At 41.4% G+C, this 576,716-nt stretch overlaps 7 protein-coding genes, 1 non-coding gene and 3 pseudogenes across 16 annotated transcripts; 6 read left to right on the top strand and 5 right to left on the bottom strand.

The window, feature by feature from the left end:
- Positions 1–96,873: 96,873 nt before the first annotated feature.
- LOC103292574 (D-3-phosphoglycerate dehydrogenase-like) lies at positions 96,874–98,433 on the bottom strand (annotated as a pseudogene).
- Positions 98,434–101,901: 3,468 nt separating this feature from the next.
- On the bottom strand, positions 101,902–346,844 carry FAM107B (family with sequence similarity 107 member B). Of its 2 annotated transcripts, XM_054726105.1 has the most exons (5): positions 346,431–346,844; positions 249,274–249,334; positions 112,156–112,339; positions 105,581–105,731; positions 101,902–104,566 (listed from the first exon to the last, which is right to left on the bottom strand). In XM_054726105.1, exons 1-5 carry the CDS (start codon positions 346,842–346,844, stop codon positions 104,450–104,452), a joined length of 927 nt encoding a protein of 308 aa, XP_054582080.1. In that variant the 3' UTR covers positions 101,902–104,449. The 2 variants fall into 2 exon arrangements, with proteins under 2 accessions (XP_054582080.1, XP_054582084.1); XM_054726109.1 differs by lacking the exons at positions 249,274–249,334; positions 346,431–346,844 and adding an exon at positions 189,095–189,261.
- Positions 250,876–340,263, bottom strand: LOC103292615 (transmembrane emp24 domain-containing protein 10-like; annotated as a pseudogene).
- On the top strand, positions 328,038–328,145 carry LOC129147436 (U6 spliceosomal RNA). The gene has a single exon (XR_008554793.1). It is a non-coding gene; the product is annotated as a U6 spliceosomal RNA (small nuclear RNA).
- Positions 346,845–388,780: 41,936 nt separating the features above from the next.
- On the bottom strand, positions 388,781–403,689 carry CDNF (cerebral dopamine neurotrophic factor). Its single transcript, XM_008148816.3, has 4 exons — positions 403,373–403,689; positions 394,001–394,128; positions 392,820–392,961; positions 388,781–390,172 (listed from the first exon to the last, which is right to left on the bottom strand). Exons 1-4 carry the CDS (start codon positions 403,485–403,487, stop codon positions 389,994–389,996), a joined length of 564 nt encoding a protein of 187 aa, XP_008147038.2. The 5' UTR covers positions 403,488–403,689; the 3' UTR covers positions 388,781–389,993.
- A 216-nt stretch (positions 403,690–403,905) lies between these two features.
- HSPA14 (heat shock protein family A (Hsp70) member 14) lies at positions 403,906–443,320 on the top strand. 5 transcript variants are annotated; one of them, XR_008558084.1, is made up of 14 exons: positions 403,906–404,085; positions 405,356–405,436; positions 405,512–405,594; positions 414,392–414,440; positions 414,575–414,680; positions 415,485–415,575; positions 418,807–418,911; positions 420,176–420,337; positions 421,880–422,035; positions 429,323–429,425; positions 436,112–436,324; positions 437,230–437,354; positions 441,804–441,874; positions 443,102–443,177. XR_008558084.1 is itself a non-coding variant. In XM_054726059.1 (14 exons), the coding sequence occupies exons 1-14, from the start codon at positions 404,029–404,031 to the stop codon at positions 443,178–443,180; spliced, it is 1,530 nt and encodes a 509-aa protein (XP_054582034.1). In that variant the 5' UTR covers positions 403,912–404,028; the 3' UTR covers positions 443,181–443,320. The 5 variants fall into 5 exon arrangements, 4 of the variants coding, with proteins under 4 accessions (XP_054582037.1, XP_054582043.1, XP_054582034.1 ...); XM_054726059.1 differs by having other exon boundaries at positions 403,912–404,085; positions 437,181–437,354; positions 443,102–443,320; XM_054726062.1 differs by lacking the exon at positions 437,230–437,354 and having other exon boundaries at positions 403,907–404,085; positions 443,102–443,320.
- Positions 405,531–411,678, top strand: MSANTD7 (Myb/SANT DNA binding domain containing 7). Of its 2 annotated transcripts, none has more exons than XM_054726079.1 (3): positions 405,531–405,594; positions 407,554–408,282; positions 408,804–411,678. In XM_054726079.1, exons 2-3 carry the CDS (start codon positions 407,721–407,723, stop codon positions 409,319–409,321), a joined length of 1,080 nt encoding a protein of 359 aa, XP_054582054.1. In that variant the 5' UTR covers positions 405,531–405,594; positions 407,554–407,720; the 3' UTR covers positions 409,322–411,678. The 2 variants fall into 2 exon arrangements, with proteins under 2 accessions (XP_054582054.1, XP_054582059.1); XM_054726084.1 differs by having other exon boundaries at positions 405,555–405,594; positions 407,794–408,282.
- A 6,973-nt stretch (positions 443,321–450,293) lies between the features above and the next one.
- Positions 450,294–452,964, top strand: LOC103292620 (vasculin-like; annotated as a pseudogene).
- Positions 452,965–455,199: 2,235 nt separating this feature from the next.
- Positions 455,200–490,932, top strand: SUV39H2 (SUV39H2 histone lysine methyltransferase). Of its 2 annotated transcripts, XR_008557393.1 has the most exons (8): positions 455,200–455,376; positions 457,940–458,085; positions 483,042–483,710; positions 485,916–486,062; positions 487,318–487,447; positions 488,497–488,632; positions 490,220–490,258; positions 490,811–490,932. XR_008557393.1 is itself a non-coding variant. In XM_008148817.3 (6 exons), exons 1-6 carry the CDS (start codon positions 455,346–455,348, stop codon positions 488,601–488,603), a joined length of 1,230 nt encoding a protein of 409 aa, XP_008147039.2. In that variant the 5' UTR covers positions 455,201–455,345; the 3' UTR covers positions 488,604–488,708. The 2 variants fall into 2 exon arrangements, 1 of the variants encoding a protein (XP_008147039.2); XM_008148817.3 differs by lacking the exons at positions 490,220–490,258; positions 490,811–490,932 and having other exon boundaries at positions 455,201–455,376; positions 488,497–488,708.
- Positions 490,933–495,553: 4,621 nt separating this feature from the next.
- Positions 495,554–558,573, bottom strand: DCLRE1C (DNA cross-link repair 1C). The gene is made up of 14 exons (XM_054726056.1): positions 558,382–558,573; positions 554,576–554,627; positions 547,894–547,978; positions 544,988–545,047; positions 542,621–542,676; positions 541,975–542,076; positions 541,524–541,596; positions 540,748–540,888; positions 536,878–536,979; positions 527,373–527,509; positions 524,144–524,198; positions 505,873–505,961; positions 504,924–505,018; positions 495,554–497,619 (listed from the first exon to the last, which is right to left on the bottom strand). Exons 1-14 carry the CDS (start codon positions 558,488–558,490, stop codon positions 496,727–496,729), a joined length of 2,049 nt encoding a protein of 682 aa, XP_054582031.1. The 5' UTR covers positions 558,491–558,573; the 3' UTR covers positions 495,554–496,726.
- Positions 558,574–564,761: 6,188 nt separating this feature from the next.
- On the top strand, positions 564,762–573,865 carry MEIG1 (meiosis/spermiogenesis associated 1). 2 transcript variants are annotated; one of them, XM_028156622.2, is made up of 3 exons: positions 564,762–564,845; positions 569,266–569,432; positions 573,540–573,865. In XM_028156622.2, the coding sequence occupies exons 2-3, from the start codon at positions 569,295–569,297 to the stop codon at positions 573,666–573,668; spliced, it is 267 nt and encodes an 88-aa protein (XP_028012423.1). In that variant the 5' UTR covers positions 564,762–564,845; positions 569,266–569,294; the 3' UTR covers positions 573,669–573,865. The 2 variants fall into 2 exon arrangements, with proteins under 2 accessions (XP_028012423.1, XP_008147041.1); XM_008148819.3 differs by having other exon boundaries at positions 564,779–564,867.
- The last annotated feature ends 2,851 nt before the right edge of the window (positions 573,866–576,716 follow it).

The raw sequence follows: 576,716 nt of genomic DNA, 5'->3' as shown, positions 1-576,716 counted from the left end.
CAGTTGCCAGCCTGTGTCAGAAAAACACAGATGTCCCTCAATATTAAACCATGAAAAACAACCACTGAAGGTTTTTTCTGAGTCATGGGATTATGAACAATTTTTTTTTTAAATGTTCTTGCTTTTTCAAATTTTCTAATTTTTCCTAAAGGGACATATATTGCTTGAATGGTAAGAAAAACGTAAAGAATTTTAGGACAATTTTTGATCTAATGTTTTTTGGATGATGAATATTTGTAATTTTTTCATGGCTGTTCTATTCTAAATTATATGTTATTTTATGTAAATTACTAATTGGATTGTTACATTAATTCACAGGTGACCTGCTATTGGCTCGGGAATCTCCCTCAGATATTCTGTGGGTGGGTAACAACGGAGCTCAGAGACACAGTAGTTTTTTTGAGTGATAATATCACAGTTTTTATTGAGAACATGAGAGTGCCTGTTTTTACCCTTTGCTACAATTAATTAGTGAGCTCCATTGGCGGTGAGATTCGCTCTGTTCAGTAATGCTAGAGTCAAGCAGGTGGCTGACGTAGAATGGCTTCCTTCAGATTTTCCTTCCGAGTAAGGGCTTTCTGAGATTCTGTGCTCTCCCATTGAAAAGCTTTTGGTTAAAAAAATGTTTAATAACTTTTTTTAAGAAAAGATATATGAAATTAAAAGAAACAAATGTTAAATACAAAATGAGCATACCTGCTGTTGTCTGTGATTTTATTAGGCAATACACACATTGACCCGAAAGTATTAACACAAATGAAAATTTATAGGAACAGAAAAAGCTGTTGTTTTCACTCCTGTTAGATTTCAGTGTGTTTGTGCTGTCACATCAAGATTTGAAGCAGTGCCCTAGCTGGTGTGGCTCCCTTGCTTGACAGTGTCATCCCATGCACCAAAAGATGGTGGGTTTGATTCCCAATTAGGGCACATGCCCAGGTTGTGAGTTTGATTCCTGGTCAGGCACATACCAGAGGCCACCAATTGATGTTTCTCTGTTTCTCTCATCTCTCTCTCTCTCTCTCTCTCTTTCTCTCTCTCTCTCTCTCTCTCTCTCTCTCTCTCTCTCTCTCTCAAAAATCAACAAAAATATATTTTAAAAAAAGATTTGAAGCACTAAGGAGTCTGCTGGTACTGAAGAAGGTATATCAGAGGTCATAACTGTATCTATCTCATAGGGTTGTGGTGAGGATTCATTGCATCATTATACAGATAAGAGCTTAGAATAATGAACAGCACCTAGTAAATGCTGCATGAGCAATAGTTATTGTCTTGTTGGGACCACAGAGCTCTGTGAAACTCATGTCCCATATCTCAGCATCCTCTTCTCACACTCCCAGCTCAGGAGTAAGCCCTTAGAAACATGTGTTACAGAGAAGTTGGTTTACTCCACCCTCAGAATCATCTGGCCTTGGCTTATTCTTCCATCTAAATATTTATTGAGGGCAGTCTGATCGCAGTCTTATCACCTTATCTTCAGAACCCAGTTAGTCTATAAAGTGAGGACACTACCTGTCTTGTAAAGCCGTTTTGAATATCTGGGTCAATATGTGTAAACATTATAGCACAATACTTGGTACATCACAGGCACTTCATAAGTGCCAAATACAACATTATTATTACTATAACTTCTAAAACGAAAGATGGCAGGGAGTTTAATGGGAGTTTCACTGTTTCCCTGGCTTCCTGCCCTTGATCTTGCCATGGAGAGATAAGAAAAGATTCTGCCGAAACCGGTTTGGCTTGGTGGATAGAGCATTGGCCTGCAGACTGAAGGGTCCCAGGTTCGAGTCCGGTCAAGGGCATGTACCTTGGTTGCGGGCACATCCCCAGTAGGAGGTATGCAGGAGGCAGCTGATCGATGTTTCTCTCTCATCTATGTTTCTAACTCTCTATCCCTCTCCCTTCCTCTCTGTAAAAAATCAATAAAAAATATATATTTTTTTAGTTAAAGAAAAGATTCTCAGAACATTCTGTTTTTCCCCAAAGGAAACAACCAGTGAGAACTCCTCTTTGAAACAGCTACAGCTCTGTAGGAATGCGAGGTGTGTGTGCTAGTTGGCAGATTCAGAAGTCCCCTGTTGAGTGCCCTTGAGGAATGAATGAACAGGCTAAATGAGACAGCCTGATTTCACTCTAGAGGGGGGATTAATACAAATACCCAGTTACAGGCTGTGATGTGTGTATTCCTGCACATTCCCCAAGCCCAAAGCTACCACTCCAAGTAAAACCCAGAATGCCCTGGAGGCTAGCCAAGTAAATAGTACCACTCAAAGTGCCCTTGGGAAGTAACTTTCCACACAATTGTCAACCTACCTTGTGTGAGCTTCATTTGACTTAATTATTTGATTTATGAATGGTCAATGTTATTGACCATCCAGCTGCCCATAGACCCTTCCACTTAATAAAACGGTGGCCTATTAGCCAGCTCGTTCAATAAAGAAGCATTAAAGGAAAGCAGTATCTATGGGGGCAACCGAAGCAAGGCAGCTGTGCTCCTCTGGCTCCATGAGCAATCTCGCAAAGATGGTAAAGATTTCACTTTGGATCTATAGATGCCGGGTTTGATTTTGCATTAAAAAATCACTGTATGATTGAACTCTGGCTCAGTTTTTCTAAAGAGCAGTGAATATTGGAAAGCTTAAAGAACACTGCTGGGGTAAAAACAAAAATACAGAGAGAGAGAGAGAGAGAGAGAGAGAGAGAGAGAGAGAGAGAGAAAATATTCATCTTATTGACTACACAACCTCCCAGCCATGTACCAAATATTTCAAAAGAATTAATTCATTCATGTGGTGCTGAATTGGCTGCTCCTATAAATAACGCATGGTAAGTACAGATCATATTGGAAAGAAAGCCTTTTGTGATGGAACAATATTGTCCATGGTAAGGAAGCTAGGGGTTCCTTGAGATGTTAATCGCAGCACGAGCACAAGGTCTGTGTGTGTCTGTTTCCTTTACAGATTTAGCGGATCTCACGCATGGTATGAAAAGATTTAACTCTGGACCTTCATCATAATGAAATGCTCCCAAACTCTGGTAGATTTTTTTCATTCCCATCCCCTCCACTATAATCAAACTGTACCCTAGGAGTTCACATTTTAAGTACATATAACAAAAATCAGGGTTCAATAACTTGCTTCTTGCTGTCTCTAAACAGATTGTGAGTTCAATCTTGCAATATAAAAGCACATTAAAAAGTCTACTAGTAAGTCCCTGACATTCCTCACTGGAAGTGATGCTTGAGACTCGCTTATAAATTTCACAACAGCATGAAACAGAAACTGGGCTCTACTACACTCAGCATGTGGTCCCTAGCAAATGGCACAATAAGAGCCTTCTGTAGCACTGCACTCACTACCCACGTTGTCAAGTCTTTGCTCTGTTCTTTTTTTTATTCAGACCTTTTATGAAAGCCCCTAAATCTACATGGGTACGTAGGAGGGTTGGATGGGGGCTGGAAAGGGGCCAGCTCTGGGTGAACAGATCCTGGAGTGGGTTAGTCCAAAACCTCTCTAATTAGCCAGGCTCCACCAGGGCAGAATTCACATTTAAATGTTATAATCACCTGAGAAAACCTGGTCACCTGGAAGCCATTGAGATACATGAGATATACAGAAGAGATAAGACCTTCTGAAAATATTTGTTTTATTTTGCTGAATATTTACAAATTGTATTATTATTATTATAAATACTAGAGGCCCATTGCACAAAATTCATGCACGGGGGAGGGGGGTGTCCCTCAGCCCAGCCTGCACCCTCTCCAATCTGGGACCCCTAGAGGGATGTCCGACTGCCCATTTAGGCCCGAGATCAGGCCTAAAGGAGCAGTCGGACATCCCTCTCACAATCCAGGACTGATGGCTCCCAACCGCTCACCTGCCTGTCTGCCTGATTGCCCCTAACCATTTCTGCCTGCCAGCCTGATCATCCCCTAACCACTCCCCTGCCAGCCTGATCAATGCCTAACTGCTCCTCTGCTGGCCCAATTGCCCCCAACTGCCCTCCCCTGCAGGCCTGGTTGCCCCAAACTGCCCTCCCCTGCAGGCCTGGTAGCCCCTCCCTTTCAGGCCTGGTCCCTCCCAACTGCCCTCCTCTGCCAGCCCTCTTGTGGTGGCCATCTTGTGTTCACATGGGGGCAGCCATCTTTAACCACATGGGTGTGGCCATCTTGTGTGTTGGAGTGATGGTCAATTTGCATATTACCTCTTTATTATATAGGATATTTTATTGATTTTTTACAGAGAGGAAGGGAGAGGGATAGAGATTTAGAAACATCTATAAGAGAGAAATATCAATCAGCTGCCTCTTGCACACTCCCTACTGGGGATGTGCCTGCAACAAAGGTACATGCCCTTGACTGGAATCGAACCTGGGACCCTTCAGTCCTCAGGCCGATGCTCTATCCACTGAGCCAAACTTGTTAGGGCTAAGTAATTGTATTATTTATGACACTGTTTATGAATTGGTCTAATATCAATGATATTCACTGTTTTGCACAAATTTTCATTTAAACACATTAATAATTTGTACCTTAATTTATTTTTCATGGTTTTATATAGTTGTTATTCATGAAAATTGAGGACAAAAATTGTAATGCATGCCCTCTATAATATATAACTTACATAGTAGGAAGAGGAGGAGGCAGCATCATATGTGTATGTGGGTGGCATCTATAAACTTCTATGTTGTCGTAAGAAATAAAGAGTCTTAAAATGGCTTAGAAAGTAGTATTTTTACATTTAGCTTTGCAATACTTCAATTTATTCAAACATAAATAAAATCTTCAAGTAACTAGAATGTTGCTCATTCCACCTTTAAATGGAAAAGGTAAATGAAAACAAAGCAAACTTATGTTAGGGATTTATTTTGTAACACGTATTTTATATCACCCAGAAGTGTATGCCAATTATGTACATTCTACATACACAGAACTGTCAACTCTATAAGATGTTTTTCAAATATTAAACAAGGGCTGAAATAAACTACTTCAGCTTCCCAGAAGGCCCATTAATTTTGTGACACCTTGCCAGAGTATTTTAATTAACCATAGCCTTCATGACTAACGAAGGCCATGAGTTCATGTGTGCCTCACTTATGATCCATTGAGCTCTATAGACAGATGTAGAAAAACAATTATCCTACAAATGTTTAGTTCAATAGATGTCATATACCTTAATCAACCTGGAAACTTAGACTAATCAATAAATAACCAATAAAAGTCAATCATCCTGGAAACAGAAACTCATCAAAAAATAATAAAGGTTGTAGGTGAAAGCTTGTTAAGAAACAGGGCATTTATATAAGTCTCCTGCTATCTCTTTACAAATCACTTATTCACTACAAAGGGACCAAGTAACTCCCAAGTGAGCAAAGTCACCATCACCAATATTGACAATATTGACACAAATAAACATGTGTCTCCTGATACAAGGCACCAAAAAGCACACAGCAGCACTTATGTGCTGTTCCTGCCCAAATGCAGAGCCTGAATCTACTACTATGGGGAAATAGCAGACAAGCCAAATAGAGATTCTACAAAATAAAGGACCTCTACTTTTCAAAAATGTCAAGATCAAGAAAATAAAGACAGGTCAAGAAACTAGATTAAAGAAAAACAAGCTATGACAAATGAAGGCAACCTTAGATCATCAGATCATAGGCCTGGAAAAAATGGCTATAAAGGAAATTATTGTCACCAAAGAAAAAATTGAATATGGTTGGACTATGCATTAAGTAGTAGCATTGTATCAATGTTAAATTTATTGATTTTATAATGGTACTAGAGGCCCGGTGCATGAAATTTGTGCACTCACGGGGAGATCACTCAGCCTGGGCCCTCTCACAGTCCAGGAGCCTTTGGGGGGATGTCCAACTGACGGCTTAGGCCTGCTCTTCTGGGGAGCGGGCCTGAACCATCAGTTGGACATCCTTAGTACTGCCGTGGGGGCGGAAGAGGCTCCCGCCACTGCCACTGCTCTTGCCAGCCATGAGCCCAGCTTCTGGCTGAACAATGCTCCCCCTGTGGGAGCACACTGACCACCAGGAGGCAGCTCCTGCGTTGAGTGTCTACCCCTGGTGGTGAATGTGTTTCATTGTGACCGGTTTTTCCGCCATTTGGTCGATTTGCATATTAGCCTTTTATTATATAGGATGGTTATGTAATAGAATATTCATGATGTTAAAAATGTGTCCTAAAGTATTTAGGAATAAAAGGGAACGATATCTGCAACTTCATTTATAATTCAGAAAAAAGTATGTGTGTGTGTGTGTACAAAGAGAGAGACAAAGGGTAACATGTGAACAATTGGTAATTCTGGGTAAAGGGTACTCAGGAATTTCTTGTACTATTCTTGTAAGTTTTCTGTATGTTTAAAATCTTATTAAAATTGTGTCAAGGAAAATAATCGCAGCTAGAAAAAATTAATTCATGTTTGTGTCACAGTGTGTCAGCGATGTGGAATTTTGAAATTTTTCTGAGCTGCTCTATCTCCTTTAGAGGACACTGCCTGTCATCTTGAAGCTGATTTTCACTGTTATGGACCAAGTCATGTGAATAGCCACTGTTCACCATGTCAAAGTAGGAAAAATCTTGACTCTGAAGGCTCTGATGAAGACAGAACTGAGGGGACAAGACAGACTAACCTCTTACTGGGAGGGAAGGATCAAAAACTGTTTAAGCAAGGTGACAGAAAATCACAAGTTTTGTTATTCAAATTATATGTTCTATTTAAATACATTTAGAAAATTATCCCCAAACATAATGTAGCACACATTTTTACAATCATAATCTCTAAAAATATAGCTTCAAGCAAGCAATTTCTGCAGTAGCATTTACATTTTTTTCAGATGCAAACAGAGATATGATATGCTTCTCCCAAAGTCAAAAAGAGCGAAGCTGAAACCCCACTTTCCAATTCATTCGCTCATTTATTCACTGAGCATTGTTAATCACCTACTGGGTGCTCAGTAGACAAAGGCTCTTAAAGCTCTTCTATTTCCTATTACCTGCGTTGGAGATGCATTTACTGACTCTCTAATAAGCAGGTCAGGTTCACACGTCCATACCTTGTACCTGATTCCCACACCACCTTCTCAGGCCCACTCCTCATTCAGTTTTTCCCATCTCAGCAAATGGCAGCATCATTTTTCTAGTTGCTCCAGCCCAAAACCCCTGGAGACAGTCTTGACTCCTCACTTTGTCTCACATCCAGGTAGAATGAATTCCATCTGTTCTTCCTTCAAAATATATCCCAAGTCTGACCATTTCACATTTCCTCCACTTTTACCTCTCAGAACTAAGCACCATTACATCTCACCTGGGCTATTAAAATAGCAGCTACCTGTTCTTCCAAGCTTCTGCCTTGCCCCCCACATTCTGCACTCACACAGAGGAAAGAATATCTGTTTTAAGTGGAAATTCAGTGCTTTAGTTTGCTTGGACAGCCATGACAAAGTACCACAGACTGAGAGGCTTAAATAACAAACATTTATTTTCTCACCTTTCTGGAGGCTGGAAGTCCAAGGTCAAAGTGTGAACTGGGTTGGTTTCTCCTGAGGCCTCTCTCCTTGGCTTGTCGATGGCCACCTTCTCCTTGTATTTCACATCATCTTCCCTCTGTGTGTGTCTGTGCCCTAGTTTCTTCTTCTTATAAGGCATCAGTCATATTGGATTAGAACCCACCTATATCACCCAATTTTACTTAAAATTTTTCCGTAAAGGCCCTGTCTCCAAATACTGTCACATTCTGAGGTACTTGGGGTTAGGACTTCAACATGTGAATTTCAAAAGAACACAGTTCAGCTCATAAGAGCCAGACCACACAGTCCTCTTGAACTGTCAGTGGCTCCACTTCACATCCAGAATAAAAAGTGAAGTTCCTAGAGTGACCGACAAGCCCTACAGGAGCTAATCCCCAAACTGCTCTGACCTTATATCTATTATGTTCCCATTGCTCACTCTATCCCCACATCACTGACCTCCTTGCTGTTTCTACAATATGCCAAGTACACCCCCCTCAAGGCCTTTTCATGGCTGCTTCTTCTGCCTGGATATCTGTTTCCCCAGATAACCACATGGTCTTTTCTTTATTTCCTTCAGGTCTCTGCACAAATGTCAGTTATTCAAGGTGAAGTCCTCCCTGACTACTCTAAATATAATAGCAAACAAACCCCAATACACCCTACCCTTCCCCTGATTGATTTATTTTCTTAGCCCTGCCACCATCTGACATTCCTTACATTGCTTATCATTTCTTTCCCCTATGGAAATGCAAGTTTCTTAAGGCATCATATCTTTCCAATTTGTTGACCTCTGTAGCCCCAGCACTTAGAACACTGCCTGGCTCAAAGTAGGTACTTGGTGAACATTTGTTGAAAGATTGAATAAATTAGCTTATTTTACTGTTTTGCACTGTACTTTGTGAGAAATATAAAAATAACTAGCACATTTCTGCCTTTCAAATAGAAAAATTTATAGTCTTGACGAGTGTTAGGAAATCACTTATTAGTTACCATGTGTGTTTTTAATGTCAAGAAATAGAGAAAAATTCTCTTCAGTTTTGCAAAGTGATGGAAGATTATTTTCTAGGTTGTTTATTTTCTTGAGAAATCCAAGTTCTATGACAGCATGTGCTTTTATATTATAAAGTTTGTGAGCCTTAGAGAAGACATTTTATAAGTAATTATGCCTGGTGATTGGTTTAATTGTCCCTCTCTAGAGAACTAAATCTGCCACAAGATGTGTTACTGCTCAAAGGGTATTTTTAGGTTTATTTTTTAGGCTGAAAATATATACAACTCAAATGGCATCCACCTGTTCTTATTAATCCTGCCTGGATAATCCCTATTTACACCATTGGCTCCGAAGTTTGATCTCTCTAAAGAGATCCCCCAGGGGGAATTGTCTGAAAGATCCTAATAGGCTATATCACTTCACTTAATGGTATTTAATGAAAGCAAAGGCAAAAAGTCTGAAGTGGAAAGGAAACCCTCAATTCTACCCCCAATTACTGTGATTAAGAAAACCTCTGACATTTGATTTGCTCCCATTAGTTGGGACTCTTGCTGTCTTCCATCATCAACAATCAGCACACTGGGAAGGCTCTCTGCAGTAATGAGCTAACTCCTGGCCTGATGAAAGCCATTCCCCCAACCACACACTCTACATGGAGCCAAAGAAATCTCCAGACATGTCCGACCATTTCAAGCCCCCAAGCCTTTGCCCAGATGTTCCCACTACATGAAGCCTCTCACTTGCCTATCTACCTAACTAACTCCTGATCATTTTTTCCTGACCCAGCTCAAGTATCACCTCCAAAGTCCTCCTTTTGGTTCATTCGGACAGTGAATAATTTTTCCCCTGGGTTCCTGTAATACATAGTTCATTCATACCTGGATACTGGCAATAATCACGGTATTAGTCAGGTTAGCATAGCTTATGCTTCAATAACAATCAACTCACAAATTTTCAATTGTTGTAAAAACAGAAGCTTATTTTTCTTTCAAGCAAACTCTGCTCAAGTAATGGTGAGAAGGACACCTACTCTTCATGCAGACTCAGAAATCTCACCTAACAATAATTAGTCACTCAGGTTTTGTCTGACTGCAAGAGGGAGTATCTGCTGAGGAGAAAGGCTTAAAATATGGATGAGCATTACAAATATGAATGCAGTTAATTTTGATTGTACTCCAGTCAAGTTAAACATCTCCAACAATAGAGTGAGCATCTTAATTGGAAGAATCATAATTATTCACCTCACTGCTATATCCCCAATTCTGAAAACAGTGCCTATATGCTAGAAGGTGCCCAATCAATATTGAATAAAGGACTAAATAAGTAAAGAAATAATTTAGACTAATTAATATCAACTGCACAGAACTGAGGAAAGTCCAACCTTTTCAAAAGTACATGGCCACCCAGCCCTGGCCAGTGTTTCACAGTAGTTAGAGTATTTGCCTGTAAACCCAAAGGTTGCAAGTTCAATTCCTGGTCAATGGCATGTACCTGGATTGCAGCTTCAATCCCTGGCGCAGTCAGGGTGGGTGCAGGAGGCAACCAATCGATGCTCTCTCTCTCTCTCTCTCTCTCTCTCTCTCTCTCTCTCTCTCTCTCTCTGTCTGTCTTTCTCTCTCTGTGTCTCTCTCTGTGTCTCTCTCCTCCATCCCTTATACTCTCTCTAAAAATCAATGGAAAAAATATCCTTGGGTGAAGATTAACAACAACAAAGTACAAGGCCACCCAATATCAAGGAGAAATCAAGATTTATTGAAAAAAATGGAGGAGACAAAGTGGCTGTTAAGGAAGCATTGGTGTTAACTACAGCACTTTACAAATATTTGTTGATTAAGTAAATGGATGGATGGATGGATGGATGGATGGATGGATACCTGAACTGGTGGATGGGAAGATGGATAGACATACAGTTGAACCAACTATTTGCCCATGCCTACTGCAAATGATCCTACTCTGCTCAGATCATCATTAGCACCAAAGTTATTGCAACAGCTGTTATAATCAACTAGAGGCCCGGTTCATGAAATTCATGCACTGGGGTGGGAGGGTGTCCCTCAGCCCAGCCTGCACCCTCTCCAATCTGGGACCCCTTGAGGGATGTCCCACAGGGATCAGGCCTAAACCTGCAGTCAGACATCCCTCTCACAATCTGGGACTGCTGGCTCCTAACAACTCGCCTGCCTGCCTGCCTGATTGCCCCTAACCACTTCTGCCTGCCAGCCTGATAGCCCCCTAACCACTCCCCTGCTGGCCTGATTGACATCTAACTGCTCCCCTGCCTGCCTGATCACCCCCAACTGCCCTCCCCTGCCGGCCATCTTGTGACAACATGGGGGTGGCCATCTTGTGACAACGTGGGGGCGCCCATCTTGTGACAACATGGGGGCAGCCATCTTGTGATGCAAGGGCATGAGGGTAAATTTGCATATTATCTCTTTATTATATAGGATATCACTGCCCACAATCTTTTTTTTCCCCCTCTCAATATATCCTCTACACTGATGTCAGTCAACTTTCTGAAATTCAGATTGGATCATGTAATCACACTATTTTCTTTTTTAAAAATCAATTATTCATTATTTTTTAAAATCCAAAGTCCTTCATATGATATTCTAGATCCTTTACAATTTGATTGGAACTTGCGCCCCTACCATCCTCTCACCTGCCTCTACCTTACATTGTCTTTCCACATAGACCTAGTTAGCTTTGGCAAGGCTAGACTATTTGCCGTTCCCTGAAAAGAATGTGCATCTTCACATCTCCAATCTTCTGCTCATTCTTTTCTTTTTCTCCCTCTCACAGGAAGTCTAGGTCAACTGGTATTTCCTCTATGAAGCCTTCTCTGATCCCTTCAGACAGAATTGATCATTCCCTTCTATGTCTCCCATTATACCCAGTTTGTACTTTTTAAAAAGTACTTCACTTAGGATAATGCACTTTATATTTGGATTCAAACCATTAGAGCAAGAAAAAGGACACTGTAGTTGTTATGTGCATCTATTAGATTGTGGTTTCTGGAAAGCAAGGATCATATTTCACTCTCTTCATTAGGATTGAAGAGAATCACCCAATTAGTCATTGCTTCATTCAACAAATAGCTATTGAGTGCCAAATATGTGCCAGGCAGTGAACAAGACAATCAACATTTGTAGAGATGAATTAAAATCTGAGTAGAGTTCTGTTCACCCAGAGCCCTTACATTATTTTTACATAGTACACAATGCCATGTGATGGTTATATCATTAATAAAGCTGATTTCATAATTAAATGTGATTTCATTATCTTGTCCAGATGCCTATAGCACTCTTGATATACAATCTTAGAAAGGGTGAAACAGAGACCCTCACTGTGAAATGTTTCCCTGATAATATCTTATAGTCATTTCTCAGGAGATGAGGTTGCTACTCTGAATTATATGGAAGTTTTTATTGGCCAAGCTGGCCTTTTGGATATGGACTGGTATTGGTTACAAGATGCAGAAATTGGACTCCCCGTTGTTGATGCACATTTACTACTGCACGCATCCCCATTACTCAAGATGAAATGTTTGTGGTGTTTTTTAAGATGATCCTTAATCTTTTCAATGGCCACATAAAATTGTTCTTGTGTACACCGAGCTTTCATTTTCTTTCTTTTAAAAAAGCCTTGATAGAGAAAAACGTGAACGCTTCCAAACGGCTTCTATTTTCTTCATGGTATCGAAGTTGAACATGCGCTGCATTTCCTGCCCCTGGGTTTCATGGCCAGAACCAGCACTGCACTATAAGCCATCCATTCTCCCTCAGACCGGCTCTGAAACTCCCATTAAAGTTAATAGAGGCAATTATGTCCACAACCAAAGGGAAAATAAACCCCTTCATTTGTAAATTAGCCCAACCTCAGTAGATTTTTCTGTGTCAAACCAAAAAAGAGTAACATGAAAACATGTCAATCATGACTCTCTACTATTGTCTGAAACAAATGATCATCTGGGAAGCTTCCCATTCCCTCCAAGGAAAACGGAGAGGGAAATTCATCCCTGAACTCCTCCACTGTTTCTTTCCCAAATCTTTTCTGCAAAAGGTGAATGGCCAGTCTGGTGATTGCTTTTGCAGATCCCATAAGTCTACATGGACTAAGTCCCACTTCCAGAAGCCACTTCCCATTGAGATAGAGACTGGTTTGCCTTCGGTGGTGCTCCATGTTTATCAGAAAGAATAAACGTAAATCTCTCTCTCTCTCTCTCTCTCTCTCTCTCTCTCTCTCTCTCTCTCTCTTTAAGATTATAAATAACTTAAAAGCGCATTTCCCTTTCTAAAAACACCTGCACTTAAAATCAGTTCTAACAAAGTCACAAGTTGACTGCCTAAGGTAGGGTTGAAATATCCAAGAGCACTGGCCAGAAAAGGGCCTGTAATTAATAGTGACTGACGGTCCTTTCTGGGGAAATACACTCAGCAAGCATCCAGTCATCATTTAGATATGGGGACTATAAGACACCTCTGATACAACAGTCAAGATACACCAGCCCATTTTGCCCTTAGAGAAAAACTAATGTATTTCAATAATGAACTGAGGTGTGGAGATTTATCTCCAACTACAGATAGCTGTTGCCTGAGCAGTATTCCCCTGGGACTTTCCATCTTCATCTTCTTACAGCTCAGTCTTGGTCCCTCGCCTTCTGCACCACAGTGACTCAGCATAACTGAGAACAAGAGCCTGGACTTTATTCCCTCTGACACTTTGCCTTCATGAGCATGTGCTGCACCTAGTTCATAATGGTGCCATAGCTGTGGCTACTGGGTCCTGACAGCCAGAATTCTCAGGAGATAAACTAAGAAACAGTTGCATCCTGATGTTCAATTTTGTGTTGTTTTTTTGTTAACCTTCACCAGAGGATATTTTTTCCATTGATTTTTGGAGAGAGTGGAAAGGATGGAGGGAGGGGGGAAGAGAGAGAGAGAGAAACATTGATGTGAGAGAGATGCTTCGATTGGTTGCTTCCTACATGCACCCAACCGGGGCCAGGGAATCTGAAACCCAGGTACTGCAACCCAGGTACGTACCCTTGACTGGGAATCAAACCCTCAACCCTTAGGACATGCACCAGTGCTCTAACCACTGAGATACCAGTCAGGGCACATCTTGAGGTTCTTGTAATTATTACTATATGCAACATCAAACCTGTTACACTTCAAAAAAAAGTTTTTTTTAAAAGTTCAAACCCAATATTAAAGCTGTAAAAGATAATATAAATTGATATATGTAATATCTTGCATAAAGATACATAATTAGAACAAACTTTAAAGAGAAAAGACTTTCAAAATATAGTAAAAATGGCCACAGCATTATACATATATATGCCTAAGTGACCGTTATGACTGAAGGACTGGAACAACCGGTTGATCCAGTGGTCGGCAAACTCATTAGTCAACAGAGCCAAATATCAACAGTACAACGATTGAAATTTCTTTTGAGAGCCAAATTTTTTAAACTTAAACTATATAGGTAGGTACATTGTTATTAACTTAATTAGGGTACTCCTAAGCTGGCCTTTGCTAAAAACGTCCTCAATCTGATTGAGGTACGTTCGCTGAGGTCGACCCCTTCCAACTCTCCCATCCACACTTGTCTTGTATACTTGTTTCATCTATCTCCTTTCGTTCATCCTCTCTATATGTCCAAACCATCTCAACATACCTTTCTCAATCCTCGACACTACATCTTCTTTCACTCCACAACATTCCCTAAAATTAACTTAATAAACTTTACTTAAAGTTTTAAGTCTTAGTTAAACTATAGATACATTGAATAAAACTTGATATCATACTTAATAATGATATTATTTATTGATAAAATTAAATTCCTTACAATTTACCTTACAATATCCATAAAATTAAATCATGACAATGACTGACAAACACTAATGTGAACAATGGCCTTGCATCTCCTTGGAAAGTTTGGGTAAGTCAGGTTTGTATGTTGTTGTTTTTAATTTGAGGCATTGATTCTCATCAATAAGACGACTTCTCAATTTACTCTTGATAAGGTTCATGCTTGAAAATGATTGTTCGCATAAATATGTAGACCCAAATAAGGAAAGAACAGCAAACGCTAGTTTTTTCAGTTGATTATGAGTCAGGAATACTATTCCAGGTGTTAAAAATCAACATATCTTCCTTCCCCAGGTCTTTCAAAGCAGACGACTTGTGCTGTGAACTAAGTTCACATTTGTTTTTCTCCAATATTTCTATATCAGCACAAAGACATTCAAATTTCGAGCTCCAAAATTCTTTGTTTTTTAAATCCAGCAATTGCATTTCAAAGTTGCCAATTTCAATATTAAAGGGAGAAAAATTTAATTCTGTTTCAGTGGCATTAAGAGGTTTTTTTAACAAAGGCTAACGTCGCTTTGCTGTTTCTGAATTCCTGAAACCTGTTGAGAAAAGCTTCCCTCATATTTAAAAGTGTTGTTTTGAAATAGCAAATGTCAATATCAGAATTATTTTCTTGGTGATGTTTCCACAGGCTTGGAAAGTGAATCAAAGTTTCTCTTTCAAAATCTTGAGCAAAAAGAGATAATTTGTTTTCGAATGAAATAACTTCTTCTAACATCGAAAAAATTGCATTTCCTTTCCCCTGTAGTTTACAATTAAGCTGATTTAGATGAGACGTAACATCTACCATGAAATCAAATTTTTGGATCCACTGATCGTTCGTTAGGTCTGGATAGTGAACACCCTTCTCAAGGAGAAATGCTTTAATTTCTGTTAATAAGAAAGCGAAACGTTTCAAAACGTTTCCTCTTGATAATCAACGTACCTTGTTATGCAGCAGAAGGTCTGCGTACTCACTCTCCATTTCAACTAAAAATTCTTTAAATTGGTGATGATTAAGAGCTTTAGCTATAATGGAGTTGATAATGTTAATCACCAATTCCATAACTTTGCAAATTTCTTCTGGAAATGTCTGCGCACAAAACGCTCCTTGATGAATGATGCAATGGTAAGTAAGTCTCTCGTGATTAATATTTTCTTTCAAAATAGCAACAAACCCGTTTCTTACGCCGGTCATACTTTTCACCCCATCTGTTGAAATTGAGACCATTTTATCGAGTGGAATATGATGTTTTTCAATGCACTCAATTACAGCATTTGCTATATCCTCTCCACGTGTTTGACCTTTGAGTGGCAATAATCCTAAAAGTTCTTCTTTAGGACCTATAGATGAAATAAATCATACAAAAAGTGAAACTTTCGCTGTATCATTTATGTCACAAGACTCGTCAACTGCTATTGATAAAGCTGAAACCAGTTTAAGATCTTCGACTTGCTGGTCGGTTATATTCAAAGACATTTTGACTGTTCTATCTTTCACTGTTTTAGCAGACAATGGTAACTCTTTAAATTTTTTTAGAATATCTGCTTTGTTCTTAAAATCCCGAAATAGCTCTTCAGATGCATTTATAAAACAACTTTTTATGTATTTGCCGTCTGTATATGGTTTTCCTCTCTTAGCAATCTCTTGACTAACCACAAAACTTGCAATGTTAACATTGTTGGAAGATTGCATCCAGTAATTAAATACAGAACTTGATTTTTCTTGACTCTTCTGAAGTTCCTCAACTGCTTTCTTCCTTGCATCACCAACAGGATATTTAGTACTAAATGACACGTGTTTAGTTGTAAAGTGTCTCTCCAAATTTGATTTCTTGTTATGCGCCAATTTTTCCTGACAAATAAGACAGGTCGGAAGGCCATTTAAGTTTTGAATAAATGAAAACTCAGTGAAAGTCTCAGTCCATTCAACTTTAAATTCACGGTTTTCGTCTTCTGTTTTTCTTTGCTTCTTCTTTGTAGCCATGTCAAACAGGGCACCTAAAAAAAAGTTTCATTTTATAATAATAAAGCCACCAACCCAAAATAATTACAATTCTTAAATTTGATGACAAAAATACCTGTAGGATTTGCAGCTGGTAGGAAAAATACAGGTAACTTTATGCTTCGAGTAAGTACTTTTGTCACTCGCGCGCGATTTGGGTACGCGACCATCACTAACCACTGCACAATGAGACTGCTGACTGACTGGCTCATTCAACTCCTGCATGAATCGCGCGCGCCTCCCCCGCGCGCTGCGTATCCCACGGCCGCCTGCGCCGCGTCTCCTGTCACCCGACCGACTGACATCCCCACTTCTTCTAATGCCACTTCTTCAAAATAGACTCGCCCAGGCCGAAAACCGACTTCTGTGCATGGGCCACGAAGTTTCAATTGCACTGTATGTGCATGCCTGCACATGGTATTTTGTGGAAGAGCCACACTCAAGGGGCCAAAGAGCCGCATGTGACTCGCGAGCCGCGGTTTGCCCAATTGTGTTGACCAATCACTATGACACGCACTGACCACCAGGGGGCAGACGCTCAGCGCAGGAGCTGCCTGCTGGTCATCAGTGCACTCCCACAGCCAACCTCCCACAGCCAGCCAACCTCCCCCAGTCCCTCCCTTCATCCCTCCCCACATCTGGCAGGCCCCGTCTGGCAGGTTCGGTCCGGCAGGCAGCCAGCAGGCCCTGGGCAGCCTGGACCCAATGGGGACTGGGCGAGATGGCCCCAAGAGGCCCTGGTTGCCGGCCAGGCCTAGGGACCCCACCCATGCATGAATTTCGTGCACTGGGCCTCTATATAATAAAAGCCTAAGCAACCATTAAAGTGGAATGACTAAAATGTCTGGTCGCTATGATGCGCACTGACCACCAGGGGACTGACGCTTAATGCAGGAGCTGCCCCCTGGTGGTCAGCACTGCTCAGCCAGAAGCTGGGCTCACAGCTGGTGAGCAACAGCACTAAGGAGCAGCAAGCCGAGTGGTAAGGAGCAGCGAGCAGGCAGGCAGTAAGGAGCGAGGGGTCCTGGACTACGAGAGGGATGTCTGACTGCCATCTTAGGGGGGATTGGGCTTAAGCCAGAAGGCGGACATCCCCTGAGGGGTCCTGGACTGCGAGAGGGTGCAGGCCAGGCTGAGGGACCACCCCAGTGCACAAAACTCGTGCACTGGGCCTCTACTTTATAATAATGAGCAATAGTTTCTGTCATGTTCACCACTGAGTCTCCAGTCCCTGTGTGAAGTTTATTATAGAGTAGTCACTTGATATTTGTTAAATTAATAAATGGAAAATAAATTTGGGGACTTCAGAGTTTAAAACTTTAATTTCTTTTAGATAAATGTAATGCTCCACTGATGCTGGCAGTAGTTACCTTTGTAGTGATGAAGTATAGACTGGGATGGGACATCTCATGGGATGTGGAGGTATTAATCTGGGTAGTGATTACATGGGATATATATATATATATATATATATATATATATATATATATATATATACACACATACACTAGAGGCCCAGTGCACGAAATTCGTGCATGGGAGGGGGGGGGTGTCTCTCAGCCCAGCCTGCACCTTCTCCAATCTGGAACCCCTCAAGTAGGATCGGGCCTAAACAGGCAGTCAGACATCCCTCTCACAATCCAGGACTGCTGGCTCCCAACTGCTTGCCTGACCGCCTTCCTGATTGCCCCTAACCGCTTCTGCCTGCCAGCCTGATCACCCCCTAACCACTCCCCTGCCAGGCTGTTTGCCCCTAACTGCCCTCCCCTGCAGGCCTGGTCCCCCCCAACTGCCCTTCCCTGCAGGCCCGGTCACCCCCAACTACCCTCCTTTGCCTGCCTGGTCACCCCTAACTGCCCTCCCCTGTAGGCTTGATCGCCCCCAACTGCCCTTCCTTGCAGACCTGGTCCCTCCCAACTGCCCTCCCCTGCTGGCCATCTTGTGGCAGCCATCTTGTATCCACATGGGGGCAGTCATCCTTGAATACATGGGGGCAGCCATCTTGTGTGTTGGAGTGATGGTCAATTTGCATATTATCCTTTTATTAGATAGTATTAAATAGGATAGAGGCCTGGTGCACGGGTGGGGGCCGGCTGGTTTGCCCTGAAGGGTGTCCCGGATCAGGGTGGGGGTTCCCTTGGAGCATGGGGCGGCTTGGGCAAGGGGCCTGTGGTCGTTTGCAGGCCAGCCACGCCCCCCGGCGACCCAAGTGGAGGACCTGGTATCTGGGATTTATTTATCTTCTATAATTGAAACTTTGTAACCTTGAGCAGAGGCTGGGCCTGCCAGGGCAGGTGGAAAGCTTGGCTTCCTCCATTGCCGGGGGCAACCCAAGCCTCCTGCTCTCTGTGGCTGCAGCCATCTTGGTTGGGTTAATTTGCATACTCGCTCCTGATTGGCTGGTGGGTGTGGCTTGTGGGTGTAGTGGAGGTATGGTCAATTTGCATATTACTCTTTTATTAGATAGGATACACATATATACATTCACACACATATATATACACACACAAAATCATCCTGATGAACACTTAAAATTAGCGCTACATGTTACTATATCTATGATATCCTCAATTAGGAAAAAAGTAAATGATTATAGCATGATGCTTCTAATCTGTTTTGTTCTCTTTTCAGAAAGCCTTTTCTCTACTTTTGTGCTTTGGGAATCCTTTATTCCTGAGCCTATTTAACTATGATTTGAATAGCGTTACCATACAGGTCCTATTTCCCCCTAGCTCTTACTTAAATGATTTATGATTCCCAAATAACTGAGTTTGTTTTGCTTTTCTGGAAACACACACACACAACTTGAAACTGAAAAATAAAAACCTAAAAGAACATGACATGAATACATAACTTTTCAAACACATTTAGACACACTATATGTTGTTTTTTTAATGATATAAAATTGGTCGTCATCCTGTGTTTTGGAATCTTAACATCTCTAATTAGGGAAGCACCAAAAATAATGTGGGTGGGGGGAGATCTCTCCAGTTTGCAATATTGATGGGCTCTCTTACCAAGCAACTTTCTACTCTAATTAGAGAGCACCTAACAACCTCACACCAGCCAGCCTTAGCTGGTTTGGCTCAGTGGATAGAGCATCTGCCTGCAGACTGAAGGGTCCCAGGTTCGATTCCCGTCAAGGGCACATGCCTGGGTTGCGGGCTCAATCCCCAGTAGGGGGCATGCAGGAGGCAGCCAATCAATGGTTCTCTCTCATCATTGATTTTTCTATCTCTCTCTCCCTCTCCTTTCCTCTCTGAAAATCAATAAAATATATTTTAAGAAAAAAACACCTCACACCATAGTCACCAAGGGAATATGATATTCAGGAAACAAATTCCATTGGCCATGTGACATTAAACTGGTCACTTAGCCCCTTCATTAGGCTTCAGTATCCTCTTAAAAAACAAGAGACTACAATTAGGTCTAAGATCACAATCAACTCTATCTTTCTATAGTCAATGAAAGATGAGTTTTAGTTGTATTCATAGTACTTCTTAAGTCTTCAATTTAGTAATAACTACAAAGACAGATATTTTTCTTTAACTTTTTGTCTACATAATGGTTTTGCTTTTATTTCCCAGTTCAATGATGCAAATAATTGTTGTCTCATATGATGAACATTCAACAAATATTCGTTAGAAGCAAAAAACTTTTTTTACATTATGCCAAATTAACAACACTTCACTGGCTCTCAATAAATATTGATTAATGGCTTTGAATCTATTAAAATTAATATCTCCAGTACCCCAGAATTAATGAACCACCACAAAGTAAGTGGCTCATTTCCATTTAGCAGTCTGCAATATCCCTAAAATTTTCTTAGAGTTTATGATCAGACCACCATTGACATTATAAGTTAAATATTAATGTTTTCACTTAACTGGGTGAAAGCCAGGCAAACTCAAAATAAAGACTAAAACTCAGCTGTGAATTTGTTCTATGATCCTAAAGGGCCAGGAATGAATGAGGCATATCAGGTAAGCTTCTCTGCACTTCTGCGCTAATCTGCTCACAGGATTAGTTTAGTTGCTTTAGAGGAATAATGAGTTCAAGATATTGTCTTAGCCTAAAGCTTGAACTTCCTAATATTGATAAGTATCACTGTGAGCTACATGGACTTATGTTGCTGAACCCCAGATATCTCTCATTTCTTCCCACTGACAAGGCCCTTCTTACAGTCTGCCTCATCACCGCTCAGAGGGGCAACTACCATCACGGCTGCTAGGAGTGGGGAAGGCAGAACCTGATCTAGACTGGGCTGTCAGCTCCTCCCATGAGGAATCTGTAGTTGAGAAACAGACTCTGAATCAGGTAGAGGGTGTTGCAACTGAAGGTTCATGTACCGTATTTTCCAGCGTATAAGACGACTTTTTAACCCAGGAAAATCTTCTCAAAAGTTGAGGGTCGTCTTATACACCGGGCGTCATGTTATAGGGCGGGTGCTGAAACTTCCGAGCCTGACTGGAGAATCTGAGGTCGCCGCATACAGTGGGGGGAGCTCAAAAACTGCCGCACTCCATTCATTTCAATGGAGCTGGAAGGAGACTGCAAGTGTCTCTAGTCAGCTCCTTTTTTTGCCGCATACAGTCTCCGTCCAGCTCCATTGAAATGAATGGAGTGCAGCCGGGTGCTCGCTGCATACAGTGGGGATGCGGCCGCGGCCGTTTTTGAGCTCCCCCCCACCGTATGCGGCAACCATATGAAAGCAGCAAGGGCGGCGCTGTACAAGTATGGTAGAAGAAAATCCACTCACCAGGATTCGTAGAAAGAAGTGACTTAACCCAGTCCCGATGACAAGGTGAGGGGGCGCCTCACCGGGAAGGTTTAAGTGAAGGGCAGAGCAAGCTGCAGGCGTCTGGGACGCCCAGGGTATGGAAAAAAGAGATAGAGCGGCGCTGTGCCCAGAAAAACACATTTAAAGATCGCATTCGAGAACAGTGGAATGAATGGATGGTTAGCGGTGAAAAGTCATTCACAAAAGGGGGAAACATGCGTGCTCCACAGTTGGATGTTTTGTGTAAGTTTGTCATAAAAGCCTGGAATGATATTGATGCAGAAACAGTAATCAAGTCTTTCAAGAAGTGTGGCATATCAAATTCATTAGATGGTATGGAGGACGACTACTTGTGGCAAGATGAAGAGGAAGCCGAAGCTGAGACCACACCATCTGATACGGAATTCGATCCATACGATGACTGCCTTACAAATGTATCACAAGATGTCATTGATATAGTACTTATGATATCAGATGACGAACAGGAGGATTTTGAAGGCTTTTAAAAGGAAACTGTCACGCCAGCAGAACCTGTAAAAATACCATAGCTTGCAGTTATGATGGGCATTGCTAACTCGCCAGGGACTTGCCCAGCACTTGCTCTCTCTCTATTGTTTGTTATCTTCCTCCTATCATCATCAGTTCCAGTTTGGTTGACAGCTTAGAAAACAAACAGCATGGCAGCTCCCATGGGTTTATTGTCTTATCCTTCCTTTCAGCTTTAGAGTGAATTAGGAAAAGTTTAATCCACTTGCACTGTTTTATGTTTACATGTTTGATGACAAACAGCCTTATGTTTATAAGTGACAGTTTTCCTGCTAAGTACCTGCATGTCATAAGCATTTGAATTAAAATTACCATATTGAAATCAAATCTGATGTTTTTTTTAATTTTTATTTGGTGTGCGTTGGAAGAGGGGTAGTCTTATACGGCGAGTATATCCCAAACTCTATATTTTAACTGGAAAAGTTGGGGGTTGTCTTATATGCCCAGTCATCTTATACGCTGGAAAATACGGTAAGTTAAATCCACACAGCATGTGAAAGCCAAATACTAGGCACAGCTATCAACTTAGTCTGTTTGAACTGCTTAAACAGGATACTATAGACTGGGTGGCTCAATAACAACATAAATTCATTTCTCACAGTTCGTAGGGTTGGAAAATCCAAGATCAAGGTGCTGGCAGATTTGGTGTCTGGTAAGACCCCACTTCCTGGTTCAGAGATTGTGCCTTCTCACTGTGTCCTCATATGGTGGAAGGGGTGAGAGAGCTAAGGGGAGTCTCTTTTATAAGGGCACTAATTCCATTCTTGAGAGTTCTACCCTTATGACCCAATCACCTCCCAAAGACCCCACCACTTAATGCCATCACCTTGGGGTTTAGGTTTCAACATATGAATTTTGTGGAGAAACATTCAGTCTATTGCAGTTATGGACAGCAGAAACTAGGATGCTAACAAAGCAGGTTAACCAGGTGAGGAATATAGAGGTTGCAGAGGGAAGAGGGGTGAGTGGACCCAGGAAGAACTCAATGGAGACAATAGATGCCTATGTCTTCCTAGCTTCTGGGACAGATGGCTGCACTTCTGGACACTGGGCTTTAAAAGATTACCTGTAGTTTTAAGCATTCTCGCCCTTAGGTCCACCACTGTAAAATGATACACAGGAGTGTTTCCAGCCTCTCACACTCACTCACACACACACACACTCACATCCACACAACTGGTACATGTAGCTGCTACAAAATTAAAGTAGCCGGAAAAAGTAGACATGGTTTGTATTTGGGGGAAAAAAAACACAGAGCTGCTCAAGGTAGATGCCAGGAGTGAATAAATCCTCAGACAAACGATTGTGGGGAGAAGTTATCGATATGTTGGGAGGATAAAACAAGATTAAAGGCAGGTGGGATATTGAGTGGGACATTGGGAAATATTTTACAAAATTTTGCTGCTTGCTTAAATGTAATTCTCTTCTGGAGCCTTGACTTTTGTGGCTGCCACCCAGGGGACCCCACCAGATCACCTGGCTCTGGTGGTCAGTGGCGCTTACGCTCCCGGTCCCACCAGCCTGTATGTATTTGCACACTTAAAAGCTGCTGCCTGAGAGTCTGTCTTCCAATCAGCCTGAACCTAGGTGCTGATTAAGATCCTCCTCTTTGGAACCCTGGCAGTTCTTGGCACAGGCCCAACTCCTGGGAGCCTCCAAAAGTAAAGTAGGTGTTTGGGCAATCACAAGGTTGAGAGACAACCAAGATCTGGGGCAGGGTTGAACTGAAAGATTCGTCTCCTACACCAAGCCACTCCTTCAAGGCTGGGGAAGATGGCTGTTTTATCTAATGCATAGAAACCAATGCAGAGAATCAAGGGAAATGAAGAAACAAATACGTTCCAACCAAAGAACAAGATAAAACTTAGGAGGGAGGCTGGAGAAGAATAATGCGTAATGAAATCATCACTGTCTGTCCTCTTCTCTCACCCATTCTTCTCTACAGCTCTTATCACCATTCGATATCCTATGTGTTCACTCATTCATTTTTCTAGGTGGAGACAGTATTTCCTCACTAGAATGTAAACTCCATGAGGGCCAGGACTTAGTCTTTTTTTTCATTCAGGGCCTAGAATATTTCTTGATGATAGTAAGCAGTTAATAAATATTTATTGAATGAATGAATGAACTTAATAATTCAGAGAGATAAATATATAATAAACTAGAGGCCTGGTGCACAAAATTCATGCATGGGGGGGGTCCCCTCAGCCCAGCCTGCACCCTTTCCAATCCAGGACCCCTGGCTCCTAACTGCTCACCTGCCTGCCTGCCTGATCGCCCCTAACTGCCCCCCCACCAGCCTGGTCGCCCCCATTTCCCCCCCCACCAGCTTGGTCACCCCCAACTGCCCCCCCGCTGGCCTTGTTGCCCCAAAATGCACCCCCTGCTGGCCTGGTTGCCCCCAACTGTCCCCACCCTGCTGGCCTGGTCACCCCTCACTGCCCCCCTCTGCCAGCCTGGTTGCCCCTTTTTGCTCCCCCCACCGGCCTGGTCGCCCCACGCAGCCTGCTGTTCAGTTGTTACTATGTCCTGACCAATTTGGATATTGCCCTTTTATTAGTATAGATATATAACAAGTCTTTAAAGAAGGCTAATGATATTTAGGGTAGCTCTTTAATTCTTAGAGGTTGACTACATGGCAAACAGACATAATCCCACCAAATCACTCTGTAATTTTATGTCCCAGACTGGCTTTGGCCACAGGAAAGACCCTAGGCCTCACTTCCCCCAGCATCCAGGAGTTCATTAGAATAGTGCTGCCCCCACCTGGTAGTTTCTGAGAACACCAGTGGAGGAAGAAGGGCATTCCAGCATCCCTTGCTTCAAACATTGAATGCTTACCATGTTCTAGGTACCAGTTAACATTTAGCATTGTTTTCTAGAGACACAATAGTGAACACGACAGACCCAATGTTTTTAGGAGGGTCACAGAAATGTGGCAACAGCGCTGGAGAGGAGGTTTACGGGAGTTTGTGTGGAGAATCTGGGAAAGGAGAATTGGGAGAACAAGAGAATAATCTAGCCCAGAGAGGCGAAAGGATCAGAGAGCGCTCTCTCTTGCTGAAGTTAAACAATCTTTTCTGTTCCTTTTTTCTTAAGTCTGATAAAATATGCATAATATAAAACTTACCATGTTAACCATTTTTAAGTGTACAGTTTAGTATTAAGTACATTCACTTTGTGTGCTATTATCATCACTATTCATCTCCAGAACTTCTCATCTTCTCTAAAGGTAACTCTGTACCCACTACAGTTCCCCATTTCTCCTCCCTCAGCCACTGGCAACTACCATTCTACTTTCTGTCCGTGAATTTGACTATTGCAGGTACTTCATATAAATGAAACCAGTACTTGTCCTTTTGTGACTAGCTTATCTCATTTAGCATAAAATTGTCAAGTTTCTTCTATGTTATAGCATGTATCAAGGATTAATACTATTAACACTATTAATACTATTAATACTATTCAATTGTATGTGTTTAGCATATTTTGTTTATTCATTCATCTGTTGGTGGATACTTGGGTGTTCCAACTTTTGGCTATTGGGAATAATGCTGTTATGCACATGAGTGTACAAATAACCTGTTCACATCCCTGTTTTCATTTATTTTGGGTATTTACCCTTTGAGGCAGACAATATAGGTTCACATTTAAGGCTTGTGATGGGTTTTACTGGCAGGTAAACAAGAGTCAGACAGTGAATTTAGGGTTAATCTTAATCCTTCCCATTCACATGTTGATGATATTTCCCTCATGTAGCGCATTAATGCCAGATGAAGTCCAGAGCCTCCACAACTTAACACAATAAAAGCCCAATTAAATTTTTGGGAACTCTTTTCCACCTGGTGACTCAGAGATTGAGGATCCCTCCAACTTATGATGCTGCCATCTCAACAAAGTTAACAAAGTCACCGCACCAGGGAAAGAAAGGGATCACTGGCCAGAACTAGTCATGTGGCCCAACCTAACTGCAAAGTGGTCTTAGACTGCAAAGGAGCTAATGAAACAGTTAGTAAGCACTGATTGTGCTACAAGCATTTAGGCCTGGCTTATCATCATTACACTGAAGAGACCCTTTCAAAGAGAAAGTGCACAGGAGCTGTTTTAAGGATGCTTATGTGGCAGAAATCTTAAGGTCCTTCCGTCTAAAACCAGAACATCTACAGAATTGCTCTAATTCCCTCCAGCACCACTAAAATGGACTCTAATCACACAGAAACAACTTAAAACGGAGTGTTCTCCAGAGTGACATTTTGAAAAGAACCTAAGCTAAAGATGGCAAGTAGCCAACCCCAGCCACTTGGTGGGCAGCTGCAGCACCATGGTGAGCCTTCCACGGCCCCTAACACCAGAAGGGAGAGCCAGGCTGAACGGCAGTGTTTGCCATGTGCACGGGGAGGGAGGGTAGGACCATCCATGCCAACAGGGACATGTCCCTGTCCTAAATGCCGACTCACAGTTGCACTGCATCCTGAAATAGAACCCCAAATGACTATATTATAGGAACAAAAGTCACATTTAGATTATGTAAAATTTATCTTAAGATTCACAAAATCAATAAGAATGTAAGAGGAAAATCCAGTTGAGCTCTTGATAGTCTTGTGATTCTGTTCTGAATTTTAAAACCACCTTTTAGGAAAATAAATGAAAAGGCTAATAATGGAGTTGCAGTCAAAAGATTATGAAAGAAACTTTATCCCTATAGTCACATCAATTACATCACGATAGATAGATATATGTTGCTTCAGACACCACAGTGACTAACTTTGTATGAAGTATAAATGACCTGATTCAGAAATTAAAAGAAATAGATCAGAAAAAATAATTTGTTGTAATAAATAGTATGGTGCCAGGTGGGTACTGGAAATACCTAGCCACTATGCTGTATACCCAAAACTAATACTACTTGAATGTAAATTGTAATTGAAAAAAATTTTTAAGAAATTTTAAATTACAAAAATAAAAATTAAACCTGGGCTCCATTAAAAAATAAAATATGCTTACAAAGCCTCCATCCCTTCTTTACTGCACTTTCCCATAAAAAAATTGGCATGTATGAAAGTTTCATTTCACAGGGAAAAAAATTATGAATTCAATAAGTTATGTTTCATTATTAGTTGTAACATTTCCCAAAGCTATTATATGCTAGGTTTGGAGATCACACTTGACATAATAGTGGTTTGCATCAGTGGGAGATTTATTTAATGAAAATTTCTTTTTCTAATTGGTAAGATGAGGGCAAAAGGGAATTAAGGTAGGTGTTGAATCAGAGCTTTCATTCTTTCTGATGAGCTATATCCATCATCCATTCTTAATGACAGGTATTCAACAAATTTTTCTTGAATACTCATATATGCTAGGCAAGATTCTAAACTCTTGGAACACACCAGCAATTAAAACAGACAAATATCTATGTCCTCTTGTAGCTTCCTTTCTGGAGAAATTATAAAATAAGATTTTTGGATACTCTTTGATTATTTGACCTATTTATTTCTGTTTTTCCATAAAATGTTGTGATAGTGTTGAGGACTGGAAAGAGTCTTCAAATTTTTTCTGGCACTCACTTAGAAATCATCACTTAAAAATCCATCTGTGCTTCCATTCATAATATTGAAAGCATTGTATTCAATTGTATTCATACCAGAAATATGTACTGGAAGATTTTTGGTGGCAAAGAATTATGCTAAGAAGCAGGAGGGAATATAAACATGTAGAAGACTTATCTGTAAACTTATCCTTTGGTGGGTTGCACCCACACCATGCTCTCAAAGGAAAATACTATCATCTCTGTGTTACAATGGTTGGGCAATGTCATAATTCCATTAAACATAATAAAGTAGTGACTCTATCTTTTGCTAAATGTAAGTCCCCTATGGTTCAGATGAGTGCACCTTGACAACTAAAATGAAAAGCAAAGAGCATATGACAGTCTCAGTGGCATGGAGGGTCATTTAAGCCTGGTCCTAACAATCATGGTCCTAACAGAATAAAGACCCACCCAAGATCACCAAAAACCCAAATGTAGAAATGGAATGCACCCTGCCTGTCATCTGATCATCTGAGACCATATATTATTCTCTCTATTTAGATCATCCATTAAGGATGTTTTATGACAGAAGGTGATCTTGAAGGAGGTGACTAGCTGATCTTTTTTTTTTCAATTTTTTTATTAAGGTATTATATGTGTACATATCTTACCATTGCCCCCCCACCCCACTCCCATATATTCCCTCACCCCCCCAGAGTTTTGCGTCCATTGGTTATGCTTACATGCATGCATACAAGTCCTTCGGTTGATCTCTTATCTCCCCCACCTCTCCCTAACCTTCCCCCTGTAATTTGACAGTTTGTTTGATGCTTTACTGTCTCTGTATCTATCTTTTTGTTCAAGTTTATAATGTTCTTTATTATCCATAAATGAGTGAGATCATGTGGTATTTTTCTTTCATTGACTGGCTTATTTCACTTAACATAATGTTCTCCAATTCCATCCACCTTGCTGCAAATGATGAGAATTCCTTCTTTTTTATGGCAGCATAATATTCCATTGTGTAGATGTACCACAGTTTTCTGATCCAGTCATCTGCTGATGGGCACCTAGGCTGTTTCCAAATCTTAGCTAATGTAAATTGTGCTGCTATGAACATAGGGGTGCATATATCCTTTCTGATTGGTGTTTCTAGTTTCTTCGGATATATTCCCAGGAGTGGGATTACTGGGTCAAATGGGAGTTCCATTTTCAGTTTTTTGAGGAAACTCCATACTGTTCTCAACAGTGGCTGCACCAGTCTGCATTCACACCAGCAGTGCACGAGGGCTCATTTTTCTCCGCATCCTCCCCAACACTTGTCGTTTGTTGATTTGTTGATGATAGCCATTCTGACAGGTGTGAGATGGTACCGCATTGTTGTTTTGATTTGCATCTCTCGGATAATTAGTGACGTTGAGCATGTTTTCATGTGTCTCTTGGCCTTCCTTCTGTCTTCTTTTAAAAAGATACTATTTAGGTCTGTTGCCCATTTTTTTTATTGGATCATTTATCTTCCTTTTATTAAGTTGTATAAGCTGCCTGTAGATATTGGAGATTAAACTTTTATCAGTGATGCCATTTGCAAATATGTTCTCCCATGCAGTGGGCCTTCTTGTTGTTTTGTAGATGGTTTCTTTTTCTGTGAAAAAGCTTTTTATTTTGATGTAGTCCCATTTGTTAATTTTCTCTTTAGCTTCCATTGCCCTAGGGGCAGTGTCAGTGAAGAAGTTCTTTTGGCATATGTCTGAGATCTTGATTGGCACATAGTGCAAGTCAGCCAGAGCTGAAAGGAGCTACCACATTTGTGCAGAAGGTGATAGAGTTTGTGCTGGAGATGAGAGCAGGAGAGCATGAAGTGGATACCTTGGTTAACTGAAAACACTTGGCCACATTTTGTTTTCCAAACCACATTCTACAACTTCTTGATTCAAATATTTGACATAATCCTCAATTTTCTATTTTTAATTTTAGCATAAATGGGGCAAGAAATCTTCTATGAGCTTCTCAGATTTTTCATGACCTCAAAGGGCCTTTAAGAATAATGTTTTTTCCCTGGCCGCTTTGGCTCAGTGGATAGAGCATCAGCCTGTGGACTGAAGGGTCCCAGGTTCGATTCCCAGTCAGGGCACATGCCTGGGTTGCGGGCTCCATCCCCAGTATGGGGTGTGCAGAAGGCAGCCTATCCATGATTCTCTCTTATCATGGATGTTTCTCTCTCTCTCTCTCTCTGTTCCTCTCCGAAATCAATTAAAAAAAAAAAAACTTTTAAAAAAAAGAATAATGTTTTGATGAGTTAGGTATAAATGATTCAGAAACATATGGATTTTATTTACTTTAATATGTCAGAACTTAACACAAAATGGTTTGAAATACTTGGCTATACCCTGTGTTCTAGGGCAGCCAAGTGTTTGGGAAAAGTGTGGCTAGCAACATGAACAACTTTGGGCTGCCATCTACACCTGGCTGCTTTTGTATGCTGCTCCCTCTTTTTATTTTTTCCTTTCATGCTGCTTGGAACATGTACTAGACTTATGGTACATTGTAAGGAATAATAGCCAGCCAGTAGCATGACAGACCCCCCACTTCCATTTCCCAAGAAGAATCGAGATTTCCTTAAGATGCTCTGTTCAGAAAATATAAACAAACACAAAAAAAAAAATCCACTTTGTGTTTTCAACCTCATCAAGGCAGTCTTTTTTAGTGTTTCATCCAATTCCAGCTTTCTGCTTGGAAACCAATCAGGGCTGGTGGTGACGGGACCAGCTCCATAATTCAAGGAGCTCCGTGCAAAATGAAAATGTGGGTTCTTGCTCAGTAAGTATTAAGAGCTTCAAGATGGCAAAAACAAAGCATTAAAAGGAGCATGAAGAGCATGGCCCATGAAGCCAGCTCTGCGTGGTGACACACTGAGGCATTTCCTCTCTTAACGTTCTATTGCAAATAAAAGCAAGATGATGGCAGAATAATCAGTGTAAACTCAGATTAAAAATTTAGTGTCATATGAGATTATGATTTAAGGATTTGGATTTCACAAGCACCATTAACTGAACTAAAGGGATAGGATCAGGTATCACCAAAGATTTTAAATGGTGTCATAGTCAAAGCAAGAGTGGAAAGAGCCGCATTCCTAGACTGAACCAAAGAAGTTCTGATTAACAAAAAGGTAAACACTTCTGGGAGCACAGTGAGGCTGTGGCTCTTGAGGCTGTTGTGCTGTTTCCTAAGGTGTCTGTGAGAAAAGGATTCTCTTTAAAACTGATGGCACCATTTTATAGTAACACCAAGGATGATTTTATTTTTTTTAAATATATTTTATTGATTTTTATAGAGAGGAAGGGAGAGGGATAGAGAGTTAGAAACATCGATGAAAGAGAAACATCGATCAACCACCTCCTGCACACTCCCTACTGGGGATGTGCCCACAACCAAGGTACATGCCCTTGACCAGAATCCAACCTGGGACCCTTCAGTCCGCAGGCCGACGCTCTATCCACTGAGCCAAACCGGTTAGGGCACCAAGGATAATTTTAAAGGAATATGGAATAGCTCCAGATGTTTAAGTGGCAACTCTCTGCTTTTGCAATTTTTAATTTTACCATATGCTTTATTCATTGTTGCCTAAGAACAGCTGTTACTGTAGACAGGCATCAGTTGGAGCTCAGGCCTGGCTGGCCAGTTTGAAGGGTGGCGCAGAGGATGGAGGGGTGGCCGGGATCCAACCACTTCCCTGGATGTGCGGGTGACGTGTCCAGTGTCAAGGTGTGCTGAGGGCTGTGGCGTCTCCATGCTTTCGGATGGCTGGTGCTGCAGCACCCCTCTCCAGTACCAGGGACATGGAGCACCAGGGAGTTTCCCCCATTGGCCAAGATAGCTGCAGGATGAAAGCTAGCAAGATAATTAGAAAGAAAAAAAAAAAAAGCCCTCGGCTCCCTATCCCTATAAGAACCAGGGCTTGAGCAGGAAAGCAGGTCGTTGAGACAGGCATCCACCATTCTTCCAGGTCAGGCACCTGAATAAAACCTGTTTCCTTTTGCACAAGCACCTGTCTCAGGAGTTTGGCTTTCCTTGTGGCAGGCAGCCCAACCTGCATTTTCGGTTACAAAACCTCCTCTTCTGCCCTCACAGTTACCAAAGAAGAATAAATATGCAGAATAACAATGTGCGGACACATAAGTCTTCTTATAGCAATCCTTTTAACATTAGTCTTCAAGAATCCTAGTACCTAAATGTAGGCATTGCCCATAAGCATTTCTTTAAAAATAATCTGTACATAGCACACATTTATGTATTTATTTTTTCCTGTGGATAAATGTTGAGTATGTAGAGCATAAAATTAAAATCCCTTGATCATTTCAATATTTTCTTTTATGAGGAGGCTAATATATACTTCTAACTTTTATATTTGTCATATTATATTATAAAGAGAATTTTATAAATGCATAACTTTTCAGTTTCCCGTTGGTCTTTTTGTTTGCCTATAGTGTCAATTAAGGCATGCTTTTAGAAAAAAAATGAGATGAGAGAGTCTATTTTGCATTCTTTACAAAGTTCTCTCTCCTTTTTAAAGAGAATTGATTCTTTTTTTTTTTTTTTAGCTAAGCATCATAAGGTCAGTTATTAAGCATTCAATTGTATCAGGTGTTTTATCATATTTATTTGTGAAGATGGATGAATCTGTTTTTATCAAGAAACTAGAGGCCTGGTGCATGAAAATTCATGCACTGGAGGAGGGGTCCCTCAGCCCGGCCTGCCCCCTCTCACAGTCCCAGAGCCCTCAGGGGCAGGAGGCGACCTGGAGATCAGGGGAAGGTGATGCCCCATCACACCTATGCTGCTGCCACTGCTGGCAGCGCAAGCCTCAGCCTGCCCTGGTTACCTGAGCCTCGGGTGGCCCTGGGCAGCTGGGCAGCTGCCATCCGAGGCTTGCCTGCACCTCGGGCCAGCCCTGGGCAGCTGGGGTCTGAGGGGACTGGGGGACTCCGGAGGCAGGCGCCCCAGCAGGGCTGAGGGGACTGGGCACCGCCATCTTGTGGCTGTGGGCACTGCCATCTTTGAGGGCGTGGCAGTCAATTAGCATATTCCCTCCTTATTGGCTATTTTTGCAACAGCGTGAGGGTCAATTAGCGTATTCCCTCTTTATTAGATAGGATAAGGTAACCAATGCTTCATATATTGCAGGTAATAAATATAATTCAGTAAGTAAAATAGAAAATATGAACTATACCAAAGATTTGGCTTCAGATAAAATATCAATTAAATTCCACTGAAAAAATATTTATTAAGCATTTACTTGGTACATTTACCAAGTTAGGTACTGCATATCTAAAGATAAATTGGACTCTACTCTGGCCTTGTGCAACTTTGCTATGTGTAAGAAATTGTAGACAATAAAATGCCCAAACACTACAGGTTAAATGAAGTACTAGAAAGAAAGAAGCTGTCCTAGCATAATGGACCAGATGACTCAATAAGTCTTGCATTTCAAATCTATGTCCTTTCATAAATAGTAGAGCGATGCATAACAATACAAGGACTTTATTTCCTTCATAGACTCCACTAAAGGACACTTCCTAGCAGAATGAAAGCATTTCAAACAACATAATCTATACTTGTCAGATTGAGTAAACTAAGGTCATCTGAGGACACATTTATTTTTCTTGACTTTCTTCTACAGAGGTTTTTTGATTCCTTGCAAACTTTCAAAATTTGTAGTTGATGACTAAACTCAGAGCAATATCAATGAATTAGGCAAGTCTGGTTGCCATAACCAAGGGACTTCTACATCCCATTAACCCTTTGCACTCGCTCGCTTTTTTCTCGATTCCCTTATTCTACTCGGGATTTAATTTTTTAAATACCCCAGATTTTACAAAGCGTGGCAGTAGAAAAAAAACTGGCCGAAACCGGTTTGGCTCAGTGGATAGAGCGTCGGCCTGCGGACTCAAGTGTCCCAGGTTCGATTCCGGTCAAGGGCATGTACCTTGGTTGCGGGCACATCCCCAGTGGGGGTGTGCAAGAGGCAGCTGATCGATATTTCTCTCTCATCGATGTTTCTGGCTCTCTATCCCTCTCTCTTCCTCTCTGTAAAAAATCAATAAAATATATATTTTTTTAAAAAAACAAAAAACTGGAGTTTCTTTACATACAAACTTATTTATTTGGATTTTTTTATATTTCAAATTATTGATACATTCAAAGAGTATAAAAAGAGCTGCTACCGATGCTAACCGTGTCGAGTCACACTCGACATCCGAGTGCAAAAGGTTAAGCCCTCTATGTTGAAGTGGTAGAGTCAAGTTGGGGAAATTGAGGATATACATGAATTTCTACAAAAAAAAAAATTAAGTTAGAAGTAAAAGTTCAGTCTAAGCTGATCTTCATTTTTTTATATTTTAATAAATTTAGGTGTTAAAAATTGAGGAAACTTTCTTTATTCATGGCATCTATTGTGTTTGAAGGTATGTTTACAAAGTTGGAGATGTGTGTGTGTGTGTGTGTGTGTGTGTGTGTGTGTGTATTTAGGAAAGAAAGAAGAAAAGTTAGAGTGAGATAGTGCAGCAATGCATGGACCTACATAAGCAAGGTTGAAGACCTGACAGTGTCTATAGAAAAGGAGGCTGCAGGCTGCTTCTGTTCTACTTCTTTATTCCTGAGGCCTCTGATGCATTCTTTCTTTGGCCTTGCTCATTTGCATACCCCAGCAGGGTATCCTCAGGGTGGACACTGGTCTGGTCAGGCCTGAGTGGAGTGAATGGAACAGAAAGCATATGACTTATTGTCTTAGTCATCCCTGGGCTGCCATAAAAGATATCACAGACTGGGTGGCTTAAATAACAAACATTTGTTTCTCATAGTTCTGAAGGCTGGGAAATCCAAGATCAAGGTGCCAGCAGATTCCATTCTTGAAGAGGGTTCTCTTACTAACTTGTAGACAGCCAACTTCTCACTGTGTCCTTATGTGGCCTTTCCTCAATGCTAACCTAGCATAGGACCCCACCCTCATGACCTCATTTAACCCTAATCACCTCCCAAAAGCCCCACCTCTAAATATCAACACATTTAAGTTAGGGTTTCAGCATATGAATTTTGGAAGGACACAAACATTCAGCCCATAACACTTCATACCACTGTATTTTCCCATCATTCTTAGGCTCATGGAGGTTTCTTTCTAACTTACCTGGAAACATAACATCAGCCTCACCCTCCCACAAAGTAGTAGCCTCCCCCTGGCTATTTCTAAGACACTTTCAGTTACTAAAAAGAGAAACCAACTTTTGGGTTGAGCTAGCTTATCCAAAAGAACTTACAATTTTGTCAATTGTACCTCAATAAAACTGAAAAAAATTCTTAAGTATTACAAATACATAAAAGTAAGCACCCTTATTTTTTTAAAAGGGGAGTGGGATCATTTTTATTATACAACTACAGGGGAGTCATGGCACAGGAATTCATTCATTCATTCATTCATTCAAAAACACGCATTGAGTTATTAATATGTGCCTAGTTTAGTGGTAGATTCTGGGGATTCATCAGTGAAAGAGATGGGCATACTCTGCTTATACACTGGTAGAGAAACATAAATCAAATATCACACATATACACATATCATTATAAATTGGGTTGAGTGTTCTGAGGAAAGGGTATAGGGTATTGTTTTTGCTGTTGTTAATCCTCACCTGAGGATATTTTTTTCCCATTGATTTTTTTAGAGAGAGCGGAAGTGATGGCAGGAGGGGGAGAAAGAGAGAAAGAGAAACATTGATTTGGGAGAGACACATTGATTAGTTGTCTCCTGCATGTACCCTGACTGGGGCCAGGGATCAAACCTGTAACCCAGATACATGTTCTTGATCAGGAATCGAACCCAAGACCCTTCAGTGCATGGGCCTACACTCTAACCACTGAGCACACCGGCCAGGGCAATATACGGTATTTTTAAAAGTGTAGCAGGAAGTCCTGATCTACATTGGATACTCAGGAAAGAAATTTCTGGGGAGTAGATTGCTTCACTAATAAATTCTACTAAGCCCTTAAGGCAGAAATTATACCAGATTAACCCACATACTTTCAGAAAATAGAATAAGATGGAACACTTCCAAAACAATACGAAACTTTACCGAAAAAGATAACTAGATACTCTCATGAACATATGTGGTAGGCAGAATAATGCCCCTCTCATATGTCCACCTCCTAATCCCTGGAACCTGTGAATATTACCTGACATGGCAGAAAGGACATTGCAAGTGTGATTAAAGGAAGGATTTGGAAATGGGGAGATCATTCTAGATCAGCAATTTTCAACCTGCATGCATGGCACACTCGTGTGCTGCAAGAATTTTTAAAACAAGCAATACCTAACTATTTAGTCAGGGGCACTGACCTCTCTTCCTTTAGATTGTCAAGTAAAAAAAATGACAGCATCTAACACAATCATAACTGTCCAGTATGAATAAATCAAGATTATACCTATTTTTTGTCAGATCAGCAAAAAATATATTTTTTGGTGTGCCGCAGAATTTTAGTAGTTTATGTGGGCCATGAGATGAAAAAGGTTGAAAAAAAAAGAAAAAGAAAAAGGTTGAAAATCACCGTTCTAGATTATCCATTTGGGCCTGATGCAATCACAGTGGTCCTTACAACAGGGTGCAGGAGAAGTCAGAATTGGAGGAAATGGATGTGATGACAGAAGCAGGGACTGGAAGGATGGCCCCTCAACTGGGAGTTCAACCAGGAATTCAACCAGGGAGTGGGGCCAGCTGGCCAACCACCCATGGCCCCTCCCCTGGCAGGCCCCCTGCTCCAATCAGGGGTGGGGCCGGCCAGCCAACTGCCCACGGCCCCTCCCCCTGGCTGGCCCAGCCCAATCAGCCCTGATCCAGGCAGGTGGCCGGACCTCACCCATGCACGAATTTGTGCACCAGGCCTCTAGTTTATGATAAAAACTCTCTGCCAACTGTGACTAGAAGAAACTTCTTCAACTGGATTAATTACATCTACTAAAAATATGCAGCTAACAGACATAGTTATGAAAGAAGGAATATGTTCATTTAGAAAAAAAGTAAGAATGTCCATTCTCACCACTTCTACTCAATTTTGTGCCTAGTTAGTGTAAAAAGGCAAAACAAAACCAAAAAAGGGACTAAATTGGGGAGAAAACAAAAGAAAACCCTGTTTCTTCACAAGTGCAATAATATAATTCTAAGGAACCCACCAAAACACCACTAGAACTTATAAGGAATTTTACAAGGTTGCAAAATACAAGACAAACAAAAAAAAACAATTGCATTTCTATATACAAACAACAAACAATTAGAAGTGAAATACACTGAAAATGGAAACACGGCTGAGAAAAATTAAAGAAAACACAAATAAATGAAGAAATATGCCATTTCATAGATGATAAGATTCAATACTGTTAAGATATCTATTCTTTCTGAATTGATCTATATACATATTGCAACCTCAAAATCCCAGTGGACTTCATCTAAAACTCAACCTCACACCATATATAAAAAATAACTCAAAATGGATCAAAGACCTAAAGGTAAGAGCTTAAAGTATAAAACTTCCTGAAGAAAACATACTAAAACCTATCTGTGAACTTCAATTACACACACATACAAAATGATTTCTTCTATTTCTTCTTACCATTTGCAACATCATAGATGGACCTAAAGGGCATTATGCTTAGTAAAAAAGTTAGAGAAAGACAAATACCATATAATTTCACTTATATGTGGAATCTAAAGAACAAAATTAATGAACAAACAAAATTGAAACAGACTCATAGACACATAGAGCAGAGGGGAAGGGAGTTAAAGCCTGGATGAAAAAAGGTGGAGGGATTAGGAAGTACAGATTCATAGTTACAATATATTCACAAGGATATAAAGTGCAGCATAGGGAATATAGTCAATAACATTGAAACTATGTATAGTGTCAGGTGGGTGCTGGAAATATCAGGGGAACACTTTGTAAAGTACCAGTATATGACTGTCTACCCACACTATGCTACACATGAAATCAAGACAAAATAATATTGAAAGTAAACTGTAATGAAAAGAGAGAGAAAAAGAAAGAAAGAAAGAAAGAAAGAAAGAAAGAAAGGAAGGAAGGAAGGAAGGAAGAAAGGAAGGAAGGAAGGGGGGGAGGGAGGGAGGGAGGGAGGGAGGGAGGGAGGGAGGGGAGGAGGGAGGAAGGGAGGAAGGAAGAGAGAGAGAGGAAGGAAGGAAGGAAGGAAGGAAGGAAAAAGGAAGGAAGGAAGGAAGGAAGGAAGGAAGGAAGGAAGGAAGGAGGAAGGAAGGAGGAAGGAAAGAAGGAAGGAAGGAAGGAAGGAAGGAAGGAAGGAAGGAAGGAAGGAAGGAAGGAAGGAAGGAAAGGAAGGAAGGAAGGAAGGAAGGAAGGAAGGAAGGTAGGAAGGAAGGAAGGAAGTAGGAAGGAAGGAAGAAGGAAGGAAGGAAGGAAGGAAGGAAGGAAGGAAGGAAGGAAGGAAGAAGGAAGGAAGGAAGGAAGGAAGGAAGGAAGGAAGGAAGGAAGGAAGGAAGGAAGATTTCTCAAGGCACAGAAACGTAAACCATCAAAGAAAAATTTAAAAATCTGATTTGATAAATCAAAATTTAAAGTTTTTAAAAGACACTGTTAGAAAATAAAAAGTCAAGCTCTCTTCAGATAGCTCAGTTAATTAGAGCATCATCCTGATAAGCCAAGGTTGTGTGTTCAATCCCCAGTCAGGGCACAAGAAGCAACCAATGCATGCATAAGTGAGCATAAGTGGAACAACAAATCTCTCTCTCTCTCTCTCTCTCTCTCTCTCTCTCTCTCTCTCTCTGTGTGTGTGTGTGTGTGTGTGTGTGTGTGTGTGTGTGTGTGTGTTTCTCTCTCTCAAAATCAGTTTTAAAACTTCAGAAAATAAAAAGTCAAGTCACATCCTGGGAGAAAATATATGCAAAACATATATCTGATTCAGGACTTTCATTGGAATATGTACAAGGAACTTTTGCAATTCAGTAAGTAAAAGAAAATCAACTGGTAAAAAAAAAACAAAAAAAACAAGATAGGCAAAAGATTTTAACCAATTCCCCCCAGCCTGAAGAATGGCAAGTAGCCCATGAAAAACAGTTCAACATTATTAGTCATTAAAGAAATGCAAAGTAAAATCAAGATGATAGCACAACATGGCCACTATAGTAGCAACAATTTTAAAGACTGACAATATTTTATTTGTGAGGATGCAAAGAAACTGGAATTCTCATTCTTTGCTGGTGAGAATTCACATTATACAACCACTTTGGAAAACACATTGACAATTTTTATCAAGTTAAATATATACTTATCATATAACCCAGAAATTCTCCTTCTAGATTGTCACCTAAAGCAATGAAGATATATGTCCATACAAAGTCTTGTACATAATATTGATAGCTATTTTATTCACAATACCCCCCCCCCACAAACTGGAAACAACCCAGATATTGATCATCGAGTAAATGAATAAAACTGAAGTGATGAACATACAATACAGTGTACAGATTATGTGTTCACCTGAAACCTGTATAGTTTGTTAAGCGGTGTCACTCCAATCCTATATAATACAAGGCTTAATATACAAATTGACTGAACTGCAGAACTAATGGTCACTATGATGCACACTGACCACCAAGGGGCAGATGCTCAATGCAGGAGCTGCCCCCTGGTGGTCAGTGTGCTCCCACAGGGGGAGTGCGGCTCAGTCATAAGCCAGAAGCCCAGCTTCTGGGGCCCCGATCACCCTGCCATTTGCCCCACACACAGAGGGCAAATGGCGGGAGGCAGGGCCCCAAAAAACCGGGCTCACAGCTGGCAATGGCGGGAGCTTCTCTTGCCTCCACAGCAGCACTAAGGATGTTCAACCCCCAGTGCATGAATTTCATGCACTGGGCCTCTAGTAAATTCAATAAGAAGAAAAGTTGAAGACAAAATTTATTTTATAAAAAGAAATAATAATAAAAAATAAACAGATAGTGATATATCCATATAGTGAATCCTACTCAGCAATGAAAAGGAATGAATTATTGCTAAAGACAGCAACATGGTTGGATCTCAAGAGCATTATGCCAAGTAGAAAAGTCAGACACACAAGACTACAATGTTATTTCATTTATATTTAATTATAGAAAAGGGAAAAATACAGAAACAGAAAGCAAATCAGTTGTTGCCAGAGGCTAGGGAAGAAGAAAGGGACTAGCTACAAAGACCCACAATGGAACTTGCATACATTTGTTAAGACTCATCGAACTGTACACTTAAAATGCAAAATTTTGTTATTTGTCAATTGTAGCTCAATAAAGCTGATTATACACACACTTATTTATTTATAAGAACATATACAAACAAACAAAAACAAAGGATACACATTACATTGTTTAGAAAGATTGTCTTGGGAAAAGGAGGCAAATGGGAATGGAAAAGGAAGTAAAAGAGGAGGAAGAGAGAGGATAGGCAATAAAAGAGCATGAATGAACCAATAATAACAATATGCCATGAACTGAGGTGTGTGATGATTAACTTAATTCTCTGTACTTGGGTCAGGATGGGAGAGAAGTCTTTAAACCAATGCAATATAAAAGAAAACCCGGACAGAATTGCAGGTGGTGGGGAGAGAATGGGTTATTCAAAAATGGACGTGGAGCACCTGTTATCCATTTAGGGAATAACATTTGACATGTACCTCACACACAAAAATTAATTCCAGGTAGAATAGAGAATTAATTCTAAAAAGCAAAACTTTAAAATTATACATAAAACCATCTTCAGAGCTTTGGGTGGGAAAGGTTTTCTGAAACTATGGATAAAGAACAAACCATAAAGTAAACATTGACAATTTTGACATTATAATTTGGACTATCTCTTTACCCAACAATGATCTAAAGATATTCAAAAGCCAAGCCAGAAGATATGCAACCCGTATCACTGACAAAAGATTAGTGCCCAGCATTGATAAAGAACTCATAAAATATTAACAAAGAGACAACTAATAGAAAAATGGACAAAACATATGAACATTTTCCCAGAAATGAATACACAATGGCCAATGGTAAAGTATGCAAAGATATTTAACCTTAATAGTAGTATAGAAAATGCAAATTAAAACTATAACACAAACATCAGTTTACACCCCCAAAAAAGGCAAAAATTCTTTAAACTATAAAATACAAAGTGTCAGCAAGTTTGTACAACAATGGGAGTTTTTATATACCACTATAGAGAGTATAAATTATTATAATCACTTTGGAAAGCAATGTGACATTACCTAGTAAAGTTGAAGATGGACATGCCATATGATTTTGCAATTTCATTCCTAAAAAGCATACCCTAGAGACACTTGCACTGGAGCATCGGGAGCATGAAGAATGTTCATATCAGCATTGTTTGTAATGCAAAAAAACAAAATAAAGAAATTGGAATCAGTGTTCTTCCATAGGAAAATGTGTATATCTACACTAATAAAAGAGAAATATGCAAATTGACCATACCTCCATGGCACCCATCAGCCAATCAGGAGTGGGTATGCAAATTAACCCAACAAAGATGGTGGATTAATTTGCATATGCAGGGGTGGAGCAGCTGGGCGGGGTGGGACACCTGCTATGAGGGGTAGGTTGGGGGGCAGAGGGAGCTACAGGAGTGGCGCTCCAGCCAGGAGCACAGACTTGCAGGCTCCCAGGCAGCCGGGAGGGAGGACTTGCAGGCTCCCGGGCGGCCAGGAGCGAAGCCAGGGGAAGGAAGTTCTATTCTTGCACGAATCTTCGTGCAGTGGGCCTCTAGTATATAATAAAAGGGTAATATGCAAATTGACCCTAACGGAGGAACTACTGAGAATGACTGGTCACTATGATGCGCACTGACCACCAGGGGGCAGACGCTCAAAGCAGGAGCTGCTCAATGGTTGTCAGTGTGCTCCCACAGGGGGAGCTCAGCTCAGCCACAAGCCAGGCTGATGGCTGTGAGCTCAGCAGTGGTGGCGGGAGCCTTTCCAGCCTCCTGGGCAGCACTAAGGATGTCTGACTGCGGCTTAGGCCCACTCCCCTGGGAGCAGGCCTAAGTGCACTGGGCTTCTAGTATATACATACATATATATATATATATATATATATATATATATATATATATATATATATGTGTGTGTGTGTGTGTGTGTGTGTGTGTGTGTGTGTGTGTATTTCAGCCCATTCATTCCATGGAATATTATAGATCAGTTCAATTAACTAAGCATAATTGCAAACACTGATTTTTTTCTAAGAATGCATCTATGAAACATGGAATGCAAAAAGTCAGTCACAGAAGAATAAAAACAGTGGGATACTATTCATATAATGGTCAAAAATATAAAGCCATCCAGTCTAAGGATTCATATTTAGGTAGTAAAACTACAGTAAAAAGCAAGGGAATGATGAACACAAAAGTCAAAGTAATATTTATCTAAAGGAGGGAAATATGATCATAACATTCTCATAATATGCTTAACTGGATGACGAGCATATGGCTGTTAATGATCCTTTATATCTTAAACATAGATACTAATATAAATCTTTTTTATAGCTGAACCATATTATAATAAATTTTAAATTAACAAACAAAAATATTTTTTAAATGAAGGAGGACATAAATAGCCACGGAACTCAGATCTATCAGTAGAGTTTTGCTTCTGTACAAAACATGCCTAGAGCACATTGTGTTACAAAGTGCTGTGGGATCTGGGGCACTTTCTGTCGACGACTTGTAATTTCTCATGGTCTCAACCTTTGCTTTAAGGCTACTGGCAGCAGTCAGGAGGAAAGCCCAATATTTCCCCTTGTTGACATTTCCTTTTAATCAAAGTATATATTTTAGGTTTTCTTATAAGAATGACACTATTTGGGTGTCCCTTTGGGTAAGAAAAGCAGTTTATATTTCAGTGGTAAACAGATTTGTCAGCCATTTCGACAGCACGAAATGTCAAGGTGCGTGTGTGGAAAGGAAGACGGAAAGAGGTGACTGCTGCAATATTTACTTGATTATCCTGTTTAATTATTGACACGTTGAAGACGCAAATCTATACGAACTTTTTTTAAAATAATGTGACTATGCTTAGAAAAAATATGTTTTTGCAGCCTACTCTATGGTCAGACAGAAGCCATCCATTTAAATGTACTTGCAACTTGGGCTCCTTCTTTCCAGAAACTGCAATCATTGTTTAGTCCAGGTGTTCTCAAACTACGGCCCGCGGGCCACGTGCGGGTGTTTTTGCCGTTTTGTTTTTTTACTGCAAAATAAGATATGTGCAGTGTGCACAGGAATTTGTTCATAGTTTTTTTTAAACTATAGTCCAGCCCTCCAACGGTCTGAGGGACAGTGAACTGGCCCCCTGTTTAAAAAGTTTGAGGACCCCTGGTTTAGTCCACCATTTCTATAACCCTGAGAGAAAGAAATGTATATCTAATGGCATATTGAATATGAAATTATTTTGAATATATGAAGGAATCTCTATGTAGTAGGTGTACCAGTTAATAATAGTGGATTTTGTAATCAAAGAAAACATGATAATTTTAAGAGAGACATCAAAAGTGCTTTATTCAAAGTAATGTCCATTGCTTAGCTACACATTTCCCCATCTTTCAGGTAATTTGTGGGTACCATCCCAATAGAACTTTTCTTGTTTTGAGGCAAACGATTCAGAGACCCAATTTTCCACTTCTTCGTATGTTTTGAAGTGCTGCTCAGAAAGTGTGTGTGCCATCGATCAGAACAAGTGGTAATCTGAAGGAGCAAGGTCTGGTGAATACAGCAGTGGGTTAATACTTCCCAGGCAAGATCTTTTAATGTGTCTTTAACTGGTTTTGAAGTATGTGATAGTGCGTCATCATGAAACAAAATTATTTTTCCATGTCTTCTGGCCCATTCTGGTCGTTTCACAATCAAAGCATGGTTCAAATTGATTATTTGTTTTCGGTAGCAATCAGTATTAATGGTTTCACCTGGTTTTAGAAGCTCATAATACACCACACCTTCCTGATCCCACCAAATGCAGAGCATTGTCTTCTTTCCAAAGTGATTTGGCCTTGCAGTCGATGTTGATGGTTGACCTGGATCAACCCATGATTTTGTGCATTTGGGATTCTCAAAATAAATCCACTTTTCATCACCAGTCACAATTCAATGAAAAAAAAGACTTTCTTTTGTGCTGTTGAAGCAACATTTTACTGATGACTTTTCGGTTTTCCATTTGTCTTTCGTTCAGTTGGTGTGGCACCCATTTTCCTTCCTTTAAAATCTTTCCCATTGCTTGTAAACGATAGGAAATTGTTTGCTGAGCAACTTTTAATCTTTCTGCAAGTTGTTTTTGAGTTTGACACTCATCTTCATTCAATAATGCTTGTAATTGTTGGTCTTCAAACTTTTTCGGTTGACCTGGACGCCTTTGTCTTTCACATCAAAATCATCACTATTAAAGTGTTTAAACCAGCGTTCACAAGTATCTTGAGATGGAGCATGTTCACCATACGCTCCCTGAAGTATTCAGCAGCACTTTTCTTCAAAATAAAGTAATGAATTAAAACTTCCCACAAATGCTCTTTTTTTTTTTTTTGCACGAAATTCGACGTTTTTAAGTGTAAAAATATCTATGATGTTAACAACTTCAGAAAATTTGACATATGAAGCTTTGAAGCTTGTTGTTAATACAAGAAAATAGCATACATATCAAATCACATATATATCAACATATGTGTAACTCCATCTATTGAAAAAAAATCTGCATTACTAACCGGTACACCTAGTAAACTATTACCAATTAGCATTATCCCAACCCGCAGATAAAATAAGTGAGGCAGAAACCAGGTGAGTTGCCATTGCTTAGACTTTTACTCTTTCTCATCTTCTGAAGATGAGAAAGCAGGATAGTGGGTTTTCAACCTTTAAATGAAATGTTAACATTAGAAGCATTCAAACTTGTAAAGAATTTTTTGAGTTATTTTGAACCAAACTGTTGACAATTGCTGGGAAGCAGAATCTCAACAGATTGAGATAATGCTCTGGAGAATGGCAGTTTTTCACCCTGTTTTGTACATTACAATCAAAGGAGGAGACATAAGTGGGTTACATGAAATCCACTGGTGATAGATGAGGGAGGTGGGAAAAGGCAAATGGGGAGAACCTCTGGGGTTGGATAAAAACTAAAATGATACACATACTTCTTTTACTTAAGTGGATGTAGGATACTTAACAGTCAACAATTAACTCAGCAATGAGGGGATCTGTGGTCTCTGCAAAGCAGTGCCTGTGCTTTGAGAGTCCAGAAAAAGGAAAATTACTTTGACCTTCCAGCGATAAGTTATTATAGATGTTAAAGGATAATAGGCTCGGTTAAGATAACAATTGGCCTTTGTCAGGGACGATACCAGTCCAGGATATGACTACCCACCATAACTGCTTTTTAATTTTAAAAGTTTAATTTCAGACCATCCTTTGTGGTTACTTTAGGTCTCTGAGTTTGCAAGGCTCCTACACAGGCCTTCTTCCCTGAGCCAGTCAGGTTAGCATGTGGCCCCTTTTCGTCCACAGAAACATAACAAAACTTTTTTGCGGAATGAAGTCCTGCAAATCACTAACAAAACAGAAGAGGAGTGACTCTGGCTGGAGCATAGAGACTCTGGAGACAGTCAGCTCAGCCCCTTCTCAGACAAGATGGACTGATCGTCACACCCAAAGCCCTGGCAGCCCAGAGACTCCTCCTGACCTTGAAGATTGTTGAAAGTGAGAGGGAGACATAAGTCAGGGACTTTCCTAGCGATTAGTCCCCCAAATATGATGGTGTTTTATTGGTCCCAAACATGCAGTCACTTTCTCCAAAGCCAGCCAGCTATTCTAGAGTGACTGAGTCAGGAAAGAGTCCAGGATCCCAACCACTAGAACAGAGCCTGGCACTTGTAGGCACTCAGTGGTTATCTATCACAAATAAACAAATGAGCGGATGAGTGAGTACTGAAGGGGCAGCAGTGCCTAATGTACTCCCCAATATGGCACCTAAGCTTTAGACTCTCTCCCAACCAATCTGTCATGGTAAAATCGAATGAATGCACATCAGAGCACAATGCCCTATATGTCCTTTCACATTGTGGCGCCTGTGTCCTCCCACTTGAGGATGCTGGATGTGCTCATTTTCCTGCTTTGTCCTTGAGCCATCCACTTTCTCCTGTGTAGTTAGCTTTGAGTGATGGCATCGAGAGGGGAGAGGGAGAGCCTGGTGCCACTGGCCACAACCCCCACTGGGTTGCGGGGCATGGGCGAAGGTCCTCTTCTGTAAAAATGAAATAGGACAGTGACGCTGGGCACAGTGCAGGGATGTGTGGGAGGAGCTGGCTTTAAAGCCACAGACAGTTATTAACAAAGAAATCCAGTCACCACCCAAGCAGGAGAGGGGGCGATGGTAGAGGAAGCAGTACAGGGGAGGGAGAGAGGTGTAGGAGGAGAGAAGAAGAAGAAGAAAAGGGAGGGGAGGGAATCTGTCTTTTTCTGATCGTGCTGAAGATACCATCTGAGCTGTGGTTCAAACGCTGAGAGAGGAAAGGATTTTGACATCTTTTAAGTCAGTTCCAGCCATGGAAGCTGCCTCACTGAGGAAGTTCACATCTCTTCTGCCTTTAAAATCACCTCCTGTGCTGCCTGCCTCTGCCCCTCCAATCATATAACAATCCACTTACAATACACACACATGCACACATAAATGCACCAACACATACAAACACATTCAAATGTACACATGCATAAACACGCATGTAAATGCACACATATAAACCTGCACACATATGCAAACACCTGCACATAGAAACATAATATATACCGGCACACATGTATAAACACATGCACACATACATAAACACATACACAAACATGTAAATACAAACAGAGACACACAAATAACATAGCACACATATACAGCATGCACATACACAAACCCTCATGCATATGCAGCTATGTGTGCATAAACATGCATACACAGGTGTGCATGAGTAAACACATAAACATGCACAATGCATTCACACATGCACAAACATGCATTCACACACAAATAAACATGTAAACACAAACACATGAATGCTCACACATACACACAACCACATATACTGTGACATTTAATGCTCCAATGGTCAGACTTCATTCCAGGAAGGAAACAAAAAAGAAAGCTAAGGGCAGGGTTGTCTCTGGAGCTGACATCTGGACCACACGAATAGAAGTGGTCCTTTGATTCAGCTGAGACCTCCCTGGAAGAGCTGTGGGAAATCTTCTCCAGGAAGGAACAAGTCTGTGACCCTCCAAGTAGAACAGTCCTCCCCCCGGCCCAACCAGGGCAGTCTCCCCTCAGATTAGGAAGGTCCAGCCCGCCTGGTGTAACAGTCATAGAAGGGCTCCTTAGGCTCACATGGCCAGGCCTTGCCGAGCTAGGATCCCCGTACCCTCTTCCAGGTGGAGAAAGGTCAGCTGACAGGGCTCCAGACCAGCTCAGCACCTGGCTTACAGTCAATTCTGGTGTTCGTAGTAGTCACGTTCCATAAAGTCTCGTGAACTTTGAATTCTGAATCATTGCTTCTAGGGAAAGTATTATGTACGCACGCGCACGTGCACCACGCACACTCACGCACACAAACTCACACACACACCCCTCAGGCAGATGATAATCTTAAATCCTAAAAACAACTCATCCTGTAGATTCTATTTTTCTGTTTTTTACAAAAGAGAAAACAAGGTTTGGCATGTTCAGTGACTTGCCGAGGCCAATCCCCTAATAGGTGCCAGAGCTGGGATTCAGGCTTTGTCCACTGGCCCCAGAGCTGGAGCCCCTGGCACTGCCTGCCACTGACCATCCATCTCCAGCCTCCACCCATCTCTGGAGGGGGTTGAAACAATAAGGCAGAGCCCTGTTCAGCCTCAGCCAGGACATGTACTTGGGCCATTCAAACATTTCATCAGTGTGTGCATATCTATGAAAGACTGACCGTGAGTATTGACTTGGGGTTACAAATAAATTACAGCAAGTGGGCGAATTTGCAGACCCCATGAATAAAGAGGATGACTGTGCTTGTATGTAGGGTTTCCACCTCTGATATCATCTGAAGAAAGAATTCTGCTGTAAAACTTGTTGAGAAATGAGTGACATATTTTATCCCTCATTTGATCTGAGGAGAGGCAGGACACAGGATATGAGCGTGAGGAGTCCAGTCATCAGCAGGGGTTTTCTGGAGGCTTCTGCAGCCTGTGGGAGTCGAGGAGCAGGAATGTGTGTGCCCCTGCCGACCATCGCAATTCTAAAGGAAACGGAGCCCACAGAAGCGGCCCAAACCCTACAGCGAGCTAGTGGCCAAGGTGGGATGTGCAGTGCGACCTCTTGGCCACCAGCCCAGTGAGCTTCCCACTATTTGGAGCTACCTTCTGTGTCATGAGGTGAAAAGAGAAGTGAATTTAAAACCAGAATTCCTCTCACCAGGCTCTGCCACAGCCTCTGCCATGTCACCATGGACAAGGAACTAACTTTGTAAACCCCTCCTGTATCAGAAGCCAAAGCCTCAGCAGGAGCTGCTGGAAGAGGCGAGAAAAAGCAATGAGGATTGGGCCCTGGACCACCAGGCATCTGTGCAAGTCCTCCAGCCACCACATCTATTTTTGCCAAGGCAGGCTTGAGAGAGAACCTGAACAGAATGCATCATACGCATAGATAGGCCTTAAAACTGAACCACATACTAATGCAGGCAAACATCTGGAACTCCCCTTTCTGGCACTGCCTCATTCACAATAGAGCTGCGCTTAGAAGCCTCCTGGGAAAGGAGCAGGAGCAGGACAGCTGCTAAGAGAAAGCAAGAATCCCATTGCTCTAACAGATACTGGTCACGTGGCCATGGCTCATTCAGGACTTGGAAGACAAATGAAGGAAGCTGAGAGGCATGTCTATTAGACATGTGCCAAGAGGGGCAGCAGGAGGGTGAACTGACTGGCGAGGAGCCAAGAGTTCATGCTGCTTGGGTAGGGATGGATAGCTTTATTTCTGCAAGGCCTTCTTCCTTCTCACAAATAAGAAAATAACTCTTTCCTTTTGGAAATACAGCTGAAGGTGAAAGAGAAGTAAAAGGATTCACAAGCAAAGAAGTGGTATTCTTGGATTGAGTGGAAGATTGGGGAAATTAGTGAGTAGCTGACAAATATCACCTCAGAGCATAGAGTGGCCCAATGCACCCCAATTAAATAAGAGGGGGGGGGGGGGACTCTAGCCATTAGCAGGCCTGAGCCTAGGAATAAGCCCCTGAAAAAAATCTCTCTCCTTGTGGTTGGAAGTTGTCCACAAGCCTACTCAGGGCAGGGATCTGAGGAGCAGAGTGAAGGAGTTTTCTCACAGAGGAATTTTCCCTCCATTCTTCAGGTTCCCTGGAGTTCAGGCAGGGATCAACCAAACCTCCTTTCAAGAGGTTTCCTGGCTGCTTCCCTCTCCAAGGTAGACTATTATGGACTGAATGTGTCCTCTCAAAGACATATGTTGAGGCCCTAACCCCCAATGTGATGGTATGTGGAAGTGGGGCCTTTGGGAGGAAATAGATTTAGGTAGGTGGGGCCCCCACTCTGGAAGGAGTGCTTTTATAAAATGAGGAAAAGACAAAAGAGGTTTCTTTCTCTCTTTTCACACACAAAGAAGAGGTCATGTGTGCCCTGGCCGGTGTGGATCAGTTGGTTGAGCATTGCCCCATGAACTGAAAGGTCACTGGTTCGATTCCTGGTCAGGACACATGCCCAGGGTTGTGGGTTCATTTCCCATTTGGGGGTGTGTGGGAGGCAACCGATTGCTGTTTCTCTCTCTCTCTCTAAAAAAAAATAATAAATAAATTTTAAAAAAGAAGAGGTCATGTGAATATTCAGCTGTAAAATGACTATAGGTTGTCTACAAGTCTTCTCCAAGAACCAAATCTGCTGGATGTTGTTCTTGGATTTTAAGCCTCCAGAACTGTGAGAAATATGTCTGTTGGTTAAGCCTCAATCTGTGGTATTTTATTATAGCAGCCTGAGTTGCCTAAGTCAGGGACTGCTCTCCCATCTGGAATCCCAGGAATCTCTCTATAAGGCACAGTCTAATGGTGCGCTCAAAAACACCACAGCTGCTTAATAAACCATTCCTTTAGGTATTGTATCTTCAGCCCTAGTAGCCAGCTTTAGCACCAAAGCAGGGACAAATGTTTGTTGAATAAAGGCAATAAAGAGAAGCGTTCAGTGTTGCCAGTTCTCTTAAGATGCGTTACTTGGGGTATTTATGGTTGTTAGCTCCAAAACTGGATACCAAATGAATGTGGAAGGATCATATAAAAAGGTCACTAACAATTTGGTAACCACCATTGTGGCCCCCAAATTTGACACCCCCTAGGATTCTAAATGTGTCCCATGTAACTACATGGCACCTCAAGAGAGAAGGAAGCCTGGCAGTCCTGCCTTACCCATGCCAGAAAGGTAAGGTGCCTGAAGGATCCTTGCTATAAAAATTACATTTTAATCTTCACTGCATAGTTAATTCAGAGCCAATTATTTCTCTGTCCAGATGAGTGCATGAATTCTTCGAAACCCTACAGTGGAAAAGCATTCATGATGTGCCCTTTCATTTCTAAAGAAAGATAATTTGCACATGCTCTTTCCATGGCAACATGTCATTTAAACTAGAATAAGCTTCCTTAAAAAAAGGGGGGGGGAACGAAAGAAAGAAAATTAATGAGACATTCAGGGAGAAAAAATCACCAGAATATGTCCCGATCCATGCCAGAATGATCATATCCATGGGAACTATGCTCAGAGTATCATTATTGTAATCTGCTCACCCATCACTATTTAAAATTTAGAAGACTTAATAAAAATCACTCATCAGACACTCGTAGCAATTACCATGGGCTGAGTTTCCAGCCACATTTGTGGGTCTCAGATGGAACACGACCCTGTAAAACAACAGAAGCGGCCAGTGTATTTATGGCACAGGTCTTTCTAAGGAATGCATTATTTCCTTGATGTGATCATGATCAGCTGCCTTTGGTGCCATTATTTGGTCTGCATCGCTTGGCTATGAAAGAGAGCTGCCTTATATATTTCCCTTCTATTCCAATATGCAAAATGTTAACAGAAAATTGCTGCTTTGTGGGGATAAAGAGTTGGCCTCAAGTGCAAAATGAATATGTGATTTCAAAACTGGGTTTTTGCAAACCTATACTAGTAAAGTAAAACTTTACTAACTCCACATTTCCAAAGAAGGCAGAGTAAAAACCAGTCAATTGTTACACTCGTAGCAACAAGGAACAATAATGCCATCATCCAATGTGGTTATACTCATTTACACTTTTTAACATGTTCTCCATGCCCACTTCCACCACCTGGTCCAAGCCTCCATCTCCCACACCTGGGCTTCTACACTAGGCTCTCACTGACCCCCTGACTCCATCAGGATCGAATTAGGGGGAAGCAAGTGGTCAGCTCATATGCAAAATATAATAGGGTGCCGAAAAACATAGGAATCAAGATGAATAATATTTTAGTGCTATTTAAAAAAAAAAACTGTAAAAAAGAAGGGACTCTTACCATTTGCAACAGCATGGATAGAACTGGAGACCATTATGCTAAGTGAAATAAGCCAGTCAGAGAAAGATAAATGTCACGTGATCTCACTCATTTGTGGAATGTAATGAACAACATAAACTGATGAACAAAAGTAGAGCCAGAGACATAGAAGCATTGAACAGACCATCCAACCTAAGAGGGAAGGTGGAGGGTGGGAGAGGGGTGTGAGTAAGAGATCAACCAAAGGACTTGTATGCATGCATATGAGCATAACCAATGGACGCAGACACTAGGGGGTGAGGGCATGTGCTAGGAGGTGGGAGCAGCCAGGGAGAGATCAATGGGGGGGAAAGGAGATGTACGTAATACTTTAAACAATAAAGAATTTAGATTTTTTTTTTTAAAAAAAGCCTATGTTGTTTAAAACATATCCACAATGAACAAAATATCAAAATTGTGACTAAAGACTTGATACACAGTGCCACACCAAGTCATACTGGGCCTGAAGCTTAGGGCTTTTATGGAAAATTTTAATAGTAATATTTTTTGGAACATTAAAGTAGTTCAGAGTATTGAAAATCGGAAAAGTAGATGGATTAAAACTCACAATGTTGCTTTAAGTTTAAATAACCCAAGTAAAATTTATTATAATTCAACGTTCTTACATATAAGAAATACCACAGGCACAGGAGGCAGAGAGAACTCTGGGATCTGTGCCCCAGGGACCGATAGGTCTGGGCTTCCGAGTCCGGCTCCAGCCTGGGGTGGAGAGAGGGGGCAGGTAAGAAAAGGAAGCCTGGGGCTCCAGGCAACTTACGAAAATAGTGTCCAGGCACAGGGCCCAAGAAGGGGCCCATCCCCAGAGACCAGAGAAGCAATAAGAAGCAGGATTTGAATAAGAAAAGAATACACCCTTTGGGACGAACAGGGAAAGGCACTGGACGATAACTGCCAGAACATCCGAGAACTACGAGAATTATCTCCTAACTGGCCTCCCTGCTGCTGCCCTTGCCTGGATGATGTCTTCTCCAGGGAGAGCTTAAAACCCAATTGGATCCTATCATTCTCCTCCTGAAGGGGCCCACCTGGCAGTAAAATCCAAATTCCTTACAGTGGCCCTCAAGGCACTGCATCATCTGACTCCCTTCAGCCTGTCTCCCACCCCACCCCATCCTGCCCCAGCTCCACCAGCTACCAGTGCAGGGCCTCAGCCTTCCCAAGTAGAGTCCACTTGGGCCCTGGCCTAGAACACTCTCCCGCAGGTGTACCCACGCTGCCTCCCTCCCTCCCTCAGGTCTCTGCTCCCCGGTGGCCTTTTCAGAGTCCTTCCCTGACCACCTTAAAGCAAGTGCCAGTTCCCACCCACTGTGAGTCTGCTGTTATTTAATAGAACTTATTACATCCTTCATATGCATTTGTTATCAGCCCCTCCCACTAAAATGTAAATTCCATGAAGCAGGGAGCGTTTTGTTCACTTCTGCATCCCCAACTCATAGTGTTGTACCTGCCTATGGGGCAAAGAGCAGAAGCTGGGGGATGGACATTGACGACATTTGCAGGATACCCATCCCTGTAAGGATTACATGTCAATCAGCTACAATGAGTCAGGGAGTAATGGAAAACAAGATGGAAACCAGGATATGAAGAAGACACCAAGTGCTAAGCCTGAGAGTGGAGGAATGAAGGGCAGCACTGGAAAATCTCGGCCACGACGTCTATTTCCACCTCCTTGCGGGTAGGGCTGGCCCCGCCCTGCACAGCGTGCCCACACTGAGCATGACCCTCCCGCCAGGCACTTGCCACGGGATCAGCGTGCCAGCAGCACGGAGCGCAAAGTGATGGCTGGAGTAATATAACTCTTCACACATAATCCCACCGGCCTGCCCCAGATGCGGCTAAGCCTCTCCATCCAGCCCTGCGTGCTCTCAGCTTCCACTTTGTCATTTCTTGGTGAATATATATTATTAAAGAAACGTCGGCAGAATAAAAAATGCAATTGCCCTAACTTCTATTTTTCTTCTTCTTTTTTTCATTCCCATTGGCAGCCTGCTATTTCATCAAGCACAGTGAGAGAAGTCCCGGGCAGTTCTGCACCCTGAGGCCTTAACATTTGTGAAATTTGTGAAACCCTCGCTAAAATATCATCAATGTGGTTTTCTGGGAAATGTGCTGTGCTGCCCCCAGGGATGAAATGCAACAAAGAGACTAAAGCTCCTGTAATTTTTTTTCTGGAAAGCATGCTTGATTTCTCTGTCGGTCTGAAAGTCAGACGTGGCTGATGGACATGGAGAGAAATAAAACAGTGGTGTTTGGGGGATTTGGAACACATCAGAACTGCGATCAACCAGGATGTGGTGACTGGCTTTGATAATGAAAGCTGTGGTTTTGGTCTCACACTTTCTGCTTTTAGTTATTCTTGGTTGTTACCTGGTATTTATATATACATAAATAATTGCTGGCAAAGGACCCTGCCCCACTAGAAATTTCCCACAGCACCTAAAGCAGATCTGACAAATCTGATCTGACAGAGACATAAGCATCAAGATATTGCCCTCAAGGCTGGTATTTTACTAGATTTAATGTTAGAGCAGGAAAAAAACACAATGAAACTTGCAATTCAAAATATAAGTAGATAAATTATTTCAGGTAGACAGAAAAAAATGGTTTTTTCTGTCTTAGCGCTGGGTTGACAATGGTGCCATTGGCTTGTCTGCAGTGTCTCCTCAGGTACTATTCTAGGACTCAGTTGCATTTTTATACACTAATAATGAACAATCAGAAAGGGAAACTAAGAAAACAACCCCATTTATAATTGCATTAAAAAATACCTAGGAATAAATTTAACCAAGAAGTTAAAAAACCTGTACTCAGAAAATTATAAGACACTGAAGAAAGAAATTGAAGAAGATACAAATAAATGAAAACATATACCATCTTCATGGATAAGAAGAATTAACATAGTTAAAATGTCCATACTACCCAAAGCAATCTATAGGCTCAATGTAATTCCTATCAAAATACTAATGACATATTTTACAGAACTAGAATAAATAATCCAAAAATTTATATGGAACCACAAAAGACCCCAAATAATCACAGCAAGCTTGAGGAAGAAGAACAGAGTTGGAGGAATAATGCTACCTGATATAAAACTATACTACAAGGTAATAGTAGTCAAAACAGCATGGCACTGGCATAAACACAGACATATAAATCAATAGAACAGAATTGAGAGCCCAGAAATAAACCCGTGCCTATATAGGCACAACTACTATTTGACAAAAGAGTCAAGAACATATAATGGGGTAAAGCTAATCTATTCAATATATGTTGTTGGGAAAATTGGATAGATACATGCAAAAAAAAAATTGGATAGATACATGCAAAAAAATTGGATAGATACCTAAGTAGACAAACTTCTTATACCATACTAGAGGCCTGGTACACAAAATTTGTGCATGGAGGGGGGGTTCCCTCAGCCCAGCCTGCACCCACTCCAATCGGGGACTTCTCAGGGGATGTCTGACCAACCTAAACCAGTGGTCAGACACCCCTCTCACAATCAGGGACTGCTGGCTCCTAACCACTCACCTGCCTGCCTGCCTGATTGTCCCCAACTGCTCTCCCCTGCCGGCCTAATCTCACCGCCAACTGCCTCTGCCTGCCTGATCTCCCCCCCAACTGCCCTCCCCTGCCAGCCTGGTTGCCCTAACTGCCCTCCCCTGCCGGCCTGATCTCACCCCCAACTGCCCTCCCCTGCTGTCTGGTTGCCCCCAACTGCCTTCCCCTGCCGGCCTGATCTCGCCCCCAATGGTCTTCCCCTGCCAGCCTGATCTTGCCCCAAATGCCCTGCTCTGCTGGCCAATTTGGTTCTGATTGGTCAGTTTCTATGCCAGTCAGCATCTCTGGGCCTATCAATGGGGCCTGATCAGAAAGGCAGGGCTTATCAGCAGTCCCGGTGGAGGCCTGGAGAGAAATGGGGCAGGCACCTTAGGCCCGGTGGGACTGATGGAAGTATGGGGGTGGCATGGAGGTGGTGCCTGCACTTCTGATCACTTGCACACTGTGTCTTATACCACAGCATGTGGCAGCGGCTATGAAGGGCGCTAGGGCAACCCAGCGCTGACTGCAGGACTGACTTCAGGTTGGTCAGCCTTTGTCGTGATTAGGTCGTTACAACCCTGGGCTTTTATTATTGGGATACAAGAATAAACTCAAAATGGATTAAAGACTTACATGTAAAACGCAATACCACAAAACTCCTAGAAGAAAACATAGGCAGCAAAATCTCAGACATCTCTCTTAGCAATATTTTTCCTGATATATCTCCTCAGGCAAGGAAAACAAAAGAAATAATAAACAAGTGGGACTACATCAAACTAAAATTTTTTTGCACAGCAAAGGAAATCGTCAACAAAATAGAAAGACAAGCCACTGAATGGGAGAATATATTTGCCAATGATAAATCTGATAAAGGGTTAATATCCAAAATTTATAAAGAACTTATTCAACACAACACTTTTTTTAAAAAGCCAATTAATAAGTGGGCAACAGACCTAAACAGATAATTCTCCAAAGAGGACATAAAGATGGCCAATAGACATATGAAAAGATGCTTAACATCACTAATCATCAGAGAAATGCAAATTAAAACCACAATATCACCTCACACCTGCCAGAATGGCCACCATCAATAAATCAACAAACAAGAAGTGGAGAAAAGGGAACTATCATGCACTGTTGGTAGGAATGTAGGTTGGTGCAGGCACTGTGGAAAACAGTATGGGTTATCTCAATAAATTAAAAATGGAACTGCCTTATGATGCAGGAATTCCACTTCTGGGAATATATCTGAAGTAACCAGGGACACTGATTCGAAAGAATATATGTACCCCTATGTTCATTGCAGCACTATTTACAATAGTCAAGATTTGGAAGCAGCCCAAGTGCCCATCAGTAGATGGTAAATAAAAAAGCTGTGGTACATTTATACAATGGAATACTACTAGACTGTAAAAAAGAAGGAAATCTTTACTTTTGCAATAGTATGAATGGACTTGAAGAATATTATGCTAAGTGAAATAAGTCAATCAGAGAAAGACAAATTTCATGTGATTTCACTTATATGTGGAATATAATGAACAAAATAAACAAACAAACAAAATAGAAACAGGTTAATAGATACAGAGAACAGACTGATAGCTGTCAGAGAGGAGGTTTGGGGGTTTGAGTAAAATAGGTGAAAGGATCAAGGGTGATTACAAACCCAGACAACAGTATGGTGATTACCAAAGGGAAAAGGTGGTTGGGGGCAGGTAGAAGAGGGTAAAGGGGGAATAAATGGCAAAGGAAGGAGTCTTGACTTTGGAGAGTGAATACACAATACAATATACAGATGATGTATTATTGAATTGTACACTTGAAACCTATATAATTTTATTAACCAATGTAACCCCAATAAATTCAATTAAATTTTTTTTTAATTTTTTAAAGAGGACTCCAAAATGGCAGTGGAATAAGTGGAAGCTACACTGACACTCTCCAAGGACCAAACTGGAAATACAATTAAAATACAGAAAAACCACCCTGAATAATCAACTGAAGACTCACTGGAGAGAACCCTGGTAACCAAGGATGGAAAGTAGAGATCACATAGAGACTGGTTGGAAGTGCAGAGGTGCAAAAGGGCTGGCCCTGCTCCCACAGAGGGCAGCTGAAGTCCAGAGGGATATCTCAGCTGTGAGGGATTCCCACTGAGAACTCTGGAGTCTAAACCACAAGCTGGGCTCCCCAGCCCAGAGCACCAGAACTGAGAAAGGTGCCCACATAACATCTGTCTGTGAAAAGCAGCAGGGCTGCTGTCTGCCAGCAAGAGACAGCTGGAAGTGCAGGCACCCTCTTAAAAAGAAGAAAGGGAAGAGGGAGGGAAAGAGATGGGGAGAGGGAGAGAGGGAGGGGAAGAGGGAGAAGGAGAAGGAGAGGGAGAGAGAGAGGGAGAGGGAGAGGGAGTAAAAATTTAAGCTTAAAATCATACTGAAAAAAATTGCAAATTATCATTAAAGGTGCAATAGTTAGACTGATAGAAAAAAAATGCAAGACTTTCCATTTATCTGAAAACAAGGTAAGGAAATAACTCCCAATTATGTCCAGTAAAATAGAAAATAGAAATAGTAAGCTAAAGATATTTTAAGCAGCCCTACCCAGTTGGCTCAGTGGATAGCGCGTCGGCCTGCGGACTCAAGGGTCCCAGGTTCGATTCCGGTCAAGGGCATGTACCTCGGTTGTGGACACATCCCCAGTGGGTGGTGTGCAGGAGGCAGCTGATGGATGTTTCTCTCTCATCGATGTTTCTAGCTCTCTGTCCCTCTCCCTTCCTCTGTAAAAAATCAATAAAATATATATATTTTTAAAAAAGATATTTTAAGCAAACAGAGTTGCCAGTTTGACTGAAGATCAAACTGGCAACTTTGGCGTATCTGGACAATGCTCTAACCAACTGCACAACCCAGCCAGGGCAAGAAACACAAGTTTTTCAGCAGAAGAAAATTGTCCCAGATAAAGTTTACAGTTGTAGGAAGAATGAAGCACTTTGAAAAGGGCAAATATGTGATAAAAAAAGAATCATTTTTTACTATTTTTTTAAGTTTTGTGGGATATAAAATAAAGAGAGAATTAAAATATACAGCAGTAATGGCATAGAAGTTGGAAAAAGGTTAAATTTAGGAAAGTGTTATAAGGACCTATTTTCTCCAAGAAGAGCTGAAAGTATCAATTATTAACTAGGCTATGAGAAGTCAAGGATTATGTTGTAGAACCTCTGAGAACCATCAAAATATAAGAAAAAGAATTTTTAAAAATTAAAAACAACAACAAAGAATGTCAACTTTCAAGCTAAGAGCATATTTTGTCTAAGCATTTTCCCTAAGAAAATTATCTGAAACTCAAGCAAAGATCAGTGTACAAACTTGTTCACTGCAGTGGTATTTATAACAAATGTTGGAATCAAATGTTCAGCAACAGAATCTCTGTCTGTGATGAACTAAAATGATGCCTTCCAATAATATTTAATGGCATTGAGGAAATGCTATCCTATATAATAAAAACCTAATATTCTAAGTGTCCAGTTATCCAGTCATCTGTTCAACCAATCAAAGCGTAATCTAATCTAATAATAGACAAATATGCAAATTGACTGCACCTTCACTACACCTAAGCCACGCCCACCAGCCAAGCCACACCCACCAACCAATCAGGATGAGTATGCAAATTGCCCCAACAAAGATGGCGGCTAATTTGCATATCAAGACAGCATCCAAAGAAGCCAACAGCTGCAGAAGGGAGTAAAGCTTCAAAGAAGCAAGCAAGGGGGAGGGCGGGGCGGAGGCGGGGCCGGGGGTGAGGAGAAGGGTGGGGCGGAGGCGGGGCCGGGGGGAGGAGAAGGGCGGGGCGGAGGCGGGGCCGGGGGGTGAAGGGAAACGCGGGCGGGCTGGAGGAGAAGGCGGGGTGGGTGACAAGGGCGAGGCGGAGGCAGGGCCAGGGGTGAAGGGAAACAAGGGCGGGCTGGAAGAGAAGGCGGGGCGGGCGGGGCGGAGGCGGGGCCGGGGGCGAAGGGAAACGCGGGCGGGCTGGAGGAGAAGGTGAGGTGGGTGATAAAGGTGGAGCGGAGGCGGGGCCGGGGGCGAAGAGAAACGAGGGCGGGCTGGAGGAGAAGGCGGGGCGGGTGACAAGGGCGGGGCGGAGGCGGGGCCAGGGGTGAAGGGAAACAAGGGTGGGCTGGAAGAGAAGGCGGGGCGGGCGGGGCGGAGGCGGGGCCGGGGGTGAAGGGAAACTCGGGCGGGCTGGAGGAGAAGGTGAGGCGGGTGATAAAGGTGGAGTGGAGGCGGGGCCGGGGGCGAAGGGAAACTCGGGCAGGCTGGAGGAGAAGGTGAGGTGGGCGAACAAGGGAGGAACGGAGGCGGGGTAGAGTGCAGCAGGAAATCCTATTGCAGGATTTTTCCTGCAACGGGAAAGCTAGTCTATACTAATAAAAGGGTAATATGCTAATTAGACTGGGAGACCTTCCAGGATACCTTCCAGATGTTCTTCTGTCAAAGCCATGGTGGCAGGGCTGAGGTAGAGGCAGTTAGAGGCCAAGAGGGTAGGGCAGTTGTGGGTGATCAGGCCAGTCGGGGGGAGCCATTGGGGGTGATCAGCCTGGCGGGGAGGGCAGTTGGGGTGAGCAGGCCATCAGGAGGGCAGTTGGGGGCGAGCAGGCCAGTGAGGAGGGCAGGTGGGGGCCAGCAGGCCAGCAGGGGTGGGCAGTTGGGGGCGAGCAGGCCAGCAGGGGGGCAGTTGGGGGCGAGCAGGCCGGCAGGCAGAGTGGTTAGGGGCAATCAGGCAGGCAGGCAGGTGAGCGGTTAGGAGCTAGCAGTCCCGGATTATGAGAGGGATGTCCGACTGCCAGTTTAGGCCCGATCCCTGTAAACCGCCAGTAGGACAACCTTCGAGGGGTCCCAGATTGGAGAGGGTGCAGGCCGGGCTGAGGGACACCCCCCTCCCCCCGCCCGTGCACGAATTTAGTGCACTGGGCCACTAGTATGTTAATGATATGCTAAGGTCGCTCTACTGCTCGCTATGACGTGCACTGACCACCAGGGGGCAGACACTCCAACTGATAGGTTAGCTTGCTGCTGGGGTCCAGTGATCAGGACTTAACAAGACAGGCTGGACATGCCCTGGAGCCCTCCCACAGTCCCTCCCCTGCCCAATCGTGCACTGGTGGGGTCCCTCGGCCTGGCCTGGCCTGTGCCCTCTCACAATCTGGGACCCCTCAGGGGATGTCAGAGAGTTGGTTTCAGCCCGATCCCACAGGTCGGGCTGAGGGACCCCTCTGGTACACGAATTAGTGCACCGGGCCTCTAGTAGAAATAATAGTGAAGAAAAAGAGCATAAATAAAGTGTCAATAGAGCATGACCAAATTTCATTTTTAAAGTGCACATACAGAAAAAAAGACACTATAGAAAATAAACAAAATATTACTGTCATCCCTGATGGAAAAATTTCAAGTGACTTTTTTTTTTTTTTTTACTGATTTTCTACCATAAATATATATTAGTTTTACAATCAGAAAATACATTTTTAACAAGCAATAAAGTGGATATTTTCCTTTAAAATAAAAGGGTTTAAGATCCCAGTCCTCTGAGACTAAAGGAAACTCAGTCAGGATGTTTTAAAATAATATAGATTTTTCTCATTTTGTTTTTTTCAATCCTTTTGAATAAATTATGGGGATCCAATATCAGCTTTTTACCCAAGTAGCTTTATGTACATGCAGGTTCAGTCAATTTAGTACATTCATTCACTTAAAGTCTCAACCACTCTTTTTTTTTTTTTTAAATTTCTTTATTGATTAAGGTGTCACATATTTGTCCTCATCCCCCCATTCCCATCCCACCCCTCTCCCCACGCATGCCCCACTCCCCTGTTGAACTTAACCGTTGGATAGGCTTATATGCATGCATACAGGTCCTTTGGTTGAACTCTCCCCCTCCCCCCACCCTCCCCCTACCCTCCCCTATCCTCCCTCTGAGGCCCGACAGTCCGATCGATGCCTCCTTGCTTCTGGTTCTGTTCTTGTTCCTCAGTCTATGCTGCTCATCATTTCCCCTAGATGAGCGAGATCATATGTCACTAGATATATACTAATAAGAACTGAATGTGAGACGAGCAATAATAGTTATGCTGACAGGCAAATGAATCAATCTGTAGCGAGCTTCCCCCTGGACCAACAGTTCTTTTGAGACCCAATTTCAATGTCCAGTAGTTCCTTATGTGTACATGTCAGCACTGACCCCTCAGCTCTGGATGGTGGACAAATGGTGGTAATGGAGGTCCGACTCCCTCTGGTTTGGTCTCGGCCGAACCCAGGGGCACGGCGTCACCCGGACTAAGGGGCACGTGGCCTCACCCATACCCAAGGGGCGCGTGGTCTCACCCGGGCCTGGGACCCAGCCTCACCCGGATGGATCCAGGGGCGCACGGCCTCACCCGGACCCAGGATCTGGCTTCACCCGTACCCAGGGACGCTTGGCCTCTCCCAGACCCAGGGGCACGTGGCCTCACCCGGGCTTAGTTGCACAAGGCCTCACCTGGTTCCAGGGACACATGGTCTCTCCCGGACCCAGGGACGCTTGGCCTCTCCCAGACCTAGGGCCACTTGGGCTCACCCGGGCCTAGGTGCACGAGGCCTCATCCGGATCCAGGGACACATGGTCGCACCCGGACCCAGGGACGCTTGGCCTCTCCCAGACCCAGGGCCACTTGGGCTCACCCGGGCCTAGGTGTACGAGGCCTCACCCGGATCCAGGGACACATGGTCTCACCCGGACCCAGGGACGCTTGGCCTCTCCCAGACCCAGGGCCACTTGGGCTCACCCGGGCCTAGGTGCACGAGGCCTCATCCGGATCCAGGGACGCATGGTCTCACCCGGACCCAGGGACGCTTGGCCTCTCCCAGACCCAGGGCCACTTGGGCTCACCCGGGCCTAGGTGCACGAGGCCTCACCCGGATCCAGGGACACATGGTCTCACCCAGACCCAGGGACGCTTGGCCTCTTCCAGACCCAGGGCCACTTGGGCTCACCCGGGCCTAGGTGCACGAGGCCTCACCCGGATCCGGGGACACATGGTCGCACCCGGACCCAGGGACGCTTGGCCTCTCCCAGACCCAGGGCCACTTGGGCTCACCCGGGTCTAGGTGCACGCATCCTCACCCGGATCCAGGGACACATGGTCTCACCCGGACCCAGGGACGCTTGGCCTCTCAGACCCCGGGGCACGTGACCTCACCCATGCCTAGGTGCACGAGGTGTCACCCGGATCCAGGGACACACGGTCTCACCCGGACCCAGGGACGCCTGGCCTCTCAGACCCCGGGGCACGTGACCTCACCCATGCCTAGGTGCACGAGGTGTCACCCGGATCCAGAGACACACGGTCTCACCCGGACCCAGGGACGCCTGGCCTCCCCCAGACCCAGGGGCACGTGGCCTCACCCGGGCCTAGGCGCACGAGGCCTCACCCGGATCCAGGGACACACGGTCTCACCCGGACCCAGTGACGCCTGGCCTCCCCCAGACCCAGGGGCACGTGGCCTCACCCGGGCCTAGGCGCACGAGGCCTCACCCGGATCCAGGGACTCACGGTCTCACCCGGACCCAGGGACGCCTGGCCTCCCCCAGACCCAGGGGCACGCGGCCCCACCCGGGCCTAGGTGCACGAGGCCCCACCCGGATCCAGGGACACATGGTCTCGCCCTGACCTAGGGGTGCGTGGCCTCTCTCAGACCCAGGGGCACATGGCCTCACCTGGACCTAGGTGCACGAAGCCACCCGGACCCAGGGGCGCGTTACCTCTCTCAGACCCCTGGTCGCGTGGTCTCACCCGGATCCAGGGGCTCACGGCCTCACCCGTACTCGGGACCCAGCCTTACCCGGATCCAGGGGCCCACGGCCTCACCCGGACCCAGGGTTCAGATTCGCCCGGACCCAGGGGCACATGGCCTCACCCGAACCCGGAATCCAGCTTCACCTGGACCCAGGGGCGCGTGGCCTCACCCAAACCCAGGGGCGTGAGGCCTCACCTAGACCCAGAGGCGTGTGACCACATCTGAGCCCAGAGGCTCACAGGCTCGCCTGGACTCGGGTCTCAGCGGGGTTTCGTCTTCTTGATCCCAATTCCTGTTGGTCAATTCCCTCTCAGCAATTCCTTCGGTCATTTTCTCAGAGCTCCAGGGCGGCTGCCGCAGAACTCGTTGGGCGGCGGGCTAGGCAAGGCTCCGGTGTGCCCGGTGCCCGGCGGTGGGCTGGTCCGGTGTCGCTGCGTCGGCCCTTGGGTCTGCAACGGTGGCCAGTCGCTGAGCGTGCGCACCTGGCCACTTCGGGGCATTGAGATTCTTGAAGGACTCGGAGGTCAGCAAGCACGGAGTCTCCCTCCCCATGTCTCCCAGGGGCTCGTCTGTCCGTGCTCGGCAGCGAGTGGAGCCGTCCCCTCAGCCGGAGACCGCCGGGGGAACTGCGCCGAGCACGTTCCAGGCCACCATTGTGTCGCCTGAGCCATAGTTCTTAAAGTGTGGACTTTGGGTCACCGGCATCAGCATCATCCTGCGTACCCCTCTCTTTTATTCTAGTTGTAGAGCATCTGCTCAGCCAGCCCCCCGGTCTTTCTGGCTGGTGTCTGCTCTGCTCTCCTGTCGTAGTCTCAATATTGTTGTGGTAGGCAACGATCAGGCTGCCGCCCTATGTCTCCATCTTGGTCCTCCTTTGTACAGTTAAGTCTTGATTGTTGTTGGTGTCACTGGGAGGAATTGTCCTCCAGGCCAATTGGCCATGAGGACCCTCTTTGTCTATATAGGAAGAGTTGCTGTGCAGGAGACATGTTTGTGGGCCGGGTCTTGATGCAGCAATGCCTTGGCGCTCACTGAGTCTGCCTCTAGAATGCCTCCCTTATGCAAGTGATTGAAATCTGGTGTCATCTCCCACCAACCACTAGATGCCCTCGTTTCTGGTCTCCAATGTAGTGTGGGTCAGCCACTACCTGAGGCACTCAGCAGGAAAAAGCTTCTGCTCAGCTTGGCTGGGGCGGAGCTACAGGGTGGAGCCTACAACCTTGGCTTCCTGTCAGCCCCGCCCTATGAGGCTCCTGTGTCTGTGTCCCTCTGTATTCCTTGCAAACACCTCTGAGAGAAATGCGCCCTGGAGTTTCGCCCACTGCCAAACAGTCCAGTCCCTCCCCTAATGAATCTGGACTCCCAGATTCTCGCCTGGAACTGGGTTTCAGTGTAGTTGGAACTGGGTCTCAGCGCAGTCTGGCGTCCCTGTCTCCTTCCCAGCAGGGCCACCCAGCGGCGCAGGCAAAAGTCCGTCCTCTGCGCACCTTCCAGTGCGCGCGTCTGGAGCCGCCGCTTCTCTGTGCCTCCGCCACCACAGCCCAAATTCATTCCCCCAGCGTGCGCCTGGCTTCCCAGGGTTTCGCCCGGAACTGGGGTTCAGTGCAGTCGGAACTGGGGTTCAGCACGGTCCTGAGCTTATGTCTCCTTCCTGCTAGGGCAGTTCAGTGGCGCAGGCAACAGTCCGTCCTTTGCGCCCCTTCCCGTGCGCGCCTCTGGAGCTCTGCCTTCCCCCGCTCCTCTGTGCCTGCGCCCCACAGCCCAGATTCATTCCCCCAGCCTGTGCCTGGCTTCCCAGGGTTTCGCCCGGAACTGGCGCTCAGTGCAGTCGGAGCCGGCGCTTAGCACACTCCGGAGCCTTTATCTCCTTCCTGCCAGTGAACGCCGGCCAGGCCGTCAGCCGCCCCTTCCTCTCCGGCTCCATCCTCCCCGCAGGCGCGCGTGCTCATGTCTCCGCCAGTTTCTCCATACCTCAGGCTTTTACGGCTCCCCCGATTGTCCCCGTGGCCTTCTCCTTCCCCCCAGCTGTGGGCATTTCAGTCCGCCAGCTCTCCTGTGGTTCTGGACGATGTCCGTTCTGACCTCTAGTTGTGCCTTTGAAATTGTTGTGCCCGGCTGCAGGTTAGGTGTTTCACCTATGCCGCCATCTTGGTTTCTCTCTCCTCAACCACTCTTTGCTTTATACATTTATGAATATGTATTAATTAATTAATTTTTGCTTCTTATACTATAAGTGAACACAGATAAAATAAAATAGTTATTTATTGGGATATTGGGATTTGAGTACTTTTTTTTTCAAATTCTGTTATTGCTATTATAGTATGGTTCATGTGATTTTTTTTTTTTTTTTTTTTTAGTAATCTTAGCTTGGTTTATCTGCTTCCATGTTTTATCTGGAAAGGTGAAATGCAGTCTTCCCTACGCACCCATCAATCATCCACACAGTAAGATGTTGGAACTGGAGGCATGACTCACAGACCAGCCATCTGTGACCTGGACTTGTCCTTCGTGGCTCTTGAAAACCAGAAGTGTGACATGCAGTCAGTCGTCCTGGGAGAAGCAGCCAGCGTGCGCTGAAACCCGGGAACCGTGCCCAGCCTGCAGAAGGAACAGGCACCGGTTTGTTTTGGTGCTAATGTCTTCTCCATTTTCAATCTCGGCTTCAAGTTCATTTCCAGGGTGGGTCACTGAAGATTATAAGAAAGATATCCTGCCATGGCTCAGAGTTTTTATTAACTTCCTGGATTTTTTTTTTCTCAATTTCCCTATCCAACATATATTCTCTGAAGTTAGACATGTAAACAAAGTTGATTAAAAAGCAATATAAATCAGAATATGTCACGCACGTGATTCTGTCCTCGCATTTCCTCAGAACTGCCTGCAGGAACATTACACCTCACAATGGCTTTCCTAGGACACACACAGCACTCCCAACAAAGCCAGCTGGAGGAAGAAAAGAAGGGGTGGCGTCAGGGGCCTGTTTGACAGATCTAGCAAACACAGCCAAGGTCAAGGTCTCAAACAATCGTTGAGCATGCCCGGAGGCCCACCAGGAGAAGTGCCACAATGCTCCAACTTCCACAGGGCTCTCTTCTCCCCTTCCAAGAAGGGACTCGTGGCAACCATGAAAACCTTTGCAAAAGAACTACAAATTTCATTAAAATAAAACATAAAGCCTGTCCCAGCTTGAGCTGAGGTTAGGATTTATATCTGTTGAACTTGTCTGGCAAACTGGTGGGACAGACTCGCTATTTGCACCGGGCACTGGCATTTCCTGGGAGAGAACTCATTTGGGGGGGGGAGGGCAGGGGGGGGGGATGGAGCCAGGCATGGAGAGCAGGGTTCACAGGAAGGGCACATGGCTCTGACTTAGGTCTGAGGGGAAAAGAATGATGCAAGTCAGACAGGCTAATTCATTAAAACAGTGGCCAAACGTCATGGCACAAGCATGATAGATTACACACACAGAGTAACAAAGAGAGAGGCGTTGGTTCTCCCCCATCTTGCCACAGACTGCCACACAGCTTGGCACCAGAAGTGCCCCAGTGATTAGGAGCAGGGCCCAAAGAAAGATGCCATGGTATCAGTGGAAGACCATCAGGCCCAGGAAAAACAGTGGGGCATCAGATGTGTCCAGGGGGATACTGCGTACCCTGAGTAAGGTTAGTACTCCAAGGAGCAGCCTTATCCAAGGGCAGTGAGGCATGCCTGGGGAGCTCCTCAGATATGTTGGGAGAGCCTTGCGCAGAAATGGAGGTCACTGGGGGAGCAGAGGAGCCAGCAGACATTAGTAGGGGACAATAAAATTTGAGTTATGACTTATAATGTGGCCCCATTAGACACACAGGCTGGCGACAGCCAGGGAAACACTGGCCGCGAGACTGTATCTGAGGCTGTAATTATCAGCCCGTTTATTTTCACTGATGACAGGAACAGAAGCACAGTAATTGGAGGATAGTTGTGCAGCGATTCAGACAAATTGTGCTTCATCTATTCCATATTTTACAGGGAAAGCGTACAACCAGATGAACTCTGGGACACACTATGGCTCGTTACTTTTGGCAGGTTGGGCCAGAAAACATGTATTGTTAAGTGATTCATCACCATTTATACCCAGATCATAAATCTTTATTTTCCAAAAGCTGTGCTTTGGGTTCAGGACAGATTGTAGTGTTTATTCTTTTTAGTTGGCAGTCATAACAATAGCCTCCTGACATCCTTTCCTATAGATTTTATCGTTTCTTTGGGAACCATTTTACACACTTTCTTGTGACTTGTTTGCTACCCCACTGAAAACATACAGTGGCTGTAATCAAGGAAAGGATTTTTCACAAGTCAGTTTTTAAACACCTTTGGAGTGATTTTGTTTGCCTCACCCCTCTTATACTGTAGTTCATTGGTTCATCTACTATATAGAGATGTAAACTGTGCCTAAACCTAAAGTAAACTCTCTGAGATTGCGAGGGACGTGGAATTACTACTTGAAAAATCTTATTTTTTTAAAGAAATTATTTCAAGACCCTAAATTATCACAAGACTATAAGGGGAGGTACCAGGCCCTTCATAGAAATGAAATAAGCCTCAATTAATCCTCCTGCAAACTTAACTCCGTAGCTGGAGACCTCGGGGGTCCTAAGGTAAGTTAATGATTGAAACCAGAGGGAAGATGGCAGCGGATGAAGTGGAAGCTACAGTGACATTATCTCAGGACCAAACAGGAATTACAACTAAAATATAGAAAAATCATCCTGAATAAGCAACTGAAGACCAGCTGGAGAGAACCCTGATAACCAAGGACATAGATAACAGAGGGCGTGGGATCCTGGATTGCTGGAACCTAGAACAGAGAAAGGACAGTAAAGGCAAAATGGGTGTAATCTAAAGTAAGCCCGGTGTTTAGTTATAGCAATGTACCAGTGTTGGTTTCTTGGTTTGTACAAATGTGCCACTCTAATGTAAGATGATAGCATTAAAGGAAACTGAAATGGGTGAGGGAATTCTCTGTACCGGCTTTGCAACTTTCTATAAAATAACATTCTTCCAAAATAAAAAGGTTATTTTTTTATAAAGCAACTAGAGGCCTGGTGCATGAAAATTCATGCACTGGAGGTGGGGGGGGGGTCCCTCAGCACAGCCTGACCCCTCTCACAGTCCAGGAGCCCTCAGGGGCAGGAGGCGACCCGGCGATCAGGGGGAAGAGACACCTCCATCACACGTCTGCTGCTGCCACTGCTGGCAGCGCAAGCCTCGGCCGGCCCTGGTTACCTGAGCCTTGGGCGGCCCTGGGCGGCTGGGCAGCCACCATCCAAGGCTTTCCTGTGCCTTGGGCTGGCCCTGAGTGGCTAAGCAGCCGACATCTGAGGCTTGCTTGTGCCTCGGGCCATCCCTGGGCGGCTGGGGGACTGAGAGGACTGTGGGACTCCAGAGGCAGGCGTGCGGCAAGGCCGGGCCCAGTTGCTTATTCAGGATGATTTTTCTATATTTTAGTTGTAATTCCTGTTTGGTCCTGAGATAATGTCACCGTAGCTTCCACTTCATCAGCTGCCATCTTCCCTCTGGTTTCAATCATTAACTTACCTTAGGACCCCTTGCCTTGCCAAGTGCCTGCTACCCCGGCGGGGCTGAGGAGACTGGGCACCGCCATCTTGTGGCTGTGGGTGCCACCATCTTTGAGGGCAGGGCAGTCAATTAGCATATTTCCTCCTTATTGGCTGTGGGCACTGCCACCTTTTGTGATGGTGTGAGGGCCAATTAGCATAATCCCTCTTTATTAAATAGGATAAGCCATCCAAGAAAATATAAACCACTTGGAATAAATTTCTCTGTCAAAATAAGTATTTTATTCACACACACACAATTGTAAATTAATAGCTGTAAACTTAAAGCAGAAAGGATCCACCAGGGGCTAACTGAATCAGTGGGCAGCTTGGGTGAAGAGGGACTTCCTGGGAAGGGGATCAGCCTCTCCTCTCTGTTGAATTAGGATGGGATGGGAGGTTCAGCAGAGCAGAGAGCATGGCCACCTGGCCACCCAGACTCTTCCAGAGAAGGAAGCTTGAGAAGACAGCAGCAGTGGTGGGAAGGACAAAGAACATCGGCTGGAAGTGGGCAAAACAGCAGCACCCTAGACCTCACCCCCAACACACACACACACACACACACACACACACACACACACCACCACCACCACCACTTCCCCACACCAGCAGCCAACCCCTGTCCTTTTCAGTTTGAAAACATTTCTCAAATTTTTCCCTTCTCCTCGTTGCTATGACAACTGCCTTATGTCAGACTCATGATGACCTGGACTCTCACAAGAGTCTCCCAACAGATTTCTGGGCTCCTGACCTCCTCCTGCAATCCCTCCACTCAACCCCCAGAGCAATGTGTATAAAAGCAGAACTAACAGTTTTATATCGCTTCTGAAAACCTTCCTTGGCTCCTGAGTCCTAGGATAGTCCTAGCTGTGCCCCAGCTGCCCCCTGACCCCACTTGAGTCAACATTACAGACTCCACTTCCACACCTCTCACTGCAGAACCCTAACTGCAATGGTCCCCGGAAATCCACACACCTCATGGCCTCAGTTACAGCTGTGCCCTGTGCCAATAGCAAGTTCTTTCCTACATTCTTTGCCTAACTCCACAAGCGCTAGGGGTCTGGACAATGAGGTTTCCTCAGACCCTTCCCTGATTCACCTCCTATCCTCAACAGCATGTCACTAACATGTTGAAACTGTTTATGGTTCCTATGGCTCCATGGAGCTTCTCAAAAGACAGAACGTATCTGTGCACCCCTGGCTCCTAGCACTATGCCTGGCCTGTGACAGCTTTTCTAGAAATGTTGGCTCCACTGACTGAAACACATAGAGTACCACTGAAAATCAGGGCATCCCAGAGCCAATCAGGAGTGAGACTCCAGCCACATGGCGAGAATTCTCTGGATAAGGCTGGGAGAGGCAAGAAGACGGTGATGGCAGAGCCTGGAGCAAAAAGGACATTGAATGGAGGGTGGGCCTGTGTGACCCACAGGATAAAGGGGGGTTGACAATGATGACAGCTCAGGCTGGGTTATACAGGCCTTGCAGCTTCTGCCTAGCTTTCTTGGATCCTGACCTAGGATGGAGGAAGTCCAGCTGCCCTGAATCAGCCAACACTAGAAAGGGCACATGGGTAGAGGGCGAAGGAGAAAGAGATGTCTAGGTGGTCTCCATTGTTCCAGCTCCCACTACTCTAGTCATCCTGGCTGAGGTCCCAGATGCGGAGGAGCAGAATACGTTCTGTCTTTTGAGAAGCTCCATGGAACCATAGGAACCATGAACAGTTTCAACATGTTAAAGCCAACCAAAGGTTCTCAGCACAACCCTCTTCCCCCCTCCCTCCACCCCGCCCCACCCCCTGACCTCTGTCCAAATTGTACCTTCTTAACTATTATGGCCTGAATTGTGTCCCCACAAATTCATAAATTGAAGTCCAAAGCCCCCGTCCCGCAGAATGTTACTGCATTTGGAGAAGGGGCCTTCAAAGGGTAATGAACTGAAATGAGGCCACCAAAGTAGGCGCTAATCCGATATGATCGGTGTCCTTATACAAAGAGGAGATTAAGACACAGACACACAGAGGGAAGACCATGTGAAGACATAGGGAGGAGACAGCCTCCCACAAGCCAAGAGAGAATACACAGAAGAAACCAAGCCTGCCCATACCTTGGTCTCAGATGTCCAGCCTCCAGAACACTGAGAAAATAAATTTCAGTTGTTTAAACCTCCCTGTCTGTGGCACTTTGTTATGCAGTCCCAGCAAATCAATACAAGACCATGAATGAATATTGTTGTTTTAAAACACTAAAATTTGGGGGGTAATTTGTTACACCATAACTCATAACCATAATACCCCGATCTCCCAGAAATACATATTTTTAAGTTACTGGTACAATACAGGATCTACACCTTCCAAAGATATGCATTTCATATAGAAAAGTGACTGTCATGTTTTGAAACCGACATTCTTCTTACTGAAGCTTAACTGTTGCTTTTGCTGTAATCCCAGTGAGAAGAGAGGATGGGGTGGTGGTTTCCAGGCACCTGCAGAGTGAGGGAGAAGGACCCTGCCTGGAGATTCCCCCTTCCTTCTGGGCCGCAGTAAAATGGGGAAGTTAGTTGCCAGGCTATAAAAACACAATGAGGATTCGGTCCCTCAATGTGCTATCATCTGTTGGTAGCAGGACCACTGCAGAATGAGGTGAAACAAATGTGCTTTCTGGCCTCCCAGCTGAAACATTGCTAAAGGTTAATTGGATTCCATTTCAGAATCTGTGCACCTCAGATGTTCAACACCAAAAAATTACAAGATTCTGGGGAATTCAGCTCACTCTGGGTCCACAGTTACACACTGCCTCTCCCTAAATTAATGCCATTGTCAGGCTTTGACTTTCTTTCCCGGAAGTTTCAAGCCGTTGGCAATGGACAGGTGTGTTCCTGCTCGTTGATTTGTAAATTGCAGAAGTCTCTGAGTTGTGTCTCTTTGCAGAAAGAATAAAAGCAGTAGGGAGTCAGCAAAGGAATTTCCCGAGTTATTTCATTACTGTGGGTGGGCCCAGAGTTGCCAATAACATATGAAACACATTAACTTCCTCCCAAATTGTGGCCCAGTCAACTAAGAAGCTCTGACAAAACCCTGAGCAGAATTCCAGGGTGGCAAACTAACTGATCTGGAATCCTAGACTCTGATGTTTGGCTTTTGAAAATGAGGTGTCAGAAATGTCCCAGCATGAGGGTATGTTTGTGGCACCCCCTACCCCTCCTCTATTCTTTGGCTCTTCACACTCCCAGGTCATTGTTTGGCCTGTGGTGGTAAAGCCAACCAAAGGTTCTCAGCACAACCCTCTTCCCCCCTCCATCCACCCCTCCCCCACCCCCAATGTGTGTGATCTCCTCTCTTGGTGTAATCCATTTTGCAACTAATAGAAAATCACTTTGGAACAAGTCAGGGTGCGAGTCACAAGTCTCCAGCAGAAGAAAGCTCGCCTTGACCCAGCATTTGCTGGGCCAAATTTTCTTTGCTGCACATATTCTGTGCAAGTCCTAAGCCAGTGAATTTGGCAAAAGTCCTCAAGGACTTAGCGACTAGATGTGAAAAAAGGCAACTTTGGTTAGGTTAGTTGCAGCATATTCCTTGGTCCTGAGTTGGGAAGGCTGTTGCTCAGGGGTCACTGGACATGGAACCAGAAGGCAAAGGAACCAAGAATGGAAACCTGGAGATGACCCAGTTCCACCTTATTCCTAGGCAAGTAGGGTCCCTGCCCAGGGCCCTGAGCTGGTCCTTCACCAGCTGAGCCCCTCACATGGAGAGTGCAGTTCATTAGGCTGAGAGGACTGATTGTGTATGAATTGCCAGTGGCAGCACTGCAGGGCCCAGGAAAGAGTCTTCCCTCCTTCTCCTTCTGCCCCACAGGGGGCCTCCAGCCCTTTCCCCTGTAAGCATCCACCTCATGGCTCTCTCTGTCCCTGGTGATGCATGTAGGCAGCATGGGCCACCCTACAGAGCACAGAACTGGGGAGGAGGTTACTGGAGCAACAAGGAGGCCACAGAAATCCTTTTATTATTGTTGTAGTTAGCTAGTTATTAATATTAATAATGGGAGGGGAGCAAAGGGGAAGCCAGACATTATAAGCTTGGTCATCTGGGCAGCTTCACTAGGAAGCTATTACTTCAGGCTCCCCTGGGAACCACTGGTCCATTCCCTGAAGATCACTGGGGGGAGGGATGGAACCAAGGGACAGATGGGCTCATGCACAGGGAAGTCAGGGTGACATAGGGAAGGTGCTTGCCTGGGGAACAATGGATTGGCTAGGTGGGTGGACCCCAATGCAAGCCCTCAAAAATTTGGGAATACATAACCCCCAGAGTTCCCACTGACTTGTTCTCATGTGCCAGATCTGTGCTCTTGCTTCATGCCCCACCCTCACCTGGAGCACTCGCCTGTTCCTTCTCCATAGCCATGTGGCCTTAGAAGCCTCCACATGCAGGATGCTGGCCTGGATTGTGCTTTAATATGGAATGGAGACTCTGGGCAGTGGCCTTAATTCTCCCCCTGCTGAACATAAGATTAGACTTCTATGGTGGGATGGACAGAAATGGGACCTTGAAGGGGAACTCCTTCAGTTTTACATCATCAATAAAGCTTCCCATGAAACCCCCTCTTCCCATTGGGGACCTAAGTAAATTCTTTTCCCCGTGGCACCCCAAGAATTCCGATAACACTTTCACCCTCTTCTCCACTACTCTATCACTACCATGACAAAACCCTAAAACTTATTTCCTTGAAAGTCATCTTTCTATTCTTTATTTCCTAACATAAGTTAATTTTTCTGTTTCTTATTTTAAAAGCAATGGTTAGCCTTTTCATACGCTTCTCTACTGATTTCTTATGAGTTATTGATTCTTGGTGGAAAAATAACATAACCATTGAGGTTTTCCTTGACGGCACTTGTTAGTTGCAGTGAATAATAGGTGTGTCATTCTGTGAGGACCCCAAACCCTTGGAATGAAAAGTCATCCCTGGACAAGGCACAGCCTGAGCTACAAGACCCTGCTATCCCTGAGCTTATTCCTATATCCTTCATGCCTGATAAAGTGAACTCATACATGGAAACCCACAAAATGGAGGCCACCCAGTACACCAGCCCATGCTACAAATCTAAACCTAAGTCAGCCTACATCTACAGGAAATACCTGTCAAGGAGACCTAACACGCACACCATCCTCCACCTGAGCTTTAGCTCACTCACCTGACTCGAGAAAACAGGACCTGTTGGCCTAAGAAGGAAATCCCAACCTCCTACTCCATCTGCCCAGTTTCCCAGTTGCTCCTTCTAATGTTCCCTAAAAATCACTCTTGCCCAAAATTCCTTTGGAAAGAGTCTTTGCTGCTTGTGAGGTACTGCCCTCCTCCATCCATGGATTGTTTTCCCTTGAATAAAGGACATCAAACTCATTACTAAATTGTTTTAAGTTTTGTCATTGGACATACTACTATGAGGAACAGGGAGTGGCATTCCTTGCTTACATTCCACGGTGATATTTCAGTGTAGAAACTAGCAGCCAGACCCAGATTGCCTCCCAGATGGGGATGAGATAAAAGAATCTGAATAAAGTCACATGGCTAATTTAAGAGCCAGATATAAATAAAATAAAACTGAGCTGGGGGGTAGGATTTGGGGAAAGAAAATAGTTCTTTTCTTGTGGCTCTGGCCAGGGCCTCAGGAATGCAGGCCTGATGTGTAAGATCTAATTTGCAATGCCACAAAGAATTCACGGGTTCAAATTTCCTTTGCTCCTCACTTTTTGTTCCAAGTCAGAAGCCACTGAAGCTGGTGAGGATCCTGGGCAGGGCCAGTGCATCACATGGAGAGAGGGACCTCTAGTGCTGGGCTGCTTCTCTGCCACCCAGCAGCACTATTTGCTCATGTTTATTTCTCTCTGATGATTATCCCTTTCTCTGAGAAAGCTTTGATTTAAAAGGTTAACGGAAGCCTTTGTCTTTTACTTCTGGCATAAATTTAATGCATTTAAGAATGGCAGCCTTGGCTGGTATGGCTCAGTTGGTTGGAGCATCGTCCCATGCACCAAAGGGTCACGGGTTTGATTCCCAGTCAGGGTACATACCCGGGTTGTGGGATCAATCCCCAGTCAGGGCACAGATGGAAGGCAGCCAATTGATGTTTCTCTCTCACACATCAATATTTCTCTCTCTTTCTCTTTCCCTCTCCCTTCCTCGCTCCCTAAAATCAATAAAAGCATATCCTAGGGTGGGGATTTTTAAAAAAGAAGAATGGCAAAATATATGCTTCAACACACAATATTAAGGAAATCTAAGTAAATGGAAATATTTATTAAGGTTCTAGTAAATCTTCAGTCCTGGGATAAGTACTAAAAGTAATTTCACAAAGTCTGAAATATGAAAAGGCAACTAAAGTATCAGTAGTGAATGATTCCTGAATGAATAATGAGGTTATTAAGTGCATACCTTTCATTTATATACTCAACAGACATTTGTAGAGTAAATCCCATGTTCCAGGCACTGGACTAGGCCCAAACCACAAGGATGAAAGACATAACCCCTATCCTCAGGGGGCCCAGAGATGATCAGTGAAAGGTTCAGAGTGGGTCGAGGTCACGCACGTATGACATGAGCCATAATGTATCAAAAGAGATTTTATTCCGGGCACCTGGGTGCAGGTGGGCTAAGACTGAGAAAGGCATTAGCAAAGATAGCAGGGAGAGATAGGTTTTTATTAATTTTTGCTGGCTGCAAGCTGCTCTGCTGACGTAAGGGTCTGGTCCATCCTTGGTTCCTCCCATGCCAGGTGTCTTCTGGTTATCTGAGCTATGCTGTGCTCAAGGCTGCAAGCTTTCTGCAAGATATCTGCTAAGTACAGTAAGTTTTCTCTGACCCATTTTATTCTCTTTAACCCTTTCAATAAGGAGACACAGACAGGTTACAAATAGGACTGAACAATGTTCAAAAGGCAGTACTTCTAGCCAACACTTCAAAGATGGACAGAGTTGGACCAGCAGCTGGAGCTAGGAAAGCACAGGTGGTGCTCAAGACTGGTGGAAGTTGGGTTTCCTATGGGAAGGAAGGGGACCACATGCGTTCCGCTTCTCCTAGGAGATACTGATTATCATTCATTGATTCACTCAACTGACTTACTGATACTGATTATCATTCATTGATTCACTCTGTTACCAGGCCCTGGGTTCTGCAAAGAGGTCACCAAGATGAGCAAGACAGGGTCTGAACCCTCAGAATTCACAGTCTAGTGAAAAAGGAGAAAGGGCGACAAGCACCCACTATACCATGACATAAGCTCAGCCGGAGAGCTATGCCATGATCCAGCATGATGGAGAGAGTGACTGACAGGATTGGAGCCAAGGATTCACAGAGGAGGCCAGGTTTGGGTTGTCTTTAAGGTGAACAGCAGTGCCCAAAGCTGGCAAGAGGAAGAAGAGAGGAGCAGGACATCCAGGAGGAGCCTGCAAGCACCACTACAGGAAGTTCCATTTGATCAGAATCCAGCACATGGGTTGGGAGCTCTCTTGAAGGTGAATATGGAACTACAAGGGGGTCAAGACAGGGTGTTCTCAGGGTCCCCTGGGGGGAGATATGGAAGTCTTTTTTCAGAACATTGAAGGTAGAAGTGACATGGTAAAATTTTTGCTTTTCAATAATAACTGGAGATTTTATGAAAAGTGGGTTGAAGGGCCACAACGCTATCTAGTTTGTATTGATCACAATTACACACTGTTGAGGGATTCTTGAATTTCGTGTAGGGGAATTCAACTGGCCAGAGAAGATCTGGAATCAATTTTGTTTGGGCTAAAATTTCTCCCCATTATTCTCTCAAATTAATGATAATAATAGTAATCATGCAAGTGCAGTTAGTTATTGTGCAATAGGAATATGGAAAGCCTGGTACTAAGAACCTTACCTGAGAACCCATGTTGAGAAGGCTCCCCATTTCACAGATAAAGAAATTGAGGCTCCCAGAGGCTAGGTAATCAGCCAAAGTTCATATCATTACCACGTATGAGATCTTGAGATTTTTTTTTTTAGACCCCCAAGTACATGTTTTTAACCCTATAAAATCTTCTAGTTTTTTTAGCCATTAATCAAGGCCCCTTGTTGATGACTAACCCTCATGCTAGAATTTATGCAATTTTATTATTTGTCTGAGTTACAGCTGAACATAGTGGGGAGAAAGTCAAGTGATATCTTTGTTGCTAACATGTTAGGAGAAGTCTGGAAAGTTTTCAGTGCTGATTGTAGTGTTAGCCCCCTGGACTGAGCATGAGCCAGAAGAGCCTAAGAAGGCAACTTTAAGGCTGAACTGGAGACAAAACTTGCACCATGGGATTCTTCCCTGACTATATCCCATCAGTTAATATCACATCAGGTCTTGGTGCCAACAGGGGATGCTAAACCAAGAGGGAATTCTGGAATGTTCCAAGGAGAGAAGGGATTTTCCTTTAATATAGCTTTCATTAAAAAATGTACCCTTTGAGTGAATCTCAATCCTTGTCTATCAATTGGTTTAACATGGCACCTGGCATCAGGATGGTTACTATGTTCATCCATTGGTGCTAGCTTCACTTTACAATTGAAAGTCTTTCAAAGCTTGATATATGTGCCCTGAAATACTCTTTCAAGAGCTGAAGATCTCCAGATCAATTTTGGCAACATCAAAGTACTTCCATTGACTTCTGATTTACTAACTCCAGAAATCAATAGAAAAGTGAGAACCAATTCTTGCCCTACTTATAAGTGTTCTGGATAGAAGACCTTGCACTGAGGTCAGTGAGCAAATTCTATTCTTGTGATATTCTATTACTTTGCAACAAAAACAAATTGCTCTTTTTCCTTCCTCCTCTCTGCCTCTTCTGCTCCCCCTTCCTTCCTTGTAACTGTTATTTTTCTTTCCTTATGTGTCCCTCCTGGAGGACTTTGAGTACCAGTAGTACCTGCACATTGCTAATGAGATGGCCAACCCTTGCCACTGCCCAAATGTGGTTCCAGAAGGTCAACCTTCCGTGTACAAATATGCTTCTTTCCCACTTTACCACCTCTTGGTACTTCAAGTCTCCATCTACCAATTGCTTTTCACCTTGAAGAGTTAGTTTCTATTTGAACAGGCAGCTGGAGGTAGTCAAAGCATGACTTAAGTGATAGCTTGCTACTGTAAAGCTCCTTTCATCCATAGGCTCACCATTAATCACACTGAAGAATAACAGAATGGCGAAGAGTGACTGCTGGTATTAATAAAATCATGTCAACCGAGGAGAGAACCAACCAGTCACAGCCACTGGGAACTGTTGTGTTGCTTATTATCTCTGAATGATTGTCCAGCTGCCAGATCCAAGCTACGTGCTCACAAATAAAAGGTTATTCTCAGGGACACCCCGGACACCAAGAAGACTGTCAGTGGGGTGTAGAAGTGCTTCTACCTCCAGGTTTTGTAAGTCAATATAACAGAGGGCTGAGTTGTCAGCCAAAATGTCAATTGATTACTAAGCAATGAAATGTAAGATTTTTAAATACAGGAATGAAAAAACTAGTAAAACTATAAGGCAAGTTGTTGTGTGACTCTGACATTACAGAAAAATAAGAGAGGACAGTCACCCAGCTACCCCGGCTGGACTAGTCACCCTTCTCCACTGTTGCAGGTCCTCATATTCACAAATATTGACAGATGCTCCTGGATATCAGACACTGTTCTAGGTGCTGGGGAGAGAGGAACTGGCAGAAAAAGCCCCTGTCCTCTTGGAGTTTGTTCCTATTGAGAGGAAAAGCAAAAGGCAACCAGATAAACACATCATACAATGTCAAGGAGTGATAAGGGCTAAGAAAATAAAGCAAGAAAAGAGAGGGAGGGTAAGCTTGTTTAGGAACAGTCCCTCTGAGGTGATATCCAAACAGAGAACTGAGTGAAGAGAGAATATGCTTTGTGAGCATCTGGTTCAAGGGCCAGCCCAGCAGTGGGAAGAGTTGTGCAAAGGCCCTGGGGAAGCGTGCTTGGTGTGCTCAGAGGAATGGACTTCGTTTCTTAATAAATATATTGTAACAGACAGTGCACCCAAATTAGTGTTTTTCCCTCAAACAAGCAGAGTACACTTATTGTAATGAGATCACCATTTTGCAATTGCCCTTTGAGTCATTTTCAGATTGCCATTTACATTCTCTGCCTTTCAAACTTCCACTGAAATAACCAAAGAATATAAAAATAAGCAGAGAAACGAGGGCTTGGAAATAGAGGGCCACCAGCAGGCCAGAAATTTGTCTTTCCAAGGGAATTCCAACTGAACTTTCCTATAAAGAGATGCTTGTACTCTCTTAGCGTCATGATAAGAGGCTAGTAAAAGGAGAAGATGAGGGGGTCTTGGGTTTGTATAGACAAACATGGAAGGCCAATATGCATTTGATAGATTTATTAATTGTTGGCAGTGCTATTGCTTTAAAAAAAACTAATAGTAAAGCAAATCTTACCTAAATTCTTTTGCTGCAATATTAATGCACCCTAAAGATCCAATCACATCTAAAACCTTGGAACAGAAAAATTCTATTTCTGCTACTGTGTATTGGCAGTTACTAGAACCCATTGGGAGTGCTGGTTGATACTGTTACAGAGCAGTGAGAGAAATGATAAGAGATGAAATCAGACATCCTTTCTTGAACAGTTCATACTGCAAAAGCCTCCTGCTTGGTGTCTTTACACTAGCCCCTGGCTTCCTTCTCCTTTCCAGACATGTTCATGTCCACTTCCTATGTGACCAGGGTTTTTCTTATGACACCAATCATAAGGTTTCATTGAAAGTTCACAGTAAAAAAATTAATGCGAACATCTCATGTTATAGAAGAGTATATCAAAGACATGTCTGCATTGTGAATAATCATAAACTAAACACTGATGCAATCGCGACCCAGGCTAAGTGGTCGAAGGTGAGAGCTATTTGTACTCTTCTCCCTGATACATACATCCTCCTCCTAATCCCTGAAAAGTAAGTGAAACAACTGCATCCTGATTTTTGTTAAGAATCATTTCCTTCCCTTTCTTATAGTTTTGCCACATTTTAGTACATCCCTATGCAATAGATCTTTTTAACACAATAGTCTCATTTTGCCTCTCTCTGTACTTTATGTAATAAGAGCCAAACTGTATGCATTCCTTTGTGATAAATTTATTTTGTTTAACATTGTGTGTGAGATCCATCCCTGTTGGTAAATGTAGTTGTAGTTCACTTATTTCTAATTCTATACAGAATTTAATCTTACGACTATAACACAATTTACTCATCTAGCCTATGGTGATAAATCTTGCTGTGTATTCATTTGGGGGGTAATTTTGAAAATCCTTGTATTGGGCTCCTAGTACATCTGTAAAACAGTTTCTCGTAGGTACATATGACATAAGGCAAAACCCTAAAATGCCTCCCAAGATTTCCCACCCTTTTCCCTGGAATTAATACTATGAGGAGACAGCATACTCATGATGATGTTATGTGGAAAAGTAGATTTTGCATATGTAATTAGGTTACTTGTCAGTTGACTTTGAGTTCATTCAAAGGCAGGTTATCCCAAGGGCTTAGTCAGATCACATTAGCCCTTTAAAAGCAGAGGGTTGGGGCGGAAATGGCAGCCGTATAGGCAGACCTGTCATGCACCTCCTTCCAGGGCCAGACTGGAAATACAACTAAATTAGAGAACATCCACAGGGGATTACCAATTGAGGTCCAGCTGAGGAGACTTATATCAAGGAAGGACAGAAAACACCTGGAGACCAGAAGGAAGGGAGAGGTTGAGAGAGGAGCTGACCTAGCTCCCAGGGGCAGCAGGGCCGAGAGCGAGGAGGGAGGTCCTGGCTATGGGAGGATCTGTTCTCTCAGAAGATAGAGGCCTGCAACCCAGGTTGGGCTCCACAGAGCTGAGACCCGAGGCCCAGGTAACATCCAGCTGTGAAAGGAGGCAGGGCTGCTGGCTGCATCAGAGTCTGGAGCCAAGAAAACCACGGTTTGTTTTGGTTTTTTGTTTGTTTGTTTTGTTTTTTTAATATATTTTTTATTGATATTTTACAGAGAGGAAGAGAGAGGGATAGAGAGTTAGAAACATCGATGACAGAGAAACATCGATCAGCTGCCTCTTGCACATCGATCAGCTGCCTCCTGCACACCCCCTACTGCGGATGTGCCCGCAACCAATGTACATGCCCTTGACCGGAATCGAACCTGGGACCTTTCAGTCAGCAGGCTGATGCTCGATCCACTGAGCCAAACTGGTTTTGGCTGTTTTGTTTTATTTTGTTTTGTTTTGTTTTGTTTTGTTTTCTCTAAACCCAGAGCACCGGAGTTTTCATTTGCAGCTACTCACCTGAGGCTTCGGTGCAGGGAGGGAGGTGTGGACTTGAGGTGCCTAGGGAGAGGCTGTGGTGGCAGGCAGTGTAAGGAGACGTGGAGGGGCAGCGGCGAGGAGTCCTGCATTTGGTCAATCGTTGGCACCCAAACCTAAAGGGCCAGTTTTTCCTGAGAGGAGCTAGCCTACCCCAATAGCCACTGGGCAGGTAAAGAAAAAAAAAAAAACGCCCTTGGTGTTACAGACTGCCCCACCCTTAGGAGTCCGGCCAGCCACACCCTGCATTTTGACCTTTTCAGAGGAAGCAAAAGCAGAGGCCACGCCTACGGGTTTGAACAGTCTCAGGAGCTGTAACACAGTTGACTGGATTGGGGTAGGGGCCTTCTGCCCCACTATCCTGGGAACCAGATGGGTACTTTCCCCACACAGGAGAGCTGGTAGAACCTCCAGATTTCTAGCCGATCCCACTGGATTGCATAGAAGGAACTCTGTCTAGCTGAGGGCAGAGTACTATGTTGGGCCTCTTGCAGAGGAGTAGCTCTGGAACAGGAAACACACCAAGCACATTCCCTGAAAGCTAAACAGCACCTCCCTCACCGAAAGCCCTTTCAGAAATGGACCTTTGAGGGATCTTAAAATTGACAACTGGCGAGCAGGCAAAGGCGGGCAGGGGCCAAGCCCAGAGAACCAGGGAAAGTTTGCTGACCCAGCCCTGGGCCCCACACTAACAAAACCTGCTTTAGAGGGCGGATGGGCCCCTCCTGCTTGCAGCCAAGTCCTGTGGAGACAGACACAAACTGTGGATCCCATGGAGCTTCAAGCAGGTTGCTGAAAGCCAAAGGAGGACAGTCTCTGACAGTGGTTGGCACCTAATTATCTCACGGAAAGCCCAGAATTGGCAGACAGAACAGTCAGCCACAGTCATTAGAAGAGTAGGATCAAAATAAAAAGCTTCTGCACAGCAAAAGAAACCATCAATAAAACAATAAGAAAGCCCGCTGCACGGGAGAACATATATGCCAATGTTATCTCCAATAAGAGTTTAATCTCCAACATTTACAGGGAACTCATACAACTTAACAACAGGAAGATCAACAATCCAATCAAAAAATGGTCAACAGACCTGTGGACGAAAGAGGCCACATGCTAACCTGACAGGTTCAGAGAAGGCCTGCATAGCAGTCTTGCAGACTCAGAGACCTAAAGTAACCACAAAGGATGGTCTGAAATTAAACTTGAACTAAAAGCAGTTATGGTGGGTAGTCACCTCCTAGGCTGGTATCTTCACTGACAAGGTCAACATTCACCTTAACTGAGCCTATCTGTCTTTTTGCATCTATAATATCATACCCTTTGAAATGTCTGGGTAACTTGTAACTTCCCTTTTTCCAGATCCCTTGGGGCACAACCTAATGTGCTGGGTGCCAGGACAGATACCACAAATCCCTTCATTATCATGTTAATTGTTCCTACACCCACCTAAGTATGTGTCCATCATTTAACTTTTTGTCCAATCCCAGGGGTTTCCCAACTCCCCCCCCCCCCTCCCACCCCCACCCTTCCCGCCCGACTTTGCTTTCTCCCGCCTCTCCAGTCTATCACCAATGGATTTCTTGTAACTAACCCGCCAATCTCCGGAGCATTATCTCAATTCGTTGAGGTACTGCTTCCAGGCATATGTCAACAGTTTGGCTCAAATAAACTCACAAAAATTCTTTATAGGTTTCAATGGTTTTTTACGTTAACAGACCTAAATAGATACTTTTTGAAAGAGGACAAACAGAACGCCAAGAGACATATGAAAACATGCTCAAAGTCACTAATTATCCAAGATATGCAAATCAAAATGACAGTGAGATACCATCTCACACCTGTCAGAATGGCTATCATCAACAAATCAACAAATGACAAGTGCTGGAGAGGATGCAGAGAAAAAGAAACCCTCGTGCACTGCTGGTGGGAATGCAGACTGGTGCAGCCACTGTGGAGAACAGTATGAAGTTTCCTCAAAAAACTAAAAATAGAACTCCCATTTGATCCACTGATCCCACTTCTAGGAATATATCCCAAGAAACTAGAAACACCAATCAGAAAGGATATATGCACCCCTGTGTTCATAGCAGCACAATTTACAATAGCTAAGATTTGGAAACAGCCTAAATGCCCATCAGCAGATGAGTGGATTAGAAAACTGTGGTACATCTACACAATGGAATACTACGCTTCGGTAAAAAAGAAGAAATTCTTACCATTTGCAACAGCATGGATGGAACTGGAGAGCATTATGCTAAGCCAGTGGTCAGCAAACTCATTAGTCAACAGAGCCAAATATCAACAATACAATGATTGAAATTTCTTTTGAGAGCCAAATTTTTTAAACTTAAACTTCTTCTAACGCCACTTCTTCAAAATAGACTCGCCCAGGCCATGGTATTTTGTGGAAGAGCCACACTCAAGGGGCCAAAGAGCCGCATGTGGCTCTCGAGCCGCAGTTTGCCGACCACGGTGCTAAGCGAAATAAGCCAATCAGAGAAAGATAAATATCACATGATCTCACTCATTTGTGGAATATAATGAACAACACAAACTGATGAACAAAAACAGATCCAGAGACAGAAGCATCAATCAGACCATCAAACCTCAGAGGGAAGGTAGGGGAGGGTGGGGGTAAGGGGAAGAGATCAACCAAAGGGCTTATATGCATGCATATAGGCCTAACTAACCAATGGACACAGACCCCAGGGGGGTGAGGGCATGTGTTGGGGCGGGGGGGGGGGGTGAGGGAGCAATGGGGAGATAAGGACACATATGTAATACCTTAATCAATAAAGAAAAAAAATTAAAATAAAATAAGGAAAAAAAAAGAAATTGAAAAGGAACAAAAAGAAAGATTTGGAAACAGCCCAAGTGCTCATCAGCAGATGAGTGGATAACAGCGATGTAATACATTTACACAATGGAATACTACGCAGTGATAATAAAGAAGGAACTCTTACCATTTGCAACTGAATGCATGGACGTGAAGAATATTATGCTAATCGAAATAAGCCAGTTAGAGAAAGATAAGTATCACATGATCTCGCTTACATGTGGAATCTAATGCACAAAATAAGCTGATGAACAAAATAGTTCCAGAGACATAGAACCATGGAACAGATTGATGAATTTCAGAGGGTATGTGGGGTAAGAGGTATGGGGGAAGAATTTAACTGGGGAACTTATATGCATACATGCATAGCCCATGGACACAACAATAGTGTGGTAAAGGCTTGGGAGGGGCAGGTGTGGAGAGGAAGGGGGTCAATAGGAAAAAAAAATCAAAGAGACATCTTTAATACTTGCAACAATAAGGATAAATTAAAAATAAATAAAAAGCAAACTAAATAAAATCTTACAGATAAAAAATAAAATAGAATAAAAGCAGAGGGTTTTCTCCAGCTGATCACTGAAGAAGTCAGAGAGGTTCACAGCATGAGAAGGATTTGATGTGCTGTTGCTGGCCAAAGATAGGGGTCCAGGGCCTAAGAATGACCCCTACTCCCCTCCCCACCCTGTCCTCCACTGATAGCACACAAGGAAACAAGAGTGCTCAGTCCTACAACCACAAGGAAATGAATCCTGCTAACAACCTGATGAGCTTGGACATGGATTCTTCCCCAAGACTCTAAATAAGAGTCCAGCCCAGATGACACCTTGACTTTGGCCTTTTGACAGTTTAAGCAAAGAACCCAGTCAAGCTCATCTGAGTTCTGACTTATAGAGCTGTCAACTAATAAATGTGTAATATTTTAAGCTGCTACATTAGTGGTGAGTTTTGTTACACAGCATTAGCAAACTAATACAAATCCATACACGTGAAATTCTTAGGTCCTAGAGTATGCACCTGCTCAACGTTACAAAGTAATACCAACTGTTTTCCAAAGCACAGCAACTTATTTACTGCTACCCCAGAGTATAGTAGTTCTAGTTACTCCATATTCTTGCCAACACATGATATTGTCAGTCCTTTAAAATGTTCAAATCTGGTGTGCATGTAATGGCATTATGCTGTGGTTTTGATTTGCATTTTTATAATTACTAACCATCCTTCATATGTTTTTTTGGCTATTGAGTTTTCTTTCCTTTGTGCAATATTTGTTCACATCTTTTAGTCCAATTCTCTATTGGGTTCTTTGTTTTTGTTTTTTTTTAAATATATTTTATTGATTTTTTTACAGAGAAGAGGGGAGAGGGATAGAGAGTTAGAAACATCGATGAGAGAGAAACATCGATCAGTTGCCTCCTGCACACCCTCTACTGGGGATGTGCCCACAACCAAGGTACATGCCCTTGACCGGAATCGAACCTGGGACCCTTCAGTCTGCAGGTCAACGCTCTATCCACTGAGCCAAACCGGTTAGGGATATGTTTTCTTATTAATTGATAAGGTTTCTTAATATATTCTGCATGTGAGTCCTTTGTCAATTATTATTTTACTAGTATCTTCCTTATAATGTTTGTCTTAAGAAAATGCTTCATTATTCACCCCAAAGAAAAAATATTTCAGGCTTAACCTACTTAACCCACCTTCCAGAAAGAGGAAACTGGACACCATTAGGTAGCCATCCTTTTTTAACTTAGCAATGGCAACACGTGCTCCTTCCATCTTTCCTGCATTTGTTAGATTTTTGTACAGGCAATTTACATTCATACTTCTCTGCAATGCCCACCATTTGCAAATAAGATAGGCTCCAATTTATAGGCAAAACAATTGACTTCCAAAAGCAATTAAGTGACTCCAAGTAATGAGGCTGCAGAGCCAGGATCTGAATCTAAGATACTTAGGATTGGTTGGGGACCTCAGAAATCATTTTGAGCTCCTTTGTTCTGCTGAGAAGGCTAATGAGATTCAGCCCCAGCCCCAGCCAAGTCCCTGACTCCCAGGCCAGGGTCCCTTCCATTACCTGGCAAGTTCTCCCTCCCGCTGGAGGCACTGCACTGACGCTTGTTAAGGCTCTGTAAGGAGGGTCAGGCTTGCTTTGTTCAAACTCTGTGTAGGATAGTTTCAAATCTCTCTCTGTTAGAATAGAACATTTCCCATGTAGTAACCTCTGGTTAAAAGGGCAGGAATATCTTTAGTTGATATGGAAAGCGGACTTAAATTTAAAAAAGAAGACAATGCTCAGGCACAAGTGAATATTCTAAGTCTGTTTCATTTTATAAAGAAATTTTAAAAGCATCTCCTGGCTTATGTTTCTCGGATGTTTTACAGTTTATAGCGTGCTTTCTCCTGTGCTGTTTGCTACAATTCAGCAAACCTTCATTTGGGTCAGACTGTTGCAAATGTTCACAGAGACCTCCTGCACTATGTCCAAGGAGGCAAACATGTGCATCATCTCTATCATGCATGACAGGGCAGGATGCATGCCGTGACCCTTCTAGAGCTGGGGGTGGCAGAGCCGGAGCAATGTGGATGTTAGGTGCAGCCTGGTGCCAGGATATTTGAGCTGGGTCAGGAGCAATGGATGCGATTGCAACAGGTGGCAGTGGAAAGGCAAGCACACCAGGGAGGTGTGAGGTGCAGAAGCAGGAAGCAGTGTTGCAGTGTGGCTTAGTGGCTAAGGGTGTGGGCTCTGCCGCCAGGTGGACCTGGGTCTGAGTTGCAGGGCTGCTGTTCACTTGTCTATTAGGTATGTTCATTACATCTTTCTGCCTCAGATTCCTCATGGAAAAACAGAAGGTAATAGCACGTCATAGCTTTTGGGTTGTTGTGAGGAATAACAGATTAAGCACTTGGCAAAATACCTGACACATGGCAAAGTCTACCTGCTATTGTTTCAAACGCTGGCCAGTGTGATTAGGGCCAGAGCCTCCATGACAGATAAACAGGATTTTGTCATATTGACAAGGGAGGTTTCTGAGCTAGGCAGTAATATGCTGAGATCTGTTTCAGGAAGGACCTGGCAGTATTATGCAAGGAGAAAGTCTGGAAGTAGAGAGAATGGAGGAAGAGAGCCTTCTATTGGTCCAATGTTCGGCAAACTGCAGCTCGAGAGCCACATGAGGCTCTTTGGCCCCTTGAGTGTGGCTCTTCCACAAAATACCACGGCCTGGGCGAGTCTATTTTGAAGAAGTGGCGTTAGAAGAAGTTTAAGTTTAAAAAATTTGGCTCTCAAAAGAAATTTCAATCGTTTTACTGTTGATATTTGGCTCTGTTGACTAATGCGTTTGCCGACCACTGTATTAGTCAGTGTGAGGAAAGGTTTAATGGTTTGTTCATTGTGTGCGTGTATCTATTTCATCCAGAGAATGCCGGCTCCCTGCTGGCAGCACCCTGCCTTCCTTACTCCCGGGGTCCAGGGTCAGAGCACAGCCGGCTTCACTAGGCATGACCAGGTGAATGAACGAATGAATGAACAGGTGACACTGCGACCCCTGCAATGCTACTCGGCTGCGGGTGAGGAAAGGATGGTTGGCCTGTGTCACAGATGAGGAGAAGTAACCATCAGGAGGCTCAGTGACTTGCCCAGCACCCACAGGAGGAGGCTTCCTGGGACTAGGAAAGAGGACTTTTTACTCTTCATGCAGGAACCCATCCTATCAAACTGATGGATTTGTTTTACATTCGTTCACCTCAGCCAAGAACAGAAGATTGATGTTCTAAGAAAAAAATACGAAGATCAACTGACTAAAGAATAAGAAGAAGAAGGAGAAGGAGAAGGAGAAGGAGAAGGAGAAGAAGAAGAAGAAGAAGAAGAAGAAGAAGAAGAAGAAGAAGAAGAAGAAGAAGAAGAAGAAGAAGAAGAAGAAGAAGAAAGAAGATTTCCAATTCTAATGAAAAAGTAAAAAAGTTCGCTGATGCACACTAGATGGCAGCATCTCGCATCAGTTTAAGGATGGCAACAGCAGCAACCACACCCGTCTCTCATTGAAGGCCCTAATCTAGGGCTTGAATTTATTATTTTATTTATAGACAACCCCACCACTCAACACTGTAGATTAAAATCTCCAGTATAGAGCAGGCCCTAATCTAGGGCTTGAATTTATTATTTTATTTATAGACAACCCCACCACTCAACACTGTAGATTAAAATCTCCAGCAAAAAGCATCAAACCCTGACTTGCAGAAACCTAATGCCACCTTCCTGTTGCCAGAGTGGGCATGGAAAGAGGTTTCATTCGGCTGCCTTGCCTCCTCACTAAAGACATCCCCCTGGGAAGACTTGATTCCTAGAAGCCTCTTTATTAGGGTTTTTCTGAGTTAAGAAGGTGTGGCTGGGACAGAGGCTTCCCCTGGGCCTTAGAATGGGATGGCAACACCTCCTGTCGCCTTCCTTCCTGGCCCTAGACTTCAGCTGAGCTGGACCAGCCCTGCCCAATTTTTCCCCCAAACTCCAAACTGACATCCAATATGAACTTCATCTGACTTTGGTTATGGAAAGTAGCTCTCTCTCTCTCTCTCTCTCTCTCTCTCTCTCTCTCTCACACACACACACACACACACACACACACACACACACACACACACGACCCTTCCACTGAAGGCATCCAGCCCCTGATACCTCCAGGTTCAGGCTGTCAGCCAATGAGAGTCCAGCAATTAGTCCTGAACTAGGGAAAGGAAGCACTGAGACCCAGGAGTGACTGTCACTTCTGGCTTTACTACATTTTGCTTTTACACAAACAATGTGTGTGTCTAGGTATGTTCATATACAAACAACGTGCATGTCTGGGTACATTCATACACAAATAACATGTGTGCTTGGGTATGTTCATGTGGTGTCACAGACAAGACTATGGAACTTCCTTGTGACACCTGCACTTGAACTTTCCTTACACTCTCTTAGGAAGTATGAATTGCACTTCCATGGTTCCTACAACCCTTTCCATATCCACCTTTGTCAAGGTCAACATAACATAGAAAGTCTCTCTGCAGAACACTGTTTACTTGTAGGGCCTTTAAGGAGTATAAGCTCAAGAACTGGGACTCTGTCCTGCTCACATTTCTTCTTTTTAATATATTTTATTGATTTTTTACAGAGAGGAAGAGAGAGGGATAGAGAGTTAGAAACATCAATGAGAGAGAAACATCAATCAGCTGCCTCCTGCACACTCCCTACTGGGTATGTGCCCACAACCAAAGTACATGCCCTTGACCGGAATCGAACCTGGGACCCTTCAGTCCTCAGGCCGACGCTCTACCCACTGAGCCAAACCAGTCAGGGCTCACATTTCATCTTCATGCTGACTGACACACATGGGCGGTTCTCAGCAAATGTTAGCTGACACCAGATAAAGTGTGAACACACCCTGAGTGTGCGCTCAGGGAAGAATGGTTCTCTCATGGTTCCTGCCACCCCACTGCCTGGGATGGCGTCCCCCACCTCGCTGCTCCCTCCCTGGGCCTCTCCCACTGCTCCATGACAGACCAGAAGGAGGTGTGAGAAAGCAAACCCTGGGCCCAAAGCCCTGGTGTGCGAAATAAGCTGGGAAGAGAACTCTGCAGCACGCAGACAGAGCCAGCACAGCTCGGATTGACATGAGTAGGCAGCGTTCCTCAAGAAACAGGCCCCTGTAGAAAATAAGATAAAATGAGTAGTGACCACCAACCCAAAAAGTTGATTCACTTGAGCCTCGAGGTCACAGATTTGCAAAGAAGAACTTGCCTGGCTAAATAATTTATGATCAGCCCTTAAGATAACTTTTTCCTTTCTTTCACTATGTGAGAGGGAGGGAGAGAGGAGAGGTGGAGAGGGAGGGAAAGTTAATGAGCTGTTTTGAGAATGAGGGTAGAGGGGACTTATTTTTAAGACTAATCGGTAAGAGTAAATAAATAGCCTACATTTGAGATCATCCCAGTCCTGATTACAGGTTAAATTCCTTTTCCTGAAAAACAAAATATGGAAGAGAAAGGGCAGTTTTGTGCTGTTCCAGTCGGACTTGTCCATGATTTTTCTATCTGTCAGGTAGTTTCTAATTGGCTGACTTGTTCCCAGTGACTTGCCCACCTCACTGCCTGGTTCTGCTTCTTTTGGGGACTGTAGCACTCACCAGGACTGTCATTTTCTACTCTTTGGTGTAATTCTTTAAAAAATATTTGTCTGCTAACTGGATGATGTTAAGCTCCAAAAAGGCAGGGACTGAACATGATTTTGCTCAACGTTGCATCCCGAACATTGGGCTTTGAGATAAAAAATGAACCAACAGCCTGAACACAAAATGCATGCCTCCCCAGCCGCATTCATTCCCGTGTGCCAAATAGACAACTACACGGAGACAGCCTGCCACTTAGCTGTTACCAATTATGCCACAGCAAGCCGCCCATTCTTTCAATTCATGCTAGGAAGCAAATCTAAACCTACCACATCCCAACCTCAAGCACCTCAGGAAGTTCTTTGGAAATAAACGGTGACAGGCATTACCTGGCAACACTACATCACGCCTGAGGGAGGCTATGCGTTCTTTTTCCTGCCTCTTCCTCACCGCACTCCACTCTCCTATTATTGATACTCATAAGGACCCGGGTTTTCAACTGTTGAGTCATATTTCCTGGAGAAGAGTTTGTGAAACAAAGAGGAAGATCAAGACTAAGAGTCCCATTTAATTTAAAACATCATTTGAACTGTTCGTTTCCACTGCCTCCCTCAGAGAACATTTCTGTGTGCATCTACACGCAGCAACACAACTTTTGATTTAGTATGTTTATTTCTTTCCCTAATTTGCTCCTATGGTTCTTATCTTCTAGGTGTTCATGTGGCATTTTATTTAATTTAATGCTTATTATTTATTACACCTTAGGCAATGTCTTATCTTAGAACAAGATTATAAACACCTCAAGGGCTGGAACCAGCTCCTAGCAAGCTATCTTATAATTATGTTCGGTAAGTAATTTTAGTTGACTAATCTGACTGCTTATCTTTGAGAGACACGAAAATCACTGAGAACGGAAACGGGAATGGAAAGGAAAAGCACAAATGGGGAGAACCCTCTCTAGAAAACAAAGTACCGACTCATCAAATTTACAGTAGCCAGAAAATCATCTTTGCTCGTTTGAGTTGACACAGTAAATTTTGTCCTGGTTATAGTCCTAGGGTGGCTATCAGCTCCAAAGAGGCTACCTGCGATCCTACCCTGATTCTGGCTCAGAGGTCGTCAGTGAGATTTTGCCCTCCTGGTTAGCAGATGTTTTAGTCAAGCTGCCTCCCTCTGCTGGCAACCGGCTGACACAGGTGGATGGTGTCCTGGAACCTCGTGAATGAATAAAGCACTGTGGCCAATGACCAAGGAGGTGCCATGGGGTGCACCTCAGGCTTCAACAGTGAAGTCAGAACACAGTGACTGCCAGCTGTGTTCTCTGCTGCGAACTTGATACCAAGCCAGCCTCTTTGGCCGACCTAGAGTCCCCCCAAGGCCCAGGGCCCGGGAGTTCATCAGGGAGCTGCATCTTCAGTCACCTTGATTCCAGCCAACAAAAACAACAGCAGGAAAAGCCAATCCACAACCACATTACCTTAAATTCCAGCAGCAGAGGAAACAGCTGGAGGACAGGGTTGTTTTCACATGAAGCCTGCAGCTGGATCCCTATGAGGACCCCCAACTTAGGTCTCTCTTCCATCATTAGGGGGTTGACAGAGAATCGAAAGCTTCTCACTGCCATTCTGGAGTCTCAGCTTCTCTTTGTTCCTTCACTGGACCCTTTTCTCTGTGACTTTCCATCATTTACAGGTCTGGGTGCTTAAAACTGGATCCTTGATAGTTTCCTCAATTCACTTTATACTTCGTTGTTTGGGAACATTAAAACCATGGTGTTGGCCTGGCCGGCGTGGCTCAGTGGTTGAGTGTCGACCTGTGAACCTGGAGGTCAGGGTTCGATTCCCAGTCAGGGCACATGACTGGGTTGCAGGCTCGATCCCCAGTGTGGGGCGTGCAAGAGGCAGCTGATCAATGATTCTCTCTCATCATTGATGTTTCTATGTCTCTCTCCCTCTCCCTTCCTCTCTGAAATCAATAAAAATATATATATATATTAAAAACAAACAAACAAAAAAACATGGTGTTATAATTTCTCACCACACGTACACTCTACACACAATTATGAAACTGAGTAGCATTTACATTTTAATAATTTTGTATGAAGCATGCATATTTTCCAAGCTTTTCTTTGCTTCTTATGCCCTTTAAAATACATGATTCAAGAACACATTATTGTACAAAATTTTTAAGTATGAAAATATGCAGATTAAACACAAATGCTCCCCTTTATTTCTGACCCCCAACTCCCTTCCTTCCCCTGTTGATACAATAAATACATTTTCAGTCTGATTTATAAGCATTTATATAGAATTATGGATATATGTTCTTTACATTTTTCTTCATGTAAATGAGATTATACTATATGTATTGTTTATCCAACAGTATGGCTTCATAAGTAGAATAATAATAAACTTATTATTTTTATAGACATGCATTGTGGTCCATAATAGGGAATATAGATGTATTATACTTAGTCTAGTAAACTTCAAGGTAGGTTGTTTCCAAGATAAATTATGAGAAATGCTGCAAATATATATCTTTGAAGAAAAATCTTTGTACACATAAATATTTCTGAAGGCCAAATTCCTAGAGATGCAATTGTGTATCAAAGTATAAGTGCATTTTATAAGCTTTATTGAGGTACAACTCAAATACTATAATGTACCCATTTTAAGTGAGTATTGGTATATTTATAGTAATATGATGGTTAGTGTAAGAGTTGTGTAACCATCACCACAATTTTATTTTAAACTAGAGGCCCGGTGCACTAAATTCATGCAAAAGAAGGGAGTGTCCCTCAGATGGCCTACACCCTCTCCAATCTGGGACTCTTGGGATTGGGCCTAAACCGGCAGTCGGACATCCCTCTCACAATCCGGGACTGCTGGCTCTTAACCGCTCACCTGCCGGTGGTCTTAATTTGGCATCTAGAAGGGTTCAGAAATCTGGAGAAGGTGCTGTGCGTAAATTAAATAAGAGTCCAGAGACAAAACATAATTTTGAAAGGCATCATGGGGAGTCAGAGAAGACTTAGCTAAAGGAACTAAGTTTCCCTTGTCTCCAGGACCCCTTGCTTTTTATTAACACAATTTGTCATAAGTCAAGGTGGAGATATACATATCAAAGAGTAGGGTTTGTATACACAATCCATTGTCAGATTGTAAGAATTGCCTTTGGCTGTTCAGGCGTTTGGCCAGTAGGAGGCAATAACATGTAGATTCAGATGCCCTTAGCTGTCTGGCAGCAAGCAATCATTTAATGCATCCTTTTCAGGTTTGGGGAAATGCCCTCAGCCATCTCCAGATGATTCAGCCCTGCTGACATGATGAAATTGGCTTCCGGCACTCACCTGCCTACCTGCCTGATTGCCCCTAATCACTTCTGCCTGCCAGCCTGATCACCCCCAACTGCCCTCCCCTGCTGGCCCGATAGCCCCCAACTGCCCTGCCCTGCAGGCCATCTTGTGGTGGCCATCTTGTGGCAGCCATATCATGATGATGTGAGGGTGGCCATCTTGTGGCAGCCATCTTGTGATGGCCATCTTGTGATGACATGAGGGCATCACATGAGGGCATGAGGACCACCTAGTCTTTTATTAGTATAGACTAGAGGCCCAGTGCACGAAATTTGTGCATTGGGGGGGGGGGCTGTCCCTCAGCCCAGCCTGCACCTTCTCCAATCTGCGACCCAATCCAGGACTGCTAGCTCCCAACCACTCACCTGCCTGTCTGCTTGATTGCCCCTAACTGCTTCTGTCTGCCAGCCTGATCACCCCTAACCACTGCCCTGCCAGCCTGATCGATGCCTAATTGCTCCCCTGCCAGCCCAATTGCCCCTAACTGCCTTCCCCTGCTGGCCTGGTCACATCTAACTGCCCTCCCCTGACAGCCTGGTTGCCCCTAACTGCCCTCCCCTGCTGACCTGGTCACCCCCAACTGCTCTCTCCTGCAGGCCTGGTCCCTCCAACTGCCCTTCCCTGCAGGCCTGGTTGCACCCAACTGCCCTCCCCTGCTGGCCCGGTCACCCCTAACTGCCCTCCCCTGCCAGCCTGGTCACCCCTAAATGCTCTCCCCTTCTGGCCTGGTCCTCCCCCAACTGCCCTCCCTTGCAGGCCTGATCACCCACAACTGCCCTCCCTTGCAGGCCTGGTCCTCCCAACTGCCCTCCCCTGCAGGCCTGGGTGCCCCCCAACTGTCCTCCCCTTCAGGCCTGGTCACTCCCAACTGCCCTCCTCTGCTGGCCATCTTGTGGCGGCCATCTTGTGTCCACATGGGGGCAGCCATCTTTGACCATATGGGGACGGCCATCTTGTGTGTTGGAGTGAAGGTCAATTTGCATATTACTCTTTTATTAGATAGGAAGGATTGTTTCCATCATCCCCCAAAAGAAACCTCATGCCCATTTGCTGTCGCTTCCCATCCCCACCAAACCCACTGCCCACAGCCCTAGGCAACCACTACTCTACCTTCTGTACTTATAGTTTTATCTATTCTGGACTTTGCATGTAAATGTAACCATATACTACATCGCTTTTTGTGTTTGCATTCTTTCACTGAGCATCATGTTTTTGAGGTTTATTGATGTTGCAGAATATATCAGTACTTCGTTCCTTTTTATGGCCGAACTAGAGGCCCAGCGCATGATTAAATCGTGCGCATGTAGGGTCCCCTAGGTCTAGCCTGCCATCAGGGCCATGTCCGCTGCCCCACGATGCCTTGCATGATCCATGGACACTGCCAGCACCCCACGATGCTCCCAGCTCACTCCCTTCCCCCGTGCACTGCCTCACCCCGCCGCCAGCTGCGTGCACCCCCACCCCTCCCCCTGTGGCGGGAGCACCTCTGCTCGCCACCTGGGGACCCGCACCGCACTCCCCGCCCCCACCCACCCAGCGCCCATCCCCTGCGCCCTCTTTGCTGCACTGCCCCATCCTCCCGCTGCCCACCTTGCTGCGCCCTCTTCACCGCAAAGCGCCCCCTCCCCATACCAGCCCTGTGTGAGCCCCACCTCACTGCGTGAGCCAGGAGTCCCGGCCCATGAGAGGTGCTTCATGTACCTCCTGGTGACCAGTTGTTTGGTCGTGATGCCGTAATGGCGTCACAACCACAGGCCTTTTATGATATAGATAATATTCCATTGCATGGATAGACCACATTTGCTTATCCACTCACCAGTTGATAGACATTTGGGCTATTTCCATTTTTTAGCTATTATGAATAATGCTGCCATGAACATGTGTGCAATACCTTGTGTGGATGTATGTTTTCATTTCTCTTGGATATATACTTAAGAGTAGAACTGCTGAGTCATATGATAGATCTATGTTTGACTTTCTAAGAAACTGCCAGACTTTTCCAAAGTGGCTGCACCATTTGACATTATGACCAGCATCCCAGTCAACACCTGGTGTGTTTTTTATTATCTCCATTCTAGTCAATGTAAAGATGTTTTAAAATTGACTTTACCAATTTGTACTGCCACCAACGGTGTGCATATAAGAGTACTATTTCTACATATCCTCACTAACAATATCAACTATCAATCTATTTCATTTTTGCTTTGTGGATATTTGTGTAAGATGACCTCATTGTTGTTTAAATTTGCATTTTCCTAGTATTTGTGACATTCATGTATTGATGGGCCATTTGTATTTCATTTTCTGTGAACTGCCTGTTATATATTTGGACATTTTTTATTGGATTGACAATTATAGACATACTATATGTAATGTAGGAATTATTCATTTTCTGCCATATACGTAGTATACCTTAGTCTGTTACTTGTCTTTTAACCTTTTATAATACAAAAAAAAAAAGTTTAATTTTCACCCCCTAAATATGCCAGTTTTCTTTGTTATAGATTTTGGGTTATATATCGTTTAGAAAAGCCTCTCCCACTCCCAGGATTATAAAAAAAATATTCCCTTGCCGAAACTGGTTTGGCTCAGTGAATAGAGCGTCGGTCTGTGGACTCAAGGGTCCCGGGTTCGATTCCGGTCAGGGGCATGTACATTGGTTGCAGGCACATCCCCGGTAGGGGGTGTGCAGGAGGCAGCTGGTCGATGTTTCTCTCTCATCGATGTTTCTAGCTCTCTATCCCTCTCCCTTCCTCTCTGTAAAAAATCAATAAAAATATTTTAAAAAAATATTCCCTTATATTTTCTTCTAATACTTTTATAGTTTTACTTTTATGCTGAACCCTAATAAATATGGAAATTAGTCTTATATATGGTGTAAAATAGAGGAATACATATATGTTTGGTTTTGATGGCCCCAAACCTTTCATTGAATTGTTTAACCTTTGGTAATGAATTTGAAATAAAATTCTGCTTAAATCATAAATTTCAGTATGTAAATGACTCTCTCCCTGGACTTTATTCCATTCTATTGATCTAGTTGTCTAATCTTGGCCAATATCAACCTAGTTAAATTATAGTTGCTTGAAAGTGTGTCAGGCAAGTATCTGGTCAGGCAAATCCCCTTTCATAATTCCTATTTTAAAAGAAAATATCTCAAGAAATCTTTGTAAGTGTAATGAAAAAGTTCCTGGTGCAATGAGATTCATACAATAAGAAATATTAGAGCCACATTAGGGTTTTAAATGGAAAAGCCAGGGTAACTTCATGTCCTTTAGCTCTATCATTACTCAAAGTGCAGGATCTCTTTTGTCCACCAGTACCTCTCTAGCGCACCTCACACCAAATCTTGACCTCTATTTCTACTCTCCATCAAGAGGAGCCAGTACTCCTTAAGAGGCACATATTCCTACATCTTATGTCAGGAAAAAATAGGATGGTCTGAAACATTGTACTGTTGTAACAAAATAAGGATGTTTTTGTAACTGTTAGAAGCAATATTTTATAAAACTCAAAAAAATAGAAACAAAGGAATAAGCTTGAAAAGCTTCCACTAGCCACGTTTTAACATTCTGAGCATCTAAAAAAAAAAAAGAGATGAAAATTTTAAGTTGAATATATAAAAGGCAACAGATTCATACCAAATAGAAAAAGGAATTGTAATACAAAATAAGGATGATTATAGTATACTAGTGGCCCAGTGCATGAAATTCATGCACAGAGGGGGAGTTCCCTCAGCCCTACCTGCACCCTCTCCAGTCGGGGACATCCCCCTCTCAATCTGGGACCGCTGGCTCCTAACCACTCACCTGCCTGACCACCCCTAACTGTCTCTGCCTGCCTGCCTGATCGCCCCTAACTGCCCTCCCCTGCTGACCTGATCTCGCCCCCAACTGCCCTCCCCTGCAGGCCTGGTGGCCCCCAACTACCCTCCACTGCTGGGCTGATCTCACCCCCAACTGCCCTCCCCTGCTGGCCTGATCTTGCCCCCAATGGCCCTCCCCAATGGCCTGATCTCACCCCCAACGGCCCTTCTCTGCCAGCCTGATCTTGCCTCCAACTGCCCTCCCCTGCAGGCCTGATATCACCCCCAACTGCCCTCCTCTGCTGGCCAATTTGGTTCTGATTGGTCAATTTCTATGCCAGTCAGCGTCAAAAGCTCCTCCTCCTAGACAGCCATTGGCTCCTCACAGTTGACCCAGATTTGGTTCTTTTATTTTTTGAAGGAGGGGGGGGGGGCGTGGTGGGCTGTTTATTAAGTGGTTATTACAGGGGTCAGACCACATAAGTGGTGTCAACCCCGGGAATGCAACCCTAAATGTTGATCACATAGCCCCCAAGGCTGGTCCTGGTGAGCCCCAAGGTCAGAAATGAAACTGAAAGGCCTCAGTCACATGCTGCTTCCAGGCGTCCGGGCTGGGCAGAAGGGAGATGCCCATGACATGCCAGGTCTCCCCATCGGACACCACCGAGGTCTGGTAGGACAACAGCTGCACACCTACCTCTGCCAGGAGCCCGATCATGATAGGCAGCATGGCAGGGTTGGAGGGTTCCTGAGCCCGGAACAGGAGCAGGGGCAGACCCCTGCGGAGAGGCACTTCTGATCTGAAGGCAGCTCCATTGAGTGCCTGCAGCATAGATGTGGTGCCCTGGACAAAGCCCACAGCCTGGTAGGGGGCACCTGCCAGGCCCACGCTCAGGAGGCCTTCCCTGCATCCTTGCTCTCCTGGCACAGCGGGGTTTATGGGAGGTGGTTACATTGAGGCCGACCTCCTTCACCAGCAGCTTGGCATTCACCAAGTTCATATTCGCATGATTAGAAGCGTCTTTGAGGAGGCCGACAATGACTGCGGGGTCAGGTAGTTCCCAGCATTCTTCAGGGATAAGTCCTGCGTTACCACCTGGATGTTCCCTTTGAGGGACCCTGCCCAGGCTCGCATCAGAGTCCCCAGAGCTTCTGCCAGACCGATCCAAGGTTTGGTGTGTGAAGAGAAGGCGCTGGTAAGGGCCTGGGCATTGATGACCCCCACGAGGGCTCTCCCCTTCACCATGTCCACGAACTGGACAGTGATCTCCTCCCCGCAGCGACTCTGGGCCTTTTTGGTGCTGGCGCCCAGGTGAGGGCAGCTGATGTTCTCGTGGTCCACCAAGGCGTGGTCCCGAGGCAACTCCTCCGTGAACACATCCAGCGCTGCGCCCGCGTACTGCCCCAACTGCAGGGCCCGGACCAGGGCACACGCACGCCCTTCTTGCACAGGGCGAAGGTGCTGTCGTTCAGCAGGCCTGTCATGGAGGGCAGGAGAGGGGTATGCACAGTGATGAAGTCACAGAGGGGCCAGATCTCCTCCAGGGGCAGCTGCTGAATGCCAAAGGAGGCCAAGACCTCTGGTGAGATGATGGGATCGTACCCTACAGTCTTCATCCCGAAGGACTGCATCCGGATGGCCACCTCTCTCCCGATCCTCCCCAGGCCAAGAATTCCCAGGGTCTTTCCATTCAATTCGGTTCCCATGAACTTCTTTCGGTCCCATTTGCATCCTTCATCGAAGCCATTGCCTGGGGAATCTGCCTGGCCAGACACATGATCATCCCACAGGTGAGCTCTGCAGCACTAAGACTGTTCCCATTGGGAGTGTTCATGACCAGGATGCCCTTCCTTGTGGCGGCCTCCAGATCCACGTTGTCCACGCCGGTGCCAGCCCTGCCCACCACCTGGAGCTTCTCTGCTGTGTTGATGACATCCGCGGTCACCTTGGTGGCCGAGTGGACGATAAGGCCTTCGCAGTCCTGCAGCTTGGCTATCAGCTCCTCTTTGCTCAGGTTCTGCTTCTCCACCACCTGCAGCCCTCCATCTTGCAGGATCTACCGGCAGCAAGGGTCCAGCTGTCCCTAATGAGCACTTTCTGTAGATTTGCGAAGGCCATTGCTGGAGCCGGCCTGGATCGATGCTCTCCCTGGACAGAAACACCTCTAAGCCCCTGGTGTTTGGTCAGTTCTGATTGGTCAGTTTCTATGCGAGTCAGCTTCTCTGGGCCTATCAATGGGGCCTGATCAGAAAGGCAGGGCTGATCAGCAGCCCCGGTGGAGTCCTGGAGAGAAATGGAGGCTCGGCTACTGGCCAGATTGGGAGAGAAAGAGAGAGGCAAGTGCTGGTCAAAAGCTGCCACAGAGGCAACGGATCAGTCCCTGCTTCTCTCTTCAGGCCTCTCTGGCCCTGATTCGCAGTCCCCTCAGCAGTCAGTGCTAGGGCACCGCACCTGCAGGGGAAGCAGACTTTCGGTCTGGCCGAGCTTTGTTGGTAACGGTGTTACACCCTGGCTCTTTATTATAGAGATATTTAAGGGAATATTTATATATGAGGGTAGTTATTAGTAAGCGTATTCTATTAAGAATATATGTTTTTTATAAATTATAGACATATCTTATTTCTAGCTATGTATACAGGAAAGAAGAAAAACAGGAAATCTGAAAGATAAAGAAACTAAAAAACTATAGTACAAGAAGAAGACCGATCACCATTAATGGTCACATATAATAATCAAGCAGAAGAGGAGTCCAGTTGATCAATAATGATACAAAATTTAGAAGGACCCAACAGTATGTCCAAGATAATAAATATTAAAGGTCTCAAACCAAAGAATTCAGCATAGAAACTTGATGACTCTTAGAAGACAAAATCCTACTAATTATATAAGATATTAATAAGGCATACCAAAGTTTTCAATAATCCTAATGGACAAGACCAATCCTATATAACAAAAGCCTAATATGCTAAGTGTCCAGTAGTCGGTTCAATCAATCAAAGTATAATATGCTAATGATATGAAAAGGCTGCTCAACCACTCACTATGATGTGCACTGACCACCAGGGGGCAGACGCTCCGACTGGTAGGTTAGCTTGCTGCTGGGGTCAGCCAATCAGGACTGCGCAAGACAGGCAGGATATGCCCTGGAGCCCTCCCGTGGCCCCTCCCCAGCTGGCCAACCTCCCAAGTCCCTCCCCAGCCCTGATCGTGCACCGGTGGGGTCCCTTGGCCTGGCCTGTATCCTCTCGCAATCCAGGACCCCTCATGGGATGCCGGAGAGCTGGTTTCAGCCGGATCACGCTCAATGCAGGCACTGCCCCCTGGTGGTCGAGCACACTGCTCAGCCAGAAGCTGGGCTCACGGCTGGCGAGTGCAGGGGGGAGCTGGCCTAAGCCGTCAGTCGGATATCCCCCGAGGGCTCCTGGACTGCGTGAAGGCACAGGCCGGGCTGAGGGACCCCCCCTCGTGTGCCCAAATTTCATGCACTGGGCCTCTAGTATATCTTAAAGGCAAGACAATGAGGTAATGCTGGCTATACAAAATTGGAGCACACAATTTCTGGGAATTACACCAAGTTTCAAAAAATTAAAGTACTATAAATGGCAAGGTATTAAAAATCCCATGACAAAGCAAGCAAGAATTATAAAAAGATTTACCTTCCCCCTGGACCCCCTCCCCCCCCAAAAAAAAGGACTTATCTAAGTAAGGCCTGTGACTCATGGGTGAATCAGCTTGGACAGCTCACCCAGACTTCATGCCCTAATTAAGAATCAGCCAACAACCTAGATTACCAGATTATGTAGTTAGTACCAGTATCTTTTTTTTTTTTTTAAAGGCTTGGTAAGATTACTACAAGCCTAGGAGACATAATAAAGTATAACTGAATCCTTAGGTATGTTATGGTAACATAGATGGCCATAATTGTAGAGAAGTATTTTTTAACTTTATTGTTGAGAATATTACTCATACTTAAAGCATGGTTCCTGTGTTATTTAAGGAATTTGAAAGGTTCCACACAATCAGGCACACTAAATCTGTAATTGCAGTTTAAGTTGTTTGAGGCAGTTTAATTAAATTCACAATAAGCGTTTAAATGCTCAAGAAAAATAAATGATTCTTTCCTTCTTTCCTTCTTTCCTTCCTGAGTAATTGAGGCAAGGCCAGAGAGAACACAGTGGCTGAGCCGTCAGATGGGTTATATATGAGACGACTAAGATAAGTAAGGCCGTGGAGGAGGGTGGCAGCCAGGGTTTCCCGGCTAGAAAAGTGAGCTACAGACATGGAAAGGAAGAAAGCTGGAATGTGCTACTGGGTTAGAATTGGAGACATTGCTGTTAACTAATGACTTTTAGTAACTAGAGATATAAAAATAAATATCAATGCAAGCATATACATATTTACACTCACACACACAAATATATTTCCTAGCCTTGAGGGGCCTGGAGCAGTAACATCTCAATAGCAATTAGCCTACTTTCCGTAAATAACCAAGTGCCCCTTTTACTGGCAAGGTGGTTGGCAACTACCATCTTACTAGGAAATCTAGGAGCAACTGAGAAGACATCCAAAACATCCCCAAATGATCATCAGAATGCATTTTCTCATGAGGGGAAAAAAAGTAGAAACTGTAATTATGAGGTTAGCTCATAAAGATTTTATTTAACCTAAAACCTCAGAAAGAAAACACTTTGTTTCTCATTATACTAGTAAATGTAAGCCTGGTAGTAATATTCTAATAATTCTTTTAGACGTACTATAGCATTTCAAGTCTTACCAAACACATTAATTGCCCTCTGTCTTCTTTCAAATCTATTACTATTACTATAAGAAACAAACATATAGTGCTCCAATGAAATGGACTGACTGCCTCAAAACTGTCACCTTGCGAAAATGCCTACTTAGTCCAAGGATCAGCTACTCTTCAAATAATTTCTGGGACCATCTTCTAAGCTGGCCTTTAGAACTCAATAACCTTAGAGGAAACAAATCTTACTGCCCTGAGTAGATCTGATTTTCAAAAAGAGTCCAAAGATAGTATGAATTGGGTGATCAAGCTGAGTAATAATTTGGGACTGGAAAAGTAAAGGGATTGAAACCTGCAAACTAATTTAACCAATAGCAAAATGAATCCTGTGTATAGCTTCCCAAAGTAACTTCTCTGAGAATTACATTAACTTATAGTTGCATAAGCAAAATAATTTTATGGTCACACTTCAGACGTGCCAGATATACTAGTTCACAAGTACTAAAAAAATGTTCCTTCCCAAAATGTATCTCCCATTGTCCTTCCAAGTTACCTAAAATTCAGAATACTTTGATCAGCAGACTGACAGCTGCTGCTAAAATACCACATATTCTACGCAAGCGTAGCATAATACCTTTGTGTGATTTGACATAATAAATTGTCAGTCTTGACTGACACAAGGCAAGAGGACATAAGTGACTTGTGAGCAAGGCTGTCAAGGCGGATAGTTACCCAAGGGAGGCCCTAGCACCGCCTTCTGATCTTTGAACTGAACACAGCCTCCCCGCCGTCCCTTCAGTTCCAAACATCCATTTTAAACACATCAGACAAACAAACAGCTGCATGGTCCAAGCAAGTGGTGATTTTTATTAAGAATAACTTTGGCTCTAAGAATTCCACCCTCAATTCTGTAATACTTTCCATTAAAAACAATTATACAAGAGCAAATACAAAAAATATTAAATTATGAAAACAAATCCATTAAGGCTCCCTTAATATATATTATATACACTCAAACAAGTCAAGATTTTTCAGAGTAGAAGAATAAAGTCAACTGTTATAGCTTAGAAAGCAACACTACTTTACTACTAGGAGACTATAAAACACTGAACTAGTTTAAGAAAACCACAGAGTGGAAAAATGGAGCCATTTTTGTAAAAAAAGTGGCTCAAAGCACAAACTGCCAGGATGTTCATGAGTCCTAGGGGTTTGGACTGTGCAGTATTAAAGAGTGGGGGAGACTGATGCCTTTTTAAACTCGGGCCTGTGAGCTAAGCTGATCTGATGACTTCAAAGAGCTTCTCTATGTGGACCTTCCACTGTTTAGTCTTAAGACATCACTGTATGCTATTTACAAGTCTTCTTTTGGCCAGACCTCGTACACTAACTACAAATAGTTCTGAAGATCTGTGAGTGAGATTGGGAGGGAAATGCTTTTGTAATTTATTTTCTCCTAGGGAAGAATGAATTCTAGGTAAGTTCTAGGAACAGAACCGGTCCTTCTGAAGGAGGCTGTCAGAGCTCCTGAGAATTTTATCAGGTGGCAGAACTGCTTCAAGGACACAGGATCTAAAGACCTTGCATGCAGTTAAAGGGTATGTAAGGCCAGTCCTGAATCCTCATTTTACAAATCACATCATTAGTCCATATGCACAAAGAAAGAACTCCAGTCAATGTGCAATCAGAAATATACTTTCAAGATGATCAGTTAACGTACTTTCTTCTCTCATAAGGAAGAATGATGGGAAAAATAGCTACTGTTCCATCCTTCAAAAGCAAACTATTATAGAGCAGTATCTTATCTTAAGCACCTCCTATTTTATTCAAATAATACTTGCTGATGAGAGAAATCATCCATTCCAGGTGTAATTCACATATTCCTGAACTAGCAGTATACGATCATTGCATTTACTTTTATCTTGTTCACATCAGGACTGAATATGAGCCTAATTGTTAAGTATAAAAATTAAAGCATTCCCACAGAAAGCTAATTTCTACTATGCTTACTAAGAATGCAGAAGCTCAGAATCCAGCTTTCTACAAGCTTTTAGAGGAATTATAAGAAGAGTCTTCAATGTAGGAATTACTGGCTGAATCGTCTCTAGGGAGAACATACTGAATCCACACCAATTCTTCCAGACCACCCAAGTCGAAAGGATCATACCAGCAGTATAAAATGTCTAAGAACTCTGCTGTTACTGGTAACCTGGGCTTCACTTTGAGTAGCTTGCTAGGGTGGGAAAACTGAGCAGCTTCTCCCTTTACCTGGGCTTTTCCTGAGATGCAGTACAGTAGTCAAAAACGTCATCGTTATCAATACCATCATCATAACTAAGAGAGTGGGGAAATAGTCTTTCTTCTTAAGAAAAAAAAAAAAAGAAATGGGTAACATTCAACATGTACAGTTGCTATGAATCTTCCAACGAGGCCTCTTGAGACCAATCTATGTTTGCTTCACATTAAAATACTAAAATCATTCCTCCTTCCCAGGCTCCCAATGGGAGCACTCCCCACACTGCTCTCAGAAGGAATCAAAAGATTTGGACTCTCTACTTTTGACACTGAAGTTCAGTTATGTGGACTAGCTTTCATTCTCCAAAAGATACGGAGATTATTTCATATATAAAAGGAGCTAGCTCAGCAAGAAATATTTTTAAAAACCCTAATAGTTATCAAAGCAATAAATGGGTTTATAGAATGTGCCTTCTCTTAACTGGAATGTTACCATGAACCATAACCAAAAGGAGTTAAGACAAGATAAAAATGGCCGTTTACGTATTTTTGTTTACGTATGTCTGTTTACATATTTTTAAACCTTCTCACCCTATTGATGTCAATAAAGGTGATAGCTGTGCTCAACATTAACATCAACATTCTCAGGTGTGAATCCTAACATGGGTGAAGGTATAAATTAAACAAGAAAATTTGGATTCTCAAAATAGAATTGATGAATATTGACTGTAACAGATCAAATGTATTTCTGTGTGATCTAAATTATCTAATAGATAACTAAAGGAAGAATGAAACACATTTTCTTTAGGTTTTAAAAGAAAAAAGGCTCTGTGCCCCACTAAACTTGGATCGGAAGAAAAACCAAGTAGTGCAACTCTCAAGAATTTACTCCAGTGTCCTCTTCCTTTTTTTAAAAAAAGTCTTTGAACACAGGTCCAGATCCCAACCTAAGTGCTGGTCAACGTCCTTTGTTTGGCGAATAGGAATTGCAACTGTCACAGGTAATTTACCCACCCAGACTGTAGGTGAACCAAGTCCAAATCCTTTTTTAAGCAACAATTCTCTGCTGGCTGGGATGCTCCCAGGGGCTTTTGCCCTGAGATTAAGAATTGAGGAGATGCCTGCTCACAGCTTCCTTGGGGTCTCTGAGGCGTGGGCCTACGACTCCTGGGCTTGGGCCACTTCTTGGCCTGTTCTCCTAAGATTGCCTTTAACCTTCACAAACTCTGGGGCGTTTTCTTGCTCTTCTTGCAGTTTCTGCTTCTCAAGTTCAAGCTAAATAAAATTCAGAAACAGAAAAATTATTTACAAACTGAGAGGCTTTTCAAGACATTCCTCTTTACAAAATCCCTAATGACTTCGTTTCCCAATGGAAGAAATTCTGTCCCAGTCTCCAGTTAAAATAAACAAATGTGTGTGTGTGTGTGTGTGTGTGTGTGTGTGTGTGTGTGTGTGTGTGTGGAGATTCAGGTAATTCCTCACAAGAGCAGCAGTAGGTGGGTTGTTACGACAAGCAATACAGAGAAATCACAAGAATCTAAAAATCAAGGTTAAGACAAGATCCTGCAATCAACACAGCTGGCCTGTACTCTCAGTGAAGTAAAATTTCACTCAAGTGCTTGAGCTCCCAACACTGCTGTGAATTCAGTCATAGCTCTGCTTTTGACCGTCTCCTCCTGAATCTCTTCTAGGCCCTCAATAGAATTCTGGACTTCACTTTCAATGTATTTTAGACTATTTGCTCACATTTTGTCTCATATTTTCCTTTCATGGTATAAACATTTACATCTGTCTTGTCTGGTAAATTCTGCTTGTTCCAACATTCTTAGTTTTCAGGACAAAAAAGACAACTTGTGAGAAAAGTCAGAGAAAAACAAACATTGTATCATATCCCTTATATGTGGGATCTTTAAAAAACAACAACCAACTTATAAAAGCAGAGAGTGGAACGGTGGCTATCCAGGGCTGGAAATGAGGGAATGGGAGTTGTTGTTTAAGGGTACAAACTTGCAACTAGTAGATAAATAAGTCCTGGAGGCCTAATGCACAGTAGAGTGATTACAGCTAACAACATTGTGTCTTACATTTGCTAAGAGATTATCTTAATGGTTCCCAACTGTAGAAGAAATAATTATGTGATGCAACAGAGGTGTCAGCTAAGGTACAGTGGCAATCACATTGCAACATAAATGTACTAAATCAATATGCTGAATACCTTAAACTTACACAATGTTGTATGTCAAATATGGCTCAATAAAAAAAGAGCACTTTCACCAAAGTCACCCTTACCTGCTCCAACTTCTGCTGCCGTTTTAATAGTTCTATTTCCAAGTCAGATTTCTTCTTTTGTGCTTCTTCTTCCTTCTGCTTTATTACTTGATCTCGTTTTCTTTTTTCCATCACCTTCTGCAGTTCTGGCTTATTCTGAGGGGCAAGACCCCTGCAAAAAAAAAGCATGAACAAAATAAAAAGTTGTAATCTAATGGACACATCTTTCCTGAATAGAAATGTAAGGCATCAGCCACAGAGAAAGGGTCTAATGAATTAGCATGATTGTGACCCCCTACTACCAGTTAATAGTCACATTGGTTATCTCAGAAATTCACAATCATGAAAGAAAAAGCAAGAGCATCTTCCGAAAGTAAGCAACATCCATTCACTGGGGAAGGTGGGGAACATTATGCTCATTCGATGAGTATGACGACCACCCAAGATGGACATGGACATGGACATGGAGATGAGATGGCTTCACCAGAAATTTAAACAGCAAAATGGCCAAAGTTTCAGATTTTTAGGAAGGTTCTTGCATGTGTAAAGGCATGTCCAAGGTTTCATCATTACTGGCCACATAGAACTCTGAGCCCCTGACTCCCAGTTTAGTGATCCTTCCAGTTGAACCATTTCAGATGTGTGGTTGATTATTGACAATACATGGAAGTCAGGCCCCAGGAAAGTCCAACATTTCTGAGGGATAAGTCAGGCTACCATCTCATAAAATGGGGAGAAACAAAACCAAAACTTAGGCCGACCAACCCTCCATCTAAGAATTCTGTGGCAAGTCAGGGGAAGACCATTCCCTAGCATTTCAGCCAGTCTCCACGAGCTCTTAAGCAATCTCTTCTTTATTAATACTTAAAATAAAATAACTTATCTCCTCTTTCCCAATTTTCATTAGCAAATTTGCATTACAACAAAAGAGACAGGCTACTTTTGTGACTTAATTATGGCTTCACAGTTACTAATATTGTATGAGGGGACAGAAGTATAGGTAAGTATTCGGGAAATTAAATCTTTAATCAGCACAACAGAAGTTGCTGATGGTATTTTGTTCACAATAAATCTAAGTGTCACTGAGCATACAGGAAAATTTGTTTGTAAATAATCTGAGTAAAGACCCACTCAATTTCATGACTATTAAAAAGCCTCAATAACACTACAGACAGACTTAAGGGATTTTAATTTTAGGATTAAAGATTTAGCTATCTGCATAATTTAAATTTCAAACATTTTTCTTTCCCTATTCTTCACAGGCAAAATTAACCTCAAATGTTATTAAATGCTTCTGGATTATGCAAAACCTATTGCACAAACTTTGATGTATGACACACTAATCTGACATTCTACCACAACATATGAATGGGTTTAATTAATATACAGTATTCATTTTCTATTGTAAGATTTTATACAATGGGAGCAGTAAGATAAAATATTTAGTAACAGAAAGCTCAGGAAATGGTGGCTCATGTGATAAATGTTCTGTACTTGGAACAATCAAGAAGTCATATAAATTTAGTTAATATTTTATCATAGCCGATCACTTAATCTGTGCTGAATAGAAAAACTCAAGCAAGCACTGCCTATATGTTTCCCTGAGTCTAAAACTGGGTCAAACTTAAGATAGAAATGAGCGTCTGTAAATTTCTTAAAAACTACAATATCATTCTGCACATGACAATAGTTGAGTTTCTTTAGTCAATTGTGACGTATACAATTAACAAGTCCTTTTAATCCCATAATCCCTTAAAGTCCTGGTGTCTGTACCACTCAAGACCAACAGTTAATCCTGAGCCTGCTTGCTGTAACTATTACAGTGGGCCAAGCCAATTTTTAAATTTAATAAGTGCTCCTTGAATAAAAATAGGTTAGGTGACATATACATAAAATAAAAAGTGAAAGCACACCTCAACTCTGTTAAACAGATCTTGGGAGCACCACCTACATTGTATTCTATGTGAATAGTGGCCCCAAAAATTGAACATGGACCCAGAGGTAACAGTGTAGTCTAGGCTCCTCCCTCATTTCTATACATTTACAAAGCTCTTCTTCATCATCTTAACATCTGCACAAGACCTCACAGTAAGGAAGTTTGCCACTCCCATACTGACATGCATTTAGGTCATTTCCAATTGTTCCCTATTGAAAGTAATGAGGCAGCTCTAACTGGTTTGGCTCAGTGGATAGAGCATCGGCCTGCGGACTCAAGGGTCCCAGGTTCGATTCCAATCAAGGGCATGTACCTTGGTTGCGGGCACATCCCCAATAGGGGGTGTGCAGGAGGCAGCCGATTGATGTTTCTCTCTCATCCATGTTTCTAACTCTCTCTCCCTTCTTCTCTGTAAAAAGTCAATAAAATATATTTCTTTAAAAAGAGAAAGTAATGAGGCAATGATCTTCCTTGTACATTCACATTTGCACTCCTTTATATACTAGTATTTCCGTTGACTACATTCATAGGAGTAGAACTGCTGGCTAAGCAGCTGTACATTTTACAATTTGGTGTATATTGCCAAACTGCCCTCCAATAAGGCCGCAATACTTTATATTTCCACGACCAGTGATGCAATATACCGACAACTCTTAATGGTACATTTCACATTTCACATAAACCACTGCATACACCCAGGGCTGACTGAAAGGTTCACCTCCACCCCAGATGCACTTGAACCCATACAAGTGAAACTGCCTCCTCAGCTGGAAGGAAGGCCTGAGCCAGAGGCGAGGGCTGGCACAGACCCAACATAACACTCCTGACACCCAGCCAAATATCTCCTGGCCTAATTTTTTTCTTAGGATGGAGGGGAGGGTGCATTTGGATTGCAAGCCTTTGATCTTTAATCTTGGAGTTTTCTGGTCTGGCCTGCCTTGCCTACATTTGTGGCTGAACCATTTCTACCTGTGTGGATTCAAATGCAAATATTTCTACCTCAATTTCCCGTATTTTTCCATGTTGTACACCAACGAGTATTTATTGAGGAAATATTTGTCTAGAAAAGCATTCCAAATGAAGATATGTAGATCAACTAAAAACACAGGGAATAAAAGCCACTGACTGAAATGTACAAGTCAAGAAACCAATTTTAGGGATGTGTTTCAATAGTTGGATATCTATATTTGCCCCCCTAAAGTACTCTTGTAGAGAAGATAGAACCTAATTTATATTAGAAATATTTTAAGACATCTTAAACACTAATCTTACAGCTTAAAAACAACCTTGTCTCTTGAAATCTGCCCTTCTTATGTTATTGGGACTATCTATAGACCCTGAGAATCTGAAAATGGTCTTACTCAGACATTGTGGCAAACTGTGAGCAGATGGAAATGTAAAAACTTTTAACCTGAAACTTAGTTGGTCCAAAAGATAGCAAACAGAATTACATACTTAAGAGGGCATAGAGTTCAGAGTTAGAATACCGATGAATAGAGTATTTGTTCTCCTAAGTAGTAACTTTGCTTTTATATTATGATCTTTAAAAAGTAGCTAAAAAAAAACTCTTTGAACTAACTGCTACAGGGCTGTGAGCCAAATTTTTGGCTATGGAAGGCAAAGTCCAAGGCTCCATGGACAGCTCGATTTGTGTTGATCTCATTTGTCTCCCTCTCACTTCCCTATTCCTTTTCTAATTTTTATTATTACTATATTTGATCAAGCTCTGCCTTTAATTTAAACTGTCTTTAATTATATATTTCTTTCTACCCTTTTTATTTCAAAAACTACTGTGAAATGTTGAGAAGATCCCTTAGCCTGTTACTCTGAGTTTTCTCTTACTAACTTGTCACATTAGGATAACCCCAAGATAACACACACTGGATCCCCCAAAAGATCACTGGATTGGACAAGATAAAATATGGGAAAAGCCCTCTACAAATTGTAGAAAATTAATAGACTTTCATTATGGTACAAGCCAGTAATCAAGTATGATTACCCTTTAACCAAACATATATATTACTGAAGTGATACTTCCTATTTTCCCCGCATTAAAATTTAGAAATAAAAAACCCAGTCTCCAAAATGTGTGTGTATATATATATATATATATATATATATATATATATATGATAGAAGATTAACAAAAGAAGAAAATGCTTGAGGAGTTTTCACTCTAAAAACCAGTTGTATTTCTAATAAAAGGACTCTACCAAACTAAGATTGTCCCTTGAGAAACCTGAAGACGTAGAATAAGAAACATTCATTTGATTTTGAAACCTGCCTTTTTCTTTCTTTTGTTTAAATGTACTTCTATAGCCACACCAGGACCTTTCAAAGAAGGGGGAAAAGTAATAGGAATTTCCAGATGGCACTACATAGAAAGTGAAAGATGGTTGGGATTAATCGAGCACTTACTATATGCCATGCATTTTAATAGGTATTTATACATGCTATTATTTACTCCCATTTTTATAAGAAAGATATTTTTATCTCCTATTTTATTATATGAAGAAACAGACCTCAAGAAGGGGAACCTTGTCCAAGATCGTAAAGTCATTTCCCTCTGACTTCAAAGCCCACATCCTCTCTACCCCATGGTGCTTGAGGGAACACCAGCATTCTCCTAAATTAGTAGAGCTGGGCCTGGCTAAAGAGTCACCTGTGCAAACAAAGAAGAGAAAGCATAACCCAGAGAAAGTCAGAAGGGTATTCCATTTTCACAGAAAGTACCTGTTCTAAAAAAAAATTGGCATAACAGATTCAATTGCACAAACCTATATGTTTCACAAAGATAAGACCTAGACTATTAAATGTTTGCAAAATAAATTGCAGCCTATAATTCAGAAAACAATTATGCTGCCAATTTTGGTTTTACCTTTGCCTACTCCATTTTACAGATAAGGGAAGGTAAAGACAAAAGAAAACCATTTAGTTCAGAAAACCATTTAGTTTCTCTCTTTTGGAGTATATTGAACCTTTCTTTCTCCCCAAACACAGACTTTCCCAGGCAGGATTGTCTCTAAATTCTGTGGCCTATTTAGGAAATTACAGAGTCCTATTTTGCTTTGCGCATGATGATAATGAATCCATTTTCTTCTTCTTCTTTTATGTGACAAACACCAGTAGAAGCTAAGCACTATCCGGAAAGGATCAAACTTGCATTCAATTTCTAAGCATTAACCCAGCAGCACCACGCTGGTGGGCACTGGGGCTGAAAGGGATTAAGCCACATTCCCACAACCTAGGGGGAGGATATGCTTACAGAGTTCCTAGGACAGGAGTTCTGCCCGAGGTACAGTCGGAAAAACTGATATAAAAATGATCCCTCGTTTCCTTTAAAATAATTTTTTTAAATTTTAAATTAGACCTTCCCTCTAAAACATGGCCAATGCTTAACTTGGTCTGCGTATCCTTCAGTTCGATGTGTGGATGTGTGATCTATATAGTCTTGCAATTCAGATCAACCGTTTCATTCTGAAGGTGTCAAAATACTTCTAATTGAAGCTTAACAGATCTTAAATAAAGAAGGTAACCTTGTGTCCTAGTAGATAAAATACCTTTGTACTTTCCACTCTCCTAGTCTCCTGACCCTGACTAACATCACTTTAAAAGCAGAGTTCTCCAACCCAACATCCAAAATTACTTATGACACAGGAGGAACTAACAAATGGTTTATAAAGAAAATGGAAGATAAATGTTTTTCTCCTCTCAACGACAATTAATAGTAATACAAATGACGATAGTGATAATTAAAATGTACTTAAAAACAAAGAAATAATAAACAAAATAGAGTGGTTTGGTGTTGTTTTCTTTTAATTGGTTTTAGAGAGAGAGGCAGGGAGAGGTGGGGGGAGACAGAGGGAGAGAACATCTGCAACCTGGGTAGATGCCCTGACCAGGAATTGAACCCATCACCTTTTGGTGTATGGGAGGATGATGCTCCAATCAACTAAGCCATCCTGGCCAGGGCAAGAAAGAGTGTTCTTATCTACAGTCAATCCTGAGGTGTTTCCAGAGCAGGGGTTGGGGAACATCCGGCTCACAGGCCGCATAAGATCCTTGAAATCATTTGGTCTGGCCCTGCCAAGGCACTAGGGGCGAGTTAATTAAATGTTTGACCATATATAGCAGGCTAATTTTTAAGTTGATAATTTTTGTATGGCCCACGAATGATGTTATAAATATCCAAATGGCCCTTGGCAGTAAAAAGGTTCCCCATACCTGTTCTAGAGACTTCAAGCTGCTACTCACAAATGCTGAAGCAGGCAATATTTACATCTGCCTCCCACACTTTCGCATACATAAGGGGAAAATACAAAGTTTTTACAAATCTAAGAAATAGACTTTAAAATATTTCTCTTTGACTTAGGACACTCCCTTTTATCTTTAGTCTAGACCCTTCCATCCAAATTTTAAAATCCGCATCCCTATGAAAAGGGGAGACAAGACTGCAGACTTCTGAATAACACTGGTGGTGGCAGCTGTGCCTGCTGCTGGCTTCACTTTTTGGAGGGACTTTCTAGCTCAATGATGCTAGAAGGTATAAGGAATCCTCAAATATAGTTAAGAAACAAAAAAGTCTTTGAAGCCTTTGTAAACATAATTAAAATTTAGTTACCTTACAAGTCCCCTGAACCTGCTCAAGAAACTATCTTACCTTTTCTGATTCATAAGAAGTTCTCTGTGAAGATCTTGATGGTTGCGGGATGTTTTGACAGGATTGACAAGTTTCTGAGGCCTAATTAGTTCAGGATTGTCATCTTCTATATAGTCTGGCTCAGCCATGATGTTTCTGGGAATGAGATATGAGTCCTTAAGGTCAGGATCCTCCAACGGGCTGTCTGAAACAGAAAGACAAGACTCATTGTGGTCTCTCCTGAGAAGACATCTCACACAAACGCAGTGGCCAGCGCCACTGTGCACAGTGCACATGCTGAACACGCTGAACACGCCACCCTCCTCGGTCCACTCTACTACTTCATTCAGAAATTCCCTGAAGCTCTGTGACTGCAACTGGGGCAGCAAAGGACAGGGAAGAATGTCCACAGTGTCCTGTGCTGTCAGTGACTAAAGCAAATAATCCTCTAACCTGGCTCTGGTTAGACCTTGAATTTCAGGACACACAGGACACTTCCCACCACCACATCTATAGACCAGCTCAACCCTACAGCCCAGGAAATCCAACACCGAGGAGACTGTGTGTGCGTGTACACATGGGGCAGGGTGACGGGAGGAGAGAACACAGGGTGTGCATCCACGGACTCTGGCATGGTGAGGGGCACTGGAAAGATGTGTACAAAAAACAACAAAAAAAGGTAAGGTTGCCATCTGCTACAGGCAGGAGTCTTGGTTTAAAAGTCATCAATGATGTTTTCCTGAATCTCTGAATGGTGTTAAGACACTGCTGTAACTCTAACGCATCCAATAAGAAATGCCGTGCTGCGTGGCAATCAACATAACCAGTGCTTTAGATACAGCGTGACCACATCTGATCCTAGCAGGAACCCCAAGAGCAGAGTTAGAACCTTCACTTCACAGACAACAAAATGGAGAAATAAAAACTAAGTAACTTGTCCATGCTAATACTGCCAGTAGTAAAGCTCGAATGAAAATGAATAAAAATGAATATTCTTTTATCTCAAAATCTACGTTCTCTCTACCAAATTATGAAGCTTAATATTTTTGTAGAAAAATATTGTGCTAATAAAGAGGATAAACATCCAAAGAATAAGTAATCTCTATGGAGATTTTATGTACAACTACATAATCAAGGCTCAAAATTACCAAGTGATAATACACATCTAAAAAAATACACCTAACATTCTGTAAACGCTACCTGCATTGATCTTTTAAATAAGAATGCCTTCAACCTTCACCAAATGGAGAATTACAAACCTCGCACATGCTGAGTCAGTGGTCCCATCACAGTCAGCCCGACTTTGGTATGCTGGCCCTCAGAAAAATGTGATCCTCGCGTGAAAATGAAATGCACCATACAGCCCTCTGTGCAGTCCCAACTGTCTTTAAAAGCTAACGGCAGTTTCATTCTAGTTAATCTTTAAACAAGAAGGCCTGCATGCTTCCATAAAAGGATCTGTCTGGCTGCTCTAAACCATGGATAATCTCCATGACCTCAAAGCAGAGCACTGCCTCCTACGGTCACTACTACAGAGGGGGAGGGGAAGCCCCGTGGACGTGTGGGGAACGAGCATATCAGACAGAGGAACACCCCGTGCAAAGGCCATAGGAAGGAGTGTGCCTGATAGCAATGAGGCACAGCAAAGAAGCCAGTTTGTAAGGACTGGCCTTCAGGCTGAGGGACAATGGGGAGACACTCATTCAGGGTTTGGAGCACAGAAGTGACAAGATCTGAGTCATGTTTTTAAAAGATCACTCTAGCTACTGAGTTCACAACAGACTGAAGCAAGCAAGGAAGGAATCAGGGAGGCAGCTATTATATTAATGCAGGTGAGAGATGGTTTAGGCCAGGGTGAGACTATAGTGCAGGTTAGAGGACAGACCGATCACACTGTATTTTGAAGGTAAAGCCTCTGGGATTTCCTGCAGGACTGGAGATGAAGGGTAAAAGACAAGAGGAATCAAGGATGACTGTGTTTTCTGGCCTGCGCAACTAGAAGGTGAGCATTGTGGAGGTAGGCAGGCTGTGAGCAGAGCAGACAGAAGATATGATCAGGAGTTCATCTGGGACTAATTGAGTTGGAGATGTCTGCTAGATATCTAAGTGGTGACGGTGAAAAGGCAAAGGCAGTTAGTACTCAAACCCTGGGTGGCTCCTTCCTGTCTTACTGACTTGACTCCAAGGTCCTCACTTTGCCTGTACCCCTCCTCTGTCCCTCCATTCCCACTATTCCCACAGGTAGAGGCAGCGCAAGATCGCCACTCCTAGTCTTTTCCGAAGGTCAGCACCAGGGTACGGACATGTCTTGAGCCTTGGAGCCACGAGATAGGTTGAGCTTTCAGTGTGCCAAAAAGGCTTCTGCCCTGCTGGTATGGCTCAGTGGGTTGGGCATTGTCCCGGTGCATCAAAAAGTCACCGGTTCGATTCCTGGTCAGGGCACATGCCTGGGTTGAGGGCTTGATCCTCAGTAGGGGGCATGCAGGAGGCAGCTGATCAATGTTTAGCTTTCACATTGATGTTTCTATCTCTCTCCCAGACTCTCTCTCTAAAAATCATTAAAATTATAAAAATAGGGGGGAAAGGCTTAGTTCTGAGTCTAAGGAACAAGTTCTAGCATGGGTTATTTTTGTGTGATTTCTCTTCAGATTTCGTGTTTGGTAAGTCCTGCTCCCACAGGACCAGTGTATAAGATGGGCTTCAGCCTGCCTCTGACTGGAGAGAGCAGTGGGTGGGGGCTGGAGGAGTTCTGCTGTAAAGGAAGGTGCAAACGTTTTCCTTGTTTTTAACTGTTTTGCCCTGCTTCACAACTGGAAAGGGGACATGGGAGCCCATGGGTCTGAGTCAAGTGCGTCAGCTTTAAGCCCGCCTGTGGACCAGGCTGCATCCTTATACCCCTCGTGCAGTAGACCACACTGGGATCCAGGAAAGGTCGTTTAGTAAGGAGGGGCTGAACTACTGGGAACAATCTCTGTCACTCTGTGTGCATACAGGAGCAGTGGTGGCTAAGGAAGGATCTAGGAGCTGGTTCTGGCCACTTCTCAGTGACTTTCCACACTAGAACCATGACCAACATATGGCAACAACCATCTTTATGACCTTGTTCAACTTCTTCCCTTTGCCAACCATGTTCCTCACGGCCATCAAGACTGGGAAATGCCATTCTGATCCTAAGGGCTTAAGGGTGGGCACACAACAGCTCCATCCCACAGATCCTATCCTCTGACGGAATGGAAACAAGCACTTCTGCTCCCTGTGTCTGCACACGTCTCTGCCTTCCTCACCCGGCTCCTTTGCAGCACTGCTCCCTCCAGCAGGGGTGCTGATCCTCTTCCTACCCATCCCTGGACTGCCACAAGCCAAATCTCACTCACCCCTTCAGATCCAGATAAATGTCAAATCTTCCACAAAGCCTTCCCTAATTTCCCGAATGCAACGAAACACTCTGACCTCTAAACATCTATGAAATTTTCTTTGTCCCCTTTTCCTATTATTCATTGATATCCATCTTATATTACAGAAATACATATATATTATCTCTTCACTGCGAAGACCACATCTCATTTATATTCGCATTCCTTTTTGACTGGGTCAATAAATATTAATAACTTAAATGAACAGAGTCACAGTTAACCACCAGTAGAGGGAGCCCGTGGCTTGTTGAGTCCACTGCAGCAAGTAAAGCACCGTGGAGTTGGGAGGACACGCCTGTTTCCTCACTGAGCATCCAGTAATAGGGAAGCCTGACAGAAAAGACGAGACAGAAATGTCTGGAAGTAAACGCGCATTGTAAGTGGTGGTTGTTCTTATTACTACAAGAAACATCCTTCCAGAAATAAACATGAAGACATTCTTTTCATATTCACTCCTCTAGTCAAGTAACTGATTCATAAAGTAATTTATTTTTAAAGTATCAAGTCAGTGAAGAAAAACTGGTGTCCACTCAGTGTGAGAGGAAGAAAACTGGCTTGGTATCTTGGACAAAGCTTAACAACTCCCCTGACCCTCAGTCCTCCCATATAGAAAAACGGGTGTGGTTGCAAGAACTGGTTGAAATGTGGATGTGAGTACTCTGTATAATCCCTGGCACATCTGGGAGAACGCAATCAATGGAAGTTACTATTAGCCAAACTATGTGACCAATGCCATATCATATTTTATTTAATAGTCTAGCAAAACCTGTACACAAAACTCCAACTTTCTAGGCCTGGGCTTTTTAAAAAACGTAAGAGTTCAACTACATGACCCACAGGCCTTCTCAATGGGTAAGCTTCAATAGTTCTAAGACCTAGTTGCTCTACACACGTTAAGAAATTTCTGGAAAGTGTAAAAAGGTCTATCACACCTTCAAAGTGCTACTCAGAGTTCTGAATGGTTCCAGCTAGACTGTAAGGGTGTATAGCAAGAAAACGGACAGGCCTGATGGTGAGGGTCTGTTCTGAGATGGAGGGGACCCACTCAAAGATTTTAAGTTGAATAAATAATAACACATAATTGCATTTTAGACAGACACTAAAAATATGCACTGAAAATGCTACCCGATAGAATTCTGCCTTTAAATTCTGTGAATCAACAAATGATATTACTAAACTCCACTCTCCCAGAGCCGTGGTCGGCAAACTGTGGCTCGAGAGCCACATGCGGCTCTTTGGCCCCTTGAGTGTGGCTCTTCCACAAAATACCATGGCCTGGGCGAGTCTATTTTGAAGAAGTGGCATTAGAAGAAGTTTAAGTTTAAAAAATTTGGCTCTCAAAAGAAAATTCAATCATTGTACTGTTGATATTTGGCTCTGTTGACTAGAGTTTACCGACCACTGTCCCAGAGGATAAGGAAATCCCATCCTTATAGATGGATTTGGATTCTTGCTCTTCTTCTTTCTCCTCCCCACCCCCCTTCCAGAAGTTCATTCTGGGCCCAGCTCTGTGCATATCCTGGGTATTTTGTGTGAACTGCTTTTCAGAGGTTAATAAACATTACCACAGAAAAATGTCACAACTGTGCAAATAAACATTTATTGCAGCTGGATTTTTCATCATACTTTTTTGGCTCCAGTTGTTTATTTGCATATTTCTACTTCAGAAAGGTAAATTTAAAAACCTCATCCAATGAGATTTAAATGTCAGAACTTACAGGTTATGTTAAATTTCATGATCACCTAAATGATTTGACTTTGGATGGTGGGCACACAACGCAATATATAGACCGTGTATCAAAGAAATGTAAACTTGAAAGCTATATGACCCTCTTGACTAATGTCACTCCAATACATTTAATTTTTAAAAACCTATTTGTGCCTATAAGTACTAACAGTTGAATGCTTTTTAAAACAATACATGAAACATAGTAATATATACATTTTTCAGGTGTACTATAACCCATCGAAGCTAAACAATTAAGCTTTTGAATTCCTACAGCTACTTCTGGAAAATTTAAAGTAATCCCAAGACATTCTTTAAAACACTTTATTTCCCAGGCTGTCTCTAAGGGATTCTAGCATTCCACTGACAATATCTGAAAGATCCAAGTCACTTTTGATTGCAGGCCAGCAAACTCTAGGCCTGGGCCAACCTGGATCCCCAGCCATTTGCTCTGCACCCAGGGTTCCCAGTAGGGAGGATGATGGTGAGGAGAAAAGAGAGAAAAGTGAGTTAAGGTGGTAATTTCTCCCCAAAAAAGCAAAGCCTTTTGCTGACAAACTCCTGACTTGCCTGACCCCAAGGTAAACCTACAATTCAGTTTCGGACCAGGAGACAGTGACGCCATCTAGCACCCACAGGCACTGGACAAGTGCCCACCGGGCGTTTGTGGCCACAAACCTAAACTAAGGCTCACAAATGACGCCCAACCAGAGCAAGCTATGCAAGTGCAGAAACCTGACTTTTCCCTCTGCCCAGCCCCACTACTGCTGGAACTCCAAACTCGCAGTCAATTGGCTACAAATATGCTGCTGTACAAATGTCAAACAGTGAAGCTCTTGGGAAAATATCAAACTTGTTTTCTCATCAGTTTTTTTATAAAATGTGTTTTTACATAAAAGGCACATATTTTATATTTAGAAAGTAGGAAACGAGACAAGAAACTTCAGGAAGACAGAACACATGCCAATAGCAAAGATAAGCTGGTCTGGGTGAGGTGAAACCAGTAGGTGGCGATGGCTCCACAAATAACTAGGTGTCCCTTTTCCGGACAGCCAGAGAGCAGTGAGGCCTCGCCCTGGACCCCAGCACTATGAGTAAAGGTACACACAGAAAGCATTAGAGAGATGCCCTGGAAGAAATCCATTGTGGAGTCATTGTGTGTCCGCCCTCGATGGTGTACACAGCTTCTCCCCATCACTGAATCCTCATGACAGCTCTATGAGATAGGGTTATTAGACAGCTTCAAGAACATGGGCTCCAAATCACACTGACAGAGTTTAAATTCCAGCTTCCTCACTTACTGTACATGTGCCTTTAGCAAGTTTCCTCACCAGTTGGAAAAAAAAAAAAGAAAAGAATGGCAGATGATTTCATAGGGTTGTTATGAAGGGCAAATAAAGAAATGCATACCAAATGCAGTGTTAGAAATAGTGACCCTTCAATGACTGTCACTGGCAATAAATAACAGCAAAACCAAGCGTTGAACTCGGGTCTGTCTGATTCCCAAAGAATGCTCTTTAGCATTCCACTCTCTGGTCTGAAATAATGAGAGGGAAGAATTGGGTTTCACTTTAACAGGATTATTTTCTCTATTTCTCCAAAAGATTGTAGAAGCTTTCTAACATCATAGCTTTATAACCCCAAACAGAAAACACCTTGTAGAAGAACACGTTGAAGTGAGGATAAACGTCAGGAAAGACATTTTAAGACATAACTATTAATATAAGTATGTTCATAGTGGGGCTGTTCACAGTTCCTCAGATATCTCTCTCCCCACAGAAGGGCCCGTAACAGCTCCCCTGACTCATCTCAACCTAAAAGCACTCTCGACTACTTGGACATAGGAGGGGCCATCATGACGCCCCTGGTTTGGCTCCTCATTCACTGCCCAGAACCAAAAGCAGTGAAGCCCCAGAAAGAGCCTCTAGCAAAACTTCTCACATTGGAAGGGGTCAGGACGCTCCCTCTCATCCCTCAGTCCCAAAGAAGAGCAAGTATGAATAAGACCCGGACCTCTCTTATCCATGAAACAAGCAAGCAAAATTCCATTTCGGAAATACACAGCATGATTCTAAAGGCTCTTCACCAGACATAGAAAATTTCATACAAGCCCTTCACCTAGAAGACAGCTGAGTCACATGTTGGACTCTTCTTCCCACCCAAGTGACAGTCAAAAAGCCTCTGATTCAGATCTGTCACCTCCAACCTGGCTCCACCTCGAAGGGCTCTCCTCTGGGAAAGAAGGCTGCACACATGTATTCTGGGGCTAACACTGGGTTGGCGTTAACTGACAACACAGCGAGAGCAGCGGGAACCCAAGAAACAGGACCAAGAAACCATGGCATTTGAAGCTGAATTCCAGTATGCTGAGACCGTATTTTGAGATAAGTGTGGTCATAAGAAGAATTTGAAACTGGAATGTTTAGAGCAAAGGAGAGAATCAGAAGACTCTGAGAGAGATGAGCTGTATGCCCAGTGGGGGAAAGGACTTGTCCAGAGCTGCAGCAGCAACAAAATGTGGAGGATGCAATAAAGGAAACGTAAAAGCCCCTGGCCCGCTATATTGATGAAGATCTGGATTGGATGCTGAGAGAACAAGAAAGAGAGGGAGCCCATGGCCCACTTTATCAAGAAGGAGAACAAGAAAGTGAGACCTTGCTACAGTGGCCCAGCAACTCCTCTCAACAGATTCCGCATCTGGCCTGGATATCGCTGAGATGGGTGGACAGATCCAATGGGCCTGAAGAGAAGTGCACTGCCAGACCTGCCAGCAAGAAGGAGGTGGAGGAAGGTGCCCACAAGTGGAGGGCTAAGGATATGTAACTGTTCTGAGGCTATGGGAGTGGCTCTGGGTTGTGGTAGTGGACATAGAGCAGCCTACAGACAGATATCCAGCTGTAACCGTCTATGCTAATAATCAGGGGCCACACAGCCCAGAAACTTATGAATGCTAATTTTGACCACTAGAAGTATTTGAGAAAAAGAGTATTTGAGACCTGATGTTTGGACTGAGGCACCTGTAACTTCTCAGGTGTGCCTACACTGGCGGTTGTTGCTGGCTTTCAAAAGAAACACTGATTTCTCAGTGTCCCAGGGATTCCTGGTCAGGATCAGGGCACATGCCCCATTGCGGGCTCAATTGACTGGACTTTTCAGTGAGCCAAAGCAGCCCCTCCTCGGCTCATTTATTTCCTATAACACTTCTAAAGAACCAAGGCAGCCCAGCGTAGGCTCTCTCCTATTGCTTCTTCTGTCATAAGCCCTTCTTTATTTTGCTGTCCTCAGTTTTAATAAATGTACTCTCAAAATAACTCATATTGTGAAATCTTTCCTGCACAAAGACAAGAACCCACACACTATAGGCCAACCATAGGCAGACCCACTATGGGCCTGGTCTCTTTCCAATAGTATGTCCACAGGGCTGTGATCTGTGAGGCAGCCAGTGACAAAAAGCCACCATTGGATCATTAAAAAAATCATGACAGAAAACAAATTCTGTGCAACAAACATTCACAGCCTAAGCAGTATGTGCTATTCAAATAACAGTCCACATTCAGGGGTTTTCCTCAGGCTCCCAGGGCTCCTGGCTTCTTAGGGTTCACTCCCGTCAGTCTCTCTCTGGAATTTGAGGCCACTGTCAATCTCCTCGAGTTAAAAGTCAGCCCTTGGACAACCCCCCATCTGTCTGCTCAAGCATCCTCCTCCCTCTTCATCTGTTGTTATTAACAGTTCTCCAGGAACAGGTCCCTGGCCTACACTCTTCCCTCTGTTTTGCCTTTGGAAGTCCCACATGCTCTAGGTGATTCTACAGTGTGTGTGTGAGGTTTACCTCTCCATGAGTCTACCCATGACCACTCCTCAAGAGCCATCTCCTGCTCACCTAGACAACAGCTCTGAGTAGATCTGAGTACAATTTTACTTGATCTCTCTCCCTACCATGAATCTGACACTTATCATGAGTCAAATTTTCATGTTGTCTCCCTTCAAGGGTGTCCCTTCAAAAGGGAAGAGACCTCGGACTGACTGAAATCACTCCCCATGGCTCTAGCACATGCCTCATACATAAGCCATACAGTAGCCACACGGTGACTAGTTGATGCAGAACTGATAGAAAGCTGGGGCCACAGACTCCTTGTGCCTTTGGATAAAATCCATGGGGGTCAGCACATATCTGGCTTTACTCCCTATTGCGTTCCCAGTGCCACGTTTGTGTCACACCGTGGGCACTCTACAAAACTGTACTGAGTGAAGGGGGCAAACATTGAAGGATTAGAGCATCCAAATGAAGTAACTCATTCCATGAAGCCTTTCCTGATTCCTCTTGAGGTTTCCTTTCTTCCTATCCCCACAGGACACTAATACTTCTCTTAGGATACTTCCATCTGCTTCCATTAAAACTATACATTTTTACTGAAAGCAGTCACATTTTAGTGCAAAAAAGTAAAATTTAAAAGCTATCAAGATTACAGCATAAAATTTCCAAAAGCCTCCCAATATTTAAACCAAAAAAGGGGGGATAGTAGAAGAATATCATGTAAGGAAAAATATCCTGTAAATAAATTACATCTAGAAAATTTTTACTTTAGAAAATTAACTTTCATTTGTAATGCTAACAGCAAGTCACCCAGGTAAAACATACATGGTGTCAAAACAAGCCAAAGGAAAATCATTTGGGCAAAAAAATGAAAAAGGATCGCAAGTCAAATTTATAGAAAATATTCCTTTATTAACTTTTGGTCAAGAATATGTTTGTATATTTTCAGAAAACAACTCTGAGACATGTGGATTCCTGCAACAGAGAGGAATTGACAGGAGTGCTCCAGCCATGAAGTCAGAAGAGAAACAGTCCAGAGATGGAAGACGCTGACGATGCCTTGCCATACTAGCAGTCAGCAGATATGCGTCACTGCAGATTGCCCAGGACCAAACCAGAGAGGGTCGGACCTGCAATACCACCATTTGTCCACCATCCAGAACTGAAATATCATTGCTGACATGTACACATAAACAACTGTTGGACATAGAAACCGGGACTCAAAAGAACTGTTGGCCCAGAAAGAAACTCACTATAGACTGATTCATTTGCCTCTCAGCATAACTATTATTGCTTGTCTCATTTTCGGTTCCTATAAGTGTATTCCTAGTATCACATGAGCTCACTCATCTAGGGGAAAAGATGAACAACATAGACTGAAGGACAAGAACAGCATTGATCAGACTGTCAGACCTCAGAGGGAAGGTAGGGGAGGGTGGGGACAAGGGAGATAGATCAACCAAAGGACTTGTGTGCTTGCATATGAGCCTAACCAGTGATCACGGACAACAGGGGGAGGGGGGCATGCGTGTGGGGGTGTTTGGGAAGGGAACGGGAGGAGGGGGTTGATGGCAAATATGTGATACCTTAATCAATAAAGTAATTGAAGAAAAAAAAAAAACTAGAAATTTTTGCCCTAGCTGGTTTGACTCAGTGGATAGAGTGTTAGCCTGCGAACTGAAGGGTCCCAGGTTTTATTCTGGTCAAGGGCACATGCCTGGGTTGCGGGCTCAATCCCCAGTAGGGGGCATGCAGGAGGCAGTCGATCAACGACTCTCTCATCATTGATGTTTCTATTGCTCTCTCCCTCCCTCTCCCTTCCTCTCTGAAATCAATAAAGATATCTATACTAATAATAGAGGAATATGCAAATTACCCAGGACACCATCACATCACGATGCTCAGCAGGTGGCATGCACAGCAGGAGCGGGTGGGCGGGGACTGCTATCACCAGGAGGGCCCCTGCGCAGCCCGGCCCAGAGGCCGCTCCCAGCGGAGGCATGTGCAGGACCGCTGCATGGCCCAGCCTGGGGGCAGCCCCTGGGGAGGCACGTGCAGGCCCACCATGCAACCCAGCTCAGGGGCAGCCCCGGCGGAGGCGCATGGAGGCCTGCCCAGCACTAATGTGAGGCTGCCTGCCTGTGTCCCTGCCCAGTACTGATGTGATGCTGCAGGGGGGGGGGGGGGCGGGGCTTGGCAGGTGTGTGGCCAGTAGGGTTTGGGTCTTGCCCAGTGGGGGTGGGGCCGGCCGGGTCTAGGTCTCAAGTGATTTCTCGGTGTGCACAGGTGTGCGGGGACTTGACTCTGGGTCCCGCAGCATGCCCCAGACTCCGACAGGAGGGAGATTTTCATACACATTTTACTAATTTTCTTTCATCTCTGACACTTCTATTATAGAGAAATAGCAATATTAAAATATTTCCTCTAATTCCCTTCTAATGTGCACAAATTTCGTGCACCGGGCCACTAGTATTAAAAAAAAAACACCAAAAACTAGAAGTTTTGTTACCCATTACATTAAACTCACAAAGGGAAGGCCTGACTTTTACTCATTTCTTATCCCCAGAAACATCTCTGTGTGTCTTCCAAATATTGCTCGACTAAATCTGACCAGCTGATACTCAGGTCAAGAGAAGAGTTCAGATTTACAGAAGGGGCCAAAAACTGGGGCCAGGAGGAGAGTGGGTGGAGGTCAACTCATGCTTTGAACAAACTGTCCTCATTTGATCTTGAAGGAGCTCAGAATGAGTTAGACAAACAACTGCCTGCTTCTCTTGATAACAGATCAGAACAGGGAACCCAACCAAATGCCCATTTTTCTAAACCATCTGATTACGCTCCCTCTTAATAGGATGACCCAATAAAACCCTCCATAAAAGTCCATAACATTAACTGCTATGTATGAGCAATGAGTCTTTTGCCACAGAAAGATAACTCAGATTGTTGTCTGATGGGAAATAAATGAGTACACAAGCTTGCATAAATATTCCCAGGAAGTAATTAGCACTTCATTAATATGCAGCTCATCAATCAGGACAAATCTCTAAGCAATTGAAATACACCAAATCCATAATACATATGAGTTTTATAAAGTTAATAAGTTGCTTTCTCTTCATTCTCTTACATTAAGAAAATCTGTATCTCCTCTCAGACTACTCATAGATAAATTTTGCTATTTCCTTTCTGAAGATTTTGTACAAGTAACAGGTTTCTTCAATAATTGATCACCTTAAACTCAATGGCCTTAAAATTGCCTTTTACTGAATGAAATACATTTACCAAATAACATTTGATAGATGACCATTAAGTGATTCAGGCATTCTCTGTCTCCTGCATAAAGCAGCTTGATGAGGTCTGAAGTTCAAGGACCCTTAATTTTACCAGTGAAGAGTGTGTGGTCTAACAGCATCACCAGTGGTAGAAGGCAGTTTGTGCTCAGAGTAGCTGTTGCTTTTTAAAAGAAATACTGATCACGTGTTTGTTTTTTTTACTAAAAGGAAACGAAAAAAAAAAAAACCAAACACATTTTTTTAAGTTGCACTAGAAAACGAAAGTTTATAAAATCCAGAAAATATGGGACTGGCACAAGAAGAGAGCTACCCTATGTGCAAGGTTCCTTTGAAGTTTGGGGACCATGCAAGAGCATGTAGATCTAAAGAGAGGTGCAGTGAAGTTCCTATGACTCAGGGTTAGTGCAGGTTTGACTACAAATCAATTCAGTGTCCCCAGGATGAACAATAGGACCACAGTCACCCCTGCTATCGGCTTTACTACTTATCCTTCAACCACTTCAATTCTCAAAAGCTCAGCTCTTCCAGAACAAGGAAAGGAAAACCAGCCAATTCTGTTGCAAGATTGACTATCTGACTTTAAAAACATATAAGGTGAAGTTTAATTGAAAATAATGAATTATTTACTCCCTTATCTGTAAAAAGAGGAGGCTGGGCCAGATGACCCTTGAGATCCCTACTAGTTCTAACATTCTGGTAATAGAGAAGAATCCGGTTTACCTGTTGTCTCCGCTATAGCGGCTGAGGAGTCGAGGGCTTCAGAGAGACCATTAGGGCCAGACAGACCTGGGAAGGGCACGCCTCTTACATTCCATACATACCTTACCTCGGCTGCCACTGCCACTCACCCTGTTCCCATGAATCACAGACTTCTCCACTTGACATCTATGCTGAGTAGGTTTCTCCTAGTTATGCTCCCCAGGCGCAGCCACCCTCATTCCAAGTCCTTTTAGAAGAATCTCAACTGCTAGGCTCCGTCCACACAGGATGGAGCACGGACTAGACTTTATTAAAACCAAACTCCAATCCAGGCGGTTCCTAGATATCACAGTCACGAAGCACACATATACCATAGCTGATAAATAAAAATGAAGCACCATTTATTCTTCTTTGCATAAAATCACCTATATTAAGTATGTATTACACCATAATTAATTCAAATCTGAATCCTAAGCTTACTCTGCACTCAAGACACAAGGAAGTCCCTATTGCTCTTCACTTATTCTCTCTTCATTTATCTTTGTCTTCTCTAAAAATCCACACTTTTCTTTCCTACTTGCACCAAATCCCAAATACGTAAGAGTTTTATAAGGTTAATAAGTTGTTTTCTCTTCATCTTACATTTAGAAAATCAGTGTCTCCTCTCACAGACTACTCATAGAAAGATAAATTTTTGCTATTTCCTTTCTGAAGAACTTGTTGGTAGTATGTGAAAAAAGGCGTTAACGTGTACACACCCTTGATTCTGGTAATTCCACTTCTAGGAATTTACTCCGAGGAGATAATCAGAAATATACACAAAATATATGTATAAGTATATTTTATCTATGATAGTGAGAAAAATAAAGGAAACCAATGACTATCTAATAATGTAATACAATGCAGCCTAAAATTTATATTAAAATAAATAAGGAAAGATGAAATATTCACAATGTATCAAATGGGAGAAAATATCAGTTCCAAACAGTATGCCCTTTGTTTTCTACTATGTGCATTTGTGTGCACAGAAGGTACTCAAAGTGCAGTCCAAGGACCAGCTTCTAATTATCAGCACCAGCAAGGAACCCATTAAATGCAAATGCCGAATCACTGGGGGTGGGCCCACCAATCTGTGCTTTCGTGTTTACTAAGTGCTACACAAGCTTTCAGGCAGATACTAAAATTCACCCCATTGTACAGATGGGAAAACTAAGGCCTAGAGAAGCTAGGTAACTCAGCTAAGGCTACAAAGAAGCATCATATGGAGTCTACACTCTTAACCACTGCTCTAGTGTGTCTCTAGGTTAACTCATATAGGATTTGGAAGTGTGATCTGTGCTCTTTCCCCTAAATTGATAGTATGTTGCATCCACCTATTGTTTTGTTTTCTTCATGGGGCTTTAGCACTGCTGTTACAGTTATTGACTGGGGGTGGGGATGATTGACACTACCACTGGTATCACCACTGACAGACCTCTCGGTGAATACCTGCTTCACATTTTTGAAGGCTATAAAAACACTAGTGGCCCAGTGCACAAAATTCGTGCACATTAAAAGGGGATTAATTAGAGGAGATATTTTAATATTGCTATTTGCCCTTTCTCTATAATAGAAGTGTCAGAGATGAAAGAAAATTAGTAAAATGTATATGAAAATCTCCCTCCTGTCAGAGTCTGGGGCACACCGCGGGACCCAGAGTAGAGTCCCTGCCTCCCTTGCAGCGCCTCAAAATCATGCGAGACCCAGACCCAGCCGGCCCCACCTCCATTGGGCGAGATCCAGACCTGGCCAGACCCACCCCTTCAAGCCCCGCCAGGTGGGGAGCACAGCCTGAGGTCCCCTGTCAAGCCCTGCTGGGCGGGGGCCATGGCCTGAGGTCCCCTGGCCTGGCGCCGGGGCAGGGCAGAGGGCGTGGCCTGAGGTCCCCTGTCAAGCCCCACCAGGCAGAGTGCACAGCCTCAGGTCCCCTGCCCCAGCCCAGTGCCACACAGCTTCAGGTCCCTGCTGATTGCTTGTTAAGGCTCATTACGGAAACTCAACCTCCTCTGTGGGCACAGCCATTTTATGTTACGGAAACCCTGCCTCCGCTGTGGGCACTGCCATATTTGTGATGGTGTGATGGTCAATTTGCATATACCCTCTTTATTAGATAGGATGTTTAGACTTATGTGAACATTAAATACTGGCCCACAGCCATGGCCAGTATGGGTTAGTGGTTAGAGCATTGGCCCATGGACCGAAGAGTCACAGGTTTGATTCCTGATCAAGGGCATATACCTTGGTTGCAGGTTCAACCCCTGACCCAGTGGGGGCACAGTGGGCGGCAACCAATCTATGTGTCTCTCTCACATCAATGTTTCTCTCTCTCTCCTACCCCCCCCCCCCCCCCTTCCTTTCCACTCTCTCTAAAAATCAATGGAAAAAATACCCTCACTTCTTGGGTGAGGATTAAAAAAAATCAGTAAAAATAAAAATAAATACATAAATACTGGCCCACATTAGCAGAAACCTTAACGCCCACCAGTGACAGACAGCATGGAGAGCATGATACCTACTAAATATTGAAGGCCTCTCTGTTGCCAGCTAAAGTGAAGCTGCCAAGTGGCAATCCCATAAACACTCACTACAAACCATTTGGCCCACCACCTTTGAAATTATGCAACTTTTGATCAATTTCTTTTGGGGGAAGAGTCCTAAATTATTTCAAAATTTATATGTAACAATATTTCATGTTTTATATTATGCTATTTTATGTTCACAAAATTCAAATTTGCTAACAAATGCTACCAGACTTTATTCCCAAACTGCAAATTCCTGAATAAAGAGGCCTCCCTTAGCACTTTTATTATATGTTATTTTCTAAGGCGGAAACACCTCAGTCATTCATTTCAGGAAACGACAAAGGAGATGGACTGGGAAGATGGTTGATTTAGGCCGAGTCACCCCTGAGAGGAAGGAAACTACAAAGACTAGAAAAAAATTCCATCTGGGCTAGCTTTCAAAGCCCTCAAACGTGCCTGTCTTCAGAGCTGAATAATAATTCCATAAAAATTATGACCTGGCCCAACTAAGCAACCAAATAAATATTTTCAAAAGAGGAGACTATCTTCAAAAGGATTTAATGACAGAAAATTTGGAAGAAACACAGAGAAATGACAGACAGTTTGGAAAATTGTCAACTTCCTCAAATTACAGATGAGGAAACTGAGGCCATTATTACAGATGGCCTGGCTAAGTTCACAGAGAAAGTAGCAAAGCCTGGACTACAACCAGTATCTAACTCTGGTCCACACTTCACTATATCATACTGCCCCTCTCACCTCTGACTCCTATATTAAATTTTCTACATTGATTTTTCTATATTTTCTACTGACTTGTGGATTGGTGTTTTTGGCATTATCACTAACACCAACCTTAACATTATCTCTTGATAAATAACTAGATGGCATCTTTGAAGATGATAATATGTTTAAATTATAAGTATATTTTAATAACACCACCACATTTCTGTTTCTGTAGCCTACCAAATTCCAAAAGAGTACAAAGTCATTGTGATGATTAAAAAAGAAAAAAAAAAAAAAGCTCTTAAGGTTGGAAAAACTACTCATTTGCCTTTTTTTTTAACCTGAAATATTAACATTGAGCACCTACAATGTTAAAAAAACAGTGACTCCTTACTAGTAGACACAGTAACTTCAGACATTCTCTTCAGACTGTCCATTTACACCTCATTCTTCTTTTATTAAAACCTATTCTTCCTCAAGCATCAGCATTCAGGGTATCCTATCCTATATAACAAAAGGCTAATATGCAAATTGACCGAACGGCGGAACGACTGGTTGCTATAACGTGCACTGACCTCCCGGGAGTAGACACTCAGTGCAGGAGCTGCCCCCTGGTGGTCAGTGCACTCACACAGGGGGAGGCTCCGCTCAGGCAAAAGCCGGGCTCACAACTGGCAAGCACAGCGGCGGTGACGGGAGCCTCTCCTGCCTTCACGGCAGCGCTAAGGATGTCCTACTGCCAGCTTAGCCCCACTCTGTCAGTCAGACATCCCCCGAAGGCTCCTGGACTGCAGGCTGGGCTGAGGGGACCTCCCCCCCCACCAAATGCACAAATTTCATGCACTGGGCCTCTAGTAATTGAATAATACACTACTGAAAAAGCAAAGATCACCTCTACTGACAACCGGAAAAGACAAGCCTGATTACTGACAACCAACCCCAGTACTGCCATGAAAACGTAAAGAATGCTCAGAATGAACCCACACTACCATTACAAAAATAACTACACATCCCCCTTCTCTCACTAACAAATGTAATTGCTAATTCTTTACTAAGTGACCAATCTAACCCCAAATTTATCTCCTGCCACCTAGATAAAAATTAAGTCACTTGATCACTGAATTGTGCCTGCTTCCTGAGCAAAAATCCTAACCAGGTCTGGCCCCATTTCCCTAACCCCACCTTCAAATTGCCCAGCAAAAGCACCAACACAATTAAAAATCCCAGCATTCTCCTGGTCTCCATCCACCGACTGCAGCTAAATGAACCAAACTTCAGTATGAGTACACGTGTGGTCCCAGGGGTTGCTGGCTGATGGGATTTAACACTTTTGTTGCAGTAATGTGTGGGAGAGTAGAAAGAACCTCAAATAAAAGGCCCACAAACATATATTCAAACTTATCACTTCCCTGGGTCTGTTTTCCTTACTGCTAAAATGAGAGCCAGTAATTCTATCATCTTAGAATTTTTCATCTCAAATCTGCTATTTCTAAAATTCCAGCCATATTATGGGTCAAACAGATTTTTTTCCTATGGAAGGACATGCTCTGTCCTCACTCAACTTCCTATTTCACTGTTAGAGTTTGTCTGGAGAATTTAATTTCTCACAAAGAGAGACTTTCATGCCAGAAACAATGGTTAGGTTTTTCTAAATGGTTAAAATGCTTTATAATTGTAAGAATATAAATTGACTGGTATTTGATTTCTGCTTCCACAATTAAAATGGGGCATATTTCCATCTGGGTCTTCAGAGGATTATCTGGCTCTAACTAAACCCCAGAGAATAGCTTCTTACATAGCCCAGCTACTTTTAATTAAAGTCTGTTTTCCATCTTACCTCTCTTCAGGTTACCTCATGGGCATTCTATGACCAGTGAAGAGTTAGTCTTGTTATGGAGGACAACAAAAGCAAAGTAGGAATATTAAACCAATAGCTGTCAGTAAGACCAGAAGCAAGAGTGGCCATTTGTGTACATAGACCATCACCATGGGCCTCCAAGTGACCATCACTTGGACCCTAAAGATCTAGAGAGGAGTGAGATGTGGTCCCCGATGTCCAGAGCTCAAGCAAAGCTAGTGAAGACAAGCAAACACGATACATACAGCATGGTGTGTACATCTAGAGGGTGGGAAGTCTAGGGAGGTATCAGACATCAGGTCTTCCTAAGACTGTACCTCCTTCCACCTCCAAAAGGAGGAAGGCTTTCCCTTGGAGACCATATCAGTGATGATGCTCTAGGACACATGTAAGTACAGACTGAAAGTCACTGAAGCCACAGGGGCTCATTTTTATCTTGAAACACAGAATCTGGCATCATTTTAGATGTCGGTGGTGACATCAGGAGCCTAGGCTCTTTTCCCCTTCCTCTTCTGCCTCAGCAGCCCTGCGCACCTCCAAGAGGAAAGGCAGACTGGGAAGGCCTCCCCTCAGCAGCCTCTCTCTTTATCTTGGAGGGAAGTCACTCCCAGAAGCCTTTGGGGAACTTCTCACATCTCATTGGCCAGAACTGTGTCCTACAAAGGAAGCTGCGAAATGGAAATATGGCAATTCAACAGTGAAAAGGGAATAGCATGGCTGTAAGGTAGACAATCAACTCTGCCACATACACAGACTATTATGGGCTGGATTGAGGGTGACTAACATAACTGGTTGTGATAAGCAGACAGTCTCAAGGAGCTGGGCGGTGCCTTGCTTTTGTTTTTCTGTGACTGGGAGACAGCCTGTGGGAGACGCCCCGCCCCCAAATTCATACATTGAAGCCCTACCTACCAATATGACTGTACTTGGAGGTGACTAGGGTTAGATGAGGTCATAAGGCTGGGGTTCCATGATGAAAATACTGTCCTTTTACACGAAATCTCGCTCTCTGTCTGTCTCTCTCTGACCTGGGAGGACACAATGAGAAGGCTGCCATCTACAAGTCAGGAAGCGAGTCCTTACCAGGAACTAAATCAGCCAGCACCTTGATATTGGACTTCCCAGCCTCCAAAATGATGAGAAACAAATGTCCACTGGTTAAGCCATCCAGGCTATAGTAGTTTGTTATGGCAGCCTAACAGGCTAAGACACATACTCAATTCAATTGTCTTCAAAAGCACTTTGACCTCCTGATGGGGCTCATTGGGCCCCTGTGAGTGAAGTCACTGAGCTACTCTGGACCTCAGCTCCAAAGCAAAAAGGGAAAGTATAGCAATGATAATTTCTCAGAAGTGTTTAGTCCTCACAGCATCTGTAATGAAAGCTTCAATAAGCAACAAAGACAGGAGACTTTTAATGGAAACCCTTTTAGCCTTAGCTTTTCCATCTCCACAAAACCTCCCTTTTAAACTAAGGGGATTTGGGCAAAGTTCAAATGTAAACAAATTTGTAGTGGGTGTGGGCCCCGGAAGAGGGAGTAAACTAGACTGACTCTTAACTTTCTCTGCTTGAACTCTGCACATTAATTCAACTCCCTCTGGAGATTTGTCATTCTAAGATGTCAGGCCTTTGCATTTTCCCACAGGCTGTCTCCCAGTCACAGAAAAACAAAAGCAAGGCACCGCCCAGCTCCTTGAGACTGTCTGCTTATCACAACCAGTTATGTTAGTCACCCTCAATCCAGAAACTGGATTTGACTACCCCATGGTGCTACACCAAAGTCTTGACTACCTGTAAGTACAGTAATAGGTAGAAGAAAATGAGAAGGGGGGGGGGGGGGGGGAGGAATGACAGTTGGCAAACAAGGAACATAGCAAAATGAATGCTTAAGAACAAGTAGCCCGCATAAGTGAGTGGATATCATCAGGTGCCACGATGTCTGAAAAGTGGGATAGCCTTTTTCCTAACTGAAATGGCAAGGAGGCTCACTGTTTAAAAAAATACTCAAGACTTCCAAAATTCATATACTTCTGGAGTAAATAGAGGCTTGAGAGAAATAATCACTAATTTTAGTGATAAGAAATAGATACCTCAGTCAGAATCCAGATCCTTTAGAAGTTGAGTGATTTCATTCACATTCATTCAAACAGGATGCTTTCAAGGACAATTTATGACTATTGCAATACTTACTATAAATGGAGTTTATGATTACTGTCTCATATTTACTTTATAGCTTCCATCTTTAAGTAAATTCTCTCTCTTAAAATAAAGCCTTAACAATCCCTCCTTCCTCCCCACGTGCAAGTATGTAGAACTCAAACCACCTACCCACTGTTGTCTACAGACCCAATGTCCTTGGCCACCAAGGATTATTAGACTTTTGCCCCAAATAGCAACATATCCTCCATCAGGCTACTCACTCTGGAATCTCAATCAAACCTGTTACTACTTAATAATAATACTATAGTCAGATAATATTTTCTCCTAGTCTTCACACATCATCAAGCTACTTAAATCCTATAGCAGAAATACTGATTAAGTAAAAACATAGGATGGGCTGGTAACTAGTAAATGCTCTGCCCGACACCAGTTCCACATGAAATGGAGAACTCTGCTTCTCTCTCCCTGAAGTTACCCCAGCTTTAAACATTTTCATTTCTTCTGTTGCAAGAGGTTCCATTACTCAAGAACTCAGCTTACAGAATTTTCCCATCAGCTCTCACTTCTATCATAGCTCTTTTAAAAAATCTTAAGCCCTAGCTGATTTGGCTCAGTGGATAGAGCGTCAGCCTGCGGACTGAAGGGTCCCGGGTTGATTCCCGTCAAGAGCACATGCCCGGGTTGCGGACTCGATCCCCAGTAGGGGGCGTGCAGGAGGCAGCCGATCAATGAGTCTCTCTCATCATTGATGTTACTATCTCTCCCTCTCCCTTCCTCTCTGAAATCAATAAAAATATATATTAAAAAAAAATCTCAGGACTTCATTTTAACCGTATCTGTTTTAAAATCCACACAAATTAGTTAATGGTTCATTTAATTTTAAAAGGGCAAAAACAAATGACATATCAACACATTCCTAATGAAAACTTGTCTTTTACTTATAAAGGACCTCATTAATTGGTTCCAGAAGGACAATTATAAAATAACTAGAGGTCCAGTGCATGAAATTCATGCACAGGGGTGGGGGAGGTGTCCCCAGCCTGCACCCTCTCCAATCCAGTGGGATTGGGCCGAAACCGGCAGTCAGACATCCCTCTCACAATCGGGGACCACTGGCTCCTAACTGCTCACCTGTCTGCCAGCCTGATCACCCCTAACCACCTCTGCCTGCCAGCCTGATCACCCCTAACTGTGCTCCCCCCACCGCTGGCCTGGTCACCCCCAACTGCTCCCCTCCCCTAGCCGGCCTGGTTGCCCCTTAGTGCCCCCCACTGCCGGTCTGGTTGCCCCCAACTGCCCCCCTCTGCCGGCCTGGTCGCCTCCTACTGCCCCCCCTGCCAGCCTGGTTGCCCCCAACTGCCCCCCCTGCTGCCTGGTTGCCCCTCACTGCCCACCTCTGCTGGCCTGGTCACCCCTCACTGCCCCCTTCTGCTGCCTGGTCGCCTCACTGTCCCCCTGCCAGCCTAGTTGCCCCACGCAGCCTGCTGTTCAGTTGTTACTATGAGGGCGTCATGACCAATTTGCATATTACCCTTTTATTCGTATAGATTCCCTAACAAGAAACTACAGATGTATCAGGATAGCTAACTACTTCCCTTATGCCTTAAAAACAAAACAAAAAACCCTAATCTCAAAAGCTTAATTAAGATAGGATAGTATTCAAAGTAAAATGTAGCCAAAGGGCATGAAAAATGAGAATTTTTTAAAGGTTGTTAAGGCAATTCAGAGTTCAAAGAACAAAATCTGAAAATAAATTTTCTACGCTTTAGTCTGTAATCCTACAAATATCAAACTGAATAAGAGTCCAAGTATTTTGGAGTACAATTTATCTAAGATTTTTAAAATTCAGTTCATAATACAAAATCTATAACCACAATGGTACGTTTAACACGTTAATTAGAAAGGACACTAACAACTTTATTTTCCTAATTTCATCTATGAATCTTCAGAGCTGAAGTCATAACCCTTTTTTTCCATTTATAAACTACATTAGCTCTGGAAAATATTCTGTTACCATCTTTAAATTTAATGATATCTGCTGGCAATATACAAAAACCAATGCTAAAGATTCAGTTATAAGCACTTTCCTTTCTGCAGAGACTTGCTCTAAAGTGGATAAACTTTCTGAAATACCTCAGATCAATGGGTTTCAAGTTTTGCTGTCTGTAATCCTCTTTGCACACAGTGAACCAATTCACACCTGCACGAAAATTACCTGAAATAAAATTTTCCAGAAGCAATACATAGCCCTTACTATATGCTGTACACCCTGACATTTTCATCGTTTCGCTTTTTTTATAAAGCTTGTAGTGACCCATTAAATTGATTTCATGACCCTCTAATGGATGCAGCTTGAAAAATCCCGCCCTAATTCATTTATTTAAACTTACCACATAATTTGGCAGCACTCCGAATACTAGAGAAGGCACCTGAAAACTCCCAACACATATGCAAATTGAATGAGTTGCTGTATGTCAATTGTCATCATCCCTTCCAAATGGGAAACACTTAAAAACTATGATCTTAAAAAAGTTTTATTTGGGCTTATAGTAATGATACTTAAGTCGCCATCTTTGCTTCTGCATAATCTTTGAACCATCCTTACTGCAATCCTTAAAGAATGATCTCAAACAAAACAACAAGAAAGCCCACTGCATGGGAGAACATATTTGCCAATGATATTTCTGATAAGGGTTTAATCTCCAAAATTTACAGAGAACTCATACAACTTAACAAAAGGAAGATAAACGATCCAATCAAAAAATGGGCAAAAGATCTAAATAGACACTTTTTGAAAAAGGACATACAGAAGGCCCAGAGACATATGAAAACATGCTCAAAGTCACTAATCATCCAAGAGATGCAAATCAAAACAACAATGAGATATCATCTCACACCTGTCAAAATGGCTATCACCTGCAAATCAACAAACAACAAGTGCTGGAGAGGATGCAGAGAAAAAGGAACCCTCTTGTACTGCTGGTGGGAATGCAGACTGGTACAGCCACTGTGGAAGACAGTATGGAGTTTCCTCATAAAGTTAAAAATGGAACTCCCATTTGACCTAGTAATCCCACTTCTAGGACTATATCCCAAGAAATCAGAAACACCAATCAGAGAGGATATATGGACCCCTATGTTCATAGCAGCACAATTTACAATAGCTAAGATTTGGAAACAGCCTAAGTGCCCATCAGCAGATGAGTTGATTAGAAAATTGTGGTACATCTATACAATGGAATACTATGCTGCTGTAAAAAAGAAAGAACATTTGCAACAGCATGGATGGACCTGGAGAGCATTATGCTAAGTGAAATAAGCCAGTTGGAGAAAGATAAATATCACATGATCTCACCCATATGTGGAATATAATGATCAACATAAACTGATGAACAAGAATAGATCCAGAGACAAATGGTGGGGGTGGGGGGGTGGTTAGAGAGCAACCAAAGGACTTGTATTCATGCATATTAGCATAACCAATGGACACAGACACTGGGGCAGTGGGGGCTTGCCCGGGGTGGGAATGGCTGGGGGGGGGGGGGGCGCGGAGTGTCAATTGGGGAAAAAGGAGACATATGTAAAACTTTAGACAAAAAAAAAAGAAGAATGACCTCAGATCCTTCTGGCCATGTGTGAATGAGGAAAGGAATATTAATTAAAGAGTAGAGAATTATAGTTGTTCTTAGGTAAGCCTTTTTTCCTTGCTATGATGGAACATGAGAAATAGAGATGACCCAGAAAGTATTTCCTCTCCTTATTAAAATATTTTTAAAAGCAGTTTCAATAGCTTCTCTATTATAAGTAAAATTATATAATACATCAATATTTACAATTAACTTTAATGGCATTTGACTTTTTTAAAAAAAGTTACAGTGTAACTCATGTTTCTTAATATCAAAACAAAAATTCTGATTTCATATTTTTTAAAAAGCAGAACAAAATTCTACAAACAGTAAGAGAAAGTTCTGCAGTCTGGAGGTACCTGGACCCAAATAGTACAAGGCCATTTATCCTCACCACAGAGGAAACAGTAAGAAAGCAAAGAACTGCTCTATTTTCCTCCTCGGATAAAAAAGATAGGGCAACAGTGATGGCAGAACAGAATAGAAGAAAGAGCCTCGGTTTTAGAGTCAGAAAAACTCAAACCCAGCTCTGTCACATACTGGCTGTATGTCCTTAGTTCAATAAAAACACTCAAGATAATTACTCAATAAATATTAGCTGTGGGCTGGGCACAGTCCTAAATGCCCACATCTGTGACCTCACTGAATTTTTCACAACACTCTACGGTAAGTTCTGAGGGCCAGAGAGGCTAAGAACTCGCCCAGATTCATACAATTAGTCATGGGAAGGCCAGAATTCAAACACAGGCCAACTCATTTTGAAACCTTTACAAGGGATCACATTGCCTCTGTGTCCTGGGTTACTTACCTTCCTCTCAGTGTTGCTATGTGGATTAACAAAATGCCTCTGGCCTGTCATATAAGGACTCATCATCACCATTATCAGGAACACAGCTGCCACTAGCCAGGTTACAGACTGGTTTCATCTGTTTAAAGTCAGAAATTTCTTTATCTTCTGTTCAGAGTCAGAAGCTTTATCTTTTTTCTTCTACCCTCCTACTTCCCCACCCCTCAAAAACTCCTCCCCCAGGAATAACTTTCACTGACCTTAGGAAATATGACCTCTTTCATCAGCACAGGAGGTATGAGTAATACAACAGCTATCATGAGTATATTTACTCAAGGAAGGGAGGTGTGTGTCTAATGTAAGACGGAGCTAAGTTGTCAAGCTTAATTCACAACCAAGACAATGACAGGCAGAGAGCAATCAAGACTCAGAGAGCACAGGGGGAGCGCTCTGGAACACTGGCCAGCAGTTAGGGTTAACTTTTTCACCAGAGAGGGGCTTTACCAGCAGCAGCCTGAAGGCAGGAGAGAGACTAGCTGGGGAGTGCTGCTTGAGATGGATTGGGCTAGTTGTGGCTTGGGGATCTGGCATAAATTAGAGGGGCAGGGCCTCAAATATGCCAGGAATTCTGCTGAAGGAAATAAACAATCTCAGGATGGAGGGTAGGATTACATTAACATCAGTTTTTGGAAATAGGAAGTACCAATACACAGTAGCTAATAAGTGTGGACAGAATTTTTCAAAATAGGGTTACATTCTCTCTTTCCTTCTACATTAGTTGGCCAATGCTTTTCTCTCCACTTTCTTACACACACACACACACCCCAAAAAGTGTCTAAATGGAGGCACTGAGAGCCTGTTCAATGGAAATAACCAAAGTACATCAACAAATTTAACCAAGTTGATGAAAGACATGCTGATCATATACCATCACCTAACTACTGATCAGGTCACTTTTTAAAACAAATATGCAGTAACTGTATGAGTATGTGTGCCCCTATGGTGAAACAAGCTAAGTATAAATGTTAGACTTAAATTGTTAGTTGTCATAGCTACAGTGGACCATAATGCCTGCTCATATTGCTACTGAACAGTTTAGCTCTTTTACATTACACATCTATCATTAATTATTACATAAACTACCTTCCAAGTATTAAGAAATCGCTAGTTTGCCAAACCAAAGAAGAATGTAATCCATAAGCTTGACTTGGAAAAAGCACCCCTAAGTCTAAATGACATAAGTTGAATTTATAAATGTTCACAAAACAGGACATTGCTATTATAAAGCTATTTAATAATCTGAAGAGATACAATGTTTTTTTTTTTTTACTCTTAAGAAGAAAATTATGGAACTACCTACTAAATTAAATATTATCTAACAAAAGTAGATTTACTAATACATCTATTATTTGAATTAAATTAAGTATTGATGACATTATAAACCCAGGATCATTAATGTCATTCCCACTGACATAATAATTTAATACTTGATTAGAAAAATAACATACAAAGTATACTAGACAAACATTTTATTTCTGTCTTTAATCTAGATTTATTTTGCATCATTTTTTTTTTTTAAAGTTCTGTTCCCTAGCCCCATTAGAAACAGATTTTATTTTCAAATGGCTCACTGCAGAGATGAAAAGATTCAACTCAGTGACTTGGAATAATTGGACATTAATTTCTTCATTACATTTGTTACTGACCATTTTCTTTATAGTTAACTAAGCATTATGTTTTGTCAAAGGGCACAGGTCCCAGCATCAGGAATGCCAAGTGCTATTACCAGCTCTGCTGCCCTCAGGCACTGTGCCTTCGGAAGATGATAGTGGCCCTTGGGGTCAGTTTCCTTATCTGTGAGCCTCAGACCAGATCAGAGGTTCTCACTAATTAGGACACTCTGATCCAAACTTGCTGACTTACATACACACACACACACACACACACACACACACACACACACACTCACGCACGCTCAGCACTGGGCACCCCAGTCAGGCTCTCTTTTAAAGCCACATGCACTTCCCCAACTACCCCCCCCCCAAAGGGAACCATGAGAAATCTGCATTTTACCTGTCTGCAGCTATAACAATCCTATATAATCCTATATAATAAAGAGGTAATATGCAAATTGACCACCACTCCAACACACAAGATGGCCGCCCCCATGTGGACACAAGATGGCCGCCACAAGATGGCCAGCAGGGGAGGGCAGTTGTGGGCGATCAGGCCAGCAGGGGAGGGCAGTTGGGGGGACCCAGGCCTGCAAGGGAGGGCAGTAGGGGGCGATCAGGCCAGCAGAGGAGGGCAGTTGGGGGGGACAAGGCCTGCAGGGGAGGAAAGTTAGGGGCAATCGGGCCAGCAGGAGAGCAGTTAGGCGCCGATCAGGCTGGCAAGGGGAGTGGTTAGGGGGTAATCAGGCTGGCAGGCAGAAGCGGTTAGGGGCAATTAGGCAGGCAGGCAGGCGAGTGGTTGGGAGCCAGCAGTCCTTGATTGTGAGAGGGGTCCCAGATTGGAGAGGGTGCAGGCTGGGCTGAAGGACATTACCCACCCCCATGCACGAATTTCGTTCACCGGGCCTCTAGTACATAATAATAGGGTGACTCCTATGAGATCTATGACCCATAAAAAATCCATATCAAAGCTTGTGTCTGAATAAGTCCCCCACTGCTACGATGGGCCTTTCAATATTTGGAGGGGATCAGGCAGAGAGAGAAGGCAAAGTGCAGTAACAGTATTACATTCCCTTCTCAATCCTATATAACTAGTGTCCCGGTGCACAAAATTTGTGCACAAGCAGGGGGTTCCCCTCAGCCTGGCCTACACCCTTTCCAATCTGTGATCCCTCTCACAATCCAGAATCACTGGCTCCTAAGCACTCACCTGCCTGCCCGATGCCCCTAACTGCTCTCCTGCCTGCCTGATGCCCCTAACTGCTCCCCTGCCAGCCTGATCCCCCTAACTGCTCTCCCCTCCTGGCCTGATCCCCTAACTGCCTAACTGCTCTCCCCTCCTGGCCTGATCCCCTAACTGCCTATCTGCTCTCCCCTCCTGGCCTGAACCCCCTAACTGCCTATCTGCACTCCCCTCCTGGCCTGATGCCCCTAACTGCCTATCTGCTCTCCCCTCCTGGCCTAAACCCCCTAACTGCCTATTGTGCTCTCCCTTCTTCTCCATGCCTTCAGACCCTGGCACAGGAGTGCTGAGAGCTCTCTGCTGAGGCCCCATCCCCGTCCTGATGCCTCCCTCTAGGCTGGGCGGCGCTGCGGGCCTGTGCGCGCTTCCACCAGGGGGGCTGCCCCCTGCAGCAGCCTCATGTCGCAGTGGCGGTAGTCCCCACCCCCGTCCCTGCCCACCAGCTCCTGTGCAGGCGCAGCCTGGTTGTGACCGTGACACCATTAGGACAAATTAGCATATTACCTCTTTATTATATAGAAGAGCTAATATGCTAATTAGACCAAAGAGCTGAACGACCTTCCAGACGTCCTTCTGGACAACCTTCTGGATGAAGCCAGGGCTATGAGGGCTGGCCAAGACTGCGAGGGGCAGTGAGGGCCGGCCGAGGCTGCAAGGGCTGACCGGGACTACAAGGGCTGAGCCCCTTGCAAGAATTTCGTGCATCGGGCCTCTAGTATCAATATAAAAAGAGCACTGTTTGATGAATGAAGATTACTTTAAAATGGCTTCCCAAAGAGACCTGTCCTGTCCTCAGAACCAACTGATCTGAAAATCAGTATTTGATATCAGAAATTTACAATCCAGTAGTCCAGGGTTACTCCTACCCAAAAGCATAGAAGATCCATAAGTACTGATGACAGAGTTTCTGGACTGTTCCTGGCTTGGCCAGGATGCTGTGATTGGAAAAGGAAATAGACTAATCAGCACTCCACATGCCAACTATTGGCTAGGTCACAATATTCTCATCTGTCACAGCCCTGACCAAATGAATAGAGTTCTTCTCTTGACATAACAAAGCTGTGAGGACCTCTGAGTTGATGAGCAATCTACTCGGAGCTCTGCTTGACAGGACATCGGGACTCCGTTTGATGTGATAAGGGCCACAGGCCACCAGCTGGCCTCCACAGTTCAGCTGCAATGTAATTCAGGGTAAAAATTCAGAAGGCGCCTTGGCATTGTGCTTCTCAGATATACCCAGATACCAACAGTTCCATGGCTAAAAAAAACAGTACCGATGTTTTCATTATTGAATAGAAAAAATGTCAAAGCAGGCAACCTGCCCTAAGAATTATCTTTCTTCCCGTGGGATTGTCTAAAAATGTAAATTGAGTTAGGTCACTCCCCAGTAGCTTCTGGCCCTCACTCCTACCTGATCTGACCTGGGCCTGCTTCTCACACCTCATCTCAGCCTCTCCTCCAACCTTGTTCCCTGCACTCCAGCCAGTCTGGTCTTCCTTCATTTATCTGGCCAAGTCTTTGCACATGCAAATCCCCAAACCTAGAGCACTCCCCTCCCAAGTCAATCCCATCCCAAATCTCTCCTACCACTGGCTCATTTTCACCCTTTTAACTTCTACTCAAATATCACCTTCCCATATCACTGTATTAGCTTGGGTCCTTTCCCCATCAATCTCTGTCCTAAGCTTGTGTCCCAACTCTCACAGTCTAGACCTGTTTAACTGACTGCTGAGTACACATTATGTCATCATCTCCCCTGTAGTTATATAACTGAGGACCAGGGCTATTTTTCTCTTATACATCATTGTATCACCAGGATTTAGAATATATTAAATATTCAATTAGCATTTGCTAATGCGATTCAATGTCTCAATAAGTTTTGCATGAAAAAGATATGCAGGCCATAAACTTTTATTTGCCCTAAATCGGCCATGGTACCAAAAAAAAAAAAAAAAAAAAAAGTTATTCACTGATCGTTGGTAAAATTTACTTCTACTCTTTCTATTTATCCCTACTAAATACCCTGGTTGGATCTGTGCTCTACTGAAATGGGATTTTTTTTTTAATGATTCAAAATATATAACAGAAACTGTGTTATCAGTGATGGTTGGTTCCCACATAATCCAGACATTCTACTCCTCTTACTAGTTAATATTTACCCAGTGCTTCCTAGTGATTAAAATGGTTCCAGGTATCATTTTAAACACTGTACAGCTCATCTCAGCTAACCTCAGCACAGTTCTATAAGGGAGATATTATTATCCCCGTGACAGAGGAATAGCTGAGGCACAGGGACAACCTCCCCAGAGTCATAGAGCTGGAAGAGCCGATTGGCTCTCAGCCCAGTGGATCTGCTGCCAGAGCTTGAGCTTTTCACTACCGCACTATATTTTATCCCTTGCTGAAGTAGTCCACAGGCTGGAAGAGAAAGTATTTTAAAGTCTTAGAAAAAAACTAAACTTACTTTTTGACCCTCCACCTCAGTCCAAGTAATTCCCTCCTAATTCCTCCAGCTTATCTTCCCTGTGCCCTCCCACTTTCCTGAGCTCCCCCATTAAGCTTTTGCACTCGGATGTCGAGTGTGACTTGACACGGTTAGCATTAGAATAAAGGAATTGAGGAAAAAGCAAGCGAGTGCAAAGGGTTAAGACACCTCTATGCTCTGGCATTCAGGACACCGTCCATGACTTTCCTCTCCCACCTATGCGTACATGCAGGTGCACTCGCACACTCATGCTTCCGAAGCTCCTATTTGCTCTCTCTAGTTTTTACAAGTCAGAAAGTAAATAAATCACCTAATTTTTTCACCCTGAAGTGTAAAAAGTAAGTAACTTGACCTTTCTAGAGATGCCAAAATGCATAACTTTACAATGTTACTTGAGAACAAAGTAGAGTTTGAATTATTACACAGCCTAAAAATGACCAAAATTGGGTAGAAATTTCAAGAACTGTCTAGAAAGTTAATTAAACAGAGAGGCTGACTTGCACCCACTCAGCTGGTCCCGATTTTCCTAACTGTATTCCTTCCTTGGATTCTGAACTCTAATAACTGTGCTTCTGGTGAGCGCAGGGAGGACTGAAAAACTGGGGGATGGGTGAAGAGTTGAGCAGGAAGATTCTAAATACAGTGTTTAGAGCTGGAGACCACCTACACTCTCACACTATATTGCTAATTTTTTAAAATCACATCAACACCTTAGTAATACGTTCTGCCAAGTAATATAATAAAAATGTGCCCAAAGAGCTTGAATCTTATTAGCTACCAAGAGCTAAATGTGAGAGGAAGCCCAAAGTAGCAGCTGAAGATGTAGGGGAAAGAAAACCAAAACAAAGTTGTATGGGTCCAACTAAAGAGCAGAAAAAGAATATATACCCCAAGAGAACATGCTAATTTTGTTTATTTACACATGAACCAAGCAGCTTAACCTCCATTTTCTTTCAAACAGTCTACTTCTATGATTTTCAACACTGGCTTGCACATCACAACCAGCTGTGGAACTTAAAAAAAAAAAAAAAAGCAGTGTCTAGGTCCAGTAGAGAACCACTAAAGGACTCAATCATGACCAGTCATGCCTACAACATAACATAGCCATGTAAAGAGGGAAGGCTGGTCAGGACTGCAAAAGCCAATTAGTCCACATATCTCCTCTCCCTCCTTCTCCAAGACCAAGCAGCTGAACCAACCAAGGAGCCATCCACCCCTCCCTGAGCACCTGTGCCAGGACTGAGTACCAAGAACACATGGCCAACAACTAGTAGAAACCATACCAGGGAAATTTAGTTACTTTATTCTTTTTTTAAAAAAAGGGAACTTTTAGAACCTTTTAAAAGTCCTCCCAATCAATTTCAATAAATGTTTTTGAACTTAAGTCCTTTTAGCCTCCTCAAAGTATAAAGAAAACTATACTAGTTTACATTTTTAAATTTCAACTTCTTCCTTCCCAGGTTGAAAAATTCTAGTTATTTTAATTTTTCACATGATCTCCAGGTTTATACATCCACAGCTCTGCCTGCCCAATATCATTTCAACTGGCATTACCAAACACCTGGCCCTACTCAACAGCTTGATCAGATAATCAATCAGTATTTGCTCAGTGCCCCTCAGACAAAGTTGGTCCCAACAGCATTCTGGATTTCATCTTTTCTTTCATTTTTTTTTTCCCCCAACTTGGAACAAATCACAGGATCAGGGGATATAAAAGATGTACAAGAGTCCCTTTTAAAGAGTGTTTAGTCTTTCTGGAATTACTAAACCAAGATATATAACATACTAACATTAGAGAATACCACATGCTGATTTAAAACTCAATTGTATGAGTAGTAGGGACAACAGGTTGGTCAGTATGCAAAGCTTGATTGAAGTAAGCCTAGAAAGAAGGGTTTGGCCAGGCAGGACATTTTAAGGAGAACCAAGGGCCCACAGATGGGAGAAACAATGGAGACACCAGCCTGGCTGAATCAAGGAGGACTCATCCTGTAAGTGGCAGGATATAAGGCTGAATAAGTAGGAGGAGCAGTTAGCGCAGGACTCTGAAACCAGATGTAGTTTATCTGTGACAGGTTCCTTAGAAGGAGTCCTACATCAAAAATCACGTCAAAAATGCCAAAGGCCCAATATTTACAAATTAGGAATTCAAAATTGATTCCACCTACCTTCCTGGGTTTCTCTTGTCCGCACTTTCTCCACCTACAGAGTATATTACTGTTCTAGGAGACACTGACAAGACATGAGCATATGGCCAACTATCTGGCCTTCCAACTGGAATTTTGTTCTATAACATTTGACCATCAACTGTATGTCAAGCAAGGTTTTGACAACAAAGCCTTTGATCCTCTGTCTTTCAAAAGAGTTATGTATAATAACTGGAAAGCAAATGCAACCTTGTGTATAGTATACAAGAGACAATCTGAGTTCATTCTTCCATTAATGTGTATCAAGTACTTATTCTGTCTCCTAAGTGCCAGGCACTGTTCTCGATGGAGTTGAACTAGCAATTAGCAGATGAAACAAAGCCCCTGCCCTTGTGAAGCCTATATTATGGGGGGCAGGCAGACAATAAGCAAGTAAACAGAAATATAATATCAGCTACTGATAAGTGCTATGGAAATAAATACAGGTAAGGAAATAGAGAATGGCAGGCTGAGCTAATTGGGATGGGTGTTCAAGGAAGACTTCATTAAGCAGAGAGCAGACACCTGAAAGGTATTTGAGCAAAGTTCTAATGAAGGGAGGGAGCAAGCCATGTGGTATGTGTGGGGAAAGAGTTCCATTCCAGAAAGAGCCACCAGCAAGTGCAGAGGCCAAGACCAGAGGCAAGGAGGCACCAGGGGCTGCAGCACAGGAAGCCTACCAAGAGGGACGATGGGAACAGTTATTAGAAACCAGATTATGGTAAGGATTTCAGATCTTATTCTCAACACCACAGGTAGGCAAGGGTAAAATGCCCCTGGGGTTTATGGTTATGGTAATACAATAAAAGTGCTCCTCATTCCTTACTTAGGCTCTGCAAATCCTTCCCAATCCAGCCTATTACATAAAAGATAATGATAGAGCTAAGAAATAACTAAATGCAAAGAGCAGTTTTAATAATAAAAAGAAGAAACCATTATGTATATTTGGAGTACATTTGCTAGACTCCAAAATGTTCCACTCATAAAATCTGATGGAAATTAAATTACAATATTTCCAAATTTAATGTTGACTTTAACCATTAGGGATATCCCCAAGTAGAATACCTCAGTGGTTTAAACAGATGGAATGGCTTTTTAATGTAAAAAAATATATTAGAATAGTCCAGTGGTCGGCAAACTCATTAGTCAACAGAGCCAAATATCAACAGTACAACGATTGAAATTTCTTTTGGGAGCCAAATTTTTTAAACTTAAACTTCTTCTAATGCCACTTCTTCAAAATAGACTCGCCCAGGCCGTGGTATTTTGTGGAAGAGCCACACTCAAGGGACCAAAGAGCTGCATGTGGCTCGAGAGCCGCAGTTTGCCGACCAGGGGAATAGTCAATTAAATTAAGTAGTTTCCCATCACAATTTACACTTCAAAGTGAGATGTGCCTTTTAGTAAACAGTCTTGGGAGTGACTGCAAACACTGCCTGTCACTAACTTATTAACTAAAGCCATAGAACTGGAGTTCAGCTGGAAATGTCAAAATGATAATGTTCTCTTCTATAAGATGATAAGTAGAGGAAGTGAAACCGCTCATTTCCTGCTTTATGAATGTTTTGTAGCTTCTGTAGACATCTTAATAATCACTTAATTATATCATAAGGAACATAAAACAAAGAAATACCAACAATGGATAAAGTCCTCCATTTTTCAGGAAAACAGACCATCAGCAGATTTGGATTCCTGTCTACAGACAGAGGACAAAAGCCTTAATGCAACAACACTTCAGTCTAACACTGCATCAGCAATATAACTGTGAGCCAACATCCTTTCTAAATCCAGGGGTAAAAGCAGGGAACTAATCCCCAGGTTCCTGAGCTGCCCTTTTCATTTCTCTGAAGCTACTTCAACTTCCAACCATAAATTACAAAGGGAAACACAACACTGGCAAAATGACTCAGAGGCAATGGCCAAGAGGTTAACTTCATGCTAATTTCCAAAGTACTTCTCCACTGAGAGAGTGCTCTATTATCACTGTAGGAAAAGATCCTTTTACTATTTATTTAGATAAGAATTAGTACTTGCCTGAGGTGTAACTCAAAAGCAGAAACGCAAATTTTGTCTCTGCTTTTAAAGTTAGACAATTAATGCTTTTCTTGAATAAGTCTTGAATAAAGTTTCTCTAATAAATCAATTGCTATTAACATACAAAGGGAAAGTTCTGAGACTCAAAACAGCCACAGAAAGGGTACAATACTATATTAAATAAACCAAAAACTTTAGGTGGAAAAAACGAATCTTTGTTAACACTTAAATACTGGGGTTTTACTTATAAAAGGTGGCTTATGAATGAGAAAAATAATTTAATAGATATCTTTATTTCTGTATTTTTAAAACAAAAATCTTATTTTCCCCCTGGGTTTAGAAGCAATGCATTAATCATAGAAAATTTAGAAAATACAGAAAAGTATAACGAAGAGAAAATATCATCCATGAATGCATCACTAAACATATTCTTATTTCGATATATTTTCCTTTCAATTGATACACACACCTCTTATTTTTTTTTTTTTTTTTAGCAAAATTGGGATCATACTGAATAGGCTATTTATTACACTTACAAGCTTTTCGTCTGTAAGAAAATGCTTTTAAATTATGGCTGCATAATATGCCATTATGATGGGAACAAGAACAGCACCGGGTGTTAGACCAGTGGAGCCAGACTGGACCTCGGTTCAGCAACCTTGGTACTTGAGTTCGGGCTAAGAAAGAATTCAGAGTCAAGACTCAAACTCCAAGAGAAAGTTTACTTAAAAAGTCACAGAGGTAGAAGAAGTGAGCTGCAGAAGTAATGGGTTCAGGAAACATGAGGAAAAAGAAAGCCCTGGAGCTTAGGAGAGAGAAAGGCAAAGGTAACTCCTAGGGGGAAGAAGAGAGGAAGCGGAAAGGCACTTTTGTGCCCATGCCCAGGAGGTCTGATGGGTCCTCAGTCCTTAGGACTTTTAAGGGGGTGAGGGAATTTTAAGGGAGGTCCCAGGGGAGGATCTCAATAGAACATTCATCAGCTTTCCAGGTGTGTCCTTTCAGGGTCATGGTCTCCACTGATTGGTCAGTGCCAGGGCAGGGGGGATTAGTCAATGCAGCTGATTCTGATGTCAACCATGGCATCACTGGTCTGGTTTTGCTGCTTTTCTGGGCCTGGAGCTGAAACACAACTGAGGCCTAAATGTTATCCCTAAAGGTTAATGCCTAAGGGAGTGGTCATGCAAGGGCCTGGCCCGCATGGGAGTCACATGAGGCCAATCTTCGATCCCTTGTTTTTCCTCTAAGGGGGACTACCACATGACTATTGAGATGCCAGAGGAAGGGTCCGAACTGCATAACCAGCAACATGGAGCCTAAACCACTTGACTAGCAAGATGAAAGGTCTAAATCATATGACCAGTGATATGTTAGGGGAGGAAAGGTTAACCTGGGGGCAAGGTCCTTGTTTTTCCAGTTTTGCCCCTTGCTAGGCAGTGAGGCTTTGCTCCTGGTGACCTTCTGTACCTGGGCCATCATCCTTGCTCTGATCATACTTGTCTAACTAACTACTACAACTACATGGAAGTATTATAACTGATTTAACTATCCATCCCTCTTCTGTCCTATTCAAAATGCAAAATAAGTTAAAGAATTTTAACATAACAGAGTAGAAAAATATTATTATTCTGGTTCCTGAATCCACATTGTATCTAACCTTCAAGAAACTACTAGATGTCAAGTTTTGGTTTGTCATGAAAGAAGAATATCCATAAATATCTGAAAAGATTATTTCAATGCTCCTGCCTTTCTCACTTGCATATCTGTGTGAGACTGGATTTTCTGCATACACTTAACCAATACAACTTATCAACAGACCATGCAGAAATAGATATGAGAACCCAGGTACTTTCTCTTAAAGCTAATTATGAAACAGATTTGAAAAGTTGTAAAACAGTGCCACTCTTCTCACTAAATTTTTTGTTTTGAAAAGAGTTATTTTTCATTTAAAAAAAATCAAACCAGTGTTGTTCAGTTGTTAGAGCATTGGCCAGTGCACCAAAGGGTCCCGGGTTCAATTCTCTGCCAAGGGCACACACCTGGGTGGCTGGGGCACATATGGGAAGCAACCAATTGATGTGTCTCTCTCACATTGATGCTTCTCTGTCTCTCTCTATCCCCCCCTCATACCCCCCCCCCCCCGGCCAGTCCTCCTTCCCTTCCACTCTCTCTAAAAATCAATGGAAAAAATATCCTCGGATGAGGATTAACAAATAAATAAATAAATAAATAAATAACCATTAAAGAGACTTGTACAAATGCAGACAATGCAATTCATCTCCCTTTTTTTGTTTCGAAAAGTTATTTTTTCATCACAAAAGATCTCTTTGTCAATATGTAATGTGTTCATTGTTACTTTTGTTGATTTGAAGTGAATTTTAACTTTCTTAGTTTTAATGCCTAACACATTAAATATCAACAGATATAACAACAGAAAAAATTCTTTGGGGCTTCAACTACTTTTTAAACAATGTAAAGGGGTCCTGAGATCAACAAGTTTGAGAACCATTAGGCTATAGAGAAAAGGCTCTCTTTATCAAATAAATAAACCCATGCATTATTCTGTTTGCTTGTCAATGATGTCTGCTTCATATGAGACTCTCCAAAACCTTTCACAGATTGTTGGGTGGAACCCTCCTCTTCCAGCCAAATACTTAATATATTTCAGTATTCAATTTCCAAACACTTTTCAAAGCAGCTACTGCAAGGTAAACAGGACCCCAGAAAATCAGAGATATAGATCTCTAACCACCGCTACCTCTCCACTTTGGTTTAAAAAACATATATATCAAACTATATCTGGGTAAGAACATAATGATTCAGATGTGGTGCCAGATACACACTTACCTTGTCATCATTTGTTTTTACTTCCTCCTACCAAAATCACACAAGCAATTCTGTGAACTCTGAAGGCCAAATGACACATGCTCCCTTCCAACTACCAGTGCCCAGAACTCAATGAAAAGAATGCAAAAAAAAAAAAAAAAGAAAGAAAGAAAGAAAGAAAGAAAGAAAGAAAGAAAGAAAAAGAAACTAGGCCATCACCTTACACCACCATACACAAGAATAAACGCAAAATGGGTAAAAGACTTAAGTATCAGTCATGAAACCATAAAAATCCTAGAAGAAAACAAACACAGCAAAATCTCAGACATCTCTTGTAGCAATATGTTTGCCTATATATCACTTAGGGCAAGGGAAACAAACGAAAAAAATAAACAAATGGGACTACATCAATATTAAAAGCTTCTGCACACCAAAAGAAACCATCAACAAAATGAAAAGAGAGCCCACTATATGGGAGAACATATCTGCCAATGATACATCTGATAAGGAGTTCATTTCCAAAATATATAAAGAACTCATACAACTTAACAAAAGGAAGACAATCCAATTAAAAATGGGCAAAGGACTCAAATAGACACTTCTCTAAAGAGGACATACAGATGGCTAACAGACATATGAAAAAATGCTTAAAGTCACGAATCATCAGAGAGATGCAAATTAAAATGACAATGAGGTATCATCTCATACCTGGTCAGAATGGCTACCATCAACAAATCAACAAATGACAAGTGCTGGCGAGGATGTGGAGAAAAGGGAACCCTAGTACACTGCTGGTGGGAATGCAGACTGGTGCAGCCATTTTGGAAAACAGTATGGAGTTTCCTCAAAAAATTAAAAATGAAACTCCCATATGACCCAGTGATCCCACTTCTAGGAATATATCCTAAGAAGCCCGAAATACCAATCAGAAAGAATATATGCACCCCTATGTTCATAGCAGTGCAATTTACAATAGCTAAGATCTGGAAGTAGCCCAAGTGTCCATCAGTAGATGAGTAAATAAAAAGCTGTGGTACATTTACACCATGGAATACTATGCAGCAGTAAAAAAGAAGGCTCTCTTACCCTTTGAGAGAGTATGGAGGGACCTGGAGAGTATGATGCTAAGTGAAATCAGCCAGTCAGAGAAAGACAAGTATCACATGATGTCTCTTATATGTGGAATCTAACAAACAAAATAAACTGATGAACAAAACAGATTCAGAGACGATGAAGCATGCAATAGACTGAAGAATCTCAGAGGGAGGAGGTGGGTGGGTGGGAAGAGATTAACCAATGAATGTATATGTATATATGCACAAGCCATGGACAGACAATAGTGCTGTGTAGTCCTGGGGAGGGGGCTGGAGTGGGGTTGAGGGAGTTATTGGGGGAAAAGGGGACAAGTGTAATACTTCCAACAATAAAGATAAATTTTAAAAAATACATTTAATTCCTGTTTACTTTCTAATCAACAACAATGCAATCGAAGGCCCAAAAGTATAATAACACTATATATATTCCTAGTATCTCAAGAACAAAAATTCTATGTCATTGTCCTGTTTTCCCAGTTTCTACAAAGAAACATAACAATCACACTTTTTAAAAAATCAGGCAGAAAAAAAACACATATTTTTCATTGAAATACATATTTATCGAGTATGTAGCAGGTACCCAGCACACTTCTCAACACTGAGGATAAAGCAGTGACAAAATGAAGTCCCTGTTCTTATGATGCTTATATTCAAATCCGGGAAGCAGACATTAACAAAGGAGTAGCCATAAAGTGTGCTGGGTTTTAATAACAGGAGCCCAGAAAACCCTGAGGACAGGCTGCAGAGGTCCAGGAAGATCACCGGGATGAAATACAGTCCCAGGGGAGAACTCTTCATGGACATGTGGTGGCTCAGACTTTTGGTGTAAGTTTAAGATCAATCAGAAGAAGGAAGAAAGAGATCAAGAGCAGGAACATCTATAATAATAAAAGTGTAATATGCTAATTAGACCGGACAGCCGAACGACCTTCTGGACGAAGCGGGGGGCTGAGAGGGCCGAGGCAAGCTGCTGCAGCTGCAAGGGCCAAGCCCCTTGCATGAATTTCGTGCATCGGGCCTCTAATATGTACATGAAAACCCAAACTCACCTGGGCAGATAGTGAAGTACCTACCAAAGTGGAAGACACTGAAGAGGAACAAGCTTAGTGGATCAAAGAAAATAAAGTGGTTTTAGACATGCTGCATTTCAGATGTTCATAAAACATGCAAGTGGGCACAGAAAGGAAGCATCGGACACAGTGCTTGAGCCTGGGAGTCAGATACATGCTGGATACAAAAACTTAGGAACCAAAAATGCACAAGCAACTTGAAGCTATGGGAACTGCTGCTCTTCGTCAATAGGATGATAAAGGTGCCCAAGTCCCCAAATATAAAAAGGCGGTAAAGAAGAGGAGCCTGCACCACAGACACAGACAATAGTGTGGAAAAGGCCTTTGGAGGGGTGAGTGCAGGGTGGAGGGGGTCAATGGGATAAAAAAAGGGGGAGGGACATCTGTAATACTTTTAACAATAAAGATAAATTTAAAAAAAAAAAGAGGAGCCTGCAAAGAAGATGGAAAGAGAAGGAAATTCAGGAGAACAAGGTCTCAGCAGCTGAGAGATACGAGAATGTCTCAGAAGACATTCTTTCAGTCAACAAAACTGCTGAGTGATCAAGTGGGAGAACAGGAAGCACCCTCGACTTAACAGCAGGGAGGATGGCATCTCTGCGGGGCTGGCTTCACAGGCAGTCACGGGAGCCTTCCCCATACTCGGATGGGCCCCACACTTGGTTTATTTTTTTTATTTTATTTATCTTTATTGTTGAAAATATTACAGATGGTTTTTTTCCCCCCAATGACCCCCTCCACATATACCCGCCCCTCCCAGGCCTTCACTACTCTATTGTCTGTGTCCATGGGTTATGCACAGATGCATATAAGCTCCCCAGTTAATCACTCCCCCGCCTTCCCTCTGAAATCCATCAGTCTGTTCCATGTTTCTATGTCTCTGGTTCTATTTTATTCATCAGTTCATTTTGTTCATTATATTCCACATATGAGTGAGATCATGTGATACTACTGACTGGCTCATTTCACTTAGCATAATACTCTCCAGGTCCATCCATGCTGTTCCAATGGTGAGGTAATAAACGTGTGTTGCCTTAAGCCACTAAGTTTATGATGTGTTATGTATATCTTTTTTACTGCTGCGTAGTATTCCATTATATAAATGTACCAGAGCTTCGTTATCCACTCTGCTGATGGGCACTTGGGCTGTTTCCAGATCTTAGCTATTGTAAATTCTGTTGCTATGAACATAGGGGTGCATGCATTCTTTCTGATGGTGTTTCTGGTTACTTAGGATCTATTCCTAGAAGTGGGCTCACTGGGTCAAATGGCAGTTCCATTTTTAGTTTTTTGAGGAAACTCCATAGTGTTTTCCACAGTGGTTGCACCAGTCTGCATTCCCACCAGCAGTGTACTAGGTTTCCCTTTTCTCCACATCCTCACCAGCACTTGTCATTTGTTGATGGCAGCCATTTTGACAGGTGTGAGGTGATACCTCATTGTCATTTTAATTTGCATCTCTCTGATGATTCGTGACTTTAAGCATTTTTTCATATGTCTCTTGGCCTTCTTTATGTCCACTTTGGAGACTCGAACTTGGTTTAATGCTTTGCTGTTACCTTGTTGAAATTCTTGGTAATTTTTTAACAAGGAACCCCACATTTTCATTCCACACTGGGCCCTGCATGTTGTGTAGCCAATTCTGCCTCTCTGAGATAAGTTTAAGAAATTTTTTTACAAAGTAGAATATAGTCGTTTGAATGTTTTAAAAACAAAAGAACAGAATATAGCGGTTTGAAGAGTAAATGAGGAATGAGCCAATCAACACATGTAGTGAATAGACTTTCCGGTAGCCCCCAGGATCCTCATCTCCTCCTAGTATAATCCCCCACCTGCAAGTGTGGGCAGGACCTATGAGTCACTTCTAGCCAACAGAATATGACAAAGGTGATTAGATACCACTCCTGTGAGCCTGCTGAAGTCTCCCTCTCTCCGTTGCCATCTCTGCAAGCTGCCACAAAGTAAATGAAATCCCACAAGGCATGGAAGTGCAAATGACCTCCAGGAACAGAGGACGGCCTAAGTCCCACAACTGCAAGGACATGCATTCTGCCAAAAACCTGAGTGAGCTTAGCAGTGGACTCTTCCCCAGGCGGGCCTCTGGTGCACATACGGACTGCATCCTGGGGAGACCCTAACGCATCGACACCAGATAAGCTGGGCCTAGATTCCTGACCCACAGAAACTGTGAGGTAATAAATGAGTGTTGCCTTAAGCCACTAAGTTTATGGTGTGTTATGTAGTAGTAGATAACTAGTACAAGCCAGAAAGTAGAATAATCCTCTCTGGAAGTTTAAATGAAAGGAGAGAGAAAGTGGCAGCTGAAAGAGGAGGTATGAGGGAAGGCTGGCTTTCACAGTGCTCGGGTGTTGTTTTATGACAGGTGAGACTTAAAAATTTGTAAATCCTTATGAGAAAAAAACACCAGGATAGAGGTTGAAATAGGAGGTGGGAGGAGATGGTTGTGGAGAAACCGATTTTTTAAAAGTGAAATTATACCTCTTGCACTATAAACAGAAAAATGACTACAGGATCCAAGACCAAGCAGATTTGCAAAGGGGCAGTGGGAAGAAGAGAGAATGACCTTCACATGACTGTCTTACTAGTAGTGGAAAGGTAATCTGCTGAGGGCAAGGCACAAGTAGGAGGGGCGAGCAGACTGTGAAATGAGAGATTTGAGAAGTGTGGGGAAGGTTGAAAATAGTCATTATGCAGATCAAGAGTGCTGAGGAGGAAAGCATGTAACCTCCAGGCAGCGTTAAGAACCTGGTGAAGTTGGAGTGCAGGACTTCATAAAGGCATAGGTGTGACTGTCTCTGGCAGAACCTGGCAGTCCAGGAACAGAGGTGGAGACACTGGGCCCCTCGATCCTCCAGTGTTGGGATGTGCCAAGACAGCCTGGAAGAGAATCTGGTGTATTGAGAAGTGCACAGTGGAAATACTGGCCACAGAATTGGAAAAGTAGAGGGGAGACATGCTTGACATGTAGGGTGATAGCAGGGGCAAGGGACTTGAAATGGACCTGGAGGAGCCAAAATCTGATGTTACTTGGGACAGATTGTCAGATGAACTAGAAGGAAGAAAGGTTCAAGCCAGAAAGTGGGATCTCAGAACGTCAGATAAGAAGTAGCTCCTGGTATTAACAAGATCTAGAACACTGACCCCTGATTTGAGCACTGAAAGTCCCATATCCTGGGAAATACCCCAGTCCCAGGCCAACAGTGATGGTTTTAAAACGGAAAGTCCCTCATCAAAGAAAGCTCCACTCCCCAGTTTCAGGCAACTGAGACTGCTAGTCATCCATCTTTGTTTATCATTTAACAAACACTGACACCTGGAGCAGAAGATCACCATCCAGGTGCTGACATTTTCAAGAGAGGAGATGACCAATAAATGACAGCACTGAGGAGTAGAAGATAGAATATGATTGAAATGAGCAACCAATGCATAAGGAGAGAAAGTAAAAATCTGAAAGTGGCCATGAGGAACAGGGACCTCATCCCATGTGTGGGAAAAGGCTCATTCTTCATTCACAAGGGCCTGAGACAGCAGCAAATTCAGACAGCCAGATTCAATGAGGACCAAGAGCAACTTGCGGGAAGAAGCTAGCTGAAGATGATGGAGCAGAGTCAGAGCACAGTGGAAAGGCTGAAAGTCTAGGGTGAGAGGGGAAAGTCCCATGAGTCCCAAGGCTGGAGAACCCCACAAAGGCAACCACAGGGAGAATGGGAATGGTGTGGGAGGTATACCCCATATGGTTTGCAGGATGGATGGATGGATGGTGACATACCAATGGCTATTCCAGGGAGCTGGTTTCCCATGATGTCTGTGGGACATAAGCATAGGTGTAATTTCACACACTGAAAGTAGCTATGTGAGCTGAAGAAAAGAGATTAGGAATTTTCTGAGCTCCAGAATGAGTTCCTCTGGTCCTTGTCTAAAAGACCTTTCATCTTGAAACTCAGTTCTCTGTTTCACAAATCATCACCTTTGTTCTGATATTCAAATCTTCACCCAACCCTAAGATTCTCCTTAAGTCTCTCACATCTCACTAACACATGTATGTGTTAACTGAATCCAGAAACTCCTCATGAATTTGCTGATGTAACTGTCAATAACTAATATAGAAGTAAAAGTAGAGAAATATATTTATTGACAATGAAATGTCAAAGTTATCACATCAGCACAGAAAGAAGATGGAGAGGGTTTGTGTTGTGTTTTATCATGGTGAGTTGTATTTTCTGATGTGTGTGTGTGTGTGTGTGTGTATTGTTGTGTGTGCGCATACCACCTGGAGATTTAAGTCCTATGGAAGCTAGAAAAACTCAACAATAAAACATACTGTTTCAGCAAAAACCTTTAGCATTATTTAGAAAAAAATGTATTCAAAAAGAACTCCCTTGACTCCAGAACAAGTCCTTCTGTTCAGTCAAACCTTGCTCTCACATTTGGGAGAAGACAGGGTTAAACCAGGCCTGAGAGTTCAGGGCCCTAACCAAACAAAACAGGACAATAAGCTCATGGTTCACCGGGAGACGTGATGATTACTGGACACTTTGGGAAGCCAAGTGCCCTTTGCCTCCTCTCTCTCATCGCCCACGACTTCTCTCTCCCCATCTAGCCCATCAATTCAAGGCTGGGCTACATGAACTTCTCGAGAACTTGGACTCTGCACCTCACCGGTGTGCTTTGGTGGGTTCCCCAGGATTTAGGAGAGCTATAGTAAGACACTCCCCAGCCTCAGTCCAGCATGCAACCATGCAGGCTGGGCCAGCCAAGGGTTCATAAAAAACCAGAAACTGAACACAGAAACTGAAGCAAAACCTTCACCAACCAAGTCCATTTTACATAAGTGCCTTTACCAATAAATAATTTCTAAATCATTCTCATTAGCTACAGAGAGTCCTTTTATAAATTAAAGTTTTCAAAAGTTAAGCCAGTATTAAAATGGCATTTATCACTGCATACAAAGTACATGAGAACCCTATGTTAATATGGGTAGCCCATATTTTTTCTCAAGTGAAAAGACCTTGCAAATGCACCTAGCCAAAAAAAAAAAAAAAAAAGTGCGTGTGTGTGTGTGTAATCTGTTTGTCTAGATCAACATTGTCATCAAATATTTGTGTATGTAGGTCACACACAAATATGGTGAAGTAGTATGTAACAAGATAAGCCAAAACCACTGTGAAAATCATTATTATACCACGATGAAGGAGGACATTTAAATACCTATTCTCATTAGACAGCAATAGAGATTCAGCATACTCCTTTTAAAAAATATATTTTTACTGATTTCAGAGAGGGAGGGATAAAGAAAAAGAAAGAAAGAAACATTGATGAGAATCATTGATCGGCTGCCTCCTGCATGCCCCACATTGAGGATCGAACCCAAAACCTGGGCATGTGCCGATAGGGAATTGAGCTGTGACCTCCTTGTTCATATATCAACGCTCAACTACTGAGCCAGCCAGACAACATACTTCTTCTATAGTGGACACCCAAGAAATCATCTTTCCTAATCCCAACCAAGGAATAAGAAGCAAATTAATGGCATATGAGAATGCTTTGTTGTTGTTGTTGTTGTTTTTGTTGTCATCACATATTAGTGTTTCTTTATATCTACAACTACTAGGGAGAAGGTGAAGGCAATGAACAAAACAATTTCAAATCAAATGCTAGCTTGTTAAAATGAGTAACTTTTGCTTCCCATGCCCAGCTCAAATCGGGACCCAGGTAACAGAGACTTGTCCAACAGCAGATGCCTTCTCACTGCAACAAGACTTGATGAAGATGTCTTGTACCCATGATGTGGGGATCTGGGGTCTTTGATATCTAAATCCAGCCTAGCACCAGGAATGCTCAGGGCCTACTCAAGAAGGCAAATAATCCTCTCCACTAATATTTACAGGGTAAAACAAGATGGTTGTTAAGAATATTAAATTTGACAGTAAAATAGTAGTCAAGTTTTCAGACTAATTTAAATTGGCCAATCAAAATAAGCGAATATTCCAGAAAAATCAATTGTACTGGACAAAAAAGCTGTTCCTAAAGTGTTAACTAAAATTTTTATTGGTAAAATTGCATAACATATAATGAACCTAAAGCAGTCACATTTTAGTGCAAAAAAGTAAAATTTAAAAGCTATCAAGATTACAGCATAAAATTTCCAAAGCCTCCTAATATTTAAACCAAAAAAGGGGGGGATAGTAGAAGAATATCATGTAAGGAAAAATATTCTGTAAATAAATTACATCTAAAAAATTTTTACTTTAGAAAATTAACTTTCATTTGTAATGCTAACAGCAAGACACCCAGGTAAAACATACATGGTGTCAAAACAAGCCAAATGAAAATCGTTTGGGCAAAAAATGAAAAAGGATCACAAGTCAAATTTATAGAAAAGATTCCTTTATTAACTTTTGGTCGAGAATATGTTTGTATATTTTCAGAAAACAACTCTGAGACCATGTGGATTCCTGCAACAGAGAGGAATCGACAGGACTACTCCAGCCATGAAGACAGAAGAGAAACAGTCCAGAGATGGAAGACGCTGACGATGCCTTGCCATACTAGCAGTCAGCAGCTGTGCGTCACTGCAGGTTGCCCAGGACCAAACCAGAGAGGGTCGGACCTGCATTACCACCATTTGTCCACCATCCAGAACTGAAATATCATTGCTGACATGTACACATAAAGAACTGTTGGACATAGAAACCGGGACTCAAAAGAACTGTTGGCCCAGAAAGAAACTCACTATAGACTGATTCATTTGCCTCTCAGCATAACCATTATTGCTTGTCTCATTTTCGGTTACTGTAAGTGTATTCCTAGTATCACATGAGCTCACTCATCTAGGGGAAATGCTGAACAACATAGACTGAAGAACAAGAACAGCATTGATCAGATTGTCAGACCTCAGAGGGAAGGTAGGGGAGGATGGGGATAAGGGAGATAGATCAACCAAAGGACTTGTGTGCTTGCATATGAGCCTAACCTGATCACGGACAACAGGGTGGTGGGGCATGTGTGTGGAGGGGTTTGGGATGGGAATGGGGGGGGAGGGTTTGAGGACAAATATGTGATACCTTAATCAATAAAGTAATTTAAAAAAATAACTATGTCTTATAATTTTCATTGGACTGTCATATTTTACCAGAAATGGATATCTTTTTTTAAAGAAGAGTACAACTTAATCATCAGGAACCCGGACACCGAATGAAAGAAACAAGGATTAAATAATGGAGAAAAAACTTACATAACATAAAAAGACATTTTTAAAAGGTAAGTCAAAAGCAACTCATGACAGAGATGGGTAGACATTTGAAGAAATTTTAGGAGAAAAAATAGTTTTTGACTGCAAAAAGCCTACTGCAGAGTTCTTTCCCTGGCAAAGACATAATATCCAAAACTACAAAAAGATATGACTTTTTATTTAGTCGTATATAGGTCTGCTGTTTGTCAAACCTACAACTTCAAGTTCACATGTTTGAAGGACTAGATTATTCAGTGATTAATGAGCAGATCTCAAGATTTATTCCTACTTCAGATACACTTTTTCTTGTTTATACTTCAATCATGAACATTCAAAGTTTTGAAAAATCATCCAGTAGTAAGAAAAAGTTTGTTGAGAAAATTGCCTCACACTTGTCACCTTTTCAAGGCCTAAAAGACAAAAGGCTACGGAGAATGAACACTAACCTCTTTGGGTATTTGCAGGCTCCTTGTCTACGGCAATAAATAAAAAGATTACTGTAAGAATGCACCTCCCAACAGTAGCAGGTCCTTCTGGTGGTGAAGAAAAGCACCTAAAACAAGAATTTACCACCAACACTCCCCTCCCCCCACCCAGAAGCTCTCATTTTGGAAATTAAAAAAAAAATCAGAGTTCAAGTTCAAAGGGAGACACTGTAGCAACTTGATAGGCATAGAAACAAGAGCAAACAATGAAAAACAACAAACTGTTCCAACTCTAATACCAGTTACAGACCTTCCAGCCCAATGGAACACGCTGTAGCAACTTCATAAGACACAGAAACAAGAGCAAACAATGGAAAACAGCAAACTGTTCCAACTCTAGTACCAGTTACAGACCTTCCAGCCCAATGGAACACGCTGTCTCCAGCAGCACAAGTAAAATGTAGTTATGCATTAAACATCAGTTACTCTGCTTGAAAGCAAATACCCTCTATACAAGTTAATTGAGATCTATTAACGAAAGCAAACATTTTCGCCTCCGAATCAGCTCCCTCATTAAGTGGTGAGAAAATACACATACATAAACAAGTCAAATGCACTGGGAACTTCCCAGGCCTGCATATGCAACATCCCAGCCCAACATTCACACCTTAACCATGCATGCTCCAGTCACCTCTCCAACTACTTAAAAATACCCTCCCCAACCAAAGGAAGTTGAGGTTTAATATTCATTATAATGCCACTGCACTACCTATAGCACAAAAGCTTTAAGACAACTAAAATTTGCACTCCTAAGGTTCATAATTCATGACATTACAGTCCACTAATGAAAGGTGCTGAGATTTTCTATTTTGGTTTAAGTGTTTAATATAGTGGGGGGAAAGATGAAATCAGGGGAAGAAGGGCCGAACTCTCGTCCCAATTCTAACTACCTGTGTGCCTCTGGGTGGAAGGGTGCACCTCGCTAAGCCAAGCACGTTTCCTTCCAGTCCTATATTGTTAATAAATTAGTAGGAAATAGCAAATCTAAACCTAGGCAAGAATCCAAAATTACAGTTATAGAAGTATATACCAGTGGTCGGCAAACTCATTAGTCAACAGAGCCAAATATCAACAGTACAACGATTGAAATTTCTTTTGAGAGCCAAACTTTTTAAACTTAAACTTCTTCTAACGCCACTTCTTCAAAATAGACTCGCCTAGGCCGTGGTATTTTGTGGAAGAGCCACACTCAAGGGGCCAAAGAGCCACATGTGGCTCGCAAGCCACAGTTTGCCGACCACGGGTATATACTTCTGGATAGGTAGATTTAGTGAACCAACTTCAGGTCTGTCCAGGACACTGAAACTCCTGCCCAAGCCTGACGAAATACAGGGCACGTAGGCTCTCCAGCTGACACAGCCCGAGTCCTTCAGGGCACTGTGGGAGAAAGAGGATTCACGGAAAACCCTAAAACTGTTTACAAACAATGCTATCAGGCTCACATCTGATTCACTTGAATTCAGATGTCTACAGGTGTATCACTGCGCACATGTGATTTTTTTTTTTAAATAAGTAGGCCCTTATGAGTTAACAGCTCCCCCTGTTCCTTCTTTCTCACTCTGTCCCTCCCACAACACAGGAAAGATTGTGTAGCTCTCAATGTGAAAAAGACCTGGTAGATACTTGAGAGTGCAACTCTACTCTGTCTGTAAAACATGCAAAAACAAAAAAACAAAAAACCACAAACAAAAGGGTTTTAGTACAACACACACACACGTTTCACAAAATAGTACTGATCCCTAAAATGGGCACATTTCCTATTGCACTTTATGTTTTAAAATGCTGATTGTGACCCACAGTATAAAAAAGTTAGATCCACTGAAGGATGAAGAAACAAAATGTGGTCCAGAGATACAATGGAATATTATTCATCCTTAGAAAGGAATGAAATTCTGACACATGCTACATACGACGTGGATGAATCCTGAAGACCTTACACTAAGTGAAATACTAGTAAGCGAGTCACAGAAAGATGAATACTTTACGAGGTACCCAGAGTAGTCAAATTCATAGGTACAAAAAGTACAACAGTGGTTCCTAGGGAATGGGGCAGGGGAATGCAGAGTTAGCATTCATGGGTATAGAGTTTCAGTTTGGGAAGATGAAAAAGTTCCAGGGAAGGATGGTGGTGAAGGTTGCACCTACTGTGAATGTATTTAATGCCACTAAATTATACAGTCAAAAATGGGTAAGATGGTAAATTTTATTTTGTATATTTTACCACAATAAATAATAAACATAAAAAAACACTGAGTTAGAAAGCAGTCAACAACTGGGAAATTTCCCTAAAAAATGAAAGTTTTCTATACTATGTGATGTTAATGAAATCTGCATAATTGGGAAGAAGTATTCATAGTAGTATTCGGTAGCATTAGTGTGAGATAATAGAGAAAATCTATATTGGTCTCGGCCCCTGGGTTTCTGGCACACAGCTCCTGAAACCCTTGTATTCTCCTAAGTGATAAGAGCAGTAGGAGCATCTTTTGTTCTAATGAGGTGACTCTGGGTGGGTTCCTGGATGGGGGCTGGTCACCAGAATGACCAAGCCATGGTTAGAAGCTTGGTCATCCCTGCCCCCTGTCCCCCGCCCATTCCCTAGAGAGGGGAGAGGAGCTTGAGACTATGTTAATAATTGATCACGCTTATATGAGGAAATCTCCATAAAAATCCCCAATGTACAGGGTTTGGAGAGCTTCTGGGTTGGTGAACACATCCACATGCTGGAGGATGATGCACCCCAAACACCACAACGACACAAGCTCCTGTGCTCAGATCCTCCCAGACACTGCCCTGTGTCTGTCTCCGTCTGGCTGTTCATCTGTACGAAACTGGTAAACATGCTTCCCTGAGTTCTGTGAGCCACTCTAACAAATTAATCGAACCCAAGGAGGGAGTTGTAGGAACTGCAAACCTATTGCCACATTAGACAGAAGTTGTGAATAACCTGGGGACCCGTGATTGGCATCTTAAGTAGGGGGCAGTCTCTTGGAACTAACCCTTAACCTGTGGGATCTGATACTGTCTCTGATAGGTAGTATCAGAATTGAGTTAATTTATAGGACATCCTGCTGGTGTGCAGAGAATTGCTTGGGGGCTGTGGGGGGGGGGAGAACCCCCTCACATCTGGTGTCAGAAGAGTTGTGGGTTTGGTAGTAGTGTGAGAGTAAAGGAGAGATGTGGGAGGAAAGACACTGATTTTTTCCTAAGACAATTACAATCCTTATAGTGTACTCAACTTACACTATTGAATCTTGTTTTTTTTCCAACTATAAAACAGGAATAAGGATGTTTACTACAAAATCAAGGAAAGTCACAATGCTCAAAAATTATTTGTTGATGAAAAAGTTGGGAACCCTGAAAATTTAATTAGTAAAAATGAGCAGATCACTGAATAGCAAAGGATATTTTATTAGATTAAATCTTCCCAAAGTATTCTGAGATTAAGTAATGTATCACTTGTATTAAAAACTAAGAAAAAATGTCCTAGCCAATTTGGCTCAGTGGACAGAGCATCAGCCTGTGGACTCAAGTGTCCTGGGTTCGATTCTGGTCAAGAGCACATACCTCAGTCACAGGCTCAATCCCCAGCCCTTGTCAGGGCCCATGTGGGAGACAACCAACTGATGTGTCTCTCTCACATCGATGTTTCTCTCTGTGTGTCTCTCCCACTCCCTTCCACTCTCTCTAAAAATCAATGGAAAAATATCCTCAAGTGAGGATTAACATTAAAAAGAAAGCACTAAAACACGAACTAAATACTGATTTTAAGTCGCAGATAAAAAAGTATAATGCATGACTTTTTTATCAAAAAATTATTTTTTAAAAACACTTTTATTTCAAAGATATGCTGATTAATACTACAGTGTTTACCCTTGCTTTCCAAGTTGCGAGCTGAGGAATTTAGTTCTCAGGAGGGTAGGAGGGGCCTTGTTCTCTTACATAATCTCAGGTCCAGTTTCCCCAAGTGCTAAACCCTTTAAACTTAGACCTATACACCTATACTATAACAACACATGTCCACAGCTGGTAATCTGGTTAAGGTGGCCCAATGTTTTACCACAAATGTGAATAAAAATATTTACTTACAATCCACAGTTTTCTATTCACATACCTCTCCAATATTCAAGTCCCTTTTTCTCCAAATAAACATTTTCAGGCAATTAACCTTTTGCACTCGGATGTCGAGTGTGACTCGACACGGTTAGCATCGGTAGCAGCTCTTTTTATACTCTTTGAATGTATCAATAATTTGAAATATAAAAAAATCCAAATAAATAAGTTTGTATGAAAAGAAACTCCAGTTTTTTATTCTACTGCCACGCTTTGTAAAATCTAGGGTATTTAAAAAATTAAATCCCGAGTAGAATAAAGGAATCAAGAAAAAAGCAAGGGAGTGCAAAGGGTTAATATTTCTGTGGCAGCAGCAGGCCAGGAAATACAATTAGCTAAACTAAGTTTTATTAAAGGTATTGTCACTAATACCACCTCAGAATGGTTTCTTTTCCCCAAGTTCTTCCCAATTGAACTCAGTCCTAAAGGTGACACCTATTAAATCAAGCCTTATGTAGTTCTCAAACTCTAGACCGAAAGTTAGTACATGGAAGTACAAAGGTTTCTTTCAATCAGGAAAGTTCACTAAGCAAACAAAATGGCAGCGACTTCACTTCCAACAGAGTGTGCCTAGCCTCCTTAATTAGATATAAACTCCCTGAGGAGAAATATCCTGCAGACTTATCTGTGCCCAGGATGCTGTGTCTTTCATCAATTTAATAAACATTACTTGGATGAATACACTCCACACACTCAATCCATTTTATTCATCTTACTTCACTTTGCCAAACGTCTTTGAGTAATTTTCTCAATGTTAGAAATACAGTGAAGAAAAATCTAGAATAAAAAAAATCCTTCCTTATCATGGATACCATTTCCTTTGGAGATTCTAAAATCATACCACTAGGCTGTAAATATTACAAATCTTTATTGAGGGGGAAAAAAACAAAAACATCTCAGACTTGCCAAGAGATGTGATCTTGTCAAATGGTTCACTGTTGGGTCCAGGTTAAAAAGTAAATAATAGCATTCTTCATTTTGGATCGATACCCCATTGGAGCCATTGATAAGGCAACAAAATACAAACTATGCCCTCTGTCACTAGAATAAATTATTTACTTAGGAATTCTTATTTAGCAAAAGAAAAACATGACTATTGTCTATTAATTTGTATAGACCCCTCAGGAAAACGCTAGTAACAAACACCTGGAAAAGACCTAATCACTACATTAAGCATTAAGCTCAAGTCACTAAGCAAACTGATTTTCTAAGGGGAAAGATATTTCCTTAATTGCTCATGAGTTACCAATTTGACACACCAATTTTGAAAACCAGTTTATTAGAATGTAAGCTTCTCAAAAGGAGGTTCAGCTAGTTAAGCATCACTTGTAAACATCCACACCAACTAGAGAAAATCTTCAAACACAGGAAGGCACTTAGTTACCAAATGAAATAACTCAAATCCTTTGGAAATAACTATGATTAAGAACCTGTATTTTAATATTCAAAAGCCAAAAAAAATATTCAAAAGCCAGTTATCTGGTTTGCTCATAACAGTGCATATTTAGTTTAAAGCCCTCAACTACAAAGTAAGCAAACTCTTGCAAATGGAATAAATCAGATAAAAGCCAATGAGATATTTAACTCAAAACTGTACTCTGATTATTTATAGGTTCCTACTTCCCTATCCAACTGATCTAAAATTGCTTACCTGAGCTTATTTGCCAAAGAAATGGAAATTCTACCTAAGCAAACACAGATATTTCTGTCAGGAGCATTATCCAAGTAAAAACACACAAAGGCAAGTGAATTTCAAAACCAAGCTGGCTATTCAATACCTTACAATAAGAGATGAGAAGGGGATAAAATTGTTTGTGATTCTCTAGTTCTTTCCAGAAAAGATTTAGAGTACCTCAAAATAAAAGTCAGATATGCAACTAAATAGAATTTAAAAGTCAAGGCCACACTACAGAAGAAACAGCAAAAGCGTGACACCTTCAAGATAATATAATTCCCAAATCTGAGTATTAAAAGTGGTTTTGAGCTTCCTAGTGGCCAAAAACAAAACAAAAACCACAACAAAAAGTAATATCTTTTTCTTTATCAAGGGAAAAATAATAGCATCCCATCTTGCTTCTCTAGAGAAAGAAAAAATATCAGAGCATGTGGCATAGGGGTCTAAAAGAAGTTCCCGACTTGGGACCTTACACAAACACCAAGGAGAACAGTGTGAATAATATCCTTTATTCATTTACCCACAAATAAAAAGTTCATGGACCACATGGCTATTTTCCATTAAAACAACCTGTTAAAGGCAGAAGGCATAGGATTATGCCTTGCCTTTCATTCATTTTAATTTACTAAAAGAAAATGCTACCTGATCCTCCTCTTTGGCCTCCAAAATATGACTTCATACCAAGATGGAACTTAATGTATTCTGCAGAATTTTCTTCCCAAATATATTCTTTCATATTGAGAAGACATATGATTCAGTAATCCTAGATGGTTAAAGGCCACAGAACTCTTACCCCGTGTTGCTGCTTTGGAAGTATAGTATGAGAAGCCATTTCACCAGTGCTGAAAGCGGAGTCTCTGTCACTGGAAACTGGTCCCATGGACTTTTATGTTCTAGTGGTAGGATGAGGGGAGAAGGAAGACAGGCAGAAAACAAGGAGCATACACTCGATCTGCAGTAGATCTGGTGAAGTGTCAGGAGGACAAATAAAGCAGGTCAGGCGCTGCTTTTTTAAAGCCCTGGGCAAGTGTGAGCTTGGCTTGTTTAGGAAAAGCAGAACAGAGGCCAATGAGGCTGGAGCCAGCAAAAGAGGAAAGTGGTTGGAAACTAGGTCAGGGAGGCAGCAGGGGCAAGACCAGCTTCTGATTCACTCAACACTTGAAGACATGGCTGATGTAGGTTTCACAGTTCCACGCCACTGAACCTCGGGGAAATCAACTGGCCTAAAAGATGCTTAAAGCCATCAGGCGGGTCCCAGGGGACACCTAAGTTGGACTTCACCTGCAGCTGTCCACACCAGCAGTAGTTTTGAAATCAATGCCCAGTCACTATAACAAGACATGCTGTAGGGACTTCAGAATAATTGTTTCAGATGTGCAAAATCCTTGAGTTTTAGTTTTGGCATACTGTTGACACATTCTTTGTGACAGCAGTTAAAACTCCCGTTATGATATGTTAGACTAACACTCTTCAACCACAGAGCATATTCTCGTCATTTCATTTACCACAGGTTACCTGGGTTTCCCTGGGACACTCCCATTTCAAATACTCTTCCTGGCTGTCCCCCAGAAATGCATGCTTAGCTCTCAAATAGTAGACTCTTGTCTTATTTAGAGAATACACATTGACCATACCTCTAGGAGACAGATAACGTGCTTCTAAAAACAGTACCAGAGCCCTAGCTGGTTTGACTCAGTGGATAGAGCACTGACTGGCCTGTGGAGTGAAGGGTCCCGGGTTCGATTCCAGTCGGGAGCACATGCCCCAGTTGCAGGCTCAATCCCCCAAATGAGGCATGCAGGAGGCATCTGATCAGTGATTCTCTCTCATCATTGATGTTTCTATCTCTCTCTCCCTTTTCCTTCCTCTCTGAAATCAATAGAAATGTTAAAAAGAAAAAAAAAACAGTACTAGAGTATTGAGGTATATGTTTTTATCAATAACATACCCACATTTTTTTAAACATTTTATTGAGTGCTTACTATATGCAGACACATTGCTAATGCATTAGCTGGGTTTTTATAAAATTCTATTAAGGTGTGTACTATTATTATCCCCATTTTACTGATAAAGCTAACAAAATGCAGACCCAGAAGGTGAGCCCAAATGGTCTGATTCCAGAGGCTGTCAAATCACACTACCTCTCTACTAAAAGAAACTGGATGGAAAAGAATTACTCACTGACAGATGTTACCCAGGGACAGAGTGGAGGACATATCCTTTTCTTTTTTTGCTAATAAGATAATCTGTGTGTTATTATCATCCAGAATCAATACTCTTTAGGGAGATATATGTAACCCAGAGCTAAATACACTACAGGAAAAGAATCTACTGAATCTTAGTGACAAGCGATATGAAATATAGAACCACAGCATGGACCACAGAACTCTGAAAACAGGATGCAAGCTCACCTTCCTGGGCATGCAACCACCCACCTACCAGCTGCCCTTCTCTCACATTTTTACATTATTTCATCTGTGGGAGGTCACAAGCTTATTGCATAGCTCTCCGACTGCTGTATTATTTTTTAAAGGAGTCATGGAAGTCGTGGCCTGACACCCCACCTAAAGCATAAAGATATGGTGGGAGGGATGGAGGAGAAAGAAAAGGCTCAGTCCAACCAACTTACACATTTAGTTGTCAACATCAGCTGCCACAAAGGGAAGGGGAAAGTTCAGAATGTAAGACAGTAACAGGGGAAAAGGAAAACACACAAACACACCATCTTCCACTCGCTGGAACAATCTTCTGCATTTGGACATGGCTGGGACTCTGTGCAGTGAACCACAAGGCCACTTCTTGGGGTCTAGGGTCAGGAGACACAATAAAAAGCACAAGATAATGCTTTCCCCTAAAACCGTGGTTGGCAAACTGCGGCTCGCGAGCCACATGCAGCTCTTTGGCCCCTTGAGCGTGGCTCTTCCACAAAATACCACAGCCTGGACGAGTATATTTTGAAGAAGTGGCGTTAGAAGAAGTTTAAGTTTAAAAAATCTGGCTCTCAAAAGAAATTTCAATCATTGTACTATTGATATTTGGCTCTGTTGACTAATGAGTTTGCCGACCACTGCCCTAAAACATCTGTTGTTGTTGTGTGTGCGAGAGTGTATGTATGTGTGTGTATGTGTATGTATGTGTGTGTGTGTATACACACATACACACACACACACACACTCTAGAGGCCCGGTGCACGAAATTTGTGTACTGGGGGGGAGGGGTCCCCCAGCCTGGCCTGTGCCCTCTCACAATGCAGGAGCCCCGCGATTGATCACCCCAAAAAGGTAGGCCCTGCCCACCCATCCGGGCTCTTTGATGGATTGCCCCAAAGAGGTAGACCAGAGCCGGGGGTCCCCCCTCTGTGCCATGCGGAGCCACGGGACACCCAGGCCTCGCCGCACGGAAACGCAGGACCCACCTCCATGCCGCGCATGCAGCGTCAAGCCCCTGCCCACCCATGCACACACGCAGCCCCACCCATGCACACCCGCCTGCTGCGCACGCAGCTTCCTGGTGATCGCTCATTGCGGCGTGAGAGTGTCACGGAGTGAGGGCGTGATGACCACATAGGCTTTTATTAATAGGATATGTGTGTGGTGTGTGTGTGTGTTTCACGGCAAGTCCTTAGGAGAAAAGGGTGTGTGCATGTGGATGTGTGGGAATGTGAGTGTGTGTGTGTGTGTTTCAAGAGAAGTCCTTAGGACGGAGGGATTTAAGCTCAGAAAAGGTGGGACTAAAATGATACAAAAATGGAAGTAAATGATGCTTTTAAAAGGAACTCGTAGCTACTCCTACAGATCTCAGATGCTAACACAATGAGTCTGAAACAAAGACTGACTGAAGAGGCCAAGCCCTCTTTATGTGCTGTATGACTTTATGACTAAAGCCAGCCCAGTCCCATCTAAACAAACAGCAACACTCAGGGTCCAAATCTGCTCCCTCAGTGTCCCACCCAGAGCAGCAACAGTAACATAGGAAGTACTGGCTCTCCATAGGATGAGATTAGGAGGAGGGTCCACATTCTCAGAGTTTCCAATCAAAGTCCATGATCTAGTGACCACAGAGAAACCCAAGGTAGAAAGCACTTCCCAGCAGGGCAGAGGAGTCCTGCTTCCTCATCCCAGGGCCACTCCCCTGCATCATAAACAAAGCAACCTCAAAGCACCAGTGCCCCATGCCATGTTGGAATCCAAACCAAATAGCTTATGCAGAACCTGAAAGAAAATATCGACTCTTCTTTTGGGGATTGGAGCTCTTACCAGAAGGGACAGAGAACCCATGCCAAAGGGAACAAGAAACACATGTGGGCTGAATTACCAACAACACTGGGATGGTACCCTGGGCCCTGTTCACCCCACCCCATCTACCTCCAATCCCTCACACCTCAATTTCCAAGAACTCAAATAAGACTTCCCAAAACTCTTCTAATCAGGCTGACCAGTAAAGGGAGGCAAAGCCTCATCTTCCTCCTCTTTCCCCCTTTCCCTCCCTCACTAGTTCCTGCCACTAAGGGACTGGTTAGGTGGGGCTCCTGCACCCCAGAGAGGTCAGGGAGGGAACAGTCTCCTGAGAACCCCAGGCAGAGGTGCAATTACAGATGCTGCTGGGTGTGATTGTATTAAACTTCACAGCACTAGATTACTGCCAAAACACAGTCATTGAAAAAAATTAACCAAGAGAAAAAAAAGAATGCTGAAAAATGTAATGTGGAATATTCTTCAGAGTTTAAATAATAAGGAAAGAGATAGCAGCCAAGCTCCCCTGACGAGGCAAGTAGGCCATGGGCTTACCATAGAACCTCACATCAGACAAACCTCTGATGAGGACCTTTATTCCTACACACAACACTAACTTGCAACTATGGATATGTGCAGATGATGGATAGAGTATTTGTCAGCCAGAACAGGTCTGGCTGGATGGAATGTGGATGAAGACTCTACTAGTAATTACACCTGGACAAAAAAAGATAGGAGCCAAGCTCACCCCAGATAAAACAGGAGGGGTGCCCACCTTGTGTGTGAGGTACCAACCAGGGTGGCCCACTCTCCTGCCATTAACTGCTGACCCTGGACCCTCTGTTTGGGGGTAGAGACCTTCCTTCACTCAGCAATCAATTCCTGTGTTTACAGGAGCCCATGAACCAACAAATGAACTGAGTGAGAGCCTTTTACTCAGCATCACTGTGAACTCCTGGTTACCTGTGACCTCTGACCTGATTTTCTCCTCGGCTGGCTCAGATTCCTAACCCACAGCTTCACTCTCACTTCTAATAATATCCTCCTCCATCCACTTACATCCTGGTTACTGAAAACTTACCTCTATAACAGAACACTTCTTTGTTTCTGAGACCCCTGCCTGCCCACGGATTCTAAACCTCTGTTCACCTTGGCCATTGCCCCAAATCCAAATGTTGAAGCCCTAATCCTCAATGTGATGGTACTTAAAGGTGGGGAACTGGGGGGTGAGTACACCATGAGGGCAGAGCCCTCATGAATGGAATTAGTGCCCTTTAAAGAAGAGACATGAGAAAGATTATCTCTCTCTCCATCATGTGAGGACACAAGACAGCCACCTGCAAACCAGTAAGGGGTCCTTACCAGACACCAAATCTGCCAGCACCTTCATTTGGACTTTCCAGCATCCAGAACTGTGAGAAATTAGTATTTGTGTCTTAGGGCACCCAGTCTACGGTGTTCGTTACAGCTAAGACAACCATGCCTTTGAGCTCAGTGGTCTCTCTCCCACTCTCCAATTAGGCCCCCGCGTCCAGCTTTGGCCCTTCACCCCAAGCTTTCTAACCCAGCTCTCTGTTTTTCCATCGCTCATAAAACTGGCTCAGCACTTCAGGTGTAGAAGACCCAGGTGGATGGTACAGGTGAAATAGGCACTCATCCCAAACCTGGGGCAAACTCTAATTGAGTCCTAATTGAATTGATTCGTTTTGTTCTACTGAGTGAGCAAAACCAATCACGTATAACATCATATCCAGACAGCAGTTGAGGGACAGTACACAGAGAGAGAAAACCAGCCTTTATTAACATATGTGCAGGCACTGTGCCAGGTGCTTTACCTGTACGTACCTGCCTAATATTCACATCGTAGAATGAGATGAGAAAACAAGCTCAGAGAGGTAAAAGAACTTACCCAATACCACTAGGTCCACCTAAAATCAGGTATGTATTCTTTCTAGGATGCCAATGTTAGAACTAATAAATGATAACAAACTCTTGAAAAAGTCTTGTGGGGCATGGTAATGTGAAAAGCATCATTCCAAAAATCATAGAAAGAACTCCTATATTTATTTATTTAGAAAGAAATCATATACGTATTCAGTTAGCCTTAAAAGTCACAATGTGGACAACAGATTACATTTGGCAAAGACAGTTCTCATACATTTAAATAAATACATAGGCTTTGGTTTATGTTATGAACAACTATTTTTAATGTTTTTGACACTTTGTACTAGTGTGAACAAGAACTAAGAACACACATCTAAAGAAGGAAAGTTTTTTAAGGACAGAATTGTGTGAAGTTTTTTAAAAACATTATTATTTTTCTACAATAAAATCATCACTATCATCCCAGTAACTAGGAAGTTTTGGTTTTGGTTTTTCTTCTTTTGTGGTGGCAAGTGCCAGCACATGGGGGAGGTAGGATGAGGCAAGGCAGGTGACAGCAAAGAAAAACTGTACTCAGTTAGGAATCAGAAAGAGAGTTCTAGTCCTAAATATACATTAAAGGGCTTTGTAAGAGCTGGGGCCATCAGCATCCCTGAGCTTCAGTGTCCTCTATGAAATCTGAGAGCTCTATGTTCTAGGAGGCCTCATCCCCCACCCAATCCTGTGACTATTGCGAACATGGGCTGATGACTCGAGTGACACACTGCAGAGAAACCATGGGGTGTGTATTTAAAGAAGACTATCAAATGAATCATCCATGAGTAAAAAATAATTTACTTCCATTCAAAAAGTCATGTTAATCTACAGGATGTTAGTAGAGAGAACATCTTACAATTATTCTGAAGAAGCTATAAATAGGCAGTATCTGAAACTAGTGAGCTATGTGCAATGGCTCACCAAGAAGCACATGTATTCAACATGCTGCAGACTGCATATGCAAGCTGTTTGGTTTCTAGCACAAATGGGGGAGAGGGGCAATTTTGGTGGATCCAATCATTACAGATTCCAGCTGTATTTATAAAACAGGAATCTCACAAAGAATTGTAATTTAGAAGCATTTAAAACAAACAAAAGAAAAAACCTACTTTGGGTATATACATGGATAGCTACAAAGCCAACTGTGTTTTTGTTTTACTGAAAATTATTTAAAGTCACCCTAACCAGTTTGGCTCAGTGGATAGAGCATCGGCCTGGGGACTGAAGGGTCCCAGGTTCAATTCCGGTCAAGGGCATGTACCTTGGTTGCGGGCACATTCCCAGTAGGGGGTGTGCAGGAGGCAACTGATAGATATTTCTCTCTCATCGATGTTTCTCTCTATACTTCTCCTTTCTTCTCTGTAAAAAATCATTAAAATATATTTTTTTAAAATAAAATTGCCCTAGCCAGCTTGGCTCAGTGGATAGAGCATCAGCCTGCAGACTGAAGGGTCCCAGGTTCGATTCCGGCCAAGGGCACACGCCTGGGTTGCAGGCTTGATCCCCAGTGGGGGGCGTGCAGGAGGCAGCCGAACAATGATTATCTCTCATCATTGATGTTTCTATCTCTTTCTCCTCCCTTCCTCTCTGAAATCAATAAAGAAATATATTTTAAATAAATAAATAAATAATAAATAAATAATAAATAAATATAAATAAATAAAATCACCAATGGTCGAGAGTAGAAGAGACATACAAGTGGAGATTTCCCTGAACTTGACCAGAGTTCACATTTACCCCTCTCTGAGTACTCATTTAATGCAGATCAGAGAGTCTAATAACCACCTCTGTGGCATCCACTTCAGGCTCTGTGTGGGCAGCACAGACAGAGAAAAAGGTGAGTCTACCAGTCTTAAGAAATAAGAGGCTGCCAAACTCAGAAAATCAACACCAAATGCCTTATCCTGTTTTCTGAGGGCTGACTTCTCACCTCCATTGTTCCCCGTCCATCACCCTTCACACACTTGCTCTCAAAAGTAGACTTGCTCTTTATGAAACCTTTGCCATAAAACTACCCAGAATGTGACTGAGGAGGAGGGGGCGAGAGAGGAAGAAGATAAAAAAGAGACAATGAGGCTCTCATATAAGAAATTTTGCTTTCCAGACCTACCACAAGTCAGTTCCTTGGTGATGTTTTCAATCTCTAAAGGATAAGTAGTGATTTTTTTAAAAAGAAGAACCAAAGGAATTCTTTTTTTAAAGCTTTGGGTTGACATATAGAGTATTTACAAAAGAAGAACCTATCAGTTCAATCCTACCTAGACATATTTTAAGTGTCCTGAGCCATTCCCGAGGCTGCTCACTCCTACTGTTCACTTTCCCATTTGACCTACTCAGCTCGGCATCCTAGCTGACTGACAGACATCACCTTAAACATGTAAATCTTTGTTGTAGCAGGTATTAGCTAGGGGGAGGGGGGCGGTAAAGAGAGATTTTACCGCATTAAGGCAAGAGAAGAATTAAATTGGTTATGTAATCCAAAGAAGTATTGAACAACTAAACAATAAATAAGTCAGGAATCACTGAGTCTCAGGAAACTCTGGACAAAGGCCCTGGACCAATGTTAATTATGTGGATGAGAAGAAGACACTTTCTAGGAAATGGTGTGAATCAGAAACTTTCAGATGTCCCCTGTGTAGCAAAATATAAGTTTACACATTGCTTATAATTTGTAAAGACGTTGTGACATTCTATATGGGAAATCTGGTGTACAAGTACTGTGATTATATTTAATAAAATAAAGTATTGCAATAGTGGGTAACTGACACATCTGAAATTTTGTCTTCTGATACTAACTTTTTAAAATTAGCTTTATTGTTGAAAGTATTACAAATGTCCCCTTTCCCCCCTGCTTTTAAAGGTTTAAAAAGTCATTAAGACTTGCAAAAGTTACATTGATATTAAAATATTTCTTCCTCAAAAAAAAAAAAAGTCCTGAACCATCTATCACCTAAAAGCTCTTTTAAATGCTAACAAGTCAAGCAAAATGACTAATTATTTAAATATTAATCATAGCTAGTATGTCATTTTCTAATAAATAATTTATTTACAATAAATTAGTGCTGGCGAGTTTAATGCAGATCTTTAGAGTACGTGGAAGGCATCGAAAAGGCAATGTTTATGAACTGTTAGGAATAAGGCATTCCTTTAATAAGATATAATAAAGTTAAAAATAATAATAAAAAGAAAGGAAGAAAGAATTCAAGTGAATGGCAGTGCCATAGAGTGGATAAGCACACATTCTCTGCATTGAGTATAGCTGAGTTCTGTGTGATCTTGGGTAAGTTACTGAATGTCTCTATGCCTCCGTGTGCTCCTCAGTAAAATGCAGTCAATTATAGTTCTGCATCACAGGGTGAGGATCAAAACAACGATGCATGTAAAACATTTAGTATGGTGTCAGAAACAACTCACGTGACTGTCATTCTGGTATGAGTTTTAGTTCCAATTCTACTCATAATTAGCTGTGTGTTCTTGGGCAAGCTAGTTAGCACATCTGAGCATTGGCTTATTGACCAAAAAAATGAGGAGTCTAGGTTAAATGATTTCTTTTTTTTTTTTTTAATATATTTTATTGATTTCTTACAGAGAGGAAGGGAGAGGGATAGAGAGCTAGAAACATTGATGAGAGAGAAACATCGACTAGCTGCCTCCCGCACACCCCCTACCGGGGATCTGCCCGCAACCATTGTACATGCCCTTGACCGGAATCGAACCTGGGACCTTTCAGTCCGCAGGCCGACGCTCTATCCACTGAGCCAAACCGGCTTCGGCTTAAATGATTTCTTGATCTCTATGGCTTCTCCAAGCTCAAACCCCCTTAACAGCGCAATATAATTTATGATTTCAAATTCTTTTCAGTTTCTGGTCACACCTTCTTTATGACTTACTGGTCATGGCCAAGATTTATCTGATATAAGTGTGTGGTCACAAAAAAAGTCCTAACATATTAGGAAATTTTAAATGATTACTAAAAAAGATAATCTATTATGGTCTCCACCATCATGTGGAATTCTATCTCATAACCTCATGTTCTAATCTCTTAATTTAGGTGGGTGCCAGGTACCCAAGTTATGTAAGCAATAGAATCAGCATACACAGACAGAATTTAATGTCATTGCTAAACAAGACTAATAAAATTAACCTGACACGATAATATTCCTAAAAGATTGTAAAAATGGTACTTACATAATTGCAAGTATTCCCAATACTTAGATAAAGCCAGGATAATCCTTGCTTCTCTATTAATTCTCTAGATGTCCCCAAGCTGCATCAATGTTGACCATTTTCCCTGACACCTTGGCCAGTTTAAATTTCATCTACTTGCACTGTCATTAAGAGAGAAGCATCAACAAGCTCTAATGAAATAATTACTTCGGGCAACAGTCCTCAATGGATGCTAAATAGACATTGGCATCCCCTTTCCCCCCTGCTTTTAAAGGTTTAAAAAGTCATTAAGACTTGCAAAAGTTACATTGATATTAAAATATTTCTTCCTCAAAAAAAATAGACAACAGTCCTCAATGGATGCTAAATAGAATGAGGAAATTCACAATGCAAGGATCAAGCAGCCACCTCATCAACCCCAATGTCACTACAAGGGCAACAGCCAGACATTTCCTGAGATGACGAAATATGCAGTACATAATACCACCAACAAACCAATCTTACCTAAAATTCTGGACATGAAGCTAATCAGGCTTTGGTACTAACTTCCTATTTACAGAAATGGAGAGATTAGGTTTAAAGAGAAAACTGTCAGTGAAGTCCAGAATGTGGGACAATCTACAAGACAACTCACCTGATTCTTCAACAAATAAATAGCATGGGGATAAAAGAGTAAGGGAAGAAGAGGTGTTCTGGAGCTTAAAAACTTCAAGAGGTGTAACAGTCCCATGCAATGTGTGGGCTTTGTTCAAATCCTGGTTTGAAGAAACTAACTGTAAAAAGGTATTTTTTAACTACTAATAGGGGTGAAAACAACGCTGGTGAGATGGGGAATTCTATAGATACCTGGGCTGCCTTCCCCCCTCCACGCCCCCCCCCCGCCCCGCCCACTTGGTGTCTGTTCTGGAACTCCATATTCAGCCACTCACCAATCAGCAGGGCCCATCAGCAGAAACTGGCCATAGCCAGGCACCCAGTTCCACATAGAAACTCTCAGGTAAGAAGATTCAGAAGATTCATGGTTTCTAGAAAAAGAGTCAATTCTTGGGACTATTTACTAGTAAGAGGTAACTTACAGGTTACTCTGCCAGCAAGTTTTGCCAATAGGTTCCTAGCAGCTTCAAGTTTCATCTGAAATCCATTCATTCATGTAAAGAGCATAAAATGTGCCCTGGCTGGTTTGTTTGGTGGTTAGAGTGTCGGCTGGAGGACCAAAGGGTTGTGGCTTCGATTCCCTATCAAGGGCATGTACCTCGGTTGCAGGTTCAATCCCAGGTCCCTGTCAGGATGCGAGCAGGAGGCAACCAATCGATGTGTCTCTCTCACGTTGATGTCTCTTGTCTCTTCCCTCTCCCCCCCACCCCCATTCCTTCCACTCTCTCTAAAAAAAAAAATGGGATAAGCATCCTCATTCCTCGGGTGAGAACTAAAAAAAATTAAAAAGCATAAAATCATTGCTCTGGGCAGATAGTGAGTATTTGAAATGAGACAGAAGAAAAAGAGATGGGCAACGACCAAGTGGAAACTTAGATTTTTGCATTCTTAGGTAGTGCTCCACCCCAGCATCTCTATTCCCTGGAACATTTTGGGTTTATTCTTTTTTATCTTTTTTTTGTCTACCTTTTTAAAATTATTTTTTTCTTTTTGTTAATCCTCACTGAGGATAATTTTCCATTGATTGTTAAAGAGAGTGGAAGGAAGGAGAAGAGACAGAGAGAAAGAAACACTGATGTGAGAGAGACACATCAATTGGTTGCCTCCTGCACGAGCCCGGACCAGGGCCAGGATTGAGCCTGCCATCCACGTAATTGCCCTTGACCGGAATCAAACCCGGGACCCTTCAGCCTATGGGCCGATGCTCTATCCACTGAGCCAAATCAGCTAGGGCTATATATTTCTTTTTAATGGAGGCATAACTTACACAAAGTAAAAGGCGCACATCTTACATAAACAGGCCCATCACTTTTTACCTCCTGCAATTATAATTTCACTTGGTTTGGCTTTCCAGTATAACATCCCCTTTCCTCAAGACTAGTGCTGGTCAGAAGCAAGCCTGGAATGCAAGAAGAAACACGTTGGGACCTGCTTCCGACTTCTGAGTCCTGCATGCTGGTTGCCTGCTCGGATGGCCAGCCAGGGCACACAGAGTTTAGTTAAACAGAGTCCCATGGCAACTAACAGTACAGCTTCTTTAAGTACTGTATTTTTAAGTACAGCTTCTTTACTGTATTTTTAAGTCTCCAACTGCCTCCAAATCCTGCTTTCCCAAAGCTACCACTTCAAGTCATAGGGTTTTTAACCTACTGCTTCCTGGAATGGTCCAATAGGTTTGGAACAATGGCTGCCCCCTTGAGCAAATTTTAAAGACCTGGCATTTCACTCAGCATAGCTAAAATTATATAACTAGCTCTTACCAAGCTCCTTGATAATCTTTTTAAAAATACAGAGCAAAAGATATGAGGTGCTTAAAATCTTTTCCAAATTTTCAGACATTCATGATACATAAAGAATTCCTCTGCAATAGAGAATATGAACTCTTCCAATACGATTTTATGTAAATAGGAAAAAATATCATTTAAATACAGAATTGTTACAGAGGGCTTAATATATTCATATAAAATAAAATTACAAAAACATCATGAAAAGTGCATAATTCCGAATTAAGTGCCATCCGTTAATAAGGCAATAGCCTTGGGACAAAAGTGGCATTTCTGGTACATATAACACTTAAAACACAACTCAAACACACAAACTCTGCCTAATAACAGAATTACGTGTTTTTCATTTGGCACCATCCTCATACTATGCCTAAGAAAGCTACTTCACAAATGTATCACTTTGAGACACTATAATTTCCACATGGCAATGCCAAAATTAAAATGCAGTACAAAATTCTCCTTAAAACAATAATTAAAGATTTACCTCGCAAGTTGATTATTCCAACTGGGATTTCAAACCCCTTCTGAAGATAAGAAGTCAAAGTTTTACAGACACAATTAAGGGAACTCCAAGAGAAGGCCCAAGTTTGGTCCTCACTCTTATAACCTTTCCTACAACCTTGGGTAAGCTTTTTAATGTCTCCATGCTTTAGTTTCCTCATTTATGAAACACTAATAATGGTACTTTTCTCATAGAATGACCTGGAAGATCACAGAAGATAATGAAGGAAACCATGCCTGGCATAGTAGTAAATGCTAGCTATTACAGTTATCATCCTAAGGCCCATCTCAGTGGAAATCATTTTCACTGGCCCAGAGTATCTCTTTCTGACAGGGCAAAGAATATTCCTCAAAAGGAAATGTATTGTGCAAACAATCGATAAACCTCAAAAACATTCTACAAAATGAACAAAGCTGGACACAAAAGGCCACATACTATGATTCTCTGTATACAAAAATTTTCTGGAAAAGGCAATACTCAAGACATAGAAGAAATATTAGTGGTTGCCCAAGACGGGAGTGGGAACAGAAACTGGCTACAAAACCTAAAACTGGATTGGGGTGATAGCTGCTTACAGCACAAATTTACTAAAAGTGATGGAACTGTATATGCAGAAAGGGTGAACTGTATGGTTTATAAATTATTTCTCAATAAAGCTGTACTAAAAGAAAGGATGTGTTTTGAAAGTGTTACGGATAGCAAATTCAGATATTTTTCACAGTATAGCAAAAATAGTTGAGCACACAAGAACCAGAGTTGGGCATTAATCCTGAGTTTCTTCCTAGGTCAAACTTCTTACTTCTCTGACCCTGTTTCCACATCTAAGAAATAGGACTCATAACAGCATTAAGGTCAGAGGCTGTTGTGAACATCCTATATAATAAAAGCCTAATATGCAAATTGTCCCCTAGATCAGGAGTTCGACTGGGAGTTTGACCACTCACTATGACGTGTACTGACCACGAGGGGGCGGTGTGGAACATGGTGGGTGTCAGCAATGCAGCACTGGCAACAGTTGGCAGTGGAGGCGCTGCCGGCCACGATGGGCCCCGATGAGAGTGGGACTGTGGCAGGATGGTGGAGCATATGAGGGGACGGCGCCAAGGCAGGGTCGCTGGAGGCGAGAGCTGGGGCTGCAAGGCTGGGGGCACAAGCTGGGGCCCGATCCCCGCAGGCCACCCTGAGGGACCCCACCCATGCAAGAATTCGTGCACCGGGCCTCCAGTTATTATATAATCTTCCCCCAGGTTTCCCATATCAGTAAGTGGCACCACCCTTTACCCAGGTGCCAAGGCTAAAAATATAGATGTGACTCATGACTGCTTTCCCTCTTGTATATTAGCCCCAATCTATTAGCAAGTGCTGATGGTCCCATCTTCCAAATATATCAAACATCCAACTACTTCCATCCCAGTTCTGACAATATCCCCAGGGATTCATAAGAGCTTCCCACAGCTTCCTCCTGCTTCCATTCTCAGCCCCTCTACAGAGACCACTACAATCCAGGCTAGAGAGGCATTTATTTTTTAAATCTTTTATTGTTTAAAGTATTACATATGTCCCCTTTTTTCCCCCATTGACCCATTCTAGCCAACCCCCTCCCCCAACCCCAGGCCTTCACCACACTATGGTCTGTGTTCTTGGGTTTTGTATATACGCGTACAAGTTCTTTGGTTGATCTCTTCCCACCTACCGACCCACCCCCACCTTCCCTCTGAGAATCAACAACAGTCTGTTCCATGCTTCAATGTCTCTGGATATATTTTGTTCAGCAGTTTATTTTGTTCATTAGATTCACATATGAATGAGATCATGTGATACTTATCTTTCTCTGACTGGCTTATTTCACTTAGCATAATACTTTCCAGGACCCTCCATGCTGTCTCAAAGGGTAAGAGGTCCTTCTGTTTTACAACTGCACAGTATTCCAGGGTGTAAATGTACCACAGCTTTTTTATCCACTCATCTACTGATGGGCTCTTGGGCTGTTTCCAGATCTTAGCTATTGTAAATAAAGCTGCTATGAACATAGGGGTGCATATATTCTTTCTGATTGGTGTTTCTGGTTTCTTAGGACATATTCCTAGAAGTGGGATCCCTGGGTCAAATGGCAGTTACATACTTAATTTTTTGAGGAAGCTCTATGCTATTTTCCACAGTGGCTGCACTCCCACCAGTATTGCACGAGGGTTCCCTTTTATCTACAACCTTGCCAGCACTTATCATTTGTTGATTTATTGATGGTAGCCCTTCTGACAGGTGTAAGGTGATACCTCATTGTTGTTTTAATTTGCATCTCTCTGATGATCAGTGACTTAGAGCCATTTTTCATATGTCTCTTGGCCTTCTGTATGTCCAGTTTCTAGAAGTGACTATTTAGGTCCTTTGCTCATTTTAAATTGGATTGTTTATCTTCGTTTTGTTAAGTTGTATGAGTTCCTTATGTATTTTGGATATTAACTTTTTATCAGATGTATCATTGGCAAATATGTTCTCCCATACAGTAGTGGGATCCCTTTTCATTTTGTTGATGGTTTCTCCTGCTGTGCAGAGCTTTTTATTTTGATGTAGTCCCATTTGTTTATTTTCTCTTGTTTCCCTTGCCCTAGGAGATGTGTAGGCAAACATATTGCTACAAGAGATGTCTGAGAGTTTTGCTGCCTATGGTTTCTTCCAGGATTTTTATGGTTTTACGGCTTACATTTAAGTCTTTTATCCATTTTGAGTTTATTCTGGTATATGGTATAAGTTGGTGGTCTAGTTTCATTTTTTTTCATGTATCTGCCCAATTTTCCCAACACCATTTATTGAACCAGATGGGTATTTATAAACTGGGAGGCAGATCTAATATCTACTATTACCTGCTCAGAAGCATCCCATTGTCTCACCATCAACCAAGTCCAGACCATGGGCAACAGGCCCCACATTGTCCTGCCCTTACCTGGACCTCATCTCGCATCCCTCCCCTCAACCTAGCTCCATCCACATGGCTTTCCTAGCATTTTTCAAGATGGCGCTCCTCCTCCAGTCTCTGGGCAGCTACTTGCACTTGCCTCTGCACAGACAGATGAGAACAAGGTTCACCCTTCCTTCACTCGGATCTCAAATTCTCCTCATCAGAGGGGCCTGACCCCATTGAAAACACTACCTCCTTTCCGGCCAGACACTAGCATTGCCACTATCTGGAATCCTATTATCTATGTATTTATTTACACTCTGTTTTCCTATGAATACAAACTCCATGCAGGCAGGGATTTTGACAGTCCTACCCACTGCCCTATCCACACACCCCCAGAGTCTGGCACAGTGCCTGGCATATAGGAAAATTTGTTAAAAATTTGCTAATGAAAGAAGGAATCTCATAATGCACTGAGTACAATGCTTGTCAGGTAGGAAGTGCTCAAGAACTATTAGTAAAAATAAAAATAATATTATTACATTTATTATTATATTTCAAGGACAAGAATATGGGAGCCCTTCTAGATTAACGGACTAACCTAGATCAAATCCCAAGTCTGACAATCCAGTATTTCCAAGATGCATATTGCCATTCCACGAGTGCAGAATAACTGCTGTTAAGGATGATAAGGCCATTCTCCTTACCATTCTGTGCTTTGCTGCCTCCTGTCACCTTCAAAGAGTCACGCCTACCCTAGAGGGTGGTCCTCATGCTATTAGAACCCTAGAGCAGTCCCCACAATGACAACTTACAGTCATGGGGTGCTCCACCAGTTAGAAAGAGTAAGGTTTTCATTTCACTCTCAAGATACTCTAAGACAGTGGTTCTCAACCTTTTTAATGCCGCAACCCTTTAATACAGTTCCTCATGTTGTGGTGACCCCCAACCATAAAATTATTTTCGTTGCTACTTCATAACTGTAATTTTGCTACTGTTATGAATCGTAATGTAAATATCTGTGTTTTCCAATGGTCTTAGGCAACCCTGCTAGCGGTTCTCAACCTGTAGGTCGCGACCCACAGGTTGAGAACCACTGCTGTAGAGCCTAAGACCATCGGAAAACACAGATATTTACATTACGATTCATAACAGTAGCAAAATTACAGTTATGAAGTAGCAACGAAAATAATTTTATGGTTGGGGGTCACCACAACATGAGGAACTGTATTAAAGGGTTGCGGCATTAGAAAGGTTGAGAACCACTGCTCTAAGAGGTAGGCAAATGTGATTATCTCCATTTTACAGATGAGGAAATAGAGAAACAAATAACCAGCTCAAAAATCATATACTAATAAATGGGGAGCTTGGGCCTAGGATTCTGAATTTTTTTAAAAAACTAGGCCTCTCTCTTTCCAACATACTACAGTACTCTGGGCATCCATTAAAAAGGGAAAGAAAAGAAGGACCCTGACCACAACTTTACCTATTTTAAATAACATTAAGTTATAAGGAAAAGAATATTATTTTAAAAAGTCTCTCTACATATCCATACCCACAATGGCATTCTTAACTTCCTCTAGAACATGGGAATTTTAATAGATCTATATCAGATGTTCATAAACAACTATTAATTATGTATACTGCAGGAGTTTATAATATGACTGCATGATTTTATAAACTCACTAGAGGCCCGGTGCACAAATTCGTGCACAGGTGGGGTCCCTCAGCCTGGCCAGTGATCGGGTCACGGGAGGTTGGCTGGGGAGAGGGGGGCCGCGGGAAGTTGGCTGTGGGAGCACACTGACCACCAGGGGGCAGCTCCTGCATTGCCCCCTGGTGGTAAGTGCGCGTCATAGTGACTGGTCGACCGGTTGTTCAGTCATTCGATAACTTAGTCTTTTATACATACAGATTAGAATGCATCAAGCCCAGAGGTCTGAAAAACCTGGATAAAATGCGTTTTAACTTTAACTCTCACAGAATGTACTGTGTTTCATCTATATAATAAAAGCCTAAGTGACCCTTACAGCGGAACTACCAGAACAACCGGTCGCTATGATGCGCACTGACCACCAGGGGGCAGATGCTCAATGCAGGAGCTGCCTCCTGCTGGTCAGTGCACTCCCACAGGGGGAGGGCCACTCAGCCAGAAGCCAGGCTCATAGCTGGCGAGCGCAGGGGCAGTGGCGGGAGCCTCTCCCGCTTCCGCGGCAGTGCTAAGGAGCAGCAAGCCAAGTGGTAAGGAGCAGAGTGCAGGTGGGCCATAAGAAGAGAGGGGTCCTGGACTGTGAGAGAGGTGTCCTAATGCTGGCTTAGGCCCGCTCCTTCCGGGGAGCGGGCCTAAGCCGGCAGGCGGACATCCCCCAAGGGATCCTGGACCGCAGGAGGGCGCGGGCCAGGCTGAGGGACCCCCTCGCCCCAGTTCACGAATTTCATGCACCAGGCCTCTAGCATATTCATAACGACACAGAAAAACTTATACCAGTACTACAGCCCTCTCTCCAATACCCTTTATTATACAAAACTTGTGTCCCAGAATAGAGTAAAACATGCCATTTCTCTTATCTTGACAACACTCCTGAAGGCAGAAAGACATCCTGAGAAGCTGGGTGAAGAGAGAAGGGAGGAAGTCCCCCACCCTCCCCCATGTCCCTCATTCTAATTTTGGCATCACTGCTGCTAAGTTATGAAAAATTTGAGTCAAAAGCCATGGGCAATGGCATAATAGCATAAACACCATGGCCAGCCATGTCAGGGACCGTGTGTTCGGGACTTCATGACCTTGTATTTGCCCTCACCTTGCTGTGGGAGGTATATCTCACTAAGTTCATTTCACAACTGAAAGCACTAGAGCCGCCAGGGGTTCTGGGACTGACTGGAGGTCACAACACTGGGACCTGGGTCCTAACTCCAACATGTCTGGCTTCCAAAGCTTCAAACTGTTCCCCTATACCACATTAAGAAATGTATCCCCTTCCCCAAATGCCACCCTTTAGTCTAGGATTGGCACTGAGGAAGGCTGTATCCAGTAGATGCTTCAGTGTAACATAAATCAGCATTGACAACAAGAAAGACCAATGGAGAATGAGGTGACAAAATCTTCCCAACTACATGCACTTACAACCAGCCAGGGTATGGTTAACTGGTCTACCTACATTTTTTTCTATCTTGTTTTTAGAGGAGACTTCTCAGCACATACTCAACCCAGAAGGATTCAGCATTTCCCCCTTAAGATTTATCCTCCTAAGGACTGCTAAGGATTTATGATTCAGTAGCAGGGATAGTACTACAAACAGCCCAGAGGCTCCTGCATTTCATGGCCTCTAAAGGGGATTTTCTTCACACCCCTAAATCCCAAGACTTTGCTATGGGTAGAGAACATTACAGTCACCAAACCATGCCTCCGCCCCACCTCCCTGTGCACACACAACACTACAGAGCGCAGAGGATGGTTACTGCCCTGCACCAGCTGCCTCATCTTACATGAAGTCTTTGACAGAACCACACTCTGTTAAAGAGCTCACCTAATGTTAAAGCAACACTCCCTGTTTCTGCACTCTCCCCTGTTTTCCTTCCTGATTTTGAAAAATATTATTAAATACGTCTTTCTGTAATTTCCCCCACAAACCCATGTCAAATATTCTCATTTGTAAGAGAACCTCTGGTGGTCATAGATGTAGTCAGTTCCCCTCTGCGTAACACTAGTCTTCAACTTCTGGGAATTCCTCAGAGCAGCTCAGGGACACCATGTCTCCACAACTGCCCCTTACGTTTACCTTTAGTGAGAACTCTGGAACAATACCACATAGTTTCCCAGTCCCTCCTCTAGACAAAACTGAACAGCCCAGATCTCACCACAAGGCTCTTAATCAGCCCTGAGAAAATACCACTCATTTCCCTCCATGCCTCTCCCAACTTGCCCTTCACCTGATAGTCAGGAACCCAAATCCAAGGCGTTAGCTCTGATTTACATCATTCTTTCTGAGTTACTGTAATTCACAAAGTGCTACTTTCCCCTCACAGCTCCTAACATAATTGTCATTAAATAATTTTTAATCTTTTTTAATATATTTTATTGATTTTTTACAGAGAGGAAGGGAGAGGGATAGAGAGCTAGAAACATCGATGAGAGAGAAACATCGACCAGCTGCCTCCTGCACACCCCCCACCGGGGATGTGCCCGCAACCAAGGTACATGCCCTTGACCGGAATCGAACCTGGGACCTTTCAGTCCCCAGGCCGATGCTCTATCCACTGAGCCAAACCGGTTTCGGCATTAAATAATTTTTGTAATTTTGTACAGTTCTTTAAATATCCTGGTCCTGCCATGAGGGACCTTCATCAGTCTTGTCAACTGCAGTATACCCAATGCTAGGCCAGTGCAGACGCGTAGGCAGCTCTAAGTAAACGTTAAATGATGGAGTGAATGAAAAGCAAAGATTCCCCTATCAGCCTTAGAAACAGGATATCCTGTTGTCAACTTAACATGACTAACTGGCAAACTACACCAGTCTGCCAAATTAGTTTATTTCTTTACTGACAGGGTACTGAAATCAGTTATTAGATGGGTAAAAGTGTGGATGCCTTTTGGTTGAGTTTTAAGAACTTAGCGCAAGGAAAGGTTTGTATGGATAGGCCCAGCACTTCTTGCACAAGAAAGACAAACAAAAATAGGCCTAGATTAGATAAGGAAATTACACAAGGAAATGAAGGGAAGTGTCATCAAGTCATCCCAGCACTACAAGGTCCTGGGCTGGGCACACAGACTTCTTACTGGCACGGCAGCTTTCCCAACGCAATGCATGCCAATAGTGAGATGTAAAGTGGATGGGTGCCCACAGCTACTTTCTCTAGGCTTAAAGAAGGGTAACGACTCCCCCACGATATATGAGGATTTTTACAAGTGCCTGAAATCCAGATCTCATACAACTGAACCTCCTCACCCACAGAGAATTCTGGAGGGAGGGGGAGACAGGACATTAATAATAACAATAAGCCATAATACTAACCTACTACGGTCCCTCTTTTTTGGAGAAAAGTGTTCCACCCCGCGACCACCTCCAAAGGAAACCAGTAAAAATCTCTTCCACCTTTACTTGTGATATTAAACAATTTAGAAATCAAAGGAAAGAAGGAGGGAGGAAGGAATGGTGGGAGGGAGGGCAGGAGGAGGAAAGGCAATGTCTATCCAGTTCAGGGATAGGATTTCTCATAGTACTTCTCTCAAGCACAAAGCAAATCTACTTTTAAATGTCCCAGGAATGGACTCTCCAGTCCACAGGGGTATGAGGCTGGTCTTCACAAATAGCCACAGCAAGACCATCACACTGGACCACTCCAAACTTTTTCTCCTCCCTGTGAGGCAACATTACAGAAAAAAATAAAGCTACTGACCTCTCACCTCAATCCAGCTTAGCTATGCTGCTTACATTGCCCAAGGCCACAGGAGAGTTGAAACACAAGATTTAGAGATCTGATATGTGCTATTTGAGTTTCTTTTTTTACTTCTATATGTAGAAAGGTACCATTATTTCAGAAGGAATGCTGATAACCACAGCAGACTACATTCTACACACATTAACTTACTGGTCATTACCGCACTGCAAAAACACCTTGTGTGTGCATGGAGATTAAGAAGCCCCAAATAAGGAACAGGAACAAAATTGTACCTGACAGTACATAACCACAACTTCCTTCTTTAAATTCTTCTAACTTCAAGAGGTATTGCATCATCCTAATGATCAATCTCCTCCTAAACAGTCGTCTCCAAGACCTCTTTTTACATTGCACATTGGAGAAATGAAATGCTCAAAAATTTTACAAGTGGAAAATACAAGTATGTAACAACAAAAACATTCAGTGATTAAACTGACATTGAACAACGTGTTGTTTTTTTGTTTCTATTTTAGTTTGTTTTTTGGTTTTTTGTGTGTGTGTTTTTTTCACAAAGACACATACTCAAAAATACTCTACTCATAGGGGAATCCCTCTTAGTTACTTTCTTAATGCAAAGTCTTTCAGAAGCAAGCATGTAGTCAGCTATAAAACCACTGCTATTCCTTGTGCTACAAAGAGTTCTTTCCACTATATATTTCCTATGAATCTCAATTTTAATTTTTAAATATTTTTAAAGCTGATTGACTTTTACTCAAAAATAGTCAACCCCAAAGTACTATTGAAATCCACAAAACTTTTCTGTCAGCATATTTATTCTTCAAAAGTAAGTGGAAGCCCTAGCTGGTTTGGCTCAGTGGATAGAGCATCAGCCTGCGGACTGAAGGGTCCCACGTTCGATTCCAGCCAAGGGCACATGCCCGGGTTTCGGGCTTTAGTGCAGGAGGCAGCCAATCAATGATTCTCTCTCATCATTGATGTTTCTATCTCTCTCTCTCCCTCTCCTTTCCTCTCTGAAATCAATAAAGATATATTAAAAAAAAAAAAAAGTAAGTGGAACTTGCATTGTTTTTCCTTTCTTCCCTCCCCTTTCTGTACAGGTGGTTATTTACAAGGGTGTAAGAAAAGACATTTAAGCAACTTGTTGGTGTTAATCCTGTTTGAAAGTGGCAAACTACTATTGTAGAACTAAAGTTACTGGATATATTTTAGTCAGATGTGACTGGTAAAGATGAAGAATCAGTAACTCCCTCATTCACAAACATACACACACTCTCACTCACTCACTCACTCATACACACACCATGGCTGCCAAGTCATAAACCAAGCAAAGATGCCTTCATCCTCAGGCTGTGTCTTGGTGGTTAGGTACATGAGTGACTTTTTATTTATTGTTTTCACCTTTTAATAAATACATTTAATTTTATACTTAAAAGTTTAAAACTTGAAAGTATTAGCACTGAGAAATATCTAGACAGGCACCCTGGATACTATTTCAACTTAAAACAACTTGGACAGCTAAAATCTCCAAAGCTATGTAGGAGGAACATGGCCAGAGGAGAAAACTAATGTATCTGTTAGCAGGAAATCCTCAAGTTTAAGAATGTAAATCTAGCAGGCCTCATCCCATTTTTCTGTACTTCTTTGACTGACACTCATTCTAATCAAATGACTTGCTCTACTGGCATTAACTAAAGTCTTTCGGAGGAAGGAAGGACATGGTACCTTGCTGCAGACAGTAAGATCTGCAATTTGTCCTCTTTTAAGAGGATTCCTGTCCACATTTCAGAAGGGGCTTTACCATTCCCTACCCAGTCTATCAAAACTTAGCCATCAGTATCCATGCCATCCCCGAGGGACCAGGAGATGCTTGGGGAGAAATTGGGAACCAAAATTTTAGGACTTCTTAGGTGCAGAGGCCACCCCAGCTACTGGGTTCATTGGCGCAGTAGGAGAGGAGATATGTCAAAACGGAAAAGTTACTTACAGACTGGAAACAGTGCCACTGTCATCTTGAAACCAGCGGGGCAACCCCCCGCGGCCCCTCCTTTGTTTGCCCAGGCGGAGGCTCCCTCGGGCCCGGAGCCCGTGTCCGGCCGCCCGGGGCAGCGAGGGGCTAGCCGGGCACCGAGGGCTCGGCATCTGACCGCTCGAGGCGCACCCGGTGGGGGGCTCCTCCCGCTCCAGCCGGGGTCTCTCCATTTTCAGGGCCGAGAAAGCAACAATAAGAGGATCGGAGCGGCAGCCCGGGCTCCTCTCTCTCGTGCCTCCCCCCCGCCTGCCCAACACCCCTCGGGCCCGGGATCACCGCGCCGGGGGCCCGCCACGCCCCGGCCCGGCGCCCTCCCCGGGCAAGACGCGGAGTGACCAGCGCACCCCGCACGCCCACCGCCCCGCGCGTCTCCTCCTCGCGTTCGCAGCAACCCCCGCCTCACGGTCCGCTGTGCTCGGACGGACGGCCACCGCAGAGAAGCCCCGCGGCCATGCCCGCCGGGGGTCCCGGAGGCCGGGAGCCGGGGGTCGGGGCAGGGCGGGGGTCGCCGCGCCGTCTCCCCGCGGGCACCCGCCTCCGCCGAGCTCCCGGTCTTTGTGTGCAAAGTAAGTGCGGGAGGCGAACCCACCTCAGCGCGCGCACAAAGGCGCTCGGCTCCCTCCGCGGCGCTCGCTCCGGGGCTGCAGTGGCGCTCCGGGGGCCCCCCGCGGCTCTGGGCGGCAGCAGCGGCGCGGACGCGGCTCAGACGGCGGCTGCGGCCCGTCCGACGCAGAACAGCTCTTCACACCCCGCGGCCCCGCGCGTCCGAATTAAGCGGCGGGGCGGGCGGGGGGCGGGGCGACGCCGCTGAGGCCCCGCCCCGGCCCCGCCCCGGCCCCGCCCCTCCCCTCCGCGCTGGCCTCGGGCCCGCGATCCCTCTGCCGCCGGGAGCCACGAGAAAGTCTGGGGATTTGGTTCCGGGAGGTTTTCCTTCTGTTGCGTTAGTTTGTTTGGCTTCGGAAACTCTCGAAAGAGAAGAGGAAATGTTGGAAGAGAAAAACTACGTGTCACCAGATGAGAGGGATGGGAAATCGAAGGTGGCTGGTGGGTGTCTGGCCTCCTCTACTCTCCGTCTGTGATGGTCTGAGGTTACTGTGGCGGAAGAAAACTCTAGAGGAGTTACAGAGGAAAAGGAAACAGGTTTGATGTAATTCTACAAATGTCAAGCTGGAGCTTGAAACCCAGTGACCTGGGAATTTTCTCATATTTCTCACCCCCCTTTTCTCCCTCCCCATCAAAAGGTAATTGGATTTTTTATTCTGTGCGCAAGGAGAAAAGGGTTTGTTTTACCTCTTTTTACTCTCGGGGTGGTGTTTTGTTTTGTTTTGTTTTGTTTTGTTTTGTTTTCTCAGCTCTCTTACAGTAAATTACTTCTCTACCCAACCCTAAGACTCATAGATTATCATCTACCTGAATCTTAGTTCGGTAGATGCAAAAATGGGTGATACCTGTTTCAGGGTCACAAACAAGGGCAGTAGGTTGATGAATGTTAGATCAAAAGTGATTTAATTTTCTTGGAAACAGATTAGTGAGTGTTTATTGGGAAGCTTTTTAGACTAAAACAGCTTGGTCATGATTACAGAAAAGTCATCTCAATTATGGATTTCAGTAAACAAATTACTCCTTTAAAGGGCCTGGCCATTCTTAGGTCCCTGAAGCCCAACAAGGGATGGAATCACCAGCCACAGGATTTGGAGAAAGAGAAGCTCCTCTTAAGCCCAAGAAACTGCCCTGTGTAAACTTCATCCACGGTGTTTCCCACCAGTCTTCCTTCTCTCCCCTTTGCATTGTGCTGTTTCTATTCTTGGCAATGGGTTCCCCTGTCACCAAACCAGAACCTTGGATCCAGCCTAGATTTCCCCCTCACTCTTCACATGAAATTCAATTCCAAGTCCTATGCATTCTACAGGCTGCCTATCCCCATCCCACTGGCACTGCCACAGTTGACCTTTGGGGTCTGTCACCACACTGTGGCACTGGTCTCCCAACTCTCCCCAGCCTCCAATCTCATACACTCTTTTTCTCCAAACTGCTTCCCTGCTGACCTTTCCAAGTGCAAATATACGTGGGTTCTTCCTCTCTTTAAATGGGGGTGCCCAATTTCTATTACATGATTAAGTCCAAGCTCCTTAGTACAATACCCCAAAGGTCAGCCTTAACCACTTCTGTGAACTCTTCCTACATCCCCCAAGCACCCAGAGCTTCACTCAGCCGGGTGCTATATTGGCTAAATGGCCCTGCTCTGTTAATATGAAGAGTGGACGAAAGAATGTCACCCTTTATGCTCTTCCCCGTGCCTCCTCTCTACCCAACATACCTTAACCTCCACCCCTTCATCTCCCAAGAGCTTCTCTCCTCTCTGAGGATCCTCTTAAAAGCCTTCCCTCTCCTGCTCAAACTGAATGGGCCTTATCTGTCTTCCCCACACCTGACACAGTCTTGTAATTATTGCATTGCAGAGTTGGTGCTTGATATATATATATATATTGATATATATATATACATATCTTTACATCTTGGTGCTTAACAAAGTGTCTGGCATATAAGAAGTGTTAGGGACTAAATTGTGTCCCCACCCCCAAATTCATATGGTGAAACTCCAACCCTCAATGTGCCTATTTGGAGATAGGGCCTTTAGAGAGATGATTAAGGTTAAATGAGGTCATAACGGCAAGGGCCTAATCCAGTAGGACTGGTGACCTTATAAGAAGAGGAAGAGACACCAGAGTTTTCACTCAGCCTGCACACACACAGAGAAGAAGCCATGTGATGGCACAGCTAGAAAGCTGCCATCTGCAAGCCAGGAAGAGGTCTCACCAGAAACTAACCCTGCCAGCACCTTGATCTTGGACATCCAGCCTCCAGAACTGTGACAACATAAATTTCTGTAGTGTAAGCCACTGTTATGGGAGCCCAAGAAGACTAATAACTAGATGCGCATTAGCCTCTAGTCTAATCTTGGGAAAGCACTACCTATCAATGAGCCTGTAATGTCCCCTCAAAGCAGCCTGGACAAACATCTATGATGCCAGCATAGTGGACAGTGTCTGCATATGGTAAGTGACCACACACCCTTTTCCCTGTCCCGTGAGAGAAATAGAAACATGCTGCTTATTCCATAGTCTGAGGTATAAATGTCCATAGGCTCTCAGCCATTGCCCTTCTCTCGTATCAGGAGCCATAATTTCTCTTAAACCAAAAACAGTAAGAGATCAAACATTACTTTGAACTTCTTATATCAAAGCTTCATTAAGAGGCAGGACACCAACACTCATTTATTAAATCCACTGTTTGGGGGCTGAATATTTCACATAGGTAGAATCTTAGGGGGGTTTTGATCCATGAAGGATCAAGTATCCAATTTGGTTTGAGGTCCCTGGAGTCACTGTGGGTGGACCCCAGAAATAAGAACTTTACGGTTATGGACTACAGTGGTATTTATTTTTATTTTATTTTTTATTTTTTTATTTTTATTTTTTTTAAAATATATTTTATTGATTTTTTACAGAGAGGAAGGGAGAGGGATAGAGAGCTAGAAACATCGATGAGAGAGAAACATCGACCAGCTGCCTCCTGCACACCCCCTACTGGGGATGTGCACGCAACCAATGTACATGCCTTTGACCGGAATCGAACCTGGGACCTTTCAGTCCGCAGACCGACGCTCTATCTACTGAGCCAAACCGGTTTTGGCGGTATTTATTTTTATATCCATACCATCTACCAACAGTGCCTGGAACATAAGTGCATGATAGATGTTTGTTGAATGAATAAGCCTGGATTATTAGGGCACAGCTAGACTCCTCAGGGTTATGCCAAGTGACACTAAACTCTTAGCCTGAGTTTGATGTCCTGTAGATTTTATATTATGGATGTGGACAGGGCTTCAGGAAAAAGATCAGGTGGGCCAGTGGCCCAGGCACCTAGTGCTCTACATGGGTCTCTGCTCCTGGGCTAACACTTTATCAGGTGTGTGGAGGGCTTTTGTGATTTGCCTTCTCCAAATACAAAACTAAGAAAATACTGCTCTGAATAATTTTTTGAGTCACTTAACCGATTACTGGTGGTAGATTCTCTAATCTCACATTACTGGAAAACATACATGATAATTTTCCATCCTATAATACCCACAAGGTTACTCATATACTCTGCTTTAGCATCACCCTTTAGCTTTGACATCTAAGGGGCCTTGAAATTCATTCCTAAGGAAAACTGAAGAAAGCAGAGATGAACATTTGAGGACATACTAGTAAAGTGGAGCAAAGCAAATCAATTTGGAATTTATGTTGTGTGTTTTTTTAATGTCCTACTTTGGTCATTTTCCCAATGCACAATCTTCACTTTGTTTTTTGCCCTAACCATCATCCTGAAGAGCGCCAAAGAGATGAGAAAAATGTAACAAAGCCCTAGAGAAGGAAATTTATTTCTATGTGAATATTCTTTTGTATCTTAAATTTTGCACTGTATACATGGAATTTGAATAATAATCCATTCAAAAATATATAACGTTTTAATTTTAAAATCATATTTTTAAGTCATGTTCTTTAATATCTGTATTAGGTATCTTTTGCTGTATAACAAATCACCTCAAAGTGTAATGGCTTGAAATAAGAACTAATGATTTGCTCACAATGCTGTGGGTTGGCAATTTGGGTAAGGCTAAGTCATGGCAGCTCATTTTTGCTTCATTTGGTCTTAGCTAGGCTCTACCGTGCATCTGCAGTCAGTTGGGAGGTCAACTAGGGACCAGCTTGTCCTGGGTAGCCTCAAAGTCCAGATGTTAACTGGAGCTGTTTGCTTGGCTGCCTCAGATGCCCCTCACACAGCTCTCAACTGGCTCACTATGATCTCTTCACAAGGCAGCTGGGCCCAAGAGGGTGAAAGAGGAAGCTGTAAAGCCTCATGAGGTCTAGCCCCAAGATCATTCTTGTTGCATTCCACCACTCAAAAATATCACAGAGCCAGCCCAAATCCAAGGTTTGGAAAAATGAACTCTACCCCTCAATGGTAGAAGAGGTAATCATATTACAAAGGGACAGGAGTACTAAAATAGGCAGAATTTTGTGGCCATCTTTGCAAATAATCTTCCCCTGAATCAGTTGTGGAACTACACAAAAGAGGAGAACCATGACAGGTGATAACAGTAGTCTCAAGGGAAACCATTCTGATTATAAGCCAAAAGTCCTTTCTGGTTGAGCATAATAAAACCCACAATGGATTCAATAAAGAACTAAGGCTTTAGGTCTCTAAAGAAGCTAAGATTGACCAGATTCTAAATGGATGTATTAGTTATTTATTGCTGCATAACTGATTACCATATATTAGCTTATCCTTGCCTTAGTTCACATACTTCCCTGCGGGGTTCTTTGCTCAAGAAGAAAATCAAGATCTTGGCAGAACTCACAGCTCAACTCATGTGGAGCTCAAGGTCCTGCTGGCTGAATTCAGTTCCTTGTGGTTGTAGGACTAAAGCCTCTGTTTCCTTATTGGCTGTCAAGTAGGAGCCATTCTCAGCTCCTAAAGCTTGTCCACATACCTTACCATGTGGCCCTCTCCATCATCAAGTCAGCAATGGCACAAGAAATCTTTCCTGTGCTCCCAACCTCCATCTCCCTGGGTCTATGCTTCTAGGCCCTGATTTACAGTGTTCACATGATTAGGTAAGGCCCACTCAGATCATCTATCTTAAGGTCAACTAATCTGAGAACTTACATTTGCAAAATCCCTGCACAGTAGTACCTAAATTATTGTATGATTGAATAATTGGGAGAAGGTGTGTATAACATGGAGGGCCAGAAATCTTGGAGCCTATCTTAGAATTCTGCCCACATCATCAGGAATATAGATAGATGGATAGGCACATAGACAGACAGATGTTCCTTAATATAAAACATATAATGTGAGGGCAGGCAGAAGATGGGAGCATTGGGGAGCTATCCCATACAAGTTCATCAGTTACTTAGGTAAACCAGAAGCCAGGTAGAATAAAGAATTCTGGTTAGGTAATAGCCTAGCTCCCTCCCATACAGCTCAATAGATAGTAAGTTTTCATTAAGTCCTGATGCCTTGATTACTGAAAAAATAAAGACAAAGTTAAGAATATTAACTAAGTAGCAAAATATGAATATAATAGCATTCCCTTTATTTTGCTTGGTTTGCACTGTTACATTCCATGGTAACACAATGTTCTAGTATTTCTGTTGCTGCCCAATACTTTTCAATGAAGAGACTTATAGAACTCATTTGTAGAAAATTTTTGTCAAAAGATGTATGGCTTGCCAAATAAATATAGTATGTACCTTTTAAAATGAGTAGTACTTAGTAGAAAGGATCAAAATTATATAACCAAATCAAGAAGAATGTGCTATAAGCGAGATCCTGAGCTGTTGTGTTAAAATAGTCTCTTTGCTTGAGCATTCGTGAGCAAAGGAATGGAATAATTTTATTAAATATGCTAATAACACCAATAATAAAAATGAATATCCTCCCCTTTAATAGTAATCTTCTACAACATGTTTTGCAAACCCAACATCAGTGGCGGAGTTCATAATGTAACTGAACACTGAAGTTTTTAGAGAGTTTAAAGTTTAGAAGTTTTAATTTCAATGTGTTGCCTAAAATGCTTAATTTAGTTTTAACAAAACACTTGCTCTTTGTTATTCATAATTTTAAAATCAAAGGGACTCTATAAAATGGTGATTCAAATTTGTAACTAAATATCACCTAAGAATCAAGAGAAACAGCTGTTAGTCACATAAACAACTATTAAATGATGCAAAGACCTAAGTTTTATGTCTTATTCTTTACATAAATCAGAAACCAGAAAGAAAGGATTTCCTGAGAGTCTTCCTGTATATTAAAACTAAAATTTCCAAAAAGCTGAGAAGGGGAAAAACACTGAAACTCTCATCCTTTTAAAAATATTAAGATATCTTACTAGTAGGTAATAATGAGTAAACACACCATCTCTGCATTTAAGCATAATAAAGACAATTTCTGTATATTTCCTAATTCGAATAACTAACATATAAAACCAATGGCCAATTCACTGAGAACATTCTAGATTTTGCTCAAACATTTTATTCTTCTTTCTGCTACACATTCTAGATACACACATTTCTATTAACAGGAAGTATCCCTTAAAACTTTTGTATTGGTAGTAACTAGTTGAATTCCATTTATATATACTCATCTACCTTTTAAATGATGCCTTAAAATAAGTTTATGGAGTAGTGAAATGTAGACTAGCCTGGGGTAGAAGAGATCTCAATCCTGGCTCTGCTCCTGGCTCTGCAATCCTAATTCTGTGACTTTGGATAAGATATTTAATTCACTGTAGGCTGGCCAAAACCGGTTTGGCTCAGTGGATAGAGCATCGGCCTGCGGACTCAAGGGTCCCAGGTTCTATTCTGGTCAAGGGCATGTACCTTGGTTGTGGGCACATCCCCTGTGGGGGGTGTGCAGGAGGCGGTTGATCGATGTTTCATTCTCATCGATGTTTCTAGCTCTCTATCCCTCTCCCTTCCTCTCTGTAAAAAATCAATAAAATATAAAAAAAATAATAAAATAATTCACTGTAGGCTGTTTCCTCTGGGTTTTATTCTTTTTTAAAAAAAACATATTTTATTGATTTTTTTTTTTTTTTTTTTTTTTACAGAGAGGAAGGGAGAGGGATAGAGAGTCAGAAATATCGATGAGAGAAAAACATCCATCAGCTGCCTTCTGCACACTCCCTACTGGGTATGTGCCCGCAACCAAGGTACATGCCCTTGACCGGAATTGAACCCGGGACCCTTGAGTCCACAGGCCCTTGCTCCATCCACTGAGCCAAACCGGTCAGGGCTGGGTTTAATTCTTAATGATTCTGTAGCAAGATATAGACATCATCTTCCATATAAAAATTGCAGCACTCTAGTATACATATATATGTATACATACATGTGTATATACAAAGGTGTGTGTGTATATATATATGTATATATATATACACACATATATATATATAAAATAAAAGGGTAATATGCTAATTAGACCGGACATCTTCCGGATGTCTTTCCTGATGAAGCCGGAGCCAGAGGGAAGCCAGCCCAGGTCCCGGGTGCCTACAGGCAGCCGGAGGAGGGAAGCCCCCGGGTCCCAGGTGCCAGAGGAAAGCCAGTGCCAGCAGCTGGGGGAAGGAAGGCCTACTTTTGAACGAATTTTCATGCATTGGGCCTCTAGTAATAATAATAAAAGCATAATATGCTAGTTAGACCAGACAGCCAAATGACCTTCCGGACGTCCTTCTGGATGACCTTCCAGATGAAGCCAGGGCTGTGAGGGCTGAGGCAGCCACCGTGGCTACAAGGGCCAAGCCCCTTGCATGAATTTCGTGCATCAGGCCTCTAGTATATATATAAAAGTTAAAGTACTGATAGTGTTTCTGTTGCTGGCCAGGTTTGGCTAGAAAGGAGGCCTGTTCGATCCACTTTGAGTTTCCAAGTAAAGTCCAAACTGCAGTTAAAGTTAAATCTTGCCAGAGAAAGTTTGCTTATTAACTTTGCTTAGAGAACTGTATCATCCAGACATTGAAGTGCAAATTACTGGACTTGAGTGTTAACATTCTTCTATTTGTTCTGCCCAATCTTAACATGAATTAAAAGTCTACCTAATGTTAGCTTTAGCTAGATAATGTTAATATGAATAAAAATTTGCACTTTATAAGAAGAAAGAATGAATGAGAAAAGGATAGAATCTACTGGGGAATCTAAAGGCAATTTCTGGAGATGTTTATAATCCTCCCCGTTCACCTCACAGACAGCCACTGTCCTTGCTCTGAACAACCTGCCTTGTCCTAGTTCCTGCTTGCTCTGATGACCTCCCTTTTGCAAGTCAACAGCTGAGATACATAGCAGGGAAGGGTACTTTGACACGCACCTGCTTTCCCCAGATCATTTCTGTCTACAACAACTGCTTAAGCCATCTGCTATCATCTACATCAGTGCATGAAGGACTACTTAAAAGGGTAAAAGAAGGAAAAAATGCAAAAGTGTAATGGAAATTATATTCTTTTAAAGATAAAATTGACAAACTTTTGTACAAAATGATGAGAGATAGAGACAGACACACAGAGGAGAACAAGTACAACAATATTAGAAATGAAAATGCAGACATAACTATAGATACTCAAAGGCTAAGAAGAGAATATGAAAAAACTATGAACAATAGCAATTTTATTTGAAAATTTAGATGAAATGGGGAAAGTCCTAGAAAAAGACAACTTCTTAAACCTGACTCAGGATGAAATAGGAAAATGGAATGTTTCATAAACTTTCAATGAATTGGATCCAACAATTAAAATTTTCTCACAGAAGAAGAGGAACCTAGTACTATGGAAACTGATTTTAAGAATGATTTGCTAATGGCAGTTCTTAGCTTGGCTAGAGATATTTTTAATCTTTTTTATTATAGAGACAGTTTATCACCATGACTAACAGAAAGCAGAACTTCTCTTTTCACTCTTCACTTCCCTACTTATCCGTACACCCCGTTTCAAGAAGACCCCTAATAATCTTGGTCCCACAATTTTAAGATAATCTTAATTTCCTCTCTCATGCTCCAGATCCACTTAGGTCATCAAAACAAGCCATTACTTGCTCTGTCATTTCTCTCATATCTACATTTTCTTCTCCACCTCTATTAAGTTCTGCCTGAACCACAGATACTTAATCCTCCTTGAATGGACATCCACTGGAAGGAATGCTGCTTTTCTTCCAAATGACCCACACACCAGGAGGCCACATCCACCAGGTTAATCCAGTACAAACTGTACAGTGCTTCTCCTCTCAGATCCAGAGCAGTGGCTTTTCTTATTAAAATTCAAAATTACTTCTTCCTTTCAGAAATGGTTTCCTTAAAAATAAAACTACCATATGATCCAACATTCCTTCTTCTGGGTATATACCCAAAAGAAATTAAATCAGTACTTCCAGAGATAACAGTACTATCTCCTCATTGCAGCATTATTCACAAAATCCAAGACATGGAAACAACCTTAGTGTCCGTCAATGGATGAATGGATAAAGAAATTGTGCTATGTATGTGCAATGGAATATTATCTAGCCATTTACAACAACATGGATGAAGGACGTTATGCTAAGTGAAATAAGTCAAACACAAAAAGAAAAGAACTGCATGATCCTCACTTATAAGTAGAATCTAAAAAATGTTGAATATATAGAAGCAGAGAGTAGAATGGTACCAGGGATAAGGAGGTGGAGAAAATGGGGAGATGTTATAGTTACGTAGGATGAATAAATCTGGATATCTAATGTGTAGCATGATGACTATCGTTTACAATACTGTATTGTACACTGGAAACTTATTAAGAGAGTAGATTTTAGGCACTCTCACTACACACACAAAATGGTAACTATGTAAGCAAATGACATGTTAACTAGCTTGGCTGTAGTAATCATTTTACTACGTAGTATGTACTTCAAATATAACCATTTTTATTTAAAAAATGATTTTCTTTCCCCCTAAACAATGGTCCTTAGGAGCCAATGCTAATTAATTCAACTGAGCTAAATATATAAAGGCTGGAGAAATTTACTCTTATAGAATAATTCATTTTCTCATGAATTGTAGTTGCTGATCAGAATTATTATTTTGAAAAAAGAACTTTACACATCTTCAGAAATAGTAGTGTCATAAGGATTTAGAAAGAGCTAGGTCTTAAATATTATTATTTATGAATAATATAAAAATAAATGTCTAGATAATTATTTCCTAATTAGCTATTTTCTTTTTATATTTAGTATGAAAATAGATAAGCCAAGTTATGAAGGACTCTGAATAGTTCTTTTTTCATGAAATTTTTTAAACTACTATGCAATTCTAGATAATAAATTTAATTCAATTTCTGATTTTTCCATCTTCTCAAAATACAAATGAATTCTTCAGTAATTTACAAAAGATTATAAAACCTTCAGTAATCTATAAAGTGACATGTGGATTTGGAATTAATGTGTTCTTTTATCATATTTATTTATTTATTTAACTCTCCTTAATCTTAATTAGGTTAATATAATAGTGCTCTTCTTTGCATAATGCTATAGAATTTCTTCTTCTTCTTCTTCTTCTTCTTCTTCTTCTTCTTCTTCTTCTTCTTTGTTAATCCTCACCTGAGGATATTTTTTCCATTGCTTTTCAGAGAGAGCAGAAGGGAGGGAGAGAGGGAGAGAGAGAAAGAGAGAAACATCAATGTGAGAGAGACATATCCACCAGTTGCCTCCCAGCACAGGCCCCCGACCGGGAGCAGGGAGCAAACTTGCAACTGAGGTACGTGCCCTTTACCAGGAATTAAACCAGAGACCCTTCCTTGCATGGGCTGATGTTCTAACCACTGAGAACATGGGCCAGGGCAATGCTATGGATTTTCAAGGGAAGAGTTTACAAGGTAAATATGAAGATGCTACATAGGTGTGAATAGGACAACTAAATGGTACTAGTAAATATTTATCAAATGATGCTGCTTTTGTGTTGCTATATTTTTTCTTGCTTTTTTAACTTTTAATTTTATTTCATATTGGTTTCAGATGTACACTTTAGTGATTAGATAGTCATTTACTTTACATAGTGTTCCCCTCTACATTTCCAGTTCCTCACCTGTAAAAAAGTTGTGGTACGTGTATATAATGGAATATTACTTGGCCATAAAAAGGAATGAAATCTTACCATTTGAGACACCATGGGTGGATCTAGACACTATTATGCTCAGTCAGAGAAAGACAAATACAATTCTTACTTATTTATGAGCAAGTTATGACTACCAATAATGGGAGAAAATCAAATTTTTCATGTTATGGAGAAGTCATCAAATCACATAATTAAAATTGCCTTAGAGAGCAGTGCCATGCCTGGTGTAAGATAAGGAATGGTTGCTTTGCCAATCAGAGGGCCAAATATTATGATTAGTTCCACAGTCCAACTGATGTGAGTTAGTGTCCTATATCTCCTGCTTACGAGCTGAGTAACCTTGGTTAAGTTGTTCAACTTCCTTAAGACTCAGTTTTCTCATCTGTAAAATTGGGATGTACTTACTTATTTATTTAACAAGTGTTTCTTGAGCACATTCTTTGTTCCAGGCACTATTCTAGTTCTTGGGAATACAACAGTGAACAATAAAGAAAAAAATTCTTGCCATTATGTATATTTTAGAATTAAACAGGAAAGGAGGAAGAAAGGAAGGAAGGAGAAGAAAAACAGAAAAGCATATAGTTTGTCAGATAGCCTTCATTATTGCTATGCTATAGAAAAATAATAATAAAGCTGGGAAAGGGATAGAAAGCATAGCAGGAATTTGTAATTTTAAATAGGGTGGCAAGGCAAGGTTTCTCTGAGAAAGTGACATTGAGCAAACACCTGCAGGACGTGAGGCAGCTCCTTGTGCAGGCATCTGGAGGACAAGCTCTCTGAGCAGCTAGAATAGCAAGAGCAGAGGTCTTAAGGCTGGCACACATGACAAATTTAAGGCACAGCAAGGGTCCAGCATGGCCGGGAGCATGAGCAGGAAATATAGATGATGGGATCAGAGAGTCATGGAGGGAAGGCAGGACAGATCACATAAGCCCTGTAAGCTACTGTAGGGAGTCTGGCTTTTACTCTGAGCAAGCTGGGAAGCCACCAGAGGTTTGGGGACAGAGGAGAGACCTGGTCTGATGTACATTTTAACTGGATCACCTGGTAGCTGGGTTGAAAATAGATTCTAGGAGAACAAAGATAGACTCAAAAAGAACACTGAGAAGGCTGTGGCATTGATCCAGGAGAGAGAATGTGGATATTTTGAAGGTAGAACCAATGGGATTCCCAATTGAATTAGATGTAAACAACAGGATTTGCAACTGGATTAGATATGGAATGAGAGAAAAAGGGTCAAAGGTGACTCCAAAGTCTTGGACCTGAGGATCTGGAAGGATGGATTCCTTTTTCTGAGAAGGAGGATGCTATGAGAGGAACTGCTTATACAGAGAACAGGAGTTCAGTTTTGGGTATGCTGAATCTGAGGTACCCTTCGTGATCCAAATGAAGATATCAAGTAAGTCGTTGGAGATGAGTCTAAAGTTAAGAGGAGAGGTCCCGTTGGAGCTAGAAAGTTAGGGGTCATCAGTGGGTATATGATATTGAACGCCAGGAGCTGCATATATCACCAAATAAGTGACTGAGGTCTGGGCCGTGGGTTATCCAAACAGAGAAGTCAGGGCGATGAGTGAAAACAATTCTTACTTATTTATGAGCAAGTTATGACTACCAATAATAGCAGACTGAGAATGAATGGAAAAGCAGACTGAGAATGAATGGCCAGTGAAAGAATGGAAACCAAGAGAGTATGGGTCCTGGAGGCTAAGTGGGTCCTGCGTTTCAAGGAGAAGAGAGTGGCTCACTGTCTCACAGATCCAGTGAGATGGGAACTGAGAGTTGAATGTTGGATTTACCCACTAGAATGTCCCTCACGGAGCAGCAGGGATGGAAACCTGGCTGGAACAGTTCCAAGAAAGAATGGAAGGAGAGGTACTGGAGGCAGCTGGTCTAGGAAACTTTTTCTAGAACAGGAAAGGAAGGAGAATATAGAGCCAAGAAAGGTTTTGTTTGGTTTTTAAAGTTGCAGAAATCAATGGCATGTTGAGATCTGTGTTTAATTCTTGTTAGATTTTTTGTAAGCTGATGGCAATGATCCTTTACAAGAAGTAATGATTAACCTTACTGGCCTTTTAAACATGCAACCCAGACCTGGACAAAGTGAACACTCTGCTCCAGCCAATTTTCCTCACTTTGACATGAACACACTTGCTCCCACCTCTGAATGCTGTTCATGCCATTCCCTCTGGCAGGAATGCTGTTCCTCCTCCTTTTTAAACAGATTCAAATTCTATCCATATATTAAGTTTCAGCTCAAGTTCTACTTCCATCAGGAGGCTTTCCCTAAATTTTGCAATCTAGATTAATTGCTTCCTTTATTTTACTTTTATAACACTTAGTATTTGTAAGACACTTTCAAGTACCTCTGTGTGCAAAGGAATGGGCTAGATTTGGGAGGTGAATAAGTTAAATAAGAAGCACAGTGTCCATGCTCAAGAAGCTAAAAACTTGCTATCTGTTGTACATTATAATATTCTGTACATATCTTTCCCCCCTAATTACCTTGTAAATCTTGAAGGCAGGCAAGAATTAGTGCTTTCATTTTCTCAGTGTTCCACACAATGAGAGGGCCATTAGTATGATAAAGTTATTTTAATTATTTAAAATATTACTTCCCAATTATATGAAATAATTACTCCCCAAACTTTAGCTTAATAGTTTATTTCTTCAAACATTTTTATAACAGTTATTTTAAGTCTTTCTAAAAGATGTTAGATATTTCCCTGATGTGTTTTATAAAGGTCCTTAAAGATGATATTTTCAAAAATGATTCTGATCTCCTTGTGGGAGGCAGAACTGGGTCTCTTTATTGGGAACTTTGATAAAGCTGAACTTAGGGCATATTGCACATTTGCTGCAATAACTGTCTTAAGACTCAGTTTTATATAGAGAAAAGTAATCTGATAAGCAGTTATATGGAGCGATTGGAAACTTGTGTTTCAAAAAATATCAAGGTAAATGAAAAGACAAGAGGTTTCCACAATTCCCAGTGCTTTCCTGATGACAGAGTACACCGCGGGGACTACTATTGAGGTAGGAAATGTGAATATGCATGTGCTGAAATCACACCAAGAAGATGCTACAGGGTATTGTTCCTCGCCTCGATCAGCCTGGTATAATAAAACAGTGGGAAGAATCCAGTGAGTGTACTGTTGGCAAGTTTGTGGCAGATTGATTTTCTCCTAGGCTTATTGAAGAACACAAAATTTTATTAAATGAAAGCAGCAATAATGAAAGGTACATGTGAGTCTCTTATAATTGTCAGTTAACGAGAGTGAGGAGTAGGAAAAATAAAGTAAAATAAGATAAGCAGGTGAGCAGATGAAAGCAAGAGGAGGAAGAAAAGGAAGGGGAGGGGGAGCAATAAGAAAAAAAAAGACAGAAGAAGGAAGACAGAGAGGAAGAACTGACCGGGGACAAGAGTGGGGCGGGAGGCAGAAGAGGAAATAAAAAGGCTGAGAAGGAAAAGGAAGTTAGCAGGGAGAAAGACATTGGATATTTTAAGATATTTTTTTAAAGGTCATGCCCTGGTTTTTACTGTGAATTAAAGATTCAGGAAACAAACCTTCCTGTTTCATGTGTGTGATTCTTGTGTTCCTCATAAGCGCTTGTTGTGTATTAAGATAAGAGTATCTGCAAAGAGAAGGGGGTTGCATCTAAAGGCTGGGGCCCTTTCCTCGAAGAAGATATATGTCTTTTACACTTGAAAAAGGAAGTGAGACAGAGAGCCTTGGTCTTGCTCAAGAAGGACTCAATCCATGCAAGAGACATAGTCTACATAAAAGGTATACATTAATATGATTTAACGTAACATTGCATGTTCTGTCATTTGAAGCTTAATATATCATAATTTCACAACTGACGGCTTCTTCAGATTGAAACATGGAAGCACAGGGTGGGGCAAAAACAGGTTTACAGTTGTGAGTACTCTAAATAGAGTTTATTCTTGTATGATTATTTCTTAATTATTGTATTGTTTTCCATATGAACAACTGTGAACCTACTTTTGCTCCACCCAGTACACAGTTATCTATATTTGAGTTCAGATAAAAGTAGAGTGCTGAATCCAAAGCCAGGACAGATGAAAACCAAGACAAGTTGTCCTGGTAGGGAAGGTATAACACAGCCATGTCTGGGGAAGGTCTGTCAGGAGAATAGACAGAAGAAGTAGGGAACATTCAGGTAGATGCCAAAGAAATAGTATCTACCTGGCTGGGGGTCTCATTGCTGCTCACCATTTAGGTTTTCTAAGTCTCAGGTTGTCTTAAGGGCTACTCCCTGTAATTATCAGAAGGCCATTCCCCCAAGTATGGACCCTGACTCTTTAAAGATTTCCTTTCTTGATTTCCAGGCAGGGGAAGCTATGCTGACGTTTACTAATTCCAATTAACCTTATTATGTCTAACAATCTTTGTTAGAAACCTTAATTCCTCAAATTATAATAGTTTATATATAGTTGACCCTTGAACAAACAACATGGGTTTGAACTTTATGGATCTACTTATATGTGAATTTTTTTCAATAAATACCTATACTGTTCTATCCATGGTTGGGAGTCCTCAGATATGGAGGGCTGACTGTATGCATTGTTCGACACTATCCTATATAATAAAGAGGCAATATGAAAATTGACAGTCACACCATCACAAGATGGTGGCACCCACAGTGGGGGCGGGGCTGGCTGCTCCACACGCAGGCCGTCAGAGTCCCCACAGCCCCACTGGGGGCCTCGGGTTCTCCTGCACCCCCCACTGACTGAGGCTCAGGCAAGCCTCAGATGGCGGTTGCCCAGCCACCCAGGGCCGGCCCAATTATTTATTGTAGTATATAGAAATACAATTGATTTCCATATAGACCTTGTATCCTATGAACTTGATAAACTCTCGTGCTACTTCTAGTAGTTTATTTTGACAGTCTTTTGGGATTTTTAATGTAGATAATCATGTCCTTTGCAATAAATCGAGTTTTATTTCTCAGGTTCACTGTTCGTTTTTAATTTGGCATTTCTTTCAGGGGGCTCCAGGAAAAAAGGCGTATCTACAGCAAATGAGAAGAATCAGATCCAGTTCCATATTTATATGCTGACAAAACCTACATTAAACTGCTGCTTTATTAACTGCATTCATTTTAAAATTTTCTGTGAAACTAACTGTGCCTGTGTCATTTGTGCTCTGTGACTGATTCCTACTGCAGACTATTTGGTTCTAAACTCTAAAGTGTTCAAACTATAATGTTCACTTTGGATGAAATATTTCCTCTTGTGGGCCACTTTTTAAAACATATACAAAATGGAACGTTTGTGGCTAGACATAAGCCAAATGCTACAGGGCAAGGGAAAATTAAAGCAAGACATTTGATTAAAGAGTTTAAGATCAGGGAATTAAAGAATGTAAAGGACAAAAAGGAAGCTAACAGTTAGGCTGGAAATCTATTAAAGGAAACAGGATACATGGCCTTGAGACCTCCCCTAGATTCCCAGACGAGAAGCATGTGCCAATTGAGGTTGGGGAAGAGAGGAAGAAGAATAAACAGGATTTGAAACGGAGGGATTCAGATGCTGGGAGGCTTTCCCAGCCGATGTGGGAAATGAGCCCTGCTCCACAGTGTGCTCATCGGCGTTGGAACCAGCATGTGGAGGGAAAATTCTTGAGGATGGAAAAGATCTACAGGAATATCTGGCAGTTAGAGGATTTGTCAAAACAATGCTAACAAAATATATTCGAGTTGCTCTGGGACCCCCCAGCTAGTTTCTCTCGAAGCTCATTACATAAGACATCTTGAATACCAGAGAAACGACCCCTATACCAAGAAAGTTTTCCATGGTCTTTCCATAAAGTAATATACCTAGTACTATTTTTAATCTTAATTATTCTAGCAACACTTTAATGAAGTCTGTCTTTCAACATGGATTCAACAAGCATTTATACATCCATGCCGGGGCCAGGCAGTATTTTAGGACCCTAAGAATATGGGTATTAATAGAGTTCACTGCCCTCTGCAAGGTAACAGGGCAGTGGAAGAGACATACAACAAAGTAACCAGTTGTGATGGACAAACAGCCAGGAGCCAGGATGAGGGATTCTTAACCTGGACTGGAGAGGTGCGTCAGAGAAAGCTTCCCAGAGCAGACTGCACCTACGGTAAAGGGTCTGTACACTAGACAGCCTTTAATCAGCTGTTGGTTCAGAGAGATGGGCAGTTAATCAGAACGATAAATTATATAAAAATAACTGATGCCTTAAACACTTAATTTAAACAGTAACATATACAGGGCATGTGTTCACCAGGTTATTTGGTTGTAGGGTCAAGGTTTTCTTTTAAGTATAAGCCTTCTAACTGGAGTTCCCTTGTTTCCTTTGCCACAAATTTCACACCCATAATGCATTAACTACACAATTTCCAGTGCTTTTCTTTAAATGGGAGCCAGAATGTGGAGAGGATTGTAAAGCAATCTGAATAGAGAATCCTTCTTGATGTTCAGTACTGTATTTGCCTTATATGATTCTCTTGCCCACACCTGATTCAATAGCATTTGTCTTAAGCAGCCCATCTTCATCCTTTTCCAAGCATTTGATTTGATTTTTATAGTAATGACTTTATTTTGGCACTCATAAATTGTTGATTCATTTAAGGTTTAATTACATTATTACAATAACAATTGGTACAAACAAGTTTGAAACAAACATTTTCTTTTCAGTTATCAAACAACTCAATCAGTAAAAGCCAAAGTGTGCAGCCATCAGCTGCAAGGATCTAGCATATCCTGGGACTCACTGCGCATCTCACAGGGAGGATTTAGAGTGACAGTTAATCCAGGAGGTGCTAAATGAAGATCTGTTAAAAGGACATCTATGCCCGACTGGCATAGCTCAGTGGTTGAGTATAGACCTATGAACCAAGAGGTCGTGGTTTGGTTCCCAGTCAGGGCACATGCCCAGGTTGTGGGCTCAATCCCCATTCCCCAGTGTGGGGCATGCATAAGGCAGCTGATCAATGATTCCCTCTCATCATTGGTGTTTCTATTTCTCCCTCTCCCTTATTCTCTGAAATCAATAAGAATCTATTTTTTAAAAATATTTTTTTAAATAAAAGGACATCTACTACAGTCAAGGCACAGACATTCCAAGAAGAGTAAACAGCACAAAGATATGGAGATGGGTACAAATGCACACAAATGTATATGGAGAATGATGATGAGTTCAGACTTCAAGCTAAATATCTCACAGTTGGACTTTGCATTTTAAATGCCTATAAACCATCATTTTCCTTAATTTTCTTATTGTTTAACAAAGATGTCAAATTCATCTTTCTCAACATGAACACTAAGCACTGCTTAGGACCCTGCATTTTAATGAACTTGCCAACATCAATTACAAGGCATGTTTCTGAACAACGGAGCATTGTAAAATGTCTATTATCTGCGTCATCAGCTTCCATGGTACATGCCCTCAAACTGTTCCTAGCAAACATAAAACAATGTAGAAGCAGGTAAGGTTCAGAAAACACGTGAAGGACCATTTAAAAAACACTGGAAACTCTGAAAGAGGCTTATTAACAATGTAAACAATCTAATAGTCATAAGAACAATAAATAGTCCTAGCCGGCTTGGCTCAGTGGATAGAGCGTCAGCCTGCGGACTGAAGGGTCCCAGGTTCAATTCTGGCCAAGGGCACATGCCCTGGGTTGCGGGCTTGATCCCCAGTAGGGGGTGTGCAGGAGGCAGCCGATCAATGATTCTCTCTCATCATTGATGTTTCTCTCTCTCCTCCCTTCCTCTCTGAAATCAATAAAGAAAATATATTTTTTTAATAAAGAACAATAAATAAAACCATGAAATTCTTCAGAAGATGTGAGAAGTGTGCAAAGTATTGAAAAGGCTGAAGGAGAAGTGGCAGAGCCAGTTCCCAAGGGACCACCGTTTTGTTTCGCCCTCTTTATCTCAAAGTAAAAAGAACTTCGGAATCAGTTTTTCCAAGGAGCTTGAAGATCTTTGAGTAGCTTTCCATATTTGGGCACCACAAACTGCACTTATGACAAATGTGGTAAAATAACTCAAGCAGCTGACAAACGCAGGGGGAATGTAGGCAGTGGAACTATTAAGTCAATAATAAAGACTTATAAACCAAAACACATACATAACAAATTTTATTTATCTTGATCAGTAAGTATTTAGGAGGAAGAAACACTTGTACTTCTGGTGGCCCACCAACCACCAGATGCATTACAATAATTATATTGATTAGAATATCATTTTCATGTGTGTGTGTGTGTGAGAGAGAGAGAGAGAGAGAGAGAGAGAGAGAGAGAGAGAGAGAGAGAGAGAGAGAGAGAGAGAGAGAGAGAATATCCCTTCCAGCCCTGCCAATTTTTCAACTTGGCATTAAATCTCTGCCCTTTCTCAGGGTCATCCTTCATTCCTTCTTCTTTGACCCTCTGGCAAAGCCTCATCTAGTCCCTCTACACCTTCCTAGGACAGTGTGCAGAGCTGGCCGCTAATCTGTAATTGCTCCAGCCTCCAGCCAGGGTCTGACAGTCATAAATGTGATTCTTCTGGCAGCCCTGCAGGGAGCTTATAAGAACAGGCAAACAGGAGGGACCAGCCCTGCTTTGCAGCTGTGACATCATGTGCCAAAATAGGCATTAATGTCGCGTGGAAGAGAAATAAGAATAAGGGACAGAAAGAATTTGCCTCATATTATAACTGAGCTATGGTTTACAATCCACATTTCTTGGTCATTTTTATGGTGAAATTTGAGTAGTTTTAGAACTAGTGTTACTGCTTAGAATAAGAAGAAATTGGCACAGAGAAATGATTGATTTAAATAAATATTCAGGAGTGCTTTAGCCAGACCCACTCAGTTTGATACAACAAGCAAAATCGTCCAACCCTGCATGCAGCTGCTCATGGGTAAATGAACAGCTAATTTCAACAGGGCTGCTGAATAATCAAGGCTTAAAAGGAGACATCCTAATGGAATCTGATCTCTTGCCTACTCATTAGAAAACCTACAGCTGTACATCAAAGCCAATCACATGCTCCTCCCTCATTAGGGCCACAGGGAGACTGGGATTCTGGGTCCCTCCAAAGTACACTTGGGACTCTTTTAAGACAGTGGTTGTTTGAAGTTGACAAAGCAGAAGAGAAAAGAGAAGCCATCTCTTGTGACGGTGATGATTTTAGTTAGCTTTCTGAGGGCTGGTCACTGCTGGCCACTACCAGTCCCTGACTGGCCTTGGTTTACACAAGAACCTTCTTGTAACATGAATGAACTGAGATCTCCTCCCCCTCTCTTCTGTCTCTAATATACAATTCATTAGAGGAACAATAAAAACAATGCTGTTTTATATTTGAATGGCAATTTAGAATTTTCCATTGTCCCACACACTCGTCCAAGAGCTAGAGATCTTGGCATTTTGATGCAAAAGAGCATATTCTACCCAATTCTGCTTTTTAGTTTTTCATTTGGAGTCACAGTTATCATAGGAACTAGTTTTCGTGGAAACAGATTGTGGCATTTGATATGGATCGTTTTATAGCTTTAGGTGTCTTATAAATCTCCGTGTATCTCAGCACAGCTCTTGTGCCATGCATAAAAAATACCACTGAGGACATACTCAGTGGACATACTCAACGGCCTCTGAATTTGCTTCTGATCTGCCCTCATGTAAGCCATTTGTACCTCACTCCATCTTTCGGCCTTCACATTATAAATCCTCATTTATTATCCAGATTTTCTTCTGCACCCACTGGCTATGCTCCCTGTTCTCATCAATATTTCTCCTCCCACAGGATGCTCCTAATTAGAAGTGACCATGGCCTAAAGGTGGGCTTGAGAAAGATCATTTACAAGGCAGGCACTGGCGGGCCTATTTCCTCCCAGGCATCAATTACCACTAGGGCAATTTAAGTAAATTGTCATTGCTTGAATAGCATAGTCTAAATTATGGTCATATGATTAAAAAGGAAAATTTCTGAAATGAATGGTTATTAATTCTTAAAGTATTGTAATCTCATTCTATCAAAACACAATTGTCTCACAGTCTAAAATTTCCTACTTTCCAATATGCTTAAATTAATATTATATTTAGAATATTATAATTAGAATGGCTTTAGAAACTGACCATGCCAATAAACAAAAAGGAGACACATATGCAGAATCTAAAGAACGTCATCCAAATAACTGCTTAAAGTAGCAGCTCTGTGAGACAGAAAGAATATACTAGAAAAAGAATTCAGAGCAGAAACAAACATTTAACAATGAGGTTATGGAGCAAAGAGGGAGAATGAAATTGGGGTTTGGAGGGAAGGTCACGTGATATAATGTTCTAATCAGAGGACACAATTGAGAGTAATTAGAAAAAATAAGCATGAATTCAGGGGACCTAGGCATCGGACATTAACTTGGAGTCCCCTGTTGGCATAATCCATTAATTAAGAAGTCTCAAACATCATTAGTCATTAGGGAAATATAAATCAAAACCACAATGAGATAACCACTTCACACCCACTAGAATGGCTATAATATTTTTAATTGAAAAAAAAAAAACAAAAACAAGTGTCAGTGAGGATGTGCAGAAATTGAAACCCTCATTCATTGTGAATGAGGATATAAAATGGTCAGGTACTATGGAAAACAGTTTGTTAGTTCCTCAAAAAGCTGAACCTTAAAATTACCACGTAACTCAGCAATTCCACTCCTAGGCATATATTCCAAAGAACTGAAAACACACAAATTCATGCACAGGCATGTTCATAGGAACATTATTCATAATATTCAAAAGTTAGAAATCCCAAATATCCGTTAATGAATGAATGTGGTATATCCATACAATGAAGTATTATTCAGCCATAAAAAGGAATGTTGATACATGCTATAACATGGATGAACCTTAAAACTATTATGTTGAGAGAAAGAAGCCAGATATAAAAGTTTACCTTATTTTATGATTCCATTTATATAATATATCTAGAACAGGCAAATCCGTAAAAATAACAAGTAGATTGGTGGTTACCTGCGGTTGGGGGTAGTGATTAATGAGGAGTAACTGCTTAGTGGGTACAGGGCTTTATTTTGGAGTGATGGAAATATTTTATAAATAAATAAATGGGGTGGCTGCACAACATTGTGAATGTACTAAATGCCATTGAATTTTTTTTATCTTAAAAGGGGTATTTTTGTGTTACAGAATTTTTTAAAGGCTCAATAATGCAGTCCATTGGTGAAAAAAAATTATTCTGGATGTCTGTAGCTCTTCATTTCACACCCAGGCCAATCTCTCTAATTAATGTGCAAGTCAGTCTCATTGAATGGAAATCACACTTCCTTGAAACAGTATTTCCAAAAATACTTGGAGAGAAAAATGAAATTAAAGTGGGATACTATAATTGATTCCTTTGTGAGTATGTTTAACTCCAGGCTAGCTTAGAACTAAGTATAAGATGATTCAGTAAATGCAGTTTATAGTATTCCTATTTTTGTGTTATATACATTGTGTGTGCCTTGTATTTGAAATGTTTGTATTGTCTAAATTAATAATTGGAATGAATAATTGATTTAGATTCATGATTATTATTATGATTATTTTTTAAATCCTCACCCAAGGATATTTTTTTAATTGCTTTTAGAGAGAGGAAAGGAGAGAGAGACAGAGAGAGAGAGAGAGAGAGAGAAACATCGATGTGAGAAAGAAACATATATCTGTTGCCTCCTGTACGCACCCTGATCAGGGATCAATCTGCAACCCATGTATATGCCCTGACCTCTCATTGAACTGGTGACCTTTTGGTGCATGGGGTGATGTTAAACTCTGCTAGAGCTAGATTCATGATTATTAAGTTGACAAAGTAAAATATAGTTGTAAATAGTACTAAAAAATTTAGAAGCATTTAACGTTGTATTTAAGTCAATTAACATGACATATATTATCATATTATATATAGTAGATTCATATTAAGTAAGTTTTGGTGTTAGAAAGATAATTGAAGGACTCGGATATTAAGATAACTATATAAACTGCATGTGTATAAATATATTTAAAATGTTTAAAGGAGTTTAGGTTTTAAATAGGACCGAAGATTAATCAAAGAGCTTTTAAAGTGGTTTTTAGAAAGATATTGGCACTACACAGCAAAAATAAGATTTATAAATTAAGCAAAATTATGACTTTTAAAAATCAAGTATTAAAGTTAAAAACACATAAGTCGCAAAAGTGTGAACAATCTTTCATTTCTAAGAAAATGAAAAAATATGTACTAGTATGTTCCTGAGGTTACATAGTAAATGAACAACACATATCATGGTAAAGCTCTCTGATGGAGCTTTAACTCCTTCCACATGATGCTGCGTATGGATGGGGGTTTCCTTGGCTGCAGAATTTCCTGTCCTCCATACAAGCTCAGTGCAATAATCAAGACTTTAAAGAAAACACACAAAATGTGCTTCTCTTGCTCGCTTCAGCAGTTTGTATTAAAGTAAGCACTTTATACCCCATACACAATGTTAAAACTTGGTTGTTGAGTTCAATATACCATCACCTCTCCCTCAGGGTTAAAAGACACAATGGAAATAGATTTGCAGAAAAATGTCTGAATTTCATGATTGATCATAGCAATTACCAGTATTAGCAAAACTTACGATGGCCTAGAAATGACCACTACTCCCAAAGATTCTCAACAAATAAGAGACAAAATGATACACCTGTGCAGAGCTGAATTTTACATATATATTTTACTCAGCTCTCATTTTCAAAATCATGTTTTGAAATAAACTCTCTTTAAGAGAGGCCAATTCTGTATATTGAAAGAACTTCAGCAAAGGATTTTCAAATGCTATGGTTTGAAATTCCATGAATTATGATGGGATCTAGTCTGTTTGAAATGATTTACCTAATGGACTTCTATTATTATTTTACATTTATTGAGAGCCAACAAAACAATGAACACAAAGCAAATGTATTTGCAATCTCAACCAAGCCTCTGTTTCTATCATAAATGTAGACAATTTTTTTCCAGGACAATGTGCAATTATCTTGCATGTTTTCCTTTGTTTCCTTCTCACATATGAATCTCAATGTTCTTCCCAAAGCTCTGCCTGAAAACCATCCTAGCATCTCTTCAACCATTCTCCCATTCCAAGTTTCCTCTTCCAGGAGTTCTTCTCTGAGCCACTACCATAACATCATCAATTAAAAGTACCTTACTGCCACTTCTAAGTTTTCGCTCATGGCTTTACTGCGATAAACATGTCTTTTACATTAGGTTCAGATGAAAGAGATATATAAACTTCATGGCAAGATTTTTAGAATCAATCTATTTTTAGAGATAGATTCCCTTTCTAGATTATGGCAGGAATTCCCCAAGAGTAGGTCAAAATTGTCTATGATCAACATAATCCCTGATTGATTTATAAGAAGACTACCACCATGCCCTTCAACCCTGGCCCTGCGCTTTAATGAAATTCCCAGGGAAAAGAAAGCACTGCTGAAAGGAGATCCCATCTTCCCTCCTTCTCTAACCTCTCAGTCCCCCACTCCAATGACATCATAAAGAGCCCCGACTGTTCCTTTTTCCTAGTGTATTGAGCAACCTCCTTAATGCAGAACTGGCTACATAGCTTGTGGGGCCCAATGCAAAATGAAAATGTGTGACCCCTTGTTAGAAAATCTGACTAAGCATTTCAATATGGTGAGAGCATAGCATGAAGCCCCAGTGCAGGGCACTTCTAAATTCTGATCCCTGTAGGACTACCAGTATAAGGTCATGTGTCGGGGAAAAAAGTGCAAACTTCTGACCATCAGAATCAGAATCTCCTCCCATAGGATTTAGAAATCTGCATATGAAATTTATTACATAAAGGAAATCCAAAGGTAACATTTTCTTAGGGAAAGGATGAGAGTGAAGAAGGGCCGAGAGAGAGAAGATAAGTAAGGTCTGAGACACGGAACCAGAAACACGGGACATGGCAGAGGAATTGAGAGGCTGCCCAGCAAATGACAGAGAAGAGAGGGTCCAGGGCAAGAAGTGCCAGAGAGGAGAGGGATTCATAGATTAGCTGGAGGCCCATACAGGAATAAACAACCTTCGTAAAATCATACAGCTACTCAAAAGCACCTCATTGAATGAAGGCGTCCTTCAAGAGATCATGGCTAATTTATATAGGTCTTTCATTGTGAAATTGACAAATAGAAAGAACCTTCACGAAATACTTTAAGAGACTGTACATATACTACACATGGACTCCTGGTTTTCAAATAATAATGCAGGAAGATATAAATGATGCTAAAACTATGCTGAGCAAATCTTAATCAATCTGATACTTCAGAAAGCACCTCAGGATCTTGCTGAGCCTTGAAATAAAAACATTAGGATTTCATGGTTGAATTAAATTACTTCATTCAAAAATTAACTAAATTAAATTCATGAAATAGGTTAATTTATTGATGCTTGAAAGCTTGAAAAGACCAGATAATCCCTAATCAACAAATTACTAAATTACCTTTCATTAAACAAAGTAATTAAATAATAAATAATAGGGGTCTAACAAATATTTATTGAGCAAATGAATAAATGAATGAGTGTAGATTAATTTTTATTAGCCCCCAAATGTCAGGAATATAATTTTCCAACCTGAAAGCTGATAAATTTTATTCACAAAGCGATCAGAGAAAATATTGATTCAATAGACATTTGATTTGCAGGATTAACCTTGTATTTGTTGTACTTCCCATAAGAAATTTAAAACATTTCTGATCATTCTTTGTGCCACTTTTAAAAAATCTAGAGAAGAGATTAAATGAGTTATAATGACTGAGTCTCAGCTCACACGCCCATAAGTAAAGGAGTGTGGAGCCATTGCAGTGGTCCCTTAGCACTGTAAAGTGGACTAGGATGGATGTTTTTTTCTGTCATTGAGAAATGCTTTTAAGATAGCATGTCTAGCCGAAACCGGTTTGGCTCAGTGGATAGAGCGTCAGCCTGCGGACTGAAAGGTCCCAGGTTTGATTCCAGTCAAGGGCATGTACCTTGGTTGCGGGCACCTCCCCAGTGGGGGGGTGTGCAGGAGGCAGCTGATCAATGTTTCTAGCTCTCTATCCCTCTCCCTTCCTCTCTGTAAAAAATCAATAAAATACTTTTTTTAAAAAAGATAGCATGTCTAATTCTTATGTTTTTATTTACTTGTTTATGTTCTTTATCATGTTAACATTTTTATTTAAAAAAACATGTCTTATTATTGTAGTACACTTTTTTAAATATGTGTTTTTATTGATTTTAGAGGCAGAGAAAGGGAGAGGGAGAGAGGGAGAGAGAGAACATCAATGTGAGAGAGAAACACTGATCAGTTGTGGGAACCAGACTCACAACCTGGGCATATGCCCTGACCAGGAATCGAACCAGCAACTTTTTGGTGCCTAGGACGATGCACAACCAACTGAGCCATACTAGCCAGGGCAACATTCTTCTTCTTATTTTTTTTCAGCCTTTCCCATATTATATTAGTTTGTTAGGGCTGACATAATAAAATATCACAGACTGGGTGGCTTAAACAGCAGAAATTTACTTTCTCACAGCTCTGGAGGCCAGACGTCCAAAATCAAGGTGCTGACAGAGTTGGATTCTCTGTGACCTCTCTCCTTGGCCTGAAGATAGCTGTCTTCTTGTGTCTCACATGGTCTTCCTTCCGTGTGTGTCTGTTTCTTAATCTTACCTTCTAATAAAGGAACAGTCAGATTGGATTGCAATCTACCATAAAAGCCTAATTTTAACTTAATCACCTTTTTATAGGCCCTAAATCCAAATGTGTCACATTTTAAGGTACCGAGGGTTAGGGCTTCAACTTATGAATTTGGAGGGGACACAGTTCAGCCCCTAACATATACCATTTTCTATAAGATCTTGGAGATCTAATCCTGCTTCTTGAGACTGCTGCCTCTAACTCATAATGAAGTTGCTCCTCAAAGGTTTCCTAATTTGAAATTGTGATCTTTATCTTCAATGGAGCTTTATCTGTGGGTATCCTTTCAAAGGATGGTGGACACATCCTCCCAAAGAGGCTTTCCATTTGTTTTTGCCAGGTACTCTGAGAACTTACTGACCCAGGACGTTTTGTATATTCATTTTTCAACTTGGAGAGTGACAGGACTCTGCCAACAAGCTTGAATCTCAAACCCATGTATCATAGATAGACTCTGACCATGAATTTTCATGAGAGAGGTTTTTTATTTTCTCACTTCAGTGCATGCTAAGATAGACAAGTCTCCTTGGTATCTCACTTTAGATAAGGCTGTAGTTCCTCAAGGTCCTGGTTTAATGAAGGGGTCTCATTTACAACACCACCCCTCTCATAGGGCCCAGACCTTGCCCTGTGGCAGTCAGATTCTTGGGGTGGTTCACATGATATCTGTCTTGTGGTATTCATGCCCTTGTGTGATCTCCTCTCTGGTGTAGGCAGGACTTGTGACTGCTTCTAACCAGCAGACCATTGCAAGGATGATGGAATATACATAATTACTTTATATAAGATTCTAGTACCCATTCTGCTGGAGCCCTCCCTTCCTGTGAAGAAGAAAGCTGCCTTACTGAGGCTACCATTCTTAGAAAGCTCACCTGACACTGAGGGAAGCCTTTGGCCAAAAACCAGGAAAAAAATTGAAGCTCTCAATCTTAAGACCATATATAATTTAATTTTGTCAATAAGTGTGGCTTCTTCCATGGAGACATTTTATTGGAGACCTTGTGCCGTGTTCAGACTCTTGAGTCGCAGAAACTGTGAGATAACAAATCTGTGTTGTTTCAAGTTTGGGTACTGTTACACAGGAAAAAAAAAAAAAAAAGGCTAGAATATTCCCCAATCCATAGAGGTATCAAACCTAAGCCCTGAGATTTTCAAAACCTTCTGCCACAGCCACAATTTATGAGATTACTAGTTGGTTTTTAGTTGCCTATTTGGTTTTGGCCCCTGGGGATTTTCATTATTTCTTTAACAATTAGCTGTGCATTTATAAAAATATTTTTGTTAATTTTTATGTAGCATATGTATATATTTTTATTAATTTATTTCCAAACTGAATGGCTTCCAGGTTATAAAGTCCTCCATATTGTTAGAAATGGAAGGACTTGTTAAAAGTTTCCAATCAAACTAAAAGTATCATGCTTTCTCTTTATATTCTTTCCACAGAAAATTTATCTACTTACAAAATTCAAATATAACCTCTCTGTGGATGACACTCAAATCTTTGGAATGTTAAAACAGGGCAAAATAACCTTTAGACTGAGCCTAGGCAATCTTGTTTTCCAAAGAACTGTTTGCAAAGATAACAAGAAAGCAGTTATTGTGATTATTGTTATTTTGTCCAGAGTGACATCTCTGAGTTCCTATTTGTATCTAACAGAGTGTGGCCGTGGTAACACACAACACTTACTGAATGACTTCTATGTGCCAGGCACTGTTACCAATATTTTCCATATATTTATTCATTTATCCCTCACAACAAGTCTTTGAGATAAAAAAAAAAATACAGATGAGAAAACAAAAATTAAGTAGCATGATCACGGCCACAAAGCACAGAAGTGGTGAAACTTGGATTTGAACCCACGGCATCTAACTCCAGATCCTGAACTATATACTATACTGCTTCTCAATAAATGTTGGTTAAATGAATGTGTGCATGAGTGAATGGTTTCTCCAGAATGATAGGAAGTGATCAATTGTCTTTTTCATTTGCCTTCATTGCTCACTTTAGTATATCCTAGGCAAACTCTCTTTGTATCCACATCTCTCAAGGAAGATTCTCATGTGCTTTAGTTCTCTTGGACTAACCAACTTCTACCAATAGAGCTCTCACATGAGCCTGATATGACCTGGCTGGGTGGCAGATACTAGATAATAAGAGAGTTCTTTCCTCCAAGTTAAATAAAATCAGCAAGTTTTCTTTTTGCTTGCTGGACTTCCTAGCATAGCACCTTGCATAAATGTTAGCTAGCTAGCACTATAGAATTTTAGAGCTAGAAGGGCCTTAGAGATAATGGCAGGGAGACTGAGGCTCCAATCAGCAAAGTCATCAAACTGCCCATGGCCACACAGTTAGTGATCCCCGGGCCAGAGGAGACAGAATAATCCATAATCTGTTGGTGCATTCTTTTCCTCCAAAGAAAATACCTAGCTCTGACATTTTCCACCATTCTTTTTTTTTTTAAATAGGAAACTTGCTTTAAAGGAGTTATAATCCATTATATGTAGCATAATTTGCTTCCACTTCCAAGTGGGTTTAGAATAATAGGATTTATGCTGGTTCCATTATGTCCTACAAGGTGAATGTTCTTTTGCCTCACAACTGAAGAGACTGCTTTTCTTACCAGAAGCTTTAGCAGAAGGGGAAAATGTGTTTTAACCAAATGTGTTTGCTTAGATCATGTAATTGAACATCAACAAAGTCCTACACGCTGTAGTTTTTCTTAGGCAGATAAAAAACCAAGTTGAAACTTTCTAGTGGCCCCAATTGTATTATGCATACTATATATATTGCATATATAATAACTACCAATTTTGATAAACAGATAAAACACATGTTGGGAGCTTGGGGTCCTCTGCCACATGAAACTTCTTAATAATTCAAGCCAAAATTGGTTTGGGAAAATACAAGTTGCTGCGTTGGGCACTATCCTTGGGTTACACAAAGAGATGCAAAGGCAGGTTAGGCCAGTTCAAGTGACTGACCCTTGGGTACAGAGCCTCAGCAGCCATTGCAGGCAGCCAGGAAATAATTCCAGAGGGCGATTTAAAGTCACTTTGGGCAAAGACCTAAGAAAACGACTGTTCGTTGATGGATTTTTACAAAAGCTACTGTGATATTACTTATTTGGAAATGACCTAATGGTGCCAGTAACAAGGAGGAGAGATCAAGTGTAAGGAGGAAGGATACTTCCCCTCCGTCTGTGACTTCTTATTCTCTCTCCCTCTGTCTCCTGGATCCTGTTATTGCAGTAAGATGGCAGAGCTGTGAAGGCCAACATATTTGGGAATCTGCAACAATAACACAGCAATGGTAATGATGATGGCTAATGTTTGTTGAATGCTTACTATGTTTCAGGCATTCTTGTCATTTCATTTTTATTTAATCCTTTACTGTGTATTTGGCATTGTGCATTCCATATATTGCATTTTATTAATCCTCACACTTAGCTGATGAGCTAGGTCTTGTTATCCTATTTCACAGCTAAGAAAATTTCCCAAACAACAAGCGAGAGCTTGATCTGGGACCCACAGCCAGCCTGCCTAACTTGGAACCTCATGACCTCTCCCACTTATGCTGCCTGCTACTGCTAAGGCCCCTCAGCACCATATACATTAGTAGACATCAATATTGCAAATGTGGCTGATGTTTTCCTCTATGCTAGAAGCCGGAAAATGTAGGTTGTCATCTCGGTTTTGCTTTCAATTTGCCATGTGACCTTAACAAGTGACTTGGTTTCTTTACTTGTAAAGTAAAAGTTATATCGGTCAAGATGTTTTAATGAAAAATTCAATTAAATGATTGTGAAAGCACTGAAAGGATGCTGTACAAATGTGGGCATTGGTATGATTGGTTGTGTTTACAAAATGCAGAAATCTTTCTTCTTGTTTGACAGACAGGAGAGGTCTTTATTTTTGTTGTTGTTAATCCTCACCTGAGGATACTTTTTCCTATTGCTTTTCAGAGAGTGAAGGAAGAGAGGGAGGGAAAAAGAGGAGAGAGAGAAACGTCAGTGTGAAAGAAACACATTCACAGGTTGCCTCCCAAAGGCACTCCGACTGGGAGCAGGGAGCAAACCCACAATCCAGGTACATGCCCTTGACTGGGAATCAAATCCAAGACCCTTCAGTGGGCAGGCCAACACTCTAACCACTGATCCACACCAGCCAGGGTGAGAAGTCTTTCTTTATACTTCCTCTATCTTATCATATTCATGCCAAGGTGTACAAAGTAGGCAATAAATTTCTCCTTACTTACAAGAACGGGTCTATAGAGAGTATCTGGTCTAGCAGGTGCTCAATAAATATTAATTTCCTTACTTTGTTTGAATGGGCATAGGACTCAGAGCCATTGCAATGGTTAATTTTATGTGTCAACTTGGCTGGGTCATAGGGTGCATGGATACTTAGTCAAACATTACTCTGAATGTTTCTGTGAGGAATTGTTTGGTTGAGATTAACATTTAAATCAGTAGACTGAGTAAAGCAGGTTGGGGGTAGACCTCATTTAATCAGTTGAAGGCCTGAATAGAACAAAAAGGCTGACCCTCCCCTGAGAGAAAACATCCCCTGCCTTTGGACTCTACTGAAACATCACCTCTTCCTGGGTCTTGAGCCTACTGGTCTTTGGACTAGAGCTACATAGTTGGCTCTCTTGGATCTCCAGCTTGCATCCTACCTAGCAGATCTTCAAAGCTTGGATCTTTACACACACACACACACACACACACACACACACACACACACACACACCATTGATTCTCTGAAGAACCCTGATTAATACAGCCTGATATATACTTATCAAGCATCACGGGGAATCTGTTTGCAGTATTGTAAAAATTATAATCAGCCATGTTCTTCTTGTAAGCAATTGGGTCCCAAAACGAAAATCCTGAGTATGGTGGGGAGAGGAAAGTGTGCCCTAGGAGTCACTTAGTTTCATCAGAGCCCCAGCCTCATGATTCAGGACACATCCTTGGGGAATTCCGTTCTGGCCTGGGTTCAGAGTTGCTGACTGAAAATGCCTTGTTTTGTCTTCAAATAGTAATCTGTATGAGAACAATAATCTTATAGGAGATGGTTATCCATTTTTACCTACCAATCGGCTAGTATTGATTGGCAGCATTGACTATCTGTCCAAGGCTGCTGGTGGTGCATAACAGCATGTGGGTAATTATAATTGAGCCTAACAGCTCCTAGAATTTTTGTCAGCTGTACCCTTTAAAATATTTTTGTTCACTCATTCATCTCACCAACAATTATTTGTAATTGAGTATGTCCTATGTGGAAGAGATCATGTTGTGTCTGTGGGAAAAACATAAACGACATAATTTGTAATTGTAGGAAGGTCTCAATTTAAAAGAGGAGGTAAGATCTGTACCCATGTAACTATCAAGCAAGATCATAACCCAAGCAAATATAATGATGCAATGATAGATGTTCTCTTTAATCATCTCTTTCTATAAGGGGGCAGTGGTGGAGCGTAGGATGAACCCAACTTTCTGAGTAATCCAGTAGAGTGAGTGCAAGGGAGGAAATCTGAGCAGTTACATCTGTTCTATAGATAAACAGAGGACTTGGTCTCCAAGATTGTTATTTTAGCTCTTTTTATTAACCTTACATTTATTAAAACAACAAACGAAACAGGAAAGTCCCCTGTGTCATGATATTCTGACAATCCAAATGGGCTATTTTTAATCAATGTTAAGAGCTTGACATACGTCAGCCATAGTGACATAAAACAGAAACCAGGAAGAGAATTTATCTGGGATCTGGGAAAAGTAAAAAATAAATCTTAACCTAGGGGACATTTGAATTGCCACTGTTTATCTTAGTTTCTTCCCAGGCATTATTTTTACTAGCACATGAGAGAGGAAGAAAAATGCATTTCAGGAGCCAGATCGTCTGGGAGCCAGGCTCTCTCTTTAATAGCGGTATTCCCCCCAAACTGAGGGGTCTACTCAGGGTAGTGTGCTCTGTCACCACCATGGTCCAGGTAACCAGAAAAATCGGTTATAAACCAATGGAAATGTGGGGGAGAAAGTACCAACTGAAGGCAGGTGGCCACCGTGTGTTCCTTCTCAGCTGGCTGAGACTAGAGGGGAACAGAAAAGTCATCTTAATATGTCCAGGGGACAAGCCTTTGGGGATCATTTCAGATTTACTGAACTAGCCACTGCCTTCTGGGGAGTTGACACCGATGAAAGATTGATGAAGTGGAGAATCTGAGATAGGAAAAAAAGGAGCTTTTTGTAGCCAAATAAGTGATTTTTCACCTGAAGGCAGAAAGGACAGTTAGATCTCAGCCTAATTTACACTTTCAAATAGGGCACCGGGGCTGGAACTGGAGCATGATCCTGTCCCCAGGTAAGGATGACGGGCTCCAGAAGCTCTGTTCTGCTAGACTGAGGCAGTGGTATGAGAAGGTATTTTGTTATTTCCCCAACCAGTGTGTGTATTAAACTGCATATTGAGATGCTGACAGATATAAGGAATGAAGAAATTGTTTGGTTCCTGTGGAAAAACAAAGTAAGGATGGGGTAAGAATGAACTTTTCAGGAACAAAAAGTCTACTTCTATGTTAAGAGATTTAGCTCATTTAAAAATGTGCAAAAACTAGTTTTTGCTTTTTAAAAAACTCAAAATTTTCTTTGGGCACCTCAGTATTTTCCATTTCTGGTCAAAATCTGAAAAAAAAAAACAACACAAAAAAACACGGAAGTATGATCTGAGGTAACTATGGTCTAACCAGGAGCAAAACAGGTCCCAGACCTCACGATGAAGCTTAACCAAAAGAGGAACAGAGCCCTTCGACTTAGAACTGAACTGCTGCAGTTTAACTGGCCAGTCCTAATTCAGAGCAGGTGCAGTCACTCTGGCCTTTAGCTGACAGGCAACATGCAGGAGAGAAAACACAAAGCAGGGAGAAGCACTGAGCGCTAAGAGGCTTTCAGAGGCTCCTGTTGCTAGGGAACCACTTCCTCTGTGCTCATACACAGCTAACTCAAGCCATTCAGATATCACTAGAATAATCTTTCTTAGGCTTAGGAGGAAAGGAAGCAGCTCTCAAAGCTCAGACGTCATGGTAACACCAGGCAAGGCTCAGCTTCTCCAGCAGGCACTGAAGAGCCAAGGATGCCGGGAAAAGAACCAGAAGTGAATGGGCATCTTGTTTTTATTCAGACAGATGGAGGGCTGACCACTTCTCTCCTTTTCTACCCAGGTGAGTGGGTTGCAAACAGTGACAACACATGTATATACACACATGCAATTTTATTATCAGTTTCCTGAGAGCAGAGACTATGTTTTATTCATCTTCAGCTGCTTACATCATTCAACATGGTGCTTTACATGTAGTTCTCCAAGTTTGTTGAATTCAACTCTTTCGTTTCACAAAGACTTAAGGAGGATTTGGTTCTCTGTGTACTGTGTGGAGTGCTATGAGGGAGAAAAAATGCACAGATGCCATCTTCGCCCCAAGAAGCTTGCTGATCTTATATGAGAAATGTGAGAGAGGATTAGGGTTGGCTACAGATAACAGGAACACAAATAAGAGCAGTGTAAATAAGACTGAAGGGTTTATTTTTTCATTTTTACACATAAAAGAAACCTGCTCGGAGGCAGTCCAGAGTTGGTTATTGTGACCCATCAGTGGTCACTAGAGACCCAGGATTCCCCTGTGTTTTTCTTCCATTGTTCTTAACTCATGGTTTGATTCTCAAAGTCAAACCACGAGGTCCGAGATGGCCACCATGATGTCCTGTCGATATTCTAGAAAGGAAAAATGAGGAAGGTATCCTCACTTGCAGGAGCTTTTCCAGAAGCCCTATATTAATAGGTGCTACCTTTAAAGTCTGTCTATGAACAACAATAAAGTCCCTTCCCCCATGTTACTCTTTTGGGGTTGTGAAATAAGTCTTATTTGTTTATAGTTACTTTTTCTTTCATTATCAACCTTAGGGCATCTCATATGGTAAATCTGGAAAACAGATGAATTCATCCCCAATCCCAGTACTTACTTAAGAACAACAAATATTTATTGCACACTGGGAGAGCTAGAAGCTAGGGCTGGGAAGATGAACAACTACTGTGAGCATTCTAGTTTCTTTCCTCCATTTTGTAAAGTTATGCATCAGGTCTTGTGTTTTGTTTTGTTGTTTTTTAACTTTTGTCTTTTTATGTTATTTTATTTTTTAATTAGAGTTGAGGTACAGTACAGTTTCAGGTGCACAATTCAGTGATCAGATACTTATATAAGTCACAAAGTGATCATCCTGATACATCTAGTACCATCTAACACCATACATAGTTATTATAATACTAGAGGCCTGGCACATGAAATTCATGCACTGGGGGAGGGGGTGTCCCTCAGCCCAGCCTGCACCCTCTCCAATCAGGGACCCCTCGGGGAATGTCCGACTGCTGGTTTAGGCCCAATCCTTGGGATTGGGCCTAAACCATCAGTCGGACATCCCTCTCACAATCCGGGACTGCTGGCTCCTAACCATTCGCCTGCCTGGCTGCCTGATTGCCCCTAACCACTCTGCCTGCCAGCCTGATAGCCCCCTAACCACTCCCCTGCTGTCCTGATTGACAACTAACTGCTCCCCTGCCGGCCCAATCGCGCCCAACTGCCCTCCCCTGCCATCCTGATTGCCCCCAACTGCCCTCCCCTGCAGGCCTGGTTGCCCCCAACTGCCCTCTCCTGCAGGCCATCTTGTGACAATGTGGGGGAGGCCATTTTGTGACAATGTGGGGGTGGCCATCTTGTGACACGAGGGTGTTAGGGTCAATTTGCATATTACCTCTTTATTATATAGAAATATTAACTATATCTCCTATGCTGTACTTTACATTCCCATGACTATTCTATATCTGCTAATTTGTGCCTTTTAAAAAATTCTTATTGTTTAAAGTATTACATATGTAGGTTTTGTAGTTGAAATTATAGTAAACAATTTTATATCCTACTTTTCTCACTTAACATTCAATTACTAGTTTTTTTTATTATATTACATCACTAAATTTTTAAGAAGTACTATATGCTTATTGTAAAAATTAAAATATTATTATTTTTAAAACCCAATCATAAAACAATAATAGATATCACTAAATACCTATCAGAATGGCTAAAATCTAAAACACTGACAACACCAAATGCTGACTAGGCTATGGAAACACAGGAGCTTTCATTTGTTGCTGGGGGGTATGCAAAATAGTAAAGCCACTTTGGAGGACAGTTTGGTGGTTTCTGGGAGGAAAAAAAAACCTAAACATACTTCTATCATACAATCCAGCAATTGCACTCCTTCATATTTATCCAAAAGGTGTTAAAAACTTATCTACCAACTTTGTTCACACAAAAACCTACACACAGATGTCTATAGCAATCCTATATAATAAAGAGGTAATACGCAAATTGACTGTCATGCCCTCACAAGATGGCTGCCTATGACCAGGCCAGCAGGGGGGTTAGTGAGGGATGACCAAATGACTGAACAAGCATGCTGCATGGGGCAACCAGGCTGGCGGGGGAACTGTGAGGGGTGACCAGGCCAGCAGGGCAGGGCAGTTGGGGGCAACCAGGCCGGCAGTGGGGGGCAGTTAGGGGTGATCAGGTCGGCACACAGAGGCAGTGAGGGGTGATCAGGCTGGCAGGGGGGGCAGTTAGGGCTGACCAGGCAGGCAGGTAGGTAAGCAATTAGGAGCCAGCAGTCCAGGATTGTGAGAGGGATGTCCAACTGCCGGTTTAGGCCTGATCCCTGGGATTGGGCCTAAACCGGCAGTTGGACATCCCCTGAGGGGTCCTGGATTGGAGAGGGTACAGGTTAGGCTGAGGGGACCTCCCCCCCCATGCAGGAATTTCATGCATCAGGCCTCTAGTTTATTCATAATTGTCAAAACTTGGAACCAAGATGTCCTTCAGTAAGTGAATGAATAAACTGTGATACATCTAGACCTGTGGTCGGTAAACTGTGCCTTGTGAGCCACATGTGGCTCTTTGGCCCCTTGAGTGTGGCTCTTCCACAAAATACCATGGCCTGGGTGAGTATATTTTGAAGAAGTGGCATTAGAAGAAGTTTAAGTTTAAAAAATTTGGCTCTCAAAAGAAATTTCAATTGTTGTACTGTTGATATTTGGCTCTGTTGACTAATGAGTTTGCTGACCACTGATCTAGACAATGGAATATTATTCAGTGCTAAAATAAAATGAGATATCAGGCCATGAAAAGGCATGGAGGAACCTTAAATGCATATACTAAGTGAAAGAAGCCAATCTGAAAAGGCTGAAAACTATATGACATTCTAAAAAAGGCCAAATTATGGAGATAGTAAGAAGAACAGTGGTTATCAGGGGTTGGGAAGTTGGGAAAGATAAATAGGCAGAGCATAGAGGATTTTTAGGGCAGTGAAACAATTCTATATGATACTATAGTGGTGGATACATGGTATTATACATTTGTCCAACCCCACAGAATATACAACACCAAGAGTGAACCCTAAAGTAAAGTATGAACTTTAGGTGATAATGATATGTCAATGGAGGTTTATCAGTTATAACAACTGTACCACTCTGATGCAGGATGCTGGTAATGGGGAAGGCTATGCATATATGGGGGCAGAGATATATGGGAAATCTGTTCACCTTTCACTCAATTTTATTGTCAACCTAAAACTGCTGCAAAAAATAAAGTCTATTAAAAAACCCAACCACGAGGGAGCACACCATCTTAAAGGGAAGAGTGGTTGTGACTGGGAACCCAACCTCACCTCCACCTGGGGAGACCTCAGACACCACCTGGGACCCTACAGCCACACCAGCCAGGGACCAGCTGCCCGGCTGCAAACCCACAAACACCAAGACTCCAGCCTTCCCAGCTGTGGGCTCCTAAAATGTTTGTTCAGGGGGAGACAAAATGGTGGCCGAATAGGCAGACGGGTCCAGTGCCTTCTCACAGAGTAGATACAAGAAACAGCTGACTCAAAAAACATCCACCTGGAATTGGTGAATTAAATACATCTGGAGAGACAATCCATGGACAAAAAGGTCAGAGCTAGCTGGGAAACAGGTGGGATCAGGGATCTGGGCTGGAGGGAGAAAGGCACACAGCCTGGAATGCACTGAACCAACACCATGTACCTTGGGAAAAGTGTAGTGCTGAACTGCGGAAGGATGTCCACAGAGCTGCTGGCAGTGGGGGACTCTAAATCTAAGCCCACAGCCATGGGAGGCTGCGCCCAGAAAGGCAGCCTGAAGTTCTGTACCAGCAACGCAGTGCCAGGGGGAGAGAAACATGGAGCAGGGAGGTTGCTCTGTCTTTATAATCTCCTTGCTTTTACTTGCTAAACCCAGGATCTTTCAATTACAGTCACTGTGGCTGTAATGCAGGGGAAGGTGGTTTTGTGGAAGCTGGGGGACAAAATAGGGAGAGTCGATTAGGAGGCCAGCTCTATCCCTCCAACCCTGAACAGACATTTTTCTCCTGAAGACCAGGCCCCTCCTAGCAGCACAGCTGCACCCAGCCTTGAGCTTGTAAGGAAACAAAGATACGAAATACCCCCAGGGAGCATTGGGGACTGGGTTGAGGGGACATTTGGTCCTAGAAACTAATACAGAAACACTGCCACCTAAAGGCAGTGTCAGAAATAGATGCTTGTGTAAATACAACTGAAAGTAGGAAGAAAAACAAAGCAGGCAGTTGACCTCTCTGAGGCAGGGCTGACTGGCAGCCATTGCTGTTTGCTCTGCCCTGGTGATTCCCTGAGATCCTGCCCCACCCAATCTACAACCCCAGCCAAGTTGTGCACAGCAGCTTTTGCATATGAATGGCCTGGCCTTTTGCAACCTAAAACCTAACAAACTGCATCTGGGTCAGAGAGCTCTGAAGCTTCCAAAAGAAGACCTAAGGCCCTAAAGCAGCAGCCTGCATTGTTTCACAGCTGGGCCTCATGTGGGCACTTCCAAACCCCAAACAAAGAGGAGAAATCTGCAGATGTCTCTGTAGCTCCTGCTGGGTGGCCTCAGGCAGTAGCTGACTTTGCACCTCTTTGGAGATCCAAGAGCCAGTGTACCCAGTGGTCAGTGTGAGACCATATCAGATTACAACTCTTCACATCCATAAGTGACACACTCAATGGGCAGACTCAGTGAGCACCAAAGCCCCACTGAAGCAAGTCCTGCACCATAAGGGTGTCTCCAGCACAGCAGTTCTCCCATTGTAGACACAGCTGATCCTCACAGCCAATTGGCATGGAGGTCAATTCCTCCCAGTGATACCAACAGCAATCAAGGCTTAACTACAACAAGATTGTGCACACAGCCCACAAAGGGGTGCAACAAGAGTTTCCACCTCAGGTATTTGGGGAGGCTGAGCCACTGGACCCTATAGGACACATAGCACACAAGGCCACTCTATCAACACAGGGAAGCAGCCAAAATGTGGAGACAAAGAAACATGTCACAAATGAAAGAAATGGAGGAAAGCAAACTACTGGATATAGAGTTCAAAACCACAGTTATAAGGTTACTCAAGAATCTTCTAGAAACTTCCAAAAAATTTGGTGAGATCCTCAAGGATATGAAAAAGGACTAACTAGAAATTAAGCATACACTGACTGAAATAAAGTATAATATACAGAGATCCAACAGCAGACTAGAGGAATGCAAGAATCAAGTGAAAGATTTGAAATACAAACAAGCAAAAAACACCCAACCGGAAAAGAAAAAAAGAATCCAAAAATATGAAGATAGTGTAAGGAGCCTCTGGGACAACTTCAAGCGTACCAATATCCGAATTATGGGGGTGCCAGAAGAAAAAAGAGAGCAAGATATTGAAAACCTATTTGAAGGAATAATGATAGAAAACTTACCCTACATGGTGAAAGAAATAGACTTACAAGTCCAGGAAGCGCAGAGAACCCCAAACAAGAGGAATCCAAAGAGGACCACACCAAGACACATCATAATTAAAATGCCAAGGGCAAAAGACAAAAGAGAATCTTAAAAGCAGCAAGAGAAAAACAGTTAGTTACCTATAAGGGAGCACCCATATGATTGTCAGCTGATTTCTCAACAGAAACTATGCAGGCCAGAAGGGAGTGGCAAGAAATATTCAAAGTGATGAATAGCAAGAATCTACAACCAAGATTACTCTACCCAGCAAAGCTATCATTTAGAATTGAAGGTCAGAGAAAGAGCTTCACAGATAAGAAAAAGCTAAAGGAGTTCATCACCACCAAACCAGTATTATATGAAATTAGAGGCCCGGTGCACGAAATTTGTGCATGGAGGGGGGGGGTTCCCCCAGCTCTGCCTGCACCCTCTGCAATTCAGAACCCCTACACCTTTTTCTTATCTAGTTAACCTCTTCACATTTAAAAAAATTAACTGAAATATCACCTACTCTAGGAAATCCTCTTTGAACAAATGTCTTTACAATCTGTATTAAGTATTTTCATAGTATACCATTCTTTTTCTTTAACAGCTACTTAGAGTGGATGCAATGTGGTTTTCATTCTTGCATCTGAATTTTTTCTTCTTGCTCTTGTAATAGCAAAGCTTATCCAATTTACATTTTCCCTTCAAGGGCTTATATTTGGTTCAGTTTCTAGTTGGCTCCCTGCTTTTTTTCAAGCAATAAATTTGGGTTGTGATAGTAAGCCTCACTTGTTATCAAGCCTGTAGGTCTCTCTATCTTAATATTTCTGTAATACCTATCACTTTAGCATACCAGAGATTGTGTTCATTTATAGAAAATAACAATAAATGTCACCTGATCATTTGATCTTCTAGTAATATTTTATAGCAAGATGTATTATTCTAGTAATTTAACTATTACAAAACTGAGGCATACAGAAATAAATTATGTTGAACAATAAAGAATGACTCAAATATCAAAGCATTGTACACTTAGGGCCTCCCTTGTCTTATGCCTCAGATATCATAGCATAGTACACATGGAACTCAGCTTCCTTTAAAATAGGAAGGGATGCCATACTCATGAAGCAGCTGATTTTTATTTAAGGGCCTCACTTGTTACTCACCTTTACAGAGGGGTGAGTAGGGGCTGAGGGAATTTGTGGAAACCCAGACAGAATTCTCCTCCTAAAAGATTTTGCTAAGCTGGCCACCGGGACCGCTGGGCATTTGTCCAATTAAAACCCGGACACACAGCAATAACAAAGGCACTGGTCTCCTACTGCTAATGCATAAGGATCAAACTCCAGCCTGCAGGAACTCACCCCCGCAGTCAGTACCAGGCCGCTGGGTAGACCTGGGCTGGTGCTCCTAACTCTGGGGAGAGGGAGACTTCCCGTGGCTGCAGGCTAGAGGGGAACAGGTCCATAGCGCAGGTTGGTCAGCAAAGCGGCTTCTTCACCTGGGATTGCAGGGCAGCTTTGCCAGGCTCTGCCTGGCCTGTTCACCCCATGATCGCAGGTCAGCTCGGCCTGGCCTGTTCACTCAATGATCGCAGGTCAGCTGGGCCTGGCCTGTTCTGTTGGCCCCATGATTGTGGGTCAGCTCGGCTTGGCCTGTTTGCCCTGTGATCACGGGGCGGCTTGGACCCAGGCTCTTCACCCCATGATCACGGGGCGGCTTGGACCCGGGCTCTTCGCCCCATGATCACGGGGCGGCTTGGACCTGGGCTCTTCGCCCCGTGATCACAGGGCGGCTCAGCTTGGCCTGTTTGCCATGTGATCTCAGGGCGGCTTGGACCCGGGCTCTTCACCCCATGATCACGGGGCAGCTCAGCTTGGCCTGTTTGCCCCGTGATCGCGGGGCGGCTTGGACCCAGGCTCTTTGCCCCATGATCATGGGGTGGCTTGGGCCCGGGCTCTTCGCCCCATGATCACGGGGCGGCTCAGCTTGGCCTGTTTGCCCCGTGATCGCGGAGCGGCTTGGACCCAGGCTCTTTGCCCTGCAATCGCGATAGCAGGGTGGCTTGGACCCAGGCAGGTGGTGTGGCGGCTGGGACCCGGGCAGGGTCCAAGCCACCTGACACTGCCTGCCCGGGTCCCCATCTCAGCTTGGATCCACCGGTGGCTTCAGGCACTGCCCCCCGCTCTGCCTGTCCATGTCCCCAACTCCATCGGCCGCATAGGGCCTCTGCCTCCACCGCCTGCATATGCAAATTTACCCACCATCTTTGCTGGGTTAATTTGCATATCACTCCTGATTGGCTGTGGGCATAGTGAAGGTATGGTCAATTAGCATTTTTCTCTTTTATTAGTGTAGATACTGAAGGGTATTTTTTTAAAAATATATTTTATTGATTTTTCACAGAGAGGAAGGGAGAGGGATAGAGAGCTAGAAACATCGATGAGAGAGAGACATCGACCAGCTGCCTCCTGCACATCCCCCATGGGGGATGTGCCCGCAACCAATGTACATGCCCTTGACCGGAATCGAACCTGGGACCTTCCAGTCCGCAGACCAACACTCTATCCACTGAGCCAAACCGGTTTCGGCTGAAGGGTATTTTTTTAAGAAGAGGAAGAAGAAAAAGGTAAAGATAAAAAATTATGAACAACAAAGTGACAACAAATACATATCTATCAACAAGTGAATCTAAAAATCAAGTGAATAAAAAATCTGATGAACAGAATAAACTGGTGAATATAATAGAATCAGGGGCATAGAAAGGGAGTGGACTGACAATTCTTGGAGGAAAGGGGGTGTGGGGGGTGCGGGAAGAGATTGGATAAAAATCTTACATCTATGGATGAGGACAATGGGGGGTGTTTAGGGCATGGGATGGGGTGGGAACCGGATGGAGAGGAGCTATGGGGGGAAAAAAGAGGAACAACTCTGATGATCTGAACAATAAAGATTTATTTTTTAAAAATTCTATGCTTTTCATCTTAGTTCTGACTGCTTTCCTCTCTGGGACCTGTAGCCACTTCTGTTTGGGTACTTGGGCCCCTCTTGCACTGGCTTTGAGAGGCAGAGTGATGACACAGCTGTGTCTTGCCTACTGTAGCCCGCGCCTCCCTGCTCCGAGTTGGAGGGGTGGGGTCCAGCCGGCCAGGGCCAGCGTCCATCGCGGGGACAGCTGCATTATGTGGGCACATATTCGTGTGCACGCGAGGCTGTTCTCCTGTTGAGTGCTGAAGGAGGGGGGGGGGGGGGGGTGCGGAGGCCTTTCCCACCCGCCAGCGTGTCCACTCCCACACCTCAAGCGGCTCTCCCTCTGCTCCCCTCTGGAATTCACATGAGACAGGCTTGCTTGCGTTGGCACGGTCGGGGCCCGGCTTCTCCTTGGGGGGTGTTCTTCCCAAGATGTGAGCCCCCGTCCAAGTTGGACTGGGCTGAGGGGACCAGGCAGATAAATGGATGGACGGCTGGAGAAAGCCACGGTGGCTTCCCTGTGGTGTGAGGGTCACCTGTGGTCTCCATGGTGGCGGGGCCCGGTCTACAGGGCTGGATCCACGTGGCGGGAGGAGGCTTTGAGGTTGTGCACTTGGGAGGATCAACCAGTGTCCCAGGCATCGTGGGGCCACCCTGTGTGTCTGTGGCGGTGGGATCCCGGTGTTGTTTACCTGGTGGCCTGTCCAGGTCCGGTGCTTTACCTCGACGTCAAACCCAGGCCCTTCCTTCATGGTGGCTCCACACCCTCTGGATTTGCGTGCACGACCCCTCCTGGGGGTCACCGGCAATGTGCGCACCCTCCGGTTGGCGTCTGCCGACCGCACCCCAAGAACCGGCCTTCTGCTGTGTGGGTGTTGCCCCTCGGCGCCCCCACCTCAGGAGGGGGGTTGGTGGCGTCCCCGGGCAGAGTGCTCTTGGATGGGATGCGGTGTCGTCCAGGTGTTTGTTGGGCGCGTGCACCCGGGAGAAAAAGAGGACTCCAGCACCAGGGGCAGGGAATCAAGCCTCATGCAAGTCCCCCTGCTGCGTGCGCAGCCTCCTGCTGGTCTGTCAATATGCAAATTGGTCGTTACTGTGACACTGATAGGACCAATTTGCATATTAAATCTTTATTATATAGATTTTTAACCATTTTTGTTTGCTTGTTTATTAGTGTTTTACATTCTATTTATTTTATTTTGTGTTTTTAATCATTACTTTATCTCATTTTCTTCTTTATGCCAATCCTTTATTCCTCACTTCCCCCTTTTTCATCCTATTTCTTTTCTCTTGTTCCTGCTTTAGTTTTGCTCTCTCCTTTCTGTTTACTCCTTGCTAAAAACTGATCTTCTTTATCTGCTTTATTGACGCATTACTATTACAGTAGTCTCTATTGGCTTACTCATATATCTAATTTCCTCTCCCCTACTCCATGTCCATGCACCCTTCTCTTTCTTCACTAACCAATTTTTTTTCTTGTTGTTGCTTGTTTGATAGTTTGTTAGTTTGTATTTTTGTTTTTATTTTTGCCTTTTATTTTATGCTTTTGTTCGTCCTCTCCTCGCTTGTTCTCTTCTTCTACTAATAGCTTAATTAGTTTCACACACCAAATTCAGGCCTATCTGCTGCCTACTCTATTCTCCTTTTCCAAAAATAGATAAATATATAGATAGATAGATTAAAGGGGGAAAATTTTGTTTACATATATAAGTTATATATATATATATTTTTAAATTACTATTATTTTTATTACTATTATTTTTTAATTGAGTATTTTGGTTTTTACTTTTCTTCTAATACACTCATTCTCTTTCTACCTCCTCTATACTGAATCATGGCCATTCCCCCATTCATTCAATTCCTTTACCTTACCTTCTGGAAATAAGCTCTGCCTCTTCAGATTCAGCTCCCCTTCTTTTTTTCTGGGGGTTTGCTGTTCGCATTTTTTGGTTTAGTTGTTGGTTTTGTGGAGTTTTCCCCCCATATACACATATTTTTTTTCTCTTTCTCTCTTTCCCCTTCCTTTTTCTTTTCTCTTATCTTCTTTCATTTTCTCAATATCATTTTTGTGCTCTTTTCTCTCCCCTAATTTTCTTTTCTCTGGTGGTCACCTTTATTTGGGGTTATCAGGATCGTGAATACATTCATGTTTTGTTCCCTCTGTGCTATGTCCTGAAGAGTTATACTTTGTGCCTTTTGGTCAATGTGGTAGAGAGTGAGCCACATAACCAGACACCCGAGAGGAGTAAAAATGAGGAGACAAAGAATATCTAGCCAGGCTCACCAAAGAGGAAAGAGAGAGGACCCAAATAAACAAAATCAGAAATGAAAGAGGTGAAGTAACAACCGACCCCACAGAAATACAAAGGATTATAAAAAATATAATGAACAACTCTATTCCAACAAACTGGACCATCTAGATGAAATGGACATGTTCTTAGAAAGATATAAGCTTCCAAAACTCAATCAGGAATAATAAAAAAATCTGAATAGGCTGATAACTACCGAAGAAATTGAAGTAGTAATAAAAAAATCTTCCAGCAAACAAAAGCCCTGGTCTGGACAGCTTTGCAGGGGAGTTCTACCAAGAATTCAAAGTGAACTAAAACCTATCCTCCTCAGACTATTCCAAAAAATTCAAGAGGAAGAAACACTTACAAGCTCTTTCTATGAAGCCAGCATTACCCTAATACCAAAACCAGATAAAGACACTACAAAGACAGAGAATTAGAAGCCAATATCTCTGATGAACATAGATGCTAAAATCCTCAACAAAATTCTAGCAAATCGGATCCAGCATTACATTAGATTAGAAAGATAATACACCATGATCAAGGAACAATATAAGGATGCCCACTTTTACCACTCATGTTCGATATAGTACTGGAAGTAAGTGCTAGCCATGGCGCTCAGACAAGAAGAAGAAATAAAGTCATCCAAATTTGGAAAAGAAGAAGTAAAACTGTCATTATTCACAGATGACATGATACTGTACATAGAAAACCCTAAAAACTCCATCAAAAAACTACTAGACTTAATAAATGAATTTGGCAATGTAGCAGGATACAAATTAACACCCAGAAATCTATGGCTTTTTTATACATCAACAATGAACCCACAGAATGAGAAACTAAAAAAGAATCCCAATTACCATTGCACCAAAAAAATTAAGATACCTAGGAATAAACTTAACTAAAAAAGTAAAAGACCTGTACTCAGAAAACTACAGGACATTGAAAAAAGAGATAGAGGAAGACATAAATAGATGGCAAAACATACCGTGTTCATGGATTGGTAGAATCAACATCATTAAACTGTCTGTACTACCCAAAGTAATTTATAGATTCAATGCAATTCCCATTAAGATAACAACGGCATATTTCACAGACCTAGAACAAACTCTCCAAAAGTTCATATGGAATAAAAAAAGTCCCTGAATAGCCACAGCAATTTTGAGAAAGAAGAACAAAGTTGAAGGGATCACAATACCAGATATCAAGCTATATTACAAAGCCCCCAACTGCCCTCCCCTGCCAGCCCGATCGCCCCCAACTGTGGGATCAGGCCTAAACCAGCAGTCGGACATCCCCCGAGGGGTCCCAGATTGGAGAGTGTGCAGGCCGGGTTGAGGGACACCCCCTCCCTGTGCACAAATTTCATGCACTGGGCCTCTAGTTATTAATAAAATCATTAGGAATAGAAAATACATTTACAGTATTTATTGGAAAAAATTGTGTATACGTGAACCCATGCAGTTCAAATCTGTGTTGTTCAAGGGTCAACTGTAGTTTGGGTATAAGGGAATAATGACCTAAATTGGAGTGTGACAGCAGGACAGGAAAAGTTGAAATAGATATGAGAAATACTCCAAAGATAGTAAGATTGATATGGAAGTTAAGCAGAAAGAAGGAATCAAACGACCTTGAAACTTGAAGCCAGGATGGATGTTGACACCATAAACAGAAATTGTACAAATTGTTATTATCTATGATTCTACCAGATTTATACATAATGTTCCAATAGAGTGAAACAGATTTAAAACAGAGATACTCAGCTTCACCAAATCTTTTTTTGTTTGTTTGTTTGTGTTTTTTTGGTTCCTATTTTTAGGGGAAATGGTTTTAGTTTTTGCCCATTGAGTATGATGTTGGCTGTAGATTTGTCATATAGGGCTTTTATTATGTTGAGGTATGATCCCTCTATTCACACTTTGCTGAGAGTTTTAATAAGAAAGGGAATTGGATTTTTGTCAAATGCCTTTTCTGCATCAATTGATATGATTATGTGGTTTTTGTCTCTCAATTTGTTTATGTGATGTATCACATTTATTGATTTGTGAATATTGTACCATCCTTACATCCCCGGAATAAATCCCACTTGGTCATTGTGAGGACTCTCATTTCTATGCTTTATATCAATCAAAGTATGACTTTACATGCCCACGGCAAGTTCCATGAACTCACCCTACCCAAGCACTCCCTTCTTACAGGAAACAGAAGGGTTAGGCTTTCTAAAGGACACCAGATCTAAGATCTCTGCTGCTAAACTTGCTCAACTCATGGATATAAAATCAACTCTCTCAGTACGGTACTTGATTTTTGCAGAGTTGCTGAAATGGCTGAGTATAAGGCTGTGGACTCTACCAGGCCTATATTGGGATAAATTAACATTTTAAGCTTGAGTTTCCTGATCTACAAAGTGGGGATACATAGTACATATTCATAGAGTTGTTAAGGGGATTAAATAAGAAATCCGTGTACAGTACTTGCTCAGTGCCTAATGCATTGCAAGTACTAAAGTATTGTTAGCTAGTGCTGCTGTTAAAGTATCAGGCAGGCCTGGTTACCAGATGTTTTGTGTTCAGTTGTTAGAAAAGAACAATGCAGATAATGTGACCCTGAATGTGCTCAAATTAAAAGTGGCAGCTGGGCCAAATTAACTCAGTATACAATCAATGGGTTCTAAGTGGCAAGGAGCAGAAAAGTTGTAGTTACCTAAAGTGATGCAATTAATCATTTTCTTTAAGGCTTTTCCAATTGTTGGAAAGAACGACCACTTAGAGCAGGGCAGTCATGAAAATAATTCAGGCACAGAAAAAAAATGGTAAAGTATAAACTTCTGGAAACATGGCAATTAGGGCTCCAAATGAACATAAAACCAAGAAGGTGAGACTTAAGGTCCTATCTCAGTGCCCAGCATAAAGGACAGGCTCCATGAAAGCTTGTTGAACACACGAACAAATTAACAATGCGACTGAATGAATGGATGCCACAGTATTTACAATTGTGGCCAACTACTAGAATTGGGCCTTTGCAAAACATGCCCTGACTGTTTGAGTCTTTAATCTGTTCTGGCTCAGAAAACCCAAGGGCAAATTGTCCCTTTTGTCAGTTTCTCCTTGGAAGGAAAGCTGAAATTTTCCATGATGATTATACATACTGGAGTCATGCTCGATTGACATCCATCTAGAAGGTGCCAGGCACACAGCCAGATGGGCAAAGGGAATTTTACATCAGACTTTCTGAGGAAAAACAAGCAGAAGGCCTTCACTGTAGCCCTCTCAGTTCCCGCGATGGGAGAAGGCCTGGAGGAGAAGCTCGTGGCCCTGTAGCTTTTCTGGAGATCTCAACTTCCTATGTCATCGAGGTACCAGCTGGAAGTATACTTCTAATTGTTTAGCCACACCCATCCATTAAGTAATTCTGTTTCCTGGTAGTAACCTTCCTAATCGCGAAATGTTTGTAATTCTCCATTACTGAAATAATGAGAAGCCTCTGAATAGTACAGCAATGGCCTCTTACACAGAAGAAAAGGTAACTGCAGGAGCTCTGGGGAATTGTTTAAAGTTCACTGGCCAAGGTATGTGCTCCCAGCTTGATGTTAGCATTTCCTCCCTGGTTTCCATAGCAATGGCCCCCACACAATCTTACCTGCTCTTCATACCACAGGCAGGGTGGAAAGGAACTTCAAAAGAATGCAATGCCAGCTGATTTTTTTTTTTTTTTTTTTTTTTTACTATTTAGAAATGCAGGTCTGGGCTGGCCAGTTCTTACAATTTTTCAAGAGAAATTGGAACTTAGATTTTTACAGGAATTTTTCCAGTTTTTAAACATTGGCAAACAATTTTTTAAATTTTAAGAATTATAGGCCAAACAAAACACATCTACAAGCTGAGTTTGCCCTGTTCGTAATATCAGTCATAAGCAGTTAAAATCACCTTTCAGGTTTTCAAAATTACTCACTGTGTCTAAATATCTGTGTGGAATGTAGACTGCATATCAGCCCTCAAGCCATAACTCGTTAGAGAATCATCCTCATTAACATTTTACTATTGTATTTTATTTACTCTTTCTCTCATTCTCTCTCTTTGATGAAGAATAAGGAACCTGAGGTGTTCTTTCCTAAGCTGTTTTAAAAATCGGGCTCAAAAACAGGATTAATGAGTATTCAAGTGCACACAGATCCCATCAGAAATTAAGTTGAACATTCAGGCCCACATTTGGGACTCAAGAATAAATTATTTCATTATGCAAATCCACTCTTAAACTCAATTCAAGCATGCTCCAATTGAGTCAAGATATGGCAGTATCTAAACAAACATGTTTTGTGTGATAGTTAACTTCAAGATGGAAAAAAAAAAACCTCTTCCTACATTAAATGTCCCCCAATGGGCAAGTAAGGACAGAACACATAAGACATTCAGAAAAGGTCAGAGAATTTAAGGAAGCTTAAGACTGCCACCATTTTCACCAGTTAATGTAGTGGTAATCAAAGCAGCTACTTTGCATTTAGAGTTTTTTCGCGGGCGGGGAGCGGCGGGGAGGGTTGAGATCTCTGCCAGGATTATGGATGCTTTTAAATATGTTACGGTGTGTTCAATGCAGTGACTGTGCCAAGGAACCCTCTCTCAGTTTGGGTTCCCTCAGAAGCAATTTATGTGGAGGTGAAGGGAACACCAGGACGGGGAAAAGCTGGTGAGACAAGAAGGAGAGGAGCTAGCACAGGGCTTTGTCCATCCAGCTACTTGTGTGGGTGACTGGGGCTTAAACATGCTGGGACAACTCCGGGAGCCCGGGCAGCTTGTGCTCCACAGCTGTTCTCCCTAAGAGGCCAGTGAGCACGGTATATTCACCAAGTCCCATCAGTGATGTCTTGAGGTCTACTGGTAAGCGCTTCAGCTTCTGGAAGAAAATGCCTTAGACAGACCTGCAGGTGTTGGAAGTGGGGCCAGTGTGCACTGAAGTGAAAGGCGGGGAGAGTGGGGGCACTGAGTGTTGTCTGCACCCTCCCAACTTCATCCGTCCTGCCTCCCCTGTCTTTGATAGACAATGACATTTTCTCAATATTACGCGAAGTGTTGAAAGGTTGGAAAATAACTTTAGGACGAGTCCCTTACTGTCTTTTCAACCATATTGCTTAAGCCTGTGCCTTCCTATGTGCAAATTCTGTAGAATTGGCTGATCCCTCAGGAGCCTTTAAGTGTGTAGTAAGGTATGGTTGCCACGAAGCCAAGTTGAAGTGCAGTGTGGGGAGTGGAGAGAAATGAAGAAGCTGACTTCAGAAACCTCTGGGACCAAAAATGCCACTTCATTTAAATGCTTGCAGGAAAACATGGATAAATAGCAAGGACAACAGTCTTTGAGATTTAAAAACTTCACATTCTCTCCCCTAAGAGCACCCGTGACAATAGTTATCTGAAATTTCTAGATAGCGATTTCCACTTTCCATATCCTGCAAATGAGAGGAAAGGTACACTACAAGAACAGAGCTGGTTGGGCACCGGAATGCATAGCATGCAACACAAGTTCCACCTTTTTATTCATGTTGGGGGAAAGGAAGTGAGAAGTGAGAAGTGGGTAGAGAGATGCCTCTGGGATGGAAACATTTAAAGACCATGGCTTTACAGTTTGAGTCATTTCATAGATGTGCTACTTCAATCACTGCTGCTTTGTATATTAATGTCACCTTCCCAATTCTTTCTCCCCTAAGGGATTCTTTCAAAGGCCCAATGACAAATTTTAAACAAACAAACATGAAAATAAAGTGAAATAGCATAGAATTAAGGTAATTCTGCTCCAAGTATTACCACACTAAAAATTTCATTCCTGGTAACTACTTCACTTTATGACCTGGATAAACTTCTGGAAAGTTCCATTCCTCCATTTCCACTGTGCTAAGAGGACATAGAATTAGATAGTGAATAGTAGGTGATAAAACTACTGAGGTATCCCATGGGGGTGTGGGCACAATATCAAAACTAAACATTTGCTGTGCGGGTATATTTCAACTCCTCTTCAAAGCACAGGTACCCAGTTGATCAACAAGGCATCAAGTGTACTTGAACACAGAGGACTAATCCAAACTCTCATTTTTATTTGTATTCATGTCTTCCCATTTATGAACAATAAGTGGTCTGTTGAATTTTAAAAAAAAAATCTGGAAATGATTAGCTCTCCACCCAAGAAGAGAGGAGAAAAAGCAGAGACTGATTTCTGGTGACTCTGGGGAGGATGGATGCTGTGGTTCAGAGCCATGGGTGGTAATATAACTTAATAGATTTTTTCCTATGAAAGCACTGAGAATGTGGAAAGCAGATTTCATTAGTCTGACACCTTCTCAATGCAAAATGGCAGTGAGCTGGGAGCAGACTGATACATTTTAATGGGCAGGCCAGGAAGTCTCCCTTCATCTCAGTCCAGAAGCATGGCCTTGCTCCTTCTCCTGCCTAACGCAGACAACACCCTCACCCCACACTTTTTCCCACCTTGGTCACGAGGGAACCATCTCCTTAGATTCTAAAGCAAGTTCACTGATTTCACAGGTGAATAAAATCTAGGCCTCCCCCGCCAAAAGACTTTTTTCTACTCGTGCTGATACTGCAGAATCTTCAACTAATTTCTAAAAACATCTTCTTCTGTATGAATATAAGTTAAAGTGTTAGAGCCCATCATCTCCTCCTGTCCAGTGATGTCTTAGTTCTTGGAATAGAGAACATGTCACTTTCACAGGTCTGTGTCCCTTTGGTAAAAACCTCCTGAGTCAAGTATGTTGCTGCCTTCTTTCCTGGGAAAGAATGCATATGATAGTAAGCTTCCAATCTGAAGTAGAGAGAAAATAGTGGGGTTCCTTCAACTAAAATAAAAGTATAATAGCTAAGTCTCATAAAGGATTTAGGAATCAGAACTTGACTGAAAGTCATCTACAAACCCACTAGCATTTCTCTAATAAAAGGCCTCCCAGGAAAACCTCAAACTGTCTGTTCTAGTGGTAAATGAATGGAAAGAAGAAAAACTCAAGATAAAGGAAATACATTTAGTGCCTGAGGACAAGACTGTCCACCTCATCTTTGACTACCCTATGGATTAGCCTGCTTCACTTCCTATTTATTAAATCCTCAACCAAACTACAGTTTTTATATCAAAAGTTATGTTGTAAGCCAGACTCAATCATTCATGCATGCATACATACTTTATTGAAACAACCATTTATTTTGAGTTTTTCCATTTTTCAGGCATTGTGCTATGAGCTAGGGGTTGGGGCGGGGGACAAATAGAAGACACTCAGTGTTCAGTTTCTGATTGATCTAATTGCTTTAGCAAAAGTTTAAAAGTGCAAGCATTCATCTAACAAACATTTATTGAGCACCCACCATGTCAGGCTCTGTTCTAGGCATTTATTCTGTATGCAGCAACTCATAAAAGGCTCAAACATTCCTGCCTTCGTGGAGCTTACATGTCTAAACGGGAAGACACACAAAGAGCAAGTCAAGGAGATGGTGTGTCAGCGACTAGTAAGTCGTTTTCAGACAAGTCAGGCGGAGCAAGGAGGTAAGAGATGAAGGCAAGGTTGCAGTTCTGCTCAAAGTGGTCAGGAAAAGCTTACTGAGAGCAAAGACCCAGCAGGAGGTGGGGATGTGAGCCATACAGACCAAACATCTCACACAGGAATTTAGTAATCTACAACCCTAGCAATGCTGTCTCTAGTAGACCCCCAGAACACTCACACTGTCTGTTCCAAAAGGTTAAGGGAATGGAAAGAAAGCAATTTAAGAAAAAAAGAAGTACCACCTTCTGTTTCTCACTTTCCTACCTGAACAGCTTTCTATTCGTTCTTTGGCCAGAGCCTCGGAAAAATTGGTGAAGAAGGTAACTTTTTTTTGCACAATTAAAGTGGGGTGCAACTGAAATATAGTTGTTTGGGAGCAGAAACCTCATTTTGATTTTTCTAGGACTTTACAGTAAAAGCAGACACTTCTTTTGTCTGAATTATCAGAGAAATTCACCTCCCAAGACTCTGAGCCAGAAAGTCTGACCTCTTAGTTCAGAGGGCTGGCCTCACACATAGTAACACCACATTGTTTAAGAAGCTGTTTGGAACCCTAGTCTTACTTCCCCATAAAGGTTACAGAAATACATGTATTTTTTTCCTCATTGCATCCATTTTCAGTTAAAGAATTTTAACCGTCTGAGGTTTGTTACTTCACACTTGAAAAACCTACAAACCACAGGAAATGAAAACTTGACTAAAATCAGATGACACAAACAGCCAACCCTGAAAGTGTGCTGGGCCCTGATCAATGCTAGGGGACCTTTAGCCAAAAGGGAATGTTCTAATGAAACTCCTTCACTGTCAGAAAATGGCTTCAACTTACAGGATTCTCTCCTCTTTTGATCAAAGTGTTGCAATCTTGGGGTCTTGACAGCACAAGTTGAGTGCAACCAAAAAGGTAATAAGGATTCTGCAAATTCTTCTTGAATGTTCAACACATTAAAAGTTGTTTCAGCATTCAAAATTACTTGGCCTGCTTCTAAAGCAATGCATGGGCAAGAAAAATGGCAAGATCAAGCCAACATTTAAAAAAATCTTTTACTTGAAAATAAACAAACCAACCACAGCCACCAGAAAGGATGCAATTAATTTTTTAAAAGAATTTTCTCCAGAAAGCATAACTGGCCCATTCATTGGTGTTCCTCTTCACAAGGGGATACGTGAACAAATTAAAATGGGATGTGCCACCTCTGAAAGGGTTTCAATCTCCATCTCTCTCCAGGAAACTGGTACTACATCATGTCTATCCATCTTGGCTACAAATAAGATTAGTATGGGCAAGATCTGTATTTTCTTTATGTCAGCTATAAACCTGAGTGTTTGTACTAAAAAAGTAATGTTCAATTTTAATCTTATTCAACAGTGATGCCTTCCATAAGCTATTGTATGTATGTGTGCTTGTTCCAAGGGCCTTCCAGTGAAATAGAAATAAATTAAATGAAGACTCTTCATAAAACTTCTTCTCTGAAATAAAAAGAGCAACCATAGAGGGGTCTGAAAAAGGAACACATTCTGTGGAAAGGCAAAAAGGAAAGAAAGACTGACTACTCATGGAAAGAAAGACCTGAGGAGAGGTGGGGATGAGAACCTTGAAGACCAATGAGTCTTACAACTTTGATATAGCAGTTTCTGAGAAATGAGGCATAAACCCAAGTGAGGACATGTAAACTAGTTTCTTCCCCTGTCCTTAGCTACTTCTAATACCCGGTTTACTTTCAGAGGGTTACATTATCAGGCTGCAAATTGTGCCTTCCCACTGATGTAGAGTTCTCTCGGTTTGGAATTATAATCTCTCCCTTGTTACTATTAAAGTGTCTTTGCTTTTTCTCTATTATACAATGTCACAGTCACATCAAAGGAAATCTAAAGTATAGATATTTTTCCTCCATGATACCTTCACTTAGATCATCATTTTTCATGGATGCATTACCTCATTCTTCCCTTACCTTGTGCATAGCCCAGGTTCAGTTTTTTCTTTATTTTTATGTTGAACGCTATATCAGATGTACTGCATCTTTAAAATAGCACCTTTCAATAAAGGATATAACATCACTTGTAAACAGACTCAGCTTCTAAGGAGCAAGCAGTCTTATGGGACTTACATTAAGTGCTCCCATGATTCAAGGCCTTCCTAGGCTAAGGTCAAGAAAGTGGCTAATCATGCATTGTGACTGTAGCCAGAAGTGCCCCTCCCCTTCTTTACCTGTTTGCTGATGTTTCAAACCCCTAGCAGTCACCAAATTTTTTCATTCCATTGGTGGATTTACAACTTTCAATGCCAATTGAAAGACTGAAGAAGAGTCAACACAATGATGTTAATTAATAGGAACTGGTTGCATGTCTTTTTGATGGTAAAGAGACTTGGGACCTAAGGTAGTGAGGAGGGAATCCCTCTGAGGAGGGGCAGGGCACGGAGGGGCAGGTTGCAGGCATCTGATGAAACTGCCCCACACTGGTCTTGCTGAAATGGAGCACCAGCTGACAGCAACCCACTTGGTATCACATTAAAAAGGACTTATTATAAGTGGGCTACCCTATCCACTCAGTTAATATGTCCATGAAGTCAGAATCCTAAGCAGGCATTAGGCTTCTGTTTATTACAGGTAGGCCACTTACTAAAAAACAACAACAAAAACAAAACAAACAGAAAAAACTCAAATGTATACAACACTGAATTATTTGAGAGCAAAAAAAATGGGTAATGGGGGTGGCAAAGTTTAAACACACTCCTAATCAACCTGCCATTACCCCCTGGGTGGGCCCTGCAAGTGTAAATTATAGACCTCAGGATAAAGTGACAGATGCCTAAGAATTAAGTCACCAACCAAAAAATGGGCTGAACTCCAAATAGATATCACTTTGGATTCAATGTGGTTTTCATTTTATAAATACATTGGCTAATGTGTTTCTCTTCACAAACAGATTTCATATCTATCCTTCAAGAGTAGGCTCATATGCCACAATCTCTTGGATAGCTTCCTGGGTCCTCCAAATGAAATTTCTCCCACCTCTTTAGCACTCCCATCCGTCCTCTTTATGTCTCTGTTTTAGCCCATACTGTATCCTACCTTTTGCCTTAGCTTCCTGTGTCCATGTTTTATAGGCCCTATTTCACAATAAGCTCTGTGAAAACAAGGCTTCCTCAGAACCCTGCCTTATCTGTAACTTATATTTTATTTGTTTAAAGGCTATAATTTCTCTATAATTTACATTTTCTTTTCATATGTGTAATGGCTGCATTTCTCTTTTTCCCACAAGCTCCATGAAGCATGGAGTCGTGTCTGTTCTATTTTCCATTCTAAATATAGCATACTTCCTAGCACAATATCTAGCATATAGTAGACATTCAGTAAACATATTTTAGTTAACATATTTCAGTAAACATAGTTTAGTCTAGCAGACACAATTTATACCTAATAGGATTTCAAATAATGGCTAAGTACCGTAGATCTGAATTGAATGGACTAAAACTAAGATGCAAACACTAAAGCCACAGTATAAAAATACACATTTGGAGTAAATCCTGAATAAAGAAGATAAACTCTACAGCAAGCCCCAAAGTCAGTGGCCCCCAAACATTATTTTTTTTATTTTTAGAAATAGTGAGAAACTTTGCATTTTCTGCTTGAAATCTTTCTTTTGAGGGGCCTAGATTTTCTTCACCTGTGAAATCAGTGAACTTGCCTTAGACTATAAGGAGATGTTTCACTCATGACCAAGGTGGGAGAATCATGGGGACACTTAGAGAATAGGGTTATTAGGTGGTGTTGTTGTTTAAAGAAAACAGGGAAATTATTCATTTATTTACAACCAAAAATCTAAAACCATATAATCTGGTCACAAAGAAACTGAGATTATAGATTTCTAACTAAATGTGTCCCTCCTGCTCTGCAGAATGATGTTTCATGGAGATCTCTGATTCTAAATGTATTGGGTGAGGGAAATTTTTAACACTACACTAGACTTCTGATAAAATACACCAAGGCCCTAATAATCTAGGAACTCTAGTGGACGTTTGAAAATGGAATATCTGATTTCTCATCCTGAGATGTCACAGCAGAGCTCATGGGAGTCAACTGGTCTTAGAAAAGCCTTGGTGAGTAGTGGTGCCTACTCAACATACAGGGTAATCAAGACTTTGGATGTGAACAAAGGTCCTCAAAATATAGTGAACACTATGCCAAGAGAGCAAAGAATCCTATCTAATAAAAGAGTAATATGCAAATTGACCATACCTCTGCTACACCCACAAGTCACACCCACCAGCCAATCAGGAGCGAGTATGCAAATTAACCCAACCAAGATGACTGCGGCCATGGACAGAGCAGGAGGCTTGAGTTGCCCCCGGCAATGGAGGAAGTCAAGCTTTCTGCCCGCTCTGGCATGCCTTGGCCTCCTCTCAAGGCTACAAAGTTTCAATTATAGAAGATAAATAAATCTCAGATACCAGGGCCTCCGCTTGGGTTGCTGGGAGGCATGGCAAGCCTGCAAACCACCACAGGCTCCTCACCCAGGTCGCCCCATGCCCCAAGGGAACCCCCACCCTGATCCGGGACACTCTTCAGGGCAAACCAGCAGGCCCCCACCCGTGCACCAGGCCTCAATCTTATCTAATAAAAGAATAATATGCAAATTGACCATCACTCCAACACACAAGATGGCTGCCCCCATGTGGTCAAAGATGACTGCCCCCATGTGGACACAAGATGACTGCCACAAGATGGCCAGCAGGGGAGGGCAGTTGGGAGGGACCAGGTTTGCAAGGGAGGGCAGTTGTGGGCAATCAGGCCAGCAGGGGAGGGCAGTTAGGGGTGACCAGGCTGGCAGAGGAGGGAAGTTGGGGGCAACCAGGCCTGCAGGGGAGGTCAGTTAGGGGTGACCAGGCCTGCAGGGGAGGGCAGTTAGGGGCAATCAAGCTGGCAGGGGAGCAGTTAGGCATCCATCAGGCTGGCAGGGGAGTGGTTAGGGGATGATCAGGCTGGCTGGCAGAAGCAGTTAGGGGCAATCAGGAAGGCAGGCAGGCGAACAGTTGGGAGCCAGCAGTCCTGTGTTGTCAGAGGGATGTCCGACTGCCCGTTTAGGCCCGATCCCAGTTGGGCCTAAACAAGCAGTCAGACATCCCTCAAGGGGTCCCAGATTGGAGAGGGTGAAGGCTGGGCTGAGGGACACCCCACACACACACACCCCGTGCACAAATTTCATGCACCGGGCCTCTAGTATTGCTTATAACAGCAGCTGAGAAAGAAAGTTTCTTGGTTTGCCAAATTTGTATTGAGTCAGCAATGGCCATTATTCCAGCCTTCTTCTCTAGCTGGGGAAATAAAATCAAAAGTGGCACTCAGGATATTTTCAGGGGTATAACAACAAACCCCAACTGTTTTCAATACCTCCTTTCCACCTACCATATTCAGCACAAGAATCATTTAGCCCAGGAGACTTCCCCAACGCAAATTTAGTTGCCCCTTCCTCAGTGCTCTCAGTAGCGCTTTAATTGTATCAACCTTTTTACGTTACTTTTCATGTTCTAACTGCATCTGTCTCTTAGTCATGATTTGTTTTCTAGAGGGCAAGCATCATGTCTTATTTTCTTTATACGCCAGAAATCCAAAATAGGCATGGACTTGGCTCGCATCAAACCCAGCCCACCCACATCTCAGTTACAGAGAGAAAAAGAATGCCTCTCACATAGGGGACATGAGGCCTCAGTAAGAATTTTCTGACTGATTACTGTTTGGCAGGCACTGCCCAACGTGCTAGGAATAACATTAAAGTAGCTAAGATCTTACTCTCTAGGGGACATTAAGAAGATAAACCAATCAACAGAAAGATTATTTTGGGTCATAATGGGTGTTATGAACAAAATAAAAATGGGCAATAGGATGAAGAGTGCTTGGGAGGAACAAGACAGTGGCCTGCGGCACTGGACCTTTCAGCTGAGACCTGATTGATGATAAGGAGTCAGCCAGCCATGCAAGGACCTGCAAGGGGAGAGTGTTCTAGAAACAGGAAATTTTTGTTATTGGTGGGGGTAGATCCTGAGAGTAGAGGGAGCTGGTTGAGCTGGTTAATTGCTAATTCTCTCTCTTCCATCTCTATCAGAGCAGGGTACCATCTTTCCTCCTTCACTCTACATATTATTTTCATTACCATTTCCATTTTCTTAATTCTGCTCCCTGATTTCCATTAAATTACAAGAACATGAGCCTCTGCCAGCAGCAAACACATCTGGAGCCCACTTCTAACCTCTAATTATATAAAACAAACAAAAAGCCATTGGAAAATAGAAGCTGAGAGTATTAAGATTTAGTTTTCATTCTTATTAGTTCCACTCAACTAATGTATTTTTATGACAATTACATCCCATTATCAGTACTGTTCATAGTTAGAAACTAAGTTAGAAACTTGCCCATCATTTGTTTCTTTCCACATTATCTCATAGTAAGTTCTATTATGGGGTAAATATCTTTAGCAAAGTTGCATATTTAACTATACACTAATATAAAAAAACAACAGCAAATGCATCTAAATAACATTTTCCAAGATAAGCATAAACTTTTCAGTGAATAACTACTTATGTTAGTACTAGAGTCCCGGTGCACAAAATTCATGCAAGGGAGGGAGGGAGGGTGTCCCTCAGCCCAGCCTGCACCCTCTCCAATCTGGGACCTCTTGGGGGATGTCCAACTGTCGGTTATCCCTCTCACAATCCGGGACTGCTGGCTCCTAATCACTCGCCTGCCTGCCTTCCTGATTGCCCCTAACCGCTTCTGCCTGCCAGCCTGATCGCCCCCTAACCATTCCCCTGCCAGCCTGATTGACGCCTAACTGTTCCCCTGCTGGTCCAATCGCCCACAACTGCCCTCCCCTGCTGGTTTGGTTGCCCCCAACTGCCCTCCCCTGCCAGCCCAGTTGCCCCCAACTGCCCTCCCCTGCTGGCCTGGTCACCCCCAACTGCCCTCCCCTGCTGACCTGGTTGCCCCTAACTGCCCTCCCCTGCAGGCCTGGTCTCTCCCAACTGCCTTCCCCTGCTGACCTGATCACCCACACTGCCCTCCCCTGCCAGCCATCTTGTGGTGGCCATCTTGTGATGACGTCGCATGTGACGCCACCTAGGTTTTTATTATATAAGATAACTGAACTTGAAATTTCTTCATCATAATAATTATGTACTTCATTGCAAGTACTTATTCATCAAAAACTATAATCAGCCCTGGCTGGGTTTGCTCAGTGGTTAGAACATCGGCCTGTGGACTGAAGAGTCATGGATTCAATTCCCAGCCAAGGGCACATACCTCAGTTGTAGGTTCAATCCCCAGCTGTGGTCAGGGTGTGAGCTGGAGGCAACCAATGGATGTGTCTCTCACATCAATGTTTCTTTCTCTCTCTCTCCCCTTCTCTCCCTCTCTTCTACTCTCTCAAAAAAAAAAAAATCAATGGAAAAAATTCTAGGGTAAGGATTTAAAAAACAACAACTGTAATCGATAAGAGAAGGAAGGAGAGAAGCTATTTTCTGCATCATGACCAGATTGTCCAGATATTGTGCCTGGAATTCATCACAAGTGACATTTCTAGTCATGTTTCCAATCACTCAGAACATACAGATTTTCCGTTGCAATCTGGAAGCTGTGCGCCCTGCTGTCAGCAAAAGCAGCCCAGGAAAGAATGTGTCACACGGAATGTACTCTACCTGATGTCATCTTATGTTCCAGCTGAAGGCATCTAGGTTTTTCTTGGGATTCCTCTTCTTCCTGAGTTCCAGTCGAGAGGGAGAGAGAGAGAGAGAGAGAGAGAATAATGCATTCATTTAGAACAAACTTTTGCAGATCTACTAATTAATATGAGATCAAGATCTGAAAAAAATTAGACCAAGCCCATTTAAAAACTGAGACTTTGGAGAAGCAACAAATGCAACAATAGATGTTGAGTAGAATAACTATGGGGGCACTGGGTTACACACTGCAGGGTGCCACATACATGGTTGTGTCCATAAATGCTGCCCCTGAGTAGTACAACTTAGGGACCTCTGTGATTAATACGTTTGGGGGCTTCAGTTACTTATACATGGTGGTGATGGGTTTCTCCATAAGATAGAATTTCTGCCAGTGTGATACAACACAAGATAGTAATGTTTTAGCTTTTATTATTCAAAGACCTGATTTCATGTACTTTTGAAAATTCTATCACTGCTCACAATTATTATTTTTTGAATATTTTCAGCAACTTTATTAGTAACAGTCTAAAACTGAAAACAACCCCAATATCCTTCAATGGGTGAGTGGTTAAACAAACTGAGGTTCATCCATACCATGAAATACTACTGATCAATAGAAAGGAACAAATTATTGATACATACCACAATTTGGATGGATTTGAAGGAAATTATGCTGAGTGAAAAAAATGTTAATCTCGAAAGTTTACATACTATATGATTCTATTTATATAACATTCTTGAAATGATAAAATTAGAAAGACAGAGAACAAATTAGTGGTTGCCAGAGGTTGGGGCTCGGGAGAAGGAGGGGATATGGCTGTGGCTTTAAAAGGGTGGCACAAGAGATCTGTGTGATGGAACTGTTCTGCATTTTGCCATGGAGGTCACATGAATCTACACATCTAATAAAACTGCATAGAACAAAATACACATAAATACACTAGAAGGAAAAGCTCAAGCATTGAGCACAAATATTTTAATTATCTCAAATTAAATTTTCTCTTAAAGAGTTACCTATAGTTCAAAGCTCATTTCTATGAGGTGTCTCATCTATCACCCTTTAAAGAGACATAAAATTATGAAAGGATACCACCAGAAGCTACCTAAACATTTCAGTTAAGGGATAAGATAAAACTAAGGGTATTATCACATGGAAATCTAAAGAGGACAATGAGCATGAAACAAGTTCCACATGGTCATACTAATCCTGGTAAAGGAATGGAAGCCCAAGCTGGTGAGCAAGTGGGAAAAGGAAAGAAAGCATGCTTCAAGCATAGGAGGAAACCTTGTGATCAAATGTTGGCTCTGGCATTACCTAGATAACTCCTATTTTTTGTCATAGGTGACTCTAATAACAGGCCTATTGTTGCAAAACCAGTCCAAATACTATCAAGTTGAAAACAGGTCCCTCATTGATTTGTTGGGTTTAGGTGGTAACCCATGTCCTCTCACACCAAGAAAGTTCTGGCAAGAAAGTTTCAATGTGCCTTGAAGGTGGTGTTGGTAGAATGCCTCAGGCCAGGCATCTCCCAGGGACATTCTTCTGGCTGACACAAGGTGGGAGGGGAGTAGGCACTATTACTCAATCAATTTCTTGGTCTTAAAGAAGTGCTCAAGGCAGAAGACCTGCCAAGTGGCTAGTCCAATGCGGCATTGAAAAGATGCTGAAGTACAGGACCCGAGCGTTTGTTGATGCTCTGGTAACATGCATCTCCTCCTCTCACTCCTTCATGTAGGCAAAATCATTAACGATAGACTCTGAAAGGTCTTCTAGGTTTCCTATCTCCACCTCTAAAGGTTTGAACTTCTCAACTTCTGTGATCATTTCATAATTTTTTTCACCTCCATACCATGCTTCATGTCTAGGACCATGAGTTGGTCAGGTATCTGCCTTGTTCCCTTGCTCTTAAAACACACTTTGAACATGTTATAATCTTCAGTGACAATGGCAAATATCCCCTTGGTTGCATTCTCCTTGGAGTACAGAATCTGTAATCTTGAGGTGAGTGCGCAGGCTGCCAGCGCCCCCATACTTGCCGGTGATCTCTTCTGTGCTGGTCACCAGCAGGTCCTTGTGGATCTCCTCATGGAGGCACTTGTGAGAGTTAATGGGCATATGGAAGAAGATGGCGAGAACCAAGCTGGGGCTGTGCAGAAGTAAGAGCAGTAACACTAACTTAGAAGGGCCACACTGGGCTTGTGGGCCAGACAAACTAGACTGATGCTATACAATTATTTTTATCTCTAGGAAGATGGGTAAACATATTCTCTGAGTTCTAGTATGATATTCTATTTTTTAAAAATCTTTATCGTTCAGATTATTACAGTTGTCCCTCTTTTTTCTCCCCCATTAGCTCCCCTCCACCCAATTCCCACCCCACCCCACCCCAGGCCCTCGCCACCCCACTGTTCACACCTATAGGTACTGCATACATGCATATAAGATCTTTGTCCAATCTCTTCCCGCACCCCCCACACCCTTCCCCCCTGAGAATTGTCAGTCCGCTCTATTTCCATGTCCCTGATTCTATTACATTCACCACTTTATTCTGTTCATCAGATTTTTTATTCATTTGATTTTTAGATTCAGTTGTTAATAGATATGTATTTGTTGTTCATAATTTTTTATCTTTACCTTTTTCTTCTTCCTCTTCTTAAAGAATACCCTTCAGCATTTCGTGCTATAATACTGGTTTGATTGTGATGAACTCCTTTAGTTTTTTCTTGTCTGTGAAGTTCTTTCTCTGACCTTCAATTCTAAATGATAGCTTTGCTTGGTTGTAGGTTCTTGCTATTCATCACTTTGAACATTTATTGCCACTCCCTTATGGCCTGCATAGTTTCTGTTGAGAAATCAGCTGACAGTCGTATGGGTACTCCCTTGTAGGTAACTAACTATTTTTCTCTTGCTGCTTTTAAGAGTCTCTCTTTATCTTTTGACCTTGGCATTTTAATTATGATGTGTCTAGGTGTGGTCCTCTTTGGATTCCTCTTGTTTGGGGTTCTCTGTGCTTCCTGGACTTGTAAGTCTATTTCTTTCACCAGGTAGGGGAAGTTTTCTGTCATTATTTCTTCGAATAGGTTTTTAATATCTTGCTCTCTCTTCTTCTGGCACCCCCATAATTCGGATGTTGGTACGCTTAAAGTTGTCCCAGGGGCTCCTTACACTATCTTCAAATTTTTGGATTCTTTTTCCTTTTTGCTCTTCTGGTTGGGTGTTTCTTGCTTCCTCATATTTCAAATCATTGACTTGATTCTTGGGATCCTCTACTCTACTGTTGAATCTCTGTATATTATTCTTTATTTCAGTCAGTGTATGCTTAATTTCTGACTGGTCCTCCATTTTTTTGGCATTCTCACTAAGATCCTTGAAGGTCTCACTAAGTTCCTCAGAAGTTTCTAGAAGATTCTTGAGTAACCTTATAACTGTGGTTTTGAACTCTATATCCAGTAGTTTGCTTTCCTCCATTTCTTTCATTTGTGACGTTTCTTTGTCTTCACATTTTGGCTGCTTCCCTGTGTTTGTTTCTATGTATTGGGTAGCTGCTAAGTCTCCTTGAGTTGATAGAGTGGCCTTGTATAGTAGGTGTCCTATAGGGCCCAGTGGCTCAGTTTCCCCGATCACCTTTTTGGGCTGGTGCACAGTCTTGTTGTAGTTGAGCATTGATTGCTGTTGGTATCACTGGGAAGAATTGACCTCCAGGCCAATTGGCTGTGGGGATCAGCTGTGTCTACAATGGAAGAGCTTATGGGGCAAGACTTGCTTCAGTGGAGCTTTGGTGCTCACCGAGTCTGGCCCTTGAGTGTGTCGCTTATGGATGTGAAGAGTTGTGATCTGGTATGGTCTCGCACTGACCACTGGGTACACTGGCTCTTGGATCTCCAAGGAGGTGCAAAGTCAGCCACTGCCTAGGGTCACCCAGCAGGAGCTACAGAGAGATCTACAGATTCTTCCTCTTTGTATTGGGTTTGGAAATGCCCAGACAAGGCCCAGCTGTGAAGCAAGGCAGGCTGGTGCTGGTGTCAGCCTTGGGCCTTCTTTTGATAGCTTTGGGCCTCCATGACCCAGCTGCAGCTTGTTTGACAGGTTTTAGGCTGAGAAAGGACAGGCCATTCATATGCAAAAGCTGCTGCACACAGCTTGGGTGGGGTTGTAAATTGGGTAGGGTGGGGTCTCAGGGAATCTCCAGGGCAGAGCAAACAGAAATGTCTGCCAGTCAGCCCTGCACTGGGGAGGTCCCAGCACAGGAACAATGACCATTGTGTGCACCTCCATCTGGAAGAAAGTCCCCTCCCATTCCTGCATTCCTGTCCTGATGCCAAACAGTCCAGTTTCTCCCTGTATGTGTCTGGGTCCCCCAGAATCTTGCCCAGCACTGGAGCTCAGAGCAAGCAGGAGCTTGTATCTCCCTCCTGATTAAAAAAGCAGCACACCCAGGTGCCAGCCCATTCCATGCCTCCGCACCTCCCACCCACCCGTCTCAATGCGCTTTCTTCTTTACCTCTCTAGTTGTAGTACTTCCAGTCAGCCAGCTTTCCAGTGGTTCTGAATAATAGTTGTTAGGTATTTTAGTTGTAATTTTGATGTGGTTGTGGGAGGAAGCAAGTACAGGTGTTTTCCTATGCTGCCATCTTGGTTCTCTCCTAGTATGATATTCTTTAATTACAATTGTCACTGCTATAGAGTTAATATATGAATAGGCACAGCTAGGAGTAAGGAAGGTAAATTAAGAGGAAGGTTTACATGATGCTTTTTAAATTTTATCTACAAGATGGTTTTATGCTGGTTCCTTCATTTATTTTTTTCCTTGATTAAATATTTGTTGAATGCCTGTTATGGGGCTATTTCTGTGAGTCCTTAATCTTTAGGCGTGATCCCTTCCAAAATCCTTTGAATTACATACTTCAGGTAATCGCCTACTCAGCTTCCATCCTAGGCAGGCACACTTTCTGTGCATATTTTGTTCCACCTGTGAAGTTAGTCTGATCAGAGATACTCTGGGCCATAATAAACCATATGAGTATGAGTCCCATTCATGACAACTGAAGCCACTCTGTAACCAGAGTGGAGCAATGGAACTCAAATACTAGTATTATCCATCAGAGGAGCACTCCCTGATTTGTTCTAAATTTTCAGTTCCTTGGCAATATCTCATTGTTGGTGATGAGAATCCACTAGCCTCTCAAGATTGGTAAGATTTGAAAAGAAAAAGTAATTTTCAATTCATAAAGGTTAGTTTCCTTAAATCACCATCAGTATCAACGCATAAGGGAATTGATTTCAACTGTTTGGGAACAAATATTTCTAGAGATCAAAGATCATCTTCAAATGTTCAGCATCAGGGACCTGTTCCAAAAATTTGTCCTGATTTTAAAATCCATGAAGTAGCACTGTCATGGGCAATTTGGGTGAAGAAGCCTTCAGTTCAATTATCTCAAAGTTATATGTTATAATAAATTTTAATAAAAACTTCTTTCAAAATTACGTTTGTGAAAAGGATCTGAATTAATACTATACCAAAAGACAAATAAATGATTTTTTAAAGCCCCACCACACAGCAACTAAATATAGCAAATAATTTCTTGTTTCACATGGCCCAAAAAGACAGTATATAATAAAAACATGAGGAGCTATTTTATAGTACACCCACAGAGAAAGTCTCTTGAGATGCCAAAATAGTCCAAATAAAGTTGTTTCATACATAAAAGGATTCTCCTTTGAGCCAATAAGACTGTTTACTTTTTTATTGCTCTGAATTCCAGAATGGTGAAATAACTTAGGCCTTTAGCTTTCCTCCAAACATATTTATTACTTCATTTTAAATTGCCCTTCCCCCAATTTTCTCATAAACTAGTAAAAATTGTGAAGCCCTGGAATGATCTGCAGATGGAAAGATATTTGGAATACTTTTGGCTGATAAGTAGGCATCTGTCTTTGATAGTATGAACTATGTTGTAGTTAGTGAAAAAAGGCTGAGCGCCTTAGATTCTTGTGTTTCTTCTCTTCTGTGCAAGTCTGTGATTTGCTGAATTTGTTCTTACTGGCTTTTTCCCAGAGAAGCTATAATAAAATGACAACAATCCAACTGTAGTAGCCATCTGTTGATTTTGCTGCCTGGCATTCACTCATTCTGTCTAGTAAGTGTGTACTGATTCCCTCTTTAACGTCGTCCTTTCTCACTCTTAATGAATTGTGATTCTTATAAAACCAGTTCCAGGCCCTGTACAGACCCCTTTCCACTGCCAAGAGTGGTCAGTAACTGAAGACTAGGCCCATCAGTCCAGTGCATTTCCCTGTGATTGGTGGAGGGTGGTCATGTGACCCAGAGCAATGTTTATCAATCCACTGTAATTTTCTCTGAAATTGGTTTAGGATAGTCATGTGACTCAGGGTGGTGCCCATCAGTCCACTTTATTTCCCTATAATTGGTTCACAGTGGTCATGGGACCCAGTCAGGGCTGGTGAGAGATATTCTCTGGACTTCTAGGAATAGAACCCCCAGTCCCACCCACTGATCCTGAAACCTGAAACAACTGTACTGTGAAGATTGAAGCTGCTGCTGTCACTTGCAGCTGAGACAAGTCCACACAAAGGGAGGCAGAGCCAAGAGATGGGCTGATACAGAGTCCTCCATGATATTATTTGAGCTCCCAATCCAGCCATGCCTGAAGCAAGTTAACCCTGAACTTTTCAGCCTAAACTAGAGATTACATTCCTTTTTATTTTTTAACTACATTGATTTATTTTTAAATGCAGTAGATTCTATCGGGTTTTGTCACTTCTAACAGAAAGAGCTCCAGCTGATACTTTAGTTCTGGGGAGCTTCAGGGGGAGGGGAGGTGGGTGATGGGTGTTGATTATTGGCTTCCGTAGTTCACGCACCATCATGTACTTCACAACCTAATTAAATGAATGTGACAGGAATGATGCACTGAAGAGTTGTTACTGAAAGTTGGCAAACAATTAGTCTTTTCATCTGTTTCTGAGGACTAATCCCAAGGTGTTTTAATGAGAGGCCATGTAATTTGTATACTTTATGAAATGGTCAGTGAGGTGTAGCCCCAAGAGGAGACAGAAAAGAGGTTTAGGAAAAAATAAAATTTGTTACACTCACAGGTCCTAGAGAAGGAAGCATGGCACCCTTTGCAGGGCTACAGAGGAAAGACACCAGGATGGTCAGGAGCAAGGGGAACATTTAGACCACAGATTTTATTGGCGTTTCAGAGGGTAAAACAAGGCAGGGAAAGCCCCTAAGGTAATTGTAGATGCAGGGGAGCCCAAGGGGATGGAAGGTGTCACTCCTGCCTTAATCACTTCAGCACCTCACTCTGGCCAGCATTGAGTCCATGGAAGATATATTCCTCAGGAGCAAAAACTGCAATTCACTAAACTACCCAAGATTCAGGAGATGGGGGCCTTGACAGGAGATTTGCTTCATTCACTGCCTATGGTACCATAGAGTGCTAAGTGCTTTTCTTCATCTCTGCTTATAGGAAACCCAAGTAACTACAGCAAAGGAGGAGATGTATTGGACCTCATGCTTGTAAAGCTGCAGTTCTTGAACTTGGGTGTGTATCCAAATCACCAGGAGGATGTGGCAGAAACACAGCCCAGCCCTTTCCATCTTCAGCAAGCCTGGGCCTCTGGACTCCTTGTTAGCTCTGCCAGTGGTGCTGATGTTACAGAAGACCGGAAAAAAACCAAGCCACGCTTAGAGAAAGGGAGTTACATTTTATTAAGGGCAGGGCCAGAAAAAAATGTGCCTTTCAAATTCTGGCCCCCTCACATGGAGGAAACCTTTTCTATTTATACTTTTCCTAGCTCTTTTTTCTCCCAAATTTGGAATGAGACTTCCAGGCCTTCTGGGAAAGAAGGCCTACGTGCTGGCAAGGGGCCGTGAGACCATATCTCAAGGCCTGGCCTGGTGTCAGCATTGACAATTCTGTCTGGGGCATAGTCCACGGCCTCTCTGAAATGGGAGTAGTCTTATTTTCCTTATTATTTAAGCAAGCAAGCATTTACAGAAGCCAAAATAGCAGGGTTAAAATTTCAAACAGCAGTTTTTATATAAGATGGATGCTTCACTGATACCCACCCAAACTTGAGAAGCACTGTTGTAAAGGATGGATATTGGGTCTAGTATTCTGGCAGTATCATCCAGGCCTCTCATTTTTACAATATTTCCATTTGTCTGTTTCTGTCAGTTTATCACTTCTCAGGCTGCTCCTTCATCATATGGTCAAGGCCACAAGAAGTTCTGGGACCAACATCCTTTCAGCTCATTGAGACTTCAGAGAAGTGTCTCTGAACCCCAGTACACAGAGAAATCCTTTCCAGGGGGAACAAGGAGTGACTCAGTCCCTGCATTCATATCCAGAGTTCTAGGGTAAGATTCTAATTGGTCCATCTTCTGTCACATACTTATCTTGAGTCACAGGCACATCTCTACGAGGGAATGGGGACTATAATTTTCTAGACCTATATCACTGCCCATTTCAAGGGCCACTGGAGGGAGGGTGTTCCAATTGGAAACCTCAGAGACAGCAGTTCCCTAAAGGAAGGAAGGCTATGTACCAAAGTGGGGGAGGAAGGAATGCTGGCTACTGTGCTATTCAAATTACATACTCCCAAGTAGACTGAATTCTCCAAAACCATGAGAATGAAAATGCCTGCTGTTTATTTAGTGCATAACATATGACAGGAGCTTCATATATGTTACATGTAACATGGGATGATTTTAAAAATATTTAACAGCTTGGATGGTATAGGCCACAGGTATCCAGAATAGGAAGCGACCTAGAGGTCCCTGGGGTATAGGTCTTAACCCTTTAGTTCAGGGGTCTGAAGAGAGGGGTAATTTGGGACAGGGATACCACTCAAGGGCTTGAGTAGCAGTTATTTACCAAATGATAAAAGGGTGTTTTAATATTTTAACAGCCAATATGTTCTTACTGATGCACACCTGCTGAATCTTTTCAGTCCTGAGTATCATCTTAAACAATCACACTTATAAAAGATGGGTAACTCCTGAAGTATGCTGTCATATGCTAGAGGTATGCAAAGACTCTCTCTCTGGAGCATCAATTTCACTCAAAGATATGGAAGAAAAACATGATTTGTATATTAGAACAAACTGGAGTACATTGCATGTAGAACAGATATAAATGTTTAGGATAATCATGAGATGTCAAGGAAGTCTGGGCATGGGGTCCCCGACAGGGGGTACTCCTGTGGGAAAGATTGAGAAACATGGTCAGAGGAATTCATTGTTGATATTTGTGACCCTATTTTACAGAAGGGACCCTTGAGGGGTAAAGACTATCTAACTGTGCATGCTTTTAAATGGGGCAAGATTCAGACCATCTGCCTGGGTCAGAGCCATACCATGCTGCCTTCTTTTATGTTTGCTTCCTGCTGGTGTTATTTATAGAAAATTTAACCTTAAGTGGAAGGACAGCTAGTTATTAAATAGCTATATTTAGTGAAAAGATTAACTAAAAAGAACTCTGAGTAAGGAAGAGCATACATCATATAGTTTTACAAAGGAATGAGTGATTGTTCCTCAGAGTTAGGGAAGGCCATTTCAAAGACAGAATGAGGTTTATAGGGCCCCGGGCCAAGAAAACCACAGAACAAAACAACACTTATCACATGGAAACTTCAGAACCAAGTTCGTAGGAAAGTTTGATACAGTCTTTAGGGCTGTAATTCAACATGCTGGTCCTGAGTTTAGAGTTACATAATGATTGTGAAAATATTCAAATTAAAATAAACTCTCAAACTAATGAGGAATGGAAGTGGTAAGACTGGTTGCCCATACTGATTGCTATAGTCTGAATGTTTGTGTCTCTCCAAAATTCATATGTTGAAATCCTAATCTCCAAGGTGATGGTATTGGGAAGTACAGCCTTTGGTGTGATTAGATCATGAGGGTGGAGCCCTCATGAAAGGGATTAGCAGCCTTATAAAAGAGGCACCACAGAGCTCTCACCCTTCTACCATGTGAGGACACAGGTGGAAGATGGCAGTCTATGAACCTGGAAGTAGGCTCTCACCAGACACCAAATCTGCCAGCACCTTGATCTTGGACGTCTTAACCTTTAGACTGTAAGAAATAAATGGTTGTTGTTTAAGCCACTCAGTCTATGGTAGTTTGTTATAGTAACCTGAACAGACTAAGACTGATTAACTGAGGATAATTATATATCCTATACTAGAGGCCCGGTGCACGAAATTTGTGCACGGGTAGGGTCCCTAACCCTGGCCAGCGATCAGGGCCAATCAGGGCCTTCCAGCTGCTGGCTGGGGCCTTCCTTTGTTCTGCACCACCCCCTGGTGGTCAGCGCCCATCATAGCGAGCAATCAACTCCCAGTCTCCCGGTCAAACTCCCAAGAGGATGTCTTGCATATTCGGCTCTTATATATATAGATATAGATTTGTGTTACAGATCTTGAATGAGTGACGAGAGAGAATCATAGCTCTTCAGCTACTTATAGCTCATACTCCATAAGCACTCTATAAACACGTGGTGAATGAATATTTGTTTTAAAAATATTTTTTCCCAAAGACTCTTTTTTTTTTTTTTTTTGCTTAAAACTAAAACTCCAGAAAGCTCTGCATGTATAGCACATGCTGCTTCAAGCTCTGCAGGGCACACAGCCAAATATCCCTGGAAGGCAATGCAAGTTTAAGAGAGAATGTGCCAAAAGGATTTCATACATACACTGTGAACCAGAGAATAAGAGTTTTTGTTGGAAATTTGGGCACTAGTTTTAATTTTGTCTTCATGTTGGTTCACAAAATTAGTGATACCTCATATCTATGTATTTGCCCAAAACATGATTTTATTTGATTCCTTCAATAACTCTACATGGTGGGCAGAGCAGGTATCCCCTTTCTAGAAAAAATACATTGTTTTCCTCCATTCATGCTTAGAAAACCAGATGTGGGGGGTTTTATCCTACATAGAACAATTGTCCAACATTATGCAGGTGTCCAATTCAATTCAGTTCTGACACTCACTGAAGTTAACAATGACCCCACAGGTTAAGGGTTCAGTTCCACAAGAATGCCCCCACTTCAGATACTAATTACAAGTAGTAGGTCCCCAGGTTACCTATAACTTCTGTCCAACTTAGTTACACATTGGAGGTTCCCATGGCCACCTCCTCAGTTTAGATATTTTGCTAGAGTGTCTTCCAGGATCCAGGAAAACAGTTCAATAATTTCTATTGCCAATTTATTTTAAAAAGATATTTTAAAGTATACACATGAACAGCGAGATTAAAAGGTGCATAGGGGGAGGTCTGGGAGGGTTCCAGACAAAGGAATTTCTATCCCCTTAGATTTGGGGTGTGTAGATGTGTTCACCAACTCAGAAGCTTTCCAAAACCCATACTTTTGGGATTTTTATGGAGGCTTCCTCACGTGAGCACAATCAATTACTAACTCCATTTCCAGCCTCTCTTCCTTCTCTGGTGAATAGGGCAAAGGTCTGAAATTTTCAAGCTTCTCACCATGACTTGGTCTTTCTAATCATGGTTTGGTTTTCGTAATCATAGCTTGGTCCTTCTAATCATGGCTTGGGTGACCCAATCCAGGAGCCCACCCAGAGTTGTTCCATTAGAACAAAAGACACTCCTATCAACCAGGAAATTCCAAGGGATTTAGGGGTCCTGTGTCAGATGTTCCTATCACTTACAAAATTACAAAGGTTTAAGAGGTCTGTGTTAGGGGTCAAAGACTAACTATTAGAACCAAGATTCTCCCAGCACCCCTGTTTACCGGGGTTATAGGAGTCTCGTGTCAGGAACTGGGGACAGAGACGAATATAACAGAATAATTTCTTCTTATTTAACACCCTCATTTTCCACATGAGGAATTTGAGGAATTGTAGGCACACAACTATAAAGACATGCAAGGCCAGACGCTTTGCTCACTAGATGTTAAAGGAACACTTTTCAATTTGCTCCCATCCATCCCTCAGAGTTCAGGCAGAAGGATCAGAAAGTAGGGAGTCTCCTATTAGGAATCAAAAAGCAGGGAAGGACAAAAGGTGCTGTTAGAGACCCAAATTGCACCATTATGAAGACTTTCTAAGAGCTTTTATAAGAATCCTAGAGATAACTTCTAGGGTCTGGTTTCCATATCCTGATCAATCTCACTTTCAGAATGTATTCTAAGCCATGACACTTGTGAAATCTGGAATTATGTCAATGAACAGAAGTTACACCCCTAGACAGTAATACTCAGCAATTCTTTAGGTTTCCTGTAGGACTTTTCAGAATAAGTGAAATTTGATGGTGGATTTTTTTTTTGTAAACCTAATTTTTTCTAGTTCTAGCCAAAGCTAGGCTACGTAACAAAGTTTACACTAAAGTTCCAGAATTCAACTTCTTTTTTTGAAGTTTGAGTTAACATAGAGTACTATTTATTAATTTCCCAAATGAACTTAAAATATTGTCTGGATCCATCTGGGGGAAAAATGCTAAACTGGGGCTGCTCAATGTTATTGCCCTCTCCCTGGTTCCACCAACATGCAGGGTCCTGACCAAGCATACCTCTTAAAGCAACTTTTAAAATGTAATTTTTAAATGTAATTGTGCTGGCTTTTAAAGTAGTGTCCTGGAACTCATGGCTTTTGGGGAATTTCCCTCAGAGAAGCTTTATGCTAAAAAAATAAAATCTGGAAAGCCTGCTAGAGAGGATCCAAGGTTTCCCTGGGCCAATATACAGCTTTCATATTTCAAACTGTGTTACAAATAAAACAATTTTAAAAAATAATGTCCTTCCACTAATCCTTGTTAACATCATTTTAGAAGGGCAATGACATCTAATGAAAAATGAGTCAGAAGAACAATCTTCCATCCCATCTAATAATGGGAACCTGACCAGTTCATACTTCCTGGGCTTTATTTTCTCCTTAAAAAAAAAAATGGAGAGAACAGCAGCCCTTTGCAATGTCATGGCCATGCTTTCAGATCAAATAAGGGAGGGAGCAGAAAAAGAACCCTGAGCTCTTTTAAATAACAGACAAATTCTTATTATTCGGAAAAAGATCATTATAAAGCTCAGTATTTACCTTTTTACTTTAACAGAACCTATTCAATACAAAATCAACACAATGAATAGAATCCTGTCACCTTGCACACGGTGATCACTCAGCAAATATTTATGGTTTGTGGGCTAACCTAATATACACACAAACACATACAAACACACACATAAACAAACACATACACACAAATACACATACACAAACACACACATTACACAAACATAACCACATGCACAAACACACACACATATACTCAAACACATATACCATACAAACATGTAAACATATATACACAAAGGCACACACACACACATAAGCACACACACATACACTGAAACAAACATGTACATAAAAGCACACGCACACACATGCATGTACAAACACACATACAAGCACACACAGTGTGCTAAAAGTAAACTGAGCAACAATAAAGAAAAAGTCTGGTAAAGAGTTTTTTCAGTTGCTCAGCCTCTCCAATGCCTCTGCCCTTCCTCTTAGGATACACGCTGTTCTTCAGAATCGTTTTGTCAGAGCTCCCAGAAAGAGAAGGGGAGCTACTGAAAATCTGAGTGTTAACTTAGCAGTATCCAAAGTTCTAATCAAAGGAGTTGCCTTTTCCAGGCATCACTCCATGGTCTGACCACCCTCCACCCACCTTCCTGCTGGTCGCTGCTTCCCACAGCGACTGTTGACACACTCCAGATGTGCAGGCTCACCAGTACTCACAAGAGTACAGTCAAGTGAGTACTCTTGTCTGCTCCTCTAAGGGAGAAGGAAAGTGCTTAGAGGGGAGGGAGTTAATTCTGGGCTGTAATCTAGAAAACTAAATGGAATGACAAGCCTGCTTTCTTTTTGTGGGAAATTTATTCATTCAGCAAACAGTGTCTGAGCACCTACCGCGTGCCTACCTGCTGCTACGCTATGTGTGGGAAAGACAGGAAGGACCAAACAGAGTCCTGGCCCTCAAGAACACCTAGAGGAGGGAACCAATCATTAAAACGAGAGGAGTGCAAGGGGAGTGAAGAGGAAGGTGCTCAGGCATCTGCAGGTGATGAGAGGAAAGTGGAAGGAAGCCGTCTGGGGCGATAACACCCTGTGCCAGGAAAGGGGAAATGGCCATATTCTAGGTAGGGAGCAGGTTCAAGAAACACAACCTCTGATAATGTTTTTCCATTTTAATTTTCTCTTTAAAAATATACCTTGCATCTCAGAGATAGCTGTGGCCCTAACACCTTCCATGCACTCCATCCTTCTTCCCAGCCCGCCCACTGATGAATACATCATGGGTTCTTGTGCCCTCTGGCTTCCCACTGGGTTCAGTCCATGGTAACAATGAGCAGATGTGAGGGAGGGAGCAGGGTGAGGTCAAGGCACTTATTCCACTCTCCTGTCAAGGCAGTCTTCTTAGGAAATGCTCTCTTTTCCAGGTTCCTGTTGCAGCTTCCTCCCACCCTCATCCTTTTGGGCCTCTGAGTGGTAACAGCTCTTTACTGTTATGAATATCCCTTGTGGTTCCTCTCCATCTCACCCACACTTTTGTAAACAGTGGCTTTATTAAGCTCTCCTGGAATTATTCCAATTTGAGGGCCATCTGTTTCCTGTTGGGACCTTGATTGACAGAACAAATAGCAAATATATCACAGAGAACAGGATGCAAAAATTACTTAAATATATATATGTATGTTTGTGTGTGTGTATATACATATATGCCAGTGATAGTAGTGTCTAACTGATTCATTCATTTATTCCATTTATGGACTCCTCACATTCTAATGATTGGTTTCCTCCTCCAGGTGCTCTTGAGGGCCAGGACATTTGTGAGGGTCAACTATGTGAAAGGCACAATGGGTGAGGGAACCACACTTTCTGGAATTTATAAGACAGTATCAGTTACAACATTCTTTGCTATGGTCAGGCTATGTTAATTTTGGGTTCACAAAATATGATTTCAATAGCTATGGGCAAGGGGAAAACGAGTACTCTCAGAGTTTAGTCCTCCAGAGTCCAAGTCTTTAAAAGAAAAAAGCTAGTGGAGAAAGTTTGAGATGTGATCCAGTAACAGAGCTGCATTCTGCAGATTACACTTTGGGCAAAGCTCCCTTGCTTGCCCGCTGAGTGGTGAGTCTGCTGCTTTGGGATGAAAAGCATCAACAGTATAACAAAGGCTCACAATGGGCCAGGCAGGGAGCTGAAAGCTTCACTTACAAAACTGAATTTATTCTCCATGAAAACCCCTATAAAATAGGCATGGTTTTCCTCATTTTGCTAGAAACTGAGGCTTAAACCGTTAAACAGCTAGTAGTAATAGTAGTAGTAGTAGTAGTAGTAGTAGTAGTAGTAGTAGTAGTAGTTAGCGTTTACTGACCAAAGTCTATATCCAATTCAAACCCAAATTTATATTCAAGGCCCATAGTTCTTAACTGCTCTGCTGCAGTGTCTCTCCCAGGAATAGACAATTCACAGCCAAGACCAGAGGGTGTTTGGTGAATGAGGCAATTATAGGTTTGGAGGCAAAGGGCTATCCTACAATTTTGGCTTACTCTCTGTTATTATATCCACACGGTGAGAAATTGGCAAGGGAACCAACTTCACAGGAATATCCTTTTAACTCTGTGTGGTAGAATCAGCCCTCAGTTTAACAATTTGCTCAGATTAGATTAGAAAGAAGGACTAGAAAGAAGGGCAGGAGCTAGACAATCAAGATGTAGCCCAGGGGCACACTGAAGACTTGCTGCTGTGGAGGCTCTGGCTCCCTTTGAACTATAAAGTAATTATTGCTTTGGAGAGGTAGTAGAGATTAAAGTGTTGATGGCAGGGATGTTAAGGGGCACATTTGAAATTTAAGGCTGTTCTACTTGTGGTTATTCACACTGGGGCAGGGTAGGCAGCTTCACCATGTACTTTCTTTGGATACAAGGGCAGCCAACCTACCTACACAGGCAGGTTTTTATGAGAGGCAAGCAATACAAATGCTTGCAAATTTAAAGTACCCCATATATTTTGAAGAATTCAAGTTTAAAACCTGTTGATACCCTTATAAAGAAAACGTACCTTACTTACTTTCTCCCTACACCTAAAATACCCTCATATCATGATTTATGCCTGATGTCCCAAATGATCCTTAATTGTATCCCTTTTCACTCTCAAAAGTGTCAATTTTGATAATAAATTTTCACCCTACCTTTGCTGTATGTAACTGATCAACAAAAGAAGGTGAGGCAAAGGGTCCCTGAGCCCAAGTCTGGTTTCATGTTGTCTTCCTGCACCGGCCTAGGTGATTCACTTAACCTCTCCAGTCCTTTGTGTGCCAAGTGAGAATAAAATATGAGGCCCATAACTTTTATGAGTAATACAAATAGAAGTAGTTCATAGAATTATAGATCTTAGAGATAGACACAACATGAGAGATCATTTAGCACACAGGGCTATGAAGAGACATACAGAAGTCATGATGATACAATCAGCCTTCACCACTGCTCTCTGTTGTTTTGAAGAAATCTAACAACTCAATCCAGCCATGATCAACTACATGACAGACAGCTGATGCCTTTCCTCAAGTGGAATTCTAACTACCAATCAGTCTGTGTCTGTTCGCCTGTGTTTACCATAACTAAATATCCAGTGGTGCCCCTGCCCTGTTAACAAACCTCAGTAAGGTGTCCAACCTGGATTTAGCTGCTGTTCTCAGTGTGGACTGCACTTGCCAGCTCATCAGTAGACTTCAGAGAGAAGGGTAGGATCTGAGTACCCCACCCATAAGACCTGCTGGCTGTGACCAGAGGCACTGTGACTGATCCCAGTGATTTGTTTCTTTAGTGTCACAGTCTGCTCTGCTCTGTCCTATTTACTCCTGTCTGAATCAGGTGTGTCCCCAGGCCCCACTATTCAATCATGCCCAACAATTTTATTCGAGTGACAGCTGATAAATTGGTGGTGCAGAAAGAAAGAAAAAAAGTCACTGAAGTGCATGATATTCAGCCCAAAGCCTGGAATGGGAGCCAATGCTATTCTTGGGCCTCTAGTGAGACTGTGGATGGAAAGGATATATCTCAGCTCCTTAAAGGAGCTGGAAAAGGCTGACTTAGTTCCTCTGCTCCTTCATCTGCTTGTGGCTAACTCTTCTTTACTCCTTTCCACCTCATCTCAGTGCCCAAACCCTGACTTCTCCAAACCCAACTGGGTCCCAGAAATGGCAGTGGGCTGTTCCTTCAGATTTGCCATGGCCTAGAATCTAGAATCATTTCCAGGGCAAGCACCATGGGCTTTTGAAATAATGCAGAGTTTTGTGTTTATGGAATTGAAAAGTTGGCCATGCCTACCCAGGAATTAATCATAGGCCAAATTCAAATTTGGGTGTCAATAAGTTATGAAGTACTGTGTTTCAGAATCTGTATTTCTCCCTCTCACCGTGATCATAGAGGAACTTGGAAGGGGCAAATAAAAATAGTCACTTTCAAATGCCTTTACTTCTAGGGAAAATGTAAGGGTGACTTTGAAAGCTATTTCATCCCTCTACAAAACGGGTTGCCCATGGACTTCAGTGAAAGCAGCTGTTGTCTCCTCTTCTAACTAGTTTGTGACAGCCATCTCTATGCGTCCCTCTTTAGACTGCTTCTATATAATTTGGCATCTTTATTGTTATGGGACCACTTGCCACACACTGGCCCAACCCTAATTCAACTTCTGGTCTTGAAACACAAATACTAAGATTAAAAATAATGTCCACAGTAATTTAAAAATCTATGAAAACAAATCAGTCATGTGGTAGTGCTCCTTGGCCAAGTTAAATCATGGCGGATTTGCTTGGAGAGAGGCAGAAATCTACTGGGGGCAGTTCCCTGTGTCTTTTTAATTTAGTAATCAAAGGCCCAATTAAAAGAGTTACTTGAGTAAAAGCAGAAAGAGGTTACACTAAGTGTGGGTAAAGCTAATGCAAAACTTAGAGGGTTATTTGAATACCTGTGTCTTGGAGATTTTTGGAAAGTATTTGCAAACTTCTAAATTTAATTCACAAAATATTTACCACTTACACCTATATGTGCATTGTACTTTATAAAGATATTTCACATATATTATCTCACATGAGCTATGTAGCAGCCCTTTGAGGATAATACTACCATACTTATTTTACTCTTGGGCATGCTAGGGCTCAAAAAGGTTATGTGATTGGACCAAGATCATATAGCTAATATTCAACTTCATATCTATCTGATTTTTAGCATGGTGTTCATTTCACCATATCCCTGTTGACTTGTTTATGTTTACTGTTTACAAAGTAGTATGCCATGTTTCAGGGAACTACAAATTAGAAAACATTGCCCTACGTTTGAGGCTAAGACAGAAACACAATTTATAATACAAAGTAGGTGTGATCACTATAAAACTGGCAGTAACACACTGTGGAGATTCTGAGAAGAATAGAACCATATTTCTTTGGGGGACTAGGAAAATCTTGCTGACAGAAACAGGTTTAAGTTGGAGTATGGAAACTGGGCATACTGTGAGCAGGTAGAGATACATTACAGACTAAGGAAACAGTATAAGGAAAGGAAGGGAAAGTATGGTGCATGATGAGAACAATAAGACACAAGTTCTAGCCATAGACAGGGCATTTGTAGGGGAGGGGAAATCGGTTAAATGCACAGTACAGTATTTGAGTGCCATGGTAAAGCTTTTTACCCAATTTGCAAAGCTGTGGGAAGCCCTCAGTGGAACGTAAAGATTGCCCAGTGGGAAAATTGGTCTGGAAACAGTGTGTAGACTGGATTGGTGTGTGTACAGCCTCTAAGTGGGGAAGACAATGAAGAGTCCTTAAAAAAAGGCTGTAATGACAATTGTGATGCAGGGAGAATAGCTGACAAGATGAGGTCAAGCAAAATCCAGAAGAAAATCAACAGAGTCAAGAAATAATCCCCAGTGGGAAGACTATTCTTTGAAGGTGAGCCATTTCTTTGGGCAATTTATGAAGCTGGAGGGAAGCCCTGTTGCACTAAAAAAGCCATTAAACCTAGCATCCTCTGGGGCACCTTGAGGGATGAGAGAGCACCTGTCTCCACAATTTCTAACTTTCAAAACTCGAGAAAAATGGAGTGGATGGCTTACTTTCATATGGAAGCCTTGGAGGTATTTCAGTGTTTGCAGAGAATTTAATGAAGAAAGAGTAATTAGTGCTGAGATCAGACGAGATCCAATAAAAAGATAAATGTCCTGATTCTGAAACAACAATAAAAATGGTGGTGGCACGGGGGAGGGGGCGGAGGAGTGTGGAAGCTCAAAAATCCAGCCTGGGCTTATCTCTGTAGCCTGAGCTGGACCCATGATGCATAATCTATCTGTTCCAAGGGCATCCCTTCCCTGCCAGAAACAACAATGACACCCTCCTTCCCAGATGTTGAATCAGACTAACCTCGACTATCCACTGGCAGCTCTGACAGACAATGTTATATGAAGTCTCACCAGCTCTGAAGGAACTGCAGGCCCAGCTGGTCACTTGGATGCTATAAGCAAGAGCGGGGAGAATGCCAGAGGGTGAGCACAAAAGTTTACTGGTGCTCACTACAAGCCTTCTTTGGGATTACAGGGAATCGCCAGAACAGTGACTGAAGAGTGGGGCAAGCGCATTCACCTACAAGCGCTCGCACACGCGTCCACATCCTACCTCACCCCTGACAGGGCCCCTGCATGCCCTAGCAAGCGCTTCATGTTGATGCCAGACTAGAACCAGAGATGAAACCCAGTCATGTTTTCCTTGGAAAATTCTTCTCTACTGCGGATTTCTTATGGAAGTAAGTTACGAGTTCATCTGACTTTAAGCCACGTCTGTGAAAACATTCTTTAATGTCCTAATTTAATCTGTTCCCTGACATTGTGGCAAAATTCTAACAAAGTTATTTTTAAAAATAGTAGTGCCAGCCCTGGCCTGTGTTTCTCAATGGTTAGAGCATCAGCCGTGCACTGAAGGGTCGCGGGTTTGATTCTTAGTACCTGGGTTGCAGTCATCCCAGGCCCAGGTCTGGCCTGTGTGGGAGGCAACCAATTGACGTGTCTCTCTCACATGATATTTCTCTCCCTCCCTCCCTCCCACTCTCTCTAAAATTAAATGGAAAAAAATATCCTTAGGTGAGGATTAACAACAGCAAAAATTGGTGCCAGGTCAAGCCCTCCATTTATTTATTTATTTATTTATTTATTTAACTTATTTTATCTATTTATTTAAATTTTTGCCATTTTTAATTATAACAACAGCTCCAATTCTGTTTTCCTGTCTCTCACAGAATCATGGAATGTGGGAACAAAAAAGAATGCAAAGGTCATCCAGTCCACCAACTTGTGTTATACATCAGGAAGGAAGACCGGACAGAAAGTATGACTGGCCCCAGGCAAGGGTTTTGTGGGGGTTTTTCCTAACAAAAAGGGTGAGGGAAGAGTGAATTGTGTGATGTCACAGTGGTGACCTTCTGCAACACTAGCCAATCGTGGACTTGTCCCTCTGGTGGCTTTTCTTCCTTTTTGAAAATTTATTTTATTTTTTTAAATTAAATTTATTGGGATAACATTGGTAAATGAAATTATATAATTTTCAGGTGTACACGATTATAACTTGTTATCTGTAAACTCAAGTGCATGCTTGCCACTGGAAGTCTAGTTACCTCCTGCCTTTACCTACTTTGCCCTCCTCCATCCTCTTTTCCCTCTGATAACCACCATTATTTTATCTTTATGAGTTTGTTTTTAAAAGTAACAAACTAGATGGAGAAACCAAGATGGTGGCGTAGGTAAACACCTAAACTGCTGCCTAGCACAACAATTTCAAAACTACAACTAAAAGACAAAACGGACATCATCCAGAACCACAGGAAGGCTGGCTGAGTGGAAATTCTACAACTAGCAGGAAAGAGAAAAGCACACTGAGACTCACAGGAGCTGCAGAAGGCCGAGGTACATAGGCTCGAGCACACTCGGAGAGTGCTGGCAACTGAGTACGTGGCTGGCTTTCTCAATTGGTAGGGAGACAAAAGCTCCCGACCTCTCTGAACTCCAGTTCCAGGCGAGACTCTGGGGACCCAGACTCATTCGGGGAGAAACTGGACTGTCTGGCAGTGGGTGAAACTCGAGGGCTGCTTTCTCTCAGAGGTGCTTGCAGCGATTACCAAGGGACACTAAGACTCAGGGGGCCTCTTAGGGCAGGGCTGATGGGAAGCCATAGCTATTTGCTCCGCCCTAAGATCCCGCCCCACGAAGCCATTGCTGGTTGCTCCGCCCTGAGTTTCTGCCCCATCCAAGCTGAGTGCAGAGGCTTTTGCATATGAATGAGTCCTTTGAATTCTAAACTTACCTAACAAACTGCAGCTGAGTCAGTGAGATCCAGAACATCCAAAAGAAGGCCCAAGGCCCCTCAGCAGCTTGCATTGCTTCACAGCTGGGCCTAATCTGGGTACCACCAAACCCCAAACAAAGAAGAGGAATCTGTAGATCTCTCTGTAGCTCCTGCTGGGTGGCCTCAGGCAGAGGCTAAATTAGCACCTCCTTAGAGATCCAAGAGCCAGTGTACCCAGGGGTCAGAGTGGGACCATCCATATTACAACTCCTCAGATCCGTAAGGGACACACTCAGGGGGCAGACTCCATGAGCACCAAAGCCCCACTGAAGCAAGTCTTGTCTCATAAGGGTGTCTCCAGCACAGAAGTTCTCCCAGCATAGACACAGCTGATCCTCACAGCCAGTTGGCCCGGAGGTCAATTCCTCCCATTGATACCAACAACAATCAAGGCTCAACTACAACAAGACTGTGCACACAGCCCACAAAGGGGTGCACCAAGAGTTTCCACCTCAGGTAACTGGAGAAGCTGAGCCACTGGGCCCTATAGGACACCTAGCACACAAAGCCACTCTATCAACTCAGGGAAGCAGTCAAAATGCAGAGACAAAGAAACAGGTCACAAATGAAAGAAATGGAAGAAAGCAAATGACTGGATATAGAGTTCAAAACCATAGTTATAAGGTTTTTCAAGAATTTTCTAGAAAAGGCTGATAAATTTAGCGAGACCCTCGAGGATATGAAAAAAGACCAACTAGAAACTAAGTATACACTGACTGAAATAAAAAATAATATACAGAGATCCAACAGCAGACTAGAGGATCGCAAGAATCAAATCAAAGATTTGAAATACAAAGAAGCAAAAAACACCCAACCAAAAAAGAAAAAGGGATCCAAAAATATGAAGATAGTGCAAGGAGCCTCTGGGACAACTTCAAGCATACCAACATCCAAATTATGCCAACATCCGAATTATGGGGGTGCCAGAAGAAGAGAGAGAGCAAGATATTGAAAACCTATTTGAAGAAATAGTGACAGGAAATGATGAACAACATAGACTGATGAACAAGAACAGACCCAGAAACAAGGAGGCATCGATCGGACTGTCGGGCCTCAGAGGGAGGGTAGGGGAAGGGTGGGGGTAGGGGGGAGAGATCAACCAAAGGACTTGTGTGCATGCATACAAGCCTAACCAATGGTTAAGGACAACAGGGGGGTGGGGGCATCCGTGGGGAGGGGTGTGGGATGGGAATGGGGGGATGAGGACAAATATGTGACACCTTAATCAATAAAGAAATTAAAAAAAAAAAAAGAAATAATGACAGAAAACTTCCCCTACCTGGTGAAAGAAATAGACTTACGAGTCCAGGAAGTGCAGAGAACCCCAAACAAGAGGAACCCAAAGAGGACCACACCAAGACACATCATAATTAAAATGCCAAGAGCAAAAGACAAAGAGAGAGTATTAAAAGCAGCAAGAGAAAAAAAGTTAGTTACCTACAAGGGAGCACCCATACGATTGTCAGCTGATTTCTCAACAGAAACTATGCAGGCCAGAAGAGAGTGGCAAGAAATATTCAAAGTGATGAATAACAAGAACCTACAACCAAGATTACTCTACTCAGCAAAGCTATCATTCAGAATTGAAGTCAGATAAAGAGCTTCACAGATAAGAAAAAGCTAGAGGTGTATAATACCGCCAAACCAGTATTATATGAAATGCTGAAAGGTGTTCTTTAAGAAGAGGAAGAAGAAGAAAAAGGTAAAGATAAAAATTATGAACAACAAATACGTATCTATCAACAAGTGAATCTAAAAATCAAGTGAATAAAAAATCTGATGAACAGCATAAACTGGTAAATATAATAGAATCAGGGGCATAGAAAGGGAGTGGACTGACAATTCTCAGGGGGAAAGGGGTGTGGGGGGTGTGGGAAGAGATTGGACAAAAATCATACACCTATGGATGAGGACAGTGGGGGGTAGGGGGTAAGGGCAGAGGCTGGGGTGGGAACCGGGTGGAGGGGAGCTATAGGGGGGGGGGGGGGAAGAGGAGCAATTGTAATAATCTGAACAATAAAGATTTATTAAAAAGAAAAAAAAATAAATAAAAGTAACAAACTAGCAAAACAAACAAAAACTCTGGGGGGCTTTTGAGACCAGCAATGCAGCAGTTCCTTACTAATGGAGGGCTGTAGAAATGTAAGGAGTAGCTAAGCAGGAGTAAATGTACTTCTTAGAAATCAAAATAGAATAAAACAATTGTCACAATGTTAGCAGTGTTTTAAAACAAACTTTTAGAGATCCAGGGTTGCTGCTGCTGCTGGAAAAAGTAGCCACCCCTTTCCCCAAAAAATTATTGTAGAAATATCCTTTTATTTCTTCTTTCCAAATGAAAAATAGGGAGTATGCTGATAACTAGATGCAGGAATTATGACAGTTTGTCCCACAAACAAATACACTTAATGAAATATTCTTAAGCAACAGAGAAATAACATGGCTTATTCATGTATATACACAATATTATATGCATAGTTTGAATGTGTATATGTATATCTAATGGCTATCTTCTGCTCAGCATTCATCCTTGGCCAAATGTAATTAACCTCCTGTTGAAATATTGCTCATTTTCATATAGACTTTGATTTAATTAAATTTATTATCTTTTTTAAAATGTAATGGAAAGTCATGAATTCTGATGCTTCACAGCTGGAAGACCAGCTTTTCCATAGCAAAGTTTGGATTTTTTTTGAGTTTGAACAAAAAACACACAAAAAAAGTCTTTTAAAAATGGCATTTTGACTTATTTCTATGTTGTCCTTATGTTATAATGAAATGTAGTAATCAACTCTGCTTTTATTAATCAGTAAGGAAATACCCCCACTTTTCATACCTACATCAGGGCTTCATGTCAAGTTTGGTCTTAAAGTCTTCTTTTTTCAGAAATGCTGCCTCCATGTTTTTAAGGTTGCTATTCATAGTCTACTGGGCATCATAGTCTATAATTTCTGGTTTATTTCCAGGTTCAGTAGCAACAGAGATGGTGAGCAGAGAACCAGGCATGATGATTCAAAATAATTTTTTTTTTAATGTTGGAGAGGAAAAGAGAGAAAAAAAAAATGCTTGGACAGAAAACTAGGTTCTCTTCCCAGCAGGTGCTAAGTAAACCCTGTGCATGCTGTGTAACCTGCCTTTTGAGAGAAGCAACAATTATGACACCCATTTTCTAGATGTTAGGAGACACCTTTTTGTGATTGGAAAAAGCACATCCATGTGGCCTATGTGTAGAGCAGTGATTCCCAACCTTTTTTTGGCCATGCCCCACCTAAGCATCTCTAAAATCCTGATGCTCCCTGTGACATATAATTCTTATTATTCAAAAAAATGAACTCCTATTCACGTGGAAGACGCCTAAAAGGCATTAACTTTGTCTAAAAAAGCTTCTAAAGAACATGGAATCCATAAAAGAGAAAAATAAAAGAACAAAAGGACAGTTGAAGTACTGAGGAAATTGTTTAAGAAATTTAATAAACTAAGAAATTGTTTTAAAAATAATAATAATAATATGAAGTGATTTGAAAAAAATATCAAAGTTTCAAAACATATAATAGAGAACTGAAATGCATAAATATGTCACAATATATATTTATACTAGAGGCTTGGTGCACAAAATTCGTGCACAGGGGTGGCGGGATGTGGGCTGTCCCTCAGCCCAGTCTGCACCCTCTCGTAATTCAGGATCCCTCAGGGGATGTCTGACTGCCAGTTTAGGGTTAAAACCAGCAGTCAGACATCCTTCTCGCAATCCAGGACTGCTGGCTCCTAACCGCTGGCCTGCCTGCCTGCCTGATCACCCCTAACCACTCACCTGCCTGCCTGATCAACCCTAACTGCTCACCTGCCTGCCTGATTGCCCCTAACCACCTCTGCCTTGACCCCTGCTGCTACAGCTTTGTCAGGAAGGATGTCCGGAAGGTCGTTCGGCTGTCCGATCTAATTAGCATATTATGCTTTTATTATTATAGATACTGTATATGAGGCCCCTAGAACCATAAGAAATGCAAAGAATGCACTATTGATAACTCATTCTCGAATTGCCCCCCCTTAAAAATTAAATTGCCCCCCTGTGGGGCATGTGCCCCACATTGGGAACCACTAGTGTAGAGCATCAAAGACTGTTAGATGATTGAATGAAGTCCACCTCCCTGATTCAGGACTTAGGGATTTTAAGGCTCAAATGGAAAAATTCAATCACTTTATTTTCTCTTTATTTCTAAATATTCTAAGGAGTTCATAGTAAAAATGTGGGCCAATTGCTATGCAAAATAAAGAGAATAAATGAGTCATCCAAACAAAAAGGAACAGGTTTGAACTGATAGCTAACAAGGTGCCATAAGTCATAGGAGAATCTATTAACAAATGATTCTTACTATTTACTCTAAAAGTGTTGAGAGGTTATAGCCCATATAGCCAGAGACAGATCCCTAACAAAATCAGGAAAAAATAGAGGGAGCATCAGGCCCAGTTGGGGTGGTTAAAAATTAAACTGGATATATCTGAGGTGAAATCAAAATAGAGTACAACCCTCAGAATGGGAGAAAAACATTTTCAGACCATACATCTGATAAGAGGTTAATATTGAAAATATATAAAGAACTCCTACAACTCTACAAAACAACAGAAACAAAAATGAACAACTCAATTTAAGAAAGAGCTCTAGCTGGTTCTGCCCAGTGGTTAGAGCGTCAGCCTGCAGACTGAAGGGTCACAGTTTCAATTCTGATCAAGGGTACAAACCTCGGTTGCAGGCTTAATCCCCAGCGCTGATCGATGTGTCTCTCTCACATTGAGGTTTTTCTCTCTTTGTCTCTCCTGCTCCAGTCCACTCTCTCTAAAAATCAATGGGGAAAAATATATCCTCGGGTAAAGATTAACGCAAAAAAATGGGCTAAGAACTTGAATAGACCTCTCTCTCTCTCTCTCTCTTTCTCTCTCTCTCTCTCTCTCTCTCTCTCTCTCTCTCTCTCTCTCTCCCCCCCTTCCTCTCTCTCTAGGATAAACACACACACACACACACACACACACACACACACACACACACACACACACATTTTAAAAATAATGGGCTATAGGGAGCTGCTATAGGGTCAAGCCTCAGACTGACCTGTGGCAGAGCCACATACAAGTCCCAGCTTGCACTGCTGGTGGGAATGCAGACTGGTGCAGCCACTGTGGAGAACAGTATGGTGTTTCCTCAAAAACTAAAAATGGAACTTCTGTTTGACCCAGTAATCCCACTTCTAGGAATATATCCCAAGAAACTAGAAACACCAATCAGAAAGGATATATGCACCCCTATGTTCATAGCAGCACAATTTACAATAGGGTTATCAAATGATAGTGAATAAAGGCTCAAATGGGGGATAGTCTGTCTATCATGTTCATCTTCATGTTCTTGGAGGTCAGCAGATGAATTGGCCTCCTGGGAAACCATATTTAGGGATAATTTCCCCTACGCTAGGCAGTGATCAGTTTTGTAAGTTCTAATATGTTAAACAGTACACTTTATTTTTGCCTGTGTATGGAGAGATTGAGGAAATAATTTCTAAAACCCATACATAATAAAAGACATTGATGCATGTTCTGCAAAAAAAGAATTTCTAAAACTTGGAAGCAGTGAAGAGGCTTTCAATAGGTGAATGGATAAGCAAACTGCAACATATTTAGACAATGGAATATTATTTATATATAAAAGGAAATGGAAAAAAAAAAGAAATAAGCTACCAAGTCATAAAAAGACATGGAGGAACCTTAAATACATGTTGCTTGGTGAAAGAAGGTAATCTAAAAAGCTACATACTCTATGATACCAACAATAAAACATTCTAGAAAGGGCAACTGTATGAAAATAGTAAATATTTAATGATTGCCAGGGGATGGCGGTGGGAGGAATAAATAGATGAAGCACAACAAATCTTTAGGGCAGTGAAACTTATTCTGTATGATACTATATTGGTAGGTACATGTCATCATGCATTTGTCAAAACCCATTAAAATATACATCACAAAGAGTGAATCCTAATGTAAATTATGGACTTTAGTTCATAATAATGTGTCAGTATTGGCTCATCAAATATTAGTAAATCTACCACACCAATACAAGATGTTAGTAATAGGGGAAACTTGGGAGGAGGAGCAGGTGGTATATGAGAACTCTCTGGACTTTCCACTCAGTTTTTCTGTAAACCTAACACTGCTCCAAATAAAGTCTATTAATTTACGTATGTTTATATAGATACTAGTGGCCTGGTGCACGAAATTCATGCACATTAAAAGGGGATTAATTAGGAGAAATAATTTAATATTGCTATTTGCCCTTTCTTTGTAATAGAAGTATCAGAGATGAAAGAAAATTAGTAAAATGTATATGAAAACCTTCCTCCTGTCAGAGTCTGGGGCATACCACAGGACCCAGAGTCAAGTCCCCACCCACCCATATTCGCCTCAAAATCGTGTGAGATCCAGACCCGGCCGTCCACCCCCTCATTGGGCTAGATCCAGACCCAGCCAGTCCCACCCTTGTCAAGCCCCGCCGGGCAGGTGATGTAGCCTCAGGTCCCCTGACCTGGCACCAGAATGGGGGCGTGGCCTGAGGTCCCTCAGCCCAAACCAGGGCAGGGGGGCATGTCTTGAGGTCCCCCGTCAAGCCCTGCCAGGTGTGGGACACGGCCTGAGGTCCCCTGTCAAGCCCCGCCAGGCAGGAGGGCACAGCCTCAGGTCCCCTGGCCCAGTGCTGGGGCAGGGGGTGCAGCCTAAGGTCCCCTGTCAAGCCCTGCCAGGCTGGTGGTGCAGTCTGAGGTCCCCCGGCCTGGCACTGGGGCAGGGGGAGCAGCCTGAGGTCCCCTAGCCCAGCACCAGGACGGAAAGCACACCTTGAGGTCCCCATCAAGCCCCACCAGGTGGGGGGCGTGGCCTGAGGTCCCCTGTCAAGCCCTGCCGGGTGGGGGGCGTGGCCTGAGATCTCCTGTCAAGCTCCACAGGAGTGGGGGAGGGCATAGCCTCAGGTCCCTGCTGATTGCTCGTTAAGGCTCCTTATGGGAACTTGGCCTCAGCTGTGGGTGTAGCCATCTTTGTGACAGAGTGATGGCTAATTAGCATATTCCCTCTTTATCAGATAGGATGTAGATAGATAGATAGATGATAGATAGATAGATAGATAGATAGATAGATAGATAGATAGACATGAAAAATACCAATGCCTAGGCACCACTCCAGAGAATCTGATTTGATTGATTAGTGTCCAGCGGTACACATGTGTTTCCCCCCGAAGTAGTTAGAGGCTTCTTGTCAAAGAGGAAGTTTACAAAGACAGAATTGTCAACCCTAACCCATCAGCATCACTTAAGAAAAGTGCAGGTTTATTGATATTTTAGGAAGTCACCAAAATAGGGGTGACTAACTAGACGCCAAGATCATTGGTATACTGAGTCTAGGACTTAATGATTTACAAAAATAATTGCTGGGAAAAGGTTTAAGGAACAACATGGTCAGAGCTTCAGATGAGAAGTGTTTTTCCCCCCTGAATTCTTTTTCTTGAAAGTACTCAGGAAGGGCTTTGTTTTAGAAAAAATCAGTCACTTTGGGCTGCAGGTTGTGGCACTTTTCTTAGTGGTGACGAAGACTAAAAGTGTGCCCACCTTTCACTTTAGGGCTTCTTGTCTCCTTTGACTTCTGTTCCTAAACTTCAGGTTTCTGCTGTAGCCTCAGTCTTGGCTACTGAGCCTCACCCCCTTTCTCCAAGACTAAACTCCCTGCACTATTTGTTCTACATACAGGTTTAAAATCTCACTCAAATCCATGCTGTCTTCCAGCTAAGCAGAGTAAGTTAACCACATTGTTGTAATGGAAGATAATGGGTTATTGTGTTACTCCCTCTCAACAATTGACAATACACAGCAAAAGCCTCTATATCGTCCATGGCCCTTGGCCCAGCAATTTCCTAAATGTCAGCAAAGTCTCATCTATAAGGATGTTCATTTTACAGCAGGGATACAGAAAACATTTTGAAAATATGTGACAGGGGACTACTCCTCCAAAAGTTTCCTTGTAACATTCACCATTAGGGCCCCAAGGAGAGGGGGGAGGGAATGCCACCTAGGGCTGGAGGAATTTGTGACACAGAAAGTCTGTGAGTAGGAAGAAATAATGCAAATGTCTTGCCATTTCTGGAGGAGAGGGAAAAGAGGGTGGGGAGCTGAGTTGGGGGAAAATTGGCAGATGCCAGTGTTCTGTTTTCCCTATTCTGCACCAGAATTCTAGAACATGGCATGTTAAATGGATTGAGCAGAAAGAGCAGAACTTCAGGGTTCATGGGTGCCTAGTATGAAGGCTCCTGCAAACATCTGGGGAAAAGTTTTTTGTTTTTTTTTTTAATATATTTTATTGATTTTAGAGAGGAAGGGAGCGGGAGAGATAGAAACATCAATGATGAGAGAGAATCATTGATTGGCTGCATCTTGCATGCCCCCTACTGGGGATCGAGCCCGCAACCCAGGCATGTGCCCTTGGCCGGAATTGAACCTGGGACTTTTCAGTCCGCAGGCTGACGCTCTATCCATTGAGCCAAACCAACTAAGGGTGGGGAAAAGTTTTTATCCCACATCCCACATGGGGTTGGAGTTGCTAGCTCAGCATTGGTGGTAGGAAGAAGTTGTTGAGGGGCCCTGAGGCCATGTTGCTGGACCCTCACAGTCTCTGTTAACTAGGGAGCTTTACAAGTCTCTGTGTGCCTCAGTATGGGTGCAGAGGATTGTTGGGCTGGTGGTCTTGGCTCAGGACACAAAGGTGACAGTGTGCTGGGACTTTAAGACAAGATACAAATGGCCGGTACCATGAAATCTAGTAATAAGAGCCACATAATGGCTCAAAAATGACATAAGAGACTGTCACACATCAGCAAGCCCTGGATAAATCCAGACCTGCCAGTCTTCATTAGTAAGCAGTGAGGGTGCAGATGGTAGCACAGGGATCCAAAGCCTTTAACCAACATGCCCAGCCATCCTCCTGGAAACCCAGACTGATTCTCAGGAAGGCACTAAGAAAGGAGCCCTGGAAACTGGCCATTTACCCAAAGAAACTGACCTAATTGAAACTACTTAACCTGGAAAAACAGAGAATTTTCATTTTCTTCCTACAGTAGTGTTGGAAGGCAGAGAAGCAGGGTTGGATCAATGATGGAAAATAAACTACATTTCTTCTCTCTGTAATTAGTGCTGTGCTAAATTTTCAAACCACTACATTTGCCATATAGCCAGATTACCCTCGAGGCAGAAGGTTGGACAACCCTTCTTCAAAGACTCAAACCAGAGAAAAGTGCATTAAGTACTGATGGTAGGATGTTTACAAGAAGAGACTGGTGATCCGCCTGTTATTCTGTAGTGAAATCACTTATTGGCAACTCCAGACCTCACAAAGGGAGTTCACAGAGTGTTTGACACCGCCCTCCCCACCACCACCACCACCTACTGCCTCTTTTTAAGATATGAATGGGCAAGCAAGCAAGGCTCAGCAGACATTGAGGACAACTTCCCAAGTGAGAGAGAAACAAACAAAAACAAAACAAAAAAAGGGACTATACAAAGGGTAGAGGGGAAATATTTAAAAAATCATTAACATCTTCAGAGAGAAAGGAAATTTCTAAAACAATAACAAATTATGTGCAAAAAAAGAAATAATCAGAGCTCATGAAAGAACTGTTAGAAATTACAAATGTGACAACTAAAATTAAAAGAGACTGGAAGATAAAATCAAAGAAATCTCTCAGGAAGTAAATTTAAAAAGAAACAGAAGTTCAGTAAGGCAGAAAAATTTAAGAAAATTAGAACATTAGTTTAGCAGATTGTATTAGTTACCCACCACTGTGAACAAATTACCCCAAAGTTTGCTGGCTTAAAACAATAATAAACATTTATTATCTCACACATGAATGATTCTGGCTTAGAGTCTGTCCCAGGTTGTGGTCAAGATGTTGGTCGGGACTGCAGTTGTTACCAGAGGGGAGCATGCCTCATCTCCCCCTATTTCAAGTGGGAGTAGGGTTATTGGGGTTCTGCTGGAATCAGTATTTGCAAAGGCTCCCACGGGAAGATGAGATATGGTAGAAAGCTTCATTTCCCTGGAATTACGTCCCCCAGATTTCCAAAGTCCCATTTCCCTTAGTCCAGTGGTCGGCAAACTGCAAGCCGCTGTTTGCCGCTCTGTTGACTAATGAGTTTGCCGACCACTGCTAGGGAAAAACACTTAAAAAACATTTTAATAATGTACTAATGTCTTTAACCTGAAGTCAAAACTTCTGGGTAAGGGTAATGCCTTACTAAGTTTGCAGTGGTCAGCAAACTCGTTAGTCAACAGAGCAGCAAACAGCGGCTCGCAAGCTGCAGTTTGCCAACCACTGCCTTAATCCACTCATAGAAGTGTAGCGGGAGGCTTCAGCAGAGCTAAAATCAGAGCCCATGTCCAGAGTTTCCTGTCCATGTTGAAGCTGGGTCCAGTTCAACACCAGGCTAGCTGCAGTCCGTTAGTCCAGTCTGTGTGTGTAAAGAATGTGAAAAGAGTCTCGAAAACACAAGAGAGTGAGCTTGTTTGCTCAGAGAGTTATGTATTCCAAATCTTCCTGTGTTTGTAGTGGCCATCCTCATTCTGGCTAACCATCTCTGTCCCCAGGTATGATTGAAAGGCAAGTATCTTCCCTATGTCACCCCAACTTTACTGGGCATGCATCTGTCTTCCCTATGTGGTTCCCTCCCCCAATGTTTTGCAAGGAACGTACCTATAATGTCTGGCTTTCCCTGTGTTCCTTTTCTGTTATTAATAACTAGTTAATTACAATGGTATAAATGGTAAATGGGTGAAGGTCTCCATCTTCTTGTAACTGTTTCATGCTATCAGAGGATCATAGACCTGCCTATTCCAAGACTCAGAGGTTCTTCTCTATTTAACAGAGGTAGGAGGTAGGAAGAGCAAAGGGGAAGAGAGTCTTCATGCAGGGAAGATGGATTTTGCAAAGTCCAGGTCAGTCTGGTGTCCCTGGGAGATGACATAGGCAATGTCTAGAGGATGGCACTTGGACAAGGCTATAGGGTCACTTCCAAGATGGCTCCCTCACAGTGTAGCTCCTAGTTGGTTGTTGGCAGTGGGCCCAGCTCCTTTTCACTTGGACCTCTACATGGAGCTGTTTGAATGTGCTCATGACATGGCAACCGGCTTCCACCAGAACAAATGATCCAAGAGAAAGAGCAAGTAGGAAGTTGCAATGCTTTTGAGAAGTAACATGCCGTCTACCACAATCTTTTTCTACAAGTCACTAAGTCTGGCTCAGGGAGAGAGAGCTAGAAAGGGTTAACAGGAATAAGCTGACTCACATCACTGCCAGGCAATGGTATGGTGAGGTGGAAAGAACACAGGTTCTAATGTCAGATGGTCATGGACTTGAATCTTGGCTCCTGCTCAAGCAAATCATTTAACCTCTCTTCAGTCTTCTCTTATAGAATGGGTGTGATATTGTCACTAGGCAGGATTTTATTAAATAAATTACAATTATAATTACTAATATTGAGATGCCTTTGGTTAAGATAGAAAAGATGTGGTCTGCTGTGAAGTCCTGGCTAAGTCCCAAACCAGAACACAGAGAAACAGCAAAACCCTCTCTGGACATCCTCAGTGACAGACAGTTAAGCAATTGGAGTGCACTGCTCTATCATTTCTGAATGACGTCGGGGATTCTGCTTAGAACCCAGAGAAATCTTCTGATATATAGGTCTTATGAATTTGGAGGAAACTTTTCAGATGATGACAAGTCATGTTTAGGTTTTTAGTCCTTGGGAGGTCTTTACCCAAATCAAGAGAAGAAATATGTTTGAATCTTCAACTTCACAGATTCAATAACAACATGATTTCATGAGTAGCAAAAAGGCATCAACTATCCTTAAGTCAAAATTCCCCCAGTAAAATAGCTTCCAGTGGAAATATAAGCCTAGTTGGTTCTCCACCTTCCCCTGAGTATGCAAATGCATTTCTATTTATAACCTACCTGGCTTTTGTGAAACAGGAAATGTAGGATACGGAAAAACAAGACAGCTTTTTGTGGCGATGTTGGCTCAGATTATTGTAGTAGATGAAGTACATTAGTGATCATGCTAACTCTGGTTTGTAAATGTTTCCATACTTTCCACAGCCATTATTGTTTTTGATCCTCAACAACCTTGAGAGTTGGGAAAAGTCAAAACTTTTATTCCCAGTTCTACAGATAGGGAAATGGAGACTCAAAAAGATGAAGCAACATTTCTGATATAGTACATGTTTGTGCAGAATTAAGACCAGAGTTCAGTTCTTCTTGGGGTCCAGTGCTGCTCCCATGACCTTGTTATCATATGGCACTTAGATAGTGATAGACCAGGATGAACCTTCACAGTCAGATGATGGTATCAGAGTAGTGGCCCTTTAATTTGGGGTTCACTGGACAAAAGCCTGCCCTAATTACAAACACTTGGGCCTGGGCCTGGGGCCTCAGAGTTCAGCCAGAGACACATTCTATCTTGGTTCTATTTTCTTGTCTCTAAAATAAAAATTCTGACTTACTTCATTAGACTGTCCTCAGGGAAGAGGTCAACAATTTTAAATTAAATTATAATTGTATTTGTAAATGTCCTAATACAAAATAATAATTCTTTGCCTTCAATGATCCTCTCTATTCCTTGACAATCTGAAAGATATTCATTTATATTATTTCAGTTAATACAAATATGTTATGGAGAATGAAAGATACAAAAATGCTAGTAATTTCCCCCAGGGAAACCATATAAGTCATTTGCTTATTTGCTCTCAGATTCAAATAGGCACGCTATATATTGTTCCTCCATTCATCAGTTAGATATTTGGATTGTTTCCACTTTTGGTTATTATTAATAACTAGAGGCCGGTGCATGAAATTTGTGCACAGGTAGGGTCCCTAGACCTGGCCAGATATCAATGCTGATCGGGGCCTTCAGGCTGCCGGCCGGGGCCTTCCTTTGTTCTGCACCACCCTCTGGTGGTGGGCGCATGTCATAGAGAGCGATAGAACTCTCAATCAAACTCCCACGGGGACACTTTGTATATTAGCTTTTATATATATATACTAGAGGCCCAGTGCACGAAATTCGTGCACTCGGGGGGGGGGGGGGGGTCCCTCAGCCCGGCCTATACCCTCTCGCAATCCGAGAGCCCTTGGGGGATGTCCGACTGACATCCTTAGCACTGCTGCAGAAGCGGGAGAGGCTCCTGCCATCGCCCCTGCACTCACCACCCATGAGCCCGGCTTCTGGCTGAGCAGTGCTCCCCTTGTGGGAGCACACTGACCACCAGGGGGCAGCTCCTGTGTTGAGTGGGATCGGGCCAAAATGGGCTCTCCGACATCCCCCGAGGTGTCCCAGATTGTTAGAGGGCACAGGACAGGCCGAGGGACCCCACCAGTGCACGATCGCCAGGCTGGGGAGGGACGCAGGAGGTTGGCCACATGGGAAGGATCATAGGAGGGCTTCAGGGCGTGTCCAACCCATCTCTCTCAGTCCCGATTGGCCAGACCCCAGCAGCAAGCTAACCTACCGGTCAGTGTCTGCCCCCTGGTGGTTAGTGCATGTCATACCGACTCATCGTCTGGTCAACTGTCTGCCCCCTGGTGGTCAGTGCACATCATAGCAAGCAGTTGAGCGGCCTTAGCATATCATTAGCATATTACTCTTTGATTATTGAACGGCTGACCAGATGACTGGACACTTAGCATATTAGGCTTTTATTATATAGGATAGCTACTGCTATAAACATTCATGTACAACTTTTATACAGACATAGCTAAGAATAGAATTGCTAGGTCATATGGCCAATCTATATTTAATATTTTGAGAAACTGCCAATCTGTCTTACAAAGTAGCTGTACTATTTAGCTTTCCCACCTATGAGGGTCCCAGTTTTTCACATCTGTGTCAATTTGTTATTATCTTTTTTATTATAGCCATCCTCATGTCTGTGAAGTGGTATCCTATTGCAATTTTGATTTGCATTTCCTTAATGACTAATGTATTAAGCTTCTTTTCATATATTTCTTGGCCATATTTGTATGGCTGCCTTGGAGACATATTCAGTCAAATCCTTAATTCATTTAAAAATTGGTTTATTTGTCTTTGTATTAAGTAGAAAGAGTTCTTTACATATTATAGATGCAAGTCCCTTATCAGATATATAATTTGCAAATATTTTCTCCCAGTCTATGGGCTGTCTTTTCAATTTCTTCATGGTATCTTTCAAAGTATAAAAAGTTTTAATTTTGATAATATCAAATTCACCTACTTCTTTTTGGCATTCTTTTTATATTGATGAGAGAGAGAGAGAGAGAGAGAGAGAGAGAGAGAGAGAGATATCAATTTGTTGTTCCACTTATTTATGCATTCATTGGTTGATTTTTGTATGTGCCCTGACCGGGGATTGAACCTGCATCTTGGTATATGAGGACAGTGCTTTAACCAACTGAACTACCCAGTCAGGTTCTCCTCTAGTTTTCTTTTAGAGCCTGTGTTTTTGGTGTCATATCTAAGACGCCATTCTTGTATCCAAGGCTATGAAAATTTACTTGTATTCTTCTAAGAGTTTCAGAATTTTAGCTATTACATTTTGGTCTTTGATCTATTTGGGGTTAATTTTTTAAAATTTATTTTTATTGATTTCAGAGAGGAAGGGAGAGGTACAGAGAGATAGAAACATCAATGATGAGGGAGAATCATTGATTGGCTGCCTCCTGCACACTTCCCACAGGGGATTGAGCCCACAACCCAGGTATGTGCCCTGACTGAGCATCAAACCATCACCTCCTGGTCATAGGTCAACGTTCAACCACTGAGCCATACCGGCTGGGCTATTTGGGGTTACTTTTTGTAGGTGGTGTGAGATAGTGGTTCTACTTCATTCTTTTGCATGTGGCTATCCAGTTATACCGGCACCATTTTTTGAAAATATTATTATTTCCCCTTGAATTTTCTTGGAATCTTTGTCAAAAATCAACTGGCCATAAATATAATGGTTTATTTCTAAACTATTAATTCTATTTTGTAGATATATTATGTCTATCTTTATACCAGTGCTAGCCTGTCTTGATTGCTGTGGCTTTATAATTAAGTTTTGAAATCAGAAAGTTTGAGTCCTTCAACCTTATCATTTTTTAAAGATTGTTTTTGGTTGTTCTGGATCCCTTGCATTTTTATATAAATTTTAAGATCAGTTTGTCAATTTCTGCAAAAAAAGGGGGGACAGGGATTTCGATAGGTATTATGTTGAATACATAGACCAGTATAGAAAGTATTGCCATCTTAACAATATTAAGTCTCCCAACCCATGAATATAAGAGATATCTTTCTACTTCTTTAGGTCTTCTTTAATTTCTTTTAGTGATATTTTATAATTTTCAATGTAAAGTATTATGACTCTAGTTAAATTTATTCTTAACTATTTTACTCTTTTTTATGGTATTATAAATGGAATATTTTTCTTAATTTCATTTTTAGAGTTTTGATGCTAGTGTATAGAAATACAATTTATTATTATACATTTCTCTCATGTCCTGCAACCTTATTGAACTTGTTCATTGATTTCAATCATTTTTTTAGTGGGTACCTTACGTTTTTCTATATACATTATCATCATCTGCAAATAGAGACAGTTTTACTTACTCCTTTTGAATCTGGATGTCTTTTGTTTCTTTTTCTGGTTCCTGATTAGGACCACCAATACAATGTTTAATAGAGTGGCAACAGCAGACATCTTTGTATTGTTCCTGATCTTAGGGCAAAAGCTTTCAATCATTCACCATTCAGTGTGACGTTAGCTGTGAGTTTTTCATAGATGTTCTTTACCAGGTTGATGAATTTCCCTTCTGTATTTAGTTTATTGAATGTTTTTATCATTAAAAGAATATACTTTTGTGCCCTGGCCTAACCCATAGATTTTTATAGTCTCTACTGTGCTGAATTAATTTCTTCTTTTATTTCCATGGAAATGACAGCAAACAGCTACTACATTTGATCTCTTCCCACTAACTAGATAATTCTCTAAGATTGAACAAAGCAGTTAAACTGCTTGGAAAGGTATTTAGGATGTTCTATAATGTATAAAGCATACATGGCACAAAAATTTAAAAAGCATGAAAAGAAAAATGTTATCTGATAATACAAAATTTTTATTTTATTAATTCCAGGTGTCTATTGTTGCTTGAGGCTTCCCTCCCCCCCCCTTTTTTTTTTTCTTCTTGTTTTCCCATAGCAATTGGCATTAGTATGCCTTTCTCGGTCACTGTGAGAAGCAGGTGAGAGTGGGGTTATACTTTCTTTGTAACTTAGAGCAAATTACTTAATTTCTCTATACCTTAATTATCTCATCTGTAAAATGATCCTGAGTACTTACCTTACACAGATACAAATAGCCTACCTATGTAAAGTACTTAAGTTATTTCCTGACACTTGGCAAGTGCACAATAAAAGTTAGCTTCTGTCATTATTTGAATTATTTTATTACTAATACACTTAGCCACATATGTGTTTCTAGTTCATATTCCACAGGTTATTTGACATTTATGTATGAAGAATAAGCCATTTAGAGAGCTGAAAGGAAGTTTGTTATAGTCTAATAAACACCATAATAGCCAGTTACTACTTTCTATCAAATATTAACCATATCTGAGCCTGTGGTTTTAAAGGTCAACATAGACATAAGATCATTGAAAGTAATTTTGAAAATTCAGACCTATAGAATTTTTACTTTATCCTCTATATTTTCACTCCCTTAAAAAAAAATCCTAGAAATAGCCGAAACCGGTTTGGCTCAGTGGATAGAGTCGTCTGCGGACTGAAAGGTCCCAGGTTCGGTTCCGGTCAAGGGCATGTACATTGGTTGCGGGCACATCCCCGGTAGAGGGTGTGCAGGAGGCAGCTGGTCGATGTTTCTCTCTCATCGATGTTTCTAGCTCTCTGTCCCTCTCCTTTCCTCTCTGTAAAAAGTCAATAAAATATATATATTTTTTAAAAATCCTAGAAATAAAAGGGAAGTAATGCACTTAGATAGTGCTTTCTCAATGTTACTAAATAGAAACATTGAGCACGAGATACTTTTCATGTCTCAGAGGGAATAAATAGTTCCTCTCACATATACACACACCCCCTTCAGAAAAAGATGGACTCGTGCTCCCTGTTGCTCCCGTGTTTTCAAGGCTGGGATGCTGCGGGGAAGGAAGGGGTGTGCCTTACAATCCATTCCCAAGCCCTGTCTCTTCACTTCTTAATGCCAGAGTGGGAACCTATATCACCATCAATTTGGGGAATTTGGGCTGAAATGTGTTTTTTTAAGGCAGAGACAGATAGTTGCCCCCAAAATTCATGCCCTTTCCCTACACAGAGCTTGCCACTGGGAAGTGGCTACTCAGCCAAGGGCCACATTTCTATGCAGCTTGATTATACCATGTTCACTAATGGAATGTCCAGAGAAACGATGCCACTTGGGCTGCTCATAAAACTTTATGGGGCTTCTCCATGCCCCATAAAGTTTTTTTCTTCTTGGTTGGAATATAAATAGCCCCCAGGGAGTTGAAGTGGCAAAGCCTCCATCACGCTGGGTCCCTGAACAATGGTAGGCAGGAAGCTGCTTTGCTGATCTCTACCTACTGGCGCTGTTATGTGAGTTAGAAATGAAATTCTCCCATGTTAAGCTCCCGATAGTTCGGCATTTGTTTCAGCAGCCAGCATTACTCCAACAGCGATTTTCAACTGGTGTGCCGCAAGAATGTTTAAAACATGCAACACCTGACTATTTAGTCAGGGAAACCGACCCCTTCGATTGTCAAATAAAAAAAAAAAAATGACAACAGCCCAACACAACAGTCCAGTGTGAATGAATCAAAATGATACCTATTTTTTGGTCAGATCAGCAAAAAATATATTTTGGGTGTGCCACAGAATTTTAGTAATTAATGTGTGCCATGAGATGAAAAGGTTGAAAACTGCTGCTCTAACTAGTTCAGCTTTTTTCACTGTGATAAACCCCAAATATTTCTATAATTTGGGTTGATTTTACACTAAGCATTTGTCCTAGCCTTTCTGGGCTGCTATATAACAAATTACCACAGACTGGGTGACTTATAAACAATGAAATGTTTTTCTTACAGTCTGTAAGCTGAAAGTCTGAGACCAGGGTGCCAACATGGTGGTTGGATGAGAGACATCTTGCTGTATCCTCACATAGTAGAAAAGACGAGCTAGCTCTGCAGAACCTCTTTTATAAGAGCACTCATCCCAGCATAAGGGCTCCTCTCTCATGACCTAATCACTTCCCAAAGGCCCCACCTCCTAAATCGATCACCTTGGGCATTAGGTTTCAATGTGTGAATTTTGGTGAACACAAACATTCAGGCCATAGCAGCATTATAGGGGGCGGAAATATTTTTCTTTCCCTAAATAGTGAAAAAATATCCACCTCGATTCATTTTAGAACCTGGATTTATCGGGCCATGCTAATTTGAGAGATTAATGGATGAGTACTTGCATTGATATATATATGTATAGTCATATGCTTATACACATCTTTCTGAGTAGTCATCTGCTCATTCTTTAAACACCAAGGACCTATAGTAAGCCAGGCACCGTTTGACTATAGTAGAATAAAGGTTAATAAAATACAGTCCCTAGTATCAAGACACTCACAGAAAGCTGCTAGCCTAGTTTTGCAGATATTCCATATATTCAGATAATTTATCTACTGGTGTGACACAGAACACCAGATCTTCTATGGGTTTTGGGGTCAACTCTAGAAATTGTCTGGAGCATGTGCTCACTTTTCATTTTCAGGAGGAGATTATTCTTTAGGATGAGAAGCATAGACCAGAACCCTCCCAGAAGAAAAAATCAGTCCCCAGTCTTCACAGAAATGTCCAGGAGCTGGGTAATAATAAGGACAGGGAGAAGGCTAAGGAGGAAATGTGAAAAAGAAAGTTCATCCACACCTGAAGAATAGAGAAATCCCCAGACTTCAAGCACATGACTCAAGTCTCTTCTCTTCTAAGGTCACTGGCTATGAGAAAATGAAGCATGAACATTTCTAAAACTAGTTTGAGAATGAAAGCACAAAAATATGCATTTGTGGAATCTATCCATAAGGCTCTCATAACTTCAAAAGACTGCAAGGAAACAACATTGTTAGGAATTGGGTATGAATGAAACAGAAACATATGATTTAGATTTCTATGAAAATAAACTCAGCTCCAGAGGGGGAAGAGAAACATCATCTGAGTGCCATATGCCTTTGGGTGGGCCTTTGTGTTTGGAAACCCACGAATACTGCAGAAACAGTTGAGAATCTCAGAGCCTCAGCAATATCTAGCTCCCTGCAGAGCCAGCCTTATTGATCTGGATAATGAAGCTTAGCTGGGTGTTCCAGAGGCTAAAATCTTTACTTGGTATTGGAGACACTTAGAGACAGTAAGAGAGAGAAGGATAGGGAGAATAATATTGAGATTTACTCCTCAAAAAGCAAGGTTTATAAAGTACATAATATATTTTACTCTGGATTTTATGTTAAATCAAAGCTCCTGTCTTAGTCAGTTTGTTATAACTACTAGAGGCCCAGTGCACGGATTTTTGCACATGCACCGGTGGGGTTCCTCAGCCTGGCCTGTGCCCTCTCGCAATCCGAGACCTCCTCAGGGGATGTTGGACTGCTGGTTTCAGTCTGATACCCACCGGCAGTCCAACATCCCCCAAGGGATGTAGTAGTGCAGATGTAATAGTATGTGAAGCGGCAGGTGGCTGGGGAGGAGCCCAAGCCAGGGCTGGGCACCGGGCCGCTCCCATTCGGTAGTGCTGCCGTGGAGGCAGGAGAGGCTTGCACTGCCACAGCTGCACTTGCCAGCCATGACCCTGGGGTCAGGAGCCCATTGGTCAGCTGAATGGCGCTCCTGCTGTGGGAGCGCACTGACCACCAGGGGGGCAGCTCCTGTATTGAGCATCTGGCCCCTGGTGGTCAGTGCGTGTCAAAGCGACCAATCAACTGGTTGTTTGGTCGTTTGGTCACTTAGGCTTTTATATATATAGATAACAAATATACCATAGACTGCAGGGCCTAAACAGCAAACATTTATTTCTCACAGATATAGAGTCTGGGAAGTCCAAGATCAAGGTGCCCACAGATACAAAGTCTAATGAGGCAATGCTTCCTGGTTTGCGATGCCTGTTTTCTCATTGTATCTTCACATGGGGATGAGGGAAGGAGAGCTCTCTCAAGTATCTTCTTATAAGAACACTAATCCCATTATGAGGGCTCCACTCTTATGACCTAACTACCTCCCAAAGGCCCCACCTTCTAATATCACAATACTGGAAATTAAGATTTTAACACATGAATTAAAGGAGAGGAGAGGAGACACAAACATTCAGTCCATAAAAACTCCCAGTCAAATCTGGGGGCTATTGGACAACATGGAACCAAACTGGAAGGATAGCTATTTGTTGAATCTCTGGGGATAATTTTTTTTTTTTTTTGTAATCTTCCAAAATTAAGGAAAATAGTGTCATGCTTCCCTCTAAAAGCCATGTCTACCTGCATGGCAGCTAGAAATCTGTACAGTCAACTTAGTGCAAATGGCTTGACCCCACACAGTAGGTACTGCCCCAAAGGATCAGGACAAATTAAATGACTCTTCCATGCTTCCCAAATTATCCGCTGCTTTCTTGTGCCTTCCCCCATAAAGGGGTCCTTTAAACTCTGATCATTCTCTGATGTTCAAAAACAGATATGTGTTGTTCCAGAAATAGCACCATCATGCTTTGGTCTTTGGTCACAGTGCCTGAGCTATGTCTCTCAAATCATAACTGTCACTGTGTTCCAGCCTGGACTTCCAACTGTCAGTAGCTGGGACTTCTCTGCCATAGGACTTCTAGAACTAACAAAGACTGTAGCCTGAGACACAGCAGGCCAGAAGTACCAAGAAATTAACACCTCCTAGTAGCAACTCTCAACTAATAACTCTTAGGAGACGGTATATAAATACCCCATTCCTCTACTCAAAATGGGATCATGCTGAAGCATGGTAGCTAACTTAATAACAGGTTTCCTTTCCTTGGATCACTTCCCCACTCTCTTGCTGGGACTTCTAGGGAAACCCACACCAGAACAGACACTCAAATGCTTAGCTGAATCTCCAGGCTTTAGCAGCCCACCTCACTTCCTAACTTTAAGTAAGAAGCTTATAAAGTGATTTCAGGAAGTTTGAGTTAAATGTAAAAGCTCTAATCAGATAAAAGATGAAATACCCTCTAGGAAATTCTTAATTTCCAAACAAAGGAAAGAGAGCTGTGCCAAGCATTGCAGTCATCAGCACCCTCTATCATTAGTCATCAGTCATTGTCACAAACTCTCTCTCATTCACAACTAGATCCACCCTCATCCAGCTATGGAGCAAGAAAGTTTATTGGATAACCCCAAATTAAAAAGGAATTAATGTCCAGCCAACACAACATTGGTAAGTTAGTGGGTGGTCTCAGATCTAGGCTCAAAGCCGGCTTAGGTCATTATTTGAATCTTTAAGATCAATTGCATTTGCACTGTTCTCTTTAGCCAAAGATTTTCCATTGATCAAACTTTTTTTTTTAATTTTTTAAATACATTTTATTGATTTTTTACAGAGAGGAAGGGAGAGGGATAGAGAGCTAGAAACATCGATGAGAGAGAAACATCGATCAGCTGCCTCCTGCACACCCCCCCATCAGGGATGTGCCCGCAACCAACATACATGCCCTTGACCGGAATCGAACCTGGGACCTTTCAGTCCGCAGACCTACGCTCCATCCACTGAGCCAAACCGGTTTCGGCCATTGATCAAACTTACTTCAATCCAAGTTTTTTGAAGAATAGTCATCAATTGTCTTTCTCTCTTATTATTTATTTCTTCAGTGGTGTGATTTTTAGTGTGTGTTTTCTTTTTTAATTGCCAGTGGTAAAAGTCATAACTTGAAAATAAAATCAGTGAGAAATATAAAGACAAAACACACTAAATAGAAATGAAGGGGAAAGGAGAAGAAAACTTTCCCAGAGTATCGATTCCAAGTGGTGTGGAAGCCCAGCTGTGTCAGCAGGGATAATTGATGTGGGCTATCCATCACTGAAGGCCTTAAGAAATACATTCCTTCTCTTTGTCAAGAATTTCCCCACCCTGATATATTCTTACAGACTTGAATATTGGGTTGGGAGGTCCTATTTTCCCCTTAGTGCATGGTGATTTATTTCCAAAAACTCTGAATCACAGACAAGCTTGCAAAGCAGTCAACTAAGAGGGACACATGTGCTTCTAAAGTGTTCAGTCATCATATAACAGTACTTATACTCACTTGCAGCTTTGTTTTGGGTATGCTCACTCTCAAGAGCATGTTCAAGAGAAAATCGAAATTGTGGGTTCAACTCATTGATTCATTTATTGAGCACCTATTAGATGTTTAGGCACTGAAAAAACAAGACAGAAAGGATGCCTGACCTTATGGAGCTCTCAGTCTGGTGGGAGTGAGAAGCTATATCAATAATTTTACCCCAAAAATTTACTTTTCAGCAATACACTACTCTGTTTTCACCATATTACGCCCCTGTGATACTGTTATATCTAAAGTGACCAGACATCTGGTTTCCCTGGGTCAGTACCAGTTTACCGTTGTTGTCCCCACATAATTATTATTAATGACCCCTTTCACTCTCAAAAGTGCCTCCATTTCTGTAGAAAATTGTGTGATTACCTGACTGTAACTACTCTCTCTATACCACCTCGATCACACTATTGATTTTCTTAGTTCGTTTTCTTACAATAGCTAGCTCTCAGCAGAGACATCACCACTCAGCAGGTATTGATTACAATCTGAACACCCCAAGAGCAAGAGCAAAGAAATGAATCACATCTACTTCTATACTGTATAAGCCAGTCTTTCCAGGAGATGGATAATTCATCAACTTGTCTGTGAGGCAGTGCTGTCGTGGGAAGATATTGATTAGACTAGGAGTCCGAAGAGCTGTTTTCAGTGATAGCTTTGTCATTTACTAGATGTCATTTCATTTACTGGAGTGGCTTTATCTTCAAAATGGGAATAATACTTGCCTGACTATTTTAGAGGGCTGTTTTAAGAAGCAAATATATGTGAAAGTATCTGTAAATTGTAAAGTGCTATACAAATGTAAGGTATTATAAATATGAAAGTACAAATACACTTGATATTTTATAATTGACATAGTTAATACAGAATACGATTCCTACTTATAGAAACATATAATGTTTGTGTGTAAAGTACAAATATTTTGAAGAGATATTTTATTATTATTAAAAATATTTAATAATCTATATATATAAAAGCCTAAGCAACCCAACGACCGAATGACCAAACAACTGGTCACTATGATATGCATTGACCACCAGGGGGCAGGTGCTCAATGCAGGAGCTGCCCCCTGGTGGTCAGTGCACTCCCACAGCCAACCTCCCATGGCCAGCCAATCTCCTGTAGTCTCTTCTTCCCAGCCGGCCCCGATCGGGACTGGGCAAGACGGCCCCAATCAGCCCCAACTGCCAGCTAGGCTGAGGGACCCCACCCATGCACGAATTTGTGCACTGGGCCTCTAGTATTATATATAACATTTAATAACATTAGCATTAAATCTGGTATTTAATAATATATTTCCTATAACATATATTATTTTATATCATATACTAGAGGCCCGGCGCATGAAATTCATGCACCGGATGGGGGGTCCCACAGCCCGGCCTGCACCCTCTCCAATCTGGGACCCCTCAGGGGATGTCTGACTGCCTCTCTCAATCCAGGAACACGGGCTCCTAACCACTCACCTGCCTGCTGCCTGATCACCCCTAACCTGCCTGCCTGATCGCCCCTAACCACCTCTGCCTGCCTGATTGCCCCTAACAACTTCTGTCTGCCTGATCACCCCTAAATGCTCTCCTGCTGGCCTGATTGTCCCTAACCACCTCTGCCTTGCCCCACACCCGGGACCCAGGATTCCCTCCTCCTGCCAGTCACAGCAACAGGGGACCTTGGGCGGGCGGCTTCACCCAAGCCACAGCCACAGCCGCAGGCTCCTGGGACCGCACTGTGAGCGACTTGTCCCTCTCCTGGGCCGCAACCGCAGGCGCTGGTGCCCAGGACTGCGGGGACCGTGGGGCGTGCAGATTGTCCCTCTCCCGGGCCGCAGCTGCTGGCACCTGGGACCATGGGGCATGCAGCTTGTCCCTCTCCTGGGCCACAGCCCCAGCTGCTGGTGCCTGGAATGGTGGGGCAGGTGGCTTATCCCTCTCCCAGGCCGCAGGCACAGGTGCAGCTGCTGGCACCTGGGACCGTGGGGTGGGCGGCTTGTCCCTCTCCTGGGACACAGGCACAGGTGCAGCCGCTGGTGCCTGAGACCACAGGGCGGGCAACTCATCCCTCTCTCGGGCTGCAGCCTGGCTGGTCCCCATTATTCTCTCACAAGCTCATTTGTGCCTGGCTGGTCCCCATTCCTCTCTCCCCAGTGTTTATATAGGATAAATAATTACTTTATACAATATACTAGAGATTCAAAATAGAACACATTATTCAAATGACAAAGGGTTTTAACTATTCCAGCCAGTATGCCAACTTCTGTCACCAAAAAGAATATAAGGTATAGTACATGCAATCACCTTCATCCAACTTTTTTAAATCAAATAGCCCCAAATGTATCTGATTCAGTTTTGTCCACAACCATCACATGGTCTTTCAACTTTGTCAGTCTCATGCAGAGATCTCTAAGGTATTTTGTTGACAAAATGTCATCAAGTTCCATACAAACCTGACTAAAGTTATATGTTAAGCAAAAATGATATTCACCAAGATCGTATTGTTTTTTTCCCTCATTTTCCCCCTTTATTTTATTATTATTTTTCCATCACCATTTTCCACCATATACCTTCTTCCACCCTCCCCCACCCCATCCCCCCTGCAGTCACCACACTGTTGTCTGTGTCCATGAGCTCTCTCTCTCTTTTTTTTCCCTTTTTTGCTCAATCCCGTCACTCCTCCAATACCCCACCCCAGAGATGTCTACCTGTTCTCTATCTATGAGCCTAGCTCTATGTTGCTTATTCATTCAGTTTGTTCATTATATTCCACATATAAGTGAAGTCATATGGTTCTTGTCTTTCTCTAACTGGATAATATCACTTAGCATAATGTTCTCTAGGTCCATCCATGTAGTCTCAAAGGGTAAAATTTTCTTCTTTTTTTATGGCGAGTAGTAGTCCATTGTGTAAATGTACCATAGCTGTTTTATCCTCCCATCTACCGATGGACAGTTGGGCTGCTTCCAAATCTTTGCTATTGTAAATAATGCTGCAATGAACATAGGGGTGAGTGTATTCTTTCGAATTAGTGTTTCAGGTCTCTTCGGATAAATTGCCAGAAGTGGAATTCCCAGAAGGGTCATAGAGCAGTTCCATTTTTAATTGTTTGAGGTAACTCCATACTGCTTTCCACAATGGCTGCACCAATCTGCATTCCCACCAACAGTGCACCAGGGTTCTCTTTTCTCCACATCGATGGCTATTGGATAGACTTTCTTTAGCCCATTGTATATTTTTGCCTCCTTTGTTGATTATTAAATGACTATAAAGGTGTGGATTTATTTTGGTGCTCTCTATTCTATTCCATTGATCTATATGTCTGTTTTTATGCCAGTATCATGCTGTTTGATTACTATGGCCTATATAATTGGATATCAAGTAGTGTGATTCCTCACCTTCGTTATTCTTTCTTAAGATCACTGTTGCTATTCAGGGTCCTTTGTGGTTCCATACAAATTTTTGTAATATTTGTTCTAGTAACGTGATACACCACAGAAACAAAATGAAGGTTAAAAAAACATGATCATATCAATAGATGCATTAAAAGCATTTGATAAAATCCAACATGCATTTATGATAAAAACTCTCAGCAAAGTGGGAATAGAGGGAACATACCTCAACATAATAAAGATCATAAATGGCAAACCCACAGCCAACATCATACTTAATGGGCAAAAGCTATAAACATTTCCCTTAAGATCTGGAACAAGACAGGGATGTCCATGTTCACCACTCTTATTCAACATAGTCCTAGCCACAGCAATCAGACAAAAAGAAGAAATGAAAGGCACCCAAATTGGAAGAAAGAAAACTTTCATTATTTGCAGGTAACATGATATTGCATATAGAAAACCCTAAACAGGCCACCAGAAAACTACTAGAACTGATAAATTAATTCAGTAAAGTAGCAGGACACAAAATAAACATCCAGAAATCAGTTGCATTTTAATGAACTATCAGAAATGGAAACTAAAAAAAAAAATCCCATTCACAATTGCTTCAAAAAGAATAAAATACCTAGAATAAATTTAACCAAGGATGTAAAAGATCTGTACTCTGAAAATTATAAGACAGTGAAGAAAGATGGTACAAATAAGTGGAAGCATATACCATGTTCATGGATAGAAAGAATTAACATAATTGAAATATCCATTCTATCCAAAGCAATCTACAGATTCAATGCAGTGCCTATCAAGATACCAAAGATAGTATTGTTTTACACGTGATAACAAACTATTTCCTAAATGTAGGGTATAGTCTGCTGTCACAATCAGGAAATTTCTCTGGCAAATGATATATCATGGAGCTCTTCAAGTATTAGAATAGACACACATAGCATTGGAGAAAGTTTGTTCATAAGACTGGTAAAATAAACTATGGTAAATTCAGCTCTTATTCTCTAACATATTAATCTCACAAACCTGAGAGGTGGGTTTTATAATTCCCATTTAACAATGAGAAAACTGTGGCTCAAAGAGGCTATACAAGTTGCCCAAAATCAAATAGCAGGTAAGTGGTTGAGTCTGTCTAACTCTGGATTTCATGCTCCTTCCAGAAAACCACATTGCTTATCAACATTTTCTTCTTCAACAGATTTCCAAGTTGTTTATGTTAACTGCATAAGTCCTTTGGAATTAATATCAGTGAATGTTCCCATATTAGTCAGGATTCTCCAGAGAAACAGAATCACTAGGATATAAAAGGAGATTTATTATGAAGAATTGGTTCACACCATTATGGAAGCTGAGAAGACCCATAATCTGCTGTGTGCAAGCTAGAGATCCAGGAAAGCCAGTGAATTTCCATAGTGTAGTGGTTATCACGTTTGCCTCACAGGAAAGCCAGTGATATAATCTGGTTTGAATCCTAAGGCCTAAGAACCAAGGACACTGATGATTTAAACCCTAGTACAAAGGCAGAAGAAGATGAGAGAAGACCTCCCAGTTCAAGCAGTGTAGCAGTGTGGCAGAAAATAGGTGCCAATTCCTCCTTCCTCCACCTTTTTGTTGTGTTCAGGCTGTCAACAGATCAGTTGATGCCCATCCACGCTGGTGGGGGAGGAGGGCATTCTGCTAAATTCACTGATTCTAATGCTAATGCTAATCTCATCCAGAAACACCCTCACAGACACACTGAGCAATAATGTTTAACTGTATATTGGCACATCCCTTTATCCAGTTAAGTTGACACATAAAATTAACTATCACAGTCCCTGTAAAGAGTTTTTCATCACCTGGTGTTTACTACACAGGATTTTGGCAAAGACAACTGGTGTTAAACCAAATGTTGTCATCATTTGAACCATTGACTCAAATAGATGGACTTCTAGCCACACCCACATATATTAGGGGCTAGACTTGTTCAAGCACACACACTTAAACTTAGAGTCAATAGAGTCTTCTTCACTGAAAACAACACTAAATCAATTTGTAATGAGATTAAAATGTTAAGATAACAAGGAGAATAAATGTCCTGCCATACTCAGAATCAATGATCCATTGTATCACTGTTTTATAAGCCGTGTGGGGAAAAGTGAATTGAAGGTCAAGCTGGCAGATTTCCATGGTAATGAATGGAGTGTTCAGACACCAATATTGTCAGACCCAAGCTATAGCCCAATTACACTTTTCTTACATTGACCTATCCAGATGGAGAGGAAATTAAAGCACCTACTAAACTAAATGAATGTAAAAGTGATCATTAAGAATTAGTAGGACCGCCCTGGCCAGTATTGCTCAGTGGTTATAGTACCAGCCTGTGCACCAAAGGGTTATGGGTTCGATTTCCGGTCAAGGGCAAGTACCTGGGTTGCAGGTTCAAGCTTTGGCCCCAGTCAGGGTATGTGCAGGAGGCAACCAACCGATCGATGTTTCTCTTTCCCCTCCTTGCCTCCCTTCCACTTGCTCTAAAAATCAACGGAAAAAATATCCTTGGGTGAGGATTAACAACAACAACAAAAGAATTAGTAGGACATGTGCCCTAAATGTTAGGACATGTCTTTATTGCTCAAGCTGAGTGACAACTTGGATCTATAGATTTAGCATTGCTCTTGGCATTTCCTTACAGCTCAGTGCTTTTAAATAGTTCATTTGGCTGGTACCTTGGTAGTGAAATGCAGTCGGTACAGTTTTATAAATCCCTCCCAGAAAACAAATTAATATACATCATCTCCCCTTTTGGCACATGGAAGCCCATCTGTCCCAGTCTAGCCTGCCAAGTCAGCTCAATACTGAGCCAGTCAGTGTTGGCTGACACACAAGCTGGTGTCCTGCAAGATGTCATCCACCTGATGTCTCAAGGCTTGTATTGCAAAATTGGGTTGTATTTTAGTGTTCAGTCATTCAGAAGTCCTGTGCATGCCGGTGGGAAAAATAAGTGGAATTCATCCCCCCCAATATCTGATGGCTTTTCATGGCCAGATATACATCTGTTGGAACATTTTAGGGGTGGCCTTGACTAAAAGCAGGGTGATAGCTGGTTAAATGACCCCTCAGGATGTCTGTCCAGTTAAGGAAAAAGAGCCTGAATTCCAGATCCATTTTGGAAGGCAGGGATGGGTGGGTGAGTGGGTGGGAAGAGATCAACCAAAGAACTTGTATCCATATATGCATAACCCATGGGCACAGACAATAGGGTGGTGAAGGTCTGGGGTGAGGGGCTGGGTGTGGGCTAGAAGGGGTCAATGGGGGGAGAAAGGGGACATATGTAATACTTACAACAATAAATATTTTTTAATTTAAAAAAATAATTTTAAAAAAGATTAGCAAGAAAATTTGGGGCAAAAGACAGTGCATTTAGACTGATTCTAGGAAGAATTTCCCACTTGAAGAGGCTAAGACATTGGAATGCATTATTAAGGGAGAATGGGAAGACTCTTTTCCAAAGACTTTAAAGCAATGTTCCAAAGAACATTGACTAATGTTCTGCCAAGCTTCTCTGAACCAAGGCATAGACTGGAATTCTATTCATAGTCAACTTCCATGGATCTGTGATTGCCCAGCTTTACTTGGATTTTAGAGTCTCTTCCTAGGAAATGTAGTGATGTTAACATTTAGTTTTTGCATATGCTCTATAATTTCCCCAAGTGCTATTATATATTATCATATTTTATTGTTACAGGAAAGTATGAGGAAGGTAGGGCATGATTATAGGTCAGTGATGGGCAACCTTTTGAGTTTGGTGTGTCAAACTTCACCAAAAAACTGAGCATAACTCGGGTAGTGTGTCACTTTGAGGAAAAAACATTATTTCGCAAATGTTTCATCCTCAGGAGCAGCGAATGTTTCATCCTCGGCATGCTGCCGCCTCAGCGACCACGTGTCATCAGAAATGGCTACGCGTGTCAGTGCTGACATGCGTGTCATAGGTTCGCCATCACTGTTATAGGTTAAATATCATAAAATACTACAAAGATTTTATTTATGTTGCCTGGAAAGGGAGCAGTGGGGAAAGAGAAGACAGGAAAGATGGTAGTCCTCAAAAAAGAATTCCTCTCTTTGGCAAAGCATTGGTGTATGCCTCTAGAATAGTGTATTATGATAACCAGCCTTAAAATGGACAAGCAAAAAGGGAAGTGAGAGACCATCAAGTTTATTCTCCAGTTTTCCCATCAAGAAATGGGCAATGATCAGGCCAAGTTATGTCAAGAGAGAGGCAGAACTGAACAAAAACATAGGTCGCCTAACTCCCAGTCCTGTGCCTTTCCCATTTGTCTACCCAGTCTCCCTTATAATTCTCACTTCTTTCAGTTTTATACCTTATCCATACCAGTAACCTGAGTTTAAAATTGATTGTAAGTGAGCAATAAATAATTTTACTTATTTCCTATGAAAAACACTATGAATATCACTTTAACTTTTAGGTGCCAGTTTTAAAGAACAAATAAGTAGAAAATAAATAGCAACTGATAATAAGAATGATCGTAAATTCTATATATAAACACTAGAGGCCCGATGCATGAAAATTCATGCAAGAGTAGGCCTTCCTTCCCCCAGCTGCCGGCACCGGCTTCCCTCTGGTACCCGGGACCCAGGCTTCCCTCCTCCGGCCGCTGGCAGGCATCCGGGACCTGGGCTGGTTTCTCCCTGGCTGCCTGCAGGCACCCAGGGCCTTCGCTTTGTCAGGAAGGACTCCAGAATGATGTCCAGTCTAATTAGCATATTACCTTTTATTATTATAGATAACACTATTTATCCATTGATGAGCATTTATTTATCCTACAGTTGGGTTATTCTGAATAAAGCTGCTAGGAACATTCTCACACAGGTCTTTTGGAGGATATAAGCACTCATTTCTGTTGGGTTATATTCTTAGAAGTGGAATTACTGAGTCATGGGAGATTCTTGATATTTCCCCTCAAACCTTATATTCCTTGAACTTCTCACATCCGTAAATGCCACCACCACCACCACCTATTTTCACACTCCAAATCTATGTGTTATCTCACCTTCTACCCCACCACCATTCACTCATCCATGAGTCCTTTTGCCTTCAAAATGTAATCTGAATTTGTCTACTTCTAACATTCCTGCTACTAACATCTTCTTTCAGTCACCATCACCTTATCTCAAGGCTACTGAAATGATCTCCCAAATGTCTCCATGCTTCCACTTTTGTCCTCCTCAGTTTCTCTCTACATAGCATTGAAGGTCTTAGTATTGTAAATCATCCTATATAATAAAAGGCCAATATGCAAATCAACCAAATGGTGGAACGACCGGTCGCTATGATGTGCACTGACCACCGGGGGCAGACGCTCAACGCAGGAGGAGCACCACTCAGCCAGACCACAGGGGGAGCGCCACTCAGCCAGAAGCCAGGCTCATGGCTGGTGAGCTCAGAGGCGGTAGTAGGATCCTCTCCTGCCTCCACAGCAGTGCTAAGGATGTCCGACGGGGGAGCGGGCCTAAGCCATCAGTTGGACATCTCCCTAGTGCTCCCGGACTGCGAGAGGGTGCAGGCTGGGCTGAGGGATCCCCTGAGTGCACAAATCCCATGCACAGGGCCTCTAGTATCATATAATTTGCTTGCTTAAAACCTTCCTTCAAATTTCTAATAAAACCAAACTCCTTTCTTGGCTTACAAAGTCCTATTTTTTTAATCTGGCCACTACCTACCTCTGAAACTTTCTCTCTTGTGCCAGTGCTCCAGCTACCTCTGGACTTCCTTCTTGAGTACACTAAGCTCATTCCCAAGGCACTGGCAGCAGGTATCTTCTTCAGCTGAGAAGGCTATTCCCCTGATCTTTGCATGTCTAGCTCCTTCTGTTCTCAACCCAAAAGTCACCATGTCTGAGAGGCTTTCTCTGAACACCTGATCTGGTATAACCTTTGGTTTCTGGCTTTCACAACAATGTAGTTTAATTCTCTGCAGGGAAATTATGACTATCTGATATTTTTATTTATTCCTTTCTTTATTGTGTGTTTCAATACAGCAATGTATGCTCTATGTGGACAGGGAGCACTGCCTGTAAACTGCCATGCCCATGCTGACTCCAGACCTGGCATACAGAATAAATAAATGACTTTAGTGACAGCAGGGGTCCAAATGTCCTCCAGCAGTCCTCAGAAACTGACATGTAGAACTGGAGAAAGCAGATGGTTGGAATAAGTCTAACAGGTGGACGCAGGCTTTGTTCAGGAAGTGATGGTGTTGAGGGCATTGGATAGCAAAGGGAAGAAGCTATGTAGGGGAGACAATATGGCTGCTGAGGGGAAACTGGAGATCTTGACATAGTTATCAGTAAATATTTGCTGAATGGATGGATAAATTAATGGAAGGATACATAAAACAAAGAGATGGTAATAATTAAATGAATTACGATAGCATTCAAAACTCATTCTACCGTGTTGCTTCTGAAAGTTAAAACAGGACAGCTTGCCCAAAACATATCAATAAAAGGCCCAAGACCCAGTGCTAGTACCAGCCTGCCTTGTTCATAGCTGGACCTTACCTGGGCACCTCCAAGCCCAATACAAATAGCAAATAGAAGCTGTCTGCAGATCCCTCTGTAGCTCCTGCCAGGCAGAGGCTGACTTTGCACCTCCCTGGAGGTTCTAGAGCAAGTGCACCAGCTTCAGACCATAGCAGATTACAACTCTACACATCCACAAGTGACACACCCAAGAGGCAAACTCAATGAGCACCAGAGCCCCACTGAAGCAAGTTCTGCTCCGTATGGGTGTTTCCTGCACCGCCGTTCTTCCATTGTAGACACAGCTATTTCTCACAGATAACTGGCCTGGAGGTCAATTCCTCCCAGTGATGCCAACAGCAATCAAGGCTCAACTACAAGACTGTGCAAACAGCTCACACCAGGGCACATCTAGAGTGCCCACCTCAGGTGACTAGGGAGACTAAGCCACTGGGCTCTATAGGGCACCTAATACACAAGGCCACTCTACCAATTCCAGGAGACATAGCAGCTCTACTTAATACATAGAAACAAATATAGGGAAGCAGCCAAAATGCTAAGACAAAGAAACATGTCACAAATGAAAAAAATGGAAGAAAACAAACTACTGGACACAGAGTTCAAAACAATGATTATAAGGTTACTCAAGGATCTTCGTGAGACTTTCAAGAATCTTAGTGAGAATGTCAAAGACATGAAAACAGACCAGTCAGGAATTAAGCATTCACTAACTAAAATAAAGAATAACTTACAGGAATTCAACAGTAGAATAGAGGATTCTGAAAATCAAATCAATGAACACCTGATCTGGTATAGCCATTTGGTTTCTAGAAGCAAAAAACACCCAATCAGAAGAGCAAAAAGAATTTAAAAAATATGAAGATAGTGTAATGAGTCCTGGGACAACTTCAAGTGTACCAACATTCGCATTATGGGGGTGCCAGAGGAGAAGAGAGAGAGCAATACATTGAAAACCCATTTGAAGAAATAATGACAGAAAGCTCCCCCTATCTGGTGAAAGAAATGGACTTATAAGTCCAGGAAGCACAGAGATTCCCAAACAAGAGGAACACAAAGAGGCCTACACCAAGACACATCATAATTAAAATGCTGAGGGTTAAAGACAAAGAGAGAATTTTAAAAGCAGCAAGAGAAAAGCAGTTAGTTACCTACAAGGGAGTACCCATACGCCTGTCAGCTGATTTCTCAACAGAAACTTTGCAGGCCAGAAGTGACTGGCAAGAAATATTCAAAGTGATGAGTAGTAAGGACCTAGCACCAAGTTTACTCTACCCAGCAAAGCTCTCATTTAGAATTGAGGGTAAGATAAAGAGCTTCACAAACAAGAAAAGCTAAAGGAGTTCATCACCATCAAATCAGTACTACATGAAATGTTGAAGGGTATTCTTTAAGAAGAGGAAGAAAAAGAAGGAGAAAGAGGAGAAAAGAAAGGAGGAGATAAAAAATATGAACAATAAAATGGCAACAAATACATATCTATCAACAATTGAATCTAAAAATAAAGAATAAATGAACAAGAGATCTAATGAACAAAATAAACTGGTTAATAAAATAGAATCAGAGGCATGGAAGCATGGAACAGACTGACGAATCTCAGAGGGAAGGGGTGAGGCGGGACAGGAAAAGATTAACCAAAGGTCTTACCTCTGGACTCAAACAGTAGAGTGGTGAAGGCCTAGGGTGGGGTGGGAACCAGGTTGAGGTGGGTGATGGGGGAATAAAAGGTAGCGTCTGTAATACTCTCAACGATAAGGATTTAAAATTGGGGGGAAAATAAAATTAAAAGAAATAATATATTTATGTAAATATGTAACCTATTTTCAGCAGGTCGCTGATGATATGGCTAGTTCTCTCCCTCCCCCCACCTATAATCTAAGGAATAAGTCAAACTGTTTGAGATAGCTTTCTTACAGACTCAAAATTAAGACTCTATCCATATGTATATTATTAATTTCCAATTGCACTAAATTGAACAGTACCTAATGTAAGCATAATAAGTTTGCTACAAAAAAAAAAAAAAAAAAACAACACAGAAAACATTATCACTCAGTTTTCCTGCACTGTCTCTATAAATCAGTGCTATTTTTTTTTAAGTTCAAGATATACTAAAAACCTTTACTAAATACAAACATCATAAATCATTAACTGGTCATTTCTAAAATTTATTTTAACTCCAGCCAGTGGTAACTATTACTGGGATTTGTTTCCACTCACAAGCATGCAGTATTATTTCAGGATAGTCAATGCTGTAATTTTAAAAGGGTCATCTAAAAATAGATCTTAAATGAATGCAATGGGAAATATTGCCAATAGAATACTGAGTGACTGTTGGCTTAAAGCCCCACGGAAGCCTTGATAATGTCATTTCCCAGCAGTCAAATCGGAAGTCAGCACCAGGTGGCCTTGTTGACAGTCTGGGGAAGGATCTCACTGCCTGAGAAAGAGAGAGAGTGTGAAGTCCTGTGACCCCCAGAAGGACAGAAATAAAGGAAGGAGTAATGAAGGAGGCAAAAAAGCAAATGAACCCAGAGAAATTCCCAGAACATGATGGAGCCAGAGATCTCATCAGGCTGCTGAACAAAAGCAAAGAGACTCCATTCATCTCTGCTTTACAGTAGGCCCTTTTGTTTTACTCATATGGTTTCTCTTTTATTCATATATCACAGTGTTGAGATAATATCTAGAGAAAAGGGAAGTAGAGAGAGAAGAGGAGGGAGAAGAGTAAAGAAAAGCACTTCTTTCATTAGAAAAGCATTTTATTTCCACAGGGAAATGGTCTAAGATAAATTTATCTTCCCCAACATTCTGAAAATGCTCTGCAGGCCAATAAGCCAGTCCATCCCTGTGGGAAGCTGCTATCTCCAACTAGCTTGTTGGTTTTATTTAGACCAGGCATCAGCGCAGTACCTCAGCTTCTTTTTTCTCCATCTGAAAATGTGATTGACCCCACTGACCGATGGTAATGTTGTAAAGCATGCTGAACATCTTGGAATGAAACCTGTTCATGGATAGAACTTTTAACTCTACACATTTAATTCCCATGACACTAAGCAGCAGTGTCACCATTGTGGAACATTTACCATATGCCAGCTTCATGAGAAACAAGTTACTTACAGGACCTCATTGGAATTTAACAGTACTTACACATACAAATGTACAACCACCAGGGAGGAAGATTTCTCCATCCTACAGCTAAGGAAGCTGAAGCATAATAACTTATTATGAAAGAAGTAAAATGGTTGAATTTGGACCTGAATCCACATCTCACTCCAGAGCCCAAATTGTCTTTAAATAGTTTCAAATTAGATAAAATAAAGCAATCAGAATGCTGAGTTTGTTGGGAGTTGGAGTTATGGAAAAGATAAGGTGGATTTCATAGCAAAGCTGGAATTATCTACACCACCCTTCAGCCCATGCACTTGCACAGAGAATTGATTGTTGACTGGTAAGTGGTGAAAGCAACAGTCATCTTGGGTTCCAAGCCAGGCTCTTCCTCCTGACCACAGTCATGCCCCTAACCTCCTTAGATCTCTTTACATCTTATCTGTTAAATGAGATGTCTCTCAGGGCCCTTTCAGCTCCAAAATATCCCCATGGGGTTCCCATCAGTAGCCTATTTCTGGGTAGCCTGAAGTATGTCACATGCCATCTGAAAAAGGAGGTTACATTAGTAATTACAAAATTAGGTCAACAACACCTACAGAACTGCCTGTAGCACTAGTGAATGCAAAGTATCCTGACATTAAAACTAGCAAATGAATTGGGTCAGCCCTGGCCAGTTTGGCTCAGTGGATAGAGCGTCGGCCTGCGGACTGAAGGGTCCCAGGTTCGATTCCGATCAAGGGCATGTACCTTGGTTGCGGGCACATCCCCAGTAGGGGGTGTGCAGGAGGCAGCTGATCGATGTTTCTCTCTCATCGATGTTTCTGACTCTCTATCCCTCTCCCCTCCTCTCTGTAAAAAATCAATAAAATATGTTTTTAAAAAAATGAATTGGGTCAAATGGGTTGGTATGCTAAGTTTTAGGTGACTCTGTTGTTATACTAGTTGCTTTCTGTTCTAGATAGTATTGCTGTGTAACAAGCAGCCCCCAAACTAGTGGCTACTTGATTTTGCTCACAATTTTGTGGGTCAGAAATTTGGAAATAACTCAGGTGGGCTGTTTAATTCTGATCCACATACATTATCTATGGTGGCTGGGGCTGGAGGATACCCTTCCAAGATGGTTTCCTCATCTGCATGTCTGGAGACTCCCTCCACATGGCTTCTCATCCCTCTGGCCTCTTCCTGTGGCTTAGACTTCTCCCAGGATGGCGGTCTCAGGGTATTCATACTTCTCACATAGCAAGTGGCTTCTAAATGACCAGACAAAAGCTGTCAGTCCTTGTAGAGGCTACGCCCAGAGTGGAATAGTGTCACTTCCATTATAACCTATTAGTCAAAGCAATCACAGAGTAGTTCAGATTTAAAGGGAGAGGAAACAGCTTCCATGTTTCAATAGCAGATGTGTCAATCTACCATGGTGTCCTCCCTCAGAATCTGGCCAGAAAGGTCCCAGGTAACGTTTGGTTTTGGAGAAAGTGAGTGTTCCAGGACATAGAACAACAACCACCCCACCAGAAAGGACAGGGTCCGTGGGCAGATGCTTTTGCCTGCCCGACACACGTGATCCAGCCAGCTCTCTTCTGGCAGCAGCAACTTGGGGAACCTGACTTCCTCAGCTTTTAGTTCAGTTCATGTGGTTTGGATAGCAGATAGATTTTACCCCTGGAACATGTGATTTGGACCTGACCAATCATCATTAGTGCCTAGAACAATGTCTGGCACATAGAAAGTCTTCACTATGAATAAGTGGAAGAAAAATAATTCTTCTGGGTTGTTTCAGGGATGGGCACATGATTCAAGTTCTAGGACTTCTAGAAGGACAGAGGTATCCTCTTCATGCTGAACTTGGAGTTGTCAGCATGTAATCCTAGAGTCATTGAGAGACACTACAAGGTAATTCGCTGTAAGAGAATGGAGCTGACCCAGGGAAAAGGAAAGCTGAGAGATGAAAGAAAAAAGCAAGACAGAATCTTGATGACATCATTTAACATTCAGCTGTGCCTAAAGTTAGTCTATCTCCTGGACTATTCAACTAAATGGCTAAAATCCAAAACACTGACACCACCAAATTTGGTTAGGATGTAGGACAACTAGAACTCATTTGTTACTGGTGGGAATGCAAAATAGAACAGCCACTTTGGAGGACATTTTGGTAGTTTTTTTACAAAGCTCATCATTGTCTTTACCATACTATGCAGCAGTCATGATCCTAGGTATTTACCCAAATGAATTAAAAACTTACATTTACGGAGGGGTGGCAGGGGGGGGGGAGTGGGGAAAGGGGGGTAAGGACACATATGTAATACCTTAATCAATAAAGAAAAAAAAATTAAAAAACATTTACACAAAAACCTGCATATCCCCTAGCCAATTTGGCTAAGTGGATAAAGAGTTGGCCTGCGGACTGAAGGTTTCTGGGTTTGATTCTGGTCAAGGGCACATACCTTGGGCACCAGCCCCAGTCGAGGTGCGTAGGGGAAGCAACTAATTAATGTGTCTCTCTCACATCGATGTTTCTCTCCCTATCTCTCCCCCTCCCTTCCACTCTCTCTAAAAATCAATGGAAAAATATCCTCGGGTGAGAACCTGCCAATTAATATATATAGCAGCTTTATTTATGATTGCCCCCAAAATTGGAAACAACCAAGATTTACTTTAATAGGTGAATAGATAAGCTGTGGTACATCCACGCAATGGAATAGTATTCAGATATAAAAAGAAATTAGCTAACAAGGCATGAAAAAAAATACATGGAAGAAACTTAAATGGATATTGCTAAGTGAAAGAAACCAGTAATGAAAAGTTAAAGGCTACACAATGTATGATTCCAAATATATGACTTTCTGGAAAAGGCAAAACTCAAAAGGGACAAGTAGAGGGAGGGAGGGAAGAAGGAGTGAATAGTTGGAGCACAGAGGATTTTTAGGGCAGGGAAACTATTCTGTATGATACTATATTAGTGGATGCATGTCATTTTACAATTGCCAAAACCCATAGAATATACAACACAAAGAGCAAACCCTAATGTAAACTATGGATAATGATAGTGTATCAGTATTGGCTTACCAGTTGTTATAAATATACCACACTAATGCAAGATGTTAATAATAAGGGAAACTGTGTGCAGGGGGGAAATGGGGGTGGTGGGAAGAGGGATATATGGAGACTTTATTTTCTTTTCAACTTTTCTGTAAACTTAAAATTACCCTAAAAATAAAGTTGTTTTTTATAAATATGTTTTTATTGATTTCAGAGAGAGGAAGGGAGAGGGAGAAAGAGATAAAAACATCAATGATGAGAGAGAATCATTGATTGCCTGCCTCTTGCACGCCCCCCTACTGAGGATTAAGCCCACAACCCAGGCATGTCCCCGACCGGGAATTGAACAGTGACTTCCTGGTCATGCTAAGGTGTTTTTGGTTTTTTTTAAAAGCTGTATAATCTTAATGGCATAATTTGTTATACCTATACCTAAAATTAGTCTATCCCCTGGACTATTCAGCTACAAATCAATACATTGTCTTTTTAGCTTAACCAAACTTGGGTTAGTTTTCTGTTACTTATGATTTAAAAAACAAACAAAACAAAACAAAAACAAAAAAAAAAAAATCGTCCTGATAGGTTTGGGGAGGAAATTCAGTTTGGTGGCCACAAAATGACATGCAAAGACTATGACAGAACCTGACTGAAGACAGACAGCAGTCAGCAAAGGATATTAGGATTTTTGAACAACCAGGAAGTGCTAGGATGGGCCTTCCCATGGCCCTGGTAATGAAAAAAATGGCAGCCAATATGCCAGCCAGAATCAAGGTGCCAGGTGAAGGCTCAGGGACAGGACTCCAGACTAGAGAATGGGGAATGGAAAGAGAAGGTGGGAGCTGAAATACTGAACAGATTGTCAAGACAGCCAGATATCAAGAACAATGAAGCTTACTATGAACAGACCATGTAACATGTCAGTTGCATGTCACTCAATAGGCACTCCCAGTCTCCCTTAACTCTCCTACTTTTTCTTTATTCCTTAGCATTTTATCACTAACAACTATTTAATTTACTTATTTATTGTGTTCCACTTGGGAAAATCTGAGATTAATGAGGGCAGCACTCATCTGTTTTGGTCACTCACGAACCTAAGACAGCGCCTAGAATATGGTAAATATTTATTAAATGCTGAATGAATTACTCTTCTTTTCATTCTTGGATAAGATGATGGGAGAGAATTAAAAGAGGGACTATAGATTGCTTGAATTCAAATATTAGTATAGGGTTGGATAATAAAGTGCTAGAAAGGTAATAATGGCTAGATTTTAGCAATTCTCCCTGAATCCTATATCACCCTTTAGTCCCTGCACCATCTCTTTCCTTCTCTTTCATAATCAAACGTCCTGGAAAACACTTTGCATTCCTCATCCCCACTCTCCCAGATTCATTGTAATATTGCAGCAACCACTCCATTGAAACAATTCTCATAAAGGTCATACTTTCTACCAAAATCAAATGCACTTTGTTTTAAATGTTTATTGTTGAAAGTATTACATAAGTCCTCCTTTCCCCCCAATAAACCCCTTCCAGACTGATCCCATCCTCCCACCGCCCCCAGACCCTCAGCACCCCATTATCTATGTCCATGGGTTATGCACATATGCATACAAGTTCATTGGTTGATCTCTTCCCACCCACCTTCCCCTGCCTTCCCTCTGAGGTTCAACAGTTCGTTCATTTTCTGTAACTCGGGGTCTGTTTTTAATCATCAGTTTGTTTGGTTCATTAGATTCCACATATGAGTGAAATCATGTGATACTTATCTTTCTCTGATTGGATTTTGCTCAGCATAGTAGTCTCCAGGTCCATGCATAATGTTGCAAATGGTAAGAGTTCTTCCTTTTTTATTGCTGTGTAATATTCCATTGTGTAAATTACCATAGTTTTTTTATCCAGTCATCTGATGATGGGCACTTAGGCTATTTCCAAGTCTTAGCTATTGTAAATTGCACTGCTATGAATATAGAGGTGCATATACTTTAAATGCACTTTTTAGTCTCTATGTCTCTTAACATCTTCTACTTTCTCCTTCTTTAAAGCTTCTCTTCCTTCAGCTTTCACACCCTTCTGGTTTTCCTCTTGCCTCTGTTTTGTTGTTGTTGTTTTTCAACCTTTCTCAGTCCCTTCACAGGCTCTCTTTACACTTTTCTTGAAATGCTGATGATCCATACCCATGTGATATCCTTGGACCTCCTTTCTCCCTCTGCTTACTCTAGATTCTCCCAAAGTGATCCCAGCCACTTCCATGAATTCAACAATGACAAACCTCTATCTTCAGCTTACCCTACTTTCCTCTGTCTCCCAGTTATCTGTATACCAATGCCTCATAGGCACCTCAAACTAAAAATTTCCAAAATCAAACACGTCTTCTCCCTCCAAAATCTGTGACATCACTCTCTCCATTACTTCACAGCCTATTAAATTAGAAGTAATCTGTAACTTACTTTCCTTTTTAAAATCCCACATTTAACCAGCTATCAAGTCCCATAAATTCTATCTTCAAAACAGCTCCTAAATTAAATCATTCTCTGGCATTATTTCTTCCCCAGATTCCTGTAGTAACTTCCTATGTGGCTTTCTTACTTTCAGTCTTGTCCCATGCAGTTAATTTCCCATGATAAAGTGATGTTTTAAAAATTATTTTCCTGAACCACAACACCCAGGGACCAGCAGGAAACCTATAAACACTGGGTCTCAAGCAGCGCGAATACATGGACTCAGATGAGCTCTCCACCTTCTCACGGAAAGTTAAGATTTTGCCCAGAGAAAGTCAACACAGGACAGAGAAAGAGCTACATAACCAGACACCTGGAGAGGCGAGATCATGGGGAGACAAAGAAACAGCCCACATATGAAAGAAAAGGAGGCATCACCAAAAAAGAAAGTAAACAAAATGGAGGCAATATGTCAGAGAAAGAATTCAGAGAAATGATCATAAGGTCGCTGAAAAGGTTGGAAGACACATTCAACAATATGTGTAAGAACCAAGAGGAAATGAAGAAGAACCAAGAAGAAATGAAAAATGACATAACTGCAATAAATAACTCAATAGAAAGCATCAACAGTAGACTAGAAGAAGCAGAAGACTGCATCAGTGAGCTAGAAGACAAAGTAGGAAAAAATACCCAAGCAGAGCAGCATCTAGAAAAAAAGCTTAAAAAACAAGAGGAGAGCCTAAGGGAACTTTGGGACAACACAAAACAAAACAACATCCAAATAATAGGGGTCCCAGAAGGAGAGGAAACTGAGCAAGGAAAAGAAAACCTGTTTGAAGAAAACTTCCCTGATATAGGGAAGAAAAAACTCACACAAGTCCAAGAAGCTCATAGAGTCCCAAACAAAATGAACCCCAAAAGACCGACGCCAAGGCACATTATAATTAAATTGGCAAACACCAATGACAAAGTAAGAATCTTAAAAGCAGCCAGAGAGAGACAGAAAGTTACCTACAAAGGATCCCCCATCAGACTAGTGACTGATTTCTCAACAGAAACACATCAGGCCAGAAGGGAATGGAATGAAATATACAAAGTCATGCAAAGGAAGGGTCTGAATCCAAGAATACTGTACCCAGCAAGGCTGTCAATCAAAATTGAGGGTGAAATCAGGAGCTTCACAGACAAAAAAAGGACTAGGGGAGTTTATCACCACCAAAGCAGCAATGCAAGAAATGCTAAGGGTCTGCTGTAAAAAGAAGAAATAGGAAGCGAAGAAGGAATGCAGGCGTAAAAAATAAAAATGGCGACAAACAAGTACCTATCAATAATAACTTTAAATGTAAACTGATTAAATGCCCCAATCAAAAGACATAGGGTAGTTGATTGGATAAGAAAACATTACCCATATATCTGATCTCTACAGGAAACCCACCTCAGAAAAAAAGGACTCACACAGACTGATAGTGAAGGGATGGGAAAAGGTATTTGAGGCAACTGGAAATGAAAAAAAGGCTGGGGTAGCAGTACTTATATCTGACAAATTAGATCTCAAAGCAAATGACATAACAAGAGATAAGGAAGGCCACTTCATAATACTAAAGGAAGCAATCCAACAAGAAGATATAACTCTGGTAAACATATATGCACCCAATACAGGAGCACCCAAATACATAAAAAAACTTCTGGAGGATATCAAGTGAGAGATTGACAGCAATACAGTCATAGTAGGGGACTTTAATACCCCACCAACACCACTAGACAAATCCTCTAAACAAAAAATCAGCAAAGAAATATCAATCCTAAATTATACACTAGATCAGATGGAATTAATTGACATCTTCAGAACATTTCACCCCAAAGCCACAGAATATACATTCTTCTCAAGTGCACATGGGTCATTTTCAAAGATAGACCATATTTGGGGGCACAGGCAAAGTCTCTTCACATTCAAGAAGATAGAAATCATATCAAGCATCTTCTCAGATCACAATGGCATAAAACTGGAAATCAACTACAATAAAAACAATCAAAAAAATCAAACACCTGGAGGCTAAATAGCATGCTATTAAACAATGACTGGGTTATCAGAGAGATCAAAGAAGAAATAAAAAGCATCATGGCAACAAACAACAATGAAAACACAATAATGCAAAATCTATGGGACACAGTGAAAGCAGTCTTGAGAGGGAAGTTCATAGCTGTACAGGCCTACCTCAAAAAACAAGAAACAATGGTAATAAATTATCTAACCCTGCAACTCAAAGAGGTAGAAAGAGAGCAACAAGAAAAGCCCAGCGTAAGCAGAAGGAAGGAAATAATAAAGATCAGAGCAGAGATAAATGACATAGAGACAAAACAAAAAAAACAATACAATACAAAAGATCAACAAAACCAAGAGCTGGTTCTTTGAAAGGATAAACAAGATTGATGAACCTGTAGTCAGGCTCACCAAGAAGCAAAGAGAGAGGACCCAAATAAACAAAATCAGAAATGAAAGAGGTGAAGTAACAACTGATCCCACAGAAATACAAACGATTATGAAAAAATACTATGAACAAATCTATTCTAACAAAATGGACAACCTAGTTGAAATGGACATATTCTTAGAAAAATACAAGCTCCTAAAACTCAACCAAGAAGAATCAAAAAACCTGAATAGGCCAATAACTACCGAAGAAATTGAAACAGTGATCAAAATCTTCCAGCAAACAAAAGCCCTGGTCCGGATGGCTTTACAGGGGAGTTCTACCAAGCATTCAAAGAAGAACTAAAACCTATCCTCCTCAGACTATTCCAAAAAATTCAAGAGGAAGGCACACTTCCAACCTCTTTCTATGAAGCCAGCATTACCCTAATCCCAAAACCAGATAAAGACACCACAAAAAAAGAAAACTACAGGCCAATATCCTTGATGGACATAGATACTAAAATCCTCAACAAAATTCTAGCAAATCGAATTCAGCAATACATTAGAAAGATCATACATCATGACCAAGTGGGATTTATTCAGGGATGCAAGGATGGTACAATATCTGCAAATCAATAAATGTGATGCATCACATAAACAAACTGAAAGACAAAAATCACATAATAATATCAATTGATGCAGAAAAAAAACATTTTACAAAATCCAATACCCTTTCTTGATAAAAACTCTCAGCAAAGTGGGAATAGAGAGATCATATCTCAACATAATAAAAGCCCTACATGACAAACCTACAGCCAACATCATACTCAATGGGCAAAAACTAAACCCATTTCCCCTAAGAACAGGAATAAGACAAGGATGCCCACTTTCACCACTCCTGTTCACCATAGTCATAGAAGTACTAGCCATAGTGGTCAGACAAGAAGAAGAAATAAAAGGCATCCAAATTGGAAAAGAAGAAGTAAAACTGTCCTTATTCGCAGATGACATGATACTATATATAGAAAACCCCAAAGACTCCATCAAAAAACTAATAAATGAATTTGGCAATGTAGCAGGACACAAAATCAACACCCAGAAATCTATGGCCTTTTTATACACCAATAATGAACTAAAAGAAAGAGAAATGAAAAATCTCATTTATCATTGCACCAAAAAAAATTAATACCTAGGAATAAACTTAACCAAGGACATAAAAGACCTGTACTAAGAAAACTACAGTACATTGAAAAAAAAGATAGAGGAAGACATAAACAAATGGAAGAACATACCACATTCATGGATTGGTAGAATCAACATTATTAAAATGTCTATACTACCTAAAGCAATCTATAGATTCAATGAAATACCTATTAAAATACTAAGGCATATTTCAAAGATCTAGAACAAACTCTACAAAAATTCATCTAGAATAAAAAGAGGCCCTGAATAGCCTCAGCTATCCTGAGAAAGAACAAAGTTGGAGGGATCACAATACCAGACATCAAGCTATAGTACCAAGCCATGGTTCTCAAAACTGACTGGTACTGGCACAAGAACAGACATATAGACCAATGGAATAGAATAGAGAACCCAGAAACTCACCCAAGCCATTATAGTCAATTAATATTTGACAAAGGAGGCAAGAGCATACAATGGAGTGAAAACAATCTCTTTAATAAATGGTGCTGGGAAATTTGGTCAAATGCAAAAAAAAAAAAAAAAAATGAAACTAGATCACCAAATTACACCATACACAAAAACAAACTCAAAATGGCTAAAGGTCTTGAATGTAAGATGGAAAACCATAAAAATCCTCCAAGACTCCAAAGGCAGCAAAACTGCAGACATATGTTGTAGCAATATCTTTATAGACACAGATCCTAGGGCAAGAGAGACTAAGGAGAAAAATAAACCAATGGGACTACATCAAAATTAAAAGCTCTGCATGGCAAAAGAAACCATCAACAAAATAACAAGAAAGCCCACTGTATGGGAGAACATATTTGCCAATGTTATCTCTGATAAGGGTTTAATCTCCAACATTTACAGGGAACTCATACAACTTAACAAAAGGAAGATAAACAATCCAAAAAAAAAAAAATGGGCAAAGGATCTAAATAGACACTTTTCAAAAGAGGACATTCAGAAAGCCAAAAGGCATATGAAAACATACTCAAAGTCATTAATCATCCGACAGATAAAAATCAAAACAACAATGAGGTATCACCTCACACCTGTCAGAATGGCTATCATCAACAAATCAACAAACAAGTGCTGGAGAGGATGCAGAGAAAAAGGAACCCTCGTTCACTGCTGGTGGGAATGCAGACTGGTGCAGCCACTATGGAAAACAGTATGGCATTTCCTCAAAAATTTAAAAATTGAACTGCCATTTGACCTAGTAATACCACTTCTAGGAATATCCCAAGAAAACAGAAACACCAATCAGAAAGGATATATGCATCCCTATGTTCATAGCAGCACAATTCACAATAGCTAACATTTGGAAACAGCCTAAATGCCCATCAGCAGATGAGTGGATTAGAAGACTATGGTACATCTACACAATGGAATACTAGGCTGCTATAAAAAAGAAGGAATTCTTACCATTTGCAGCAGCATGGATGGAACTGGAGAGCATTATGCTAAGCGAAATAAGCCAGTCAGTGAAAGAAAAATACCACACGATCTCACTCATTTATGGATAGTAAAAAACATTATAACCTGATGAACAAAAAGATAGATACAGAGGCAGAGAAGCATCGAACAGACTGTCAAATTACAGCGGGAAGGCTGGGGAGGGGTGGGGGGGAGTAAGAGATCAACCGAAGGACTTGTATGCATGCATATAAGCATAACCAATGGACACAAGACACTGGGTGGGTGGGGTGAGGGCATGTGTGCGGGGATAGGGGTGGCCAGGGGGAGGTCAATGGAGGGAAAAAAGGAGACATATGCACTACTATTTGTAATACTTTAAACAATAAAAAAAAATTATTTTCCTTAAAATTTTACAATTGTTCCCTATGACCTTTAGTATAAAATCCAAAATTCTCAATAAGGCATACAAAATGTTTATGTTCTGTCTGCCTATCACTCAACCCCATCCCCCATCAGATCCTTCCTTGCAATCATACAGCCACAGTGAAGTTCTCCCTAAAATACAATCACCTGCCTTGTCTGGGCAATTTTCACTTATTCTTCAAGATTTAATTTATGTGTCACCTCCTCTGATTAGGAGCCCACTGTTTATTTCTGTTGAAGCACTTGCTATATCATTCTTATTCTGTTTTGCTATATTCCCAACTAAATTAGGGGTTACTTGAGAAATGGTCATTCTCTTTCATTTCTATATTCCTCTCAAAAGTAAACAAGTGCCTGGCTCTTGGTAAGTGCTCAATAAATATATGTTGAATGAATGAATGTCTTCAAGTTGGGAATGAGGGTCAAGGTTAGATCTAACAAAGGATAATGGACATCTATCATTCTTTTTGACAACTCAGTGTCTGAACCTTCTTCTCAAGTCTAAAGAATTCCTTTACATCTCAGTGGGAAGCAGAGCCTACCTCCCACTTTTGATGCTGAAGATATCAATAGCTCTATCTCAGTTTTTCCTATAGCTATAGCAAAGGCTCTACTTTGACTTCCTCCCTCAAGACTTTGAATAGGAAGCTAGCAGCTAAAGATAGTTGAGACTGGAAACTGTGGCCATTAGGCAAATGTGCATTCTGGGCCAGCAACAGCACTGGTGCTGCTAGCAGCATCCAGTGTCCGGAGCTGGTAGAATCAGAGGAGCAAGCACGGCATCTATTCTAGCCAAGACCATAGAACTGTCCTCACAGGAACAGTCTGCCATACAGTATAGGGTGTTGTTCCAGACTGTGGAGCCCAGAGCCTAATCTTTCAGCCTCCTGGTGACTCTGTAAACTACACAGCTATCCTTTGATCCGTTTTATTTCAATCAACCAGAATTAATTTCTGCTGCTTGCAACTGCAAACTCTGATTGGTACCTAGAAATTTCAAAGGTAAAGCAATTAACCAAGATGCAGCACAAAGAAAACCAGGTAAAATTCCAGGGGCACCAAAGCCTCAGCAGTCCCAATGGGACCATATGACCTACTTGCTCAAGTGCCAGCTGGCCTGGATTTTACCCTCTCCTTCCTAAAAGCTTTTCCTATTTTGTAAAAATAGACCTGATTATACCTTTGGCATATAGAGTAACTTTCCTTTAAAAAAGGGAAAAATCCTAATGCCACGTGTTCTGTGGTATGCTCAGAGTTCAGCACCAGGTGAGACCTTTTAAAGGGCTGCAAGAGAACTGGAGTTTGGTTCCAGCCAGCCTTTCTGGGAAGATGAATCGTTGAGATGGAATGACTGTGTCTGTAAGCCAGGGAATATTGCCATTCAAAAGAAGCAAAAGTCCAGATCATGTGACCTACCAGCCTCTGGAAGCCAGTTTGTCTGATGACTTGGAACAGGAGTGACACTCAGAGGGGTAGCTGGTGACTGGAAAGCCTTTCCCTGCTCACAGGATCTAATGCATTGTTTGCTCAGCGCCCCTCAATGAGATCCTCGTATTTTTTTTGCATTCCCCTGTTACCCCACTTCCCATCTCAATCAACCTGGCTTCTGAGATATTAGTGCCCCATTTCTCCTTCCTGGTGAAAATCTACTCTGTAAAGCAAAGCTAGACTGTGAGTTCATCTAAGTAAAATGTACATATTTCATATAATAATTTCCCCTGGTGCCAGCACCATTACTCTTTAGCCAAATAAATAATGTACTGGCCTTTTTAGAACTGAGGCATGGCCAAAGTTCACATGCCAGTCATAGTGAGGTCTTCAGAGACATGAAGTGAGTCAGAAGGATAGTAGTTGCTATATGCCAGGATTGCTCTATTTGCATAATTTCTCACCATTGGCCTCTTAAATCTCAGGGAGCAGAGGCACCAGCAACTCCCCCCCCCCCACACCGCAATAATATTCTTTCTACTATTTTGCTGTAGTGACTAAAATCATCAGCAGTCATGTCTTTGAGATACGGCATAGTTCCAAAACCACTTTATGACAAAGCAAATGTGTTATGGAGAGATCATTAGCAGCCATGAACACAACCCCAGCTAGTAAACCTAGAGGGAATGAAACCTAAGATAAAGAAGAATGCCGAAACCGGTTTGGCTCAGTGGATAGAGCGTCGGCCTGCGGACTCAAGGGTCCCAGGTTCGAATCCGGTCAAGGGCATGTACCTTGGTTGCAGGCACATCCCCAGTAGGGGGTGTGCAAGAGGCAGCTGGTCGATGTTTTTAACTCTATCCCTCTCTCTTCCTCTCTGTAAAAAAATCAATAAAATATATTTTAAAAAAAAGAAGAAGGAAGGGGAAAAAATTGTCTAATCCCACCATGGAAGCCAGTCATGGCTGAAGCACCTTAGTGATAGTCCTGAGGAGCTGGGGCAATTGGAAACTCAGAAAGATGGGAGTGACCAGCTCATAGGGAAAACACCTAGGAGAAAACCACCTGGAGTCAGGAGAACAATTTGGAGGCAAGGCCTGAATAAAAACCTATTGGCAGCATCTCCAAGGCCTTTCTTATGGAAGCCAATTGCACTCCTTCACAAATGGTTTCTAAATGCATTTTCCCAGACAACTACTGACCATGGTCTGAGCCACGTCTTGGGACATAGGACATCTGTGGAAACCAAGGGAGCATAAGTGTCATAATGGAAAGATATAAAAATGACATTTGCTGTAGGGGAGGTTAGGGGGAGGGGGGAGAGATCAACCAAAGGACTTGTGTGCATGCATATGAGCCTATCCAACGGTTAAGTTCAACAGGGGGTTGGGGCATCCGTGGGGAGGGGTGTGGGATGGGAATGGGGGGATGAGGACAAATATGTGACACCTTAATCAATAAAGAAATTTTAAAAAAATGACATTTGCTGGGAAAGCATTTTTAAAGCCATCAAAAATGAGAACATTCAGGTCTATGAAAAGTGCAGGCATAGTACATGCCTTTTGCTGATAGTGTGCCAGAGATCTCATGAACCTACAAGACCCAGAAGCTGGTCCTTAGACCCAGGCAGTCAGAGCCTCTACCTGCAGCACTTTGCTCTAGAGATTCTCACTCTATCAGTTCTGGGCCAGGAGACAGGCCCACCTCCTTTTTCCAGGCATCGCTTTCCAGACTGCACCAATCTCCCTTCCAGACCATGCTCCAGGTACTTGGGACCCAAAAATTCCCCGACCTAACCATGCCAGGTGGAGCCTTCTTCCTCAGGTCTGCATTCCTGGAGGGACTACATGGCAGATGTGTGCACCTATCGTCAGGAAGAAGGTTCAAAGGGTGGCTCTTTGGGGTGGAATGGGCAGCATTGGGACCTGCAGGCTGAGGTGTACAGACATGTGCTAAAATACAAAGCAGAATTAGGGATGGCACAAAGAGGGAGCTTGGCCCCAGCCTTTTTTTTTTTTTTTTTTAAATCATTGCTCCAAACCTGCAAATATCAGGAGCAGTCTGCCCAGCGCATTATTTCTAAGTCAGCACATCTGTTAAGGGTTTGGCACCATAGGCTTTTGGACATCTGCCAGATAATGAGAAGGAGGAGCACAATAGGCCCCAGCTGGGCCGATGGGGTGTGTACATCTGCTCCCTTCCTTCCTCATTATGACCCCCTGCGAAAGGTTGAATCCCAACACAAAGATCCCACCTCCAGCCTTCCCAAACAAGAGATAGTTCCGAAGCAAACTCACAAGTGTGGGTTTTTAAAGACACTCATTTACTATTAAAACTAGAGGACATTTTGGGAAACCATTTGGTTTTTATGTAATTTCTGACATGTCGGCCTTAGTCCTTCAAGGGGCTGAGCACAGCTTGTCCTCTGTGACTCTCTTCGAGCTTATCAGTTAAGGACGGGGAACTTCCCCTGAAAAGGGAATGCTGAACAAGTCTGGGAAGCCAAGCATTGGGCAGAGTTCCTAACGGAAGCAGGTAGAGTGGAGTAACCTGATAGGCTAACCCTTGAAAAATGTGGGAAGTACTTGGGGATGTCTGTAGACCATCCTCAGATGCCCCTGAAGTTGTCCCTCTGCCCTGGTCTCCGGCTGTGAGAGCTGCAGGGATGAGTAGGCAAAGAAGCGTCGGGTTGTAACATACCCAGACTGAAATCTACCTGCTCTGAGCTCCTACCTCCACCTCCAAAGAAGGGGAAGGGTTGTGAACAGTACCAGAAAGCTTTCCTTAGTGGTTGTGAAGGCAAGGAGGTTGTGAAAAGAGTGAAAGGAATCAGGAAAGAGATGGAATCCACAGCTTCTCTCTTGCTCTGGATTCCAAATATTTTTAAAATACCGACCAGCCTCCCTCTTTTGATATTTACTGGGCCAGGGTGGATTTTTCCATTTCAAGCTGATGTCATTCCTGGCCTGCAGGTTTCCCAATATCCCGTCTGCTGTTGCCGCTGACTCCTGCAGACACTGACCCATTCACGCTGGTCTGAGAGGGCATCCTTCCTTCCTGTTTTTGCTGCAGTCTGGAAAGTGATGCCTGGAAAAAGAAACTCAACCTGTCACCTATCAAATCTCTATGATGTCAGAGTTTCTTCCTTTTTGCTCCTCACTCATCTCCTCAAAGGTGGCTTTCTGAAACATCCTGGCACAGAGCCCAGGGAAGGGACAGAATGCCTGGAAGGGATCCTGCTTTACACTCAAAAGTTTGCTTTTCCCATTCCACTTGCAAAAAGTTCAGACTAGAATTTTCCTTCCTCTTCAGGGCCAAGTCTAGATGCAAAGGCATATAGCTTCTAGTAAACCTTGGTTGTTAATAAGAAGAGTTTGGTATAGAATATAAACAACCAATTCAAATTCCAGTATGGAATAGGAACTAAATTTCTACCATGGTGTATAATCTTCTCATGTATGTGAGGACCTCATGTGTGTGACAGTATCTGTTGATTGTAAGATGAGGTGGATAAGGCTCCTGTAATTTTAGCCATTCAAATATAATATTGTATAAAAGAAAATGTAAACATGGGCAATTTTTATCAGCCTAAGTATAATTTTAATAAATGCTCCCTAGGCACAAAGTTTCCAGTTCAAAAGCTATTATGAGATTATTGAAAGAGTACTAATAAAAACAGTGGTAACAGATGTCTCTGTATGCACATGCACATGCACGTGTGTACACACACACACACACACACACACACCCCAACATACATACACTAAGCTTTTATGAGCACCCTTTTCCTGACAAACCAAGCTCTACTATTCACTCCTAACCAGGATGGCAACAGGAACTAGAAGTTCAAAGTGGGAGTAGAAAGCACCATTATATTGAGGATATGGAGATCAGACTAAAAAACAAGTTCTCTTCCTGGTCTCCACACCTTAATCTCACAAAGGGCTTCCTCAGACTTTGATGATTGGGCAAGATACACTGTATATGGAAGGAACTTCTAGATTTACTGAGAGTCATTGTAATTATTTAATATTGACTTAATGGTAAACTAGAGTTATTATCTGGTTTTCCTCATATCCATATTATATTTACTGGATGAGTAGAAGGAAAATGAGAGGGAAAAAATTAAATATTTAAATGAGTGACATTTTGTTTATTTAAACTTTTTACTTTACATCTAGTCTCCAATGACAAAGAGAATTTTTACTGCTTTTCAAAGAAGGGGGAAAGTATGCTTACTTTTGATAATCAAAGAGAGTATTTTCTGAATTGTTTTCCAAATTTTCAATATCCTCCTTACCCGTAATGGCTAAAAAAGATTTGCTTTGAAATCAACTAACAAATTTTTCACATCAAAAAATTTTTTTTCTTTTTTTTATTGTTTAAAGTATTACAAATAGTAGTACATATGTCTCCTTTCCCCCCCCCCAATTGACTTTCCCCCAGCCTCCCCTACCCCCCAGCACATGCCCTCACCCCCTCCCAGTGTCTTGCGTCCATTGGTTATGCTTATATGCATGCGTACAAGTCCTGTTGATATCATACCTCTCCCCCTAACCCCCCAACCCTCCCCAGCCTTCCGCTGTAATTTGACAGTCTGTTCAATGCTTCTCTGCCTCTGTATCTATTTTTGTTCATCAGTTTATAATGTTCTTTATTATCCATAAATGAATGAGATCATGTTGTATTTTTCTTTCACTGACTGGCTTATTTTACTTAGCATAATGCTCTCCAGTTCCATCCTTGCTGTTGCAAATGGTAAGAATTCCTTCTTTTTTATAGCAGCATGTATTCCATTGTGTAGATGTACCACAGTTTTTTAAGCCACTCATCTGCTGATGGGCATTTAGGCTGTTTCCAAATCTTAGCTATGGTGAATTGTGCTGCTATGAATATAGGGATGTATATATCCTTTTGATTGGTGTTTCTGTTTTCTTGGGATATATTCCTAGAAGTGGTATTACTGGGTCAAATGGCAGTTCAATTTTTAAATTTTTGAGGAAACTCCATACTGTTTTCCACAGTGGCTGCACCAGTCAGCATTCCCACCAGCAGTGAAGAAGAGTTCCTTTTTCTCGGAATCCTCTCCAGCACTTGTCGTTTGTTGATTTGTTGATGATAGCATTCTGACAGATGTGAGATGATACCTCATTGTTGTTTTGATTTGCATCTCTCGGATGATTAGTGATTTTGAGCATGTTTTCATATGTCTCTTGACTTTCTGAATGTCCTCTTTCGAAAAGTGTCTATTTAGGTCATTTGCCCATTTTTTGATTGGGTTGTTTACCTTCCTTTTGTTAAGTTGTATGAGTTCCCTGTAAATGTTGGAGATTAAACCCTTATTGGAGATAACATTGGCAAATGTGTTCTCCCATGCAGTGGGCTTTCTTGTTGTTTTGGTGATGGTTTCTTTTGCTGTGCAGAAGCTTTTTATTTTGCTATAGTCCCATTGGTTTATTTTCTCCTTAGTTTCCATTGCCCTAGGAGCTGTATCATTAAATATATTGCTACTACATATGTCTGCTATTTTGCTGCCTTTGGCTTCTTCTAAGATTTTTATGGTTTCCCATCTTATGTTTAAGTCCTTTATCCATTTTGAGTTTATTTTTGTGTATGGTGTAAGTTAGTGGTCTAGTTTCATTTTTTTGCAAGTATCTGTCCAGTTTTCCCAACACCATTTATTGATGAGACTGTCTTCACTCCATTGTATGCTCTTGCCTCCTTTGTCAAATATTAATTGCAAAAAAAATTTTTTTTAAACCCAAGTAATTCCTGAAATATATATGTATGTGTCATTAAGCCTCTTGTGAAGCCCCTTCCCCAATAAACATCAAAGCACTATGAGTAGGATAGCTTCGAGCTCAGCTCCAGAGTAGGATCTGCCTTGTGTAACCAAGCACTATAGTTCCATCTCCTTGGAAATCAGGACAATAAGAGAAACTCTAAGGTTTGTTTTATGGTTAGAAAAGAAATATTCTCTCAAGCCGAACTTTTTCCTCCACTGAACAAGGATGTGAAAGCCCTAAGGAGTACTGACAGCCATGTTGTGACTATATGAAAGGAGCCAGCCTTTAAGAAAAAGAAAGTGGCACTGTGAAAGGCAGAGAAGCAACAGGAAAGAGCTAGTCTTTGGTGCCCTCTTTGAGCTCCTGTATCAAACACTGCAAACCCTGCCCTGACTCTGGACTTTTCAGTAATGAAAGCTCTATTTTCCTCACTTTTTTGAGTTGTGGTTTCTTCAGCTAAGATGCAGCATACCTTGCCAGGTACAGCACATCTATGTGTCTGCAACCATATGGGTCATTTAATTTCTCTTGTAGAAATCCATTATAGACTGAAAATTATGAACTTCTTTCCTTTTAAAGTTGTTCAGTCAAAGATGAAATACAGATCTGGAAATAATGAAAAAATACTTAACACCAAAGCTTGGATTAGATTCCTAAGAACAAGATGTACTGAGTAAACAGGGCTGAGGTCACCTCTGCTTGTCAGTGCCAGGGCCAGGGTCTGAGTTAAGAGTTGTTTTTATAACAGTTTAATTTATCTGCCAACACTTTCACTGTTGGAAGAAAGTAGATTTTGAAGGTATAGAAACTTGGAAACTGATCATTTGAATCAAGTCAGCAAATATAGGAGTTTGGTGAGTTAAAACCTTCAAGGAGTACTTAACACTGACCATGATCTAAATTAAGCTCAAAATGATTCAGTGTTCCCAGAGAAATCTCTTTTGAGCAAGAACAAATCACCCTAGGTAATAGTCCAGAGTTGATTTGAGGAGAGTATAGCTACCAGCAATGGAATAAAAGGAACTCAGAGATCCCCAAAGCAAAGGCTCTATAGTTACAATGCTCTAGCATCTTCCTCACTGTAAATCCTTCCAATCAATTCCATTATAACTTCTCTCTCCAAGAATCACTCCATCAATTCCTTTTGTTTTTTTAGAGAATCCATTGTTTCCCAGAAAACACCTTTTCACTCACTGCAAATCCCTTCAAATAATAACCACAAAATTCTTAACCAAGGAGCATCTGTAATTGTAATATGAAGGGGAAGACATTCAGGACATTGAGTGTCCTTGGAAGGTTGTGAGAATTTTAGAGCAGAATGAGACATCACTGCCTTGGAAACTTCTTATCTATGCTCCATCCCCACATTTCTGGAAGAGTACAATCAGGCTCTAAAAGTTTGTGAAATGTGTTCAAGATCCATTTAGCAAGAATTGGGACTAAAAAGCCCAAATCTTCTTATTCCAAAATCCATGATGCTTTTCTCTTTATCAAACTCGGAGATAGTCTTATGTGTCAACTTGGCGGGGCTATGATACCCAGGCATCTAATCGAAAGCTAATCTAGGTGTTGCTGTAAAGGTAATTTGTAGATGTGGTTAACACCTACAATCGGATGACTTTCAGTAAAGATTACCCTTGATAATGTGGGCAAGACTCAGCCAATCAATTAAAGGCCTTAAGAGCACACACTGACATTTCCCAAAGAAAAAGGCATTCTACCTGAAGACTGCAGCAAGTCCTGCCTGAGTATCCATCTGCTGGCTTATCCCTTGGATTTCAGACTTGCAGATCCATACAACTTTGTGAAACAATTCCTTAAAATCTCTCGATAGGCTCAGCTGGCATGCCTCAGTGGTTGAGCATTGACCTATGAACCAGGAGGTCATGATTTGATTCCCAGTCAGGGCACATGCCCGGGTTGTGGGCTCAATCCCCAGTGGGGGCATGCAGGATACAACTGATCAATGATTTTCTCTCATAATTGATTTTTCTATCTCTCTCTCCCCCTCTCCCATCCTCTCTGAAATCAATAAATATAAATCTTTAAAAGTCTCTTGATAGATAGACATAGATAGAAAGAAAATGAAATATAGAAATACACACACACACACACACACACACACACACACACACACACACACCTGTTGCTTCTATTTCTCTGGAGACCTCTGCTATACTATCCAATAAGCCAGATGGGGCAAATCCAAAATTCCCCTAATGAAAATCAAGAAAGTGAGAGGGAAATCCTTTGAATGTAACAAACAACTTCCTAAACCATATCTGAGTTTCCATCAGTATGGCCCACACTGTTCACTCCACCCTAGTGATTCCCTAAGGCTCCACCCCATCCAACTTGCAGCCCCACCCAAGTTGTTTGCAGCAGTTTTTCCATATGAATGGCCTGTCTTGGATCAGGTTTCAGACTTTGCTAAAATCTCTCAAAAAAGCAGCACCAGGGGTCACTGTGCCCCAAACCTATCAATAAAAGGCCCAAGACCTGGAACTAGCACCAGGCTGCCTTGCTTCATTGCTGGACCCTGCCTGGGCACTTCCGAACCCAATAAAAGTAGCAGCCATCTGCAGATCTCTTTATGTAGCTCCTGCTGGGTAGCCCCAGGCAGTGGCTGACTTTGCACCTCCTTAGAGGTTCCAGAGCCAGTGTACCCAATGGACAGCTTCAGACCATATCAGATTATAACTCTACACATCTACAAGTGACACACTCAAAGGACAGACTCAGTGAGCACCAAAGCCCTACTAAAGTAAGACACTCCATAGGGGTGTCTCCTGCACAACAGTTCTTCCATTGTAGATGCAGCTGTTCCTCGCAGCCAATGGTCTGGAGGTCAATTCCTCCCAATGACACCAACAGCAATCAAGGCTCAACTACAACAAGACTGTGCACACAGCCCACACAGGAGTGCACCTAGAGTGCCCAGCACAGGGGACTGAGGAGGCTGAGCCACTGGGCCCTACAGGACACCTGCTATACAAGGCCACTCTACCAATTCCAGGAGACATAACAGCTTTACCTAATACATAGAAACAAATACAGGGAAGCAGCCAAAATATGGAGACAATGAAGCATGTCACAAATGAAAGAAATTGAAGCAAGCAAACTACTTGATACAGAGTTCAAAACAATGGTTATAAGGTTACGCAAGGATCTTAATGAGAACTTCAAGGGACTTAGTGAGAATGCCAAACACATGGAAAAGCATCAGTCAGAAATTAAGCATACACTGACTGAAATAAAGAATACTTTACAGGTATTCAACAGTATAGTAAAGGATTATGAGAATCAAACATTTGAAATATGAGGAAGCAAAAAAGATAAATTTAGAAAAACAAAAAGAATAAAGAATCCAAAAATATGAAGATAGTGTAAGGAGCTTCTGGGACAACTTCAAGCATACCAACATTTGCATTATGGGGGTGCCAGAAGAAGAAAGAGAGCAAGATATTGAAAGCCTATTTAAAGAAATAATGACAGAAAACTTCCCCTCCCTAGTGAAAAAAATAGACTTACAAGAATAGGAAGCACAGAGAGTCCCAAACAAGATGAACCCAAAGAGGCTAACACTGGATACACCATAATTAAAATGCCAAGGGCTAAAGACAAAGACAGAATCTTAAAAGCAGCAAGAGAAAAGCAGTTAGTTACCTACAAGGGATCATCCATATGACTGTCAGCTGATTTCTCAACATAAACTATGCAGGCCAGTGCTTACTTCAGCAGCACATATACTAAAAATTGAAATGATACAGAGAAGATTAGCATGGCCCCTGTGCAAGGATGACATGCAAATTTGTGAAGCATTCCATATTTAAAAAGGAAAAAAGAAGAAAAAGAAACTATGCAGGCCAGAAAGGAGTGGCAAGAAATATTCAAAGCAATGAATAGCAAGGACCTAGAATCAAGATTACGCTATCCAGCAAAGGTCTCATTTAGAATTGAAGGTCAGATAAAGAGCTTCACAGATAAGAAAAAGCTAAAGGAGTTAATCACCACCAAACCAGTATTACATGAAATGTTAAAGAGTATTCTTAGGAAAGGAAGAAGAAGAAAAAGATAAAAAATATGAACAATAAAATACGTATCTATCAACAATTGAATCTAAAAATCAAAATAAACGAACAAGTAATGGACAAAATAAACTGAGGAATAAAGTAAAATCAGAGGCATAGAAACATGGACCAGACTGAGGAATCTCAGAGGGAAGGAGTTAGGGGGAGGCACAAGAAGAGATTAACCAAAGATCTTATATGTATACTAGAGGCTCAGTGCACAAATTCATGCACGGGTGGGGTCCGGCCAGCCTGGCCCCAATTGGGATGGATTGGGGCTGAGCCTGTTGGGAGGAGGAGATGGTGGGAGGTTGGCTGGCCAGCCCGCCCAGATCAGGGCCTGATCAGGCCCGGGCTGGCTGGGGGAAGGGGCCACAGGCAATTGGCTGGTAGGCCCCGACCCCGATTGGGGTTGGGGGGGCCGATTGGAGGTGGGGCTGGCCATGGGGAGGGGCTGTGGGTTGTGGGCTGGCTGGCCCTGCCCCTGAATGGGGTAAGGGGTGCCAATCGGGGGCCAGTGGCCTGAGGGAGGGGCCATGGGTGCTTGGCCAGCTGGCCCTGCCCCTGATGGGGTCGGGGGGCCAATCTGGTGTAGGGCCAGGTGGGGGGAGGGGCTGCGGGCTGATCAGGGTGGTGGGGGCCCATCAGGAGCATGGCCAGCTGGGGGGAGGGGCTGCAGGAGGTTGGCCACCCAGCCCCACCCCCTATTAGAGTGGTGGGGTGCAATCAGGGGCAGGCTGGCCAGTGGGGAGGGGCTGCGGACCTATCGTGGTGGGTCAGGCTGATCGGGGACAGGGCTGGCCCAGGGGAATGGAGTGGGTGTTTGGCCGGCCCACCCTGCTCTTGATCAGGGTGGGAGAGTCTGATCAGGGGCAGACAGGCAGTGGGGAGGGGCCGCGAGGTTGGCCAGCCATCCCCACCCCCTGATCAGGCCAGTTCGCTGGCCACAGTGGGCGTCCTAGCGACCAGTTGTTATGGTCGTTATGGTCGCTGGCTTTTTATACATATAGATATGCATTCCCTCTGGATACAGACAATAGGGTGGTGAAGACCTGGGGCGGTGTGGGACTGGATGGAGGGGGGCAATGGGGGCAATAAAGGGGAACATCTGTACTACTCTCAACAATAACGTGTTTTTTTTTAAGAAGGAAACCACTGCATAATGACTTATGCAGGTAGATGGTGATGTGTGAATAAAACTTCAAAACTGCTGTGTCATGCAGAGAAACCATGGGGGGGTGGAGGAATCTCAAGCAGGCAAAAGATTTTACTATTGAGGATTTCTTAAAGCAGGCAAAGTCTTTTCCTAATAATGTTTCTAGATAAAGGAAAAACAATATGCTCTCATATCTTTTCATGATTCAGTCTCTTTGCTTCTTTCAACAACTCTGAAGGCTACCAACCTCTGTACTTCTAGTTATGTGAAATAAGACATGTCCTTCCTTATTTAAACCAATTAGAGTTAGGTTCTCAGTCATTTGCTACCAAAAATGCCTTTCTCTGCCTTGCTCACTGGGTGAACATCTTCTCAGCTTTGAGACCCTGCTCTTGTGCAGCATTGATTCACTACCTACCTTCCTAGTACTCCACACTTCTATCATACACCTGTGCTCTTATGGATATTTCCGTTTCTGTTGGCCAGACAGCAATCTCCTTAAGAAAAGGAAATAAGTCTCATTAATTTCGTTTTTTCCAAAACTAAATGAGTCCCTGGCACAACAGTTGAAAGGTGAGTGGATGGATGGATAGATGGATGGATGGATGGATGGATGGATGGATGGATGGATGGATGGATGGCCTTGGAAATAGAAAGTCTCTGTGACAACAGAAATGCTGAAGCATAAATATGAGTCAGGAGAAAAAGAGTAAAGAATGATAAAGGAAAGCATAGAAGTAGTGAGTTAGGAGACAGCAAAATGGGAAAAAATTGAGATTATGATGATAAAAATCTGATATATGATCAGATTAGGGTTTATGGAAATTTCTTTGAGTGGGAGAGAAAAAAGACACATCATAATTAAAATGTATATAATTATATAAATGTTTTTAACACTAAGCCATAGAAATGAGATGTGTTGATGCCATTTTGGCATTTGTTATTTCATTTTGCAGCTGTTTATTTGCCTGACTCCTGTGTTAAGGGCAAGCAACTCAAAGGTAAACTGCCCACTTCCTGACATAGCACATGCTGGGCCCATTGAAGTTTGATGAACTGAGGAGTGAATGAAGACTTTAAAGCTTCACAGTTAGACTTCACACTAATTACTGAAAGCACAGAAGAAATAACCTACTGAACATTTTATTTGAAATTGTTTGTTCCTCATTAAATCAAATTACTTCTTTTACACCCTCCAACAACAATAATATGGCTTTTATCTTGAATTTAGAAAGTAAGCCATTAAGTACAAAATAATATGCTTCAAACTTAAATCAGATTAACTAACAATGTCTTTTAGATATTGAGGTCTCTGAAAATCAGTAAAAAAATATTTTTCAAGCAAAAGTATTGTAAAGCCAGAATTGTGCGGGGGGGGTGGGGGGAATAAAACATTCTTGGCAGTGTCTTTAATGTAGCTTGGTGTCTTATTAATGTGAACAATATTATCCATGTACTTTCCACATGCTATTAAAGTAATAAGATAAATGCATACCTTTGATTTCTTCTGCTCCCATTTTAATAGTATTATTTGTGTTATTAATATTCTATATTTTCTCCTATAATGCTTAAAGTTCCATATAGTCATTTTTTCCCAAAACAGTACTAGAATCGTAAGAACTTTCATTATCCTCATTTTGCAAATAGGGAAATGAAAGCATTAGAGAGGTTAGTTCTTTGCCATGTGGGAAATCCACTGAGGGTTCAGGAAATGAACTAGAAGGATAGTAGAAGAGAAAGTGGCTGCTTCCTCTGTCTGAGTTCACTTCCAAAGAAATGTTTCTGGCTCTTTTGTCTCCAACCTGAGTAATATACAGCCCATTCTTCAAGGGGAAAAAATTATCTCGGTTCCTATCCCCGGAAGTGGTCTTAAACTATTTCCATCCATTTTAAAATAATGAGTAGAACACAAAGACATTGGCAATACTAAACAAAGATTACGGGATAAGAATATATGAAGGCTCATAAACCTCTTTCCTGATTTTGATGTTATCAATTCATCCTTTAATTTATTTAATAAACATTTATTTAGTACCGGGCATTCTAGGCACTACCCATCCTATATAATAAAAGGCTAATATGCAAATTATCTTCATAGGCAGGAGTTCAACTGACTGGGAGTTAGATGTGCGCTGATCACCAGGGGGCGGTGCGGAACATGGCGGGCATCGGCTCCCCCTCACCGCCCCCTCCCGCCTGCGGCGGCAGCCGTTAGGGACCATACCCATGCAAGAATTTCATGCACTGGGCCTCTAATAATAGATAAAAAGAAAAATATGTACGGCCCCTGCCCGCAAGGTCTTCACAGTTTAGTGGAAGAGTCAAACACATAAATAAACATATGCAGTTTAATAAATGCTTTAATTGAGGTAAACACCAAGTGCCAGGGGAGCCCAGGAGGGGGCATCAACCTCGAACTAGGTGTTAGCGATAGTGCCAGAAAACGGTGACAGAGAAGGAGACAGAAAAGGGACTGTCCAAAATGTGGAGCTAGTGGGGAAGGGAGGAAGCTATTTCATAACCACAAAGGAAATCACTTGCAGGATGCAGCCAATGTTGTAGATGACTGAGCAGAGAGATGGAGGATCTAGATGCTCAGTGATTTCATTGAAGTGCTGAATCCATCAATCCTAGAACCACCCTACCTCACATCTTGTTTTTAAGTGAGATAATTCTTTTCCATATGGTCTAACTTCAAATAAGGTTTTCTGTTTCTTGCAGCTAAACGTATCCTAAGTGATATATAGAGGCTTGCGAGAGAGTTCATTTCTAAACATGTTGAATTTGAAATGACTATGATACCACCTGAAGGTTTTCCAGGGATAGTTGGGTCATGATAATTCTTGTGAAAACAGTTTTTAATTATTTTTAAATACTCAGTGTAAACACTTTGAGTATCTATACCCTAAGGACAGTTAAAATGGCTCGAAATGACTCCAGGGCATCCTGAAGCACTCACGTGTTTTTGGCCTTCCTGTTCTGCCATCTCTAGATTGCTTGCTTTATTTATAGGCTTGTCCTCTCACACAGAGGTGCCAAGCATCCCATCCTCACCCAACAATGTCTGAAGGCCAACTTCAAGCATATTTTTCTTTGTTCTTTCTTGAGAGCAAGGAAAGTTTTGGAACCAATGCTCAGAAGTGGTTGGTTAGTATTTGAAGGACTCTAATTGGAAGTTTGCATTCAGAGGTGGCTATAGCAAGTGTTTCAAATGAGGTTAGCTAAATCTGACCAGAAGATTCACTAATTAGCATAAGGGATTTTGGAAATCATTTTTCACTTGTGAAATGAAGGGTGTTCAGATACATGACTGACCAGCATTTTTGCCTTTGCAAAATGAAGTGTAAGAATGCGGCAAGTTCAGAAGTCCAGCTCTTTTATAGTAGCATCCTGGATCTTGACCCACCTTTAATAGAAGGCTCCTTCACCCCCTGTGACTATAAGGCTTGCTGGTTTTGCTGTTAGAATATTGTCACATTCCTATTTATCACTTTATTCATACAAGGGACTACTATGTAAAAGTTGGGGAACTTCTCTGGTATACAGAATCAGGGATTATGCTTCTTTTTGTGTCTGCTTACCAAAAATATATATATATTTGTATCTGTGGCACAATTCATGCGAGACTTTCTTTATTACAACATATCACTGGGAAACAAGTTGTAGGTGGGCAGACATATAGCCCCTACGTGCCTCTAATTGTTGGAAGCCACTGAAAGGCCTCCTGGAATCCTGGAAAGGGCCTGGGAGTGGGAATCTTCTGGGAGAACCTCACTCGTTAAGTACCATCCTATTCAAAAGGTCTCCTTTCTCCATCACTGCTTCATGTATACCTCTCCTAAAACACCCAGCTCAGTCAAAAAGAAAAGCAATTCCCGATAAGAGAGGAATTACTACTGGTTAAGGGTGTACTCATTGATGCTCCCATTCAAGAGCTTCCATAGATAGAACTTCACCCTCTATTTGGCCTCTATGTATGTGATTTTATGATACCCATCACTCATAGTCAGGAACGTGGCCAGCACTTCCTGATGGCCAGCACCTCCCCAGCTCTCATCTCCTTCCTTTCCCCCTTGAGTTATTATACCAGAAAGCAGATGCGTGAGAGTGATATTTTTTCCAGCTTTATTGAGGAATAATTAACAGGTAAAAACGTGTATATTTCAGGTGTACAACATGATGTTTTGTGTTTTGATATATGTGTACATTTTGAAATGATTACCACAATTCACTAATTAACAAATCCATCCTCCCATATAGTTACCTCTTTTTTTGTGGTAACAACACTTGAGACCTGCACTTAGCCAATTTAAAGTATGTAATATGTTGTTATTAACTGTAGACAGCACGCTGTACATTAGGTATCCAAAATTTATTTGTCTTATAACTGAAAGTTTATACCATTTGACCAACATCTCCCCCTTTTCCTCACCGCTCCAAGCCCCTGGCAACAATCACTCTGTTACTCTGAGTTCAAGGTTTTTAGATTCCACATAAAAGTGAGATCATGCAGTATTTGTCATTCTGTTTCTAACTTATTTCATTTAGTACAATGTCCTCCAGGTTTATCCATGTTGTCACAAATGACAAAGAAAGATTTACCTCTTTCTTAAGGCTGAATAATATTCTGGGGTGTGTGTGTGTGTGTGTGTATCACATTTCTTTATCCACTAATCCATTGACAGACATGTGCAAATATTTCTTAAAGGTAGTGATTTTACTTTCTTTGGATGTATACCCAGAAGCAGGGTTGTTGGATCAGATGGTAGATCTACTTTTAATTTTTTAATTTTTTTGAGCAACCACCATACTGTTTTGATAATGGCATGCCCACCAATAATGTATAAGGGTTCTCTTTTCTCTACATCCTTGCCATATTAGACCTTATGACACTTACATATTTTAGATATTAGACCTTATCAGATACATAAATATAACAACTTACATATTTTAGATATTAGACCTTATCAGATACATGATTTACAAATATTTTCCCACAATCTGTAGGTTGCCTTTTATTGATTTCAGAGAGGAAGGGAGATGGAGAGAGAGATAGAAACATCAATGACAAAAGAGAATCATTGATCAGCTGCCTTCTGCACACCCACCACTGGGGATCAAGACTGAAACTCGGACATGTGTCCTTGACTGGAATAAAACCCAGAACCCTTCAGTCCCCAGGCTGACGCTCTATCCACTGAGCCAAACCAGCCAGGGCTCTTTAACCCATTTTTAGTTGATTTTTGTATACAGCATAAGATAATGGTCCAATTTCATTCTGTTATATGTTTAATGGTTTTTCCAACACCATTTCTTGAAGAGACTATCTTTTCCCTATTGTTTATTCTTGGTGCATTTGGTGAACATTATTTGACCATATATCAGTGACTTTTTTAAAATATAATTTTGAATTGACTCTAATTACAAGTGTACAGATGTCACATTTGATTTTTTATAATATTATCCATTGTTTTATATAAAGAATAAAAATTTTAAGTTTTTAAAGTCAGTTTATTATTTACAAATTACAGTTCATTAATTATATTAGTTATAAATAATGTGAGATCTCTTTTTGAGATTTGATGTTGTAAGTTACAGAAACTGACTGTCCTAATATAGGTGACCTATTTGAGGGAAAGGTTCTTATTTCCTATGGAAAATAAGAAACAACTTGAGTTGTTATTTTCCTTTTAACTGAACGTGCGATACCACAAACAAGCTTCCCACAACAAAATTATAAATACTTCCCACAAGAGTTCCTATGCCCATTATGGAGACACCCCCTTCCTCTAATTGCCTCAAATTTCCAAGCTCTCACCTCTCCTGTTGTGGAATTATGAAACCGAGTGTGTCAGTTTTATATTGGAAAAAAGTGTTAAGTTGATGAGTTCTATTTTCTTTGGAAAGGAGGAACTGTGAGTGCAAAACCTAAGGCGATTCAGAACAAGTTAACAGATGCCCTTGGCTGGAGAAAAAACTTCTAATTTCCCACAATTGATATAGCACATTCATTCAAATAGCCCTTGTGGTTCTTACAGCATAAGAAATATAAAATTTTACAGCATGGCCAGGGAGTATTATATTGAATTTTTTTAAATTGAAGTACACTGCATATTACATAAACAGAGGATGGAAATTCCAATTCTACAGACACAGGTATTTGGGGGAAATGGGTCTTGTCAATAAATTGAAATATCCTCACTGGTGCTTTGGTTAGACATTGCCTAGGTACAAAGTAAGCCCTGCTCTTTTATTAACCACCTGTGAAAATGAGGGCAAAGGATCAACTAGGTCATGGGCAGATTCCCAGATTCCCTCTGATAAGCTAGAAATAGATACTGCTAAAAAATGGGCTGACCTCTTCCGTTTATACCTTTCTCCTTCCAACATATCAACACCTACTTAGAAAATATTTATCATTCTTATCTGAATTATCAATGCAGGAGTAACCTCACTTGAAAATGTTTTAAAATTCTACAAAATTATACACTCAACTTTTCTTTCTTAGTTTGGAATATATGTGCCCATCAGCTCTAATTAATCTGAACATTTGGCATTTTTGCCATACTCCGCAGTTATTAATGGAAGGTCTCCAATAGTCAAAGCTGTACAATGTAAATTTTCATGGTTTATGAGGACTATTTATTTTACTTTATTCTAAGAGAAGCCAAGAAACTCTTCTCTCTCTCTCTCTCTCTCTCTCTCTCTCTCTCTCTCTCTCTCCCAGCTGGGATGCAACTGAATATCTAGTTTGGAAAATTCCTATCTGAGTATACTGGGTATATCATGCCACTATGTTTAACATCTTCTGAAAGTAGAAACCCAGCATGAGAAATCATCAGGGCTTAAAAGGAATGGGATGGGATTCTTACCAGCTCATTAAGATGTCTTCCTTGTTTGGCATGGGACAGTTCATGATTTTTCTCAGGAGCATGAAAAGGAACTAGAAAACTAACATTTGATTGCATGGAAATATAAATTACTTTCTATTAAAAATAATTATGTCAAATTATATATCTAGCAGAGAGCTTTTGTTAATAGAGTATTTATTTTTATAGGTAGCCTAGGATTCTTTTCTCTTCTATTGGGATTCATAGAAAAATGAAAATATTTAATTCTAAAGAAATGCAAGAAAACTGATTTGTACTATAAAACAGAGATGCAGCCCAACAGAGTTTCCCCCAATAATGCTCAAATAAGGATAATGCAGAGTTAGGTTGGGATGAAGGGTTATAGATGTTTACCCCCAAAAGTTTACAATATGCTTTTAAGCAGCACTCCCCTCCATAGATACTCCCAAGGCTGGACTTCAAGACAACTATAAAATGTAGAAAATTAAAATCAATTTGTTGAAAGAAATCAATTGCCTACGGTAGTGAACACCTCCAAGAGCTTTTTTGTTAATAGGTATCCAGGAGTCTCTCCACTAAATTCCAATTAACATATCCTTGATGTAGCTTCAAGAGAGTATGACTGGAATATGATACTAAAAAAGGAAGCTGAGGAGAAACCAAGATGGCGGCATAGGTAAACAACTAAACTGCTGCCTCGCACAACAATTTCAAAACTACAACTAAAAGACAAAATGGACATCATCCAGAACCACAGGAAGGCTGGCTGAGTGGAAATTCTACAACTAGAATGAAAGAGAAAAGCACACTGAGACTCAGAGGAGCTGCAGGAGGCAGAGGTACTGAGATGCGCGCACGTAGAGAGGACTGGCAGCTGAGTGCGCGGCTAGCTTTCTCAAGGGGGAGGGAGACAAAAGCTCCCCACTGCACTAAACTCCAGTTCCAGGCGAGACTCTGGGGACCCAGACTCATTCGGGGAGAAACTGGACTGTCTGGCGGCGGGCGGAACTCGAGGGCGGCTTTCTCTCAGAGGTGCTTGCAGCGATTACCAAGGGACACTGAGACACAGGGGCCTTTTAGGGCAGGGCTGACAGGAAACTGGTGCTGTCTGCTCCGCCCTGAAACTCAGCCCCATCCAAGCTGAGCACAGAGGCTTTTGCAAATCTTGACAGTTTTTGGTCATTATTTCTTCAAATAGGTTTTCAGTATCTTGCTCTCTCTCTTCTTCTGGCACCCCCATAATTCTGATGTTGGTACCCAGGGGGTAAAGGGGTGTGGGGGTGCGGGAAGAGACTGAACAAAATCATACACCTATGGATGAGGACAGTGGGGGACGGGAGATAAGGACAGAGGGTGGGGTGGGAACCAGGTGGAGGGGAGCTATGGGGGAAAAAAGAGGAACAATTGTAATAATCTGAACAATAAAGATTTATTAAATTTTTTAAAAAAGGAACCTGAAACCCAATTAATTAAGCTACCCTAGGTTTTAACAAAGACTGTGCCAAGAAAAGAGAAGGATGGGCATGGAGCCTAGACAAGGAAAGCAGAACAAGCAGCAATTTAGTTATTGATAGTGTAAGTTCTGTACTGCCCAAGAAAGTCATGCTTTGACCAGTTGACTTGAGCTTCTCCATCTACTGGAAGGATTACCCTTTGAGTGGAAATGGGTCCAATGTTTAATTCCCCTGAGTCCTAGTTTCTCCATCAGTAATTATAGGTGGTGAATTCAGAGAGGTATTGAGGGTATTGGGGGATTTTTTCCAGATATAGAAAAATCCATCCTAAAATTCATATGAAATTTCAAGAGACCCCAAATAGCCAAGAAAATCTTGGAAAAGAAGAACGAAGTTGAAAGTCTGATTTCAAAACCTACTACAAAGCTACAGTGATCAAAGCAGTGTAGTACTGGCATAAAGATATATAGACCAATGGAATAGAATAGAGAGCTCAAAAATAAACCCTCACATATATGGTCAAATGATTTTTCACAACAGTGCCAAGACCATTCAATGGAGAAAAGACAGTCTTTCCAGCAAATAGTGTTGCAAAAATTAGATATCCACATGCAAAAACAAATGCATTTGGATCCTTACTTTATACCATATTACAAAAACTAACTCAAAAAGGATCAAAGATCTAAATATAAGAACTAAGATCTAAAATGTAAAGAACTAAAACTCTTAAAAGAATACATAGAGCCCTAGCCGGTTGGCTCAGTAGATAGAGCCTTGGCCCGCAGACTGAAGGGTGTCCTGGATCAGGGTGGGGGTTCCCTTGGGGCATGGGGTGGCCTGGGCGAGGAGCCTGTGGTGGTTTGCAGGGTGGCCACACACCCCCGGTGACCCAAGTGGAGGCCCTGGTATCTGGGATTTATTTATCTTCTATAATTGAAACTTTGTAGCCTTGAGTGGAGCCAAGCCTCCTGCTCGCTCCGTGGCCACAGCCATTTTTGTTGGGATTTATTTATCTTCTATCATTGAAACTTTGTAGCCTGGAGTCGAGGCATAGGCCAGCCAGGGTGTGCAGAAAACTTGGCTTCCTCCATCTCCAGGGGCAACTCAAGCCTCCTGCTCTCTCCAGCTCCGTGGCTGCTGCCATTTTTGTTGGGATTTATTTATCTTCTATCATTGAAACTTTGTAGCATTGAGTGGAGGCCTGGGCCAGCAAGGGAAGGCAGAAAGCTTGGCTTCCTCCATTTCCGGGGAAACCCAAGCCTCCCTCCTGCTCTCTGTGACCACAGCCATCTTGGTTGGGTTTATTTGCATATTTGCTCCTGATTGGCTGGTGGGCGTGGCTTTGTGGGTGTGACTTGTGGGTATAGCAGAGGTACAATCAATTTGCATATTACTCTTTTATTAGGTAGGAGATATATATATATATATAGATATATATATATATATATATATATATCATGGAGAAAAAGCTTCATGATAATATATTTGGCAATGATTCTTACATATGTTGTTCATTTTCTTGTCCATCCTGTTAATGAACTGTACAACCATTACTCTTAATTTTTTTCTGACATATGGCATGCCTCAGTTTCATTCAGTTCCTTTTCTTTCCTTTGGGGATTGTTTCGCTGTCTCCCCATAGATACTAGCATCAAAGGGTCCAAGCACCAAGTAGCGGGGGCCTGAGCCCAAGAGTCACAGGAGAGCTCAGGTTCCAAGATGCACAGCTGCTGCGTATCGGCGGGGGTACTGCATGCATTGAGAATCAGAGTCGGGCATGCTTGGGGGCCTGTGGCATGGCTGCCATGAGTCGGCAGCAGCTCCGCATGCCTGGACCAAGAGTCAGAGTCACAGGCCTACTCATCACAGGTGTGCTTGGGAGCTGGGTTGTGTGACTGCAGCAGGTCAGTGGGAGACCCGTGCATGTACATGCCAAGAGTCAGTCACAGGAGCTTGGGGGCCAGGTGGCATGACCACTGCTGGTCGGCAGGAGGCCCGCTTGTGCACTGCTGTGGCAGATCAGTGGTAGGGGAACGTGCTCTGGACTCACAGGAGCCTGCAGCCAGGATGGCTGGAGTCTCAGTGTCCATGTGTCTGCAGTTGTGGTAGCAGGTCTTTGTCCAGAGTGGCTATAGGGTCCCAGTTTGCATCTGAGGCCTATCTGGGTGGTGGTGAGGCTGAGATCCCAGTCACAGTTGCTCTGCCCTTCAAGATGGCATGGTTTCTGTGCCAGCGCTGGCCACCCGGGAGTGCTTGTAGCGGCAGAGGTGACTGCCCATCTAAGACAGCCTGGTCCATCAGCCCATGAAAGTCCTACAGGATCTAATTGTCCCTCAGTCACTCACACACACACCACACACATCCACACACTCCCCTTTCACTCCCTCAGTCTCTCACACTCTGTCTCTCACTGCCGTCATGGCGGTCTCCATCTTCACAAGTCTGTGTTTTTTATGTGGTTGTGGAAGAAGGAGAATACCTATGCCACCATCTTGACTGGAAGCCCCTGACATATTTCAACATGGATAAACCTTGAGAACATGCTAAGTGAAATAAGCTAAATATAAAGAACAAATAGTCTATGATTCCACCTACATGAGGTAATAGAATAGTTAAATTCACAGAGACAGAAAGTAGAGTGGTGGTGGCCAGGGGATGGGAATAAGGGTGAATGGGGAGTTAGTTTTCTATGGGTAAAGAGTTTGAGTTGGAGAAGATGAAAAAAGTTCTGCAAATGGATAGTAGTGATGGTTGCACAACAATGTGAACATACTGAATGCCACAGAACTGTACACTTGAAAATAATTAAATTTGAGAGAGGAACCAATATGGCGGCATAGGTAAACACCTGTACTTGCTGCCTCCCAAAACCACATGAAAATTACAACTAAAAGACAGAACAACTATCATCCAAATGGTGGGAAAGCTGGCTGAGTGGAAGTACTACAACTCGAGAGGTAAAAAAGAAAGCACATTGAGACTGGTAGAAGGTGCGGAGGTGTGGAACGAGCTGGTTTGGCACCAGGTGTGCCACTTTTTCAATCAGGAGGGAGATTGCCTCTTTGGATGCTGACTGGAGGAGCAAGGAGTTCCAGCCCCACACCAGAACCCCAGCCCAGGGTTCCATAGCTGGGGAAAGAAGTCCCTACGGGCAGTAAGAACTACAGACTGTAAAAACCAGTGCGGATTGGGGCTGAGTGACACATAGGCTGCTAGAGACCTAGCTGCTCCTCTTAAAAGGCCAGCACCAGGAACTGAATTTACAAGCTCCCACTTGCTCTGAGCTCCAGTGCCGGGTGAGGCTCTGGGGGACCCTGACAGATACGGGGAGAAACTGGACTGTCTGTCATCAGGGCAGGAACATGGGGGCGGCTTTCTTCCAGATGGAGGTGCTTGCAGCAGTCATTGTTCCCATGCTGGAACCTCCCCAGTGCAGGGCTGACTGGCAGACATTTCTGTTCACTCCATCCTGGAGATTTCCTGAGACCTTGCCCCACCCAATTTACAACCCCACCAAAACTGACTGTGCCGGCCAGACCTGCCACCGAATGGGGTGGGGGAGGCCAATCAGGGGCCAGTGGCCTGGGGGAAGGGCCATGGGTGGTTGGCCAGCTACCCCTGCCCCTGATCTGAGTGGAGGGACTGATCAGGGGCAGGGCTGGCCGGGGAGGGGCTGCAGGAGGTTGGCTGGCGGGCCCCACCCCCTATTGGGGTAGGAGGGGCTATCAAGGGTGGGGCCAGCAGGGCGAGGGGCTGCAGGCTGATCGGGGTGGGGTGGGCCAATCAGGGGCAAGGCCAGCCACAGGGAAGGGCCATGGGGTTGTTGGTCATCTGCCCTGACCTCAATCGGGGTGGTTGAGGCCAATCCAGGGTGGGGCTGGCCAGGGAGAGGGGCTACAAGAGGTTGGCTGCAAGCCCCACCCCCTGATCTGGCCGGTTCGCTGGCCGCAGTGGGCGTCATAGGGACCAGTCATTCTGGTCCTTCTGGAGTTCCAGTCACTGGTTTTTTATATATATACTAGAGACCTGGTGCACGAAATTCATGCACTGGGGGGGGGGGTCCCTCAGCCCAGCCTGCACCCTCTCCAATCTGGGACCCTTTGGGGGATGTCTGACTGCCGGTTTAGGCCCAATCCCACAGGGAAACATTGATTGGCCCAGAGACGCTGACTGGCATAGAATCCTGTGGGATTGGGCCTAAACCGGCAGTCGGACATCCCTCTCACAATCTGGGACTGCTGGCTCCTAACCACTCGCCTGCCTGCCAGCCTGATCGCCCCCTAACTGCTCCCCTGCCAGCCTGATTAACACCTAACTGTTCCCCTGCTGGCCCGATCGCCCCCAACTGTCCTCCCCTCCCGACCTGATCACACCCCCAATTGCCCTCCTCTGCCGGCCAATTTGGTTCTGATTGGTCAGTTTCTATGCCAGTCAGCATCTCTGGGCCTATCAACAGGGCCTGATCAGAAATATGGGGCTGATCAGCAGCCCCGGTTTAGGCATGGAGAGAAATGGAGGCGCGGCTGCTGGCCAAGCCCAGAGAGAAAGAGAGAGGCAAGTGCTGATCAACAGCTGCCACAGAGGCTACAGATCAGACCCTGCTTCTCTCTTCAGGCCTCTCTCCAGGCCTGATTCGCAGCCCCATCAGCAGTCAGTGCTGGGTCACCGCACCTGCTGCCATAGCAGGCTGTGCCACGGCAACCCAGCGCTGACTGCAAGACTGACTTCTGGTTGGTTGAGCCTCCGGTCATGACAGACACAGGGTTTTTATATATTAGGATAGATAAGGAAGAAACCCATTCTCCTCCATATATTTCAGCCTCCCCTGTCTTCCCAAGGCTAAGATGGGAGACTCTTTCATGTGCTCCTGTGGCATCCAGTGTTGACCCATAAGCCTTCTCTGCATTGATATTGCCTCTTTACCTAACCATATTTCCCACCAGAAATGAGCAACTTCAGGGACTGTGTCTTAATCATCTTTGTTTCCCTGGAGCTAGTGGTGCACAGTAAGAACACATAACTCTTGGCTAAAAGAAATAAATAGCATACTTCTGTGTTTCATTGGCTCTATGACCCTACCAATTATAAGACACTTCAATGGTCACACTACTAAGAAAGAAAAAAATCATAATCAGAAGATATAAGACACATTCTAATTTTAGGATTGTGATCACCTTGATTTCACGCCTGGAACAGGGAAGAGATTACCTAAAAAGGTTGAAGACTAATCAGCATCACTTTATAAATAGACACATGCACACATAATTACACATACAGAAACTTCCCCTTTTTACTTAGTTCACTTGGCTTCTCTACCTTGAGCTTTTCCTCTAAGACCAGATGTTGTTTCAAATTTAATTGAATCGCCCTCCTATCTGAACACCAGTTAGCTAAAGATGGATAGAGGGACTCGTTTGTCCCCATTTCTTAGCTATGGTTATGTTCTGAGGCTGAACTCAACAACAAAAAGTGAAAAAAGTATTATTTGTTGCCTCTACTAAGGCAGCTTAAATGATGGGGATCAGTGCATCCAAAAGGGAAATATTTTTGCCATCAGGCAAGATTATAATAAAAGAAGCTCATTTATCATCTAATGAGTGGAAACATGTCACAGCAAAATTACTAGGTAGTGAAAAAACTGGACCGGGCTATGGCACTTTTAATCAGAAGATCTCAAAGCAGTCCCACACTGTCATCAACAAAACCTTGTCATCAGCAGGATGCAAATGAAAGTGTCCCTTTCCACCTTGTGATACACCATGAAACTAAGATAAAAAAGGTTAAGCAAATTAAGAAAAATCAAATAGTAATTATTATTATACACAAAAATACATTTATATATAAATATGTACATATACACACAATGGAATTTAAATTTGATTGAATAGAAAGTGAGATCATATATGAAAATGTGATTGGAAATCCTCAAACACCACACAAATAATAATGAGCAGTAGAAGCCTGTTATAATTCAGAGGTCACACTTTTCAATCAAACAGACCTGGGCTGCAATCCTGGCTCTATCACATCCCTCCTCTGTGACCTTGAGCAAGTCTTACCCTCTCTAAGTGTCAAAGTCCCCATCTGTAAAATGGGAATTATAAGAAAATGTGCCTCTGGGATACTGTATGTAAAGCACTTAGAAGAATGGCTGGCAAATAGCAAGAGCTCTGTAAATTTTAGCTCCTTGCATTTAACTAGATTAGATGCCCATTTACCATGCCCACATGACTAGTTCTTCCCACACACCCTGGCACTTAATTTTGCGGTGTTTTCATTTCATCACTCCCAGTTTGATTTCACCACCCTCTCTATCTAGTCTGTACCCCAGAGTCAACTGCTGCATTTGCTACCGCGTGAATCCCTTTTTTGCCCCTCCTATCTCACCCTCCTACTATTTATTTTTGTAACTCCTCAGGCTGAGATTACTTCAGTGGCCGCTCAGCTCGTGTTCCCAACTCTAATCCAACCTACATGGCTCTACCTTTTTATCTTCCCAGAATGAAATCCCAAGCATGATGTTTCTCTGTTCAAAATTCTCAGTGTCGCCACTGCCAAATGAATTAACTTTTCACTACAGCACTCAAGGCATCTCACTTTGGATCTCAATCTACCTTTCCCAGTATTTTTCCAATCTAGCAAATCTGATGTACCTATTGCTATACTACATACCCCTACATCGAGGATTTTGTTCATACAATTTTCTTTTTTTTAAATATATTTTATTGACTCTTCACAGAGAGGAAGAGAGAGGGATAGAGAGCCAGAAGCATCGATGAGAAAGTAACATCGATCAGCTGCCTCCTGCACACCCCCCACTGGGGATGCGCCCGCAACCAAGGTACATGCCCTTGACCGGAATCGAACCTGGGACCTTTCAGTCCGCAGGCTGACGCTCCATCCACTAAGCCAAACCGGTTTCGGCCATACAATTTTCTTTTATTGAAATGTCCTCCCCTTCATCTCTGCCTTTAAAAATCCTAACCTTCTCTCTAGACCAATCTCAAATTCCACCTTCTTTACAATGTACCTTCCAGAACCTCCAACCTCCTTTGAACCATTTATGTGTCTCTCTTTGGGACACTTCTATTTAGCCTTACCTTAGGGCTACTTCTGTCATAAGGCTTATCTAAACTCTGTCATCTATCCATGGCTTTGCTCATGCCAAGTAGACAATAAATATGCATGTTACCTCGCTATGTTTAATTGGTTATATTTGAGTACACATATTTACTTTGAGGCCCTGTATCACATATGCCCCTAAGACAAAGATAAAATCAAATCAACCCTCTGTAGTTGCTGCTGTACTTTGCAATAAAGGGTAGGTCCTGGGTTGCTAGAATGTTTACCCAACAGAAAGTCTTCATTCAGTGCATTAAAACAAGTACTTCATTAGTTCATTTAACATGCAAGAAATATAAACTTGGCCTTGACCTCCACTCAGCTAACTAGAATACTACTAAAATACCTTAAAGTGAAAACTGAACACATTTTTGAGTGGTACTAGAAAAAATACTACAGTTCTTGCTATAACAGAGGGCTTGGTGAAATTCTCTGTTCATTTAATCCTTTTATATAAGCTTGTAGACTGTCAAATGAAACTGTTTTTTAAATTATGTTTTAACCCTGTCTTCATTGTTTGGCAGTTTCCATTGCTAATGAGGCTTCTTGGATTCAAGTCAGCAAGTCAAACAAAAATGATTTGTTAAAGAAAAGTATTATTTTCCATTATAATATTGTAGTAATGGATCCTCAAAGACTTCTCAATTATATAAGTCTAGTCCTAAGCTCTTTGCCAGGACTATGACCAAAAAATGCTCAAGAGGTACTTGGTATTTGGAAAACATCATTCAAGAAACCCTGCCTCTACTCTGCCTCCCTAAATTGGAATTACCAAAAACTTTGAAATGATTGTGTAGCTCAATCCAATCAGAATATCCAACAATTAAAATTCAGTAATGCCAAAAAAAGAAAAAAGGTAAATAACTCAAGATGCTGCCTTATAAAAGTAGCAGAACTATATTTTTCAAAACTTCTTTCTCCTGCCTTTAAGTCTCAGAAAACAATCACAGAAACACCCATATTATGAATAGTTGCATCAGTCAGTTCCTTTGTTTATTGCTCTGTATACACTCAGTGATCATCATTTCCAAATTTGCCCAGATTGCTTTGATATCACCCGATTTATTTTAAATAGAGGCAAATTCTTAAATTCTATAATCCAACTCGAATAGTGTGCATTTTCATATAAATTCACAGGCCAGTTTTTTTTTTTTTAAAGAGCTTTTCCAGATGATATTACCTCTAATATTTTATTGAGACACTGTTGGCTCTGAAGCACCATGGGCAGTTAAATAAAGGTCAATATTGGTGATTGCTAAGGCCCCGGTGCTTATTGTCCTTGCCTCCCTCCACATCCTTTGAGAACTTTATGAGGCTTTACACACTTCCTCTCACTAGTAAGAGTTCCCCTCAATGTCTTATTTACTTATAATGTTAAACAACTTTGTTCCCTGAAGGCATTCACCAAATTATCAGAACTCTCCTCCAAAACCATTTCTTCTATAACATCATTGGGAATACTCACCATTGGCATTTCAATAACTGATGGTCTGGGGATAGAAGTCTGAAAAGTAACTACTTCACAGTCCAATTCACCATCTGGAGACCCAGGCATATCCGCAAAGATCTCAGCAGGCTGGACAGCAGTGTGGTTACTTGAATTCCGATTTGCATTGCCATTTCTGTCTAAATGGGTGCCGGAATCTCGCCTTTTCTCTGGAGTCCCTTCTTCCCCTTTCGGGTGACTTGGGTGTCGACATGCTTTGGCCATGGGCTGATCATAGATGGTGGAATGAGTATCAGGCACTATGGGCTGATCGCATGGAGCATTCTCCCTCGTATTCCCAAAACAGGCCAGCAGAGCTGAACATGGAAATGGATGCATCCTTCTAGATGGAGATTTCAGTCTTTTGGCGAGCCTTGTTTTCCATGTGGACATGACCTGCAGTGAAACATGACAAAGTTCATGCTTTGGAAAGAAAAATTTCCAGGGGTTCAGATCACCTCCAGTTTCCTTATTGTAAATAGCTATTTCCTTGCCTGAAGAGAAGGACTTTCTAGTAGCTGCCCCTAAATAGATTAGAATATGGCAAGGCCACCATCCCTGAGAGTCACTCAGCGGCCATCACCCTTCGAAAGCGCTCCTCCTGGACGATTTTGCTAAAGAAAGCTGTCTGTGAGGTATGTGGTTGGCTCAGGTTACAGTCCCCAGGCAGGGCAAACGCTTCAGTGCAAGGCAGTGCCAAGTCAATAGACAGTTGCTTCAGGTTACCTTGGAGGCATAAAGATAATGTAGCCTGATAGTATCCACTATAATAGCGTCAGCCTGTGTATCAATAACATCATAACAGCCGCATAACCTTCTTCAGTTACCCACTTCAAATATTTATTCCTCCAAACAAAACAACCCCACCCAGATATCTATCACAAATGAAGACCCCCAAGAGGATCCTCGACCTTGGCAGCTATTTCATTATTAAAATGGGAGGCAGACTTGAATCTTTTGTCTGGAGAGATCCAAGTTTGGATTTGATGTCACAAGGACTTTTCTGGATCTTTCCTGAATCTTTGCCTCAAACTTCCTGGGTTCAGGATCCACAATTGCCCCTCCTGGTAACTATAATAGGTCTTTGTTAACTTGCTTGTTTACTATCATGCTGAGTCCTTGATTAATTTTCAACAACACCAAAAGAAAAACACAAATAAAATGGGCCCATGAACAATTAACACAGGTATTATGTATGGGTGAATGTGTGTTCTGTTCACCTACTGTATATATTAATTTCCAAAAATAACACCTTTTTGAACATATGTCTTCTACTTTTCAACACATTAATATGTGAATGGTGAAAAATAATAATTATAGCCATATTCTAAGACAGTGCTCAAAATGGGTATTTTTTTTTCTCCTTAGCCAAGCATCTGCTAGGAATGTTAGAGAAATACAATACTATAATGGTTTTACCATTAATAGTGACTTTTAGGTCAAGATTTCAGGGTATATTACTCATTCTAATTTACTTGGTTGCCCTCTCTTTTAATTTAATATCAAGATGTGCTCTTAACCGACAGTAGGGGGGCAGGGACATGTGCTGGGGGGTGGCTAGGGAGAGGTCAATGGAGGATAAAGGAGACATATGTAATGCTTTCAACAGTAAAGAATTTAATTTTTTAAAAAAATGTGCTCTTAAGCCCAGACAGGTGGTAGATATTATAGCACTAAATCCCGTGTTACAGAAGCAGTAACCGATTCTTTGGAATTTCAGGAAGCAAGGTTAAGCTACTGAGGAGGGCCAGTTAAAAGCCCAAGATCCCTCCTACCCTATCTGGTCTTTGAGTCTCATTCGGCCTGGAAATCATCTTATCAACATAACATCTGTACTTGTAATATGTCTTGAATAGGCTGTTATATCCATTACACAAGAAGTCACACATGACTTGAGAAAGAGTAAATGCAGCATCAAATGCAGGCTTTAGTTTAATCTTTACCAAAACTTAGAAATAATGTATTAAAAGCTGTCACTTACTTAGAGGATACCATGTAGCAGCCAATGTGCTGCCAGAATTTCCAGTATTGAAAAATCATTCTCCTTTTAATACCCAAGTATGAGCAGTCCTATAGGACAGCAGGAAGTCCAGGCGTTTAGCACAAGTGTTCCTAGGGAGCCTTAGAAATTGTATTTGCCTCTTTTCAGCCCTGGTTGCTTCTGTGACCTCAGACAGGGTGACTCCATGATGCTTCTCTCACTTGTGCCTTCTCCCATGTCCCCTCCCTCCCGAACATGCTTACAGTAAAGCTATGCTGTAATAAGACTTTATTGAAGAGTTAAGGATGTTAGGAAGGAATTTAAGAGAACAAAAAATAATTCTTAAGCCTGTTTTCATTTACTCACTCATTTATTCACTCAACTATGTGTCAAACTAAAGGGACAGCAGTTAACAATGCCACTCTCAAGTGGCCACATTTGGTAGACTACTCCCTGAGCTCAGCTGTATCTCTCTTCTTGTCCCCATTTGCAGCCCTGTGTGGGTTTTACCTTATCTCCACCAAAAGTCATGCCAGAGGCATTCACCAGAGTGCTGTTCCAGCCCACCATAAATGTGACTCGTTGTTTTTGTGTGTTTTTTCACTAGTGCAGTTGTAAGTCTTTTTTTTTTCTTTTCTTTCTTTCTCTTCTTTTCCTTTTATTTTTCATTGTTTTTTATTTACAGTGGCCTCTTTTTTGCTAGTGTGGTTGCTAAGTCTCACCTAGAATAATAACATTAGCAAGTAATAGTTATTGAGTGTTTATTATCAGACATGAATCTCAGCAAATCGACTCATTTAATCCACACAACCCTAGGAGAAAGGTGATATTATTAATTCTCATTTTTACTCATTAGAAAAACAAGACACAGAAACTTAAGTAACTTGCCCAAGGTCACAGCAATGGTGAGGAAGAGAGCTAGGATTATGAGCACAGGCAGCCTGGCCCCAGAGTTCATGCTTTTAACCACTATGCAATATCACTTTACACACACACACACACACACACACACACACACACACACACACCAAAGAGAAACTTTCCAAAAACCTTCAATCCATCACTCTGCCTCTAGGAACTTATTCTACAAATATGTATGTGCATAGAGCTATGTCAAAAAATGTTCATAACAGCAGTATTTGGAGTCAAAATTTTTATTGTTCATCAGTAGAAGACAAGTTAATATATAAGAAAACATCTATACCAGCAATTTTCAACCAGTGTGCAGCAAGAATTTTTAAAACATGTAATATCTGACTAGTTAGTCAGTGGCACTGACTTCTTTTCCCTTAGACTGTCAAATAAAATAAATGACAACAGTCAGCACAACAATAGCTGTCCAGTGTTAATGCCCTGTCCTGAGACATAAATATATAGATCATATAATAGAGTTGCATCTTATTGGTCACATCACATAATAAGATTGCATCTGATTAGTTAATTCTTGTACCAGAAATCCTTATATACAAGTATAGGCACCAGTTTTTTTAAAAAGTCACTGTAGAGCAAAAAGGGTAGGTAAATACTTTTTTAAAAATCAATAAAAATTATACCTTTTTTTCAGATCTGCAAAAAATATATTTTTGGTATGCTGCAGAATTTTAGTAATTATTTTATTGTGCCATGAAATGAAAAAGGTTGAAAAACACTGATTTATACAACTGATTGCTATACAGCTATTAAAAAGAAGTTATGTAAAGACTTCAGGTTTAATATTGTGTGCTAATTAAGCACATGCATTCATATCATTCCCTTTCTAAGAAACCATTAAGATAACAGTAATGGATTTCTTTTAAAGGCTTAAATCCACAACACAAAAAAGAGAAAGAGGCCATTAATATACAAGAAAATTCAACAAACTTCTATAGAACAAAAAGGAGACAGAATATTATTAATTAATGAGGGGGAAAATCCAGCCTGTAGAGTAGAACTCCAAAGAAGCTCTTGACTTGGGCAGCAGTACAATGGAACTTAAGAATAGGTCTGAAAATGTGTGATTTATTGAAGGTCTAATTATGGAAATCAAAGGTTTCCTATATCCTTCTATGTCTGCTACAAAATTAATAGATAAAATGAAAATATGAATGAATAAAATTAAATTAATAAAGAAATGAATAAGTAAATAAAATAAAAATTAAGGTGGGGTCTTAAACTATTTAAGGAACTGTCTAATCAATTCTTATCTAAACTATTTAATGAACTATCTAACAAACTAATAAGAGTAGCTTGTATGGATGTCAGTATCCAGTAATAGAGTCTTTTGATCTATTTAGGATCCAACATAAGAGCAGAAAGTTTCCTGCCAGTTAAAATGAACTAGTCTTTTTGCTAGTGTGGTTGCTAAGTCCTGTCAGCATTCACAGAGCTCCTGATCAACGTTCAAGCTCCTTCCTCCCTTTTGTAGCAATACAAATAGATTAGAAGACATTACAAGAAATTTTAAAATAATTGCAACATCAATGACAACAACCAAGGTAAACAAAAAAGGATCCTAGCAAGGAAGAGTGAGGAAATGGCAGCTGGGTAGGCAACAATATCTGCCATTCAGAGTACAGTGTGTACAAGTATGCAGTGAACTACAACGCTCCTGAATTCTGAGCAATGGATGGAGAGTAAGGGGGAGAATCTTTGCAACTGGATACCAAGAACATTCTCTTTGAGTGCCGAAGTAGTCATAACAGGGATCCTAGAGAATTTTTGAAACATTAATTCACTCGGCCATAAAAACTGTTTACACTTTATATGTAATATAACATTATAAACACTATTTGCATTTTTAACTTTCAGAATTAATACACAGATCAATAGTTGCACATTGATGGCTCTCAAGCAAAATTAATTCTCCAGATGTGTTTTGTTTCGCTAATGACATTTAAAAAAATTTATTGCACTGCTGTTAGATCACAGTAACCACCACTCATTCAGTTCTCAAGTTTATATAAACAGAACCCTGAAGACATTAGAGTTTGTGTTCTAGGGTGCATATTTGTTATTGTTGGTGCACAGTCTCTTTTATTCTTTTCTTTTGGTAAAAGCACCCTGATTTCCTTTGCGGGGAACCCTTCTATGCTCTGTGTAGAGCTCCAGTCCTGGTTCCAGAAATGGGAGTTAGATAATCAGCACACCCAAAGCCTCTGCTCACAGCAGTAGGTTCAAAGTTGAGCATAAGAACACATTGTACCAATCAGAATAAATTCTAAACCTTGATTTACTGGACTTAACCTTAAAAGAGTGAAAGTCTGAAGCAGTTGCCAACATCTTGCCTCTTTGAAGGAAGAGCTTACCCAGATAGAACCCACCCAAAATAGCATTTAAGAAGTGCAGAGCGCCCTAGATGATTTGGCTCAGTGGATAGAGCATCGGCCTGCGGACTGAAGGGTCCCGGGTTTGATTCCCATCAAGGGCACATGCCCGGGTTGAGGGCTCGACCCCCCCAGTAGAGGGTGTGCAGGAGGCAGCCAATCAATGATTCTCTCTCATCATTGATGTTTCTATCTCCCTCTTTCTCTCCCTTCCTTTCTGAAATCAATAAAAATATATTTTAAAAAATAAAGGTAACTTAAAAAAAAAAAAAGAAATGCAGAGGGAGAAACGGTGTTCTGATAAACTTCTGGACAAAGCTTCAGATGAGGCTCTATCTGTTCCTACACTTGGGTGTTATGTGAGCAAATTAATTCCTTTCCTGCTGCATTTGTTTTGAGTTAAGTTTTCTGTCACTTGCTACTGAAAGAGTCCTAATCTGCATATGATCCATAGGTCCCAGCAAATCACAGAAAATTTCATTATGATTACAGAATAGAATAAAAACTTTATAAACCTTGATAATGGCAAAACAAAGGGAGAGCTGAGAGATTTTGAAAGATAAAAGGATTGCTGTGGAGGGGGTAATGTAAGTGCAGAGAAGGAGAGGTGGAACAATATTGGGAAGAGATAGGATGGAATATTAGCTAAATGTTCACCTACCTTATTAGAAATTTAATAAACAATATCTAAAATTGGTAGGTAACTATCAATTTTAGAAGCAGGGCTAAAGGTGAGGGGATGAGGCAGAAAATGATTCCCATCCATTATAAATCATTGCATGTGTTTTATATTTATATCAGGTGCAAATATTACTTTAATATAACTTTTATTTTTAAAAAAGAAATGAGGTCAATTTACATGTGGTGATAAGGAAAATCTCCAATATATATATATATTTTTAAATTATTTATTGTTTAAAGTATTACATATGTCTCCTTTTTCCCCCATTGATCTCTCCCTGGCAACTGCCACGCCTTCCCCCCAACATATGCCCACACCCTCCTTAGTGTCTGTGTCCATTGGTTATGCTCAGATGCATGCATACAAGTCCTTTGGTTGATCTTTTTCCCCCTCACTCGACCCTCCCCTGCCTTCTCTCTGAGGTTTGACAGTCTATTCGATGCTTCTCTGTCTCTGGATCTGTTTTTGTTCATCAGTTTATGTTGTTCATTATATTTCACAAATGAGTGAGATCATGTGATATTTATCTTTCTCTGACTGGCTTATTTCGCTTAGCATAAAGCTCTCCCTGTCCATCCATGCTGATGTGAATGGTAAGAGTTCTTTCTTTTTTTACAGTAGCATAGTAGTCCACTGTGTAGATGTACCACAACTTTTTTTTAAAATATATATATATTTTTCATTGATTTCAGAGAGAGGAAGAGAGAAGAGAAAGATAGAAACACCAATGATGAATCATTGATTGGCTGCCTCCTGCACGTTCCCCTACTGGGGATTGAGCCTGCTACCCTGGCATGTGCCTTTGAATGGAATCGAACCTGGGACCCTTGAGTCCACAGGCGGATGCTCTATCTATTGAGCCAAACCAGCTAGGGCTGTACCACAGCTTTTTAATCTACTCATCTGCTGATGGGCACTTAGGCTGTTTCCAAATCTCAGCTATTGTAAATTGTGCTGCTATGAACATAGGGGTGCATATGTCCGGTCTGATTGGTGTTTCTGATTTCTTGGATATATTCCTAGAAGTGGGATTACTGGGTCAAATGGGAGTTCCATCTTTAATTTTTTGAGGAAACTCCAATCTGTTTTCCACAGTGGCTGCACCAGTCTGCATTCCCACCAGCAGTGCACGAAGATTCCTTTTTTTCCACATCCTTGCCAGCACTTGTTGATTGTTGATTTGTTGATGATAGCTATTCTGACAGGTGTGAGATGGTACCCCATTGTCGTTTTGATTTGCATCTCTCAGATAATTAGTGACTTTGAGTATGTTTTCATGTGTCTCTTGGCCTTTTGTATGTCCACTTTCGAAAAGTGTCTATTTAGGTCTTTTGCCCATTTTTTGATTGGATTGTTTATCTTCCTTTTGTTAAGATGTATGAGTTCCCTATAAATATTGGAGTTTAGACCCTTACTGGATATAACATTGGCAAATCTGTTCTCCCATTCAGTAGGCTTTCTTGTTGTTTTGTTGATGGTTTCTTTTGCTGTGCAGAAGCTTTTTATTTTGATGTAGTCCCATTGGTTTATTTTCTCCTTAGTTTCCATTGCTCTAGGAGCTGTATCAGTAAAGATATTGCTAGGACATATGTCTGCTATTTTGCTGCCTATGGCTCCTTATAAGATTTTTATGGTTTCCCATCTTACATTTAAGTCCTTCATCCATTTTGAGTTTGTTTTTGTGTATGGTGTAAGTTGGTAATCTAGTTTAATTTTTTTTGCATATGTCCAATTTTTCAAACACCATTTATTGAAGACAATGTCTTGACTCCATTGTATGCTCTTGCCTCCTTTGTCAAATAATAATGAGCATAATGAGTTGGGTTGATTTCTGGGTTCTCTGTTCTGTTTCATTGGTCTATATGTCTATTCTTGTGCCAATACCAGGCAGTTTTGAGAACAGTGGCTTTGTAATACAGCTTGATAACTGGTATTATGATGCCTCCAACTTTGTTCTTCTTTCTCAGAATTGCTGGGGCTATTCAGGGTCTTTTTTTTATGCCATATGAATTTTTGGAGAGTTTGTTCTAGGTCTGTGAAATATGCCACTGGTATCTTAATGGGGAGTGCATTGAATCTATAGATTGCTTTAGGTAGTATGGACATTTTAATGATGTTGATTCTACCAATCCTTGAACATGGTACATTATTCCATTTGTTTGTCTTCCTCTATCTCTTTTGTCAATGTCATGTAATTTTCCAGGTACAGGTCTTTTACCTCCATAATTAAGTTTATTTCTAGGTATCTTAATTTTTTTTGTTGCAATGGTAAATGGGATTTTTTTTTTCAGTTTCTCTTTCTGTGAGTTCATTATTGGTGTATAAAAAAAGTTATAGATTTCTGGATGTTAATTTTGTATCCTGCTACATTGCCAACTTCATTTATTAAGTCTAGTAGAGTTTTTTTGGTGTGTTTTTAAAAAATATTTTTATTGATTTCAGAGAGGAAGGGAGAGGGAGATAGAAACATCAATGATGGGAGAGAATCATTGATTGACTACCTCCTACACACCCCCACTGGGGACTGAGCCCGCAACCTGGGCATGTGCCCTGACTGGGAATAGAACCGTGACCTCCTGGTTCATAGATCAATGCCCAACCACTGAGCCACGCCAGCTAGGCAAGTCTAGTAGTATTTTGATGGAGTCTTTAGTGTTTTCTATGTTCAATATCATGTCATCTGCAAATAATGAGAGTTTTACTTCTTTTCCAATTTGGATTTCTTTTATTTCTTCTTCTTGTCTATGGCTAGTACTTCAGTACTATGTCAAACAGGAGTGTTGAAAGTGGGCATCCCTGTCCTGTTCCTGTTCTTAGGGGAAATGGTTTTACTTTTTGCCCACTGAGTATGATGTTGGCTGTAGGTTTGTCATATAAGGCTTCTATTATGTTGAGGTATGATCCCTCTATTCCCACTTTGCTGAAAGTTTTTATCAAGAAAGGGTGTTGGGCCCTAACTGGTTTGGCTCAGTGGATAGAGCGTCAGCCTGTGGACTGAAAGGTCCCAGGTTCAATTCCGGTCAAGGGCATGTACCTTGGTTGCAGGCACATCCCCAGAAGGGGGTGTGCAGGAGGCAGCTGATCAATGTTTCTAACTCTCTATCCCTCTTCCTTCCTCTCTGTAAAAAATCAATAAAATATTTTTTTTAAAAGAAAAAAGAAAGGGTGTTGGATTTTGTCAAATGCTTTGTCTGCATCAATTGATATGATTATGTGATTTTTGTCTCTCAATTTGTTTATGTGGTGTATCACATTTATTGATTTGTGGATATTGTGCCAGCCTTACATCTCCAGAATAAATCCCACTTGGTCATGGTGTATGATCTTTCTAATGTAATGCTGGATCCAATTTGCTAGAATTTTGTTGAGGATTTTAGCATCTATGTTCATTAGGGATACTGTCCTGTAATACTCTTTCTTTGTAGCATCTTTATCTGGTTTTGGGATTATGGTAATTCTGGCTTCATAGAAAGAGCTTGAAAGTGTCACTTCCTCTTGAATTTTTTGGAATAGTCTGAGGATGATAGGTTTTAGTTCTTCTTTGAATGTTTGCTAAAACTCCACTGTGAAAGTGTCTGACCCAGAGCTTTTGTTTGCTGGAAGTTTTATGATTACTGTTTCAATTTCCTCCATAGTTATTAATCTATTCAGATTTTTTTATTCTTCCTGATTGAGTTTTGGAAGGTTGTCGTTTCTTCTAGGTTGACCAGTTTGTTGTAATAGAGTTGTTCATAGTATTTTTTTTTACAATTCTTTGTATTTCTGTGGGGTCTGTTGTTATTTCACCTCTTTCATGTCTGATTTTGTTTATTTGGGTTCTCTCTTTTTGCTTCTTGGTGAGCCTGGCTAGAGTTTCATCATGCTTGTTTATCCTTTCAAAGAACCATCTCTTGGTTTCATTGATGTTTTGTATTGTTTTTTTTGGTCTCTATGTCATTTATTTCCCCTCTGATGTTTATTATTTCCTTCCTTCTGCTCACTCTGGGCTTTCCTTGTTGCTTTCTTTCTAATTCTTTAAGTTCTAGAGTTATATAATTTATTGCCAGTTTTTCTTGTTTTTTTGAGGTAGGCCTGTAATGTTATAAACTTCCCACTCAGGACTGCTTTCATTGTGTCCCATTGATTTTGGATTGTTGTGTTTTCATTGTCATTTGTTTCCAAGATGTTTATTTCTTCTTTGATCTCTTTGGTAGCCCAATCATCTATATATATAAAAAGCCAGTGACAGTAACGACTAGAATGACGGGTTGTTATGATGCCCACTGTGGCCAGCCAACCAGCTGATCAGGGGGTGGGGCCGGCCGGCCAACCTCCCACGGCCCCTCCCCCCAGCCGCCCTGCTCCTGATCAGCCTCTCCCACCCTGGTCAGGGGGCAGGGCCAGCCAGCCAACCTCCTTCTGCCCCTCCCCCCAGCTGGCCCCACCCCTGATTGCCACCCCCTACCCCAATAGGGGGCATGGCTAGCTGGCCAACCTCCAGCAGCCCCTCCCCCGAGCCAGCTCCATCCCCAATCAGCCCCACTTCGATCAGGGGCAGGGCGGGCCGGCCAACCACCCATGGCCCCTCCCTCAGGCCATCAGCCCACAATCAGCCCCTCCACCCCATTCTGGGGCGGGGCCGGCCAGGCCACCACTCACAGCCCCTCCCCATGTCTGACCTAACCCCTGATCAGCCCCCACCACCCTGATTGGCCCACGGCCCCTCTCCCCAGCCAGCTCTGCCCCCGGTCGGCCCCCCCACCTTGGGGTGGGGCCCACCAGCCAATCACCCGCAGCCCCTCCCCCCATCAACCCGGCCCTGATTTGGCCCCGATCAGGGCGGCCTGGCCAGCCAACCTCCCACCATCTTCTCCTTCCAACATCTTCTCCTCCCAACATGCCTGGCCCTGATCCTCCCCGATTGGGGCCAGGCCGGCTGGACCCCACCCATGCATGAATTTGTGCACTGGGTCTCTAGTTGTTTAATAACATGCTACTTAGTCTCCAAGTGTTTGAATTTTTGTGATTATCTTTATTGTGCTTGATTTCTAATATTATGCCATTGTGATCTGAAAAGATGCTTGATATGATTTCAATCTTCTTTAATTTGGAGATTCTTTGCCTATGTCCCAATATGTGGTCTATCTTTGAAAATGTCCCATGTACATTTTCAAAGAAGAATATATATTCCATAGCTTTGGGATGAAATTTTCTGAAGATGGTGATTAAGTCCATCTGTTCTAGTGAATCATTTAGGATTGCTGTTTCTTTGCTGACTTTTTGTCTAGAGGATTTATCCAGTGATGTTAGTGGGGTATTAAAGTCCCCTACTATTATTGTATTGCTGTGGACCTCTCCCTTGATATCTTCCAGAAGTTTTTTTTCCTATGTATTTGGATGCTCCTACATTGGGTACCTATATGTTTACCAGAGTTATATCCTCTAGTTGTATCTATCCCTTTAGTATTATGAAATGGCCTTCCTTATCTCTTGTTATGGCACTCACTTTGAGGTTTATTTTGTCAGATATAAGTGTTGTTACTTCAGTTTTTTTTTTTTTCATTTATGTTTGCCTGAAAAATATTTTTCCATCCCTTCATTTTCAGTCTGTGTGAGTCCCTTGTTCTAAGGTGGATCTCTTGTAGAAAGCATTTTATGTGGGTCATGTTTTCTTATCCATTCAGTCACTTGATGTCTTTTGATTGGAACATTTAATCCATTTATGTTTAAGGTTATTATTGATAGGTACTTGTTTGTAGTCATTTTTATTCTTTATGCCTGTGTTCCTTGTTCCCCATCTATTTCTTCTTTTACACCAGTCACTTTAGCATTTCTCACATTGCTGGCTTGTTAGTGATAAACTCCCTTAGCCTTTTTTTGTCTGTGAAGCTCCTGATTTCTCCTTCAATTTTGAATGATAGTCTTGCTGGATAGAGTATGCTTGGATTCAGTCCCTTGCTTTGCATCACTTTGTATACTTCATCCCTTTTCCTTCTGGCCTGATATATTTTTGTTGAGAAATCATTTGATAATCTAATGGGAGATCCTTTATAGGTAACTCTCTGTCTCTCTCTTGCAGCCTTTAAGATTCTCTCTTTTTCATTAATGTTTGCCATTGTAATTACACCATGTGTTGGTGTGGGTCTTTTTGGGTTCGTCTTGTTTGGGACTCTCTGTGTTTATGTGACTTTTTTCTTTCCCAAATCAGGAAAATTTTCTGTCATTATTTCTTTAAATAGGTTTTCTAATCCTTGCTCCTCTTCTTGTCCTTATGGCACCCTTATTATACATATGTTACTTCATTTCATGTTGTCCCAAAGCTCCCTTAGGCTCTCCTCCTGCTTTCTAATTTTTTTCTACAATTGCTGTTCAGATTTGGTGTGTTTTTCTGCCCTGTCTTCTAACTCACTCATTTGGTCCTCCACTTCTTCTAGTCTATTGTTGAGACCTTCCATTATGTTTTTTATTGTATCTGTATCATTCTTGATTTCCTCTTGACTCTTAAGTAAGTTGATTATTTTCTCATCCAGCCAGTTTAGGAACTGTACTGCCTTTACTCTGAATTCTTTTTCTGACATATTTCATGCCTTTGTTTCGTTTAGTTCCTTTTCTGATGATTCCTCCTTTTCTTTCCTTTGGGGGTTATTTCTTTGATTCCTCATTTTTGCTCTCACCAAAGGGTCCAGGTCCCGAGGTGTGTGGGGCCTGTGGTTGAAGTGGCAGGCTTGGCAGAGGGTCATGCACTCAGAGACTCACTGGAGGGCCCAGGCACTGATTTGTTCAGGGCCTGTGGCTAAAGCAGCGGGCTTGGCGAGTGGGTCGCACACTCCAGAACTTGCCAGAGGGCCCAGGCACCAGGTAGTGAGGAGCCTGTGGCTGAAGCAGTGGGCTTGGCAGGAGGGTCGCACACTCCAAGTCTCACTGGAGGGCCCAGGCGCCGCGTCATGCAGGGCCTCCAGCTGAAGTGGTGGGCTTGGCAGGAGGGGAGTGCACTCTGCAACTCACAGGAACCTGTAGCCAGGGAGGCTGGAATCCTGGTGTATGTGGGTCTGCAGATAAGGTAGCAGGTCTTTGGCCAGAGTGGTTGTAGGGTCCAATATGGTATCTGAAGCCAGTTTGGGTCGTGGTGAGTCTGGGCTCCTCGCCACAGCATTTCTCCCCTTCAAGATGGCATGGTTTCTGTGCCAGAGCCGGCTGCCCCAGGAGTGCTTGCAGTGGTAGCAGGGGCTCCCCATCTAGTAGAGTCCAGTCTGCCAGCCCCCAAGACTCCTGCAGGATCTAACTGTTGCACACACACACACACACACACACACAAACACATCACTCATCCACACACTCCCCTTTCAATCCTTCTCTCACTCACACTCTCTCCCTCACTGCCATCCTACCAGACACCATCTTGACTCCCTCTAAGATGTATTTTTAATTAGATATAATAGACCTGTGTAACATTGTCTAAATTTAAGGAGTACAACATGTTGATTTGATACACTTATGTATTGCAATGTGATTATCAACATAGCATTAGCTAATACCTCCATCACATCACATAATAATCATTATTTTTTTGTGGTGAGTTTAAAATGTAATCTCTGAGCAACTTTCAATGCTGCATGTAATATTCTCCAGAGTATTTATCTTCTAACCTGAAGTTTGTACACTTTGACCAACATCTCCCCAGTTCCATTCCCCCAGTCCAGCCCCTAGTAGCCACCATTCTACTCTGTTTCTATAAATTCAGCTTCTTTTTTAGATTTCACATATAAGTGAGATCATACAGTTTTTTATCTTTCTCTGCCTGATTTACCTCACTTAGCATAATGCTCCAGTAAATCCATGTTGTCACAAATGGCAAGATTTTCATCTTCCTCAGGGCTGAATAATATTCATTATATCCAGATAAATATAATGTATATGCTGCATATGTACATATATGTATATGTGTATATCACATCTCCATTATCCATTCATCTGTTGATGGACACAGAGGTTTTTTCCATATCTTGACTATTGTGAATAATGCTGTATTGTGAGTGCAGATATCTTTTTGATATCTTGTTTTCATTTTTTTGGATATATTTATACCCAGAAGTGGGATTCCTGGGTTATATAGTAGTTCCATTTTTAATATTTTGAGGAACCTCCATGCTATTTTTCACAGTGGCTAAAGCAGTTTACATTTTTGTCAACAGGGTACATGGGTTCCCTTTTCTCCACATCCTTGCCAATATTTGTTATCTATTTATCTTTTTTCTTTTTTATGATAGACATTGTAACAGGTATGAATGATATCTCATTGTGGTTTTGATTTATATTTCTCTGATGATTAGTGATGTTGAACACTTTTTCATTTACCTATTGGCCAATTGTATGTCTTCTTTGGAGAAATGTCTATTCAGTTCTTCTACCCATTTTTAAATTGGATTGCTTGGCTTTTGTTGTTGTTGCTGTCATGGAGTTTTATGTGTTCCATATATATTTTGGATATTAGCCCTTTATCAGATATATGGTTTACAAATATTTTCTTCCATTCCATAGATTGTCTTCTCATTTTGTTGTCTGTTCTTTTGATGTGCAAAAGCTTTTTAGTTTAATGCAATCCCACTTGATTTTTGCTTTTGTTGCTTGTGCTTTTGGTGCCATATCAAAAAGTTGTTGCCAAGACTAATGTCAAGGAGTTTTTCCCTGTTTTCTTCTAGGAGTTTCAAGTATTATGGAAGTCTTTAATTCATTTTGAGTTATTTTTTTGTGAGCAGCATAAGATAGGAATCCAATTTCATTTTCTGCATGTAGTTGTCCAGTTTTCCCAACACCATTTATTAAAGAGATTGTCCTTTCCCATTGAGTATTCTTGACTCCCTTATCAAATATTAGTTGATTGTATATGCAAGAGTTTATTTCTGGGATCTCTATACTGTTCCATTGGTATGTGTCTGTTTTTATGCCAGAACCATACTGTTTCTAGTATAGTTTGAAATCAGGAAGTGTGATGCCTCCAAAATATATTTTGAATGACAAAAGCAAATTGGAAATTAAGTCATTAATATGTGTGCATGTCTATAAATATGGACATATAAATGTATATATGTATGCGTTTACATTTATAGAGAAAATTTATGGAAGTGTACCCAAGAAGTTAGATATCTGCCTCTGGAGAAAAGACATTAAACATCTGGTTTATAGCCCTAGCCGATTTGGACCAGTAGATAGAGCGTCAGCCTGTGGACTAAAAGGTCCCAGGTTCAATTCTGGTCAAGGGCACATGCCTGGGTTGCAGGCTCGATCCCCAGTAGGGGGCGTGCAGGAGGCAGTTGGTCAATGATTCTCTCTCATCATTGATGTTTCTATCTCTCTCCCATTCCTTTCCTCTCTGAAATCAATAAAAATATTTTTAAAATATTTTTTAAAAAACATCTGGCCTAGGAAGATGACACTTTTCCTGATATACCCTGTTATAGTGTTTGACTTTTTTTTTTAACCACATGCAAATATTAATTCTTCCATTTTAAAAAGCTAATATAGAAACATCCCAAGATGATGTAGCACCAAAGTAATCATTTCTAGACAGGGACTCAGAAGTCATAGATTTGGCTCACATGATCTATTCAAAAAGAAGATCAACAGGTTGATGTTAGTCACCTAAGAGTGAATGAAGTCATTCCATACCATCATCAGAATTTCTTAAGAATATTAGTCATTTTCCATATAAGACTTAGAGGTAAATCACTATTGTTGTGACTCATTTATTTAAACAATATATATTAAGAACCCAATATATAGCAGATTCGGAGTTAAGTGCTGCTATGGGGATATAAGTCAAACAAGAGATCCTTACTTTCTTGGAGCTCAAAGGCCTTACTTTCTTGGAGTACAAAGGCCAGTGGCAGTATATGAGCATGCTAAGTGCAATAAAGAAAACCCACTGGCTTTCAGAAATAAATACTGATTGTGTAGGGAATAATGGCTGGTCCCCTGACATTCACTTTCTCCTTGGGGATCCCACTCATCACTGTTCTGATACAGTGGCCTTAGGAGGCACTGCCCTCTCCTTTATAATCCCAGCCCAGGAATAGTCACATCTATCCCTTCTCCTACACAGTTCAGCTGATACTAGTCTGTGATTGTGATGGTTGATTTTGTGTGTCAACTTGACTGGGCTACAAGATGCTAAGATAGCTGGTAAAACATCATTTCTGAGTACATCTGAGAGAGTATCTCAGGAAGAGATTAGCATTTAAATCAATGAGCTAAGTAAAGAAGAACTACCCTCCCCAATGTGAGTGAACATCAGCCAATCAGTTGAGGGCTCAAATAGAATAAATAAGCAGAAGGGGAAATTTTGCTCTCTGTTTGAGGGGAGACCTCCAACTTCACCTGCTGTGGGATATCAGTGTTCCTGATTCACAGGCTTTCAGATTTAGATCAGGACTTATACCATTAGCTCCCTGATTCTCAGGCCTCTGAACTCAGACTGAATTACACCATTGGCCCTCCTGAGTCTCCAGCTTATAGATGGCAGATCATGGGACTTCTCAACCTCATAACTGTGTGAGCCAATTTCTCATAATAAATCTTCTCTTATATCTGTCTACCGCTCTATCTGCCTATATCTATCTATCTATCAATCTTATTCATTATGTTTTGCTGGAAAAGCCTAAATAATATACTGGTGTTTGAACAAACTTTACTGATTTTTTAAAATATGTCTTTATTGATTTCAGAGAGAGGGAGATAAAGGGAGAGATAAAAACATCAATGATGAGAGAGAATCATTGATCGGCTGCCTCCTGCATGCCCCCTACTGGGGATCAAGCCCACAACCCGGGCATGTTCCCTGACCTCCTGGTTCATAGATTGATGCTCAAACACTGAGCCACACCAGCCCGGGCAGATTTTACTGATTACAAAAGGGAATTTCATCTCTCAAAAAAAACCAAAAATGTTGTTTTTGTTTGTTTGTTTTACTGGCTGCTAGATAATATCATTGACAGTGTCCCAAAGCCCCAGGTTATCCCTTCAGGGTCTCCCAGGGCTTCCTCCCTGCCTCCTATCTGTCCAGTCTCCAAGTGGCAGTTTATATCTTATCCCTTCATGCCATCTAGACTCCTTAGAGACTGGGCTTAAAAGACAAAGCCCTGAGAAAGGAAGGAGCCCCCTCCCACTCCTGAGAACCACTTTTCTAGTCATTTCCTGTCCCGGTATGATTGACATTGAGACTTCCCCTCTGCCCACATCCCACCAAGACAAATAATAACAACGGTGTTCATGAGTTCAGTATCAGTCTCTGAAAGTAGCAAGGGGGGTTGGCTTCCTTCTAAGGGTGGAGGAAGGAAGGTCACCTAACCACTAGAGGGGTTGTCACTGTTCCACCATCACCAGTTATGCGGTTCTCATCAGCAGATGGCTGGTTGGTGACCCACCTTCAAAACTCCATTTTAGAGTCTGTTTCCTAGGACCACTCTGACAAAGGACTGTTCAGATTTGGTTCCCTGGCAGGCAGACTCTGAGTCAGAGATTGATATGTAGAACATTTATTGAGAAGTACTCAAGGAAATAGGATTGGACAAAGAGAGAAGATGAACTGCAATGTAGTTACATCAAAGGCTTCAGCTAATCCCCTGAGGAACTCTGGAGCTAGGATGGCTCTCCAGAGTTGTTCCAAATTCAGCACACATGGTTGGGCTTTGATACATATACATTGACAAGTCATCAAATACAGCCTGCCCCAAAAAGGGGAGCCTGACTTTGGACAAGGTAGCTCTTCAGAAGAGAGTAGTTCTGGAAGAGGAATTTAGTTGACAGCTCTAAACCACTCACATTCCCAGCAGTTGGGAGAATAAGAGCTTCAATCCTGAAGGAAGTATCATATTACATCATTCATACAGAAGCCCAGGAGCTCTTAAAAGCACTTTTAGGGAGGCAAGAAGGCTGGAGCTGTTATATAATGGATAGAGAGGGTACACCCAGAGATATACATACTATGTAGATACAATGGTTACCCTATTCTTATAGTCCAGGTAATAGAGATTACACATGGTTTGCTATTTGCCCCTCCCTTTCACAAAAACCCTGAGACTAATATATACAGAAATAAATACATAAACATATTATACATGTATATGATACATGTATATGATACATGTATAATATGTTTATACTGGCCCATATGTATACACATATTTCATAGCTCTATCACTGAGAGGACCTAGACACTCTGGTGGCAATGAGCACACCTACTTCCAATATACTGATTTCTAAATACCATTCTCAAATTAAAGGAAACAGGGCTCTTTGGAGGAGTGATTAGGACAAAGAAAATACCAGATGAGCCTGGAGCATCTTTTGGTAACCAAGAGTAAGGAAGTAATAAAAAGAAAGGTGGCATGTTAAAAGAACACAAAAGCCAACCTGGAAGAGCTCCCAAGGTCTAAATCTGGAACAAATTAAGTAATAAAATAAATAATGATGATATTGGGTTATAATCCAAAGCTCAAAATTAATACCCACAAGACCATACTGATATAAATAAACAATTGAATAAATAAATAGAAGGGAAAGGATAACTCTTCCTTACACAAGAACACAAATTAGTAAAGGTAAAAATGAGGGAGGTAGAAAATCACCATTGAATACCACATGTACTGAAGAGAATTACTGTGGAATAATGGATCATAATTCCCCAAAGGAGAGGATTGGCCACCACAATATTTATATTTTCCCAAGGCAACATATTTTGGTTAATCATCAGTCGGGGGCTAAGCAGGCAACAGATGGTACACTCAAAGTGTGAAATTAAAGGTGCTTAATGGAGAATTTATACAGAGGTGTGAGGAGGTTTAAGGGAACCAACAAGGAAAGGCAGAGCATTCTGACCCACGGATCTAAACAGACAAGGGGAGGTGTCATGGGCCCAGAGAGAGCTGGAGCCCCAGAAGCAGGGTTGCCTCATAGAAACTGTAGTTGCAGCAAAATGCACCTACTGCCAAACTGCAGAGACTCAAGCAGGGAATGGGGAAAATAAATACCCAACCTGTCACTCTCCTGCCCTCTGATCTCCTATTGGCCAAACCCAACAAGAAGTCAGAAGTCAGGCAGTCCACAGAGGTCAGCCTCCAGGGACACACAACAGGGCAAGGAACATAAAGAATGCTTCTGGTCGAACAAATGGAGAATATGATTACACTGATCAGGAAAAAAAAAAACATGAATTTTAATTTCATTAATATGTGTTATGGGTTAAACTGTGTCCTCCCAAAATATTTGCTGAAGTCCACCCCTCAAAATGTGACCTTATTTGGATTTAGGGTCATTGCAGATGTAATTAGTTAAGATGAGGTCATACTGAAGTAGAGTGGTTTTTAATTCAATATGACTGGGATCTTTAAAAGAAGAAGAGTCAGAGATAGACACACAAGGAGAATGTCATTTGACTACAGAGACAGAGATTGGAGTAATGGGTCTACAAGCCAAGGAATATCAAGGATTATCAGCAAACACCAGAAGCTAGAAGAGCCAAGGAAGGATTCTTCCTAAAGGTTTTAGATGGAGCATGGCCCTACCAACACCATGGGTTTGGACTTCCAGCCTCCAGAACAGTGAGACAGTGCATTTCTGTTGTATGTAAGCCTTCATAGTGCCTTGGGACAGCAGCCCTAGGAAATGAATACAATGTGTTTATGTGAATCAGAGAAGGAAATCATAAATTTTAACTTCTGCCACATAGAGAACTTTTTATCTAGTGAAACCCACAATTTTCCTAATAGTCTTTGTATTTCACTTTTGGGACATCCGCATTTGAAAAAGTAAATAATTTCAAAGATTTCAAGGTTTTGTTTTTAAAACGTATTATCATATCTACTGTACATCAGCAATACTATGCAATAAGAATTAATATTGACATGGACTGTTACAGAACTCTGCTTCAAAGAGCAAGTTAAACTTCATATACTTCATTTTATCATGCAAGAAATGGACTGATAACACATTAAAATGTCAATAACTAAGATGAATATTGAATAGCTTTTTATGTTTACTCACAATTGCAGCAAATTTAAAATTTAAAAACAATTTTAAAAACAAATTTAAAATTTCCCAAGCAGAAGTTAATCATTTTATTCTATAACAGTTACCCTCACCTTTTATTTGATGTTACTTTTACTGTCTCAAGCATCTTATGGTATCTGATAGCATATCTAGTGAGAAGACTGAAGCAACCACAGGCTGCATCTACTACCTGTAGTGGTCAGGGAGTAGCAAAATACAGATCTAAAGGGGAAGCAAATATGTTTTTAAGATTTATTAATAGATTGCCATCTGCTGGTTGGAAGATCACTTCTGTGACTTCTATGTATGAACTTGTTTCTCTTAAGATGTCAATGAATGATAAAATAAGCATGTTTAGGGCCATGGTAATGCATTTAAAATAGTAATGGGCTATAAGTCAGGGGTCTCATGTCATAGTTCCAACACTGTTAGTGAACACATGGCCATGCACAAGCCATGAAGTCTCTCTTGGCTTTCATTATTAAATCATTTTAATTGATAAAATCACTTTAATTAATAAAATGATATCCAACTGTCTGATTTATAAACACATCACCCCTCAATTATTGTGATATATGAGAAATTTGGTGAAATCATTATATGTGTGCCTTATCAGCAGCATAAGAAATTATTCAGAACTAGAGGCCCAGTGCACGAAAATTTATGCTTTTGCGGGGGTGGGGTCCCCTCAGCCCAGCCTGCGCCTTCTCACAGTCCAGGAGCCCTCAGGGGGTGTCTGAGTAGCGGGCCCTGGCCTCCCCCCATCATCCCTCTGCTTCCGCTGGTCACCACAGCCCCCTCCCCCCATCGCCGTCCCGTCCCTCTGCCTGCTGGTACGCCTTGGCTGGCCTGGTGCTGCCTGCTCACCGGCCCGCCCGCCACCGACCAGTCCTTCTGCCACTCAGTCGATCTGCATATTATGCTCTTATTATATAGGATAATCATTCAGTGTGGGGTCACTAGGGTGCCTATCAGGGCACTTGTGGATTTGTCCAGGAGTTCCCATTCTGTGAAGCTTTGCCTTGGGGGTTTCCAATTTCCCACGCCTTTATGAACAGGCTCTGAAATGATCACTCTGCTTTCCTAAAACCACTTTCATATCACCTTGAAGAGTTGAGCTCAGAACACAATAGTAGAAGCCCTCGTGCATTTTTGAACCTCGGTATCTGGTTTTCTCTTCTTTCACCTGAAGCATGCTAGGGCCTGAAGCTAACTAACTACCAGAGGCTGTAAGTAGATGCAACCAGCATCTACTAGACTTACAGATTGTATTTCAAAGCCCCCTTCTCCATTGCCTTTGTACAAGTGTCTCCCCTGCACATTGGAAGGTCATTATATCATTTTTCAGAACCATTTGTTACAATGGCTATGATTTCAAGAGAAAGACAACTAAAAAAATAGATTTAGCAAACTAAGGAATTTGTTGGCTCATATAAGGGAGTGTAGAATGGGCTTTGGGCAGGATTATGCATGAGTATCCACATGTACTCTCCACTGGCCTTTTCCTACCACCACTCAAAAGTTCTCAAGTCATTCCGTAAGTGAATGAATTCAAAATCTTACCCTTAAGTAATTCTGTGAGTTTTTCTACATTTATCTTGGGTATCCAGGAGTTAAATTTATCTTTTTGTCTGAAAGTTATTCACAGAGCACTCTACTGGTTTAGCTTTTTAGATCTTGGTCAGCTCTCAGTCAGGTTATAGTAATTTGTATTTTCTCACACATTCACAGACCTAGTTTCAGGTGTTACCCATTGTGACCAAGTTATTAAGAATTCCATGTACTTAAAACTATTAATATGAGGGGAAAGAAAAATATAAGAAAAGGAAGGCTAACAACTCCTTGCTTTATTCTAACCCACTATAATAATTGTATTAAAAATACAAAATTACTCAATACATTTTTACCAGAGAATGTGAATAAGAACTATTCATTTTGTTCTCTGATCCTGAAATACTAACCTAATTCTAAATTTATATATATATATATTTCTACCAGCAAATATAGATAGAAATATATATTTCTAGAAATATATATATAAATATAGATATTTATAGAAATAATATATAAAAATTCTGAAATACTTAAAACAAAAAAATTTAGACATAGAATAGATCACCAAAATTCCCTTAAATTGTTCCTATTTCTTTATGATGTTATGTTGCTTAAGATGTTAACAGGATCTCTCAAAATAATACTATGAAAATCCCCCACCCAAATACAGCAACTTACTTTTGTGACATCACTATATAATTTATAGCAGCTTTGCTTTTTACAGTTTCCCACTTTCTTAAAGTATTAGATATTTCTAGTAACTTTAAAAATTATTTATTATATATTTAATGTTACACAATCTAGGAAATGGATATTAAAACCTTCTAAAATTTCACTACCCTAGGACTAATATAATTTCTAGTCTTCTTACTTGAATATTTTACCTACCTCATAGAGTATATACAACTTATTAACCCTATTTTCTTCACTTATTAGAAGTATTTCACAGCATTACAAAGTCTTTACATTATTGTTTTCTATTATATGTTGTATGACTACTTTCTGCTTTTTACTATAAGAAAAACACTGGGAGAAGAATTTTCATGAATACAGCCTTTTCTCTATATTTAGATTATCCCATCAAGATATTACAATAATATAAATATTTTCATCGTTCTTGAAATTGTCAAATCTTCTAAAAGAATGTATTTTATTTCTTCTTAACAGTAAACTCATTGGATATGAATAAAGCACTAAGCAGAAGATTGAATTCAAGATTTCTACTAGCCAACGATCCTTTTTAATATGACTCAAATTATAGGTTTTGAAAATATTTTAGTTTTATTCAAAATAATAAAACATGTATTAGATTTTTTTTTTAATTCAGAAAAATACAAAGGGAAAACAAGCAAGCAAAATAAGGCCACAATTTACCTGCTCGGATTAGTCGGTTGACATATTTTAATAAAAGTAATATATGTATTCAGTGAGAAAATGTGAACTACATAGAAAAAAATGCCACATTAAAAGTAAGAAAACCTCACATAATTTTCAATCTTCTCCCCAAAGCAATTTACAGCTCAAATTTTTGTTCAAAGTATAGAATCTATCTTCTTCCTGGGGTAAAAGGGAGAATTTGAAATACAGAAAAATATAGAACAGAGGTATTTTTAAATATATATTTAAATAATATGTATAGGAAAATGAAGGGAAAGAGGTAGAGATGACTCTTTAAGATATTATAAAAGGAAGCAGAAATATGAGGCAATAGCTGGTGATTGGGGAATTTGGGAATATTTTTTTTGTTTTTTGGTGGGAGATAAAAAGGCAGATTTTTCTAACAAGTCAACAAAAAACAAACAACCCAATTAAAAATTGAGCAAAGCACTTGAACAGATTTCTCCAAAGAAAATATACCAATGGCCAACAAGCCCATAAAAATATGTCCCTCAAAATCACAAGTCATTGCAGAAATGCAAATCAAAACTACAATGAGCTCTGGCCAGTTGGTTGGAGTGTCATCCTGTACACCAAAAAGTTGCAGGTTTGATTCCCAGTCAGGACATATACCTTTGTTTCAGGTTCAGGCATGTACAAAAAGGTAGCAGATCTCTCTCTCTCTCTCTCTCTCTCTCTCTCTCTCTCTCTCCAAAATCAATAAGCATGTCCTAGAATGAGGATTAAAAAACACACAATGAAACACCATTGATGGCAATTATATTTTAAAAAGCAGAAAACAATAGGTGTTGGTGAGGATGTAGAAAAACTGGAAACCTTGCACATTGTCAGTGGGAATACCAATATAGTGCAAACACTATGGAAAACAGTGTGGCAGTTCCTCAAAAAGTTAAAAATAGGTCTACTGGATGATCCACCAATTCCACTTCGGTATAAGAATTGAAAGTAGGGACTCATGGTCATAAGAGCATTATTTTCAACAACAAAAGGTGGGAACAACCTAAGTGCACATCAATGGATGAATGGAAAAACAAAATGTTGTATGGATCTGGAGTGATGGATTTCAATAATCCATATCCTATCTAATAAAATAGTAATATGCAAATTAACCATCACTCCAACACAAAGATGGTGGCGCCCATAGCCACAAGATGGCGGCGCCCAGTGCTCGCAGCCCTGCTGGAGTCCTCCAGTTCCAGGGAGTGGCCACTGAGAGCAGGGCCTGCTTGGCCGTTGCTGCGGCAACCTGGGAGCAGCCAAGCAGGCCCCTGCAGACAGCAGAGAACCACAGGAAGCGGGCCTAAGCCATCAGTAGGATATCCCCTGAGGGCTCCCAGATTGGAGAGGGTGCAGGTCGAGCTGAGGGACCCCTCCTCCCTGCCCCCCCGTGCACGAATTTCATGCAGCGGGCCTCTAGTAATCCTACCTAATAATAGAAAATATGCAAATTCACCATACCTCCAACACACCCACAAGCCACGCCCATCATCCAATCAGAGAAAGTATGCAAATTAACCCAACCAAGATGGCTACAGCCACAGAGAGCAAGGTTTCATAGGTAACAAAGGAAGCCAAGCTTTCCACCTGCCCTTGCCAGGCCTAAGCCTCCACTCAAGCTACAAAGTTTCAATTATAGAAGGTAAACAAATTCAAACAGAAATGGCGGCAGAATGGAGCTTGAGAGAGCAGGCCAGGGTTGCTGGCAGCAACAGGGGAAGCAAAGCTTTCTGCACACCCTGGCCAGGCCCACCCGCTTAAGCTACAAAGTTTCAATTATAATGCCAACAGAAATGGCTGCCAGCCGTGGAGGGAGCCCCAGACTTGGCTCCGCTCCAGGCTACAAAGTTTCAATTGTAGAAGGAAAATAAATTCCAGATACCAGGGCCTCCACTTGGGTTGCCAGGGGCGTGGCCAGCCTGCAAACCACCACAGGCCCCTCGCTCAGGCCGCCCCACGCCCCAAGGGAACCCCACCCTGATCAGGGACACCCTTCAGGGCAAACCAGCTGGCCCCCACCCCTGTACCAGGCCTCTATCCTATCTAATAAAAGAGTAATATGCAGATTGATCATCAATGCAACACACAATGTAGCTGCCCCCATGTGGTCAAAGATCCTGCCCCCATGTGGACACAAGATGGCCACCACAAGATGGCCAGCAGGAGAGGGCAGTTGGGAGGCACCCGGCCTTCAAGGGAGGGCAGTTGAGAAGGACCAGGCCTGCAAGGGAGGGCAATTGGAAGTGATCAACCCTGCAGGAGAGGGCAGTTAGGGGTGACCAGGCCGGCAGAGGAGGGAAGTTGGGGGCAAACAGGCTGGCAGCGGAGTGGTTAGGGGGTGATCAGGCTGGCAGGCAGAAGCGGTTAGGGGCAATCAGGAAGGCAGGTAGGCAAGCAGTCTGGATTGTGAGAGGGATGTCCGACTGCCCATTTAGGCCCGATCCTGGTGGGATTGGGCCTAAACGGGCAGTCGGACATCCCTCGAGGGGTCTCATATTGGTGAGGGTACAGGCTGGGCTGAGGGACAACCCCCCTCCATGCACGAATTTCATGCACCGGGCCTCTAGTGGAATAATAATCCATATAATGAAATATTATTCAGCCTTAAAAAGAAAAGAAATTCTGAAACATACTACAACATGAATGAATCTTGAGAACATTATGCTAAATTGGTCACAAAAAGACAAATACTATGATTGCACTTATATGGGTTATCAAGAGTAGTCAAATTTATAGAGACAAAAAAAGCAGAATGGTGATTTCCAGGAACTGGAAGGAGGAGCAAATGGGCAGTTATTATTTAATGGTACAGAGTTTCAGTTTTGATAAAAAGTATCCTAGCCCCAGCCGCAGGCTCCTAAAAAGTTTGTCCAGGGGAGACAAAATGGCAGCCGAATAGGCAAACGGGTCCGGCACCTTCTCACAGAACAGATAGAAGAAACAGCTGAATTGAATAATATCCACCCAGAATTGACAAATTAAACACAGCTGGAGAGACAATCCACAGACAGAAAGACCAGGCTCCTACTAGCAGCACAGCTGCACCCAGCCTTGAGCTCAGCATGGAGACAAAGATTTGAAATACCCCCAGGGAGCCCTGGGGGAATGGATTGAGGGGCCATTTGTCCTGGAAACTAATACAGAAACACCACCACCTAAAGGCCATGTCAGAAATAGATGCTTGTGTAAATATGACTGAAAGCAGGCAGAAAAACAAAGTGGGCAGATTGGTCCCACCTGGCTGAAACCAAGGCAGTGGCATGGTGGATTCCTGGGAGCTTCAACACGGTGCTGACTATCTAGCAGGAAGCTGATACATGACAGAACAGTGGAGGGGGGTTTTAGACCAGCCCCCAGGGGTCATTAAATACTAAGCTGAAGTGAATGAACTTCACGACTTTACTTTTTTTTTATATTTTACTTAAGAAACATAAAACTTGTTTCTTTTCTTTATTTTTATTATTTTTATTTATTATTATTATTATTATTATCACTAGAGGCCCAGTGCACAAATTTGTGCACTGGTGGGGTCCCTCAGCCTGGCCTGCAGGGATAGGGCTGAGGCCAATAGTCCAACATCCCACGAAGGATCCTGGAGTGCGAGAGGGCACTCTGCAAAGTTGCTGTCATTCGGCAGCTCCTACGTTGAGTGTCTGTCCCCTGGTGGTCGGTGCACATCATAGCTACTGGCCAGGCAGCCAGGCTGCTGGTAGCTTAGGCTTTTATATATGTAGATTTTGTTTTGATTAGTGCTCTACATTCTATTTTTATTTTTATTTTTATTTATTATTTTTATCATTATTCTACTCTATCTCATTTTTTCCTTTATGCCAACCCTTTCTTCCTTACTTCCCCCTTTTTCATTCTGTTTCTCTTCTCCTGTTCCTGCTTTAGTTCTGCTCTCTCCTTTCTTCCTACTCATTGTTAAAAATGTATCTTCTTTATCTGCTCTATGGATGCATTACTATGATAATAGTCTCTGTTGGCTTACTCATATATCTAATTTCCTCTCCCCTGCTCCAGATCAAAGCACCTTTCTCTTTTCTCTTTCTTCGCTAGTCAATTTTTTTCTCGTTATTGTTGTTTGTTTGATTGTTTTTTTGTTTTTGTTTTTTTCATTTTATGCTTTTGTTTTTCCTCTTCTTACTTGTTTTTTTCTTCTACTAATTGCTTAATTAGTTTCACTCACCAAACTCAGGCCTATCTGCTCCCTACTCTATTCTCCTTTTCCAAAAATAGATGAATATATAGATAAGTAGATTAAAGAAAGGGGAAATTTTTTAATTTTTATTTATATATATTAAATTTATATATTTTAATATATATTTTTAATCATTATTATTTTTTATTATTATCATTTTTTATTGAGTATTTTGTTTTTTACTTTTCTTCTTATACACTCATTCTCTTTCTACCTCCTCTATACTGAACCGGGCCCATTCCCCCATTCATTCAATCTTTACCTTACCTTCTGGAAATAAGCTCGGTCTCTTCAGATTCAGTTCCCCTCCTTTTTTTCTGGGTGTTTGTTGTTTGCATTTTTTGGTTTGGTTGTTGGTTTGGGGGAGTTTTCCCCCCATATACATATATTTTTCCCCTTCTTTTTTCTTCTTTTTATTTCTCTCTTACCTCTTTTCCTTTTCTCAATATCATTTTTGCACTCTTTTCTCTCCCCTAATTCTCTTTTCTCTGGTGGCCACCTTTATTTGGGGTTATTGGTGTTGTGAATACACTCGTGCTTTGTTCCCTCTGTGTTGTGTCATGTCGAGTTGTATTGTGTGCCTTTTGGTCAACATGGTAGAGACTGAGTCACATTAACCAGACACCCTGAGAGGAGAAAAATTGGGGAGACAAAGAAATAGCCCCCATACAAAAGAAAAGGAGGAGTCACTGGAAAAAGGAAGTAAATGAAATGAGGCAAGCAATTTGTCAGAGAAAGAATTCAGAGCAATGGTCATAAGGACACTGAAAAGGATGGAAGACAAATTCAACAACATGTGTAAGAATCAAGAGAAAATGAAGAAGAACCAAGAAGAAATGAACAATGACATAACTGAAATAAAGAACACAGTAGAAAGCATCAACAGTAGACTAGAAGAAGCTAGAGGACCACAGCAGTGAACTAGAAGACAAGGTAGGAAAAAAACACCCAAGCAGATGTGTGGACACCAAAGAAAGGGTGTCACTACTATCACTACTTGCCCCCTGGAGAGGCACAGAAAATGTAACTAAGACCTTGTCAATACAAAAAGAAATGGACAGCCGGTTTGAAAGGGAATGGCCATGGCCTAGAGCAAAGAATATCCTTACATGATATTATTCTACAATGTCATTAAAATTCTTCCCAGATTTGGATTAACCCCATTACCTATATTAGTACCTCGCACCCTTGGGGATCAATAAAAAAATCATCTTTATGGTGCTTGGAGACAAAGCTAACACATCTCTTGATATATTAGAATTACAACAGCATAATACATAATTATCCCAAGCAAACTTACAAACTAATTCTTTGAATGTCTGGCAGCAATTTAAAAAGAACATGTAAGGATTTAATCCCTTCCATTGTGTAGAGGGCCTCCTGGGAAGGCACCTGAGCATTCTATATTGGTCCCTCTTGCCCTTTTGGCCAAGAGGGACCCTCTTCTCATAATCCAATTGCACACAGCTGTTGCCTGAGTTTTCTGTTCATGTCGAGGTTGAAGCCTCATGATGACTGGTACCAAGGATCTGTCTCTCGCCCAGTGGGGCAAGCTGGGCCCTCCCTGGAGAAAAAAACCCGGGTTCCCCAAGATATGTGATCAGTGTTGGGGCCCTGCCAGCAGGCAAGGGGATCCCAAGGCAGGTGCTGGGTTTAAAGGCCACGGGGACATAGGGTACCAAGGAGACAGAACTGAACCTCACATCACCCTGTTTGGCCCCAGAGGATGGTTGGCTAGCCAGAGACGGGTAAGATTCCTCAGGGAAGGAACAACCTAAGACAGGCACAGTCACAGTGGGGCCATCAGGAGAGAACTTGGGGGTCAACAGAGGTGGGGCACAGAACCTCACCCCCCTAACTTTGCAGGGGCCTGAACCCTCACCCCTTCTGAAGGAAGTCTCCTGTCCCTGTGGCTGCTTAATGTCCCATGCCCAGCTCAAATCGGGACCCGGGTAACAGACAGAGACTTGGCCAACAGCAGCTGCCCTCTCACTGCAACAAGAATTGTTTGAGTTGTCTTGAACCCATGGTGTGGGGAAGTGGGTTTTTGGTATCTAAATCCAGCCTACCACCAGGAATGCTCAGGGCCTACTCAAGAAGGCAAATAATCCTTTCCACTAATATTTACAGGGTAAAATAAGATTGTTGTTAGAGTAATAAATTTTACAGTAAAATAGTAGTCAAGTTTTCAGGCTAACTTAAATTGGCTAATTGAAACAAGTGGATATTCTACAAAAATTAATAGTACTGGACAAAAAGCAGTTCCTAAAGTGTTAACTAAAATTTTTAGTGGTAGTTCATCTCATGATAAAATTGCATAACATGTAATGAACCTAAAGCAGTCATATTATAGTGCAAAAAATTAAAATTTAAAAGCTATCAAGACTACATTAAAAATTTTCAAAAGCCTCCTAATATTTAAATTTAAAAAGGGGGGGATAGTAGAATAATATCATGTAAGGAAAAATATCCTGTAAGTAAATTACATCTAGAAAATTTGTAATTTAGAAAATTAATTGTAATGCTAAAAGCAAGACACCCATGAAAAACACACATGGTGTCAAAACAAGCCAGAGGAAAATCATTTGGGCAAAAAATGAAAAAGGATCCCAAGTCAAATTCATAGGAAATATTCCTTTATTAAGTTTTGGTCGAGAATATGTTTATATATTTTCAGAAAACAATTCCGAGACCATGTGGATTATGGCAACAGAGAGGAATCGACAGTACTACTCCAGCCATGAAGACAGAAGAGAAGCAGTCCAGAGATGGAAGACACTGACGTCGCCTTGCCATACTAGCAGTCAGCAGCTGTGCGTCACTGCAGGTTGCCCAGGACCAAACCAGAGAGGGTCGGACCTGCATTACCATCATTTGTCCACCATCCAGAACTGAAATATCATTGCTGACATGTGCACATAAGGAACTGTTTGACATTGAAATTGGGTCTCAAAAGAACTGTTGGCCCAGAAAGAAACTCACTACAGACTGATTAATTTGCCTTTTAGCATAACCATTATTGCTTGTCTCATTTTCGGTTCTTATAAGTGTATTTCTAGTAGCACATGATCTCACTCATCTAGGGGAAATGATGAACAACATAGACTGATGAACAAGAACAGACCCAGAAACAAGGAGGAATGGATCAAACTGTCGGGCCTCAAAGGGAGGGTAGGGAAGGGTGGGGATAAAGGGGAGAGATCAACCAAAGGACTTGTGTGCATGCATATGAGCCTAACCAGTGGTTAAGGACAACAGGGAGGTGGGGGCATGTGTGGGGAGGGGTGTGGGGAGGGGTGTGGGATGGGAATGGGGGGATGAGAACAAATATGTGATACCTTAATCAATAATGAAATTTAAAAAAAAAAAACAAAAGCACCCAAGCAGAGCAGCAACTGGAAAAAAAAAAAAACTTAAAAAACAGGAGGAGAGCCTAAGGGAGCTTTGGGACAACACTAAATGAAACAACATCCACATAAGAGGGGTGCCAGAAGGAGAGGAAACTGAACAAGGAATAGAAAACCTGTCTGAAGAAATAATGACAGAAAACTTCCCTGATATTGGGAGAGGAAAAAAAAGAATTCTAAAGATGGAGGGTAGTGATGGTCCCACAACTATGTGAATATCACTCGACTGCACACTTAAGAATGATTACAATGGTGTGTTAGTTTGCTAGGGCTGCCATTATAAAATAATGGCACAGACTGAGTAGCTTGAACAAGACATTTATTTTCTCACAGTTCTGGAGGCTAGAGTCCAAGACCCAGGTGGCAGCATGTTTGTTTGTTTCTGAGATATCTCTCCTTGGTTGGCAGATGGTAACCGTCTCTCTGTTATGTTTACATCATCTTCTGTCCAATTATATTTGTGTCCTAATATCCTCTTCTCATAAGAACACCAGTTATATTGGATTAGGGCCCATCCTAATGACCCCATAGTAACTTAATTATTTCTTTAAAGGCCCTTTTTTCAAATACAGTCACATTCTGAGATACTGTGGTTTGAAGCTTCACCATGTGAATTTCAGGGGAACATAAATCAACCCATAACAAATGGTAAATTTTATGTTATATGCATTTCACCACAACTAAAAACTTTAAAAATAAAACCAGTGTACATATATGTTAATGAGAATGATCCAAAAGAGGGGAGGTGCCCAAGAATGCAGTGAAGAGAAGGATTCAGGAGCCAAGTACCCAAGTAGGTAAGAAGGGGTTAGCATGGACTGTTCATCATTCCTAACAAAAGAGAAAGCAAAGTATCTAAATCCAAAGGAGAGAAAGTTGGTATATTTGTGGGTAAAGTCCAGGATGTTCTCTTATGATCACGTCAATTCTTCAATTGGAATCAAGGACAGCAGCTGAGAGGGAGGACCCCTGAGAAGGTTCTGGTATTTCGGGAAAGAACAGATGTGAAATGGTATTCTCTCAGTGTACAAGAGTTAACTGACTAGGGAAATCAGGTGGGACTGCCAGGTGCACTGAGGGCTCCCTAAGGTTGACAGTCATATAGCTGACGTGGGACAGTCCTCAAGGTTGGGAAGCTCTCTCCAGCCACATTCAGCTGCTCAGGTGCAGGGACAGAGCCAGCCAGAGATAGATTTCATTAGGGTTTGCCAGGAGAGTACTGGGCAAGGATCAAAGGAGTTGTGGATATATGCAGCATTGATTATACCATTGCTAAGCTTGGTGAGAAGGGAAATAATGGTGTGGGGCAGGGGTGATGGATTTCATTAAAGAAATTGAGCAATAACCAAATGCTTGTTAAGGGATAAAAGCAGCAAACTCAGCAAACATGCTGAGATGATACATGGCTTTAGTTCCTCCTGCTCCCTTGTCACCATCTCCCTTGTATGTTCCTTTCTTCCTTCCCTTGGAGTTTGTATACACAGCAATGCATTTTCTATAAAAGCTGAAAAGTCATTTATGTTTTAATCAGATACTTTCTTTTTGGTGAATAAAATGTTCCAGAAACAAAGTTCTCAAATCCCTAAGGGTGAAATTTCAAACCACTAATAGATAGTAAGGAATAAATTTTGGGCAGAATACCTAGAATATACCAATATGTTCATTAAATGAGTGAAATATACAGATGACATGCCAGAAGAGTGCCCTACACTGGTGGATTTTTATGGACATGGACATAAGTAATGGGAAAATCACTGGGTCTTTAGAGGAAATACTCAAAGGGCTGCAAAGCTAACTTAAACTTGGACTAGAATCCTTTCATTGGTTAGGTGGTAAAAATTCCAAGGGAAAAAAGCTAATTTACATATTCTTCTTTCCCCTTTTCTTCCCCTGGCACCAATATAGTGTTATGTAACTTTTGAGAAAATATTTACAAGATGACCAAGCATATGGTCAGTGGGCCAGCCAGATGAACTGACACCAACATCAAAGGCAGGACAGAAGGGATGAGCCCAGGAATCATTGTGTGCACATCTCTTAGAGTGGTGATCCTCCACATCCTCTGAATCTATTCTAGAGCTTCATTTGCTCCCCCAAACACCTCAGCACAGAGAAACTTCAATGACGTAGCACTTAATAGAAAGGTTTGCGTTATTGTTTGCCCCAGAATCTGGACTGCAGCTAGCCTCTGCAGTAGGTGACTCATTCTGATCAAAGAGTGAGGAAACTTGTTCCCTGGCTTCTGCTCCTGGGAAGAAAGGGGCTGCCAACACAGAAGTGCCCACCAGGAGGAGTGCATTGTCCACAAGGTTAGAGTGTGTGTACCCTGGCAGGCGTGCTGACTGCTTTATGGGGATGTTGTACTGCCAGTGAGTCTCAGGAGAATCAGGAGTGGTACCCAGAGGGACTCTCACCTTCACCCTGCACTAGAAGAAAAGAAGGGAGGGGAACCCCATAATGTTAGTGCCTTTCACCCAATGTACACAGAATTAAGACTGGAAGGACCTATTCCCAAATGTAAATAGTTATCTTTACCTGATGGGATTACCAGTGATAGCTATTACCTTATTTTTGGCTTATCTGCATTTTCTGAATGTTATACAGTGAATGTTTTCCTTTTGAAAAGGGGGTGGGAGAAAGAAAATGTTCTTTAAACATCTCCTACTTCATGTATATTAGCTGGGTTCATCCTTGCGCAACAATTTTCTAAGGAAGGGGAAGCTCACATCACCACCCTCAGTTTGCAAATAAAAAACTGAGGTCTTGAATTTACAATATCATTCTGCACTGGCTTATGGTTATTGCAAGTGAACTAATGTCATAGACAAGCTTCCTTTTTGATGCCTCCCTCCCACTGGCTGGTACAGCCCACCCATTACCCGGAAGCCCTCTCATACTGTCCATGCCCTGTGGCCTGCTGAGGTTGCTGTCCATTGTTCAGTCAGTGGCTACGTGATAGGAAGAATAAAGGGCAGAACCCTTTACTCTGAGACTCAGGGTCTATATCCAAATCAGCAAGAAGCATCAAGGTGGCCTGCTTTCTCCTGCTTGTGGCCTCTCTTTGAAAAGATAATCTTAGAGACAAGAAGAAATTAACTAGTTTACCAAAGATCACACAGCTAGCAAGGGCATAGCTATTATGAACACCTGACATTCTGTCTGTAGAGATCTCTCAGTTAACCACTAGATTATATCCCCTCAGAAAAATCATCAGGATTTCATTCAAAATGATACAGGCATGGAACTCTTGGCTGGCAGCACACCACCAGAGCTAGGAGAACCTCTTGGCTCTTAACCTGCAGTAGCCAATGTGAGTCAAAGCACCAGGGCTGAGAAGACAGCCAGCATGGATGGGAGACTGGTTGCATCCAAAAGAATTATTCAAACACATTGAAAATAATGGGAGCCAGGTTTCTCACTGATGAAGGATTGTACAAATATGGAAAAGGAAAAGGCTAGAAAACTCATGTGATATTGGATTTCAATTGGAGGCATTGGCATGAACATAGGTTTTCCAAAATATATAGATACAGATATAGATAATGCATGTATGTGTGTATGTAGCTCTATCCCCTGAGAATACCTAGTAGCACTGAGCAATTGCAATGCCTAAATCTTGAATTCTAAATATTATTCTCAAGCAAAAGGAACTAGGTCTCCATGGAGAAAGGGTGATTCCAAGGCTGGAGCAGGGAATATATCAGATGAGCCTGGAATTTCTTGTGATAGGAAATATGGAAGCTCTCAAAGAATGATGGAGACAGGAACTTAAAAAGGGTCTCACTGGCCAAATCTGGGCCAGTTTGAGTGTCAAAGGAAACAATGCTGGTAATGAATTATAACTCATTCAATAAAGCAGAGATCCATGAATCCATACTGATATAAATAAACAAGAAGGGAAGGCTCTATGTTATAGTAGAATACCAACTAATAAGTGTAGAAGGAATGGTAGCATTATATAATTATCTATCAACCATCTTAATAATAATTAGGTCAGGTAAGAAGCATCTGTGGATGCCAAAGTTCATGCAAAGAAGTATAATGGGGAACTAGATATTTATGCAGCCATAAATTATCTCCCCCACAAAATAGTAAAACCTTAATGAATATTTATCAATACTTATTAATATTCCAACCTCATATTTATTAGTTTATTGGAGAGAAACCTGACAGACACCATCTTAACCAAGTGGTAAAAGTCAACATCACTAGTAATAAATTAAATTCACATCGTGTACCTTCTGATAACATGCACTGAGAAGAACACACCATCATTTCTGTCATCTTCCCATAACATAACTGAATCTAATCATGACAAAAATTAGACAACTCCAAATCGAGGGGCATTCTTCAAAGTAACTGCCATCTACACTTCAAACATGTCAAGGTCGTGAATGATAAGGAGAGACTAAATGACTTGTTCTAGACTGAAGACGACTAAGGAGACATGTTCAGTTCTGGAATTATAAAGGACATCATTGAGGCAATCAGTGAAATTTGAGTAGGGATCTTTAGATTAGAAAATAGTATGGTATCAAAGTTAATTTCCTGATTTTAATGGAATTCTGTGGCTATGTAAGGAATGTTCTTATTTTAAGGAAGTACACATTGAGGTATTTAGAGGTAATGGAGTATCATGCTTTTGCAACTTAATTTCAAATGCTCAAGTAAAAAATAATATATGTAGAGAGGGTAATGGAAATGGAAAAATAACAATTGGTGAATCTGAGAGAAGGTATATAGGACGTCTATGTACTATTCTTGAAACTAAAATTTTTCAGTAAGTTTAAAATTATTTCAAGGTAAAAGTTACCCCCAAAAAAGTATAGGACAAAATTCAACAACAAATTTTAACAAAAATAAATAATACATGAGTGGAGAGAGAGAAAAGAAGAAGGGGAAAAAGAGAAAGAGGTGTAATTTGGGACATTTTTCTATGCTTATGCACATACACAGGAGTTTTGTTACTGTTTTAAAAAAATAGGATCACACATACAAACTCTTCTGCAGCTTGCTTTTTTCACTTAATATCCTAGTGATCTTTACACATCAGTAGAGATAAATCTACCTCAGTCTTTCAATTGAAGCATAGAATTGCCTTATTTTGATACTTTCATTTTTAAACCAATTCCCCATTAGAAGATATTTAAGTTGCTACCTAATGCTCATTAAAGCATGTATTTTTTTAAAAAAAAAAACAACTTTTTACTAATAGATAAGATCATGTACTTAAAGTCAGCATGTGAATGACTGCATGTCATAGGAGGAAAATAATCTTCAGACTTGGGTTACCCAAGTATTCCAAAGTAATGATAAACTCAAGGTAAAGTTTGTACCAATAAACAAAATCACTAAGACCCTTCAATGGGGCCTGAATATTTCATGTGCCTATCTCTGGCAGTGCAACTAGCAAATTTTCAAGGTGTCTCTTTTCTTTTTAACAGTCTATTCCCTTTTAATTTAAGAGGCTTCTGTCAGCCTACTTAGGAATAGGCATTGCAATTTCTTCCCTTGTCTGATGATTGTGAATGTTTTACAGAAGGCGTACGCATGTGAAATTATTTAGGCATATTCATAATCAGCAAAAACATAATCAGAGGAAACCATTTTGTCTGTGGTGTTTGTTGCTAAAAAACAGTTTCTTCCTTGATATACTCCTTGGAAATAACAAAGTTTCTGCACACATGTCATCATTCTGTAATTAGAAGAGGGAAGTGGGAGAGGTCGCCATGAAAGAGCATAAGCTTCCCAAAGCAGATAAGGCTGGGTCAGAGGTATTCGCAGAGCCATCACTCTGCCAACATCCCGGGGAGACATTAAGCACAGTAGGAGCACAGCTTAAGCTAGGACAAGCATCCAAAGCCTTGGACATTTCTCTTGCAAAACTGACCCCCAAGTTACCTGGCATCACTGGAAGCACAAGACATGATTTATGTGCATAAGCAGAAGGTAAGCTTGTATACGGTTATTTTTGTGAGGCTTTTGATTTTGTACATTGGGGCCAATGAAGCTAAGAGGAAGGCTATCCTAAGAGTCCTTCCTCCGTTTCCTAGGAAGTGACATACTTATCAAAGAGTCAAGATCTTAGGAATAAAAAGTTTATAAACGCCACTGCCCCAGTCATCCCTCAACTCAAGCTACATGTTATTGGTCACATTAAAAACATCAAATCATCATCATTCTTACAGCTGGGGGGAAATTGCATTTGAGTTAACTGCAGTGACTATTACAAGCTTCTAAGTGGCTTTGTTTTTTAATGTAATATTTACTCATGAAGACTTACGTTTAAAATTAAGGCATAAGTAGGCTTTTAACTAGAGCACATCCATAGATACCCATTGACTTTCCCAAGCACTATATTGTGTGTTTTCCCCTCCCTCCAGAAGAGAAATATATAATTTAGAGTGTGCTCCAGTAAGTATAGGTTAGGTGAAAATAATTGATACTGCTATGAAAACAAGAGAAGTAGGTCAACACCTATGTTCTCTAACAATTTAAACAAATGAAAAACAACTCTTCAAAAATAGGACAATAGGGTATGATATTATATTATATTATATTATCTTTCTTACCTAATAGAAAAAGAAAGACAGGTGGGAAAATTACTAATAGTCAAACTAGTTCAAATAAAGCACAACCCACAAAGTGCTTCATTTGAGATTGCTGAGTTTCAAGAATTTTAATAGGCATTCTAGAGATATATGCTGATGTATAAATTTCCCAGGTGTTTCCAGAGAATCAACTGATGTGGCTACAATAAAAAGAGCCATGAACATATTCATCATACTTATTGTTGTTGGACAAGACAGTTGACCTAAATTCTCTTGCATCTCACATGACGCAATAGCCTTGTGGAGGTGTGTAGAATTAAAGGATGCTCCAGAAATATTGAGTCACCCTAAATAAAAGAGCCCACTATTGATCACAAGTGCCATTCCAGAACACATTATATTCATTACTAGAGGCCCGGTGTATGAAAATTCATGCACTGCAGCGGGGGGAGGGGGGGAGGGTCCCTCAGCCCGGCCTGCCCTCTCTCACAGTCTGGGAGCCCTCAGATGCGGGAGGTGACCCAGTGATCAAGGGAAGGCGACGCCCCTATCACACCTCTGCTGCTGCCACTGCCAGCAGTGCAAGCCTCGGCTGGCCCTGGTTACCTGAGCCTCGGGCGGCCCTGGGTGGCTGGGGGACTGAGGGCAGGTCCAGCTGCATCATGCACCTGCCACCTCCCTCCCCGGCGGGGCTGAAAGGACTGTGGGACTCCAGTGGGGCTGAGGGGACTGGGCGCTGCCATCTTGTGGCTATGGGTACTGCCATCTTTGTGACGGTATGACGGTCAATTTGCATGTTCCCTCTTTATTAGATAGGATTTATCAAATTCCAATCACTTGAGGTCATTTTTATTTGACTCTTTTTAAAAAAGAAAAATATTTTTTAATTGATTTCAGAGAGGAAGGGAGAGGGAGAGAGAGATAGAAATATCAATGATGAGAGAGAATCATTGATTGGCTGCCTCCTGCACTCCCCTTCGAGCCCACAACCCAGTCATGTGCCCTTGACCATGATCGAACCCGGGACCCTTCAGTCTGCAGGCTGACACTCTATCCATTGAGCCAAACTGGCTAGGGCTTGACTCTTTCGTTCAATCCCTTTAAGAACACAAGGTGTGAATATGCCAGCTTCCCAAAGATCACTATATTTATTTTTAAATATGTTATTATTGATTTTAGAGAGAGAGGAAGAGAAAAGGATAAAGAGATAGAAACATCATCGATCGGCTGCCTAATGCACACACTCCCCACTGGGGATCAAGCCGGCAACCCAGGCATGTGCCCTGACTGGAAATAGAACCAGCCACCTCTTGGTTCATGGGTTCACACTCAACCACGGAACCACACTGGGTGGGCCTAAGGATCACTTTAAAGTCCTACTTTTCAAATCATCAATCTATCTCACCCCTGAATTTCTCATTCTAAAAATTACATCCAATCCAGAAATCAAGTGACCTGAATTCATTTCCAATTCTTTGGTGGGCAAGTCATTAAATGTTGTCTCTGCCTCACTTCTTCATCTATAAAATGGGCCAATACTCACCGTGCCTTCATGCAGAACACTGTAACAATAAATGAAATCTTTAAAAGTGCCACTCAGAGTCAACTAATATCTGTTGAGGTATTTACCCTGAGCTAGACACTCTATTACATATTTTATTTATTTCTCCCCATTTGATCCTCACAATCACTCAATTAGGTAGACATTACTAGCTACATTCTAAGATAAAAAACTGAGGGTCAGAAAAGTTTAATGACTCTTCTCAGATAGCACAATTAGCCATCGGCAAACCGAGGGCTCAAATTCTAATTCAGTGCTCTTTCTGTCTTATTATTTCTACTTCTATCTTTGTATATTCAAGATGCCCTTACAGTAATAAGATTTTCCAATAAAATGAAACTTTTGGCAACTACCAATAAACTGCATTATAGAAAGCAAAGGGGACTGCAAAGGTCATTTGCGAATGGGTCTGAAGCAGGCTCTTGAGCACTTACAGCCTAAGGTCAAGGTTCTGTGACACTGAACTTTCTGGGGAAGCAAAAATATATACATATGAATATAATTTGGAAAGGAGAAAACTCCAGACTCCTTTCTGAGAGAAACAGGGAATGTATTAATTTAGGACTGAGAAGGAATAGAGATATATAAGAAGTAAATATTTGGCTGACAATAGAAGAATCGGGAATGAGAACACCTAAATTACTGAGATAGATGCACATTCTGAGATAGTATCTATCAGGTGAGCAAGTTCACTGCCTGCTAAAAATTGCACAGACCAAGATCCCTCAGAACATATTTATAGCTGTTCTGTCACTAAGGAGCCAACATTTGATCTGTTCTTTCCAAAACAGGTTTTAAAAAATTCAAAAGGAAAAAAGGCTAGAGCCCTGTAAACAACATCTTCTGCAGCTCCTGTAAACATTGCAGCTACAGCAACTATCAGACAGCTGGTTGCAAAGGCTGAGCAGACTTTCAGTCTGATGAGAAAAGTCTTCAGGGTGGTGGTTGCAGAAAGGGGGAGCAGCTACTCCTTTCTGCTGCTTCGTTGTCATGACCGGAAGAGGGGAAACTACAGCTGACCTACCTGTTTGAATGGAAAACAACACGAAATGTGCACATTTCCTCGGTGGATATTTATGTCTATCCTGCACTATGCTCAGGGAAGGCTTGTAGCCCAAGAAGGAAGGCGAGGCACCTAGAGTCCTAATTCTCTGAGGCTACCCAGCTGCTTTTCAATTCCTTTCTAGAAGAAAGAAGTCCTGTCTCTGGGAGACTAGTCCATGGGAGGTAGAGGTTCTATCTAAGGAGGCCCAAAGTCTTAATTAATGATTAATAACACCCAAATTGGAGTCACCAGAGAATGGCAGTGCCACAATCTCTCATCCAAGATTCAGAAACCCAAAAAGCTCCGAAAATAAAAAGTTCCTTTTTTGTAATTCTTTGACAAGCAAAACCTGACCTGACTTCTTCTGTTGACAAAACCTGGTCTGGATTTATGGGAGAGTGTTACAGGGTGCTGCCCCACGCTCCTAGGGGATTATGAAATATTTAGTATATGCGCCATAGTATCTTTTCAGAATCTGGAAAAAGTTATGAATTCCAAGAATACCTTTGGTAATGGACGTGGACCTCTATTCCATGTCCTTATGCATTCTTCTTGTTTCTTTTGTTCTAAATACTGATTAATCCATCTCTTCCACAGTATAATTCAACTAATCTACAGTATCTTAATAAACAGGGATATGTTCACAGAACATGCTCAACTTGCCGGACCGGGTATGTTAACTTGCAGGGTCAACCACAAAACTTTGGAAGAGCCAAACTGGGTAGGCTGAGCTTAGCACACCAAGAAAATGGCACCGCTGGCAGGAAGCTGGCAAATTAGATATATAGATAGCACCTAGGACAGCCTCACAGGGACATCACCTAAGAAGTTTTTAAAAACACTGCCATAAAACTGATCCCCTCCACTGACACTAACAACCTTACCTCCAGCAACTACCACATTTAAAGTTTTAATTTGTCAGTCTCACACATTAAATTTTTAATTTAAATCCTGGTGAGCTTTAGAAACTCAGCACCAGGGGTGCCTGCACAATCCAAATTCTCAAAATTTTTGTAGGTGAAAAGCATACCTAAAAAAAACCAGAAAACATAATAATATGTACTATTCATTCTCTTTTCTAGTCCTCTCTTGCTGGAATTATTTTATTTCAAACACACTATACAAGAATGGGCACCTGACAATCAGTTCTTCTGAATGAGAGTCGATGGATAAACTCAGACATCTGCTAGAAGACATGTATCAAAGAGCTGCTCAAGCTCACAGATAGGGCCTCTGGATCACAAAATGCTCTGCTGTTTTTTAGGGATCTCATAGTCAAATATTTTCTTGGCCTACATGCCAAGCTACTTTGTTCTAAAGTTAACCCTCTTCAGTAGAATGTGGATTACAGATATCCATACTCAAAGAACTACAACTTTTAAACTGTGCTCCAAATGTTATATCTAGTCTCCCATGTGTATTTAGGAAGCAAAGTAAAGGGCTGTCAGCTTGGAATTTTTGAAATTTAGAGTAGATCAGGAATAATGTCTGACCCAGACCACTGCTGTTTAAATGCAAGCCCACAGTTTTATCATGTCTGTCAGAATGTCTGACTTCTTAATCTTATGTACTTATAGATTTTGGGTAAAAGCACACCAAAAATGCATACACATACACACACACACACACACACACACACACACACACACACACACGAGAAAGAGAGATTTAAAATAAAAATAAAATAGAAAAACAGTTGCTACTTCTTGACAAACGAAAAAAGAAGACATAACTGCCTATGTTTATGAAAAAGCAAATAGCATGAAAGGGGGTGGGGAGGGGAAAGGCTGCCCCAAAGAGGCTGACTCGGTGCAGAGGCTGTCTTTTCATGCCTTCTGCCTTCTGGAACAGGGTTCCAGCAGCCAACTGGGCCAGGGTTTAAAATGGAACCTACAACTAGGATATGAAGCAAAAAGATACGAGCTGAGTCCCTAAGAACTTTGTAGAAGTGCCATATTTACTCTGGACTGGCTACCTCTGGACTACTTTTACATGAAAGAATCAATGCTTGTGATTTTGTTGTTGTTGTTTTGTCAGTATGGTTGTATTCAGCTCTATCATAAACCTAACTGATTGAGACTGGCAGAAGGAAAAAATAAATCACAGGATCCATGACTCAGGCCCTTGCTACTTAAAGTGTGGTCCCTGGAAGAGCAGCCTGGGCATCCCTTGAGGCTTGCTAGTAATGCAGAGGCTCAGGCCCCTCCAAGATCTGCTAATTCCAAATCCCCATTTTAACAAGATCCCCAGGTGATTTGGATGCACAGTTTGAGAAGTTTGAGTAGCACTGACTTAGATTAAATTCCCTTTGAGAAACTAGACTAACTAGCATGGGTTTGAATGACTTGCTGGGCAGTATTCTTATTACCTAGATTTATAACCTGGGGAAAAAAGACCCTGAGAAATATGACCTGATCAGATGTCAAACATACTTTTTCAAATAACAACTTTCTCAATAGGTTCAAAATGCACTAAAGAAAACAAACATAAGTGTTAGGACTCTAGGACAATATAATCCTTAACAGCCATTTGTAAGCTTCCCACCACAGAAAAACAAAGACCAGGAAAAACTTGCTGGATACCAGGAATCAGACCATATCAGGAATTAAAACACCTGATCGCACATCCGCATTCCATCCACATTCTAAGCCCACCAACTCAGCCCCCTGACCACTGAGAACTCCACTCCCCAAAAGGACTCCCAGTCAGTAATTGCAATTCTTTAAACGCACAAGAAGTTTTGAATCATTTAATTTTAGTTAATTTTCAAATAATTTTTCTACAGCAGTATTTTAGATATAATTTACATACAACAAAACACCCAGATCTTCATTTTACTACCAGATGAGTTTAACAATGATGTTCACCCATGTAACCACTATCAAAGCATAGGGGGTCCCATCACCCCAGAAAGTTCCCTCAAGTTGCTCTGCAGACTTTCCCCACCTCCACCTGCCACACAGAGGCAGCCACTTCTACAGCAGATCTCCTTCTTGTGTGACCAGAAAATGGAGCCAAAAATTATTTTTACAATTTAAAGCTGATAAAATAGCAGAGAACCATAAAGCTCCATGTTGCCTGCATGTGCCCTTAATATGTTTTAATCCTCTATCAAAAGCTTATCTACTGTGTGACAGAAAGGCATGCAAAAGACCTTGAGTTTTGTTCACTTGTGTTGATACAATTTGCTAAAACATTGGCTACACTTGAGTGGATTCTTGATCTATTTCCTTTAAGGAGCTATAGACAAGTTTTAAATAGGTTTTCCTCTTATGGGAGACTGATTTCAAGTAGTGCCTCCTGCCCTCTAATTTCTGATATCAGAGAGAACTAGAAAGTAGAACGATTTACAGTTGAAAATACAATTTACTTTAAAAAAAAAAAACTTTTTATTATGCCAAGTTATTATTTTGAGTTGAAGTGCAGAGTTAATAAGCTAAACATTGTTCCTTTTGTCCTAATCCAATCCATTTAATTAAATATTTGTTCACAGAGGGGTCTGTGAGCATTATCCTCCTTCTTAGAATCAATTTACTACATCAATTTTTCAATAGTTTGCTTTTCCCAATTTTAGGAGGTAGCCAATGATCATTTACACAGTCCTTAGAAGAAAATTATGAGAAAGGCACTTTTAGGTTTTGGAACACTGCAAATGTAAGATACCACTAATAGTAACACTTTTACTTACAAACCCAAGCAACCAGTCCTGAAGTGTCATATCAAAACAAAATGTATGCGACCATGCACAGTGCAATCCCTGGTTACTCTCAACCAGCTCATCCATATCCTAGGGACTCATTTTGTCTCTAATTACAACCAATGGTGCCCCAGCATTCGAGGGTCAGAGCTCTGTCCTGGGGTGCGTTGCTGCATACTTGGGTGCCAGCTCCTTGATCAGATTCACGTAGTCGGCTTTCTCTGCGCAGGCCCTGCATTCTTCTCCCCAGCTGTACAGGATCTGTTTCAGCTCTACCACTCGCATCTTCCACAGGTCCACTGATTCTAAGTCTAATTTCTTTTCTAAATGACAAAAAGGAAAAACACAACTTTAAAAAAACAACTCTGAAACGTTTAGAAAGGCAAATGGTGTTACCTAATCTGGGTGCTGGCAACCTTATGATCCAATGTGGAGAACAGTTCCAATTTCTATGGAAATCAAGAACCTAAAGAAAGTGTATAAATACAGAGCTATTGGGATAAGTTGTTCTATCAGACTTTCTCTCCATGGAATTATACTTGCTTCAAAACAGGGGCTTCAAAACTGCTGCTACCGCCCCATGCCTTCTCAAGATCAACAATCCTAAAATAACAGCAGCACATTCTAATTGCTGCTCCTAAGGTAAAAGAAGGGAACCAATAAGAAGGGATGCCTTGGGACAAACTGTGTGTGGCCAGCTGAAATCCATAGGCCATAAATAACTAAAAGTTATGGCTCACTTTTTATATAAAGATACATCTTCAGTAAAACAGACATACATTTACAAAGCACTATAAAATCTTTAAATACAAATATATAGAAATTCAAACATGTGAATATATTTAGGAGCATTTTTATTGATCCTTATTTGTTTTTGCTTAACCTCGCCTGATCCCCCACCCCTACTGGAATTACTAATTTATCACAGCATTCACTTACATTCCTTTGGGGGATACCCACTTCTCCATGCTGGTGCTTCAGTGCCAGCCAATCTAGCTTCTAACATTCTTGCCAATAATACTTGACACCAACATCTAACTCCTTTAGCAAGACTACCATTTCCCTGTTTACAAATTATCTGTGGAGAACGTTAAGACTCAACTACTTCTCTATTGTCAAGCCCCAAAACAGAAAAATAAATTAAGCTTACCTATAATATACTTAAGATTATAATTCCCCTATCAGAAAGGAGTAATTTTCCTTAAATTTATGCAATGTTTTAAGTCAATTATATCTCAATAAATCTGGAAAAAATAATAAAAGTTGGATTTTAAAGCATTGTTTATTTGAAGGGTCAGATACAGATGAAAGGGTCAGCCACCCTTACATTTTTATAGTGATCCCCATCCTTTTAAGATACAGAACAAGCAAAAATATTATTTCAGGTCAAAAACCAAATGACACCTTCCTAATTGAAAACATATCCAACTCTACACTTACCTTGATCATACTTTCATGGATGACTTAAAGAATTCCTTTAAAAGTAGAAGCATTTATAGCCCAAATTATTAATATCCCACAACTCAAAGGCCCCTGTTCAATCTCAACTTTCTTGCCAACAATAAGTAGGGAACAAAAAATTAGGACTAGTTGTTTATTCAAGATAAATGGTTGAAGGAGAAATATACTTTCTTTCAAGTGTCAGTAGTTTCCTTGAGCTTTCTAAAGAACTTGGAATCTGGTATTAATTTTAAAAATGGGAAACCTCTATGACACCCCAAAACTACAAGAAAAAGGTTGATACTAAAATCAAAACTAGTTCATGGTTCCCCAAGGGCCTCTAGTGGCCACCATTGCCCAAATACTAGTAAATACTCATTTCTTAATAATATATGATTAATTTTTCTATTATTCAAGGAACCTAGTAACATCTCTGGCACATAATAGAAGATATTCAAAATAAAGTTGTTGAATTAAAGAATCAGCATAGGTTTGTCCCTTTCAAGACTATTGTGTATATGGACTCAGTGATTCCAGCCTCTACTTCATTACTTGAAAGCCAATAAAAAGGGATGCCTGTCCCATAATCACTACCCTGGAAGTTGGACCTGTCCTTGGCAAATTGAGAGACCTGGGGTTTTTTGGTACCTTCCAACCTTAAACCTATTTAAAGCCAGCTATGTAGTTATAGTCCACAGGCATATTACACTGCTATGTTAGAAAATAATTTGGAGCTGGGTGCTAATTAGGTAGTTTACAATACTACACTGGTATGTAACATAAAACAATGACTTGAACAAAAGAAATGGGTCTCTACTGGTGGAATTTCAGGTATTAAGGCTAGGCTAAGGGAGGAATCCCCTCAGCATTTATCATACCTACTCAATCTACCTAAAAAGGCTGGCCCAAATAGAAAGTTTCAGTATAAGAATAGACTTATCTATGTGAAATGTATAAGGCCAATGATAATGATTTAAATAAGACATCTTTCTTTCCTCACTGTTTATTTTAGGCACCCTCAATAAGGCTATTTCATTGGCAAAACCTGATTTGAAGTGAATAATCTATTTCCCAAAATTTAAAGCTGGCAGAATAATAGGCAAATCTAAGGGAAAAGATGCACACACATTTAAAACTTCAAAGTCTTTACATCACCTTTGAATCTTTGAATAGATGCAACTTTCCTTAATAGGTTGCCAAGAGCTAAATTACCATGAGTAGTTGTTCCCTCGATATTTTGAATTTTTCCTTGACATACACAGTTGACACTGCCTTGGTGATTTAAGAGCTTAAACTTTCCTATTTGGGATGGCAGTTTTACCTACAGCTAATTATGCCAGTATTTATTTATCTTACCCCCCAAAAAAGATCAAGTGACATTAAGTATCATTCAGCAGCCTAACAGCATAATGACAAATGGAGAATTTCTTTCCTTCTAACAGTGACTTTTTAGAAAAATAGCCTGTTTCGAGAATTGGCAATACTTCACACATCCTAGGAAAGAAAAAAATAGACTTGACTCCATTATACCATATTTCAGCTCACAGATTTGGCTGTCCATCTTCTTGAGCTTCTCACAAATCTTCATTGCAGGCATGTGCACACTCATTGGACGAGTGACTTCACTTAGAATCTTTGTGGCTGCATCTTTTGTTGCTCCTAGATAATAGCACTGATGGAGAATGAAGAGAATTTAGTGGCCCAGGCACTGAGATAAGCAAGTGATATGGTTTTGAAAAGTAAGAAAGAGGTTAACCTAGTTTTCATGGCCCCGCTATTAAATTTCAAGTCCTGCTAAGACACCAGAAAACAAATGACTGCATTCCCATGATCATCCTAATTAGAAGTGCCCAACAGGTCACATGATGCTCCAAGGCTTACTGAGTGTTTTCCTTGTGCCAGGTGCTGCTCTCAGGGCTTTACAGGTGTTGGCTTACTTAATTCTCACAACAATGCTGTGAAGGAAGTACTATTATTATCCCCATTTTATACCCAAGCCAACTGAAGGTCACTCAGCTAGCTAGTAGAAAAGGTTACATTTTTTTAAAATCTAGCATTTGGGCTCTACAGTCAGTGCACTTTTTCATGTCATACTGCCTTTCAAGCTACCCGACTTAAGCATTTCACATTTAAAAATATAAAACTTAATGATACAAATAAATGCTGAGAGTTTTAAATGTGCCAGAGGTGAGCTGTCAGCAATGCAACTTTAACTGGAAATTAAACATGACAATTTTAGGCAAAAGGAATTGCCCTAAGATTGTTTTTAGTGATATAAACCAGTTTATTTAAAAAGTCATTTGTGTATATCCAGGAAACACTATACAAATAACATTACATGAAAATTTCATTGGTTATGTATAAATAATAATATAAAATATTTGGAAAGGTTGAACTAATTGTCTCGGTAAGAAATAGAAAGTCTATCCATTCTTAACTCAGTACAGTAAATTCTCAATTAGACACTCAATTGTATAATTTTATTAAGAAAATATGGGCTTGGTTGTCTGTGGTTTGTCCAAAAGCAAAATTAAATCAGATGTATTCTAGATGAAAATTCATATAACTGCATTTCACTGAATGATCAATTTTTGCTTGCTCTCTACAGTGAACATGCCTGAGGCCAGCATAAGCAGGAGGACATTAAGTCCAAGATAAGAAGTGAAAGTATTAGCACTTTCCCTCAAGTACAAGGTGAAAATGTACCATACCAGGCGGTTTTCTTTTCCTTTGACGCCCAAGCAAAAGCTGACCAATTCTTTTTCTATGGTGTCCAGAGAAAAGTTAATTCCTCTGGCTATCAAGGAATTGTAGAATCGGTTCAAGAATTCTTCACATACTAGAAAGAACAAAGAAATTATGTATTTATATACAAGATAACCACTACTACAGTATGTATATGTCCTACTCATCAAATAAAAATGTAAGTATGATTCAATGTATTGTGACAATGAATTAAAATTTTAGGAAGAATGATTTGGGCCTGTAGCTATTAGCTTAGGATTGGGCTTTGAATGATATGAGTTTATAGAATCTATCAATCCATCTTCAGAACCAAGTTCCACCTGAAATTAAAATATTCCTACAAATTTTGGCTGACCCTAAAAGAAAATACAGCTTTTTATAGGATATGATGCTTTGGACATCTTAGTTTTGGGGATGAAGGGTTACATTCAATATTACTTTGTATTAGTTTCAGGTGTACAGCATAGTGGTTAGATATTCATATACTTTACAAAGTGGTCCCCCTGGAATCATACATAGTTATTACAATACTAGTGGCCCGGTGCACAAAATTCATGCACATTAAAAGGGGATTAATTAGAGGAAATATTTTAATATTGCTATTTGCCCTTTCTCTATAATAGAAGTGTCAGAGATGAAAGAAAATTAGTAAAATGTATTTGAAAATCTTCCTCCTGTCAGAGTCTGGGGCATGCCACGGGACCCAGAGTCAAGTCCTCGCACACCCGCAGCGCTTCAAAATCACGCGAGACCCAGACCCAGCCGGCCCCACCCCCATTGAGCGAGATCCAGACCAGGCCGGCCCCACCCTTGTCAAGGGGGACGAGGCCTCAGGTCCCCTGGCCTGGCGCTGGGCAGAGGGTGCAGCCTCAGGTCCCCCATCAAACCCCGCCAGGTGGGGGGTGAAGCCTCAGGTCCCCGTCAAGCCCCACCAGGCGGGGATTGCAGTCTCAGGCTCCATGGCCTGGCACCGGGCGGAGGGTGCGACCTGAGGTCCCCTGGCCTGGCACCGGGGTGGGGGGACGTGGCCTGAGGTCCCCCGTCAAGCCCCGCCAGTGGGGGCATGGTTTGAGGTCCCTCGGCCCGGCACCAGGGTGGGGGTCGCGGCCTGAGGTTCCCCTGGGCCAGCACCAGGGTGGGGGGCATGGCCTGAGGTCCTTTGGCCTGGTGTCGGGGCGGGGGGTGCGGCCTAAGGTCCCCCAGCCTGGGCCAGGTCGGGGGAGTACCTTGAAGTCCCCTGTCAAGCCCCGTTGGATGGGGGATGAGGCCTGAGATCCCCCGTCAAGCCCTGCTGGGCGGGCGGGGGCGGCATGCCTTGAGGTCCTCTGTCAAGCCCCGCAGGGCAGGGGACACGGCCTGAAATCCCCCATCAAGCCCCATCGGGCAGGGGGAGTGGTCTGAGAGCCCACATCAAGCCCCACCTGGTGGGGGGGTGCAGCCTCAGGTCCCCCGGCCCAGGGCGGAGGGAGTAGCCTGAGGTCCCCACCCCAGCACTGGGGCGGGGGGCACACCTTGAGGTCCCCCGTCAAGCCCTGCTGGGCATGGGCACAGCCTGAGTTTCCCCCATTAAGCCCCGTCAGGTGGGGGGCACACGTTGAGATCTCCCATGAAGCCCCGTCGGGCAGAGGCCTCAGCCTCAGGTTACCCAGCCCGGTGCTGGAAGGGGGGCTCAGCCTCAGGTCACCCAGCCCGGTGCTGGAAGGGGGGCTCAGCCTCAGGTCCCCTGCCCCAGCCCAGCACCACGTAGCCTCAGGACCCTACTGATTGCTCGTTAAGGCTCATTACGGGAACTCGGCCTCTGCTGTGGTTGCAGCCATCTTGTGTTACAGAAACCCCACCTCCGCTGTGGGCACCGCCATCTTTGTGATGGCATGATGGTCAATTTGCATATTCCCTCTTTATTAGATAGGAATATTAATTATATTTCCTATGCTGTGTTTTATATCCCCATGATGATTTTTAACCACCAATTTGCACATCTTAATCATTTCACCTGTTCACCCAGGGCTCCAACCCTCTCCCCTTTGGAAACCACTAGTCTGTTCTCTGTATCTATGAGTCTGTTTCTATTTTGTTTGTTCATTTATTTTCTCTTTAAATTCAACATATAAGTGAACTCACATGGTATTTGTCTTTTTCTGTCTGACTTATTTCACTTAGCATAATACCCTCTAAATCCATCCATGCTATTGCAAGCAGGAAGATATCATCCATTTTTATGGCCAAGTATTACTCCATTTTATATATGTACCACCACTTTTTTATTCACTCATCTATTGATGGGCACTTGGGTTGGTTTCATATCTTGGCTATTGTAAATAATGCTGCAATAAACATATGGGTGCATATATTCTTTCAAACTAGTGTTTTGGGTTTCTTTGGATATATACCTAGAAGTGGAATCATTTGGTCCATTTTTAATCTTTTGAGGAAACTCCATACTGTTTTCCATAGTGGCTATACAAATCTGCATTCTCACCAACAGTGCATAAGGGTTTCCTTTTCTCCATATCCTCACCAACAGTTGTTGTTTGTTGATTTATTGATGATAGCCATTCTGACAGGTGTAAGGTGATATATCATTGTGGGATATTTAGCATTTCTCTGATTAGTAATGTTGAGCATCTTTACATATGTCTATTCGCCATCTCTATGTTCTCTTTGGAGAAGTGTCTCTACAGGTCCTCTGCCCATTTTTTAACTGGATTGCTTGCTTTTCTGGTGTTGAGTTGTATGAGTTCTTTCTGAATATTGAATATTAACCCATTTTCAGATGTATAATTGGTAAATTTGTTCTCCCTTTCAGTAGGTTGTCTTTCCTTTTGCTGATAGTTTCTTTGTGCAAAACTTTTAGTTTGATATAGTTCCATTTGCTTATTTTTTTCTTTTGTTTCCCTTGCCTGAGGATATATCAAAAAAATATTGCTAAGAGAGATGTCAGAGATTTTACTGCCTATGTTTTCTTCTAGGAATTTTATGCTTTTGAGTTTTTACATTTAAGTCTTTAACCCATTTTTACTTTATTCTTGTATATGGTGTAAGAAGGTGGCCTAGTTTCATTTATTTGCACATATCTGTCCAATTTTCCCAATACCAATATTGAAGAAACAGTTTTTATCCCATTGCATGTTCTTGACTCCTTTGTCAAATAGTAGTTGATCATAAAGGCATGGATTTATTTCTGGGCTCTCTTTTCTGTTTCATTGATCTATATGTCTGTTTTTATGCCAGTACCATGCTGCTTTGACTACTATAACTTTGTAGTATAGTTTGACATCAGGTAGTGTGATTCCTCCAACTTTGTTCTTCTTTCTCAAGATTTCTATAGTTATTCAGGGTCTTTGTGGCCCCATATAAATTTTTGGACTATTTGTTCTAGTTCTGTAAAATACGTCATTGGTATTTTGGTAGGAATTTCATTGAACCTATACACTGAGTGGCCAGGTTATTATGATCTCTGAATGCATAATAATCTGGTCACTCAGTATATATATATTAGAGACCCGGTGCATGAATTCGTGCATGGGTGGGGTCCGGCCAGCCTGGCCAGGGGGAGGGGACATGGGCGGTTGGCCGGCCTGCCTGCTGGTCGGACAATTTGCATATCAGCCTTTTATTATATAGGATATACACTGAGTGGCCAGATTACTATGTGTTCAGAGATCATAATAATCTGGCCACTCAGTGTGTGTGTGTGTGTAGCATATTTGATTTATCATCTGTGTCTGATAATTCTGATCTCTAAATGTTCATGACCGTGTTTCTTTTTTTGTTCTTTCTATGATTCTTGCTCCTGGTGCCTTGTTTCTTTGTGTGCTTGGTTATTTTGTACTGCATGATGCCCACAGTCCTTGAAACATATTGGTGGAGATTATGTGAGGCCTAAAATAAAGATGCCTTATTTCCATAAAGGATTTGTATTTGTATTTATCAGGCCTAACTGGGACCTCATTAAACTAAGTAGATACTTTGAAGTTTTTTAGAGAATTGATGTGAATTTTGACTGCAGATTCAAGTGAGGGACATCTTGTGTTAATAATCTCTCAGAGATGTTTTCCTTTTCGTCTTCTTCTGCCCTGCTCAGCATCAAGGAAAATTTCCTTGCGGTCTTTTATGAATAAGGATGGGTTAGGTTTACTACTTATTCAACCTTAGTTTGAGGAAGAAATCCTTTGGAGAACCCAGGTTAATGTGAAAGAGTTCTAGTAGACAGCTTTGCCACTTAAAACAAATCTTCTGTATCCCTCACACCAAAGGTCACCTTTACACTGACTGGCCAATGTCCCCAATTATCTCTCAAAATTGCTGCTTTCCTTTCTACTTTGTTCTATTCCGTCTTTCTATCTTGCCAGCTCTTTGGTTCTTTTATGATACTTTTACTTTTTCACCAGCATTTGTAGCACCGCCTGGCCAGAGGATTGCTATAAACTGACTCACATTCTAAATTCTAACCAGCATGATTCTTTTTTTTAATCCTCACCCGAGGATGTGCTTACTGATTTCAGAGAGAGGAAGAGAGAGAAAAAACATCAATCTGAGAGAGAAACATCAACTGGTTGCCTTCCATACACAATCTGACTGGGAATTGAACCTGCAAACTTTTGATGCTCAGGCTCTGGTGTCAGCCTCCCTGGGTCCAAATTCTGGCTTTAGTACCTACTACCCGTGGGATCTTGAACCTTTAAAGCATTGCTAATTCATCTGCCAATCTAATCACCATTCTTTTGAAGGTCATCAGTCTTTTTTCTCTGACTGTGGTTAAGATTTTCTCTTTTTTCCCAATTCCTTTATTATGTGATTAGATATTAGTCATATAATTTTATTTCTTTGGTTTGGAGCATATTGGACTTCCCAATCTGTGGATTGATGTCATCCATGAGTTTGGAAAGTTGAGCTATCCTCCTCTTCTTCTGGAAGTCCAGTTAACCTATGTTGGAATTCTTTTGTATCCTCATTTTACCTTCATATTCCTTTCATGAATTTTCTTTCTTAAATCTCAAAGATTCCTTCTTGATAATTACTTCAATCTTCTAACTCACTAATTCTTTTCTCAGCTGTTTAATCTACTGTTAACCCATTAATTTCTACTTGTAGAAGTTTGGGTGTTGTTGTTTTTTTTTTTCCTAAATATGGTTGGACTTTTATTAATTGCCTCCTGCCCTTTATTTATACCTTCAATCCCTTCCTTTGTTTCTTTAATCATGATAAACATTTTATATTCTACTAGAGGCCCGATGCACGAAATTCGTGCAAGGGGCTCGGCCCTCACAGTTGTGGTGGCTTGCCTAGGCCCTCGCAGCCCTGGCTTCATCCGGAAGGTCATTCAGCTGTCCAGTATAATTAGCATATTACGCTTTTATTATTATAGATGCCTAGTAACTCCAATACCTGAAGTCTTTTCTGGTGTGCTTCTTCTCTCTAGTCTCAACCGGCTATCACTTATGGTGCATTTCTTTTCTATGGGTTTGTCATTTTTCTGAATATAAGCTTTATTTCTTGGAACTTCAGCTGTGGGAATTATTTGAGGACTAGGTGGAAGGTGGATTCCTATAGGTAAGACTAGCATTTGTTGATGTTTGCTTGAAATCCCTTTAAATTATCAATTTGCAATGTTTTGAACCACCCATATTATATGAATTTGGGCTTCAGCCCATATGTGGATTAGCTTGTGATTACTAATTATCTGGAGATATTCTTGTTTCCCCTGTTAATACTTAAAAAGTTCAAGTAATACAATTCCTTTTTAGTCTGTGAAGATGGTAGTAGAGTTGTTCTTATATACACACACACACCCTTACCTTTTATAATGAAGATCTAGTTCTTTGGAGTTCCTAATTAATTAGGGAGGGGGAAGGGAAAGGACCCAGTATTACACTTCTAACTTGGGAGAGTCCTTGCTTTGTCTTTATTCTCTTCCATGTACCCAAAGCCATGAAAACCTAAGTTCAGAATGCTAGGTAGCAAATGCTCTCAAGGCAAAAGTCAACTTCAGGATTCCTTTAACTGGATCCCACTGTGGATTGATGACAACATACACTGAGTGGCCAGATTATTATGATCTCTGAATGCATAATAATCTGGCCCCTCAGTGTATATCCTATATAATAAAAGGCTGATATGCAAATTGTCCCCTCAACCAGGAGTTCGACCAGCAGGCAGGCCGGCCAACAGCCCATGTCCCCTCCCCCTGGCCAGGCTGGCCGGACCCCACCCATGCACGAATTCATGCACTGGGCCTCTAATATATACATTCTCTCTCTCTCTCTCTCTCTCTCTCTCTCTCTCTCTCTCTCTGAGTGGCCAGATTATTATGCATTCAGAGATCATAATAATCTGGCCACTCAGTGTATATGCATACCTTTGTTCAGAACAATTACTGAACACTAGGAGAACTGTACTGGATACTGTGGGGAAAATATAGAAGCACAGACCTGGGGGAAAGTGGGAGACCACTGAAAGATACTAAATAAGGGAGTAACATGATAACACTGCTATAGACTAGAAAGGAGGAAGAAAGGTGACAAGAAGGATGCTGCTGTGGCAGAAGGAAGATAAAAACGGTGAATATTTGTAACAAGGCAATGGAGCTGGGGAAGGAGAAAGGAGACAACCCAGAAGGTAGAATAAATGGACATAGGGACTGGTGGGCATAGGGGATCAGGGAGGAAGAAAAGTCTAGTCTAGTTTACCAGGTAGATATTGACACCATAAGCATAACAGGTTTTGGGGACTGAGAAGGGAGAAGATGATGACTTTGGTTTGTGACTCTGTTGAGTTTGAGATATAAGATATCTAAATGGGGATGTCCAGTAGTCAATTGGATGCAAGTTCTGGGACTCTCAAAAGGAGGATATACGTACTTGGGATTAATCAGACTATAGTTAGATGGATTCTGATTGTACAGAAGAGTGTGTAGAATGAGAAGAGAGAGGGGCAGAAGACAGAACTCTGGAAAATTCTAATACTGAAGACTTGGCTAGAGAATCAGAAAGATACCATGAACAAGTGGGCACAGAGACAGGAAGTAAAGGCAAGAAAAAAGCATACAGCATCAATGCCATCAAAAGAAGGAAGTTTCTGAAAGAGAAAGAAGTCAGTGGTGTCCCATGCCACGTCAAGGTAAGAATAGAAATTTGCCCTAACTGGTTTGGCTCAGAGGATGGAGCGTTGGCCTGCGGACTGAAGGGTCCCAGGTTCGATTCCGGTCAAGGGCATGTACCTTGGTTGAGGGCACATCCCCAGTAGGGGGTGTGCAGGAGGCAGCCGGTCGATGTTTCTCTCTCACTGATGTTTCTAACTATCTCTCCCTTCCTCTCTGTAAAAAATCAATAAAATATATTATTTTAAAAAAAAAAGAATGGAAAGTTACTCCTTGGGCTTACATGAAGAGAATAACCTCACCATAAATTGCCTAACAAATTAATAAGTTAAGTTTCTGGCATGTACTTATTGCTATAAACAGAAAACCATACTCTTTTATTTGCTGTGGGCTTTTTTTATTTATTAAAATAGTCCCATAAGCAAACCTATAATTATTTCAAAATAAAAGTGTGTTTTTAAAGTCTCATAATATGATGCTTTTATTTTCTTATTTATTTTTTACCATGGCTGTACCATAATACAATGTTTTTAATGAGATCAGAAAATTTTTCTATTTTTCCAGTAAGCCTCATATTGACCTAACTAATGCAGGGGTCAGAAACTTAAATAATCTCAGGGTTCAGGCAAGTAAAATGAATGGGTGAAAGAAATCCGAGTAGGAAAGACAGAAACAACACCTGGAGAACACATGTCCTTTCTAAAAAGAGCAGCCACAGCCAATTGTCCCACTACTTGGACATATGGGCTAGTCTTAACAGGTCACCTGAATTTCAAGAACAGGCGGAAATCTGAATTTTTAAATATGAAGTCTTCCAATTTTAAAAGTAGCCAGTTGATTTAAATGTTTTTTAAAACGTTTTGCAAACTTAACATTTCAATAGGTTCAGGTGGCTCATGGACTATCAGTATTTTACCTTTGCCTTATAGTGTGCATATAGCATTTTAAACTTATACCTTGAGGGAGATTAAGTGGCTAGTAATAAAGACTCATATGCAGTTAAGAGAGCCAGATCTACAATCTATTTCTTAATTCTAAAACTAGTATTTCCTTTGCTGTAATTCTATAACTTCTTTAACAAAGGAAATACACACCCAGGTTAGACATGCAAGTTAATAATCACAATATGCTATAGTAAATTCAGGAAAGATGGCACAAGCTTCACATTTAATTAATCCAGATGCTCTGGCTCTTCTGAAATGTTTTTAGGTAGAAGCTCCAGAAAATAAATGACCGATGACTAATCAATTGTTTCTGCCTCACAAATTCTGCATTAAGTGTGTAGGACAAAATTATAACTTAGCTAAGTAAGTATCTACATAAAGTTTTTAAAAAGTACATCGTGTAGACATTTTTAATTTCTAGAGAAAAGTTTAACTATTATTGCAGGGCTAATAGAAAATTGGCCTTCAATTTCGAGGCTTTAGTTGTACTACAATGTGTACCCATTCATTCAATATATACTGTGTATTTACAATTTCCTGTTAAGTAATGATAGATTGCAAGCTAACAGAAGGGTGAGGATATACATTTAAATTATTTCAATGATCGGAACAAGGAGGTAAGTGCCGCGGTAATGCAGGAGAATTCAGCCAGTGTAGCTTTTATCTTAGCCCTCCGAAGGAGGTATTATCGCACTGATTTCTGCCAGAACCAGGCAAGTCCGTCCACCAGAGCCAGGGGGCACGTGTTCAGACTTGAAGTCCGCAGCTGAGATTCTATGAACGGAAAAGGAACCGTTCTTCTGTATTTCTCCTCTAAGAAGTTAGTATAACTTCTTTGTAAAGCAACTTTTCCCTGCAGTCATAACAAAACAAACGTTACGTCCTCATGGTCCTTAGTTAAGCCACCTCCACTCAGTTACAACCTGTCATGTTTTATTTTCCATCGGGCAGTTGCAAACTAATTTGAACGTAAAAGACATCGCCTGCGCACGGAGAGGCAAGTTTCGCCGGCTAGGAGCAGCTGAGTCCATTCGGCACCTGGGTCGCCTGAATCTTGCCGCACAAAACCGGACCCAGATCCAAACCCACCAGCCTAGGCTACGCCGTTTGTCCTAAGGTGTCGGGCCCGGCTGTAACCTTTGCCTGGGCTCGGGCGCAGGGGCTAGGAAACGAGACAGGGCCCGCGTCTTCTGAGTGAAGTGTTATTTATAGCCACGGCCTACAAAAGCCAGAGCCAACAACGGGCTGATGCAGCGCGGTGCCACCGCCATGCAAGCAGGTCTCACACCGCTCACCTTCACAGTCGGCCCCCGGGCGCCCCCCGGCCTCCTGGCCCAGCGCCGGCACCGGGTCAGAGACCCAAAGCCCGGCGCAAAAGGCCACCAAGACGGCGGGGCTCGCGCACCACATGCTGAGCCCGCAGCTCCAGACGCCGGCCCAGGCCAGCAGCGCCCACCGCGGGCCGTGACGCAGGCGTGAGGCTGCGCCGGAAGCTGGGGAGCGCAGCGAGCCCGGAGTTGCTAGGGCAAATGACGCAACTCACTCAACCCACACTTGCCCAAGTTGCCATTGGCTCTCAACGAAGGGGCAAAAAACCCGGCGGAGCGAAGGAGCCCTTTCTTTTTTTTCTTTCTTTTTTTAAAACATATATACAGGTACATACATAGATTAAAAAAAAAAAACCTGATTTGCGCGTGCGCACTACAGCACACGCTGTGCGGCTTCAGCGGGTCAGGTAGAGACGCACGAAAGCGATTCGTCGGCTGCCGTGCGAGAGGCGGGACCTTCACGCTGATTGGCGACAACGCGGGAGGCCGCGGCGTTCGGACCGACGCAGTAGGCGGGCGGGAACGTGAAGTCTCCGCGGTGCCTGATGGGGCTGTTGGAAGCCGGAGACCTGTAGTCGGCGGGGGGGGGACCACTCTACTGCTGCCGGCTTCTCTGCCGCCTCATGGCGGCCATCGGAGTTCACCTGGGCTGCACATCAGCCTGCGTGGCCGTCTATAAGGTGAGGGAGTGGGGGGCTGGGCTACGGGCCCAGTGTCAGCCACCCCGTTGTTTGAGTGCGTGTCCAGGTCTTTGGTCACCTACGGCGTGGTGAACGGCGTATCGCCGGCCTAGGAACGTCGCGCGGCGAGGCTTTACTGCGGGGAAGTTTCCCGAAGTCAAGGGCCGGCCTCATCTCCGGCGGCTCCGGAAAGCCAGCCGCGGCCTGGAGGGAGGGTCGTGACGACGCCGGCGAGCGGGGTCCGAGGACGTCAGGGCCGCAGGAGGCCTGGAGGGTGTGTAGGATGTCGTGGCCGCAGGAGGCCTGGAGGGTGTGTGGGATGTAGTGGCCCCAGGAGGCCTGGAGGGTCTGTGGGATGTAGTGGCCGCAGGAGGCCTGGAGGGTGTGTGGGATGTCGTGGCCGCAGGAGGCCTGGAGGGTGTGTGGGATGTAGTGGCCCCAGGAGGCCTGGAGGGTCTGTGGGATGTAGTGGCCGCAGGAGGCCTGGAGGGTCTGTGGGATGTAGTGGCCGCAGGAGGCCTGGAGGGTGTGTGGGATGTAGTGGCCCCAGGAGGCCTGGAGGGTGTGTGGGATGTAGTGGCCCCAGGAGGCCTGGAGGGTGTGTGGGATGTAGTGGCCCCAGGAGGCCTGGAGGGTGTGTGGGATGTAGTGGCCCCAGGAGGCCTGGAGGTTTCTGGACCTTGGCCGGGAAAGGGCGGGGAGGCCGCGATCTGGGGCTGGAGCTGTCGTTGATCCTGCGCGGCGTGTGAAGCGAGTTGAGGGTGCGTGGTCTACCGACTTGCCTTTCTGGAAACGAAGAGAGCGTGACAAGCAGTGGTGGCCTTCCTCGTCAGTGGGGAGGCTTGAGGAACAATAATACTGAACTCCCCTGACGCTAGTCTCACGTTTAAATGTCAGATGACTTGTAAGGAAAAGCCAAAGGGTTAGTGCCACTTCATCATATGTAGAAAAGGGAAGAAAGAGGTATTTGTAGGGGAAGGAAGAGAAGTAGAAAGGGTGGTGAAACAGGACTTGTTACTGGATATAGAAAAGTTGTTAGGTTTGTTTTCCATTATTGACTATGCAGAGACTGGAAAAAATGAGGCAGTTCTTTATGGAATGCTTTCATAAAATCTGGGAAATGAATAGTTGCAATTAAATCTACAAGTTTAAAATATTGATAGATCAATATTTCTTTCCACATATATGGCAAAGTAACACTGGCCCACATATGTCTCAACATGTCCTATGAGTCTGTTTAATTCAAAGTAACTAATATATTTTTCTCCAGGATGGCCGGGCTGATGTGGTTGCAAATGATGCAGGTGACAGAGTTACTCCAGCTGTTGTTGCCTACTCAGAAAATGAAGAGGTACTATTCCCCCTCACATTTTTGCTTTGAAATAAGTAAAAATTACATGCATTGTAATATATTGCTCTTTTCCAGGTTGTTGGATTGGCAGCAAAACAAAGTAGAATAAGAAATATTTCAAATACAGTAATGAAAGTAAAGCAGATCCTTGGCAGAAGGTATGAAATAAAATACTACTTTAACATATAGGTAATAAAAATGTGTTTACATTCTAAGCATAATGTGATATGAAACTAGAAACACCATTTGTTTTTTCTGGGTTTGTTTTTTTCCAGTTTTTTCTGACTGAGTTATTTCAGAGAGTACTTCAGTAGCCAGTTTCTTTTGATGATTAGTGTAAAATCTTCCCAAAGATGGGTTTCACTCAGATGTTTGTTTCTTGCTGACGGGTCTGTATTGATAAATACCAACATTCCTTCCATTTTGATAGTTTGTGTCATTCAGAGGTGGTAATTTGGACTTTTTACACTGAGGGAACTTGAAAGATTTTTTGGGAATTTGATTACTTCTTTGCATTGTAGTTGATTTTTGCAAAATCTATTACATTTGGTTATAATTTATGTAGATACTCTCAATTTTCTTTGGGTCCTTTTGTGACACTTTCTGGGAACTAACTTTTCCAGTGGCTTATAAATTTAATCATTAGAGAAACAGTTTAATTAGCATCTTAACGCAAGAATCAGGTTAATCATCTGTTACAGCTTTAATTAACAGATTAAAGAGCCTTGCTTCCCCAGACTCATGTCTCCTCAAATTATAGATTATCATAATACTTAGGGGGTTTCATTTGCACCGTAGTAGTAATACTTGAAATAGTGTTTTTAAGTTTTCAGAGTGCTTTCACATCTATTATTTTATTTAATCCTCTCAAATCCCTATGAGATTAGCAGGGCAGGTTTTATCTCTTCCCATTTATAGATGAGAAAAATCAAGGCACATAGAAGTTATGGTGTTCCTAAATTAGTAAGGGAGGTGAACTAGATAGTACTACAATTCAGGACTTCTAACCTGGACCCAGGTTTTCTTTCTTTGTTGTTCTGTTGAGAATTTAAATAGAAATTTTCTTAATGTTGATTTATTTTTTTATACATACAGGTATTTTTTTATTACCCTTTACCTGCAGTTAAACTGAACTTGACTTTTCCCCCCTCTTTAGGATAGCTGTGCACAAAGTCAGAAACTACAGCATTTTATAGAGAATTCAAATTTTTGTGGTGATGATAATGATAAATTAGGTGGTTTCAAAGATGTTCAAATTATAAGTTCTGAAAAAAAAAACAAGGAGTTATAGATGGATGTTGAAGCTAGATTCAATGTAAGCAGCCAACAATATGTTATTTTAATTGAACTTTAATATTTGAGTACTTGTACATAGTGTTGTAAGAAATAATTCAAAGAGATGCTATATTTTACTGGATTTACCACTTTCTCCCAATACTAACCTCTTGCAAAATTATAGTATAGTCTCACAACCTGATACTGACATTGATACAATCAAGATTTAGAACATGTCCACAGATCTATCCCCCAGTAGTCCTATTTGTTTTATGCTGCTGTTTTGGGACAGACAGTTGGAGTAAAGATGTGGTTGTCTTTTGCTATATTATGCAAAAAGCTTTGTATTAACAAGAAAAACTTAAGCTTACTTTTCTGGCCCTGAAAGTTACCCTTTAACGAAGGAGTGCAATGGTGACAGTCAGATGGGTAATACATAGCCACAGTATGCTGCTTGCAGCAGGTTAGTGAAGGATGAGCACCCTTCAGACAAACTGCTACATCTTGGTCCTGCTAGCTGCCTCATGCTCCAGGTATTTCCCACTTCGTCTGTCTACTTAGAAGACAATGGTGGTTTTTACAGACACACGGGTATCCCAGGTTTCAGCCTTGGAAGCATTCTGGCCTCCATGGAGGAGCCAGTCCCCTTGTTATCATCGAGTCAGTAAGGCCCTTTTTAGCCCCTGGGGCAGTGTCTATCCTGGATGAACTCCCAAAGTTGGGCTTTCTCAGTCTTGGCATCCTACCTGTTTGTGACCTACTTACAGGTAGCACTGCTTAACTTGCTGCCACAATTATCCTTACATCCTTCCTGTAACTCTCATTCCCCTGTGGCCTTCCAGCCAGAAATTTGGTCCTTGGATCTGGCTTCTCAGCAATTAGCCCTGAGAGGGAAGAATCCGTTGGCTCCTGGAAATAAACGGAAAGCACCCAGAGTTTCCCCACACCTTCAGATTTGGACCTTGCTGTCCAGGAGCTTTCGTCAGCTAGCCTTCCTTCCCAGTCCACTATGGCCAGTTCCAATAGCAGTGCGGGCATCCGGTGGTCCAGACAGGAGACGCGAACTCTTCTCTCCATACTAGGCGAGGCAGAATACATTCAACGCCTCCAGACTGTGCATCATAATGCAGATGTCTATCAGGCTGTGTCTAAGCGAATGCAGCAGGAAGGCTTCCGCCGCACCGATCGTCAGTGCCGCTCCAAGTTTAAAGTTCTGAAGGCATTATATTTAAAGGCATATGTTGCCCATGCCACCAGTATGGGTGACCCACCACACTGTCCATTTTATGAGACCTTGGATCAGCTTCTCCGAAATCAGGTAGTGGCTGACCCAGACAACTTAATGGAGGATGCTGCTTGGGCCAAGCACTATACTCAGAACTTAATGGCCTCTGGCAACCCAGGGGAAGAGGGAGCCGACATTCTGAAACCAAAAAGGACTCAGGCAGCAGATTATCAGCCTATCTCGAAAACAGTTAAGGAATCAGATGAGGATTGTCAACTGAGAATCACTGACCAGATGCAAGAAACGAGTGATCTTGAGGACTCCTGGGATGAATCCTCAGGTGCAGGTAATTTCTAAACATGTAAAGGATTGGGTCCCAGAGTCACTTGGTTCTAAACAACAGTATATGATTGGATGGTGGTTGTTTTTTTTTTTTTTTAACATAACCGCTGTTTTTGCCCCTGCCCTCTTTTTTTAAAACCTAATTATAAGATAATGGGCTCCAGGTGTTTAAAAGCTATGACCCTAGGTATGTAAGGTATAGAACTCTTTAAATGTAGAAGTACTCTTTAGAACCAAACTATTTTGGTAATATTTATAATGGGTACCTAGGCATTTGTGGATATAGAGTGGGTTGGATAGCTAAGTGGAAAGGGGCTCAGTAAGGCAAGGGGAAGATTTTGGAAATAAGGTTACAATAGGCTAAAATGTCCAGACCAAAGAAATGAATTCTTCCCAGTCCCTTGTGGAGAGAGGACTTTCCAGGACCCACCACAGTTTTGTAATTGTCTCTCAGCTCTGCTGCTGGCTCCATGCCTTCCCTTAGCAGGAATGTCCTCTCTGCAACATTGTTGCTTTGTTTTTCAGGGTGCTCTCAAGGGACCCCCAGCTACAGCAGTTCCCACCACCTTTTCAGAGGTGCAGTTGCTCCCTGTCAGAGCAGCCCCATGACCAGACTGGGTGTGTCCGGTGAGCCCAGTCCCTGCACCAGCACGGGCCGAAACACTCCTGGGGTGGCCTTCACACAGCAGCCTCCAATCTCCTCCGGAGTTCCTTTTTCTGGTGGGGATAGGCCTTTGACCAGTGAGCCCCCTCCAAGGTGGGCAAGACGAAGAAGGCGGTCAGTGGCCAGGACTATTGCAGCTGAATTGGCAGAAAACAGGAGATTGGCACGAGAACTTTCAAAACGTGAGGAAGAAAAATTGGACAGGCTGATTGCTATTGGTGAGGAGGCCAGTGCTCAGCAAGACACTGCCAATGAGCTCCGCAGGGATGCCGTGATTGCAGTGAGACGCTTGGCAACAGCAGTGGAAGAGGCAACCGGTGCTTTTCAGCTCGGGCTTGAAAAATTGCTTCAGAGGTTAATTTCTAACACCAAAAGTTAGGAACTAATGATAAAAGGGTGTATATCCTAAACTGGTAGAAGCCCATATCCAATACTTGCCTTTTGGTGACCTGGATCTTTTTCCATGTCCTCAGAGAAAAGAGTGGATGAGCCATAAATATGCAGAAGAGTAGGAATACACCTGCTAGTTGTTTTTCCCAAACTTCTCCACTAATTGAAAGACTTCAGATATTTGAGAGGTGGCCTAATGGAAAATGGATGGAGCCAACTCCAGAGCTAGTTAGCCCTGGCTTTGTCACTAATGTGAGGCAATTTAGTTTACCTCTCAGCACCAGTTTCCTCATCAGTAAAATGGGAGCTAGGTAACAAATCCTAACCTGCCTACCTCACAGGGATGTTGTGAGGATCAAATAGCTAATAGATGTGAAAGGGCTTAAAAGCACCATATACACATGTAAGTTATTAATGTATATGACCTTGACCAAGGTAAGGCAAGGATGCGGCACATTAGCTGACAAGATAGAGAATTATGGTTGTATACCATGATGACTTCATTGCTTGAATAGTTGTTTAACTTGATTGCTTTCTGAAGTTTAAAGTCTTCATTTTTTTTAATGCTTCTATAGTTCAAGACTACTATAGACACAACATCTATTTGTACCTTTCTCTCATTTTCACTGCTGTGTCTGTGACATACCTACTAGTAAGCACTCAATAGTCAAACCATCTTTCCCTCCATTTTAATAGTTCTTAGTCTCTATAGGATATAATTCAGAACTGATAGGAAGCCACAATCATGTGTTATGGTACATATTTATAATCTGATATAATGAGATACTGGCTGTTTATAAAATATTAAATGTAAGTAAATTCTTTGCATTCTATATTACTGGGGTTCTTTACATGCATAATTACATATCTTTAAATTTGAATTGCTAATTGAATATCTTGGAAAGATTTGGAATAATATCAGTTTCCCAGGTGCTTTTTAGCTAATTTCATTCTTTTTTGTTAGCATTGTTTCTGTGTTGAGTGTTACAGAAGGCAAGCACTAGAAAACTTTTCTTCTAGGGAACTTTCCAAAATCACTTTTTCTCACATGGTGTAGAAGAAAGATCACCTAGTTAGTGGCATGTGGTAGAAAAGAACAGCTTTGGGAAGAGTTGAGCGTGATGTGAATAAAGACTGCTTGCAATAAATAACTCCTTTTAAGCACAGGTTCTCAACAAATACATTCCATTTTCCCCAAAAAACACAGGTGTTGAGCCATATTTCCAATTGAAAAAGTTTTTCTTCAATCATTAGGCTGAAAAAAAGTCTGAGCATGTTGGAAGAAGTTTTATATTTTGCAGGCTTGGGTGCTTAATGCAGGAAATACAAATAGGTGAAGAAATAGTCAAAAAATAGTGGGAACATACCTGGAACCATGAATAGATGGCAAGCAAGTGAGCTGCTCTGTTGAGTGGATAATGGCTGGAGGAGGCAGCTGCTGTGGTAGCATACACTGGAATCAAGTTAGAACTCTTGGGTTCTAATCCTGTCACCATTACATTGGCAAATCATTTGAATTTTAGGTCGATAAATGGAGGGATATGTGTCAGTTATAACTAGATAACACTAATATAGGTAGGTAGACATTTTGGAAAAACAGGGAAGTACTTGAAGAATTAGGCCTGTACTATATTAATCTATTAATGGTGGCAAAATACATAGGCAGTGATTTATTTGAGATAAAGGAAGTGCTGAAGTATAGAAGTGGAGTTAAACTTTGAAGCTAGTATTGTGAAAAGCTAATGGGTAATGTAATCTTAATGTGGGAATAAAATTAAAGGAAAATGAAGTGAACAGAACAGAAATAGGCAAGATATTATAAAGAGGAGGGAAGTTGTAATAAGGGGACATTGTATGAAAGAAAACAAGCCCAGAAATCCTGCTTAAGTTCCAGGCCAAACCATTACTACCTATTCATCCTTTAGTGGGTCATTTTACCATTCTACTGGTATATCTCAGGATCCTCACCTATTAAGAAACTGATAACTGTCCTACCTACCTCACGGGATTGTTGTGAGGGTCAAAGAAACAGATAAATGTAAAAATGCTTTCATACATGGAAAGCACTATACTGTGACAGTAGTGGGAAAGAAGACCCTGTAGCACATTGGTGCTGGTATGTTCCCTATCTAAGGGCCTGCTGACCATGTAAGAGACATGTAAGGAAGGAGGAGGAAGATAAAATGGCATTGCTGATAAAGGTGGTGATACTATGGTAGGGTTAACGTTCTGCCTCCTTAAGACCATGATGTAAAGGTGCTGTGTATACTAACCTCCCACCATCCTTTGTTTTTCTGTTACATAATTAATCCTGGTGTGGACAAATAAAGTTTTTATTTGTATGTAGTTGTGGGTCAGTTCGCTACTTTCTGGTGCTATCTGTGATCATTTGTCGTCACCTGCATTTTCTGCTTTCTGCTTTTCTGCTAGTTAATCTCCAGGTTCTTGCCTATACATGGTCTCCAAGAGCTATGTGTGCTTTCTGTCTTCACATAAGCCAGGGCCTTTTTGCATAGCAGTTGAGAAATAATTTTCCTTTCAAAGAGTTTTATAAATTCCATAAAATATCTTTTCCCAGCAAATATCTTTTCTGAGTGGTAGGTAGCCTACACAATAGGATAAATTATCCTGGTTGACTTAAATTCTAGTCTAAAAACAACTGGTAAATGTGCACAATTTACAATATTGGTGCAAAAAAATTACTATGGGCACACTTCATCTGATTCTTACTCTTAAAATTATTGGTCCAGTATATAGTCCATTAGGTTTTTGAAAAGGGAAGAAGGGGAGGGTTCAGTAGAAAGAATACTAAACTTTGCATTAAAGATCTGGATTCTGGCCAGTTCTGCCATTAACCATGTGACTTTGGGCAAGCTATTTTACCTGTTTCCTCACTACCAATTTTTAGGTGATAGAGAAGGAAGTGTGGGGAATCTGCAAGTATTCAGACAGACTTCTAAGCCAAATTAGACAATTTTAAACAACCCTTTTGTCTTTCTCTTAATTATACAGGTTAGGGTCATCAGATGTTCAGTAACCCTTTAGCACAAGCATGTCAAACTCAAAGTAACATAGGCCAAATATACAAGGTTTAAGTTTATGTGGGCCGCAAAAAAACAAAAGCTTCAATTTCCATAGAAACAGGTTTACTTCAATAGAGACATGCTGAATACAAAGGGCTGAAATAAATGAGTAATCGTTAAAATAATAGAACATTTTAATAAAAATTAGTATTTTTTCTTGAACATTAACTTACCAGACACTGAATAACTGCACAAATTAATAAGTGTAACTCCAATAAACCTATTTTTCTTGTTCTCCGAAAGATAAATATTTCCTGTTGTGCACACCAAACAAGTCACTACAAGATTAATGACATGGCAATCGGCTGCTAAAATATTCGCTGCTAGTATAACATGCTTGCTTTAGCAGTTAGCCTCTATTAATTTCCACCTCTTCTTATTAAACATTTAAGACTAGTTTCTGAACAGAATAGCCACAGCCCCTTGGAAGAAGGCTTTAGGGCAAGCATGTCAAACTCATGGCCCACAACGAATATTTTTGTGGCCCAGCCAATATAATGGTATGTAAGAAATGTTTTAATAAAAATTTTGTGACTTAATTTTTACAATAATCCTGCTATACATAATTATTAATAACGAACTACAATATTCACTAATGACTGATTACTATAATTGTGTTGCATTCATTTCCCTTACATGCAGGCACACCATTTCTCGCCACTAATACTAGCAGCGAATATTTTAGCAGCTGATTGTCACGTCATTGGTCTTGGACTGACTTGTTTAGTGTGCGCAACAGGAAATATTTCTCTTTTGGAAAACAAGAAAAATGGGTTTATTTGCGTTGCGCTTATTAATTTGTGCAGTTATTTAGTGTCTGGTAAGTTAATGTTTGAGAAAAATTAAAGTGTTCTATTTTATGTTAACGATTACTCATTTATTTCAGCCTTTTGTATTCAGCATGTCTCTATTGAAATAAACCTACTTTTCTATGAAAATTGAGGCTTTTGTGTTTTTTCGGCCCACATAAACTTAAACCTTGTTTATTTGGCCTGTGTTAGCCTTTGAGTTTGACATGCTTGGTTTAGGGGAAGGATTTACTTCATCTTAGTAAGATGAAATTAAACCAAAGATTAGTTACTCCTATTTCTGCTCAAGGAGCAGAAGTACTTAATCATGCACCATCTTACTACCAGGCAGTCGGGTAAAGTGAACAACCGTACCTAGATAGAAAAAACCTGGGATCAAATACTGACTCTGCCCCTTAATAACTTTTTAAGTCCTTGACCCTCTATGAATCTGTTACCTCTAAAATAATGCTGGCCAAATTAATCCCATTAAGGTATTGTGAACATCAAGTGAGGTAATATGTGTGAAAACATAGTCTGCATAAATTGGTATTACTATTTTGAGCAACAAAACACCCATTGATTTTATTTTATTGCCATGCACGTTTATTTAGTACCCACTTTATATAGGGCATTATAGATCTGTCCACCTGTAGTACTGTGTACCTTTCCATATATAACATTTGTACTGTTGCTCACTCTTGATTTTGGGTGTTGATTCATGTTCAGACCAAGCAGCAGAGATGGTATTAGGCATGCTGGTTTGCCCTTAGTTTGCAGTCTTACCTCTTTTGTTCTTTTTATCTCAGTGGTTGGGTCTTCAGGATTATAGATGTGGAAGTATGTAACAAAATCACTGACATTATGAAAAATCACCCCCAAATATTATAGTATCTATTAATAGCAGAAATATCAGAACAAGTAAGAGCTACTTTCAAATGCAAAGATTAACACTTTAATAGAATTACTATAACCTTTGTAAAGATCCTCTGTAGCAATTAAAATTTTTTTTGAAGTTTTTTTAAATATTAAGCAACTATTATTAAGAGTTGACCTTAAAAAGTAGATATATTTTTTTGTTTATATTTTTATATTTGTTCAGTGGTAATAAAAAATGTAATGTTCTTTAAACCTTACATATGAACAATACAGATTTTAATACTTAATTATCTTTATCTTTATGAACAGCTCTGATGACCCACAGGCTCAGAAATACATCACAGAAAGTAAATGTTTAGTGAGTATGGTCCTGTTATTACTTCCCTATTACACAAAGTAATTGCTAAGGTGCTGACCTATAATATTGGTTTGAAACTTGATATTTTTATTAAAATTATTCCTTATTTAACACACTTATAATTTTCTTTCTAGGTCATTGAAAAAAATGGGAAATTACGATATAAAATAGATACTGGAGAAGAAACAAAATTTGTTAACCCAGGAGATGTTGCCAGACTGATATTTAGTAAAATGAAAGGTATTGAGCCAAAGCAAAAAAATTTTTTAAGAGTTGACCTTAAAAAGTAGATATATTTTTTGCCCTAGGGAGAAGTCGCTGATTGAGCAGATTAGCAGTAAGGAGACCTACACTCTATAGAATCTGACTGGGCCACTAATTGGCTATGTGATTATGGTTAATGACTTACCTTCCCTGACTTTGGTCTCACTAGAAGTAATGTAAATGGATTGGGCTGAATTAGCATTTTCAAAACTTCTTAAGATGAAGTGGCCAAATGTGATGAAGAGTGAATATTATATCTCCTTTAAGATTGACAGTACACTCTCAACAATAGTTAAGCAGATTAAGTAGGTCTGGTTTCATTGCTTCTGAAGGCTAGAGCTGAGTGGCATTTTAAAACAATTTAGGAAATTTTGGAGTAGATTATGCATAAGGCTCACATCAGCTCTGGGATTATACTATGAATTTTGGGATGTAAGGCATCCCTTTAATGTGTTGAACTAACATTATACTGTTTGTCTTTACATTGACACATTAGAAGCGCATTCTCAATAAAAACCAGTCTAATTTGGGAGATGGTTGAAACTGAAGCCTAAGAGCCAGGCACTTTGGAAAGTACCTAGTTCTGTGTCCACAAATTACCAAAACCACATGTATGATTTAAGAGAGCAAAAAAAGAAAATCAGTAGGGTGGGACAGCAAGTGAACTGGAAAATCTTTATAGTGAGAAGATCTTTGCTGCAAATTAATAAACCTCAGAAAGTATCACTTGATATATTTCTGTGTCATCAGAATTTATTTTTATATTTTTTTAATATATAGAAACGGCACATTCTGTCTTGGGCTCAGATGCAAATGATGTAGTTATTACTGTTCCATTTGATTTTGGAGAAAAGCAAAAAAATGCTCTTGGGTAAGTATAATATGGGTTTATTTTATTTGCTTAAAGGAAATACAAATTTTACAATATCACCATATAGTAAAAAAGTAAAATTGCATTTGAAAACCCCTCGGGCAATAAAATTTTACTTGTAAATACATGTGTATATGTAAATAGTATGGTAAAAAGTATGTTACTAATCATTAATTTTATGAAATGGCAAGAGAATATAAAATTAGATATACCTTCTTACCTATTTTGATTAGAAATGTTTTTAATTACCAGGTTAAGTTGATGTTTATGAATTACTTTGCCCTACTTTTATGTAATTAGTGTTTATGTTAAAATTATATAAAAATAGGCAATTTTATATGTTTGCAGGTATTCTTTCACCTTAGATCTTAACATCTAACCAAAAAGTTGCATGTAGTTTTTACAGATTATGCAGATGTAATTGGTGAGAATGCATGCCTTTACTTTTGGGATAGAGTTCCACATGAGGCTTTGGCAAGCATCTAGGTTGCTTCTGGGGCAGAGAATTGCTTCATTTACTTGAATTGGTGAGATATTAAAAACTGACGCTAAAAGAAATTGGAAAATTGCAAAATGTGTTATAAATTTGGCTAAAGTTTATAAGCATAGGTATTTTTGAGAGCTTTCTTTATCTTGTTCAATATAAACATATGGTATTTTATTAAGAAAATAGACTCTGAACATTATTATTAATTTTTATAAAACAATACCTAATTATTTAACCAAAGTGAGTTAAAAGTTTAAAGACAAATATAGCATGTTACATAGTTGTGAGTAAACGTTAGCTTTTTTAATATTGAGTAGACTCAGTTTTGAAAAAATAATTCAAGACCTGACAATAAAGCTAACATGAAGCACAAGAAATTAATTTGATAAAATAAAATGTTTGCTTTTTAGGCAGATTACTTAAAAGGTAAAGAAAAACCTTTCTCAAACTTTTGTCAGAAGCAGGTCAATAGTTGAAGAAAACTCCTTTTAGCAGATTAAAGAAAATTAATTCTTAGTTTTACTTTTACATAAGTATACTATTCATATTAGCGCTTTAAAATCCTATATAATAAAAGGCTAATATGCAAATCGACCTAACAGCGGAATGATCATTCGCTATGACACACACTGACCACCAGGGGACAGATGCTCAACGAGCAGGAGAGCATCAGTGGGAGCGCAGCTCAGCCAGAAGCCAGGCTCATGGCTGGCGAATGCAGCAGTAGTGGCGGGAACCTCTCCTGCCTCCGCAGCAGCACTAAGGATGTCCCACTGATGGCTTAGGCCCACTCCCCATGGGCCCAAGCCGTCAGTTGAACATCCCCCGAAGGCTCCCAGACTGCAAGAGGGCGCAGGCCGGGCTGAGGGACCCACCCCCAGTGCATGAATTTCATGCACCGGGCATCTAGTACTATATAATACATTTGTTCTATTTTAGATAGCTTCTCTATACAAGGTCAGTTCTCTCTGTTACCAGCTTTTAATTTGTTCTTTATTTCTTTGTTTCTCATTCTTAAACTAGTGGCCCAGTGCACGAAATTCGTGCACAGAAGGTGTCTCTCAGCCCGGCCTGCACCCTCTCCAATCTGGGACATCCCTCTCACAATCTGGGACTGCTGGCTCCTAACCACTCACCTGCCTGCCTGACTGATCGCCCCTAACTGCACGACCCTATTGTCCTGCTCGTCCCCAACTGCCCCCTCCCCCCGCCAGCTTGATTGCCCCCACCTGCCCTCCCTGCAGGCCTGCTTGCCCCCAACTGCCCCCACTGCTGGCCTGCTTGCCCCCAACTGCCCCCCCTGCTGGCCTGCTCGCCCCCAATTGCCCCCCTGCCAGCTTGCTTGCCCCCACCTACCTGCTCGCTCTCAACTGCCCCCCTGCCAGCCTGATCGTCCCCATCTGCCCTCCCCTGCAGGCCTGCTCGCACCCAACTGCCCCCACTGCCAGCCTGCTTGCCCCCAACTGCCCCCACCTGCCAGCCTGCTCGCTCCCAACTACCCCCCTGTCAGCCTGCTCTCCCCCAACTGCTCCCACCTGCCGGCCTTCTCACTCCCAACTGCCCCCCTTTGCTGGCCTGCTCTTCCCCAACTGACCCCCCTGCTGGCCTGCTCGCCCCCAACTGCCCTCCTTGCTGGCCTTCTCACCCCCAACTACCCCCCTTGCTGTCCTGATCACCCTCAACTGCTCCCCACCCCTGCCGGCCTGCTTGCCCCCAACTTCCTCCTCTGCTGTCCTGCTTGCCCCAACTGCCCCCTCACCAGCCTGCTTGCCCCCAACTGCCCTTCCGGCCTGATCACCCCCATCTGCCCTCCCCTACTGGTCTGTTTGCCTGTAACCACTTCTGCCTTGGCCGCACCACCATGGCTTTTTCCAGAAGGACGTCCGGAAGGTCTCCTGGAAGGTCCTGTTCTAATTAGCATATTACCCTTTTATTAGTATAGATAACCAGTTGTACTTTAGGACAAAATCACTTTTTTCTTTTTTAATCCTTATTGTTGAAAGTATTACATATGTCCTTTTTTTTCCCCATTGACGACCCCTTCTAGCCCGCCCCTGCCCTCTGTCCCAGGTCTTCACCACACTATTGTCTGTGTCCATGAGTTATGCATACTGCTATTTGACCCAGTGATCCCACTTCTAAGGATATATCCTAAGAAACCCGAAACACCAATCAAAAGGAATATATGCACCCCTATGTTAATAGCAGCGTAATTTACAATAGCTAAGATCTGGAAACAGCCCAAGTGTCCATTGGTAGATGAGTGGATAAAAAAGCTGTGGTACATTAACACCATGGAATATTATGCAGCAGTAAAAAAGAAGGGTCTCTTACCCTTTGAGACAGCATGGCGGGACTTGGAGAGTATTATGCTAAGTGAAATAAGACAGAGAAAGACAAGTATCACATGATCTCACTCATATATGTAATCTAATGAACAAAATAAACTGATGAACAAAATAGATCCAGAGGTATAGAAGCATGGAACAGACTGTCGAATCTCAGAGGGAAGGCAGAGGTGAGTAGGAAGAGATCAACCAATGAACATTATTAAATGAAAATGATCTCTTAAGAGTTACATTCATCTCCTGTGTCCTATTATTTGCTTCTAAAGATCATTACCATCCATGTTCTACTTATGAAATCTTATTTGCTGTTGCATAAAATCTTACAACAGAGCATTTCTAAAATGTAGACTTGAACATGTTGTGATGTTAAATTCATTGAAAGCAAATTGTCCACAGGGAAGCAGCCAGAGCTGCTGGCTTTAATGTTTTGCGGTTAATCCATGAACCATCTGCAGCTCTTCTGGCTTATGGAATTGGACAAGACTCCCCCGCTGGAAAAAGGTAAAAACCATATTTTCAGCTTTAAATTTTTCAGTGCAGAAAACATTTAAGATTATAGCAATTATATCAATAGAGATTTTTATAAAATGCAGCGCTTCCAAGCCTTTGTGAATGAAAAGACATCAAAACTCTCAACTGGAGTTTTTCAAATAGATGAGAAAGGTGACCTAGGAGAGCAGAGAAGGGTTATAACAGGAGGGAAGATTGAGCTTATCTATCCTTCTCTTATCACCCACATTTTGTCCCTATAATTGAGATAGATTTGAAATTTGTAAGCTTGGCCACATTCCAAATCAAGCTAGGACACTTAATTTTACTACCAATTTCAGTTATTAAACTTGTTTATAATTAGTGAGTAGTTTTATACACATTTGTCTTGACAGAAGATGGCGAGAAATCCAACGTGAGAATTTAAGAATTATTTTGATTATGAAACAGTAAAACATAACTCCTAATTTAGTTGTCAAAGTTGTCTTAATAGGCCTGACATATCATGCTGCTTCAAGGAAATTAATTCAGATGTGTTAATTTCCCCTAATTGTTTCACCTTATATATCACAGTTTGAGTAAAGAAATGAATATATATAAATCAGTAGGAAATTATTTTTAGGTAAACTAGATAAATGTAAAATATCAGAAATTATAAATTTTTATACATAGGAACTTAGCTCCTAGTTTTGGGTATGTTTCATTTTTATAGACATGTTATTGCAGCAGTAACTTGGATAATATTAACACAAAATTTCTATTTTTAATTCTCTTACAATTCACTATAATCACAAATCTATATTTGAAAAGTTAGTGTTTTGAACTCTAGTTACTCAGAAGAATACAATTTTACCAGCATAACTAAATGAAAAATAATTTTGACTTAAAATTAAAAGATCTGATTTTTAAGCTAAATTCACCAGTAAGTGATGACTATGGACAATTTTTTTAATGGAATTTATTGGGTGACACTGGTTAACAAAATTTATAGGTTTTAGGTGTACAATTCTACACTATTGTGTGTTCAACACCCCAAGTCAAGTTTCTGTCTATCATCATTTATCCTCCCTATACTCTCTTCTACCTCTCTCCACACCCCTCACCCCAGCAATCACCACACAACCATGGACAAGTTAGTTACTCATGTGAGATGTTCAGTTTCCTTATTTGTGATCTAAATGGATTAAACTAAGTGGCTCCTTAGTGTAAGAAGTCCAACCTAGCTTTAAAATGTTGTGTTCTCTCATAACTTAACTCATGTTATCTCTTTTTTAAGCAACATTTTGGTGTTCAAACTTGGAGGAACATCCTTATCTATCACTGTCATGGAAGTTAACAGTGGAATATATCGTGTTATTTCAACAAACACTGATGATAACATCGGAGGTACACAATTTACAGAAACCTTAGCACAGCATCTAGCTTCAGAGTTTCAGAGGTGAGTAATAATGAACTTGATTATATATATTGTTGTTAGTCCTCACCTGAGGATATTTTTTCCATTGATTTTTAGAGAGAGTGGAAGGAGGAGAGAGAGAGAAGAGAGAGAGAGAGAGAGAGAGAGAGAGAGAGAGAAATATCAATGTGAGAGAAACCCGTTGATTGGCTGCCTCCCACACACCCCTACTGGGGCCAGGGAACCTGCAATTGAGGCACATGCCCCTGACCGGCAATCGAATGCACGATCCTTCAGTATGCTGGCCAATGCTCCAACCATTGAGCCAAACCAGCCAGGGCTGATGATATATTTTGATTGAAGTTTTCCTTTAGTTTTTTTGCCCTAATTTATTTGAAATTGCTCTGCTTCAAAGGAGGGTGTGTTTTTTTCCAATATACTGGATATTTTTGTGGAGTTAATATCTATCCATGCAAATGTAGGGAAGCATAGGCCAAGCTGTCCAGTGCAGTGTGCTTGGTTGGATTTTTTACTTAGTTTAAGGAATTACTAGACGTGGAACTGTGTGGACTTGGATCTCAAGTTCAGTTTCTTAATTCTTCATGTGCTGCTCTATGTCTCGGTGAAGGGGGGTACCAGCTCTGAGGCCTCACTGCCTTCTGAACAGTTTTTAAGTTTAGAGCTGAGAAAGATTACATTGTTATAGTCACATTCCAGGGAATTAATGGAGTGTTTATTTAATTACTAATCTACTACTACAAAGAAGATTTTAGTTTTGTTACTGGATGCAGTTATTTCATTCAAAATTCTAATCTTGTTTGGCATATCAAGAGCCACATATAGCATAAAAGTTATATTTTGGACATTACTGCGCTAAAAAAAAATGTAGCTGAAACAGTGTTTTCATCTGTTTAGCTAAACTGGGTAAAAGAAAGTCTTGAAAAAGTGGTAATTTCTCATTTGCTAAATAAAGACCTATACTGTTTTTTGTTATAAAGCTATTCCAATTCAAGGTAGAGCATTGTTAATTTTACTCCCAATTCAGTTAATGTACATGTTTAAAAGCAAGGCCTTTGCTCACTGCCTATCAAGCAGTATTAATCATCTTGGAGATAGAGGAACTGTAATTCTACATGTTTTGTATGTGTCAAATTTCTTTAAAGAACCACTTTTAGTTTATTTTTTTAAAGCTGGACAGATAATTTTACACCATTGAATAATGCCTCAATTTTAAAGGGTAATATATGAGATTTGACCTAGTTACATAATCTCCTTCAACCTCCATTTGTCTCATCTGCAAAAAATAAAAAATAATATGTACTCTGCTTTCTTTAAAGTATACTCTATTATTAAAGGTACAGAATGCAGAAGTTCAGAGTATTAAGTATATTGGTTATTGATTTTTCTTTAAGAGATTCTTCTTTTAATTGCAGAGAATTTTCTTCAGAAATTTTGGTGGGTTGGAAGCCAGATGCTAAAATCTGGTATTAATACTGCTTTATGAGTTGCTTATTATCTTAATAGGGATTATCCAGATTTTAGTTATAATAAATTCTAACTTCAGAAACTATATTTTTAACTAAGATCCTTCAAACATGACGTCAGAGGAAATGCCCGAGCCATGATGAAATTGATGAACAGTGCTGACATTGCAAAACATTCTCTGTCAACCTTGGGAAGTGCCAACTGTTTCCTTGACTCATTATATGAAGGTCAAGATTTTGACTGCAATGTGTCCAGGTAAAATTGAAGTTCAAAAAACCTTCATTAAAATGTCAAGTGCTTTCATGTTTAGGTGTAATTTTCTCACTTTTGGGTTTTTTGTTTGTTCATTTGAAATTTATTCACCATCTATAAAAGGAGACCTTTCTTGTGTTTACTTCTGGGATCCAGTTTTTTGTCAGAATAAGTAACTGTTCTCAAAATAATTACGTCAGATGTGATTGTTTGTTATTTGCAAATAGCAATGTCTGAAAAAATCATCCCAGATCTTTTAAAGAATGGTGAGAGGAGACTTAAGTTTGAGATTTTCAGATTTCTCTTATTAAATGGCAGCCCCACCTATATGGCTCCTACTTTATTGCTTAAATTTGATGTGGGGCTTGCACATGTTTCGAGGTTGTTTAACTATAACTTAATCATTAACACTGTGTGGTAGCCTGTATTCTAAGTATCAACTCATCAAATCCTCACAACAACCCAAAGATAATGTCCTTATTTTACATATGAGGAAGCTGAAACACAGAGAGGTTTAATTATTTGTCCAAGGTTACACAGCTAGTAAGTGATGGACCTGGGATTCATACCTAGCCAGTTTGACCCCAAAGTTCATACTCTGTAATTATTACACTACTAGGGGCCCAGGGCATGAATTCGAGCATCTTGAAAGGAACTGTGGGCCTTGAGGCTGCAGTGGGCATAGGGGTGGGTCTCGGCCCATCCTCCGCGCCCCACCCGGCCCTTCCTGCCGTGGCTTCTAGGGAGGGGGGGGGGTGGTCCCTTGTCTGCTGGCAGCCCCGCTCCCACCACCACCGCAGATGACGGCGCGGAGCAATTGGGGCCAGCGCCAGCAGCGGGTGCAAGCAGTGGCTGCTGCCCCGATTGCCCCTGAGGGGCAATCGGGGCCGGCAGCCGCCACTCACCCGCAGCCGGCAATCGGGGCGGCAGCTGCCACTCACACTGGCAGCAGATTCTAGCAGTGGCTCCGGCACCAGCAGTGGGTGTGAGCAGGGCCGTTGCCGGCATTGGGTACTAGAGGTGGCTGCCAGCCCCAATCGCCCCTCAGGGGCTGGGGGGAAGTGGAGAAGCCCTGAGGGGCAATTAGGGCCGGCAGCAGGTACGAGCATTGGGCAGGACCACGGCTCACAGGAGCAAAGAATTTTCAGTAACCACCAGAAGCTCGCCTTAATGACAGCGACCGGGGCCCCACCTTGGTCTGCCCCCTCTTCCCCCGCCCCGCCCCGCCCACTCAGCGGCTCCACCGTCCTGCTGTGGCTGACATCCACCATGTTCTGCACTTCGCTGCCTGCTGCCTGCTGCCAACACCCGTCATGTTCCGCATGCACCCCCTGGTGGTCAATAGCGACCAGTTGTTTGGTTGTTCCGCGGTTCGGTCTATTTTCATATTAGCCTTTATTATATAGGATACTAAAGATTGATATTTATTTTGGTTTTGATTGCTCTGTCACCCATCATCATTTTAAATTTTAATAGTTGTGACTTTCACTAAGCATAGGTATAATGTGCATAAAATTATTTTTATTACCCTTGTCTTTTATATAATCCAAATCATTGCTTATCAATGATTGCACTTTTACCCTGAAAGTCCAAAGAGAGGATGTTGCTTTATCATTTTATATTACATACTAGAGGCCTGGTGCACAAAATTCGTGCGCGGGGGAGGGTGGGATCCCTCAGCCCTGTCTTGGCCTGCAAAGACGCCAGCATCCCTCACCCCGGCCTCTAGCCAGAGGTTCCTCCCCTCCTTCTGCACAGCCTCTGGAAAGATGCTTGTCCTGGGCCTCCTCCAGGCCCTTGCCCACGATGCCCTGCAGTTCGGGTACTCGGGGTCTTGCGCTTTCAGGTCTGGCTTCCTCACCTGGCATGGTGAGCATCAGCTGCCATGGGAACCTTGCCTTAGGAGTCACCCCCTTGGACCATACTACTTGCGAGTGTGTGTGTGTGGGGGGTGGCCTCGGTGGCAGTGATTTGATGTCTGTAGCATGCCCGCTGACACAACCACCGCGGCGCCACACTGGTCCCTTCTAGACTGCTGGCAGGGGGCTTCCAGTCTGCGACTGGGGCTGATGGGCTGCGACTGGGGGCTGCAGGTGGAGGATCCCGGCACCCATAGGGCTGTCAGCATCAGGAACTGAAAAGATCCATTTTTCTGGTTCCTCCCCTGCCGCGCGGATGCTGAGCTCCGGGCCCTACAGGCCCGTTCACTCCCGTGGCACACCCGGCCAGGGCGGGGACATGGGCGCACAGCGCCGGAGGCCGGTTCACTCCTGCCACACAGCCGGCTGGGGCGGGGACGTGGGCTTGCTGCCCCAGAGGCCCCTTTGGGGCCACAGCACAGCCATGGCACAGATGCTGAGCTCGCGCTGCCACTGGTGACGCAAGCTCAGCGTCCCTCCGGCCCCATTCAGTCCCCACTCAGCGGCCCGGTGGCCGATCGTGAGTCCCCACCCCCCGCTCCTCCCGCCAGCCAAATCGGCCACCCCAAGTCCCGCCCCCAGCATCTTCCGCCAGCCCAATCGGCCACCCCGGCCACCCTGAGTCCCGCCCCCCGCGCCTCCCGCCGGCCCAATCATGGGCATAGCGGAGTGATGGTTAATTTGCATATTACCCTTTTATTATGTAGGATTACTAACAGTAGTAATAGTTACCACTAGTTAAACCATTTAAACATCCCCAAAATCTAACAGGTGACTTGGAAACACAGTGAAAACTTCCAGAATTATAGCATTGTATTATTTTAGTATTGTACTGAGTATATTTGGTTAAATTCTCTCTTCGTCTGTCTATTATAGTTTAGCTTCCTCACTCTCCCTGGACTTTTCTGAAGATTCTGGCTCTGCATGTCCAATACAATAGCCACTAGCCACCTATGGCCATTTAGATATGTTAATTAGAAACAAATAATAAAAAGTTCCATTTCTCAGTAACACTAGCCACTATTCCAGTGCTCAATACAGTAAACCCTCGATTTTTCAGACCATGATTTAATGGACTTTGGATTTAATGGACAAAATTTCGGGTCCATATGTCATATGTGAAAATTAATACCATGTTAATTTTAAAATTCTTTTAACCAAGATTTGCTTATAATTAAATTAACAGGTTATCCTTTTTTGTTATTAATTCACAATTATTTTTACTAAATTTTCGCAGTTAGGCCAAATAATTTTGCGGACATACATAAATACTACATATCTACAACTATTACATATTTAAACCCAGGAGTCACTGCTCATAAACAGGGTTCATCGAATGATTAGCACATGATCACAAGCATCGCCCACTTGGTAATTGGTTCTGTTGTCACTGGTGTGACTTTCTACAGCAGTCTTAACGTGTTTGGACTGATGTTCAGACATTCGCTAAGCCATCCCCAGCTGTGTGCATTTGTTTACTCGTGATTACTGGTGAATGCACACATTTTCTAGATTCTATTAAGTATAAATTTAAAATTACTGTAATACGTATAGAAAACTTTGTGAAATTAAAGTATTCATACATATTTAATTTAATTACACAAACATGTCTACATAAGTAAAAATAGGTAAACTAACTAATATGTCAATTTTTTAACATACACGTTCAGAAAACCTACTTTATTATATAATGGACTTTGGGTTTTAACAAATACTCCCTCACCTGAATTAGTTTGTTATATTGAGGTCTTACTGTACTCTCATGTGGCTAGTGTTCACAGAAAATTCTATTAGACAGCACTGCTCTAGATCTTTTAAGAGTGATTTGAAGCTACAGCCCAAAAAATAGAAAGGGGGGCAGAGTGTCTATATTTTTTCTATATCCAGAATTCCCCACTTAGTGCTAAGTTTGTCCAAGTACTCAGTATATAAGTATATATTGGCTTATTAATATCAGATATTAAGAATAAAATAGAATTTTTAATTTTTTGTTTTTTGTTAAAAAGAAAAAAAAAAAAAAAAAAAAAAAGAAAATTTTGCCTTATCACTAAGATCGCAAGCATAGGAATATTTTAATATCTAGAGATAGCGCAAATAAATTTAAAAATTAGTCGTCTGCATCTAAGAAATTCGGTATAAAATTAGAGAGTACATTTTTCTTGAATGTAGATTCTTTGTTTTTTAATTTAATAAATCTTTATTGTTCAGATTATTACAATTGTTTCTCCTTTTTCCATAGCTCCCCTCCACCTGGTTCCCACTCCACCCTCTGCCCTTACCTCTCCCCCACTGTCCTCATCCATAGGTGTACAAATTTTGTCCAGTCTCTTCCCGTACCCTCCACACCCTGTTCCCCCTGAGAATTATCAATCCCCTCCCATTCCATGTGCCTGATTCTATTATATCACCAGTTTATTCTGTTCCTCAGATTTTTAATTCACTTGATTTTTAGATTCACTTGTTGATAGATATGTATTTGTTGTTCATAATTTTTATCTTTACTTTTTTCTTATTCTTCCTCTTTTTAAAGAATACCTTTCAGCATTTCATATAATACTGGTTTGGTGGTGATGAACTCCTTTAACTTTTTCTTCTCTGTGAAGCTCTTTATCTGACCTTCAATTCTGAATGATAACTTTGCTGGGTAGAGTAATCTTGGTTGTAGGTTCTTGCTATTCATCACTTTGAATATTTCTTGCCACTCCCGTCTGGCCTGCATAGTTTCTGTTGAGAAATCAGCTGACAGTAGTATGGGTGCTCCCTTGTAGGTAATTAACTGTTTTTCTCTTGCTGCTTTTAATATTCTCTCTTTGTCTTTTGCCCTTGGCATTTTAATTATGATGTGTCTTGGTGTGCTCCTCCTTGTTATCTTTTGTTTGGGGTTCTGTGCGCTTCCTGGACTTGTAAGTCTATATCTTTCACCAGGTGGGGGAAGTTTTTGGTCATTATTTCTTCAAATAGGTTTTCAGTATCTTGCTCTCTCTCTTCTTCTGGCACCCCCATAATCTTTATGTTGGTATGCTTGAAGTTGTCCCAGAGGCTTCTTACACTATCTTCAACTTTTTGGATTCTTTTTTCTTTTTGCTTTTCCGGTTGAGTGTTTTTTGCTTCTTTGTATTTCAAATATTTGACTTGATTCTTGTGTTCCTCTGGTCTGCTGTTGGGTCTCTGTATAATATTTTTTATTTTAGTCAGTGTATGTTTAATTTCTAGTTGGTCCTTTTTCATATCCTCGAGGGTCTCGCTAAATTTATCAGCCTTTTCTAGGAAATTCTTGAAAAACCTTATAACCGTGGTTTTGAACTCTATATCCATTTGTTTGTTTTCCTCCATTTCTTTCATTTGTGATCTGTTTCTTTGTCTCCTCATTTTCGCTGCTTCCCTGAGTTGGTAGGGTGGCTTTGTGTGCTAGGTGTCCTATGGTCCAATGGGTCGGCTTCCCAATTACCTGAGGTGGACACTCTTGGTGCACCCCTTTGTGGGCTGTGTGTACAGCCTGTTGTAGTTAAGTCTTGATTGTTGTTGGTGTCACTGGGAGGAATTGACCTCCAGGCCATTTGGCTGTGAGGACCCGCTGTGTCTATAATGGAAGAACTGCTGTGCTGGAGACACGCTTATTGGGCAGGACTTGTTTCAATGGGGCTCTGTGCTCACTGAGTCTGCCTCTTGAATGTGTCCTTATGAGAGTAGTTGAAATCTGGTGTCGTCTCACACAGACCACTAGATACACTAGCTTCTGGATCTCCAATGGGGTGCAGGTCAGCTACTGTCTGAGGCCACCCAGCAGGAGCTACAGCGAGAAATACAGTTTTCTCCTCTTTGCTTGGGGTTTGGAGATTTTGGAGCTGTCTGACCGGAGCTGCAGTTTGTTTGGTTAAGCTGCTATAGGGCAGGCCATTTATATGCAAAAGCCGCTGCATGGAGCTTGGGTGGGTTTGTAGATTGTGCGGGGCGGGGTCTTAGGGCGTCACTAGGCTAGGGCGTGGCAAACAGCAATGGCTGCCAGTCAGCCTTCTCTGTGTTTCCACGTTTCCAAGTCCCCGCGTCCCGCGCCCCAGTGCAGTAAACAATGATTGCTGGGCGCCCTCTGCAAGAAAGTCACCCTCACTTTCCAACCCGATGGCCGACAGTCCAGCTTCTCCCCATAGGAGTTTGGGTCCCTAGTGTCTCCCCAGAAACTGGATTTCAGAGTAATCGGGAGCTTGTCTCCCTTCGGGTTGAAATAAAGCAGCACATCCAATCGCCCGCCACCAACCCGATTCACGCGCCTCCATACCTCAGCTTTTTAGCGCTTGTGCACGTCTCAATGCTCTTTTCTCTTTCCTTCTAGTTGTAGAACTTCCACTCAGCCAGCTTTCCCATGGTTCTGGGTGATAGACGTTTTGTCTTTTAGTTGTAGTTTTGAAATTGTTGTGCGAGGCAGCAGTTTAGGTGTTTACCTATGCCGCCATCTTGGTTTTTTCCCGAATGTAGATTATTTTTAAAATTCTATGCTAGTGCCCAGCTGGTGTGGCTCAGTGGTTGAGCATTGACCTATGAACCAGGTGGTCACAGTTAGATTTCCATCAGGGCATATAATCAAGTTTCTAGCTCCATCTGCAGTGGAGGCTGTTGTGTGGGCAGCTGATTGATGATTCTCACTCATTGATGTTTCTATCTCTCCCTCTCCCTTCCTCTCTGAAATCAATAAAGATATATATATATATTTTAATTCTATGCTAGCATTCATGTTTCCCAGATGGTGCCAAAAAGCTACATTTAGATACAATATAGTCTCAGATTATAAAGAAAAATAATGCAAAATAATTTTTAAAACTTTAAAAAATTTTTTAAAATGATGGTTTGATTTGGATCAATAGATTTACTGTTGGGACTGTCATACATTGAGTTTTCATTTTCAGGTCATGGAAAACCTATAAGTAGGGCATTGGGTAAGAATCTCCAACCTGAATTTGATCTTAACATGTCTTCATACATTGGTAGATGAATAATTTAGTACCCCACCCCCCCATCATGGTATTGCATTGCTAGATGCTAAATAATCCTGTTCTGATCATAAATCTATTCTTAAGAGGACTGTCACATTAGGTTTTGGCTTTACTCTTCATAAGAAAAGCATGTCCTGTACACAGGCAGCAAATAGGGTAGTTTAGACCTGGGTGGGTGTGTAGTGGCTGAGAGAAGGGGGGAGAAGAGGAGATGGGAAATAAAATGACATTCTAGTGAAAGCCTTGGTAATAAAACCAGTTTAACAGATTTTAATAAATTTATGTAATTAATCACATTTCCATGAAAATAAAAAATTTTTTAAAAAGGTAAAAGATGTCTTAATTGTATAAGCCTTTTTTCTTTCTCTTCTTTGTGTGTACAGAGCAAGATTTGAACTTCTCTGTTCTCCACTTTTTAATAAATGTATAGAAGCAATCAGAGCACTCTTAGAACAAAGTGGATTTGCAGCAGATGATATCAACAAGGTAATACTTTTATATTTTTCTTATTTATTTTAGGAGTAATTTTAGAATTGGGATTTAGAAAATAGTCCCTTGGTACTGAAATAATATTTTTATGAATTTAAATATTTTCTCAGCTTGTGTTAATGAGTAAGGAAAATTAACTCAAAATACATTTTGATTAATGACTCGAGCAATATATATCAGTTTCCTAGCAAAAGATAATATTTTCTTTCCAGTATATTGTTTAATACGTAAGCAGTGATTGACAGGTATTCGAATGTTTGCTGTATGAAGCACTATTTCTAAGTGTTTTACATGCATTAAATTTTAAATCAATAAAAACATATTTTAAAAATTAGTAAATTTATGTATGTTTTATTTTAATTATTAAAATAGTAAGCATTCATATTAAGAAAACTCAGAAAATACTAAAAGGCAAACAGTGTTATATTTTAGAATATTTCTAATTTAATTTGTATGTACAATTCTGAATTTTATTTTCTTCATTGAATATTACACTGATTTTCCCCTATATTTTTGCATTGTCTTAAAATCAATTTTAAATAGATTATTAATATCCTAGGAAAGAAAAGGCACAATAGATGATTTTGTTGTTCTATTGTGGGCATCTAAATTGGATTTCCGCTTCCCTCAGAACAAGGATGTCCACTTTTGAACCTTGGCTTTTACCATATTTGGATTATTCCTTAGAATAGATTCCCATATAATTAAATCCAAGGATTAATTTTATTTAATTTTGTATTTTCTTGTGTGTAAATATAAATTTCATCTTCTTTGCCTGCTTTATATAATCAGAATATTAACTCATTTGCTGCAGTCTTCTTTTGAGGCATGTAGTTTACTGTTTAATTTTGGTTCCATTAGGGAGAGGGGTATTTAACATATAGAAATTTCATTTATTTATCTATTTAAATCTATTGGTCTATTACTGTGATTTCTTCAGTTGCTTCTAAGTTTATAAATTCCATCTTTGTTTAGATATATGACAAATATTTCATATTATTTTCTTTTAATTTGTCTATAGTTTGAAAGTTTTTCTATTTTAACTACTTTAGTGTATGCTATATGATGAAAGTAATTTTTTTAAATTTTCTTTGCAATTTAGTAAGTATTTTTTTGAACATTTATAATATGTCAGGTATTATGCAGGGTGCTTGGAGGTTAGGGACTGGATTCTGAAGAATAAGAATAAGACCTGAGCCCTGACCGGTTTGGCTCAGTGGATAGAGCGTCGGCCTGCGGACTGAAGGGTCCCAGGTTCGATTCCGGTCAAGGGCATGTACCTTGGTTGCGGGCACATCCCCAGTAGGGGCTGTGCAGGAGGCAGCTGATCGATGTTTCTCCCTCATCGATGTTTCTGACTCTCTATCCCTCTCCCTTCCTCTCTGTAAAAAAAAAAAAAAAGAATAAGACCTGAAAAAAAAAAAAAAAAAGAATAAGAACTGAGTATATAATAGTAACAAGGTGGCAGTGGGAAATGAATGGGCTTGGAGACAGACCCACCTAAGGTTGGTCTAATGGTGATGAACTCCTCCAGGTTTTATTTGAATGTAAAACACTATCTTTTCTTCAATTCTAAAGGACAACTGATGGGTAGAGTATTTTTGACTGACAGTTTTTTTTTCTTGCATTACTTTTAATATCTCTCACCTGGCTTGCAAGGTTTGTGTTGCCATATCTACCTATAGTCTTACTAGAGGTCCGTTCCATGAAGATTCGTGCAATAGACCTTCCTTCGCTCTGGCCGCTGCCTTCAGTCTTTGCTCCAGCCAGAGCGCTGCTCCTGTAGCTCCCTCCACCCCCCGTCCTCCCCCTCATAGCAGGCATCCCGCCCCGCCTGGCTGCTCTATGCCTTCATGCATGCTGCCCAGAGATCCGGAGCAGCTGGGGGGGCCTGGGCTGCCAACATCTTTATTTGGTTAATTTGCATATTCACTCCTGATTGGCTGGTGGGCGTTGCAAAGTAATGGTCAATTTGCATATTTCTCTTATTAGTGTAGATGGAGGATCCCTTATATATATGAAGTTGCTTTTTTTCTTGCTGCTTTTAAGATTCTCTCTTTTTCTTTAACTTTTGATAATGTCATTAGAATGTGCATTTGTTCTCACTCTCTCTTTAGATTCATCTTATTTTGATACTTTTTGGGCTTACTGGATCTGGATGTCTGTTTCATTCCCTAGTTTACATCATCATTCCTTTGAACCAGCTTTCTACCCTTTTCTCTCTTTCTCTTCTCCTTTTATTTTTTTAAGCCTCACCCAATGATGTTTTTATTGATTTGAGAGAGAAAGGAAGCGGGCAGGGGAAAGAGAGAGAAACATTGATACATGCACCCTGACCAGGTATCGAACCCTCAACCTTTTTTGGTATACAGCATGATGCTCCAACCAACTGAGCCACCTGCTCAGGGCTCTCCTCCTTTTGAGAGCCCCTATAATATATATATTAGTCCATTTATTGTTGTCTCTCATAGATCCCTTAAGCTATCTTAATTCTTTTTTATCCCTTTTTGCTCCTCTGAATGGATGACTTCCTCTGCCCTATCTTTGAGTTTACTGATCCTTTCTTTTGCTTGATCTAGTGTACTGTTGAACCCCTCTGAATTTTTCAGTTCAAGTATTATCTTTAGCTCTATGGTTTCTATTTGGAACTCTTTATATTTCCTGTACCTTTGCTGAAATTCTCATGCATTACTCTCCTGACTTCAGAGAACATCTTTTTTTTTTTTTTTTAATATAAATTCTTTATTGTTTAAAGTATTACTTATGTCTCCTTTTTCCCCCATTGACCTCTCCCTGCCACTCACACCCCCCTCAGTAAACGGCTTTATTACTGTTATCTTGAACTCTATCAGATAAACCGCTTACCTTAATTTCATTAAGATCAGTTTATGGAGATACATCTTATTATTTTGTTTGGAACATATTCTCCTATATTTTCGTTTTTCTTGATTCTCTGTGTTGGTTTCTATGCATTATGGAGAACTGCCACTTTTTCCAGTCATGACAGACAGTTCTTGTGTAGGAGATGAACCTTGTCAATTAGTCCAACCTGAGCTTCTTACCGCTCAAACCTTTGTGTATGTCTAAGCTGCTATCTTTGTTCTCACTGGCTCTTAGTAGTTAAGGGTGTGTCAAAATCATACCAAAGATGATCATTGCAGTCAACATCTAGATACTGGCTGATTAAAAGCCAGGCGCTAAGGCAGCAGCTGTGAAAGTAGGCAGGCAGATCCCTTCCAAGGAGAAATGAGTCTTTTTTCCTGCTTCCTCTGCATCTGAGCCCAGGTGTATAGCCATGGGGTATGAGATGTTCCGTCCCCAATTTGAAAAGTGTTTCTTTGCTATAGTTCTGTGGGACTTGTGAATGCAAGCCTATTTAGAGCCAGGTGATTTAGGGGACAAGCCCATAAAGGAGCAATTTTATATGAAGTTTTTCAGAGACAGTAATACACACACACACACACACACACACACACACACACACACACACTGAGTGGCCAGATTATTATGATCTCTGAATGCATAATAATCTGGTCACTCAGGGTGTGTGTGTGTGTGTGTGTGTGTGTGTGTGTGTGTGTGTGTATTAGAGGCCCAATGCATGAATTTGTGCATGGGTGGGGTCTGGCCAGCCTGGCCAGCGGGAGGGGACATGGGTGGTTGGCCAGCCTGCCTGCTGGTCGAACTCCCGGTCGAAGGGACAATTTGCATATTAGCTTTTTATTATATAGGATATACACTGAGTGGCCAGATTATTATTCGTTCAGAGGTCATAATAATCTAGCCACTCAGTGTATGTGTATATGTGTGTGTGTGTGTGTGTGTATATATACTTCACTGTAACAAAATTTCATTTTTCCCGGGCAATCTTCATGCTATTGTCATGTATTTTACTTTCACAGATGTTATAAAACTGACATTACATTATTATTTGTTTAAATAGTTAATTATCTTTAAATATATTTAAATAATAAGAAACTTCTATTATATTTTTTCCTATGCATTTACTGTCTTTGGTGTTTTCCATTTCTTGGCATAGATCGTTATTTGTATCTGGCAAAATTTTATTTCTGCTTGCAGGACTTCTTTTAACATTTCTTACACTACAAATCTGCTGGTAATAAAAAAAAATTCAATCTTTTATATATGAAAAATATATTTTAACTATTTTAAAAAATATTTCCACTCAGTCTAGAATTATAAATTGAGAGGATTTTTCCCTCCTTGTGAGTACTTTAATGATGTTACTCTACTATCTTCTCCCTTACAGTGTTTCTGATGAGAAATCTTTTGTAATCCTTATGTTTATTCCTGTGTATAGTGTGTCTCTTTTCTTCTGACTACTTAAAAGATTTTCCTTTTCATCATTGGTGTTGAGCAATGTGATTTTTATGTGTCTTTTTTTTTTTAATTTCTTTATTGATTAAGGTGTCACATATTTGTCCTCATCCCCCCATTCCCATCCCACACCCCTCCCCACGGATGCCCCAACCCCCTGTTGAACTTAACAATTGGTTAGGCTCATATGCATGCACACAAGTCCTTTGGTTGATCTCTCCCCCCTCTCCCCACCCTCCCCTATCCTCCCTCTGAGGCCCGATATGTGTCTTGATGTAGCTTTCTTTATGTCCTGTGCTTGCTATTCACTGAGCTTCTTTGATCTGTGGGTTTATATTTTTTACTGTATTTTGCTAAATTTTGTAAATTTTTGAATCATTCTTTCTTCAGATGATTTTATATATACAAGTTCGGGTCTCTAGAGGGGGCTGGGGAAGAAGAGGAGTGAACCAAACCGTAGGGTCAGGACCTCGGCAGGCAATTGAGTGCGGGGACGGCCAGCAGGGCCATTCCTGCAGTGGCCAGTTCATGACCAGCTGCCTGAGACTGGCTCGTTCCTGGGCTGGGGGGTTTCATGCATCTGCTCCGTGCTGCCCAGCAGTGCGGTGCCCGTTAGGGCTGTGCGTAGCTTATGGGGAAGGCACAGCCTGGGGAGTCAGAGCCTTGATCCCGCACAGTAACCAGATCCCGGCATTGGGAATGTGGCCAATTCTCTGCACCCTGAGTCACCCCACTGTTGCGTCCCTGGAGCAGTCATGGTGCCTTCTTCCATCACGGCCCCCTAAGCTCGCAGCGATGGAGGCATGCTGTCATAGTTTTGGGTGAACGGAACATGGAAGACCCGTGGGTAATAGCAGGCGCCGGGTGCTGGCTGGGGAGGCGGTCGTGTGGGTTTGCATGAAGCGTTCACAGTCACAGGTTTGGAAGTCTCTTTCTTAGTTTCTCAGAGAGCTCGATGGTGAGGAAATGCAGGTCTCGTCCTGCGTTGCAGTTTCCATGGGAAACCTCACTGTTTAAGGTGTCAGTGGGGTTGGCCGGGAGCACCTGCGGTAGAGAGACACCCTTCTCCCGTAACCTCTTCGCAGGCGGACTGGTCACCGGATGCCCGGGAACTGCTCAGCATATCCCTGCTGTTCCACAGAGTTCTCTGAGCAGCTGTCCATCTTCCGTGGGAAGAAAGGTGTGTGCTTGTGCACAGTCACTGCCCGGTCCCTCCCGCTGGGTTCGCAGAGGTCGGACAATCATTGTCCAGAATTCCCTTGTTTAACAAAGAAAGTTAAGTTCCCAGTGAGGCCCCTGGTTAGAAAGGGAGGGGATTGGGGAGAGGAGGAGGAGCCCCGCCCACCAGAAGGCACGGAGCCCCAGGCATGATCTCCAGCCCGCTCACCTGCCCCAGGAGGCTGCTTCCAGAGAGACCGTGAAGGCCGGACTCTGCTCTATGTACTGGTGGTCTGAAAAGCAGGAGGCAGAGCTATGCTCTCACCTGGGCCTCAGGGCAGCGGCCTCCTGGTTCTTGGCAGAGACGGTGGCCCTGGGGTCTGACCGCTCCTCAGTGGTTGGAACCGTGTGCATTTGCCACCGGTGCAGGCGCGCCCCTGGGAGGCAGATACAGAGGGCAAACCATCGGACCTCGTTGCCCTCGCAACGATGCCAGCATCTTGCCCCGCCCCTGGCTGCTCAGCGCGTGTGTGCTTCCCACAGGCCCTCCATCTTTGTCAGGTTGATTTGCATACTCACTCCTGATTGGCTGTGGGCATTGCGGAGGTACGGTCAATTTACATATTTGTCTATTATTAGTAAGATATGGTAAGTATAACATAAAATAATGCTAAAAATACGGTTTCTTATACTTTATCATTACATGTGGTAAAGATGGATCAGCATATAACATTTAATCTTGAGAAAAAAACAATTTTCATTTGCAGCAGCATGGATGGAACTGGAGAGCATTATGCTAAGTGAAATAAGCCAGGCAATGAAAGAAAAATTCCACATGATCTCACTCATTTATGGAAAATAAAGAGCATTATAACCTGATGAACAAAAAGATAGATACAGAGGCAGTAAAGCATGGAACAGGCGGTCGAATTACAGTGGGAAGGCTGGGGAGTGTTGGGGATGGGGGGAAAGAGATCAACTGAAGGACTTGTATGTATGCATATAAGCACAACCAATGGACACAAGACACTGGGGAGGTGGGATGAGGGCATGTGATGGGGGGTAGGGGAGGCTGGGGGAAAGTCAATGGGGAGAGTAAAGGCGATATATGTACTATGTGTAATACTTTAAACAATAAAGAAAATTTTTTCTGTAAGTAAAAAACTGAAATTATTTTTATTTTTTAGGTTGTCCTTTGTGGAGGGTCTTCTCGAATTCCAAGGCTACAGCAATTGATTAAGGATCTTTTCCCAGCTGTTGAGCTTCTAAATTCTATCCCTCCTGATGAAGTTATCCCCATTGGTGCAGCTATAGAAGCAGGAATTCTTATTGGGAAAGAAAATCTTTTAGTGGAAGACTCTCTTAAGATAGAGTGTTCAGCCAAAGATATTTTAGTTAAGGTATGTTTAGGTTTGTTTTTTGGTTTTGTTTTGTTTTTCATAAAAGTGGTATAAATTTGATGCCGTAGTTTTCACGCATACCATGTTTTTTGTTTGTTTGTTTTTTATTAATCCTCACCTGAGGATATTTTTCCATTGATTTTTAAGAGAGAGGGAAAGATCGATATGAAAGAAACATATCAATTGGTTGCCTCCTGCAAGCGCCCTGACCAGGGCCTGGGCTGGGGAGGAGCCTGCAACCAAGGTACATACCCTTGACCGGAATCGAACCCAGGACTCTTAAGTCTGCAGGCCGAAGCTCTATCCACTGAACCAAACTGGCTAGGGTATGCATACCATGTTTTTACAATAAAACTTTGTATACTGGTATATTTTTTTAATTTATAATTTTACTTTTAATGAGTTTTTTATATTCTGTTTTTATTGATTTTTGAAAGGGAGAAGAGAGAGAGAGAGGAGGAGAGAAAGAAACATCGATGTGAGAGAGCTACGTTGATCGGTTGCCTCCCATATGTGCCCCAACTGGGATCAAACCCTCAACCTAGATATGTGCCCTGACTGGGAATTGAATACGAGACCTGTTGCACAGAACGATGCTCAAGCCAATTGAGTCACACCAGCCAGGGCTATATATATTAACTAATTTTAATCATAAATTATTAATACAGGTAGAGAGAGATGTTTCAATTTATTTTTAAAGTGGGTTGGGATTAAGGATCATTTCTATTTTCTCTTGTCTATCTGTAGTTTGCAACAATTATAAGCAAGAAATATATATTGCATTTTTAATAGGATTTTTTTATCATTATAACAATAAATATCAAAAAGATATGCATATTATTTTTCTGCTTATTAGGGAGTTGATGAATCAGGAGTCAACAGTTTCACAGTACTGTTTCCATCAGGGACTCCTTTGCCAGCTCGAAGACAACACACTTTACAAGCCCCTGGAAGTATATCTTCAGTATGCCTTGAACTCTATGAGTCTGAGGGGAAAAACTCTGCAAAAGAGGAAAACAAGTTTGCACAGGTAAATGCATAAAATTGGATTATGAATTAGTCACATGAAACTTTAGCTTTTCTTTGTGGATTAGACTCAGTTTAATATCAATTAATAGAAAATGTGATGAATGGATTACTTCTACTTATTGGTTTCTGTAAGAAAGAAGAAATAGGCAATTTTAATTTGAAGGAGTGACAAGAAAATAAAAGCAAATTACAATTTATATTTATCCTGTTTCTCTTTGAGCTCTTGACCCTTCTTGGTAATAAAGTGTGACATTTTTTGTTTGCTAACTGTCAGGTACTGTACAAGGCACTTTACAAACATACTCTCAAAATGCTGTGAGATAGACTTTATTATGTGCATTTTATAGATGATTAAGAATCAGGCTTATGGTAGTAAATACCTTGTTATTTTCTTGGTTGAGCTTATTTATCCTCACTTGGGCCCATGCTGTTGCCATACTGATTTTTTCATACTATGTTGCCTCTGATACAGGTTAAGTTTGCTTTTCAAAATACCACATGCATATTTCATACTATATTGTCCTCTGTATCCTTTTAAAAACAGTGAGAGGAGCCATGTTATTTGCTTAGAACATACCCAAGAAATATAGTTACATTAAGCCCTGGCCAGTTTGGTCAGTGGTTAGAGCATCAACCCATGGATGGAGAGTCATGGGTTCAATTCTCAGTCAAGGGCAAAGTACACACAAGGGCTGCAGAACCATATTTACAATAGGATATCATTTGTATTTTAATAAAAAGATTGAAAGCAAGGATCCATGTGAGGGAAGAGATGTTTGAGTAGGTGTATGTATTTAGATAATCAGGTATGGATACAGAAAATAGCTATAGGTGTTTGAACTATATTCAGGAGCCTTAACAGTGGGTAGGTTTGAAGATACCAAGAGGATTTTTTTACTTAACACTTATACTGAATTTTTTTATAAATAGTAAAGGACATAAACATGAATTACTTTTTTAAAAATATTTTTTTATTTATTTCATAGAAGAAGGGAGAGGTAGAGAGATAGAAACATCAATGATGAGAGAGAATCATTGATTGGCTCTGCCCCTTACTCAGGATCAAACCTGCAACCCAGGCATGTGCCCTGATCAGGAATCAAACTGTGACCTCCTGGTTCATAGGTCACCACTCAACCACTAAACCACACCAGCCTGGCATGAGTTACTTTTTTTTTTTAATATGTTTTATTGATTTTTTTACATAGAGGAAGGGAGAGAGAGAGAGAGCTAGAAACATCAATGAGAGAGAAACATCGATCAGCTACCTTCTGCACACTCCCTACTGGGTATGTGCCCACAATGAAGGTTCATGCCCTTGACTGGAATCGAACCTGGGACCCTTGAGTCCACAGGCCGACGCTCTATCCACTGAGCCAAACTGGTTAGGGCATGAATTGCTTTTATTTTATCTAATAAAAGAGTAATATGCAAATTAACCACCACTCTGCCATGCCCACAAGCCACACCCACCAGCCAATCAGGAGTGAGTATGCAAATTAACCCAACCAAGATGGCTGCGGCCACGGAGCGAGCAGGAGGCTTGGGTTTCCCTGGAAATGGAGGAAGCCAAGCTTTCCGCACACCCTGGCTGGCCTAGGCCTCCACTCAAGGCTACAAAGTTTTAATTATAGAAGATAAATAAATCCCAACAAAAATGGCAGCAGCCATGGAGTTGGAGAGAGCAGGAGGCTTGAGTTGCCCCCAGCGATGGAGGAAGCCAAGCTTTCCACACATCCTGGCCCACCTAGGCCTCCACTCAAGGCTACAAAGTTTCAATTATAGAAGATAAATAAATCCCAACAAAAATGGCTGCAGCCACGGAGCAAGCAGGAAGCTTGGCTCTGCTCAAGGCTACAAAGTTTCAATTATAGAAGATAAATAAATCCCAGATACCAGGGCTTCGCTTGGGTCGCCGGGGGGCATGGCCGGCCTGCAAACCACCACAGGACCCTCTCCCAGGCCGCCCCATGCCCCAAGGGAACCCCCACCCTGATCCAGGACACCCTTCAGGGCAAACCAGCTGGCCCCCACCCATGCACCAGGCCTCTATCCTATCGAATAAAAGAGTAATATGCCAATTGACCATCACTCCAACACACAAGATGGCTGCCCCCATGTGGTCAAAGATGGCTGTCCCCATGTGGACACAAGATGGCCACTACAAGGTGGCCAGCAGGGGAGAGCAGTTGGGAGGGACCAGGCCTGCAAGGAAGGGCAATTGTGGGCGATCAGGCCTGCAGGGGAGGGCAGTTGGGAGGGACCAGGCCTGCAGGGGAGGGCAGTTAGGGACAAACAGGCTGGCACGGGGAGCAGTTAGGCATCAATCAGGCTGGCAGGGGAGTAGTTAGGGGGTGATCAGGCAGGTAGGCAGAAATGGTTAGGGGCAATCAGGAAGGCATGCAGGTGAGCAGTTGGGAGCCAGCAGTCCTGGATTGTGAGAGGGATGTCCAACTGCCCGTTTAGGCCCTATCCTACTGGGATCAGGCCTAAATCGGCAGTCAGACATCCCTCGAGGGGTCCCAGATTGGAGAGGGTGCAGGCTGGGCTGAGGGACACACACCCCCGTGCACGAATTTCATGCACCAGGCCTCTAGTGTAATAATAAAACAACTGTAGGTAACCAAAGACATGTGTATTTTTAGCTTTACATCTATTTTCTGATTTTAACAAAAGAATAATGAAAATACATACATAGCATGTCTGGACACCACCTAATCTTAAAATCTACTGGTGTAGGACTCCTTCAACTAGTTAAGTCTTCAAAAGCTCGTCTAAATGTTTTTGCTGTGTATTGCTATGTAAGCACTTTATACCAGATTTCTAACCTCGTTGTGGCAGTCTTGGGATTCCTTTAGCTTCTCTCTCATACATTTACTACCTTTTCTCTTCACATCTCTGAGATTCTGCTACTACTCTCAGTATATCCTATATACTATATATCATACTGATTTTTTTTTATATAAACAGCAAAGGCCATAAGCCTGAAGTACTTTTTTAAAAATATTTTTTTATTTCATAGAGGAAGGGAGAGGTAGAGAGATAGAAACATCAGTGATGAGATAGAATCATTGATTGGCTGCACCCCTTACTAGGGATCAAGCCCGCAGGATTTATATATATATATATCCTATATATAGATGCCAGCAGGAGAGTTAGTCACATACACTGAATTTGGAAAGAGACTCTTAGAGAACCTATCTGTTCTAACTTCTTTCTTTTACAAATGAGTAACGTAAGATGCCTAGTGCCTTGACTAAGGTCATAAAACTTGATAATGACAAAATCTGAAAAGTTACTTCCAAACGTGCTTTATTGGTGAACCTTTCTTTAGGAAACTGAGGAATTTTATAGTAAATTCATTAGTATCTCTAACTTATAAATGCAATCTTAGTTGTACAAAATAATTTGCCACAGGTTTCTTTTAAATAGGTTTTCCAAGTGTATTTAAAACATTTGAATTTTTTAAAAAGTATATATAGCCCTGACCGGTTTAGCTCAGTGGATGGAGTGTCGGCCTGAGGACTGAAGGGTCCCGGGTTCGATTCCGGTCAAGGGCATGTACCTTGGTTGTGGGCACATCCCCAGTGGGGGATGTGCAGGAGGCAGCTGATCGATGTTTCTCTCTCCTTGATGTTCATAACTCTCTATCCCTCTCCCTTCCTCTCTCTAAAAAATCAATAAAATATATATATTTTTTAAAGTATATATAAAAGGCTTGCCAAAATATAATTTACATGTTACTGTAGTTATCTTCTATGCTCTCCTGTAGGAGACATTTCATTTCATAATTAAGAAAGTTTAGCCGAAACCGGTTTGGCTCAGTGGATAGAGCGTCGGTCTGCGGACTGAAAGGTCCCAGGTTCGATTCCGGTCAAGGGCATGTACATTGGTTGCGGGCACGTCCCCAGTGGGGGGTGTGCAAGAGGCAGCTGGTCGATGTTTCTCTCTCATCGACGTTTCTAACTCTCTATCCCTCTCCCTTCCTCTCTGTAAAAAATCAATAAAATATATTTTTTAAAAAAAAAAAAAGAAAGTTTAATCCTGTTCTCTAACCTTTTGCACTCGATGTCAAGTGTGACTCGACACGGTTAGCATCGGTAGCAGCTCTTTTTATACTCTTTGAATGTATCAGTAATTTGAAATATAAAAAAATCCAAATAAATAAGTTTGTATGAAAAGAAACTCCAGTTTTTTATTCTACTGCCACGCTTTGTAAAATCTGGGGTATTTAAAAAGTTAAATCCCGAGTAGAATAAAGAAATCGCGAAAAAAGCAAGCGAGTGCAAAGGGCTAAATTTTGATAACTGGTAAGAGAATTAAAAACTGTCCTATTTTAAAGGTTTTGTTTCAGTAGTAAGTAGGATTTGGTCCATTGAAATAACTGATGCATCTGTTTATTAATATGTCAAAATACAGAATCATCTTTGTGTTATTTTTGCATAAACAGGTTATACTCCAGGATTTAAATAAAAAAGAAAATGGATTACATGACATCTTAGCTGTTCTAACTATGAAAAGGTACAAAATTAAATTACTTCTGATGTTAAGAAAATTCACTTTGAGACTAGCCTCTTTTTGTCAGTTTATTGATTCTTCACCCATTGTCATTCTGGGAAAATCATTTAGTAAAACCTTGTAAGTATTTTATTAATGATTTATATTTTTGTCCTACAGAATTACTGTATTTTACAAAGCAAAGTATATCTCAGATCATTTGTATTCTAAATTTTTTATGAACTCTTTAAATATTTTGGGTGTAGTCAACCAAAAACCTGGTTCATGCAAATTGGGATATAATTTTTATTAATTTTAAATGCTAGTATAATTTTCCAAGGTTTACATAATTCACATTATTTGTCCTGAAAGTATAAGTTTATTTCAACATTGTTACAGAAAATCTCTAGCAAATAAATTACTAACTCAATCCAGCTGTTACCATTTCCCTAACAACAGTTCACCCATAACACTATATCTTGCAGGTAAATCATTTTGAAATTAACATTTGGGACAATTCAATTCATAAACCATACTAAAAAAAATATTGAATTTATTAGAGTATGTTTGCCATGGCCTGGGCTTAAAAATGGCATGATGTGTCTTGAGCTTGAATAAAGTCTTGAACTTAAGGTCTTTATCATTGTGGGTTTGCAGGGAATATAATTTTGGTGTCAGTGGTCTAAAAGGATTTTTTTTTTTTAATTTTTTTAAATTGAATTTTTTTTTAAATTTATGTTGGGACAGTGACACAAGAAAGGGCTTGGCATAGAAGAAGCAACAGGAGAGCCCATACTGACCTGCTTTGCTACTCCAAAAATGCTATAGGAAAGAAATGAGCCAAGGCTAGGCTGCTTTAGCTCACTGGGAAGTCAGAAAAAGGCTTGGACACAGGTTCAGGGGGTTACCCTGGGATGAACTGCCACTGTCCACTCCTCCCCTGGTTGCAAGTCTCATAGAATTCCTTAGAGTTTTAGGTGGTGCTAGGCTGTGGGGGAAGAAAAGCAGGAAGGGAAAGGCACGGGTGTGCTCCTGGGAGAATGAGCGCAATAGGAGGAAATTTTTAACAACTACCTAATTATAGCATATGATACTAAATTTAAAGACACTGAAGTTCTGTTTATTCTTTATCTTAGTACTCTTCTTTCAAAAATTAACATCATCTCGTTTATACAAAGTCCACAAGTAATTTCTTAAGGACTTTCTCTTTTTATAAAATGAGCTCATGAAATGTAATTTTTGTTTGTTTAGGGATGGATCTTTACATGTGACATGCACAGATCAAGAGACTGGAAAATGTGAAGCGATCACTATTGAAGTGGCATCTTAGTGTTTTAGAAAAACCATGAATTTTTTAGAACTAAAATATCAACAATTACTTGGTTTTGTTCATATGTGATGTTTATATTGAAATACTTTTGGATGAACTGTGTAATCTCTGTTTCTATTAAAATACAATATATTCATAAATGTTGCAACCTTTTTTGTTTTTCATTTAAGATGAATCAATGGTGGGAAATATAAGGAACTCTTTCTATCATGAAGCTGTTTAAAATTAAATTGAGTGAATAGAAGGACAATTTACTGGGAATTTTTTTTTTAATTTTCAATTTCTTTATAGATTAAGGTATTACTTATGTGTCCTTATCCTCCCATTGCCCCCCCACACACACACACTCATGCCCTCACCCCCCTGTTGTCTGTGTCCATTAGTTAGGCTTATATACAAGTCCTTTGGTTGATCTCCCCCCCCTAACCCCCACAATCCCCTACCTTCCCTCTGAGGTTTGACGGTCTGATCAGTGTTTCTCTCTCTCTGGATCTGTTTTTGTTCATCAGTTTATGTTGTTCATTATATTCCATAAATGAGTGAGATCATGTGATATTTATCTTTCTCTGATTGGCTTATTTCACTTAGCATAATGCTCTCCAGTTCCATCCATGCTGGAACAAATGGTAAAAATTCCTTCTTTTTTTACCACAGTGTAATATTCCATTGTGTAGATGTACCACAGTTTTTTAATCCACTCATCTGCTGATGGGCACTTAGGCTGTTTCCAAATCTTAGCTATGGTGAATTGTGCTGCTATGAACATAGGGGTGCATATATCCTTTCTGATTGGTGTTTCTAGTTTCTTTGGATATATTCCTAGAAGTGGGATTACTGGGTCAAATGGGAGTTCCATTTTTAGTTTTTTGAGGAAACTCCATACTGTTCTCCACAGTGGCTGCACTAGTCTGCATTCCCACCAGCAGTGCACAAGGGTTCCTTTTTCTCCACATCCTCACCAGCACTTGTCATTTGTTGATGTGTTGATGGTAGCCATTCTGACAAGTGTGAGGTGATACTTCATTGTGATTTTAATTTGCATCTCTCTGATGATTAGTGACTTTGAGAAGGTTTTCATATGTCTCTTGGCCTTCCTTCTGTCTTCTTTCGAAAAGTGTCTATTTAGATCAGTTGCCCATTTTTTGATTGGGTTGTTTATCTTCCTTTTGTTAAGTTGTATGAGTTCCCTGTAAATGTTGGAGATTAAGCCCTTATTGGTGATAACATTGGCAAATATGTTCTCCCATGCAGTGGGCTTTCTTGTTGTTTTGTTGATGGTTTCTTTTACTGTGCAAAAGCTTTTTATTTTGATGTAGTCCCATTTGTGTATTTTCTCTTTAGTTTCCATTGCCCTAGGAGCAGTATCAGTGAAGAAATTGCTTCGGCATATGTCTGAGATTTTGCTGCCTGTGGATTCCTCTAGTATTTTTATGGTTTCCCATCTTATGTTTAAGTGCGTTATCCATTTTGAGTTTATTTTTGTGTATGGTGTAAGTTGGTGGTCTAGTTTCATTTTTTTGCATGTATCTAGTTTCAATTTTCCCAGCACCATTTATTGAAGAGACTGTCTAGACTCCATTGTATGTTCATGCCTCCTTTGTCAAATATTAATTGAGCATAGTGGCTGGGGTTGATTTCTGGGTTCTCTATTCTATTCCATTGGTCTCTATGTCTGTTCTTGTGCCAATATCAGGCTGTTTTGAGAACAGTGGCTTTGTAATACAGCTTGATATCTGGAATTGAGATCCCCACCTACTTTGTTCTTCTTTCTCAGGATCTCTCCAGCTATTCAGGTTTTTTTTTTTTTAATTCTAAATGAATTTTTGGAGACTTCTTTCTAAATCTGTGAAATATGCTGTTGGTATTTTAATGGGGTTTGCGTTGAATTTATAGATTACTTTGGGTAGTGTGAACATTTTAATGATGTTGATTCTACCAATCCATGAACACGGTATGTTCTTCCATCTGTTTATGTCTTCCCATATCTCTTTTTTCAGTGTCCTGTAGTTTTCCATGTATAGGTCTTTTGCCTCCTTAGTTAAGTTTATTCCTAGGTATCTTAATTTTTTGGGTGTGATGGAAAATGGGATTGCTTTCTTAATATCTCTTTCTGTGAGTTCATTATTGGTGTATAGAAAAGCCATAGACTCCTGGGTGTTAATTTTGTATTCTGCTACATTGCCAAGTTCATTTATTAAGTCTAGTAGTTTTTTGATGGAGTCTTTGGGGTTTTCTAGGTACAGTATCATGTTATCTGCGAATGATAAGAGTTTTACTTCTTCTTTTCCAGTTTGGATGCCTTTTATTTCTTCTTCTTGTCTGATCGCAATGGCTAGTACTTCCAGTACTATGTCAAACAGGAGTGGTGAGAGTGGGCATCCCTGTCTTGTTCCTGTTCTTAGGGGAAATGGTTTTAGTTTTTGCCCATTGGGTATGATGCTGGCTGTGGGTTTGTCATGTATGGCTTTTATTATGTTGAGGTATGATCCTTCTATTCCCACCTTGCTGAGAGTTTTTATCAAGAAAGGGTGTTGGATTTTGTCAAATGCTTTTTCTGCATCAGTCGATATGACTGTGATTTTTATCTCTCAATTTGTTTATATGATGTATCACGTTTATTGATTTGCAGATATTGTACCATCCTTGCATCCCAGGATAAATCCTACTTGGTCATGGAGTATGATCTTTCTGATGTACTGTTGGATCTGATTTGCTAGAATTTTGTTGAGGATTTTGGCATCTATGTTCATGAGGGATATTGGCCTGTAATTCTTTTTCATTGTGTTGTCTTTATCTGATTTTGGTATTAGGGTGATGCTGGCTTCATAGAATGAGCTTGGAAGTGTCCCTTCCTCTTGAATTTTTTGGAATATTCTGAGGAGGATAGGTTTTAGTTCTTCCTTGAATGTTTGGTAAAACTCCCCTGTGAAGCCGTCTGTCCCCGGGCTTTTGTTTGCTGGAAGGTTTTTGATGACTTACTCAATTTCTTCCATAGTTATCGGCCTATTGAGATGTTTAGATTCTTCCTGATTCCTTTGTATTTCTGTGGGGTCTGTTGTTATTTTGCCTCTTTCATTTCTGACTTTGTTTATTTGGGTCCTCTCTCATTGCTTCGTGGTGAGCCTGGCTAGAGGTTCATCAATCTTGTTTATCCTTTCAAAGAACCAGATCTTGGTTTAATTGATCTTTTATATTGTGTTTTTGGTCTCTATGTCATTTATTTCTGCTCTGATCTTTATTATCTCCTTCCTTGTGCTCACTGTGGGCTTTTCTGTTGCTCTCTTTCTAATTCTTTAAGTTGTAGAGTTAGATGATTTACTACCATTTTTTTCTTGTTTTTTGAGGTAGGCCTGTAGAGCTATAAACTTCCCTCTCAGGACTGCTTTCATTGTGTCCCATAGATTTTGTATTGTGTTTTTATTGCCATTAGTTTCCAGGATGTTTTTATATTTTTTTTATTTTTTCTTTCCGGCGGGGGCGGGGATAGCCTATCACGTGCTGCGGGACAGACCAGGGCGGGGCAGGCCGCTGGTTGCGGTGCGAGCTGGGCGCGTGGTGCGAGCTGGGCGCGCGGCGCGCAGGCGCCCTGGGGACCCGGTAGCGGCGGTGGCTGTGGCTGCGGCGACAGGAGCTGGACCCTTGGCCGAAGCTGAAGGCGGTGGTGATGGCCAATGGCGGCCGATGGAGAGCGATCCCCGCTGCTCTCCGAGCCTATCGACAGTGGCGCCGGTGGCAACGGATTAGCGGGGCCAGGCGGGAGTGGGACTGGGCCCAGGGGAGGCCTGGCACCACCCTACGGAGCCGGTCTCCAAGATGTTTTTAATTTCTTCTTTGATCTCTTTGGCAACCCAATCATTATTTAATAGCATGCTATTCAGCTTCCAAGTGTTTGAATTTTTTGGATTGTTTTTAATTGTAGTTTATTTCTAATATTATGCCATTGTGGTCTGAGAAGATGCTTGATATGACTTCAGTCTTCTTAAATTTGGGGAGACTTTGCTTGTGATCCAATATGTGATCTATTTATGAAAATGTCCCATGTGCACTTGAGAAGAACATATATTCCATGGCTTCGGGGTGAAATGTTCTGAAGATGTCAGTTAAGTCCATCTGATCTAGTGAGTCATTTAGGATTGCTGTTTCTTTGCTGATTTTTTTTTTGTCTAGAGTATTTATCCAGTGATGTCAGTGGTGTGTTAAATTCCCCTACTATGATTTTATTGTTGTCTATCTCTTCCTTGGTATCTTCCAGGAGTTTTTTTTTATGTATTTGAGTGCTCCTGCATTGGGTGCATATATGTTTATCAGGTTTATATCCTCTTGTTGTATCGATCCCTTTAGCGGGAGGGTGGGGGGGGTGGGGTCCAGGAAGAGATTAGCCAAAGAATTTATATGCATTACCTATGGACACAGACAATAGGGTGGTGAAGGCCTGGGGTGGGGTGTGAACTGGATGGAGGGGGGCACTGGCGAGATAAAAAGGAGCATATCTGGATATCTATAATACTCTCAACAATAAAGATTTAAAAACACAAAAGCAAGCAGCGGCGGGGTGGGGGGGGGGGTGCGCAGGGAGGACCTAGATTTCCTTCTAAAACATCTGAGTAGATGGTGATGCCAGTATATTGAGATGAGAAAGTTTATGGGGAGGACCAGGTCTGGAGACAAAAATCAGGAGTACTTTTATGAGTATGTTCATTTTGAGGTGTTTGTGCAATACCTCAGTTGACATGTCCGATAGGCACTGTGGATACTAAAGTCTAGAATTCAGGACAGAGATCAGGGCTGGAGACAAAAAGCATGAAGATGATAAAGATGATATTTCTTTATCCCTGGCCAGTGTGGCTCAGTTAAGTTGAAGCATTGTTCTATACCAGTGGTCGGCAAACTGCGGCTCGCGAGCCACATGCGGCTCTTTGGCCCCTTGAGTTTTTAGCAAGGCCAGCTTATGAGTACCTGAATTAAGTTAATAACAATGTACCTACCTATATAGTTTAAGTTTAAAAAATTTGGCTCTCAAAAGAAATTTCAATCGTTGTACTGTTGATATTTGGCTCTGTTGACTAATGAGTTTGCCGACCACTGTCCTATACACCAAAATGTGACAGGTTGGAGTTCAATTCCAGCTCAGGTGTGTTGGGGAGGCAACTGATCAGTCTCACTCACATCTATGTTTTTCTCTTTCTGAAATAAATTTTTAAAAATAAAGATAACATTTAAATCCACAGGACCTGAGGTTGTCATTTAGAAAGAGAACATAAAAGAAATGTCTCAGGGTCATGCCCAGAGGAACCCCAGCATTGAGGTTAAATAGAGGAAAGGGAGCCAGAAAGGGGAGTGAAGAGTGGCTAGTGAGGTAGAAGGAAACTGCGTAAGAATGGATGCTCAAGTGGGTGTTGTAAAAACATACAGTGAATACACTTAGGAAGGATGATGAGAGAAGCCCTGGGAAGGAGGTTAGGCTCTATCCAAGTCCTCTCCCTTTATCAGTCACCTTGATAATAAGGAATAAAAGGTCCCATCCAACCCTGTCACATGGAGTCCCTTTGTGATATGGTTTCTGTCTACTTCTCAAGCCTCATTGCTCATTATTTCCTCGTATTCTAATTCTTCTTTGAATATTCCCTGTTTCCTATCACCAGGATTTTGGTCAATTCTGTTCTCCATGCCTAGAAAATGCCTAAATTTCCCCCATCTTCGCTAGGATTATTGGTTAAATTTGTAGATTTCTGCTTTAGATTGTTTAGGTCAGCAATTTTCAACTGGTGTGCTGCAGTACACTAGTGCTGAAAGAATTTTTTTTAAATATATTTTTATTGATTTCAGAGAGGAAGGGAGAGGGAGAGAGAAACACCAATGATGAGAGAGAATCATTGAATGGCTGCCTCCTGCACACCCCCCACTGGGAATCGAGCCTGCAACCCAGACATGTGCCCTTGACCAGAATTGAATCCGTAACCCTTCAGTCCACAGGCCAACCGCTCTATCCACTGAGCCAAACTGCCTAGGGCTGAAAGAATTTTTAAAACACGCGATACCTGGGGAAGGTGGCAAAGGGGATTATTCAAAGTACTGAGAGACTCGTCCAGGTCTGGGCACCAGCACCCCAGGCTGGGGCACCTTCAGGTGGCAGAAGGTGATCGAAATTACTCGGGTATGAAGATCCTATTCTAGGTTTTGTGTATAAGGCCCTGGATATTTCAAGTGGCCATTTTGAGATTACAATGATTTTGAATAATTTTGCCCCAGAAGTTTACTAAAATTGGCAAGAATCATCTCTGAAGTGAATTGATAGTAGTGCACAACTCTACAAGCTACTTAAACAGAAACCCAGGCATTCTTCAGAGTTTTGGTTCAAATGGATTGTATAACTGGTTAAAGTGTTTCAGCTGCTGGGTTTTTGTTGTTTTTTTTGCCTCCCCCACCCTCCCCTGTGGTGTTTTCAGCTGTAAGATATGCTTGATTTGTGCATTAGGTAGTTTTGGAAGTTTCCAATTACTGTTTAAATATTGCTGAAGTTCCATGGCAGCTTATTTTTGCCCTTATTACAACTTTAAGGCAATTTTTACCTCAGCCCCTTTCATGTCACAATGGGACAGCTTCTCTAAATGAAGAGTACATTTTTCGTTTTTTCTTTTGTCTTTTATGTACATGGAAATTTAAGATGTTACAGTTTCCCAGCAGCCTCTTAGTGTTGAGATAGGTGTGTCTCTATAAATGCTGTTTAGGAATGCTCTTCAGATGTGGAATTTTCTTTTTGTTTTTGCTTTTTGGATCATAAAGTGGATATTTCATCTCACGTGGCTAAGTACAACACTGACAAATACATGAAATAATAAAGAACACTTAAATCCGAGGAACTTGGCTAATTCTTCAAAACTTTAAAACTGAAGTATATGGACTTGAAGTAAGTCTATGTCAAATAGTCATAGGTTAAGTATCTTCAAACAGCTTGGATTTTATTTCAGAGGATACAAAATAAAAAACAAACCAACTAGAAAACACAAAGATAACCGAGAAAAACCCAACACCTTCCTGTGCAGTCCCGTTGGAATTTGGACTTGCCATGGGTGTTGAAGCCTTGTTTCATTGAGTTGGAGAGACTGGACCTAAATGGCCCAGCATGACTGCTCCAGCCTGGCTTAATTTTCCCACTCCACCATCACCAACAAAGTCGTCATTGAATTTTGAGAAGCTTCTGAAAACTTTTCATGGATAGAAAATCAGTATGATGTGAATCGACGACACAACTCTTCAGATGGCTTTTATTCTGGTATTGGACATCCCAATGGAGGTAACTTTGGAAGGAAAGAAAAAAATGGATGGCGTACGTATGGGAGAAATGGCACTGAAAACATAAATCATCGAGGGGATACCGTGGTGGCAGTATTTTCCATTCTGAAAAAGCCAAGGACTACATAAAAACAACATCCCTGACAATGAGCCAGGGAGGAAGAAAGGAGAGAATGCAAACAGTTTGAAGCTGAGGATTTTCTGTCTTTAAATCCTTAATGAGAGAAAACCAAATCAAAATAAATCTTTAACTGCACTTTAGAGCTCCAAGGATGCTGGTCATTAAGAAAGACAATGCAAAAAACTTACAGCTGTCTAGATTCCCAGTAGGAGGAAGTCTTCAATCAATTAGTGAACTAGTTAATGGGACTGGTCCAAGTGTTTATAAAGGTTTAGTCCCTAACCTGCTGCTCTACCTACAAAACCTACACAATGGAAAAGCCGAACTAAAGAAAATAAAGCTGAGACTTCTTTCTCTCATGAGTCTACATATGGTGTCGGCAACTTCAATGCTTTTATTTTTTTTCCTTTTTTTAAAAATTTCTTTATTGATTAAGGTGTTATATATGTGTCCTTATTCCCCCATTATTCCCCCCCCACCCCACCCCCCACTCATGCCCTCATCCCCCTGTTGTCTGTGCCCATTGGTTAGGCTTATAATGCAAGCATACAAGTCCTTTGGTAGATCTCTCCCCCTTACCCCCACCCTCCCCTACCTTCCCTCTGAGGTTTGATGGTCTGATCGATGTTTCTCTGTCTCTGGATCTGTTTTTGTTCATCAGTTTATGTTGTTCATTATATTCCATAAATGAGTGAGATCATGTGATATTTATATTTCTCTGACTGGCTTATTTCACTTAGCATTTCACAACTGCTCTCCAGTTCCATCCATGCTGCTGTAAATGGTAAGAATTCGTTCTTTTTTAGCGCAACGTAGTATTCCATTGTGTGATGGGCACTTAGGCTGTTTCCAAATCTTAGCTATGGTAAATTGTGCTGCTATGAACATAGGGGTGCATATATTCTTTCTGATTGGTGTTTCTAGTTTCTTGGGATATATTCCTAGAAGTGAGATCACTGGGTCAAATGGGAGTTCATTTTTAGTTTTTTGAGGAAACTCCATACTGTTCTCCACAGTGGCTGCACCAGTCTGCATTCCCACCAGCAGGGCACAAGGGTTCCTTTTTCTCCACATCCTCACCAGCACTTGTCCTTTGTTGATTTGTTGATGATAACCATTCTGACAGGTGTGAGATGGTATCGCATTGTCGTTTTGATTTGCATCTCTCGGATGATTAGTGACTTTGAGCATGTATTCATATGCCTCTTGGCCTTCCTAATATCTTCTTTAGAAAAGTATCTATTTAGGTCCTTGCCCATGTTTTGATTGGGTTGTTTATCTTCCTTTGTTAAGTTGTATGAGTTCCCTGTAAATGTTGGAGATTAAGCCCTTATCGGTGATAACATTGGCAAATATGTTCTCCCATGCAGTGGGCTTTCTTGTTGTTTTAACTTCAATGTTTTTAAATCAACAGCCAAGAATTTTAGTCCAACAATGACAGTGAAAGAGTATAATTGCTCAAATTCCTCTTCAACTGTTGACAAACAATCAGCAGCCTCATCTAACCAAACTGACATGAATTCACACTGATAAGAAGAGTGAATTTCTGCAAACATTGAAAAGGGACAGAGTGGAAGAGGAGCATGAAGACGAAAGCCATGCTGGCTCCAAGAGGATAACGATTCATTTAACTTGCATAACAGCAATAATACTCAGCAAGACAGAGATATAAACCGAAACTTGGATGAAAATGAAATTCCACAAAAGAATGGTAATGCTTTGGTTATTTCCCAACAGATCATTTGGTCTTCAACCTTCCCACAAACAGATGTTATTTCAAGTTCACTCGAAGGAGAACACAGATTGTTAAAGGAGATGAGCTTGCACGAAAACAGTGAAAACGATGAAACCTGTGCCCCCTTAACTGAGGATGAAATGAGAGAATTCCAAGTTATTAGTGAACAGTTGCAGAAGAATGGTCTGAGGAAAAATGGCCTGATTTGTTACTTCAAGGTTGGACCCTGGAAAAACAGCACTTTCCACCCCACGATTGAGAATGATGACATAGAGATGAGCAGCAGCAGCAATACATCCAAGGACAACGACGAGGACATGTAAGGGTCCTGGCAGCCTCAGAAGTTTAGTGTGGCACGTACTCATGCAGTCTGGGTGGAGTATAAAATGAAGAACTATCATTTATGTAGTAAAATGCCCCATCAGAAGATTTTTGGGGGACTTTGATTTGAAGAAAACCAAGAATATTGTGTTGGGCTGTGTTGAACATTCTTTCTTTGTACATGGACGTTGTAGAAATTAGGACTTGGATGGACCCAACATTGATTCTCTTCATCACTGCAGCATTTCTCTGACTAGCAATGTGACAATGTAACAGATGAGATGGTCTCATTTAATAATAAAAAATTGTGTAATGTTTTGAAAAGCTTCTGTCTTAAAATGTCTGGCTCTTAAGAAAAAAGGCAGCTTACACTGTTTTGCTTGCAGAGTCCTATGTCTTCATACAATGGAAATCCTCAAGTCCACTTTATGTATCCCCACCCCCAAAAAGACAATGTAGCATGTTGGCTAAAACTGGAGTAAAGTGCACTGAAACATTAATTTTATGAGTTCAATTGTTGTACTAGTCACTTTTGAAAACATAAATTGCTCTTTAGCCATGGGTACTTCTGTAACTATTACAGAAAAGACTTGCCACACTTTCTTCCAAATTTTAAGACGAGGTTTTCAAGAGCTTTATTTGGGTATGTTGTCAGACCAGGATTTTCAGAGTTGATGAAAAAGAGTTGTGGGAAATTTTATTTTGATAAATTATTACATGAGCAGAAAAACTGATCACACTGACTGGATCTGTCCACAATATGGAAATAAACTGGATTCTCAGAAAAAATAAAACATGCAATACCTGACTGTTTAGTCAGGAGCACTGACCTCTTTTCCCTTAGCTTGTCAAATTAAAAAATGACAAAAATTCTCCCTAGATAATTTACTAGCACATTTATCTTTCTATACAGTTTTTCTTATGTATTTAAAACTGTATATTTTTTCAGGTTTTTCTTGTTTACCATATTAAGGCCCATGATACTAAAGGCTTCCTAAACATTTTTTAATGGCTAGACACTATTTCAAAACAGAAACGAACATTAATTCCTTTAATGTCCTGTGTTCATTTAAAATATTTTTAAATTTATGCAGATGCTTTGAAATATTTTTGTAACTTTTTACGTAAATGTATTTTTAAAATTCTTGGTAGATGACAAACTGCTTTCTATCAAAGTTTTTGCGGTTTACTCTTCTAAGATTTCTACTTTATACTGATCCCCTTTCCCTTAGATTGTCAAATTAAAAAATGACAGCCCTAGCTGGTTTGTCTCAGTGGATAGAGCCTCAGCCTGTGGACTGAAGGGTCCCGGGTTCAATTTCGGTCATGGGCACATGCCTGGGTTTTGGGCTCATCCCCAGTGGGGGGCGGGCAGGAGGCAGCCCATTAGTGATTCTCATCATTGATGTTTCTATCTCTCTTTTCCCTCTCCCTTCCTCTCTGAAATCAATAGAAATATATATTTTTAAAATAACAACAGCCAACACAATAGCCCTCCAGTGTGAATGAATCAAAATTATACCTATTTTTTAGTCAGATTTTAGTAATTAGTTTATGTGTGTCTTGAGATTTAAAAAAAAAAAAAAAAGGTTGAAAATTGCTGGTTTAGAACAATCACCATGGCTGCGGTGTGAAGAATGGATGTGGGGCCTGGCAGTCATTGGTTTGATTCCCAGTCAGGGCACATGCTAAGGTTGTGGGCTTGATCCCCAGTGTGGGGCGTGCAGGAGGCACGCACTGATCAATGATTCTCTCTCATCATTGATGTTTCTATCTCCTCTGAAACCAATAAAAAAAAATATTTTTTTAAAAAAGAATGGATGTGGGTAGGGAGGGGTAGAGACCCCTTAGAGGCTAAGAGGAGCTGGGTGTCAGTGCAGCTTTGCTACAAAGGTGGGGTACCAACCCAGACGCATCATCAGGCACACTATGGGAACTCATCAAAAATGCAGAACCTCAGCTCTCCAGCCCCGATCTCCCATTTCATAAGATTCCCAGATGATTCTTCTGCACATTCAAGTGTGAGAATCACTGATCTCGACGGTTGTTTCAAACCGCTGCACACTAGAATCGCCTGGGGAGCTGTAAATTTTCCAATGTCCAGGTCCCATCCCATGTCGATGAAGTCAATCTCTGCGAGCGGGACCAGAAAGCAAAACCCCTCCAAAAGGGATTCCAAGGTTCATCCAATTTGACAGCCTGTGATCTGAGTAACATGGGAAGAAACGTAATAGCCAGTGGGCTCAGGTAGCTGCGGAACAGGCATGGGAAGGGAACGTACTGAATAGTCCCGTTTGTTTTATTTTTGCACAGTGCACATGTAGTGCCGAGGTAACAAATAAGATGAGTGGGAGGCCTGACGGACGTGTTCCTTGACCAGGAGATGAACAGCCGCGCAGGGGCAGGCGGCTGTCAACCTAGGGTAGCACCGCCCGCTCCCGCCCACGGGGTTCGCCCCGCCCCTGAGGCCCGCCCCTCTGCGGACCTGGCGCCCACCCGCGCGCAGGAATGCGACCTGGGGCGCAGGCGCGGTCGCCCCGGTGGCCGGGGTCGGCCTCCGTTGACGTCAGCACGCCTCGCGGGTTCCAGCCCCTCAGCCCGGCCCCCAACTACCGCGCGAGACGGGCGGGGGCGGGGTGCCGGCCCGCGGCGCTATCCCGTCCGACCGCGCCAGTTTGAATGAAAGCTCCTCAAGATGGCGGCGGCCGGGGCCGAGGCGCGAGGAGGTGAGGGCTAGAGAGCGGCGCCCCTCACTCTGCTCCCTTCTGCTGGCGAACCCCCCGAGCCGGGAAGCGTGCCGGGACGCGCGGGCCCGGCCCAACGCAGCGCCGCCTCCCGCCCTGCCGACACCCGGGCCCCCAGACGCGCCCCGCGGGCTTCGCCCTGCCCCTGGCCCCTGGCCCCTGACCCTTCTCGCGCCTCGGCCGGCTCGTTCCCCGGAGTCTCCCCCTGCGCCCCGGCCTGCGCGCCCGCCGCCGGGGTCGGCCCCCTCCCGCCCGGTGGCGGCGTGGAGGTATGCGGGCGGCCGCCGCAGCTCCCGCTAATTCCCAGGGGCTCGGGTTCCCGTGGGTGCGCGTGTGGCTTGACTTCTTTGTGGTGGTTTGAGCGGGACGTTTAGTGTTGGGGCCGGCTTTGAACTGGGGAGCGGGAGAACCCGGTGGTGTGCGTGTGACCTCGGTGTCCGAGGAAAGAAAGGAATCGGGGCTGGCTGGCGACCGCTAGGAAAGGAAGTGGGCGAGGGTACATCCCGGTTCGGCCTCTCCAGGAGGTTCAGCTCCTCGTCGGAGGCGGTTCCACTAAGTGGGTATTTGGGGATGTGTCCTCCGGCCTGGATCCCGGGCACATCTCCGGGAGCTTGTGTTGTCTGCGCCAAAGAATTAGGTACTGAACGTGTGTGTGTGTTCTTGTGCGCTCTTGAAAGACTGGAACTTCCATTGCATTCTAGAATTTAAAGGTGTTTTCCAGGACTGGTCCTCTCCACATAGACTATGAAATCTTTATCCGCCACATTTTCTTCCACTAGAGATTACTGTGTGTGTGTGTGTGTGTGTGTGTGTGTGTGTGTGTGTGTGTGGTGGCAATGTAATGTTTAATCTTGCACATGAATTTTTTTCCTACATTAATCAAAACTGTTACAAGAGTGTCTTATGCTCTTTTTTGTTTGTTTGTTTGTTTGTTTTGTTTTAACTCTAGCATTTCCACCGAAGGCTGTGTCTTGAATCTTGTTACTTCAACTAGATAAAAATGGTATCTACAGCAGACAAGTCATCGGGGTAGATATCCTAGAGGAACCTCTTTTGCATGTGGTCAGCATAATGACGTTAACTTTACACAAAACAGCCCGAAGGTTTTTTAATGGAAAGGATTTAGGGTTCTTGACTGTTCTACTCCTCTTCTACCCCCACACCACCCCAAAGCAAGCAACCTCTTCTCCCGCCCCCCCTCCATTTTTTTAAAAAATATCTTTCTGTTACACACACACACACACACACACACACACACAATGTCTTTCACTTTCTTGATGTAAAATTATGAGTCCTTTGTGGGACAGTAGGGTAGAGATAGAAATCCTGCTTCAGGGTTTCTTACCGTGAAGTCCCCGTGTGAGTGGAGGGTGAAAAATGGATAAAGCAAAATCAGCTGTGGTCTCTCTAAATTACCTCAAAACACAAAAGTTATCACAACTACCTTGGAGAGCTACCAAGTAAAGCTTGAGTTTACCTATAGATGTTGTTTCGGAACCCCAGTTTACTCCAACAATTGAATTATTTCAGTGAATCTGACACCCAGAACAGTGAAAATCTCGCTCAGGTCATATACTCAGTGGCCTAGTAAAGGCTGGGGCAGAGGGCCTTTGATCTTCCCTAGTGCTTACCATAACACTAGCCATGAGACCAAGTTTATTACAGATGTCTAAACATCAGTTTGTGTTAGCATATTTTACTAGCAATATGGGAGCAGAAATTTTAGGGTAAAATCTGCTGCAGCACAGTTAGGTATTGGCTACTGTAAGACTGATTGAGTGGTGTCTGATTTTCTTCAAGCTTGGTGTACGGCTGATGTAAATTGAAGACTCTGTTTTGTAATTCTTGGCTTTAAAAAACAATACAGAAAATGAGTATGACAAAAACCAGTATACCGTCCATTATGTTATTATAACAGGTTTATTTCCCTTAATAATAACTTTGAAGCATGGGCAAAATAAGTGGAGTTAAAATTTCATGCAACATTGCAAACTGGAAAAAGGACATATGATGTATGATCTTGTCACAGAACTATATTTCAGTTAGATTTCACTTCTTAGCCAACTAAGAGAAAGGGGGGAAAGTTACTTTTTAAAATTTTAACAAATCATAAGATATTTTAGGATATATTTCTAACAATAAGAATGCCCTAGCCATTTACATTTTATTAAAACAGTAATTCTATGTAGACTATAATGGAAAAGTAAAAACCCTTACCCCTTTTGACCTTTGCATCTATAGGTAATCTTAAGGAAGCTTACAGACATGAAATATTTTGTTCAGGTGGCTCAGTAGAAATTATTTGACATCAGTTAAACATAGTAGGACATGAAAAAGTCCAAGAAGACCAATTTACCAAAATAGTTCTTTAATGCTTACCTTTGTCTTGAAGACACAAAAATGGTTTCTTGTCATATGAATTTTTAGTCCTGTAAAGTTGCCAGTAGAAGGGTGGGGATATAGAAATCTTAAGTTTTTCCTTTTCTTTTTTTGTTTTAATTCAGTAGCTATTTCATTAGTAAAGAGTTCTATTTTCTTATTGTAGCTTGGTGTGTGCCTTGCCTAGTTTCACTTGATACTCTTCAGGAAGTATGTAGAAAAGAAAAGCTCACATGTAAATCGATTGGAATCACCAAAAGGAATCTAAACAATTATGAGGTGGAATACTTGTGTGACTACAAGGTAGTAAAGGTAAGGCAAATATCTAGTCCCTTAAAAGAGACTTAATTAGATTTCAGTATTTCATATTTGTGTAAGATAAAAAGAACCTTAAGTAAGCAAAGCTCTTCTTAATGTTTAAAGCCATAATAATTTATATGTCCTGTCTATATTACCAAATGACATTGAGAGGATTTTTAAGCATACAGTGTGCTTGCATTAGAATATTTGAAGTGCTTATATCATTCTACATCCAACTCTTGATTCTCTCTATGTGGGTTACCAGAGCAAATATTTTATCTCAGGTTGGCTTCTCCTGGGATTCATTTTGTTCCTGAATCATATTTCCCCACTATCACCTGAAATGAACTTAGAAATTCAAACCAATTTTTGTGTTACTGAATCTCCTCAAGAAGCAGCACCATTTGTATTTCCTGCCAACATGTCAAGCTCCAGATATTAGTGAGGTTCTGTGGTGTACTAGAAACGGCATCGAGTTTAAAGTCATTTCTAGTCTCTGTTTAGTGTCTGAAGACTTCAGCAAAGTCACCTAACTTCTCTGGGACTTACTTTATTACTATTCCTTTTTAAAATGACAGGATTGTTCTAAAAAGCTTTTTCAATCTAAATCTTACAATAAATTTTTGAGTAATCATCCCTGTAGCCTATTCTCTCTCCAAGAACTCTGTTTTGATCATTAGTCTGTCAGTTTTACAGATAATCAGGAATCTTGTTTAATTCTTTGTTTTTCTTCATCAGATTCCATATCGATTTAGTCATTAAATGCAGTTCTTCCTTTGAAATATCCATTTTTTTGTATCACTGTCTTCCTTACTCAGTGGGATTTTATGAATCATTGTTATGATCTTCACAACCACCTTCAACCCCAAAACAGCACAATCATTTGCCTTCACAGTTTATAAACTCTGGCCTGAACAGTCTAGCTGAGAATATCATATAATCACACATTTTTGCAACATTAAAGCTTTTTTTTTTTTTATCTTTTGCTCTTTTTTTATGTGTTTTTTTTAAAATATATGTATTTTTTATTGATTTCAGAGAGGGAGAAGAAGAGAGATAGAAACATCAATGGTGAGAGAGAATCATTGATCTGCTGCCTCCTGCAGGCCCCCTATTGGGGACCAAGCCCGAAACCCAGGCATGTGCCCTTGACCAGAATCAAACCCGGGACCCTTCAGTCCACAGGCTAACGCTCTGTCCACTGAGCCAAACCAGCTAGGGCTTTTTATGTTTTTTATTGATTTTAGAGAGAGAGGAAGGAGAGAGAGAAACATATATCAGCTAAGAGAAACATATCAGTCATGGCTAAAGTTTATTTCTATTCTCATACTGCTCAACTTTACTTGGTACTCTTTTTATTCTTCACTGTCTTTTTTTAAAATATATTTTTATTGATTTCAGAGAGGGAGGGAGAGGGAGAGAGAGATAGAAACAGTAGTGATGAGAGAGAATCATTGATTGGCTGTCTCCTGTATGCCCCACACAGGATGGAGTCCACAACCCAGGCATGTTCCCTGATGGGGAAATCAAACTCTGACCTTCTGGTTCATAGGTCAACGTCGGCTGGGCTATTCTTTGCTTTCTTTCCGCATTCTTGTCAGCAGTTTCCCCAACTTTTATCTCAGATTGGCTTCTCCTGGGATTCATTTTGTTCCTGAATCGTATTTCCCCACCATCACTTGAAATGAACTTAGAAATTCAAACCAATTTTAGTGTTACTGGATCTCCTCAAGAAGCAGCACCATACTGTTTACCATAGTGGCTGCACCAGTTTACAATCCCACCCTCTCATCTTCACTGCAGACCTCTTCTAGCTCAGTGAAAAATAGGATCCCTCAAATAGAAACTCTCAGATTACCTTCACACCAGTTATTTGTATCTTCGCTTATTCATAGTTTTAGAAGTATCACCATTTGTCTTTTTTGTTATCCATCCCCTTTAGGACTTTGCTTAATCTATGATGTCTTGTTTGCACTTCTCTTTCCACTGATTTATCTCATTTGATAAATCTATCTCTATGACTGTTTTTGTAACTGGCAATTTGCACATCTTAATCCCTTCCCTTTTTTCACCCATTTCTCCAACTTCCCTCACATCTAGCAACCATCAATTTTTTTTCCAAGATTTTTAAATTGATTTTTAGAGAGAGAAGGGAGAGGGAGAGAGAAACATAGATGTGAGAGCGATACATCGATAAGCTGCCTCCTGCACACCCCCTGCCAGGGATTGAGCCTGCTACCCGGGGCATGTTCCCTAACCAAGAATTGAACCAGCAGCCTTCTGGTTCACAGGACGATGCCCAACCCACTGAGCAACACTGGCTAGGGCTAGCAACCATCAATTTGTTCTCTGTATCTATGAGCTTGTTTCTGTTTTGTTTTGCTTGTTTATTTTTTAGATTTCACATGTAAATGAAATTGTCTGATATTTGTCTTTCTCTGACTTATTTCACTTAACATAATACCTTCTAGGTCCAACCATGTCGTTGCAAATGGCAGCATTTCATTCCTTTTTATGGCTAAGTAATATTGCATTGTATATATGTGCCACATCTTTATTCATTTTGCTATTTATGGACACTTAGGTTGCTTCCTTATTTTGACTGTTGTAAATAATGCTTCAACAAACAAGGGTATATATAGCTTTTTGAATTAGTGTTTTGGATTTTTTCAGCTAAATACCTAGAAGTGAAATTGCTGGGCTATGTGATAGTTCTATTTTTTTTAATTTTTTGAGGAACCTCCATACTGTTTTCCATAGTGGCTGCACCAATTTACAATCCCACTAGCAATGCACGAGGGTTCCCTTTCCTTCACATCCTCCCCAACACTTGTTATTTGTGGATTTATTAATAATAGCCATTCTGACAAGTGTGAGGTGATAGCTCATTGTGGTTTTAATTTGCATTTCCCTAATGATTAGTGATGTTGAGCATCTTTCATATTGTCCTTTTGGAGATATGTCTATTCAGGTCCTCTGTCCATTTATTAATCAGATGTGTGTGTGTGTGTGTGTGTGTGTGTTACGTTGTATGAGTTCCTTATGTATTTTGGATATTAACCCCTTATTGGATGTATCATTAGCAAATGTCTCCTTCCATTTGGTAGATTATCTTTTCATTTTGTTGATGGTTCCCTTCATGCAGAACCTGCTTAGTTTGATGTAGTCTTATTTGTTTATTTTTTCTTTTGTTCTCCTTGCCTGAGGAGACATATCCAAAGGAATATCACTAAGAGCAATGTCGAAGGGTTTGCTGCAAGTTTATGGTTCCAAGTCTTACATTTAAGTCTTTAATCCATCTTGTAGGTGGTTTATGAAAGTGGTCCAGTTTCATTCTTTTGCATGTATCTATCAAGTTTTCCCATTACCATTTATTGAGGAGACTGTCTTTCCCCATTGTATATTCTTGCCTCCTTTGTCACAGATTAATTGACCGTATAGGCATTGGTTCTTTTCTTGGGTTTCTATTCTGTTCCCTTGATTTTTGTGTCTGTTTTTATGTCAGTACCATGTTATTTTTATTATTATATTAGCCTTATAGTATAGTTTGATATCAGGTGGTGTGATACCTCCAACTTTGGTATTTTTTTTTTTTCAAGATACTTTGGATATTTGGGGTCTTTTCTGGTTCCAAATAAACTTTAAGATTATTTGTTCTAGTTCTGTGAAAAATGCCATTGGTATTTTGATCAGGATTGCATTGAATAGTAAATTGTTTTGGGTAGTATGGACATTTTAACAATGATAATATTTCTATATATGAGCACCATATATCCTTCCATTTATTTGTATTTTCTTCAGTTTCTTCTTCTAGTGCCTTACAATTTTCCAAGTATAGATCTTTTATCTCTTTGGTTAAATTTACTCTTAGGTATTTTATTCTTTTCCATGCAATTGTAAATTGGTTTATTTTCTTAATTTCTCTTTCAGTAGTTCATTATTGGTATACAAAAATACACCAATTTTAAAATTTTGTACTATGCTACTTTATTGAATCATTTATTAGTTCTTATAGGTTTTTGGTGGATTCTTTATGGTTTTTTATGTAGTATGTCATCTGCAAATAATGGCATACAAGTGAAATTTACCAAACATTCAAAGAAGATTTAATGCCTGTTCTCCTCAAACTATTTCACAAAATCGAAGGAAAGGGAACTCTCCCTACCTCATTTTACAAGGTCAGTATTACCCTGATAGCAAAATCAGACAAAGACATTTTTTCCCAGTATATTTTTATTGATTTCAGAGAGGAAAGGAGAGGGAGAGAGAGAGAGAAACATCAATGATGAGAGAGACCATGGACTGGCTTACAAAATACTTCAGTATCTAACCCTACCATACATTTCCAAACTCTATTCTGAGCACTCCCCACAGCATGCTCTGTCCTACTAAGCTGACCTCCTTATAAAAATAAAATAAGAGAGAGAATCATTGATTGGCTGCCTCCTACACGTCCCCGACTGGGGATCGAGCCTGCAACCTGGGCATGTGCCCTGACCAGGAATCAAACCATGACCTCCTAGTTCATAGATCAACGCTCAACAACTGAGCCACTCTGGCTGGGCCAGAAAAAGACATGTTTAAAAAAGAAAAGTATAGGCCAGTATCCCTCTTGAACGTGGATGCAAAATCCTCAAGAAACAAAAAAATCTCAAACAATCTAATGCAGTTTAATTTTTACTTTTCAATTCAGGTGCATTTTATTTCTTGTCTGATTGCTGTGGCTAGGATCTCCAATGGTTTGCTAACTGGACAATCTTGGCTTGTTCCTGATTTTTTTTTTTTTTTTTAAGAATAGTTTATTGATTTTGAGAGAGAGGAAAACATCACTATGAAAAGCACAATATCAATAGGCTGCCTCCTGCACACCTCTTACCAAGGATTGAGCCCGCACCCTGGGCTTGTGCCCTTGACTGAGAATGGAAACGGCAACCTCGTGGTGCACAGGATGATGACAAATCAACGAAGCAACATCAGACAGGGCTTGTCTTGTTCCTGCTCTTAAAGAAAAGCTTTCTCCCCTTTACCATTGAGTTGATGTTAGCTGTAGTTGTCAAATATGGCCTTTATTTTGTTGAATGTGTTCCTTCTGTCTTCACTTTGCTGAGTTTTTACCAACAGTGGATAATGTATTTTGTCAAATGCTTTTTCTGCATCTATTTATATGATCATATGATTTTTATACTTCTTTTTTTTTATGTCATGTATCACATTGATTTGTAGATATCGAACCAGACTTGCATTCTGGGAATAAATCCCACTTGATCATAGTATATTAATTTTTTGCTCAATTTAGTGTGCTAATTTTTTATTGAAGAATTTTTTGCATCTATGATCAAACAAGATATTGGCCTATAATTTTCTTTCTTTTTTTTTTGTAATATCTTAGTTTGGTTTTGTTATCAGGATAATACTGGCCTGGTATAATGTGTTAGGGAGCTTTCCCTCCTCTTCGATTTTTTGTGATGGTCTGAGAAGGATAGGTATTGAATCTTAGAATGTTTGGTAAAATTCACTTGGGAAGCCATCTTGTTCAGGACTTTGTTGGGAATTTTTTCTTGCTGATTGGATTTCATTAGTAGTTATCAGTCTGTTCAGATTCTCTTATTCTTCCTGATTCAGCCTTGGAAGATTATATGTTTTGTTGTTGTTTTTTTAATCCTCACCTGAGAATAGATATAAATTGACTTGAGAGAGAGAGGGAAGGGGAGAGAGAGAGAAAATCATTAAGGAGAGAGAGAAACATTGATTGGTTGTGTCTTGTACACGCCCCCAACTAGGAATCAAACCTGTAAACTTTTTGGTGTATGGGATGATGCTCCAGCCAACTTAGCCACCCAGCTAAGGTGGAAGATTCTATTTTTCTAGGAATTTATCTATTTCTTCGGTTTATCCAGTTTGTTGGCATATACTTGTTGGTAGTATTTTCTTAAAATCTTTTGTATTTCTGTGGTATCAGTTGGTACTTCTCTTTCTTTCCTGGTTTTATTTGGGTCCTCTTTTTTTCTTCATGAGTTAGGTTAAATTTTTAACTGTTTTGTTTATCTCTTCAAAGAACCAACTCTTGGTCTTATTGATATTTTGTATTTTTTGACTCTATTTATTTCCACTCTAATCTTTATTATTTCTCTCCTTCTATTCAATTCGGGCTTTGTTTGTCCTTTTTCTAGTTCTTCAGGTATAAGGTTAAATTGTTTATTTGAGATTTTTCTTGTTTCCTGAGGTAGGCCTATATTGCTATGAGTTTCCCTCTTACAACTACTTTGGCTGTGTTCCATAGATTTTGGGTCATTCTGTATTTGTTTCCATTTGACTCAAAATATCTTTTGATTTCTCCCTTGACCTCGTTGTTACCCATATATTGTTTGGTAGTGTGTTGTTTAGCCTCCAAGTGTTTATGTTTTTCAGTGTTCTTAGAATTAATTTCTAGTATACCATTGGATTGGAGAAGATAAATGATATGAGTTTGATCCTTTTTAATAGGTTGAGAGTTGTTTTATAGCCTAGCATGTGCTCATTCCTGTGCACTTGAAAAGAATGTGTAGCCTGGCCGGGGTGGTTGAGCGTTGACCGAAGAACCAAGAGGTCACCGGTTCAATGCCTGGGTTGTGGGCTTGTTCCCCATAGAGGGTGTCTAGGAGGCAGCTGATCAATGTTTCTATTCATCGATGTTTCTATCTCTATATCCCTGTTCCTTCCCCTCTCTCTAAAATCAATTAAAACATATTTTAAAAAGAAAAGAATGTATTCTGCTGATTTGGAGTGGTATGCTCTAATATTATTATAATTTATATCCATATGGTCTAATATGTCATTCAAGTCTACTGTTTTCTTACTGATTTTCTAACTCCGACTTTAATACTGTTGATCTCTTCCTTATACCTGTCAGTATTTGCTTTCTATGGTTAGATGCTCCTATATTGTGTGCATAGATGTTTGCAAGCATTATATTCTCTTTTTGGATTGATCCCTTTATCATTTTAAAATACCCTTCTTTATTGGTTGTTATGTCCCTTGTTTTAAATTCTGTTTTGTCTGATATAAGTATTGCTGTCCCAGTTTTTGTTTTTTTCATTTCAGTTTGCATGACATGTTTTTTCAACCTTTTACTTTCAGGTAATTTCTTTTTTTTTTTTTTTTTTTTAATCCTTACCTGAGGATATTTTCCCATTGATTTTTGAGGAGAGTAGAAGAGAGAAGGAAAGACAGAGAGAAATATCGATGTGAGAGAAACACATCGAATGGTTGCCTCCTGCACGAGCCCCATCCAGGGCCTGGGCCGTGGAGGAGCCTGCAACCAAATACATGCCCTTGAAGCTGGGACCCTTTGATTCGCAAGCTGACACTCTTTCCACTAAGCCACAACAGCTAGGGCTGTTTGTAATATTTTAATCTGAAGTGGGTCTCTTATAGGCAGCATATGTATGGGTCTTGTTTTTTAATCCATTCAGTCAGCCTATGTCTTTTTTTTTTTTAAATATGTTTTTATTTATTTGTTTTTTTAGAAAGAGAGTGAGGGAGACAGGGATAGAGAGATAGAAACATCGATGAGAGAGGAACATCATCGATTGACTGCCTCCTGCACATCCCACACTGGAGATTGAGCCTACAACCAAGGTATATGCCCTTGAGCAGGATCGAACCTGGGACCCTTAAGTCCGCAGGCAGACGCTCGATCCACTGAACCAAATTGGCTAGGGCAGCCTATGTCTTTTGATTGGAGTATTTAAGCCTTTTATGTTTTAATTAATTATTGATAAGTATTTACTTATTGTCATTTTATTGTTTTCTGGTTACTTTTGTAGTTTTCTTTTTCTTTGTTATTCTCTTGCTCTCTTTGTTTGTTGATGCCTTTTTATAGTGCTGTGTTTGGCTTCCTTTCTCTTTATTTCTTGTTCCTCTTGTAGATTTTTGGTTTGTGGTTACCATATGCTTCATCTATACCAAATTAAGTTTATAGCAGTCTGTTTTAACTTGATGGTCATTTAAGTTTGAACATATTCTGAAATCACTACAATTTTTACTCACATCCTCCATGTTTAAGTTTTTGTCATTTTTAAGTTCTTTTGTGTATATGTGTATTCTTTAACTTATTGTAGTAATTACACATGATTTCCCCCCTTTTAACCTTTGTACTAGTTTCACAATTTTTTTAAAATATATTTTTTATTGATTTCAGAGAGGAAGGGAGAGGGAGAGATAAAACATCAATAATGAATCATTGGTCAGTTGCCTCCTGCACGCCCCCTACCTGGGGATCGAGCCTGCAACCCAGGCATGTGCCCTGACCGAAAGCAAGTCGTGACCTCCTGGTTCATAAGTAGACGCTCAACCACTGAGACAAACTGGCCAGGCAGTCTTATAATTTATTGAGTCATTACTGTAAAAACTTTTACATTGATTTTTAGAGAGGAGAGAGAGAGAAACATTGATGTGAAAGCGACACATATACTGACTGCCTCCTGCATGCCCCCCCAGTGGGGATGGAGCCTGGAACCCAGGCATATGCCCTGACAGGGAATTGAACCAGCAACCCCTTGGAGCCTGGGGCAACACCCAACCAACTGAGCCACCTGGCCAGGGCATATTCATATTTTTGATATTTTCTACTGCAAGAAGTCCTTTAATATTTCCTGTAATTTAGTGGTGATAAACTCATTAGCTTTTTCTTGTCTGGGAGACTCTATCACTCTTTCAATTCTAAATGATAGCTTTGCTAGGGAGAGTAATCTGGATTGTAGATCTTTGCTTTTCATTACTTTGAATATTTTATGCCTCTTCCAACTGGCCTGCAAAGTTTCTGTTGAAAATCAGTTGATATTTTGATGGGAGCCCCTTTGCACGTAACTGCTTTTCACTAGCTACTTTTATTTATTTACTTGTTTATTTTATTTTTCCTTTATAAAATTTATTTTTAAAATAATTGTACAACGAATAAGTTTCCATCTATGTGGATCTCAAAGTTGCAGGACTTTTTGAAGGTGCCGCTTATTAATCAGCCCCACGCGTCCCAGGTAGAAGCTGCACACAGAACTTCCCTGGTTAGATAGCTCCTGTGAGACTTCTCTTTCCAACTTCTGAGATGCTTTCACATGTGGTCTCCCTGGGATGGAGATTTCATCTTGGATTTTCCTGATTAGAACTGTCATGCGCAGATTTCCTGGTTAGCACTCCCAGGGAGCCTCTGATGACCTCATCTCAGGGGTTCTCTGCTTAGGTGATCTTTCAGTCCAGCTAGTGTGCCTCCACGAGAATTCAGTGGGATGTGAATTGTATACATCACGTTAAAAAAGGCACAGCCACCCATTTGAAAGGTAATATTGTTATCTTCAAGATTATAGGATTATCTTCCAGATATTTAATCAATGATTTATTATTGATTATTCATGTATGACAGTTGTCACAACCTGCAAAATAATGACTACATCTATATTTGTGTGTGTACATTTGTATGTATGCACATTTATTTTAATGATTATGGATATTTGCAACCCACTTGCACATTAATAACCTTACTCCTTAATTGTAAAAATTTCCTGGACATGGCTAGGGCAGGTTGTTATTTATGTCTTCCAAATGAGCAAACTGAAGCACCAGGAAGTGCAATGATGTTTCCAAGGGCATATGGCTGCCACCCTGCTGAACCAGGCTCCCTGGAGTCTCTAGCTACTTTTAAGATTCTCTCTTTGTCTTTAACCTTTGGTATTTTAATTATGATGTGTTTTTGTATGGGCCTCTTTGAGTTCATCTTGCTTGGGACTATGTGCTTGTTGGACTTGTATGTCTGTGTTCTTCACCACATTAGGTAAGTTTTCAGTCTTTTCTTTACATAGGTTCTCAAATCCTTGCCTTCATTTCTCCTTTTAGTACCCATATGTTGGTGTGCTTTATGTTGTCCCAGAGGTCAACTACCCACATATTTTTTTGCTGTATCAACTGGGTGTTTTCTGCTACCTTGTCTTCCAGTTCACTGCTTTGATCCTGTTTTTCATCTAACCTGTTGATTCCCTCTAATGTATTTTTTATTTCAGTTATAGTATTCTTCATTTCTGACTGATTCTTTCTTATGGTTTCTATCTCCAATGTGGTTCTCACTGAGTTCATCTTTTCTTCCCCTAAGTTATTGAGAATCCTTATAAATAGCATTTTGAACTCTGTATCATCTCCATTTTGGTGAGTTCTTTTTTGGAGTATTGTCCTGTTCTTTCATTTGGGACATGTTTCTTGTCCTTATTTTGGCTAACTCCCTGTGTTTGTTTTGTATTATAGATCTGCTGTGTCTCCCAGTCTTGGCAAGGTGACCTTATGTAGTAGGTGTCCTGTGAGGCCCAGTGGAGCAGTCTACTTGTTCACCTGAGCCGAGTACTCCAGACATGTCCCTAGTTGTGTTTGCCCTCCTATTGTAGTTGAGCCTTGATTGCTGTTGGCATGTTAGTGGGTGGGATTGACCCTAAGCCTGACTAAATGTGAGGGCTTGCCATGACTGCTGCAAAAAAGCTGTTGTGAGGGAGCTGACCCCACAGAGTGGGAGCTGCTTTAGTGGGACTCTGGTGCCAGCTGAGTCTGCCCTTCCAGTTTTTCATTTTAGGAGCTGGTTGGGTGGTACTCTGGTGTGGTCTGAAGCCATCCACCAGGTGTGTTGGTTCTTGGGAGGGGCTCCATTGCAGGTCACGTCCAGCTTCTGTTTGAACCCAGCTCGGGGCCACCTGGGAATGATGTGTCGTGGACTTGGAGGCTCCCGGGAGAGGCTTTTCTGTGAATTGAGGTGAGCTGCCACTAATGCTGGACTTGGGACTCTTTGGTCCCACAATTTGAGCTGAGGCCAGACACCTCTTGTGCCGGGTTTGTGGCCGCTTATTTGAAGCTTACATTCCAGGCCAACCTTGGCTGCAGCTTATGCCAGGCTTTGGGCCACCTGATAGGAGTTGCAGTGCAAGTTGAGACTGGTTGCTTTTTGTGCCAGGCTTGGGGCCACTTAGCAAGATGTATGGGTCATGTCAAGGCCTGCCTCTGCTTGTTAGGGGTTTGTGGACCTTTGATAGATATTACAAAAGTGCAACATGAGCCAAGGCAGGCCACTTGTGCGGAAAAGCCACTGGAAGTGGCTCAGCCCGGCGCTTGGGTGGGATGAGATCTCAGGGAATCACCAGGGCAGGGTAAACAGTGATAATGGAGAGCTCAGATTTGGCACCCACCTGCACCTGCCACCTGGGTGGGGGGTGGAGGGAGGGCTCAACAAAGGAGCAGTAGTACCCACCAGCAGTTCCCTCTCCAGAGAGAGTAGTTCCAACCCCTGCTCTTTCAGCCCTTGCTGTGAAGCTAGCCAATTCAGTTCCTCCATGTATGTTCCTGGCACTGTGTGAGTTGCCATTCCTGCACTGGAGCCCAGTTAGAAAGTCTGTGAGCAAATGAGTCTGTCCACAAACCCCTAAAAAGCAGGGTAGTCCTTGTTCCTCAAGAGGAACACCTCTGTCTCCTGCAGCCATCCATCTCACTCAGATGCAATCTCTGCTTGTTTTCAGTCAGATGTTATGGGGACTTCACTTCCAGGCACTGGTGCCCCGGCCTGGGGGACCCACTGTGGAGCTAGTACCCCTTGCTCCTCCCTCACAGATACCTCTATGGCCAAAATATTTATCCCAATTTTTTTATGTTACTTTCTTTTTTATTTTAGAGAGAGAGAAAGAGAGTGATAGAAAGATAGAAACAGCAATGAGAGATAAACATTGATCAGCTGCCTCCTGCACGCCCCTCCTGGAGATCAAGCCCGCAACCTGGGCATGTGCCCTTACCAGGAACCAAACTAGTGACCTCTTGGTTCACAGGTTGGAGCCACACCGGGCCGGCTCTCCGGATTCTTCATCGCTACACTGTGGGTGTGGGAACAGCTTGTTCTGCATCTTTGTCCCGCTTACCATTCTTGTGGCTGCTGCTTTATATTCTTAGTTATAGAATTTGTATTCAGCTAGTCTTCAGTTGCTTCTCAATGATGGTTGTCTTATAATTTAGTTGTAATTTTAATGCGGTCATGGGAGGAAGGGAGCTCAGCATTAACCTACTCTACCATCTTGACCGACAGTTCAAATTATTTAATCTAAAAGCGCTCTCCCCCCCCCATCTCCCTCCCTCCCCTCCCTCCCCCCCCTCTCTCTCTCTCTCTCTCTCTCTCTCTCTCTCTCTCTCTCTCTCTCTCTCGCTGTTTGTGTGTGTGGTGTGTGTATCATATTCAGGGAAAGTGAAAGATCTTATGACCCTGTCCTTTTCTTGTGTTTTCATACTTAGCTCATAAAGGACACTGTCTCATTACAGTTGTTTCTGAAACACAACTCTGGTTACATTATGGCCTTTTAAGTGACTCCCTGTTGCCTACCACTTTAAGCTGAGCCCCTTTGGACTGAGGTTCTTTATCATTTGGCCAGCTTCATGTCTTATCACATATCCCCCTTTCTATGCACATTGAAATACTTGTAAATTCTCTCATAAAGCTAAGATTTACTGACCACCCAATATAAGTTGTGCACTCTTCAAATATTGGGAACATAGCTTAAAACAGGCATAGCTTATATTCTAATTCCTTGAACACATCATGCACCTTTGTGCATGCACTTTTGCATTTCTCATCCAGTTCCCTCTTTGGAATACTATTGTTTCCCTTCTTTCCTTGGCAAAATTCTACTTGACCTGCAAGGTTCAGCTGTAAGGTTACTACCTTTTGTAGTGCCTTCTTCCCTTTCACACCTCCAGTAAAATTAATTGCTTTATAATAGGGGCTTACAAAGTACTGTTCTTGTCATTTTTCTAGAACTTATCACATTTTATAGCTTTGTTTCATAACTTTTCTGCTAAATTGTCAACCATTTAAGGACAAGAACTATGTCTTACTATAGTCTCTAGCACATAATGGGTATTTTAGTTCATGGTTAATGAATTGGTTTTGCTTCAGTGATTTTTCTAGTCTTCACAACACTATTAGTGTAGGCCATAGCTTCATGCTTGTATTATAGTTGCAATCTGTTGACTAATATTTTCTGTTTCTTCTATCTATAATCTCACTCAATAAACATTTGATTTCCTTCTGTGTGTCGGGGTACTACATTAGGCACTGGGAAAGTAAACATTAATAAGAAACTGTTCATCAGCTTAAGGAACTCATAGCCTAGTGAAAGATTGACAAGTAAGTCATCCATTGCAGTATAGTACAGTAAGGGCTGTGGCAGACGTTATTACAAGATCTATGGGAGGTACACTTAGGCCAGGTCACAGGAAGCTTTCCGGAAGAGGTGATATCCAACAGGGACTGAATAGGTAAGTATTATAATTCATTATGGCTTTAGTATAGAGAATAGAGTGGGATATGGGAATGGGAAAGAATGAAAGATGAGTGAAAGAGCTTCCAGCCATTCTGTAACAGTGGAATTGTTTGAAGGGTTCCAAAAAGAGTGACACAATCAGATATGTAATTTAGAGCGTTCTCTGTGCAATGAGGAAAGTGGATTGGCAGGAAGGGAAATGACACGCACTACCTAACACATTCTGAAAGGCTGTTGCAGTAATCCACACAAGAAATGATGGTGATTACCCCTCGCCCGTGTTTCCCAGTGGTTAGAGCATTGGCCTGGGCACTAAAGGGTTTGATTCCTGGTCAAGGGAACATAATTGGGTTGCAGGTTCCATCCCCGGTCCTGGTTTTGGGGCGCATGCGGGAGGCAGCTGATTGGTGTGTCTCTCTCACATCAATGTTTCTCTCTGTCTCATTCTCTCCCTTCCACTCTCTAAAAATCAATGGGAAAATATTCTCAGGTGAGTATTAACAAAAAAGAAAGGAAGGAAGAAATGATGCTTGAACTAAAGTAATAACAATGGAAATGAAGAGAAGTAGGTGATTTTTTAAAATTATCAAGGATATGAAATTTACAACTCTGTGGTTTAGTGGTCAGGGAGTTGGGTGGGGATCTGGCAGTGAGGGTTCCACATCTAGAAAAACATGGGTTTCTGATGTGCAGTTGTTTAGATAATAATACTGTTCAACAAAACCCAGGAATATAGGAGCGTTGGGATAGGAGGACTAGGTTTGGTGAAGAAGAAGGTTGAAAGCATTTAAGTGTGAGATGATTGTTGGAAATGTGGTTCTAATAAAGAGAGAACTGGAAACATAGATCTTGAAGTAATTGGCAAAAAGATAGTAATTGAAGCCATAGGGATAGATACAGTTACCCATTCATTAACTCAACAGATAAGTATTGGCCATCTATCACATCATATGCTAGGCACTAGTGATCTCAGCAATAAATGATACAGAGGTATGGTCCCTGATATCATGGAGTTTCTCTTTTAGTGAAGGTTAAAAACCTTTAATATCCTGGTACAGAGTACTTAGTTATAGTTGAGGTAAGTGCTAATGTAACAGAAGGCTCTAACTTATCCTACAAACACTGGGCAGGTGTCCATGAGGAACTGATGTTTAACTTATCGCCAAAGAATGAAAAAATAAGTAGAAAAGGGTCTTGAGGCAGAAGAGAACCTGACTTCTTCAAGGAATACAAAGTGTGAGTGGGATATAGTTAGCAAGAAGGATTGAAATGAGGCTGGAAGGATAGGCTGGATCCAGAAATGTAGCACACCTTAGAGGCCAAGAAGAGAATTTTGAACAGTAGGGAGCTCTAGCCAGTTTGGCTCAGTGGCTAGAGCGGTGGCCTGCGGACTGAAGGGTCCCCAGGTTTGATTCCGGTCAAGGGCGGGCTCGATCCCCAGTAGGGGTTGTGCAGGAGGCAGCCGATCTATGATTCTCTCTCCCTCTCCCTTCTCTGAAATCAATAAAAATGTTTTTTTAAAAACACACAATAGGAAACAGTAGTTTTGAGCAGGGGGCTGACATGATATGATGGGTATATTGAAAATATTACTCTGGCTATTGTGCCATGAATGGACTGAGAGTAGTAAGAGGCTATTACAGTAATCCCAAACAAACAAACAAAATGTGAGGAGAGAAAAACAAGGACTGAGGAACAGTAAGAGAATTCACAGGAAGAACTACCAAAGATTGAGACAAACTGGTAAGAGAGGTAGGAAGAAAACCAGAAGATTAAATCATGGAAGCCTGTGAAAGAGAGAATGTCAGCAAGATAGAGTAGTGACCAGTGGGCCAAAGATTGTAAAGTATGTATTGATGCCCTTAGAGCAATTTCTGTAGCTTGGGTTGAAGAAACCAAAATAGAATGAATTAAAGAATTGGAGATGATTGCCGAAACCGGTTTGGCTCAGTGGATAGAACGTCGGTCTGCGGACTGAGGGGTCCCAGGTTCGATTCCGGTCAAGGGCATGTACATTGGTTGCGGGCACATCCCCGGTGGGGGGTGTGCAGGAGGCAGTTGGTTGATGTTTCTGGCTCTCTGTCCCTCTCCCTTCCTCTCTGTAAAAAAATCAATAAAATATATTTTTTTAAAAAAAGAATTGGAGATGAGAAAGTGTAAAATAGTATGGACAACTCTTTCAAGAATTCCAGCTTTGAAGAAAGGGAGGAAGGGCAATGTAAGGTATAAGGGTGTTTATAAATTTTATTTAAAAAAAAATCTGAGTAGGTAATACATGCATATGATTTTAAAAATTGAAAGTTGTAAAAGGTCATATACTGAAAGGAAATCTTATACCCCTGTAACATTGGTCTCCAATCTTTCAACTTTTAGTAATTTATCATATCTTTTAGGGATCCCTTACATATTTAAGCATTTATATCTCAAAGCATGTTTAGTTTAATTTTGCTTTTTAAAAATGAGGGAGGCTTAAATGCTAGTGAGAACCATAGAAAGGGAGAAGCTGAAGACACAAGAAAGAAGGGATAATTGTTGGAGGAAGTACATCTCTTCTGTTGTATCTGCATCCACCCTCTTCTCTAGTTATATGTCCATGGAAGTATGGAAATTAAGGGAATTTCTGCCTGGTGGTTTCTATTTTCTCTCTGCATTAGAAACAAAGTTCATGTGCTATTGAAAATAACAGGAAGTAGTGGTATGGGACCTCGAGCAAAGTGGAGAAGGTCTGAAATAGCCAACTTAGGGAATGGAAAGAATGCTAACTGGGTGAACAGGGTGGTTACTATTATGAGTTCATATTGGGGTTCAGTTGAACTTATAGGATGTAAATTGAGGTAGTCAGTCTCAGTGCTGGGTGATTTTTCCACACCATTTTCTAGCCATGTCACTCTTTCATACAGAAAATTTTCTGATAAAACTATGGGTACTCTTTATTAACATACTTAGCTCATCAGTAAAGAAGCAGAACCCCCATGTACATTGGTGGGGCTTCTCCCTTAGTAAGCAAATATTAAGAAAGAGATTGCCTTCTTAAAGTATCCAGATAATTTTGTGTCTCTAGAACGACCACTGTACTACATGGTGCATACTAACAGAATATTCCACATCTAACAATAGAATAATACTCCTAAAAGGCTGATTGCACTTAGAATGGTTTGTTAAGAACTGGAATAACATAGAAATCATTGCACCGAAATGCAAATTTTAGAGATCAGGAAAACAGAGCTCCAAGAAAGGACTTTCCAAAAACATTTTGTTCATTTGTTTTAGTCTTCGGCCTCTAACCAGCTCTCACAATTCCTGCTCTCTGTCAGTTGCTGGCATGAAAATCCAATGAGTTTCTCTTGACCATTATGCCATATTTTTCCGTGTATAAGATGCCACCATGTATAACACACACCCCACCTTACCAACCCAAAATTAAGAAATCAATATTTTAAAATTTTTGTTGGTTTTCCTCTTAAGGCCTTCTTCTTTTTTGGCATCTGAAGGAGTTGTTCTTCCTGTTTTCTCCACTGTCTGATCATACACTCAGTGGGAGGAGGTCCAAGTTATCTCTCTGCAGCTCTATTTCCATGCTCTTTTGCATAGCAGATTACATTCAGTTTGAATTTTGCAGAGTAAGATAGTTGCTTACCAGTATTTATCTTTTTATTTTTGGACATCAGAATACTCCGGTCCCTGTTGCATCTGCCCACTCTCCACCTCCACCACCACCATCCCCTCCAATTATGGCATAAGCTGACATCAGTAACAATAAGGCTCATGATTGGAGGAAGCCTGTTTGACAAGGTATGGGCAGCTACGCACCACGTGGCTCCCTCCTCGACTGTATGGCTCCCTCCTCGGCTTACTTGAGTGTATAAGATGCCCCTCGATTTTCAGTCTAATGATTTTAGAAAAAAATGGCATCTTATACATGGAAAAATACAGTAATTGTCAAACTGTACTCTCATGCAACACTAGTGTTTTCATAATCAAATTTAGGCTATTCTATCACCAATATTGTATATGGTGATTATCTCAGAACTTGCAGAAAACAATTAGCTAATGGGAAGATAGATTTTTGTTTTGTTTTCTCTCATATATATTTTTTAAATATATTTTTTTATTGATTTCAGAGAGGAAGGGAGAAGGAGAGAGAGAGAGAAACCTCAATGGTGAGAAAATCATAAATCGGCTGCCTCCTGCATGCCCCCTACTGGGGATCGAGCTGCAACCCTGGTATGTGCTCTTGACCGGAATGGAACCCCGGACCCTTCAGTCTGCAGGCCAACGCTCTATCCACTGAGCCAAAGCAACTAGGGTCTCTCTCTCTCTCTACACACACACACACACACACACACACACACACACACACACACACACATACATACTAGAGGCCCGGTGCACGAAATTCGTGCACGGAGATGTGTGTCCCTCAGCCCAGCCTGCACCCTCTCCAATCTGGGAACCCTTGAGGGATGTCTGACTGCCTGTTTAGGCCCAATCCCACTGGGACATCCCTCTCACAATCAAGGACTGCTGGCTCCCAACTGCTCACCTGCCTGCCTGATTGCCTCTAACCGCTTCTGCCTGCCAGCCTCATCACCCACTAACCATTCCCCTGCCAGCCTGATCGACGCCTAACTGCTCCCCTGCTGGCCCGATTGCCCCCAGCTGCCCTCCCCTGCCAGCCTGGTCACCCCCAACTGCCCTCCCCTGCAGGCCTGGTCCCCCCCAACTACCCTCCCCTGCAGGTCTGGTTGCCCACAACTGCCCTCCTCTGCAGGCCTGGTCCCCCACAACTGCCCTCCCCTGCAGACCTGGTCCCCCCCAACTGTCCTCCCCTGCAGGTCTGGGTCTCTCCCCCAACTGTCCTCCCCTGCAGGCCTGGTTCCCCCCAACTGCCCTCCCCTGCAGGCCTGGTCCCCTCCAACTGCCCTCCCCTGCAGGCCTGGTCGTCCCCAACTGCCCTCCCCTGCTGGCCTGGTCTCCCCCAACTGCCCTCCTCTGCCAGCCCAGTCACCCCTAACTGCCCTCCCCTGCTGGCCTGATCGCCCCCAACTGCCCTCCCCTGCAGGCCTGGTCCCCCTCAACTGCCCTCCTCTGTAGGCCTAGTCCCCTCCCAAATGCCCTCCTCTGCAGGCCTTGGTGCCCCCCCCAACTTCTCTCCCTTGCAGGCCTGGTCCCTCCCAACTGCCCTCCTCTGCAGGCCATCTTGTGGTGGCCATCTTGTGTCCAAATGGGGGCAGCCATCTTGTGTGTTGGAATGATGGTCAATTTGCATATTATTATTAGATAGAATGTATATATATATATTTTTTAATATATTTTATTGATTTTTTACAGAGAGGAAGAGAGAGGGATAGAGAGTTAGGAACATCGATGAGAGAGAAACATCGATCAGCTGCCTCTTGCACACCCCCTACTGGGGATGTGCCCGCAACCAAGGTACATGCCCTTGACCGGAATCGAACCTGGGACCCTTGAGTCTGCAGGCCAAGGCTCTATCCACTGAGCCAAACCGGTTTTGGCTGTATATATATATTTTTAAAGTTTTTGTGCTTGCTACCACTTATTGGCTACTAGTGGCCCGGTGCACAAAATTCATGCATGGTGGGGGGTTGGATTTCCGTCAGCCCAGCCTGTACCCTCTTCAATCGGGAACCCTTTGGAGGATGTCCAACTGCCGGTTTTCCTCTCACAATCTGGGACTGCTGGCTCCTAGCCACTCGCCTGCCTGCCTGCCTGCCTGCCTGATCGCCCCTAACTGCCTCTGTCTACCTGCCTGATTGCCCTTAACCCCTCTGCCTGCCTGCCTGATCGCCCCTAACCTCTCTGCCTGCCTGCCTGGTCGCCCCTAACTGCCTCTGCCTGCCTGCCTGATTGCCCCCAACTGCCCTCCCCTGCCGCCCTAATCTCACCCCTAACTACCCTCGCCTGCTGGCCTGGTTGCCCCCAATGTCCCTCCCCTGCCAGCCTGATCTCACCCCCAACTGCTCTCCCCTGCTGGCCTGATCGCCCCTAACTGCCTCTTCCTCCCTGATCACCCCTAACTGCCCTCCCTTGCTGGCCTGATCTTGCCCCCAACTGCCCTCCTGTGCCGGGCAATTTGGTTCTGATTGGTTGGTTTCTATGCCAGTCAGTGTCAAAAGCTCTGCCTCCTAGGCAGCCATTGGCTCCTCACAGTTCAACCAGATTTGGTTCTGATTGGTAGGTTTCTATGCCAGTCGACGTCTCCAGGCCTATCTCCAGGCCTCATCAGAGAGGCGGGGCTGATCAGCAGCCCCCACAGAGGCCCAGAGAGAAACAGAGGCACAGCTGCTAGCGAAGCCAGGAGAGAAAGAGAGGCAACGGCTAATCAACAGCTGCCACGGAGGCTGTGGATCAGACCCTGCCTCTTTCTCTGGGCCTGATCCGCAGCCTCCTTGGCAGTCAGTGCTGGGTCACCATAGCAACCCAGCACTGCCTGCAGGACTGACTTCTGGTGTTTGATGGAGCCTTCGGTTGGTCCTTACGGACCCTGGGTTTTTATATATTAGGATAGACAGTGGATTTCAGAACAATATTGAAAAACCATGAATTAACTATCTCCAGGTTAAGTTTAACAGCTTGTATTTTAAGGATTCATATAATTACTATTGTAAATTTTATCTTGCATACATTTTGGTAGTCATTTTTTGTTAGACATTCAGAAATGTTTAGTCATAGCCTAAGCGGTAGTAAGCAATTGTGCTTAGTTCTGGGGCTACAAAGAATAAGGTTCCATTTCTTCCTACAAATGGCTTATAGTTTAGATTAGAAATGGGAACACAGGCGGTTGGCAGTGTTCAGTTCTCCTTGAGCAAGAGAAGCAGGAAAGATTTCACTGAAGAGACATTTGAGCTGAGTTTTATAGATGAGTAGGTTTTTCGCCACATAAAAGATGAAACTGAAATAAGCCAGTATTCATTAGGCAAATGGAAGAGGCCATTCTAATTAGAGAACTTTGTGTAAAGAAAACAGAAGGGTATGAAAAGGTCTGTTATGTTCAAGTACTTAACAGCAGTTCAGTGTGGCCAGAGGGTAGTATGTGAATGGGGCCATAATGGAAGATTGAGGCAAAGAGGCATCAGAGACCCAATCAAGAATTGTCTTTGTTTATAATAGGAAGTATAAAAATTGTTTAGGCAGTGGAGAAGCCATTAAAATGTTTAAGCAACCAAATAACAGAATGACTGGTAGAGCAGATTTTTGTTATTTAAAAAACCTCTACACTTTAGTAAAGAAAGATGGATTGCAGTGTTGCCAGTCTGGAGTCAGGGAAACCAGTTAGGAGGTTAATGTAATAATCCAAGCAAGAATTGAAAGCCTGAAATAACCATAGGTAATAGAGATGGACAGGAACAAGTATCTAAAGACATTTGATGGTGGATTGGATTGAGGATCGAGATTGACCTCCTGGTTTACAACTTGTGTAACTAGGCAGATGGGTAAGATTCCTCTTGAGAGGGAATACAGAACAGAAATAATCTGTTTGGGAAGGACAATGATAAGTTCCATGTGGATAGATTGATTTAAAAACTTGTTGGACACCCAGTAGGCTATAGGAATATTGGGTTACATATAAAATTTTGGGACTTATCAGCATATAATTAAAACCTTTGAACTGGTGAGGTTGCCCAGAGAGAGTATTTAGAGCAGGAATTCTTTACTTGAAATCCAGATATCCTAAAATTACCCAAAATGTTACATGTGATTTTTGTTAAGTAAAGGTCCATAGCTTTCTTCAAATTGTCAGAAGGGGTGGTGTGAAAAGCGGCTAAGGACAGAGCCCTTACTATCCGCATTCCTTTCAAGTGATGGGCTGGGAAATGGTCTCAGCAAAGAAGGCAGAAGAGGAATAAGAGTGTAGAGAGAATCGTGATATCAAAGCCCAAGGACAATCGTCAAGACAGATGAGAACTGCAGAACTGTTGGCTTAGCAATTAGAAGATTGGTAAAATGATTCCTGATAAACAATATGGAATTAAGTGTATATGTATTTAATGAAACTCCCCACAGAAACACCAGGGTTTCTAAGAATTATAAAGAACATTAGCCTATAATAAAAGTTCAAATGCCTTAAGTGTCCAAGGCTATGTTAAATTTTCTATTGCCTTGCCATTACAATTTTATCTATCACTTTAATAATCTGAACTTAAAAACCAGCCAAATTCATCTCTTCATGTTTTCTGGATACTTCATGCAAATCTTAGCTTTAGGCTTTTGCTTGTGTTTTTCAACCTGCCTGCCCTGTTCCCTACCCAACAAATGTTATTAGTCTTTCACAGTGAAGTTTGTTCTACTTCCTCAGTCCCCTTTTCTGATTGACCTATATTAATTTCCCTCTTTATGTTCTAGTGGTATATATTGTCTTGTTTCTTTTTGTAGTTAAAATTGTACTGTTTTGCATTATTACTTATTTTACATATTATTGCCTTCTTTTACCAATGATATTTTACTCCTGAAGTTAGTATTACCTTACATTTCATCACACCCGCTAGTGACTGAGTTTTCACATACTAATTATTATAGATACTAAAATATTTGAATGAATTTTTTAAAAATATACTTTTATTGATTTCAGAGAGGAAGGGAGAGTGAGAGATAGAAACATCAGTGATGAGAGAGAATCATTGATCACCTGCCTTCTGCACACCCCCCACCAGGGATCGAGCCAGAACCGAGGCATATGCCATGAGCGGGAATTGAACCGTGACCTCCTGGTTCATAGGTCAGTGCTCAACCAGTGAGCCACACCAGCCGGGCAAATATTTGAATTAATTTATAACAAACATAATGGAGGGGAAATGTCTTTAAGAAAAAATTCATATGATGCAATTCAAATTATACAGGAGTAATTTATAGATCATTATTATGACTATATTCCATTTCTATGGGTAATCAAGAGTTGATTGTATATCAGAATGAATAAGATACTGATATATCAGGCAAACTTTTTGGCTTTTATTTGGAATTTTAAGGTATTGAATTAATCAAATTTGTTAAGTCAAACTGGTCTTTTTCCTGCTTAAAGTTAGTTTTCAAAATGGAAATATCTTTTTGAGATTTTAAAATAAAAATACGCATATAAAAGATAAAAGTCGTTGAGGGACCCCCCTTCCCATAAAAAAAAATAAAATAAAAAATAAAAAAAAAAAAGATAAAAGTCTACAAAGTAGAAATTGCATATTACTGATATTTCTATACTATTGTCAAAGACACTAATGTTTTATAAGCATCTTTACTATTCGTAAATTAAGTAGGTACCAGTGTGATTAAATACAAAGGTTACTCATTAAAAATGCAAGTTACTCATGGTTTTGGAAGCAGACTTCAGTGATACGGTGTTTTTAATTTTGTTGAATGATTAATTTAGCTTGATCATCTGATTTGAAGCCAGTCTTTGCAACTTTTGGCACAACCCAGAGCTATAGTAGGAAAAGCTGTATCAGGAAAAGAAGACGAGCAAGGTTGTATTGCTTTGTTCTAGAATCAGAAAAGTTAAAACTTTAATAATTAAGGGAAGTAGATGTTAGATACTGCCAAGTGGGTCTCATTGTTGCTGAGCAGATACCTGCTAACAATAATCCCAAATTTTAGAAGTTACCTAACAGGAGGGAGAAATCCATGTTAAATTTTAGTGAACCAGATTGATAACAAATATATGTCTAGGCCTTTTTTTGGGGGGGGGTGGGGGGGAGTACAGTTTTGTGCATATCCTCACACCATAATTTAACCATTTTTTTAAACAGAGAAAGCATTTTGACCATTTTTCTAAAGAAGCAAAGTTCTTTTAATTCACAAGTGTTACTGTTTATTGAATAGAAATATAATAAAACATTGAGATGAAAACAGTGGAGAGAAAATAAGCTCACTCACTACCTAGGTAACTTACTCCTTCAAAGCTGCCTCGGTGTTCCTCAGCCCAATTCATGCCTCCTTAATATGTCTAATACCACATTTCCTAGACCTTCGAGGTTATTTGGCATTATTAAATTATGAATCATAAAACAGCTTCATGGGCATCCTTACTTTATAATAAAAACTTTATTAAATAAAGTTTCAGGGGAAAATAAATGTAGCCCAATTAAGTTTTTATCAATATTTATGAATTAAAATAATTAAAAACTATACAATGCAGTTTAATAACTTTTATGTTTTAGAAGGCATTTTACCTGAGGGCACATGGATATATGTTGGTTATTCCAGAGGACAAAGAAAAAAGTTGAGAGAATTCAGAATTTTTTTATTATACACACTTGACCATCCACCTTGAAGGAAAGAAAATATAGTCAAGTCACTGGGATAGGGAGGCAAGATTCCAGGTACCATGGTGGTCAACAGTAGTCTGAGGGATAAATCAAAATATTTGATCATTGGTAGTTTGAATGTTTGCTACCTAATCCAATTGTGATTGAATCTAAGGTAAAAATTCTCTGGAATCATGCTGTCCAATAGAAATATAATTTGGCCTACATACGTGTAATTTTAAATTTTCTAGTAACCACCTTAAACAAAATAAAAGGAAACAAGTGAAATTGCCTTTAATAATATATATAATCTAATCCAACATATCCAAACTATTTCAATGAGTAATCAATATTTTTAAAAAGTTAAAAAGAGATGTTTTACATTTTTGTGTGCTATGTCTGAAATTCAGTGTATTAAAGCACAACTCAGTTTGGACTTAGCCACATTTCAGGTTCTCAGTGGCCATATGTGGCTAATGACTATTGGAAAGTGTATCTTTAGAACATCTAGGCTTTATGTGCCCATGACATTGAGAAACAGAACTTGCCTCATATCTAATATAAAATATTAAGTTACATATTTTAGAGCAGGCGTCCTCAAACTACGGCCCGCAGGCCACATGCGGGTGTTTTTGCCGTTTTTTTTTTTTACTTCAAAATAAGATATGTGCAGTGTGCATAGGAATTTGTTCATAGTTTTTTTTAAACTATAGTCCGGCCCTCCAACCGTCTGAGGGACAGTGAACTGGCCCCCTGTTTAAAAAGTTTGAGAACCCCTGTTTTAGAGGATACCTATATCTGTACTGGCCAAGTAAGCCTCTAATCTAGGTTAGTTTGGGGACTAGCCATTTGCATGATCAGGATGAATAGTTTTTGTTTAGTTTAGTCACCATTTGGTAAAATATTAATGGATTTCTGTACTTTTTCTGTAGGTGCAATTCTTTTGCCTATGGTCATGCATATTCTGCCACATCTAAATTCTATAAAGATTTTATGTAATAATACAGAAACAAAGTTTTATTTTTATGATCTGTACTTCTATTGCTAGAAATCTGTGACTATATATTCTGAACTTTAAATAAAATGATAATGGATACCTTACTCTCTTTTTTTAAAATGTATTTTTATTGATTTCAGAGAGGAAGGGAGAGGGAGAGTTAGAAACATCAATGATGAGAGAGAATCATTGATCGGCTGCCCCCTGCATGCCCCCTACTGGGGATCAAGCCCGAAACCTGGGCATGTGCCCTTGACTGGAATCAAACCTGGGACCCTTCAGTCCGCAAGCCGACGCTCTATCCGATAAGCCAAACCAGCTAGGGCATACCTTACTCTTTACAATATTAAATTTAAATAATTGGGATTGACAAAATCTGATTTGAATTTTCTTTTGTATTTTAAGGATATGGAATATTATCTTGTAAAATGGAAAGGATGGCCAGACTCTACAAATACTTGGGAACCTTTGCAAAATCTCAAGTGCCCGTTACTACTTCAGCAATTCTCTAATGACAAGCATAATTATTTATCTCAGGTAAAGAAAGGCAAAGCAATAACTCTAAACAATAACAAAGCTTTGAAACCTGCCATTGCTGAATACATTGTAAAGAAGGCTAAACAAAGGATAGCTCTGCAAAGATGGCAAGATGAACTCAACAGAAGAAAAAATCATAAAGGAATGATTTTTGTTGAAAATACTGTTGACTTAGAGGGCCCACCTTCAGACTTCTACTACATTAATGAATACAAACCTACTCCTGGAATCAGCTTAGTAAATGAAGCTACCTTTGGTTGTTCATGCACAGATTGCTTCTTTGATAAGTGTTGTCCTGCTGAAGCTGGAGTTCTTTTGGCTTATAATAAAAACCAACAAATTAAAATCCCACCTGGTACCCCTATTTATGAATGCAACTCAAGATGCCAATGTGGACCCGATTGTCCCAATAGGATTGTACAGAAAGGCACACAGTATTCACTTTGCATCTTTCGAACTAGCAATGGCTGTGGCTGGGGTGTAAAAACCCTTGTGAAGATTAAAAGAATGAGTTTTGTCATGGAATATGTTGGAGAGGTACGTTCAACTTATCACACAGCAAATGATGTGTGTGAACCGTTTACACTTTTAAAAAGTTCTCTTTTTATCTCAGTAACAAATACTTGATAAATTTCGATATTATCATTTGCAAATATGCAGAAATTTTACATTTAAAAGAAGGGTCCACAGTTGTTTGGAATTGGATCACTAGCATAGTTAGAAATATAAACTAGAATAAACAAAAATATGTACATTGACAAATGAGATACAGTCATCTTTCAACAAATACCCATTTATAGTCAATGTAAGTGACATTTGTAAAGTTTAAAATATGACAATTATTTTTACACTAATTTCTAAGAAGAAAATGAGATCTAAACACATGCTGACTTTGAAACTTTTAAATTATAATTTACTGCATTCATTTGAGCAAATATTGGTTAAATGTATTTGCCAAAACTCAGTTTTATTTCAACTTGAAAGATACTATAGAGTAGACCAGTGTTTTATGAGCAAGTGCTGTAGGATAAACATAAAAACATTTATTGTGTCCATAAGAAAATCCAAATAAACTCTTTGTATCTGTAACTCAGCTACAAAGACTACTTTCTACATTTCCAAATACTAAACAAATTTATTTTTATACATATAATGTGTATATATGCAAAAGTATTATTTCCCATATGCCACTTACTATTCTAAGCACCCTATATATTAACATATTAATTCTCTCAACTCTAAGGTAGTGGTATCCTCTCCATCGTTATAGGCAAGGAAACAGGCACAGAGAAATTAAGTACCTTGTTCAAGGTCACACAGTAGTAAAGAAGAGTCAGGATTCAAAACCAAGGCTCCAAAATCAGTGCACTTCACCACTGCTACACTTCCTCAAGCTGATGGTGGGTTAAGCTGTGACTAGAAAAATACGAGTATGACTGCATATCTGGGCTGTCAAATTTGACATTTTAAAAGTTGTTTGGAATTGGATCACCTAATTTTGAGATTAAATTGGATCCCTATGTTGATCTTTATATTTTTAGACAATGGCAGATGATTATAAATCACTGTTTAGGATACTAAATCTTTTATAATTCAATTATTCTCTTTTTTGGCTTAATAAGCACAGCAGCTAAATTTGGTTGACACTATAAATCACCACAGACATTTTTTTTTTAAATCCTCACCCAAGGATAGTTTTTCCCATTGATTTTGAGAGAGTGGAAGGGAGGGGGAGAGACTGAGAGATACATCGATGTGAGAGAGACACATCGATTGGTTGCCTCCCTCACGCATGCTGACCTGGCCAGGGATCTAGCCTGCATCCAAGGTACATGCCCTTGACCAGAATTAAATCCCCCACTCTTCATTCCATGGGCCAAAGCTCTAACCACTGAGCAAACCAGCTAGGGTGACATTTTGTTTCTTAAGCTGAGCCTGTGGTAAAGCTATGTTAAGAGCAGAACTGTAAGTGATGGTTTTGAGCTGCCAAATTTCATGAAAACAACCTATTCCTATAAAATAAAACTTTCCATACAATTGACTGCAAATTTAACATACCTTCTCTCCTATGTTTTTAATAAATTTCCCTTTGTAACTGCACACAGATTAGTTATAGGAAAAATGTCCCTTCAAAGCACATATACTTGTAAACTTAGTGCTTTGCATTCTGTTATGTCCTACAAAGAGCTATAGTTATGTCGCATTTTGAACATCTCAATAGATTAGAATGAAAGTAGTACATGGTTTCAGCTTCATTGTTAAATGGTCCTAATTCCTATTTAAATAGTCATAATTCTTTTTTCTTTTTTTAAAATATATTTTATTGATTTTTTACAGAGAGGAAGGGAGAGGGATAGAGAGCCAGAAACATCAATGAGAGAGAAACACCGACCAGCTGCCTCCTGCACACCCCCCACCGGGGATGTGCCCGCAACCAAGGTACATGCCCCTGACCGGAATCGAACCCGGGACCCTCCAGTCCGCAGACCGACGCTCTATCCACTGAGCCAAACCGGTTTCGGCAAATAGTCATAATTCTTTTGCACCATCATTTCTACTCCCTTTGTTTTCCCACCTCTTTCTGTCTGGCTCTTCCAGAGTCATTTGTGTGAATGTATATTTTGATGACACTTTATTCTTAAACATTTGTAGACACTACTATGTTAATTAATAGATTTATAGATGAGAGTTTCTTTGCTTCAGCAGTATCTATATAATATACTATAGTTTTTTAATTTTTAGGTAATCACAAGTGAAGAAGCTGAAAGACGGGGGCAGTTATATGACAACAAAGGAATCACATACCTCTTTGATCTGGATTATGAATCTGATGAATTCACAGTGGATGCAGCTCGATATGGAAATGTGTCTCATTTTGTGAATCACAGTGTAAGAAATACGGAAAGTATAGGCAGAACTAATTAGTACTGTGTTTAATGGTCTTCCATAGTTGAAATAATTACCTTTGAACCACAGATTCCTTTAATATTTCCAAAGTATTTTAGTATAAGGGCTTCTTATGTTAAGCCATGGGATTATCACTGTATTAGAAAAATTCATTTGGAAAATTCAAAATGCAAATACCATGCATTTTGCAAGTCTTTACATATGTTACTTCACTTAAACTTTCCAACAACTTCATAAGATAGTTATCCTCAGAGGAAGAAATGAGCAGAGGAGTTAAGAGGTAGAAAGTAGAAAGTTTAAGGAACACATATAACTATATAGAAGTTAACACAGCTAAATTTTTGGATATTTAACTAAAGATAGTTGTATTCTCTTAAAATATAAACATGTTAACATTTTTATAAGATTTACAAATTTGTAGAGTATTGAAATAGTATTTAGGGCTATTTTTCTAAATTATAAGTTAGTATTCTTAAGTATTAGTCTTGTAAGATTGAAATCTCCATTTTATAGATTTCAAGGAAATGTATCTCAGAGAGTAAGTTATATATGTAGTTCACCATATAAGGAAGTAGACCGTGTTAAACTTTTGATGGATTTTACACCAAGAAGCTAATTTATGACTAGTAATGAAATGCCAGAGACCTTCTGACTCCCTTCTTTTCTGATTTACTTAAATTTTTACTTTAATCTTGTTCTTAATAATAAATTTGGGATACTCCATATCCCAGAATTTAGTGTAGAGTTCTCAATATAATCAAACAATTTCAAGCAAGAGTTTAAGTAATGAAACCCCATGCAATATGAAACTTGAGTTCTACAGTAACGACTTGATTTATTAAATGCAGTTGTTCTAATTCCTTAAATATGCCTTACTGAGTGAGATATTAACAGGTGAACTGATAATGTTATCTGGATTTGCAGTAACATTCTCCAGAAAAAATTAAAAAGTCAGGAGTAGATGAAACAAGATTGGCAAAAATGTTGATAATTTTTGAAGCTGCATAGTGGATTCATGTGGACTTATATTATTCTCTCTAGTTTAATGTATGTCTGAAATTTTCTATAAGTTTGAAAACATTATTTTTACATATTCATATTTCAAAGACCTCCAAATAATCAATTTCCAGGACATCTTAAAAAAATAAATACTCTGGGCAACTGAAAATTTTATATGGATGTAGAAGAGTTCATTCACGTCATTTTTACTTAAATGGGTTCTAACATTCTTTTTTAGTGTGACCCAAATCTTCAGGTGTTCAATGTTTTCATTGATAACCTCGATACTCGTCTTCCCCGAATAGCATTATTTTCCACAAGAACCATAAATGCTGGAGAAGAGCTCACTTTTGATTATCAAATGAAAGGTATGGTTTTCAAGTACAGTTTTGTTGGTGTTGTTTTAGTATGAAGAATCTGTTCAAGAATAGGAAAAGACTAGATCATCTGAACCAATATTAAAGATGAAAACAGTGAGGCTTTGTCTTTTTATTCAAGGTCTCAAAGCTAACCTGACAGAGCTAAAACTGGAATCCAGGTCTGCCTGACCTTGAGCTGAGTGATGTTATTTCTTATATATCACATTGCCAACTGCTTTTTTCAGAATTTCCATTATGGAAACCTACTTATTTTAACATCTTTTCTCAGTACTACTTGGATTTAAAAAATTGTAAGCCTACATTTCTGAATCTTTACTAAGAGATGGATTTTTTTTCTTTTGTTTTTTGAGATGGATATTCTTAGTAAAGAGAATTGAGAGATTGAAAATGTGATTTAAATCACACATGAACTTATTCCATTCCTACTGGAATTTGGCTTTTAAAAAGAACATTTAGTTCAATTTATTTATTGTGATACTATAAACATGATGCCTTTTACATATTGTTACTACTTGATTTTATTTATGGCTCTTAAATAATGTATGAAATGAATAATTGTGTATTGAATTTTCCCAGAAAGTTGCATCATTTCCGAAATCCATTCTCATAAATATGGGCTAATAACATAAACTTTACCTCTTATTAGCCTACACCAGTGGTCGGCAAACCACGGCTCATGAGCCACATGTGGCTCTTTGGCCCCTTGAGTGTGGCTCTTCCACAAAATACCACGTGCAGGTGCGCACATACAGTGCAATTGAAACTCCGTTGCCCATGCGCAGAAGTCAGTTTTCGGCCTGGGCGAGTCTATTTTGAAGAAGTGGTTCTAACGCCGAGCCACACTCAAGGGGCCAAAGAGCCACATGTGGCTCGCGAGCCGCCGTTTGCCAACCACTGGCCTAGACCATCCTTTCAAGACAATTCATAATGATTTTTCTCTGAATATTCACATTTATTTAATGCTGATAGAAAATTTGAAACTCATTCTGAATTGCCTTAACTATCATTTTCCTGTATTTCTTTCTCTACATATTCAGGTTCTGGAGATATATCTTCAGACTCTATTGACTACGGCCCAGCCAAAAAGAGAGTCAGAACTGTGTGCAAATGTGGAGCTGTGACTTGCAGAGGTTACCTCAACTGAATTTTCAGGAAATAGAGCTGAGGATAAATGTAGTTTTGGTTTTTTCTAATGTTAACATTTTTAAAAATAAATATTTGGGACTCTTTTCATATTATCAAGATTATATACTATGTTAATTTACAATTCTTGTTTCAAACTATTGGCCAAAATGCATCATTGATGCTTCTGAAGAGAGGAACACAAGGTCACATAGACCAATTTGAAATATACCTAATTAGTGGTTAGATACCAAACAAGAAAGGAATACTACTACAGGTCAGCATATACATACTTAAGAAGTCTGTGTGAATAGAAAAACGCCTCCTTCAGTGTTTTAAGTGTTAAACTGATAATGTCATGATCACTAAGATAAAACATTCAATTTGCCATATACCTTGAATTTAGAGAACTAGTAAAGTTCTATTTTTGTTACTATGTTGTCATTCCTGTTTACCTATTTATTACTATAAATATTGTTACTTGTATTGGAGACAAATAGGTGATACTGAATTATACCGTTTTCTACTTCTTTCATTAAAACATTGAGATCTTAATGATACTGAAATTTAAGGTCTAAAATTAAATGTGAAAATAGTTAATTACAGCTTTATTTCATATTTTGAAGCAATTTGACCATTATTTGAAGGGTATATGTTTGAACCAATAATCCTATAGGAGAAAAATCTCCCAAAAGCTCTAAAATTCTAGAATAGTTGGCTATTAATGCCTCTTGGAAATGACACAGCAATGGGAGCAGGAAGGTGTTTTTTGGAGTGTGTTGGAGTACCAGGCAAGGGAAATGGGGTGCTTTAAGGATCCTTTTCAAAGACATGAATTTGGAGATTCATGTGAGTACTTCTGGTCCAGACAGTAAAACAAGATACCCCTGAGAGCAGCTGTTCTTAATATAACATTAACATAACACTTTCTGAATATGAGGCTGTTTTGAACATTTCTTTTCTACCAAATTTAACTATTTTTATATTTCCTACAAGCTCTTCTTTAAAAATAATCTATATTTTGAACTGATACCTATTTTATATGTGAGTTTTTAAAATGTGACAAAGCTAAACTTGACTTGGCCAAAGTGTGTGCCTGAATTATGAGACCATTTATTACTTGAACTATGAAGACTGAAATGGAATACATTCATTGTTGGTTTTGTTTACTTTCCTACATAGTAAAACCTCAAAATGGTGTTTTCATCTCTTTCTGATTCTGGGTTTTCTAATCTGGTTTTTCTTTCCAATTCTGGGTTTTCTAATCATGGTGTTCAACATAAAAGTAAAGGCAGCAAATACATCTAGCTCTCGGTATTTCTAAGCTCATTGCCCTAGGCTTTAACGACCTAAAATAAGCTTTAGTAAATTGAACTGACTTCAAGAATGCAGCATTTTAAATATTTTCTTTTAAAAAAAAATATTTGTATTTAAAATATCTTCTTAATCCCTAACCTCTTTTTTGGGGAAAGCTACATTTAATTATTATATTGTTATTATGACTTTGTTTCAAAATACAGGGTAAATTGTTTACATGTTTAGAACTTCAGAGTATATTTGCTAACCAAAATTTGCAGAAGGTGTGAAAAAAAATACTGACATGGTATCAGTGTTGAGAGAGCATCATTGATTTTACAGGTTGCTCCCCTTGGCCAACCATTCTTTGAATTATAATTGGTAAGTTTAAAGATGTAATTTTCATTTTTTTAAAAGTCTGTTTCACTGCCTACTTAATCTTGTCTACTTTTTGTGTTAAAAATATAAAACAGGAGGGCAAAGGGAAAATGGCTATTTTCAGTCAACTGTATTGTTATTAATAGAAATTCAATGAGCCTTTGAGATTTTAATTACCTGTGTTACCCTTATATTATTAAATAGCTGAACTCTAGTAGAAAAATCAACATTTAGCTTCTTTACATTAGTTTCCTAAGTTGTCATAATTTTTTCTCTCAATATAAAGCAAATATTCAGTGGTAGTATTTAGATCAAGTTTAAACTGTCAGTTAATCCACTGTAGAAGTACTATTAATACCATTGTTTTCGGTTTCTACATATGAAGATTGTGATACACAATTGGTTATCTCAGGTTTTTTCCATATATGCAAAATCTACACAGCACTTATTATTCTTATATTTCAATAGTTTTTCTTTAGCAAATAAATATAGACATTTGATTTTCTATTTATCTTAGGTTAGCTTTGTTTCTGAATATTTTACTGTCTTTTCCAGGCTACAAAAAGGATACAAAAATACTGATGTATTCCTGACTACCTGCTGTTGAGATTAACCAAAGGTTTATATACATTTCCTTTCAATGTTAGATTTCTTTTTAAACAGTTAATTGTTGTCATGGTTCATGCATTTGGATATTAAAGTATAATTTTACACTTAGCATAATGTGAATGGATATTTCTCAAAATTGTTTGAGCATTATCATCACCAGGTATTTAAACTAGTTTCACTAAGTACTGCCTAGAACTGCAAAGGAAGTTTAGAATTAGAGCTAAGAAATATTCCTTGAGCAAGTCTTGGGCCTTTATATGTACTCATAAATCTATGAGTTTGGTGCTGTCATTCCAAAGGAAGTAGGTTTAGACTGATTAAGTAATATTAACATGCCCAAGATCACCCAGTAAACTATACCTATATTTAATTAATTTAACAACTTCAGGCATACTTTAAAAAAAATAAATTTCTACTATGAGTTTAAACAAACTTCTAAGCCTTGGATTCATCTCTAAGGCAAATGGGGCTAGCCACTGGATTTCTTCTGTGAGGTTTCTTGGCATTTTGAAACTTTTTTGCCTTTCTAGTACTTTATAGTTCCTGAAGTAAAACATCAAGTAGTCACTATAATTAATCCTGCTCACTGTTGTGCTCTTTTTGAGGGGCCTTGTTGCATAGTGATTAAGAGCATGGACTCTGGGGCCTGAATTGCCTGTATTTGAGTCCTGGCTTCAACCTTTACTAGCTATGTAAACCAACCTCTCTGTGCCTTAGCTCCTTATCTGTGAATAGGAATAATGAATGTATTTACACTAGAGGCCTGGTGCACGAATTTGTGCACAGGTGGGGTCCGGCCGGCCCGCCCCCATCCAGGCTGATCAGCCTGGTCGGCCGGGGAAAGGGCTGTGGGTGGTTGGTGGGCCAGGGGGGAGGGGTTGCAGGCGGTTGGCCGGCTGGCCCTGGCTCCGGTTGAACTCCTGGTCGAGGGGACAATTTGTATATTAGGCTTTTATTATATAGGATACTTCAAAGGGTGTTGTGAGGATTAAAAGAGTTAATACACAGTGTGTGAAAGAATTAAGCATTATCACAGAGTAAGCACCGTATTAGCTGTAATTATTCTGTACCTTTGGTACAGAATATAAACCTGTACTGATGTTTAAATTACAGGTTTATACAGTGACCCCTGAACAACACAGGTTTGAACTTGGGGGTCCCCATGTTCAAGGGTCAACTGTATAAAGCTGTCCTTTAACATCTTTTGTGATCATTATAAGTATTTTGACCAAAACTGTTCTAGGGAGAAACCAAGATGGCAGCATAGGTAAACACCTAAACTGCTGCCTCGCACAACAATTTCAAAACTACAACTAAAAGACAAAACGGACATCATCCAGAACCACAGGAAGGCTGGCTGAGTGGAAATTCTACAACTAGAAGGAAAGAGAAAAGCACACTGAGACTCAGAGGAGCTACAGGAGGCAGAGGTATTGAGACGCGCGCGCGCGGAGAGGACTGGCAACTGAGTGCACGGCTGGCTTTCTCAAGTGGGAAGGAGACAAAAGCTCCTGAGTGCGCTGAACTCCAGTTCCGGGCGAGACTCTGGGGACCCAGACTCATTACGGGAGAAACTGGACTGTCTGGCAGCGGGTGGAACTCGTGTGTGGCTTTCTCTCAGAGGTGCTTGCAGTGATTACCATGGAACACTGAGACACAGGGGCCTATTAGGGCAGGGCTGACGGAAAACCAATGCTGTATGCTCCGCCCTGAGACTCCGCCCCATTCAAGCTGAGCACAGAGGCTTTTGCAAGTCTTCTCCCATAAGGGTGTCTCCAGCACAGAAGTTCTCCCAGCGTAGACACAGCTGATCCTCACAGCCAGTTGGCCCAGAGGGCAATTCCTCCCAGTGATACCAACAACAATCAAGGCTTAACTACAACAAGACTGTGCACACAGCCCACAAAGGGGTGCACCAAGAGTGTCCACCTCAGGTAACTGGGGAGACTGAGACACTGGGCCCTATAGGACACCTAGCACACAAAGCCATTCTATCAACTCAGGAAAGCAGCCAAAATGCGGAGACAAAGAAACAGTTCACAAATGAAAGAAATGGAGGAAAACAAACGACTGGATATAGAGTTCAAAACCACGGTTATAAGGTTTTTCAAGAATTTTCTAGAAAAGGCCGATAAATTTAGCGAGACCCTCGAGGATATGAAAAAGGACCAACTAGAAATTAAGCATACACTGACTGAAATAAAAAATACTATACAGAGATCTAACAGCAGACTAGAGGATCGCAAGAATTAAGTCAAAGATCTGAAATACAAAGAAGCAAAAAACACTCAACTGGAAAAGAAAAAAGAATCCAAAAATATGAAGATAGTGTAAGGAGCCTCTGGGTCAACTTCAAGCGTACCAACATCCGAATTATGGGGGTGCCAGAAGAAGAGAGAGAGCAAGATACTATTTGAAGAAATAATGAAAACTTCCCCCACCTGGTGAAAGAAATAGACTTACAAGTCCAGGAAGCTCAGAGAACTCCAAACAAAAGGAATCCAAAGAGGACCACACCAAGACACATCATAATTAAAATGCCAAGAGCAAAAGACAAAGAGAAAATATTAAAAAGCAGCAAGAGAAAAAAAGTTAGTTACCTACAAGGGAGCACCCATACGACTGTCAGCAGATTTCTCAACAGAAACTATGCAGGCCAGAGGGGAGTGGCAAGAAATATTCAAAGTGATGAATAGCAAGAACCTACACCCAAGATTACTCTACCCAGCAAAGCTATCATTCAGAATTGAAGGGCAGATTAAGAGCTTCACAGATAAGAAAAAGCTAAAGGCATTCATCACCACCAAACCAGTATTATATGAAATGCTAAAGGGTATTCTTTAAGAAGAGGAAGAAGAAGAAAAAGGTAAAAATAAAAATTATGAACAACAAATACATATCTATCAACAAGTGAATCTAAAAACCAAGTGAATAAAAAAATCTGATGAACAGAATAAACTGGTGAATAGAATAGAATCAGGGGCATAGAAAGGGAGTGGACTGACAATTCTCCGGGGGGGGAAAAGGTTGTGAGGGGTGCGGGAAGAGACTGGACAAAAATCGTACACCTATGGATGAGGACAGTGGGGGGAGGGTAAGGACGGAAGGTGGGGTGGGAATCGGGTGGAGGGGAGCTATGGGGGAAAAAAGAGGAACAATTGTAATAATATGAACAATAAAGGTTTATTTTTTTTATTTTTTTTTTTACTCTGTAGGAGCACTTTTTTTTTTCTCTGACATTTTTTTTATTGAGGTATTATATGTGTACGTATCTTACCATTGCCCCCCCACCCCACTCCCATACATGCCCTCATCCCCCAGTGTTTTGTGTCCATTTTTTATGCTTATATGCATGCATACAAGTCCTTCGTTTGATTTCTTATCTCCCCCACCTCTCCCTAACTTTCCCCCTGTAATTTGAAAGTCTGTAATAAAGGTTTATTAAAAAAAAAATAAAAACTGTTCTAGTTCTCTTAGTCCTTAAATTCATTTAGTTGGCATTTATTATGCCAGACTCACATATAAAACAATGAAAATTTGGCAGTATATACTATTAAATTGATGGTGTGATTTTAAAATGCTATGACTAAGAATATATTCAGAATAATGTTTACAGGCATGTTTTGAACATTCCCCCCCCTTCTTGGATCACAAGCTATACTATTCAGATGAAGTCTTTAAGTGTCAGCATATACAAATGTGTATATTCAATTGCATGATTTATGAGAATGAATTATAACTTTTAGAGCTATAAATAAAATATGAAGTCTCTGGGTTTCTATTCAACCAATGATTTGCAATCCTCATTGGTTTTTTCCAGAGACTTTATACTCACTTGGAATTTAGGAAATAGTACTCAGATGGGAGGTGGACAAAATGAAATGACTTATAGTGACTCTAATGCTGCCCCTCATACTAAGTCTGTAGAGTGTTTTTCATCCAAAGCTTAGTGCAGCAGCCAAGCTAGAAAAAAGTGGGTCAGTAATCCCTTAAAACCCCTTGTATCTTTCTTACTTCCTTTGCCCCAGGTTTCTTACTGTGCTCAGACCACTCCCCAAGGGCATACATATTAATAAAACTTACTGCTGAATAATTTAGAATAGACACTGCTCTAAAATTGTGACCCAACATGTCCTCAAAGACTAATCAGAAATGACCAGGCCCTTACTCTCAGCCCTATCCCTTAACCATATCAGTTTCTTCCCCTCATCCCTCCTCTTGTGCCAGTTTCTTAACTGAAATGTGAAGTCACTGCAGTTTTCCCCCCATGTAAATGGATGGGCAAATCTGTCCTCCTAACACATACCCTTCTGGAGAAATGAGAGGGCTGGCTTCCTGGGTTCTCTTAGCATTGCTTCCTGAGTACTCCATTTATTTTCCTCTCCCACTAACTCTAAGTCTTGTATTCCTAATTAGTCTTGTGGACCCAATACTTATTGTTGATCTATTTATCCTGCAGCATGGCGATAATGTGTATCATTGTTAGTGTAATTGACCTGCAAATTGTTGTAGAGACTATTTAAACTAGTTTTAAGTTAAATCTCTGCTTTTGCTACCCTAATCTACAAAATGTCAGCATACCAAAGTGCTTATTAATATGTTAAAATGTTATTAAATACACATGTAACTACAAAAGCATATACAATTGGTGGACTTTAGAAAAGTTGAATGGCTCACAGAACACATGTATATACTTTTGGCATTTAATTGTTTTAAGTGGTGTAACATCTTTTGAGGTAAGTTCAGGGCTGAATTTCCCTATAGCCATCAGTTTATAATAGCCACGTTTATTCTTTCAATTTGAAGATTTCTATGACCCAGGATATGGTCTATCTTGGTGAATGTCCCATATGTTCTTGAAAAGCATGTACTCTATTGTTGGATTGAGTATCACCTGAATCCAGTTGATTAGTGGGTGCTATTCATGTCTTCTCTATCCTTGCTGATTTTCTGTAAGCTAATTGTTACTGTGAAAGGGATGTTAAAGTTCCAGTTATAATTGTGCATTGGTTTCTCTTTCCTTTCCATTGCTTCTGCTTTGTACAGGCATACCTCATTTTATTGCACTTCTTAAATAGTGCATTCTCATTAACATCAAGGCAAGACCCTCCACCAGCAAAAGGGTTACAACTTGAAGGCTTGGCCGATAGTTAGCATTTATTTTTAGCAATAAAGTATTTTTAAAGTAAGGTATGCTGCCCTAACCGGTTTGGCTCAGTGGATAGAGCATCGGCCTGCAGACTGAAAGTAAGGTATGCTGGTTTTTGTTTTATTTGTTTGTTTGTTTGTTAGACATAATGCTATTACATAATAAGTTACAGTATAATATAAACATAACTTTTATGTACACTAGGATACCAAAAATGTCATGTGACTTGCTTTATTGCGACTTTTGCTTTGTTGCAGTGGTCTGGAACTAACCTGCAGTAGCTCCAAGCTAAGCCTGCATATTTTGAAGCTGTTAAGTACATTCACATTTAAAATTATATCTTCTTGGTGAACTGCACCTTTTATATCCACTCCACCTGTCTTTTGAGTAGTGTTTACATGGTATATCTTTCATCCTTTTACTTTTAACCAACCTATATTATGTGAAGTGAGTTGCTTATAGACAGCATTGGGTTTATTTTTTCCTATCTTTTCACTGGTGTGTTTAGACCATTTTCATTTAATGTCATTATTTATCTGTTTGGGTTTAGTCCTACCACATCTTATGTCTTTTCTGTTTTTCCCCCTCTATTTTTTGTTCCTGTTTCTTCTTTATTGCCTTCTTTTAGGTTATATGAGCATTTTGATTAAGATTTTGACTATTACCTCTTTATATATATAGGTTTTTTTCAGTGGTGGCTCTAGAATGAATTCTTAAGTATCTAAGAGTGAGCTTTTTCTTTTTTCAAGAACTATGCTTTCACCTGTTGCCAGCTTCTCATATAAATACTGTAAATGCTCTTGTTTAGGTAGCTCAGCTTCTGGAGTTGAGGGAATTTCAAAATCAGAGGAGCTCTGTGAATCTGCACTGGTGCTGAGAGTTAGCACCTTTCTTTCCTGAGGTATGTGTTTCCCACTGCTTACAGTGGTTGGCTCTCCAGCTCTAAGAGCTACATCTTCCGAGTAAGTATCCTTTGGGCAAAGTACATTTTGTTCCATCTGAGAGGCAGGAAGATTCTCTTTGACTCTTGGTCTGTAGCTACCTTTGTTCAAGGAAGTAAGATCCCCCCTGTTTCTCTCTTGGGAAGATAACAAAACAGTGTCAGACTGGCTGTCCCAGCCTTGACTTCCTTGTTCTGAGATGTGTGTAGACTGAGAGGAATTCTGAGAAGAGATGTGAGTTGACTCGCCATCAGAGTCACTGAAAAGCTTTGGTGACTGAGAACCCCCTGCCTCTGTGGAGGAAGGGAAGTTTTCCAAACCGCAGTCGGTGTCGTCGTCATTTCTTTTAAAGAACACGTCCCACTGTGGTACTTCCGCATCAGTCTTTTGCTGGTGTGGAGGGCTCGGATCTCCTTGACTTGAGGCTGGGATTTGTAATTCTTCTTCACTTTCACTGTTGGATTCTTCACAGTCTATAAAGTTTGCCCAAAGAGAGGTTTTCATGCTCTTTGCTTTGATGCATCCTGTGCTCTCTCTCAGATTTTCAGGCTGGTTTTGTGATACTGCAGTCGTTGGAAATACCTCAGGGTGACAAGTTTGCTGGTTTGGAACTTTGTGCCTTAAAGGTACCGGCAGAGGATCATCAAAGAGGTCATTTTCCTCCTCTTCCTCTGGGGGGACCAAAAAAAAAAAAAAAAGGATTAGAAGCAACACAGAATGCCAATTTGTAACATTTAACTATGTTTTTAATTCATGGAATTGCAAATAATTGGGAGTTTACTCTTCCAAGAGCAATTAAAAGGCCCCTTATTCTTGGGATATTCTGAACAATTTACCACTCTTCAGCTTACAATGGCAGACAGTGAATAGAGAATATAGACCTGTGTTCCCCAAATTAAGGTCACAATACCTGTATTCGTGGTTTTCAAACCTGGTTGATCATCATCTGGAGAACTTTTTAAAAAACACAACTTTCTATATCTCATTCCAGACCTATTGAATTCCTTAAGGGAGGATCCAATAATTTGATTTTTGCTTTATTTTTTTAAAGTTCCACAGCTGATTCTAATCATCAGCCAGGTTAGTGAACCACTCACACTAGAAGAGAGGTTTGTAAATACTAGATGCTCAAGTTGGCTGATTTAATATAATGACAACAGTTCATTATTTTCTAAAGTTTTCCCACTATAAACATTTTATTGATACCTACTTTGTGCTTGTTATGAGCTGAATGTGTTCTCCAAAAATTCATAATTTGAAGCTCTATCCCCAATGTGATGGTATTAGAGGTAAGATGATAATTAAGTTTAGATGAGCTCCTGAGGATGGGACCCACACGATAGGATTAGTATTCTAGTGAAAAGACTAAGACAGATTTCTCAATGCCCATGTACAAAGGAAAGACCTGTGAGCACACAGTGAGAAGACATCTGTCTACAAGCCAGGAAGAGGCATCTCACCAAGAACCTTGATCTTGGACAGAACTCTGAGCAGTAAACATCTATTGTTATAGCAACCAGAGCTGGCTAGTTCACAAGGCTGTGATACATACTAGGGCAGTGGTCGCCAACCAGAACTCCGAAAGGTTGGCAACCGCTCTACTAGGGGGAACACACAGATTAGATCAACTTTAACCAAAATACTCAATAAACCACATATACAGTCACGAGACCACTTTTTGTTCTAGTGCTGAATCTGGTGTTAACTTATAACTACCTACTACTTAAAAAGATAACCATTTTCCCAGTGATAAAAGGATATAGCTAAAAACTAGTTTGCAAAGCCACTAAAAAGGTGGATCACAGAGACCATCATCCAGCCCCCATCTTATCAATGAGGAGATAGGCCCAGAGAAGGTATGTGATAATGCATAGGTCAAAAAACTAGTGAGCCAGTGTGGCTCAGTTGGTTGGGCATCATTCCAATCAACAAAAGGTTGCCAGTTGGTTCCCAGGTTGCAGGCTCAATCCCTAGTTGGGGGCATGCAGGAGGTAGCCAATGGTTTCACTCTCTCCCCCTCTCTCCTTAAAAATCTTTAAAAAATAAAATAGGCAGAGAGCCAGGTAACAAACCCAATTCCTAAAGTCCTATGTTCTGATTAAAAATTGTTTAAACAAGCAACTATTTATCTTTCTTTTCTAAAGGACTTAAGGTGACTGAGATGTTTACCCATGGTAATGGAATCATCAGTCTACAAGGCATGGATTTGTTTTTTAAATTTTAATCTTTATTGTTGAGATTATTACAGATGTCCCTCTTTTTCCCCCCATAGCTCCCCACCACCCAGTTCCCACCCCACTCCAGGCCCTCGCCACCCTATTGTCTGTGTCCATAGGTACTGCATACATGCAAATAAGATCTTTGTCTAATCTTTTCCCGCACCCCCCCCCCCACGCCCTCTTCCCTCTGAGAATCATCAGTCTGTTCTATTTCCCTGCCCGATTCTATTCCATTCACCAGTTTATTGTTCATCGGATTTTTAGATTCACTTGTTTATATGTATTTGTTGTCACTTTGTTCATAATTTTTTATCTTTACCTTTTTCCTCTTCTTCCTCTTCTTAAAGAATACCCTTCAGCATTTCATATAATACTGGCTTGGTGGTGATGAACTCCTTTAGCTTTTTCTTGTCTGTGAAGCTCTTTATCTGACCTTCAATACTAAATGATAGCTTTGCTGGGTAGAGTATTCTTCGTTGTAGTTTTTTTTTTTTTAATATATACTTTATTGATTTTTTACAGAGAGGAAGGGAGAGGGACAGAGAGTCAGAAACATTGATGAGAGAGAAACATCGATCATATGCCTCCTGTACACCTCCTACTGGGGATATACCCGCAACCAAGGTACATGCCCATGACTGTAATTGAACCTGGGACCTTTCAGACCGCAGGCCGACGCTCTATTCACTGAGCCAAACCAGTTAGGGCTGGTTGTAGGTTCTTGCTATTCATCACTGAATATTTCTTGCCACTCCCTTCTGGCCTGCCAAGTTTCTGTTGAGAAATCAGCTGACAGTCGTATGGGTTTTCCCTTGTAGGTAACTGTTTATTTTCTTGCTGCTTTTAAGATTCTCAAAAGGTTTTAAACTTAACCTTTTGCACTCAGATGTCAAGTGTGACTCGACACAGTTAGCATCGGTAGCAGCTCGAGAAAAAAGCAAGCGAGTGCAAAGGGTTAAACTTCTTCTAATGCCACTTTTTCAAAATAGACTCACCCAGGCCATGGTATTTTGTGGAAGAGCCACACTCAAAGGGCCAAAGAGCCACATGTGGCTCGCGAGCCGCAGTTTGCCAACCATGGCTCTAGTCTACTGTTGAATCCCTGTATATTATTATTTCAGTCAGTGTATGCTTAATTTCTGACCGGTCCTTTACCATTTTTTTGGCATTCTCACTAAGATCCTTGAAGGTCTCACTAAGTTCCTCAGAGGTTTCTAGAAGATTCTTGAGTAGCCTTATAACTGGTTTTGAACTCTATCTCCAATAGTTTGCTTTCTTCCATTTCTTTTATTTGGGACATGTTTGTCTCCACATTTTGGCTGCTTCCCTGTGTTTGTTTCTATGTATTGGTAGCTGCTAAGTCTCCTTGAGTTGATAGATTGGCCTTGTGTAGTAGGTGTCCTATAGGGCCCAGTGGCTCAGCCACCCCAATCACCTGAGGTGGACACTCTTGGTGCACCCCTTTGTGGGCTGTGTGCACAGTCTTATTGTAGTTGAGCCTTGATTGCTGTTGGTATCACTGGGAGGAATTGACCTCCAGGCCCATTGGCTGTGGGGACCAGCTGTGTCTACAATGGATGAGCTGCTGTGCAGGCAACACCCTTATGGGGCAGGACTTGCTTCAGTGGGGCTTTGGTGCTCACTGAGTCTGCCCCTTAAGTGTGTCTCTTATGAATGTGAAGAGTTGTAATCTGGTATGGTCTCACACTGACCACTGGGTACATTGGCTCTTGGATTTCCAAGGAGGTGCAAAGTCAGCCACTGCCTGGGGCCACCAAGCAGGAATTACAGAGAGATCTGCAGATTCCTCCTCTTTGTATCAGGTTTGGAAGTGCCCAGATGAGGTCCAGCTGTGAAGCAAGGCAGGCTGGTGCTGGCCTTGGGCCTTTTATTGATAGCTTTGGGGCTCCCTAAACCAGCTGCAGCTTGTTTAACAGGTTTTAGGCTGAGAAAGGACAGGCCATTCATATGCAAAAGCCGCTGTGCACAGCTTGGGTGGGGTTTTAAATTGGGTGGGGGAGGGTCTCAGGGAATCTCCAGAGCGGAGGGAACAGAAATGTCTGCCAGTCAGCCCTGCACCAGGGAGGTCCCAGCATGGGAACAATGACCGCTGCAAGGACCTCCATCTGGAAGAAAGCTGCCCTCACGTTCCTGCCCTGATGCCAGACAGTCCAGTTTCTCCCCATATCTGTCTGGGTCCCCCAGAGCCTCGCCTGGCACTGGAGCTCAGAGGAAGTGGGAGCTTGTAAATTCAGTTCACAGTTCGGCCTTTTAAGAGGAGCAGCTGGGTCTCTAGCAGCCTCTGTGTCACTCGCCCCAATCCGCACTGGTTTTTATCGTCCGTAGTTCTTACTGTCCATAGTGACTTCTTTCCCCAGCTCTGGAACCCTGGGCTGGGGGGCTGGTGTGGGGCTGGGACCCCTTGCTCCTCCGAGCGGCCTCTGCAGAGGCGATCTCCCTCCTGATTAAAAAAGTGGCACACCCGGGTGCCGGACCAGCCCGTTCTGTGCCTCCGCACCTCCTACCAGTCTCAGTGTGCTTTCTTCTTTACCTCTCTAGTTGGAGTGCTTCTGAAACTCAGGCAGATTTCCCACAGTTCTGGGTGATAGTTGTTATGTATTTTAGTTGTAATTTTGATATGGTTGTGGGAGGCAGAATAGGTTTTTACCTTCGCCACCATCTTGGTTCCTCCTTTATTTTAATTTTTTGGTGAAAATATTTTTATTGACTTCAGAGAGGTTGAGGGAGATAGAAACATCAATGATGAGAGGGGATCGTTGATTGGCTGCCTTCTGCACGCCCCCTTCTGGGAATTGAGTCTGCAACCCAGGCATGTGCCCTGACCTGAAATCGAACTGTAATCTTCTGGTTCATAAGTTGAAGCTCAACCACTGAGCCACACCAGCTGGGCAGTATGGTTTTATTTTAAGCCATGGATTATACATTTGTTTTAGCTCTCCTCCACTACTGTGCCAAAGCTATCTTTTTGTGTCATCTCCAAGTTGTACAGTTTCATGGTCTTCGGGATGTTTCTATACCAGCATCATGATATGTTTCAACTTTAAAATACTTTAATCTGTCAAAACATTTTCACATTAACTCACCTGTATACATTGTATTCATTCTGTTAAAATAATATAAATTTAAATTTCTCTATATAAAACTGGAAAAAAAGACATTAACACTGCAAAAATATCACAATAAATATGAAAGTTTTAAAATCCTTAATAGTGTTTACAAACTGATACACCTAAACCCAAATTTAAAAAAGGGATAAATGTCAAATATGTCATAGATATCGTCCACCAGCATGCACTAATGTCTATGTCAATTGGTATAATCGTACTGGAAGACATTGGCAATATGTATTAAGCACTTAAGTTTCTAAAATGTAACCCAATATAATGAGAAAATTGAAATAGACAACATACAGTATTGTTCTATTATCTGTAAAACTGAGAAGTTAGAAATAACAAAAGGTATAATAACCGAAATGTATAATGACAAAGTATACAGCCATTAAATTGGCATTTTGAACAACAAAAACTGTGTGTACACACACACACACACACACACATATACCGTATTTTCCGGCGTATAAGACGACTTTTTAACCCAGGAAAATCTTCTATACACCCAGTCGTCTTATACGCCGGAAAATACGGTATATATATATATAGGTATGTATGTGTGCATGCATGTATATACAGTGACCATGGTGCTTTTCAGCCTGTATACAACTATACAATCTTATATTTGTTAGATCTCTTAAATATTCTCACACTACTTAGTACACACCCCTTGCCATAAACGCCAAAGTGTCCTTCTTGCCCAGTCCAACAACTAAGAGTCTTACACAACTGGAGGACTTTAGGACACCGCTTTTGCACTACGATTACTACTGTCTTTTCTCATTGGTGCCTACAAAATGTTGCTTTTTAAACATGTTCAATATCCACCCCTTTGAGTTTGGTGGATATTTATATAAATGAATAAGGAAAAAATCACTCTTTCTTCCTAAGTATAAGATGTATTTATTTCCCCCACCTTTCTGCATGTCTGATAATTTTTTATTGAATTGCCATACATCCTGAACTTGACCTTATTAAATTCTGTATATTTTGGGATTTCTAAAAATATTCTTAAGCTTTATTCTGGCATGTGGTTAAGGGACTTGTAAAGTTTGTGCCTTTTGTATATTGCTTTTTATCTTTGTAATTTTCCCCACCACTGAGATAAGGCCCTCAGTATTTTTACAGTAAAACACCCCGTAAGTTATGGTGTTCCACTCTGGCTGTTGGGAACAGGCACTGTTCCTAGCACTGTGTGCATTCTGGGCACTGTTTAGAGTGATTCTTTCCCAGGCCTCAGGGGATGCACTGCATCACAAGTAAGCACTGATCAGTATGCTGAATACTCAGGGGGCTCCTCATAGCTGTTGGGAGCAGCAACTCTACTGCTTTCTCCTCTGGGGACTCCAGCCACCTTGGCTTCCTCAAATTCCCAGGTATATCTCCTCAAGTCAGGGGTGCTGATTTGGGCCTCTACCTTGGTGTCCCCTTTTGCCTGAAAACCAGTAAGCTAGGGCAATCTTAAGGCTGTTTCACCTTTCTCAGGTGTCACTGCCCTTCACTGCCTGATGTCCAGTTTCTTATATGTTGTGTTGCTTTTAGTTTTTTCAGATGAGAGTTTCAATGTAGCCCGTTACTTTCTTAACTGGAAATAGAAATCTTAAAAATTTTTTGTGAACTTAATAATTTGTATCTTTTATGTACCTTCCAAATGATGCTTGATTTTTGGTTGGGCCACTAGTATAAGAGTTTTTGAATTATTGTTCACTTCAATTTTATTTGTGTTTCTCTTTTTTTCTCTAATCTTCACTGGAAAGTGAAAGTAGCAATGAAAGAAGGTAGGAAAGTATAGGGAAAATCCATTTATATAAGCACTACCAATCAGTCTGATGGCAGGAGATGTTCCAGAATTAATAGCACAGCCTTTCCTATGGCCTATACCAGTGGTCAGCAAACCGCGGCTCGCGAGCCACATGCAGCTCTTTGGCCCCTTGAGTGTTCTTTTTTTTTTTTTTTTAAATACATTTTATTTTTTACAGAGGGGAAGGGAGAGGGATAGAGAGTTAGAAACATTGATGAGAGAGAAACATCGATCAGCTGCCTCCTGCACATTCCCCATTCATTGGGGATGTGCCCGCAACCAAGGTACATGCCCTTGACTGGAATCGAACCTGGGACCCTTGAGTCCACAGGCTGACGCTCTATCCACTGAGCCAAACCGGTTAGGGCCCCTTGAGTGTTTTAACGCCACTTCTTCAAAATAGACTCGCCCAGGCTGAAAACCGACTTCTGCGCACGGGCCACGAAGTTTCAATCGCACTGTATGTGCACGCCTGTACGTGGTATTTTGTGGAGGAGCCACACTCAAGGGGCCAAAGAGTCGCATGTGGCTCGCGAGCCACGATTTGCCAAGCACTCGCCTATACAAACCATGGGACACATCCAGAAAGCTGAGAACATTCAATACAGGCACAGTTCTCTTTGGCACTTGTTTTAAACCATGAAGGAGATGGAACACCTGGTTTTACAGGCTGACGATGGGAAAGCTAAGCACGTCCTTAGACCATGTGACAAGTTTAAGTGACAGTGAGTCCCAGGCCTACCTCTACCCAATGCGACTGTCACCAGAGCAGTCTTGTAGGAAAACCACACTTCTGACCCCAGGGTCATCATTCTTACCAGAGTCTAGGTGAGTTGTTCTAGCTCTCTTCAGTTTTCCAAGTGGTTTGTACTTTGGCTCAGTGCTTTGGGAAGATCGGCATAAAGGCTTTAAGCTGAAATGAACATGAATAATTTATTTTTCCTGCTGGGAAAGCTGCTGGAATGTAAGCATCATTTATAGAGATTATAAAAGTGTGACCATGGGGGAAATAATAATTACTTTTAAAAATTGAAAAGCAGCCCTGGCCAGTGAGGCTCACTTGGTGAGAGTGTCATTCTGTACACCTAAAGGTCACAGGTTCAATTCCTGGTCAGGGCACATACCCACGTTGCAGGTTCGAGCCCCAGGCGGGTGTCTATGGGAGGCACCCAATCATTGTTTCTCTCCCTCTGTCTCTAAAATCAGTAAAAACAAAACAACCCAAAAATATCCAATAATTAAAAATCATTTCAATATAATAAAGTGCTAATACAATCTGGTGAGTATCTAATTGTAGGGTTAAGGGAAAGCAAAACTCACCTTTTCTTGCACTGCAGGAAAGCAGGTCCCTATTCTATTCTAAAAAACTGAATACAGTGACACCTTCTGGCTTTCAGTGCAATATAGCCAGCTGTTTTCCCTTCCCTGTTTACTTATCTCTTGCAAGAATCTCACACATTTGATCACTTCCTTCTAGAGGCTGAAAGCTAATACTCAGTGAAGATGAAATATAAAAGGGCACAGAAATAAGATTTGAGGGTGTCCTGCCCTTTTTTGAGGGCCTTATGGTGTCTGCTTCTGTATGCCAATTCCCAGAAACCTTTAAGATTATATATAACATACCTACTTAAAGTCATTATGCTCCCACCCAGACACTCATTCACAGCCACAATCACTTTAAGTCCTTGCCCCTGTTCTCATGCTGGAAACTATTCTCTGGACCCATCCCATTCAATAACACAAGTTCCATAAGTAGCAACAACTTACATTTCTATAACCTTATCCACAGTTGTGCCCACTGGAATTACATTTGGATATGCATTCACAGGGCAGATATAGCTTAAGAAATCTTCAATCTAAAAGAAGGAAAATAAAATGGATCAATTATCTCAACAGTGAAAAATCTGGGTGTGAGAGGCAAATAAATGGAGGCCAGGGGAAAGAAGCAGAAAACTCATGGCTGTGGTTCTCAATGCTTGCAGCATATGGAGCTCACCTGGGGATCTCTTGGGAAAAAGAAATACCCAATGCTCAAGCCTCACCCCAAAGATCCTTTTAACACTGTCAATGGGGCCTGGGATTCTGTGTTCTTCAGGTGGTTCTGTGCCACAGTAAGAACTAACAATCACTGATTAATGGGATTCAAAGATTCTGTATTGCTCTGGCTGGGTGGCACACCAAAGGGTCACAGCCCACATAAACGCATGCGGGAGGCAACCAATCAAATGTGTCTCTCTCAGATTGATGTTTTTTTTCTCTTCCTCCCTTCCACTATGTCTAAAAAGCGATGGAAAAAATATATTTGGGTGAGGATTAATAAAACAAAAAATGATTCTGTATTTTTTTATGACCTTGGTGTTCTCATCTAAGGTCAGACATTCATTAACACATCCCCTTCAAGTTAGATTAGCTGAGTACTTAATATACATAAGACAACAAAGTCTGAGAATATACTTCTTGAGTAACATCAGCAGAATGGCAGCGAGAGATCCCCTTGAAATTTCAACAATTTAAACAGCTACAACTCAACAAAGGATTCCCTACTCAACATACAGGCACACCTGATAGATCTTCACCTAAAGGTGAGCAAGTGGGAACAAACGGGGTTGGGGGTGGTTAAAAGGGCTCAGACTAGCCATGGGCTCAGCCCTGCAGCTGGGAGCTCACAGCAGGACTCAGCCTGGAGAGGGGAAGAATCCTGTTTTGGCTGGCACTTCCTTCAGCCAGGAGGACCAGAGATTCAGTGGGCATTCCCACAGAAGTGAGCAGAGACCTGGGCAAGGACACAGCACTAGGGCACTGCTGTGTTTGTCGGATAGTTGACATTTCAGACAGAAACAAAGCCACGGAACCCTACCGCTCAACCTCCCAGAACTCGCCTCCCTTGGTATTGGGTTGCAGAACACATTATCTGCAAACACAAAAACTGGTACTACACCAAGCATGTCAAACGCGCGGCCCACGGGCCACATGTGACCCACAACGAATATTTTTGCGGCCCAGCCAATATAACGGTATGTAAGAAACATTTTAATAAAAATTTTGTAACTTAATTTTTACAATATCCTGTTATATATAATTATTAATAATGAACTACAATGTTCGCTAATGATTGATTACTATAACTGTTTTGCATTCATTTCCCTATGCGCCTTACATGAAGGTGCACCATTTGTCTCCACTGATACTAGCAGCGAATATTTTAGCAGCCGATTGCCATGTCATTAGTCTTGGACTGACTTGTTTGGTGTGCACAACAGGAAATATTTAGCTTTTGGAGAACAAGAAAAATAGGTTAGTTTGCGTTATGCTTATTTGTGCAGTTATTCAGTGTCTGGTAAGTTAATGTTCAAGAAAAAATATTAATTTTTATTTAAATGTTCTATTATTTTATGTTAAAGATTACTCATTTATTTCAGCCTTTTGTATTCAGCATGTCTCTATCAAAATAAACATACGTTTCTATGAAAATGGAAGCTTTTGTTTTTTTGCAGCCCACATATACAAACCTTGTTTATTTGGCCCGTTTTAGCCTTTGAGTTTGACATGCTTGTACTACAGAATCAGTATTTCCCCTGAGCAAAGGGTGTACTCTGTGAATGGTCCCTGGTCAGGGCAAAGGGGTTACCCCATGAAGGTCCAAGGTTGCCATTACCAGGAGGGTAAAACAAAAAAGACAGCGGGTTCCACCAGTCAACCCCACACCCGCACATTGCCACTACACTGATGGGAGCCAGAGACGCAGCAGGATTCAACATGGGGATTTCACACAACTAAAGAACTTGTGATTCAGTGCCACTTACTGGAAAATAAGAGAAAGACCTCTTCATAGTAATCTAGAGATGTACCACTCAGACGTAGATGCTTAGATAGAGAAGGAACCCCTCAAATGCCATGAATAACCAAGGTAGCAAGGCAGCTCAGAAAGAAAAATCAAAAATCTCCAGAAAGCATACTTAAACACATGGAAATATGATATAGAAATGACAGAATTCAAGGTTCCAGTTCTGAAAATATACAGGCAATTTATTGAACTCAGAAAACAAATTAATAAACAAAAATGTGTACTTTACCAAAAAGGTTGAAACCTTTAAGAAGAAACAGGCCTGGTAGGTTGCTCAGTGCTTAGAGAACTGGCCCACGCACTGAAAGGTCGCAGATTCGATTCCTGGTCAAGGGCACATACCTTGGTTGCAGGCTTGATCCCTGGCCCGGTAGGGATGCATGCAGAAGGCAACCAATGTGTCTTCCTCACATAAAAGTTTCTCTCTTCCCCCCTCCCTTTTACTCTCTCTGAAAGGAATGAAAAAAAATTTTTTTCAAATAAGGATTAGAAAAAAGAAAAATAAATTCTGGAGATTAAGAACTCAATAAGAGAGATCAAGAATAAACTAGAGAGCATAGGAAATAGAGCTGACCAAATGGAGGAAAGAATTAGTGATATCAAAGATAGAAATCTAGTAATGATGCAGAGGGAAGAAGAGAGATTTGAGGAATAAAATAAAATGAAATCTATAAGAACTATAGCTCTATCAGAAAAAGCAATATAAGAATTAGAAGAAAAGAGGGAGAAGGGAACAGAAAGTCTATTTGAGCAAACAGTTGATGAGAACTTCCTAAACCTATGGAAAGAGCTCAATCCTCAAGTCCAAGAAGCAAACAGAACAACTAGTTACCTCAATCCAGAGGCCTTCTCCAAGGCACATTGTATTAAAACTGTCAAAAACTAATGCCAAAGGAAGAATTCTCAAGGCAGCCAAGAAAAAGTAACATAAAGGAAAGCCCATTAGATTATCATTGGACTTCTCAGCACAAACTCTACAAGCCGGAAGAGAGTGCAACCAAATATTCAAACTATTGAGAGAAATTACCAGCCAAGAATAATATATCCAGCAAAGTTATCATTTAAATATGAAGGAGAAATAATTTTCCAGGTATATAGGAGCTGAGGTAATTTATAACCGGAAGACACACCCAGCCCCGTGCATGAATTTCGTGCAACAGGCCTCTAGTACTAGAATAATATGAATGATGCCACCAAATTCAATAACCTAGAAGAAATGGATAAGTTCCTAGAAATATATAATCTTGGGGTGGGCTAGAAAGAGTTAATGGGGGGAAAGCCAGAACATGTGTAATACTTTCAACATTCTTCTTCAGTCCACAGGGAACATTCTCAAGGATAGACCAAATATTGGGTTACAAAACTAGCCTCAACGAATTCAAGAAGACTGAAATTATACCAAGGATATTATTCTCTGACCACAATGCTTTGAAATTAGAAATCAACTGCAAAAAGGAAGTAAAGAAACTCACAAAGAAGAAATAAGAGGTGAGATCAAAAGATAGAGAAAAACGATAATGACCATATGACATACCAAAACTTCTGAGATGCAGTGAAAGCAATAATAAGAGGGAAGTTTATATCATTATAGACCTACTTCAACAAACAAGAGAAAACACAAGCAACCTAACATTATATCTTAAAGAACTAGAAAAAGAACAAAAGCAACCCAAAGTCAGCAGAAGAAAGGAAATAATAAAAATTAGAGCAGAACTGAATGAAATACAGAAAAGACTATACAAAAAAATTAATACAAATAGCTGGTTCTTTGAAAAGATTAATAAAATTGACAAACCCCTGGCTAGACTCACCAATGAAAAAAAGAGAAAAGATTCTTATAAACAAAATCAGAAATGAAAGAGGAAAAGTTACTACAGACATCACAGACAAAGGATCATCTATAATAATAAAAGCATAATATGCAAATAGACCGAACGACAGTCCGGACAACCTTCTGGACGACCATGCTATGACACACACTGGCGCCATGCCAGCCAAGGCGGGTGTAATGCCATTGGTCAAGGGACCCCAACATTGCCCCATGATCGCCCTGCAGAGGGAGGCTCAGGCCACCTGCTGGCGGGGCAATCAATTGGGGGGGGGGGGGCGGAGGGTCTCCACGATTGCCTCAAAGAAGGAGGCCCAGGCCACCCTCTGCACGGCGATCAATTGTGGAGCCCCGGCCGGGTAGGCAGGGCCTCCCTCTGTGGGGGCAATCAATCTGAGGGCCCCCACGATCAATCAACCTACAGAGGGAGGCCCAGGCCACCAGCCAGCAATCACCCTGCAGAGGGAGGCCCAGGCCAGCCAAGCGATTGCACTCCATGCCTGTCGCCCCCAGAGAAAGGTGACTGGTGGTGGGGGAGGGAAGGCAGTGCTGCACAGATGGCAAGCAGTGGCAGCGGCGCAGGCGGGGCCAGCTGCCAGCAGCCAGGGGAAGGAAAGGCCCGGTAGGCCCTGATCCCTGGCCAGGCCTAGGGACCCTACCCAAGGTCCCAGATTGCCAGAGGGCCCAGGCCGGGCTGAGGCACACCCAGCCCCGTGCATGAATTTCGTGCAACAGGCCTCTAGTACTAGAATAATATGAATGATGCCACCAAATTCAATAACCTAGAAGAAATGGATAAGTTCCTAGAAATATATAATCTTCCTAGACTAAATCAAGAAAAACTGGAAAATCTAAATAGACCTATCAACAGTGAGGAAATTGAAACAACCATCTAAAACCTCCCAAAAAATAAAAGTCCAGGTCCAGATGGCTTCACTAGCGAATTCTACCAAATGTTCAAAGATTTGATAACTACTCTTCTCAAACTCTTCCCCAAAAAATTGAAGACTAGGCAATACTTCCTAACACATTCTGTGAGGCCAACATAACCCTGATACAAAAACCTGGCAAAGATAACACACACACACAAAAGAAAACTACAGAGACCAATATCCCTGATGAATATAGATGCAAAGATCCTAAGCAAAATAGTAGCAAAGCGAATACAACAGTACATCCAAAAATAATACACCACAATCAAGGGCACAAGGATGGTTCAACATACGCAAATCAATCAATGCAATACACTACATTAACAAAAGAAAGGATGAAAATCATATGATCTTTTCAATAGTTGCAGAAAAAGCATTTGATAAAATACAACACCCATTTATGATTAAAACACTCAATAAAAAGGTATACTAGCCGAGACCGGTTTGGCTCAGTGGATAGAGCGTCGGCCTGCGGACTCAAGGGTCCCGGGTTCGATTCCGGTCAAGGGCATGTGCCTTGGTTGTGGGCACATCCCCAGTGGGGGGTGTGCAGGAGCCAGCTGATCGATGTTTCTCTCTCATCGATGTTTCTGGCTGTCTGTCCCTCTCTCTTCCTCTCTGTAAAAAATCAATAAAATATATTAAAAAAAAAAAAGGTATACTAGTGGAAGAAAAGCACCTCAACATTTTAAAGGCCATACATGACAAACCCTCATGTGTTGAAAAACTGAAAGATTTCCCTCTAAAATCAGGAACAAGATCAGGAAACCCACTCTTACTACTCTTATTCAACAGAGTTCTGAGAGGAACCAAGATGGCAGCACAGGTAAACACCGGTACTTGCCATCACATCAAAATTACAATGAAAATACAACCATCACTCAGAACCGCTGGAAAGCTTCCTGAAGGGAAGTCCTACAACTAGAGAAATAAAGAAGAAAGCCCATTGAGACTGGTAGGAGGGGCAGAGGCACAGAACAGGGTGGTCTGGCACCCACGTGAGCTGTCTTTTTCATCAAGAGGGAGATCATCCCTGCAGAGGCCACCTTGAGGAGCAAGGAGTCCCAGCCCCACATCAGATCCCCTACCCAGGGTCCCAGAGCTGGGAAGAGAAGTCCCCAAAACTTCAGGCTTTAAAAACCTGCAGAGAGCCCTAGCCAGTCTGGTACAGTGGATAGAGCGTCAGCCTACAGACCGAAGGGTCCCAGTTTCGATTCCCATCAAAGAGCATGTACATCGGTTGCAAACTCCGCCCTGGCCTGGGCCCTGGTCAGCGCTAGTGCAGGAGACAACCAATAGATGTATAGGTGTTTCTCTCTGTCTTTCCCTCTCTCTTCCACTCTCCCTAAAAATCAATGGAAAAATATCCTTGAGCAAGGATTAACACAAACCTGCAGGGATTAAGGCTGAGGGACACAGAGGCTGCTGGAGACCCACGTGTTCCATTTAAAGGGCCGGTGCTCAAACTTACTCAGACTCGCTTCCTCTGAGCTCCAGTGCCAGGAGGCGTTGGGGGACCCAGACACAGATGAGGAATTCGGGGGCAGCTTTCAATTTACAGGGATTCAACAGTAGAGGATTCCAAGAATCAAATCAATGATTTGAAATATGAAGAAGCAAAATCACCCAATCAGAAGACCAGAAAGAAAAAAGAATTTAAAATATGAAGATAGTGTAAGGAACCTCTGAGACAACTTCAAGCATACCAACATTCGCATGGTGGTGTCAGAAGGAGATGAGAGAGAGCAATACATTGGAAACCCATTTGAAGAAATAATGACAGAAAACTTCCCCTACCTGGTGAAAGAAATAGACTTGTAAGTCCAGGAAGCACAGAGAGTTCCAGACAAGAGGAACCCAAAAAGGCCCACACCAAGATACATAATTAAAATGCCAAGGGCTAAAGACAAAGAGAAAAATCTTAAAAGCAGCAAGAGAAAAGCAGTTAGTTACCTACAAGGGAGCTCCTGTTCGCTGATTTCTCAACAGAAACTATCAAGGCCAGAAGGGAGTGGCAAGAAATATTTAAAGTGATGAATAGCAAGGACCTACAACCAAGATTATTCAGCAAAGCTATCATTTAGAATTGAAGGTCAGATAAAGAGCTTCACACACAAGAAAAAGCTAAAGGAGTTCATCACCACCAAACCAGGATTATATGAAATGTTGAAGGGTATTCCTTTTCTTTTTTGAAGGGTATCTTTAACCCTTTGCACTCGCTTGCTTTTTTCTCTATTGCTTTATTCTACTCGGGATTTAATTTTTTAAATACCCCAGATTTTACAAAGCACGGCAGTAGAATAAAAAACTGAAGTTTCTTTTCATACAAACTTATTTATTTGGATTTTTTATATTTCAAATTATTGATACATTCAAAGAGTATAAAAAGAGCTGCTACCGATGCTAACCGTGTCGAGTCACACTCGACATCCGAGTGCAAAAGGTTAAGGAGAAGAAGAAAAAGATAAAAAATATGAATACTAAAATGGCAATAAATACATATCAATCAACAATTGAATCTAAAATAAATAATAAGAAATCTAATGAACAGAGAAACCAAGATGGCAGCATAAGTAAACACCTGAAATTGCTGCCTCGCACAACCACTTCAAAACTACAACTAAAAGACAAAACGGACATCATCCAGAACCACAGGAAGGCTGGCTGAGTGGAAATTCTACAACTAGAAGAAAAGAGAAAAGCACACTGAGACTCAGAGAAGCTGCAGAAGGGCAAAGGTACGGAGGCGTGCGCGTGCTGAAAGGGCTGGCAACTGAGTACGCTGAGTACGCGCTGTCTTTTTCAATTGGGAGGGAGACACTAGCTCCCGACTGCTCTGAACTCCAGTTCCAGGCGAGACTCTGGGGATCCAGACTCATATGGGGAGAAACTGGACTGTCTGGCATCGGGCGGAACTCGAGGGCGGCTTTCTCTCAGAGGTGCTTGCAGCGATTACCAAGGGACACTGAGACCTGGGGGCCTCTTAGGGCAGGGCTGAGGATCAGCCATAGCTGTTTGCTCCATGCTGAGACTCCGCCCCATCCAAGCTGTGTGTAGAGGCTTTTGCATATGAATAGCCTGGCCCTTTGCAACCTAAAATTACCTAACAAACTGAAGTGGGTCAGAGAGCCCCAGAGCCGCCAAAAGAAGGCCCAAGGCCCCACAGCAGCTTGCACTGCTTCACAGCTGGGCCTCATCTGGGCACCTCCAAACACCAAACAAAGAAGAGGAATCTGCAGATCTCTCTGTAGCTCCTGCTGGGTGGCCTCAGACAGAGGCTAAATTTGCACCTCCTTGGATCTCCCAGTGGTCAGAGTGGGACCATCCAGATTACAACTCCTCAGATCCATAAAGGACACACTCAAGGGGCAGACTCAGTGAGCACCAAAGCCCAACTAAAGCAAGTCTTTCCCCATAAGGGTGTCTCCAGCACAGAAGTTCTCCCATCGTAGACACAGCTGATCCTCACAGCCAACTGGCCTGCAGGTTAATTCCTCCCAGTGATACCAACAACAATCAAGGCTTAACTATAACAAGACTGTGCACACAGCCAACAAAGGGGTGCACCAAGATTACCCACCTCAGGTAATTAGGGAGGCTGAGCTGCTGGGTCCTATAGGACACCTACCACACAAAGCCACTCTATCAACACAGGGAAGCAGCCAAAATGCAGAGACAAAGAAACAGGTCACAAATGACAGAAATGGAGGAAAGCAAATGACTGGATATAGAGTTCAAAACCACGGCTATAAGGTTTTTCAAAAAGTTTCTAGAAACCGTCTTATCAATTGATGCAGAAAAAGCATTTGACAAAATCCAACACCCTTTCTTGATAAAAACTCTCAGCAAGTTGGGAATAGAAGGATCATACCTCAACATAATAAAAGCTATATATGACAAACCTACAGTCAACATCATACTCTGGGCAAAAACTAAAACCATTTCCCCTAAGAACAGGAACAACACAGGGATGCCCACTCTCACCACTCCTGTTTGACATAGTGCTGGAAGTACTAGCCATTGCCATCAGACAAGAAGAAATAAAAGGCATCCAAATGGGAAAAGAAGAAGTAAAACTGTCTAAGTGAAATAAGTCAGGCAGAGAAAGATAAATATCACATGATCTCACTCATTTATGGAATATAATGAACAACATAAACTGATGAACAAAAACAGATCCAGAGCCAGAGAAACATCTATCAGAATGTCAAACCTCAGGGAAGGTAGGGGACGGTGGGGGTAAGGGAGAGAGATCAACCAAAGGACTTATATGCATGCATATAAGCCTAATCAATGGACACAGACAATAGGGGGGTAAGGGCATGAATGGGGAGGTAGGGGTAATGGGGGAATAAGGACACATATGTAATACCTTAATCAATAAATAAATTTTAAAAAATGTTTCTAGAAAAGGCCAATAAATTTAGTGAGACCCTCAAGGATATGAAGAAGGACCAACTAGAAATTAAGCATACACTGAATGAAATAAAGAATAATATACAGATATCCAACAGCAGACTAGAGGATCCCAAGAATCAAGTGAAAGATTTCAAATATGAAGAAGCAAAAAACACCCAACCAGAAAAGCAAAAAGAAAAAAGAATTAAAAAATATGAAGATAGTGTAAGGAGCCTCTGGGACAACTTCAAGTGTACCAACATCTGAATTACAGGGGTGTCAGAAGAAGAGAGAGAGCAAGATATTGAAAACCTATTTGAAGAAATAATGACAGAAAACTTCCCCCACCTGATGAAAGAAATTGACTTACAAGTCCAGTAATCGCAGAGAACCCCAAACAAAAGGAATCCAAAGAGGACCACACCAAGACACATCATAATTAAAATGCCAATGGCAAAAGACAAAGAGAGAATATTAAAAGCAGCAAGAGAAAAACAGTTAGTTACCTACAAGGGAGTGCCCATACGACTGTCAGCTGATTTCTCAACAGAAACTATGCAGGCCAGAAGTGAGTGGCAAGAAATACTCAAAGTGATGAATAGCAAGAACCTACAACCAAGATTACTCTAACCAGCAAACCTATTATTTAGAATTGAAGGTCAGATAAAGAGCTTCACAGACAAGAAAAAGCTAAAGGAGTTCATCACCACCAAACCAGGATTACATGAAATGCTGAAAGGTATTCTTTAAGAAGAGGAAGAAGAAGAAAAAGGTAAAGACAAAAAACTATGAACAACAAAGGGACAACAAGTACATATCTATCAACAAGTGAATCTAAAAATCAAGTGAATAAAAAGTCTGATGAACAGAATAAACTGGTGAATATAATAGAATCAGGGGCATAGAAAGGGAGTGGACTGACAATTCTCGGGGGAAAGTGGTGTGGGGAGTGTGGGAAGAGACTGGACAAAAATTGTACACCTATGGATGAGGACAGTTGGGGGGGAGGGTAAGGGCAGAGGGTGGGGTGGGAACCAGGTGGAGGGGAGCTATGGGGAGGAAAAAGAGAAACAATTGTAATAATTTGAACAATGAAGATTTATTTTAGAAAAAAAGAAATAAAATAGTATTTTTGCTAAAAAATAAATAAATCTAATGAAAAAATAAACTGGTGAATAAAACAGAATCAGAGGCATGGAAATGGAACAGTCTGAGGATTCTCAGAGGGAAGGGGGCTGGGAGTGGCAGGAGGAAATTAAACAAAGATCTTATATGCATGTATGCATTACCTATGGACTCAGACAATAGGGTGGCGTGAAGGCCTGGGGCAGGGTCTGAACCAGGTGGAAGGGGGCAATGGGAGAAAAAGAGGGACATCTATAATACTCTCAACAATAAAGATTTTAATTAAATAAAATAATTAATTAATTAATTAAAAGAAATATGAGGGGAGGGGGGAGGATACAACATAGTTCTGGAAGTCCTAGCTAGAGCAATCAGAAAAGAGAAAGAAATAAAAGGCATCCAAATTGGAAAGGAAAGTAATAGTGTCACTTTTTGCAGAAGATATGATTCTTTTTTTTTAATATATTTTTATTGATTTTAGAGAGGAAGGGAGAGGGAGGGAGAGATAGAAACATCAATGATGAGAGAGAATCATTGATCAGCTGCCTCCTGCATGCTCCCCACTGGGGTTTGAGCCCACAACCCAGGCATGTGCCCTTGGCCAGAATCGAACCCAGGACCCTTCAGTCTACAGGCCGACACTCTATCCACTGAGCCAAACTGGCTAGGGCAAGATATGATTCCTTATACACTGATTGATTTTACTGCATTTACTTATTGTTTCTATTAGTTTTTTGGTGGAGGCTTTAGTTTTCTATACACTGAGTGGCCAGATTATTATGATCTCTGAACGCATAATAATTTGGCCACTCAGTATATATATTAGAGGCCTGGTGCATGAATTCGTGCATGGGTGGGGTCCGGCCAGCCTGGCCAGGAAGAGGGGACATGGGCGGTTGGCCAGCCTGCCTGCTGGTCGAACTCCTGGTCGAGGGGACAATTTGCATATTACCCTTTTATTATATAGGATATACACTGATTGGCCAGATTATTATGCGTTCAGAGATCATAATAATCTGGCCACTCAGTGTATAGAAAACTAAAGCCTCCACCAAAAAACTAATAGAAACAATAAATAAATGCAGTAAAATTGCAGAATACAAAATCAATGTACAAAAATCCACTGCTTTCCTATATACTAATAAACTTCAGAAAAAGAAATTTTTAAAAATTCCTTTTGCAATTGCAACCAAAAGAATAAAATACCTAAGAATAAACAAAGAATGTGAAGGACTTATACACTGAAAGATACAGGGCATTATTTAAAAAGATTGAAAAAGAACAAAATAGAAAGATATTCTGTGTACATGAATTGGAAGAATCAACATAGTTAAAATGGCCACATTACCCAAAGCAATATACAGATTTAATACAATCCCCATCAAAATTCCATTTTTTAAAGAAACAAAACATAAAATAATTAGATTTATATGGAACCACAAAAGATCCCGAGTAACCAAAACAATCCTGAGAAAAAAGAATGAAGCCAGAGGTATTACACTTCTTACTTCAAATTATACTACAGAACAATGATGTTGGCAGAAAAATAGACACACAGACCAATGGAACAGAATTGAGAGCCCAGAAATAAAAACCACATGTATATAAGCAAATAATTTCTGACAAAAGGAGCCAAAAACACTCAATGGAGAAAAGAAAGCCTCTCCAATAAATGAAGCTGGGGAAATTGGAAAGCCACATGTAAACAAATGAAACAAGATTATAGTTTGTCCCCAGGTACAAAAATTGATTCAAATTAGATCAAAGACCTAAATATAAGAACTGAAACAATAAATTACATAGAAGAAAACATAAGTACTAAACTTCTAGACATCGATCATAGATAAAATGTTATGAATTTGACTCCAAAGGCAAGGGAAGTAAAGGCAAAAATAAATGAATGGAACTATATAAAACTAAAAAGTTTCTGCATAGCTAAAGAAACCAACAAAACAAAAAGGCAACTGACCAAATGGGATATATTTGCAAATAACAGCTCCAGCAAGGGGTTAATATCCAAAATACATAAAGAACTGATAAAACTCAACACCAAACAATCCAATTAAAAAATGGGCAGAAGATCTGAGCAGACACCTCTCCCAAGAAGACATATAATCACCAACAGATATATGAAAAGATGTTCAACTTCACTAGCTATCAGGGAAATGCAAATCAAAAGTATAATGAAATACCACCTCATACCTGTTAAAATGGCTTTTATCAACAAGACAAGCAGTAACAAGTGTTGGAGAGATTGTGAAGAAAAGGGAACCCTCATTCACTGCTGGTGGGAATGTAGACTGGTTTAACCACTAAAGAAAACAGCCTGAAGGTTCTAAAAAAATTAAGAATAGAGTTGCTATATGACCCAGCAACCCTTCTCAGAACATAGAGTTGCATACATCTTTGCAAATAAATGTTTTCAAGTTTTTCGGACCGAAAAACTTGAAAACATTTATTTGCAAAGATGTATGCAACTCTATGTTCATTGCAGCATCTATATATATATATATAAAAGGCTAATACGCTAAGTGTCCATCTGACTGGTCACTATGACGTGCACTGACCACCAGGCGGCAGATGCTCAATGCAGGAGCTGCCGTGACGCACACTAGCCATTTACAGAGAAACAGCACTGCGGACCTGGCGCCCACAAAGAAACACTCAGCTTCCCCCAAGTGGGACACAGGCCCAGCCTCACCCGGGAGCGAAACCTCACCAAATCGCAGCCTACGCTGCCAAGACCCCATGGCACAGCCCAGCCCGGAATAGTCGCTGTGGGTGCTGGGTAATGACGTCACGTAGCAATGCCTGGCTTCCTCTCCCTAGTGACTAGCCTCCTTTTAGTTTCTTCAGCCCAGGAACACGACTTGCTTTCTAGCCAGGTGCAAACATTTTACACTGTAACCAAATGTCTGTGAAGCGTTTTCCTGTGCCTCATCTCATTTGATCCTTACAGAAGTCCTGGAGTAGGTAGATAGGAGACTCGGTAGAATCCTATTTTCTTTTCATTAGCCAGAAAACAGAGATTTATGAAGGTTAGAAACTTGACCCGAATGAAAAGAAGAAATGGTGGACCTTGAAAATGACTTCAGGTTTTCTCACTGCACAGAATATAGTCAAACACTACTGCAGTTAAATATTTTACCCTTTGTTCTCCTTGCGTGATCTACAATTATAATCTGCTTCGAGTTGATATTTACTGCTGTGTTGCTGACAATTACCTGAAAGAGAAGTTGGGGTGCTTCACTGGGCTGGAAAAAGTTTAGCTAAATCAGAAAGCAGGTCTAATTAAGCAAGTTCATTCTATATCTATAAAAGGCTAAGTTGACTCGTGCATGCATGATATATATAAATCTCTCATTGGCACCAATTGCACACATGTGTTTCGATCTATCATTGTCAATTATGAATTTGTTTGACAATTCTATTATAGAGAAAGGGCGAACAGTGATATTAAAATATTGCTTCTAATTAATTTCTTTTCAATGTGCATGAATTCATGCACTGGACCACTAGTTATTTATAGTGGCCAAGACAGGGATACAACCAAAGTGTTCTGCAATAGAGGATTCTATAAAAAAGATGTGGTACAGCCGAAACCGGTTTGGCTCAGTGGATAGAGCGTCGGTCTGCAGACTGAGGGGTCCCGGGTTCGATTCCGGTCAAGGGCATGTACATTGATTGCGGGCACATCCCCAGTGGGGGGTGTGCAGGAGGCAGCTGGTCGATGTTTCTCTCTCATCAATGTTTCTAGCTCTCTATCCCTCTCTCTTCCTCTCTGTAAAAAAATCAATAAAATATATTAAAAAAAAAAAAGATGTGGTACATATATACAATGGAATACTACTCAGTCATAAGAAAAGATAATATAATGCCATTTGCAATAACATGGATGGACCTTGAGAATATGATGCTAAGCTCAATAAGTCAGTCTGAAAAAGCTAAGAACCATACATTTCACTCATATGTGGGATATAAAACTGAAACTCATAGACACAGACAACAGTATGGTGGTTACCAGAGGGAAGGAGGAGGGGGTGGGAATGGGGGGGCGAAAATGGGGCCGAGTATATGGTCATGGAAGATGGCTTCACTTTGTATGGTGGACACACAATGCAATATACAGATCTTATATCATAGACATGTGCACTTGAAACTTATATGATCCTATTAACTAATGCCACCCCAATAAATTTAATTAAAAAAGAAAAAGAATTATACTTCTTTCCACCTACGTAATTGTTAGCAAAACCAAGGGAATTGCATCTTTGAGGTTGCTTTATTTGTTGTAATAGTTTATTATAACCTAAACAAGTATAATTACATGCAAAATTTCATGAATACTTTGATTCCTGCAAAGCTCAGAATGCTAAACAGAGGAAATTTGTCACCATTCCTCAAAACATCTCTACAACCCCAAACAAGCTTCAACTTACTTGATCTTGGTGAGCCTATGATCTCAGTCAAGTTACCTAAAGTTTCTAAGTCTTCAATTCTTCATCTAAAAGTATAAATGAGCTAATGCATGTAAATTGCTTTGCCCAGTACCTAGTTTAACATTCAATAAAATTATCCATTGCAGAGCTGATAATGAACACAAATATATTTATTCCCTTCTGCAAATGGGGAGATTGAGGCATAAAGTAATTTTTTTTCCTAAATATATTTTATTGATTTTTTTACAGAGAGGAAGGGAGAGGGATAGAGAGTTAGAAACATCAATGAGAGAGAAACATCGATCAGCTGGCTCTTGCACACTCCCTACTGGGGATGTGCCCGCAACCAAGGTACATGCCCTTGACTGAAATCGAACAGGGGACCCTTCAGTCCGCAGGCCGACGCTCTATCCACTGAGCCAAACCGGTTAGGGCTAAAGTAATTATTAGTATCCAACTTTCTCAAATAAAGGACCAAATCAAAGGTGGTAAGAACCCAGGAATTACCAATAACTTCATATTAAAATAAAGTAGCTACCCTAATCAAGATGGGAAAAGACAGGAAGATCCATTCTCCAGATATTTTTCATAAATAATTTCCTTTATACTTTCAGAGCAGGCATACAAGCAGAAACCATTATTTAGCTGCCTACAACCTGTATGATTTGCATACTAAATCCAAAGTTGAGGCTGGTAGAATTTGGAGGATTTTGAAGGGAGTAAGAATAAAGTAAGGCCAAGCCTGTACCACTAATAATTCACTTATTCTAATCAGAGATGAAGTGGCTACAGGAGATAAGACACCCAACAGAAGGGCACCCCCTCTCACTTGTACAACTTGATGCCTTTTCATTATTCACAGTAGCTATCTCTATATATAAAAGCTTAAGTGACCAAATGACCAGTTGATTGGTCGCTATGACACACACTGACCACCAGGAGGCAGATGCTCAACTCAGGAGCTGCCCCCTGGTGGTCAGTGTGCTCCCACAGCCAACCTCCTGTGGCCACTCCCCCTGGCTAGCCAACTTCCTGCGGCCCTGATTGGCCCCGACCCCATCACCGGCCAGGCCAAAGGACCCCACCTGTGCCAGAATTCGTGCACTGGGCCTCTAGTATTCTATAAAGTTACCATGAATCCTGAATTAGCGAACACTGAACAACTACTTCTAGGGGAAATGCAGGGTTAGGTTCTGTGAACCTCTGGTCACAGTGTTTTTGGCAACCAAGCAATACATTGCTTTGTTTTATTTGTGATTCTATTTAAAGATACCTTATTTGCCCAGCTGGAGTGGCTCCGTGACTGAGGGTCAACCTATGAACCAGGAGATCAGTTTGATTCCTGGTCAGGGCACATGGCTGGGGTGCGGGCTCGATCCCCAGTGTGGGGTGTGGAGGAGGCAGCCAATCGATGATTCTCTCTCATCATTTTTGTTTCTCTCTCCCTCTCCCGTCCTCTCTGAAATCAATAAAAAAAATTTTTTTTAAATAAAGATACCTTACTTAAAATATATTGTTGGTTAATTGACATTGAATTGATGGCCAACAGCAGCACTATAGCTCATGCCTGAGTGAATGAGGCTTATTAAATACATGTATTTTTTCCGTTAGGTACATGCCAGCTTCTTACACTTAGGAACACTAGATAGCACTTTAAATGGTGAAGTCACCAGCAAAAGGCACAGAAACATGACAAATGCAGCATTAAATAGACCGCAAAAAGAATAACTGCTCACACTCTGAGATGGCAGAACGCCGCCCATGCAACCTTGTCTCTGAGAGTGAATGCAATTTTTCACCCATCTGCTATGCATATCTGCAAATGACCACAAAGCACTTAGTGTACTGATTTGGGACTTACAAATTTTCATGAGTAGGCAAATTTACAAATAAGGAATCCATGAACAAAGATCAATTGTATTTAGAAAAAACTGACAGGAAATTATATTTAAACCTACTATTTACATTTTTAAATATAGTTCATTTTCTATATATTGGATATAGGCATATTAAACCAATTTTCAGGAAAGCCAGTCTCTCATCAAATACTATGAAAGAAGAAGACTAAGCAGAGCTGAGAGTAGTCCCACTATGTGCTTGATAACTGGCTCTGATCTAAGGAGAATGGGAAGAGAGGAAGTGGGTCAACCATCTCTACTCAAGTCGCAGAGAAATACATCCTTAATGGGAGGTAATTTTATAAAGTCCCATGAAGGGTTATGCTTCCCAACGTGGCTACTAACTATACTGATGAAGAGAAATAAGACAGAAGTCGATCTGATTGAAAAAGTAAGAGCTAACCCTGTCCCTTTCCCCTGATTAGATGCCCTCCCTGTGGCTGACATAGAAAGGGGAAGGGACTCTGATGCTGAGTGAGATGCTACACCAAGGACAAATAATCAGGAAGGGACTTTGACAACAACCTAAGATTCAGAAGAAATTGATGAAGAAAGCAAATTATATACCACCAAAATGAATTATTTCCAAGCTACTCTCAGATAATCTATTTGTACCTGGAAGTTAAGGTCAGTTATTTATTTAATAGAGATGTCATTGTGATATTTTGATAACATGAAGAATTATTTATAATATGGCTGACTTGATAAGAATGCCACTACCTGGAGTCCTGGAAGAATCCACCTGTTCAAATCATTAACACGTCCACGGCTCACTGCTGCAGAGCTGTATCCATGTATCCCAAATACAAAAACAACAGTTATCAGGGAAATGGATTTTTAAGTTCAGAAATGGTAAAATTAAAATTATATATGACTTAAAAGTGTCATAAAAAGCCTGCTTTTATATTGCTTTTCTCCAACACGTGAAATTACTGAATCTCTTGCTAGATGCTAGCTAGCATTTACGTTGGCAATGCATGAGGATTTTGCAAATAAATTACATATATCAAGTTCCCATTCTAGCTGGTCAACTTTCTATATAAAAAGTGCCATAACTAAGCCATTTTACACCCTCTTAAAACTGGGTAGTTGTAGTATACTACATCCTTCTTAAAGACAAGGTCTATAGCGCAATCATTTTTGTTCTTCCCCATTGCTGAATATTCAAGGGGTATTTTTAAGTGGATTTTTATACAATCAAATTTTGGAAGAGCCCAAGAATCTGGACATTAAGGCTGCCTATAATGAGGTTTTACCTGTAGTACTCCTTCAAATAATGTTTACGATTTTTTTATGACAGATGAACAATACAACTGAAGTGGGGAAGTTAAATTACATTTAGGAAGCAAGTCGGGAAGAAAACCTTAATCATATATATAGTCTTCAATGTTTAGGCTGAAAACAGGTAATAACAGCAATTTCGTTTGTACTTAGTTAACGTACTCATTTACTGAAATATTTCCCCTGCATTTCTTTAGGAAAAGCCACACCAAGTCTTCAAGGAGACTTGCTCACAACCATGCAGGCTGCTGAGCAGTCGGCAACAGGGTTATGGGTATATGGGATCCTCTTACCTCACTGTAGGAGGAGTGAAAAGAAAAACAAGCTCTGTATGAACTCTCTCCAGTCCTAAAGGGAAATGAAAACACAGAATTAAAAGGACACTTACCAAAACTAAGCAAAGTTCTTAATTTCAAGCCTTCCCATTAGGCTATTCCAGCAAAAATAAGTTACAATTAAGAATTTATTCTGGAACACGAAGGGACTCTTTCCAGAAATATATATATCTGTTGACATTCTGAACAGCTAATATTAAGGAAATGTTGCCCCAAAATGATGATCATTATGGTACTCCTATATTTCACTAAGGGCTCTGTTACCTCCGACATCAATCCATTACCACCTCCTTGCCAAGCAAGATACTCACAGTTTCCAACCATCTTATCTACCAACTAGCTGGGCCTCAGGAATACTGGCTGATGGTATTAACCATGAGACAAGTTTGAATCAGCTTCTCTTTAGTTTAAATTTCAGAAGTTATTTTCCACAATTATAATATACTAGAGGCCCAGTGCATGAAAATTCAAGCACTCGAGGCGGGGGGTGGGGGTGGGGGTGGGGTTGGGGTGGGGGGGAGTCCCTCAGCCCGGCCTGCACCCTCTCACAGTCCAGGACCGCTCGGGAGACGTCCACCTGCAGGCTTAGGCCCACTCCCCAGGTTATCGGGCCTAAGCTAGCATTCAGACATCCCTCTGGCAGCCCAGGGGCCTTTGGGGGATATTCACCTGCCAGCTTAGGCCTGCTCCCCAGGAGAACAGGCCTAAGCCATCAGTCGGACATCCTTAGTGCTGCTGCACAAGTGGAAGAGGTTCCCACCACCACCGCTGCGCTCACAGCCATTAGCCTGGCTTGTGGCTGAGCATAACTCCCCCTCTGGGAGCACACTGACCTCCAGGGGGCAGCTCCTGTGTTAAGCATCTGCCCCCTGGTGGTCAGTGCACATCATAGCGACTGGTTGTTCTGCTGTTAGGGTCAATTTGCATATTACTCTTTTATTATAATACTAGGAGCCCAGTGCATGAAATTCGTGCACTGGGGGTAGGGGGTCCGTCAGCCCAACCTGCCCCCTCTCACATACTGGGAGCACTCAGGGGATGTCCTATTGATAGCTTAGGCCCGCTCCCCGTGGGGAGCGGGCCTAAGCCGCAATCTGTCCTCCCTTTGTGGGAGGCAACCGGGCTGATCAGGGGAAGGCACCAGCCCCATCACCCCGCTGCTGCAGCCACTGCCAGTCACCACAGCCACCAAGGTGTTTTCATCAACACGGACTCCAGTCCCTTCACCAAGAAAAAATGACAACTTTCTTTAGGCATTTTCAAGATGTGTCTTTCATAAGATATGTATTTCTTTCTTTTTTTTTTTTTATCCTCACCCAAGGATATGTTTCAATTGACTTTTAGAGAATGTGGAAGAGAAAGGGAAAGACAGAGAAAAACATCAAAGTGAGAGGAACACTTTGATTGGTTGCCTCCTGCATGAACCCTGATCTAGGCCCCGGCCAGGGAGGAGCCTGCAACCTAGGTACATGCCCTTGATCAGAATCGAACCCAGACCCTGCTGTCGGGAGGCCAAGGCATTATCCACTGAGTCAAACCAGCTAGGGCAGGATATGACATTTCTTTTCTTTTTTCTTTTTTTAATATATTTTATTGATTTTTTACAGAGAGGAAGGGAGAGGGATAGAGAGTTAGAAACATCGATGAGAGAGAAACATCAATCAGCTGCCTCCTACACACCCCCCACTGGGGATGTGCCCGCAACCAAGGTACATGCCCTTGACCGGAATCGAACCTGGGACCCTTGAGTCCGCAGGCTGATGCTCTATCCACTGAGCCAAACCGGTTTCGGAAGGATATGACATTTCTTAGCCCTCCAGCAGCGGACCTTCATTTTTTTTCTCCAGAAGTGTGGTGGGAAAACCCTAGATCACCTTTTTGGATTCTTATTACCCAAGTTACTAAGAATATTACCAGTGGCATACAGGAAGCTTAGCCAATGTGCAGTCAGAAAAGGTGTTTCCTCTATAGTTCACACCAGTCGCACGCTAGGCCCTGCCTAGGCCTAAAGCCTCTGGCCGAAGCGTTAGGCCTGGGCAGGGACCCTCCAGCTCCCTCTGATCACTGGCTTCGCCCCTGCCCAGGCCTGCCCAGGCCGAAAGCTCCTGTGATTGCAGGCTCCACACCAGGCTCCCTGTGATCGCAGGCTCTGCCTCTTGGGCAGGGGACCCCCAGCTCCCTGCGATCGATCGCAGGCTCCACTCCTGCCCAGGCTGAAAGCCTCCAGCGGAGGCTTTCGGACTTGGGCAGGAGCGGACCCCCAGCTCCCTGCGATCGGACCCTCAGCTCCCTGCGATCGATCACAGGCTCAGCTCCTGCCTTTGGCCTTGGGCAGGAGCGGACCCCCAGCTCCCTGCGATTGATCGCAGGCATCACTCCTGCACAGGCTGAAAGCCTCCACTGGAGGCTTTCGGCCTTGGGCAGGAGCGGACCCTCAGCTCCCTGCGATCAGACCCACAGCTCCCTGATCGATCCCAGGCTCCGCTCCTGCCCCCTCGTTCTGTTTGCAGGCTTGGCCCTGCCCAGGAGCCCCCTGGCTCAGGCCCTTCCCAGGCTTCTCTGGGCCACGCGGCCTTACCTCACAGTGGCCTGGGTGCCAGGATGTTCCTGGGACACATGCGCTGGGCGCCTATGTATGCAAATTAACCGCCATCTTTTTTTGGGTTAATTTGCATACTCACTATGATTGGCTATGGGTGTAGCGAAGGTACGGTCAATTTACATGTTTGTCTATTATTAGGTAAGACTAGAGGCCCGATGCACAAATATTTGTGCAAGAATGGGTCTTCCTTCCCCTGGCTGCTGGCACCGCCTTCACTCCAGCCAGAGCCACCTTTTCGCTCCAGCCCAGAGCCACCTTTCCACCTTCTCACGCTGCCCAGAGGCCCGGAGCGGCTGAGGTGGTGCGGAACACCTACTTCATCGCCATGGTGACCATGCAAGTGTCCCGCCCCACCCCTCGGCTGCTCGACGCCTGCGTATGCAAATTAACTACCATCTTTGTTGGGGTAATTTGCATACTCCTGATTGGCGTCGCAAAGGTACGGTCCATTTGCATCTTACTCTTTTATTAGTGTAGATATCCTCTTCTTAGGCTTACGCTAGATTGCATTTAAACTAAAATAAATCAGGCAATTTACCTCAAAGCAGGATTTCTCTCAGAAGACTTATAACAGTGCTTTCTTACCTCACAATTACATTTGTTTTTCTGGTTCTTTCTCCAAACCACATCGTGGATGGCTTAATGCTGATTGTGTGGAGTGGAATTCTATTTTTGGAAGTAATTCCACAGGGTAACTTATTCCATTGAAAATATTCCTCTGCCTAAAAAAAAAAAAAAAAAAAAAAAAAATTAAAAATATAGGAAAGCAGGTTTTTTTCAACAAATATGTTTGCAGGCAGGGTCTCAATAACAAAAGAAGTAGATAAGTTTTCAGACATGAATAAAAATAAGTGGAGACATGAGGAAACAATTCAGCTAATTACAAAGTGAGAAACTTCCTACAAAACAACGGCTTGGAATCTCCAAAATATCAATGTGATGGAAGAAAAGCAAAATCTTGGAGATGTGACCTCCATTAAATGACACTAAAGAGGCATCTTTAATGATTCTTCATTAAATCCTAGATGCCCTATTTCCACTCTACAAGCTATAAAGGATACTAATGGACAATTGAGGAAAATTGAATACTGTATGAACCATAAAATACCCAATCATATCATAACCGTGTTAAATTTCGTGAGTGTGGGAAGCGTATTGTAGTTGTACAGGAGAATCTTTTCTCCAGTGATACGTGCTGAAGGTTTAGGGTGAGGTATCATGAAGTCTGTGACTGACTCTCAAATGGGTTGGAGGTGGAGTGAGGCAGTCTGGTTACAGAGAGAGAGAGAGAGAAAGAGAAGGGGGGGCGGCGAGAGTGCAAATGTGGCAAAATGTTAACAAACTGGGGAATCCAGTCTCATAACTTCATAGTTTTTAAATTTTTCAAAATAAAGTTGGAGGAAAAGAATAAAAGTGTTTTTAAAAGGTTGAAAAACAATGGGACTATTGTCCCAAAAACATTATGTTTAGATCAGGATCCTTCAAAACCACATGCACTCCATTCGTCACACATCATCCAGAGCAGTGGTTCTCAACCTTCCTAATGCTGCGACCCTTTAATACAGTTCCTCATGTTGTGGTGACCCCCAACCATAAAATTATTTTCGTTGCTACTTCATAACTGCAATTTTGCTACTGTTATGAATCGTAATGTAAATATCTGTATTTTCCGATGGTCTTAGGCTCTACAGCAGCGGTTCTCAACCTGTGGGTCGCGGCATTAGAAAGGTTGAGAACCGCTGATCCAGAGCCTTTAGTGCTGCTTCCTCTGAGGCTTCGTATTAGCTGTCACAGGGCTCTGTGAGCTGTGATCTCTTAAGCTGCTAGAAGTTGTTCAAAGCAAGTAGCCGTGTGGGAAATTACAGGTGTAGGTTACAAATTAAGCTACTTTGTGGGATGTGAGAAAACTAAGAGTGAAAAAAGAAATTGGCCAATTATAAGATTTATGGGATATTAGGGAATCAAAGACTAAGTCCAACAGAAAAAGGAGTTTCATTTTGTATCTACATTTTTTTTATCCATCCACGAATTCTCTGGCTGTGTATATGTATGTGCATATATACACAAACAAAATGATGAAATAAACTGCCCTGGCCAGTTAGCTCAGTTGGTTAGAGCACTGTCCTGAGTTTGATCTCCAGTCAGGGAATATATAAGAATCAACCAATGAATGCATAAATAAGTGGGACAACAAATTGATGTTTTTTTCCCTCTCTCTCTCTCCCTCCCTCCCTCCTTTTAATAAATCAATAAATAAAAATTTAAAGAAAGAAAAACTCATGAATGCAAAGTATAACATGCAGCTTACCTATCATCAAAGTAATTTCTTGTAGCTCTCCTATAGCATTCTGAAGTAGAATATTCCATTCTGTGGATAAGCTTTTTTTTTTTTCCCCAACTGGTGTGGCTCAGTGGTTAAATGTCGACCCAGGAACCAAGAGGTAACTGGTTAGATTCCTAGTCAGGGCACAAGCCGGGGTTATGGGCTCAATCCCCAGTAGGGGATGTGCAGGAGGCAGCTGATTGATTGATGCTGTCTCTCATCGATGTTTCTATCTGTCCTTCTCCCTTCCTCTCTCTCTAAAAATCAATAATATCATACTTTTTAAAAGAATTTTAAAAATTCAATTATGCTTTATTTTAGGGCAGAGCAACTTCACATTAGGGTTTTTTTGTCAATGAAGCCAATACTACTACCACGATGATTATCTAAGTATATAAAGGCAGCTTTTACTAAAATAAAAAGTACTCAGCATTTGAATGCTAAGATACTTTAAAATTTAGAGGAAATTTTAAATCATGAATAATACCACTGCATTTGAAGATCACTAATTAGTATTAGTGATGCAGAATGACTATATAAATTAAAATTTTAAAAACTGTTAAAGACAAATTCAAAACTTAATAGCTGGCATTTACTAACAGAAGGGCATTTAATAAGAGGGAGTTTTATGGCGGCATTAAAAACAAAATACAAGTTGAGTTGCAAAGATACTAGAAGCATTCATTTAAAATTAGACCAGCAAAACATGTAACTATTTCAAAATTCAAAGCAAAGTTATATCTAGATATTTATCTCAAATGAGAAGAAAAATATTTATAAATGTGCACGTCATGAGGTTCAAAAATATCAATGGATTGTAAATGTTTTCTTAAATCATAAGCTCTTATATTTCACTAACTTCATCATAAATTATTCATTACATAATTCATTACAGATTAACATGTATGTCACTAAAAAACCATAAATATTTGTGTATATTTACTAATTATGAAGTTTATGGGAAATAGAACCCAATAATAGACAGTTACTTGAACCTGGGCTAATAACGTAGGATCTCAGCCTCAGTTTTTAGATGTGTAAATTGAAGAGCCTCAAAAATGGAATTTCTGAGGTTCTTTCAAGACCTAAAATTCTGTTTTTATTGGATCCCACACACAATATAAAAAGTGAGATTAAAAATGGCAGCAGAGTAAGTGGATGCTGCACAGACACGCTCCCAGGAACAAACTGGAATTACAACTAAAATACAGAAAAACTTCCTGAATAATCAACATTAGACTCACTGGAGAGAACCCTGATAACCGAGGACCAAAAGTGGATACTGCACAGAGATTGATAGGAGGAGTGGAGGCAGGAAAGGGTTGATGGGCGCCCACAGACAGCAACTGAAGATCTGGAGAGGTATCTCAACTGTGGGGGGTTACCACTGAGAACTCTGGGGTCTAATACCCACCCAGGACCCCACAGCAGAGAGCACCAGAACTGAGAAGGGTACCCACATAACATTTAGCTGTGAAAAGCAGCAGGGTTGCTGCCAGGGAGAGATGGCTGGAAACTCAGGCACACGCTTAAAGGGCCAATGCACAAAATTTCTTGTGGAGCCACCCATCTTGTGAACTGACAAAGGTAGGGCAGAGTGTAATGCAGCTGGGTGAGCAGAAGCCAGGATCGGGGGTTAGAGCTCAGAAGGCAGACAACACCCTGGTTTCTTGTGCTGAGTCATTCCCTCATGCTCTGGAAATCATCTTTCTCATGCAGACATTTGCTGTACAGGTGACCTTGCCTGGGGGAAAGACAGTTGATCCACCCTATTGGAAAACACCTTGCCCTACAGTGGAGAGTTGCTTAGGCCCATTAACACATTGCAGACCAGTAGTTTTATTGCTTGCTTTACCCAGTTGCCAGATAAGTTTCTATTGAACGAGTACAAAAAACGTTTTACATAAATGTTAAAGGCACACTTTAAAATTAAATACCCATTGTATTTTGAAGTTACTTATTACATGTTCTTACAAGCTAATATCTTTTTAAAGTATGATACTTTGTAAAACACTGTGTAATATGAAGCGAGAATTCTTGTGATCTGTCTGAAATGTGTTAAGAGACTGAGAATAACAGCCTCTAGGCAGAAGCAATTGCCCTACCCTGTTGAAAAAAACTCTTGCCACACCTGTGGACGATTGCCTGAGGGCAATTCAAGACAAAATTCTATCAGTCTAGACCAGAGATGGCGAACCTATGACACATGTGTCAGGACTGACACATGTAGCCATTTCTGATGACATGCGGCCGCTGAGGCGGATGCATGCCGAGGATGAAACATTTGCGAAATAATGTTTTTTCCTCAAAGTGACACACTATCTGAGTTATGCTCAGTTTTTTGGCGAAGTTTGACACACCAAGCTCAAAAGGTTGCCCATCACTGGTCTAGACAGAGCATGCTCCTGAGGCTTTGAATCTTTGCCTGATCTAATTAGTCATAAGCAGTGTTTGACACTGTCCCACACTAGAGAATTATACGTGTAGCAGATCTACCTAATACACAGTCACAAACCCAAACAGGCAGCCAAAATGAGGAGACAATGAAACAACCACCAAATAAAAGAACAAGAGAATTCTCCAGAAGCAGAGATAAATGAAGTGGAGATTAAGAAATTTATCTGATACAAAGTTCAGAATAATGATGTTAAAGATGCTCAACAGCATGAGAAAAGATGTAGTAACTATGAAAACAGAAATAAAGAATGACATAGCATACATAAAGAACACATTGGAAGGAATACACAACAGATAAGGGGAAGCTGAGGATCGAATCAGTGAATTAGAAGACTGTCTTAAAAAAAATCACTCAGTCGGAGAACCAAAAAGAAAAAAACAATTAAAAAACAGGAGGAAAGCTTAAGGGAGCAGTGAGACAATGTGAAACATAATAATATTCGAATAGCATGTGTGCCAGAAGAGTCAGAAAGGGAGAAAGAGACAGAGAACGTGTTTGAAGAAATAATGGCAGAAAACTTCCCTAACCTGGTAAAGGAAAAAGTCACACAAGTCCAGGAGGCACAGAGAACCCCAAAGCAAGAAGAACCCAAACAGGCCCACACCCAGACACATCACAATTAAAATTCCAAAAATTAAAAACAAAGAGAGAATCTTAAAGGCAGCAAGAGAAAAGCAAACTGTTACCTACAAAGGAGCTTCAATAAGGCTGACACCTGATTTCTCATCAGACACTCTACAGGCCAGAAGGGAATGGCAAGAAATACTCAAGGTAATGGAAAACAAGGATCTCAAACCAAGATTACTATATCCAGCAAAGCTATCATTAAAAATAAGAAAATCAAATAAAGAGCTTCCCAGACCAAAAAAAAAAAAAAAAAAAAAAAAAAAAGGCTAAAGCAGTATATCACCAAACCAGCATTACAAGAAATGCTAAAGGGACTGCTGTAATGAGAAGAAGAAATAGAGAAACCTAGGCATACAGAATTAAAATGGCAACAAATAAGTACCTATCAATAATAACCTTAAATGTAAATACATTAAATGTTCCAATCAAAAGGCATAGGGTAGCTGAATGGATATAAAAACATGACCCAATTATATGCTGTCTACAAGAAACCTACCTCAAAACAAAAGACATACACAGGATAGGAGTGAAGGGATGGAAAAAAATTTTCCATGCAAATGGAAAAGAAAAAATAACCGGAGTAGCAATACTCACATCAGACAAAATAGACTTCAAACTGAAGGCAATCACAAGAGACAACAAAGGTCACTACATAATACTAAAAGGATCAATTTCACTAGAGGATATAACCCTCGTAAACATATATTCACCCAATATAGGGGCACCTAAATATACAAGAAAAACCTTTAGAGGACCTTAACAGAGAAATCGACAACAATACAGTCATAGTAAGGGACTTTAACACCCCCCTGACTTCACTGGGTAGATCTTTCAGACAAAAACTTAACAAGGGAACAGTGACTCTAAAGGACACACTGGATCAGATGGATTTAATTGACATTTATAGAACAGTTCACCCCAAAGCTGCAGAATATACATTGTTCTCAAGTGCACAAGGATAATTCACAAAGATAGACCACATGTTAGGACAAAAAACAAGTCTCTACAAGTTCAAGAAGATTGAAATCGCCTAGCCGGTTTGGCTCAGTGGATAGAGTATTGGACTGTGGACTGAAGGGTCCCGGGTTCAATTCTGATCCAGGGCACATGCCCGGGTTGCAGGCTTAAACCCCAGGAGGGGGTGTGCAGGAGGCAGCCGATCAATGATCTCTCTCATCATTGATGTTTCTATCTCTCTCCCTCTCTATTTCTCTCTGAAATCAATAAAAATATTTTTTTAAAAAAGAAGATTGAAATCATATCAAGCATCTTCTTAGATCACAGTGGATTGAAATTAGAAATTAACTACAGTACAAACACCCCAAAACATTCAAACACATGGAGACTAAATATCATGTTATTAAACAATGAATGGGTTAGCAACAAGAACAAGAAAGAAATAAAAAACTTCCTGGAAACAAATGAAAATGAACACACAACAACCCAAAAATCTCTGGGACACAGCAAAAGCAGTCCCAAGAGGGAAGTTCATAGCACTACCAACCTACCTCAAAAAAATAAGAAAAATAACAATAAACTAACCCTACAACTTGAAGAACTAGAAAGAGAATAACAAGGAAAGCCCAGAGTAAGTAGAAGGAAGGAAATAATAAAGATTAGAGCTGAAATAAATGACATAGAGACTAAAAAAAACAATACAAAAAATCAATGAAACCAAGAGCTGGTTCTTTGAAAAAATAAACAAAATTGATGAACCGTTAGCCAGACTCACCAAGAAACAAAGATAGAGGGCCCAAATAAATAAAATCAGAAACGAAAGTGGAGAAGTAACCATTTGACAACACAGACATACAAAGGATTGTAAAGAAATATTATGAACTACTATATGCCAACAAGCTGGACAATGTGGATGAAATGGACAAATTCATAGAAAACTACAATCTCCCAAAACTGAATCAGAAAACCTGAACAGGCCAATAACAACAGATGAAATAGAAGCAGTAATAAAAAAACTCCCAGCAAACAAAAGCCTGGGTTTGGACCGTTTGGGGAGTTTTACCAAACATTCAAAGAAGAACTAACACCTATCCTCCTCAAATTATTCCAAAAAATCCAAGAGGAAGGAACACTTCCAAGCACTTTATATGAGGCCAGCATTACCCTAATTCCACAACCAGATAAACACTACAAAAAAAGAGAATTATAAGCCAATATCCCTGATGAACATAGATACTAAAATCCTCAACAAAATATTAGCAAATCACATCCAGCAATATATTAAAAAGATCATACACCATCCATGATCAAGTGGGATTTATTCCAGGGGTGCAAGGTTGGTACAATATTTGCAAATCAATAAACATGATACATCACATAAACAAATTAAAGAAAAAAAGCAATGACCATATCAATAGATGCAGAAAAAAGCATTTGACAAAATCCAACACTCATTTTTGATAAAAACTCTCAGTAAAGTAGGAATAGAGGGAGCATATCTCAACATGATAAAGGCCATATATGATAAACCTACAGTGAACATCATAGTCAATGGGCAAAAACTAAAAAACCATTTCCCTTAAGAACAAGAACATTCAGGGATGTCCGCTTTCACCACTCTTATTCAACACAGTACTGGAAGTCCTAGCCACAGCGATCAGACAAAAGAAGAAATAAAAGGCATCCAAATTGGAAAGGAAGAAGTAAAACACTCATTATTCACAGATGACATGATAGTGTACACAGAAACCCTAAAGCCTCCACCAAAAAGCTACCAGATTTAATAAATGTATTTGCCAATGTAGCAGGATACAAAATCAACATCCAAAAATTGATGGCTTTTTTATACCCCAATGATGACTTCTCAGAAAGAGAAACTAAACAAGCAATCCCTTTTACCATTGCAACAAAAAATTTAAAATACTTAGGAATAAACTTAACCAAGGAGGCAAAAGACCTGTATTTGGAAAACTACAGGACATTGGAAAAAAGAGACAGAAGACATAAACAAGTGGAAGAATATACTTTGTTCATGGATTAGTAGAATCAACATCATTAAAATGTCCATTCTACCCAAGGCAATCTACAGATGCAATGCAATCCCTATTAAAATACCAACAGCATATCTCACAGATCTAGAACAAATATTCCAAAAATTTATATGGAACCAAAAAAAGACCTCAAATAGCTACAGCAATCCTGAGAAAGAAGAACAAAGTTGGAGGAATCACAATACCAGATTTCAAGTTATACTACAAAGCTACTGTAATCAAAACAGCCTGGTACTGGCACAAGAACAGGCATATAGATCAACGGAACAGAACTAATTGATTCAAGCCATTATGCTCAATTAATTTTTGACAAAGGAGGCAAGAACATACAATGGAGTCAAGACAGTCTCTTCAATAAACAGTTTTGGGAAAATTGGACAGATACATGTAAAAAAGTGAAACTAGACCACCAACTTAGACCATACACAAGAATAAACTCAAAATGGTTATAAAAGACTTAAATGTATGTCATGAAACCATAAAAATCCTAGAAGAAACCATAGGCAGCAAAATCTTAGATATCTCTTGTAGCAATATGTTTATGGATACAACTCCTAGGGCAAAGAAAACTAAGGAGAAAATAAACAAATGGGATACATCAAAATAAAAAGCTTCTGTACAGCAAAAGAAACCATCAAGAAAACGAAAAGGGAGCCCACTGTATGGGAGAACATATTTGACAATGATACATCTGATAAAGGGTTAATATCCAAAATATATAAGGAACTCTTACAACTTAACAGAAGGAAGACAAACAATCCAATTAAAAAATGGACAAAGGACCTAAATAGATACAATGACCAAGAGACATATAAAAAATGCTCAAAATCATTGATCATCAGAGAGATGCAAATTAAAACAACAATGAGGTATCACCTCACACCTGTCAGAATGGCTACCATCAACAAATCAACAAATGACAAATGCTGGCAAAGATGTGGAGAAAAGGGAACCCTTGTACATTGCTGGTGGGAATGCAGACTAGTGTAGTCATTATGGAAAACAGTATGAAGTTTCCTCAAAAAATTAAATATGGAACTGCCATTTGACCCAGTGATCCCACTTCTAGGAATATATCCTAAGAAACCCGAAATACCAATCAGAAAGGATATATGCACCGCTATGTTCGTAGCAGCACAATTTAAAATAGCTAAGATCTGGAAATAGCCCAAGTCCCCATCAGTAGATTAGTGGATAAAAAAGCTGAGGTACAGTTATACCATGGAATACTATGCAGCAGTAAAAAAGAAGAATCTTTTACCCTTTGAGACAGCATGGAGGGACTTGAAGAGTATCATACTAAGTAAAATAAGTCAGTCAAAGAAAGACAAATATCACATGATCTCACTCATATGTGGAATATAAGTAAAAAAACAAAGTAATGAACCGAGTGGTCCCAGAGACATGGAAGCATGGAACAGAGTGCAGAATCTAGAATGGAAGGCAGGGGAGGGTGTGGGGGTAGGAGGTAATCAACCAAGGACCTTGTATGCATATGCATGGCCCATGGACACAGACAATGCAGAGGTGAGGGTCTGGGGCAGGGGGCTGGGACAGGCTGAAGGGCGTCAATGGGGGGGGGGAAAGAGGACATATGTAATACTTTCAACAATAAAGATTATTTAAAAATATATAAGTAAATAAAAACACTATAAAAGGCAATTTACTCTGTACCTTTGGATGGCGACAAGCATGGATCTGAGTGCTGCGGTCTGTGGTAAGATGATGAAGAATGTCAGGCATGTTTCGAAACATGTCTAATTTATCCACATGAACCTGAGGAAAATTAGATAAGAAAATTATTTGAACTGTAATTCCTACAAATAAATTATTCAAGAGTAATTATGCAGGGATAAATCATCCAGTTAGGGAACTCTTCTTTCTTGAAACCTAGTTTTTGGCATTTCAGTGCACATTAGTATTCTGTCACGATGTCAACAGGCAAAGGACAAAGGTCATATTCCACCAGTCAGTGTTACCACCTACTGTTGGTGGTAAGAAAAAATTCTGGAGATTCAATTGGTAGATTTCAGTCCTTCGGTCCACTGAGTCATTCAATTAATATATATTGTACACCTACTATATATCAAGCTTTATTCTAAATACTAAAGGCCCGATGCAAGAAATTCATGCAAGAGTAGGCCTTCCTTCCCCCCACTGCCGGCACCGGCTTCCCTCTGGCACCCAGGACCCGGCTTCCCTTGCAGCCCCAGCTTCGTCTGGGAGGTAGTCCGGAAGGACGTCTGGTCTAATTAGTATATTACGCTTTTATTATTATAGACTAGAGGCCCGGAGCATGAAATTTGTGCATGGGGGGGGGGGGGGCTCCTCAGCCCGGCCTGCACCCTCTCCAATCTGGGACCCCTCGGGGGATGTCCGACTGCCGGTTTAGGCTAACTGCCTCTGCCTGCCAGCCTGATCACTCCTACCTTGCCCCCCTGCCAGCCTGATTGCCCCTAACTTGCAGCCCTGCTGGCCTGATCACCCCTAACTGCCTCTGCCTCGGCCCCCATCCTAAGCCACAGTCTGACCTCCCTCTGCAGGAGGCGACCTGGCGGATGCCACTGTGGGCCTGAGCCCTGGACCTTTGCAGCCGCACCTCAGCCCTCACAGCTGCTGCAGCTCTGTCCGGAAGGACATCCGGAAGGTTGTCCGGAAGACATCCGCCCTAATTAGCATGTTACCCTTTTGTTAGTATAGATTGGGTATACAGCAGAGAATGCAACAAATAAAAGCAATAAAAAATCTGCCCTAGTCAGTTTTGCTCTGTCGATAGAGCATTGTCCCTTGGACTAAAGGGTCAGGTTTGATTCTGGTCAAGGGCACGTACGTTGGTTGCAGGCCCAATCTCCGGCCCAGTTGGGGCACGTGTGGGAGGCAACCAATTGATGTGTCTCAGTCAATGTTTCTCTCTCTGTCTCTCACCCTCCCTTCCACTCCTTCACTCTCTCTAAATATCAATGGGGGAAAATGTATCCTCGGGTGAGGATTAACAAAACAAAAAGAAGAAGCACTCATGAACACAGGCACACAACATACATGGCAGGGGGAAGAGAGCGGGACTAGGAAGCAGAGACACATCCTCCCTTACCACACACCTCTTTACTGGACGAAAACGGGGAGGGCAGAAGCAGAGAAAACAAAAAAACCTTGGTCCCCTTTAGAAGTTTAAGGCTAATACATTTTAAAGTACTAAAGCCGATGTATCAGTTTTACCTAAAGCTTCTAGCTAGTTCTTAACATCATCAATAGGTTCTTGGAACTGAGCAAAATGACATATAACAAAACCAATTTTTTACCGTAGATTAGCTGATATAAACAAAAGTTAAGTTCCTAAGGCATCTCATTGACATAATGAAACACTGAAAGAAACATTATTCAAGAACCTACTTACCTAAGTTGATATAAAGTATTATATCACCAAAAAAAGTATTCTCATTTTGAACAAAACAGATTAGAAAAATGCCAAGACAGGTATAAAAAGAATCCAAGCATACACTTATCCTGTGGCCTATTCCGATCTCTATCTCTATCTAGAGATAGAATGTAAGTTACATTCTACTTACAATAGAAGTAACAATGAATTTGCTTTTCTGGCCTCTCCAAAAAGGAGATTTAAAAAAAGGGGGGGGGGGGGGGCGGGGAGATGATATAGAAACTTTCATCCTCACAATAAGAAGCCTGAAAAAACTGCCATAGGTCATCGCTGAGGTTCCTTAGTGAAAAGCCTCACTGGTCTCCCTTTTTAAAATCCCGATCTGAAATTGTTTCTATTCCCCCAAAAGAGATTAAGAGAGGACTCCCTGCAGGTTGACTGAGGTTCAGTGAAGGGGTGCTCTCCCCCATCCCCAACCCCTTCTCAGCCCATGGTTTCTTCCTGCAAGGCATGCAGAGCAGGAGCTTCCAGCCTGCTCCATTTCACACACAGCTAAAATTTACAAAACAAATTTGGGGCTCGTAAATAGTTATTACCGGTATATTCTGCCAAGAAAGGACATGAGGGGGAAAATAGTGGATAATACATGTGTGTGTACACACAACCTATTATCACTATGATTCTAATTTAAAAGGCCATTTTAAGGAGGGGGTGTCAAGAAGAGATTAACCAAAGAATGTACATGCATATAAGCACAGCCCACGGACACAGACAACAGTGCAGTGAAGGCCTGGAGTGGGCAGAAGCCGGATGGAGAGGGGCCAAGGGAGGAAACTGGGGGACAGCTGTAATACTCTCATCTGTAACAATAAATTTTTAAAAACCTGGATTTCTCACTTGAGGATTACAACAAGAATTATTTTTGTCTGCAGCTTCTTAATTCCATTCAGACACATATTTCTAACAGTTTTTTTTAAAAAAATCGATCATGTCTGTTATAAAATTGAAGTATATTACTACATCTGAATGGTGCTGCTACACAGCCCTTTGTGGATGCAAAATATTTACTTGATGGCCTCACTGAAAGGCTCAGCTTGTTGTAAAAAAAAAAATAAAAGAAAATAGTTATGAAGGGAAAAAAAAGGCAATTTTAACACCAAAAATCTCAGAATGAATGCAAATCCTTCCTAAAATGGAGAACTGGCAACTTTACACCAATATATTTGGACAGAAGGATTTAAGGAAGGAATAAATTAAGGAAAGAAGAACTTAGGAAGTCAAAGACTTAGGAAGGCCGGAAGGGATGGAAGAATTTTAAAATTTCAAATGCAAAAAAAACTGGATCTTTTTATTTTAGTAAATTACATTGTATATAATCCTTAAGTTCTTTGCACAAGTTAGCTGGGGGGGTCTAGGCAAGGTAGAACTTAAATGCCCAAGTAATCCGGCACTTCGTGTATTCAGCACTGTTACCAAAAACCCATCTTGTCTTAGGGGACAAGAGCAGAAGCCACAGGCTCCATGTGGCACAGCAGGAAGGGGCTCCCTGCTCAGCAGCACTCACAACACACACACTGGGTTCTCGGCCCAGAGTCCTGAGAGCCCAGCACTGGACCGTCTGGAAGGGAAAGGAAAACTCCCTCCCAGCCTGATCAGATACAGATCTATAGAGACTCAGTGTTCTACGACAGGTTGTTTTAGACATTTTTTTTTACCCTGACCCACAGTAAGAAATATGTTTTCCACAGTAACCCAGTACACATATATGTGTACTGTGTCCAATTCCCTCCATAAATGTTCATAAAATAGTAATTACTCAGACTGCACGCAATATACTCAAATATTCTCTAGTTCAAATTTATTCATAATGCTGGTCATAATCACTAAATTTATTTCATGGGCCATGGACTTTGAAAAAAATACTTTCTCTATGGGACATTTCAGCAAAGGGTGCTTCCCAGCTATCTGGGTCACTGCCAAGTCCTCCCATGTGGACATGAACAAACAAAGATGAAGTTACTTCAGAGGGGCTGCCAACCTGGGCCACACACACGTTTTGACAGGCTGTTTCCATCTTTGTTTTCAGTTCTGGTGGGGTTGGGCAGGGGAGGAAAGATGTAGTGGGAGGATGAAAAGGAGCAGCAGAAAAGAGAGAGCTGCCACCATACCTGGAGTCCAAATTCTTCACTGAGGTTGGTGAACAGATACTCATACCCGTACGCTGCTTTGCAGTTCAGCCACACGACATGGTACGGACTCCGAGTGATCCAGCTCCGAACCAGCTCCAAAATTCCACTCAGACACTCTCCCTGGCAGGATGTTTTATTAAAAGGCATTTAACAATTTTAAGAATATCACTTACCCAGTGAAATAAGCCATTCAGAGAAAAGCAAGTACCACATGATTTCACTTCTGTGTGGAATCTAATGAAAAAAATAAACTAACAAAGTGGAGACAAACTCATGGCTACAGAGGACAGACAGACAGCTGTCAGAGGAGCAGGGGTTGGGAGCTGGGTGGGAAGAGTGAAGAGATTAAGCAAAGAAAAAAAAGACTCATAAACACAGACAAAAGTATGGTTATTGAATGGGGGGAGGTAGAAGAGGGTAAAGGGGGGTTAAATGGTGATGGAAGGAGACTTGACTTGGGGTGGTAAACACACAATACAATATACAGATGACGTATTGTAGAACTGTATACCCAAATCATGTACAATTTTATTAACCAATGTTACCCCAATAAATTCAACAACAAATAAATAAATCTGAGAATACGAAAGTATTAAAAAAAAAGAATATCACTCTTATACTTTCTTTCCAATCCCAACATTCCACAAATTTTAATGCCAGTGGGGACAATTAGGACCTGATTTGTTATCCCACAAACTTTCTACTAGAAATATGCCATACCCAGGTTCTCACCCCATTTTTCCAGAGAGACTTACTCGACTAGGAATTTGATAAAATTTGGGATCGCAGAAAGTAGTATCTAAGTACACACTTTGGATGTCTTTCACCCTGGGGGGGAAAAAGAACTGATGTTAAGCTAATGTTAAATAAGCATCTAAAAAGTTTAAACCCTCAATTATTTTACAGGATGTTCCATTCAATTTGGAGTATTTTGTTAAAACAACTTTGCTGAGAAGTGATTTCCATACAATAAAATATACAGATTTTGCACATATGGTGGACATGGTTCAGTGAACTTAGACAAATTCACTTATCTACTACGCCAATCAACACACAGAATGTTGTTGAAGAAAAATGTTTCAAGAATAAAAATTAGCTTTACTATTACAATCAAGTTTGATTTCTAAGAGAAGCAAAGGCTTGTATTTGGGGAAAACGGGGCAATAAAACTTTTTCAATGGTGCAGCCTTCCACAAAGCCCAGTACCTGCCCCCACAATGCAGAAGCTCCATTCTGGCAGCTTCTCCTTTGGCCAATCTGAAGTCTCCTGTGTACAAGACAGTTCCATTATCACCCTGAAATAAAAACCTGTAAAGGAAATATATATTAGTGACTTCTCAGTCTCATACAAAACCCTAATAAAGCAAATACTAATTCCACAGCAAATGTTTCCTGCCAAACACAGCCACTATGACCTAGTATTAATGGAATTTTAATAAGCTCTAAACCACACCAGGCACTCTGATGCCACGTGTTCCATGGGGTAGAAAAAAAAGGCACATGAAAAGTCCATTGAGTTTGCAATAGATGTCCCCAGAAATATGTCAGCACTCTCAACTATATATTGAGATCATTCCTTTTCATGGAGAGAAAAATCCATGTGATAGGAAAATGTAAAACCAATAATGGAGAAATAGCTATTGAAGACTTTCATGATAAAGAAACACACGTTTCAAACTTGATATTCACCTCAGTCCCCCAAGTTCAATTTGGAAACAAAGATTAAAGAAAGTGCCATAAAAATAATCAAATCTCCCTATACATATTAGTTGCTAGACCTTAAAAACGTATTTCTACAAATATTAGACAATTCTACATATAATAAAATGACTAAATAGATGAGTTTCCTTACATAACTGATCCTGGGCAATGACCAGCTGGTAAGAGAGTCACAACAATCTCTTCCTTCTAAAAAGAAAAATAAAGATAAAATAATAAGTTATCATTAGGACCCAGCTAAATAAATCCCTCCTTAATAGAACATATTCAAGTACTTCTCAACAATGTGCCTTTTCTCCTCATTTCCTCTCTCTCTCCAAACTCTGAAAACAAGTGGAATCCTTCCCACAAAATAGTTAAACGTTGAGTTACAATATGATGCAGCAAATGAACACTCGTGTACATATACAAGAGAAATTAACACTTAGGTCCACACAGAAACCTGTACATGAATGCTCAAAGCATCATTATTCATACTAGCAAAAGAGAAGAAACAGTCCACAGGTCTAGCAGATGATGAATGAATAAACAAAATGTGGTCTATCCATACAATGAGAGTATTTGGCCATAAAAAGAAATGAAATACTGATATATTCTACAACATGGATAAACCTTGAAAGCATTAGGTAAAGTGAAAGAAGTCACACTTGTCTGATGCAATTTATATGAAATTTCCAGAATAGGCAATCTATAGAGACTTCAAGTAGAATAGTGGTTGCCAGGGGCAGAGGGGAGGAAGGATTAGGGAGTAACTGCTAATGGGTACAGGGTTTCTTTTTGAGTGATGAAAATATTCTAAATTGATTATGGTGATGGATATATGTCTGTAAATATACTAAAAACCATTGAAATGTACACCTTAAGTGGGGTGAATTGTAAGGTATGTGAATTATATCTCATAAAGCTGTTATTTAGAAAGAAAGAAAGAAAGAAAGAAAGAAAGGAAGGAAGGAAGGAAGGAAGGAAGGAAGGAAGGAAGGAAGGAAGGAAGGAAGGAAGGAAGGAAGGAAGAAAAGCAAGCAAGCTTGGTGTAGCCTGGTCCCAAGTCACCATACTGCACACCATCCTGTTGGAGCTGAGCCTGATGGGCAATACTGCCTCTCAGTCCTCAGGGCAGAGTAGGGACGGAGTAGGGGACGGAGTGGGCAGAGCTCTGGATACACCAGCTTCTCCCAGAAGTCTAACTTCATTCATTCCGAAGGCCCCTTTAAAACAGGGTCTCCTACTGGTTAGAGCTGCAAACACAACACACACAAGCCACAGAGCACGAAAAGAAACATAAAGGGCCTGAGTGGGACAGAAGAGTCTGCTCAACGAGAGCTATCTGCTGCCTAGGGCCCAATTTTAAGAAAGCCTTTCACCAACATATGTCACAAGGTAGCAAGGCAATGAGATTAAGTCTCCAAAACATGTCAGCTAACTGATTTCAGGCTGGCACCGAGAAAGGTTCAGGCCATCCTTTTAACCCACCCTAAACTGGCCGTGCAGTCCTCCCTCAGGACAATGATTTGATGAAGAGTACTTCAAATGCCTGATCCTCTCCAAAGAGGAAATGTGAAAAGTCAGGGCCTGACTGATCACAGTCTCACAACAAAGGACACCCCTCAGAGTTCACCATGTCAACAAAGCAGGTTATAATCAGACTGTGGAACAAATATTCACTAGATTTGCCAAAAATTAGGAAAATACCTCCTAGCTCTAGGTATAATTTGAGATAAAAACAGCAAATAAGCCCAGGCAGTGTGGCTCAGTGATTGAACGACAACCTATGAACCAGGAGGTCATGGTTCAATTCCCGATCAGGGCACATGCCCGGGTTGCAGGCTCAATCCCCAGAGTGGGGTGTGCAGGAGGCAGCTAATCAATGACTCTCTCATCATGGATGTTTCTATCTCTCTCTCCCTCTCCCTTCCTCTCTGAAGTCAATAAAAATATATGTTTAAAAGAAACAGCAAATAAAAGGTAGGTCCACAGTCCTATTTATTATTAAAATAATACACTCACAACACAAAAGCACCTGCTTCTAAATTTAAGGACAAAAAATAAATAGATCCACTTGGACCAGGTTTTTTTCTTGAATAGAAAAATGATTCGGGGGTGGGGGGAGAAAAGAGAAAAAGATGAAAAAGAAAATGCAATGATTCAGGGAAAAAAATCATACATAAATTTGCTGCAAAAATATTAAGCACCATTTTATATCCTGAACATTTATAATAAGCATATTAAATGTGACAATGACATCTCATAGTAATATCAACAACTGGCATTCCCATCATTAACATGTAATATTAGAAAGGAGCCGTTCTGACAGAAGTTATATCCAGCCCTTGGGAGGTAAAAAATAAGTATGTTATACATGGTGTATTTTCCCACAAACTCACTCAATTACTATAATTTTTATTTATGGTTAAATGAACATTCAAAATCAAGACGAAAGGTAAATAATCATTTTAGCACTAAGTATTAATTTTCAAAAACATGACATTTAATATTTAGTTACCTCGCCTGATGCTTCATCGACTAAGGATATCTGGGTAGGAGTTTCAATTTCAATTGATATCTATTAAAATAAAATAAGAGGTCATGTATACATCATATTATATATTTCCACAGTTTTTCATTGCTTTATAGGCTTTTGCCATCTCAAACATAGAAAGGGGACTAAGAGAAGAAGTTATAGGCTCTCTATAACATTCACTAAAATAAATATTTTAAACAGCCTGAAAATATGATAAAGCTAAAATAATACCTTTCTTGAGGTTAATGTGGTAACATATATTAAGTGCCTTATAAACTCATATCTCCTTTGACAGCAATTGTATTTCCACGAATTCAATCTTCTTCCCTTCACCTCCCCATCTCTTGAACCTGAGTTTTTGTAAAACACAGTTATGTGTTCTACGTGTTTAGGTTTTATGCCACAGAACAGTGTGAATCCATTCCTGATACGTTGGCCTAATTCACTGCTGCTACAGAGTGCTCCAAGGTATACTTGCACATAATTATTCACCTTTTTATGTTTACACTAGAGGCCCAGAGCACAAAATTCATGCACAGGGGTGGGGGGTCCCCTCAGCCCAGCCTGCACCCTCTCCAATCTGGGACCCTTCGAGGGATGTCCAACTGCCGGTTTAGGCCCAATCCCTGGATCAGGCCTAAACCGGCAGTCAGACATCCCTCTCACAATCCTGGACCACTAGCAACTAACTGCTCACCTGCCTGCCTGCCTGGTTGCCCCTTACTGCCCCCCCCCGCCAGCCTGGTTGCCCCTAACTGCCCTCCTGCTGGCCTGGTCGCCCCCAACTGCCCCCCTGCTGGCCTGGTTGCCCCTCACTGCACCCCCTGCCAACGTGGTTGCCCCCAACTTCCCCCCACCTGCCGGCCTGGTCACCCCTAACTGCCACTCCCCCCTGCCAGCCTGGTCGCCCCTTATGGCCCCCCTGCCAGCCTGGTCACCCCAACTGCCCCTCCACTAACCCCTCCACACCAGCCTGGTTGCCCCCAACTGCCCCCCCTCCACTGGCCTGGTCGTCCCTCACTGCACCCCCTGCCGGCCCAGTCATCCCACACAGCCTGCTGTTCGGTCATCTGGTCGTTTAGGTCGTCACGGCCCCTGGCTTTTTATATATTAGGATATGCAATGGCCTTATCCTCCCATGTACTATTATTATCTACTAGAGGCCCAGTGCATGAAATTCATGCACTTGTAGGGTACCTAGTGGCTGCCAGCTGCCAGCCGGGTTTTCCCTCCCTTCCCCCAGCCGCCTGCCAGCACTGGGGCCTCTCTCCGTTCCCCCTGCTGGCCCACCCTCTGGTCAAACTCCTGGAAGAACTCTGGCAGAATGGGCAATTTGCATACTACACTTTTATTATATAGGATTTTGGCAGCAGGGTTGAGTGGCTTATCTTTTTATTATCTCCTACAATAATTCATCTAGTAGAGGGATGAACCATTTCTTATTATAACCCATAAGTTTTATTTATTTTTCCTAAACTATCCCATGGTCTAAATAAATGATTTATTAATCATTAATTTGTTCTCTAATATTTGGCAAATGCACCTATAAAATTATCTGGGCCTGGGGCTTTATTTAAGAAATCTTTAAAAATTGTTTTAATTTCTTAGATGGTTACTGATTTATTCAAGTTTTCCATTTTTCTTGCCTCAATTTTATATTTTCCTACTTTTCCCGATATCTATCCACTTTGTCTAAATTATCAAATACCTTATAGCAACTATCAAAAAATGCATTGTTGTTATTAATTTCCTTTTATCATTCTGTATTTTTATATGCATCTTTTTTGTTGTTGCAAATCCTTTCCCAAGGATATTTTTCCCATTGTTTTTCAGAGAGAGTGTGGAGGGGGAAATTGAAAGCTGTCAGAAGTCCAACAACAAACAGATTACAAACTTGTTCAGACTTATCTGCCAGTTCCCACAATTACTTAGGGTTTAACCCACATAGTGAGCCCTAATTTTATTCACTTACTGTGGTTCTTTTTCTCTAATCAAGTATGGAGGATCTGTTATTACTTTATCTGGTTTGATGTTACCTTGTCAATTGCATGTATCTTCATATCTTCTTGATCCATTGTTCCTTTTAATAGTAAATAACATCCTCTTTGAAACTTAGAAAAAAATTTTTTTTTGCTTTCAATTCTACTTGGTATGATATAAAAATTGCCACTCTAGCATTTTTAGAGTCTAATTGTTTACTACAAGCTTTCCCTTTTTATTCCCAGTTTAACCTGCATTTATCCTTTTTGTTTTAACTATATCTCTTGTAGACTAAGGCTAGTGGCTCTTTCTTATTTTTTAACCTCAACTGAAAATTTGTCTTTTGATCAATAATTAAGTTAAATCCATTGATACTTATAGTAATTACTGTTATAACAAAAATTTTCCTGGCATCTTCACATTTTCTAAGTAGCATACTTCTGTTTTTTCTCCCCATTACTGTATCTACCTTCCATTAATAGATCCATTTTATTCTGCCAGATTCAAAATTACTCATTCTATTTTTATTCTGGTTCTTAACCATTTCTTATTATAACCCATAAGTTTTATTTATTTTTCCTAAACTATCCCATGGTCTAAATAAATGATTTATTAATTATGTTAATGACCATTTTACACTTTAGAGTACTAAAATGCAACATAGCCAGAGATTCAAAGAGATAAAACTAAGAACCAAGATTAAACTATTGAGGGACAAGAAAAGCAAACTCAAATATAAAATGTTGTCCTCTTTTAAACTTCTTAATTATAAAGGCTAAATATCAATATTATAATGAACGTAGTGTGCGAGGAATTGGGCTTTGAATAATTCCAATGTTTTGTTCAATGTACCTCAAAAAGTATTTCCCAATAAAAAAAATTGACATCATTCAAAAAATAAAACTTACAATTCTTTTCTCCCAAAACCTGTATTTCGGGCTAGTCAACAACAACTCTTTAGTAACAGGTGAACAGTATAAGTAAACCTTCAAGCTGAAAGAGAAAGGAAAAAAAAAGCTACTTCAGTAGGATCCAAAATGAGACATTTTGGTGACTAGAAAATACATTTCATCATATATCAGTTCATCTCGAATAATACAAAATGTGAGCTGGCACACGAAGTGTTAGTGTAGTTCCCAACATGCCAACACCCCAGTAACCATCTCAGTCCCATCGAGAGTGTAAAGGGATGGGGAAGAAGCAGAAAGAAAAAAACAGTGTCCTCTGACCTCCTCAAAAGGTTGGCCCTCACCAATTTTATGTTAAAGGTGCATTATTGTACATGATCAGGTATGTCTAGAAAGATACCACCAAATGGGAAATGGAAAGGAGGTGTGGTGGGAGGGACAGAAGACTTCTGTATTTTGCTTCATATACGTCTATTCTGTTTTGTTTGAGGGTTTTTTTGTTTGGTTGGTTTTTAACCCTTTGCATTCGCTTGCTTTTTTCTCGAGCTGCTACCGATGCTAACCGTGTCGAGTCACACTCGACATCCGAGTGCAAAAGGTTAAGTGAGCAGAGGTCAATTTCATGATAAATTTTAAAAATTCAACAATATAACTTAAAGGTTAGGAAAATAATCTGTGGCAGACTGTATTTTCTAAAGATGCCCACACTACTCCCATTTGACCCAGTAATCCCACTCCTGGGAATATATCTGAAGAAACTAGAAACACCAATCAGAAGGATATATGCACCCCTATGTTCATAGCAGCACAATTCACCATAGCTAAGATTTGGAAACAGCCTAGGTGCCCATCAGCAGATGACTGGATCAGAAAACTGTGGTACATCTACACAATGGAATACGATGCTGCCATAAAAAAGAAGGAATTCTCATCATTTGCAGCAACCTGGATGGAATTGGAGAGCATTATGTTAAGTGAAATAAGCCAGTCAATGAAAGAAAAATACCACATGATCTCACTCATTTATGGATAATAAAGAACATTATAAACTTGAACAAAAAGATAGATACAGAGACAGTAAAGCATCAAACAGACTGTCAAATTACAGGGGGAAGGTTAGGGAGAGGTGGGGGAGATAAGATATCAATCAAAGGACTTGTATACATTCATATAAGCATAACCAATGGATGCAAAACTCTGGGGGGTGAGGGCATATATGGGAGTGGGGTGGGGAGTGGCAATGGTAAGATATGTACACATATAATTCCTTAATAAAAAAAAAATTGAAAATAGATTGTGGTGTGTGTGTGTGTGTGTGTGTGTGTGTGTGTGTGTGTTTGAATATCTATGTGTTTAATAAAAAAAAAAAAAAAAATTGAAAATAAATAAATAAATAAATAAAGATGCCCACACTAATATATAGCCCCATCCATACAGTCTTCTTACAAAATGGACATGAAAGCCTAACCCGTTTGACTCAGTGGATAGAGGGTCGGCCTGTGGACTGAAAGGTCCCAGGTTCGATTCCAGTCAAGGGCATGTATCTTGGTTGTGGGCACATCCCCAGTAGGGGGTGTGCAGGAGGCAGCTGATAGATGTTTCACTCTCATCGATGTTTGTAACTCTCTATCCCTCTCCCTTCCTCTCTGTAAAAAATCAATAATATATATATTTTTAAATGGACATGAAATTTCCTCCAATGACAGGAGGTCTTTATATTAATCTCTCCCTGAACCTGGGTAGGACTTTGTAACTGTCTTAAGCAACAGAACATGATGGAAGTAATATTGCAGGACTTTCGAGGATAGATCTTTGGGCGATATGGCTGCCTGCTACTCTCTCCTGGGACATACACTTTTTTTTTTTTAGTTTCCATTTAAGAAGCCCTGGCCAAAATGGCTCAGTTGGTGGGAATGTCACCCTGTACACGGAAAGGTGGCAGGTTCGATTCCCAGTCAGGGCACATACACAGGCTGAAGTTTCAATCCCGCATTGGGGTGCATAGGAGAGGCAACCAATAGAGGTTTCTCTCACACATCAATGTTTGTCTCTCTCTCTTTCCCTTCCTTCCCTTCTCTCTAAAAATCAATAAACATGTCCTTGAGTGAGCATTAAAAAAAAAAAAAAAGAGCCCTGGCCGGTTTGGCTCAGTGGATAGAGCGTCAGCCTGCAGACTCAAGGGTCCTGGGTTTTAACTATATCTGATTCCAGTCAAGGGCATATACCTTGGTTGCGGGCACATACCCAGTAGGGAGTATGCAGGAGGCAGCTGATCGATATTTCTCTCTCATCGTTGTTTCTACTGTCTCCCTTCCTCTCTGTAAAAAATCAATAAAATATATTTTAAAAAGGAGAAGGAGGAGGAGAAAGAGGAAGAAGAGAAAGAAGAGGAAGGAGGAAGAGGGGAAGGAGGAGGAGGAGGGGAAGGAGGAGGAAGGGAAGGAGGAGGGGAAGGGAAGGGGAAGAGAGAAGAGGAGAAAAGGGAGGGGGGGGAGAGGGAGGGGGAGGAGAAGGAGGAGGAGGAGGAGGAGAAGGAGGAGGAGGAGGAGGAGAAGGAGGAGGAGGAGGAGGAGGAGGAGGAGGAGGAGGAGGAGGAGGAGGAGTCGTTGTCGTACAGCTATCATGAAACACCATGCTGAAGAGATTATTTTGGACATAGGAATGCCCAAGAAGCCCCAGGCATTTGAGTCTTCTCAGCCCAGGTGTCACATATGGAAAGAATAAGCCTTCAGGTCAGCCCCTAGATGATGCCCCAGTCAGGCAGAAACCAGCCATCCTCACTGTGCCTCATGAATTCCTAACCCACAGAAACTGAGAGAATGTATTATTAGTTGTTTTAAGTAACTATGTTTTAGGGTAATTTGTTATGCAGCAATAGTTAACTAAAACACAGGTTCTAAAATAAGACAGACCTGTTTGAAATCCTGGTCCTGCCACCTACTGGCTGTGTGACCTTGGGCAACTAATTTAACCTCTCTGGTTCCTCAATTTCCTCATCTGTAAAATAGAAATAATATCTATAGTAATAATAACAATAAAAATATCTAAATAGTAGGAGTATCTATTCAAAAGGTTATCAAAAGGCTCTAATGAGGATGTCAGCCCCAAGAAGACAGGGATTTTCAAATGGTTGCTCACTACTGTGTCCTCAACATCCAGCACAGTGCCCGACTCATCACCGGCACTCAAAGAAACTGATGAACTAATAAACATGCAGTGCCTTGAATATATATAAATATTCAATAAATATAACAGTCATTATCAAGAACACAGACTATCGATATCCCTTAGCAGATAGCACTTAGCCTGACATCCACTGGTTGGTTCAAAAGTCAAAAAGTCAATGGGGCCCTTCCCAAATAGGCATCTTGGGAATCTGGAATTTAGATTTAGATAATGGCTGAGGAAAAGAATACAATAGTTCAGCTTTAAGAAAAAAATCCAACAATATTATATGATTCTTTATAGTGGGACAACCACTTACACATACACTCTCTTATAAAAATGAAAATGAACAGATTGCTGCTGCACCCAAAAGCATGGGTGAGTCATACAAAGATGTTAAGTGAAAGAGAAAAGTCTGTTCAGTATGATTCTATTTACTTAAAGTTCAAAAGCCAGAGCTAACCGATGATGACAAAAGTCAAAACTGAGGTGACCCAGAAGGAACCAAGATGGCGACATAGGTAAACACCTGAACTTGCTGCCTCGCACAACCACATCAAAACTACAACTAGCCGAAACCGGTTTGGCTCAATGGATAGAGCGTCGGTCTGTGGACTGAAAGGTCCCAGGTTCGATTCCGGTCAAGGGCATGTACCTTGGTTGCGGGCACATCCCCGTTAGGGGGTGTGCAGGAGGCAGCTGGTCGATGTTTCTCTCTCATTGATGTTTCTAGCTCTCTGTCCCTCTCCCTTCCTCTCTGTGGAAAATCAATAAAATATATTTAAAAAAAAAACAAAAAACTACAACTAAAAGACAAAATGGATATAATCCAGAACCATGGGAAGGCTGGCTGAGTGGAAGTTATACAACTAGAAGGAAAGAGAAAAGCGCACTGAGACTGGGAGGAGGTGCAAAAGTGCGGAGGTACAGAGGCGCTTGCAGAAACGGGCTGGCAACTGGGTACGCTGTTGTCTTTTTTAATCGGGAGTGAAACACAAGCTCCCAACTGCTCTGAACTCCAGTTCTGGGAGAGACTCTGGGGACCCAGACACATACGGGGAGAAACTGGACTGTCTGGCATCGGGCCGGAACACGAGGGTGGCTTTCTCTCAGAGGTGCTTGCAGTGATCATTGTTCCTGCATGGTGCCATGGGACACAGAGACCTGGGGACCTCTTCGGGCAGAGCTGACAGGCAGCCATTGCTGTTTGCTCTGCCCTGGTGATTCTCTGAGACCACGCCCCACCCAATTTACAACCCCACCCAAGCTGTGTGCATTGGCTTTTGCATATGAATGGCCTGATCTTTCATCTAAAACAGTGATGGGCAACCTTTTGAGCTTGGTGTGTCAAACTTCGCCAAAAAACTGAGCATAACTCGGGTAGTGTGTCACTTTGAGGAAAAAACATTATTTCGCAAATGTTTCATCCTCAGGAGCAGCAAATGTGTCATCAGAAATGGCTACGCGTGTCAGTGCTGACATGCGTGTCATAGGTTCGCCATCACTGACCTAAAAGGAACTGCAGGTGGGTCAGAGAGTCCCAGAGCTTCCTAAAGAAGGCCCAAGACTCCACAGCAGCTTGTATTGCTTCACACCTGGGCCGCAGCTAGGAACCTCCAAATCCCAAACAAAGAGAAGGAATCTGCAGATTTCTCTGTAGCTCCAGCTGGGTGGCCTCAGGCAGTGGCTGACTTTGCACCTCCTTGGAGATCCAAGAGCCAGTGTTCCCAGTGGTCAGTGTGAGACCATACCAGATTACAACTCTTCACATCCATAAGAGACATACTCAGGGGGCAGACTCAGTGAGTGCCAAAGCCCCACTGAAGCAAGTCCTGCCCAATAAGGGTGTCTCCAGCACAAAAGTTCTCCCACTGTAGACACAACTGGTCCTCACAGCCAATTTACCTGGAGGTCAATTCCTCCCAGTGATACCAACAGCAATCAAGGCTTAACTACAATAAGACTGTGCACACAGACCACAAAGGGTTGCACCAAGAGTGTTCACCTCAGATAACTGGGGAGGCTGAGCCACTGGGCCCTATAGGACACCTGGCACACAAAGCCACTCTATCAACACAGGGAAGCAGCCAAAATGTGGAGACAAAGAAACAGGTCACAAATGAAAGAAATGAAGGAAAGCAAATGACTGGATATAGAGTTCAAAACCACGGTTATAAGGTTACTCAAGAATCTTCTAGAAACCTCTGAGAAATTTAGTGAGACCCTCAAGGATATGAAAAAGGACCAACTAGAAATTAAGCATACACTGAATGAAATAAAGAATAATATACAGAGATCCAACAGCAGACTAGAGGATCCCAAGATTCAAGTCAAAGATTTGAAATACGAAGAAGCAAAAAACACCTAACCAGAAAAGCAAAACAAAAAAAGAATCCAAAAATATGAAGATAGTGTAAGGAGCCTCTGGGACAACTTCAAGCATACCAACATCCGAATTATGGGGGCACCAGAAGAGAGAAAGCAAGATATTAAAAACCTATTTGAAGAAAGAATGACAGAAAACTTCCCCTACCTGATGAAAGAAATAGACTTACAAGTCCAGGAATCGCAGAGAACCCCAAACAAAAGGAATCCAAAGAGGACCACACCAAGACACATCATAATTAAAATGCCAAGGGCAAAAGACAAAGAGAGAATATTAAAAGCAGCAAGAGAAAAACAGTTAATTACCTACAAGGGAGTGCCCATACAACTGTCAGCTGATTTCTCAACAGAAACTATGCAGGCCAGACGGGAGTGGCAATAAATATTCAAAGTGATGAATAGCAAGAACCTACAACCAAGATTACTCTACCCAGCAAAGCTATCATTCAGAATTGAAGGTCAGACTAAAGAGCTTCACAGACAAGAAAAAGCTAAAGGAGTTCATCACCACCAAACCAGGATTATATGAAATGCTGAAGGGTATTCTTTAAGAAGAGGAAGTAGAAGAAAAAGGTAAAGATAAAGATTATGAACAACAAAGTGACAACAAATAGATATCTATCAACAAGTGAATCTAAAAATCAAGTGAATAAAAAATCTGATGAACAGAATGGACTGATGAATATAATAGAATCAGGGGCATAGAAAGGGAGTGGACTGACAATTCTCGGGGGGAAGAAGGTGTGGGTGGTGCGGGAAGAGACTGGACAAAAATCGTACACCAATGGACGAGGACAGTGGAAGGGGTAAGAGCAGGGGGTGGGGTGTGAACCTGGTGGAGGGGAGTAATAGGGGGAAAAAAGAGGAACAACTATAATAATCTGAACAATAAAGATTTATTTAAAAAAAAAAACAAAACAAAACTGAGGTGACCTTAGGGGGAGGGCACTGACTAGGAGGAGGTACGGGGATACTGGTTCTGCTCTATTTCTTGATTTGGGTGGAAGCTTCACTTGTAAAAGTTCTTCAGATTGTACCCTTTTAATGTATGTACTCTTCAGTAGAGATTTTATGGCTCAATTAAAATGGTTAAAGACAGATACATACACAAATAAGTAGCAAAAAAAATTACCTGCACTCCAACCTTCTTTTCAGGGCAGGGGCTCTTAACCCTTTCATGTGATCTAAAAACAAAAAAAATCATAAACACATTACATTTTCAAAGGCTTACTTAGCCCAAGGAAACTCAGTTGTCTGCTCTTTTTGACTTCCTTTTAAGAGAAAACACATGACAGGTTCACTTTTATCAGAGAATTGATTCATATAGGCTATTGACTCTTTCTTCTGCAGATGAAGAATCGATCTGAAAATAGGACAGGAACCACTAAAAGTTGACCATCTCTTCCTCTGAGCCATCAGAAGCCATTTAAAAGAAGAATGGTTCCCTGAATCTTAGGGCAGAGTCTAAATCACTCTGAACAGCCACAGAAAAAGAGTGATCAGGGTCTCATTCAGAACTGCTTCCAGGAGGAGCTTCCAGCAACTTCTTTTACCCCCTTCTTTCATTTCAATCCAATCACCCTTCAGTCCTTGCTCTCTGTGACCCATTCAATTTATCACTTAAGTTAGTCCATCTTGAAATTCAAGCTTGCTTCCACGGAATTCTCTAGGAAATCCTTCAGGCTTAGCCCAGAGTAAGAAGAGTTGTGTCATCTTCGAGCCTACTGTGACTGCTGGGTTGAAAAGTGGGATATTTCTATCCACACAGGCTTGTTCCACAGTCTTCCAAATTAACAGACACAGAAAGATGACATTTAAACACAGGTAACATTTACACGAAATAGCACATTAAATATAGAGTGAATTCTAATACACTCTGACCTTGAGCATGCAAAGGGCCTAGATAACAATGACCAAATACTTCTAAATTGTTTAGTTAGATCAAACAAATTCTAATTATCCTAATTACCACCTATACACGTGACTTGGTTTATATGTGGTGATCCTTGACTCCAGTGAACACAAGGCAGTCACCACACCTCACGTGGCAGGCCTTCGCTAGACAGGTGCCTCCAAAGGACAATCCACCTGCCCCCTTGGAGGGTGAATCTTCTCAGATCACTCCTGGCACAGGTGTTTAGGGCCAACAGGTGCACCGGAGGACAGGAATCTCAGTAATTGGGGGTTTCCAGAGAGTTTATGTCATGGCAAAAAGGAGGCAGATTCAGAACTCTGCTCCTGCTCTGGAACTAAGTCAGTAGGCAGCACTCTAGAGCTGTTTCAGCAAGACCCCCACCCACTCTCCAGGTCCCTTCCTGACTAGTGGCCAGCAGAGCCAGAGTGAATTTGCTTTGTGCTGTTAGAAGTGCACCCAGAGACTCCTTTCTGGGGCCTTTTCTTTCTTCCTTGACCAGAATAAATCATCATAAGTTGTCCCCTGAAGGGGTCCTCCCCAGCACTGGGTGACTATCTCAGGCCTTGGGTCCCCTCTCTTCCTCCAGGCCTCACTGATGGTTCGTAAAGTCTACCCCACTCCAAGCACAGCACTGGGTTCCAGATGTTCCATAAACTAGCATCAAGCGGATCCATGGCCTACCCCAAATTGTATCAAAATGTGATATTAACATGTTTATGTGCAACTTTTCTAGCAAAGTGGTTCATAGATTTTATCAGATATTATGTATTAGTCTGCCAAATTAACGGACACAGAAAGATGACATTTAAACACAGGTAACATTTGCACCAAAGGGTGGTTGTTTAGACCCCCAGGCTGTGGTATTCTGTTATGACAGCCCTGGCTTTGTGCTGTTAGAAGTGCACCCTGACTCCTTTCTGGGGCCTTTTCTTTCTTCCTTGACCAGAATAAATCATAAGTTGTCCCCAGAGGGGTTCTCCCCAACAGTGGGTGACTAGCCCTGGCTGTCATAACAGAATACAATAGACTGGGGGTTTAAACAACAGAAATTTATTTGTCAAAGTTCTAGAGGCTGAAGTCCAAGGTTGGATTCTAATAAGACATCTCTTCCTGCCTTGCAGACCTTCTTGTTGTCTGCTCACATGACTTTTCCTAGGGGTAGGGGAGTGTGGGAGTGTGGGAGTGTGGGTGTGTGTGTGTGTGTGTGTGTGTGTGTGTAGAGAGGGATTTCTTCCTCTTCAAATTAGGACCCCACCCTTAGAACCCCATTTAACCTTATTACTTCCTAAATGCCCTATCTCCAAATACAATCACATTGAGGTTAAAGGCTTCAACATATGAACTGGGGGAGGGGGATCCACAGAACATCCAAAAAACGTCTCTGTCCCAAAACGGTTATAAACCACCAGGAGGCAACATAGGAAAACACCAAAAGCAGAAGTTGAGTGCTTGCCCTTGATGAGTTTACACCCCTGGTTGAGTAAACAGACCCACTCATAATTCGAGAACAAGGAACATTATAAATTTCTCGAGAAGCAATTTCTGGCTTCAACATACAAACTAAGATGATTTCACAAATTCTTTTAGATGAATTCTTTCTCCAAACTCATTGCTCCTAAACCCGAAGGCAACCCCCTTTGCCATACTTTAATCACAGCTGACACATTCAAAAACTGCAGTGAGACTTAACACAAAAGGTAAAAAACAGGGGCATCTGCATCCAGCAGCAGATTCTCAATGAAAAAAAACAAAACCAAAAAGTTATTCTCAAGAATAAGGAGAAAGACCCTTAAAGAGGCTCGCAGAGCTATTTAGCAAATGGAGAGGAGCTTCAGATTTTCCTCATTAAAGATAGATAATTGGAGGCTTTGAGCAAGAAAGAAGTGTTTCCCCAAAGCAGTTAATGTCAACAATTTACACCAGATTGAAGTGATTGATTCCACACACAAGACAACAGTTGGTCTTCACACCAACCGGTGAGGAAGGACAATGCTCAATATCTGTAATTTACCTTAAAGTTACACCGTATGATATGCGTGTGTATATGTTTGTTATGCTCTAATTCAATCTTCAAGAGTGGATGGGATATCCTTCTCAAGCGACTCTGGAAGCCCACACTCCTACCAGCAGCTACTAGAGTGCTGTAGCTTATCTTCACCTCTCATCCGCGCCAAAGGCTGTGCTAGTTAGCATAAGGAATGTTAAAACTGTTTTCCTGGGTGAAGTTAGTGACTCGTTAATCAGCATAATAGATACTAAAGACGGACAATGGCTGTGAAATTAGCGGTATGCCATCTCTGGAGATTGGCTAAAATGTTTTAGGGACACTCTGCCCTGCCTGGAGCATCTAGTCTGGAGGCCATATCTTTAGGGGTGGAAGCTTCAGGCTTCATCCCTAACCGCATCCAGCTGTGAAATCTTAGCATTCTGGTTGCCTGACCGCGCCATCTACAAGGTAAACGAAAACGAACCTTTTCTATTGGATGTGAACAAACTATCTAAGAGAGGGGGTGGTGTTTGTGTGTTTGTTTGTTTGGGGGGGGGGGGCGGAGACGAGGGGGGATGGCTTGCAGTTGGCGAGTTTGCTGACAGGATGCTTGATTTCAGAGAGAGTGTGCCTACCTGGCCTACCTGTTAATGTTTGGGGAGTGTGGCAGAATTCCATCACATTCTCCTTCATAACAGAGTAGCGAGGATGTGGGAGAAGTAAGTAATCCTCGCCTACCTCTGCCTACTGGCCGCTAGGAGCGCCTCCAGAACGTAAGAGTTGTGCCTGATCAAACTGCCTGGGTTCAGTGCGCAGCTGGCACTGGTACAGATGAGGAAATAAGCCTCAGAGACTGAAGAGCCAGACCGGGACAAGGTGCAGTTGCTAGTATCCCTCCTGGCCTGCCAGAGCCCGCAGTCCCTCGCTCCAGGCCCCGGACCCCCGACGTCCCTCCTGTCCAGCCCCAGGAGGGGAGGGGCCCGAACCCGCGCAGCCCGGGTCCCCAGGGAGTGGGCGGCACGCCGCGCTCACTCACCCTTGTGGCAGTGCGACAGGAAGTAGGCGCGGGCCCTCAGATTCTCCCTGTCGAAGCGATCTATGGAGATGTTTGGGTACTCGGCCATCTGTCCCTGGAAGGAACTCATAGCGCCAGTCAACCGCGGAGCATTAGACCCGCCACGAAGCCCGCCGCGGAGGTCGAGGAATGCCGGGCCGCGCCGCCACTTCCGGGAAGCTGCTTCCGCCTCACCATTGGCCAGCTGGGCTCAGCCTCGCCCAATCATAGGAGCCCTGCGAAGGGGGGCGGTGCCTAGGAGCGTTTTCGCGGTCCGGAACCTGAGGATTTAAATGTCAAGCAGTGCGTGGCGCTCCTGCGAGGCCGCTGCAGAGCCTAGGGCTGGGGCGGCTGGGTTAGATCGAGGGTGTAGCTAGGCGTGCGGCTTCTGCCGGAAACCATTGTCACAGCACGGTGTAGTTTTGGTGAAGCGTTGTCGGTGCCTATGCAGGGAGACTAGCGCAAGGGAAAGAGCACTGTAGCAGGCGGCTCCACCCAATGATGAAAAGGGGGGGGATGCATGGGGTGGTGGTGTGGGGGGCGGGGGGGCGGGGGGGGATGCAGAGCTTCTCTTGAAATCAGACTGTGCTCCTCTTCCTGCTTACCCACTGACAGCCTGAAACCGAGCTCAGTTTCCCTTCTTCTCTTCCCAGCATCAATGAAATAACCATGAGGATGGTATGAGAAAAAAATTGTATCTGACTCATGGTAGATTCAATAACTATTAATTCCCGCTTCTATTTATAACTCCAAACTGAGTAAATAAATACACGATCTCTGAGGATCACAACTCAGATGCATGTTCCTAGGGCAGATAGTAAAGATCCCAAGGATAGATTAGCTGCCAACCTCCCTCCCCTCTCCACCGCCCTTCTTATTTTTTGAAAGTTGTATTGTTGCAGAAGACCAGAGAAAAACCAAGCAAGACTTTTAGAGAAAAGGAGTTACACTGTTTATTTACGCTGGCAGACTCAGTGGAATAACTTCCCAAATATGAGTAAAGTAACCTGCAGAGGGCTTCTCTTTTATATCTTTCTGGTGTCTTTGTCCCTCAAATATAGTTTGTGCTTCTGGTCCTTTTCTCGGGGTTTGCAAGAAGACCACAGGTGTTGGGGGTCTCCAGACCATAACTGATCGTCTGGCCTAGTGCCAGTACTAATAACACCCCCTCCCTGGGGCTGTGCACTGCTCACACTTTATGGCCTCTGTGAAATGTGAGCATTTAGATAACAGGTTCTGCAAGACCAGTTTCTGGGAAAGAGGCAGTGACTTAATTATAGGTTATCAAGAATGTACACTGGGCTTGCTGGCACAGATTCAGACTGCTAGCCCCCAAATATCAGGGTTACATTGGAATTAGCCTTTTTAGCCTTCTCAGTGTAAAAGAAAAAGAAATGGTAAGGTGAGGGGGGGTGGTTTGGAAATTTTTAAGCATCAAAACCACTTTATAAAAAGACTTGTTAAAGTATTGATTCACCAAATAGTCACAATAGCATGTATTGTGCCCTTCCCAGCACATCTCACACACCACAATACTAATAATCACAACTTAAACACTTTTGACGCTCTGTTCATAGCACAGTGACAAGCCTTGCAGTGATTACATAGGTAACTGAGGTGTGCCTTCAAGTAGTTACCAATCTATTTAGAGACAACAAGTTTGCAGAACATGCTAAAGGAATGTTTCCACAGAGACAAAAAATAATATAGAAATAAATCCAGGAACAATTGAATTCTAACCAGGGGAATCAGGAATCAAAATGACACCCTCAGAGACTATCAACATGTTCCTGAAGCCATGCTACTCAGAGTTCTATTTAAATACAGATTCTCATTAAATGGTGTTTTGTTTTGTTTTTAAGGAGGAGAGAAAGAAGAAAAAGAATGGTGGTGGTGATAAAGAGGTATAGACACCATAATCACTAATCTGACTAAAGCACTCTGCTAGTATACTATCACCAACACCTTTGATTCAGTATAAGATGGTTTGTCTTAAATAAAAGAGGGCTATCCCTTTGGCTAGATTGTCTACACCTAAAGACAAATTCTGCAGTGAGCCTGGTAGCTGGAGACTCTAGTGTGTCTACCTCTGACAGAATTTGGAGCTCCTGGCAAGGCAGGTGAAGAAAATGCTCATATTCTTATTTGTTCACTTGATACTGAACTCAGGTTTGGCTGCCCACCACTTCAAAAGCCAATACTTGAGAGACAGGTGCTGGTGCAAGGTAAGACGGTTTATTCCAGTGCCATCAGCCTGAGAAGATAGTGGACTCCTGTCCTAAAGACAATCTTAACATTAGTGCAGGCAGCTGTTTTTGTAAGGGAGAGGGAAAGCAGGACAAAGAAATCAGGGGGTGGGAGGGAGTTCTCTATGAGTGAATCAGCACAGTCCATTCTGATGATTATCTCAACTGGACAAAAGGAAGAAAAGGAGGGAGGGAGGGAGGGAGAAAGAGAGGGAGGGGAGGAGGAAGGAGAGCTACCCAAAGTCCTGGAAAATAGTAAGTGTCCAATAAATATTAACTATTATTATTTACTGGGCATCCACTAAGTGCCAGGCACTGTACTTGAACCTGGAAGTACATACAACAATCAGCCATGGCATCCCAAGAGCTCACAGTCTGGCAGAAAAAGAACCTCATGGAAAAAAGTTTTACAGTACTTGAATGGAAGTGCGCTCAAGGTGTGGTATGGAGACCAAGGAGAAAACTCAGTTCTGCAAGAAGGAAGGGGCCATCAGAAAACCTGAGCAGAGAAAGTGAGTTAGAGTTCAGCATCCAGGCCCTAGAACAGTGGAAGTCCCTGGAATGAGCTTTCATTCAGTCTGGGCACTGAAAATAGTTCTTTTTAACCAAAGTGTTGGGCTCAAAAGAGGTGAAATAAGAGGGACTTAACAAAGGTAGTCAAGGCTAAACCAGATAAGAAGAGAATAGACCAGGAGGGCCTGTACACAAGCCAAAGACTTTAAACTTTAATTTGAGTGGCAGTAGGAAGCCTGGGTAGTTAGAAACAAGGGAGTGACGTGTTAGATTAGAGCAGTATTTCCCAAAGTGTGGACCCTACAAGAGCATCACCAACAGTATTTGGGAAACTGATGGAAATAAAAATTCTCTACCCCAGCCCAGACCTACTAAATCAGAAAGTCTGGGTATGGGGCTCTGCAATTTGTTTTAACACACCCTCCAGGAGATTCTGATAGACCCTAAAATTTAAGAACCACTGGAGTTGAGTTAGAAAGAAGATTTAGGCAATGTGGGGCAGGGAGTCTGGGTAGGAAGCTATCACAATACTCCAGGTGCGGGAAGCCACGCTTTCCCAATACTGTCATAAGAGTGCGCCAAGGAACGTGGGAGGCCGTTGGGCCTTGGGTGTTGGCACCATTGTTCTGTTGAGATAGTGGTGGCTGGAAGCAATTTCCTGACCTACTAGCCTCAAAGTAAATGTTTACTGAACCTTACTGATCTTTACTGATTTTTATTGACCTTAGAGACTCTGTCTGTTACCTGTTTGCTGTGCTTTACTGAGGGCAAGATGTGTATCTAAAATTGAATAAAAAGCCGACAAAGCCAGGTTTCGGTATGCCTCTCCAAGAGAGAGGTCTTCACCTGGCCGCCCAGGCCTTCTAAATTCATATTTCTTGTATAGTATTTTCATTTGTGCATCGGCTCCTCCTTCAGATCCTGAACCCTAGTCGTGCAGATTGCGGCATTCTGGAAGTGTAATGGTGTGGATTCACTGATTCACTCAACAAATAGTCCCTGACCATCTACTATGTGACAGGTACTGTTCTAGACACTAAAGATATAGCAGTGAACAAAGCAGAGAAATACCTCTGTGGTAATGAGTGCATATTCTAATGGAAATAAAACACCTATCATTTATGTAGTTCCACATGCTGTCCGAAATGGTTTATATTTATTATTTCATCCTTATAACAACTCCATTAGATAGGTACCGTTTTTGTCTTCACTTTACAGGTAAGAAAACGGCAGTTAAGTAACTTGCAGGAAGTTATGTTGCTAGTGTTAGGACCCAGATTCAAATCGAAGGTCATGACTTAGACACCATACTACTGGCCACCATGGCATACTGCTTCCACAGTGTCATAGTGGCATTGGTGGGGATGGTAGTGGTGGTGGTAAAACAGATTCATTTAATATGTATTGCTTTAGTTCCTACTGTGTAATAACTCCTGGCACTGTTCTAGGAGTTTCGTTAATAAAATCTCTGTCCTTTGATTTCAGAGAGGAAGGGAGAGGGAGAGAGAGATAGAAACATCAATGATGAGAGGAAATCATTGATCGGCTGCCTCCTGCATGCCCTCTCCTGGGAATTGAGCCCGAAACCCAGGCATGTGCCCTGACAGGGAATTCAACCTTGATCTCCTGATTCATAGGTTTGACACTCAACCACGGAGGCACACAGGCTGGGCTAAGATCTCTGTCATTATAAAGTTACATGCTAGTAGAAAATAAACAATAAAATTAGAAAACAAGCAATTTAAATAGTATATTAGATGACAATTGCTATGGAAAAAAGAAACACTAGAATATAGTAAGGAGGATAGAGAGCATGATGGAAGAGCAAATTAGAGAGACAGGGAAGGGCAAGTTGAAACATTAGCAAAGACTTGAAGATGAGGAAGTTAGCCAAAGGGATAATAGGAGGACGACCCTTCCAGGCAGAGGGAGCAGCTGCAAATAAGGCCCCCATGTGGGAACTGCTCTAAGCACAGCCAGGAGGCCATGGTGGCTAGAGAGGAGTGATCCAGGACTAGCGAGCAAGGAAGGAGGGATTGTGTACCAGTCTTGGTACAGGGCTTTGCTGGCCATGTAAAGACTCTGGTTTTTACTCCATAAAATGGAGACCATTACAGGATTGTGAGCAGAGGAGTGACCTAACCTGACTTATATTTTATTTGTTTGTTTGTTTTTGTTAATCCTCACCTGAGGTTATTTTTCCCATTGATTTTTAGAGTGAGTGGAAGGGAGGAAAGGAGGAGGAGGAAGGGAGAGAGAGAGCGAGAGAGAGAAACACTGATGTGAGAGACACATCGATTGGTTGTCTCCCTCACAAACCCTGACCGGGCCAGGGTTTGTACCTGCAATCCAATATGTGACCTGGACTGGGAATCGAACCTGAGGTGCTCAGGCCTATGTTCTAACCACTGTGCACACTGGCCATGGCCTGACTTATGTTTTAAACAAATCTCACTGATTGTTGTAGCGAGAATAGACTGGGTATCAAGAAAGAACTACTGAGGATTATTGCGATAACCAGAGGGGATAAAATGATGGTGGCTTGGACTTGGGTGGCAGCAGTAAAGCCAATATGTTTTTGCCCTGGTTGGAGCCTCATCCAGTGCACCCAAAGTCTATGCATTCAATTCCCAGTCAGGGCACATACCTAGGTTTTGGTTCCATCACCAGGCGCATACAGGAGGCAATCAAATGATGTTTCTCTCTCTCTCCTCTCCTCTCCTCTCCTCTCCTCTCCTCTCCTCTCCTCTCCTCTCCTCTCCTCTCCTCTCCTCTCCTCTCCTCTCCTCTCCTCTCTTCTCTTTCCTCCTCCTCCTCTCCTCTTCTTCTTCTTCTTCTTCTTCTTCTTCTTCTTCTTCTTCTTCTTCTTCTTCTCTCTCCCTCTCTCTCTCTCTCTCAAATAAATAAACATATTCTCTGGTAAGGATAAAAAAACAAAAGGGTCAGCAAGCTTTGCTGATGGATGGATATGGAGGGTAAGAGAAAGAGTGAACTCTGGGAGGCATCTACTGAAAGGGGAAGACTGTGCAAGGAGCTGGTGTGGGGGCGTCTAGAGGGGGTTGTTTTGGACAATTAAGTGGATTGGGATATACAAATCTAGAGTTCAGAGAGAGAGATCTGGAAATCTGAGGAAATAAATTTGGAAGATGTGAGTAAACGGATTATTTTAAATGTAATAATGAAGGTAATGTCAGGAAAAAATAAAGCTGTAGGTGTCTTTTATTGTAGGTTTACTAATTGTCAAGAATTATGCAGGATCCTGTGGATTTGGTTCATTTAATCCCAATACAATGAGAAGGGAGGTAGGACAGACGCGAGACATTTACTATCAGGGACAGAATCACCAACAGTCTCTGCTCTCCGAGCCAGTTTTACAAGGAATTCTGTCTGGGTTTGAAGACCAGCAAATAACACTTTTCACCCTCCACCCCTTCTTGGGGTGCAGCCCTTTCAAGGGTCCCTCGCACTCTGGGATCCACCTCAGTGCTTCCTCTCAAGGACTGCAGCCCCCGCCCAAGCCGTGCGCTTGCGCGCTGCGACTTGTTTGCGGGGGGCGGGACTTGGGTGGCCGCGCTCCGCTCGTTGCTAGGAGACGCAGGGGCCTCCTAAACCAAGGCGGTCGGCTGCCCAGCCCACTGATCCCGAGTGGGGACCACAGGCACCTCCGCGCTCTCCTGCGAGCTCCAGGTGGGGCGCCCAGCCTCTCCAGGTCGGCCCCGGAAGGGTAACCGCGGAGGGCCGGGCCGGGGCGGGTGAAGGCGGGGCTGAGGGACCGTCTCGCCGGTCCCGCCTCTGCGCTCCGCGGGGATCCTCCCGCCCCGCCGCCCCGCCGCCCCGCTCCAAGCCCGGCTCCGCCCCTTCCGTTTCTGCGCTCCGCGTCCGTTTGGGGACTCGTCCTGGTGGCTTCTGTGTGGATGTTACCTCGCGTTTGATCTCCTGAGTTTCGGATTCTGATTCTCCATAGTTTCCCAGCTGCCCTCACGCCCTTCACTTTAGGGGCCTCCGTTCAGGACTCCTCCCAAGGGCCAGTCCCTGGATCCCCAGTTTAGAGAGCCTCTTCCATCCCCGTGGGCAGTCTGAAGCTCTCCCCGCCCTATTCTACTTCTATTCTACTTCCTTCTCTTTTTCCATTCACAGGTGTTAGGGGTGCATCGTGGTGTAAAAGCTTTTCCTGTAGACTCCTGATCACTTTCCTTATGTTTCATAAATGTTACCCCTGATAAATTTCTTTTCAGAGGACCGGAACAGATACAGACACACAAAATACAGTAGTCCTTACCCCCCTCACCGCCCCCCCCCCCCCCCCCCCGCCAGCCCCCTTATCCGCAGTTTTGCTTTCCGTGGTTTCAGTTACCTACAGTTAACCATGGTCTGCAAATATTACGTGGAAAATTCCAGAACAAACAATTCATAAGCTTCAAATTGCATGCCAATCTGAGAAGCGTGATAAAATCTTTTGCCTGCCTGCTCCATCCCAGCCAGAACATAAATCATCCCTTTGTCCAGTGTCTCCACGCTATGTGCTCCCTGCCCCTTAGTCATTTACTAGCCCTCTGGGTTATCAGGTCGGTAATGCAACAGAACCAGAGAGAGAGAAAGAGAGATCACATTCACATAACTTTGATTATAGTAGATTATTATAACTTTTCCATTTTATTATTAGTTGTTAATCTTTTACTATGCCTAATTTATAAATTAAACTTTATCATAGGTAGCTATGTATAGGAGAAAACATGTATATATATAAAAGGCTAATATGCAAAGTGTACCCTTGGGAGTTCCACCAGGAGACTGGGAGTTCGACACCAGGGGGCACTGCAGAATGAAGGAAGGCTCCGGCCAGCCTGGTCATTGGCCAGGCCTAGGGACCCCACCTGTGCACGAATTTTATGCACCGGGCCTCCAGTAGTATATATAGGTTTTAGTACTATCTAGTTTTCAGGCAGCCACTGGGGGTCTGGGAAGTATCCCCCATGGATAATGGGGGACAACTGCATACAGAATGTGGTAACTATTTTTTTTCTGGTGGTATTCATATTTATTTATTTTTCTTTTTACTTTTTGACCCCCTTCACCCATTACATAAAAATGTAGCATTTTTATATGTATAGTTGACATGATTGTTTTGTTTGAAAGTGACAAAAGGTTACATAGGTGAATAGACAATTACATAAACTAGAGGTTAATATTTGAATTTCACATATTTGAAATTTGAGTGAATATGAGTAAAGCAAACATGACTTGGGTAAAGCAAAAATTAAGATTGTACCACTACTCTTAGAAAAAGTGTTTCATCTGTAAAAGAAATATAAGTAATACAGCCACTAAATTCATATAAAAACATGACTAGTTTTGAAAATGTATTTAACGTAGTGAATTAGCACCTTTTTTTCCTTTCATGTTTCTTAGTACCCTTTTTCCTATGGCATATATATATATATATATATATATATATATATATTCATATATGTTAATGGATTATTGGTCTGTGCCATGTGTCCAATTCACTTGTTGGTCTTATCTGTCTAGTATGTTGTGCAGCAATGACACAGTGAACCTCACATTCAAATAAATAGAATTGAAGGACAAGAGTTTCACTGAAATATGGTTTATATATTATTTTGTAGGTATTCCAAATTTTATATAAATTTATACAGCAATATAACATTGTATTGCCTTAAAATGCAACATGAGCCTGAACCTAATTAATACAGATCAAATATTTTAAAAATATCAAATTTATCATTACCTTAATTTTCTTTGGTCTAGTCAATATATATGTTGGTATGCATATTGCAAAAAATGGAAAAAACAACACTAATGATATATCCACTTAGGTAGTTGCTACCTTGATCAGAGTAAGAACTGTATGACTCCGATGACTTCATTTCAATTCATTTTAATCTGGAGCTAAGTCCAAACAACTTTAAAGTGTTAAATAAGTAATGTAACAAAAATCGACAGGAGGTAGGAGGAAGTATAAGACCAATTTCCTTATTGTTGATAGACAAAAGTGGAACAGTATTTGTGTGTGATTTATACATGGAGTTCAAACAAATTACTCAGCCTTCATTATGTTTTTTATTAACCATTGAGGGAATTTTAGGCTCCATCTTTTATATCAAAGAAACATTTATCTGAAATTTAGCAATTCTGTCAATTTTATTTCCATGTCCTATCCCCCTCTCCCCATTAAATCCAGATAAAGCTAAATTTATTACACATGTAAAAGCATTTATTATAAGACTCCTTTTAATAAAGTTTAAAAAATGTAATCTTTATTGTTGAGAGTATTACAGATGCCTCCCTTCCCGCGCCCCATAGTCCCCTTTCACTGGTTCCTGCCCCACCCCAAGCCCTTACCACCCTATTGTCTGTGTCCATAGGTAAAACATATATGCACATAAGATCTTTGGTTAATCTCCTTTCGCACCCCTTCACCCCTTCCCTCTGAGATTCGTCAGTCTGTTCCATATTTCCATGCCTCTGGTTCTGTTTTATTTCTCAGTTTATTTTATTCATTAGATTTCTGGTTTGCTTATTTTGAGTTTTAGATTCAATTCTTGATAGATATGTATTTATTGCCATTTTTTATTCATATTTCTTCTTCTTCATCTTCATCTTCCTCTTTCTCTTCTAAAAGAATACCCTTCAACATTTCATGTAATACTAGTTTGGTGGTGATGAACTGCTTTAGCTTTTTCTTATCTGGGAAGCTCTTTATCTGGCCTTCAATTCTAAATGATAGCTTTGCTGGGTAGAGTAATCTTGGTTGTAGGTCCTTCCTATTCATCACTTTGAATATTTCTTGCCAATCCTTTCTGGCCTGCAAAGTTTCTGTTGTGAAATTAGCTGAGAGTCATATGGGCATTCCCTTGTAGGTAACTACTGCTTTTCTCTTGCAGCTTTTAAGATTCTCTCTTTGTCTTTAACCTTTGGCATTTTAATTATGATGTGTTTTGGTGTGGGCCTCTTTGGATTCCTCTTGTTTGGGACTCTCTGACTCTGTGCTTCCTGGACTTATAAGACTATTTCTTTCACAGGTAGGGGAAATTTTCTGTCATTATTTCTTCAAATAGGTTTTCAATATTGTGCTCTCTCTCTTCTCCTTCTGGCACCCCCATAATTCTGATGTTGGTATGCTTGAAGTTGTCCCAGAGGCTTCTTACACTGTCTTCATATTTTTGAATTCTTTTTTTTTTTTTTTTTTTTGCTCTTCTGATTGGATGCTTTTTGCTTCCTCATATTCCAAATCACTGATTTTATTCTTAGAATCCTCTACTGTTTAATCCCTATAAATTGTTCTTTATTTCAGTTAGTGTATGCTTAATTTCTTACTGGACCTTCTTCATGTCTTTGACATTCATTCTAAGATCCTTGAAAGTCTCATTAAGTCCCTTGATACGCATTAAGATCCTTGAGCAACCTTATAACCATTGTTTTGAACTCTGTATCCAGTAGTCTGCTTACTTCCATTTCTTTCATTTGTGACATGTTTCTTTGTCTTCGCATTTTGGCTGCTTCCCTGTGTTTAATTCTATGTATTAGGTAGAGCTGTTATGTCTCCTGAAATTGGTAGAGTGGCCTTCTATATTAGGTGTCGTGTAGGGCCAGTGGCTCAGCCTCCCCAGTCACCTGAGATGGGCACTCTTGGTGTGCCACTGTGTGGGCTCTGTGCCCAGTCTTTATTGTAGTTGAGCCTTGATTGCTGTTGGCATCACTGGGAGAAATTGACCTCCAGGCCAATTGGCTGTGAGGACCAGCTGTGACTATAGTGGAAGAGCTGTTGTGGTGACATTGGTTAATAAATTATTGGGGTGACATTGGTTAATAAATTATACAGGTTTCAAGTGTACAATTCTATAATACATTATATTGCATCATGAGTTCACCACCCAAAGTCAAGTCTTCTTCTATTACCTTTTATCTCCCTTTTACCTTCTCCTACCTTCCCCCACTCCTCTTCCAACTCTGGCAATCACCATATTGTTGTCTGTGGGATTCTGGACTCTTAATTATTTTTAAATGCTAACTTTGTTCATTCTTAAAGGGACTTTCAAATTGTCACTATTATGTCAGCAATTAATTTTGTCTTAACATCTTTCAGAATTAATTGGCAATAAGATCTCTGTAGCCATGGCTAGTTCTGAAATGAAACCCAAATCAATAAGTCGTGCCAAAAAATGGTCAGAAGAGATTGAAAATCTGTACAGATTTCAACAAGCAGGATATCGGGATGAAATTGAATATAAACAAGTAAAACAAGTTTCTGTGGTAAGTTTTATTCCTTATAAATCTGAGCTCAAAATGAGTTTGTTCAATGGTGAAAGTTTTAAAATAAAACAAAAAACTAGAGGATAACTGAAAGGAAATTCTTCTTCAGCTCTCTCATTTTATTGAAGACTAAGGCCCCAAAAAGTGATTTTTAGGCAGAAAGAGGAAAGAGGTGGTCCATCAGCATGGAAATATTAAGAAATTTCTAGCTTTTATTGAAAAACTATACTCTGCTAAATGCCAGTTTCATTTTAATTTTGAACACGAATTGTAAAGGGGTTAAATTCTGTTTATTATGAGGATTATAGGTGACAAAAAACCATTAGAGAACAAGTCCTGACTTTGGTAGTGCTTTCTAGGTTCTCTTGAGGGATTAGAGACATGACTTTGCTTTTCATAGACTAGATTAAAATCTAGACATGGCACCAGTTTATAATGGGGTTTTAAAAAATTCATTCATTCTACTGGATACTAGGAGACAGGGTTTTAAAGAATATGATATATAGTATTCATAAATGTGTTTTAATGCTCAGACTTGGGTTTACAACAAAGTATTTATTATTTAACTTTTTTATTATTTAATAATTTATTATTTAATTTATTATCTAATTTTTTTTAGTATAACTCTTCATTTTTTAGAGACTAATTCACATGTGTGTTTTTCAGCTCTCTATATTTTCTTTTTCTTTTGGTCTTTGCTTAATACTTCCTTTAAAAGTAGATAGTAAAGAAATGGAAGGCATTACAGAGCTAACATATACTAGACCCATTAATTTAATGCACATTAATTTGAAAGGTATTAGTAGGGCTGGTGAGAAACGAAGTTATAAACACTGATCAAATTAATATTTGATGACTGTGATTTTCATATCCAGTCTTCCCTCAGTGTCCCAGGGTATTGGTTTCAGGATCCCTGTGGATACCAAAATCCATGGGTGCTCAAGTCCCTTATGTAAAACTAGAGGCCCGGTACATGGGATTCATGCACTGGTGAGGGGCATGGCCTGAGGGGATTGGCCTGCTGTGGGAGCACTGTTCATCCCGGTCAGCTGAGCACTGCTCCCACTGTGGGAGCACACTGACCACCAGGGGACAGCTCCTACGTTGAGCATCTGCCCTCTGGTGGTCAGTGCGTGTCATAACGACTGGTCAACTGGTTGTTCTGGTCATTCCACCGGTCGGTCGCTGGGCTTTTATTACATAGAATGGAATAGTATTGCATATTATCTATATTTTCAGATAGGCTATAGCAGGGTATACCTATACATTACTTCATTTGTGTGGATTCAGTGTAGTGCTTGGCATATGGCAAATTTAAGTTTTGCTTTTGGGAACTTTCTGAGATCATTTTTTCCAACATTTTCAATGAGCGATGAGTTGAAACTGCAGATCCAAAACCCACAGATACAGAGGGCTAACTGTATCAGTATTCTGACATCTGTTACCAAAAGGTATTCTTTATTACTGTATTATCTATGGATTTTAGACAGATAAAAGACAAGCATGAATATTTTAATGCTGTCCAAAAATAAGCTTCATACCTTGCCTTAAGATTGGGATGCCCCTTAAAGGTATATAAGACCCAGGATCATAGAGATGATGTGATCATATAGGCACAGCTGCACCTATTACCACCCCCACCCCCCGCCACACACACAGTACTGTTGTAATTGAGGTAAAATCAGATTTAAGAGGACAATAAGAACATCCTTAAAGTGGAATTTCCCAAAAGCACCTGAGAAGAGTGTGTGTGTGTGTGTGTGTGTGTGTGTGTGTGTGTGTGATGAAGGAAAGAACAACCCTATTCACTGTATGACTTTACAGTTATGGAGAGGTTTTGCATTTCACTTCAGTAGTATATGTTTATTGGGTACCTACCACGTGCAAATTTCTGTGCCAAGTGCTTTAGGAAATAAAAAATATAAGCACTTGCCTTGCCTGTCCTAAATAAATTCGGTGGGCCAGTGGGAAGACTACAGGATTTGCAATCGGTCTGTTCAAGAGTTGCAGCCTGGCTCTCCCCGTCACTAGCTGGGCAGTCCCACACAAGGCTTTTAACTTCACTGAGCTCAACTGCAAAATGGTGATGGCAGGGCCTCCAACAGAAAATTGTCACAGGAATGAAATGAAGGCATGTGTTTGAACTGCCTGACATTGCAGTGCTCAATGATAATTTGTTGAGTGAATAAATAGTGTTTAATGAATGATAACATTTATTATTCTTATATCTTGAAAAAGATTGAGAATGACAAAAGCAATAAAACCTTATATGTCAAAATATATAGGGTATTCCAAAAAATGTATACACACACTGCAAATAATTATAAAGGCAGTGTCTATTAAATACATTTCATTTTCAAAATTGAGCTATCAGCTGTTAAAGTGTGTATACATTTTTTTTGTGACACCCTGTATGCCTTAAAAGAAGCAGCACAGGAATCCAGAGGATGATAAATATCACTTCCTTTGGGGACTTTCTTCCCCAAAGGCTTTATGCCCCCCCCCCCCCCCGTGAGGCATTTGCTGTGGGCCTTAAAGGATGGATAGGGTGGTGACTGAAGACTTGCCTGGATTGGCATGTACCAGCAGTCTAAAGGGCATGAGTGAAGTTCCTTGTCCTGACATCAGGCACTCACCCTTATGGGCAATATCAGTGCTACTGCTCTCCTGGCCCCAGCCAAAGGGGAGTTGGGCTTGAGGACCTTATCTCTCCACTCCATATACTCTCAGGATGAAGATTTCCTAGATTGAATGGGAGTGATTACGTGAAAAGCTAAGAAGAACAAATGATGAAATAGCAAAGATGTTGCTAAGTGCAGAACCAATATAGTTGTTTGGAGGCCTTTTGTTCCATAGGAAGTAGCTGTGGATGTTCTGTAGAAGCAGCAGTTGTACGTACTGTTTCTTCACTACATGAGATGATTTTGAAGACCCTAGTAAATGAACAAGAACCTGCTACTGGTCCCACGAGGAAGAGGGCTGTATGTGGTGACTTGAGAACACCTTCCTTTCACTGCTGAGGACAATAGGAGATACAAAACACAGGCCTGACCTAAGTGATAGAATTTATGACTTTTTTTCTATAGTGTATATGTCAGAGAGCCTGCTGAGGTTTTTCAGATATGCTGCCTCCTATTTTTGCTACTTCACAAATAAATGAGACAACAGAAGAAAATGAAAATGCACTGTTCAACATAAACGATGTGTATTCCTTCATATTCATATTCCCATTGAAAATGATGATTTATAAGAGGGGACTATGAGAAGTGAAGCTGCCTGTACAGATGGTGTTGAAGGACAGGGTTTTGTTTTCTAAACCATGAAACCTGAATAACAGACTTTTGGCAATGAGAGCACATCTCTCAAAATCCAGAAAAAAACAAAACATACCTAACACACACAGAAACACACTGACCTGATTAAGGGGGGCATAACATGAATTTGCAGAGGAATGGGAGAAAAATGTCCATACTGAATCAGGCCAAACCATACAGTAAGCCAAGCAATAGGACATACTTGAAAGAATAGTGGGGGAAGGTAAGAAAGACTATATTCATAGTCCAATTTCTATTAAAAATTGAGTTTCAAGGTAAACTCAATTGAGCTTCAAGTAAACTTGAAATATAGATGTGAGGAAATACACCCGGCCCTTTAAATATATGAAGTCTAGCTGTTTCCTTTAGTCACTTGCACCATCAACAGTCAGCTCTAGGTGCTTTCAGAATGGGGTCTGGGCTTAGCCCTAATCCCTCCTGGGTGTTACTTTTAGAAATTAAGAAGTAATAATGTTTGAAATCATTTTTAAACATATGGATAAAGTTTAGAGTATTTAAAAAATTTTTTTTTCCTATCTTGGCAACTGAGTAGAAATTTAAATCTAGAAATTGGAATCTAGAGAGCACCAAATTAGTTATTTTGCTGTAAAAAAATATTACTTAAGATGTGTTTTGGGGTGTGTGTAACACTGTCTAAGAGGTCAAGTATTTTAAAACTTAATTCTATACTTTAACTTTTTATGTGAGTTATACTTTTAACTATTTGGTAGTAAAATATTATATAAAATAAACCTGGCATGACAATATTTGTATTCTGGTTTTTGATGTGTAGGTAGATCGTTGGCCAGAGACAGGATATGTGAAGAAACTTCAGAGAAGGGACAATACTTTCTATTACTACAACAAACAAAGGGAATGTGAGGACAAGGAAGTCCACAAAGTGAAAATTTATGCTTACTAGGCCTCTGTTCTTTGTGTTACTTATCATCATCTTTTAGTATTTCATTGTTTCATTCTGCATCATGTAAATGTCAATTTACAAAAGAATTCAAGATGCAGACTTCAACCGAATGTTCTGAAGCACAGAAGCCATGAAACTTGGTATCTGTTAATCATCCTATTCTGTTCTAAAATATAACTGCAGAAGCATTAAAATTGTGCCTGTCTTGGTTCTGTTCTTTTGATTATTTTAACTGTGGAAAAATAGCCCCATTGGAAACAATTCCACTGGTTAGGCTTATTATGTATAGGTTACTGCTCTACCCTCACATCCTTCAGCCTTTACCACTTTCTAAGACCATCACTTTAAATGGCCAGATCTGCATTTTGCAGGCTGAGGAATCCTTTCTCTTGCCTCAGGAATCCTTTACCTCTTGCTGAGTAGACCAAAAATGTCAAGAGATGATGGCCTCTGGGAGCAACCTTCAGCCAATGACTGATGGGGAGGAGATGGCTAAATGCCCAGCAACCTAACACCTCGGCAGGAATCCATCTCAAGTGTTTGTTTTATACTGGCACCCCATTTCCCCAGCAGAAATAAGCTTCAGTCACCTGCAGCTGTATCTGACTTGATCAAGTGGGATCTATTTTTAAGATGCAAGGCTGGTTCAATATTTACAAGTCAATTAATATGATACAACACATAAACAAAATGAAGGGTAAAAATTATATCAATACATGCAGAAAAAGCATTTGAAAAAAATCAATTTATGATAAAATACCTTCAGCAAAGAGGGATAAGGGAACATACCTCAACATAATAAAGGCCATATATGACAGACAAACAGCTATCACCATTCTCAATGATAAAAAGCTGAAAGTTTTTTCTTTAAGATTAGGAGTAGGACAATGATTTCCACTTTTACCCCTCTTATTCAACATAGTACTCAAAGTCCTAGCCATAGCAATAATATATATATATATATATATATATATATATATATATATATATATGGCATCCAAATTAGAAAGAAAGATGTAAAAATTGTCAGTTTTTGTAGATGACATGATACCATAGAGGGTGGTGCAAAAGTAGGAAGACATCAGGTTCAAGCTGGTGACTCTAAGAGCCCCTACCCAACTCGAGCAAGAGTAAAAACATCTCATACACTCCCCAAATCTGGGAATTTCTTCTGGCTCCACTTCCTACTTTTTGCTTTGAATTATCTCCCTCTCCCCTGGACTTTTTTTTGTTGTTAAGAGAGAGAGGGAAAAAAATCATCGATGTGAAAGAGAATCATCGATAGGTTGCCTCCCATATGCACCCTGACTGGGGATTGAACCTGCAACCTAGGTATGTGCCCTGACTGGGAATCGAACCCGAAACCCTTTTGGTGTACAGTGACAACATTCTAATCAATGGAGACACTGGCCAGGGCTCTCCTGGATTTGAACCCACATTCTTCATCTCTGCATTGATAACTTTTTTGGATTGTGAGTCTGACTCTTTAATTCAGAGCATCATTTCTGCTGCTTAGATTGGCCCATGGCTCCATGCACTGCAGCCTAAGAGCTGAGACTGCCCCAAACTGTGAATGTTACCAGGTTCTCTGATACCATGACTGAGCCCAGGCCTTACATGTCCAGGGGGAGGAAAGGGGACTAAACATTAAGCCCATGGCATGTAAGTTCATGCTGTTTAAGAGATGGGAAACACTGGTAGACCCTGTCATGCTAATTTTATGCTCAGCTATGGAGTTCCCAGATATTTGGTCAAACTTTATTCTGGTGTGTCTGAGAGGGCGTTTTTGGATGAGATTAACATGTGACATGGTAGACCGAGTAAAGCAGATTGCCCTCCCTAAAGTGGGTGAGCCTTGTCCAATCACTTGAAGGCCTAACTGGAACAAAAAGACTTCCCTCCTGTGAGGAAGGGGGAACTCCTGCCTGATTTCTTGAGCTGGCCCATCAGTTTTCTCCTGTCTTCAGAGTGGAACTCACTCAGCTTTGCTGACTGCAGATCTTGGGTCCTGTCAGCCTCCATCAATGCCTGAGCCAATTCCTTATAGGAAATTCCTTATCTCCGGTTGGTTCTTTTTTCTGGAGAACCCCAAATAATACAACCCTCCTGGATACCACAACCTAGTTAAGATAAAGTAAATTCATGATGAAATGAGTAACAGGGCCCAGTAGCATGAAGAGAAAAAACATGAATTTTATAGACTAGAGAAATTAGGGAAAGCTTTTTGGAAAGTTTGGGACATGGGCTGAATTTTGAACAGATCAGAACTAGCCATAGGTGCAGAACTTCCTAGGACTTACCAAGTAAATCTTAAATTGGGTTGGGTGGTCCCTTGGAGGGCAGAATAATGGCTCGTTCATGTTGGTCCCAGTCTTCCTTCTTTGCTTAACTTGGCATCACTTCAGAGGAAGCCTTTCCTCATTTTCTCCAACTCCTTCCCTTGACATGTTCTCACAGCCCTTATTTTATTTCAGCACTTTATCACACTCTGTTTTAAAAGTCTATTTTCTTATGTTCCCTGCCTCCCTACCGGACTGAGTTCATGGACGTAGAAGCCTACAGTGTTTATCTGTCATTGCATCTCTTAGCACCATAGTTCTAGTATGGATGGGTAGGTAGATAAATAAATGAGTAATAGAAATAATAACAAACTAGTAATAATATTACCTATTACTAATGAGTAACAAAATATAATTCTACTAGAGGTCTGGTGCATGAATTCATGCACAGGTTGGGGCTGGCCGGCCGGCCCTGATCGGGGCCAATCAGGCTGGACTGACCAGGGGGAGGGGCCATGGGCAGTTGGCTATCCCCATCCCCTGGTTGAACTCTGGGTTGAGGGGATAATTTGCTTATTAGCCTTTTATTATATAGGATTATTAAAACTTTGATAGGACCCTATGAAATAAAGGTAGAAATAATTTATTACCAGAACAAATTGGATACATTGGAAAATAGAATCCAAGTGAATTCCAAAATGGAAACATTGGATAAATATCTTTTCTTTCTCTTCTTTTCATTTGAAAGTGATACATACTTATTAAAGAA

Source organism: Eptesicus fuscus, chromosome 2 (genome assembly GCF_027574615.1).
Source record: "Eptesicus fuscus isolate TK198812 chromosome 2, DD_ASM_mEF_20220401, whole genome shotgun sequence".
NCBI classification, from domain to species: domain Eukaryota; kingdom Metazoa; phylum Chordata; class Mammalia; order Chiroptera; family Vespertilionidae; genus Eptesicus; species Eptesicus fuscus.
This window is presented reverse-complemented; position numbering and strand designations above follow the sequence as displayed.

Coding starts and splice junctions, on each gene's coding strand:
- MSANTD7 (XM_054726079.1), top strand. CDS start 407,721: ATGGCCAGTTCCAATAGCAGTGCGGGCATCCGGTGGTCCAGACAGGAG. Junction 408,283..408,803: donor GGATGAATCCTCAGGTGCAG/GTAATTTCTAAA, acceptor TTTGTTTTTCAG/GGTGCTCTCAAGGGACCCCC.
- FAM107B (XM_054726105.1), bottom strand. CDS start 346,844: ATGTCCACATGGAAAACAAGGCTCGCCAAAAGACTGAAATCTCCATCT. Junction 249,335..346,430: donor CAGTTATTGAAATGCCAATG/GTGAGTATTCCC, acceptor ACTGGAACTCAG/GAAGAAGAGGAATCCCAAGA. Junction 105,732..112,155: donor CTTCTTATGAATCAGAAAAG/GTAAGATAGTTT, acceptor TTTTTTTTGCAG/GGGTCTTGCCCCTCAGAATA.
- DCLRE1C (XM_054726056.1), bottom strand. CDS start 558,490: ATGAGTTCCTTCCAGGGACAGATGGCCGAGTACCCAAACATCTCCATA. Junction 542,677..544,987: donor TCGATGAAGCATCAGGCGAG/GTAACTAAATAT, acceptor TTTTCTTTTTAG/AAGGAAGAGATTGTTGTGAC. Junction 527,510..536,877: donor ATGCTTGTCGCCATCCAAAG/GTACAGAGTAAA, acceptor TTTTTTTTTTAG/GCAGAGGAATATTTTCAATG.
- SUV39H2 (XM_008148817.3), top strand. CDS start 455,346: ATGGCGGCGGCCGGGGCCGAGGCGCGAGGAG. Junction 486,063..487,317: donor CTCATTTTGTGAATCACAGT/GTAAGAAATACG, acceptor ATTCTTTTTTAG/TGTGACCCAAATCTTCAGGT. Junction 487,448..488,496: donor TTTTGATTATCAAATGAAAG/GTATGGTTTTCA, acceptor CTACATATTCAG/GTTCTGGAGATATATCTTCA.
- MEIG1 (XM_028156622.2), top strand. CDS start 569,295: ATGGCTAGTTCTGAAATGAAACCCAAATCAATAAGTCGTGCCAAAAAA. Junction 569,433..573,539: donor AAGTAAAACAAGTTTCTGTG/GTAAGTTTTATT, acceptor TTTGATGTGTAG/GTAGATCGTTGGCCAGAGAC.
- CDNF (XM_008148816.3), bottom strand. CDS start 403,487: ATGTGGTGCGCGAGCCCCGCCGTCTTGGTGGCCTTTTGCGCCGGGCTT. Junction 392,962..394,000: donor AAGGAAAAGAAAACCGCCTG/GTATGGTACATT, acceptor ATTCTCCATCAG/TGCTATTATCTAGGAGCAAC. Junction 390,173..392,819: donor AATCTGTGAGCTGAAATATG/GTATAATGGAGT, acceptor TTTGTCATTTAG/AAAAGAAATTAGACTTAGAA.
- HSPA14 (XM_054726059.1), top strand. CDS start 404,029: ATGGCGGCCATCGGAGTTCACCTGGGCTGCACATCAGCCTGCGTGGCC. Junction 405,595..414,391: donor AAGCAGATCCTTGGCAGAAG/GTATGAAATAAA, acceptor CTTTATGAACAG/CTCTGATGACCCACAGGCTC. Junction 436,325..437,180: donor CCAAAGATATTTTAGTTAAG/GTATGTTTAGGT, acceptor TCTGCTTATTAG/GGAGTTGATGAATCAGGAGT.